The sequence below is a fragment of the Panthera onca genome, chromosome C1, assembly GCF_046562875.1.
Source record: "Panthera onca isolate mPanOnc1 chromosome C1, mPanOnc1 haplotype 2, whole genome shotgun sequence".
NCBI classification, from domain to species: domain Eukaryota; kingdom Metazoa; phylum Chordata; class Mammalia; order Carnivora; family Felidae; genus Panthera; species Panthera onca.
This window is the reverse complement of record NC_138346.1, coordinates 21,906,842-22,453,419: the sequence shown is the minus strand read 5'-3', so window position 1 is coordinate 22,453,419 and position 546,578 is coordinate 21,906,842. Positions and strand designations below refer to the sequence as shown.

The 546,578-nt window shown below is 38.0% G+C and overlaps 3 protein-coding genes and 1 pseudogene across 14 annotated transcripts; 1 reads left to right on the top strand and 3 right to left on the bottom strand.

Moving 5' to 3' along the window:
- Window positions 1-17,069: 17,069 nt before the first annotated feature.
- Window positions 17,070-17,452, bottom strand: LOC132673491 (large ribosomal subunit protein eL33 pseudogene; annotated as a pseudogene).
- Window positions 17,453-103,728: 86,276 nt separating this feature from the next.
- Window positions 103,729-395,499, bottom strand: ABCA12 (ATP binding cassette subfamily A member 12). Its single transcript, XM_078450550.2, has 56 exons — window positions 395,406-395,499; window positions 395,031-395,294; window positions 392,798-392,955; window positions 384,796-384,855; window positions 271,092-271,185; window positions 224,407-224,560; window positions 210,802-210,893; window positions 207,576-207,673; window positions 204,496-204,681; window positions 202,664-202,842; window positions 196,486-196,598; window positions 192,001-192,076; window positions 187,963-188,081; window positions 186,782-186,888; window positions 180,203-180,459; window positions 179,998-180,110; window positions 178,647-178,771; window positions 176,631-176,804; window positions 173,147-173,311; window positions 172,612-172,822; window positions 171,517-171,656; window positions 169,607-169,726; window positions 166,337-166,427; window positions 164,006-164,185; window positions 163,095-163,410; window positions 160,136-160,250; window positions 153,352-153,681; window positions 152,155-152,224; window positions 151,932-152,066; window positions 150,875-151,030; window positions 149,773-149,959; window positions 147,478-147,696; window positions 145,865-146,061; window positions 144,919-145,079; window positions 143,321-143,557; window positions 142,659-142,809; window positions 139,633-139,885; window positions 138,900-138,986; window positions 138,014-138,107; window positions 135,026-135,153; window positions 132,925-133,012; window positions 129,967-130,072; window positions 125,840-125,894; window positions 125,077-125,254; window positions 123,035-123,150; window positions 121,148-121,307; window positions 119,757-120,010; window positions 117,731-117,935; window positions 116,487-116,596; window positions 116,065-116,206; window positions 114,719-114,853; window positions 112,718-112,821; window positions 111,198-111,290; window positions 110,023-110,128; window positions 107,202-107,339; window positions 103,729-105,440 (listed from the first exon to the last, which is right to left on the bottom strand). The coding sequence occupies exons 1-56, from the start codon at window positions 395,497-395,499 to the stop codon at window positions 105,333-105,335; spliced, it is 8,304 nt and encodes a 2,767-aa protein (XP_078306676.2). The 3' UTR covers window positions 103,729-105,332.
- Window positions 395,377-423,309, top strand: ATIC (5-aminoimidazole-4-carboxamide ribonucleotide formyltransferase/IMP cyclohydrolase). Its single transcript, XM_060623467.2, has 16 exons — window positions 395,377-395,516; window positions 395,820-395,946; window positions 399,425-399,501; window positions 400,410-400,476; window positions 403,903-403,991; window positions 404,550-404,701; window positions 405,029-405,185; window positions 409,703-409,828; window positions 410,768-410,875; window positions 411,726-411,811; window positions 413,184-413,273; window positions 414,284-414,412; window positions 419,373-419,465; window positions 420,706-420,888; window positions 422,628-422,783; window positions 423,078-423,309. The coding sequence occupies exons 1-16, from the start codon at window positions 395,498-395,500 to the stop codon at window positions 423,195-423,197; spliced, it is 1,779 nt and encodes a 592-aa protein (XP_060479450.1). The 5' UTR covers window positions 395,377-395,497; the 3' UTR covers window positions 423,198-423,309.
- Window positions 423,310-435,225: 11,916 nt separating this feature from the next.
- Window positions 435,226-505,328, bottom strand: FN1 (fibronectin 1). Of its 12 annotated transcripts, none has more exons than XM_060623468.3 (46): window positions 504,896-505,328; window positions 503,793-503,921; window positions 502,726-502,863; window positions 501,045-501,176; window positions 499,971-500,108; window positions 497,596-497,754; window positions 494,889-495,080; window positions 493,884-494,063; window positions 493,047-493,223; window positions 491,836-491,988; window positions 490,422-490,550; window positions 488,428-488,571; window positions 483,573-483,694; window positions 480,708-480,888; window positions 480,333-480,509; window positions 479,180-479,308; window positions 478,983-479,072; window positions 477,756-477,950; window positions 476,693-476,965; window positions 475,105-475,371; window positions 469,951-470,045; window positions 468,121-468,289; window positions 467,492-467,578; window positions 466,049-466,240; window positions 464,466-464,738; window positions 463,160-463,342; window positions 460,935-461,024; window positions 459,378-459,647; window positions 458,015-458,131; window positions 456,946-457,110; window positions 456,025-456,180; window positions 455,237-455,350; window positions 454,130-454,399; window positions 452,743-452,930; window positions 451,443-451,530; window positions 450,381-450,557; window positions 449,553-449,642; window positions 449,121-449,300; window positions 447,887-447,976; window positions 446,484-446,947; window positions 445,210-445,348; window positions 442,602-442,766; window positions 440,622-440,747; window positions 440,013-440,119; window positions 436,573-436,680; window positions 435,226-435,983 (listed from the first exon to the last, which is right to left on the bottom strand). In XM_060623468.3, the coding sequence occupies exons 1-46, from the start codon at window positions 505,041-505,043 to the stop codon at window positions 435,912-435,914; spliced, it is 7,428 nt and encodes a 2,475-aa protein (XP_060479451.2). In that variant the 5' UTR covers window positions 505,044-505,328; the 3' UTR covers window positions 435,226-435,911. The 12 variants fall into 12 exon arrangements, with proteins under 12 accessions (XP_060479451.2, XP_060479452.2, XP_060479457.2 ...); XM_060623469.3 differs by having other exon boundaries at window positions 446,484-446,872; XM_060623474.3 differs by having other exon boundaries at window positions 446,484-446,590.
- Window positions 505,329-546,578: the final 41,250 nt, after the last annotated feature.

The window sequence follows — 546,578 nt, the reverse complement described above, 5'->3', positions numbered from 1 at the left end:
TAACATCACCCAACAGTGTTGACATCATTATCTCTCCATTTGACAGAGGAACAAATGGGGCTTCATATTGTTAGTAACTATCCCAAGGGCATACATCTTATAATTGAAAGGGCAAGGAAATAGACCCAAGTCTACCTAACTCTAAAGTTCAACTTTTAAGCACCTACATAAACCCAGGTTTAATTAAGGTCAACTTTGAAGGATGTTAAGTCCAAATCAGTTGAAATACCAGAGGACATATTGATTTTCAGCACAATTATTCATTGAAAGGCTACAGAAGAAGCTTAAACTTATAGTTTCTCCCCTCAGAGAATTGACTGTCTAGTTACAGACAAGACTAATGTGAGAAACAATACAAATAATATGAGACAGATTATAATTGTGTTCAATTATGTGGTGTACATAGAAGTATCACAAAAGGTCAGGGGAGAGAATGCTTAAAATTGCTTAATGAAGATTTGAGTGATCATAGCTATGTTTGTGGGAGAGGTGAAAGTAGGAGATAAGTCTCAGAAGATGAGAGGTTTGAAGTAGTAGGAGGGAGAAGAAAGATTATTTCTGATGGGAAAAATCGTGTGAACGCAGACACAAATGACAGGGAACATCGGCACCGGTTTGACTGGAGCAAAGATATTAGAGTGAGGCGTATGAAATTACTGTTTTTCTAGGTCAAAAATGGTTGGATAACAGTGATTCCATCTGGCTCAACCTAATACATATTAGATAGTAGTGATTATAGATACTACCTAGCTGAATGCAATAAAGAGCTCCTAGAATTTGGGGAGTCATCAGTGAAAAGTCACCTTCTTGAGAGGAAAGCTAGCAGGAAACAACAAATAATGGTTGAGATTATTATCTGCTCATTTATGTACCTTAAGAGAGATTTGGAAATCTGTTGCTTAGATATTCAAAGAAAAGCCTCAGTGCAATCAAAGCAAGCAGAGTAAAATTAAAGGACTAAAGCATTTTTTTTTTAATTTTTTTTCAACGTTTTTTATTTATTTTGGGGACAGAGAGAGACAGACAGAGCCGATTTCCAAGAATCGGAAATAGGCTCCAGGCTCTGAGCCATCAGCCCAGAGCCTGACGCGGGGCTTGAACTCACGGACCGCGAGATCGTGACCTGGCTGAAGTCGGACGCTTAACCGACTGCGCCACCCAGGCGCCCCTAAAGCATTTTTTTTTAAACTTGCCTTTTCAGAGCACTTTGAGCCTGAGAATAAAAATTAAGTCACATTATGAATAATAGCCTATGTTTATATAGTTTGCCATCTATGAGTGGCGTGTGATAGCTGGCTTGTATTGGCCTGCAAGAGCCAATATTAACCCTGCAGAAATTTTATTAGCTGCTTGTTAAACATAGCCACTATTAAAAACCATATTGTGGGGGTGTCTGAGTGGTTCAGTCAGTTGAGCGTTAGACTCTTGATTTCAGCTCACGTTATGATTTCATGGTCACAAGATTGAGCCCCAAGTTAGGTTCCATGCTAAGCATGAAGCCTGCTTGGTAGTCTCTCTCTCCCTTTTCCTCTGAACCTCCCCTGCTTGTGCTCTCATGCCTTGCTCTCATGCACTTACTCTGTCTCTCTTTCTCTCTCTCTCTCAAAAACAAACAAATAAATAATCAACCATATTGTGTAAGCTTAGAATTAAATATATTATTTCTTAAAGCAAAGGTAGTAAATATTAAAAACTCATCACCTCCTAAGTACTTTACCACCTTTCTTTTATTATCTATCCTCTTGATGTGATTGACATTTTTTCATCTCTACGGTGGAAATGCTATAGTATATAGCAGTGCGTTTTTGCATATTTCTTGCTGACTCCATGTTCCTTGGTAGTTTGAAATCAACCATGGTGAGAACTTTTACAAGTATTTACACCATGGATATTGGCCAATGCTACAAATTAGGGTTTGATATATTGTTTTGCTGTTTTTTTATACTTAGATGAAGAAGATGCTAATAATGCAGATTACTATGTCAAGTCCATAGCTTTTATATTGTGAAGAAGCACAAAAAATTTGATTCTTCCAATATTCAAAACTTATTCAGCAAACAATTCACCCACATCATTGGCAAACAAGTTACTTTTGTCTAACTCATGAATTTAACACCTGTATCAACTAACATGTGTGTCAGACCTACACTCAAAAGCCAGCTGTTCAACATATACAAGCACATCAGTGCATCTACACATCTACGAGACATCAGACCTGGTGTCTCTTCTGCCTGCTCCCCTGTGGAAGTCTACAGGCTGTGACTGACATTTACTCACAAACCCAGTGCCATTGGCTACAATATGGCATCCAGGCTCTGATTCTGAGCCCCACAGTGACCTCTGCTGCCTCACTCAGAAGCCTGGCATACTCTGAAGTCTTAAGATCTTCACGCCTTTGAGCTCCACAACACTTCCAAGTCCCAAACTCACTCTAGCTGCTGCCTTTGGAATGCACTCCATGTCAACACTGCTCTACTCAAACAGAATTCCTATTCCCCTATTTTTCTGTACTTACTCTGAACTAATTGGTGTTGATTTGTGCCCTAAGTATCTCAGAATTATTGTATGAAATTGGCTCTTTTTGTTCTGCTGTGCTTTTTACAATTCACATCACAAGTCCATGAGAAGCTTGTCTGAGGAACACTTGCGACCCTACTTCACTTCCTTTATGTTTTTCTAGCGGGTATCATTAGCTAACACATTATATATTTAACTTACTTATCTAATTTATTACCTGTATTTCCTTATGGAATGCATGCTCCAAGGGATTTTTGTCTATTTTTTGCTCTATCCCCAGCATCCAGAACAGCACCCAGGGCCATAGTAAGTATTCACATGAATGAATGAATGAACGAATGAATGAGGACAAAATGTCAGACTTGTGTTGTAGTCGGTATCACATTGACCCTTTGATGGGGGGACATTATTTCTGGACCAAACTTGCTCTACTTTCTCTGAACTTAAAATAGTTTGTTTTTTCCCCCCTAGAGATCTCTAAATCAATTGTGCCTCACAAGCTCTCTATTCCTAAATTCTTCTTTGTTGTGGGTGCTATTTAGATTCCCCTCCCCCCCACCAACCCCCAACCATACCCAAAGTGGTGACTAGAACATTATAATATAACAGAACTGTTTGAAGGAAAATAAAACCTTTGAGTATGTAAAATCAAAATGTAAAAATGCATTTTCAGACCAGATTTCATCTGAAAGAGTTTGAGAAAATTCTTGATGAGATGTTTGGCTGAGAGGGGTATTAGCAAAAGCCAGAGCAGCAATGGACAATGTTTAAACTACTTTCCATGGGACAAGGAGAGAGACGTTAGATTTGGGGCCTGGAAAGGAGGAAGGGAGAACAAAAGGAGAAGAGACAGGGAGAGGAGCCAACAACATTGTCGTGAGATTGGACTTACAAGAAAATGCAGCCAGTGAAAAGTCTCAGGAGTTGGGTGGTTGAGAACCTTTAAGAACAACTCTTTAACTCTGGACTGCTTTTAGCTGGATGTAGGACTGTTATGGAAACAAACCTGAAGTCTGTGGATTTATGGGGACTGGCTCCCTCGAACATGTCACATAAGCTCTGCAACTGAATGTAAAGAAGAAGATATTTCTTGTCTGAACAGGTAGGTGTCTCTTGTCTGAACATGTAGTGAAGTACATGTACACCCTGTTGTTTATATATCAGAGCCAGAGCACATCATTATGTGGAAAAAAAAAAGTGTACGGCAGTGGGGGTTAGCAAACTCAGATCTTTAAATGATTAGAAACGTATGAATTATTAGCAAAGGTGGTAAGAGCTCAGATTTGTGAAAGTCTGGTTTGAAATCTCATCTTTTGTTGTTCCTCTGTAGGGCTAAGTAAGAAAGTCTTCTGGGTTTTTTATTTGTTTTGTTTTGTTGTGTTTTGTTACATGAGCTACTTCCTGCCCCCCAAGGGGAAATATTTTGCTACCAGAACAGGATGGGCAAAGGCCTTGGGGCTAGAAGGGCTAGAAGGTATTTCGGGTTTCTATCATCTCAAAAGTGTCCAAATAACCCAGGAAATGCAGGCTTTTCCTTCCAGAGCAAGAAATGACAGTCCTTGTGTGTAAAATATATTGCCTGAAATTTTTTCTGATCATATTATCTTCTCAATAGAGTTCTATTTTCACACTCAGTGACTTGATGTCAAAGATTTTCACATCTTTCAGCCTTATTGCTTTGGGTGAATGTGGATGCTGTGATAGCAGTAATTATCAAAACTGAGAAAGAACAGAAAAAGAAAAAGTACCCTTTGTTTCCCAGTTATTTTTATTGGCTAAAAGTATTTAAACCTAAAGGAAGAAATATATTTTTAATGTACACAGAGTTTTGAAAGAATTCATAAGCATCTATTGGGAGCCGGGGAGCAGGAAGGAGAAAACAAGAGGGAAGGGATAACTACTAATGAATAGACAAACAAAATCAAAAACAAAAAGGGCAGTGTCCTTGGAACTAGAAGGTATATGTTCATGCCCTGGCCTTCCATTTACTACATTTTTTTAAACCTTACTGAAGCCATTTAATGCACCCTTCCAATTATTCTCATGCATCAAGTGGTTCTTGAGAGCTTATCGTATGCCAGTCCCTATCTTAGGTGCTGGAAATAAAGGGGTGAATAAGACCAACCTGACCCTGTCCTCATAGAGTTTACAATCTGCGCTTCTCTTTTATCGACTCTAAAATGAGGAAATAATAATTGCCTTCTCTTCATGTTGCCATGAGGATCAAATGAGAAGAGTTTATGTAAAAGCAGTTTGTAACCCATCCATGTGAGAGCTTATTATTATACTTCTCTTGGTCCAAACTCAAATTAACAGGTACTCAGCCAACCCCACATTTGTTAACATTAAAACAAAATCATTAACTTCAATTGTCAGTGCACAATTGCCTCTGTAGAAGAAAATACCTTCTTTAAAAAAAACCTATCAAGGTTTTGTCCAACTCCTAATTACAATCGTAGACAATGCAGCTTGCTTTGAAAGTTTTCCTCTATATTTCATTTCCAAGTAGTAAATTTCCTTTCTTGAATCATAGGGTGCCAGAATAAACAGTTGAAACATTGGGTGAGAATCACAAAATCTCACTTACTCTTGTTCTTGAATCTGAACCACAGACTAAAACAACAACAAAAACAAAACACAAACAAACAAAAAACTCATTTGAATAGAGATATTCTCAGACTTCAGGTTATTTTTTATTATGCAACAGTACAACACAGGAATAAATGCATTCCTAAAGATAATTTTTTAAAAACTTTAACTTTATTTATCTGTTTGGGGGGGTGGGGTCGGGGGAGCACACACATGCACACAGCAGGGGAGGGGCAGAGAGGAGAACGAGAATCCCAGTCAGGCTCTGCATCATCAGCGCAGAACCCAGGAACCATGAGATCATGACCCTACCGAGATCAAGAGTCAGACGCTCAACCAGCTTCACCACCCAGGCACCCCTAAAGATAATTTTTAAAATACTGAATTAACATGGTGCCTGGGTGGCTCAGGCAGTTAAGTGTCCAACTTCGGCTCAGGTCATGATCTCGCAGTGTGTGGGTTCAAGCCCTGCATGGGGCTCTGTGCTGACAGCTCAGAGCCTAGAGCCTGCTTTGGATTCTGTGTCTCTCCTTCTGTCTGCCCCTCCCCTGTTCATTCTCTCACTTCTCTCAAAAGTAAATAAAAAAAATTTTTTTTAATTTTTACATACTGAATTAACTAATCTGTTCACTCAGAATAAATTTAACATCAAACCAAACACAACCACAGCCCTGTATCTCCTCTTATTCTCATTTAAATCCTCTATCTCTTTCAATAAAATTCTAGCACTAACACACAGATCAAGCAATCTTGACATGCAATCTTGACTCAGCTTTGCTAAGTGTTTTATAATTATTCAAAAATCATAAGTATTACTTGAAATGAGTATTTCTTGTATTTCAAGTATTGTTTGTTCATAAGCATACCCATTTTGAAGTCGTGGTAATACCAACTTAAAACAGTATTTGATCCATTGGTTTCCTAAATAAAGTTGCCATTAAGTTTTGAAAACAAAGGATACCCATATAGACCTCATAAGACAATAAAATAGAAAAATACGTCATCTTCTCTTCTTTAAACTGAAATATGTTTACAGTCTCTGTCAATAAATCAGGATGTGTATGCGTTTCTCTGTTGTGCTGTACTTAAATTTACAACCAAGTAAGCGTAGAACAAACATCTATACATTACAACTAAGATCCAATGTCTATGAATATAACAGCACATACATTAAATAAATTATTGTCGTAAGATATAAGCTTAAACTGACTCACTCTTAAATTCATAAGGTAAAAGAGTTACAGATTCTAGAGAGGAAAGAGTTTTTTCAGCAGTAAATTATTGCAGACGATTGGACATTGGGAAGTGCAAACAAGTTGGGCCATGCAAGCATGAAGAATAAACAGATCACTAAATTTGGTTTATGCGGTGTTTAAACACAGGCAATGCAGTTTTTGCCTTTATAAGGCAAATGTATTTTAAAATCAATTTGTAATGTGACAGAAAGCCAGTAAAATAGTTTCAGTAGTGGTGTGATATACTGTGATAGTTTAGTTCTATGCAAACATGAATCAAGATCTCCATATCCTGTCAAAACAACAAAGAACCTGACCTTGCTAAGGGAATAATATGAATTCCAAACAATGCACTCCTTAAAGGAAAAACTTAAGGTGAAAAATGGCACCATGCTTCTTGGAAGAGAAGCACAATCATATTCCAAGTAGATGTGACTACAGCCTCTGTATTTTAAAGTACCTTAACATGTTCTCTCCTTCTCCATGTACTACTTAGTACAAATGGTTTGTATATCACACTGCCAAGAAGAAATCTCGAATCAAAATATACTAAATTATTTTGCAAGGTTTGGTATGTTTTCTTTCTTTCTTTCTTTCTTTCTTTCTTTCTTTCTTCTTTCTTTCTTTTTTTGTAATACAGTGAAAGTTAAAAATGTTCATGTTTGTGAAAATCAGTATTTTAATTCCCTGGAATAGAAGTGCAGGAAGAACAACTTTAAAACTGTGAATTTGTTTTTATTTTCATTTTTTTTTAGTTTTATTTACTTACTTATTTTGAGGGAAAGAGAGCATGAGTGCAAGCTGGGAAGGGACAGAGAGACCGGGAGAGGGAGAGAGAATTCCAAATAGGCTCCATGCCATCAGTGTGGAGCCCGATGCAGGGCTAGAACCCACTGACCGTGAGACTATGACCTGAGCCGAAACCAAGACTTGGACACTTAACCGACTGAGCCACCTAGGCACCCTGTGAATTTGTTTTTTAAATACTAAGCCTTGGGGCACCTGGGTGGCTCAATCGGTTGAGCATCCAACTTCAGCTCAGGTCATGATCTCACAAGTCCTGAGTTTGAGCCCCATGTCAGGCTCTGTGCTGCCAGCTCAGAGCCTGGAGCCTGCTTCAGATTCTGTGTCTCCCTCTCTCTCTGCCCCTACCCTGCTCACACTCTGTCTCTCTCTCTCTCTCTCTCAAACATAAATAAAGATTAAAAAAAAATAATAAAAATTAAAAAATAGAATAATAAGACTTTTTGTATTGCTTTCCAACATGACTTTAGAGGGGTAACAGCTCCTTACTATAATATATTACTCATACTCTGTGTAAATGAAATGAAGAATATCATGAAATAATTTATAAAATTTATAATAATAATGAATTAACCACAATGTATCTAATACCTATTTAAGTGAAATATAATAAAATCTTGTATAAAGCATGTTCTTGTAAAGAAAAAACATTTCACATTTAATTTTTTAAGTTCATTTATTTTGAGAGGGAGAGAGAGAAAACTAGTCGGGGAGGGGCAGAGAGAGGGAGAGACTGAATCCCAAGCTGTCAGTGCAGAGCCTGAAGCTGGGTCCTAACTCACAAACTGTGAGATCTTGATCTGAGCCGAGATCATTGCAAATATGGATAACCTCTTCAGATTCTAACTCAACCTATAACACACACCTAATACTTCTATTGTGTACTTATTCTAGAACTAGGGGTGACCCAAAGATCCAGAAATAATTACCTGAGATTCATTAGAATGCACCAGCAGGGAAAGTACCAATATTTCTTATTTCTCACTGGTATGGATGTTCTTGGCTGAATCATAATGAGCAAGACAGTTCAGTCATATTTCCTTTTCAATTACTGAAGCAGGGAAGAAACTGAAATTTTATTCTGGTGATGGCATTATCTGATAGTTGGAATTAACAAAAAGAATACATTACATAGGAAGAGATCCAGTTTCAAATCCAGAATAAAACACTGCAGAACAGTAATACCAGAACAACCTCCTGAGATGTTATATCTTGCCTGTCCCATGTGGTAGAGCCTGATTTCCATGTGGAAAAAAAAAATTATTTATTTTTGGGCCATAAAAGTATTTGGAAAGATCTCGAAAACATACCTGTTTACTAGGTAATAAAGAAAGCAATTTAAAAACATGATCCCTAATTTCCAGAACATTCAAGGGAAAGCACTGAGGAAAAGAGGGATAGGCACCTTAGGGAACACCTATATTTAGGAATCTAAGTGAATAAGGTGGAAACAGGGAGGAAAAGATTGCAAATTATTTTTTTTTTAATTTTTTTTTTTTTAACGTTTATTTATTTTTGAGACAGAGAGAGACAGAGTGTGAACAGGGGAGGGGCAGAGAGAGAGGGAGACACAGAATCTGAAACAGGCTCCAGGCTCTGAGCTGTCAGCACAGAGCCTGACGCAGGGCTCGAACTCACAGACCGTGAGACCATGACCTGAGCCGAAGTCGGACGCTTAACTGACTGAGCCACCCAGGTGCCCCAAGACTGCAAATTCTAATTGATCACATTCTGCTTTTTAAAAGACTTTCTCCTCCAGGGGTGCCTGGGTAGCTCAGTCAGTTAAGCATCCAGTTTTCGGTTTTGGCTCAGGTCATGATCTCATAGTTTTGTGAGCTCGAGCCCCACATCAGGCTCTGTACTGACAGTGTGGAGCCTGCTTGGGAGTCTCTCTCTCTCTCTCTCTCTCTCTCTCTCTCTCTCTCTCTCTCCCCCTCTCTCTCTACCCCTCCCCTGCTCGTGCTGTCTCTGTCTCTCTCAAAATAAATAAATAAACTTAAAAAAAGTTTTTTTTAAAGACTCTCCTCCAGCACTGAGAGGTTAAGGCCTGAGGACCTAGAAAGTTCACAGAATTAGTATATCTGCCCCCAAAAGATGATGACATTCCAGAACAAGTATCATTACCTCTATTACATTCTTTTTCAGATTACTGAGATTTGAAATGACCCAGCTTATTCCTTTTTGTTTCTGCTCAAAATGTTCTCATGATCTGACATTATTTGGTAGGAGGAAAAATCCACTGAAGGTGGATCCTCTTAACCCAGGAGGCCAAAATTTCATAACACACACTTCAGAAGGAGAATGAAAAAGAGAGAGAGAGAGAGAGAGAGAGAGAGAAGGAAAAGGAAGAAGAGAAGGAAAAGGAGAAAGTCAAAGAGATTTGATGGATCTTTAGCATGGAAAATGAAATAGAAATTGTGAAAATAAATGATCACAGTTAACATTTAGGTTACAACTTGTAATTGTGTATTGATCTTTAGAATGAACAGAGAATGAGCCAAAAATTCATTGCTTTGGGGTGTAACATTACAAACAAATGTTTTCGAGAGTAAGACCTGATATCTTCAACCCACATTTTCCCTCAGGTCCCTCTAAATTGTATGATGTTCAAAGAATCCTCTTTTGAAGCTTTGACTTTGTCATCACTCCCCTGTTGTTGCCTCCTCTGGTAGTTGAATGGTTTAACTGGCATTTCCCTGTTGTTTTAGAAATTCTCCATCTTCACCTTCTGCAACTTCATGAAAGTTCGAATCTTGGGGGATATTTGCATTTTCACTTTGCTTTGCATTACATTTTACATCATACTGTCCAGATACTGATGCTTTAAGTCATGGGGAATATAAAGGCTAATGTTAGAGGTGCCTGGTTGGCTCGGTTGGTTAATAGTCCAACTTCAGCTCAGATTATGATTTTTGGCTCGTCGAGGCCCACGTTGGGGTCTGTGCTGACAGCTCAGAGCCTGGAGCCTGCTTCAGATTCTGTGTCTCCTTCTCTCTTTGCCCCTCCCCCTCTCCCTTTCCCTGTCTCTCTCTTTCTCCTCTCTCCCTCTCATATATAAATAAATTAAAAATGTTTTTAATTTTAAAAGGTAAAAATAAATAAAGGCTAATGTTAGGCATCAAGGATTCTGTCTTATTTGAGTGGGGACTAATTTTAGAAATGGCCAGTTTTGTATTACGTGCTTGCAAATATTTTGTATTTTGCTTTCCTATAGGATCTAATATAAATGCAGGAATTTGATTATGAAAACTCAGACAAAAGACCTCTCTGACCTCTGAATAATCAAGAATGGCCTGTCTTTCCAAACATCCCATAGATGACTAAACTTTGATACAAAGGAAATATAACCATTGAGAAATGTGTTTTATTTCACCTTCTGAAATCTTGTTGTGTTATCCTTCAGCCATAATAATATATTTGGGAAATATACTCCTAGTCTTTAGCAAGACAACTGTTCATCTTAAAATTTAACTTAGAAAAAATCTGGGTGCCTGACTGGCTGTGTCAGTAGAGCATGTGACTCTTGATGTTGGGGTCAAGAGTTCGAGCCCACAGGTGCAGAGATTACTTTTAAAAAAATTAACTTAAAAGAAAAAGCAAAAATAATAATTGCTTACCCGTTGTCTAAGTATGACTGGTGAGCTATTATTAATAAATGAAAGGGGCTCCTGGGTGACTCTGTTGGTTAAATGTCTGACTCTTGATTTTGGCTCAGGACATGATCTGACAGTTGGTGAGATCAAGCCCTGCTTCAGGCTCTGGGCTATCCATGGAGCCTGCTTGGGATTCTCTGACTCTCTCTTGATACCTCTCTCTCTCTAAAATAAATAAATAAACTTAAAAAAAATGAAAGATTCTCTACTTTAATTGCTTTTCACTATGGCATTTTAAATTGGTAAAAATTTTTAGTCAGTTTGTTAGGTTTGACTCTAATTTTGTTGTTTGTATATGTAAGAAAATAGCTATACATTATGACAGTTTGAAATGTAATTATAATCTTATGATACAATGCATATTCACAGTCAGAAAAATATAACATTGGTATGAGACTTGTTACTAGGAAATGAAGCTATCTCTACCAATTTGTATTTCTAGAAATTTCCTATATAAAGGCAGGTATTGATTCATGTAGAAAGCTTCTCGGGAAAAAAATAAAGTTTCTCTGGATTCATTTGAATTTTCAAATCAGGTTAACACAATGAATTAAGATGATAATATAAATCAAACTTAAGTCTATTCAATGGTTTTCAAAAAATCATTAATAATAAATAATTTGACAAAATTCCATTCTTATTTTTAAATCTCCACATTCTATTTTTACTACTGGTATGGGAGGGAGAAACATCATAATGTATCATAAAATTCATTTGTTTGGCTTTGCAAAAAAGATTTGCTTTTTGAAGAAACATCTTTGCTGTCCGTATTGTTTTGCCTTTGGTTGTATTAGAAGCCAAGTCAGTGTCCAAGAGGCAATCAGTAAATGAAAAGTTATAGATAGAGATGCACCACCTTTATGCCATCTTTAATGCTTTTCTATTCCAGTAATTTGGTCCATATTGTGCTCCTTTTGAAACATCCATTTTAATCATTTCTTTATTTAGAATTCTGTGAACCTTCCCATCACTGTAAACAGTAAGGGCCAGTTCTGAAAACAGACTTGTTGACTTCACTTTTCCCTTACTGTTGGCCACAAACATGCTGTAGCAGTTGTGAGAAGTGGCCAACCAATTTCCCTAGGATAGTGGCCATAAGATTTTTTTAGATCTTGGTCTACAGCAGAGACAAAAAACTCTATGTCTCATGCACATTACTCCTCTCATTTTTCAATTAATGAGTAACAAAGAAGTGTCATCATGTAAGGTTGGGTCAGGAAAATCCTATAAACAACAATGCTGTCTTAAGATGATTCTCAATTATTGTTAGTCTTGTTTTGAAGTAAATTTTTCTTTTCTTTAAAGTTTATTGATTTATTTTTGAGAGAGAGGGTGAGAATGATAAGGGGAGGGGCAGAGAGAGAGGGAGAGAGAAAATCCCAAGGAGGCTCTGCACTGTCAGCATGGAGACTGATACAGGGCTCAAACTCAGGAACCGTAAGATCATGACCTGATCACACTTAACTGACTGAGCCCCCAGACTCCCCGAATTAAATTTTTCAATAAATTCAATTACATAGCAATTTTAGTTCATACAATCAAAATTTAGTAAGTTCCTAGGAACTTAGTAGTATGTAAAAATTACCAAATGATTTAAAATTTCCCAAGGAGGTTTTAAAAGTTATACATTTCTGCAAAAAGTGCATGAAAAAAAAAGATTATACAAAGGTTGGGCTATGGTAACTGCTGTATTTTTCCTCCAAACAATCTCTGCGGAAACTGCAAACATCATCTGTCATTTTACCTCTCTGAAGCTTTCAAACTCATGACAATATAAATGACAGACATCAAATTATGGTAGAAAAACCCTGAATTGTGAGTCTGGTTGCCAGAGTTTTAAATAGGGCTCCCACTCACAAGCGAAGTCACAATACTCGTAAATTTAAATTTCAATTGAATCCCCTCATCTGCTTGCTGCAACTTAACTTGTCTGCTTAAGGCAGACAAATTGCTGCTTGGTCTTGCATATGTGATTCTCTCACTTTGACTCCTTCTACGTTTATTTCCACCCCCTTTCTTCCAAACAGAAGAACCTTTTCTCATGCAAGAAATCGTAAAGATAGAAGAACTCATGGGCAGGTTTCTCAAATTCCCCTTTATCCTAAGCATTTAGCAATCCTTTTAGCTTTGTGTACAGCTGTGACTGATAATGAAAATGACTTAATGAGTTTGAATAGTCTCCTTTGAATGTATCATATCTCCTCAATTATAGCTATGTAGTTACTGTCATTATTCCATAGTTCATAGAATCCTGGAATCTGTTCTCCTTTTACTAAAGAAATTATGCAGTTAAACTTGCAATTAGGGTGCCCTTTGAGGAACTGCCTACCATGCCCAGAGCCTGTTTTTGAGAGGAGCTTCTGTAGGAAGTGCCTTATGCATCCCTGGACCTGTAGATGCTTCTCCCACAACTGACTGACAAGGGCTGGGGAACATGCCATGAAAGCTCTGTCCAAAGGAGATGACCCCTAAGAAGCTTCAGCGTTGACCAATTGGATCCTTTCCTTGGGGGAAGTCAACACTCAGGCTGGAAAGAGCTGAATCACCATGAAGATGGACAAGTAGACCAGAAAGATACTGTGTGCTGAAAAATGTGATTGTCTGAAACAATAAACTGATACATGACACCTGCACGGATCACTGGAATGGCCATCTAATATCTGAATGCCATCATGCTATTCCATGCTTGTGTCTATACTGCATTCGCATTTTATGTACCAAGCAAAGGCCAACTAAAGTAAATACCAGTTTCTCAGTAATGGAACTTGAGAACAGTGCTGGGAATATCGAGTGATCCCACAACATACTGAACTCAAGAAAAGCCTTTGCACAGCAATCAGTCCCACCATACTTGGGTTGTGAGGAGATTGTGGTAGGCTAAATACTGGCCCCCAAAGACAGGCAGGTCCACATCCCTGGCACCCGTGAAAGTTGCTCTACAGAGCAAAAGAGACTCTACAGATGTGATTAAAGTAAGGATTTTGAGACTGGGAGATTATCTGGATTACCTAAATGCAGTCACAAGTGTCCTGAGAGGGAGGCAGATGAAAAGATGGTACATGATGAAGCAAAGAGAGATTTGAAAATGTAACATTGCCAACCATGAAGATGGGGGAAGGGGCCATGAGCCAAGAAATGCATCTCTAGAAACTGGAAAAGGCAAGGACATAGATTCTCCCCTAGAGCCTCCTGAGGGAGTGTGGCCCTGCCAACACCTTTCTTTCAGCCCAGCAAAACTGATTTTGGACTCTTGACTCCAAGAACTGACTGTAAGAGAGTTAAGTAGGAGTTGTTTTATGTCACCAAGTGTGCCACGAATTGGGCAGTAAGAAACTAGCATCAAGGTGTGTGTGCATATTCCATTTCTGAATGTAGTAAACAGGAGATACACACTAAAGATTTTTTTTTCTTTTCCTCAACCAATAACTAGATTCACATACCAATTTAATGTAAAATTCAACAAATTGACAATTAGGCATTGTTCCTGGCCAAATTGTGGTTAAGTATGACATCTGATTATCTTCAACTAACAAGTAATTTCTTGAAATTATTAATACAAATGTGAATTGGCATGCTCTGTATTAGTATTATTGAGGTCAAAAAAATGTATACATAGGAGTGCCTAGGTGGCTCAGTCAGTTAAGCACCAGACATCATGATCTCACGGATTGTGGGTTCGAGCCCCGCATCTGGCTCTGCACTGGCAGCTCAGAGCCTGGAGCCTGCTTCAGATTCTGTGTCTCCTCCTCTGCTCCTCCCCCACTTGCACGCAACCTCTTTCTCTCTCTCTCTCTCTCTCTCTCAAAAATAAATAAACATTAAAAAAATTTTTAAAAATGTATACATAAATATAAAATCTGACTGAGACCATATCTTTGAAATCTTTTCATTATTTAGTTTTACCAAAATAGTAGCACAAATCACTTTAAGTTGATGTTTTAATTTAAATTAGTTTTATACTGATTTATATTTAACTTGAAATTTTGTTCATTTTCTTTTTCATTAAAGTTTATTTATTTATTTATTTATTTATTTATTTATTTTGAGGGAGAGAGAGCGAGAGAGTACACGTGTGTGCAAGTGGGGGAGGGGCAGAGAGAGAGGGAAAGAGAGAATCCCAAGCAGGCTCCATGCTGTCAGTGCAGAGCCCTATGTGGGGCTTGATCTCACAAACCATGAAATCATGACCTGAACCAAAATCAAGAGTCAGATGCTTCACCAACTGAACCACCCATGTGCCCAAAAATTTTGTTAATTTCTATCTATATATTTATTTAAATTTATAGGAGCTGTTAACCTGAGGAGGGTAGGCTTATTCTCCTCTCCTCCTTATCTTTGTATGTGTTTAAGTCAACATCAGACTCTGAAACATTTTTTTTCAAGCTACTATTTTAATGTTTATTTATTTTTGAGAGAGAGTGTGAGCAGGGGAGGGGCAAAGAGAGAGGGAGACAGGATCTGAAGCAGGCTCTGTGTTAACAGCAGAAAGCCCTATGTGGGGCTTGAACTCACAAACTATGAGATCCTGAGATCATGACCTGAGCCAAAGTCAGATGCTTAACTGACTGAACCACCCAGGTGCCCCAGTTAAGCTACTATTTTATTATTTTTTTTTTTATTTTTAAAGTGTTTTTATTTATTTTTGAGAGGGAGACAGACAGAGCATAAGAGGGGAGGGGCAGAGAGAGAGGGAGAGACAGAATCAGAAGCAGGCTCCAGGCTCTGAGCTGTCAGCACAGAGCCAGATGTGGGGCTTGAACTCATGAACTGTGAGATCATGACCTGAGCTGAAGTCGGGTGTGTAACCAACTGAGCTACCTAGGTGCCCCAAGCTTCTATTTTAAAAGCTACTAGAGTGAGAAACATTATTCAAAACTTTGTGAAGCTTACTAGTAGGCAATGGCTTTCTATTCCAACATACCATTAAAAGATAAACTGAGGGGTGCCTGGGTGACTCAGTTGGTTGAGTGTCCAACTTTGGCTCAGGTCTTGATCTCATGATTTGTGGGTTGGAGCCCCGCGTTGGGCTCTGTGCTGACAGCTCAGAGCCTGGAGCCTGCTTTGGATTCCCTCTCTCTCTCTCTCTCTCTCTCTGCCCCTCCCTCACTAGTGCTCTATGTCTCAAAACTAAATAAATGTAAAAAATTAAAAAAAATTTTTTAAAGGTAAACTGAGGCAGGGGTGCCCAGTTGGCTCAGTTGGTTAAGCAGCCAACTCTTGATTTCGGCTCAGGTCATGATCTCATGGTTCGTGAGATGGAGCCTTCTGTGAAAACTGTTTGGGATTCTCTTTCCCTCTCTCTCTGTTCCTCCTCAGCTCACACACATAATTTCTTTCTCTCTCCCTCTCTCCCTCTCTCTCTCTCTCTCTCTCTCTGTGTGTGTGTGTGTATGTGTCTCAAAATAAAGAAATTTTGGGGCACCTGGGTGGCTCAGTCAGGTAAGCTTCCAACTTCAGCCTAGGTCATGATTTCACCCTTCCTAAGTACGAGCCCCACATTGGGCTCTGTGCTGATAGCTCAGAGACTGGACCCTGTTTCGGATTCTGTGTCTCCCTCTCTCTGCCCCTCCCCCACTCGCACTCTGCCTCTCTCTCTCAAAATAAATAAATAAATAAATAAATAAACAAATAAATAAATAAACACTCTCAAAAATAAACACTATAAATAAATAAATAAACCAACTTTTTAAAAAGGGAAACTGAGGCATGTTAAAATTTCAAGAGTTTGAGCAAAGAGCGATTCCTTCCAACCAAGCAGTGCCAAGCTGGACATGGTTGGAGCCCTCCACCACCAGGAACCAAGAAGACTCATATAAGAAGGCGTGGAAGCAAAGAAAGGCAACTATTTGATGGGCTAAAACTCAAAGACTAGTTGGCTGCTTGTGACTGGTTATTCTTAGTGTTTTCATTTCATAACCTCAAGGCATTTATAGGCTTATATTTCGGTTTGCTTACATAGACAATCCTGGCATTAGAGCCACTCAGTCTAATGGCCTCCCTGCTTAATTAATTTAACAATACTTTCCCAATAAACTTCCAGAAATAGAATATGTCTCTTGAAGCCTAAGGTATGTCATAATGCCCCTACGTATGTACACCTTATCATTAAAGGTATTTCCTGATATTTTGGGATGTAATGAGACAAATGCAGTCTTTATAACAAATTCACCAGTTGGGTGAGTGAAACATAGTTGTTGTTTTTTGGTTTTTTGTTTTTTTTTTTTTACAAGAGAACAAATCTACACCTTCATTTATTTACTTTTCTGTTAGTTTAAATCATTGAGGGGCACAACATCACACGAATTCTGTGGCCAGTGGCTTCAGCAGGAAGGTTGCTTAGGAATATGGCACGAACCATGCCACTGTTTCCATGAGCACGAGTTACTTTTCCCCAGATCTCTCCAATTTTATTCGGTTTGCCACCAGGAGTCACTGTGTTATTCTTTGCTTTGTACACATAAGCACATCTCTTGCCTAGATAGAATTTAGTTTCATCTCAAGCATAAACACCTTCAATGTTAAGAAGAGCTGTGTGCTCCCTCTGGTTCCGGAGACCTCGCTTATAGCCACCAAAAATGGCTTTGGACCACAGCCTTCCAGATATATTTGTCATTTCAGGAGTCCTGTTCCCAGCAGGCCTCCACAGGTTCCAAGCCGGCCCGAGGAGCTGAAGCATAGTTTTCAACATAACTGCACACTCACTCTGGTTAGAACTCTTGTAAGTTGGAATACACGGTCTCAGTTAAGATGATATTAATCCTTAGATGACAACTTATACGATACAAATTAAACAAGTAGGAAACCGTGGACAGTGAATAGATGGTGATTGATGTCGGCAATGTAAACCCCTGAAGTCTTACTCAGTATCTCTGAACACTCAGCTGCTTTGTTATTTCTTCCAGGAAGGCTTCATGGGCCCCTGGTGCCCACTGATAAGCACAGTACTATTCCTTCATACTTTCAGGTTGCCTATTCTTGCTGTGCTATCTCCCCATTCAACAGTGGGGAGAAGGCAAGGGCAGGTGTTTGTTTTATTAATGTCTGTATCTCTGTTGTCTCAAAGATAGGGACTCCTTTGCCCCCACACCAGCATACCTAGTATATAGTAGACACCCAATTAATGTCTGCTCAACGAGTCTAGTTTCTACATGTGCTATGTTTGGGAGGAGGAGCACTTTCTCAGGGGCTACCCAGCAAATGTCAAGCCTTTTAAACTGTTGCCTAGAAATATCTGACACTGGCAACATTAACCTTTAGAAGCCATCTTAGCATTTATTTAAAGGCTATATTTTGCAATGAGTAACAGGCTACATCTAAAGTCTGCTAATGTTCTCCAATAACAGATTTAATAAAAATGTAAAATGGATTGAGAAATTATCAAAAACCATAAACTCACAGCTTATTACTCTATAGCAAAGAACATATTCTCCGGTTAATCTTCTTCTATGTCCTAAAGATCTATGACCGCTTAATCGGCCTTAGAATCCAGTCAAATCAATTACCATATTAGTTCTTACAGCTTCCAGACAGGAATATCCTTCATCCGCCCAAATCCTCATGCTCCCCTGTGAATCTGGGTTTCATTGCATCACCAGGTGAAAGCTCATTTTAAAAATGACATGTGCTTCGAGTGATTTGCCCTATTTACAAAAAGAAATGGAAAAATAGAGGGCTTTGAAATCAAGAGCAGTACAATTGAACTTAATCTATGTCTACTGAGGCTGTATCTATTCTCACTACTCTGTTAAATGCTGTGGGGTGTATAAGAGAGGGGCAAAACATGAGACTTTATGCAGCCCTGTGGCACAGTCATGTGAAACATTTAATAGCATTAAAAAGCAAGAGTATGATTAAGTGTCAAAATGAGATATGCAGTCTGTAAGTGCTTTTGAAGTTCTGCTGAAAGACATCCTCAGGGGTCTAAGGGAGTTGGCCCAAGGCAGATTCAAGACAGACCTCTAGGGTGGACAACAGATTTGGGAAAGGGCAGCTGTAGAGGTTTCTGAGCAGCCAGGTCTCTGAGCAGCATGAGCACAATCAGGAGGCGAGGGGAGAGGAGTGACGAACACGGGGAAAATGAGAGAAGAAAAAGAAATAGAAGACATTTTAGAAGGTCAAGACCAAGGAGAAAAACCAAACTGGAAAGTAGACATAAAATTTTAGTTAGCCCTGGGTTTGAGCTTTCTGACAGTTGAAGAAGAGATATCATTATAACATTTTAATTTTTACATTTGTTTAAGCCAGGGATTCTCTTTTCAAAAATTTAATTAATTTATTTAAATTCAAGTTAGTTAACATACGGTGTAGTATTGGTTTCATTTGTAGAACCCAGTGATTCATCACTTACATATGACACCCAGTGTTCATCCCAACAAGTGATCTCCTTAATGCCCATCACCCATTTAGCCCATCCCCTCCCACACACACACCTCCCCTCTAGCAGCTCTCAGTTTGTTCTCTGTATTTAAATTTTTTTTTTTAACATTTTTATTTATTTTTGAGACAGAGAGAGATAGAGCATGAACGGCGGGAGGGCCAGAGAGAGAGGGAGACACAGAATTGGAAGCAGGCTCCAGGCTCTGAGCTGTCAGCACAGAGCCTGATGCGGGGCTCGAACTCACGGACGGTGAGATCGTGACCCGAGCGAAGTCGGACGCTCAACCGACTGAGCCACCCAGGTGCCCCTGTTCTCTGTATTTAAGAGTCTCTTATGGGTTGTCTCCCTCTCCATTTTTATCTTATTTTTCCTTTCTTTCCCCTATTATCATCTGTTGTGTTTTTTAAATTCCACATATGAGTGAAATCATATGATTCTTGTATTTCTCTGACTGACTTATTTTACTTAGCGTAATACACTCTAGCTCCATCCATGTTATTGCAAACAGCAAGATTTCATTCTTTTTGATTGCCAATTAGTATTCCATTACATACACACACACACACACACACACACACACACACACACACACACACACACAAATAACATCTTCTTTATCCATTCATCCATCAATGAACATTTGGGCTCTTTCCATACTTTGGCTATTGCTGATAGCGCTGCTATAAACATTGGGGTGCATGTCCCCCTTCAAATCAACATTTTTGTATCCTTTGGATAAATACCTAGTAGTGCAATTGCTGAGTCATAGGGTAGTTCTATTTTTAATCTTTTGAGGAAAGTCCATACTGTTTTTCAGAGTGTAAGCCAGGGATTCTTAAACGGTGTCCATGGAATCCTTTATGAACAACTTTCAGGGAGTCCATGAACATACTGACATGTTTTGTAAAATATCATTCATATGGAGGTTATGGAAGGTTTCCATGATTTCATCAGATTCTTACCTTCTTAAAGGAACTTGTGAATGAAAATGTTAAGAACCACTGAGAAAATGTTATTAAGTTTACGTGCCACTATCACAGAATTATATCATCTGAGGCCCACAGAGATTAAGTCCAAGGTCAAAATTAAGATTCCCCAGAGCCAAATTTGGCCTATTGACATGTTTTGTTTGCCCCCCACAGCATCTTCTAAATAATGTAATTGCCAACATTTACAAGTGTTGAAAAATTGAAAAATCTGTCAAGATGAGACTCTCACTCCAGAGCAATAGTGTCAGAGCTGAGAAAGGACCGCCCCTTGGAAACAGGTAAGTATCCTCAAGTTTATCCCCTGACCACCACTCCTGATAGCTCTAGACCCTTTTGTTCACTGATTTGATGCCTGGCTACTGTAGAAGTATGTGTTTGAGGGTCCCACATTGAATAATGTGTGCAGAAGCTGATAGCAGGGTTCAGTTTTGGTCACGATTCAGAATGAAGTCTACTATTCCAGGGGTTCTCAAACTAAGTGCCCACTGGAACCTGGCTGTTATGTGTTCAGCTTTGCTTTTTGCTACCATTTGTCTAATAAGCAAGTGTCTATAAACACATCTTTAAGCAGTTTGTGATGACTTTTTTCAAAAGCACATGTAACATAATTACTGTATGTTGTTATAAGTGCATTCATTCCAGCAGATATTTCTTAAGCATAAGATAGTATGGTATTATAATATAGTATATTATTATACTATAGTAATAGTATAGTAATATACCAACTACTTTTCAAGTTCTATTATATATATATGTAAATATATAATAATATATAAAAATATATATTTATATATAAATTATTATATATAATTTATATAATATATATTCTATATAAATAATTAATAATTATTTATTATTAAATAATATTTAATAATTATATAATAATGAATATTTAATTATTATATTAATAATTTATATAATATAATGTATTCTATTAACATATTATATTATATTATATATAATATATGTAATATATTTTATATATAAATATAAATATAAAATATATATATTATATAATATATATAACATATATATTATATAATATATATTAATGTAATATAATAATAATAAAATTAATAAATAAATATAATATTTATTATATATTATTTATTATATATATTATATATAAATATATATATAAATATATAAATAAACTTTTCAAGTTCTATTATATATACATATATATATACGTAAATCTGCTAGTAAGGTGTTTTCTAACTTATATGATGAAATTAAATATATCAATATTTTATAATGTTCTATAAAAAGTGCTGTAAATCCATGTGTTCTGCATCTAAATACAATCACTGCCCTCCCCAAGCTACAGCCCATTGAATTGTTTATTGCTTAGTCTTCTTCCAAGCACAAAAAAGGTAACTCTAGAAGAACATTTTTCTTTCCTCGTTAATTGCAGTTCAGTAACATTGATTGATGTAACCTGATAAATACATTATTCCGATATGTTACTTTCTCCTACCTGGGCTTCATGCTCTTCATAGAACTGTGCATCAACAATGTACTCCTCCTGGGGCTCCTGGGTGGCTCAGTCTATTGAGAGTCCAACTTTGGCTCAGATCATGATCTCATGGTTTGTGAGTTCAAGCCCCGCATTAGGCTGGCAGCTGTCAGCATTGGGCTCGCAGCTGTCAGCACAGAGCCTGCTGGATCCTCTGTCCCTCTCTCCTTCTCTCTCTCTCTCTCTCTGCCCCTCCCCTGCTTACACTCTCTCTCAAAAAATAAATAAACCCTAAAAAAAAGTGTGTTCCTCCCTTAGCCTTTCAATATCAGTAAATGGCACTGCCATCAACACAGTGCACCATTTCAAAAATTTAGGAGATATCCTTGATGTCCCTTTTTCCCTCATCCTTTCCTCAGTATTTACTCTAATCAACTGTTTGCTAACTATACCACAAATGTACACCTTCAAATGTACCACAGATCCATTAACTTCTATCTCCTCTGCCCTTACTCTGATCCTTCGGCATCTCTCACCTAGAGAAGTGCAGTAATCTCACTATTCGCTTTTCTACTTCTATTCTTGCAATTTTCTAATTCAGCCACTGCAGACAAGCCAGAGCAGTACTTTTAATGTAAAATAGACCCTTTTATTTCACTGTTTAGAACTCCCCTATGCCTTCTTCTTCCACTTGGAAGAAAACACAAACCCCTTAATTTGGTCTTCTTGAGATTCATGATGTAGCCCCTAAATCAAATCAATTTTTACTAAAAATGAAGAAATGAGGGCATGTCCGACCATTTTCCCCTCTGCTCACTAAACAGCAGCCACCCTGGCTTCTTGCAGAAATACTGAGAAGGCCAAGTCTAGTCCAATTTTAGGGACTTTGCGTTTCTGTTCTCTGGGCCAGAGGAGAACACTCTTCTCCTAGTTCTTTGTATGATTGCTTCCCTCTATTCCTCAGATCTTTAAACAAAGTTCATGTCCTCACAGAGGGCTTCATGGCCAGCCAATCTAAATGAGTGGCCCTCCCTTCCCATGCTAATCAGTCTCATTCATTAACCTTCATGATCTCATTTTATACACTTGTTTATTATCTGCTTCTACCCACTTGATCATAATCTCCGTGAAAGCAGGGGATCCTGTCTTTCCTAGTCATCTGAATGCCTGGATTAAACACTCGTTCACCTAAATGGGTACCCAGCACAGAAAGTCTGTAAAATATTTATTGGATAAATGAGTGAATGAATACGTGAATGAAAATAAAGGAAAAAATGGCCAACACTCTCAGAGTCTAAAAGTGCTGATGCAGGGAACTGCAGTCTACTTTTCTGATCCTGGGAACAATGTACTACATAAGTGATCAAATGAGGTAGGTAGTTGAGTTTGAGGATGGGTGGATGTTTGGATGGATGTTTAGATGGATGGATGGATGGATGGATGGATTTGTTTATTTATGTGTTTGTTTGGTTACTGTGCTTTAGTGCATGGATGTGAGCAAACCTCAGTGGCTCATTTGATTTTGCTTGAGAGGGCCTTGCCTCTGGCCTAGGCACATGAGCAGCCAAACTCTTACCTAGTATATATCACTTTTAACAGAAAAAAACCAGATGCTTTTGTTTCTTTTTTCAAACTAGCATAATTCACTGCCTTCTTTTTGAAACTGTTTTCTGACTTCAGAGAAAAACAGATTCACAAAGACCACTTTAAACAATGACCAATCTTTGAAAAAAAATTTTAAGGGGCGCCTGGGTGGCTCACTCCATTAAGCGTCCGACTTCAGCTCAGGTCATGATCTCACGGTTCGTGGTTACAGCCCTGCATCAGGCTCTGTGGAGACAGCTCAGAGCCTGCAGCCTGCTTGGGATTCTGTGTCCCTTCTTTCTCTGTCCCCCGCCTCCCACTCATGCTCTGTCTCTCTCTCTGTCTCTGTCTCTCTAAAATAAAAAAACAGGAAAAAAAATTTTTTTTTAATTTTTGATATGGGTAGACAATAATCATTTTTAATCATGCAAATTCATAATATTTGACAAATGGAAAAATATAGTGCCTTAGTGATATGATAAACATGAAATTTATGCTAATGTTTGAACTGCACACATTTGGCTTGGCAGAAAAAAAGTAGGTTTTTTAAAAGATAAGCTTCGGGGCACCTGGGTGGTTCAGTTGGTTAAGCTTTCAACTCTTGATTTCAGCTCAGGTCATGATCTCACTCTTTCACGAGCTTGAGTTCTGTATGGGGCTCTGTGCTGGCCACTCAGAGCTTGCTTGGGATTCTCTGTCCCTCCTCCTCTCATGCTCTCTCTTTCTCAAAATAAATAAATAAACTTTAAAAAAATTTAAAGACAATCATCTATAGACCTGTGTAATTCACTTATAAGACACGGTAAATTTTTAAAAATTAATTAGGAGGTAATGGAGGATCTAATAAATTTTTACTGAAAATGAAGAAATGAATTATTTTAATAAATACCAAAGGTCAGCTCTTAGATCAGGCAGAAAAAAAAAAAAAATTCAAGTCACATAGGAAAATAAAATGTTCTTCCAGGGTAAAAGTGAAGAAAGCTCAGAAGATTCTCAATGAGGCAAAAGAGAACATTTACAAATATTTTTTAAATGTTTATGTATTTATTTTTTAGAGAGAGAGAAAGAGGGAGAGAGAGAGCGCGTGCGTGCACGCGCACAAACGGGGAGGGGCAGAGAGTGAGAGGGAGATACAGAACTCAAAGCAGGCTCCAGGCTCGAAGCTGCCAGCCCAGAGCCCAATGCAGGGCTCAAACTCATGAACCGCAAGATCATGACCTGAGCCAAAGTCGGACATTCAACCAACTGAGCCACCCAGGCACCCCTATATCATTTCTTTTCCTTAAAGAAAAATGCTTCCTTGCTTTATGAAAATATTCAGAACCTGTCCCTAAATCTACCTGGAACTCCAAGCTCTACTGAATGCAGAACAGAACTCAGCAACTTTGAGAGATCTGGGACTTATGAATAACAAATCTCCAGATTTGTCTTGAATGCCAATGAATAGTTAATTTGTAAAACTTACTAATAATAGCACTAACATTTGTGTAATACTTTATAGTTTATGGACACTTTGAAACACATTATCTCATTTGGTTTGCAAAATAACCGTCGGGAAAATTGGAATACATTTAGTGTTATTTTACTGATAGGGAGAAGTGAGGGCAGCCCCAAAGTCCCTAGTTTTGTACTGAAATAAGTAAAATCCTCTCTGCTGCATAACATCACTTTCCTGTCATTCCACAAGGGTACCGAGGTTCAATCTGCAAATGACCTGGGAGACTTAACACGTCAATTTACATTTTCTCTTAGATGTAAACCAGTGATTCCAGATCCTTGGGAAAGGATGAAGGAAGGCTCCTTGACAAGGCGGTTGTCCTTCAGTGGAGGAAGTTGCAGGAAGGAAGCTGGAGCCCATGAAGAGAACCTTATTCACAGATCATCTGAGGCCACACTGTCCTCACTTTAAGTTATGCCAGTGCACATCGCGTAGGAAAGTATATTTATGTTCTTGAAATTTTCAGTGTGTTGATTTTTAAAAATAAAGAATCAAGGCATAGTTTAAGTTTGCTAAGTGTTGTTTACACTAAGACAGGAAGAGTGAGTAGGAAGAGTTTGCCAGGTAAGGAGGAAGGGAAAACATGCATATTCCAGGCAGAGAAAGCAACATGTGTGAAGGCCAGAGGCAAGAGACAGTATGGCCCATTTGATGATGTGCTGGAATAATTCACTGAGATAAAAATTTGAGTTTCATTTGTACAGCTGTAGATGGACCAGAAGCATAAGAGCTATTTTTATTTCTTCTTAAATCTTTCTTAGTCACAGGTAGGTTTTCAGTGGAATGGGGACCAGGGGCTTGTCATGCAGAGTTAAGGACATTTTCTTTTGTGGAAGAGTCCAAGAAGGAGAATGGGCTCTGAGACTCTGCAATCAGGAACCAGATGTGACAAAAACTGAAAGGTGCTCTTAGAAGGGTTGGTGACTGAATCACTGAAGCTCCCTTAGGATCTCAGTGCTCATGTTAACGACTGTGAGAAATAAGCCCGCTGACCCCATCAAAGGAGGGACACAGCGACTCAGAGCACAGTGAAGTGAGGCTTTAATCAATGTTCTTGCAAGAGCAGGTGTCTGACAGGCACACTCGGGGCACTTACAGCAGACAATTTATTTCCTAGCATGCAAGTCCCTCCCCTGGTTCTCACTGGCCACAGAGATTATAGCCTTACCCCGATACCACCTATGCCCACATAAGGTAAAAAATAGTCTGATTGGAACAAATGTACATCCCCTGAGGTGAGGCAGAGACTTTCAGTCCCTCCTCCCTTTGTTCTTTGGCACATGCTCATTGCAAAGCCCGCAAAAATAAGCCAGTGAAATGGAGAGGGGAAGAAGAACACGAAAGTGAAGTGTCTAAGGTTTGGGACTCCATTATTGGGGGTGGGGGGTTGTACACATTTCCAATAGGTTGTTAACTAGACAGCACAGCTTTTATTTGGTATTTCTGAAAATGAATCATCTCCCTTCTCACACCAACAAAGCCTCCTTACAAAGAAAATTCAGCTGTGGACAGTAAGCAGTGACCCACATGAACCAAGCATGACCTGTTGAGTCTGAGATGGCGTGGAGTTGGCAGAAAGATATTCATCTTACTTTTCTTAGAAGTATGCAATTGCCATAATGACTCATTTAGCATATGTCATTGCTTATCTTAGTCTCAGAGATCTTAAGATTCCAAGGTCTGATTCAGGCCTTTGGAAGAAGAATGGCTCATACTCCTCTTTGTCTTCAGAATTTGTAGGGTTTCTGACAGTTGCAGGATCATCATTTCTGGCACATTCATACATTTTAGAATTAGAAGTATTCATCGTCACAATGATTTGATAAGTTCTATATTTTACAATTGGTCATAGTCACATGTCCTAGGAATCCATGTAAAGGTAGGCAATGAAAAGATGGCACCTTTGCTACATAAAGCTAAAAATAAGAGGTAACATTTAGCACACATTTAGCACACATTCGTTCCCTGGTACTTTTCTAAGTGATTTCCTAGATTAAATCACATGATCCTTCACAACCCTAGAGGTAGATACTATTTTTATCTCAAGTGCAACTATTGCCAAGAGAAGGATAGTGGAGGAAGAAATGCAAACATCAAGTAGGCAGCATTTTCCATCAGGAGAGATGATGTTGGACACTGGTAAAGTAAGCTAAAGGGAGTTCCTGGACCAAATTCAAATGCTATCACAAGAGAAAGAAAAATCCATCCTTTGAACCAAAGTTAGAACTAGACACAGGACAACTTTTTGCCATGTAGAAAATGGATAAAATGATCACGTGGTCTTGTTTTGCCCCCTACCTTCTGAGAGTCAGTTGCTTTTTAAGAGTGAGGCCTTTTAGCATTATTCCTCCTGGATGCTCATTGAACAATTGAGGCTTACTGTTGGATGACTTCCAGCATTATCATCAGGGAGCTGTACCATCCTGAACCAAGCCATCATTTCCAGAGTATCTAGGGGCCTCCCATTGATTATAATAAGCCAAAAACACTCTGAGATTAGAAATTGTAGGTACCATTGTTCAATAGAATCTGCTATCCAATTTATTTTACAGCAAAATCTATCACAAAAACATTCAGTAAATTAATCTAGCTTGACTGCCAGGAGATTCTAGTATTATTGTATTTCCCCTGCCCCAGTCCCCCAGGGCACCGAGGGGATTTTGTTCATTTGCCATTCATATTCCTCCCAACGTTTTATTGTCAATGGCGTGGCTGACCCCAGGCAAAATTGCAAAGTAGCCAAAATTCATTTTAAAAATCCTTCCTTCCTTCTTTTCATACATATCCTCCCCATTTTCCTGAGGCAGGCTGGATTGTATTCAGCCCCAGGAATGCTCAGATACCCACTGAAACTCATTGAATTTATGAAGTGTTTTAGGCATCAAAAATTTGTCATCAGGTTCAAAATGATCTTCCCATTGCTAAACACATTCATAAATACTCAGTCCTTATTTTCCCTGACTTATCAGCAGGATTTAATATAGGTGATCATTCTCTCCTCCTCGATGTACTAATTTTTTTTTTTTTTTTTTTTTTTAATTTCACTGTCCTCCTGGACATCTCATTCTCTGAGTTTCCTTTCTAGGCCACTAATAGCTTCTTTTCAATCTCCTTTGTTCCTTCTCTTTTCTCTATAGCCTGTTAACACTGAGGGGATGCAGTACTTATGCCTTGTTCCTGTACTCCTTCTCTTTATATTCACTCTTCTGGTGATCTCACTGCTTGAAATAGCATCTATATACCAATGACTCTCTCATTATATCTCTTCTGTGAGCCTTCCTCATGAACTCAAGACTCATGTATCCAACTGCTTATTTCACAGCGTCTCTTGAATATTTACTAGGTATCTCAATGTTAAGCCGACGAAAATTGAGCTCTGTATCTTCCCCAGAAAGTCTACTCCTCCTGAAGTTTCTTCTGTCTCACTGGAAAGAAACTCAATTACTCTAGTTAATACAGGCAACATTTTTGGAGACATCCTGGATTCCTTCTTTGCCTCATATGATACATCCAACTTTATTCATCAAACTTCAAAATACATCCAGAATTCAACCACTCCTGATCATATCCAATTACTTATACTGCTACCATTCTGAACCATCATCATCTTCTGTCTGGATTATTGCAATGGCTTTGTAACTACTTTCCTTGTTTCTACTCTTGTCTTGGTTCGGGTCCCTTCAATAGCAGATCCTACTATTGGGTGTAATTTTTTTAGGAGGTGATGCTAGGAAGCATTGTAGGGCATGTTGCAGAGAGAAGGGAAAGGAGAAAAGCCAAAAAAAGATTTACTCTTGTGGACGATGGGGATCAATCCTGCTTGGGATCCTTGGAGACATCAAGTGGAAAGTGTTTCTGAATTTTTCCACCAGGGAGCAAGGAATCTGTGCTAGTTAACCAAACTGATAGGATATCTCCTAAATTCAAAGAAGGCTAAGTGTTGTGCCTTTTTCTTTGTTATTGGACAATGCTTTCTTGTCCTTTACCACTGAAGGAATGTCCTGGCATTCCTCAAAACATTGGACCGTAAAAATATCACCGATGTACCATGAATTTTTCTAAGGTTTATCTAATTTCCAATTCACATATGACTTACCAGAGTATCCAGAGCATTTGCCACTTCATGCTCACTAGTTTGATTAATATGATGTCATTTGCCAGTGGACCAACATGATGTTCTGTGCAGTGTCCCTTTAGAATCTATTGTCATAGCAAACAGGAGGATTAACAAAGACCTAGGGCAAGTCTCAGAATGTGCACTGCTCTCCATCCAAGTGCTTGCAGAATGTTTTTGATCCTCTTTTCTGATAATGATTTAAAAAAAAAAAATCATTTTCCAGGTCAGATTTGTTCTCATAGCAACACCACATGCAACACAGCAGCTGTGAATAAAGCTACCACTTGGTCAATTTTGTGGTAGTTCACTATCATTTGCTGTGATCAACCTGATTTTTGTAGGAGCCATACCAGTGAATTAAATGAGAATATAATGGGGTCCATCTTTTAAGACTTTTGAGGATGGCACAAATTTCCACTATTCTAACTGGGTTATAGATGGCTTTAAATTTACTCTTTGGGCTTTTGTTACTGAACTCAGGTCCTTGGACCCACAATGGTTGAAACAAGGCTGGACTCAAGATGTAAAGGTGCAGGCAAGGCTTCATTCGGGCAACACCTGCAGCTGAAGGAAAATACAGCCATGACAAAGGTGTGAGACTGGCTCCCAGAACAACATCCAGGGGAAGTTTTAAAGGACCCAAGGTGGGCTCTAAGCAGGGAGATGTTGGGAAATACAGGAAATTGGGCATGTAGGTGCAGTTGACAGAACAGGCTTCTTTGTACATCCTATGCTTCATTTGCATATTAAGTCTCCACCTCTGGGTGTGATTTTTAGCATTATAATTAGGAGGAAAGGTGGTTAAAGTTTAACAAAAGTTAACCATCATGTCTGGCCATCATGTCTCAGACTAATTTGAGCCAGCCTTGGCTTGCTCCTTGGTCTGTCCTCCACTCTGCAAGAAAAGCGGTAAGAGACAGCAGGGAGTGTCTCGTGCACAGGGGCTCAGTTCCCAAGGTCCCTGACTGTGTCAGCTGAATGCAGGGGTAGTTTCAGAAATTTATTTGGCTTTTCCAACCACCATGGCTTAGGAGATTCCAAAAGGATTTTACTAGAGAATTGTCACCATGGCTGTGATAAAAGTTGCAGAACTTAGAAAAGAGAAATAGTCTGCTCTGAACTTTAGTTCCTCTTGCTGCATGATCCTGACCTGTGTTTCACTAGATGGCTGTCCTTCATGGCACACCACTGGGTTATGCAGGAGAGCATTGATATTTTCCACCTCTGTACTCCATTAACAGCAGCAACTTGCCCCTACTCAGTCTCTATAAAGAGAAAGATACCATAGTAAATGACTCGGCTCTCCACTTCTCGGTCTCCCCCCCCTCCTCTCCTTTTTGGACTCTGAAAGTCATACGTTAGCAAGATAAATTTCCCAGAGGCATGATTAAGATCAGTGAATCTGTCCAAAGCAAAGCACAAAAAGGGTACAAGAGTCTTCATCAAATATCTTGAAAGAAGTCCCAGCTATTATTTGTTTCTTGTCCTTGGATATCCCCGAGGCTGCCTATTGTGTCCTTACTTCAAAACACCCAGTGGGATGCCAGAGCCGTGCTTCCCTGCACTTGCAGGCTGTGTACATCTTTTCCCAACTCTGCAGCCAGTGACATCACCACTGGTAATTTGAAATCAGCCAAAGGTAAAAAGTATTTACACCATGGAAACAAATCCTGGTTTTTTTTTTCTCTGTTAGAGAGCTAATTGTTAACATTTCCCAGTACACTACTGACACCTTTTGTTTAGCAAGTATGAATACGTTTTGACTCCTTGTAACCAAAAATTCATTGACGAGAATCAGTCCAAGACCACAGAAAGACATGGAGGAATCTTAAATATTTATTACTACGTAAAAGAAGCCAATGTGAAAAGGCTACATACAATATGAGTCAAATTATATGACATTCTGGAAAAGACAAAACTGATGTGGAGAACAAAGGCAAAAGAAATAGAGAAAAAATAAAACTTCCTTACAATTTATAGCCTATTGACAAGTACTTGAGACCAGGCAGAGTGACCTTCCTCCAGGACCTCAACTGTCAATGTGAATGCTTTGCTGGAGGCAAAAGGACCTCCAGGATCCTCTAAATCTTTAACATATAAAAAATCTCTTTGGAAACTTCCTTTATCTCTACCCTGCCCTCCACAAGATACACGTCAGCAATCATCCTCCAAGCATCTGGCCCACTGATACACATCTGAAGGGTCTCATGACTGAGGGTTTACTAGGTAGTAGTAAATGACCTGATCCTTACAGCAGCTAGGTCCTCAAGGTCCTTGCTTCTAAATTCCTTAGAGACTTACTCTATCCCTAACCCCCTCCTAACTTGAACTATACAATCAGCCACTCCTCACAACCCCAGTGCAGCTATTTCTGCCGACAGTCCTGTTCCCATGCTTTAATAAAACCACCCTTATTACACTGAAGAATTCTTTCTTGGCTGTTTGCTCCCAGACCCCAACATTTCACATCAAAACTATGGAGACAGTCAAAAGATCAGTAGTTGCTGGAGAGTAGCGTTGGTGGATATGAACAGGAGGGCACCGAAGATTTGTAGGGCAGCAAAAATACTCAGTATGATATGATGGATGCAGGTCATTATACATTTGTCCAAACTCACAGAATGTGCAATGCCAAGAGAGTACCCTAATGTGAACTATGGATTTTAGGTGATTATGATTTTCAATGTAGGTTCATCAATTATTGAAAGAGAACTTCAACTACCACCATTTTGACCTTAGTCTAATAGACTCCAATTGATTAAATTCTTCCTTCCAGCTTATCTCTTAACTCAGGCCCAACACCCTAGGGGCAAAGCATCCTCTGGTGGGAACTGGAGTAAAAAGGACTGCCCTGAGCCAGCAAGACCCCACCCATGATTGCCTCCAAGATGATGATTTGACCTTCACCGCCCATCTGCACATACCCACCCACCTTTGCCCCACATTTTCCTTATATAAATCTGAAGGAATTTGGGGCATTTTAGAGACTGTCTTTGCGACATCCACTGTCTTCTCAGTGTTGCTTTCGTTGAAATACATTCCTTTCTTGTTTCACCACCACTGGTTTCTCTGCCTTTGGATTCTGTCAGCTGCTAGTAGCCAAATCTGGTCTCTTTGGGACCCTGGGAGTGAGGTGTTCTTGCACTCCTGCACCTAGGCTATATTGTGATAAATGTATCATTCTGGCAAGAGCTGTTTATAATGGGAGAGGATGTGCATATGAGGGACCATAAGGCAAGCTGAGAGCCAAGCACAAGCTAGCACAACCCCACCCGACCCCCAACCAAGGTGAGATATGCGTGATATTCCTCAGGCACTCCTGGCTGCCCAAGAACAAAGAAAAGGACAGAAAACAGTTAAACTGATAGTCTCCATCAGTTTACAAATATCTCATCGATAGCCTAATCTCCAGGAACTCCCTACTATCTTAATGATACTGCTTCCTAGAGGGAAAAACAATCTTAGCTTGATAATAGCTAGGCTTCTAGTAATCTATAAATCCTCTTTAGCATATGGAAATCCCTTTAAGAAACTTTCTGTTAACTTTACTCCTCCTCCCCTGCCCAGCTCCACAGTATATAAGCAGTCACTCTTAACACTACCCCAGTACAGCTCTTTCTGCCATTGGGTTCTGTCCCCATGCTTTAATGAAATCATATTTTTGCATCAAAGACATCTTCAAGAATTCTTTGTTGGCCATTGGCTCCAAACCTCACCATCACCCCAAAACCCCAATTAAGGCATATATGGGAAATCTCTGTACCTTCCACTGAGTTTTGCTATGAACCTGTAATAACTCTAAAAAATAAAGTCATTAAAAAATTTAGCAAATACCCTAAATAAGAAAAAAAAAAAAAAAAGAATAAAAGTTGCAGTTTTCACTTGGCCAAGTTACTTTCTCTGTGATTCCCAGTTCCTCCTGCAAAATGGAAAGTATGATACTGCCCTATTTACAGACAATAATGATTTTATGAGAACATTTTTAAACTACAAGGAATTTTATAAGCATTTCATGACTGGGATCAACGGCTGTATTTCTGAAACATTTTATTCTTCCTGTGCTAACTCAAGTGCCCAACAGACGAGTTCCTCTGAGCTTCTCCCACAAAAAAAACAAAACCAAACCCCCATGAAGGCATTAGCAAGAAATGTAAGATTTATGTGTAATTTCACAGCAGAGGTGGAGGAATTTTACTCTGTATGTTACTTAGCCAAGGATTTAGCAATATTTTCCCCAAACTTGTTAGGTTGGGCCACTGAATGTGTTTGTCTTCCTTCTGGAAACTTGTTGCTCCCAGGACCTATGTCTGCCCCTCTCCTCCCTTCATATTATGTAAATTACTTCCCTCTTTGAGAATCTTGGGACAAACAGGAAGCTTTTGGGGGCCTTGCTTCTGGCATCTGTTTAACAAATCTGTCTTTTCCTACAAAGGAATTCTCTTGCAAGCTGCAAAGAAAAGAGCATATATTCCAGGTACTATATATTCCCCTAAGAAAATATTTCTATCCTGACATTTATATAAAATCTGTCCCTGGAAGTGGAATGAATGGAAGAAAAATACAAGATGTCTATGGGCTTCTCAAGCCTCAGGGTTCAGCCACTCCGTGCTAGGATGGCTGAGGTTGTAGATACAGAAAACATTTTCACCTCTTCCCGGAGGGCATCTCCTCTACCCCAGCCCCCCTTGCAATCTGGAGATTCTGTAGTTCTTGCAGAAGTGGATAAGAAGTGGATAATCAGTATGGTTTTACTGGTTCCTTATAGGAGCCCAGGGACATACAGGTGCCTAGGAGAACAGGTGTAAAGCCCATTCTGGATTCTCAGTTACCCCAAATCTGGATGCCTGACTCTGTGCTTGTTTCCTTTACCCCCACGATATTGTCCATGAGGGCTATACTGGGCTGGATCACCCCTCCTCTCAGGCTCCCTGCCCCCAGGAAAGGGAGAAGGAACTGGGAAAGTAGGTAAGCCCAGCCAACAGGAATACTTATGAATTCCTAGCAAACTAGAGGGACTTCCTGCCTTATTTCTTGGTCTCAGTTTCTGGAAAACCAGGATAGAGTTTGCCTCATTGATATACTCTATTTTGAGATACCTGTCCTTCCCACAATAGAAATAAAACTGGTTGTTTCTCTCTCTGCAGAGTCCTGGCACTCTTTTGTTTTCTGTTCAGTTCATGAATAGGTAGCCTGCACCACCTGGACATTAGTGGGTAGAATCTAACCAAGGCCTTAAGCTTTTTCTCTGCGTCCCCTGGGGGGCACTGGGTTTTCCCGTCTTTGGGAATTCTTCTTGTGGGGAACTTGCCTGGAGCTGGGGGCGCTGAATGATAAGAAGTCACTTTAGTTTCCCGAGTTTGAAGTGGACCGTCCCTGCGCAAACTCCCTTTTTGATTTACTTGTAAACTGAAAGCAGCCAAATCTCTCCCTTTCTTCCTCATTCTAAATTATCTTTACCGATAGTGACATTTTGGCAAATCTCTTATCTAGCTTGCTTTCATCTCTCAGCCATCTGAGCTTCCTTGGAAAACTCTTACTGTAAATTGTTCCTGAAACTCCTCACAGCAATCTGGATTGTCTCTCTGACTTTGTCCCAGAGCATCTTGTTTGAATCCATTCTGGCACAGTTTCTCCAGTCCTGGTACCTGGGCTGAGACCTTGTCTCCCCTGTAACTATGTGGTCAGAACGGATATGCCAGCCCTGGCAAATCCCTGTCTTCCTGACTTTCCATATTCTCAGGTACTTGTTTGAGGTCGCTGGAGACATTCGTGGCCTTGAAACCTTGAGTAGTTCTGAATGCCAGGCCTTGAAATTTATGTTTCATCCCCAAATCTCTTCCCTGCCACCAGTCCTTAGCACTGGGTGCCTTAAAAATACTCTATTTCCTAGGGGTGCCTGGCCCGCTCAGTCAGTGGAACATGGGACTCTTGATCTCAGGGTTGTGAGTTCAAGCCCCAGGTTGGGTGAGGAGGTTACTTAAAAATTTTTAAAATCTTTAAAGAACATGCTTATATTTTCTAGTAATATGTAGCTTTCACTTGATAGACACCTGCTGCATAGACCTAGTTCAGCTGCTGAAGGACAGAAAATCCCCTGATTTAGCCTGTTATTCTCTACCTTTGGCCTCTGATCTTCCTTGAGATGCACCCCCATTTTCTACAAAACATCCATGGACACTGGGTTAACCATCAATTTCTAGCCTGCTACTTCATGGGGTTGTTTCTTGGACTTAAGCTTGACCCATGCACCTGATGCTGTATTCATCTGCTTCCCAGTTGAACAGGTATAAACGTGAAGCTTCATCATTCCCCCAAGACTAGATTGCCAATCTCATTATATAGTTTCCACATTCTCTTGTGGAATTTGGAAGGGTGTGCCAAGAACTGACAATCTCCTTGAACTCTGCATTGAAGAGCTTAGAGTTCAGCTGAAGGGGGAATGTTCCCAGCTCAGTTCTTTGAAAATATCAGGACTCATGAAATAGAGAAGCCAAGAATTCTATGACAGACACAAAAACACTCAGTGCCAGCCTTAGCTTTGTCACTAATTAAATGAGGTAACTAAAAACAAGTCACTTAAACTTTTGGTGCTTCATTTTCCTTATATATCAAAAGGGAAATAATAATAACTAGATTTGTTGTGGGACAAGATTCAAAAATGGGAAAGAGCTTTGAAAAATATGAAACTGTACCAGGGTAAGGTAATTTTATTATTATATAGCCTAAGATGCTTTGGTCTTCCAATTTCAGTTGAAATTAAACAATTGAACATGAAATATCAATTTCATAAAGGGAATATAGCAGAATGAACAGTAGTAAAAAGATCAATTTAATCTAGACTTCATGTTTTTATTATATGAAATCATTTTAAAAGAATGGGTATTTTTACTCATAATTTCGGTTTAAGAAAGAAAATATATTGGAACAATCGCAAAGAATTGGGCCATTAATTTTATTAGATTTGACATCATTTAAATATGCTTCTAGTAAAGGTTATGTTTGTTTCATGCTACAGAAATGGTAAACTCAAATGATAACACCGTATAAGCAAAATTAAAAGGGCCTTTATCTTTTTTTTTCTTTAAGTTTACTTATTTATTTTGAGAGAGAGAGAGAGAGAGAGAGCGTGCACAGGTGAGGGGGAGGGGCAGAGAGAGAGGGAGAAAGGGAATCTCAAAAAGCTCTACACTTGTCAGCAGGGAATCTGATGACCTCAAACTCATTAACTGAACCATAAGATCATGACTTGAAACACTTAACCAACTGAGACACCCAGGTGCCCCTAAAAGGGTCCTTATATTATGTGTAAAAAGAAAAAAAAAAAAAAGAGGGGGTGTTTCATGAAAAATATTAATACCATAAATCTTATTTTTTGCCTCTGGATTATCATGTTGCAGCAAGTAATTTTTTTCACTTACAATTCATTATGATCCAAGATTTTAGGTTCAGAGTAAAATTTGTATCATTAGAAATTTTGGCAGAATTTTTAACCTTTTGGCCCTCCTAGTTGTTGCTGTCGATTTGCAAGGTAACATTCAAGGTGATTCAGCAACCCCTCTGCTTGCTTAAGATGATTTGAATTCCATTCACAATCACGAGGGTGAACAATCACAGGACAAAGAAACCCCCAAACAATCTTTTATTTTCAGACAGCCTTCCCATCTTAATGCCTTATATCCCTGAATCAGAACACCTCCTTGGAGCAGACTGGACATATTGTGCTATACTTGGGCCTTTCTATCAGGCAGGTCCGTTTTTCCAAATGGAATTTAAAGTAGTTTCCAAATCTGATGTCAAGAGCGCTAATCTTTTTTGGAAAAAAAAGCACTGATCTTTAGAGTGAGGTGAGTAAAAAATATATATATGCTTAGTCCCCTCTCTGAGTATTAGTAGGTAGGTATTTGGCATGCTATTGCTAATAAGTTTTTTCCCCAAGTGTTTACATTTGCCGTTCTCCTTGATTTGTAAACATGTGTTTTCTATCGTCAGGGAGGAAAATCTTTTCTCTACACATTTAGACTCAATACTGGGGGACTTGAATTTTACTGACCAAAGATTAGTTGGAGAAAAGAAATAAATGTATTAATATTTTTACATGTGTGAGTGTTCACAGAAAAGAAATGAAACGCAAAGTAGTTAGACTTGGGAGTTATACACTTTTCTTAACAAAGGAAGGAGGGTTTTGGCTTCCGGGATGCTAAATTGTGGGGAAGTGACCAGGCAATATATGGGAGAACTAGTGGAAGATAAGGGCTATTTTAGGAAGCTTCTTCTATGTAGGTTTTCTTGGTGCTGGTTCTCCATCTCTTTTGATGAGTGTTCCTCTTTTCTCCTGGTCCAGGTCAGGGGGTAAATTTATGTCCATCTTTCAGGCAGATAAGGAGAGGGCAGAAGCTCTTCCTGTATTTGTTGATCCTTAATTGCCTTCTACTCGAAATAATCCTTATGCTAAGATTGCTTATTTTGGGGTGGCATATTTGGATCCCTTCACTACCAACATCTATAGTGAGTCATCATCTTTAGCCTCTGTAGTAGACACGCTACTTGGATGATCCACTGTCATTACCAAACACCTCCCTTGCCTTCTTCCATACAGGGGTGGTAAAAGCTAAATACTCTTTTTCCAGGTTCCCTTCCCGCTGGAAGTGGCCACATGATATGATTCGAGGCCAATAAAATATACTAGAAACCATCTCTGACTTTCTTAATAAGAGGGACAGAAATGACTTGTCATCCACCCTTTTGTGGCTACCATCAATGTGGCTATACCACCAGGAGCTACAGCAGGCATCTTTGCAACCATGAGATGCTAAGCTTGAGAGAAAGCCTGAGACAATTGTAGAGGCAACCATCCTGACATATCATCAAACTTCTAGACCAATATCTAGAAGCTTTTCTCCAGAATTGTTATGAGAAAAATATATCTCTCTGTGAGTTGGATTTCTCTATTCCTCGAAACTAAATGCATTTCATAACTATGAAACCTCCCCCTGAACAAGACAACAATAGTTTGCTTGCAGTTTATACACTTCAGTCCTTTCTCACCATTTCCCCCGGTTAGATTAGCTTTAAATATTGTACATCAACAAATCAGATGTCTTTGTTTACTTCTGTTGATTGGATTTTTTCTTATTGGAGTTTAACTCTAGAAATTCTTTCTAAAAGGAGTTATAGACAGTAGCCATTGTGAGCCTCGTATGTTTGGAAAAAAAAAAATCTTTATTTTGCTCTCCCACTAAATGAACTGGATATAGAATTTTCGAATTGAGCTAATTTTCTCTCAGGACTTTGAAATGCTTGCCCCACCATTTTCTAGCTTATTCATTAGCAGTGACAAGTGTGGCCAGGGCACTGCTGCCAGAAGGACCATCTATTCTTCTGTCTTCTATGACTGGCCCTTCAGGAGCAGAGCGGAAATTGTTCCCTCTGGGACAGAAAAAATATAGGAGCCCTGAGTCTGACACTAATTTCATTTTCATCCCTTCATAGTTACATGGTTTTTATTTTTTGTTTGTTTTTGTTTTGTTTTGTTTTCCTTTCTGAAAGTCTTTAGACACTTGCTCTTTATCCTTTGGGCTCTGAGCCATTTGTACGATGTGTCTGCAATGTGTCTGTGTGTGGGTCTTTTTACATCAGAGCTCAGGCAGTGGTGGGCCTTTCGGCTCTGGTAAATTATCTTCTCCTGGACTCCCTCCCTCCCCCTACTTACTTTTCTTTCTTCCTTCTCTCTTCCCCCTCCCTCTCCCCTCTCCTTCCATTTCCTCCCTTCATTTCCTCTGCTCTCTCTTTTAGGAATGCTATGGGAACAGTTGAATGTATTCTGTAGTATCAACTTTTCTGTTGGACTTTCTGCCTCTTTCTTCTCCTGAGCTGCATTCTCAGAGAACCTTCTGAGCTCAGTTGGCCCTGTCCCTAAGTCAGCCTTCCATTACTTCCAGCCTGCCTGGATACTGTATTGCAGGGCTCACGTCTTCATTTCTTTTTTTAAATTTTTTTAAACATTTAATGTTTATTTATTTTGAGAGAGAGAGAGACAGCATGAGCAGGGGAGGGGCAGAGAGAGAGAGAGAGAGAGAGAGAGACACAGAATCTGAAGCAGGCTCCAGGCTCTGAGCTGTCAGCACAGAGCCCAACAGAGGGCTCCAACTCACTAGCCGTGAGATCATGACCTGGGCCAAAGTCAGACGCTCAACCAACTGAGCCACCCAGGGGCCCCTCACAGTCTTCGTTTCTGTAATGTCTAGTCATTCCTCACATAGTCGCTTAGTCTTGTTTTCTCCATTAACTGTTTCCTTTGATGTGGGTTTCCTGTTGAGTTTGATACCTCTATTTCGTAGTTTTTCCATAAGTGTTTGGGGATTTTGTTTTTTCTTTATATGAATGTATTAAAAATTCTTATTTCTGTCTTGGTGACTCTAGGTTCTGTTTACAGCATCTTGCCCCTGGTGATTATAGGAGGGGATAGGGCATGAAGTCAGGCAGGGTACGTGGGGATGGTTTGGACTCAGGGCATTTGTGTCCTCCTTCCTTTCAGAGATCCTAAGTTACTAGGGCATTGGCCTCCTTCTCCAATTCTAGCACCCTATCTGTGTGCCTTGTATAGGAGTATTTCTATAGAAATGCTTTAGAAAATCATATTCATGGTGCAGTTTCGTTGAGGGAGGAATCAGATTGTCTTGCCTTCTCTCTAGTCCTGTTCTTATGGAGGTCTGTAGAGAACCCGGAGTCTACTCTGATTCTCTCTCCAAACCTAGCTCTCATGCCAAGAAACCTTAAAGGCAGATGTTCACTGGGTTTAGAAAGCAGTTATCAAAGTGTTACCATATCCATACTTTCCACTGCTATTCTAAATAATTAATGAATATCCTGATGATATTTCAATGCCTTGTAAGCTTTTTGCATTCGTTCACTTTGAGCTTGAAACATCTCTGGACTTCCTCTTATTCCTCCAGTCACTTCCTCATGTGCACATTTTCTTCCAATCTTATTCTCGTCCGTATGATTCCATCTGTTTTCTATTACTGGGGACTCTCTGCTCCACAGATGGCATCCTTGTTTTCTAGCATATGATGGAAATACTCTTTTAAAGACATATTTTCAGTTATCTAAAATAATTCTGGACAGGAAGGTGGGTTGATGCTGTGATTGGTCTTGATTTTCATAGTAATGTTTTCTGGTTGTTACTTACAAATTTGAAAATGAAATTTAAGCCAAATATAAAAATCACATAACCACACTATCCAGAGATGATCAGGATTAGTATCTTGATATTTATCTTTTTTGGGTTTTCTTTTGATATTTGCTGAAACAAAAATGGGATCATTGAAAATGGATTTATCTTTATGTAAAATGAGTATCTAATAAATAGCCAGGACCACTATCTAAGGGTTTGCATAATGTTTGTTCCATTCATGTGGCATCCTACATACATTTTATAAGACTAAGGGATCCATTTGATGACAAAGAGAGTATGGAAGTAAGTACATGACCAATGGACCCATTGGGCACATCATATCCTGTACCACCCAGAAAGCTAACAACATAGCTAGAATGCCAGCTCAGAGGCAATATCTTGAAATGATGGAACATCACCCTCCAATATATACCCCCAGTATATACTTTATTTAGTGCTTCACAACCTGGGGCAACTTTGCTCCTCTAGACATTTGGCAAAGTCTAGAAATACTTTTGGTTGTCACCACTAGGGGGTTGCTGTTAGCGTTTGTGGATAGAGGCCAGGGATACTGCTACACATGTTACATCACACAGGACAGCCCCTACAACAAAGAATTATCCAGCCCCAAATGTCAATAGTACGAAGGTTGAGAAATCTTGCTTTAATTGATGACCTTTATAGGGTGCTATTTACCTGTAGGTTTGGGACCCATTAGGTAGAAGCAGAAGTGCCCTACTTACCATTGCTACCAGCTATCTGCTTGGGGAGGAACTTCTATTTCCACAATTCTCAGTTTTATGAGTTTAGAGATCCTGGCTCCTAAAAAGAGAACTCTACAGTGAAAATATGCAAGACTCCTATTGGTCTAGAAGCTACAGCTGTTGCCTTTAGGCTCCTTGTACCAAGGAACCATTAGGCACAAAAAGGAGTCACTCTCTTGGCAGGAGTAACTGTCCATAATAATGAGAATGTAGGGCTGTTTTTACCTTACAGGCAGGGAATAATATATTTGGCACCCAGTTATCCACTTGAGCATCTCTTGGTACCCGCTTCCCCTGTTTTGATGTTGAAAGGGCAAGTGCAGCATTTGGGTCCAAAGAAAAGCATGGTTACCACAGTCTCACACTCCTGGCAAGGAGAGTTTGTGTTATACCAGCAGGAAAGACATGGAGGCCAACAGAAGTGCAGCTGAAGGTACACATAATAGAGAAGAGAGGCATTGAGTGTCAGTTGTGGACTGGAGACCAACTGCAGAGGTGAAGGTTATGTTTTGTTCTACTAATCCTCCTCTTATATGTTCCTTCAGGAAAATAGCCTCCATGGAATCCTAGACCTTATGTGAAGAAACAGATCTGAGCACTGAAAAGGATGGACTTTAGTGGATGCTGTGATATACCCAAATCTCCCTTTAGAACTGAAAAAATGTATTCTCCTGTCTGGGAATGCTGCCAGCAGACAGCCCTTAGATTCCAGACATCTTAGAAATTACACAAGCTGAAGAGTGGCCTCTCCCAAGGCTACACTCTTTGCCCAGGCCATGTTCAAAGACTTGTGCAGACATATGAAGGCCTCATGCTCTTCTCCCAATTTAATGTAACTCCAAATGGCCATGTCAGTTTTAAACTCCTTATGGGTCTACTGGAGGTTTTCTTGAGGGGGCCTCACAGCCCAACTTTTCTTTCTGCTTAGTTCTTCTTTCTTCTCTTCCCTTAGATGAGTTGCAATGTCAAGACTACTCCCAAATCTATCGTTTGCATGTCACGTCTATCTCAGACAGCTTCCTGGGGAGCCCTACCTATAACAGATTACAAATTGAAGCAAGGCAGCAGCGGTGGTGATGGAGGCTGCATAGACATTTTGGATGTTTTAAGGAAAGAGAGAGAGTTCATTATCATTTGGGTATAAAAGGAGAGGAAGATGGATGACTTAATCATAACTTCCAGGTTTACTTGGACAACTGGGTAGTCAATGGTGCACTCATCAAGATGAGGAATATAGAAATAGATACAGAGTTTGAAGGAGAAAATGACCAATTTCTTGTACATTTTCATCATGTGTATAAAGGAAAATGCAGTAACATAATATATATAAAGTTATTAGGCTGAATCGTATGAAATTGCCATTCTTATGGGTCAAAACTTGTCAAATGCTGGCAATTTCAAATAGATTAACCTAATTACATACTAGCTTCTATCAGAGAAAGTTTACTATTTTTATTAAAACTTATGTAAGCCATGTAAGATTTTATAAAGGTAATATCTGTCAGATTCAAAAGATAATCTTTGGGATAATGATATATAATTTACATTTAAACTTCCAAAGCAAGAATATAAGTCACATGTTATTGCTTTAAGGCACATTAGAGGATCTTGATGAGATTGGGAACTCTGTTTTATATCACTTTTCTTGTGGAAGTTGAGATATAATTGCCATAAATAGACCCAGGAAAGGTCACAGATAACTTAATTTCTATTTTGAAGCTTTCACAAACATACTATCATCTGTCATAAGAGAAAAAAAAAATCGAAGACAAATGTGGCACACTATGGCATTTGTTGCCTATCAACGGGTTCATTTCCAGAACACAAAATGTCGACAGTGCCATTTTAGGTGAGGCCAAAACTGAACTCCCAGACAATCCTCACATCACCTTTATGAGCTGAAAAGTATATCTTAATATATCACGTTCTATCAAGGTTGTAACGTGCAGTGCTGATGGATACAGACACCCAAATATTAGAGATATAATGGATTCCAAGTGGTGGCTGAAGGTATGGCACTTGAAACAAACTTTGTGCTCACCTGAGAACTTCATTTCCACTCTTTTTGAATAGAGAAGGAATCCATTGGATCTATATTAATCTGATCAAGGAAAGATAAATAATCATAACTAATATCACATCAAACCACCGACCTGGAGAAAGAGAAAACTAGAATGCATACATACAGATAGAAAAACGACAGCAACCCTCTTTTAAAATATAAGGCATAGGTTCCAGGACAGAGGCAGTGACGTCATTGCAATAGGTAGGTTAGAGAATGTAAGTGGGAAATGTAGTAAAGACTATCAATACACCTATCAATCTGAATGCGCTGGGTTATTCTGAGGCAAACAAACAAACAAACAAACAAACAAACAAAAACAGACAAGAAGACAAACAAAACACCCTGAAAATCTTAGTGACTTGAAACCACTAAGTTTATTTCTGGTTCACATTAAATGTCCATGGCAAGTTGGCTGTGGGCTCTGCTCCCCATTGTCCTGACTCCAGGAGCAGCCAAGCTGGGACAAGAGACCACTACCTGGAACACTGCGAGTTACTCAAAGTGAACAGAGAGTGTGATGAATTGCACACTGGCTTTTAAAGCTTATGTCCAGAGTCATATACATCACCTGCTTACTTTCCACTCACACTGTGTTGTCCAAAGCAGGTCCAAAGCCACAAATAACTTCAAGGGGGATGAGAAAGAACAATACTATAATATACCTGGGAGGGAAAAATGAAAATATTTGGTCAACAGCACTAATGACACACTAAGATTGCCGCTTTTCTAGACTGTAGTTGAGACCAAAGGCTTACAGTGTTGGGAGATAAAGTGCCAGGAGTCTTGGATAGAACAGAACAAGGGGATAGAATAATGGTAGGGGCCTGAGGCCAGAATGCGGTGAACCACATAGGCTTTGAAATGGCAGATGCAGGACAGCCTTTTCTAGAGATGCAAGAGGAATTATTTCTCCCTTACAAGAGCTTAATTCCCAGATTTTGTTATCAGCAGAGAGAAGAAAAGCTACTATAGGGCAGTCAGAGGGTTAAAGGGCAAGTCATGACCTGAAAAGTAACTTCTGGAATCCATTTCTCTGTTAATGTCCTTCAGCAGCTTACAGTGTGTGCCAATTTCCATTTGTCTCCAACACTGTGCTTTCCACTTCAGATCATGGCTCGAGGGCCACCTTATTAATTAAGACAGAATTTTAATATAGTAAAAAAAAAAAAAATTGGGGGGCAAGTTTTAATTACCTACTAAAAGTGCTATTTCTGTATTAATTCCACATTTCCATTGGTTTTTCTAGAGTTTATACATCTGATATGATTTATTAAAATAATTATTCATTCAGCCAATTATCAGCCATGACATTAATTTTTATGGCTTTAATTTATAGGGATAGTAACTGTAACTAAGAAACACACATGGAAGCATTTGAGTGAGTATAGATAGATTTTGTGTACAGTACCCTGTACACATTTGTAGATGCCTGAAACTGCAGATAGTCTTGAACCCTGTATATACTGGGGTTTTTTTCCCTATACATACCTGTGATGAAGTTTAATTTATAAATGAGGCACCGTAAGAGATTAACAATAATAGCTAATAATAAAATAGAACAATTATAACAATACGCTGTAATAAAAGTTTTCTCAAAGTGGTCTCTTTTTTAGAATGTCTCATTATACTGCACTCACCCTTCTTGCGATGACGTGAGATGATAAAATGCCTACGTGATAAGATGAAGTGAGGTGAATGATGTAGGCCTTGTGACTTAGCGATAGTCTACTGTGACCTTCTGACTGTAAGTCAGAAGGAGGATCTTCCACATGTGGACCGCAGTTGACTGTGGATAACTGAAACCATGGAAAGTAAAACCGTGGATAAGGGGAACCGCTGTAGAGTAAATAATTCTGAGCAAATGGTATCATCCTGCAGATTATCAGCTACTTCTCAGAAGAGTTCACAAAAGAGAAGGGTACTTTTTTCTATCCTTCAGTTCTAGATTTGATTGCAGGAGTGGAATTTATCCAAAAGCAAAACGACATGGTTGTTAAATCTTACACTATTGGACTTAAGTAAATCCGTAAGACAGATTGTTAAAAAATGTGGTTACTGCTATGTTGACCAAGACCTTGTCACAAAACTATAGTGAGAAAGTGAACCGTGCGGTTCTTATATTTTAAAATTGTATGGGCCATTTTAATGCCGCCTTCAAAACTCGAACAGAATGTCAACTCGTCCATTTTATCTTGCAGTTACAAAATCAAATAATGAAGCAGATGGACAATAACGCTTTATTTTAAAGTGAGTGAATGCTTTCATCTTCACAGCTAGTATGGAGAATTTTGTTAATAAAAACAGGAAGGGCGTGTGTGAGTGAGCAAGTGAGCAACAGAGAGAGAGAGAGAGGGAGATGGAGAGAGAGAGAGAGAGAGAAAGAGGGAGGGAGGGACAGAGAAAGAGAGAGAGAGAGAGAGGTCTTACAGACACTTTGAATTATTCCAGTATCTAGCATAATGCTTTGTACATATAAAATGCTCAGTGATTGTCAAAATGAATTAAGTTAAAGACTGTATACCTAGAATTCTTTAATTCCACCTTGATTGAAAATTAAAACTGAATTAGGAGGTGTAAGTTACAATAATAATGATAGTAATTATTATTATTATTATTTTGGTATCTGCAATACTGGTTATATAAAATGAGTTTTATATGGTTGTATATGTGTCCAATCATGTAGAATTAGAAGTGTTCCTACCTCCTGTATTTTCTGAAAGAATTCATGTGAGATTAGTGTTATTTCTCCCTTAAATGTTAGAAGGAATTCACTAGTGAAGCCATCATGGCCTGGAGTTTCTTTATGGAAAAGACTGTAGTTATGAATTCAAATTTCTTTAACGGATATGTTATTTAGACTCACTATTTCTTCTTGGGTCAGTTCTGCTAAGATGTGTCTTTCTGGGAATTTGTTTGGTTAGTTGGCTGAAACCTGCACCACCAGGTGCCCCATACTGAGTGAATCAGAAAAGCTGCACCTGCTTTGATTTCATGGGGAGGGAAGAATTCAAAGGCTTAAGGAGATTAGAATATTAAAGCGGTTTGTCATTTAAGACCTACTCACCCGTGCTGGAAGGGGCTGGAGGATATACCCTTCACTTCTGTGAGAAATAAATGTGTGAGGAGAACCCTGGCATCCTGAAAGAGCTCTCATCACTCTTCTCTCTGGGCCAGGCCTTACAGCGCAAGCTGCAGTCACTGATTTGGGGAAACCAAAATGTGTTGGGAATCATTGGATCATGCGGCAGCTTGGACTTCCGAGCCTCCAAAATTATGAGAAACAAATGGCTGTTGTTTTAGCCGCTCAGTAGGGTATTGTTATAGCAGCTCAACGTCACGATGACAAGGACTGTAGTTGGTTGAAATGGCAGCTGGAGCTCTAGGAGTGTGCTGTGTGATAGGAGCCGGGTCTTAGGCTCTGCGGGACTGGAGGTCCTGGAGTCCTGCTGGCTCCCCAGGACTGGAGGTGAGAACTAACACCCTGAAGCTACTTCTCTCCTGCCTTCCAATCTCTTGCTGACCCCTCCTACGTGCCAAATCTAACTTGAAGTCAGAAGAGCCTAGTAATGTAATCCAGGTATCAGTAAACCGTGGCCTGCAGGTCAAATCTAGCCCCTGGCCTGTTTTTGTAAATAAAGATTAGTTGCAAACTTGTTCATTCGTTTACATATTTTTGGTAGATGCTTTCATGCGATAAGAGAAGAGTTTGGTAGTTGCAACAGAGGCTATATGGCCTCCGAACCTAAAATATATGCTCTCTGCCCCTTTACAAAAATGTTTGCTGGCCATTGACACAGTTCACGAGGTTTGGTCCCACAGGGCACAGAAGAGGGTGAGAAGGATGGAGAATAAACCTGGAGGGGCAAACAAGGACTATTCAGCATAAAAAGTAATTTCATATTTTGTCAGTATATATTTGAAATAGGTTCTTAAAAGTAGGACTGCTGAGTCAAAGGATAAATGCCTATGTAATTTTTCTAGAGATCACCGTGTTAACCTTCATAGGGGTTATACCATTTTGCATTGTTTTTGGCAACATGCAAAAGGGCCTGTTTCCCCACAGCCTAAACACCAGAATATATCAAACTTTTGGAGTTTTGCCCATCTAACAGGTAAGTAGTATCACAGCATATGGCTATATTTTACATCTCTGTTACTAATAGTAAAATTGAACATTTTTTTTAAATGTGCAAAGGACACTTTAATTTCTTCTTCTCTGAACTACTATTTGTTAATGAGGGGAATAAGATTTTTTTTTCCATTGAAAAAATGTACTTTACAATATATAAAGTGCATTGAATATGTGTGTGTATATATATATACAGGTCAATGAAACTTTTAAGCAAAGTAAATATTCTCAGGTAATCAACTAGATCAAGTTATAAACATTCTTAGCATCTCTGAAGACTTTGTCTTTCCCTCTTGGCCATTACCCCTCCTAAAGACAGTCACTATTCTGTCATAAATTAGCTTGATTTTTAGTTTTCTATAAACAGAATTGTACAGCATATGTTCTTTGTCTGGTTTCTTTCACTCATCACTCTATCTATATTGTTGGTGAAGCAGTAGTTTGTTTTTTTATTGCAATATGATCATCTCTTTTAGAAATACGTAATTCATTTATTCATTGTAAGTTATAAGTATTCCCATTTTTTTTTTTTTTTTTGCAATTAAGAATAACACTGCTATAAACATTCATGCCCATGTATTTTGGTGCATCTATGTATACATGTCTGTCAGGTATATACCTAGCAGTGAACTTGTGGGTCAGAAGTATAGCTATGTTCAACCTCAGTGAATACTGATGAAAGCTTTCCCAAGGTGATCACATTAAGTTTTGCCCCCTCAGCAATATCTTAGAGAACTACTTGCTCCACATTCTTGCCAGAACTTGGTACTGTCAGATTTTTAAGTTTAGGCCTATAAATCAGATATCCCTCTGTAGCCTCTAGTTTATACAATTCACCCAAACCCCCACAGATGGATTGTAGGTCTACGCGTGCTTCGACAATCTTTACTGAGAAGGGATTTATGGTCCACACCAAAATAAGTAATGCCTTTCCTTGTAATTCAGTAAATTATCTATCATCTATCTACATTTACAATCATATCTCTATAGTCACTATTTATTTCTAGCTATGTCTGTACATGAACTAGTGTCATTTTTATACTTTTTATTTGCTCCAAATTCCTTATAGTTGCAGAACTGAGGCTCTCAGCTCTTAGAGGACACCACTGGTTCTCTCCATGGGCAGTTCACATCATAGCAGCTTACTTCTTCAAGACCAGCAGAAGAAGAAAGTCTCTTTTTTTTCAGTCTGCTAAGGCAGGCCCATAAAAGGTAGCATAATCATGGGAGTAACATCCCATTACTTTGACCATAAAGTGTAACTAAATCAAGGGAGTGACATCCACCCCTTTGCCATATTCACTTGATCAGAAGCAAGTCTGGTTCTACCTGCACTCAAGGGGAGGAAATTACTCAAGGGCATGATTCACTGGAGTATGTCCACCACAGTGCAAGTTTCCTAATATATATACAACATGCTTGAAGTCAGTAGGGGATGAGCAGCCAAGAGTGTTGCTCAAACTGCAAAAAATTTTTTAAATTTTTTTTTTTTTTAAGAATTGTCCTCTGGACACCAACAGATCCTTAAAAAAATTTTTTTAAGTTTAATTTTGAGAGAGAGAGAGAGAGAGAGAATGACAGAGTGTGAGTGGGGGAGGGTAGAGAGGGAGGGAGACACAGAATCTGAGGCTCCAGGCTCTGAGCTGTCAGCACAGAGCCTGACATGGAGCTCAAACTCACAAACTGTGAGATCATGACCTGAGCCAAAGTCGGGCACTTAACTGACAGAGCCACCCAGGCATCCCTTATTTATTTATTTATTTATTTATTTATTTATTTATTTATTTATTTAGAGACAGAGACAGCATGAGTGAGGGAAGGGCACAGAGAGAGGGAGACAGAGAATCCCAAGCAGGCTCCATGCTGCCAGCACAGAGCCTGACACAGGGCTTGAGTTCATGAAACTGTGAGATCACAACCTGAGCCGAAACCAAGAGTCAGATGCTTAACCAACTGAGCCACCCAGATGCCCCTCAAACTGTAAAATTAATATAAATTAAGAATAGATGATCAGGAGCTTGAAGACAATCCACTTAGTTAAAAGTTACAAATTCACATCCATTTTCTATACCTGAGCCAGTTTCTGACCCTAAACTTATCAACTGAAGAAGGAGGAAGCCTGTAACACAATGACAAGTCATTCCTCCACAGGAATTATAGCCACTCTCTTGTATAACAAAATTCTGGGGAAAAGGAAATACACAAATATTTTGAGAAATGTTAGATGTCAGGTCTGAGTTGACATTGATAACTAGAGACATAGAGCATCATCATTAATCCTACATTAAACTGAAGGCATATGGAGGCCAGATAATTAATAGGGTTCTAGCATAGGTCCAGTTCATAGTAGTTGGTTCACTGAGTTCACTGACTCACAAAGTGATTGTTTGCTCGGTCCCCGGATATATAATTGGAATGGAGACACTTGGTTGTTAATGGCTCATTAGATTGCAGAATAAGAGTTATTCTACTGGGAAGGCCAAGAGGAAATTTCTAAAAATCATCCCCCCCCCCATACATACACCTGTGAAATATAGTAAGTGAAAAGAACAATATTGCATCCCCGTGGGAATAGTGTAAGACCTAAAGAGTGCAGAGGCCATAGTCCCACCATATCTCAATTTAATTCACTATTTTGGACCCCTGAGAGCCCCAGATGGATCCTGGAGGATGACAGTAGACTACTACAAACTCAATTGGGCAGTAGCACTAATTGCAGTTGCTTTTCTAAGACGGATGGATGTCTTTGTTAGGGCAGATTATCATAGCTACAGGTACATGGCAGGCAGTCAGTAATTTGGCTAATTTATCTTTTTTTTTTTTCTTAGAAAGGAGGATCAGAAACAGTTTATATTCATATGGGATAAACACTTATGATCTTGGCCCATTATTAGGTTAATTTTCATACCCTTTGTACGGTTGGATATTGTCTGGAGGCACCTGGACAGTTCATATATCTATATAACATCAGTTTGGTCATTATATTGATGACATCATATTAATTGGACCAGATGAGCGCAAAGTGGCAAGATAAGGACACTGGAAACCTAGGTGAGACACGTGCTCCAGAGAGTCGGAGATAAGCACTATGGAGGTTCAAGGACCCGTAACATCAGCTAAATTGTTAGAGGTTCATTGGTTTGAGGCATCCTAAGACAGCCCCTCCAAAAAGCATAAATTATTGTGTCTTCACATTTTTCATCATTAGAAGAAACACAGTGCTTGGTGGCTTTTTGGGGACTCCTAAATCACTATGTTCTACAGTTGGGAATATTGCTCTGTCAGCTTTGAGGGGAACCCACATCAGGTAAAGTCTGTCCAGTAGGTCCATATGCAGCAGACCTGCGGTACAGGAGCACCTGTGCTAGGGTAGCCGTGAAGTTAATGATGAAAGGAGAATCATGGTTCATAAACTTGCGGTTTCACAAGTCCACAGATATAAGAAACCATACTCCCGGAGCTGTACTTAAGCAATTACACTCAAGGAGACTCATCCACATTTGAACATGATTTAGATGAGGTGATACTAGACATTGATCTGCTGCTACAATAGGTTGAGTTCTACAGGGGCCCTGAGAAATTGTGAGTATACTTTTCATGTGGAAGAGATGAGAATCAATAGGGGCCACAGGGAATACAGTGGCATAGTGGTAGACTGTAAAAGGGCTTTTGTCACCCTACCTTCTGGTATTCTTTCCCTTGTGTAATCCCTTTCCCTTGAATATTGGACTTAATTCCTCACTTCCAGAGAATAGGATATAACAAAAATGATGGATGTCACTTCCAAGATCACATTATAAAGACCATGACTTCTATCTTGCTTGTACTTTGTCTGGCTCTTATTGATGCTTGCTTGCTCTGATAAGCAAGTTCCCATCTCTTAAAATGTCTTATACAGAAGCTTATGTGAAGAGGAACCAAAAGCAGCCTTCAACAAATGGCCAGCAAGGATGAAGATTTTAGTGGTGCCAATACTCATGTGAGTCAACTTGGAGACCAGTCTTTCCCCAGATGATCCTAGGATGACTGCAAAACAGACATTTCCTTTATGGTAGACTGTGAGACATTCTGAAACAGGGGACATCAATAAAAAATGCCAAGATTCCTGACTAACAGGAATTATGAAATAATAATTGCTGTCTTAACCCAGTAAATTTTGGAGTAATTTGTTATAAAACAATAAATAGCTAATGTAATAGCATATCATTATACAGCTGGAGAGTCATCTTTCCAAGATCCTCCTTCATTTTATAGGAGAGAAAAATGAATCATACTGATCACTGATAACATATGTTCTTTTAACATGTTTTTAAGATAAACATGCTTTTGATCACATTGATATTTGTATTATTTTTCTTTAAAATAGAACCAAATCTTTCAAGGTGTTTAAATAAATGAGTGAATTTCAGGATCATAAAGCTGGAAGGGAATTTAGAAATCAGCTCGTGGTATCCACTCATTTTACAAAAGAGGAAACTAAAAATCTACTTTAGAAAATTCCCTTTTGTAATTGCCTTCTACAGTGGTTTATGAGCTATAGATGAGAAAACTAGGCTCATAACTTTAGCTCACCTTATTTTTGAAACCCCAAACAGTATAATCCAATTTAACCAACTACTTTATTCACTAGTCTTGACTTTTGGCAATCTCTAAAAAATCAAATCCCCCATCAAAGGATGAAGATTTGCCACTATTGAAGATAGTCAAAGAAATTAGCTTCAGGCTCTGAAAGCAATTTCAAGAGGAGCTCTAAAACTGTTTTAAGCAATGGCAGTACCACTGGAATAAGTGTATACCCTGTCAGGGCAGCTGCTTTGAATGGGATACAGTAATTTGGATCTGTAATTTCTGCTTTGTTTCCTGAAGAGTAGAAACATATATTAAGTGTGTGGAAAATAGTACCCATCCATCCCACAACAGCTACAACAACCAAGATTTGAATAAAAGGTTTCAAATTGTGCTTCAATCTTTCATTCAACAGTCTATACCTATGATCCTGAATGTGACCTCTTTGCATTTTGTAGTTATCAGCTATTTGGGTTTATGATATCCTTTTTTTTAAAAAAATGTATTTATTTATATTGAGAGAAGGAGAGAGAGAGAAGGAGAATCCTAAGAAGGCTCCATGTTGTCAGAGCAGAGCCCAACACAGGGCTTGAACTCGCAAACCATGAGATCATGACCCGAGCCACAGTCAGATGCTTAACCAACTGAACCACCCAGGAGCCCCTGGATTTATGCTATCTTACCATGAGTTCTGTCATTAACTATTGATTTCTTTAACATGTTCTTCAATCTTATTTCTAATAGCAGGACTCGATTTATAATGACGTAGACTCTCATCTCTCAGTTCCAATGCTTTCATCCTTCCATTCAGCTCAGGCTTTCTCCATATTCACGCATCTTGACTGATACTTAAAAGGTAACTGTTAGAGTTTCATGACATAGTTCCTGGATTATAAATAAGTTTTTGTGTTGTTTGCTCACTTTATTGAGTTGTTTGTGGGCCACCTGGAACACTAATGTGGAGAAAGATTCCGTGGCTTCATCTGGTCTCAATGGGAAAGAATTCTATATTTTGTTAAGCCTGCCATGATCAAAAAGACAAAGTAACCACATATATATTGATGACCCTTCTTTGGATTACTGCTTTGATTCTTACTGAAAAGAGAATATCTCTAGAGTAGATAAGGCTTTAATAGATTGTTAGCCAATTTTCCCTTAGAAGGAATAAAAGGTTTCCATTGTGTGGAATTAGACAGCGCATACAGCCGGTAAGTATTGGGAATACAGGATGTCACTATGAGGGAAAATGAAACAGAATTGGCGCAAAGACTTCCAGACTTCAGTATTTTACCCTGGTTCAGTTTTAATTGCTTTTAAGTGTTTCTTCAATTTGGTATAATTGCCTCTTTTCACCATTCAGAAATATTGCAGAAACCTGAAATATTCATATTATCACTTATGTTTCCAGGACATTGATTTAATCTCAGCCCCATTGTTTTAAGACTGGTTGATTTCCCAAGCTATCATTTGCCTGCAGGGAGGGCAGAATTTATCATGGTCATAGCACATACTGGATAAAATCCTGGTGGAAGTATTTTGCAGTATTCCTGGATATTGAATCAAGAAGCGTTCTTATCATTTTCTATCTGACTCACATCTATGGTCAGTGCCCAGTGTTAGATGCCCAGTCAATGCCCAGTGTTTGGATGCCACTTTCCTGTCACCTGTGTCTGGGATTCAGAGACTGTGAATTTGTCCAGTCAAAATGCTTTTTTTGCCTGAAATAATAACCAGGTTCAAGAAGGTAAGCAATCAGAAAAGTTTGAGATCAGCTTCCACGGGTACACGTTGACCCTAAAAACCTGAATCAGTTCACAATCCTTGAGTTGTACCTGCTATATAACCCCCATAGCTTCTCCCACCCTGTTTCTCTTTCTGCCCTCCTCCACTGGTCTTTCTTTCCCCAAATCTCCTATTGATGTTTGTTTTCTTTTTCTTATTTTCTACCTCACTTTGCTGTAGTCATTCAGAACTAAATAGAATGCCAACCTCTGAACCAATCTATAGTACATGGCTGTGACCTGAATCCCATTTTCTCAGTTACCAATAAATTGCAGTTCATTCTTCACAACTTTCTGACATAACCTCTGACTGGTTCACACTAAATCTTTACTATATCTCAGAAATCAACCTGATCTAGACTCTAGTTCACTTCTATGGTAACTCAATATGTCTTTGTAGGAGGAGAGCTATCCTAGTTAGCATTACCTAATATTTTCTTTTTATCTTTTAGGTTTATTTATTTGAGAGAGAGAGATAGAAAGAACATGAGCGTATGGCGGGGAGGGGCAGAGAGAGAGGGAGAGAGAGAGAATCCCAAGCAGACTCTCAGCTGTCAGCACAGAGCCCAACATGGGGCTTAATCCCATAACCTTGGGATCATGACCTGAGCCAAAAGCAAGAGTTCACTGCTTAACTGATTGAGCCAACCAGGCACCCTGTTACCTAATATTTTGTTAAAGTTTGAGACAATACTAAAAAATTTGGGAGAAGGGCACCTGGGTGGCTCAGTCGGTTAAGTGTCCGACTTCAGCTCAGGTAATGATCTCACAGTTTGTGAGTTTCAGCCCCACACCGGGCTCTGTGCTGACAGCTCAGAGCCTAGAGCCTGCTTCAGATTCTGTGTCTCCCTCTATCTCTCTTTGCCCCTCACCTGCTTGCACACTGCCTCTCTCTCTCACTCTCTCAAAAATAAATAAACATTAAAATAAATAAAATTTAAAAATTCAGGATAAATGACATTAATTATGGAAAAAGACTTAAAAAATCTTCAATTTCTAATGTCATTCCAGTTTGAAGAAACATGATACTTTGTTACAGAATGGCTGAACTTCACTTTTTCTTTCATTTTATTAAGAAAAAAGTTGAAGGGCACCTGGGTGGCTCAGTCTGTTGAGGTACCAACTCTTGATTTTGGCTCAGGTCATGATCCCAGGGTCATGGATTCGAGCCGCATGTCAGGCTCTGTGCTGAGCATGGAGCCTGCTTGAGATTCTCTCTCTCTCTCTCTCTCTCTCTCTCTCTCTCCCCCTTTCCCCCAGGTGCACACACACACATACTCTCTCTCTCTCTCAAATTAAAAAAAAAAAAAAAAAGAAAAAAGGAAAAGTTGAAAAACACCAAGTATGCATATTTTTTCAAGTCAAGACTTTGCTTGAAAGACTTCGCATCCCACTATAGACTTATTTTACAATTAGTCTTAATTTGGCTATCTTTGATAAAAATGATGGTGATTTCAGAGAGGAAAATTATGTTTCAAAAACACATCCTTGTGGATGGTAGATTCTAGTTTTGATTACTTGTCTTTGAGTGTTTGTTGTTTGGCTATAAATTAGGCTGGATCCTGAGTTCTTCTGGTTTCCTCAAATATCTGGCTATTAATCTCCAAATTAAGGTTCCCAATTTTCTCTTATTCTCTTGACTTGAAATCATTGAGAACTAAAACTGCCCTTTTACCTAAAGCTCTGCAAACTGAAGCTAGACAACTTGATGTAAACTTCAGAGAAATCCTGACAACAGCTCATGTATAGACAATCCCCATGCCTGTTGCTCTGTGGGCCACTCAAAGAGATCACAAGAGACATTAGAACTAGAAATCAGAAAAATCTATCAGTCTGTCGCCGCTTGTCCCCACTCCATCTGAGGATGCTTCGAGGCTGACATCTAAAAATCCTCTCACTGACAGCACTAGGGACTCAGACACTAGGTTTGTGATTTGCTCCAGCCATTAGCCTGTGTTTTTCTTTTGTTTCCATAGAAATGCCTATGGTTACTTCTAAGACCCCAATGCCAACACAAGAGGCACTGAGGAATATTTCATAAGTCAAGTCAAATGGTTTCCTTCTACAATTGCCCCTTGTTGACCCCATTTGGCCAGAAGCAGTCAGAGGAGAGATGATATCCCCTTGTCTCTGATCTCACAAAATTGTGGAATGAACCTGTGACAGTGGGGAATTGTTACAGGGAAAGAAACTTAGCATGTCTGACTCCATACTGCTCCTATTGCCCTTGCTGCTGTGACCCATAGATTAGAAACTTCTACTTAGCCCTGCACATAGGCATGGTACAGCTAAGATTTGCAAAAAAACTGTTCTTTACCTGAAACCTACCTTACCCAAGGAGCTAAGGAAACATGTGAAGAAATGACCGTGCTATGTTTCAGATTTACAGGAATGGCATGACCACATTCCTGCATGCAAACACCAACTGTCTGAGGACAAAGAAGTTATCCAACCTCCCTGGGATGTCTATAGACATCAGCCACCTTTTGATTCTAGCCCCTTCTTGGCTTCCCTCTTTGGCTAACATAAAAGAAGCTTGAATTTCCTGCCAAAGGGAGATGGTTCTTTGGGACGGTAGTCCTCCATGTCCTCGGTTTGCTGGCTTCCCCCAAAAAAGTAGCTTTTCTTTACTCCAACATCTTGCCTCTCAACTTAGTGACCAATCATGTGACAAGCAGAATAAGCTTAGCCTCAGGTATAATTACCCAAGGAAATGAAAACATGTCAACATAAAGACCTGTGTGTGAATATTCATAGTAGCTATTTCAATAGCCAAAATCTGATGAACAACCCAAATGTTCATCAATTCTGGAGTGAATTAAACCAACTGTGATATGTCTATATGATAGAATTCTACTCCTCAATCAAAAGGAATGAACTACTGGTATGTGAACTATATATTAATCTCAAAAGCATTATAAGTGAAAGAAAACAGTCATAAAAGACTACATACCATATGATTCCATTCATATGAAATCCTAGAAAAGCCAAATGTATAGTGACAGAAAATATATCAGTGATTGCTTGTGGGTAGAGGAAGTTGAAAATGGCCTCAAGGGACCTTTTTGAGGTAATAAAAATGTTTTATTTCATGATTGTGGTGGTAGTTTACCATTATATAGTTTGTCAAAAAATCACTGAACTGTACACTTAAAATTGGTGATCTTTATTGCATATAAATGATACATCGGTAAAGCTGACCAAACCAAACCAAACCAAACAAAAACCTTTCACATAATAAAGGAATTATAGGATGCTATCATGAGCATGAAACAGGGGACCTAACCTGAGTTTAAGGAGTGGCCTTCCTAAGGATATTTAGGTGGAGACTAAAGGACAAATAAAAACTTGCTAGGGGCACCTGGGTGGCTCGGTTGGTTGAGCATTGGGCTCTTGATCTCATGATCTCACGGTTTGTAAGTTTGAGCCCCAAGTTGGGCTCTGTGCTGTCAGCCCAGAGCCTGTTTGGGATTCTCTCTCTCCCTCTCTCTCTGCCCCTCCAACACACACACACACACACACACACACACACACACACTCTCTCTCTCTCTCTCTCTCTCTCTCTCTCTCTCAAAATAAATATTTAAAAAATAATAAAAAAAATAAAGAGATAATAAGTTTAAATGAGGTCATATGGATAGGTCCTCATCCATGTGACTGTACTTGGAGATAGCATGTTTAAAGAGGTGATTAAGTTCGACAAAGGACAGTAAGGTGAAGCCCTTATCCAACATGAGTTATGTTCTTATAAGAGGAGAGACATCAGAGATGTCTGAACAGAGAAATGGCCATGTGAAGGCACAGCAAGGAGGCCATCTGCAAGCCAAGGAAAGAGGCCTTGGGAGAAACCAAACCTACCAACACCTTTATCTTGCACTTCTAGCCTCCAGAACTATGAGACAATAAATTTCTACTGTTTAAACCACCCAGTCTATGGTATTTTGTCATGGGGGCCCTAGCACACTAGTATAGAGAATATGAATTTCAGAGATCAATATGAAGGGATTCAGGAGGGAGGAGAGATGTGGGAGTTGGAATCAAGAGAAACATAGATAAAAGAAGTGAAACAGACATGACTTTATCATATCTTTATTATTCTTCTATATTGTCAAGAATATCAAGGTATAATTTGTGTTAAATAAAATTCAATATATTTAAGTGCATGATTTAGGTATAGTGGGGGAATAAATGTATTAAGCCATGTAACCGGCACCACACACAAAGTGAGAAAAAGAACTTTGATATAGTTCAAATTATGTTGGACGATTAATAGTCTTTTCTTGAGTTAAGATATAATAACAAAATTAGTCATCTCAGAGACAAGACAATTGCTATACTGAATATGTAGGAGATATTTAAGTGGGGAGGGTAAAGAGTGGACTACCATTTTTGTAAAGTCTACTCTCTACCAGTTATTATGTGTTTGACATGATCTTTGCCATAACACTTTGAGGAAGTCAACTCATCCAAAAACAGGCAGTGCACCAGAAGATTCTTACAAAAGTGACTTAGAGATAGCCTTGACCCTAAGTCTGTCTGAATCTTTGCCCTGTACCACAGCCCAAATGAGTCCTGCTCAGTGCCCATGAAAGAGTAGGAAATAAACAAACAAACAAAAAACTCTACCATTTGAGAGTAAGAGAAGACTATCAAGTTGGTAAAGCACTAGAAATGGATTTACAGAAGAGGGCTGTAGAGTTTCTATCCTTGAGACTCTTTGAAAAACATAACTGATAATTCTGTCTGATGAATTTGGGAATTAGAAACTGAGAAATGAGATTTGCCATTCATCAATTTCCATCATTTAATATTCATTCACTATACAGAAATTGAATATCTGCTGTTTGTTAGGCACTAGTGAAATAAAGGTGAGTAACATGTCATTGACTGGAAAGAACTCAGTTTTGATGGGAGGAGAACATGTTAACATGTTAACATCCAGAGCACTGTGTGACAGGTGCCATCAGGGAGGTGCTTTGAGGCAGGTTGGAGGAACGTTTGCCAAGACCACAGGTGAGAGAGCAAAGGAGTCAAGAAGTAAAATACAAATAGTTGGTTTTGTGCAGCATTTCTCCATATGCATGGGCAAGCGATAAAATATCAATTGTGTAATTTTGGTTCAGCACTCTTATTTTTTTACATTTAAAGCTGTCCTGCAGTATATAAACATGAACAGTAAAATTTGTTGTAATCATTTATGATTTTAGCTTTTCTTTATTTAGGACATTAAATAGGGGTGCCTGGCTAGCTCAGTCAGTGGAGTGTGCTACTTTTGATCTCGGGATTGTGAGTTCTAGCCCTGTATTGGATGTAGAGCTTACTTAAAAACAAACTCTTAAAAAAAAAAAAAAAAGAACATTAAATAGCAAATAAAAACACCCTGACAACTTGAAAAGACACAGCACAGAATAAAGAAAAAAATTATATTTCATTACATTTAATGGCACTATTTTCCCTGCTTTTTGAATTTTTTTTAACGTTTATTCATTTTTTGAGAGACAGCGTGAGTGGGGGAGGGGCAGAGAGAGAGGGAGACAAAGAATCTGAAGCAAGCTCCAAGCTCTGAACTGAGAGCACAGAGCCCCTCTTAGGGCTTGAATCCACAAAACCATGAGATCGTGACCTGAGCTGAAATCGGAAGCTTAACTGACTGAGCCACATAGGTGCCTCTTTTCCCTGCTTTTTGAATGTTTTTAAATGTTTATTTATTTTTGAGAGAGAGAGTGTGCGTGAGCAGGGGAGGAGCAGAGAGAGAGGGAGACACAGAATCTGAAGTAGGGTCCAGGCTCTGAGCTGTCAGCACAGACACAATGCAGGGCTTAAACCCATGAACCATGAGATCATGTCCTGAGCTGAAGTCAGACACTAAACCAGCTGAGCCACCCAGGCACCCCTTTCCCTGCTTTTTAAGTAAGGGATTTTATATTTTCTTTTTGTAATAGATCCCACAAATACCGTGATATTTCATTAGCGTACAGCAGGGGTTGGCAAATTTTTTCTTAAAGAGCCAAATAGTAAATATTTTAGGCTTTTAAGGCTATATAGTCTTTGTCTCAACTACGCAACTCTGCCCTTGTAGCCCAAAACAGCCATAGACAATATGTATATGAATGGGTGTAGCTGTGTTTCAATAAAACTTTATTTACAAATTGGCCAGGCCATCAGTCACAGTTTGCCAGCTTTTGGCCTATATCTATGTTCTCAAGCTGGCCCCATATTAGAATTGACTGGAGAAGTTTTACATCAGTATTTGGGACCTGCTTCCTGAGTTCCTGATTTAATCATTGTTGGGTGGAACCCAAGTATTTGTTAAAAGGTTTCACTGTAATTTTCATGTGATGCCAGAATATGATGCCTTGCCTTTCAACCATTACCAATATTGGACATTTCTTAAGAAGAAAGGTCTGGATGGTTCTTTTTTTTTTTTTTTAATTTTTATGTGTTTTTAATACATAATTTGGTAAATTGAAAATATCATAAGTCAAAGGTCTGGATGGTTCCTTTTTTTTATTTTATTTTTTATTTTTATGTGTTTTTAATACCCCTATCTGCCCTGTCAGAAAAGATTTATGACAGCATGTTTTGTTTAGACTCTCAGTGGCCTAAAGGCTCTGGCTGCTAACAAGATAATTTGGGAATAAACCTAGATGGATATAATTCAATCATGACCTGTAACTAACTGTGCCTTAATTGTGAGGTAATTGGAATTCATTTTTTAAGAAATATAGTATAGGAAACAAAGTGTAGTTAGTCACCTGGTCAAACTTTTAGAAAAATGGAATTGATAGCTCTTATCTAAGTTCTACAAATATGCTACAAGGGGGAAAAAGGACAAATTATTTTCATTTTGGAGTCTGTTGTCTTTCAAATGTGATTCTAATGCACCACTTTTGATTATTGTTGATCTTAACTCTGAAAAGAGCTATGTAATCCAAAAATTACATAACATCAAAATATGTTACACCATAAATAAAATTGTTTCTGGTGTAACTCCAGAAATATATTTGTGCATGTACCTATGCCCTGATGTATTTAGGTCTAAATTAAAGATATATTAAATAAACCTGATGAAAAAGGGAATAGCCATGTCAGTAACAACTCATTGTTATGGTTCTCCATAACTTAATTTTCCAGAGAGCAGAAGCTGACCCCTTGAAGGACCATCAGTTTTTAATCAATTTTAAGATAATTCTTTGAAGTGTCTTATACAATTTTCTGCTCTCTGGAAGTGAATATTTTTGATGACTCAGGACAATCATTATGGGTTTGAGTTATCATATTGGACGAGGACACACTGACATCTTTTGAGACCTTATGAAAATGAGTAAGAGCAAGGATTCTGGGGCAACATCACCAGTTTTGAAACTTAGCCCTCCCACTTATCCACCATATTACCTACACTACAGATCTTCCTCTGGGGTTATGTTCTGATAACCTCGTGATAAATTGAAAATATCATAAGTCAAAGTACAATTAAAACACTTAGCCTAAAGGACATCATAGCTTAATCTAGCCTACCTTAAATGTTCTCAGAACACTGTTAGCCTACAGTTGGGCAAAATTATCCAAGACAAAGCCTTTTTGATAATGTAGTGCTGAATATCACATGTAATTTACTGAATGCTGTACTGAAAGTGGGAAACAGACTAGTTGCATAGGTACATATGGTTGTAAGTATGTCGGCTATTTACCCTATGAACTGCAGCTCAAGGCTACTGCCCATCACGAGAGAGGATCATGCTGCTCATTGCTCTCCCAAGAAAAGATCCAAATCAAAATATGAAGGAGTTTCTACTGAATGCATACAGCCTTTATACTCCTATGAAGTCATAAAATTATAAGTCGAACCATCATAAATCAGAGACCATCTGTAGTTACTTACACACTAGCACCTCAACCACAAAGAATAATTACAGCACTACTTCACCAAGTTGTTGTGAGGAAGAAATGAGTTCCCACATTTGAAGGGCTTACAAGAGTGGCTGACATGTAGGAAGCACCCAATAAATGCAAGTTCGTGTTATCTTTCTTAAGTTTTTTTTTGTTTGTTTGTTTGTTTTTTTAAATAAGCCCACACTCTTCCTTTAGGTTTTGATTTTGCATTTGTTCTAGAGACATTTATTTTTGCTCTTATATTTTGGGGATATTGAGGGCATATCTAGAATATCAAGAGGGCATGGCAATTGGCCAAACATTTAGAACATGATGGGGCAGGAAGAGGAAAAAATAGCATCTACATCGTCTAGCACTGGACCCACCACTAACTAGTAAGGGATAAGCACTCAGGCAATAGACAGGGCTGACAAGAGAGATTCAGCCAGAGTGACAAACATAGGGTCGAGATTTGATCACCTCTCAATTCTTCATCTGTGGCCTGTATTATAGGAAGCAAAAGAGTTTCAAGTGAAGGATCAAGGCATCCTAACATGAGGAGGCCTTGACTTTGGGGACTTGGACTAGGAACACTTAGTAGTTCAGCATTCAGGAAGTTGGCATTGGAAGTGGTCTTCACAGGGCAAAAGCCCTAGCAACTAAACAGGGATCCATGGACTGTGTGTAACCCTAGGAGGGCAGGACCCCCATCCAGGAAGGATTTGGAGATCAGGTATCAACATAACACCCTGAAACCAAGGACCTAGACTGAAGCTCAGGTGGAAAAATTAGGAGAATTGGGGGGCTCAGGAGGAGAGGATTCCCAGTTATTAGAACAGAGACAGTGCTCTATCTCTCTCTCTCTCTTAAAAATAAATATTAAAAAAACAAAAACAAAAACAAAAAAACAGAGACAAAATTTCAGGGTCAGTTCCACAACAAAGATAACTCAATGATGAGCCTCAGAAAGTGGTTCTTCAAGAGTTTAAGGTTCTGTTGACCTTGAGAACTGGGACTGAAGGTGAGTCTGTAAGGAAAGACCAGCTGGCCCCAGGGTTTTGTGTGGTGGGGAATAGAGCATGGGAAGGGGAAGAAAGATGCTAGGGTTTGGAGGCTATTCAGACCTAACAGACTTTCTTGTTGCTGTCAGTGAATTTACCTCTGGCAGCATTTGCCATCCCTGCCCCCACTAATCTACCAAGCCACTTAGAACGTATTATCAGCTAAAATACCACGCATTTATTCTGATTGTATATGAAGAAACAGAGACAACGAGCTCTCAGAGTAGAGCCTGGAATGGCCCTCTTATGAATACGTAAATACACTTAACATCTAGACTTTGGCTGCTCTGAAATCTTTTCAGTTTTCTTCAGCATTATGTCATATGTTGAGATAACCAGTTAAGTGTCATCAAAATAAATGAGATGTTGACATTATTTGAACTGATGTATTGCTTTCTATTCAACGGTCTCAGAAACACCACTCTGCCTCTCTTCATTCCCCTTTGTAGCATTCTATCTTTGTCTAGAGCAATCCAAGGGTTTGGTCTTGAGGTCTCTGCTGACTGGTTCCCCCTGAAGAGTCCCCTGTATTGTTGTGGATCATCTATCTCAGTATCCAGCTGCACCATGGAGTTTCTCTTCTGTTTTACTAATGACTGTCTGAAACCTGTGTTGTGGTATATCCGGTAAGCTTATGAAGCCACAGTGGTAGATTAAATATGTTCACAGATGCTTTGCTGCTTCTACAACTCTTAAATCCGTGCTCGTCCTAGAGATTTATTTGAGCAATGGATGTTGTAGAAGTGACCTTTAAAAATTCCGGAGGTGTGGCTGTAAGAAGCGCTGCATTCACTGTTAGTGTGCTCAGCTGGCATGTAAAAGCTCTGACCCCCTGAGGCCACTTTGCTGGAGAAACTTCATGGGAAGGCCATGAAGACTGCCTGAAGAGAGGGTCACACACGGCTGGCTGCTCCAGCCCTCAGCCACGTGCATATCCCCCCAGAGATCCTGCCCCAATTTGCAGATCTGTGATCAGAGTAATATGGTTGTGACTTCATGGCTTAAGTTTTGTAGGTGCTTGTTGCACAGCAATAGATTATCGGAACTACCCTCTTCACTGGCCCCAGAGATTCATGGAATAAGAGAATCATGGAATAAGAAAGCCCCCTTGCCTTTTATTAACTCATCACTTTAATCTCATAAAGGCTACTACACCAGATGCAAGCAAATGCAAATTTCTTTACTGAAAGACTAGAGCAATTTCAGGAGAGAAGTATACTATAGATGGCAGAAGATTATGCTTGAGTACTCAAAGGGAGGACACCTAAGAATTATATCCTTCAAAAGGGTTCCCCTCATGGGTTTCTCCACACCTCATTTAGCTCCCGAGGCCCCAGGGAAATCCCCTCCTGCAAACATCTCTAGTTGCCTTTCATCTGCCTGGATTCCCACCCACCTCCACCGAACACTCCACTTCTCCCTGAATCCATCCCCCTCCTCCTCTAAAATAACCAGCCTACATCTGACGCTTGAAATGTAGCAGCCACCCCAGGGTTTTGCAAGATAATCAGCGAAGCAGGTGTATACCCAAGTCTCACAGGACAGGTGAGGGAGAAATGGCTCTGATCCTTTGGTAATGCTGAAGCAGGAGCCTCTTTGTTGCATTTCCCCCCAATGTTTGTAGCAGTATATGCTGCAGTTGAGCTGAACCCCATAATTAGAGAACATTTAAGTGAAATGCATAGTCATTAATTCGGGGAGAATAGAGCATTCTAAACCAAGAATCACAAATTGTAGCGTTCGGACACCAAGCAGATAATATAAATGAGTGAAGTGGACCTGATACAATTAAGGTTCAAAAATGGAGATTATAGGGGCACCTGGCTGGCTCGATCAGAGAATATGACTCCTGATCTTGGGGTTGTGAATTTGAGCCCCACATTCGGTGTAGAGATTACTTAAAAAAATAAAATAAAAGCTTAAAAAAATGGAGATTAGAACAAGATAGAATGAGCTCTCATTCCTTTGCAAAGGGCATAAAAATTGCTGTTCTGCAGGAACATAGTGTTGTCATGTCTCCTCTCTCTTCAGAGATGTGAACTTACATGTGAAATGTTCAATTTTTAAAACGCTGAGGAGGCCAAACAAAACACATGTCCATCCACTGAATTTGGGGCATCGGCTGAAAATAATTTTGAGAAAATATTTTTCTTAATTATCAAGGCACTTCTCCCCTCACCTTTGCCTGATCCCCGTAATTGTGTGAGTAACACTTAGAGCACTGCTGTGCCTCAGCGTTCTTCCTGAATAACTGATTACATTAGTCTTTAATACGCACTCTTCTTTTTTTCTCTGAGTGACTCCCAGATCCGATTAATTCCTAAACTTTAGCCATCTCTCTCTAGTGTGGGGAGTGAAGTGTTTGCCAATTCTTTTCTCGACAGCAGTTTTAAGGGCTTAGTGAAGGCTGAGACCTTCACTCCTGATAGGTTAATTCCAAAACACTACCTCCTTCCATTCTCTCTTAAGCAATATTATATTAATCAGACTGCGCTGGGTCCCTATACTAGGTATTTCTGCTACAAACAATGCCTGGTTAGGGCTCTTAAAATTGGGATTTTAAACAGAAAATAGGGGCGTCTGACTGGCTCAGTTGAAAGCATCCGACTCTTGATCTCGGGGTCATGAATTCAAGTCCCACATTGGGTGTAGAGATTACTTAAGTAAGTAAAACCTTAAAAAAATATTTTAAAAAACCCATAAAATAACTTGATGAGCATTTTTCATGGGAAATGATATTTAATTAAAGAATTAAAATAAGCATAAAAAGTTATGATTTTTATCCTGTAATAAGTTAATAAATCCTATATTGAATGCCTACCATCTCTTTCCTGTGCCCACCTTCCCTCCAACAAGCTATCCTGGCAATAAATTCCTTACACTGGGATGATGTAATGTTCTAAGAGCTGCCAATATTTGAGAAGATTTCCTATTCTCATTCAGACAGAACTTTGAATCTTTTTATTACAATTCTATGGAAAGGGTGGGTCAACCACAGTGCAGCTATATTCCCTGTCAATTGCAATGTCAATCAGTCTTTTGAATCCTTTGAACTGTTCTAATTCTCCAGTCTAGTGCCATGTACCACTTCCAGAGCAGTCCATGAGAGGTTTGACCCAGTCAGAAGCTGAATAGACCTAGTGGTCTGGAAGCTTTTACAATTTGAGGGTCCTCTTCTAGAAAAAGAACACAAAATTACCAAAATAAACATATCCAAAATGCTCTAAAAAACAGACATTGCACCAACCTGAGATTTTCTTTAAAATCAGAACTAAGAGGGACAAGCCCTCAATCCCCCTCAAGTGATAAGAGCAGGAAATAGGAGCCAGGGTGTTAGTGGTGGCTGGACCCCCACAAGTATTGACTGGTTGCATTAGGACTTAATAAAGTTCACACATGAAAACAGCTATGAGAGACAGAAAGAAATAACGTAATTGCAGTTGTTCAAAAACCCGTTCTATAATCATTTAAAAAATGTTTTAGTGAGGGGCGCTTGGCTGGCTCAAGTCAGTTTAGCATCTGACTCTTGATTTTGGCTTAGGTCATGATCTCACGGTTAGGGAGATCGAGACCACGTGGGGCTCTTCACTGACAGTGCGGTGCCTGCTTGGGATTCTCTCTCCCTCTCTCTCTGCCCTTTCCCCACTCATGCTCGCTCTCTCTCTCTCTCTCTCTCTCTCTCTCTCAAAATACATACACATTTAAAAGAATAAAAATATTTCAGCGAAATAAATGAGACATTACTGACACTAACTTTGACAATATAAATGGCAGTGTCTCTGTCATACATAAATTAATATATTAAAGAACTGAAAAGAATTCAGATAGAAATAATGGAATGTGAAACAAAGGGATGAACAATGATGAAATTAATAGACATTACGGACATAAAAGAAAACAACAGCAAAAAAAAAAAAAAAAAAAAATCAGAGCATACCCAAAGCACACAAATGAGGTGGCCCCAAAGCTTGATCATCATTGTTCTTATAACAAATCTGCCTGTACTTGGAAGCCGCAGCCAGTCCTCTACACAAGATCCCCTGATATGATTCCAGCACAGAGAGGGTCAGGGCCCATTTTTACTACTTTCCTCAATACAGAACATGTGGGTTTGATAATATCCAATCACAACTCCCTTCTGTCTTATTTGGGAATAAAAAAGTTTACATTTCTTCGTCACCTATGAGACCTGCATATAAAAAGAATAAGCAAAGAGAGTCCCTAAGAAAAGCACTTTAAGAATGAGAGTCCCAGGTGTTACCCATGCTCCCTTGGGGCAAATATTCAGCACATATTTCAAAAGGAGATTCCTTGTGTGAGAAAAGTTGAATAGCTGTTAGTTTTATCTCCTCTCTTAAGAAGGAAAAATTGTATCATATGTTGGTGACAAGATTCTCAGACTTCAGTTGGAGATTTTGACAAGGTTCTCTGGTAAGTCTTTTTCTTCTGTCTTCCAGATCAACTTTTCTCTTTGCTTCTCTCACGAAATCCCAATTTATTCCACCACATGAGCTGTCCATCATCTCCAGGAGAGCTTTGATCTGTATTTGTATTCCCACTGTGGTTAAGACAGAATATGTCTGGGTGCCTGGGTGACTCAGTCAGTTGAGTGTCTGTCCTCAGCTCAGGTCATGATCTTGCAGTTTGTGAGTTCTAGCCCCACATCAGGCTCTGTGCTAACAGCCTGGAGCCTGCTTCAGGTTCTGTGTCTCCCTCTCTCTCTGCACCTCTCCTGCTCATACTCCATCTCTCTCTCTCTCTCGCTCGCTCTCAAAAATAAATAAACATTAAAAAATTTAAAAAAAGAGACAGAATATGTCTTCTATAACCATCTCAATGCCTAGATATAACCATTTTTACTAGAACTTTGCTACCTCTAGTGAAAAATCCTTACAAGTTTGCTTTATTTTTCCATTTCTCTTCCTTGTTTAAAATGTTTATGCTACTTTTTGCCTTGATGCTTTTACTTCTCTGACTCAAGTTTGTTTTTATTGTATTTTTTCCTATAATGACTACCCTCCATATGTTTCTGATTCTTCCTGAAGACTTTCGCCTATATTACTGATGCTGGGGAGAGAGCAAATTCCTTCCCCACCCCCACCTCCTCCAGGGTTCTTCTAGCTGATTTAAGAACTAAATTGATATGAGACAGACTAACAGGAGGAAAAGAAAGTTTTATTATGTGTACATGAAGGACCAATAATAAACTTGAGACCCAAAGAAATGGCCAGGGCAGTAGTTTTTATACTTTCTTAGAAAAAGAGACAATACATCTGTGAGGAATTAACAGGACAAAATAAACATAACTTCGGGAGCTTCAATTAGTAAGAAATTCTAAAGAATTTGGGCTGGGAGAGTAAATTAGTAAAAATTAGTAAAAAAAAAATAATAATAAAAATCCCTGGGACTTTTGTTTATAAAACCCCCGGCCCTTATCTCTGGTGATGAGGATGTCTCTTTACCTCCTGGTACAGGGAAGATACCTTGCAAATGCAAGACTTACTTCCTGCTTTGAGGAGGACAGAGGAGGGTTTGAGTCCTCTTCTTGCACAGGGTGCCTTTTAAGTAACTTTTATTTAAAATGACCAGTATGCCAAAGTGGCACATTTTGGAGCAGCCCATCCTCAGCCCCTACACTGATACTTGCCCTCAAGCTATATCTTTTCTGTTGTCTTCTTCCTGGAGTTTCTAATTCTTGATATTATGGGAAGAGATATTTACATGCCCTGTAGCCAATGTGATCACTGAGTCAGTCCTAGGCTGACTTGCTCAAAACCTTGTTTCCAAGCCACCTTAACCCTGACTTTTCAGGGTGCTGTTTGTCACTCACTCTAAAGCATCCTTTGGGCCATCTATTTTGAGACCAAAAAAAAAAAAAAAGCCATTTTGGAGGTTTTTGAAAGATTTTCCTACAGTGGACCATGCAATTGTTTTGAAATGCACATTAATAGAGCTCAGGCAAAAACAAATAGCTGGCTAACAAGCAAGAGTTTCCAGTGGAGCTATGTAGCCCTCAGGTGAACTCATTAAGACCAGCCTGCCGGCAGCATGGGTATGCATATCCACCAGTTTGCTTCTCTACACCCAAGCATCATTCCTTCTAATGAAGGGATGAAGATTCTCCTTCACTGTTACAGAGTAAACTGTTCACAGGTATTTTTCTTTTCCGTTCTCCACCCAGATAATTCATAGCATGTCTTCTACCTGGTATCCATATCAGACACTGGAGACAAGATTGTTATATAAAATGAAGAATAAGCTCTCTATTTGGAAAGGATTTTAAAAGAATGTTGCAAGACTGTGCTGTTTCTAATGGGCAGTGGCAGGGCAGTGGTTGTGGTGCAGAGGAGTGTTTAAGTGGTGTGAGATCTTCAGTCTGTTAAAGAAAGCATAATTGAGTTATGTCACTGACAAATAGTTACACAAAGTAATTTATATATTGAATAATCAGCGGTATGAGAAGTTGGAATTCTTTTTTTTTTTCCTACCTCACTTTGCCAAACTGATTTTTGAGAATTTACCAGTAGTGAATTTGCTATATTTTCAGGGAAGCCAATTGGTATGCTTACCAGGTGATTGGTTTGAATTGTAATTCATCTTATGCACACATCCAATTACTTCTAATAGAAAGGGTTCAGAAAAGTTCCCAGCCTACCAAAGCTTTGCTACCAAGCAAAGTCTTGCCTTGAAAAAATATGCATACTTGGTGTTTTTCAACTTTTTCTTTTCTTTTTTTTTTTTAATTTGAGAGAGAGAGAGAGAGTGTGTGTGTGTGTGTGTGTGTGCGCCCGGGGGGGGGGGGGGGAGGGAAGGGGCAGAGGGGGAGGGAGGGAGGGAGAGAGAGAGGGAGAGAGAGAGAGAGAGAGAGAGAGAGAGAGAGAGAGAGAGAGAATATATCTCAAGCAGGCTCCATGCTCAGCACAGAGCCTGACATGCGGCTCGAATCCACGACCCTGGGATCATGACCTGAGCCAAAATCAAGAGTTGGTACCTCAACGGACTGAGCCACCCAGGTGCCCCTCAACTTTTTTCTTAATAAAATGAAAGAAAAAGTGAAGTTCAGCCATTCTGTAACAAAGTATCTTGTTTCTTCAAACTGGAATGACATTAGAAATTGAAGATTTTTTTGTCTCTTTCCATAATTAATGTCATTTATCCTGAATTTTTAAATGTTATTTATTTTAATGTTTATTTATTTTTGAGAGAGTGAGAGAGAGAGGCAGTGTGCAAGCAGGTGAGGGGCAGAGAGAGATAGAGGGAGACACAGAATCTGAAGCAGGCTCTAGGCTCTGAGCTGTCAGCACAGAGCCTGGTGTGGGGCTGAAACTCACAAACTGTGAGATCATTACCTGAGCTGAAGTTCATATTGAACTTTAATAGCCTCTCAAGGCCAAAAGCCAAGCTGTCCAATTTGTCTGCAATACCCATAGATTTGGGTGAATTCCTCTATTCTTGAGGTCCCCCAAATATACCCCCAAATATATATTACACCTGCCAGGAAGGGACATTCTTTAATCACCTGGTAAGTCTGCTGGGAATTCTGTAAGCAAGGTATTAGGCCAACATTTCCAAGGGGCTCCATCAGCTCTATAAAGTCAACCTTGATTCCTTAAAGCTATCTGGTCATATCGGAATCTATGCACATCTCTCTCAAATATGATATTCCAGTCAAAACCTTGGTAATATAACCAATGTCTCCAATGGCGTTCTGTTACAAGGAGAACAGATTCTTATTGAACTTATGCAAAAAAACTATAATTGCCATTAAAGAAAGAACACTTAATGTGAGTTTCTGAATTCTGCAGGGTTCAGGTAGGGCAGAAAGAGGAATGTTTCAATTTGTTTACCAAGTAATGTTTCATCAAATTTCTGCAAGTCATAGATATCTTTAGAGAGGACACACTTCCTTAAATCTTGAAGAGTAAACATTAGAAAACCAGCAATGTTTCAAACAAGAGTCATAAAACTATAATTATCTTCCTCAATTCATTTAGTCCCATGCTAGTCCCATGTTACTAATTTTTATTCTGTTTGAATGCAGTTTTTCCATTAGTTTTGGAAACCTGTAGTTTAGTTTTATGATCTTTACAGATATCAGAAACCTATAATTGTCAAAAGTCCTTTCCATGAATCTCCTTGAAGCTGAAATGCATTTGCAAGGGCATCGGAGTGAAACAATAAATGTAAGTGACAAAAGACTAAAAAATGGCCATTGGTCAAAAATCTGATGAGAATTCACTGTGATGGAGTTGACGAGGAAATTTTGTTATTTTTGTGACATACAACATGTGAGTAATTAGAATGTGATGACATTCTACTAGAACATATTAAAACTTTAGGAATTTTTATAATTTCTGGAACAGTTACAGCATTTACTCATACAATATAACCTAAGAAAGTTTGACAATGATTCCATGTAACTTCATATACCAAATAAACAAGCCTAATTCATGAAAAAAACCTTTCATTTAGAGTTTGAATTTTTGGAAGTTTCTTAAAAACCCCAGAAGGTTCTAAAGCACATGCCTAAATAGGATTATAGATTATAAAACTGAATATACAATTATTTACCCAAGGTGGCAATAAGAGAGTCTGTGGTTTATATACTTGTTAGCAAAATTTAGCTCCTTTAATATTGAAAAATTTTAACTTTCTTAAGTAATCAAAGACCTGATAAAGACAAAACATAGAAACTTTGTTTTTCTAGACAAAGAAACAAAAACTTTGTTTATAATTTCTTATCAAGAGCAGAACAATAATCCAAGCCAAATTCCAATATTATACCAGTGTCCTTTTAAAACTCATCCATTTCTCTTTAGAGCAGCATTATCAACAATAGCCAAATTATGGAAAGAGTCCAAATGTCCATAGACTGATGAATGGATAAAGAAGGTGTGGTATACACACACACACACACACACACACACACACACACACACACACACAGGAATATCACGCAGCCACCAAAAAGAATGAAATCTTGCCATTTGCCATGACATGGATGGAGCTAGAATGTATTATGCTAAACAAAATAAATCAGAGAAATACAAATGCCATATGGTTTCAGTCATAAGTAGAATTTGAGAAATGAAATAGATGAACATAGGGGAAGGGAAAAAAAGAGAGAGGGAAGCAAACCATATGAGACTCTTAACTATAGAGAACAAAGTGAGGGTTGCTGGAAGGGAGGAGAGTGAGGGATAGGTTAAATGGGTGACAGGTTTAAAGGAGGGCACCTGTTGTTATGGGCCCTGGGTGTTGTAAGTAAGTGATGAGCCACTAAATTCTACTCCTAAAATCAATATTATACTATATGTTAACTAACTAGAATTTAATAAAAATTTTAAAAAGCTCATTTATTTCAATCTTAGTCTTGACCATGCATAAAATTCTTTTCCAAAGATTCCCCTTCAAAAACTTTCTATAACTTTGTTTTTCACTCCGTGGGGGAAGGGCAGAGAGAGAGGGAGAGAGAGAATCCCAAGCTGGCTCTGCACTGTCAGCGCAGAGCCCGATGTGGGGCTCGATCCCACGAACCATGAGATGGTGACCTGAGCCAAAATTAAGAGCTGGACAATCAACCAATTGAGCCACCCAGAATAAAAGTTTTATATGTAATGCTGATAACTTTAAAGATGTGTCTATTTTAATGACAACGAACCTTGAGTTAGCTTTAATACCAAATACTTTTCTAGATCATGTTAGCTTGAAAAACATCTGGATTCGTTTTTATCTTTCTGGGTTTCAGAATGCTCAATTTTTACAAGTGCTTGCCTTTAAGCCAATTGAGTAGAGCTCCTTCCCTATGAGAGCTATTTGCAGGCTCAAGGCTTGCTCCAGTGGGACCCTCATGTCCAATTGTCCTGGAGAAAAAACTCACTTGAGCATTTAATTTACAAAAGAGATCTGGGATCAAAAGAGGGATGGGCATTCTGACATATACAGAAAGCTATGTTTTAGCATGAGGTCCCTCAAATGACATTCCAAAGGCTGCAAAAATGAGTGATTAGTACTTTTCCAGGTACCCGGTGACTGAGGTAGCCTGACAGGTTTTATGTGCTAGCTTGATGTCTATTACGGGAATATGTTGCACCCGTATCCACTAAAAAATCAATCTGTTCCCCACTGTCAATCTTACCTGGGGCTCCTATGGGAAATCTGAAGTGGTCAGTTTAAGAACTTAAACTCCATGCTAATTTTGGAGGTGCTCCAGTATGAACCTCATAAGGAGGTGGCCCAACAGCTTGGGGTGCATTTTCCTTCCTGATAGTGAGGGTAGGGGGAGCAGGAGCCAATGGCATCGAAGGCACTGAGGATGGTATGGGGCCGGCTGTGGGAGCAGCCCAGGTGGTGGTGGTGCAGGAATAGGAGGAGGTGAGGGCGGAGGCACAAGAGAGCTGCCTGCAGGGCCAGAAGTTGATTCAAAGTATGGACCTAACGTTCCTTCTCCCATTTTTCCCTCCTGCAAAACAGGCTTTTTCTCTGGTTGCCTTTCAGCCCTCTGCACTATTTATTCAAACCATGTCCTAATGGACTTTCTTTGGGAACAGAAGGTGTGTTCCCCATTTTCCTAGGCAACAATTCAGAAAGAACACAGAAGAAACAAAACTCTAATGAAGTCCAGAGTACCTCCGTTAGCATTTGTTCCTCCCCCAAAGTCAGAGATTCACCAACTGTACCGAATGGCTTCCTAGACAAACTGAGAGAGCCAAGCCCAAATGCCTTATGTGGAGTCAACTGAATGGGAGGTAGAAAGCTGAGTCACTAATATTTGTAGAGACAACATTAAAGGCCAACTTTCCAAATATCTTTTTGTTATAAAACGAATCTAACACAGCCAGTTTTGTCCAAAGATTAATTAAAAGCTGCAGCAACAAACAGACCAAATGCAAATGGACCAGTTCATAAACAAACTGGGTGAAAGTCCAAGTACTGCCTTCTCCAACAGGGTACCACAGACAAATGCAAGCAAAGTGGCTTGCCCCTCACCCCAAGGAAAAGCCCAAACAGAGGGGAGTGGAAGAGGATTCCCAACTATACACCAGTAGTGGAGTTCCTTACCCTACTTCGGAGTCTGGCAGAAGTTTGTTGATTCCTGTTGTCCCAACAGCCTGGTGCTGGGGCGGCCAGTGCTGTTCCAGGCAGTTAAAAGGCAAGCCTGGAACACAGGTGGAAGCAGCTGCCAGGGACTTACCAGCAGAATCCCCAGGGGCAGGGTGAGGCTGCTGGCCAGGAGTCTGTTCTCCCGACCTCGTTCTGCTCCCCTTACAAAGGACCAATGAGAGGCAAGATGTTGGGGTAAAGAGAGCTACTTTTTTCAGGAAGCCAGCAAACCAAGAACATGGAGGACTATTGTCCCAAAGAACCATCTCCCCTCCACACAGAATTCGAGTTTCTTTTATGTTAGCAAAGGGGGAAAGGGGAGAAGGGTTGAAGTCGAAAGGTGACTGACAACTGTAGACAGCTGAGGAGGGTTGTTTAACTTCTTCGTCCTTGGTTAGTAGGTCTTTGCATACAGGAATGTGGTCATGTCATTCCTGTAAATCTGAAACACAGCGTGGTCGTTTCTGTACATGCTTCCTTAGCTCCTCCAGTAGGTTAGGTTTTGGGTAAAGAGCAGTTATTGCCAATCTTAGCTGTACCATGCCTACGTGCAGGGCTAAGCAGAAGTTTCTAAGCTATGGGTCACAGCAGCAAGGACAATAGAAGCAATATGGAGTCAGATGTGCTAAGTTTCTTTCCCTGTTACATAATTACATAGGCATGGAATTCTGAGCCATGTAGTAGGTATATATTTAACTTTTTAATCAACTGCCAAGTTATTTTCCAAAGTGTCCAATTCCTCAGTGCTACCTGTGGTGTTTGAGTTAACATTTGTTCCCTGTTCTCAGCAACACTTAATATTTTCAGTTGTTAGCTTTAGCCATTTTCACGGGTATTTACTGGTATGCATTGGGGTTTTAGTTTGTTTTTTTCTTATGACTATATTGAGTTTAATTCTTTCTTAATACATTTAAGTACTTGCAGAATGTCCATCGTCCCTCTCTGTTAGACTGTAAACCCCATGACAGCGGGAATGATGTATTTTTCTTCTCTCTTCTTTATTTAAAACAAAGTTTTAATGGAATATTTTTTAAAAAATACAGAAAAATGATAAACTCTTGTGTATTCATCACCCATGTATGAGAATCTTCAAACAAAGCCTCTTGTGTTTCATCTTTTTAATGCCTCCTGTATCTCCATGGTTCACATATGCTGATTTATTTTAAAACATATCTGAGGCTGTATCTTTCTTATTCACAGATGTATCACTAGGGTTTAGAGCAAGGCTCAGACATGGAAGATGCTCAATATTTATTTGCATGACTAGATATTATTTTTTATACATAATTTATTTTCTCTCACGGTCTTGCCTCAACAACAAATCATTACTTCAAGTCAGCTAATTAATGGAGTTGAACTTTTTTGGTAAGTTGAAACAGAAACATCATAAGCCTCTTCCAAAAACTGCATCTATTGTCTGACTATTGTCAGAGGGATGGTGGGAGCTCAGAAATATTAACATTTTTTAAGCTAATCAAAGTTACTTGGTTACTTGTCAAGATTTTTTTTTTGGTTGTGAAGCAGTGTCTCTGGATAAATCAGCCATGAAAATGAGCTGCAGCTATGGTAGATTTCTAGCTTTCAGCAGCTGTTTGCTAAAGTCTGTATTAGGTTGAATACTGAATAGTTCATCATACCAATAATGGGGCTAGAACAGAACTGCTTGACTCTGGTTCAATGCTGCTTTAATACATGCATCGTAAAACTGGCTGTCAGGATGGAATAAACAATCAGAATAGCCTGTAGCAGAAAAACATTCATAGGCTGATGATTGGACAGAAGTAAAACAGATGTAAGTCAAATTTCTGGAGCCCACTGTTTTCTAAGGCATGATTCACAATGTAAAAGTCCTCCAGGAAACCTGGTTAAGAGATAAATAGGACTGCCTGAGAGGTAAGACAGGTAAATACATTTCCCATATTCCTCATTGGGTCCTACAATTAATCCTGAACTAAAATGCTTCCAAGTCCTATACTAAGTTTTGATAAAACAGATGCCTAAAAGGAAGGACGGACTTTCAAAACCATGAATTATGTGGTAGCCACAGCTTTGTTTTCCCAGAGAATAGCAATTGGATGACTCAAAAAGCTTAATTAAGAGGTGATATTGCTTCGTGACTTTCAGTTTGTTTCTGTTTTTCCCCTCTCTGGTGACTCCGCCAAGGTAAGGTGTGTGCATTAGTTGAAACAATCCTTTTCCACAGTTGACTTTTCATACCATGGGCTGCAGAATATGTGACACAAAAATATCACATTTTTAAAGCAGCAGTTAACAATTTCTGTTAATCCTCATGTTGTGGTTAGACGCCAATAGCTCCATGAAGGCTACAGTTGAAAATAGCAATTATTTTAAAGTATGTCTCTTTTGTACACCACTAGTAAATTGGATTATGTTTTCTGAGTCTCCCAGGGGCATTAGCCAAAGCATATCTAAAGCTTTTCCAGTACTATAAATCATCTTTATGGGCTCACAGATATTTTATAATAAAGGTTGGGATTTCCCTAATCTTTTTAATGTGAAATTCATGTTTCCTTCTCTCCATTAATCCTTATCCCCTTTCTGTGACTCCACTCACACATTAAATTTATCTAGGCTATCAGCCAAGGTAGAGTGCTTGTTTACTTTCTTCTTAAAGCCAGTCTTCTCTTCCAAATTACCCACGGTAGATTAGAACTCTATTCTGACCTTGCTGCAAGAAATCAGGTAACTCCACCATTCTGAATTATGAGTAAGTGATAGGCTTATAAATTACCCACTTGTTTTGTTGGGATTAACTTAAAAGAGGCAGCTTTTCTTTTCAGAAGCATGTTCAAGGTTGTGAGAAAAAATAAGACTTCCTTTTGTGTACTCGAAAGGAATGAAGCTGTAACATGATGGCACATTTTACAAAGAGCTTACTTACCATTGGCAATTTTTAGTTTGCATTGTTGGATGTGTGTCTACACAATTATATAATATCTTAATTTTAAAAAAGAAATCCCCAGTTGTCAGTGTATTTTAATTCTGAGTCTTATTCGCCTTTGTAGAGACTCCTCCGACACCATCCCCAAGCAAAAAACAAAACGCAGTTCAAACAAATAAATAAAAGCCACTCTGCAAAGACCTCCAGACAAATTACCAATGTCATATTAATGGGGAAAGTGCAATTAGAATCTGAATCTATTTAAGTGCTTTAGCACAAAATCAGAAAGGGGCTTGTTATTGGAGAGGTTTGCTTCAGCTTCAGTAAGAGGATATAGTAGTCACCTCTCAAATCAATGTAATTCAGAATTTTAGATAAATATTATAATAAAATTTCCTATCAGTTAATGTGGTGATTTTTATTGTATTCTTTTGGCTTCAAGTAATAGAATATCTACTTTAAATGGCTTAGCAAAAGTTAATACAATTAGCTTATCAAAAAAGTCTAAAGGCTGGGTACTTTCAGGATTGGTTCAACAGCTTAGTGATATGAAGGAGTCAGGTCTTTCTGTACTTTGTCTCTCCATCCTCATAGTTTTGTTTAGAATTTAAGTTTGCTAAAACCTCTTGGATGTAGGAGTGTAGCTATAGTTTAGGTATTACATATAGAGATGACAACATCTGGCATAAAAAAAAAAATCCAGTTTCTTTCCAAATATCTTTTTGTAAGAGGAGGGAAAATCTTTTCCAGAAGTTTCTGAGCAGACTTCTTTTTGGGTCTATTGTGCTAGGATGGGTCTCATGCCCATGACCCAGCTGCAAGGAAATTTAAGAAACCTACGTGTGGTATGTTGAGACTCTGTAGCTCAATGTCATCAGGGACAATAAAAAAGAAGTGGGAAGAGGGAGGAATCTGCCAGTTGAGAAGACAAGAGTTGTCTACCAATTGTTTACATCACATTTTATCACTGTTTTTGTAAAATAAATTGACTAAGAATTATTTGTTTTTGCTAAGGAATTTATATCAACACATTACAGATATTTTTGGAGAGATTCACAGATTAATTTTAATTAAACTTCTTGAATTTCTTTCAAGTAAACTTAAATTTTTTCTTTAATGTTTATTTATTTTTGAGAGAGAGAGAGAGAGTGCAAGCAGGGGAGGGGCAGAGAGAGAGGGAGACACAGAATCTGAAGCAGGCTCCAGGCTCCGAGCTGTCAGCACAGAGCCCAATACCGGGCTGGAACTCATGAACCGTGAGATCATGGCCCGAGCCAAAGTCAGACGCTTAACCAACAGTCACCCAGGAGCCCCTCTTTCGAATAAATTTTAGAAATCCCTTTTAAACATACTGAGAAAAAGAAAATAAACCTTATTGTGATATTTCTGTTCCAAGTAATAAAAAACAATAGGATGTGATGAATTGAGAAATCAAATCACACTCTCAATGGAATGTGGCAAAAACCAACTGACTAGTAAAGTAATTAGGAAACAAGGCCCTAAACATGGACAAAGGCACAATGAAAACCAATCAGATTAAATAGACATCAATGCTATAATTATATTCCACAGCTGATGTAAAACTGAAAACACCAGGGCACCTGTTTTGTTCAAACCAAAGCTAGATTTTATAGACACAGTTTGAGAGGCAGAGGGCAACATTCAATCAACTCTCTTCATTTGGCTTGATTCACCAGGGAGACATCTAGATTTTCCAGTGGTGAGACAATTCCATTCAGGAAAAAAAAAAAAAAAAAAAAGGACAACTAAAAAGAATCAAACAACAAAAACAAAGCAAAAAAACCAAAGATGTTACCTTATTCTGAAAGTTCCAGAATAGAAATACTTTGAAAGGATATTTTTCTTATCATAGTTTTCTAGTTTAATCTAAAATGAATACAGGTCCTCTCCACAAAACAAACAAGCTTTAATGCAAAATATCGCTCAACAACATTGTGTAAGCAGGGATTTATAAATCCTCACAATAACTTTCTTTATTGTTTCCTTCTTTTGTCAGAAAAGAAAACACCTCTGAGAGTCGCAAAGGGGACTTAAGATGGCTTGTTCAGTAAGTCTCCAACTAAAGGAGCAGAGCCCAAGGCCCGCTATATTTCAACCGAAGACAAAGACCTTCCAGGTTTCCACTAAGCACTGAAATAAATGCAATTCTGGCTACATTTAATTGAGGATTAATAGAGAATACAGACATTACAAAACATTATTAAGGAACTATGGCACCCTCTGAAAGATAAGGTGACTTTCTGACAAAAACGAACACAGTACATTGCAATTTCCTTAAAAACAACAACAAAACACAAAACCTCATCCTAATGAAAATAGAGAAATACCATTTTATTAATCTATTAATTTTTCAAGAATAAAGGCTTTTTATATTCTTCATTATCCTAAAAGTCAAAACCTCCATTTCAATAGAGTGTTTTTAAGGGGAGGTAGAGGAAAGTTCTAATGAATATTTATGTCTAATTCTATCTGGATTTGTTTGATGACAGGATACAGAACCTTCTTATATGCTTTTAAAAATGTGTATGGAAACTAACCTGCGAAACAAGGTTGGCATCACATTCAAATTGCTGGGGCTGGAGGTACTGCAACAGGCCATTCCAAAGGTCTTAAAAAAATCATTATTTTCCGTGATAATGAATGGCTTTCCTTCCAAGACACAATACAGCAAAATCAGTAGTCATTTCATTGAAGCCTAACTGAGCTATGACATTAGGTTTAAGCCCATGGAGTATTTCAACCAGCAGCAGCCATTAAGAAGCCAGCGTCTGATTATTTCTCCTGTCAGTCCATTAAGTCAGTAAATATTTATTGAACACCTAGTATGCACTCTGATGGATTCTGGGGACATGGCAGAGAACAAATCACAGGTCTGCCCTCAATTTCCAGTTTTATTTCTCTTTTTTGTATTTTTCTTCAGGGTCTAAGAAAGAATTCTGAAGCCTGTTTTGAGATCCTCTAGTAATGCTAATGGACCCAGAGAAAGATACCATGTAGATGATATGCATACCCTTCAGATTCCAGTGAAGCATAGATTTAGACAGAGAATTTTTCTCAGCTCTCCTTCCTCCAAACAACACATACCTATGGGTTGGACTTTTATGAACTCCACTATTACGTTAAAAAAAAAATCTTTCCATTTATTTAATTTAAACTAGAGGAGAGACAATGACTGCAAAATTAATATAGTTGGAAATATACCTACAGTGGTGTTGACTAAAATCTCCAACTAGAAAATTAACATAGTTGGAAATATACCTACAGTGGTCCATAATAAAATTTCTGAATCATCTTAAACAGCATGCCCATTGTTTTTACAGGCACACAGCCAAATGAGCAGACACCAACCAACCCCAAACTCTAAATTTTTGTTTCTTAGAGTGTATCTTCTTATCTCAGGGCTTTAAGGTAATGGCATGGGTATTGAGAAATATTTATCTGCTCAATGAGATACAGCAATGCAGGCAGGATGATAAATTTGTTCACTTATCCGACAAATATTTATTGGGTGTCTGCAATATATCAGTCAGTGTTCCAGGCACTTGGGGGTACTGTGATCTCTGCTAGGTTGGAACTTCAATTCTAGAGTGTAGTTAGAGTCAGAGATAAGAAACTAGGCAAGTGGGCAAGTATGATTACAGTTGATACATGAGTTTGATCTGCACAATTCCACTTACATGAGGATTTTTCCATAAATATAGGACAGTATTGTAAATGTGTTTTCTCTTCCTAATGATTTTCTTTTTTTTAAATGTTTGTTTGTTAGTTTATTTAGAGAGAGCAGGGGAAGAGCAGAGAGGGGGGAGAGACAGAATCCCAAGCAGGCTCTGCACCATCAGTTCTTCAGTTTGAATGGTCAGAAAAGTCTTCTGGAAAGTATGGAACACTAGCTTCAGGGCTAGGAGAGACTCCAAGGTGGAGGCAACTGTGACAAACTGGAGGGGTGCATAGCTCACCTGAGACAATCAGTGTCATTGATCTTTTGTAGTCTACTTCTACTTGGCAATAGGGGGGTGGGCCAGTGATGGAGAGCATGGTGAGAGATGTGGCTGTTCGAGAAAAATTTAGATTTCAAAAGGAAATTTCTTTTTTAAATGCTGGAAAATAATTAAAACTTAAAATATTTTGCCATCCAACACTATACCTTTGGGAACCATATATGTGTGTAGGGGCAGGGGGCTGGATCAGGACTGAGGGTTGCCCATGAGCTGAATCTCTGCTCCAGGTCTTTCTTCTGATCTAGCTCATCTAGGGCTAATCTAATAAAATAATCTGGCCTAAAATGTTAATGGCAGATGGTGACTTAATGTCTATATCTTCCAGAGATGATATTTACAATTTAACGGGATTTTCTACGAAATGTTAATGATAATGTCTATTGGAAGGAGAGACTGTTCAGCCAGAGTGATCTGGCTCACCCTCTCTCAAGTCACTGCTATAGGTTTCCACCCAGTCTATCCCTACTTGTGGACACAAAAACAATGAGAACTAAACTGATGGTTAATTAGCATAGTGATTAAGATCATTCAGAGATTTTATTATGGACCACTGTGGGTATATTTCCAACTGTATTAATTTCCCAGACATCTCCTCTCCCTTGGTAAATTAAAATAAATGGGAGGAAAGAAAGTGAAAATTGGACACATAGGTTTCTTTCATTTAATAAGAGAACAGTGTGTACATATTGTCAGTAATGCTTTATAAAATTAAATTAAGATATATGGTTTACAGTAAGAAGTGAATGCTATTTTGCCATAGCATTTTAAGTTTTGCTCATTTTTAGGTTTACTTGGAATTGTTTTCCATTGGCTCTTTATCTAACTCCTTCATCACATCTCAGCATAAATGTCAGATCTTGGCTATGATTCTTGGACAAATCATGCCACATAGTATTAATACCTCACCATTTCTAAGTAGAGCCTTTATTCTTCCCACCTCGAGGCATAGAAAGTATTGTAGGCAATACTTTATTAGTTTTTCTTTTTACTTCATCTTTTTAGAGCAGTTTTAGGTTTACAACAAAATTGAGAGGAACGAAGGAGATTTCTCATATACTCCCTACCCTAACACATGCATAGCCTCCTTTCTTATCACCGTCATCATTGGAGTGGTATATTTTTTACCCAGGATGAACCTACATTGACAAATCATAATCACCTAAGGTCCATTACCTTCACCTTACCTTTACCTTAGGGTTCACTTTTGATGGTGGACAGTCTATGGGTTTAAACAAAATATAGTGACATGTATCCATCATTATAATATCCTAAAGAATATTTTCACTGCCCTAAAAATCCTCTGTGCTCTGCCTATACATCTCTTTCACTCCACCTTCCCTGACCACTAACAACCACTGATCTTTTTATTATCTCCATTCTTTTGCCTTTTCCAGAATGTCATAGAGCTGGAATCATACAGTATATAACCCTTTCAAATTGGCTTCTTTCACCTAGTAATATGCACTTAAGTCTCCTTTGTGTCCTTTCATGGCTTGATAGCTCCTTTCTTTTTAATGCTAACTAATATTCCACTAACTGGATGTACCATAGTTTATTTATCCATTTACCTATTGAAGGACATCTTGATGCTTGCAAGTTTTGGCAATTATGAAAAAAGTTGCTATAAGCATTCATGAGTAGATTTTTGTGTGGGCATAAGTTTTCAACTTATTTGGGTAAACACCAAGAAGTATAATTGCTGGAACTTACGATAAGAGTATGTTTAATTTTCTTTCTGTTAGTTCTGTACAGAAAAGAATATCACAGTCTCCCACCTGTTTATATAATTAAGTGCAGGTTTTCTTCCATCAGGTCTGTTTTATAGTCAGATGATGATTTCTGAGAAACTTGACCAAGTTTTATTTTCTTTTAATTCTGAAACATTTCAGACTGCAAAAATTGATGAAAAGTGGATTCTAAAGTAGGGGTGCCTGGGTGGCTCAGTCATTTAAGCGTCTGAGTCTTGATTTCAGTTCAGGTCATGATCTTGCAGTTTGTGAGATTGAGCCCCATGTCGGGCTCTGCACTAATAGTTTGGAGCCTGCTTGGGATTCTCTCTCTACCTCTCTCTCTGCTCCTCCCTCCACTTATGCTCTCTCTCTCTCTCTGTTTCTCTCTCAAAATAAATAAACTAAAAAATATATGTATATTAAATAATAGGATCTTCCTTTGAAAACACTTATTAAAGTAATTGAGTAAAAACTATCCAGAATGAACTCTTTTGGAAAAGAAATTATTAACATTGGAAATATGTTTTACAATTAAAATAATTACCCCATTTAGATGTTATAGCTTAGAAGAAGAAGAAAATGAAATGAAATAATAAAATAAACTATTTTTTTAGGAAATCTTTCCTTACTTTTTACCAAGGACAGATTGTATCAGGAAGGGGCAGTGAGATCTTCCATCATACTAATGACAGCAACGACACTGGGGCCAAAGATAAGGATCAAAATCTGCCATGTGGCTAGAAAGCTAGCATTAGAACCAATTCATCTTGAATTAAAAACTAGAACCATCTACTAGAAGATAAATCACACCTAGCTAAAAGAACTTGACTGTTTTTAGTGTTTGTTTTTTTTCCCCCTAGTTCATCGTTTTTTATTTTTCTGTATTTTCATGGTCATTCTTATGATCAGGGGAGGAGCATGCTGTTTTAGTTAGCACATTTACACCCTGCATGTAACCATTTAGAAATTACCCGCAGTATATTTCTCTTTTTCTTTTGAAAGTCTTGGTGAATGTTATGTACTTTGAAGAGGTTAAAACACATATTATCGATCCAGAGGGAAAGTTTCCTCTGCATAGACTTTTCTTTTCGAGAAAATGAAGAAAACTGTTCTTAAAGAATGCCCTTTGACCTCTCTGTTATTCCTCTATTTGGGGGATTATAATAGGCTACAAGCTGTTCTTTCTACACAATGAGCTTGTTTTGAAGTTTGGAGTTCAAAAAGAGATTTTGTGCAGGCTCTTCAGAGAAGCTGGAATCTGGATGGGGAGCTATGAGTGTAGATTTGCCAGGCAGGTTTGGATTTTGTCCTTGGAAGCAGTTATTTGAGGACCTTTTCTCTTTCCAGTTTGGCTGCTGAGGATGTGGTTTGATTGTTTTTAAGTCACTTAAAGAAAGTAAGCGAACAGCTAGTGAATCGTCTTAATCCTACTTAGCTCCCAGGTCCTGTAAGCTCTCAGAATGCTCCCCCCTCAAATCCCCATATTCCAACTACGTATCATTCCATCAGCAAAGAACTACTTATCGTCCCCAGAGTACATCCTTCCGCATAAAATAAGATCTACTCTACAACCACAACTGACATGGTCCTTTCAACGATTAAAACACCCATGGAAGGAAATTCTATTTCTTTCTTTATCCGTACATCTTAGTGTTAAAACTCTCTTTTCCAGCAGCAAGTTCTTATTTATTAACCTCAAGTCTTCTGCCTACTCACTATCAAAGGACATAAACAATGATGTAATGAGCACAAGACCAGTAGTCATCAGCTATTAGGAAGTATATAATTTTTAAAAGTATTTTGTTCAATCAAAATTAGGATGCATTTCATGAATGGTATTTGATAGAAATAATATTTAAATTATATGATATTTTATTGCCCCCTAAATAATGTCACCATTTTTTAACTGCTTGATATAATTTACTTAATGTGTTACATAGTACTCCCAATAAATGATCGGTCATTTAATAACACTTTTGAGGGGCGCCTGGGTGGCTCAGTCGGTTGGGGGTCCGACTTCGGCTCAGGTCATGATCTCGCGGTCCGTGAGTTCGAGCCCCGCGTCAGGCTCTGTGCTGACAGCTCAGAGCCTGGAGCCTGTTTCAGATTCTGTGTCTCCCTCTCTCTGACCCTCCCCCGTTCATGCTCTGTCTCTCTCTGTCTCAAAAATAAATAAACGTTAAAAAAAATTTTTTTAATAAAAAAAAATTAAAAAAAAATAACACTTTTGAGCATGTAAAGGAGCATTATGAGACCTAAACTTGGTCTACAGTTGTAAACCAGGACTGCCCTCTGCAAACCAGGATGCATGTTCTCCCGACCTCTAAGCATGTTCTCAAGCTAAAGAAAAGTTATGGTTCCTCTGCCAAGCAGTCAACTTTCTCTCGTTTATATTTAGAGTTCATATTTTGCAAGCAAATGAAACCATCAGTTCCCCTTTCCTGCAAATAGGGAAACCTTGTTTACTCAAATTTTCAACATCAATGACTTCTGCAGTGTCCCACTCCTCCACCAAAACTAGGGGATAATGTAGCAAGAATTTCTTATTCCACAATCTCAGCCACTCTTTTCACTATCTGAAAAATATATCATTTACACTTATTTTTTTTTTCTGTCCCACGTTCCTCCCCGACCACCATGTAAGCTCTGTAGGGGTAAATACTTTGTCTTGTTTATTACTGTATCTCCACTACCCAGAACATAGTAGGTGCTCAACAAATATTTGTTGATTGAATGAATGAATGAATGAATGAAGGTTCATGTGCAATAAGCATTATTTGGTTAAAAGCTAAACTGAAGATAGATAGGAGGAGGATATACTTGGTGGGGAAGTTTTGTAGGGCCTCTTAGGGCAGGTACCGAATGGAATGAACACAGCCAGGAGGAATCTTTACATCTACATTGTGGGAGTGGTAGGCATCATGCTCCAACCAAAAACCCTGCAACTCCAGCCGACTGCTGCCATGCAAAGATATAGGGTCCAGTGATGTCAACTCTTGCAATTTTTCAAGACTAGAAATTTTAATTTCAAGCCCATACCTATAATGTGACATGTTGGCTTTTTCCTTCTTTTCTAACATTGTGTAGTTTAAGTAAAACACGTCTTTGCACAGGATCTGATTGTGACCTATGGTCTAATTCTAATTCCACCAATTGGAAATTAATTAGGATAAATTAACTCTTCTTTTCTGATATAAATAATACTGAGAGTATTCACCTTCTCCCTCAATCTCAATTTCAGAACTGCTTTTGTTAACATCAGTATCGCTGCAGCTATCAATTTCAGAAAGTGGGAGATTTCAGAAAGTGGAAATATGCACTTCCCTAGCATATTTGACTTTGAGAGTAGGTTTTATTTTTAACATCTCCTTCCTCTATTTGACAAAATTATTTTTAATAATTATCATGAAATAAAACTAATAGTCACCAGAAAATAAAAACTGACAATTTCTTTTATTCAAATTCTCATCTAGTCATGGCATTAAAAAATACTAATAAATTTAGAGACTAAAATAAATTTTATGTTTAACAAAGGAAAAATGTAATGGATTGATACTTTTTAATTGATTTTTTTTTAATGTTTGTTTTTGAGAGAGAGACAAAGCATGAGCAAGGGAGGTACAGAGAGAGAGGGGAACAGAGGATCTGCAGCAGGTTCTGCACTGATAGCACAAAACCTGATGTGGGGCTTGAACTCACAAACTGTGAGATCATGACCTGAGCCAGGGTCGGATGCTTAACGGAATGAGCCCCACCCAGGCAGGCATCCCATACTTTTTAATGATCTTAATCTTTAGTTGTAAAAAGGGAAAAATAACATATCTACACAGTGATCTGTTGCTAAATGAATAATAATAATAATAGTTTTCATGTTCAAGCCTTACCTTCTGCAAATTTGTCAATGGCTTCAGTAAAATAGATTTTTGTGTATTTAAGTTCATTAACAAGTACAGCCAGATTGTTCAATCTATCTTTGCTCATTGTTGGTCCAAGAACACTTTTTATTAATTTTAATTTTGATTATTAGTCTCAAAGCAACAATTATACAAACAGGGTTAAATGTTAAGAATCAAGAAAAGCTTAGCAAAAATTTATAAAAATCTCATGTCACAGTACTCACCACATCTTTCTTTCTTTGGAATGGAATCTAGCAGCTTTCAAATGCCTGTGCAGTCAAAAATTTTTGAACATAAATAAAACACGAAGTGGCTACATAAAAAAAAGCAGAATTCAAGTAACAAGTGCTGTTTCATCATTTTTGCAATCACAGTACTATCATTGCTTTTTTAAAACCTGTTTAAATGCAGGAATACATAGTTGCAGAGACCTTGGGGGCAGAAATTACACCCATACAAGCTGGAAGGATTCTGAATTGTCCTGAACTTATAACCAAGAGTTCTCCAAATTTTCCTCCATATAGAATATAATGGTTATCAAAGGATAAATATTTTTTTGAACTTCTAATTTGAAATTTACATATATTTATTATTAAAATCAGTAACCACACCAATTTTTAGAATTTATATTGACAAAAGATGTTTTTGGGTAGGAGTATTTTATCACTGACCTTGTTTGGAATTGCTGGAGCTAAGTGAAAATAAAAACACAATGTCTTATATAGCTGGTTCTATTACTATTTTTAAATTCTCTACAGACATTGTCCCCCAATTTTGTCTGCACTGACGTGGACAGATCCCAGTGCCTCCCTTGAAAGGTTGTAGGAAAAATGTAGTAAATGGAGGAAAAAGATGAAGAAAAGTTTAATATATCCATGTGACCTTTCTCTGCTTTCATGGGACATATTTGCAAATTGTCTTATTTCTATCTTCTGCATCTGATTTTCTACATATGCTAAGTAATTCGTTGTTTTTATTTGAAGAAGAGGGATTCGCTGAGGATGCTTAAGTAACTGAGCTATGGGACTCCTCATCTCATGAGGGGTAACTTTTGTCCCCTTTGCTCGCCAGGGGCTGAATGCAGGGCCACTACCGCTCACTATTGGACCCAACCTGTGGCTCTTATTTCAGCTGTTTGTGGTCCATGGGCCTGTTTATCTTATTTTGGAGTTCAGTCATGGTTTTGTGTTATTTATTACATTTTATCTACTGTTATTCTGTTTTTACAGTACAGTACAGGTGGGTCCTGCAGGGCTTGGCCTTACAGCCATTTTCTCTATTTTCTACTAGCATGTACATATGCATCCTTATTTTTAAGTTTATTTAAAATTCTAAAAAGTTCAGAAGTGAAGCACAGTGGTGGTGCTCTCTGGGGAGATAAGGAAGGAGTCTAAATTGGGAGTGGTGTCAAAAAATCACTTTAATCTTACCCGTAATATTTTAAGTTTTAAGAGAGATTGTAGAAATATATTTATTAAGTGACTTAAAATTCACATCAGCATTTAATGAAATAAAATAATAAAAATGAGGAACGAGGGGAAGTATTTTATAAATGCCTACTGCTTTATTTTTTCTAAGTTTTTAACTTAGAAGAATATATTAACCTCTATTAAATCTTAATCTGTGTGTTGTTTCCTTAATGGAATTTTTAAAATATTAAAAATATACATTATATTGTTGCACTTTTTGATTTTATTAAAAGATGTTTAAATTTAAAAAATTGAAAAAGGATTCACATGTATAATTCGCTATGGTATCGTAATGAACCCCTGACTTTTGCAGTCTAAAATTTACAGAGATAGAAGTATACTTCTGTTGCCATTTTTCTGAAAGTTATCAATTTACTAAGAAAACTCGATTTTCTGTGGTAGTTCTTACTCACTGATACATGACATAATGTCTTAATGCCGTAATTGGATTGTTAGGTAAGATTTAAGTGATTCACATATGATGCTGAGACAAAGCTTTGTCTTTAAGAACAGCTCAACATGATTCATATCCTGCACTATATTTTAAGAAAATGAGAAAGAATAGAGCAATGACTCTAAAAGCAGATGGGACAAATACTTTAGAAGCTGTTTTGGTACCTATAAGGGTTGCAGAACCACCTGGTTAAAAAAGCAAAAGAATGCTCATCATGAGAATCTTACATAGCATAGTTGTTGGAAAGAGCTTTTTTTCTGTGGGGAAATAATGACCCCAAAGAGGTTCAGCCGAGTCTTTCTCACGCATGCGGCAATTGGGTACATACCCAGGTTTTAAAAAGCTGCATTAGTTTTTAAATATAAGTTTAAGAGAAAAAAAGGCTAGAGAACAAATTAATTTTCATGTTATTTTAAAACATTATCTGATATCTCAAAAGGCTCTTTCCATTTCTAATTTTAGTAACATGAATATAATACAAGTTTTCAAGGGACATTAATACCTAGGATTTATATTGAGGCAATACAATTTATAATTTTATCTATGGAGCCAAAGGCTAATAGAAACTATTTTTAAGATTTATTTTAGTTTAGTTTTTAGAGAGAGAGAGAGAGAATGTGAGTGGGGGGAGAGAGGCAGAGGGAGAAGGAGAAAGAGAATCTCAAGCAGGCCCCATGCTGTCAGTGCAGAGCCTGACATGAGGCTAGATTCCACAAACCGTGAGCTCATGATTTGAGCGGAAATCAAGAGCCTGATGCTTAACCAACTGACCCATCCAGGTGCCCTGGAGACTAATATAAATTTGATAAGAGTCTAAGAAGTTATATATTGTTTTTGAACTTTTTCGGTGAGATACCAATTATCCATAGAAGATAGAACCATTGCTCTTGACCTTGGCTGTACATTAGAAACAGTTGGGAGACATTTTAAGACTCCCAGTGGCCACACCACACCCTGATCAGTTATATCAGATTTTTCCAGGGAAGGATGGAACTCCAGGATCAGTATAATTTCCTCATATAATTTTGATGGACAGTTCAAATTGAGATTCACTGAGATAGAAGGAATTACCATAATAAAGTATGCCAGAAATCATTTTCTTCTTTAAAAATAATATATTGTGAAGCTCTTAGATTTTGTTGAGAGGAAAGTTGGAAAAGGATTTTTAGGATATATTACATTTATTCCTCCATTTATACATCCATGCATCCATTTATTCAACAGGCATTTATTGTGTTCCAAAATGTGCCAAATTGAGCTGAGTTTATAATCTTAAATTAGGGAAATTATCTTTTTGAAGACAAAAAGATGTACTTTTGACCCTTTCTTGTGAGAATTTAACCTGGAGGATAAAGCAAAGGAATAGTTTTGTAACTGCGGTTCAGACTAAGATGGAAATGATTTTGTCAACTAGCGGTCTTCTGTTGTGACTCTTCTGTTTGACAAGATACGTTAAGGGGAATGGGCTTAATGAAATTCAGTTAAGGGAATTTCTGGAATCAGTAAATTGCGTAGAAGTCATTATAAGACTGTTAGGTGTAATCATGTCATCCATAGAAAATTTTGCTCTTAATGATTTTTCTTTTAAAAGACACACTATAGGGGTGCCTGGGTGGCTCAGTCGGTTGAGTGACCGACTTCGGCTCAGGTCATGATCTCATGGTTTGTGAGTTTGAGCCCCACGTCAGGCTCTGTGCTGACAGCTCAGAGCCTGGAGCCTGCTTCGGATTCTGTGTCTGCCTCTCTCTCTGCCCCTCCCCCATTCATGCTGTGTCTCTCTCTGTCTCAGAAATAAATAAACATTAAAAATAAATAAATAAATAAAAGACACACTATAAACAAAAATGCCTTTAAATTTGCATTAATTGCTGATCTTGATAAGTGTAACCAAGCCATGGAACCAATATGTTAGTGAGTAATAATTTATGCAAAACTTACCATACAGCCTCTTCTAAGCACTTTTGACACCCTACAATCCTCATAACAATCCTGTGAGGTAGATATTAGCATTGTCTCCATTTTTAAAACAAGGAAACTGAGTTACAGTAGGGCTAAGTAAAATATCCAAGGTCACCCATCTAGGGCAAGTGGAAGTGAACTAGGTGATGAAATTCAAAGTCAGTGGTTGAACCAAGCAATTGGTTCCAAGATCAAACTCTAGTCTCAAAGTGTGTCTGAGGAGCAGCACCAGCGGCATCCCTGTGATGCAGAATCCTGGGCTTCATACCTGATCTACTCGTCAACATCTGCATTTTAATAAGATTCCTGGGTGATTCATATGTACATTTAAGTTTGAGAAGTCATTCTCTAAATCCTTGTTTTATTCTGCCTCTCAGACCTGATGTGGTCGATTTTATGAGCTGCTTATAAAAGTATACACATGTACATGTCATTGGTATAGACTGGCATACTGAGCCTCCTAGTCAAAAATGCAGAAATAAGCTACATTAGATTGTTTTCTAAAACAATGATTCTCCAAGTTCCCTGTAGATAAAAGTCACTTGGATGCTTGTTAATAATACAAATTGTTCCCCAATCACTGATTTATTGAATCGGAATCTCCAGGGGAAGGCCTGAAAATCTGTTTTATTATTTTTTTTAATCAAAGATCTTTAAGTGATTCTAATAATGAGGGAAGTTTGGGCATATTGCTCTGAGTTAAGATTTACAATCAATAAATAATGAAGACACAAAATCACTACATTTGAAAAGCTATATCTTGATTGAAAATGCTGTATTATGTCTGAAGAAATAAGTGGCCTTCAAAAGGAAGCTGGTTGGCATAGAAGCATTGGAAAGAACTTCTCAGAGACAAAAGATGGCGAGGGCTCAGGTCTCACTCAGCTCTGATAAGGGAAGAAAATTTTCAGAATGAAGGATGGGTCTTTTGAAGGTGTATCACACTATGGAGATGGATGCTTCAGGCTCAAGCTGCCTGATGACATTAAATGTTGGAATCATATAATTAACTCAACTTGCCCTGAGTCTGTTCTCAGCAAGCAACCTTCTGATTAAAGCTTGACTTCCTATGCAGTGTGCTTGAGGGGAAAGAAAATGCATTGGCTGGGGGATAGGAATGTTCAGCTAAAGTTCTCATTGTAAATCAATAATCTGGCAGTCATATTTTATCCATCAGTGTTCTGGACTTTAAAGTAAGTCCACCCATGGGAGATATGTCCCCTTTATGCTCTTAAGGTACGATTCAGAGCCTGCAAAGCTGAAGTGCGTTGAAAGGTAACACAGGCCACTCTGTGTGGGAAAGATCTGGCTGGATAGCCCTTTCCTTTGGAGCTTTTTCTCCATTCTCTTTCTGATTATCATGCCTTTCCTCTGTAGCCCAAGGCATTTATCTTGGGAGGGGTGGGGGGGGGGGAAGGGAGGATTATAGGGAAATTAGGGGACTGGAAAAGTTCTGGGAGAAAAATGTGGAGGAAAAGGTACTCTTAGTTTATACAAACTCTTTAGTTTATACTCTTTAGTTTATAACTCTATAAAGGTACTCTTTAGTTTATAACAAACATGATAGGAATTTGCAGCAGGACAGGAACTCTGAAGGACAGGGCATTATTTTAAGAATGGATTTACTATATTTCTTGGGGCACCTGGGTGGCTCAATCAGTTAAGTGTCTGACTCTTGATTTCAGTTCAGGTCATGATCTCACACTTCGTGTGATGGAGCCCCAGTCGGGCTCTGTGCTGATAGAATGAAGGCTGCTTAGCACTCTATCTCTCCTCTTTCTGCCCCTCCTCCACTCACATTGTCTGTCTCTCAAAATAAATAAATAAACTTTAAAAAAATAGAATGTATTTACTATATTTCTTTGACTTTCCTCCTTCTGACCCATTTAGATTAATAATCTGGCCTGGGAAACTAACGAATGAGTTCAAGATCACAGGATTTTCTTATAATGTGAAGAAAATACATTTTTTGTCTTAAAATTTGCTGTTTATTATAGAAGGGGGATCAGATGTAGATAAAGCTTGCCTGCTTTCTGTTTTGGGAAATTAAGCACAAGAGAAGGGAAAAAGAGAAGGTAAGAGGAGAGAAGAGTGAACATAATGGTAATTTTCTACTCTCTGGGCTTTGACATGGAGCGTGTGTGTCCCTGTGTGTTAAATATGCATTAAATTGAACTTAATGTGAAGGTGAGCTGCTGTATATCACTCTGAGACAGTCCCCATCAAAGTAAACTGGACTGTGCAGGATGGCACAATAGAGGAGGGTCTCAGTGTAGCTACCTTCAGTTGAGTGTAGCCTGGTCCCTGACTTAAGAGCAGTGTTCTGGGGTGCCTGGTTGGCTCAGTCGGTGGAGCATGTGATTCCTGATCTCAGGGTTGTGAGTTGGAGCCCCATGTTGGGTGTAGAGATTGCTTAAAAAAGTAAAAAACAAACAAACAAACAAGCAAGCAAGCAAGCAGTGTTCCTATCACGGTGTCCACCCTGGCAGGACTAGGTGACCTCTGAGCTAAGAGTGAACTTCTATGTCCATAGGAGAAATGGACATTGGAACAAACACTTCAGGGTGAGGAGTCAGCCAGAAAGCACTACCAGACTCTGACCAAGCCCAGAAAGACCAGATTACAAGTTATGTCAGGCTGGGCTTTAGTTATCAATCCTATCAGGGAAAATAGTACCCGAGAAATAGGGGGCATTGCCCACCCTAGAGAATTTTGGAGGCAGAGGGCACTAACACTGGGAAACTTGACCCTTTCCTGCCCCAATAAGAATATGTGAGATCTCTCTACTGATAATAAACTGGTAATTTCCCTTCAACTACCACTTATTTCTCTGCTCCCCTTTCCATTACTGTCTTGAAAAATTTAACTATTTACTTCATCTCCACTTTCCCTCCTATTTTTTATCGCATTCATTCCTGAGGCTTTCTTACCTATCATTCCACAGGTCACCCATGAATATGTCAAATCCAATGGCCAATTTTCAGTTTTTATTTTAATCTACCTAGCAGCTGCCTAGACAAGGTCAGTCACTCCCTGCTCTTAAGAAACACTTTAACTTGTATGTACAAATTATTTCTGGATGTTCCTTCTGTCCCTCAAAAATAGTGTAATGCCCCAGGATGCTCCCTTTAGATTGTTTTTCTGCTTTGGGCACACTCATCTCCCTGAATACTCACATCCAGACTAGTGGCTTGACTTTCCATCTATATACCAATGATTCCCCTCATTTGGTACAGTATGGACCTTTTCCTGAACTGCAGATATATAGATTAGCTCACTCAACATTTCCTTTAGAATGTCTAATAACCACCTCAAACTTAATGTACCTTAACCCCAGTTAAGGTACATTTCCCTCCTTGACCTGCCTTTGCCTCTCCAGTTTCCCCATTCTCCAATAGGTGGCAATTCCTTTTATCCAGTTGCTCAGGTCAAAACCCTTGAATTCATCCTTGACTCCCTTTTTTCTTACACATTCCTCATTAATCTGGCAGCAAGTCCTGTCAGCCTTGCCTTCAAAATATATCCAGAATCTGACCATTTCTTACCATCTCTGAAACTACTGCCTTATTTTGCTCAACTATTTTCCTAGATTGCACTGACTTCTGCTTTGCCTCCCTACAGTGTGTCCTCCATAGCTGCCAGCATAGTCCTTCAGCCTAGGCTGGATTCTGTGGCTAAATGTCAACAGGACATGGTCCATTATTCCATTTGTCAGTTCTGCTTGTTTCTGCTTGACTTCATTAAGTATGCAAACTCTTTCTATGTTATCGATAAGATGGGAACTGGGAGCCCTATGCTCTTCTCTATCTAGTTTAGCAATCTGAGGAAAAGGCAATATCTCTCCCTACAAAATTTAAATATTAATTTCAGAATGATTGACTGACTTCACTGGCATCCTGTGTTAATCTCTAAACTAATCAAAGTGGTAGAGAAAAATAAGATATTCTGGCCACTCTGGGTCATATGCCCAACCTTGTTGCTGGGATAGTATGGACCCCCCACCCATACTGTCAGCCTCATGGAGATAACCTTGAATAGGAGCAAGAAAACCACAGAAACCAGAAGAGAGAGACTAGGAAAGAATTTAATGCAGACAAAAAAATATACCTCATTACTAGAATTTAATACATGTGTTTGTTGCTTTAAGTGAGTTATTTAATCACTCTGGTCCTCCTTCTTCATCTGGGGTAATAACACTTTATGGGGGTGCTGTGAGGTCAGGTTATTTTTATACATATAAGTTTGTTCTGTAAAAAATGAAATTATATACTTTGTAATATAACTGTTAGCTATTGTTAAATTGAGATTAGTCCATCAGTGGCTGATAAAAATATGGATAAATCCAAAGGAAGACTTTCTGTAACTTATAACAATGGCTTAGATGTAGACAAAAGTCAATCAAAGAGTTAACATCTTAAGCAGAGAGACAGGAAGAAAAATCATCTTGAAGACCAGGATTGGTAGGATAGGATTGGTAATCGCATACTTAAGTGAGTAATGAATAATAAGTAACTTTGGGAAGGATTATTTGAAGAAAGAATGTTAACAAGGCTGCAATCAGTGTTGACCAGGGCTATTTTTCATCTGCATGCTTAACTGGAGAAGAATCTGTTTCCAAACTCAGGCGATTGTTAGCAGCATTTGTATCCTTCCAGATTGTAGAACTGAAGGTCTGTTTGTTGCTAGCTGTCAGCTGGAGGCCATTTTCAGTTCTTTGTCAGTTGTTGGCCAGAGACTGCCTGCACTGCCTTGCCAAGTGGGCCTTGACCTGGCCTCTTACTTCATCAAAGTCGGCAAGAGAGAGAGGCTCCTAGCAAGACAGATGTTACAGTCTTGTGTGACGTAATCACCTTTGCCATATTCTGTTAGCCAGAAGCAAGTCATGGGTTCTACCCACACTCAAGTAAGAGAATTGATCTCTCAATAACATGAGAACAGAAAGTGAGGATAAATCGGGGGCCGTTTTAGAAGGTCCACTATACTATGACAGCCTATTTTCTCTCCTTGGTCAGATTTGCAAAAGAATACTACTACTAATAAAAAGTGCTCAACTCTCTGTACTCAATAGATAATATACTTTACACATGTAGGTCATGTTACAGAATCCCTATTCATGGAGGAATCTTGAAACTCTAGACAGGTCATACTTGTTAGGAAAGGTTATAAGCTCCCTTTTTAATAAAGAGAAATTATTTAATAAGACGATCCATACTTTAATTTCTTTATCAAGGAAGGGTTTTGAGAAGACCTCCATAATGGGAGAATACTTCTGAAGCTTTACCTAAAAAAGGATCAGATAAGTTCTTAAAGCAGGTTAGTGTAATAAAGAAAGTTTTCTAGCTTAGCTAATATTTGCGCCTTTCTCTAAAGAATCTGACAGAAATTTATAGAATTTTTCTGGAGTTGTATCTGAGGGTTTCCTTTGGTAGGAGCTTCCATTTATTTCATTCTTTTTTTTTAATGTTTATTTATTTATTTTGAGACAGATATAGAGGGGAAGAGAGAGAGGGGAGAGAGAATCCCAAGCAGGGTCCATGCTGTCAACGCAGAGCTCAAGTGGGGCTCGAATTCACAAACTGTGAGATCATGACCTGAGCTGAAATCGAGTCAGATGCTTCACTGACTGAGCCACCCAGGCACCCCCATTTATTTCATTCTTGAACTATCACATGCATTGGTTGGGGCATCTTGCTTCCAGTTTTTTAGTCTGATAATATTTAATTAACAAGCATCTTCATTCAGTGACTGAATTGTTTCAAAGGAAAGGAAAAATCTGGAAATCCTAAATATTTCTTTTGGGCTGGTTATTGGTGTTTGTCTTTGAGAAGGAGTTTGGTCAGTAACTTTTACTGAGTTACCAAGAGCAGTAGTTTAGTTGAGAGGCTTTCTTCTTTTACTAGAGACTTCTCAATGGACCCCAGGTAGCAAAAATTGAAAATCTGTTTTGTGGTGTCAAAACAGCCAATTTGGACATAACTTGTTTACAGCCTACATACCATATTATAGTGCTGGCTTCCTTATACTGGGTGATTCTGTTCCCATTTTAATGGAATAATAAAACATAAAAATGAAAAATAGACATAAGATGGGAAAATTAATCAAATAAATAAAATAACAAAATTATCTGCTATATTGAAAACAACAGCAAAATCCCAGTAAGTACTAAGCAAACTCTTTTAAGTTAAAATAAATGTAAATGATTAGTAAATCTTTGTATGTCTAGTTTATAGGGTTGGATTTCTTGAGGAATTTCAGAAGAGGCCGAATTGAAGGTTAGAGTTTTTTCTGAAGGGTTCCTGGGGGGAAGAGGATGGTCAGGAACAGAGTCTTCTCATTCATGCCAGAGATCTTTGTGGCATTAGTCAAGGGATCAGGAATTAGGGCCACCAGGTCAACTTACCAGGTCAACACAGATATAAATACAGCATAGGCTTAAACTATTAGTGAACTTATGTTATCTAAATCAACATATTCAATCCTTCCTTTTTCTTTTTTTCTTTCTTTCTTTCTTTCTTTCTTTCTTTCTTTCTTTCTTTTTCTTTTTTCTGTATTTATGTATTTGTCCTGTCAGAATACAATTCCTGGAGTCAGATTTGTTCCTGTATGATTCTGGGCTAGATAGTGACCTTTTACCAACCTCCAGTGTCCTTGTCAATAAAAAGGGGCTAGTAAGTTGAAAGTATGCTGTAAGAATTAAATAAGAATATAATAAATATGGCACCATTGACCCAGTATTTCACACATAACAAATGTCAGTAAGTGGTAGCTGCTGTTATTTTAACTATATAACCTAGATTAGTTTTTTCACTTTGCAACAAGGGTGATTAAGCATCACTCTATCTGGGTGAAAGTATTTGATTTTAATTTTTCTTAATGTTTATTTTTTTTGAGAGAGAGAGAGAAAGTGGGGGAAGAGCAGAGAGAAAGAGGGAGACACGGGATCTGAAGCAGGCTCTAGGCTCTGAGCTGTCAGCATAGAGCCCGACATGGGGCTCAAAGTCATGAACCATGAGATCATGACCTGAGCCGAGGTCAGACGCTTAACCAACTGAACAACCCAGGTGCCCTGAAAGTATTTGATTTTAAACAGTATTTTTATTTTAGTATCATTGGACAAATGCCATATTTAAGCAATGCTGTTAATAAAATAATAGTATGTCCAATGCTTGGCATTTTAATGAAGTGTGCTTTATGTAGAATCAACATTTTAATTTAAAATATTGGCCATCTGCATATTTTCCCCAGCAGTTAACTTTAAATTTTCATAGCTACTCTTTGAAAACTAAAAACAAACATAGTTGCAAAAAGTTAAAAGAAAAACTATGAAAATATTTCTAAAATGAAATGGACACTTTGGTCTTTCAGAGATTCATCAAGCAACAGTATGTGGATATTGTGCTGGATGTGGGCAATACAAGGATAAAGGAAAAGAGGTCACCACTCCTAAGGAACGTAGAGTGAGGTAGGAAGAGGAATGTACCATGGGACTGATTCCTGCAGAGCTCTACACAAAATGCTTCTGTAGCAGAGGACAGAACAGTGAACTCGGCCTGAGCCTCTCTGGGCAGGTTTCTTTAAAAAGAAAACACAAGAGAATGGTGGTAACTAAGATGAAGAGAATTTTCTAGATAAAAGCTAAGTGGGGACAGGGAAGAGGTCTTTCAAGAAGAAAGAGTAGTAGTGTGAGCAAAGTGGCATAGAACCAAGAAAAAGTCTAACTCTAGACTATAGAAATAGTCTATTTTCCTATAATAGGAAATACAAGAAATTCATTCAAACACAGATTACATGGAGAAAAGAAGTGGAAGCATTTGGGGCTGGATGATGAAATACTTTGAGGATCGGTTAAAGAGTCTGCATTTCATTTTACAGAGTATGGAAAACCAGTATGGGTTTATAAGCAAGGGAGGGATGGGATTAACTTCATAGCAAATAATGTCAAAGGAAATCATTCCCTTTTAGCTTGCTATTGCTATATTTAAAAACTTCATTGAGAAACCTACATTAATGAAGCAAGCAGGCTCCCAAGGTGGGGGTAAGAGAATGCAAACCTGCTCTATCACCCTTGCCCAGGAGGGCACCTGTTGTTCCAGTAGGGGATTATCATACCTAAGAAGAACAGATCCATCATTCAGACAGAGAGTATCATTGGAGAAAGTAGTTGTACATATCATTTTTCTATTCTTCTGATTTTGCACCAAATGTTTTAATGTTCTAAGAACCAGGTTTTATAGGTGAAGTGAAGATTGCCACAATCCTCAGAAGTAATGCAAGTAACTCACATAAAAAAGCGGATTCCAGGGGCGCCTGGGTGGCTCGGTTGGTTAAGCGTCCAACTTCGGCTCAGGTCATGATCTCACGGTCTGTGAGTTCGAGCCTCGCGTCGGGCTCTGTGCTGACTGCTCAGAGCCTGGAGCCTGTTTCAGATTCTGTGTCTCCCTCTCTCTCTGCCCCTCCCCTGTTCATGCTCTGTCTCTCTCTGTCTCAAAAATAAATAAACGTTAAAAATTTAAAAAAAAAAAAAAAAAAAAGCAGATTCTGTTTATGTTATCCAGAGTGTAGGCAGTCTGGGAATTCTCAAAACATTTTCTCTATTGCAGAAAAATCCAAAGGCATGTGGGTTCAAACACTTTTTCATGTATGTTCCTTACTTATATGCAAAAATGCCACGAAACTCTTATGCAATACATCCTCACAGACAAAAAGACAAAGAAATAATGGACAGAAATGTACAATGGCAAAGCATTAGAATTCTGATTTCCAAGAAGGTAACAAATTCCTCCCACGCTAGTGGATTCACTGTAATATCTGTAGTGTGGAATAAAGCATCATCTTTCCTTTTTCTTCTCCATGAATAAACTACTCCTTGGGAAACTTCACTGCATTTCAGAGATTTATACTGAATAAGGATGCTTTGGTTTTATACCAACCATGCCAGCTTCTCTTTTGTTTCTCATTCATTTATTTATTCATCCATTTAACCAACAAATATTTGTTGAGTGCCGCAAATATTCAGTGTGTGCATGTATATACTGGTGGGAAAGTTAGAAAGTCAAAATAGATTTTCTGTCCTCACAGAGCTTCATGTCTAGTGAGGGGAAAAATATTAAATGAATATTTAAATAAAAGTGTAACTACTGCAGTCTAGAGGCCAGTTGGGGCTTCCCTGACTATGGAGAGATAGATAAGATTGGCTAGAATCCCCCAGAGCCATTACCTGTGGGGTCAGAAGCTCTACTCTGTATATCCAGGTCTCTGTCTCATGGTCTCCTCTGTGTTTAAGCTTCTCTGTGGTGAAGCAGTCACTGTTCTGGGCTGCTGCTGCTGCTTCTTTATTTTATTTTAATTCCAATATAATTAACATGCAGGGTTATATTAGTTTCAGGTGTACAATACAGTGATTCAACACTTCCATACAACACCCAGTGCTCATCACAAGTGCATTTCTCAATCTCTCTCACCTATTTCACCCATCCTCCCTGGTAACCATCAGTTTGGTCTCTATAGTTAAGAGTCTGTTTCTTGGTTTGTCTTGTCTCTTTTTATCTTTGCTCGTTTGTTTCTTAAATTCCACATATGATTGAAATCATATGGTATTTGATTTTCTCTTTTTTTCATTTAGCATTATACTCTCTAGATCTACCCATGTCTTTGCAAATGGCAGGAGTTCATTCTTTTTTTATGGCCGAATAATACTCCATTGCACATATATACCACATCTTCTTTATTCATTCATCTATTGATGGACACTTGGGCTGCTTCCATAGTTTGGCTATTGTTAAGTAACGCTGCTATAAACATAGGGATGCATATATCCCTTTGAATTAGTGTTTTTGTATATATGTATATATCTTTGGTAGATACCCAGTACTGTGATTACTGGTTAATAGGGTAGTTTAATGTTTTGAGGAACCTCCACACTGTTTTCTGTAGTAGGTACACCAGTTTGCATTCCCACCAACATTGCATGAGGGTTCCTTTGTCTCTGCATCCTTGTCAACCCTTGTTGTTTGTTGAAATTTTGATTTTAGCCATTCTGACAGGTGTGAGGTGATAGCTCATTGTGGTTTTGATATACACTTCTCTGATGATGAGTGATGTTGAGCATCTTTTCATGTGTCTGTTGGCCATCTTGATGTCTTCTTTGAAGAAATGTCTGTTCATGTCTCTGCTCATATTTTTTAAAGTTTATTTATTCTGTGTGTATGACAGAGAGAGAGAGAGAGGGAGGGAGAGAGAGAGAGAGAGAAAAGAGGGAAGGAGGAGACAGAGAATCACAAGCAGGCTCTGCACTGTCAGCACAGAACCCGACGTGGGGTTCAAACTCATGAGCCACAAAATCATGATCTGACCCAAAATCAAGAGTTGGACACTTAACTGAGCAACCTAGGCATCTCTCTTCTGCTCATTTTTAATGGATTATTTGTGTTATTTTTAGTGTTGAGTTGTATAAGTTCTTTATATATTTTGGATACTAACCCTTTATTGTATATGTCATGTGCAGATCTTCTCCCATTCAGTAGGCTGCTTTTTAGTTTTGTTTCCTTCACTGTATAGAAGCTTTTTATTTTTATTTTTTTATTTTTTACTTTTTAAATATTTTAGTTAACATACAGTGCAAAATTGGTTTCAGGAGAATTGAGTGATCCATCACTTACATATAATACCCAGTATTCATTACAAAAGTACACCCCTTAGTACCCATCACCCATCTAACCCATCTCCCACCCACCTCCCTCCATCAACCCTCTGTTCTCTATCATTAAGAGTCTCTTGTGGTTTGTTTCCCTTTCTTCTCTTTGCCCCATCCCTCTATGTTCATGTTTTGTTTCTTAAATTCCACATATGAGTGAAATCTTATGATATTTGTCATTCTCTGATTGACTTATTTCACTTAGCATAATACATTCTAGCTCCATCCACATTGTTGCAAATGGCAAGATTTCTTTTTCTGATGGCTGAGTAATATTCCATTATACACACACACACACACACACACACACACACACACACATACCACATCTTCTTTATCTCTTCACAAGTCAATAGACATTTGAACTCTCTCCATAGAGTGTTTCCTTCACTGTGCAGAAGCTTTTTATTTTTATGTAGTCCCAAGAGTTTATTTTTGCTTTTATTTCCTTGCCTTAGGAGACATATTTAGAAAAATGTTGCTATAGTTGATGTCAGAGACATTACTGCCTCTGCTCTCTTCTAGGATTTAAAAAAAAATATTTGTATTTATTTTATTTTTTAATTTATATCCAATTTAGTTAGCATATAGTGCAATAATGACTTCAGGAGTAGATTCCAGCGATTCATCCCCTATATATAACACTCAGTGCTCATCCCAACTGTCTTCCTTAATGCCTCTTTCCCATTTAGTCCATCCCCCCACCCACAATCCCTCCAGAAACCCTCAGTTTGTTCTATATTTAAGAATCTCTTGTGTTGTGTCCTCCTCCTGTTTTGTATATTATTTTTGCTTCCCTTTCCTTATGTTCATCTGTTTTGTATCTTCATTTCCACATATGAGTGAAGTCATATGATATTTGTCTTTCTCTGACCAATTTCATTTAGCATAGTTCCCTCTAGTTCCATCCACGTTGTTGCAAATGGCAAGATTTCATCCTTTTTGATTGCCGAGTAATACTCCACGGCATATATACATATACCACATCTTCTTTATCCATTCATCTGCCAATGGACATTTGGGCTCTTTCCATACTTTGATTATTGTTGATAGCACTGCAATAAACATTGGGATGCATGTGCCCCTTCAAAACAGCACTTCTGTATCCCTTGGATAAATACCTAGTAATGCAATTTCTGGCTCATAGGGTAGTTCTATTTTTAACCTTTTGAGGAACCTCCATATTGTTCTCCAGAGTGGATGCGCCAGTTTGCATTCCCCCCAGCAGTGCAAAAGAGATCCTCTTTCTCCTCATCCTTGCCAACATCTTTTGTTGCCTGAGCTGTTAATTTTAGCCATTCTGACAGGTGTGAGGTGATATCTCATTGTGGTTTTGATGTTGGGCATTTTTTCATGTTTGTTAGCCATCTGGATGTCTTCTTCGGAAAAGTGTCTATTCATGTCTTTTGCCTATTTCTTCACTGGATTATTTGTGTTCATTTTGATTATTTCTTTATAGATTTTAGATACTAACCCTTTATTTGATATGTCAGTTGCAAATATCTTCTCCCATTCCGTTGGTGGCCTTTTAGTTTTACTGATTGTTTTCTCACTATGCAGAAACTTTTTCTCTTGATGAGGTCCCAGTAGTTCATTTTTTCTAGGATTTTTATGGTTTCAGGTATCACAGTTAGGTCTTTAATCCATTTTGAGTTTATTTTTGCGTATGGTGTAAGAAAGAAGTCCAGTTTCATTCTTTTGCATGTAGCTGACCACTTTCCCCAACACCATTTGCTGAAGAGACTGTCTTTTCCCCATTATTCTTTCTTTCTCTATCAAAGATTAATTAACCATGTAATTATTGATTTATTTCTGCGTTTTCTATGTTCTATTAATCTATGTGTCTATTTCTGTGACAGTAACATACTGTTTGGATTAGTACAGCTTTGTAATATAACTTGACGTCCAGAACTGTGATGCTTCCAGCTTTGCTTTTCTTATTTATTCAAGGTTACTTTTGTGGTTCCATACAAACTTTAGGATCGTTTGTTATAGCTCTGTGAAAAATGCTGGTGGTATTATGATAGGGATTGCATTAAATCTGCAGATTGCTTTAGGTAGTATAGACATTTTATTTAACAATATTTGTTCTTTCAATCCATGAGCATGGGATATCTTTCCATTTTTTGTGTTATCTTCAATTTCTTTCATAGTGTTTTATAGTTTTCAGAGTACATGTCTTTCTCTCTTTGGTTAGGCTTATTCCTAGGTATCTTATTATTTTTAGTGCAATTTTAAATGGATTGTTTTAATTTCTCTTTCTACTGCTTCATTATTAGTGTATAGACATGCAACAGATTTCTACACATTGATTTTGTATTATATACTTTACTGAATTCATTTATCAGTTCTAGTAGTTTTGGGGTGGAGTCTGTCAGGTTTTCTACGTATATAGTATCACGTTATCTGCAAATAGTGAAAGTTTTACTTCTTCCTTACCAATTTGCATGCTTTTATTTCTTTTTCCTGCCTGATTGCTGTGGCTAGGACTTCTAGTACTATGTTGAATAAAAGTGCTGACAGTGGACATCCTCGACTTCTTCATGACTTTCAGAGGAAAGCTCTTAGTTTTTCCCCATTGAGGATGATGTTCACTGTGGGATTTTCATAGCTTTTATTATGTTGAGGTATGTTGCCTCTAAACCTACCTTGTTGAGAGCTTTTATCATGAATGGATGTTGTACTTTCTCAAATGCTTTTTCTGCATCTATTGAAATTATCATATGATCTTTATCCTTTCTCTTATTGATATATCATGTTAATTGATTTGTGAATATTCAACCACCCCTGCATCTATACAATAAATCCCACTTGATAGTGGTGAATGTTTTTTCTAATGTATTGTTGGATTCTGTTCTGCACTTCTTTCCAAGAGGACATCAACCCATCCTATTCTGTTTTTACCAGACCTCTCTTTGTAAGTGTGGCTGACTTTAATGAAGATTTAGGAGTCATGAGGAGAGTATGTAGCATGGTTTGTACAGCAAATGAATGTGAAAACAGTATTTGGATATTCATGGTTTTAAAAGTCCATTCTATCACTTCACCTTCTCACTGGACTTTCATCTCTTTAAGACTCAGCTTTCCCTGCTTTCTCCTTCCTCCACTCCTTTCTTTGCCCTTTGCTTCCCTTCCTACCATTGCTCAGAAGCAACCAACCAGCTAACCCACCAACTGCCATCACCACAATAACAAACACAATGAACAATAAACAAATCCTTTTATTCTTTCATGGAGCCTGACCACCTTTTTTTGTCATTTGGGCTTCTGAAGATATCCATGTTCTCAGAGTTACAACTTCTACTCCAAAAGGCTTATGTATATATTATACTCAATACAGTGTTTTTCTATCCTAAGAGAAATTCTGTTGCCATCTGTTAAGACGTGTATTTTTAGTCTGGGTATATTGCAAATTAGGATGCATGCTCTGACAGAAAAGTAGGAAGTATAATAAAGTACAGTATTAAAACAGAGGGACTGGATTTAAACTGAGGAAGTAGAAAAGGAAAGCTTCTCTGAGAAAGAATAGCATTTCTGAAGACTATTAGCATAGTCTAGCAACAAGGAGGAGGGAAGAGCATTTAGAGTAGGGGGTCTGGAGATGGGAAAGAGTTTGGTGCATTGGAAAAACTGAAAAGAGGCCAGCATGGCTATACCCTAAAGAAGAAGAGAAAGAAAGGGATGAAGGTGGAGAGGTAAGCATGGACTGATCATGTGGGACCTTGTAGGCCACATGACTCCAATTTTTAGCTTCCAGAATCTTCCCTAACAAATGAAATGGCTTCATGAATTTTTTTTTTTTAATTTTGAGTTTATTGGTTTTTGAAACCGATAACAATTGTGCCAAAGCTGGCAAATGTGTACGCACGCACACACACACATACACACACACACACACACAATTGTTACATAAAACACCTTCCCCGAGGGCTATATAATTTGGCATTATTATGAAGTCTATCCTATATAGCCATACGCATGATTCTGGGTCAGCCCGGGTGATTAGCTGAAAATTGTCTCCATATTCATTTTCTCTCCACAGGAATGTTTTCTGCAGAGAGACCCACAATATGAGGGTTTCCGTAAGAGCTTAAAAAAATGTTGCCTGCCAGCAGCACATGAATTTTCTATCAGTTTCTAGGATTTGGGTCTGTTCAGCTGACACACCCATTTCCCCTGCAGAACAAGTAGCTTCTTCCTCTGCCCAGGGCCTTAAGTATTGTTAAGGACCAGCAGGAATAAATCTGAGTTCTGTTTACCACCAGGGTAAACTGCCCTCTTATGGCATTCTTGTGGAAAGGCACTTTTCTGGGGTTCAGTATACCCCCACATATTTATAGGCACTGAAAATGACATACATACCTTGCAGACATTGTGCCCACTGCTTACTGCCAATATTAATCTGTATCCAATGATGATTCTCATTCTGTTATTTTCTGGAAATAAATTATTTTGTTTCTTCTCTCAATTCTACCCCCCAAACTATCTTACTCGTCTGCTCCATTCTTTTCACCTAGTAATAACCATACTTTTTCAGCTTTTTATTGAAAGTAATAAATTAAGACGTTTATCTTCAAGCAGTTTCACCTTGCGTAGTCATCGCCAACACATACATTAGCACGCTCACAGTACTGAGTGTTCCGGAATTCATTTCAGTAGCAACAACATTCACTGACCTTAAAAAAAAAAAACAAAACACAAACAAAAACCAAAAAACCACCTTTCCACTTACAGTTACTTGCTAGTCTTACACAATTGTACCTTCCACACAGTATAATACTTTAAAATGAAGATAGTTTGAGGAAGCAATATCTTCAGTGGCTCTTCCTTAAAAGGAAGCCACAGGCCACTTGCTGAGATTGGCTTTGCTGGAGGTACTAAGATTCCATCCGGTCATCCTGGGAGTCAACACTTATGGTGGAGCCTTGGCTACTGGCATCAGCACTTTCATAGGACTTTTGATCTTTGGCAAAGTTGATGAAAACCTGATTTTTCAAGGGAAATAAAGCCATTACTGCTTGGTAAGCCAAAGGAAGAAATAAGGTTAATGCGCGCACACACACACACACACACAGAGTGAAAGAGAAAATAAGAAAACTAGATAGTATAGGGACATGTCCACACATATATACACACTCTCACTAGTAGTCCTTTTACATACTCAAATTTAACTGGGCTTTGAAAATAAAACCCATATCTACAACTATAATCATAATATAAATCTAAAGCTATAGTTGAGTATCTATAACCACATATCTGTATTTATATGATCTACATTAACATCTCTATCAAGAATAATACAGGAACCCAAGCCAAACCATTATCAAATGTTTATGAGATGATGTTGAGAGAAATTTCACTAGTTTCAAGGGTTAATATACTAAAACAAAATTTGTAAAGAAAGCCCACATTAACTTTATGTTCAGTAAGCCAGTTATTTAATTTTTTTTTTAACATTTGTTTATTTTTGAGAGAGGCAGAGCGTGAGCAGGGAGAGGGGCAGAGAGAGAGAGGGAGACACAGAATCTGAAGCAGGCTCCAGGCTCTGAAATGTCAGCACAGAGCTGGACGCAGGGCTCGAACTCAGAACTGTGAGATCATGACCTGAGCTGAAGTCAGACGCTTAACTGACTGGGCCACTCAGGTGCCCTAGTAAGCCAGTTATTTAACAGGCAGACTTTTATTACTTGGTTTAAAATCATTAAGTCTGTTAGTCATAGATTCCTCCAGAAACTGTTGATATTTTGTGTCTGACATGGTCATGGTAGTTGATTATAAGTCAAAGGCCAAATTTTCTGGGTCAGTAAAGCCATAATTTCCTGAAGGCCCCATAAAAAATTTTCCATAAAATGCAACACTCTGAGGCCCCTGAGGCTTAATGTTCAGACCTGTTGTGATGGTAGATGCAATGAACTGTTCTATATATCAGCTTGGTAGAGCTATACGAAATTAACACCACACAGAGGTGGTGAAGAATGACCACAAAGGCTCTAGTTACTGAATACAAAGAAATTAAGAGATGATATGAGTAAAACAAAAAATTCTGCATTTACCACTTTGGTTGCATGAGTCTAGCAGATCTAAAGGTCTGATACCAAATTCTCTTTATGCTGTGCTAATCCCGGAAGCCAGTCAATAGAAATGTTATTTAAGAAACCTACTGAAAAGGGGGAAAAAGACAGAAACTTATCAAGGATAAAGTAAGGAAAGTGTTAACATCTATTTGTTTTATAGGTGAAAATAACACTTTGTTGCTTTACATATTCATATAACCTAATGGATATAAGTGTCTTATAGTAAGGAAACGTCTTCTTTTCTCCTTTAAAAAATAGTTCATGCTTTTCACACTTTTTTTGAACATCCCAAAAAGTAGGTAGAGTTAAATTAAGCTGGGGTGCCTGGGTGGCTCAGTCAGTTAAGCATCTGACTCTAGATTTCGGCTCAGGTCATGATCTCACTGTGGTGGGATCGAGGCCCATGTGGGTCTCTGTGCTGATGGTGCGGAGCCTGCTTGGGATTCTCTGTTCCCTTCTCTCTACCACTCCCCGACTCGTGCCATCTCTCTTTCTTTCTCTCTAAAAGATAAACATTTTTAAAAAAAGAAATAAATTAAGCTAAGTTTTTCAGGTGTAAGCTTAGATATTGCTTCAATTAAAAACAAACTGAATGGTATTAAAAAGAAATAACCAGAATGTGTAATAATTACTATGTGACATTATGCACTTGGATAGTGGTATCCAGCTTACCTCTTCCAGGGTCGTTTGACTCACTAAGAAATTTGTGATATTTAAAGCAGTCTTGTTGGTTTCTAGCAGATCAAAAATGTTTGCCACTCCTCCTGCCGTGACAGGCACATGGTATTCTAGCATGCTGAGGTGCTGATCCTGTGGAAACCGAGGGAAACAATTTATTTTGCAATGTCAGGTCATACTGAGTTGACTAGACATAACCTGACCAAGAGCTAAGGAAAATACTGAAATGGATTCCATCGACAATGATGCAACCGTATAAAGTGATGGCTGTATTTTGAAACTAACAACCTGCAAAGAGATGAAAAGTTTTATGAATGTCAAAGAGGAAACAAATTACAAACCTAATGAATATTCCAAAGTAGTCTACATTCCTATGCACTTATAAAGTCATCACAGTCTTGCCTAGAAAAAAATACTGTGAAATGGCATTTTAAATATTTTTTTAATGTTTATTTTTGAGAGACAGAGTGCGAGCCAGGGAGGAGCAGAGAGAGAGGGAGACACAGAATCTGAAGCAGGCTCCAGGCTCCAAACTGTCAGCACAGAGTCCAACACAGGGCTTGAAGCCATTAACCGTGAGATCACGACCTGAGCCAAGGTCGGATGCTTAACCGACTGAGCCACCTAGGTGCTCTATGAAATGGTATATTAGAGGTCAGATTATGCTCAGCTCACATTAAGGCTTTTTTCAGGGATCACATTTAGAATTTTTTTGTTTTGTTTTGTTATAATGTTAGAATTGTTCTAAAAGGCTGTGGATTAACTTCAATTTATATTGGCTAAAGATGCTAGATTTCAAAAGCATTGCATATGAAAAATCTCTTTCAAATATGCCACATTCTTTCTTAACTCACCTGGAAATTCTTTTCAATTTCTTCATTAGTCCATAGTATCACCATCTACTTATAATCTATTCTTGTTTTCTTGGAGCATCTTTAACATTTTGCTTTTCTACATATTTAATAGTTAGCATATCCTTTTTATTTTTCCTCTACAATGACTCTTAAATTTAAACCTTTCCTCTCTATTTGCACCATCAATGTTATTAACTTGATGTTCCCCACTCCATATCTAAGCAACTGTTACAGCCTCTTCTGTGGCCTGGAAACTGCATACATTCATACATTCTGGCACAAAACAGCTAGGATAATCTTTCCTAAGCACTATTTGATCAAGAATCTACCCCTGCAACCTATATGGATCATGACTGTGTATTTCACCTGGTATTCAAGACATGTTACTGGAAACCCCTCCTCTTCTCACTCCTGTGCTCACTGCCTACCCCCTCTTATTAACCTGTGCATGCATCACGCCTGTTACCACAATAAGGCTGTCTTACTTATTTTTATTCCCAAAATGTTGCTTTTGCTATTTCCCTTCTAGAGATCTAGAAACCACCACATACTCATAAAGAATGGTCTGTTTAGAAAGAAATGAGACTTTTGTGATCACTGCATTTGCTTTTTGTAGCCCTGGCCCCACAAGGAACAGACCAGGGTGAATGTAATCTCATCACTCAGTGAATAAACACAGATTTCAACTCAGAAATTCACCAAAAGGAAAAGCACTATGACCAACGTGATTTGTGCAAAGTGTCCTTTAATTTTTAAATTTGATTTTAATTTAGATGGTTGAAAATAGACTTTGATAAGAATCGTGAAAGCCATTGTTTCCTGAAGAAGTTAGCCAAGGTTTGGGAGGTCCAGGCAAAGGTATTTTATAGAGATAAAGAATTATTTTAAAAAATGCACTCTATTTTACTATCTACAATCATGTCACATTACTATGGTGCCTTATAGTTTATGAAGTAGCTTTGTGCACATTTTATCATTTATTTCTCGCACCAATTTTGTGAAGTCGATGTCATTATGCCTATTTCACAAAGGAGAAAAATGAGGTTCAGAGACTTTAAATGTCTTGCTGGAAGTCACACAGGGAGAGCTGGATTTTGGCCCATCTTTCACCATTTCTTTCCACCTTTACACACCTGATTTCTATTAAAAACAGTGGCTATAACTACATCTTGTACAAACTACCTACACATCAAAGATGTTATAAGGATAGCTGTTTTGTCATGTGCATTTATTTAAATATGTACTATGTGAGATACATACACATATATCTGTGCCTGTCCATCCTGTGGGTATGTATATATAACATGAGATTAATTGAATAATGTTTCAACTAGTGTGGGACTTAAGAACTTGATTTCCAAGCAGTTCAAATCATTGTGGGCTTATTTTCCAAATGAGAGGAACAAAGAAGATAATCTTTTCCAGCTGTGACATTCTGGAACTTTGTAATTTTTTTTTTTTCTAAGAAGAAATGTTCTTGGTCATATAATATCTGTCTTCCCTCAGTCCCTTAACATATATAACTAGTAAACTCTGTGTATACAACTTAAAAACTAATAGTATGGTCATAAATCCTCCGTGAGGAACAAATAAATGAAGATATATATACATATAAGGACTACATTTTATGTATGTATGTATGCGCTTATGTTAATGCAAGCTGTCTACACCCAATGTGGGGCTTGAAGTAATAACCCTGAGATCAAGAGTGACATGCTCCACAGAATGAGCCAGCCAGTTGCCCCAGGACTACATTAATTTTAAATAGCTACAAAATTATATAATTAATTTGAAGATTCTATTTGTTCATAGTAAATATGTTTCAGAGTGTCTTATGTATCTTGAACTAATAAGTGTATTAATAGTAAAACCACAGTCAATTTAAAAATGGCAAACATCCGTATGAGATTATGACTACCAAAACCAGTCAAGACTAAGAGGTAGGACAATTTCTTACTCACTTTTAAGTATGTTTTTGGAAAGTGCAGTTGCATAAACCTTGTGAGGGTCTCCATGCTCACTTTGGTATTCTTCAAGTGAACCTTGACAGTAAATCCTCTTCCAAACCTAGAAAGAAAAAGTGTGGAATGTGATATGAGTTACATTTCGCTGAAATAGCTCCCCTGGAATTCTAGGTAATGAAACAGGACCCAAGCTGACCATGATAGCCCCTTTACTTATATAAAGACTGTCATTTTGCCATAAAAGTTCAGGGTATGTTGCAACTGGAAATAGTGCACTGCCATTATTTTTTATTTAGTTCTACCACTATCCAAAGTCACACTCCTTGGACAAAAGCGGCATTAGAAAGAAAACATAAAATCTTGGCTTTCTTTGACATGGATGAATTGGCAATTGATGTCAATATCTGGGGTTAAATACTTTCTAATTTAAAGCAGACAGGTCTTAAAGGGCAAGTCTTTGGAGATTTGGTGTCAGAAGTGAGGATTAAAGTTATTGAGGTTTTAAAAATGAGTAATCAATATGCTAGCTAACTGTTTGCCCAAATATAGACTTTATAAACAAGTCACAACAGACTCTGGGAACAATGTATATGGCCTCTTTTGCCCTTTTTTGCTTACCTTGGTTAATGCTATCTTATAAGAAAACCAAGTTGTACAAATAAAGTTATAAAGTTAACACCCTGAAGTTTGGAGATTAACATGAATACGTGTAAGTGCATATGCATTCTGGCAAATATAAAATTTTAATTTAATTTTAATTTGGTCATATGATATTTATGCACGTTACCCCAGTGTATTCTTGATTAAAAGGTTTTGAATGCAGTAAAAATGTTAAATAGTTTACTGAAAGCCTGTGCAAATGGAAAATGAACACGTTAGATAAAAATCTATGCCTTCATGTACTTGGGAAGGTCTAATTTCTTCTTGAGTAAACTCTTAGAAACTGCCTTCTGAGAGTTATTTTTGTCGTAGTTGTTTTTAAGACCTAAGTAAGATAATTTTAAGACCTTAGGTAAGATAATTTAACTTTAAGGTGAACTGATGATCAACTTTTTCTTTCCAGTTTTACTACTCATTACAGGATAGGCTGCTGAGTAATCCTACAAAGTAAGGACAGCACTGTTAGATGTACTTCCCCACATCAAATGTCAAACAATGCCATTGTTCTTCACCTGCTCTTTATATGCTGCAAAGATCCAATGCACTGGAACCTTCCATTCACCATAATGGCCAACCTGGTACAGAGAGCCTCACATTCTTCCATGCTGAAAGACAGAATCACATCAGAATTCTGGGCACAGAGAAGTGCTCATAAGCATAAGCTGAGCTGTTTCATTATGGCACCTTGGAAATACTATTTTAGTTCCTTAAGATGTCTTTTCCCTTGAAGGACACACAAAATACATTTTAAAATATAAATTAAATGTCTTCACATAGGGTTTATTACTCTTTATTCTCCAGCTTCAAGCTATCTCTCTCACCTGGAATGCCCTCTCATCAAATGCAGCATTTCTTTCAACCTCTTTTAAGCTTAGGCTCAAGACCTACATTTCCTGAGAAATGTTTCCAAAATAATCCTGAGCTTTTTTCATGATGTTTCATATTCCATATTCAGTTGACTTTTATGCTTTTTTATTTATAACTAGTTAACCTATACTTGATTATATAATCTCTCATTTCTAGAACTGTGTTAACTGGTAGAGATCCTCTCCACTTCCTACAAAAGTGAATGGTAATGAAAAGACTGGTTTCAGAACACATAGTGTATGGGGCATAGCTAGAATATGAAAAAGTCTCTTAATTATAAACTAATCTAGAACTTTTCCTACTATGAGAATTGCAGGGAAGAGATCACTTTAATACATGGCTAACCTTATAAAAAAGGCACAGATAAAATGCTTCAGCAGCATTTTTATTTCCTTGATTGGAAAGGTCTATTTCATGGAAGAGGACTGGGAGATTAGAATTTGTATTTTTGGCGGTGCTTGGGTGGCTCAGTCAGTTGGGTATCTGACTCTTGATTTCAGCTCAGGTCATGATCTCACGGTTCGTGTGATCGAGCCCCGCATCCGGCTCCAAGCTGACAATATGTAGTCTACTTGGGATTCTCTCTCTCCCTCTCCCTCTGCTCCTCTCCCACTCATGCATGTGCTCTCTCTTTCTCTCAAAATAAATAAACAAACATTAAAAAAAAAAGAATTTTGATTGTGTGAAAAGACAGTTTCAGGTAGAAAGCACAGCCAAAGAGAGGGTGTGGTGATTAGGGAGGCAGTGAGTGTATGTGGAACCACTAGTCATTCAGATTGACTGAGAGGAGAGGGTGTCATAGGAGAAAAAAAAAATAAAAATAAACCGGAAATTTAGATGAAGCCAGACAATAAAAGGCCTTGTATACTACGGCTGAGGGTGTTGAACTTTATGTGATAGGCAATAAGGAGTCCTAGTCAAATTAAGAGAGTCATAAGTCCCTCTCAATTCGAGAGAAATTTATTTTTAGAAAGATTGTCCTACTGGCCACAGGAGCTGAATTCTCACATGAAACCTGCCTGACTCGCCCCTGTGACCATAAACATAAAATACTTTATTTGGTTGTGGCAATTCATCACTAATATACATTACATAGGAATACCTCTTCCCATCTCTCATCCTAAAATGCTGTCAACGACTTCAGCGCTCCCCCCACTCAGTTTACCTGTGAGACGTGAGGATGACGGAACATTTATTCTGCACTTCTTCTGAAATGATCCTCCACAGGTGCCGTTTTGACTTAGGGTCCATCCCAGAGCTCGGCTCATCCTTAATAGAAAGTTACAGGGAAGATTTATCAAATTAATTAATATTTGATGAGGTCCTTTACATGAATCACTGCGTCTCACTTGCCTAGAACAGAAATCACTTTGCGAAGTCCTGTGACTAACTTGTTTTGTACTTAATAGGTTTCTTTCTGCTGCTGTCAGAAAGCTCAAAATTAACCATTTAAAATTGTCAATCTGTTTTAAAAAGTGCCTCAGCGAAGTTGACACCCTGTTACTTTACACTTGTCTCATATTTCTTTGGAAAAAAAAATCCAGTTCAATTACTGACAAAGCAGAGTTTCTGCATTTAATACTACATTGTCACATGTATATTTGAAGCTACATCAACAAGATTGCTACCTTGCTCCTGATAGCAGAATTGTGGCACGAGGAATACTACAGCATGTGTCGCACAGAGAACACAACCTGATTTTCCAGTTAATATGTTTGAGGTAGATTTTAAATTCTATGCTACTAATTGAAATTTAATACTCTTTAGGGAAATTAAAATAAGATTTGTAGAAATTGTCAAGTAGAAAATATAAGTCATATTTAAAATAAATGTTTCGAAAAATTGTTCAGACGTAAGATGCAAAATGTACAAAAATGAATGAGCTAAACCAAGAATACTAGATCCTAAGAGATGATTAAATTAGCAAGTTCTAGGTCAAGATTAGGTAATAATTAAAAATATGAATTTGCAGTGGAAAACATCCACATAGGATCATCCGAGGCTTGTGTTTATAGTAAGAGGCTAAAGAAAGGCATGGATATTGATTTGGGCAAACAGTAAAGGATATCTTCTCATTGCCCCTGTTTTTGAAGATGATAGCATAGATGGCCAATGCATATGGAAGAAAATATAACAGCTTTCTCTCACAGCCTGTATTTCAGTTCAGCTCATTAATATATAACCTTTGCATAGCACTTTTAAATGTTTTAAAGTAATTTACATCTATTATTTCACAGGGGTGCCTAAGGATTGTTTTGTTCAACTTAGGGGACACTTAGACAATAAAATTCCACCATAAGCATCGATTGGCAGGGAGGTAATGTGCTATAAGCTTCTGGTATTATAAAAAGGTAGGTTGTGTATCACTCTCGCTGGGCAGTTTAAACGATTTGGTTCTCTGTCTGACTGAATCCCCAGAATAATGTGGTGATTTGTAACTGAATTTGTATTGCATATGGTTAAAGCTCTTGTGAGGTTTGGAGCTCCTTGAATGAAGGGGAGCTTCCAAAATAAGGACAAGTTCATTTCTTGGTAATAAACACCTCCACAATGTTTGGTGCGAAGAGCAAGCAGGATGCCACATCACCTCTACGTGAACTTTGTATTTCCAGGTGACGAATTTAATTTTCCAGCTCTTAACCGAACTATAAATGTGAAGTGCATCTCTTGCGTCCGAAAAATTCAAACAGAATAGGAAGGCATATTGTCAATCTCATCCCAAACTAGGTAACGTGTATTTTTAGGTCAAGAGGAAATGAAATTTTAGCACAACATGTTGCCCTAAAATGTGTCTTTCCTCTTTAGTAGAAGTTGGAAAATATGTTGGTTCACCTGACGAGTTACTAAAAAAACAGATTTCTTCAATAATGGGTAATCAAATTCTCCCATATTTTGTAACTTTACTTACTCATTAGCATATCCTGAATTTGGTTTGGCTACTTCCTGTTCCCATGACAAGTGTCTCTTCTGAAACAGACTGAGCCACAGCTCTTTGCTGACATAAATTCCCTTAAGGAGACAGCGTATGTAAAGTGTTTTGCAAAATAACAAGCACATTGTGAGACTTCACCAAAGGTTTATGGCAACAACGATAGAACATGCTGCACATACTATTGGACATGTGATTCTAATTATGTAGTAGCCTTTTCCACAACAGTCCTCTTACCAGCAGCAAAATGGAAGGTTTCCCTATCAAGGCCAGTGCGGTGGATAATTTTCTTTTTGTGCCGTAACTGCACAGCGAGGTAGCCCTGTCCTTGTAGGGCATCAGGTGAAGTCTCCTAAGGAGTTTATGAACAGTCTGTGGGTGGAAAACAGGAGTTAGAGGAAAAGATGCTTATGAAAGAAAGTTCTATAATGAAGAAATACATACCTGAAAAAAATTCAAACATTTAAACCAGCATAGATTTTATTTTTACTTTTTTTTAATTAATTTTTTAAGTTTATTTATTTATTTTGAGAGAGACACAGATAGCATGAGTGGGGGAGGGCAGAGAGGGAGGGAGAGAGAATCCCAAGCAGGCTCCGTGCTGCCAGCACAGAACCCGATGCAGGGCTCCAACCCATGAAGCTCCAACCCATGATCTCCCATGGGAGATCGTGACCTGACCCGAAACCCAGAGTGGAGGCTTAACTGACTGAGCCACCGTGCCCTATTTTTACTTTTAAAGGTCTACCTACAAATGAAAATTATTTAAAGAGATGAAAACGATTCTGTAGAGGCTCATTTTCAAATGAGATTTTCCCCTGTGTATGTGTGTGTGTTTACAGTTGCAGATTGTACTTTCTGCAGGATTTCTTTATAAAACTTAAAAGAGCTAAAACAGAACATGACCCTTCACAAGGCAGGTTTCTCATTGACTGTCCTCACTGTTCTTTCTTCTTACTGGGGGAGCAAGTTGTCACAAAGGCTTCGTGTCTATTTAAAACTGACCCAGTATCAAAACTTTAGCACATTAACTTAGGAATCATGGGTTCCTGAGGCTATTTCTGTTGTTAAACAGCTCTGGTAAATAGAGGAATCCTAGGAGGATTTCCACAGGTCCTCGGGGTTGCAGAAATAGAGGAGACTGCCCTAAGGGCTAGTCATTCCATTAAAAAGGCAAATGATTGCCATGAAGCACAAGACCACATTTAAAAAATCAAAATGGAAGCTATTCTATTTTATGTGGGCAGTTTGCAGGGAATTGCATTTTTCAAAACTTATCTAAACACTACAGGATGTGCAGACCAACCCATGCTCAAGCCAGAGCCTAAGGCAAGTATGATCCTTTACTTAATAGTTCTTGAAAGGTAAGTGAACAAGCACAGGTCAAGGAGCTTCTGAAGCTGAGTTCATAGGTGTATATATGATGTACAAAATTAGGCTAAGACTGCCTAAACTGTCAGTGACAGGAGGAAAATGCCCTAGTTTTTCAGATGTCAACTTAGTCTTGAGAGTTGGGGTTGCAGCGGGGGGAGCTGAAACAGTAATGGTTTTCAAATGAACTAGTTTTTCACACTTATACTCACTTCCTTAATATCTTTTTCTGGAATTCCATGTATCCTTGCGTAGAAATACAAATGTTCTTCCACCGATACCAGGTCATCTAAGGCATCTTCCTGAGGGCAGTATCCAACTAATGAGCTGTGTGAGTCAACATGACCCAGAGATCTGCATTGAGAGAAGTGAAGATACGGAGGGGTTTCAAAAGGTATGTCCCTTCTAGTCCCCAAAAGTTGGGAAGGCAGCTCTACTTTGGTCATGGAGATTTGTGATTCTAATAAAAAGAGGTAAAATAACCCCACCATCATATCACACACATAAAGTTTTAAAAATTAGGGAACAAAATAGCTGTTTCTCCCCTAGGGATGTAATACTATATCTACAAAATAACAAAGTGTTCATTTTAATTATGTTGTGCTTGATAAGTTGAAGCCATGGTTTCCCATACCCAGTTTTATTTCTGATCAGGATGTTTCCACTTGAAGGAATTACGTCTCCTGTCAGCATCTTGAAGATAGTTGTCTTTCCTGCTCCATTCACCCCAAGAAGGCCAAAGCACTGGTTTGGGAGAGGGAAAAAAAGATGTAAATCTTAATCCAAACCAGACATGTTACTATTACATCTGTTTCCTCTTTTTCCCTGGATGAAATAAATTCCAAAGAAAAAAAAGTTCCTGGAATTATTCATGGATATTGTAGTGTTCTTCTGGCATTTGATAAAACTTTCTCTTTTACAACAAAGATCTTTTTTTTCCTTTAACCATCTGAACATTTGTATATATACACAGGACTTGTTTTACATATTATATTATCTGCATGACATGATAAAATATTCCATAAGTAAGATACGCTAACTTGACAAAGTAATTATATTTATAGGTTTCACATTATTCACACAAAATCACTACTGAATAAGCCACTGAAGCAATAATTTCTTTATGCTGTTGAATGGATTGGATGCATGTGGTTTGCAGCTCTCCTCAAAAAAACTAAGGGAAATGCCCACATTTTCTCTTTCTTTTCAAAGCTGGCTTAATATTTCTTATATAAAAATGGCAAGAATAAATATGAATGCAGTTCTAGGACCTTGCTTCTTTTTTTATTAAAAACAACTTTCTAATGCATATTTATTTTTGAGAGAGGTAGAGAGAGAGCTTGAGCAGAGGAGGGGCCGAGAGAGGAGACAGAGGATCCGAAGCAGGCTCCAGGCTCCACACAGACAGCAGAGAGCTCAGTGCACCACCTGAACCCACAAACCGTGAGATAATGACCTGAGCCAAAGTTGGATGTTTAACCACCCAAGTCAGATGCTTAACCCACTGAGCCACCCAGGCACCCCTAGGATCTCGCTTCTGACAACAGATCTCTTCATGCTGTCTTTCACAGGGAGCTAAAAACTGAAAGTTGAAGACAGCGCCCTGCACGGGCTTCTTGACTAAAAGTCCAGCCCAGGGAGGACAGTAGGTAGCACGGGCAGGGGCTTAGAACTAGGTGTGTGGCGAATCCTCCCTGACGAGAGGGAAGACTTAGAGAGTAAGTAACATAAGGATATGTGTACATTGTATACACAGGATCCATCAAGATATTCAGAGGTTGACTTCTAAATTTCTAGAAAAAAATAGGAAAGTTTAAAGATTTTTGTGACTTAACATGCCAATATAAAGGACAGTTAGGAACAGAGCAAGTTCCTCACCTCCCCAGCGGGTATGCCAATGCTGATGTTGTTTACAGCTATAATCTTTTTGTGGATAAGTTGGTAGGTCTTTGTGAGACGATGGAGCTGGACCAGGTCAAATTCACTTGCGCCATTTTCCACTCTTAATCTCTCAGCTCGGACGTCTTCATCTTCGTCTATTGTCTCCACTACAGGAGACGAACTAAATTTTCTAAAGAAGAGTCTAAAAAAAAAAAAAGAAAGACCCAGTGATTTTGCATCAATGATTTTAAAGTGGCACCGCTCAATTTCAACATGTTTTAATGAATTCTCACTTCACTAAAAGCGCGCAATCACACACTAAGCTTAAGATTTGTTATGCATTATGCTACTTAAGTAAGTTAAAAATTAGTACAAATGCTCTTCACCATATTCAGTGACATGAATGTCCCTCTATGTTCTGTTTACTGTGAATGTCTTACTTAGTATCTAGGCAATATATTAGGGTTATCAGCCCTGAAAGCAGTCTCAAGCCCACATCAGTACCTTGCCTAACGTATGCTAAAGCAAACCAATCCAAACAAAATTTAAAAACCCAACAAATCAATTCAGGTCTTCTTCCCAATGTCCCTGTTTCTTTTAATGATATCCCCAGAGATTCTAACTGTGATGTTTTCTTTGAATCTTCCCCATTACAAAATCTACGCATGTAGTCAGTCTCCTAACACTGGAAATGCCTTGGAACACCTAGTCATCAATCATGTTCTGTCTATTTCTATTACCATCACAGGCTTTCACTGTTTCTCACTAAATTCTTCAAGAATTTCTAACTGTTCCAATATCTCTGATCCTCCATTCTAAACTGTATGACCTCCACAGAATCACATCTCCTAAAGCACCGTTTGACCATGTTGCTTTCTGGTCAAAACATTTATTGGACTATTATTTGTTTGTTGAAAAAGTCCAAATAATCTCTCTACCCAGGTATCCAATAGACTCCATAGTCTTCCAGCCACATGCTTGAGCTCCTACTATTTCGTTGCCTTTATTCTACGTTCTAATCAAATTGTATTACTCATTTCTCAAATACACTTAAGATTTTTTTCTCGGTCTTTGCTCTTGTCATTATTTTTATTACTCTTAACTTAAGTTTTATTTTTCAATAGGTGATACATGCACACCATGTATTAAAATGGTACTGAAGAATATATAGTGAGAAGTAAGTTTCCTTCAACTCTATAGAGCTCTCCTCAGCAGGGCACCCATAGAGAGATAGTATATGCATATGTATGTATAAATTATAGTTCTTTTCTAACTCAAATGATAATATACTTCACACAAAATTTTGAACTTAGCATTTTTCACTCAATAAGTATTAGTAGTAATCCCAAATATTCCATACAGAACTGTATCAGTCTTTCTAATGCCTGCATAGTGTTTACCTATGAAAAAATGTAAATTTGTATAATTTATTTAACCAGTCCATGAAGGACATTTAGGCTGTTTTCATTCTTTTGCTATTAAGAATGGTTGCGATGATGGATAGCTTTATACATTCATAAATCTGCAAATGTGTGAGCATATCTGTAGGAAAAGAATCCTAGAAATGAAATAGTCGGGTCAATTGTATGCATATTTCTTTTTATTTAAGATTCCATTTTCTCCTTATTCAACCTTCTCTCAAACCCATTGCTAATACGCTACTCACTCAGTCTTCTTTCTTCATTTCTACTTTCTAGCCATCCTTTAAACTCAACTCAAACACAACATCCTTTGTTTATGTATGCATTTTCTCTCCACCACTGAATCTTAATCTCTTTAAGGCTAACAATTGTGCTTCTTTAATTTTACTCTCTCACTCTACAATAATAGTTGCAGACACAGAGTGAGGTGTGATAACTATTTACTGACTGGAATGAGTGGTGAATTATGTTACAATTTTTTTAAGTTTTTTTTAGCACATTTCCACGTTACTAATAGAAAGGTTTAGACTATTGTTCCTTCCTAAATATTTTGAATTGAGTTCTATCATGCATGTCAAACACGATGTTTTCTTTTTATTTACCTGAGTTTCTTTATTAGCCATTCGTTGATTAAGAGCCGCAACAAAAAGAACATGGTGCCCTGAGAAACCAAAGCCACAAACATGGCACCTAGTTTATCCATCTCAAAGGTTTCACTTGGGTATTCCACTCCATATGCTTTTAAAAAGTCTAGGACCGACTGTTGTTGAGAAAGTTCAATCAAACCATAGCCAAAACAGAATTGTGGAAAAATCAGGAAAATACGCTTGAGGGTTTCAGAAATAAGTTCTAAAGTCTGAAATAAGAGAAAAAAAAAATGAAACTCAGTGTTAGACTTCTGACAAATTGACAAAAATTTAAAACTGATGTGAACAAATGTGATGTGGGCAAATATTAAAACTGGGGAAGTTTATCGAGATCGGCAATTATTTCCCATGTGTGTTGAATTTACATGTAAATATTTACTATAACCAAAACATGGAGATTTATTACTAAAATATAAGCAGAAAAGGTTTATCTTCTTTTTGAGATGATCTGAGGCATCAGGCCAAACCCTGGAGACAGAATCACTTCTAGCCCTGCCTTAGATCCTAGAAGTGTAGAAATAGCCAGGATGTTGAGGTCTGGTACAGGGTCTTGGTCATGCCTAGGTAAAGAAGGGATTTGGTACAGTGAAGTTTTAGAACTTTAGGTAATTCCTATTTGAAGAGGGGCTAAATGGTGAACTGAGATGAAGGAGAGACAACCTATCTACATGAGGAGCAAATGGCTTATTTTCACGTTATTCACACTTGGGCCAACCACTTGCAACTCATGAATTGTCTTCTTCCTCCTGGAGTGTGCTTGTCTGTTCCTCAGTTCACGTAGTTTCCTCTCCATTCTTTCTCATTCAATTGCCCAGCACTGTTCGTGCTTCCCTTCTCACTAACTGTAATTGTCAGCTTTGAATGGGAAGTGATGCTCACAATGAAGTAGACTCTATCTAATACATGCTTGAAAGGGAACATATCAGGTTTGTTCTCTATGAATGTTCAACAAAAAAAAAAACCACCCTTAACCAATAGTCACATAACTGAGCCATTGTCCTTGTTCCTACCATATGATAACAATTAATGAATAAATATTTCACTGGACCAATAGGTTCATGATTTTTATAGTGTTGTACACAATAATTTGATTTCACCTCCACTTGAACGCTTTCAAATGCCAATAGTTTTGACATTGAGTAAATATAATCATAGGCATTAACCTACTTGGAAACTAAAAAGAATCTTAAAAGGCTGTAGTTTCTCTTCTATCAAACTTAATAGAATTAACTGAAATTCCTCTTTTCTATTTAGAGAATGCAAAATGTAGAAAATCTTTTCACCTTGAACATACTGAAACATTTCATACGTTTATTGAAGTTTACCAGGCGAATAATGGATCTTACCGGATCATTGGGCTTTTCCTTGGAAAGGAAGTATACCACTGACAGGGAGACAATGGAATTGATGCCAAAGAAAAGGTTGATGCAGACGTAAGTGATGAAAGCCATCCCTGTTTCATGGAAGAGCCCAGCCAGTAAGTACATCCAAGAAAATGTGGCATACCTGTATGTAAATAACACAAGGATTAAAATTATGCTTTAATCCTTACTCTTTAACAAACAGACAAAACTTTTGATAGGGCTCCAAAGTGAAAATAAACATTAGGGATGCGTCACTAAGCCTCACAGCTAGATCTCTGTATTATAAAAACTTTTTTTGACAAATTCTTTGGATTTTTAAAAAGTGACGTGGAGAAACGGGAACACTCTTGCACTGTTGGTGGGAATGCAAACTGGTGCAGCCACTCTGGAAATCAGTGTGGAGGTTCCTCAAAAAATTAAAAATAGACCTACCCTATGACCCAGCAATAGCACTGCTAGGAATTGACCCAAGGGATACAGGAGTGCTGATGCATAGGGCACTTGTAACCCAATGTTTATAGCAGCACTCTCAACAATAGCCAAATTATGGAAAGAGCCTAAATGTCCATCAACTGATGAATGGATAAAGAAATTGTGGTTTATATACACAATGGAATACTACATGGCAATGAGAAAGAATGAAATATGGCCCCTTGTAGCAATGTGGATGGAACTGGAGAGTGTTATGCTAAGTGAAATAAGTCATACAGAGACAGACAGATACCATATGTTTTCACTCGTATGTGGAGCCTGAGAAACTTAACAGAAGTCCATGGGGGAGGGGAAAAAAGAGAGGTTAGAGAGGAAGAGAGCCAAAGCGTAAGACTCTTAAAAACTGAGAACAAACTGAGGGTAGATGGGGGGTGGGAGGGAGAGGAGGGTGGGTGATGGGTATTGAGGAGGGCACCTGTTGGGATGAGCACTGGGTGTTGTATGGAAACCAATTTGACAATAAATTTCATATTAAAAAAAATAATAAAAAAATAAAATAGTCAATAATTTAAAAAATTAAATAAAATAGTCAATAATTTAAAAAAAAGTGACAGTAAGAAGCTTTTCTTTTAAGGAAACTTGAGTAGTTCTATATCATCACAACTACAAATGAATTCCTTTTAGAGATGCTGTCATCCAATCCAAGAAACTTTTTTTTTTTTTTTGCTCTCAGAAATAAGAGTTTAATCAATATAAATCTTATAATTTAAAGAAAAGTAATGACATTATGGTAAGCTAACTTAGCAGACAGAGAAAGCTCAGAAGCTGGATGTCCTGCTGTGAGCAAACAGCATGTACCAATAGGTTCAGGTTTGATTTCAGATGAATGTAAACCTTCATCTGCTACACTGCTATGTCAATGGCTACTGCCCATGCATTCAGGGCAGAAAGAACTCTATGCTAAGCACTGATTATATCAACCCATACTACCTGTATAGCCCCAATACAGAAATAATACTTGTGTGTGTGTGTTAAACATCCATAAAAATATAAATAAAATATACATGAGGATACATACCTTGCAATGTGATATATACTCATAATTTGTCAATACACAAATCCACACATGTATGTAAATTTTTCCGATCATTCTGAAACATCCATTTTTATGTAGCTTATATTACATGTGTAGATTGCCAATCATGACACTTGGTACCTAGTAAGTACTCATTAATGTTAGATATTACTATTAATAACGACAACATTCATTTTCAGAAGTACTGTACTGTACAAACTGTGGACTAGCAAGTATAATGTGTTGTCAGTCATCACTCATGGCTACTGAAACCCCAAGACAATTGTAAATTAGCTAATGAGATTTAGTTTCTGTTTGTGCCTCAGAACACTTAGTTCTGTTCTTTTTTCACTGCAGCTTACCCAAACAGTAGAAGTAGGAGGGATACGGCACCTAAGTTGTTTTCACTGTAGAAGGCAGGTAATTTGAAAATTGCAATGACACCAATTGAAAATGCTACAGGCACCAAGTAGAAGACCTATGGGAATATGTAAAACAATGCTTAATACATGGTAAATATTTGGGGCTCATGGATGGCTCAGTCGGTTAAGTGTTCAACTTTGGCTCAGGTCATGATCTCATGGTTCATGGGTTCAAGCCCAGCACTGGGCTCTGTGCTGACAGCTCAAAGTGTGGAGCCTGCTTTGGTTCTCTGTCTCCCTCTCTCTCTGTCCCTCCCCAACTCACACTCTGTTTCTCCCTCTCTCTCTCTCTCAAAAATAAATAAACGTTTAAAAAAATTTAAAATATATATATGGCAAATATTTTCCCAAAAACATCAATAGCCCATCTAGTTAAAACGATAACAAGTTAACCTTGAAGTATGTGAAGGAATGAATTTTTATTTATGTTCCTGTTGCTTGTAAGTTCAGCTTATTTTACATTGATTTCACTCTAGAATTTGTCTCCTGTAATATGAGGTCAAGCCAGTCACCATCTTTATAGATGTACATGGAGTCCCCTGGTGTTCCTGCCTCCAGGCTTTGAGACTGGGGATCACTTTGTGACAGAGGTTCAGTGAGAAAGATAAGACAGTCAGGTATCTTGGTATTAGATGCAGTCTTCAAAGTACTGATTTCATTTTGAATGCTGGAACTCTCTCAGGTGGCTGATTTCGAAGGCCTGGTTGGTTATCGGTGTGAGCCACTCTGCGTAAAACAGTGGGGTGGCAGGTTCCACACATTCTTGGAATCACAGTATATGAACAAAGAACTCAGTGTTTTATTGGCAAATAGAAATAGTAAATGCTGTGCAGGCTGCAGCAAGAGGCACACTATGAAAGAGATGGTAATTTAATCTGGAAGGGAGAGGAATCTCCTAAATTGGGATGAGCACCAGACATATGACAATGGAATCTGAGTAGTAAGTAGCCCTTTGCAGAAGTGTGTACTTTGAGCTCTCTTGACATTAAAACTCCTATTAAGTCCAGAGGAGTCATTACCATTCTTTTAGATTTGACTTCTTCAACAAAGGCATTTCAGACCTCACTGGATACATTAACAAAGTGGATATGCAGATAATTACCCTCTAGCTCTTCAAGCCAATGATCTATACAGCAACTCAGACAATTCTGCCATAATCACCAGGCAAATGCATACCACATCCTGGGCTTTTGGCCAATACTGGCGCATTTGGAGTCAAGAAAAACCATCTGAATTTGGGGCCCATTTTATGCAAATGAGAGAGCTGTCAATGATATTCATCCTTTATTGTCCCTACTAATCTCCTCTAATGTGTCATTCATCAGGGACTGCTACTTCGAAGTTTTTACCATTAGTATTTGGTACCATTCGGCAAGGCTATTTTGCTTTCTATTTTTCCACAGTAGTGGCTCTCAAACCTTATTATGCATAAAATAACTTGGAGGATTTTGTTTAAAATGTATATTCTCTGGGTTCCACTCCCAAAGTATAGAACTAGTAGGTCTGGAGGGGGCCAGGAATCTGCATTTTAATAAATGTCCAGGGGAATCTGATATCGGTGGGTCCTCAGACCACAGAGACGAGGGGAGGTGGCTCTTTCTTCTAATTATCGGGTGACTGTAAGTCTGATGCAAATTATTTTTTTCTTTTTTCTTTTTTAATGTTTATTTATTTTTGAGAGACAGAGAGAGACAGAGCATGGGCAGGGCAGGGGTAGAGAGAGAGGGAGACAGAATCTGAAGCAGGCTCCAGCTCTGAAACGTCAGCACAACACAGTGCTTGAATTCACAAACTGTGAGATCATGACCTGCGCCAAAGTCGGATACTCAACCAGCTGAGCCACCCAGGCGCCCCCAAATTATTTTTTTCTTAATTTACTGACTTGTAGTGATAATTTTAACAAGGTAGGCATGAATAAATCCTGTATATAAGAGTGGTATCTTCTACCCCAATCAATCCTGTCTTTCCTGCAAGCTACTCACCATGTCATAAATGAAGTTTGTGGCCCAGTAGCAAGTCACACCGACGCCTGAAATGTGCTGCAGCTGCTTGGCTTTGGTCTGATGCTCCCTTACAACATAGGTGACAAAGCTGGCGGTGGTGACAGAGTAGCCCATCAGGATGGAGAGTGCCACTAAAATATCGATTAAGCTGCTCATTCTGTAGTGAGCAATAGGGAGAGGAGAGCATACATAAGTTTTTAGAACTCTTTTCCTTTCAGAAAGATTCATGACTAAAACCATCAACAAAACAGTATACGACTTGGCTGTGACACAAATAAGTCTTCCTGCAAGGCAGCCAGATAATATCTTCTACATGACTTGGCTATGACCCTGGATAAGTATAGCTCTAGTGCATCTGAATTGACTAGGGATATTTGATCAAAAAAAAAAAAAAAAAGCCCACCTCGGTCTCTAAGGGTTACTGGGTGTATGCAAGGAATATATAGTCCTTGAGCACAGAAATAGTACTTAAATGCTATGCAGGGAAATTGAAATGATGAAGCACTTACGCACTTGACTTATAAAAGCAGCAGATTCTGACTCTACAGCCAGCAAGCTCACTTGGCAACCCCACTGCACAGACTTTCAGAAACTTCCTTTTATCCCAGTCAGTGACTTGTATTAACAGCTCTTCTAGATTGACATTCATTCAGATACAACTGTGATTTCCAATTACAGTACTTTATTCAGAGGCTTCACTATGCCAAGGAGTAATGTAGTCATACCAGATATTTCCACTTACGTGGCTTGTTCTTGGTCTTGCACTCCTGGATAAGGATGACTATACATGATGATGCCTTAAAGAAGAGACAGTTCTGTTCATTAGTAGATATTCAGTTATTCAGAAATACCAATTTTTGGATGAATAATGCATAACACTTTCCTCCTTATGCTATAATTTTGCTTTGGGGATAGTATTTTAAAGGAAAATTATCCCCCCCCGCTGCCCCCCTCCGCCAACTAATCTCATCAATGCCACACAATTGGTGGCATTCACATAAAAATTAAAAAAATGTTTTTTCCCATTGGGTATGGAATTTTGGGGGAAGGGACAAGAATTTCCATTTCTTATATGGCATTTCCCCTCTATTACATTTTCCATTTCTTCTCCCCATCTAATCATGCACGTTTGTATTTCAGCGGCACTTACTACATTGGTGTTTTAGACCAATTATATGAGGATCTCCTAAAGAACACTGACCACCCTCATCCCTCTTTATCGTGCTGTCGGCCAGGTTGGGAAAATACTGTAGCCTGAGAAGATCCTTCCTCTTTCACTACCTCCAAGACGTCTATTTTTCTAGAACTTTATCTACTAGGGTAAGGCTTGAGAGCTTCAGTCATCTCTGACGGGTTTTCATTGAGACACAAAGATCCAAGAGAATTCAGAGAAACTAGCTGGTGCCAGGAAAGTAGTCATTTAATTCCAATACAGTCCTAAATTATTGGGATCTCCCATAATCAGTTATAGTTTCTGAGTTAGAAACAAGATTCTTTTCTCCGCTTATCAGAGGATGATCATTAGTCATAGTCAAAAATGGGCTGGCAAAAGTTTCCCAAGGGACTACAGTGTGAAGACAAAGTCTATACTGTCTGAGTAACTTTGGAAAAGAATAGTAGGGGATGGCAGTGAGGCTGTCTCTTAAATATTTGTTTTATTAGAGTCATAAGCTGAGCAAGAACTTTCTCACTTACTGCTCATGTAGTATATGTTTATTATATCAAGATATTAAGACCCTTTCACAGCAGCCAAATATAAATTATTCTAAAGTTATATTCCCTCCGTTAACTTAAATTTATAATTTTTGTTGAGTAGAATGTAACATATTTTGAGGTTGAATTCTGCAATTGTTACATGTTAAAGAAAAAAAGTTTAATTAAAGCAAAACAAAGAAACTACCAATAATAATCAATTTGGCCTGTAACTTTAATCACATCATTGGGGGAATGCACTTTTCTTATCTTTTGTGTAAATTAACAGTCTCTCTTTTTACTGAGATTCAGTTTTCCTTGGAGCCCTACTTAAACCTTATTGTTGAATTATAATATAGGCAGGGGAAAAACATTTCTTTTATTTCTTTCTTGTATTTCAGAATCAAGAACTACATTATTTCACTAGAGGAATCTTTGCAAATGTGTTTACTCCACTATGAAAAATGCTGCCAAACTAAGTGTTTCATAGATATTTTTAGCAGAAAGATCAAGTAAATGCATTAGGGTTGAGGATGTATAAAAATCTTCTCTGTGGGTTCTACCGTATCCAGCATAATGTTCTGACTACAGTGATTAGTCAATGAATACTTATTACATCATATTGAACCTTAAAATTTCAATTATTTCCCCCATATATAATATACATTAAAAATAACATATTATCTGTTTCTGTTGTCTCTATGGGCATACATCTAAAACCAGGTGCTTTCCATTGATCATTACTACTAATGCACTAAAGGGTCAGAACAAACAGGAGCGTAGAGGGAACAATATGTCCGTATGTTTGGAAAAGAGCCTCATTGTAGAACAATTGTTAGGGGAAACAAGCAAACCTTTATTGTTTGAGAAGAAAACAGAATTTTCATGTTAAATTAACCACTAGAGGGAACCACATGAAAATAATAGTTATTGACATAGCAAAGGAAAACTAATTAAAAGATTTTTACTAGCATGTTAGAATTCAAAGAAAATCAATTTTATAGCTAAAGCAAAATCCTAATTAATGCAGAATTCAACAAACATGCTTTAAAACAGCTAGTGTCATAGGGGGAGGGAGGTGGCTGGAGAGCAATTGAGTTGATTTTTAAAGACAATATTACCATGGCAGATCCCATATGTGCATTACAAGACAATGAAAGTATTTTAGGGTGACATGATTTCTTCTCTGAAGAAAATCAAACTCCTCCCACAGAGGGTGGAAAGCGACCACTTTCATGAGTCTATATAAGAGAAGTTAAGGGGGGCCTGGGTGGCTCAGTCAGTTGAGTGACTTGTGGGTTAGAGCCCCACGGTGGGCTCTTTGCTGAAAGCTCCGAGCCTGGACCTTGCTTCGGATCGTGTCTCCCTCTCTCTCTCTCTCAAAAATAAATATTAAAAAAAGAGAAAAGTTTCTTAAAAAAGGGCACACTACTACTAACTGCTACAGAACTCATAAACCCTATTTTTAAACCTAAAAAATAAATTTCCTTTGAAGGTCAATAAAAAGTTTATGCTCCAGAATTCTAATTCTTTAAATTCTGTAACTTAAAACATGCAAGGGTAGGAGCCACAACAAGCCTGCTAGGATCCAGGGTGATTTAGATTACTTCAGTCTTGGTAAAGAATACTACTAATAAATGAAACCTGAATAGAGGTTTCAAAAGCCGACTCTTCAAAAGTGGCAGGTATGTTTTTCTCACCTACCTACCTACCTACGCTACATTTTCCCCCAGTCGTATCTACAGCTCTTCTGCTTCCATTATCCTCCATAGAAACAAGTATCTTTTGTTCTGATGAAGACATCCTACCAAAAGTCAAGTACTCAGTAGTATTTCAAACCAGGTTACACAAAACCTATCTGGCCTTAGTCACCATTTAATTAATTAATTGATTAATTAATTCTCTTTCACATTTTTATTTAAATTCTAGTTAGTTAACATTAGTGCAATATTGGTTTCAGGAGTAGAATTCAGTGATTCATCACTTACATATAACACTGAGTGCTTATTACAAGTGCCCTCCTTAACACTCATCACCATTTAATTTAATTTGTCACTTTTGACTATGTCCTTTATTGGTGCTATAGATCTAAGGACTATCTTTCAGTCTTGTTACTTTCTTCATGGTTCCTCGTGCTAGGAAACTGCTATAGCAGGTGGGAAGGAATGCTGTTCTCTCTAAAATGAAGACTGACAGACTCTCTTGCTAGAATGAGTGTTTGACTCTATAACTCACTTCTACAATCACGAGAACATCCAACACACATTGTTATGCCCAACAGGAAGGAGATGAAAGAAAAACAGACGCTGGCATTTCTAAAAGACCGGTTGTGTCTTTTTTCCTGTTTAATAGGCTATTTGTTAGCCTATTTATTAGGCTATAGACTCAGTATTGGCTAATAAATATGTTACTCATTTGTTTCCATCATCATTATTATTTTTTTTAGGATCAGTAAGGAAAAATAATTTGAGCAAGGCTTAAGATGATAAAATGATTTGACTGACAGTAATTGAATTAGAAAAAATAAATCAGTCTTTTTAAAACCCCAAATCCTGTTTTGAAAACCACGTGGATGCCTCTTGGGAAATCCAACTGCAATAGATCTGGCTGAGTACCGAAAAGTATTAGAAAACTGAAGGGGCAGGACTCAGACAGACTTGGGTTCAAATTCCATGTCTGGGCTCTAGAAAATAGTAACAGAGAACAAAAATATTCATTCTGAAAGGCTACTGGTAAGGATTAGCAATTTTTCATATAAAGCATATATTATAGGGTAAGTGCTCAATTAATGATCAGGTGTAGAACTTCTTAGTTTAAAAGTTTTGGCTTCATCTTTAGATTTATCAACATTAATTATTTTTAATTCTTAGCCTATATACAAGTAAATAGTAATAAAATGTTTTCTTGTGAGTAATAGCTACTAGATGTGAGACCAGAAATAAGCATGAAGTAAGCTTTATTATCCTGATTTGATAAATGAGGAAACTAAATTAACCCAAAGTTAAGGAAATTATCTAGAATGTTCCATCTGGTGGTAGTTACTACTTTCAGACTCCTTTTAAAGATCTGTGACTTAGATACCATAAAATACCTGGAGGAAACGGAATCTTATATGCATTTTTATATGGAGAGAGGCAAAAGTTGCAATACAAGAAGCTTCTGTGTAAGTAACTTTACCATGTCGGGCAGCATCATATGTTGACATATTAACCCGCAGGAGGAAATTATTCAAGCTGTTGAGGTAAGCTGGAAGTGAGTGATAGCCTTCTGGATCATACCATACCTGTTCAATTCCAAAAAGGGAGGCAAGATCAGTATGGTGCTTAAATAAATTAGGCTGCCTTTACATCTGACAGCTCACAGAATTTATATTTAAAATAAGACCAACAATTTCCCAATGAGTTATTTTATCTTCGAAGATTAGAACCATTCCCCAGAGTGCTGACCACAGACCTCTACATTTCCAATTTAGAGATGGACAGAGATTGAGAAAACAGGTTTTTTTTCTGTATGATAGCACCACGTTATTAGTTATTCTGTATCTTCTGCATAGGCAAAGCTTGAAATAAACTGAAGAAATCGTTATTATCTCCATCTCTGTGGCTGGTCTGTAGTGACTCTGGGACTAGAGCTAAAGCATACTCAATAATAATAATAATAATAATAATAATAATAATATAAAATAATGTCTAGGCAAGGATGTAGAAAGAAATTAAATACAAAGACAAACATTGTGTCCTTAGCAACAAGAATGATAACCTTGAAATTCCCACACTAACTTTCTATTCTTAGTTGCAAGGCACAGGGAGGAGAGTTACTTTACCTTCTGTGTCAAAAACAGAGGGATTTAAAATACTGGTGTGCCTCAATTCAAGAGACCCAGTTGATAATTTAAAATTACAAATCTAACTTAGAGAGAAATTATTGGTTATTAGAACTCTTTGTTTATGCAAGAATGTTTACTTTGTGTGTGGAGAGAGGAAGAAAAGGAACAAATGGCAGAGAGAGGGCATTCAAATCTCCAACACTACTGTCTACTTTCTATATGACCTTTTATGAAAATCGGCTAAAACAGGCTCCATAATATCTCATAGAAATGTTGTGAGGATGTGATCAGGTAGTTTGTGCACCAGATGATACTAGTGTTGGGCTTATCACAGTTATTTATATGTGTGTGTGTGTGTGTGTGTGTGTGTGTGTGTGTGTGTGTATATATATATATATATATATCTCACATATATATATCACATATACATATATCACATATATATATCACATATATATATATATCACATATATATCACATATATATATCACATATATATATATCACATATATATATATCACATATATATCACATATACATATATATATATATATATATAACATAATAATATTAGTTTCTCCACCTCCCCCAAGTCTATATATGTCTCTTACTACCAAATGAGAAATGTGTGAAGGACAATTTAAAATTCCTAAGACTACCGTAGATCTTCTGTGTGTGATTCTGTGACCCTAGTTTGTTTGAAAGCATAGATATGATCTAGATGATGATGATAATAATAATAATAATAATAATAATAAAGCCTACAGGATTATTTGTCTTCATCAAATTCCGTTAAGTTTCCATGCTCTTTAAGAAACAAGGATAGGGGTGTGTGGGTGGCTCAGTTGGTAAAGCATTCAACTTCAGCTCAGGTCATGATCTTGCAGTTCACCAGTTTGAGCCCCGCGTCTGTCTCTGTGTTGACAGCTCAGAGCCTTGGGCCTGCTTTGGATTCTGTGTCTCCCTCTCTCTCTGCCCCTCCCCTCCTCGTGCTCTGTCTCTCTTTTTCAATAACATTAAAAAAAAAAGAAACAAGGATAAACACATATAATATATATGTAAAGAAAAACGCATAAGACATTAATGTTCAGTTTAGCAAAAAATGATGAAAGGAGTACAACCATTGAACAATCACTCAGGTTAAGAGAGAAAAACTGGAGATGCCTGGGTGGGGGTGGCTCAGTTGGTTAAGCTTCCAACTTTGGCTCAGGTCATGATCTCATGGTTTGTGAGTTTGAGCCCCACGTTGGGCTCTGCACTGATGGTGTCGAGCATGCCTGGGATTCTCTCTCTCTCTCCTCCCCCCCCCCAGAATAAACTTTAAAGTAATTTTTAAAAAAGAAACAAAAATTGCCAGTATCCAGAACATCTCCGGAATTCTGTGTTCTTCAAAATCAAAATCACAATAGTCTCTCTAAACAATATGATTGAGTTTTGCCTTACTCTTTTTATTTTTTTTTAATGTTTATTTATTTTTGAGAGAGAGAGAAACAGAGGATGAGCAGGGGAGGGGCAGACAGAGAGGGAGACACTGAATCTAAACCAGGCTCCAGGTTCTGAGCTGTCAGCACAGAGCCCGATGCGGGACTCGAACTTGTAAATTGTGAGATCATGACCTGAGCTGAAGTCGGACACTTAACTGACTGAGCCACCCAGGAGCCCCGAGTTTTGCCTACTCTTAAAGTTTATAGTAAATGCAATGATAGTTAAGTGTTCTTTTGCTTATTAATAATGTTTGGGATATTTACCTACTTATGGAACTAAGCTCATTTCACTGCTGAAAATTCTTTGTTTTTTTGTTTTGTTTGTTTTTTGAGAGAGAGAGAGAAAGAACAAACGGGGGAGGAGCAGAGAGAGAGGGAGAGAGAGAGTATCCCAAGAAGGTTCGAGCTGTCAGCATGGAGCCTGATGCAGGGCTCAAACTCAGAAACCGTGAGACCATGACCTGAGCTGAAACCAAGAGTTGGATGCTTAACCGACTGAGCCACCCAGGCACCTCCTGAAAGTTCTACTGAATGATACAACAATTCATTTATTCTGCTGTATACGGACATTTCGGGTTCTGTTTCAGCTAATGTAAGAAACACTATTTTGTAAATTTTTGTATGTGTATCCCGGTACTTGTGTATCCAAGTTTCCCTGGGGTAAATACACAGGACTGGAACCCCAGTGCTATGGGGAAAGCATTATGCCAAACGCTTCTCAAATTGATTGCACTCATGTTTTATTTTTACTTCATCAAAATGCTTGAGCATTTCAAGTTCACATTCTCACTTGTATGACATCCCAGAGGGAAGGTCATAATTTACCTTAGCAAGTGTTCTATTGGCAGGAACTGCTGTTATATCAAAACGAAGGTCTTTAGTCAAAGGCAACCCAAAACTCCAACCTCCATACCTATATATAAGAATAACAAAACTTATATTTGTTTTAATGGAGAAAACATTTATACATAGATCTAAAATGTTTAACTAAAGGCTCAATGTTTTCTTTCCATTAGGAACACATTTATAGCATGAAATAAATACTGCCTGACAAATATTTTACTTTTTTATTGATCTTTTATTATATTTTAGTCTAAGGTAGACACTGTAACTAGAAGTAAAAAGTCATTTTAAGCAATTGCAAATGTGGACTAATCATTCTGAAAATAAGTGATATATAATCTAACCAATTCTGCCAACTTACCTGGATCATGCACCATCTCAAAAATTATAGTATTTTTGCCCTTAACATTCCTTTTTAAAGAAGTAATTTATCACTAAGGTGATATTAGATCAGTTCTCATCTTTTTTCAAATGGCTTCATTTCTTTTATTCTCCAAACTTTCCCCCCTGGTTTGTCCCCTGGTGATATACTTTTTCTCTTCTTGGGTATTTGAAGGTGAATCGTGCCTATATAATTGCCTGGTGCTTGTCAGTTCATAGTCTCTTGAAAATAAAAAGTGGACTTAAAAAACCAAGCAGTAATTTTAAGAACAGATTAAATATCCCAAATTATGGTTGAGTTAAATATGGTTGAGTTAAATAAATTAGTCACACTAGACTAATCTTGTGACTATCATCCTAAATGTGATCTACAGAGCTATACTTTTGACACACAAAGAACATGGCAGTATATTCCTTATTTTTTAAAAAGCAGGTTTTAGAAATGTTTGTTTATAATAAAATGCCTGCTTATAATAATAATGCTTATAATTGAAAATATTTACAGGTATCTGTGTCTAGAAAATGTCTGGAGGATATACAATCAATAGTGGTTATACGTGGATATAGAGAGATTCCTTTTTCTTTCTGCGTATATGTAGTTTGTAATTATTTTACAGTGAACATCAGTCAGTTATGTACATTGAGAAATAAAAGACGGAAGAGATGAAGGAAAGGAGAAAACTATATAGCTATTACAAGATGACCAACTCCCCATGACCCAACTTTATCTGAGGTACAACTGACAAATAAAAATTGTATATATTCGGCTGTACAACTTGATGGTTTGATATGTGTATACACTGTGAAATAATCACCACAATCAAGCTGATTAAAATATCCATCACCTCATATAGTTACCGTTTTCTTTTTGTATGAGCATGCATGCACGTGTGTGTGTGTGGGTGTGTGTGTAGTGACAACTCTGAAGATCTATCCTTTTAGCACATTTCAAGTCTACAATACTGTATTGTTAACTACAGTCACATTGCTGTAGATTAGCTCTCCAGAATCTCTTGCATGACTGAAACTTTGTAGCCCTTGACCAACATTTCCCCATGTTCCCTGATTCCCAGACCCTGGCAACCACCATTCTACTCTCTGCTTCTGTGAGTTGACTATTTCAGTTCCCACATATAGGTGGGATCATGCAGTATTTGCCTTTCTGTGTCTGGCTTATTTCACTTAGCATAGTGTCTTCCAGGTCCATCCACAGTACCCCAAATAGAAGCCTACCAACCTTACATCCATAGCAAATGTTTAGGTGGCTTAGGTACAAGGCCTGTGGCCTTGTCACATATGGACACATTTTATCCACACACAGATATCATAATCTAAATCTGAGATATTCATATTGTAAATAAGGCCAATTGTCACCTAAAACTATGCCTTAAAATTGTCCAAATTGGCATAATCTAGTCAATAACGTTATTGCTTCAAGGGAAAAAAAAATGTACAAGTTTAACAATACACTTTTGTTAAAAAACAAAGCTTTTCAATTTCCTCAAATGAGTCTTAATTTGAGGGAACTGAAAAATTTTTTTAAAGGTTTAATACATAAGATTATTTAGATAAAATAGAGACTTTAACCGGGTAAATAATCAATAGAAATTTTCATGTATTGTCTCAAGTTCAAGAAGCAGTTACCATTAAAATTTGAAAGCAAGACAGGCTAAATTAAATGTCATAAACAGAGTATTTTTACCTTTTTTGCATAAATTCATTAGCAGTTGATATTAGATAATTTTCCAAGCGGTGTCCAGTGAGGTTGTAAATTATTTGAGAAGAGTAAGTTCTTCTATGAGGTGGAGAATAATTAAATTTAGGACACTCCTGAAAAATAAAGTTAAAAATTAAGTTCTTTGCAAATCAAATAGACAATATCAAGAAGGTTTGGTCTCATGATTTGTCTATTATTGCAACAGGTAGAGTCTGATAAGACCGTCTTCTGACTCTGAAGAGCTTTGAAGAGGAAGACATCTTCCCATGCCAAGAAATTAGACCAAATAGTGGAGCACATGCATAGGTTTACGACTCACTTGAAGCCAAAAAGAATACAAGTTAACCAACGTGTGATTTTCTTTTCACTGTACTGACAAGTTTGATTAAACTCTAAGATGACTTAAAATTCACTCAATGATTTACGGGAAAGCAAAAAAACATTTGCTCTGAATTGAAAAGAAAACATTAACAGACAGACATAAGTTCTCAGGTGACAGCAGTGGATGAAAGTGTGTGTTGTATTGTTTTGAAGGTACAAACCTTGGTATAAAAGTTCAAGTTTACATATATCTAAATCTACACAACTTAATTTTAAATAAATCTAAATCTATTCTTTACATATGTAAATGTAAAATTATTCCAAAATAAAGTTTATATATATTGCAAATGTGCTTATATATGTCTATAGACACACATAGATATATTTAAAATTTAATACAGAGAGTCTCTGTATACCCTTCACCCAGTTTTCCCCATTGTTAGCATCTTAAATTACTATCATACATTTGTCAAAATTAAATGTATTGGTACATCACTATTAACTAACCTCAGAGCTTAGTTTTAACCACTTACTTGTATGTGTATTAGCTTTCTGCACTTCCTGACCACTTACTTTCCACTGAAGCTTCCCATGCTTCTCTGACATAAAGCCAGAGAAGCCTAGCACTTTTCCAATTTTTCCTTCCATCCCTTCACACGATGTCCCAGAGCCTGAGGCTTGGACCACAAGTGTGCCCTGAGAACATCGAGGTGCAGATTGCTCTAAAAAATAAATGCTGACTTTCACCTTACGTCAGGTCGGATCAACTTGAACATCACATTTCTAGAACGCTACTTGTTCCGCAAATAATTAGAGACACACTTATGTATGCAATGTAGTTTTTTAGCTTTTATCTTTTGTTGAATTGTATGTACAGAAAAGCGCATATAAGTACACTGCTTGATACATTTTGACAAACGGAACACAACCATGTAACCAGAAACCAGATCAGGAAACAGAACAACTACCACTCCCAAAGTAACAAGCACAGAAGAGTTTTGCATGTTTTTGTACTTTATATAAATGGAATTGTATTATATATATTCTCTTGTATTTGGCTTTTTCCACTCATCATTCATTTGTGAGCATCCTCCATTTGATGTGTGTAGTTGTAGATTAATCATTCTCATTTTGCTGTATACAGAATTCCAGCGTGAAGACAGATTACATTTGATTTATCCACTCTACTGTTGGTGGGAATCTGAGTAGCTATTACAAATAGTATTGCTATGAATATTCTAGTATATGCCTCTTGGTGAACGTATTCACACTTCTGATGGGTATATAACAGAAATGGAATTGCTGATCCCATAGGATCATATATCTTCAGTATTTGTAGGTACTGTCACACATTTTATATATATATATATATATATATATATATAGTATACTGTACATTTATATGTATAAAATATTTATATATAATACATATATGTATTTGGTGATTTATTTATTTTTATTTTTTTAAGTTTCTATTTTAATTCCAGTTAGTTAAAATACAGTGTTATAATAGTTTCAGTGTACAATATAGTGATTCGACAGTTCCATACGCCACCCTGTGCTCATCACAAGTGCACTCCTTAATTTCACCCATCCCCCCACCCCACTCCCTCTGATAACCATCAGATTGTTCTATCATTAAAAAGTCTCTTTCTTGCTTTGACTCTCTCTCTCTCTCTTTTCCTTTGATTAACGAAATTTATCTGTATTCCAATTTTAAATACTAAGTTAGTTGACTCTTACTGTGAACTAAAGAAAATACATGAGGAATTTTCAGAAATTAACTAGATTACATGAGGGATTAGGAAACTCTTTGAGTACTGGGTAAGACTGATATTGAAATATGCAAGGATTCCAAAAGATGCTTGTGGGATCCCAGCTCTTACTGTAACTCTCTTGCATGCAAACACAAAAATAGGTTGTGTTTACAGAAAACAGTTTCATTCTAAAATATTGTACAAACAATGTAGGGTTGAATCATGTGACACTATTAAAACATTGCTAGATTCCGTTCCTATGGGAAAGTAAGTTGACAACATAGTCACTCTCAGAAATGAACAGTGACTTCTTCTCTTCCACAATGTTTCATTTCCCCAGCGAATTTGGTTTTCTTAAAAGTATGTTGACTTGACAGGCTTAGAAAAGGAAGGTGTGTATCTATAAAATACAGACGGGGTAAGGGATGGTTGGATAATCTTTTCTGTTTCTTTCAGGACATGGGTTTTTCTTGCAGGCTGGAGGTGCTCCTTAGAAATGGAGTTCTGTTCTGGATTTACACATTACTGACTTGCCAGCTAACCACCAAACAGTCTCACTGTGTTTTTAGATATGGCAGTTATGGTTGGCTTTGTTGTCTGAAACATAGAGCTTTCCGGTTAGAACTGAACTGAGACCAAAATTTCATTTTTAGTTGGTTTCCACAAAGACTGTCGTCGAATTACCTGCCTTTGGAAATTTGTTCTGAGATGGATTTAAAACAGTGACCTGAAGTTCAAAGGCAATATTTTTGAGCTGCCCCGCTCCACATCTCTGAGCTACTAGCTTCCATAAAATGAAATTATACTGACTCTTTGGCAACCTGGATAGATCTTTCAAGTTTCAATATTTATTCCTTTCTTTCTCCTACTTCACTGAAATGAAATTCCATCTTACCTGGATATTTTCTGAACAGGAGCAAACACCAAAATTAGTGATCGGCTCCCCACTGGTGTTCCATTTTCCTAGACTGCCTCTCGTTAAGCACCTTCTGCAAGTAAAAATGATATTAAAGCGAGGTATGTGTGTGTTCTCATATTTATGTATGAGTATATAAGCGAGTATTGGGTATTAAATTCAGATGTGTAGTCTTAGGTACAGTTTACTGGTTTTTCATAACTCAAATATACATTACGCTACCATTTTCAAGTGATTTGACATTTTGTGAGGGATTAGAGACAGCACTTATTGATTGAACAGTGTTGAAACCAAAGCTCATTGAATTGTCTTAATGAGGCAGGATGGGGCTTTTTGACCCCTTTCTTCTCTGCTCATTCATCCTGTTCTCCAACCTTAGCAAAAGAATATACCAATGTCAGGTTTACATGCGTTGTGTATTATCTTGGAATTTTGAATAAGCAATACTACCTAGTGCAAAAACAGAGTCAGAAGACTTGCATCCCAGCTTTAGCTGCACAACTTACCGTCTAGATATTTTTAGACAAGTATCTCAGTCCATATGAGTCTCAGTTTCTTCATCTTAAAAATGGATTAATAATTCACAGGGTTGTTTGTTAAACAAAAATATGCACAGGAAGAAACTTTTTAGGTTAGAAAGCACCTACTGTTCACTGTTACAGCATAGCATAGCTACGGAATGAACTAAAATCTGTTAAATACAGATTTCTCTCAGGCTGCTGCCCTTCTCCAGCATACAACACACACCCACTTGTATACACACACACACACGTGCGTGTGTGCGCATACACATGCATGCACATGTACGCACACAACTTGAGTGTCAAAAACAAAAAAGCAAAAAAAAAAAACAAGAACCACTTACGGATCACTGATGTTCAAACACATATTGTCGATGCCAGGGAAACTCCACATTGCTGAGACCAGTGCCTTTGTGCTTGGGTGAGAATTCCTATGATATAAAGGATAGAAACAAATCCTTGATACTCCACTAGTCTTCCATATTAAAGTCATGCTTATGAATAATTTGGAAAATAAAATATGCTGTCCAAAGGACAGTTTTCTTAAAAATCCAAGAAAGACTCAGTAGCAGGGGGAAAAAAAAGTATCATGGGAAAAAAATAAGCACATGGCTCTATTTGGCTGCCTTGTTATTCTCCTAATCATTATATGCATTTAGTGATCACCTATTGTATATATGTAATATTATATTATACAGGGTTCTTACATTACTATCCAATATTTGTGAGGCTGAAAAAAAATTACTATCCAATACTTGTGAGGCTGAAAAAAAAAAGTTATTTGCTCTATATAACAACAGATTGGGAAGCCACACCTAACCAGGCTTTCTTGATGAAAGTCTAGGCATTAAAAATAAAGACATACTATAACTTTATTTTTAGACAAACACAAAAGCTCTTAAAGTTATCTGTTGGCAACAGAAGTGTCATGTTGCTATAAATCAAGTTGTCCATTCCTTTGGCAGAATCAGGTACAGTGCCTCATAATTCTTTATTCTTCAGCATTTCATGCATTCACTGAGGTACACTGAGGCCTCCGCAGGCACTGGGGAAACATTTTGGAAGCAAGAAACTTACGCATAGAAGGCTGTCTGTTCAGAGGTACCGTAGAGAGATGGGGAGATGTGGATCTCTGGATAACTGTTGCTGGAATTTCTCAGTGTGCCAAGGCCCATGGCAGTGGTTACAAAGACGATGGGGAGAATAACCTGAGCAATGAGACCTTTCCAGTTTCTGCGGGTATGGTGGAACCTCTTAATGAGTATCGCCATGATCTTCTTCAGTAACAGATCAAAACCATTCAACCTTTCACCTCTTGTCAGGATTTTGTCTGATTAGAGAGAGAGAGATTTGATATGGTTCTGGGTAATCCCGATAAATCAAGTAATAGAGTAACTTCAAAAATCATGGATGGATGGTATAATGTGATGTGATATGAAAAGCTTATATTTCGAAGGTTCTGATTTGAGGTTCAGCTCTTTGTTTTTCAACCTTGGGCCTGAGCCTCTCCAAGTCATAGAGCCATACATAAAAAAGCTTTGTGAATTACAAATCACTATACACTAAAAGATTAGTTACACCCATAGTAGTTTTACATGTCAAAGTGAGATATTTACAATTTTATAAATGAATAGTGTCCCTAATCTCCAAAGTCACAATGTTTTCTCGGTATGTACTGCTAATTATACTAAGACTCAAAAGGTAGCTTCTATCAAGAGACTGAATTCCAATAAGATAAACAGAAACCCAGAAACCGACACCTAAAACTCATATGACATAAACTAATACAATGTATAACTTCAGTTTTAAAAAAAGATAAGCAGAAGCCAAAACAGCTGCCTAGTCTAAAAACTCACTCCTACTGTGGGTAATTTAGTGATTGTAAGTTTCTTGGCTTGCATTCCAATGTGAGGTCCAAAGAATTCACCTTAAACTTGGGAAAAGGGAAACATTCTCTTCAAAAGTATGATTCTAGTTCAAATATTCATTACCTTCTCTTTAGAAATCTGGACTGATTCTATCTGCCATTTCAAAACTCCATTTTTACCACTAGTGTCACAAAAAAGAACTCATTGGAAAAAGATGTTTACAACCCCCACCTCCCACCCCTGAAATGTTCTTCAGGTGTGGAGAAAAATTCCATGGTTTCTGATAATGAATTAAGAGCAGCTGTAGAGGCTATAAACTGTTGTCCCCTCAATTGTGCTCTTACAACTGATAATTCCACAGCCCCCTCTAAAAATATAACATTCTCTCCAAGGGCCTGATGCCAAGCACTCCTCTACATGTGATAAGATGACCGTCAACTCTGTGGATATTTTTAATTCTCCATCACAAATTATGCAGCACAAAAAATCATGATCTTCATTTAGCTGATAAGGAAAAATACAAAGCTGCTTAATTTAAAATGAATTCCAATTAAACAGAGTGAACAAGTTTAAATGCAAACTCATATCTCTGCAAAGGGGAATTGTAGAAGGAGCTGAATATTTTAAGTTAATTAGTATGCTTTTCTGTTTCTTGAGAAATTACATGTGGATGAGTTACAGGTGTATCAAATGGAGCAAATGTGCTTTCTAAAAGATAATGTCAATGAGGGAAACATTTTGACTGAAGAGTAGTTTCAAATTATGAGACAAATGCAGAGGCAAATACATAACATTTACTTCCTGAAGCAGATGACCACTTTCTAATCAAAGTCCTCAATGCCATGGGCTTGACAATTATATTCCCCAAAAGATGATAAATGAGGAATATGGCAGAGGACAAATGAGACTCCCAAGTTCCAGAACTATGCAAACATCAGAGAAGATCTTCTCTAAATTTTATAGTCAGGCAAATGTTTAATTAAAAGTTCTGTTCCTAGAGATTTTTTCCAAGTTAAGCAAACTGTTGAAATGACTATTCCATAATTTATAGATCATTTTACTATCTGCTTCCTTAAGTAAATAGTGTTTCCAAAGGCATAAATTAACTGTCAGAAAAAGAATAAGAGAGGAGAAAAGTTATTTTCAAAGGAGCCCAATTCCTCAAAGTCCTATCAAGAAACACGATTTCTGAAATGTATCTTGTGTGAAGAATTGAGGGGGACAACCTATCACTATAGGTTCTTAGGTACTGAGTCCAACTTCATCAAATCTGAAACCCTCCCCCCAAAAGCATTTTCTCAGAGCCTGAATTGTTCACAGAAGGGGAAGATTAGACATATTTTCCAATAAGGTCCCATAAAGAATGATGCCTCTTTTTTTAGCATTTTTTTTTTTTTTGATGAGTCTTCTGCTGAATATGTCTGTTGGTGAGTCAGCTACCTTGCAAGGTAACTTTGTCCATTGTTGGACAGCACCAATTACAGGAAGGATTTTAATCTGTTAAACACAAATCTGAAACTGTAGTAAATTACATGTTAAAAACGACTACCAGGGAGGCGACTGGGTGACCCCATCAGTATCCAACTTTTGATTTCAGCTCAGGTCATGCTCTCACTGTTCGCGATATCGAGTCCCACATTGCGCTCTGCACTGACAATATGGAGCCTGCTTGGGATTCTCTCTCTTCCCCTTTCTCTGCCCATCTCCTGCTCGCACTCTCTCTCTCAAAATAAATTAATTAATTAAAAAAAATACTCATTAAAAAAATTGACTTCTTGTGGGTGTAAGGAATACATACCACCATGCTAATGAGGAAGTTCTTTCACGTTCTTCAAAACATTTTGAGAACTTGATTTTGTTTAATAAATACTTGGGAGATTAAAAAAATAAAGCTTACTTTTTTATTCTGATTTTTTTAATGTCTACTTTTTTGAGAGAGAGAGAAAAGAGAGACGTAAGCACAAGCAGGGGAGGGGCAGAGAGAGAGGGACACATAGAATCTGAAGCAGGCTTCAGGCTCTGAGCTGTCAGCACAGAGCCCGATGTGGGGCTCAAATCCACAAGCCGTGAGATCATGACCTGAGCCGAAGTCGGATGCTTAACCGACTGAGCCACCCAGGTGTCCTTCTTTATTCTGAATTTAGAAAGAAAATCTGAAGCTGACTTTTATCCTATGATTTTTCTCATTTATGTCATTTACTGGAATTAAGCAAAATATACACATTAGATTTATACCATCTCTGTCTGTGAAACTGCTGCTGCTCACAGATAAATCGTCGGGAGTTGAGATGCCGTTGGTACTGGAATTTCCAATTTTCTTTTGTGTTAAGTGCTCAAGACTCATATCTCTATCTTTTTGTGACTCTTTAGTCAAATTCAGAAAGACCTAGAAAGAGAAGCCAGAAAACTTCATTAACATAAAACATGCATGCCCTTTCTAGTCTCTAAGCTCAATTTTGATTTTAAATTTTTATCACATTGAGACAAGTGTGATCATAAGCAAATATTTTTATAGTGACTTTAAATGAACATTTTTTTTTACCATATGTTATTATAACATTATTGACTATATTCCCTATGTTGTACTTTTCATCTCCCTGACTTATTTATTTTATATCTGGAAGTTTATATCTCTTAACCACCCCTTCCCCGATTTCACTCATCCCCTTCATTCCTCTAAGTAAACATTTCGGTATATAAAAGATACATGCTCTCTAATTGGGTAGAAAACAGGTCTGTTTTCAAAAGTCAGTCTTACATAAAAATGGTATTGAGATAGTTTTAAGATTTTCTGATTTTGTAAAATGTTTATTTTAAAATATTTTCTCTTTTTAAAGAACTGTGTGTATTTAAGGGAACAGCAAGTTATATCAGCCTTAAGAAAAAAAGAAATGTACCTCTTCCACGGTGGTGTCTGAGATGCCGTAGCACCCGATGTTCAGGTCACCCATGCCATTGTCCAGCGCCCTCAGGAGTGACAGATAGGCCCCTGAGACTTTGGTGCTAAATGGAGGAAGCACATACACAAGCTCTCCGCCGATGTCCTCCTTGAGGTAGGCTTCAGGGAGGTGTGATCGGATCATTGCTGTCACAGCCATTGTGTCGCATGTTGTATTTGCACTTAGATTTGGAGTCTAGATACAAAAACAGAAGTTGAACACTCCTTCGTCTTTACACTGTACTGATGCCCAAGGGCCCTAATCAGAGGGTGGTGAGATTCTTTCAAGACATTCAGACCTGAGTCAGATGACACATCCCTCCTCTGGTGTTTCCTGTCCCACAGGGGTCCCTAGCGTGCTCTATAAGTCACTATTTTATTGGCTCCATTCTCCCGCCTCCCCCTGTCCCTTCTTTAGCCTCCCTGCCTACTACCTCGCTCTTACCTGCTCTGCTCCAGCCACAGCAGCCTCTCTGTGTTGTCAGAGTGTTTCGAACTCAGGCACACCCTCCTCAGGGCCTTCCCAATAGTTGTTCTTTTGCCCTGAGATAGTGACATGGCTCCTTCTCTCCCAAGTCCCAACTCTTGGCTCAACTGTCATCTTCTCAGAGCCCCTTCTCTTCCTACCCTACTTAAAAGGGCACTGCTCAGCATTCCCATCCCCCCTCCTGTGCTTTATTTCTACCCTAGCATTCGCCACCTGCTAAGAGACTTAATAACACACTTAACAACACTATCATCGAATCCCCCATACTCTATCAGAATATAAACTCTATGAGGGTAGAGATGTTAATATCATCAGTTCTGTAATCTCAGGTATTATATACCTAATATTACATACCTAATACATACATTTCTTAATGAATTAATGAATGTAACAATACATTGCTTTTCATTTGGAAGTCACATTAGGATGATCAGATGTAAAATAAATGGTGGTAGTCAAAGCCTACCTAACAGCATACACATCTTGCACAGAATTGATAATCATACGATATTTTAGGTGGTCCAGGGATCCTTAGTCGCCACTGCTGTCCTTCAAAGATGTAAAAGCACCTTTGGCTTGAGTTAGTCTTTACACTGCCACTTGAGGGGTACTGATCAGAAAGTGAATACACAACTACATATTCTCTTTATTTGCTTTAATGCAAAAAATCTAATTTTTAGCCCTACAGGCTAAAATGCTAGGGAAACTAAAAGGCTGATCCTCCATATGAGCAAACTTAGGATGTAGATCCTTTTTGACCAAGTATCCCGGTTCCCTGTGTGATCCCGGACCAGTGGCATCCACATCATGTGGACCCTTGTTATAAAGGTAGTCAGTTCTAGAACCCCATCCTAGACCTACTGAATCAGAGACTCTTGGGGTGAGGCCAGATATGTGGGTTTAATCAAGGTCTTCAGGTGTTCTGATGCTTCCATGGGTTTGAGAAGTGTGAAACTAACATATTAATGATGAATTTTAGCAGTTAATAAAATTGGAGAGATTCTGCCTCCATTTCACAAAAAATAGTAATTCATGCCCCTGTCATGAGGTACACTTTCTCTCTTACAAACCTTTTTCTTAGTGAGCGTGAGGTGATACCCGTCCCCAAACGCTTCCTTGAGGTAAAATGGTGACCCACAGCAGCGCAGCCCGCCCTGCTCCAGGAAGGCTATGCGGTCACTCAGCACTTCAGCTTCGTCCAAGTGGTGCGTGGACAGAATGATTGTTCTGGCTTGAAAATACAGAGAAGAACAACCGAGAATGAAAAATGAAGACACAGCTCCTGAGATATACAGAGTTAGCACGAGTAAATCCTGTGATTTATGAGGAGATGAAGCACGTTTTATGAGTTAACTGAAAAACTGACCAGAAGGAGCTTTCAAAATAAACAAGGAGAAATTTGGAAGGGGTGTTGCTAAATATACAGGGCTCTTTTCTCATAAGTCGGCAGCGAAAAGGCATTGCCTTTGCTGTATGGCTGAATGTCCATCAGTCAGAGGCACGCGTTAGCAACTCCTTCCTTAGTTTGCTCCTTTGTCTTCATTTCCATTCTTTCTCTCTTTGCCTGTCTCTCTCCCCCACTTTTTTCACTATGAAGAAGCAATAATTTTCAAGACTTTTTGAATATTCCTCTCTGATTAATCCGCTCCACTCTGATTGCTTCTTTGCTTCACATCCTGTTAGCACTTGTTTAGTCTGTTTTCAGTTTATTTTCGTTTGTGTATGTTTGATCTCTCTAATTAGATTCTAAGCTCCTGTAGGCAGAATTTGGGACTTCTATCTTTTTGCATGCTCTCAAAAAGGCCAGTGAACTCAACTCACAGGGGGCACTACAGGGATATTAACTAATAAACCCAGAAATTTAATGGCGGGAAGAGAAGACTTTGGGAAGGGGAAGACTCCATCTGAGACTTTTAACAGGGCTTCTAAACAGAAAAGGTGTAGGCTTGGTTGCAAGCATCCCAGAGGACAAAGTTATGACTGCTGGGTGGACAAGTTATAAGAAGGTCCTCATACCAGTTTTGTTCTTGGATATAACATCCCATATACTTCGGCGAGAACATGGGTCAACTCCAGTGGATGGTTCATCCAAAATGACCACCCGTGATCCACCAATAAGAGCTATAGATATGGATAGCTTCCTCTTCATTCCTCCTGACAAAGTGCCAACTCTCTTATGACGATGGCTGTATAGTCCAGTATCTTTTAACGTCCTTCAAAAATAATGTATGGTGGTTATTTTTGACAGAGAAAATATTTGAATATTGAAAAAATACAATAAGTACTTTAAGTAATAGGTATTTACTAAGCAACTATTATGTGCTCAGCAAGGTACAATACACTATTAAGGATTCATGATACGGTTTTTTATTGTTTATCGTCTAGTTGGAGGTTCAAAATTGATACCCAGAAAACAACACAAGGGAATACATGGCTCATTTTTTTATTTGTTCATTGAAAAATACTTAGGGAAGGCCTGCCTGTTTTGTGCCAGACTGTTTAAGCTACTGGAGGAAAGTAGTGAGAAGACAATATTCCTACCCATAAGGAGATTAGGTTCTATCTAGTATGTGTATGTATTGGGAAGGATGCAGATAAAATTTGGTCAATAAACATATTCCCAAGTATGTTTATAATTCACCAGGTGGTAACAAGTATAATAAAAAATACATAAAGCAGGGTACATGAGATAAGGAGTGCCTGGGGCATGCTATTTTAAGCATATATATATATACAGTCATCCCCTCAGAGAAGGTGATATTTAATCAGAGACTAGGAAAATGGAGGAGTGGGTCAAACAGCTGTCTGGGGAAGGCTGCTCTAAGTAGAGGAAACAATAAGTGAGAAGCCCTGTGGCGGGAGTATAAGCCAGTGTGTGACTTAGGCAGTGTCTAGAGCACAGTGAATGGAGGAAAACTAGAAGGAAATGACATCAGAAGTGAGATGGGGGCAAGTCTTGTAGGGTCTCTTGGCCTCTACTGAGTTCAACACTGAATGTGGTGGGATGCCATAAAGGACTTTGAACCCTGGAGTTACACGGTCTGATTTGTCTTTTTTTTTTTTTTTTTTTTTTTAGTTTATTTACTTATTTTTAGAGAGAGAAAGAGAGAAAAGCATGAGAAGCATGAGTGGGGAGGGGCAGAGAGAGAGAATAAAGAGAATCCCAAGCAGCCTCCACACTGTCAGTGCAGATCCCAATGCAGGGCTTGAACTCACAAACCTCAATGTCATGATCTGAGCTGAAGTCGGTCACTCAACTGATTTAGCCACCCCAGCATCCCCTGATTTGTCTTTTAAAAAGGTCACCCAGGCTGCTCTTTGAAGGATAAACTGTATAAGGGAGAGGAAAGGTAGGTGTCCAGTTAGCAGGCTTTGCCTGATGTTGTAGCCATTAGAAACAGAGGATTTGGGGCAATATGGTAGCCCGAGATGAAGAAAGTTAAACAGTTTCAGTACAATAATTGGCTCGTGATGATGATGACATAAAATATATACAATACCGGAAAAGTAGAAAAACTAAAACCAATTCTTTTGTGACCAAATGTTTCCTACAGGCATTATCATTACCATAGCTTGACGTCTTTTTGAGAGGCGTTACCAGTGCATGTCCTGATTGCCACTATACTGACCTTTTCACTTCCTCATGCAGCTGCTTTTTAGTCCAGTGAGGAACTTTGATGGAGCCATACAGGAGTAAGTGTTCCTTGGTAGTGAGGTAACTAAACAAGACGTCGTGCTGCATGCAGACCCCCATGCTCTTCCGTACCGTGTGTAGGTCTGTTTTGGTATCTTTTCCATAAACAAAGATGGTGCCTGCTGAAGCCCCAAAAAGCCCAGTCAACATGGAGCTGAAAATGAAGAAATGATAAATTAGGTATCAACCAAGCATTTAAGTTAGATTTTAGAACTAAATATATCTCATTCATTAGCAAACAGTATTACAGTGTATCACCTCAGGTAAGACCAAGCTATAAAATAAAATGGTATTACATGAGAACAAACATTGAGTGACTTTTAAGCTTTTAATTATTTAGAGTGTTACATAAACACTACACAGTGACAATGATGGGGAGGGGTGGTGGCCGTAGTAATGACAGAAATGGTCACACACTTTAATTGCCAAGTATGCTCTCTCCTTGAGCAAACTCATGCACCTCCCTGGCATCAGATGGTATCTATGAGTCGTGGAGTCTCAAATTTATATCTTTAGCCCAGACCTCACCACTCAGATCCAGATTTGCACTGTATATCCAGAAGACAGTATCACATCTCCATAAGACATCTTACAGGACCCTCAAACTCAACATGTTTAAAATTTAACTCAGGATCTTTGCCCTCAACTCTGTGCCCCCACTGATGTTCCTCTTTCACCATACGATGAATCCAAATACTGGTTGCACAAGCCTAGAATCCAGAAGCTGTGTTTGCATCCTCCTCCTATCTCTGTTTTCAACCTCTGCCCATATGTCCCATTTTCCCAGCCACACCACAGTGCAAGCCACACCACCACTTGCTCCTGACCACACCACTCTCCTTCCCATGTGAACATTGGTCACTTTCAGTCCCTTTATCTACACTGTGATTATTCTCTATCTTAGTAGACAATTGCTTATCATTTTTCAGATGGTTAATAAACTGAGCAATTACTTAATATCCATCTTCTCCAGTAACATGTAAGCTCCATGAGGTCATGCAAAGGATCCATTTTTCCACCACTGTCTCTAGTACCTAACTAGTACCTTGTATCTTGTATATAATGAACCCTAAATGACTATTGTGGATTTAATAGGGAATCAATCATATACGCAATTCTTCCCACAAAAACACCTTGAAATATAAGCAACTCATTCTTCATATTCAGAAGAATAAAATTAGGACTTTCTCAGCTAAAATTCAGCTTCTTCAAAAAACCTTCTTCTCTTTTCTTCGCTGGTCTCTTATTGCCTATTAGAAACCTGCTTTTAAGCACTAAATCACTATGTTTTCACTAGAAAGCCAACTTTGAATTTAAGCAGGCCATATAAATAAGAGTAGCTGCATGTTCCCTCATTTCATGACCTTACTTTGTCCCCTTTTATTTGCAAAAGAAAAATTAATTTGAATATATTTTGGCAGTCACGAAGCTTACTTATGATAATACTAAGTAGGATATCCAGCAACTGACGCTTTTTTTCAAATAAGAGCTAAAGAGAAACAGCAGCTTAGCGTTGACTTCCAGCCAAGAATGTGGAGCACTGGAGGTGAGTCACAAAAAAAATTCAAAAGGATGTCACTTTAAAAACATTTGAGTCTCTTCTCCTTTTGGACACATCAGTTAAATCATGAGTGAGAAAGAACAGCTCATGTACCACTCCTAGCCCTTTTGATCTATATCTGATAGCTGGTGATTTCTTTCTTCATGAATCAAGGCAAGGAGCAGCTGGGGCTGAGTGTGTTTATAGCAAAGTGTGTAAACTCAAAATTATACATGGGCCAGAATAGAAATGCAAATAAATGAAGCAGACTGGGCATATGAGACAGTGCAGATTTGTGAGGAACAGGAATAAATCAGAAAGCAGATGTCCCCTTTAAGAGAACAGTCACCAGTAAGACGCAACCAATTGTCCCCACCTTAGACTGTGGACCCAGTATTGCCAGAACATCCTATTATCCAAGGAATGTGAAGAATATTTCTTTTTATTAGAAAACCTCTCCATTTGTAAATATTGGCACTGAATTAAAAACTTTTAAGAAGTACTGGTTCAGCCTGATCTGGCCTTTTGAGGTCTCAGATTGGGATCTCTGACTTAGACTCCATTTTATAGTAAACAAAATGAGCTACCTTAATCTATCTCGGAGATGTAGTAACTTTATTCTTTATGAAAGAAATGAGGAAATATTAAGTAATAGGCTTCCAGGACAATAAGTGTTAAAAAGTAACATACATCGTAGTAGTTTTCCCGGCTCCATTGGGCCCCAGCAATGAAGTAATATGTCCTTCATAGAAGTTCAGATTGAGGTTATCAACAGCAATTTTTGAGCCATAGATCTTTGTGACCCCATGAAGGGCAACCCCAACTGTGAGATCCTTAGGTTCAGGCTCAATGTTGGAGGGGAACATGTACTCAGGACCTGAAGGGAAATCAAGAGAAGAATTATAAAGCTCACAAAGAAGGAAAATGCAGCTAGAGAGAGACTTTTCCTTAATTAAAAACTGAAGACTATAACAACACAGGCCTCTAAGTAAAAATAACTCTGGAAACAAAATATCTATTGTAGCCTTCAGCCTCCTTCTCATTTGGTTAAAGAATGAATGAGGTGGGGAACCACATTCTCCAAGGCTCATATCACACCTCTCTGTCAGAACAGGTAGTCTTAGACTACGTTATCATAATAATGAATTCTCCTTGATTCAACAGATCTCAAATATTTAAAAGGCAGTCTAAGTTCTCTGATCAGACAGGATGATACCAACTAATGGAAAAAAAATGTCTACAAGATGTGATTTTACGGTGACAAGGCCAGTTCAGATCTGTGGTTATAGAATCCAGTTTATTGATTACTATCCACATCTGCTTTAGGCACCACACATAGACCATGGATATGGGTCATCCTTACCTTATGAAGATGGCACTACTCCCCCAATGTAAGTCATGAGCTTTAAACTGTTTGTTCAGCGTTGGTGATGGGTTATGCTAAATTATCTGTATTTGTAACTTGGTTACTCTTTTTGACTAGTGACAGATGGCTGGAGTTAGGGGTGTAGACTGTGGCCAAGGAACAAATTTTTTCTCTGTGTGAATCTAACTGGACCACAAAGGGATCTACAATCTTGGCCTAATTAGCGCCATATGCTAACCAACTGAGCTAATGAGCCCAGAAAAAGCCACAATTTAATCTCCATAAGAGTCTGAACACATATGTGTGGACATATTCATCCATGACTAAAAGGATGATAATTTTGCCATTTAGAAAAACATAATTAAAATCACTCGTCATGTAAATTTTATATCACTTCTGTCATAATAATGCTTGTTGTTGACCTACTTGTCTTACTGGCAGATGGGTTGGTGTTCTGCATCATGATATTAGTAAACATAAGGCCATTGCTTTTCTCATGCTTCATGTCTGTACATCCCAATCGCTCCTTCCAATAGGAAGGGAGGACTGGAAAATACCACGGAGCTGCCATGCCATAGGTACCTGTGATAAAAATGTATTAGGAAGAATAAATATTAGCTGATTGTTAACATTAGGCATCAGAAGCTAAACAACAGAACATTATATATGGTTCAGAAAGTATTTTCTTTCTTTCTTTTTTTTTGATCTATATCAAATTAAAGCGTAGTCTGTTTCCAAAGTAAAGCAAAAAAAGATAGCCTCTCTTTTATTCTTTTTAAAAAATAACTTCATTGAGGTATAATTACATGCCATAAAATCTGCTCATTATAATAAGTGTAGAGGTAGATGATTTTAGTAAATACCTGAAGTTGTGCAACCATCACCACAACCCATGCATTATTAGACTATTCCTACAGCTTCAACAAGTGTTCTTATGCCCATGTACAGATAACTCCTGGTCCCACCTCAAGTTCTAGACAATTACTGATTTGCTTTCTGTCTCTACACATTTGTCTTTTATAAGAACTTATGCAAATGGAAGTATACTCTTCTATTCTACAACACCAGGAAATACACAAATATCAGTAAGGCTGAATGGAAAAGCTCTCAAGCATGTTAAAAGTAATGATGACCTGAGAACTAAAATAGGGGCTCTAACTAGTGTTTTCTATTAGAATTTGGTAAATTCTCCTCAGAATTAGGAGAATTGGTTTTGCTTTATCATGTCTCATGTGCCCAATTGGAAAGACTGGATTCCATGCTTCTTGATACACTCCACCCTTTAAAGGAACATCAGAGAAGGAATTCACCAGTCAGTGCACTATCTTGTCCTGGAAAGTTCTGGTTAGTTTGTAGTTTTAAGTTTGTATTTTTTTTTTTTTTTGAGACTATATATGGCAGATCAAATATTAAAAAATATATAGTAGCCGATTTATAAGCATGAAAACTATACAAAATATATCTGTAGGAAGTATGTTCATACCTGGGAACACATTTCTGACATACCAAGCAATAAGGAAATAAATGAAAGAGTCAGCTAGGATTAGACAGCAGAGCCAGCCAAAGGAGGTAGTGTCATCCTGAACTGGGGAACTGTACATATTTTCCCACTGAAGACCTAAAAAGTAAACACATGTATTTATTCTTCTGCGAGATGTACTGCAGTTGTGAAGGATAAAATCTAGTTTTAAAGGAAGTGAGCCTACCAATGCCTTGCTCCTCATATCTTGCAATGTATTGACTTGCATAACTGAATGCTGTTGGGGACAGCAGGCTCTGTGAAGAAATGAAACAGCAATGATAGCTCTTACAAGTTTTGTGCAAGAGGGATCTAAACATACTTAAAACTTTGGACACTTACACAGATAAAATTGACACTAACTCCCTAAGCGTATTTAAAAATGGAGAGATCCCATTGGTACAGGTCCAGAGGTCCCGTACCAAGCACACTACCCCTCTGAAGAAGAGAAGAGGGAATAGCGGAAAACAAAATCAGGAAAATTATGACTTGGAAAATATTTGCCAAAAACCCAAAATATGTATCTAAGTTTAGTTAAATGTTACTCAGCAATTTATAAAATAGGTAATTAAAAGGTAATGCAGTGCTAAGACTAAGACTAAAATCAAATCAACTGTTAGAAGCCATAAGATGTTTTTACTTCATAAATTGATTACAGGTAACAGAAGTACTATGAATTAAAATATACTAAAATATGAATTGATTGAATACTTACAATGTAACAAATTAGAAATTTAATGTTGCATTAACCCAAAGTAGTCAATGTTAAATGAAAGTTATTTAACACTTTCCATTTCCATAAACACCAAAGTTGCAATATGACTCTCAAAGAGATTTATTTTTCTGCTTTCCAAATTTCAAACTATTCTTATTGATTTCATTAAAATTCTTAAGTTAATTCAATACTTTTGAATTGAAAAGGCAGAAAAGAATTCAAAATTGATTATATGCTGTCAGTGCATTTGTCTTTATGCCTATAAGTTATATTGTATGTTACCAAACCCATGAAAATTATTCACACATGTGAATAATTACAGTAATAAAGGCTTTAAGATATTTAAGGAGTTGGACCAGAAAAGAAGTTAGAATTTGTGATGATCTTTAAAATGATTGTTTTTAAAAGATTATTCTTTCTTCAGAAATTATTTAACAGCATTACATACTATGATTTTAACAACTGGGGGGGAAAGTTTCGTTTTCATTGTCTTATGTTTGTACAGTACTCAGTGATATAGAAAAAACTATCATTAGAACACTTAAGCTTATTTTGCAATTGCAGAACTTTTCAATTTAGATAAATTAACTTTTAGTTTGAGAGTCTAAAAGCATAAAAAGAACCAATTCTTATCACACACTAGCCATTCAGTTGTGACAGTTGACTCACCATGAATACTTTTACAATATAACTCAATTCATCCTCAACTGTAATCAGAACAATAAAGGGAAAAAAAGCAATGATGTAGATGAGGCTTCCAATAAGGGCTGCAATGTTGGTGTTGTTGAAGAAGACACTGATAAGATAGCTCATGGCAAGAACTGAGAAGCTGTAGTCCGAAAAATACAGGAACAAAATGAAACCATTTGTTTTAGGAAGAATATTGCCAAACTTCAGAATAATGATAAGGATGACGATGGTAACCAGTAAAAATCCAATACTCTCTATAAGCCAGGCAAAAAAGTGGCTGCAGGAGTTCACACCCATCATCTTCATGTACTGTGAAAAGGAAAAAGCGTTAGCCACTTTGTGAGCAGATATTCTCTCAAATAGCAATTATTTCTGCACCATGCCAAAATGCCCATGAGACTCTTCATATATATGGAACTAGGCATCTTAATGATTTTCATAAGTCAAGGATTTGTCCATGCTTGCTATGTAAAATTAATACGACCATTTACATCAGCCCAATTTAAATTGTATGCTTTCAGAGTGCCTAATATAATGGATGATTTGGATGGTGAGGTTCTTTTTTTAATTTTTTCCAATTTCATTTTATAACTGGTATCTAACTGATGCACCCAGATTAAATTAATTTAGAATAGATTATCAAAATTTATGGTGTCTTCTGCAGAATTTTACAACATGAATTTGACATTTGTGCAGGCATGAATATTTCAAGCAGGTAGAAAAACACGGTTTGTTTCAAATTCACTATAGGGATTGAGATAGCAAAACTCTCTTTAAGAAAAATCTAAACATTGATGGACAACACAATCAGTATTCAGCTTCCTGAGAAAAGTAGAATGGACCTGATTCCTAAGATTTAAAACATGGAAACTTTGAAGGGAGACTTTCTGCCTTGTGGCACAGCTTCCCCATCCTTAAGATCACTGGTAGTCTCGGTCAGGTCTGTCATCTTTGTTTCTCAAAAAGACATTCATGCACCCAAAATGAACTCATGTATCTGAGATTCATTCTCTCTCAATTTATATTCTTTAATAACTCAGTAACATCCCTAAAGGCCAAGGCATTTCACCAAGGTAGAAAAACAGATCAGCATGATATGTTTGAGCATTAACTCAAAGGGATTCTGAAAGCTCTAACGTCCCCTGGATCTTGGTTGTCTCAAATTTGATGACATGTTGCAATTTGTGGGAACCTGCATATCCTGGTACCTGGTTTTAACAATATATGATTAATGCTAAGCTTATGAATCAACAGTCCATTTTTAAAAAAGAACAAAAGAAATGCTCCACTAAAGCTTTATAATCTAGTATTTCAGGTAAAATCAAGGATTTTCAATGTCCTCCTTCTTTAAACCTAACTTGTCCAGGAAGAAAAAAAAAAAAAAAGGAATGCTGCTGAATCTTTTGCTCTACACGCAAAATAGTGATTTTTACTTTCTGCCTTTGTAACTTATCACATTTTGATAACTCTGCTGCTCCTCTTGTTGCCATGGAAACAGCTACCTGACTGCCAACAGTCTAAGCTGTGGGCCTTAAGCTAATCACCACTGAGAAAAAAGCGTGTGACTTTTTCTCTTAACTTTGCCCTCTTCCTCACCCTCCTCCCTCCTTACTGCTTCTCTCTTCCCAGGCCTTCCTGCCCTTTGCAGTAAAGATTCAACTTATGTTTCCATAGGAATGGAAGTGTGGGTCAAAGTAAAAAACTCAGCATGGAGCAAAGATGTACTATGGAAGGTTTCCTCCATTTACTATGTATCTATCATTGAAAACAAAATTACATTTCAGTATGAAAATACACCTCACAGGTCTTATCGAAATTTTTTCTCTGCACCCCAACCAATTTGAAAAAATTACTGTGTCATGTTTGATGACTGCATTTCAGAGACACGTGCCCATTCCAGTATGATTATGATACGTTAGCTCTTTCATTTGCCTTTCTTATTTGTATTTTGAGGTTTAACTGAGTTCAGAATTAACTGGAGAGTTATGGGACCCATATAACTACTCCAGAGCTGATACCCACCACCTAATTTCATGTGACCTATGTGAAAAATACTTTTCCCCAATAGCAGCGTATGTTAGTAGGAGACAATGTCAATTTATTTCACAAGGTGAATATAAAGCATCTAGGACATGAAATAAAGCTGACTTTGGTGTGTGTAAACATGTTTTCCTTTCCCAACAATTTGATAGCTGCAATATAAAACATTTTTATAACTAGAAAATTCTCCATTTATAGCTTATTAAAAGATAATCTGGCAAACCTGAAGACCAGGACCAAAGGTGTTTATCCCTGTAATTTTGAAATTTTCAAGATTTGAGATCAGATCCCTATTCCCAAGAGTTGGTAAAAGTTGGAGGGTGATCATTGCTTCCTATGGACACAGACTGAGCTAGGTGCTTCCAAAAGTGTTCACTACTTAACATTCTAGCATGAAACTTCAGTGTTAAACTTCAGGATATTGTGCCATGAGGAGAACAGCTGTTATTCATAAAGAGAAAGAGCAAGGAGAGCATGTAAGTCATCCATAAATTATCCAGATTCACTGCCAACATCGTTATAATAAATAAGACCAAACCTGCTGATGGAAGATGGCCCACCGAGAATCTCTGGCTATGCTTTCCTGGATGTCATTAGTTGATCCTCAGAGTGACATATGTCAGGTGCCAACTTTGCAATCAAAGAGTCACTTGTCTCAAGCCTTCCAAACCTGCCTGAAGCAATTCATCAGCATCTCATAACCTGTTGCTCAAGGAAAACCCCTGTACACAGAGTTTGCTTCAGTGGATGGCAGAAAATACTGAGAGCAGGTTTGGCAAGATTTTGGGTAAATGTGTTGCCACATTCAAAAAAGCTTATGCACAGGAACTGACATTAATGCTCTCAGGAAAAGAAATCACAAAGATTCATGTATTTACTTGAATCTTCATTCAATTCAACAAGAATGTCAAGCACTAATTTATAAGGAATAGTAACATTTCCTACCTCAATTAAAATTTTTTTCTTAACAATTATTGTTTTTTAGTAAGATATAAAGGGTGTTGTGATCACTACTTGAAATGTTCCAAATTCCTACTACCGCGATGGATAGTGTCTATGAAGAAGGCATAAAAAATGTTTAAAGTGAACTACTAAAATCCCGTCTCTTCAGACCACAGATATTTTAGACTACCTATCTGAACTGAGAAAGAACAACTCCAAAATTTTGTCTCCAGCTGAATATAAGCACCGAAATCCCCATAAATGACTTAGATTAGATAGATGAAGCTAACCCATAAATCAAGAAAATAATGTGCAAAAGTACTTCTCTGTGTGTTGTAAATCAATTTTTGTAAGTTTTAATATTTTAATTTTTAAAAGCAAGGAACACAGAACAAAACCACGAGCATTTCAAAATAGTTTTTTTTTTTTTTTAAACTACTGGATTAATCTCATCAACAAACTTACTGGGCATTAATATTTGTACTAATTCCTTTAACAAATTAAAGAAACTCACCGGAGTCATATCATAACAAGGTCAAGGATTAATGGCTTCATTGAAATAGCAACTAACTTGGTTTTCTTACCCAGATTTAAGAGCAATTACAGAAGGAAAAAAGTATTTTTTTATCCTTTTTTATTTAATTGGAATGAGAAGGACATAGGGAATTAAAAGTTTAGTACTTACTGAATATTAAAATGATGGTATTAAAACATGATTTTGAATCTCTGGTAACCGAGGAGATTTTCCATCATCATTATCAAAAGTCCTTAAGTGTCTATGCCACCAAAATAAGATAAGAGGGAAAGCAGCTATGATGTGGAAAAGCATTGGTTCAAAGTCAAGACACTTGAGTTCCAGTCTCAGATGGATGACTAACTAGCCCTTCAGTTTTCACCAAGTCACCTCCCCCTGGGCTCAGCTTTTTTCCCTCTAAACAGGAGGACATAAGATTAGAACCATGAGCAGTAGAGGAAGGCTGACCAGGAGGCATTGAGCAGGAGGTGTCCATTCCACATCTCACAAATAGATGGCATTCCTTTGAATTTAGGACACCACTGATTTTAAGATGTGCCATTATTTTTACATGGCACCAAAAAAGAAAAATCACCACCAATTAAATGGTGACACCCTATCAAATGCATCCCAATTCCAGAGGCTTTAAGAAGCAAAGGAAAAAAAAGTATTACCTTAGAATTGATAAAATATGGATAACTGAATGTGGCAGTGAGAGAGTCACATTCTGGAAGTGTGTGCTGAATTAGGTCTAGATAGTAAGGCTTAGTGGAAGGGATTGGGCCCAAGTGAGTATGAACTGGAAGACTCTAAGCCTGATTCTCTGATCCCAAGCTCAGTGATTTTCTACTGTATGACTTTGAACCCTGAGATCAAGTAGTTGAATTTTGAAAGTAGATGCACGCAAAATGAAGACACAAAGCTACCAAACAGAAACCAGTGTGCCATTAAAAAAATATGTCTTTCTTCAATTGAGAAAGAACTCTTAATTATGCTTTGATTTAAAAAAAAATTTTTTTAAAGTGATGTGCTTTAATACACACACTTATATTTACTGTGTGTTTCTACCACAAATTCTATCTTTAAGGTAGGTATTTATTTTGAAGTAGAAAAGAACTCAGTATCTATCACAATTTTCTACTTTAAGGTTTTCCTTTAATCTGTGAAGATTCACTTCTAAGTACCAGGAAACTGAAAGAGAAATATAAGATAGGAGTTTGCAACCAAAATTCTGCTTTAGGGCATGGATTCAAGTTTCCCAAAGGATACAAAAATGCTGATTTGAAGGGACACATGCACCCTAACGTTTATAGCAGTGCTATCAACAATAGCCAAATAATGGAAAGAGCCCAAATGTTCATCAACTGATGAATGGATAAAGAAGATGTGGTATGTACGTACACACACACACACACACACACACACACACACACACACACTAGAAAACTATTTGGCAATGAAAAAGAATGAAATCTTGCCATTTGCGACTGTGTGGATGGAACTGGAGCATATTATGCTAAGTGAAATAAATCAGTTAGAGAAAGATAGATATCATATGATTTCACTCATATGTGGAATTTGAGAAACTCAACAGATGAATATAGGGGAAGGGAAGGAAAAATAAGATAAAAACAGAGAGGGACACAAACTATAAGAGACTCTTAAATACACAGAACAAACTCAAGGGTTGCTGAAACAGAGGGTAAGTGAGGGAAATGGGTTAAATGGGTGACGAGCATTAAGGAGGGCACTTCTCAGGATGAGCACTGGGTGTCATATGTAAGAGATGAATCACTGGGTTCTGCTCCTGAAGCCAAGACTACACTGTACGTTAACTAACTAGAATACAAAAAAAAAAAAAAAAAAAAAAAAAAAGAAAGAAAAAAGAAAACCTTTCTAAGTTGGAATTAAGAAACTATCACACACAGTTCTGAATACAAGAAGGCTCAAACCAGTTGATGAGAGGTTTAGCAAATTGTAATTGAAATATAAAAATGCAGCTGTGAGGATCAACCAGAATTCAAATAGAAAACGTAAGAAGTATAGGTTCAAACTCTAGAACACCCCTGGAAGCCTGATGCTGAGCTAACAAAAACATGAATCAGTAATTTGTACCCTGTAAGGAGAAATAATCAATTGCCTGGAAGCATTGGCAAAGTAAGTCTGAAAAGCACAAGTGGACTAACAAGTTACTCTAACCTCATTATTTCAGGTTGTCAGCCAGGCCTTGCAATAATTACTGTGCCCCACTTTTGAAATGTTCTTGCTTTCTTTTCACTCAGTTAGTGTAAGGATTGACTCATTACAGGATGAGCAGATAAAATAATTTTTATTCCAATACAATCCCAAAATCACACAGCACTTTTTCATAAATTCTAAATAGAAGTAAGCTATTTTGGATTTGGAAATAATGACGGGGAACATGCTCAAGAAGAGACCATGCTTTACATCCCAGGTCCTGTCTTTCATCATTATATTATTAACCTAGTCAGTAGCATAACATGAAATTCTTAGTCTCTATGAATCATGAGTCAGTGGAAGATAGGAGAGAAGATAACTGAAGAAGACAAGGCATACTGGAAAGAGAATTTGCTTATTGAGAGCTGAAACAAGCCATCTGTCTGTCTATGACTATGTCTGTGTCTACGTCTATATATCTATATCTAAATTCGTTTGGACTCATTTAGTTACCATGCCAACAATCTTCCTGCCTTACTAATTATTACTGTTATTATTTGAATTTCCTATAGGAATTTCATGGGCAAAAATTACTCTTAGGATTATAAATTGAACTCAGATTTTACTCAGAATTATTTACATTTTGTTTTTTAGAGGCACTTATAACATGATTTCTGCGTAATTTTTTAAAACAAAATATTGCTATATCAGCTGCCTTTATGATTCATAAAATATTTTCTTTAAAAAAAATTTTTTTTAATGTTTATTTATTTCTGAGACAGAGAGAGACAGAGCATGAGTTGGGGAGGGACAGAGAGAGAGGGAGACACAGAATCAGAAGCAGGCTCCAGGCTCTGAGCTGTCAGCACAGAGCCCGACGCGGGGCTCGAACACACAAACCGTGAGATCATGACCTGAGCCGAAGTCGGTCACTCAACCGACTGAGCTACCCACGCGCCCCAAAATATTTTTCTTTTTAATTCATGAGGTATGGGTCAGGCTTTCTGATTTTGTATAGATATGATGAAAAGCATACTAATTATTATACAAATAGATTTTATTTATAATAAAAAGAGATTCTTGACATACCTCATGAAGCCGGAGATCTTTCTCATAAACAAGTTTTTTTACAAATGCAGCTATAAATACAACCCAGGCAACCATGAGCACAATTGGAAGAGAATAAGAGACACTGGTTAGGAAGCTGCAAAAAAACAGAAACAAAAAAAAAAATTCAGCGACCCTAATGAATATCAACTGTGCAGATTGTGATATACAAAAACACATTCCCTCTTACAAATTATAATCCTGCTTTGAAATTGAGAATAGTCATTAATATTATTCCTTTATTTATGAAGAATGAAGCTGACTTAACAGTAAGCCTTTGATTTTCTTGCTGTATTGTTGCAAAAGTAAAAAAAAAAAAAACCTCTGGATTGTTGGATAAAATTACCCTATTGTTTAGAGTGTGTTTGAGTATGTCCTATCTAGGAAAATAATTATTACATAGATATAATTTCAAAGCTCAAAACCCTTCTGTCTAAACTAAATTCTTATCTAAAAGGCAGATTTAAAATTAGATGATGATTGGTTTATCTAGCTAAAAGCTATATCATCCCAAATTACTGTATTTATCTACTCTTTGGATGCTCATAGTTATTATTAAACTAAATTTCCCAAAATGAAATAAAATAAAACTCAAAGCATTCAATTTAAAATGCGAACAAAGAACTTGGATTCCTCAAAATAATGCTCCAGGAGATGTTTCATAAACAGTATATAAATGACTTTTCTGGTAATGTGTTAAATTAGGCAGTCACTGGAAGACTTCATCAGGCTCCAAATATATTCTTCCGTGGCCTGCCCATGATACCAGAAAGTTCCAATGCAGTGTTTCTCAAAGTTAACCGTGCATCACAATCACCTGAAGGGCTTACTAAACCACGGATTTCTGAGCCTTACCCATAACCTTCTGATCTATTATATCTGGGGTGGGATAAGGAATTTGCATTTTAAACAATTTCCCAGCTGATGTTGATGTTGCTGGTCCAGAGACCATACTTTGAGAATCATGGTTCTGACATTACTCACATGTCCATGCGCAAATGAGTAGTTTTCAATGAGAAGAACTCTAAATTGATCTGCTTTCTGTAGTAGGCTCCACTGACATTTTCACTTAGAGAAAGGCACCAAGGCTACTCCCCTTTTAATCTATAAGGCTAAGGAATTACCTTCAAAGGTCCTCATGAAAAATGCAAATATTAATGGAACATGACATCACCATCATTATCACTTTAGCATCAGAAGTGTATTATCATCAAAGATAGGAGGGTTTTGTTTGTTTGTTTGTTTTGTTTCATACGTGTGTGTGCTGTTTTTTTGTTTTTGGTTTTGTTTTTTTGTTTTGTTTGTTTTTTTGGATGGAGAAGAGGGTGGGGGCCATATCCATTTTTTTTGGTTCCTGGGAAACTGTCTGGCATGGCTTAGGCACTTAGACAATATTTGTTGAATGAATTTTCTCTTGGTTCAGGTCCAGCCCTAATGGTGTTTCTGGCTCTAGAATTAGGTAAAGGGCCTCATTCATTAATAACAAATTCCCTAAAATGTTTCTTCCAGTGATGGTGTATTTTAAGATTGGTTTGGTTTAGGTTTGGTTTAATATAAAGGAGAAAATTCTGGTCTCCTAATCGAAAGACCACTGAGTTACCGGCTATACAACTATGGACACGTTACTTAAGCTTTCTGGATTTTAGTTTTTTCATCAGGAAAATACGGTTGATGATACCTCATCTCACTTACCGTACTAAGGTTGTTGGGTAAACAGAGGAAATAATATATGTGAAAGCACTTTGTATGCAATAAAGAGTTGATATGTATATGTAGGATATTATGACCATACTCCCATGAAGAATGCAGAATATAGTTACTTTTATTCTTAAAAAGAAAATCCAGGTACCCACTATCCTAGGTACCAACATTTATAAGGGGGAAAAAATGAGCGGAAAATAGATGAGAAATTTTCTTTTAATTGAACCCACAGGTCTTTACTATTCGTGCCAGCCGATGCAGTTCCTACACAGTTCAGGCTGCAGAGAACTGACTGGCCTCCACAATAAGCAGCTAACCTTGACAACCCACTGGTGGAAGCCTCATCCGTCTCCCTGGATCGCTGCTGCACAAAGGGTTGCATCACCTCATTTTATCTACAGCTCTTGAAGCAGCCAAAGTAGACAGACACATTGATAGAAAGAAAAAAGAAAAAAAAAAACAACAGAGCAGAGCCATCTAAATTGTATATAAACTGAGCAAATGGGCTAACAAGTGTAATTTCATTAAAGTAATATTCTGCCTCAAGCTTTTATGTAGGAGGATGAGGCTGACTGTGGTCAGAGTGGAGGAGCCAGCCAGCGCTACCCGCCTGGCAGACTTCTTGAACATTCAAATTCAATTGTCTAAAACATGATCTGTACATTTTTTGTTGATGTAGCAAACCATTTGAGATAAGGATTTCTAGCAAGTGGACTGGTAGTACCTAACATAACATAGTGTTAGATGGCATAATATTTATCTTAGAGAGTGAATCAATGATGTGCTCTATCAAAATTTTTCTTAAAATTGGTCATGGACTCACAGATTTTTAATAAAATTTGAGAGCTGGAAGAGATGTTAAGATTGTCTTGTTTAATCCCTTCCTTTCACTAGAGAAAGCGAAGACCAGTAGAGAGTGGGCAGCATCAAAACCGTGCAGCGATGCATTCAGGTCTGTAGTTTAATGTTCCTAATTCAAGGGCCATAGTCCTTGGAAAGCTAAGGGTTATGATGAAGAAAACCTGAATCATTTGGTAAGAACTTTGCCATCATTTTGGTAACAATGAGCAGCTGTAGTGGAGCTGTGCCCTGTACCATCGACCCTCTCCTGGAAGCAAGCTTTAGACAAAACTTTGGTGAAAGAGATCGCTTTCATTTGATACATGTGAATGAATACATAGAAATGAGTGCTCAAAAAAGTGGTTGACTATTAAAAGAGGCTAGAGCTGCAGAGACTTACTTGTCTTTCATGTAGCAGGGATATGGAATTGCTTGGACCTGGACTGCTATTTCCTGGGAGTTTCTTCCAGTCTGCAATTCAATGATTGCTCTCTCAATACTATCCTGTAAGTAAACAAAAGCCCTGCCATAGATCTGGTTATGTGATGGAGAATTGTGTGGCCCCGGGGCCCAAATCTTGGTCCTTATGCTTCTTGTGGTCTGTGCCGTCTTGAGACTCATGCGGATGGTATATTTTATGACAGGAGGAAGAGAGACATTTTCAGAGTCATAGCCTCTATGCCGACTTCTGTTAGAAGGAAGCTTAAAAATAACACCTAAAAATAAAAGGGAAACAACAGCATAAAGGTTATTTTATGGTTGACATTATTCATTGTTTGGAGGGTACACTTAGGGGGCAGCCAAACAGGCAACTGAGTTTGTAATGTGACAGTAAGTTCAGGCTCCTAATTTACAGGAAAGATGGCTAATTGGAAGTGACAACTTCAGAGACTCAAAGCAGGAGTTTGAGAATATAATTACAAACTAAGTGGTCAGATTAAATAGATCACTCTAAGCCACTTACTAAAATTAAAACACGCACGCACGCACGCACACACGCGCACACACACACACACACACACACAAATGAATAATCTTGACTGATTATGAAGATGGACTCAACTTCACCCCATAACTATGTAATCCATTTCAGTCTCAATTCTAACCATGCCAACAAAATTACACATTTGTTGAAGTCTCCACGGACAATATAGTTGGTTTACTACATTAAAGGTTCTCATTTCTAAGGACATCAGAGGGGACAGTGACCCCCCAGACTACTTTTCTGAGTTCTGGATGAAAGGGGTGAGGAAAGAATTTGGCCAATTTTAGTACAAAGAGAAGCTCAAACTCTAGTAGAATGACACTTACTTCCAAAGAGTTCGTTGCTTTTGTAAAGCTTTTTAGCCTGTCTCTCCATCTCATCTATGCTTTTTGCTGCCTGAATACGGTCATATAATACACAGGAGGAAATATTTACTGTCAGGGAGGACAGTGTGTTGAGATGATCAATGAGGTCAATGCTGTTTTCTAATTTCAGCCTTAGAATATCTAAAAAAGCAAAGCAAAACAGACAAAACACATATTAGTTGTATTATAATGTTGTTTCTAATAGTACTGAGACAAACAAAATACTGACTTTTTGGTATATAATAACCATTATACTAGATTATGAGTAATAGGAAGTTGTAGAATTTGCTCCAAAAATATCCAGTAACAAAAATAGCTAATAACACATAGGAAAATGTATCCAGTCGTTCAAATATTCATTGAAGAGTATGTTGAGCTGGTACTGATATAGTAGACCCAAGTTCAAAGAGTGGTACAAGCCAATTTAAAAGTATATTCTGCTACAATTTAAGTAACCAATGACTAAAGGTGAATAATTAAAAATATATATCTACATGTAGTCAGGAAGAAAACTAGTGATAAAAGTTTTGAATAAACAGAAACACTTAACTTCATTCAGGGAATGTGAATGTAAGAATTTAAACAAAGAAAAATCTATGTAGAGTGTATAGAACAAATAAACTATGTCATTAAATAAGTTGTGCTACAGAATCATTTCTTAGGAGACTGTGAGAATCTATGCCACATAGTTAACAACTTTCTAAAACTGATATAAAACCTTAAGTGAGTTATGTTTATTGATATCTGTATTAATCTAGACAAAATGATCAAGTTTTTATTTCAGGTAATTACTTTGGAAGAAAGAGGATTTAATTGCTCTTCAATTTCATGATTCCTTATGAGGAAATCAACCGAGACAAAGGGTAAATATGAAATTGCAAGTTAATAAATCACTTGGCCAATTAAATTTTCACTGACTTGATCATCATGAATACCAAGAATGCTGTATCATAAATCCCTCCTCACAGAACCCAAACATGACTCTTCCAAACTCCAACGCAAGACTAATTTCTCACAGAGGGCAACTTCTTAAATGCATTTCTCATTAGAATTTAAAGTGAAATGGTTTGCTGGATATAGACATTGGTGGGGGAGGGGTAAAACTGTGGTTGAACAGTGGCCTCCAGCGGCCATTGGAAATTAACACAACACCAAGGATTCCTTAGAAATGCTGGCAGACAGGATCAACGAGCTATGAGGGTCAGTGCCCCACTCCCAATTCAAACTATATAAACTCTCAGATACTAAGTTGCATATACAATTACACAAACATCAAGTCTCACTGCTACATTCATTTTAGTCTATTTTTAAATTCTAGAACTCCTGTCCTATATTAAGAAGATAAAATTTATATAAAACTTTGTAGTATATTCCTGATATTTTGATCAAATGATTTCTTACCCAAATGGTACTTTTAGAGAATAAATCCACTAGTATCTTTCCTTAATGAAACTCGGTCAACTATCATAAAGTGCACACAATTATACACAATACAAACATGAGCCTAATTCCTCCCTACTGGTTTACAGACTATGTCACTTCTGTCCCAGGAGCTTCAGGGAGGAGGGGCACTTGCTCTACTGCAGCCAAATTCTGATGCTCTCAATCCCTTCCTCATACTTGTGGTTGCATAGCAACAGTGAGTCAGACACAGACTGAATTAGATGTCTTGCATCCCTTAGGTTGAAGGTGGGGATGTGGCAGAGGGAATGCATAAGTTCAGACAGCTTCCTTTGATCCTCTTTGCCTGTTTCTTTTAAATGACCATGAGAGGAGGATCCAACCTTGAATACTGATTTAAGTTTATTTTCTTTTGAGTCTCTTCATTGCCTTTGTTTTGCTTCTGCTAACTCAATAATTTCTTCCAGTTACATTTTGGGTTAATCACAGTGATACTGAGGCCAGCAGAGATAAGATGTTAAATGTAACTGGAAATAAACCATTTCATCTTCCTTTGTCCTTAAGGACTTGCTTTTCATCAAGTTGCTGGGGAGGTGGGGGGGACGTCCTCTTACTTCTAGCAATCTACCAAGTGACCAATGACTATAGGAATACATGAAGTATATGCTTGTTGAAACTAACTGCAGACACTGGTATGTGAATAGTTATTACTACTTGTAGTAATACGACTATCTGGGAAAAAGATGGATAGATATGTCCAAGATTTTACTGTCCTTAGAATAACTAGCTAAAAATCAAATGCAGAAGAAAATAAAACGTTTTCAAATGCAACCATGTTTTTCACATTCCTGACATGACTAGTGAATAAAAGTTTTGTAACTCTGGACTTACCGAGTTCATCGATCTGTTTCAATAGTTCAACGGCATCAAGTCCCACAGAGAATTTCACAAAAACTTGCACAAAGGGGTTCCTTAAAGTATTCTAACAAATAACAATAGGGAATCAGTTTCAGTACAAGAAAACATGTTTAATCATCATCTGTCTAACAGCATCTACAGTGAAAGGAAGTAACAACCACCCGGCATTATCAATGCAACACCTTGCAGTGCTCACATACAAATCCTTAGAAAGGGAGAGAAGGTGCGTGGCTGGTAATGACTAGAAAGGCTGGGTTTTTCTTGTTGATAGACACAAATTAGTCAGCATGCTCCTGTGGCCAGATATGACTCTAATTATCAACATTAGGAAATTACATTCAATGTAACAGTCCTTTTACCCACGGCTATGACATCATTTGTTTTTTGATATACTCTATACACCACTGTAGTGGTTCATGGTTGAATTTTGTTCAACTAAAAGAAACTGATACAACTTTTAAAAACTGTGAAGTCTATAGGCACCTGGGTGGCTCAGTCAGTTGAACGACTTCGGCTCAGGTCATGATCTCATGGTTCATGAGTTCGAACCCCACATGGAGCTCACTGCTGTCAGTGTAGAGCCTGCTTCCAATCCTCTGTCCCTCCTTTCTCTCTTGCCCTTCTCCTGCTCATGCTGTCTCTCTCTCTCAAAAATAAATTTAAAAAATATTTAAAAAATTGTGATGCCTAAATGGAACTTCGTATCACAACTGATTGGTGCAAGAGTTCTACTACTTCCTAGCTATGGGCTCTCAGCAAGCAATCTGCTTTTTCTAGCTTCATGTTACTTTTCTGTAAAGTAGAGATGAATGAGTCATCAGAACATTCAAATGTAAATTACTATAATATCATTTATCATTGCAAAAAGCACAATTATGTGAACATGGAAAAATAAACTGACGATAAATCTTTAAATTTCTCTATCTCCATGGAAAGACTGAAAAATTAAAAAAAAACAAACCTCAACGCTTTAACATATAATGATTTTATAGCTATCTTCCAAATTAGGAGACATAGCTTCTACCACTCCAGAAATACAGCCAGGTAACACTTGTTGAGACCTTACTGTGTACTGCACACTAACAGAGTTTAGCTTAATTTTCTCACAGAGTTTTCCAGAACACCTTGAGGTCCCTTAAGGACACAAAATTAATAAGGGCCAAAGGGCCAAAGGGCGGAAGACAGAGAATTCAACATGATTAGAGAAATGCTTATCTTATGTGTTAATTCATGGCCATGTTTTTATGGGAACCAGACTAAAACTGGTTTTCCCTTTGGAGGACAATCCAGGATCACTCATCATTCTGTCCTTCTTACCAATATCTTCAGTTTTGTTACCATGGAGATAAAAGGTTAAGAATAATATGTATGAACAGAGCATAGATACAAGAGAATTAATTCACTAAATCCATAGATGCTGAGGGGTAAGGGCAGGTGACAGCATGTAGACTGACGGCTATCACACAGCTACACACCATGATAACCCAAGTCCTCTGAAGTCTATTTACCAGGAATTAATTTGTGCATCCTGGAAAAACTGAATTAGAGCATTACTAATAAACAAAGCACTGTGTCTGTTGCAATTCAGAGAAGATCCACTGAGCCATATCTCCATTCTCCCACCACTCCTTTTGCGATCAATCCTGTGATGAGTGACACTATTTTTACATGCTTTCACACATATGATCCTCACAAATCTGTGAAGTGGCTCTCAGTATATTCATTTTAGAGTTCGTAAACTGTCGATCAAGTGTCTTATGTCATTTGCCTCGGGATTCACATTGGCAAAGCCAGGTGTTATGCTAAAAGCCTTAAATTTCAAAATCTGTGTACATTTGCATAAATAAGTTTTTCCTCAATAATTGGGAATAATGATTTATTTTTGGTCTAGAGCAGAATCAAGTTGCTTCCATTAGATGATGGTCCCTTTATGGACACAATCACAGAATTTCTTCATAGCAAATTATTGCACTTTGGAACTATTATGCACAGATCATGTCTTTTGTTAATTCACCGCTTTAGCCACAAAACTTTCCTTAGTGAAATGATATGTGTAGGGTTTTTTTTTTTTTTTTTACTCCACAGAAAAAGAGTTAAAGGAAAAAGAGAACAATCTTCCATTTAGGAAAACAGATAGGTCAACAAAGTACTATTAAGTGCTTTGTTACATAAAACATCCACTTGAACCTACTTAAAATTAGAACCAAGTTTAATAGTAAATTGTGGGGAAGATGTCTGATGCAAGTTTACTTTTCTTATATTAATTAAGTTATTAAATATCTATTTCAGAAATGTATTTTATATTATAATATAAACTTTATATATTATTTATGATAAAAGCCAGATTGTAATTATAACTATGCGCTGATTGTTAGTCAAAACAAAGACTAAGCAAGGCATCTTTGGATATAATTTTTCTGACAAAGTTGTATGAACCAAATCCTTTATTCTATGTTTAACTTCTTGAGCATGTTTTTAAGAAGGACCTTTTTTTTGCAAATATATTTTAGCTCTCCATCAATTTTCCATGGGCCTCTCTCAATACTTTGATATGTAAACCATTCTCTCTTAAAGTTCCTATATTGCATCCTTCCTGCCAGTTTTCTCTTCTCCAGCTGGTAGCTGGTCTGACTCTGCTGCTCCATTGTTAGTTCTCAGTAGCTGTTTGTGATTGGAACATTTGCCCCACATTATTTTCAACATCTTCAGAAAACCCTACATCTTTTGCAAGAATTGCAAATTATACTTTGAACCAGTGCACATTGTATTTGAGTTGCATTGTCAAATCTTTACCCTAGAGTGCTGTATGTTTCCACCAAAGAATTCCCCAAACTGAACATTCTTCTCCAGAATACTAGTATTTTTAGGAACTCTGGTTCTGTTAAAATAGCAAAAAATAATTTAAAGTGAAGGGACAAATAAAGAAAACACATTCTAAGTAGTTTTTACAGCATTTCATTTTTGGAAAACAAGATTTACATCACTAGTTAGGTCTCAAGTTCAACCTGTAAAATGGCTTATCTCTGAATTACAGATACAGAGAGGATGCACCACAGGAGGTGAGGATGATTAGGAATGTGAGAGATCGGTTATCCTGTCTCAGACTTTCTCTCTGGAGGACAGGAAATTTAATCTATTGGATACGGATTCCAAGTTACTACAGGCCCATTGCCATAATGAGGATGATTAAAATCTTAAAGAATTATAATTCCTATGAAGAAGAATGACAGAGCTGTCTCCTACCTGGAGCATGGGAATTGTCTGGTTTAACAGGTGGAAGGAATTCATGAAAAGTGGTGAGTTATCCATCCACTCTTGAGATTTCTCTCTTAATTCCGCCAGCTGCCTCAGAGTTACATTAGACTTAAAGACAAAGAAACAAAGACAGATCAGGTCCATCACTATTTCTCCTACATCCCAAAAAGGTATCATAAGGTTATTTTGTTATACAACTTTAAAGAAACAGTTCTAAAAGGTAGAGCTAGTAAAAAAAAAATTGTCAGAAATTTCCCACACGGTCAGAAGTTTTTAAATGACAGCTTTTATAGGGTCAGGATCACTTTTAAAAATTCTGGAAAATGTAGGGTTTGCTTCAGTGTCCACAGTGAATTTACAGTCAAAATGAAAACATGTCTTCTGGAGTTCTCACAAGTTACTCATTTTTTCCAATGACACATTTAACTTGACTACTACAGAAACATCCTAGTTCAAAGATATGAGGAGAATACTCTCATATACTGCTGGTGGAAATGGAGGTGTTACAGCCTTTTTGGAAAGCAATCTGACAACAGACATTACATAAAATACAGTATTCCTTAATCCCTCAATCCTGAACAATCATTTCATTGAAATAAAAATTCCACTGCATAAATAACATGCATGAGAATATTTGTTGTTATATTATTTACATTTGCAAAAACAAAAATGAAAACAAAAGGAAACACTGGAAACACAATAAATGCCCAACAATTGAGGATTGGCTGAGTAAATTCTATGGTATGAAAAAGTTTGCAATTTTCAAGAAGAATGAATTAAACGATGCCAATTGAGTTAGAATTTCCACAAGGTATTGTTGTGTGAGTAAAGTAACACATAGAAAAGTATTATAATGTAACCTCATTTTAATAATGCAAGCAATGACAAAAAACCTTGCATATGAATGTATGTATAGTATCATGATCTATAAAGAATTAGAGAAATGTACATAAATGACAAAAAATCACATCCTTGAATACTAAAAATTGTAAGTTACATAAAAGAAAGAATAAGATCAAGAGGAGAGAAAAAGAGGAGGTGAGAGCCAAACAAAAAGGAAAGACAAAAAAATGACTACACTTGGAAAATAAGCAGGTAATGACTTCACTTATGCAAAATTATTAGGAGCACATAGTCAATAAAGCAAATTAAATATTAAAATGCAAACAATAAAAACAAACGTCATCCTAGAAACCAGTGATGAACTCATGTCCATTTTTATATAGACCTACAATAACGTTATATTCACCTAAACTATGGTCTAGTGACCAAGTAATGGTAAAGTGGAGATTTTTTTCCTTCCACTCTATCATTTTAAAAGTATCAAATTTATAATTCAAATCATTAAAATTGCAACTTTCAAAGTTGCAGGGAAATGTAATTATGATTAAGTTAGGTAGATGATAAGTATAGTGACTATTAATAATGTTGTATTTCTCGACGTCTATCTTTCATATAAACATAACATGTTGAACTGTACAACCTAATGTGAAGCCAATAATTTATAATTTAGGGATTGTTTTTGTTCAAACTAGTTACATAATGCTCTAATATTATTTTTTTCTAGTGCCATTATTTTAACATATTTGAAAATTAGACACCAGTGGTAGAAAAATTTTCTGCTTTTGGAGATAAGCTGAAAAATATGAGATCTTGCTTCAACTAACCTCACTCTCAAGTGTCACCCTGGTTCATTTCTCTTCAAAGGGCTACTAAACAATCTACACTGTTTACACATGTACAGGGCAGAATCTGAGAATTACGAGTTTCAGAAATCCAAGGGTAATACTAGGTAAGATATAAAGAAATCTGAGTCAACTATAGTAGATTTGGAAGCTGACTACTTTAAAAGTCATCTTAATACTTTAGATAGAAACTGTGAGTTATAAGGGTCAAACCTTTTCCATTATTGCCTTTGTGATGGGGGTATATGGCGCGTACAAAATTTTTCCCAACAACATAGGTTTCAGGAAAGCCCAAATCACAGGTCCAGCAGGCATATTAATGATGTCTTTATAAAGGGAGAAGCAAAATGGTGCTGGAAGGAAAAAGTGAATAAAATCCATTTAGTATGTGTATCTAAAATCTATTTTGTTATGGTAAATTGACACAGATTATTGTTATTACGCCCACAGATGCATGTCTTATACTTCCTTTATTATTAACAGTTGTGAAGCATCTGGTATCAAACTAAGAAAGTGTAGTAACAAATCTTCTTTAGGTATGAGAGTTTAACCCAATAAGCAAGACTATGATAAGTGATGGCATTTGCCAAGAGGAGTTAGAAAGGTTTTGAAAAATCACATTTCAGAATATCTTCCAACCAACACTTAATTTAAAAATCTATATGTTTGTATGCAAAAATATGATACAAGGGTAGTACCAGATATATGAGTTGTTCAATAAATTTTGAATGAGTAAAGAGATGAATAAATGAGTCAATCCAATTGCACGAATATACTAAACATTCATATATCACTTGGAAGAGCTCAACTGATGGAATTTTGCATCCCAAGTAAACGGCGTTGATGTGCTACTAAGCGTTTATGGTTCTGCTGCATTCACAGAGCTTTTCTACATGTGAGACTAATTTCTAATTCTCAAAAGTTAAGAAAAATGTTGAGTAAGCAGATTTAAGGCATGTTTTTGCATTATTTACTGGCAAGGACAGTATAGTTGTGATGGACAAGTTCTCAGTGTTGTGACTCAGAAGCTAGACTGCTGAGCTCAGCTCATAGCTCTGATACTTCCACGTTGGGAGACCTTGGCCAGTTACTTAAGTCTGTCTGTACCTCAACTCCCCTAAGATGGAGACGCCTACCTTCTAGGTTTGCAAAGTGTGGGTCAGTCAATGTGCAAACATGCCTGAAGTGTGGGAAGTGCCGTGTAAGTGCTGGGGAAAATTAACGCATCATTTATTATGAAAGGTTAAGACACAGTGGACAATGTTGTTAGGAGATGATGTCACTGTGCTAATTTTGAAGTATACTTACTGGTATGTGTGGGGATTCCATATTTGGAAGCAATCTGTTCTTTGCTTAATTTGTAAGTCAAAAAATCCTTGGTGTGGTTGCCTTTTCGCCTTTGAGAAGAGGGCAGCAAGGCAGTTAAATATTCAGTGGTGATCCCCTGGGAACACAATGCTTGGGAGATGGTGCTAAATGATCCTTGGGGTGTGTTCATCCGGTTGCTTCTGTACATTGCCTGGGAGATAAAAATCCACGATTTATTAACATTATGTAGCTATAAGTGCTGCTGAGGACAATACAGAAGAAAACCTGGTAATGCTTAGAGTATCCTTATAGCTTCCATAACTCCTTTAAAACACGTATCCTAAATGTAAATGCAGAATGCTGAACCTCGCTAATTTAAGTGGCAACGCTTTCGCCAGACTAGAAGAGTTTCCCTGGAGGTGATTTTTTTGAATGTACTGTATTTGTAGCTGCATGTATTATAACTAATGTCAAATAAAAGTTAATATGACAAAAGGAATTTCCCAAGAAGCACATTACTGAGTGGCTTTCCTACCTGTGTTAACGGAACACTTCTGGGCAGATGCATTTGTTTCAGGGATGACATTTTATCCAGCAGCGGACGTGTGCCGGAAGCCATCTGACTGAGAATCTCTTTTAGCCTCATGAAGAGTTCTATCATCTTTTCTACTGGCTTTTGATCTTCCCTAGGGAAAAACACCTAACAGGAACAGAATAAAAATAAATGATCTATGTGGAGACATTGGCACCTGTGCTCACTGTTGGTAAGAATCTAAAAAGTTATAATCACTGTGGAAAAATTTTTGGAAGTTTATTAAATAACTTAGATATAAGCTTACCATGCAACCCAGAATTCCATTCCTAAGTATTTATCCAAGCAAAAGGAAAACGCATGTCCACACAAAGATTTGTATGTGAAGGTTCATAGTGGCATTATTCACAAGAGCCAAAAAAAAAAAAAAAAATGGAAACAATCCAAATGAATGGACAAACAAAATGTACACCCTAAAACTAGAATACCGTTTGGCAATAAAAAGATACGAAATACCGACACATGTTGCAACATGCGTGAAATTCAAAAACATTATACTAAGTGAAAACACACACACACACAAAGACCACATATTATATGATTCTGCTTATATAAAATGTCTAAAAAAGGAGAATCTCTGGAGATAGAAAATAGATTAGGGGCTGCCTGGGCTAGAGGTCAGAATGAGAAGTGACTGTATATAGACACAAAGTTTCTTTCTGGGGTTGACGGAAGTATTCTAAAATTATGTGGTAGGGGTGCCAGGGTGGCTCAGTTGGTTGAGTGCCCGACTCTTGGTTTTGGCTCAGGTCATGATCTCACAGTCTGTGAGACTGAGCCCCGTGTCAGGCTCTGAACAGATGGAGTAAAGCCTGCTTGGGATTCTCTCCCTCCCTCTCTCTCTCTGCCCCTCCCCTGCTCATGCATGCATGCTCTCTCTCTCTCTCTCTCTCTCTCTCAAAATAAATAAATGAACTTTTAAAAAATAAAATAAGGTAAAATTATTTTGTGGTAATGGTTGCACAATCATTGAATTGGACACTTCAAATAAGTGAATTTTACAGTATATAAATTATACCTCAATAAAGTTGCCTAAAATAAATGATTTTAAAAGTCATAAAGGCAAATGTCAATTACACAATTCTTCATGTATGCTGTTGCTCAAAGATCATATAATATTATCCTTAAAATCAGAAAAACCCTGTCAAAAAACTCATGTGATTTATCAGGTTTTATCACAATCCCATAAAGCTCTTCTGATGCATGAAGTGATACTGGAAATGCTTTAAAATTTTAAAGTAACTTCATCCTCTGATTCATTTCACCAACAAACTTTGATTGAGTGTCTGCTATGCTCCCAGCATGGGTGAGGTGATGGGTATATTGGGTGGTACACAAACTGACATCATCCCTCCACTCAAGAGGCTTTGGTCTAATAGATATCAAACAAATCAATAGACAAAAGACTGGGGGAATATGAAGGGGTACAGGGAGTTTAGCTAAGAATCAAAAAAGACCTTTCTTTCCAGTATGGCCCTGCAACGGAGAGAAAGAACAAACCAGAGAAAGAATAAGCAGAAGAAGGTTACAGGTAGAGGGAAAGATGTGTGAGGTCCACGAGGAGGGACAGTTCTTGACACGCCCAAGGTAGTCAAAGACCACCATTATGAGAACAAGATGCAGTTGGAGAGATATCTTGAAGACACAGATACCTCATTAGCACAGCTATTAATTACAGTCATGTTTTTTTCTAAATTGAAATCAACATTTCAGTTTTTCTTCCAGTGCTGCCCAAATTCTTGGCATTCTTACACTGATGTGAAATAAATGGACTAACGATGACTAATTTTTCGTTATTTTTCTTTGCAACACCTAAAAGAGGTAGGAATGGTCTTCTGCTTGTCAAATGCACATATTTAACTACTAGACTCAACAAAAAATGTTTGGTTTGGTATCTGTTCTGCAGAGGCATTATAAAATAAGAATTAAAATTTTAGATGAAAAAAATTAAAAAATAAAATTTTTGATGAACAGAATTAATAATTTCACTTCATATGCATTTGAAGTCATAGTTTATGGAACATAACCATTTGTATAATTACTGGGTATTTGCTGAGTGCCTTTATGGGCCTGGCACTATTCCTGGCATTTGAATATTGGGTGGTTCCACATAGCAGCTATGGGCCCAAGGAGACACCATGGAGGAAAGAGAATGTCACAGATGGGAAGGGGGTTTGTAGATTATGGGGATCCTGTAGGATCTGGGGGGTTTACCTGAATAGAATGGGGAGCCACTGGAAGGTGATGAGCAGAGGGGTGGCGTAATGTCACTTAAGTTTTAAAATGATCACTCTGGCTGTTTAAGAATGGTAGGGAAGGGTAGCAGTGGGGAGGTTACAAGTGTGGAGGCAGGGAGTCCCAGTTAAGAGGCCAGCACAGAAGGGGTGCTGGGTGGCTCAGTTGTTTAAGCGTCCGACTTCGGTTCGGGTCATGATCTCATGGTTTGTGAGTTAAAGCCCCACATGGGTCTCTGTGCTGAGAGCTCAGAGCCTAGAGCCTGCTTCAGATTCTGTGTCTCCCTCTCTCTTTCTGCCCCTCCCTTACTCACACACACACACACACACACACACACACACACACTCTCTCTCTCTCTAAAATAAATAAACATTGAAAGAAAAAAAAAAAAAGAGGCCACCACAGAAAGATAGGTATGGAAAATGATAATCCAGAACAGGATTACTGATAACTAGTCCTAAAACATTTCCATCCCCTTTTCTATAATGTCTCAACAACATATGTCACCCAAATTGCTTCTGGTTCTTCTTACTGTAAAGAGAAAAACACTTTTTGCAATGTTTTCAATAATATGTAAATATTTTTGATCTAGTATAGATGTGGGTGAACATAGATGTTTAATTTTCTTATGTTTATATTTTTCTTTCAGTTTGGTGTCACATAAGTACTTATAAAGCATGCACTTATTGTAAGATGAAGTCATTGCTGACTTTTCTAAGTTCTGATAATGATCCATTTATTTTATTCTACTGCATGAGTAACAGTAGCCTCTTTCTAAATTGATGGAAAAAACACATACAAATTTTTAACACCAAACAAATCTCCACTTTCTTAAAAAATTTGCTTTAATCTTTATTATTCTACCAAATTAATGCTTGTTCACTGTAAAAATATACACACACACACACATTTGTATCTCATACTTTAGTATAATATATATTAAATTTAATACCTGGTCTTGGATATACAAACTGAGAGTTAATAAGGCAATAATATTAATTTCCCCATTTATAAAATGTGCAAATATGCAGCATATGATCTCTAAGGTCCTATTTAGCTCCAAAATAAAGCTATAATTCCAAAAGCTGTATAAATGGATCTTATTCATTAGAGTATCAGAGAGCATACTCATGTAATCAAATATTTTTATTCTAAACTGCGAATATAAAATATTTCATCAACAGAAACTTGCCTTGTATGTGAAGTTGTAAATGTCCAAGTAGTGCAGAAGGGTGAGTCCAATGAGGTAAGACTGACGGGATCTTTCTGGAACAGACAGGCTACAGAACTCCTTCATCACATCCTCCATTTTGGAATAGGTCATATTAGCATCACAAGAATGTAACCAGAACACACGAGAAATAATCTGCAAGTTGGAGGAAGAAAAATATTTTAGCTGTGAATCCTTTGAGAGCTAGCTCTTAAAATAAAGGTTTTCTTTACTCTTAGACTTCACTTAAAAATATGATAAATTGTCCTCCAAATAAAAAAATTTTTTTTCTATTTAAACCACTAATCACCACCAATAAAACTATAGACAGCTCATTGTCCAGTGGAAAGCTTAAGAAACAAGATTGAGAAAAAGAGTCAAAGAAGTGTCTGTGATGATTCTGAGATTTCTCATTTGAACAACTGGTTGAATGATGGTACCAAGAATTGATCTGGAGTTAAGTTTGGGAAAAATATTAGCTTAAGACTCATTTTCCCTATAAAATTTACTTAGTTTATTCAAATTGCATTTCATTTTTAAAATTATTTGAAGTTATAATCTTATATAATAATCTCAAGGTATCTCCATCAAGAGATAAAGGGCAAAGAAAAAAAACCACCTAGAATTGGATAATAATATGAATCAACTGTCCTGGAGAGTAATGGTATGTGAAAAGTGAGGCATGAACATGAGAAGACAGAAGTCATCTCTATTGCCATTGAGTTGAAATCAAGAGAAAAGTTTACAAAATTTCAGATTGTTGAGGGGCACCTGGGTGGGTCAGTTAGTTAAGCATCCAACTCTTGATTTCAGCTCAGGTCATGATTTCACGGTTTGTGAGTTCGTGTCCTGCATTGGACTCTGCTTGGGATTCTCGCTCCCTCTCTTTCTGTCCCTCTTCCCCCTCTCAAAATAAACATTAAAAAAAATTGTTGGAACTTTTCTCTCTTTCCTATTGAAAGTAATAAGAATGTATACTCCCCATTTACATATTTTTGTTTACTAAAATGAACCTGCTCTTCAGAAGCCAAACACATTGACTGCTGAAATTAGATCTTAGGATAAAATGAGCAAAAGGTGAGATCAAAGAGAAAAGGTCAATGAACTACTATTTGATAGAACAAGAGAAAAAAAGGGAAGGCAAAGCGGTTTTAATTTTTGTATGAGGGAACCAATGAACAGGACACAAGCAAACCTACATTATTTCCCAAAAGCAGTCTTAAAGCCTTTCCACAAACTTTATCCGATATGGGAGAATAGCTGCACTGTGCTTAGAATGACACACTCTGTCACATGTAAGTTCTGAATGGATGTGGCCTTAAGCTCTGCAGTTCTTTCGGAAAATTTCTATGACATTTTCAGACAATGGACTTGGAAAAGGGATAAAAGAAAAGACAGTTCAAGTGGAAAACCCTATTATCAGCCTATGAGGAAATGACATTATTCATTTTCACACGAAAACATCTTTCCTATACCTACAAACTTGCCCAGAGTTCTCCGGATTCTATCTGTTTTACATACTATGCCTTGTCTTGCTTGCGACTCTTAAAAACCAAAGATGAGTATTCGTTTCAACAAACTGTAAATGGTCTGGTGGTTTTTTCTCCCAATTAGATTACTGAAATCTGACTTTGATGTCATCATAATAGACTGTGCAAATTTATCTCAGAAAACATGATTGTGATAGGAAATATGAAGAATTACTGACGACACCACTTATTTAAGAAGACGATCTAGGTGCAAGGAAAGGGAGAAGACAAAGACAGGAAGAGGAAGGAAAAGGAAGACTAGACAGAAAAGACAAGACAGTGATAATCGTCTTGCTTCAGGATTTTTCTTCTAACTCCACTTAGGAATTTGGACCCTAATTTTATCGCATGGAAAAATCACCAGATTTGCATGCAACTTCTCTGTGTTTTACTGAGAAGTGCTTACAGATACTAAACATCACTTAAACTTGTAAAATCTGGCTGGAAGCACAGACCTATTGCACCTTACCTCAGCTCTGCTATCAGGGATAGGAATGGCCAGCAGGCTGTCAACACTCCTACTGGACATTCCTGTTGTTCTCCTCAGTTCTTCTTTCAGCAACTCAACATTTTTAAACATTTCTATTAACTGACCTACAAGGAAACAACAACAACAAAACAACCTCATATGTTGGTTGCAATGTAATTCTTTTTAAGTCATTATACTAACGTTAGAGAAACCTTCTAGACTAAAACATACATTCAACGTATATGCCTTGTGTCAGGAACAGATGTCTCCCAGTCTTGGCAAACTCTGCATCTTTAGGATCTATTTCTATCTGATTTAGACTTGTTCCTATTATGAAATCATTGACCCAAGGTAACAGATTGCTCTGGGTTATAAATTTTCCTTAGGTGTCTACAACACAAGGTTGATTCAAAAAAAAAAAAAAAAATGATTTCCTCACAGACTTTGATCACATAATGCACTAAATATACATCCCTCCATTTGATTTAAAACATCACACAAATTCAAAATGCTTTTTAACCTCAGATCATATAATACTGTCAACTTAGGACAGGTCTGCTAAATCTATAACATAACACTGCCGGGCATTTTTCCTTAACTTTGCCCAGCACACTAGAGTTTATAAAGGAGATTTAATAATCATTACCTCACTTTTAAATAGAATGTTTTTAACTTCAAACTTTTTTAGGACAGTGATTATAATTATTTCATATCTGGGTCATTTAATGCATAACAAATAATATTTTGGCTTTATGTTAGCAGATTATAATCTCCACTCTGCAAATATCCTTTGATTTCTTTATGAAGTTTCCCTTATGCAAATATACCCTCTTTATTTTTGGACTTAGTGCCCTTCCAATTTTGTGGCTGCCTGTTGTCCAAAACTCTGAATGCCTTTCTTTTCAGTATTGAGGTATTATGCAAAGAAGAAACGTATTGCATGATGCATCATGCTCAGAATACTAATAGAAGGTTCTGAATTGAGATTTCTATAGACAGCAGCGCATCTTTTTTATTTTTTAAATCAGATTATTTTCCCAGAAGTAAATAAATTCCATCCTAGCTAATGCACTTTAATATATCAGAGAAATAAAAGGTGAATGGTTTAACTAGTTAAAATTTTGAAGATCTTTTTGCTGTGAAACCAAATTTCCCTATTTCATCCTCTGCTGGCTTTCTGTGTGTTTATTTTAGACAAGTAACCATATTTGAAAGCTTCATATTTCTCATGTGTGAGGGCAGATACAAAGTATGTTTGGTTGGGAACTTCAAAAAAGCCTTTCTTAAACTGCAGCATGAGAATCACATGCATTCTTATAAGACAGCACTTAAAATACGGATGGGGAAACACCTCGTTTTTCAGAAGCATCTGCACTGTTATTGACATGCATCATGGCTTCTATGGTCGGCATTAACCGTGTGATATTTTCCAAGTAATTCATTTGCAATGCCTGTTCTAGAAACCTGAAACAAAGCAGAAGAGAAGATAAAGCATATCCATAATTATTTGAGAAGGGATTTCTTTCACCAAAGAAAAAGGCAGTGCAGATACTTACCAATCCATATTTAAATTAATTTTGCTTGGATCCCCAGTAAGCAAATCCCTCAGTTTCTTAGATAGAATATTGTCACGGTACAGTAAGTTGGTTGCTATTTCGGTGCCAATCTCTGCTGCTTCAAGGAGCTGCACATGAAACGCACTTTCTTCACATAGGTTCCCAAAGTTCATATCGGAGAGCTGGCACATTCTCTCTATTGAACTGAAGGTTTCAGATTCACAAAGAAGTTCGGTCAAGTTTCGAAGTTGAGACAGCTTTCCAGAAGAGAAAAGAAGTGAGAAGTAGATTGGTTACATTATTATAAATATTTGGTAGTTGAAAATAGCCAACCAACATTGATTTACTTCAAAAAAACAACACTGTGCATATGTGTTTATTTAGTTAGCATTTGGCAAGTTTTACCACAAAGCATTATTTCCTGTCATTTGAGGTTTATTATTTTCTTTTTTTTTTTTTTTTTTAATGTTTGTTTATCTTTGAGAGAGAGACGGAGACAGAGCACCAGTGGGGGAGAGACAGAGAGAGAGGGAAACAGAATTTGAAGCAGGCTCCAGGCTCAAAGCTGTCAGCACAGAGCCCGACTTGGGGCTTGAACTCACAAACTGCGAGATCATGGCCTGAGCTTAAGTCAGACACTCAACGGAATGAGTAGCCCAGGTGCCCCTAGATTTATTATTTTCTTAAGAATTTATAAAACTTTTGGACCTGATAGGCCTGTATTTCCCAACTGTACTCATACCTTGTAGATTCAAAGGTTAAAAAGATGTAGTTCAGTTTTATCTCACTGAAATCACAAATACTTAAACTAATTTATATTTTACTTTGTATTTTAAGTCATATGGAAAAGCAGAGAGCAAAGCAGGTTTGGCTTGGAACTTCAAAAAGGGTCTTTTCCTCATACGCATTAGGATAACTAGTATAAGTAAAAAGGAAAGAAAGCAAATTATAAGTGCCGGGAAGGATATGGAGAAATTAGACCCCTCGTGCACTGTTGGTGGGAATATAAAATGATGCAGCCACAGAATGGAGTTTCCTCAAAAATGAAAATAGAATTACCATATGATCCAGCAATCCCACTTCTGTGTATATACACAAAAGTATTGAAAGCTAGGTTTCGAACAAATACTTACACGCCCGTGTCATTATTCACAAAAACCAAGAGATGGAAACAACCCAAGTATCCTCTGACAGATGAATGGATAAACACATGGTAGTACATACATACTATGGGATATTATTATTCAGCCTTCAAAAGGAAAGAAATTCTGACATATGCGACAACATGGATGGCTTTTGAGGAAATTGTGCTGTGTGAAAGAAGCCAGTCACGAAAAGACAAATACTGGATGAGGTCACTTAAATGAGGTATATAGAGTAATCACATTTATAGTGGCAGAAAGTAGAACGGGGCGGGGCGGGGGGAGAGAGGCACAGGAGTTATTGTAATGGCATAAGGTTTCAGTATTACAATATTGAAAGAGTTCTAGAGATTGGTTGCAGAATAACATGGATGTATTTAACAAGACCGAGGTGTACAGTTGAAAATGGTTACGGTAGTAAAGTTTATTTTACGTGTGTGTTACCACAATTAAAAAAAATTTAATTGACAAGAAAACAGCCTTTTACAAACTACAGCATGTGAATCACATGCATTTCAATAAGACTGCATTTAAAATATGGATGGGAATACACTTGGTTTTTCAGAAGTGTCTGCACTGTTTTGGACATTATCGTCTGCCCTCTTACCTACTGAGGGAAACTGGATGCCTTTGTTCTGTGAAAGTGCTGGAAAGTTCTGTCGTGCTTGGAAGCTACCCTGGAGCTATTCCTTTTAAGAGGCTGAATAATTTGGAGCAACATCTCAAGAAGCAAATATATGTGTCATTCATTGCAACTCGATTTTCAATTAGAAGTTGCATTTTGATAGAAATGAAATATTTTATGATACAGGCAAATGTTTAGGGATGTTTCTTTCCATATATCAAATGGGAAAGATACAATGATGTCTTAGATGAAAGCTTTATAGTAACTGCATGTAGGCAGTAGTAATTAAACATTGATCATCCTAGATAGTAAATATCATTGGTCTATTTTTTACTGTATTTAATATTCTAATTGACTGCTGGCTTAGAACTATCTAAAATGTCCTCATGCATATTAAACTTCTACTCACTTGTCTTATAGCTATGAGAAAATTTCCATTACAGGCCCAATTGTTTTACCAGCTATTTTTGGTACCATGCTACCATGTTTGCCACTCTATTCCTTTCTTTCCAAATACTAGACATGATTAACCTTTTAATAAATAAAACCAAGCCTCCCTGCCATGTACTCCAGTGGCTTTTAGTGATTTTTTTTAAAATAAAGTTTATTTATTTATTTTGAGAGAGACAGAGAGTGTGAATGGGGGGGGGGGGGGAGCGAAAGAGAGAGAGAGAGAGAGAGAGAGAGAGATTTAGAATCCCAAGCAGGCTCCACACTGTCAGCTCAGAGTCTGACATGGGGTTCAAACTCATGAACCATGAGATCATGACCTGAGCCAAAATCAACAGTCGGATGTTTAACCAACTAACCACCCAGTTACTCTGAGTTTTAATGATTTCTTAAAAAAAGGATAAATACCGGTAGCCCAATATATTTGTTTCAATCGAGCTTTGAGGGCATAGTAAATGTCAATGATTTTTACTTAGTAGAGACCAAATATATTTTTTAGTTGCAAGTTTAACATACATGTATGAGAAACCTGTAAAAGTCTATACAGTGTAATCTTGGTTTGATAAGATATAAGTTAATGAAGGAGAAATCGGAAATCTAACCATGCTACTGAAATAAAATTGGTTCTCTGAAATAAGAATTTAATTCAGGGTCAATGATGTGGAATGCATTGTGGGGCACATCTATCAAAGAATAACCCAACGGTCATTTAGTATTTGTCATTATTTACTACTTTCTTCTAAAAGCAATACATGCATTAAACATTTAGAAGCTTCATGGATCATTAATAATCAATCATAAATTCAGAGAATTAAAATCCTCTCTTCAAAAGTATGTGTCAAATCTAGAATGTAGGTTTGTCAGCACCTCATATACAGTCCTTCTCTCCTTTGTCATGACCCTGGTCCACAAAGTGAGTAAGTGCTCAGATCTAAACTTTAACAATGAGCCATAACTAACTCCAGGTCCAGCTGTGACTGAATTCCCCAGGGCCATGGTCCCCAAATGCATCTGAGTCAGAAATGTAAGCTACATTTAAATAAGGCTTCAAAATATCATAGGCATAAAAAGGATAAAACAGCAATGCTCCTGGGCCCTTGGCAAGTAAATGCAGGGGAGAAGGAACCTATTTAAAAATTTAAAGATGTTACAATAAAAATATTGTGTTGCCCACGTTTCTGCCCAACATGGGCAGAATATCCACTTTACATATAGTTCCCCAACCAGGAAGTTAACCTCCCCACAATGAAGGGAGTAGAAAACACAAAAGCTCAAGAAGAGTGCAATGTTAGGGCTAGAAAAGAGGGGTAGGAACAGAAGAAAAAGTCACCTTTGAATGGCAGGCATTTGACATTTTGGAGGGTCTAAACCTTCTTAGAAATACCATGAATAAAGTTTTGGAATGGGTAGGCCTTGACTGTCACAATTAAGATACTAATTACCAGAGAAGGCAAAGCAGGGAATTTAAATCACCTCTAGGAATTTGTCTTCATTCTTTCAGTTATATGTACTGAATATTTTCCCCATGTCAGACTATATGCCAGGTGCTGAGAATACCATAGGAAGGGATGTTAGCAATGTTCCTGACAGAGCTTTTAGTCTTGGAATGTATGGATTCTGTCAATTGCAGATAGCAGCCATGCTTGTTGTAAATGACAATGGATTTTCTACCCAAGGGACAGGATTGCAGTTTATTTCCACATCTGTGGCTTCTAGAACATTTTTTATAATGTAACCCTCAATAGGAGCAGTATATCCAAAATGTGGATGCTGTTTTAAATTATTCTTACATCTATTTCCCATTCCATTAGTGTAAATGATTGAGAATGTGTTGTTTCAATTTCCCTGCTGTATATTTTGTGCTGAGCGGTTACTTCACAAGTTGAGAACTATAATGAATAACTGTCCTGGTAACACAGTTACATCACCAGAACTCTTTACATCACCAGGGCTCTACTTTAACACCCTCATTTGTTCATACATCCATGAGTTGTCTTAAGCATCTACTATGTGCTTGATGTGGGGCTTTAGAGATGTAGAACGCATAATTTTATCAGAGTTCACACTCTAAAGCGATGGAAATGGACCTTATTTATACAACAAACTATAATGTGAAGTAATAAGTTCCAATAGCCAGAAATCTGTTATCAGACTCCTCTTTCTTATGCCTCACACCTCACTGGCTGCCATGTTGTGTCACCTAACTTCCTATAACACTCTTGAAACTGTCGCTTCCTTTTATTCTCTGCCACTGACATAGTGCAGGGCCTCACTTTCTGCTTAGGTTACTGCAAAAATCACCTACTTGGCTTTCCTCCAATCTGACTTCCATAATTTTCCTAGATAGATCTCTTTCTAAAATGCAAATTTCATCTTCAAATGCACAACTTTCCAGATCAGATTCAAACTCCTTGACTAAGTCAAAAGAGGCCTTTGGGATCCGGGCCCATTCTCTCTGGAGCCGCCTTTCCTTCTGCTCCAGCTGGACACATGACTACAGATAACCTGTATCTGTCTTCAGGATCATACCTCTGTCTTAACAAATGCAGGGCTCTATGTCTGGAATGTAGGACTGTAACCTAGTCCTACACAGCCTGCAAGAGTAAGCATTATCTCCTCTATGAAATGTCTTCTCCTCACCTCCATCCCCTATAATCAGAGTTAAATATCCCACCTCCCTACACAGACTCCTGTCCATCCACATACCACAACACTTATCTCACTGAGTTATAATTATTGGTCTGCTTTTCCATCTGCTACCCTGGATTGTTATAAGGACTTTGGGGTTAGAGATTATGTCTTTTAAATAAACAGATTAGTGTTATGGGACCACAGATGATGAATAGAATGAATGAATGGATAAATATTATGTGCACACAAAGCCATTATCTTGGTTGGGCAACAGGGAGAAAGGCAATACTCTAATATTGTAGAAGTGACATTTAAACTTGTCCTTGAAGGATGAGTAGGAATTTTCCAGATGAATGCATAACTTCCTTCTCATTTGCACAAACAAATTAAGATAGTGCTAAATTAAGTACATTAGAAATTTTGATTTGTGTAGAAGACTAGGAAAAAATGTATGTAATCTAACTAGCATACTTACTTGTAATACACATGGACATATGTTTTGGATGCTTGCTTAATTAGACCATGTTGACTATACAGAAAGTCATCTTGCTTGCCCTGAATAAACCAGTTCTAATTTTGCTTTATCCCTGCCTACATAAATTCAATTAAACTGCTGTTCTTACTAGGAAAACTGTTTTCAAATTTTAATAGGGTTATTTAAGAAATGAAGTGAATATCATAACTTATATAGTATATGCACGAACTAGGCAAAGAATGATAGATAAACATGAACCAACTGAAACCTCAGAGATTATAAATTTTTTTTCTGTTGCCTTCCCCCCTCTGTTTAATATCATACATCTTTTTTTAAGTTTATTTATTTTTGAGAGAGAGAGAGAGAGAGAGAGCAGGGGAGGGACAGAGAGAAAGGGAGAGAGAGAATCCCAAACAGACTCTGCACTGTCAGCGGGGGGCCTGATGTGGGGCTTCAACTCATTAACTGTGAGATCATGACCTGAACCAAAATCAAGAGTCAGGCGCTTAACTGACTGAGCCACTCAGGAGCCCTAAATATCATACATCTTAATGTGATTTATTGATTTCTGCTTTTGATGACAATAAAAATAAGGTTAGTCTACTTCTGAGATTTCTGCATACTGCTAAGTCTAAACATCAGCTTTTAAAATAAACTTTCATAGTTTTAAAAACTGAGGACATCTCAAGTTAGAAATTATATTTTGAATATTTTTTTGAAATTATGAAGCTTAATGAGATAGCTATATTATTAGTCATTCCTTTTTGTATGTGAATACTGTAATTAGGCTCTTATGGGTCATTTCACTCAGAGATATCTGTTAATTAAAAACAAAATGCCATTTTATAGCACAAAAACACTTTTGTGCCCCTTTTCTAGCATTAATCTAGTCAAAATAGGACCAATATTTATGAACATACAGATTTAAAATTTTAACTGAAAATACATCTTGGGGCACATAGGTGGCTTAGTCAGTTAAGTTTCTGACTTTTGATTTCAGCTCACATCATGATCTCACGGTTCATGAGTTTGAACCCCGTGTCATTGGGCTCTATACTGACAGCAGGGAGCCTGCTTGGGATTTTCTCTCTCCCTCTCTCTCTCCGCCTCTCCCCTGCTCACGATCTCTTTCTTTCAAAATGAATAAATAAACTTAAAAAAAAAAAAAAAAAAAACTTTAAACTGAAAATACATCTTGCCAGAGTATTACAGGAAATGTAGAGGTTTATTTATTTATTTTTTCTTTCATGGCTTACTTTTGATTTCACGACTTCAGGAACTGAAGACAAGTAATCCTCATAAAAACCATTTTGAAGAAAAGATTTTTTAAATGAAATTATGGACTGCAGGAGTCTTAAATTTTCTGTAAAGGAAGAGAGAAGAGTTACCTTATGTGAACTGCAAGGTCATTTAGGGAACCCATTTGAAAAACACCTTTATCCTAATTTATTGCCAAGTTTTTTCTAAGATAATGGCCTCTTTCAATCTAAATATAAGACAAGTGAAAATTTAACCTTTCCTTGAACCATGCAGACTACAGAGTTCATTATTTTTAAAATATTCATAGATACTCTGCTTAGAGACAAAAATATTTCTAGCAAAGGTGCTACGCACTTTTGGCTCTTGTGAACTGAGTATGCTTTTATTTCTGACTTTTGGATATACTGTTAAGTTGAAGTGTTTGGGGGAGAATAGATTGTATAATCACTGTGACACAGACATGTCCTTCCCACCTTGATTAACTCATGGCTAGTAAACAAAGACCACACTTAAATACTTGTTACGCTATTTGCCTACCATTAGGTCTCAAAAAACTATTTTGGTGTGGGGAAAGTGAATGCATATCTCTAGAAAAATGTGAGAAAATTGATATTTTTCTTTAAAAAGGAAAAGAAATATTTGATTAAATGTCATCTTCATGGTTGTCTATGTAGGCAGAAAATTGAAAATACAGTGTGTAAGGGTGGGAAGTAAAACCAGTCTGCCACAAAAAAATCCTTTGTTTATGTAATTTACACCTGCTTTTAGAAGTCAATATTATCATTTCTCATTATTTTTTGATAACTAAGACTACTAAGGGCACAGAAAACGCCATGAAGGGTTAGGTGAACTCTTAATAATTCTAGAAACTTGGCAAGTATGTCTGGGTGGCCATTGTCATACTCTCTGTTACATGGCCATCACACATTAAGTCTGTCCAGGAAGCCAGGTGGTACTAGCAGCAGGAACAAAAGTAATAACGTATTAATAATACGTATTAATAATACAATTAGATATTCCCTTTATATATCAAACTACCAAACTGAAACTCATGCATATGGAAACTAAGATCTTTTAAAAGCTTTTTTCTCTATTTTTTAAGCAAATGTCTTAAAATACTACTTTATAATAGAATTAGAACCATAAGCAGCATTTTGACTACTAAGAAGAGTATTACCTTGTGATCCCCTGGCCAAATTGTCAGTGACATTTCTCACACATGCCAAGTAAGGAATATAAGGACTATCTGCTGATATATTTAAGAGAGCATCTTCAAAATTTTCCAGTATTAGAAGCCTATAGAATTAGAAAAGAATATATAAATTAAGTCACATAAAAATAGAACAAAGCTATTTTGTTGAGGTCATTTAAGCTGTTGGTTATTTGGCAATGGATGACTTGGGCATTGGTTGACTTGGGCATTGGTTGACTTGGGCAGTGGTTGACTTGGGCAGTGGCTGACTTGGGCAGCAGTTGACTTGGGCAGTGGCTGACTTGGGCAGTGGCTGACTTGGGCAGTGGTTGACTTGGACAGTGGTTGACTTGCGCAGTGGCTGACTTGGGCATTGGTTAACTTGGGCATTAAAACACTATGAAGTAGAATATCTTCCTTCATACAACCTAAGTACACACTGGTTCTTCATCCTCTGAGCATTTACCTCTCCATGGGCATTACCATTATATTTAATTATTTTAATATCCAATGATAAGTGATCTTAAGATTATTTCTAGGCACATTCATATGAAAGAAAAAAATTACTGGGCTAGAGTTGTCAGATGAAGTATAGGACTCCTACTTAAATCTGAATTTCAGATAAACAATGAATAATTTTTCTTTTCTTTTCTTCCTTTTTTATTAACAATGAATAATTTTCAATGTAAGTACAACCAGTGAGTCTTGTAGATTTTCTTTTCCTTTTTCTCTCCCCCACCTTTAAGTCTGCCAACCCCCCTCTGGGTCTCAGTTTCTTCTCTTGTCAAATGAGAGGTAGAGGGCTGAATTGATCTGCTAATCCCATCCACCTATAACATTCTTCAAATAAATTTAAATTTATTTAATTGTGATTTTAAAAATAGGGGAATCTAACAACAATGTAAGTTCCTTTTGTTTTCCTTTAAACAACCAATTCCGTGTTTTCAAATTAACCACTTTCAGGTTTTCTTTCACCGTGACTGGCATATGAGAAGACAGCCTAAGATTTCTGAGGCATAAGTTCACGTGAGTAAGTATGTGTGTGTTGCATATGCCCAGCCACTTCAACTCTTAGGCTGCCTCTCTATTTGTTTTGTAACGTCTTCCCTTAGTGTCTCCGATTGAATTTTATGTACAGGAGAGATAGAATAAATGTCAACAGCTGATTTGGGGACCATCTGCTTTGCATCAAACTGCACAATACACAAATTAACTAGTTCTGTCAGATGTTTAATTTAGATTTTATTCAAATACTAATGGAAGAGACTTATCCTGGTGTAGCTAGAAACACATAAGAAAATGTATTCATTAACGTTAAAGCACTCTTAGGATATTTAGATGTGGGTTAATACAACCAGATCCTGGAAGAACTTTAAAAAGAAAAAAAACAAGAGCACCTGGGTGGCTCAGTCAGTTAAGTGTCTGACTTTGGCTCAAGTCATGATCTCAGGTTCGTGAGTTTGAGCCTTGTGTCGGGCTCTATGCTGACAGCTCAGAGCCTGGAGCCTTCTTTGGATTCTGCATCTCCTTCTCTCTCTGCCCCTCCCCCACTCACTCACTGTCTCTCTCCCTCTCTCTCTCTCTCAAAAATAAATATTAAAAAAAAAAAAAAAACTAAAAAAAGAAAAAGAAAAAAAATCTATGGCAAGAAAAGTCTCTAATTTGGCAGAGTAGAGTTAATTGGTCAGATAGCTAACCTCCATTTAAATACAGCTGATAGCCTCCACATAAAAAAGAAAAAAAAAAGTAACCATTTCCAAGCCCTCTTGCTTTTTCTTAGGCATTTCCCTGGCCAGACTCTCTCCTGCCAATACTGTCTTTCTTTTGTGTTTGTCTTTTTCTCTGTAGTACTTAGTATAGCACTGAGCCATTTGCATCCTAGTACAGTGCTCAATAGCAAAATACCGGTTTAACCTTCTAGGATGGAATGACACAAGGGATTCTCATGAATTTTCAAGCTTAAAATAGAAAAAGTAGAAGAATGTTGCACGAAAACTGACCTTGAAATATCATCTAAGCCATTTCTCTTAGTTTCAGAAAGAACATTTGATTGCCAAGATTTTGATGATTGGATTTAATATACTCCCCAAATTAAGATTCCACATCTATGTGCCACTGCTTTAGCATAAGCATCCAATTATTCTTTTTTAAATTTTTTTTTTTTTTTTTTTTCTTTTTCAACATTTTTTTTTTTTTATTTATTTTTGGGACAGAGAGAGACAGAGCATGAACGGGGGAGGGGCAGAGAGAGAGGGAGACACAGAATCGGAAACAGGCTCCAGGCTCCGAGCCATCAGCCCAGAGCCTGACGCGGGGCTCGAACTCACGGACCGCGAGATCGTGACCTGGCTGAAGTCGGACGCTTAACCGACTGCGCCACCCAGGCGCCCCAAGCATCCAATTATTCTTATAAACCATTTAATTTATGTGTCTTTTGTACATAATCCTACCTACTTTCCAAGAATGTTTGCGGTAAAAGATGAGTTTATGTGTGTGCATGAGTGAGCATGCATATATGCACACACACACTGAACGATACAAATAATAAACTTAGAACAAAATTAATCAAGATGGAGAAGAATTATGAGGGAGAGATATTTCAAGCAGCCTTCTTTAGAAAATTCTTGACTAAAACAACTTTTATGCCAAATATTGCTACTCTGTGATTATTTTAAAGTGGGAATGGAAAGGAAGTCCAAAGATAAGAACTCCCTTAACTTCATCAATCTCAACAAGAGCCATGTTAAAAGTATTGAATTCTTCCTAATAAACTGTCAGCTAGCTATCAACAACTACACTGTGGAATTTGTGGTCTGAAGTGCTAGCATCATCAATGCTATGGATGCCTCAAGGCTCTGAGAAAGGTACCTGGTTTCAACAATAAGCATCCAGTTGTCTCAGTTCAAAGATTTTAAGAAATATATTTTTGATGGCTATATAGGGAACGTGTTTCAAAGACCTGCCTATTTGGAACACGGTGGTCTAGCCAGGGGGAAACTGCCCAAGGCTGCTTGACTGCTCTGGAAGGAGCACTAGTAGGTTCAGCCACCGTAGAGGAGGAGAACGGTGGGAGCAGAAATAGGAGGTGGTTGTTTATGGAAGGGATTTCCCTAGAATTTACCCAGAGTTGACAGCTTCTCATTAAATGGTAGAAAGTTTATAAACAACTGCATAGATCCTATTTTAGAAAAAAAATGGCTAAAAATAAGTCCTACTATTTGATTTTATTTGTACAAATTTCCATCAGCACAGAAATATATCCTTTGGGACTAAAGTCAAACAATTTCAATAGTATAATTTATCAGGCCAAAACAACCTTTACATAACAGGCCATCTAATCCCTAAATTTGCCTTGAGCTATAGGAATTTACTTCAGTCAGCTTCTACAGGCAACCGCGTGCATTTTCTATCATGATTATTACAGTTACTTCAGGGCACTGCTTACATTAATGGTCTTTAGAAGCCAAGGCTGCTGTCATTTCCACTGCCTATTTCTGAGACAACATATTTACATGCCCCAATAAGAGTACAAAATTATATTATCTATAAACAGTTTTACCTATGCGAATGCTAGGGAAGCAAACCAATTTTGTATTACCTTGACTGGCATGAGAAATACTGTGATTTTTCAAAACCAAAATACATCATGATATGAAAAATTGGATGCTTATCTGTCTTTCATAATGAAAGACCTTAAAGAAGTTGGAAACTGGACCTCTATCTAGATTTTCCTCAGAAACATAAGGCAACCAATCCAGACAGGACACACTGTTACAACTGAACAGGAGATGCTCATGCCGCATTACCCAAGGGTCACTGGGTAATATGAGATAATAAGTCTTGACTTCACTATATTTCCAACTATGTCCTTTTCTTTGGTCAGTCAATAGTGAATTTTTCTGTTTCAAAGTCTTACAAATTGATAAAAGAATTATGTTTATAACTTGTGTTGATTGCTTATTCAGACAAGTTACCTACCAACTTAGAAACAGACCAACAGACCAACAGCAAAGAAAGACTTACTGTGCAGCCAGGCTACTTGGGGATAATAACTGCCCATCTTCCTCACTCCACACATGTGTTGTGTTGCCAGAGCCACCTAAAGAAATGACATTTATATAGGTGAACACTTAACATGCTTGCTTCAAGGAAGTAATTTTCTTAGCAAAACATCATCACAGGTCAAATAAATGGGAAGAAAATACAGAAAAATCTGCAGAATTTTTCTCCAAAGAGTTTTACAAAAGATGTCTATGCTCTTTTTGTTGGAGACATTCAGGATATTTATAGGTAATAGATGCCTGCTAATCAGAAAACCCTAATGGTCAAGCACATGCATCTCTAAGAACTTCTTTCTCCATTTGTCAAAACATTACATTATTTTATCCTAAAAGCTGTATGCATAGATGACTCTTGAATACTATAATGCACATTGTCTACCACGTGATTTGTTAATCAAATGAGGCCAATTTCAGTCTTATAGGTCACTAGATTTTTTTGCTTTCAGTTGTCAAGAATATAGCCTTAGGAAACATCTGCTATCACTAATCTATATTTTCCATCTTTCAAAAAGCAGCCACTGATTTCAACTGAATGCAGCTGTGAATGCAAATTGGCTCATATTAACAGAACCATTCTGAGTGGTCTCAAATAATATGAAGGTTCAAAGTGTGGGAGGCAATCGCTAACTAATGGAAACCATATGGGAAGGTCTAATTCAACACTGTGAATTGCCCCTCGAAGTTAAATAGGTCTCTGATTCCGCTTGCCACATAACACTGTATCATAAAAAGAATAAGTGTGCAACAGAATTCACATGAAAAATTGAACATGAGAGTACTTTTAATGGCTACTGCATAAATAAAAATCATAAATCCAAGGCTTTCATTCAGCCCCTTTAGGGAAAAGGTATCAAGTCTTTCCATCTTCTCTGGAGACAATACTTACTCCCTATAATCCAGTATATTTCAGTGCTGGTATTTTTTAACACTGATCTAATCTCTTTCAATCAGATATTTTATTACTAGTAAGCATTGATAGTTCTCTCACTGTCCCTAGTTAGTGTGTCCTAAAGCCTTCTATAAAGGTCCTACTGCAAATGTATGCAATCATCCATACTTTTCTGGTGCTGATCACTGAGTTGATTTAAATTAGTATGGGCGTGAAAAAGACTATTACTAAATGAAAGACCTCCTTGTCCACCTCTGTATCAGTGGTGTATGAGTAATGTTTGCACCATCCGTAGTATCTAGCACAGGGGCTTTTTCAGTTTTCCTGTTCAGCACAGCAGAATTTTCCGGTGCTCCACTCAAGGTGCAGCTAATATTACTGCTCTAGCGATAGCAATGCATCAGTGAGTTAAAGAACCGAGAATGAAGATACCCAGAATAAATAAACCTAATTAATAATGGTAGTACCTATTATTTCTTGGCATGCATATATAGAAGAATCAAGGATAGGTCTCTGTTGATATTTCTACATTGCAATGTAAAAGAATATAAACCATTTTTCCAAGATCAAATCTTGCTAAGTTTGAATTCTTATGTAATGCTGAGCAGGTTTATTGGCATTTGTATACTATGTGGTTACAGAGTTTCTCTTCCTCATCAAGCTGTTAAAATGTGTAACTAACAGAAATTTTACATATCAGTGATAGACTTGGCCCTGATGTTGACTAGGGACATTTCCCCTGAACTATAAAATATCTTAGAAGAAATAATGTACTAAATAGGCTTTAATGAAGTGGAAACCTTTACAGGTCTTTAAAAAGTGATATTTTACTTCACTTCTGTTTTTATTTGTAGGATTAGATATAATTGAAAATGGTACCCACAGACATAGAAAGAAATCTAGTGCACAGATAACCTCTTTTCATTAGTAAAGATGGGTTTCTACTTCAAGAAGTAATTTCATATAATTTACTACTTTGTCAAAGAGCAAACTTCAATGAGTCACAAAGATAATCCCTGCTCTCAAAACTCGGTGTTTATAAATGGAAATACTAAAGCATATTAGCTGTGAGGCAGGGATCTTCACTGGGGCAGAGCTGAGAATTAAGACAGGAAGTTAGGGGACAATCTTTCTGTTTATTAGAATCTTCATATTTTCATAGTTGCTGAGAAGTCTCCTAAAGAAAACTTGAAGTGTGTTGGATCACAGACAGAAAGGTCTGTAAAAAGCAGAGTGGAGAGAGGAATGGGGGCATGCCTGTTGAAAAACTTATGTGGAAAGGAATTGACATGGTGAATCAAACTCCACAGTGGCTGAAAATGGAAGCCGTTCTGAGGTCTGATGGTGGCAGGTACTTGCATGACCCCAAGAAATAGCCTGGAATCAAGTGTGTGTGTCCCAGAAAGTAAATGTGAGTAAGGCCGTCTGGCAAAGAACTCAAGGCAACTGGCTCTGGGGACAGAGAGATCTAATCTTAGTTCAGCCACTTGCTGGGTGGACAGCATAGGCAAAGTGCCCAGCCTCCCTTTGCCTCAGTTTCCTTGTCTGTAAAATAGAATGATAATTCTATCTCATGGACTTATTTTCATGAGAACAGTGATTTAAGGTAGTAAAGCACTTAGCATTGACACAAAAGGTACTATCTCTTATTTTCCTTCTTCAAAAGAGTGGCATGAGATTTTCAAAGCTATCTGGACCCTGTCATACATGAGAACCCAAGCAACTATGCTACGAAACATCACCACACTCCAGCTTAACTGAATATAAAGCCAAAGGAGAAGTGTGTTCGTTTCACGGATATTGCCAAAAGTCATGAAGACCAAGCACAAGGTGGTCTGGGCATCATGGCGGGCATTTGTACTTGGGGCTAGAGACCCCTGCACTGTTGAACCAGGGTCACTGGTTCAGCTTTCAAGGACAAATTTGAGTTCCCTGAAGGATTCCCAGAAATACCTAGAAGAATTTTTCAAAGGCCACAAAATTTCTGCTCAAGCAGGTAGGGATTTGGGATTAAGGACTTTCAGGAATTGATATTAATGCTACTACATTAATCCTCAGACTGATGAAGTCACAAGTATAGGAAATTAAAAAACAAACACATGTAAGCACCTCAAATTTTATAAGTAACAACACATTTCTCTGATGTATTTCCTTGTCAACTTGACTGCCCAATGACATGTTTTAATACATGCCCAAATCATTAGCATATTCACAGACATGAAACACGGCCACTGGTAAATATTGAAAACTGAGTTGTACTGTTCACCAGGAAAAGTGTCTGGATAACTCAGTTAATAAGAAGCGTTGCTTCTCTGACTTCTAGCAAGGCACTGATGAGCTTTTGTCCTTTGTAAAAATGTTTTTAACTTTATCCCTTTACTTTATATAATTACAAGGTATAAATCTGAAGATGATAAGAAAGAGTGGTACGAAGAAACTTGAAATTCTCAAGTCTTCAAAATGCAAATAAAAAAATACAGAGGAAATAATTAGTGTTCGTTGGTGTACTGTCTGGTTTTCTGGCCTGGACTTTTTATTTAAAGAGCAAGCATTTTTTCCAATGTTTGTCAAGACCATTAAATGTTACCACAATCAATCTTGCAAACTAGTCATTAATTCTGTAATTGTAGATATAAAAAAATGCTCTAGCCTAACAGAAATTGGTTTCCAAAGTACGTCAGACTGTCCAATGAGAAGTCTTCGAAGAATATCAAAACCTGCTATTCATATGAAAACTGGCAGTTTAATGAGGAATAGTATAATGAACAATCAGCTTGTGACCTGATGCTCTCAGGATACTTGTAATCCAAAGGTAAAGTCTACATATTTGAAAGCTAACAAACTCAGCTGAGAAAACAGAATTCTAAACTCATTCAGAAGAGGTAAATGCTAACCAAACATTGCACTTGGTACTTCAAAGTAGGTATTTATTCCTTATGGCCCTAAATCTTTGCCTATATGTGTCCGTGTGTATATATATCTGTGTGTTTCCATGTGTGTGGTATATAATGCTATTGTGTATATAAAGATGATATTTTCTGACTCACTAGTAACATGCTATAGCTTGTCTTGCTGGGAATGACAGCAGATTTATATCAATATTCACACTCTGATGTCCATCAAGTATTTTCAAGATGGCTGGTTGAGGGTATATTTTTACCAAGGAAAGATTCATCCTGATTAGAAAGCCAATATTTGGAAATGAGGGTAAAAATAGTGCAATTCAGTGTAGGCTTTTGCTCCAAAAAGTAGTAGAAATCTTTTTGTTGAGGCTTGGTCCTAATATTTACTTTCCATACAAAGCATAAACATAGTTTTATAAGCTAAGAGAAATAATTTTCACCTAAATAAAAATCCTAAAAAGTCACAGCCTTTTTTTCTAGCCATTTCTCATTTTCTTTGATTAGCAAGAGATCCAAATTTAGGTGAGGCAAATTTGCCCACCTAAGAATAATATTATCTATAAATGATTATTTTGGTTGCATTCTGTTTTTTTTTTAATATTTCTAACAGGCTTTGTGACACATAATTGGATATAGTTAGATGGAAATACAGTACCTTGAGCTGGGGAGTCCAAAGTGTACAACAGATGTTTAACAGATTTATGGAGAGTTTTGAAACCTTCGTTAGTTGTGACACGTGGATAAACCTTCTGCACGACCAGCAGTGCGCTAACGAGTCAAAAAACAATTAAACCAGATTGCATGTCAGGGTTTGCAGACAGAAACCAAAGGTTATTCAAGGAGAAAATGGCTACAGTAAATTATTCTTATAACGTAGAAGACAAGATACTGCTTTTGTTGTTTAATTACTTGTTTATTAATGCAGAAAACACCCCCAAAATGTTCTTGAACCAGACAGAGCATTTTACATTTCCCCGATTCTAAAGACTCAGGACTCAAAGGCCTAAAAGTAAGGGAGTGGAGTTCACATCAATTGTTTCTGTTAAGACTTAAAAATAAGTGGTTAGGAATAGCTATGTCCAATGAAATGATGGCATTGTTTCTATTTAAGGGAAAATTTAAATACTGGAAATTATTTTTATTACAAATCAAGCCTAGGGGCACCTGGGTGGCTCAATTGGTTGAGTGTCCAATTCTTGATTTGGGCTCGGGTCATGGTCCCAGCCCATGGTCCCAGTTGTGTGACTGAGCCCCACATTGGGCTCCATACTGAGCAAGGAGCCTGCTTAGGATTCTCTCTTTCTCTCCTTCTGCCCCTCTGCCCCTTTCCCTTGTGCTCTCTCTCTCTCTCTCTCCCTCTCTCTCTAAAGAAAATAAAATTAAAAAATCAAGCCCAGAGAAAGGACCCCATTTCAGGAATAATAATTATTTAAGCATTTGATAAATATTTATCTGTTGCTGGACAAATGGTAATGTTTTTGAAAAAGAAACGGAGCTTGCCCTAATTAAAGACTGCATTCTATTCTCTAAGTGTCCCATAGGCACTACTCCAGGAGTGGCTCAAAATTAATATCCAGACTAACTGGCACTATTTTCCTAGAGTTTTTATGTTACAAATAAGATGGGTGGTCTGCACTGGGGATGGCCAATCAGCAAATTCACTGATGCTTGAGTTCATTCTACATTTTCAAAAAGCAATTTGTTTCTTAAGAAGTGTCTTTTTTATCTCTTTACTGTCATTAGTACATTTTTTAAAAAGCTGTCATTGTACATCTGAATTTTCCAAATACTGTGATTTATATCAATAATCAAGGGCAATGTTTTAACTTACATGAGTAGTAACTAGAACAATAGGCTTCATTAACAATCTGCCATTGTGAAGTTAAATGTACACATGGAACTAATAGTTTTTCCCTATGTATCCTAGTGAACTAAAGGCTCACTCCAGCAACAGATATAGTATGTGCATACACTTTCATGGTTTTCTACAAGTTTTGAAATTTTTAATAGATTAAGATCATTTTAATTTCAGCTCCCTAGTTATGAATAAAAGCTGTATTTAGAAAAGTAAATTGAGTGTCTTCTAGTTTCTAGCATAGTATGAGGTATACAGATAGATATGTGTATATGTGCATATAAGCATACATGTAATTTTATTTAGTCCTCTAATAATTCCATAAAGTCCATTTTATTTGCCTTGTTTTACAATGGGAAAACTAAACTTTAACAGTTACATAGTATCCAGTTATTCATAAGTACAACTGATTTTGTCTAATTTCAAAGTTTATGTTCTTTCTATTCTTCATCTTGTCTCCGGCACAGAAACTGTGCCCCAACATGGCTGGAGAGGAGAAGGGCAGGACATTTCTGCACAGAGCCCACAGAATTATTAACTTGTTATTGTGTCTGGCCATAGAGGCATGACTGTGTTTTTTTTCATCTCTGCTCTATACACATAGCAATGGATACCTCAGGCATTTTATATTTGCCCTAAAAATCTCCCGGTTCTGACTTTGTGTTGAACCTTTCTGACCATGGAGACTAGTTAGATGGTCTCAGGTTATAGATTGCCACTAGCTTTCTCCCAAATTGGCCCTCTGCCTAACTCACCTGATCGGTTGTTTCACAGTAACACCTTCAAAGACTGAACAATTGGCAATCTCATTAAAGCTGTCAACATTATTGTTGTGAGTATCATTAGTAAAATGTCAGTAGACTTAATTCATCTTTTTCTAACACGACATTTAACTTAAAAATAATGACACTTGGCCCTCATCCTCTCTGAAATCCTTTGAACCCTTCATTGATCAAAATATTTTTATTTTACTTCATAGATTTTTTCCCTGCTCTTTACCATAGAAAAATGGAAGTTATCAAAAGATAACTTATCTTAAAGATAATTTTAAGAGTTCTCATGATTTGGATTTCAGCACAGCTTCCTCATAAATGGTGAAAATCACATATATTTTTTCCATTTATACTTCTTGACTTTTTTGAGATTCTCAGTTTTGCTAATTTATGTCATAATGTTAATATTGTATAATGTGGTTTTGGTGATGGTTTAAAAACAATTTACAACTCAAAAAAGAAAAAGTTGTTGAAGGAAATGACTTCACAGTTTTTGTGAAGTTCATTTATCCCTATTACTTTATCAACAAGAGTAAGATAAACTAGAGACCCTAATTTGGTATATAGCCATTTATGGTGAGGAAATTATGACTCTTAATGACATTGTCAGTTTAATAACAATAAATAATAAAGAAGATTTAACTTTAAAAAATTGTTTATAAAGGGCTCTCCAACAGAAATATAATGCAAGTCGCATATTTAAACTTTATAGTAGTCATGTTAAAAAAGTTAAAAGAAATAGATGAAATTAATTTTAATAAAGTATTTTATTAAATCAATACATCCAAAATATTATCACTTCAATAGCCAACCAACATAAAAATTATTAATGAAATATTTTAAGTCTTTTATCATTCTAAGTTTTTAAAATTCACCATGAATTTTATACTTACGGATCATCTCAATTCAGATACTACATTTTCATTGAAAATATTTATTCTGTATTTAGATTTCATTTCAACTACAGATGAAATGTAGGTTCACATATCAACATTATTCCAAACATACTAAAAGGTTTATCATTAACTGAATCAAATATCAGCGTTTAAAAGTTAAATAAAGTTAAAAATTCAGAGTTTTAGTCAAAATCCACATGTGGTTATCATACTAGAAAGCCGTATTAGATAGTCAAGGGCTATCATATTAGAAAAAAACTAGTGTATAAATCAGTAATAAAAAAACAAATTAAATAAATATTCTTTAAAAAAGAATTGCTTAAAGTCAAATGTCATCTACTTCAAAAAAAAGCTATTTCTTTTAGCTATTTCTCTTTTCTTTTTCATTATTATGTAGACTGGTTTACAACATTTGTAATCATTACTGGACAACATGTTCTATTGCATAATGCTATAATATGCAATAATTATAAATTTTAAGAGACTTAAAACAGCTACAGCGCAATGCTTATCCTATATAATTTTTTTTTATATTTATTTTTTTGAGAAACAGTGTGAGACAAAGTGTGAGTGGGGGAGGGGCAGAGAGAGGAGACACAGAATCCAAAGCAGGCTCCAGGCTGGGTAAGTGGTCAGCACAGAGCCTGATGCGGGGCTCAAACCCACGAACTGTGAGATCATGACCTGAGCCGAAGTCGGATGCTCAACTGACTGAGCCACCCAGGTGCCCCTATCCTATATAATTTTCTTCACTAAAATAATGCCTAAAGTATTTTATTTATTTATTTATTTATATATTTATTTATTTATTTTTAATCCTAAAGTATTTTTTTGGATCTCCTACTTTCTACTAAATATTATTTCGTGGGATTTTTGTTTTTTATTTGTTGTTTCTTAACCAAATTTTGTTGAGGTATAATTCACACACAATAAGATGCACTTATTTTAGGTTATAATTCAGTGAGTTTTAACAAATATATATACTCATGTAACCACCATGCTAATATGATACAAAGCATTTCAATAATCCCCAAAAAGTTGTCTCATTCTCCCAATAGTTGTCCTGGGATCCACTGATCTAATTTCTAACACTATAAATTAATTTTGCCAATTTGAGAACTTCATATAAATGGAATAATATAATATCTACACATCCAGTAAGTGTTCTTTTTTTGAGGGGGAGGGATCTGGATTCTTTTGCCAGCATAATAGTCATAAAATGTATCCATATTATTGTGTGATTCAGTAATCATTTGTTTTTCTTGTTGAGTAGAATTCCAATATATAAATAAACTATAATTCTTTTTCTGTTTTATTTTTGGATATTTGTTTTTTCTCTCAATTTTTAGTTATCATGAAAAAATCTGCTATCAACAAGCATACAAGTCTTCATGTGGACATGTTTTCATTTTCTTGGGAAATATCCAAGAGTAAAATGCTACATCATATGGGCCTACTATTAACTTCACTAGAAGTTATCACACTGTTTTCCATAGAGTTCTATTTGTTCTACATTCTTGCCAACAATTGAGGTTGTCCATCTTTAAAAATTTTACCCATTCTAGTGAGTGTGTAGTGATGTCTTACTATGGTCTGATAACTATTTTGACTCTTTTTATTGCTACATTATATAATTCAAATGATTCTTTCTCCTTTAACTGATTTACCCGTTTCCTTGTTAAGATAGAATATAAATAAGAGCAAGAGGATGAAGTGCCAAAATCCTGGGTAAATAAAAATTACCCTAAGTGCTAAAATGAAGACCATTTAGAGAACGAAACTTCTTAATACCTTGCCCTTCTGTAATTTAGTTATGACATGCTATGGTGGAAAAAGCATAGGACTTGGATTCAGATTCCTTGACTTCAGGTCCTGCCTTTGCCACTTACTTGTTCTAGATACTTGGGGAAGTCATTTGAAAGGGTTTGTTTCCTCTTCTACAAAATGGGGCTATCTGTTGTCTCAATCTCAAAGCATTGTTGTGGGATCAAATGAGATTAATGTACCAACATAAGGGCTTATTATAAGGTCTTTGAACAAACATAATATCTTGGAAGCTTTCCAAAGAAGATGAGAACACTATCTTCTGGTGCTTCAGACATTTTAGATGGAACATATCATGCTCTTAATAACATATTAGAGAGGAAGCCTGCATTCTGGGGTTAGAAAACCCAGGTTTAAACCCTCATTGCTGTATAATCATCAAATATTTAATTTTATGACCCTCTGTTACCTCATTTACAAAATAAATATTAATTTAGCTGTAGGATGTAATGTGGATATATAAAGGGCTCAGTGAAGTGCCTGGTATGTAATAGACACACAATAATTGATGGTTGTTGATGTTGTGGTTTTTTTTTAATGCACATTTCCAAATCAGCTAGACAGGAGTCAAAATCAAAACTTAAATATAAGACCATTAAGTCCTAACTGCTGGCATATTCTGAATTCTTTTATAAGGAAAATAACTTTTAAAGGGATTTCTCCTGGGGGCACCTGGGTGGCTCAGTCAGTTAAGCATCCGACTTCAGCTTGGGTTATGATCTCACGGTTCGTAAGTTTGAGCCCTATGTCCGGCTCTGTGCTGACAGCTCAGAGCCTGGAGCCTGCTTCGGATTCTATGTCTGCCTCTCTCTCTCTTTCTGTCCCTCCCCTGATTGCTCTGTCTCTCTCTCAAAAATAAACATTAGAAAAAAATTTAAAGGGATTTCTCCTGCAAAAATAATTCCAAATCTTTGTGTCATACATGTCAAATAAAGCCAAACTAATACACAGGTTTAGAAAGGTCATGTATAGGCTGGCCGCACTTGAGGGAAGCCAACCCCATCGAGGTAGCTCAATTCAAAACTCCACCAACAGGTTGTTTTATATTGGATGGTATCAACAAAAACCCAATGGAATAGTTTATTCTTGGGCAGTTTAAATGCTAAATGCACAGAATTCTGGTTGGCCCTGAATGAGTCGGAGCCAATGTTCTAATCTATGACTGGTCCTGTTACACACCTCTTTTTCAGAAGGTCTGCAATACCAACTGACAATACATTTGTTAAGTTACTGTTCCTCCTCACTTCTTCATGTACTTGGATAACCCTGAAGTTCCACTGGTTATTTTTTTCTTTGCTTAACTAATACCCTCATCTTCATTGATAAAATTTACAAAAAGGTGAAGGATTATCTGCTCCATGTTTAAATTACTTACCTACCAGTGATCCTTACAGGTACCATTACAAAAAAAAAAAAAAAAAAAAAAAAAAAAAAAAGGCTTCTTTGTGAATAGTAATGTCCCACTTGCTTCTCATATTTTCTTACCTGTTTGCATTTCGAAGAACATCAAGCAGATTGCTCAGTGTTGTCTCATTCTGGAATACACTTGGAAAACTAGAAAGGAGCTGCCACACAGCAGTCTGCTCTTGCACTTGTGAGAAGAAGGACAGCACTTTGACCATTTCCTGAAATACTGTCTTCTGGTTGTCGGGATCACTTGATATCTTATAAAATAACAAACAGCGCAAAGTGAGAGTTCGGCATTTGTAATCACGTGGCTTACTGTTTTGGGAAACATTAAAAATTTAGATTTTCACATAATTCTTTCTGATTGTCATACAATATGAAATCATCCTTTACTCTGAAAAATTATAACCATTTCTAATATTCTTAAACATAATTGGATTTTTTTCCTATGCCTCCAGAAATTAGCATATTTCAAGCTTGGTTAACAGAGCTATGTTTCTATTTATATAAAATATTTTAAATTACATTTTTTAATTCCTTAAAATGAAATTAGGTTCTAGGTAATATTTTTGTTTTTCCCAAGGGTATCTGGTTTAGAAGTTACAGACATATCTTCTCTATATCCATTAGTAGACTTTCTATTATTTGGGTACAGAACCCTTAAAACTATATATATTTACTATTATAATTACACATACACACATACTTAATGGGATAAAATATTTCCAATGTTCTGTTGCGATATCAGGAACTTTAGTATAATAAATCATTTGTATAGTAAATGAATATATATAATAATCACATCTTACAAGCAAGCAAATAACAAAAACCATGACCTTTGGTCTTGCTCTGGATCATAGGACCCAGGTAGTACTTTCAAAGTAAAGTATTTTTTCATTATATTCCCACCCAAAGTAATTTTCTTAATAAACTCAATCATACTGGTAAAGTCAGGCTTTTGTTCAGTTGTAATTGAAGTTCTTTCATGCTGAGAATGTGATTTTGAACAATATATTCTTAAGCACACATTTTACTCTACATGACTGCTGAATTTGTTTAGAAAGCATTTTAAGTGCTCTAAGTTGGATTGGGGTTATTATAACACTGTCTCTAACCCAGTTCATTTGGAAAACTCAGATTACTAAAGATAGTTCAAGCATTCTGAACTTAACAAAAATTACAATAAAATTCAGAGAACCAAGAGGAAAATATCAGAAGTGGACATGTATCATTTATTCTTGCTTATGAAATTTCAAGAAAATTCTGAATATTTTTGAGATCTTTCACCATATGTGGGGTTTTGTTAAATTTGCACATCGTAGTGTAAGAATAGCATATAAAAGTGGTCATTACCACTTTACAGTATAAAGTCCTTACCCCTAATGTACAATGTTTTGGGGGAGAGGAATATATTGTTTCATCAAAAATCAGTTTTTCAAAGTAGGCTTCATGTTAATGAGAAAAATTAAAAAGATCACCCATTACTCTAACTTCTGAGAGTTATATGGCTCCAGTAGTTTAATTATTAAACTTATAGGACATCCTGAGTAATCTTACTTAAATATCTCAAGAGAAAACAATCTTCATTCACCATAGAGGAAAGCCACCTACAAAGATGTGTCTACATTAACCAAAATGCAATATTTTTGGTTCAGCATTGCAATCACTTCAATCCTGAACATTTCAATGGAAGGCAGATATTACTTAGAATGAGATACTGTGTGTGAATCTCTGTGTGAGGAATTCATGCTAAGGGTGAGCACATATTCAAGTCAATATTTCCCGGTCCGTGTGGGCTATGGACTTGCCCTTTGACTCAAATTGAATTATTTGTGGATGCAAGACTGGAAACAATACATGTCCTTTCATTGTTTAAGAGGTCTTGATCAAATTAAAATGTTTACACTCACCTGAGAGAATTGGTTTGTTAGTTCATGAAGAGAAGACTCTAAAAAGGTCATATTGGATAGGCAAAATCTGTTAAAAACGTTTTTCCCTAGGGTGGTCCAAGAGAAGGCATAATGGGCAATATAGTCTGGATAGCTATCACACAGTTCTCTCCGAATGTCTTCTGAAGTTGAATTTTGCTTTAACAGCTAAAAATGTGTGAGAGAAGAGTGGGATAATGATGTCAGTACATACAGACATGAAATATTCTTGTCTTCAAGGAAATGGACTTGTTTTCATAATAGCCATTTTAAGGTCCTGCATTATAGCTACTATTCAAATAACACTAAAATACACTCGGTTTATTTATTACGAGTTACAAGAGAATGTGTGAATGTGGCCATTCTTGTCACTGTTGTGATTTACATGATTCAGATATGACTTGTTTAACTGAACTCATTTCCTGTCTCTGACCAGAGGAGCTAAATGCACCAGGTCTTTTCTCGCAAAAATCGTCAGATGTAAAAATCTGAGTTTCTCCTGGGCTTTTAGCAGCAAACTCAGGTGTCCTAACTCGTTGTGACACTTCCTGGGAAAGTGGCTGTGATCTCTGGAAGACTTCCAAAGAGGGGGAGCTTCAGAGTCCAAGACAAACAGTGTTTTTAGTGAAGTGGACAAACATGGATTACATTTCATATGGAAAGAAATACTTCATTTAAGAAGTATGCATATGAAGAGAAAAGGAAAACACATGCATGAAAACACATAAAGGTATATAATTAACAGATGCAATAAGTGGAAAGCATTTTCATAATGGAATCATCCTAAGTCTTGATATATTTCACAGTACAGACCAGACAGGGCACTAATTGTAGGTAGAATAGTGATCACATTGACCATTTTAGGTTTTTAGGTCTTTATAGAGCCAATTATATTAGTTATAATATCTAATGGGTCCTTCCTAACAATTAATTCTTAGAACCCTGTTAGGTGAGGGGCAATTAACTTTATTTTCCCCTTAAGACTATGTCACAGAAGCTACACTCTTCCTCCTAGTGATGCAACTTCTAAGTGAATGGAACAAGACAGTATCCACTTATTCCAGGATATACTGTAAGTGCCAAGTCCTCGAGCCATTCATCCATATCTCTTTCTTAACATTACACATAAACTCACTCCAAAATGATTTCTCTACTCATTTTTGCAAGGGTTGCAGAAAGCAGGAAAGAGAAAGAAAGAGGAATCAGAGAGATCGCTGACACAGGCATCAACATATCATCCTGATTTTGACATCCCTTCCTTGCTCCCACTACTCTAAAAATATGTATCTATACATAGAAAATCAATTTTTGACTTATCTCCACTGGATCTATGACTCTGTGCTGCCTCACAAAATTCTGAAATTTCATTCCATGTGAGAAAAATAATTTTGGAGTTTCAACACAATAAGGCGTTATTTTTGAGGATAGCATTTTTATTCTATATATTAAAGAATTTAGCTGATCCAATGCAAGACTATTTGCTTCTAGGAACCAATATGGAAGAAATAGAAATGGAATAAAATAACTTTCCCCTATTTACATACTGGCCTAATTTAGGGAGGGTTTACATTGGAATTAACTGAGCATATTGGGGGCTTCTTATGCCAAATAGGGTGCTTTAGGTATCTCAAATATTATTACTGTTGAAACTAGACTTTCAAAATCTAGACTGAACCAAATGGGGAAAGTCTTATATTTCAGCCAACACTGGCAGAATTGTCCTGATGGGTAATAGTGCCTTTCTTGGAATCCCTTTTTGTGTTGTAAACCTTTGGCTTATTTACATAAACCAGTTTATTGAGATGCCTCATTTATACAGAATGTTTTTAAGGGTAACTAACAGAGACATATTAAGCAGCAGAGGTTATGATCACTGGAATATGAATAAAAGTCAAAGTTATGTCCTATTTCCTATGTTCCATCCAGATGGAAGAAACGTCTACTACGTAAAATATGAATATATTATTTAAAATGCATATGTGTACATGTGCATATGACAGAGACAGAGACAGTGAGAGAGAGACAGAGAGAGAGAAGTCTATTAGAAAATGTTGAAAATGATCTCTTTTTGATGTCTGAAGAGCACATAAAGGAGGACTCAAATGCCTACAGAGGCTAGCCAAATAAATGTATGAATCTGGCTGGATAAAAGACAGTAAGGAAAAGTGGGGACTGTGGTCAACAGAAGAGTACCTGTTCTGTGTAAAAGCGTTCAAATTCAATTTCCTAATATCCCTACACAAACCTTCAGACACGTGCGCGCGTGCACACACACACACTTAACTCATAGGCTGCCAGTTTATGCCTCTGATAGAAATTATGATTATTTTTTTTTGCATCTGAAATCTTAAAATAAATGACTGGTGAACAAAGGGATAGATATGTCAGCTCTCCAAACTACACTAAGCAAAAGGACTTTGCTACTTCAGGTAGATATTTTCCATAGCTCCTAATTTTCCAAAGGCATGATCAGTATGGACGAGGCAGCAAGTTTAATGAGTGTTAGAGCTTCATATGCTTTCATATTCATTTTTTTCTTCCCTGTTTCAGAAAATTAGATCATATGCAATGCCACCCTATCTCTAACTAAAGGAAAATCTTAAGTTTGATTAAGGGACTTAACAGGGAAGTAAATAAATGTCCAAGACCTTAAAGAATTCAGAATGTCTGAGAATTAAGCTTTTTTTTTTTTAATGTTTATTTTTGACAGACAAAGAGAGAGACAGAGTGCAAGTGGGAGAGGGGCAGAGAGAGAAGGAGACACAGAATATACAGCAGGCTCCAGGATCTGAGCTGTCAGCACAGAGCCCAATGCAGGGCTCAAACCCACAGATCGTGAGATCACGACCTGAGCCGAATTCGTATGCTTAAGCAACTGAGCCACTCAGGCGCCCCGAGAATTAAGCTTTTTATGGAAGAGCTCCTAAGAAAAGAATTTCCCTGAGATATTACTCCAAATGGGAGGGTGTCCCAAATCTCTTCCTGTCTGGGAATTCCTTTTATTAAGGTATTTGTTCAACTGCTATTTATTATCAGTCCATTACAAAACTGAGTGAAATTACCTTTTCCAAACCAAGGATTCGGGCAAGGATTTGACTACCATTGAAAGTATCTGTTCCCATACTTTCCAAATTAGAACTGGTACTGGGAAATACTGTGGCTGCAATAGAAAAAAGAACAGATTAGCATTCTAAATAGACACACAAAAATGGACAGATTCACACAAGAATCCGTAAATATCACTTGTGCCCTTATATACCCCAAAGCAAGAATGTGCTCAATATGCATCTTCCATGAAAATTTTGAACTGGTAAAACAGCAAATTTCATCATTATTTCTTTTCACATAAAATTGTGATGGTTTTGGTCTGCTCTTGGGTTTTTTCCAATCAGCTTAGATGTCATTTGCTTTCATTCCAGTTTATGTCATTAAACTTCATCACCAATATTATTGCCTAATAAAGTACATCATTTCTGTGCAGGCCTGGAGGATTTGAGGTGTCTCCACGAGCTCCACAGATCCATCATATCTAACATCTGTTCAAAGGATCTGCCAATGCACATCTGGTGATAATGGTTTTCTTTTTAATTATTCAATTGGGAGGCTAAAATCTGCTTAGGATCATAAATTCCTTCCTCCCCAAAGTGTTTTCTGAAAGATATTTCAGATCAAATAAATGGGATGAAGCAATTAGTCCAGACTACAGTATACTCTAATTAAGCAATTCTCAAAGTAGCCTCATCTAGTACTATTTATGATGTGGTGGGGTGTTCTGGGTTAGGAGCATTAGCTAGAAGATTATGTTCATCCCCAGAGCATGGATGTTCAGTAAGCCAGTATGTTACCTTTTATACGTTTTAGACAGTTAGTTATCCTCACAGCAAAGAATCTTAGTATTCAAAAATCCAGTGATCTATCATCAGTAGGGCCTACGTTTTATTATAATGCCTGTGGGGCTGAAGAATTTACCAACTGATTCCTCTGGACCAGGCGATACATTTGTGAGATGAGTGGAGAGGGTAAGAGACATAATCTGTGGCTACTGAGCAAAGCAAAGCTTACTAGACCACAACACTATAATCTTATTTCTACTGTGCTTTAAGCTACTCAGCCAAATACCCTCAGATCATTCACGATAGAACATTAACTCCTCAGAACCACTCACCATCGTATTCCTCTTACATTAACACAACAGGACCTTTTTCATTTCGTTCATCAACTTGTATTGGAATGTTATTTAATGTCATAGTTATTTTGTTTTGTTTTGTTTTGTTTTGTTTTGTTTTGTTTTTGGGGGGGGTAGTTGACACACAAGGTTATATTAGTTTTAGGTATACAACATAGTGATTCAACACATCTATATGGTATACTATGCTCACAAGTGTAGTTATTGCCTGTTACCGTACAACACTATTACAACATCATTGACTTTATTCCCTATTTCCAGTTCTGTGTCCTTTATTCCTGTGACTTGTTTATTCCATAACTGAAAGCCTGTATCTCTCACTCCCTCTCACTCATTTTGTCTGTCCTCCCTCCCCCTTCCCTCTGGCAATCTGTCTGGTGATCTGTCTGGTGACCTGTCTTTATCGGTTTAGTTCTTTTTGTCTGTTTATTCATTAGTTTTATTTTGTTTTGTTTTTTAGGTTCCACTTATGAGTGAAATCATATGGTATTTATCTCTCTCAGTCTGGCTTATTTCACTTAGCATAATACCCTCTATGTCCAGCCATGTTATTGCAAATGGAAAGATCTTACTTATCCTTTTTTATGGTAGCATAATATTCCAGTGTGTATATATATATCTGTGTGTGTGCGTGCATGTGTGTGTGTGCGTACACCATATCTTTATTCATGTATCCATTGAACACTTTGGTTGTTCCCATGTCTTGGCTATTGTAAATAGTGCTGCAATAAACACAGGGGTGCATATATCTTTTCAAATTAGCATATCATTTTATTTGAGTAAATACCCAGTAGCGGAATTATAGGATAATGTGGTATTTCTATTTTTAATTTTTTAAGGAACCTCCATACTGTTTTCCACAGTGGCTGTACCAACTTACACAATGTTATAGAATCTTAAATATTCCATGGCATTTTTAAAGGTACTTTTTTTTTTTTTTCAGAGCACCAATCATGTTCCAAACATACAGGAATCTTTGTTTTGTTCACTAATATATCCCCAGGACATAGGACCGAGCTTACATGATAGTGGGCATCCTATAAATATTTGTCAAACGAATATAAAATAGTCCTGCTTTTTTGAGAGTTTATCAGCGATTTATGGCTTCTAATGAGTTTCTTAAGGCAATCTGCATCAGAATTACTTGGTGTAAGGCTCAGGTAGTTCAGCCAGAAGGTTTTCTGCACACTAAACTGGGAGGGCCCCTGGCGCAGCTGTAAAGGAAGCACACAGTCCCGCTGAAAGACTGATACTGAGCACTGCTGGGGAGGAACAAGGGCGGAGTGGAAAGAGTCCTGGCTTGGCTGCTGCTCTAGTAGCAGGTCTGCTGGATGGGCATAGACAGGGCAGAGAACTTGGTCGGGCCTCATATTCCTCATCTGTGAAATGAACAGTTTGGGAAAATTTCCAGGACTTCATCCAATAATTTTTTCTTTGTTTTACATTGAAATGAAATTAACATAGAGCATTGTAGAGTGATTCAATACTTACATACATTACTCAGTGCTCATCAGGTAAGTGATCTTTATCTATTTCACCCCTTCCCCCACTCACCACCCTCTGGCAACCACCAGTTTGTTCTCTGTATTTAAGAAAGGTTTCTGGTTTGTCTCCTTCTTCCTTATTTGCTCACTTGTTTTGTTTCTTAAATTCCATATAGGAGTGAAATTATTTGGCATGTGTCTCTCTCTGACTGACTGACTTCACTTAGCGTTATACCTTCTAGGTCCACCCATGTTGTTGCAAATGGTCATTTTTTATTACTGGGCTTTCTAAACATCCCAGCATCATCTAATTGCAGACAACTACAGTCCCTAGCCGATTCTGGGAAAGTGAGCAATTCTCAACATCATATTTCGCACCATCTAGGCTTTTGCTCCTAGAAAGTATTTTAGTAAGAACTTAATTTCCAATTATCTCAAGAACTTTGCATAATTGCACTGCCACACTCAGGCAACCTTAAGGAACATTTAGGTCTCTGAGGAATATTCTAGGCATTCCATCTCTGTTTGAAAAGTTAAAAGTATAACCCTTTCAAACACTAGACCTTGCTGGCTGTTCCAAAAGGCCTGCTCTAAACTCGAGAGAAGAGAATAGCTTACCCGGTGATGTGTGCCTTCTTTCTGGAACTTTGGTGCTCTGGAGTGATAAATTGCTGTCCTTCTCCAGGTTGGATGACTTTCTCAGAATTTCACTAGAGAAGAAAAAGCAAGAACTCTATAACTTCACCCACATTAATTTCAGTTAGTTACAGCAATGTATTATATGGCAGATACCAGGGCTCTCCAAGGACTTTCAAGTTGTTTTTTTTTTTTTTTTTTTTTTTTTTATTTATTTTTGGGACAGAGAGAGACAGAGCATGAACGGGGGAGGGGCAGAGAGAGAGGGAGACACAGAATCGGAAACAGGCTCCAGGCTCCCAGCCATCAGCCCAGAGCCTGACGCGGGGCTCGAACTCACGGACCGCGAGATCGTGACCTGGCTGAAGTCGGACGCTTAACCGACTGCGCCACCCAGGCGCCCCATCAAATTTTTAATTTACTTTCTAGGACTGTAATGGAAGAACTCACCTAACCACACACCAATGAAGTTAGACGCTCTCCTACAAGGTAAATTTTTATTCAGACAAAATGGCCTGGATGATGTTTAGTTATTTTTACTTTTATCTTGTAAAAAGGAAATTATTTTTAAAAGACATTAGAGTTAAATATTGGAAATAATTATGATACATATATATCTATATATCCTATATAGATGGTATATATATCATCTATATATCATATAGATGATATATATACCATCTATATAGGATGATCATATATATAGGATATATAGATGATATATATATCTTCTATATAGGATATATATGATATATATGATATTATATCATATATATCATATATATATATGTATATATATATATATATATACACATTTCATTTAAAAAGATGAGGGATTCCAAAGAGATGAGAGCTCAAGGATGCTTGTGCTTCAGGGACTGAAACAAAGGTATGGTTATTTGTTAACCTTGAAAGAAAAGAAAAGAAAAGAAAAGAAAAGAAAAGAAAAGAAAAGAAAAGGAAAGAAAGAAAATATGTCTTTACAAGACAGGTACAAGGAAGAAAGAAAAGAACACACCTTTACTGAATGTCTAGTCTGTGCCAAGCTCTGTGGCTGTTGCCATTACAGGTGGCACCAGGTGTTAAAGGAATGTATGATGAGGTAAGTAGACTTTTTATTGTACTGGATGCATCAATGCGGCAACATAGCATTGTGGTGCCAGGAATCCCTGCATTATCATGGTCACAGTAGCTTTGGGAAGGAAACATTACTGGACCTTTAGGAACCTTCTTTTTAAAAATTCACTTCCTCTTTAGTTGATTATTAAAATGGAGATAATCATACTTTCTGGAAAACATGATATATCTAAACTAAGTGTCCAAAATAAATGTACATATTTCAAGACTGAAATCAGTCCGATGCCTGGATGTGAACACTTTTTGGAATTCCTAAAAGTTGGTGAACTTTGTGTACTTGTTTATAAAAAAGCTTACTTAAGATACATAAGGACGGATATAAAAATATAATAGTGAAAAAGCAAGAAGTTCCACTTATGGTTGAGATTTCAATTTAACTTCCTTTTTAGAAACAAGATCTGAATCATGGTTCCAGGGTACACTGTGATTTATAATTGGGAAAAAAATCTGTTTTTTTTTTTCTTTTTTAGTGTGTCCTTTTAGTAAAAATGGTAAGAAGAGGTGATATTTGTTTTCATTCCCTAGTGTTTTTCCAATATTCTCTATAAAATGCACTGGTTGCTCCAAAAGTTCTGCATTCTTAATGTATATTTGAATTATTCATGACCATGACTGTATTCCCCAAAATCTTTTTACATTCCTTATGCTGACTATTTGGATGGGAAAACTGCTCAGATATAAATAAGAATTGACCTGTACCTTTTCCCTTCTCTCAAACAGAAGTTTTAGAAAGTTTGAGAAAGTCAGGTTCACTTTTCTTTTTTCTCAACATTTTTTTTTTAGTTCAGCTTGAAATGCTATAAGGAGGACTATTGAATATCAACACATTTTGAAAATAAAGGGGAAAACTACCTTCATAAAAATTTTAAGGAATAGGGACAGCAACAAAAACCAAAAGGAGAATGACAAAGATCAACATGAGCAAACAGGGAGCAAGAGAAAACAGAGACTGAATAACAAAGGAGAGCTGGAAAGAAAAACAGAAGAAGAGGTGATAGGAAACAAAGAAAATGTAAGTTAAGAGACAGAGGACACTTTGCCCATCTTCCCACATTCAGAAAAGGGTCCTAAAACTACTCCTTCAAATATTCTTTAAAGACCAAAGAAAAAAAGCTCATCTCCTTCCCAGCAAGCCTCTGGCTCAGCAAGTCTGCATCTGCTCAACAATAAAATGGCAGCTTCCAGACAAGGAACTACAGATGCTTCTCTCCTAATAGGACCTGTCCTTGATCAGGAAGTACCCGTGGTTACATGGTCACCACCCATTCCATATTACAGGAGTGGGGAGGTGGTCCCTTTCCTGTATGTGGCCTTGGTTTGCCTTTTTGTTGGGGTGAGAGATCAGGATATCATGTGGGCTTTGCTGTTCAACTGCCTGCAAATTCCTCCCAGTTTTATTTTGCATTTACAAAATGTGGTGTGATAGCATATGTCCATTGCCACTGCACAAAAAACTATTGTCTTGGGGCGCCTGGGTGGCTCAGTCGGTTAAGCGTCTGACTTCAGCTCAGGTCACGATCTCATGGTCCGTGAGTTCGAGCCCCGTGTCAGGCTCTGGGCTGATGGCTCAGAGCCTGGAGCCTGCTTCCGGTTCTGTGTCTCCCTCTCTCTCTGCCCCTACCCAGTTCATGCTCTGTCTCTCTCTGTCCCAAAAATAAATAAACGTTAAAAAAATTTTTTTAAAAAACTATTGTCTTTAAGCTCTTAAAATGGAAACCACAAGGGGCACTTAGGTGGCTCAGTTCGTTAAGCATCCAACTTTGGCTCAGGTCACGATCTCATGGTCTCTGGGTTCAAGCCCCACATGGGGCTCTGTGCTGACAGCTCAGAGCCTGGAGCCTGCTTCAGATTCTGTATCTCCCTCTCTCTCTGCCCACTGCCCACTCATACTCTGTCTCTGTCTCTCAAAAATAAATAAACATTAATTTTTTGTTAAATAGAAGAACAGATAGCTAAGGAAATTGTGTTATTTTTGTTTGTTTGTTTGTTTGTTTGTTTTTAATAGCTTAGCTTTCCCTCCATTGTTGCATACCTGTGTCTGTCCTTAAAAGAGAAAACACCCTACAAGCATCATAATGGCAATAAATTCATATCTTTCAGTGCTCACTCTAAACGTCCGTGGACTCAATGCTCCAATCAAAAGAAATAGGGTTACAGAATGGATAAGAAAACAAGATCCATCTATATGCTGTTTACAAGTGACCCACTTTAGACCTAAAGACAGCTTCAGATTGAAAATAAGGGGATGGAGAACCATTTATCATGCTAATGGGCAACAAAAGAAAGCTGGAGTAGTCATACTTGTATCAGACAATCTAGACTTTAAAATAAAGACTGTAACAAGAGATGCAGAAGGGCATTATATCATAATCAAGGGGCCTATCCACCAAGAAGACCTAACAATTGTAAACATTTATGTGCCAACTGTGGAAGCACCTAAATATATAACTCAATTAATCACAAACATAAACTTATCGATAGTAATACCATAAAAATAGGAGACTTCAGGGGCGCCTGGGTGGCGCAGTCGGTTAAGCGTCCGACTTCAGCCAGGTCACGATCTCGCGGTCTGTGAGTTCGAGCCCCGCGTCAGGCTCTGGGCTGATGGCTCGGAGCCTGGAGCCTGTTTCCGATTCTGTGTCTCCCTCTCTCTCTGCCCCTCCCCTGTTCATGCTCTGTCTCTCTCTGTCCCAAAAATAAATAAAAAACGTTGAAAAAAAATTTAAAAAAAAAAAAAAAAAAAAAAAAAAGAAAAAAAAATAGGAGACTTCAACACCCCACTCACAGCAATGGACAGATCATCTAATCAAACAATCAATAAGGAAAACAATGGCTTTGAATGACACACTGGACCAGAAGGACTTAACAGATACATTCAGAACATTGCATCCGAAAGCAGCAGAATATACATTCTTCTCCAGTGCACATGGAACATTCTCCAGAATAGACCATATACTGGGACACACATCAGGCCTAAGTAAGTACAAAAAGATCAAGATCATACCGTGCATATTTTCAAACCACAAAGTGATGAAACTCGAAACCAACCACAAGAAAAAATATGGAAAGGTAACAAATACTTAGAGACTGAAGAACATCCTACTAAAGAATGAATGGGTTAATCAAGACGTTAAAGAGGAAATTAAAAAGTATATGGAAGCCAATGAAAATGATAACACCACAACCCAAAACCTCTGGGATGCAGCAAAGGCGGTCATAAGAGGAAAGTACATAGCAATGCAGGCCTTCCTAAAGAAAGAAGAAAGATGTCAGATACACAACCTAACCTTATGCCTTAAGGAGCTGGAAAAAGAACAGCAAATAAAACCCAAAACCAGCAGAAGACAGGAAATAATAAAGATTAGAGCAGAAATGAATGTTATCAAAACCAAAAAAACAGTAGAACAGATCAATGAAACCAGAAGCTGGTTCTTTGAAAGAATTAACAAAATTGATAAACCACTAGCCAGTTTGATCAAAAACAAAAAGGAAAGGACCCAAATAAATAAAATCAAGAATGAAAGAGGAGAGATCACAACCAACATAGCAGAAATAAAAACAATAATAAGAGAATATTATGAGCAATTATATGCCAATAAAATGGGCAATCTGGAAGAAATGGACAAATTCCTAGAAACATATACACTACCAAAACTGAAACAGGAAGAAATAGAAAACCAGTAAGGAAATCGAATGAGTAATCAAAAATCTGCCAAAAAACAAGAGTCCAGGGCCAGATGGCTTTCCAGGGGAATTCTACCCAACATGTAAGGAAGAGTTAACACCCATTCTCTTGAAGCTGTTCCAAAAAATAGAAATGGAAGGAAAACTTCCAAACTCTATGAATCCACCATTACCTTGATTCCAAAACCAGACAGAGACCCCACTAAAAAGAACTATAGACCAATTTCCCTGATGAACATGGATGCAAAAATCCTCAACAAGATATTAGCCAACTGGATCCAACAATACATTAAAAAAATTATTCACCACGACCAAGTGGGATTTATACCTGGGATGTAGGGCTGATTCAATATCTGCAAAACAATTAACATGATTCATCACATCAATAAAAGAAAGGACAAGAACCATAGGATCCTCTCAATAGATGCAGAGAAAGCATTTGACAAAATAGAGCATCCTCTCTTGATAAAAACCCTCAAGAAAGTAGGGATAGAAGGATCATACCTCAAGATCATAAAAGCCATATATGAATGACCCAACGCTAATATCATCCTTAATGGGGAAAAACTGAGAGCTTTCCCCCTAAGGTCAGGAACAAGACAGGGATGTCCACTCTTGCCACTGTTATTCAACATAGTATTGGAAGTCTTAGCCTCTGTGATCAGACAACACAAAGAAATAAAAGGCATCCAAATCGTCCAGGAGGAGGTCAAAGTTTCACTCTTTGCAGATGACATGATACCCTTTATGGAAAACCCAAAATATTCCACCAAAAAACTCCTAGAATTGATTCATGAATTCAGCAAAGTCGCAGGATATAAAATCAATGCACAGAAATCGGTTGCATTCCTATACACCAACAATGGAGCAACAGAAAGAGAAATCAAGGAATCGATCCCATTTACAGTTGCACCAAAACGCATAAAATACCTAGGAATAAATCTAACCAAAGAGGTGAAAAATCTATACACTGAAAAATATAGAAAGCTTATGAAAGAAATTGAAGAAGACACACACACACACACAAAAATGGAAAAAGATTCCATGCTCCTGGATAGGAAGAACAAATATTATTAAAATATCGATACTACCCAAAGCAATCTATATATTCAATGCAATCCCTATCAAAATAACACCAACATTCTTCACAGAGCTAGAAAAATAATCCTAAAATTTGTATGGAAGAAAAAAGATCCAGAATAGCCAAAGCAATCTTGAAAAAGAAAACCAAAGTGGGAGGCATCACAATCCCAGACTTCAAGCTATACTACAAAGCTGTAATCATCAAGACAGTATGGTGCTGGAACAGAAACAGACACTCAGATCAATGGAACAGAATAGAGAACCCAGAAATGGACCCACAAACATATGGCCAACTAATCTTTGACAAAGCAGGAAAGACTATCCGATGGAATAAAGACAGTCTCTTCAGCAAGTGGTGCTGGGGGAACTGGACAGCGACATGCAGAAGAATGAACCTGGGCCACTTTCTTACGCCATTCACAAAAGTAAACTCAAAATGGATGAAAGATCTCAATGTAAGACAGGAAGCCATCAAAATCCTCGAGGCAAAAACCTCTTTGATCTTGGCCACAGAAACTTCTTACTCAACACATCTCCAGAGGCAAGGGAAACAAACAAAAGCAAAAAAGGACCTCATCAAAATAAAAAGCTTCTGCACAGCGAAGGAAACAATCAGCAAAACTAAAAGGCAACTGACAGAATGGGAAAAGATATTTGCAAATGACATATCAGATAAAGGGTTAGTATCCAATATCTACACAGAACTTATCAAACTCAACACCCAAAAAACAAAGAATCCAGTGAAGAAATGGGCAAAAGACATGAATAGACACTTCTCCAAAGAAGGCGTCCAGATGGCCAACCAACACATGAAACAATGCTCAACATCACTCATCATCAGGGAAATACAAATCAAAACCACAATGAGATACCACCTGACACCTGTCAGAATGGCTCACATTAACAACTCAGGCAACGACAGATGTTGGCGAGGATGCGGAGAAAGAGGATCTCTTTTGTGTTGTTGGTGGCAATGCAAGCTAGTGCAGCCACCCCAGAAAACAGTATGGCAGTTCCTCAAAAAACTAAAAATAGAATCACCCTACGACCCAGCAATTGCACTACTAGGCATCTATCCACGGGATACAGGTGTGCTCTTTTGAAGGGACACATGCACCCCAATGTTTATAGCAGCACTATCAACAACAGCCAAATTATGGGAAGAGCCCAAATGTCCATCAATGGATGAATGGATAAAGAAAATGTGGTGTGTGTGTATATATATATATATATAATATATATATATATATATATATATACATACATATATATATATATATATATTATATATATATACACACATACATAATGGAGTATTACTTGGCAATCAAAAAGAATGAAATCTTGCCATTTGCAACTATGGATGGAACTGGAGGGTATTACACTAAGTGAAATTAGTCAGAGAAAGTAAAAAAATCATATGACTTCACTCATATGAGGACTTTAAGAGGCAAAACAGATGAACATAAGGGAAGGGAAACAAAAATAATATAAAAACAGGGAGGGGGACAAAACAGAAGTATGGAGAATAAACTGAGGGTTACTGGAGTGGTTGTGGGATGGGGGATGGGCTAAATGGGTAAGGGGCACTAAGGAATCTACTCCTGAAATAATTGTTGCACTATATGCTAACTAATTTGGATGTAAATTAAAAAAATAATAATAATTTAAAAAAGGACAAAAAAAAAAAAGAAAAAAGAGAAAACACTCAGGAATGGCATGGCAGACAACAATGTATAATCATGCACTGTACCTACCATATTCATTGATTAATTCACCAATATTTATTAAACTCCCACTAACATAATGGAATAGTCAAATAAAGACCTGGGATTATAATACACTAATAATATTAGCTAGGTAAGGACATGTACAGGGGACAGTAACACATGATAGGGGCTGTTAAAATGAGAGATATAATTTGTGTTTCTTATAGAGCAAGATCCTTGAATCACAACCTTAATATAAATACCTTGCTACCTTAAAATTTATCCTTCACCTTTCCACTAGACCAGTGGCTCTCAACTGGGGCCATTTTGGCCCCTCTCCCAGCAGATATTTGGCAATGATTAAAGACATAGTTTTTGGTTGTCACAACTAGAGGGCGTGGTGCTATGGTCATCTAGTGGGTAAAAGGGTAGGGATGCTGCTGACCATCCTATAATGATAGCACAACAAAGAATTATCTGGCCCCAAGGAGGAATAGTTCTGACATTGAAAAACCCTCCAACAGGCTATTACAGATAAGTGAATTTATTCTGCGATGACTTATCCCCATTCCCACCCTCTACGATGAAGTCAGGAGACTTAAAAATCCTATTCAAGAACTCCAAAAGCTCTGAGAAAGCCTCAGAGAATCTATCTCATACTGGGTATCTCTGGGAAGAATATTAAAGCAAACGCAAAACTTAGAAGCCCCTTGAATCCAGCACACAGGCTCACCTGAGTCCAGAAAATCCAACTCTCTAAGTGGGGCAAGAAAGCCTGAATTAAATTTGCAAGTGGCTCATGGTATCAGTTAACCACCTTTTCTGGGACCCAGACATTTGTACAGTACCATGGAGATGGCTAAGGGATTCTCCTCCATGATGCTGATGAAGTAGATTCTACCTCAGTGGCATTTATAGGCCCCTGTTTTGGAATGGAATTCAATAAAAGAAATATCTCAGACTCAAAATGTTAAATTTAAGATACTGGAAGGGAAACTAGGCCCAGAGTAGATTTTACGTCTTCTCAGACATGTCTACCAACAGTTACATTTGTGAAATGCCACATTTATAGATATCATCATAATGGTAGAATTTATGCACTCATACTTGATGTCTATTTCCTGTGAGTGGGGAAGATTACCTGTGTAGGTGGTATCCATGTGCACCATGGTAAATTTTGTCTATAAAAAGAACTGCTTTCAGGGAAGCCACATATGGCAAGTCCTAGAAAGAAAATTCTGACATTCTTTTTTGCTTCCAAGGGTTAGTTAAACTTTTTATATTTTTTCCCTTTTGTCCCCAGAATGATCACACAGGTATATAGTGACACCTGGAAAGAAGATGTGAGATGTGCTCTAGGCCAATTCTGATCCCAGCTTCAGAAGACATTCATTATTGACTTTTAATTATAAATAAGGACACTGTATGGCAGTGAGGCCCCCCGCAGTGACTTGACACAGCTTTCCTTCCTGGCTACCCCCAAGCTGATGTCATTCACAGGAAAATCTTAATTTTTTTCACTGTTTTCTTCAATTTCATTCTAACGTTCATTCTTTCAGGGCTGTCCGTGCTGCAGATACAATCCCTACCTGCCCATGTTTAAAATGGACATCTTTTCTAGGCGGACCACTAAACCAATCCAACAATCTATACCAGTTAAGACGTTAAAATTTTTAAATGTCTTAATATGTTCCTCTGCCCTAGGATATTTTTATATGCTTAGGAGGGACTTTGGAGATACAATATATATCCGAACTAGTACCTATCCAGAAGCTGTTAAAGGCACTACGACAGGCAGATGAGGAAATGTCTTAGTGAGTAGATGTGTATAAGAAACATATAGAATATGAGGGAGATAACAGCACAGTATCTTCCAGGTGACACTACACAGATTATGTTCTACCTGGTCCTAGTCCTGAAACAAGTTGATTAATTTGGCAGCACTACAAGGGAAGTTACAAATTTTTCCATCACTATTTGCCTATTCTTCTAAGCTATGGAAGGGCCTCTATTTATTTCTCTCTTTCATTAAATTCTGGGATTCTTTCTCTATGGCCCAACTCAAACACAGCTTCCTCCAGTCTGGTATCCACCACTCTATCTGCCCTTAATGATCACACCCTTAAGGCCTCCGGAGAACCCTCCTGACATTGCCCTACCCAAACCTCTCTCTATTACAATCATATATATATCTCCAAGATATATTCCAATATATCTTCCTAGATCCATATTCCTCAGGCAAAAACAATGTCTTCAAGTACCTGTTGTAACTATTCCCCTTTTGTTGTCTCATGTTCTGGGCCCAGTGAGACCCAAACAAACGCTCATCACATTTACCATGTTATATGGTAATTTACCTATTTGCCTGTCTCGCTCTTTCTCTCACTTGATTGTAAGTTTGTGTAGAGCATAGGATGTGCCTTATTCACGTTCATATCTGCAGTGAATTGCATCATCTCCAGCATGTGGTACGTATTCAATACATTCTTACTCAATAAATTAATAATTTTGCCTGCATGGCAGCTAAGATATCCTCCCACTTTGCTTTCTGAGAAATAAAATTTTAACCCTTTATTTTAACATGAACAAATGATTCTAAAATGATTAAAACATAGCTATAAATTGCTCTGAAATTAATACAATGTGAAACCCATACATCTCACATCATCTGTACAGTCAAATGAGGACACATATCTGTTCTACTTCCACTTACCTTATATTCCCAATGATATCTTTAGGTCAATTTCTAAACACAACCATATTTTTTGGTACTAAACAAAAGCCTTGGCACTTTAAAATTATCCCTGAATAAGATACGATTAACTATGTTAAAAGTTCTGTAAAAGCCATTCAATAGGAGCAGAGGTATGAGTTGGAAACCACAAGTCATAGAAGCATGTTGGCATGACAGAGATAGGGAGCAAATCCATAGAAGCAATTCTCCCACATGATTTTTAGGAATGCTGAATCACTTCTCCAGATAATGACCCTGTGAGCCCTGGAGGATGATCTTCACATTCACCAGCTGTGTGAGCAATGGCACAGACAGGGGCCCCCACTGTTCTGATATATTCTTAGAGGCAGTGCAGAGGGAGGAAGGACCACAAGGGTAAGTCCCATGATGTTGGATCATCTGTTATACAAATGAGCAGGGGAACCATAAATGTAATGTTTCTTTTTCCAGACAGCTACTTAGAGTTGATGCTGAGTATAGTATTGGATTTTTATTTTAAAGCACATCATCCTAAAGATAATGCCTAAAAAAGTATGAATTTAATAACAGAGGGCTGGTGCCAGTGCAAAAACCTCAAACTACCTGGCGACTGGCCAGCAAGCAGTGACTGCAGTGTGATCACTACTTTCAGAAGAGCATTCTATTCAAATAAACATGGCGGGTGTCTTTTGATGAGGCCAAAGATGGCATTTTCTTCCCTTCACTTACAAAACAGAAAAAGACTATTTTGTTCCCTTAATGATGCTATGCTGGTGAATCTTCCTTTACCAAAGGGAAGCAATTTAGTGGAACCGCTAACCCAGTAGCCATGCCCCCGTTTCACTGCACGGCTGTATAAACCATAAAAGTTAATAGCATGGTGGGAAATATCATTAATGCAATTTTATTATTGTACATAATTTTCTAAATTAAGTTCCAATTATGTGGTAGTTTAGAGAAAATACTGAATATACAGCAATATACAGTTTGAGCCAGACAAAGTACCTGGGGGCTAGAATAAAACAAAAAAAGCAGATATGTCCATCTGCCTAGAGAATCATCAACAAAGGATAAAATAAAGCTGGACTTTAATCCTAGTTCTAAAACCAACTCAGTGGCTCATCTCAGGCAACTCTATGAGTGTGGCTCTATATGACATCACACAGAAAAATACTCTTTTTTAGGAAGGTATATTTATATAGTCTTAGATATTTTTCACAATTTCTCTCATTGTCACTTACTTCTTCATGAAAAAAAAAAAAAGGTATAAAGTTGATAGCCCCAGGAGAGCTGCAATTCATTTTGTAAATAAGGGACATTAATTTTTCCCATGTCCTCTCTAACCCTTGCTTCGTGAAATGTCTATCACAGGTACAACTCCTTCATGAAGATCAACCTGATTATCCCACCTGAAAGCTGTCTCTACTTTAAATATGGAGTGTCTTCCTTCAACATCTTTCTGGTACTTTTCATTGCACTCTCTCCCATTATAATGATGGGTTTAATATATTCCTTCCCCTATTAGAACATGGGCATGGATCATGCTTCATTAACCACTCACATGGGGACACACAGACCATCTGTGAACTAGGTGAACAACCAAGATGCCATGCTTCCATCCTTCCTCTACTCTGTTTACTAAGAGGGCATAGGCTCTAGTTAGCTTTTGGTCTCCTCACAGAGATAAGGCAACTAGTGTTAGTTGAGGTATGCACTTGGAACACACTGGCTTCATACACAATATGTCATGTCATCTCCCTGCTTACCACTTTCCAATGGCTTCTCATTATACTAAAAAAAGATGCAAATCCCTTCCCTTTTTCTACATGTTCGATTCTGCATGTACATGTTTTCTGCATTTCTTTTCGACATACCCCCAACCCCTTGTATCATCTCTCACTATGTTTTACAAATATTAGCCAACTTTCTGTTCCTCTAAATGGTCAGGCTTATCTCCACCTGAGGATTCTTTGCTGTTTCTCTGCCTGGAATACTCTCTTCATATGCTGTTGCTGGTCTCTTCCTGTCTTTGCTGGTCTCTACCCAAATGCCACCTGTTAGCAGAGGCCTTCTCTTGCCACCCTATTCACTTCCCACCTTTCAACTTCTAGCTTATAACCTGCTTTCTTTTCTTGCTAGCACAATTGTTATTATCATTAATTATGCTATTTATTTATTTATTTATTTGATTGCTCATTTTTTTGCTTGCTTTTCCATTAGGATGCAAGTAACATACAAGATTTGTCTGATTCATTCTGTATCACAGTGCCTAGAATGATGTCTAGCACACAGAAATTTCTCAGTCATTATGTCTTGAATAAATTAATAAATGAATGAACATCATAATATTTTAAGCATCAAGACTGATTAAATTATTGAAATAACAAAACCAATGTGAATTAGCAACTCAACAATTGTGTGTTCTGAGTCATTTCCTATGGCAATTCTTGATATATTTTATGCTAAACAGCTTGCAGTTGCTCTCTCTTAAAGTATTTCAGAACCAAATATCTCTGAGTAGGGATAAATATAATCTTTCTTTGAAAAACACTTCAAAATAATTTGTACCAGAATTATCTCATGGTTGACCCAGATTACAACTTTGTTTTCAGTTCTACAGACAGGTGGGCTCCTGGAGTCTCTTTAGGTTTAGAATCCCAAGAGAGAATACTGGGATTATAAATAGTCATGTTGTAAATGGTCTAGATTTCTTACCTTTATTCTTCAGCTGCCTCTCACACCATAAAACAGGACACACATGAGCCTCAATTAAAGGGTTTTATTGAATTAAGGATGCTTTCAACTCTATTACTTTGATTTCTAGACTTTTAATTTCCTGCATTTGCATCTCCTGGTTTCTGTTGCATCTAGAAGTACCATATGGAGTAGTATAAATATGTCATTCTTCCAGGAGATAATGCCCCTGAATTGCCCTATATATGAAGCTTGTGATCAAATCTTAGGGCAATGTGTCACTGACAAATTGTCACTGACAAAACTTTGAGGGAAGTTAAGGAGGGCCTTGGCCACCCATCTTAGAAAGCAAAGTTTGGGTAACTCATCCAAAGTAGATTATGCTTACTCCCACATAAACAGGGTAATACAAGTGCGTACTCAACTTGTTTGTTCATATTTAGATCACCACATTTGCAGATATAGAAAATAAAGTCATATATATAACCCTGGTTGTCCTGGATATTTCATAAGGAGATAAGATCTGATCTTTCAAAACAACTGAACACACTTGGGAAGTGCCCCTACCTGTCTTTAAATAGTGCATCATTAATTCCTTTCCTACGAAGCAGATCTTGTGGCCCATATGGTGTGTCTTTGCATTTAGAGTCTGTGTCACAGAGTAGGGTTTGCAGGAACGGGAAGAAGCCAGTACTAGGAAGGTTTCGAGGTGCAAGGTAACCTGAAATTAAAAAATAAAACAAAGCAAAAAACAATAATTACATCACTATGGCATTTGCCTGGGAAGGGAAAGAAGTGTAGTAACTCTGTTTTGTGAAATTACCTTCTGGATTATGACTGTCTGGGTCTACTATGTATCCAAAAGTGTAAAAATACATGTTGCCTTACAAATTTATTTTACTGGGACTTATTCTAAGGAAATAGCTGGAAGAATGTCTGCTAGAGTATTTTAAAAATAGATCACAGTATATCCATATGATAAAACACAATGCAGCTAATAAAAAGTTTGTCAAATAATACAGAAAATGTTTGTATCTTGCCAATTAAAATGAGTAGATCAGAAAATAACATGGCCAGAATAGTTGTAACCTCGAAAAAATATATAATTATATGTATTCTTAAAAATATGGAGGGATTTCCCGGGTGGTATATTTCACATGATTTTTATTTATCTTCTTTTAACTATATAGTAACTATTTTTTCTCACAGTGTACATATCTTCTTTTGTGATCAAAGTCATTATAAATGCAGCCAATCTTCCAGACACTAGCAAGTATTTTTGGTTTAGCATAACAGCTAATTTAATTATCCTATACACACAACATTTTTTCCTATTTAAAAATCCAATAATGGAATAAATAAATATCCCTAATATTAAGGTAACAGAAAACAAGAACTGTAAGAGTAAAGGGTTTTTGTAACCTTTAACATTTGCTTTATAAAATATGATGATAGCATACACATGTCAAGAAATAGGCAAACTGCAAACCACAAACCTTTCTGCAATTAGGTCTAATATCAAAACACTAGGTTGCTCTTTTGGGGGGAATATGGAGGCAATGAATTACCAAAAAAAGCAGGTTTCAAAACTATAAGAGTAATTCCAAACTGAAGACTAAAAAGCAAAACCTTAACTTCCTCATGAATCCATCAAAAACGGTGTCAGTACAAGTATGTTTTCATTAAACATAAAAAGAAAGAGGAAAGGCTACAAAAAACAGTATGAGCAACTGGGCTAAGTATGCATCAATATATTAGCAGAGAGAATAATAAATAGAAATTTGATCTGAGTAACTTAATACAGCTCTACATACAGAAAATTGGAAATAAAAGGGAATGGGTCATATGAAAGTTGGCCAGAAGTAAAGAGGGAAAAAAAAGAAGAGAGACTGGAAGATGTTGCTCTGTTGACTTTGAAGATGAAGAAGAAACCAAAAGCCAGGGAAAGCAGGTGACCTCTAGATGCTAGATAAGGCAAAGACACAAAGTCTCCTAGAGCCCCCAGAAGGAATGAAGCCCTGCCAACACCTTAATTTTTAACCCACTAAGACTAAATTTTAGACTTCTGATCTCCAGAACAATAAAATAATAAGTTGGTGGAGGTTTTTTAAAACTGAAGTATAGTTGACATACAATATTACATTAGGTTCAGGTATACAACATGGTGATTAAACATTTATATACACTATGAAATGATCACCATGGTAAGTCTAGTTAGCATCTGTCACCACACAAAGTTGTTGTATCATTGACTATATTCCCTATACTGCACTTTACATCCCCATGACTTATATATTTTATAACTGGAAGTTAGCATCTCTTAATCCCCTTCTCCTATTTTGCCCATCTCCCAACCCCACCTCAAATAAGTTGGTGGTGTGTTTAAGCCATTAAGTTTGTGGTGATTCTTTACAGCAGCCATAGGAAACTAATCCATGAAATAACACTGGTATGAATTAAAGTTTTGGAAATTCAGAAGAAATTGGAGAGAACTTAAATCCACCAGAGTATTCACCACTACCTTCTAAGCAGCATCTCTTTCTGACACCGGAAAGACCTGTGTCTCTCCTAACATTAAACCCAAGTGAATCTGGAGTGAACCTTCAATGCTTTCATTGTAGCACAATTCCCCGAATGAGCTAGAGAGTAGCAGTCAAACTGCCTGTTAACTTTTCACATCACCCCTCTACATCAAAATTCTACCACAGTGGACACGTAGAGCAAGACCTTGGAAAAGCTGCAGTGAAACTTCACCATTAACAGCGATCGACCCTGTTACACAGATCCCAACGGCAGCCACTCTCTCCGGGTGTGGGTCTGCAAATGGTTTTATTCCTATCTGATCTCAAACACGTGCAGTGGATCCTTTGAATGGAAAGCAGATGGCAGGGCAACAGGAGCAGATGACTGCTTCGCTGTATGCCATTTATCAAGGTGATGGTGTGGCTGAGCTGGACAGTGCTGGAAACGACAGTTCGTGAGAAGCCAGATCACGACAGGAAGAGAAGGAAAAAATAGGAAAGGACATCATGGGAAGAAGATCTGAAAAGAGGTGGCACATGACGTCCAGTTTTAGTTTCTCTGGCATTGATCATAACCTTCAAATATTAGAGGAATTTGGAAGCATTTAAACCCACAACATTCCTCACTGTGATTACTATAGATATACTTTATAGAAAAATTCATCCCAGAGGTTCTTTAAAAACTTTTTAAAGGCCCCCACGTGTCCAAAGTGCAGTTTGATCATGCTTCACACAGACTTTTTGATAACATATTTAACCTGTTATAATGGGTTCATGCAAATCAGGAATTGGTTTAAGTGTATACACATTTTAGTTAACACAGTGCCATGCGCAGAATGGACTGCCTGTATTATTTATTTTGCCATTACCTTTTAACTCGGAACCATACCCTCATTAAGATAAGGAAGGGTCTGTTGCAACAACTGATTTACTTAAGCATCGACTTATTCACCATAATAAGGTAGGCATGTGACATACATTTATGTCATTTATCCTTCTTTGACATCCATCATATAGTTTCTCATACACATCAACGTCTCACATAATCTGGAGATCCTCTAAAACTAACAAGTCAGAATTAAATATAATTAAAATTGAATATTTTTCTTGTGGGTAAAAATGGATTTTTTTCCTGTCTCCTGACCATTTCGGTTACGTGTGTGCAAGGAGGTAACCATGCAGGGCAAAGGTGGAATGAACCAGCACACGTTTTAAAGAGCTGCTAATTCTAAATTGAACTCAATTCTATTCTGAAGGTGTCTCTGGCACTTTCAGGTTCCAAAATTATGTTTCTCTTTATATCTGTAAATGCCAGGATGCAGGAAAAAGAGAAACATTTCTCTATCCCTCACAGAACTTTTGTGCAGCAAACACGGAGCATGAAAAATTAGGGCTAATAACTGGCTACTCACATTCACAGCCAGCGTATAGATTTAAGGACACAAGTAGAGGAAGGTTATAACTATGCAAACCACAGCACCACTTGTAAGTCAATAAATAAATAAGTAAGTAAGTAAGTAAGTAAGTAAGTAAAACAGATCTAAGGGTTTGGGGATGGAGGGCTTAGGCAGGATAAATTCCTTGGTATCATGAGCCCCAAAGGTCTCACACTTAGGACAACATTTATGACTATCTCCAGGAGAAAACCTATCAATGAACTTGCAATTTCCATGGAGAAATTGGAGCCAGAAGACTCCGGCATAGTCTGGGAGTGAGGTTGGTGAGTGGTCAACAAGATCTCAATTCACTTATAGTTTCGTTTCTCAGGGGCTCCATGCAGAGGCAGTGAGGTGGGGAGAGGTTATTCTCATAAAATGGATGCAGTCAACATTATCAACACAGTCCAATAATAATATTGACAGATCCCAATGTTATTTCAGGGAGTTGAATCAGACCAAACTACAAAACATTTTTAGGAACAAACCACCAAATAGCTAAGTTTTAACTAAATCAGATTCAGTTTTTGTTGTTTTAAGAATAAAACTGGCATTTTAAAAAGATCCAGTTCAAGATCCACTTAAGAAAAAAAAAAAAAGAGGGGCTCCTGGGTGGCTCAGTCAATTAAGCATCCGACTTTGGCTCAGGTCATGATCTTGCAGTTCACCAGTTTGAGTGTGCTGACAGCTCAGAGTCTAGAGCCTGCTTCGGAATCTCCCTCTCTCTCTGCCCCTCCCCTGCTCACTCTCCCTCTCTCTCTTAAAAATAAATAAACATTAAAAATTTTTTTAATAAAAAATAAAAACTAAAAGAATTTTTAAAAATTGTGATATCAACCCATACATCTATGTTTTCTAAAAAGGGGATCAAGTTTGGTTTTCCCTTCCTTTCTTCACAAAATTCCTTATTCAGAACAACATTAGTGTGATATAAGGTAACGATTCGAGCAGTGGTTCTCAAAGTGCAGTTCCTGGACCAACATCAGCATCACCTGGAAACTTACTAGAAATAAAAACTTGAGATCTCACCTTAGATCTACTTAATCAGAAACTCTGGGGATAAGGTTCAGCGACCCTTCTTTTAACACGCCCTCTAGGTAATTCTGATGCACAACACTACAGTGTGCCAACAGTATAGACTACAAACTTTTCCAGAAGGGTCAGATAGTGAATATTTTTAGCTGTAAGACATAACTGTCTCCATCACAATTACTAAACTCTTGTCATTGTAGACTAGAAGCAGCCATAGACAGTGTGTACATTAATGAGCCTGATTGTATTCCAATAAAGTTTTACTTTAAAAAAAAAAAGAGGCAACAGACTGGATTTGGCCCACAGGCTCTAGTTTGCTGACCCCTGGGGGATGACAGCTTACACTTGTCCTTCTCCCTCTCCTGCCTTGCTCACTTCTTATTTTCACATCTTCCCCATCCTTCTTTTTCTCTTCCTTCATCTCATCTAATTTACTTAATATCCCTCAATATCCCCTTTCCTCCATTTCTTAATCTTTTGTTCTTTCCTTCCCACTGACCACCCCCTCTTTGGACTCAATTTCCAACTCTTCTCTCTTTTTCTCCAGCTACTCCCTTCACCTACTGCTGTATCTCTTTACTGACTGGTACAGCCAAGAATGCCCATTTCCCTCAATATCTTCCCTTACTTCTTCCCCCCCCCCCTTTTTTTTTTACCTCCACAGAAGGGTTTTCACCCACTTCCATTATAAATTCAGGACCACACTGCTTGTTGGCTCTATCCACAGAAGTGCTGTTTTCTATTTATTGTATAAGTTAAGAAAGAAATGTCACAGTCTTTTCAATAATGAAGCTACTTCCATTTGACATCATTAGGCTTAGGAAGCATTCTGTAGGCTACCTTGGTGACATTTGTAAATATTATAATAATGGTAGATATTGGAGAACTTCCACTGTGCTTCTTTGTGTTTTCCTCAAGCAGGTCAGAACCCAACCCAGATGGTATTTTGTGTTTCCAGGTGAAAGGAATTTGGTCTTAACCCCCCGTAAAGAGATGAATGATGAATCTTGGAAGGAAATTCTGACTTTTTAAAATATGAAGTTATTCATTTGGGGTGTTCTATTTTTCTTAACTTTTTACATACAGGGTCACATTAGCAGAATACTTATTAGGCTTTTTGACCAATTAAATGATAAGTCTCCTCAAGAAACACCACAACAAGAAATTCTCATCATGATAAGAATACCAAATGAGACAAGTGTATCTAGATACAACACCTATAAACAATCAAATAACCAGGTAAGAATAAAGAAAACATGGGAAAGGAAAGGAATCTCATAAGTATGTTTGTAATAATTAAAGTAAACCTTTTTATTCTTCCTGTAGTTTTTCAGCAAATTTGTTCTCAGTAGCATTTTAAAAGATGTAATTAAAATTATAAATGACATAAACCTGGCTTTTTAAATTATTTTATGACATTAAGTCAAGAATGCATAGCACTGTCCTTGTACTTTATGCATTTTCCATTTGGGGCAAGAGCTGTTCCCTGAGGGGAGATGTCTTGTTCCCTCAACCATCATCAGGTAAACTCAAATACACTGCCTCTTCCTGATTCTAGTCTCTCTGAATAGGGATTTTTTTTTTTTTAAACCTTTGTGGCCCAGAGAGACCTTAGCCTAGGATTAAATACTTATATGACTTTGAATCTTCAGGTAGAGTCACTAGCTCAATAAAATTGCACTTTTTGAGAGACTAGATAAAGAATAAGCTACTTGAAAGAAAGAAAAATCCTTACATAGTTATAGCACAAAGCTTGACACGGTGCAAGCAATTATTAACTATATGAATGAATGAATAAATGAAAGAATGAGTGAATTCCTGAAGGTCACAGGAAAACTGCATGATTGAGGACTTTAACATAATATACATTTATCTTTATTATTTAAGGGTAAAATTTCAAATTTTATCCCATATTATGAATTCAATGGATAAACAATGGATACAATAAGTTCAATTAATAGTAAGTACAATGGATAATATTGCATTATATCCCTTATAAAATGGATAAATATTGATAAAACCAGTAGCATTTATTGTTATAAGCTCTTCAGATCTCAGTTTCTTTGAAAATCTAGCTATTACACATTGGCATCTATAATATCAACCACTGAAATTATTATTCATAAAAAGAATCCATCCATCATTTATTCAGTGTAAATTTACTGAACAGACACTGTGTATCTGGCCCTGAGTAAGGTGCTAAGTATAGTTCATTCTTCTATCTTTTTAAATAAGAGATATTACTTAAATGTTTTAAAAATATATCTCCAGGGGCACCTGGGTGGCTCAGTCAGTTAAGTGTCCAACTCTTGGTTTCACCTCAGGTCATGATCTCAGAGTCTGTGGGTTCAAGCCCCACATTGGGTGGGCTCTGTGCTGACAGTGCAGTGCCTGCTTGGGATTCTCTCTCTGCACCCCGCCCTGCTCACTCTCTCTGTCCCTTCTCAAAAATAAATAAATAAACTTAAAAAAAATAATTAAAAAAATATATACCTCCAGGTTGTGTGTGTGTGTGTGTGTGTGTGTGCGAGAGAGAGACAGAGAGAGAGAGGGAAGAGAGAGAAAGAGAGACAGAAAGAAACAGAGTATCTGTTTTCAAAGGTCATCACACTTCTATTAGTAAAAATGCCTATAGGAGTCATTTGTTTTCCTAAATTGCCAGAAATATTATGTATAAAAATAGCATATATTTGAAAATAAATAGTAAAACATTGGTAAGAAAAATAACTTCATGTTTTTTGGAAAAATTAAACAATCATTTTATATAAGCCCCATGGCAATCCCAGAGGATAAGCAGGGCAAGCGTTATACCCATTTTGCAGATAATCTCAGAGAGATCAAGCAATTTGCTTATGGTCACATGAAAAGCTAAGTAGCAGAGATGGACCCAAAACTGCATAATATATGATGATAATGAAAGCAACATTCTGTTCAGTTAAGTTTCAGTATATGTTGGAGGGAGCAGATTGAGAATTTGAAAAACAGGTACCACTTCTGGTTTTGATGTTGATTCATTAAATCACCAGGTGTAAATTAACCTCTCCATGTCTCTATTTCCACATCTACCAAATGGAGGATAATAGGCCTTGCCACCGCACAGGGCACAAGGAAGATTAATTAGATAAAGCTTGTGTAAGGCAATAGGAACACACTGAAGAGGGAAGGCCGCATGGAATCCTGAGTTACTATTGCTCATCAGATTGCTGTTGCGACATTTGTCTAATTTACTCTGCAGTGACTAGGTCTCTCATCTCTGTGTCTTGAACCAATGAATGGTTAGGGGTATTGCATAATGTGTTTCTCTCCCTAGTAATTCATAATATGTACCTGTATCAACTGGAGCAGTGCTTCAATTACTGCCTGCTCACTGGGTGTGGTGCCATGATACATTCTTCCTAATTCTCCCCAGGCAAGTCTTGCTTCAACATACAAGTGTTTTTCCAAGTTCAAATCACTGGCAAAAAGGTAGACTGTTTCTGGCAGTGAGAGCTGAGGGAAGATCCTTAATCCTTAAAAGCAGTGGGTAAGAAGTTCTTACACTCAAAAGGTTGCCACAGAGAACAAGAACAAACTTTGGGTCATTTGAGATGGTGTCCCACATGCTGGGATCTTTCCCACATTCCTCAGAGTTGTCTCTAACTACCACAGTCAACAGGTTTTGAAATGTACAAAAAGTGTTCCAAGGAAGATAATTTGGGGACTCTGGGCTATGACATTGCAGGTGCCATAGGAGGTGAGAAAGATTCTTGCCGTTTTTATATATTTGGCATATTACTATCACTATTTTTTAAGAAAAAGAGATGTGGCACTTTGGACTTGGAACCTTGCTATCTCTTTGGATGTTACCAATTTGATTCTAACATACACAGTTGAACTGATGGCCAGAACAAAGGGCTCCATAGCCCACATTCCTTAGTTTCTAGAAGAGAACATGCCTCCTTCCTTTCTGAAGGTTAAGGAGACCCTGTTGGGTGATGGGTTCCAAAGATCATGGTTTGATTTATTTAAACAGTAAACAAAATGATTCCACTCAAGGCTAGGAAACATAACTGTAACACATACATGCCAGATAATAAATTCCCACATGGGTTGAATCAGAGTTCAAAAATACTCACTAATATTATTAAAAATATTCTCACATGGCAAGGAATGTTGAGTTCAATGGCTCTTCTTGAGTGAGCTGGATCCATTTGTCTTATTAAACAGAACTAACAGTAACCAATTGAGACTTGTCTTTCAGTAACAAAGATTCACAACTGCATTTTTAAAAATCTTCCTTGCCATGGCCACTTGCAAACAGAATCTTGGCAACTGTTTTATTTCCTTCTAAATCTAAAGTTAAAAGAAAGATGAACCCTAGATCCTTGCTCCATTGTAGAACAGTCTTCCTATAAAACCCAGTCTCCTAATACTTCTTAGATATGGCCAACCAGGAAAGTACCCTACAGTCTGTGGGCAGGGCTGATGTGAAGCTGAGTCCACATAGATATGGCTGGGTTGATTGGTAACATCAAGAAGACTTGATGCCAGTGGGGTGAGAGCCACTGTCCTGCACCCCACAGGTCACAGACTCCCTTGAGACACTGCCCTCTTCCACAGATCCAGCAATATCAGTGAACACCTGGTAAAGGGTGGGGGCATTCCCTCCAGTGTCACCACATCTGTTCTGATTTGTCAGGGAAGTGTTTCACTAATTATTACCCACAGTGATATCACTCAGACATCTAGGTAGTTAACTCACAAAACCTGCTCTTGGGGATGAACTGAAGAACTGATTCTTCTCCCATCATGATGGTCTCTGACATGATGCTGGGGTTGGGGGGAGTGTAGGAGGTGGGAGAGCATCAGCATTTCTACAAACCAGGTCTGGGGCCAAATGAGTTTAGGAAACTAAGCTCTATCTCCTATTCTGGGAAATCCAGAATATATTTGCATACTAAAGAGTCTGAGAGGTTTTGCAGTAAGAAACCTGAATAACTTTGGTTGATTCTACATTTCCACAAATGTGAGTACAGAATACTTTTCATTCTTTTTCTTCCTGTTTTTAAGATTCCTGGGAATGAACATTCCATAGGGCACACTTTGGGAAACAGTGCCTTCACCCATGCTCTCACAAATTCCCAACTGAAAAGGAATCTTGAACTGGAAATTTACTTATTTTTTCCTCAGGAGGGAACTTTTTACATAAGGAAATAGCTTGGCTTTGAGTCTTGATGTTCTAGGACTTACTTGTAAACTCCCACCTCACTAACTTGGCTTAAATATAGTAATTCAGCAAGCACCTTAGTGTTTATTTGTGAAAGTCCATTACAATTGTGCAACGCTATTTGTGGGAGTCGTTCAGCAAAACTTGTCTAAGACATTGCTTGGGGAAGGGAATTTCATTCCACAAGGATTTGGGGAAGCTTATAAAAGTACACACTCTATAATGGGGAAACATAAGGTAATGAAGAAATCAGAATGAGAGCAAACAAGTATAGGAAAGAATAAAGCCAGCACAATAATAAGTGCCAAAGGTATGTGTGTTATTAGAGGCTGGATGCAAATTTGAATCTGAGTGTCCTAAGGAACTACAGAAACAATCATTTAGAGTGTCCAAAAATAAAGTAAAACTAAATATATGTATTGGGAGAAACATAGCTTTTCCTATATAGAGAAAAATAATGGTTGTCAGGCCCCAAGAGCTTCAGTGGGTCTTAGTGTATTTGCTCCCACCCAGAAAAGGAGCACCAATAAAAGTGATCACCATCCCAGTGACCCATCTTGAATGGGAAGTGTGTGACCTGTCCTGAAGGTATTTTCCCTAGGAGGCAAGAGTAGAGAGAAACTGAGTTGTTGTTCTCCCTTTCCCACTTGTAAAGGGTCCACTGCCAAGTCAGGGCACCATGATCATGGGATGGTATACAAAGTATTGAGTAATACAGTGTTCTACAAAGTTGTTTGGGAGTTAGCCAGAAAAACATCCTCTTTAATTTGTCTCCCAAATATTTGCCTTTTTGGTAACTGGGCTAAGTTATGAGTTGTTTCCAGGAGCTACATATTGGCAGAAATTATAGGAATTACTCTAGTGAGTGAAGCACCAGACAGCAGGAGCAAGAGTTAAAAAGCATCCTTCTAATCCTAGCTTTGCAAATGATTTATTATGCAACCACGACCCTCTACCTTGAGTCATTTCCTCACTTATGCAGGAAACATAAATCTGGACTGCCCATCCATCACAACTATTACAAGTAGAAGACTCTCCTGTAAAAGGAGATTTAGCTGGGTTGAAGTATTAAGCACTTATCATAAGATGAAAATTATGTTTGGAAATTAAAATGTGATCTCAGTAACCCATTAAGAGTAATGATATGGAGAAAAGAATTTCAGTAATTACCCCTATAAAGGTATGTTACTAACAACTATTTTTTTCATTTGGAAATCTGACTCAGTTATCACAGAGAATTATATGTGTTGTAGAGTAAAAATAAAAGCCAGTGAAATACATTGCTGGGATCATTGTGTAGAAAAAAAAAAAAAGAAAGTCCTATAAACACAGGGGCTTATAAATGTCTTTAATTCAACAGATGGTCTATTCGCTTGGGAAGAAAAGGGTCTAGTTTTGGATCCTATCACTTCTCAACAGCTCATATAGTATTTACGTCTTGGTATTCATATTCTGTCTATTTACAAATGATACGTGTGACAACCTGCCAGTGGAAAATGTATGTCACAACCTTTTCTTTCAAGTAGCACTGTTGACAGGTAGCAACCTCATCTTCTTGTCAGACTTGACTTTCTCCTAAACCAAACATTTTCTTACCAAGACCTCTGCCAATCACGAAGAGACAATTTAAGTGACCTGTGGCTTGCTCTGTAACCAGAACATATTACTGGCCTTCTCTCTCCCTCTACATAGAACCACTTTTCATCAAAGCTACTCATTAGGAAAACAGAAAGAAAGAACAAAAGAAGGAAAGAAAATAGAGAAAAATCCCTGAGGGGCATTTTCCTCAATTGTAGAGAAAAAAAAATGCAAATATAGCATTAGTATTTTCTGTTCTTTTTTTCTAAGAAAAAAAAATGTTCTTTTCTTTCTAAAAGGGAAATATCTCAAAAAAATACAAATAGAAAACTCCAGATTCCATTTGCCTATTGGATTGGCAAAAGTTTAAAAAGTCTGACAATAACAAGTGTTGGAAAGGATATGCAGCAGTGGGGATTGCCATCCCATAGCGGGGAAAAGATAAGTTAGTAAAGTCACTGTGGAATGTATTTGACCATATTCAACAAAGTTTAAAATGTGAATAGCTATAGGTATATGCCCCAAAGACATGTGCACACATGCACAAAGAGACATATTTAAAACAATCACCACAGTACTATTGGAAATAACTGAAAAATAACCTAGGTGCTCATCCAAAGACCATGGATAAATGGATTGTGATATACCTATATGCATACAGTATGTATACTCCATGAACTCACTGAAGTTGCATAAATCAATGGAGATAAACTGACAAAATGCCATGCTGAACAATAACATAGTAGTCAGTCTAAAAAACATGATGCAAAAGGATGCCAGGTTGGGGTACTATTTCTATAAAGTTTAAAAACCTGTGGTCAAAGGTGCAAATTTCCAGCTATAAGATAAGTAAGTCCTGGGCACTTAATATATAGCATGGTGACTATGGTTAACAATACTGTATTTTGTATTTGAAAAGTGCAAAGTGAATGGATCTTAAAAGTTCTCATCATGGAGGTTCCGGAAGATGGCGGCGTAGGAGGACGCGGGGCTCACAGCGCGTCCTGCCGATCACTTAGATTCCACCTACACCTGCCTAAAGAACCCAGAAAACCGCCAGAGGATTAGCAGAAGGGAGTCTCCGGAGTCAAGCGCAGACGAGAGGCCCACGGAAGAGGGTAGGAAGGGCGGCGAGGCGGTGCGCGCTCCACGGACTGGCGGGAGGGAGCCGGGGCGGAGGGGCGGCTCGCCGGCCAAGCAGAGCCCCCGAGTCTGGCTGGCAAAAGCGGAGGGGCCGGACGGACTGTGTTCCCACAGCAAGCGCGACTTAGCGTCTGGGAGGTCATAAGTGAACAGCTCTGCTCGGAAAGCGGGAAGGCTGGAGGACAAAGGGAGGGAGAGCTGCTGAGCCCCCGGATGGCAGAGCTCAGCTAGGCGGGGAACAAAGGCGCCAGCGCCATCTCCCCCGCCCATCCCCCAGCCAAAATCCCAAAGGGAACCAGTTCCTGCCAGAGAACTTGCTCGCTCCGCGCAAACACCCAACTCTGTGCTTCTGCGGAGCCAAACCTCCGGCAGCGGATCTGACTCCCTCCCGCTGCCACAGGGCTCCTCCTGAAGTGGATCACCTAAGGAGAAGCGAGCTAAGCCTGCCCCTCCAGCCCCCGTGCACCTTGCCTACCCACCCCAGCTAATACGCCAGATCCCCAGCAACACAAGCCTGGCAGTGTGCAAGTAGCCCAGACGGGACACGCCACCCCACAGTGAATCCCGCCCCTAGGAGAGGGGAAGAGAAGGCACACACCAGTCTGACTGTGGCCCCAGCAGTGGGCTGGGGGCAGACATCGGGTCGGACTGCGGCCCCGCCCACTAACTCCAGTTATACACCACAGCACAGGGGAAGTGCACTGCAGGTCCTCACCACACCAGGGACTCTCCAAAATGACCAAACGGAAGAATTCCCCTCAGAAGAATCTCCAGGAAATAACAACAGCTAATGAACTGATCAAAAAGGATTTAAATAATATAACAGAAAGTGAATTTAGAATAATAGTCATAAAATTAATCGCTGGGCTTGAAAACAGTATACAGGACAGCAGAGAATCTCTTGCCACAAAGATCGAGGGACTAAGGAACAGTCACGAGGAGTTGAAAAACGCTTTAAACGAATTGCAAAACAAAATGGAATCCACGATGGCTCGGCTTGAAGAGGCAGAGGAGAGAATAGGTGAACTAGAAGATAAAGTTATGGAGAAAGAGGAAGCTGAAAGAAAGAGAGATAAAAAAATCCAGGAGTATGAGGGGAAAATTAGAGAACTAAGTGATACACTAAAAAAAAATAATATACGCATAATTGGTATCCCAGAGGAGGAAGAGAGAGGGAAGGGTGCTGAAGGGGTACTTGAACAAATTATAGCTGAGAACTTCCCTGAACTGGGGAAGGAAAAAGGCATTGAAATCCAAGAGGCACAGAGAACTCCCTTCAGACGTAACTTGAATCGATCTTCTGCACGACATATCATAGTGAACCTGGCAAAATACAAGGATAAAGAGAAAATTCTGAAAGCAGCAAGGGATAAACGTGCCCTCACATATAAAGGGAGACCTATAAGACTCGTGACTGATCTCTCCTTTGAAACTTGGCAGGCCAGAAAGGCTTGGCACGATATCTACAGTGTGCTAAACAGAAAAAATATGCAGCCGAGAATCCTTTATCCAGCAAGTCTGTCATTTAGAATCGAAGGAGAGATAAAGGTCTTCCCAAACAAACAAAAACTGAAGGAATTTGTCACCACGAAACCAGCCCTACAAGAGATCCTAAGGGGGATCCTGTGAGACAAAGTACCAGAGACATCACTACAAGCATAAAACATACAGACATCACAATGACTCTAAACCCATATCTTTCTATAATAACACTGAATGTAAATGGATTAAATGCGCCAACTAAAAGACATAGGGTATCAGAATGGATAAAAAAACAAGACCCATCTATTTGCTGTCTACAAGAGACTCATTTTAGATCTGAGGACACCTTTAGATTGAGAGTGAGGGGATGGAGAACTATTTATCATGCTCCTGGAAGCCAAAAGAAAGCTGGAGTAGCCATACTTATATCAGACAAACTAGACTTTAAATTAAAGGCTGTAACAAGAGATGAAGAAGGGCATTATATAATAATCACAGGGTCTATCCACCAGGAAGAGCTAACTATTATAAATGTCTATGCGCCAAATACCCGAGCCCCGAGATATATAAAACAATTACTCATAAACATAAGCAACCTCATTGATAAGAATGTGGTCATTGCAGGGGACTTTAACACCCCACTTACAGAAATGGATAGATCATCTAGACACACAGTCAATAAAGAAACAAGGGCCCTGAATGATACATTGGATCAGATGGACTTGACAGATATATTTAGAACTCTGCATCCCAAAGCAACAGAATATACTTTCTTCTCGAGTGCACATGGAACATTCTCCAAGATAGATCATATACTGGGTCACAAAACAGCCCTTCATAAGTTTACAAGAATTGAAATTATACCATGCATACTTTCAGACCACAATGCTATGAAGCTTGAAATCAACCACAGGAAAAAGTCTGGAAAACCTCCAAAAGCATGGAGGTTAAAGAACACCCTACTAACGAATGAGTGGGTCAACCAGGCAATTAGAGAAGAAATTAAAACATATATGGAAACAAACGAAAATGAAAATACAACAATCCAAACGCTTTGGGATGCAGCGAAGGCAGTCCTGAGAGGAAAATACATTGCAATCCAGGCCTATCTCAAGAAACAAGAAAAATCCCAAATACAAAATCTAACAGCACACCTAAAGGAAATAGAAGCAGAACAGCAAAGGCAGCCTAAACCCAGCAGAAGAAGAGAAATAATAAAGATCAGAGCAGAAATAAACAATATAGAATCTAAAAAAACTGTAGAGCAGATCAACGAAACCAAGAGTTGGTTTTTTGAAAAAATAAACAAAATTGACAAACCTCTAGCCAGGCTTCTCAAAAAGAAAAGGGAGATGACCCAAATAGATAAAATCATGAATGAAAATGGAATGATTACAACCAATCCCTCAGAGATACAAACAATTATCAGGGAATACTATGAAAAATTATATGCCAGCAAATTGGACAACCTGGAAGAAATGGACAAATTTCTAAACACCCACACTCTTCCAAAACTCAATCAGGAGGAAATAGAAAGCTTGAACAGACCCATAACCAGCGAAGAAATTGAATCGGTTATCAAAAATCTCCCAACAAATAAGAGTCCAGGACCAGATGGCTTCCCAGGGGAGTTCTACCAGACATTTAAAGCAGAGATAATACCTATCCTTCTCAAGCTATTCCAAGAAATAGAAAGGGAAGGAAAACTTCCAGACTCATTCTATGAAGCCAGTATTACTTTGATTCCTAAACCAGACAGAGACCCAGTAAAAAAAGAGAACTACAGGCCAATATCCCTGATGAATATGGATGCAAAAATTCTTAATAAGATACTAGCAAATCGAATTCAACAGCATATAAAAAGAATTATTCACCATGATCAAGTGGGATTCATTCCTGGGATGCAGGGCTGGTTCAACATTCGCAAATCGATCAACGTGATACATCACATTAACAAAAAAAAAGAGAAGAACCATATGATCCTGTCAATCGATGCAGAAAAGGCCTTTGACAAAATCCAGCACCCTTTCTTAATAAAAACCCTTGAGAAAGTCGGGATAGAAGGAACATACTTAAAGATCATAAAGGCCATTTATGAAAAGCCCACAGCTAACATCATCCTCAACGGGGAAAAACTGAGAGCTTTTTCCCTGAGATCAGGAACACGACAGGGATGCCCACTGTCACCGCTGCTGTTTAATATAGTGCTGGAAGTTCTAGCATCAGCAATCAGACAACAAAAGGAAATCAAAGGCATCAAAATTGGCAAAGATGAAGTCAAGCTTTCGCTTTTTGCAGATGACATGATATTATACATGGAAAATCCGATAGACTCCACCAAAAGTCTGCTAGAACTGATACATGAATTCAGCAAAGTTGCAGGATACAAAATCAATGTGCAGAAATCAGTTGCATTCTTATACACTAACAGTGAAGCAACAGAAAGACAAATGAAGAAACTGATCCCATTCACAATTGCACCAAGAAGCATAAAATACCTAGGAATAAATCTAACCAAAGATGTAAAAGATCTGTATGCTGAAAACTATAGAAAGCTTATGCAGGTAATTGAAGAAGATATAAAGAAATGGAAAGACATTCCCTGCTCATGGATTGGAAGAATAAATATTGTCAAAATGTCAATACTACCCAAAGCTATCTACACATTCAATGCAATCCCAATCAAAATTGCACCAGCATTCTTCTCGAAACTAGAACAAGCAATCCTAAAATTCATATGGAACCACAAAAGGCCCCGAATAGCCAAAGTAATTTTGAAGAAGAAGACCAAAGCAGGAGCCATCACAATCCCAGACTTTAGCCTCTACTACAAAGCTGTCATCATCAAGACAGCATGGTATTGGCATAAAAACAGACACATAGACCAATGGAATAGAATAGAAACCCCAGAACTAGACCCACAAACGTATGGCCAACTCATCTTTGACAAAGCAGGAAAGAACATCCAATGGAAAAAAGACAGTCTCTTTAACAAATGGTGCTGGGAGAACTGGACAGCAACATGCAGAAGGTTGAAACTAGACCACTTTCTCACACCATTCACAAAAATAAACTCAAAATGGATAAAGGACCTGAATGTGAGACAGGAAACCATCAAAACCTTAGAGGAGAAAGCAGGAAAAGACCTCTCTGACCTCAGCCGTAGCAATCTCTTACTCGGCACATCCCCAAAGGCAAGGGAATTAAAAGCAAAAGTGAATTACTGGGACCTTATGAAGATAAAAAGCTTCTGCACAGCAAAGGAAACAACCAACAAAACTAAAAGGCAACCAACAGAATGGGAAAACATATTTGCAAATGACACATCGGACAAAGGGCTAGTATCCAAAATCTATAAAGAGCTCATCAAACTCCACACCCGAAAAACAAATAACCCAGTGAAGAAATGGGCAGAAAACATGAATAGACACTTCTCTAAAGAAGACATCCGGATGGCCAACAGGCACATCAAAAGATGTTCAACGTCGCTCCTTATCAGGGAAATACAAATCAAAACCACACTCAGATACCACCTCACGCCAGTCAGAGTGGCCAAAATGAAGAAATCAGGAGACTATAGATGCTGGAGAGGATGTGGAGAAACAGCAACCCTCTTGCACTGTTGGTGGGAATGCAAATTGGTGCAGCCGCTCTGGAAAGCAGTGTGGAGGTTCCTCAGAAAATTAAAAATAGACCTACCCTATGACCCAGCAATAGCACTGCTAGGAATTTACCCAAGGGATACAGGAGTACTGATGCATAGGGGCACCTGTACCCCAATGTTTATAGCGGCACTCTCAACAATAGCCAAATTATGGAAAGAGCCTAAATGTCCATCAACTGATGAATGGATAAAGAAATTGTGGTTTATATACACAATGGAATACTACGTGGCAATGAGAAAAAATGAAATATGGCCTTTTGTAGCAACATGGATGGAACTGGAGAGTGTGATGCTAAGTGAAATAAGCCATACAGAGAAAGACAGATACCATATGGTTTCACTCTTATGTGGATCCTGAGAAACATAACAGAAACCCATGGGGGAGGGGAAGGAAAAAAAAAAAAAAAAAAAAGAAAGAGGTTAGAGTGGGAGAGAGCCAAAGCATTAGAGACTGTTAAAAACTGAGAACAAACTGAGGGTTGATGGGGGGTGGGAGGGAGGGCAGGGTGGGAGGGAGGGCAGGGTGGGTGATGGGTATTGAGGAGGGCACCTTTTGGGATGAGCACTGGGTGTTGTATGGAAACCAATTTGACAGTAAATTTCATATATTAAAAAAAAAAAAAAAAAAAGTTCTCATCATGAGAAAAAAAATTGGTAACCATATTAAGTAATGGATATTAGCTGAACTTACTGGGATGTTTCACAATATATACACATATCAAATCATTATGTTGTATATCTGAAACATGTTATATGTCAATTATATCTCAATAAAACTGGAAAAAAGTCAGTTATACTAGAAGACATAAAAAGTAAAAGAAGAAGATAAAGAACCACTTGATAAACTACATAGCAATGAAATTATCAAAATCATGGTTCTGCAAAAAATCATAGAATTGTCCCTGATTTCCTCACAGCACCCATTTCAGAACAAACCTCTATTTCCTAGGTCCCACCTCAAGTTATTACCCAGAGTTCAACTCCTATAATAGGCTCCTTCTAACACCCTCTTACAGAGATACTCCACAGTTAATCACAGGGAGCACTCTCCCTAGCTGCACGGAGTAATAAACACAACTTATTTAACACCAGAAACAAAACTGAATAAAATCCAAGGGGCATCTGGGTGGCTCAGTCATTTAAGCGTCTGACTCTTCATTTCTGCTCAGGTCATGATCTAAGGGTTCATGAGTTCAAGCCCCGCATCAGGCTCTGTGCTGTCATCCCTGCTTGGGATTCTGTGTCTCCCTCTCTCTCTCTGTCCCTCCTCTGCTCACTCTCTCTCTCTCTCTCAAAAGTAAATAAATTAACATTAAGCAAATTTTGAAATCACAGAATTTTTTTTAAAACCAGCAGTATAATATTATGTAATGTAGTTAGGTAGATAAATATATAGTAAAAATTAAAAAACAAGCATGGGAATGTTATACACCAAATAAATGATAATGATGTCCTTCAGGAAGGGAAGGATGGATGCAGGCGGGCAGGAGAGAAATCAATCTGAGTGGTTTACATAGGGGCCTCACTGCTACTTTAATGTTTGATTTGTTTTATACAAACAAAACAATTCTGAAAGAAATATGGCTTAAAAATGTTAGGGTTTGATAAAGTTAGGTAGTGGATACATGAATGTTTGTGCTGTTTTTATGATTGTCAATGTGTTTGAAATAGCACACACTGTTCTTTTTAAAGATAATACAGATCTTCCTCTACTTATGATGGGGCTACATCCCTACAAGCCCATCCTAAGTTGAAAATATAATAAGTCAACAATGCATTGAATACAGCTAGCCAGCAAACATCATTGCTTGGCCTATTTTGTAATAAATTGTTGAGTATGTCATGCAATTTATTGAATACTGTACTGAAAGTGAAAACCAGAATGGTTGTATGGATACAGAATGGTTAAGTGTATTGGTTGTTTATCCTCGTGATGCGCGGCTTACAGGGAGCTGTGGCAGGCTGCTGGTGCCCAGCACCATGAGACAGGATCCTATGGCATATTGCTAGCCTGGGAAAAAGGTCAAAATTTAAAATTCGAAGTATGGTTTCTACTGAATGCATATTGCTTTCACACCATCGTAAAGGTGAAAAATCGTAAGTCAAATCTTCATAAGTTGAGAACTGTCTTTATACTGGAATTACATTAAACTTTAGGAAGTTTTAGTTACTGAAATATCAGAGAAAGTTCATTATAATGTAATCTAACCTACAAGCCAGTCCAAGAATAGCTTTATAACAATACTCTCTGGATCGATAAATTCCATTCACTTAAAAAAATTTTTTTTTTTATTTGAGAGAGAGAGAGAGAGAGAGAGAGAGAGAGAGAGAGAGAGAAAGCACAAGGGGGGAGAGGGGCAGAGGGAGAGAGCGAGAATCCTAAGCAGGCTCCATCATGGAGCCTGACACGGGGCTCGATCCCCTGACCCTGGGATCATGACCTTAGTCAAAATTGAGAGTCGGACACCTAACCAACTGAGCCACTCAGGTGCCTCACCATTCATTCAGTTTTTGTAAATGTTGTAACTCATTAATCTATTTTTTAAAAATCCATTGTCCTCCTTGCCCATTTATTAAGATCCTAGCTGAGAGTCTCTCTTCCTGAGAGGCAGGGCTAATTCAGAACTCATTAAATGCACGACTCCAAACTATTCATTATACATTACCTCCATCTCCTCTCCATTGAGCATCATCTGCTATTGTGTTTACCCCATTACTGAGCTTAATTAAGTCCTTCAAGAGTTTCTTGTAATCTTCCAAACTTGTTGTTGGCAAATATGTACCACTTATTTGCACTGCTTCTGAATTGTTAATAAATACGTTTTAAAATTGTTTCTGGGCTTCTAAAAGTCATCACACTGTTCTAACTGATTGTCACGCTCTCACTTTAAATATTTGCTTATTCCAACTTGTTTTTGGAACTATCCAGGATCTAACCTTTTATCCACCAGTAAGTTATGCCTCAACTTATTTAAAGGAACCTTCATTCAGAGCCTTGTGGGAAGATCACAACAAAGTGCCAATCACTGGCTTATCTAACTACAAATACTCAGTTAATTATTTCAAGGAGTTTCAGCAGGTTAAAAAGACATAAGAATGAACTGCCTGGGCAGGTTTTTTGTTTTTTTTTGTTTTTTGTTTTTTGTTTTTCCTGCTAAAGGAAAAATTTGCTCACAACTAATGTGAATTCCCAGGATCTCTCTTCTCGCATTTTAAAAACAGGTTAGCCATTAGCCAGCTGGCAGCTCTTTAAAGATATTCTCACAATTAATGGTAAATGATACAGCTTTTCTAGTGGGTCAGTTTCACTCTGTAGTTTCTTCAGATTTTTTAAAATGATAACCAAGGGAAGTAGGGCCACTTCATTCCCCCAGACTGCCACACCTTTCAGGGCCAAACTTGGGTCAGTGGGCTCCATCATTGTGTAGAGGAGAGTAACACAAGATCATGGAGCAAGATTCTGAGAGAATCTGATCTAATAGACAATTCTGATTTTACCACATGCATGCTATCAGAAAATTCTTGTTACTCAAATTTTGAGTTGTGAGTAATGCTGCCTTCAGATAAACTCTTTATTTGAAAAGTCTTACTTTATGCAGTCCTGCTGATAAATTTGCTCTTTGTTACCCTTTCTTGGGTAGATATTATTCCATCGTGTGTATCTGCATTAGCGATGCAGCATCATTACTCATCGATCAATCCACTAATGGCCACTGAACACCTTTATGGACATAACATGGAAATGTCGTTAGTGGACAAGAGAACACTAACTATCCTCACTCTTAGACTAATGAGGGAGAAAACAGGTGAGTTAACCATGTTAGTAAAACAAACCCTGGTCACCCCATCTTTATTTGGGGGCCATTAATACCTGAGAATTATATCTAACTGACACAGTAACTTCCAGACAGCCCCCATCACCACCACCCATTTCCTGTTTTGGAATTGTCCTTCCACGATTAGACAGACTTCTCTGAGGTAACAATGAAATGAAATCCTTCCCATAAATCCAATAATTAAAATAAACTGGGATAAGAATCAGCACATGAAGTGGGTGAGTAGCTTAGTACATATTTTTTTTTTCTTCCTTCTTGTCTCTTTTTATGCATATTTAGTAGACTTTGTAGCAGTCTCTTTTGTGTCTGAGGCAGGCAGATGCTTTTACTCTCTTAGCTTAATGATGTGGAGAAAAGCAGAAGGATGCAAAAAGTCTCTAAGTGCTTCATCTTCATAGATAATAGACACTGAAACTGTATTCCTCACACCATCCCCTCGTCCCAGCACAATATCTGGAAATGGTGAAACAAGTAGAAATCTGTGCTGTAACACACGAGAAAATCCTTCTGTAGACACTGTGGGCTTCTTTTCAGAAAAAGACCAGCAACTGCATGACCTAAAGGATTAGAGCTTGAAAGTCACAACACTTTCTTCCTGGCTCTGAGACAAAGTGTAAATGAGGGGGTCTCACCAGCTATTCAACATCAAATCATCAGGGCCAGTCCTGGACAATATAGGTAAATAACAGAAATGAAACATGGAAGATATCAACTGAAGCTAGTCTCCAATTTCCAAATATCAAAATTGATGTAATGTCACTGATTTCTTACTATACTTAAAGGAACAAGTCAAGGTAAATTCCATTAATCTTCCAATACGATTTTATCTTTTCCTGATTATTGTCCCTCTGTTTTATATCATTCAAGTCAACAAAATGAGTTGCCAGCTTTTACTTGATTGCTACTAGACATGAACCAATTTCCCCCCAAGCACCAGACTCTTTAATTATTCCTTGTGGCAACACTGAAAAGCTCTTATACTGTGTTACTTAATAAAATGTTTAGAAAATTTAAATCCCAGGCCAGTGGCTTTCAACATTTTAAAAGGCTGATGAAATCAGGTACAATATGGGCAGTTGGGGAAAAAAATTAGAGTTAGACATACCAAGAGGATTAATATCAAAATACAGGTTGGGGCTGGATGTCCCAAAGGATAAATGGATAAATGGACAACTGTAATTGATTGTATTCCTAACATGTATTCCTTTATGTGACATATACCATTTGTAATTCTCACAGCAACCCCGCAAGTTGATTTTTTTCCTGTTACATCTAGTAATTCACAGTACCCTACCTGTATTTGGAAGGCCTATTTTGTGTCTTCAGTCCCATGTCATTTTTCTTGCTTGTATATAAGAAAATGAGGTCTATTATTAACAACTTCAAGTGCAGTTTCTTAAAATTCCTTTTAAAATATAAAGTGGATACTCTCTCCTTAAGATGCAGCTAAAAGAGTCAGAAATTTACAATGATTTTATCATAGAACTAAAACATATTCCTAATTAAATTTCAAAATGCTTTAAAAATAGATATTTATCAACCTAAGAAACAACTGCCCTAGATTTAAAATGGAAAAATTACTTATTTATACTTGATAGATTAGAAAAGAAAGACACGGCAGGAGTGAATGATATACTGATGGCAGCTTAGTCAGTGGCCATAAGTAACATCCATTCCTTCCTGTGACCAATGAGATTCTCTGTTGGGAAGTCAAGATTGTATCTTAAGTGCCATATTCCACTCAATACCCCATTTTCCTGCTTGCTGCAGTAACCAGGATTTCACACAGACATTACTAGAGGTACAAAGTAACCCTCCGAAGAAGGTATAAGTTAAGCCTCTTTTTCCTTTCCCTTCAGAACTATATTAGTTTTAATTTTTATTTTATTTTATTTTATTTTATTTTATTTTATTTTATTTTATTTATTTTATTTTATTTTATTTAAGGGAGGGGCAGAGGGAGAGAGAGAATCCCAAGTAGGCTCCATGCTGAGCGTGGAGCCCAATGTGGGGGCTCTATCTCATGACCGTGAGATCATGACCTGAGTCTAAATCAAGAGTTGGACGCTGAACCACTGAACCACCCAGATGCCCCCAGAACTATATTATTTTTAATCTTTTCCCCTTTTAGTTGATTGAGAATTAAGAATTAGTTGATCAAAGTTGAGAATCATTTGGTTTATCATCAATTTGTTTTATGGTGCCAATTTCTGGCCAAGAAAACAAAGATATCAATTACCCTGTTAAATTTTATGTTGTGCATATCTGTATTCAAAAGCTCCAGTTAAAATTAACCTTGATTGTCTCTCTTTGACAAAAGGGAGGATTTACATTTTGTTTCCCCCAAAAGCATGGTGAATTACTTTTAAACACTAGGATACTCTGATATACACTACTTACTTTAGAATGTATCACAGAGAATATTTAAAATTATACATTTAAGTATATTATATATATTTATTACACAGTACATGTTTTATGTTTTATATATGCGTACTTATACACACGCGCACGCGCGCACACACACACACACACACACACACACACTACACATGTCTTTAGGAGAGCCCAAGAGAATGCAAGAGGAGGAAACTGAGACAGGGGAAAAGGGGTATTCAGGAATAAAAGATGCAGAATGGAGTTTTGTTCCACTGTGAAATAAATAGAGGATCTTGAAATTCCTAGCACGAAACCTATATTTAAAAGGTGCTAGATATTTTTTTTGTTTCTAGGCTATTGGAATTGTCCTTAAGAGTGTTACACAGTTGAGTAGGTCTCAGACAAAAGGATGTAAGTACACCTGCAGATACGTGGTATGCCAAAGTAGCATCTTAATGCCCTCTTTCCTGAGCAGCCTTCCCACCTCCAGGTTAAAGTCCAAATCCTAGCATTGCGTAGGACTCCTACCAGCCCCCACCCTCTTCTCACTTCCAACAACAGGATGTCTCTCCAACCCACTAAAATGAATCATTTTGTTTATATTTTGCAATAAGGCTTTTATAATTGTGCCACAGAGTTCACAGGAAAATAGGCCTGGGGCAGTCGATCTTCCTTATTCAAGCACTTGCCTTCTTTCACTTCACTGCTTCCAGCCTGATGGTATGCAGGCTGAGCTGAGGGGAAAGAAGGATCAAAGGCCCCTGAAGAATCAATGAACACTTGAGCATGTGACCCACTATTCCAAACACAAGCCCCTTGCTAACTGCTAGTCCTCTTGTAGCTCTTGGAATACATATAACTTGCTTGATCTCCTTGAAGAGTTGGCTCAAGGGAGTGATTTTTTCAATTTCAACAATAATAACATATGTAACTACATGTAACTCTAATGTGTTTTAATGTTTTTCAGCCTTAAAAGTACTTTCACAAATAACATCACATTTGAGCATCACAAAACCATGAGAGGTAAGCATGATTTCCTCTTTTATGGATTAGGTAATAAAAGCTCAGTGACATTTGTAGGTAAACAAAATTGGAACTTTAAACTAGGAGTTGTGGTTTCAAATCCTGTATGTTTTCCTCCATATCAATCTGTTTATATCATGTATTCTGAAAGCTGATGGATGTCCAGGAGTTCCCCCTGCCTCTAAATATTCTTTCCTAATTTTGCAGTATGATAGGCATGTCCATATAGTAATGACTCTCTGGATATATGTGCTTTTATTTACTATTATTTTTATTTTTTAAAGATTTTATTTTTAAGTAATCGCTGCACCCAACATGGGGCTCAAAAGTCACAACCCTGAGATCAAGAGTCACATGCTCCACCAACTGAGCTAGCCAAGCACCCCTAGATATGTGTGCTTTTAAACCAGATTAATAGATTATGTTACTTGAAATGTATAAAACATTGGATAACTGATTTCTCTATAGGGATTAGTGCTTATAATTGTCCTTAACATGTAGAGTCACCTAGCAAAGAATAAGTGTCTGGGGCGATGAATAGTGGAATGTGAAAGTTCGATAGAAAAGGAAGGGCTGGAAATTGTCCTGAGCATGAAACTGTCCCTGAGTAGGGCATCAGAATGAGAAATCTAAGGGTGCTTGGCTGGCTCAGTTGAGAGTCCGACTCGATTTTGGCTCAGGTCATGATCCCAGGGCTGTGGGATACAGCCCTGTGTCAAGCTCTGTGCTGGGCATGGAGCCTGTTTGAGATTCTCTCTCTCTTTCCCTCTACCCCTCTCCCCAGATCATGCTCTCTCTTTCTAAAAAAGAAAAATAATGATGAGGGGGGGGATCTAGTCATCTGCATTCAGTACAAAAGTATCAGAGAGGATGGATGCATCATGGGAACCAAAGAGAAAGGCTAAGAGTATCCTTTGATCTAAAAACACTCAGTGCCTTTGGGCATCATAAGAGATTATCTGGAAAATTCCCTTTATACTGAAAAAAACAGAAAGAATTTATAAGAAGAAGGGAAAAATGAACCACATTCAGTTGTCTTTTGTATAAACAAAATAGTACTTCTCACTGCATTTCTAGATTTTGCTAACTAGAAGTTAGCATTTCTAGTTTTGCTAACACTACCATCATGGAGCTCTCTTGGGGACAATGATGTTGAAACCCATAGTTCAGGTGGATATGCTGAGGCAGAGTAGCTCACATGGCATGTCAAGTGGCTTATAATGGGTGTTCAATCCAATGACAAAGGTATGTGGTATGCCATGCCCAGTGACTTAGCTTTAACTGCTGTGCATATTTTCCCCTTAAAGCCATCATTTCAAAATGGAAGTATTTTTGGTATGACTTGGTCTTTATTTTCATGTTTATCACTATGGGGTTTCTCTTTTCACCTTTCGTCTTATAAAGAATATTTTCAATCAGCACCCAACCTATCAATATATAATTCACATGTGAATCACAACTTATGCTTACAGATAGCTTTATTCCAAGAACAAGAAAGTACAGTGACCTTTTGCTTATCAAATGCCAATCTGAATAACAACAGTTGATTGTGTCGTATTACTCAAACAGAATGGTTGCATTTGTCTTTCTGTAGTTCTTTAAAACTCAACGATTTAAACTTGGAGAAGGAAATACAAATGCTAAGATCAACAACAGTCTTCTACTGGCCTGAAATGGCTCTAAGATTAAAGCTTAAAGATGCAGTGACCAAGGCTGAATTAAAATCCTTAACCTTCCAAAGAGGGAGTTTCACCAGAAGCTTCTCCTAACTATTATCCCAACTACATAAAGATCAATGTGCTATTTGAACTCAGGAACCTATTAAGTTACAATTCTCCATGAAGGTCAATTTGCCTTCCTGGCAAGGGTTTAAAATGTATATTATGCCATATATAGATGTGTCAAAATATGCTTAGACTGGGAGCTCAGAAATACTGTTGAATGAACAAATGAGTGAATGATGCTTATGCAAGAGGCTAATGCTATAATGCCTGAATCTCAATTACAATGAGCTCCCTGTACCTGATGTATTAGACTTTCACTGTTGTAAATATTAATTGAAATTGAGTGAACCAGATCAAGATTTCAAAATATTTTTGGGAATAGGTTATAAAGGGAATTTTTATGGTGTTAGCCCAGGCCTGGGCTCAAAGCCTGGCTCCAGCTTCACCACTGTATGACTTGAGCCAATTGATTTCACGTCCTCTTTTCTTCAGAACACAAAGGAGATACCAACATCTATCTTCAAGTGATATTGTAAAAATCAAATGAGAAGTTATATGTAAAAGATTTACCATAGTCCTGGGTACAATAAATGTTAATTCCTCATGCATAAATATTTTTTATAATGGGATTTACTTCAACAAGAACTGGCCTGAATTAATTGGCCTGAATTAATTTGCTTCTGTATGCAGGAACTGTATCTCTTTCATTTTATCATTATATATATAAGGATAAGTTTCTCCCTTCTGTAACTTGGAATGGAGCTCATCCATTCTATGGACATTCTAACACTTTATATGAGTAAGTAAAAGTGCTAGGCATAGAGTTACTGCCACAGGGAATGGAAAGCAAAAGGGAGGGAAAGGTCTGAAATGTTCTACAAAGCATCAATCTGCTTCCACAAGAAAAGTAAGCATATAGACACTGGGAGAATCAAACAATACTATGTAATTGAGAGACCCCCAAATATAAGTGAAAAGACCATTATATAATTTTAATACAATACATAAAAAGTAGGGGCACCTGGGTGGCTCAGTCGGTTAGGCAGCCTACTCTTGATTTCGGCTCAGGTCATGATCTCATGGCTCTTGGGTTCAAGCCCCAAATTGGGCTCTGTGCTGACAGTGCAGAGCCTGCTTGGGATTCTCTGTCTCCTTCTCTCTCTATCCCTCCCTCACTTGCTCTCTGTCTCTATCTCTCTCAAAAATAAATACATAAACTTTTAAAATATTTAAAAAAAAACATAAAAAGTAATAATGGTGGTAGAAGTCAGGACCCTTGGGTTGAAGATTGACAATGAGAGAGCAATCACAACTGAAGGTGAACAACAGGAAGGAGTAAGTAATGGGAAATGTTTTAAGCTGTGACAGGAGGGTATTTGCTCAGTTAACCAACCCTTCTGGCCAAAATTCATTGCTGTCAGTAGCATTTATTGTGCACCATCTTTAGGAGGGGGCTGGTAAGAACCTGTGTGACTGTCCAAAAGATCCAAGAGTTAATTGATAAGCAATTGATACATTTATTTTTAAATACATTAGGATACAATGGGTTAAGTGTGTTCCTTAATTTTAACTTAGCAACTCTGCATTAATTTTGAAGTTAATTCTAACCTAAAATCCAGAGGCTATTAATTAACTTTTGAAATTCCCAAATAGAGATATGCAGTCCAGGAATAGTTAAATCTAAATTAGAAACTCTAAGAAGACCCGAGCTAGGATGGCATTTTGCAAAGGCAATGCTTCTCCTGCCTTTATTTCATGCAGCCCTGGAACGTGTTAGGTAGCATAAGAAGTGTTAGAAGTAAGTCTTCATCAGTGAAATGAATGGTGTTCAAGTTAATGTGGCTTGGCTAGAAAATATTACCAATGTACCTCCACATTTGCATGAACAAGATGTTAGGATCAGCAAACCCAGGGTCTTAATACCTCTGGAGTGTACATGTGGTCTAGGAATTCCATTCAGCCCTGTGCTTTTGCACTAACAAGATGATTCCAGGCTAAAGCCCATTCTTGCTAAACATATGGCTGCATGTGTCTCCAACGTACCTTTCCAGCAAGACCCCTGTTAGAGTGCCTGAACGAACATAGAATCAGGTCTCCACAGAACTTCGTGAACAGATTCATGTGACCTCTTTTGTGCATGCTTGCCAATAAATGTTTTTATAGATGGCAGACTGTGAGACCTGTTATGCTGCCAACACGATTTCGAGGAGGAAACCCTTATCTCACTTATCTCAAGTTATCAGACAATTAGTAGTATCTACCAAGAAGAACCTAATGATCATGAATGGCCAAAATGGCTTAGGATATTCTTAACAGATTGGGAAGCAAGAAGCCGCAAATATTTATTCAAATGGTTTACTGCAAATACAGATATTTATCTTCCATTTATATCATGAATTTATTCTTTGTGCTTGCCACTGTGCTGTGTATTAAGAGCAAATATAGATATAAAAAATAAAATTCTTACCCTAAATGGGCATACAAGCTCTGTGTATGTGCATGCATGGTGTGTGTGTGTGTGTGTGAGATGAGGGGTTCAGGAAGATAAAAGAAAAGAGACAAGCATGTGTCTGAACAATTATCACTGGCATCATACTTGCTATGATGATAGGGTCATGCACTGTATATGCTACTAAAGTATGAATTTGGACTCCTAATTCAATTTGTGGCAGAAGGGTAAAATGGGAAGGTGGGAGGTAGAGAAGGTGGTATCTGCCGTGAGTTTCGAAGGACAATCCGGAGCTAGCAGGGAGAATAACAGGGAAGGGAGAAAATAATTTATGCGAAGGCATAGATGTAAGAAAGCCCTTGAGAAGGCTGAAGTACAATAAAACTCCACGATAATGCAATAACTTGAATTCAGATATGAAGCAATTGGCTCACCAGGTCATTTCATTATCCTTGCAAAGCAGGCTCCTGCAGTTTACATGACTGGATGTTCTGGACCCCATTTACAATATAAGGACAGCATTTCCTATAGTTTTTTGAAAATGGCTGGAGCGTGAAGTACATGGCTGTGAGTGATGGGGAGGGGATTATGGCCAGAGAAGGTGCTGAAGAGTTAGGCATGAACATGAAAGGTTTTAAGTATCAAGCAATAGAGTCTGGATTTTATCCCCAAAGTAATGGTGAGTCAGAAGGATATTAGGCATGAAAATGGCATGGAAATATTTGTGTTTAGAAAAATAACTGGCATTAAGGGTGCCTATTTGGCTCAGTCAGTTGAGCCTGCAATTCTTGATCTCAGGATTGTAAAGTCAAGCCCCATGCTGGGTATAGAGATTACTTAAACATTTTTTAAAAATATTTCTAAAAATCTTAAAAGAAAAAAGAAAGGGGAGCCCAGCTGACTCAGTTGGTTAAGCATCTGACCCTTGATCTTGGCTTAGGTCATGATCTCACAGTTAGTGAGTTTGAGCCCCATGTTGGGCTCTCTGCTGGCAGCATGGAGCTTGCTCGGGATTCTGTCTTTCTCTTTCTCTCTCTCTCTCTCTCTCTCTCTGACTCTCCTCTTTTCTCTCCTCTCTCTCTCTTTCTCTGTCTCTCTCTCTCAAAATAAGTAAATAAACTTAAAAACAAAGAAAAAGAAAAATAACTGGCATCAGTATAAATGATAGACTGAAGGGAGCTGTATCAGAGGCATGGAAACCAGATAAAAAAGGTGCTGTAGTCATAGCAAAGAGACAGGAGGAAGATGTAAACTAGGGCAGTGGCAGTGGAGATGGAGACAGAAGAGTTTCAAGAGACATTTGGAAGGAAGAATTGATCAGACTTAGTGACTGACGGATTTGAAAGTGAAGGGAAAGGATGATAGCATTTTGTTGCTTTGGATGACTCAGAGAATGGGGGATTCATTCCCTACATTATGAAATCACTAGTTTGGGAGAACAGGAAGAAAAGGAGGTTAGTAATAGATTTGTTGAACACTTATAACAAATGCACATTTCCTTAATTATTTTTCTTTAGGAATTGCAATTGAACTAGTCTACCACAATGAAAAGTCATTAGATTTCAATGGCTTGAGCTGAGCTGGATTAGATACATTTATCATGAGTTGACTAGGAGATTTAGAAGCGAAGCTGTCAGAGGCTTAGTTTGGACTTATTTGTCATCAGCCCTAACTAGGATTTTAATAAATGGGAGGAGGTGAATTTAAGAGAGGGTAATGAGAATGGAGACACGTATTCTTGGAAAAAAGCTCGTTAATTCCTAGTTATGATCATGTATTTGTTATTAGCGATGCTGAATGATGTTGGTGATGTAACACAGCGGCTCCTCAAATGAGTTTTAGTAGCAAACAGGGAGTTTGTATTTTGAGGGAAAACTTAGTGATGCATTGATTTAGTCATTCCATAAAGCATTCATATATTCATCCATCTAGTAATACTTATAGAATATCTGCTAAGGTCCATGCACACTGAAAGAGCTGAGAGAGTTTCAACAAATTTAAAAAGAAAAAAAAAATCAAATCTTGGTCAGAACATTCAAAGAAGCTTTTGGTACTTCAGACCTTCTCTGTGTAAATAAGGGCTCAGAGACCTGATAGGAATAACTAAAGTGAATGAATACATACTCTGGTTTGGTTGGATTCTTTTTAGCTAGAGCTCAAGTTGTTTTTTTTCTTTAGTTCCAAGCCTTACTTATGCTCAAATAGATTCCTTATAAACTGGACAATCTTTTCTTGCTCATTGTTTCATGTTTTCCATGTGCCTTCTAAGAATGGAACAAGAACATGTCAAAATGAAAAGAGTGACTATTGCTACTCCAGAACTACTAAGAATCCCCCTTATGCAAGGAAATCAAGACCAATACTAGCAAGGATATGATAGTAAAACAAAGGCTATCTTTTACAAGTGAATGTGCAGGCCAGAAAGTCTCTGAATATTTCCGCTCTCAGAAAACATTTTCTCATCAATTTCCCTTTCCTGTGTGATTACTGTCTGGGGCCTACTGGAGGGAGCAGAATTCTATCAAATGTTGGTTCTATTAAAATGTACTTGGCTTCTCAACTATAAACAGTTGATGTAACATCTTTATTGCCTTCAGTTTTAAAGTGCAGACACACAATGAGAAACAAGTTCCATTAACAGTGGTTGTTGCTGAAGATTATAGGACTAATTTAGCGTTAAGAGGATTTTTATCCAGTGTGTCTCTCTTGGCACAATTTCACATGTACGATCTAGCACATAAGGATAGAAACCAAAGAGCAATTTACAACCCTTCCCCAATTTTAGGATAATTTAGATTGGCAGAACTAAGATGAGAACCATTGGTTTTGTTTTTTCTTTAAGCACCCGATCAGTGCTTCTTAAGGCACGGACTGCAGTAAACAAGTATTGCCCTTTGGCTAATGTAAGCAACTAATCTTTTCGCTACTCTGTCCCTGCGCCTCATTATTTTCCCTTCTAACAACAACAGCTATGTATAACAAATACATCCAAAGACCTGGGTTCAAGTCACAAGCTCTTCCACTTACTCACTGTTTAATCTTGGACAAGTCACCTAATCGAAATCCTGTATCGAGCATTTACCGTATATTTCTCTAGACAATACATATGCTTCTCTTTGATATCACAAATTAACTTACTACACGCTATCTTATTTAACTCCCCTCAAAATTCTGTGAGACAGGTAGCTTGATTATCCTCCTTTTCCAGATGAGGAAACTGAGACTCAGGGAAGTTGAGTGACTTCTCAAGGTCATAAAGCTTGAACTGGGACTTGAACCGAACACCCAGGCCAAAGGCCCACAGATTTGATCATTAGACTCAATTTGCCTAATAGAGTCTTGAGTTTCTCATGTGTGAAATGGAAATCACAATAAAGAATCTCTCAAGACTTCTACAATTAAAACACAATATTGCATAAAGGGGTCATTATTATTGTTATAGTTTTTGCTGTCCTACTTTCTCATAATCCCAGATTAAAAACCAGGAGAGCTCTTTTATTTGCAACTATTCCTTTGTTCTCTGAACACAATCTCCACTATACTGACTTCCCAATATTCATTCCTTCCCATTTGTTTACTTGTGTTAGTGACAGTGCCCACCATTTTTTGTAATTTCAATAACTGTGTAACTCTTTTTTCTTGCTCCAGGCTTCCTTACCCTGATATAACCTTCTCATACTACCTCATTAATATACAAAAATACAATATTCCTATTATCATGTGTCATTCTTTATTGCTTATCAGGCGAAGACATCCCAATAGCATCCCCCTGGTATTTGAGACGCTGGGTCTCTTGGTCCTATATTATCCATTCAAACCCATTTCTCAGTAGCATCTAATGGAATTGGAAGGAAAAACTTGTTTACTGGATGTTTGTTATGTGCAAGGCAATGCTGACATTTGGTGGAAAAGAGTAGCTTAGGCACAGGCCTCATGAAGTAAAGACCAGAGACACAAACATCAAGTAAATACATGCATAGTAAATTACAATTATATAAAGAAGGGGTGGGTGGGGGTGCAAACTAAACGAGTACAGAGGTTCAGGGAAAATTGCCTGAGGCAAAATAAGACAATTCACCTTATATCCCCAACACCGTGAACGTGGTTCATTCCCTTCCTTCCCTTGAAAAATGTCCCATTCTTCTCCATGCAAATCCAACTATCCTGTTAGTTTTCCTCGGGATGCAGTTTAAGTCCTCTCACAATATTAAGTTTTGCTAACTTCTCTAGCCACCAAGGATTGTATTCAAAAAGAAAATCAGTGCATCTGCAGTTCTTTCTTCCTTATCAAAGTTGACTAATAGATTATGGGTTTTAGGGTCAGGTATGGTATAGCGTGCCCTCACAACTTGATTATTGATGTTTTTATCTAAAACGCCTGGGTGCTTCACCTTTAGATTCCACATAATGCTATGATAAATGAGTGTCTGTTTAATGAATAGCCGAGTGTTCAGTGGGTGTGTGCATCTAGGTGTCCAGAAATCTATGCAACAAAAGTAGGGATCAGAAACACGGCTCTAATATCTTAAGCAACCTTCCTAATGCTTAAGATTAACCTAATCCCACTCTTGTTCATTTGCTTTAGGTTTTATTTGAGCTAAATTTTGATACTCTCTTTGCATTAACACTGGAGGAAAACTGCTTATTGTTCTGGAGGTTTGGCTACATTACCAAATGTTAACACAGGATTCATAATAACCCAAAACCGAACCCGCCTATGAGATTCACTCCTCCCTGTCATTTGCCTTCCGGATTATATATTTAATGCCAAATTTCCACAAAAAGCTAAAGATAAATCAACAAAATAAAGACCTTAAATCTTGGCTCTTGGCATGCCTCCTAAAGAAATGTGCTCTATGTAACAGAGTTCTGTCGCTTTGTTTTTGTTTTTTTCTACTTTTCAGAGCTCTGCTTAGCATGCAATCTTAAAAACAGCTAATTAAAGCTAACAGGACTCAGTGGAGGTGAGTGAAGTTTTCAAAGCAGATTAGGTTCAATTTTGGTACAAAACTCTGCCGGAATAAATAATGTTAGTAGTTGTGTAGAAAGGTGTGTGAGACCTTAGGGATGTCAAGGATTCATTTGCTTCCTTTTGTCTACAGGTTAAATGTCAAGGCATAATGCTATTCACATGAGAGAAATTCCAGCTGAGCCACTGTTATCGCTCGTCTTTTCCACTCCCACTCTCAAAGGGACTATATTCAAAATAATGATGCAATGATATAAAGTTCATTCGCCACAGAATCCAGGTAGGTGGTCATTGGATTGTAAGCTGCTCAAAACACAGAAACTCCACATTTTCTATATTTTTGATATCTAGCTTCTATACTTTAAACACAGTATCTTTTCAGTGAATATGACAAAACAAAAACCTGCACAAGAGGCAAGCATTTTGGCCTGTCTTTCATGGTTTTCTCCTGACTTGTAAGTAAATTTGAACAGATTTCTTCATAGCTCCAGTCTTCACGTACTGTTGTACGGAGTCTGTTCACATGTTCAACAAATATTTGTTGGGTGACTATTAAGTGCCAGGCAATGTTCCGGAGAGTGGTTCTGTTAGCTATGCCAACAGCAAGGTGAGTGTTTCCAACAGAGATGAATGATTCTGTTTGACAGAGAGCATGGAGAGTAGAAAGAGGATTTGAGTAGTAAGACCAAATTAAATCTTGGCTTCAACACTCACTTAGTGAGATCTGTGGCTAAAACCTCTGAAAACAAATATCTTCATCTCTAAAATGCTAATAGTTCAAAAAATATTTAACCGATGCCTCCATGCGCAGACAGTGTGCTGGTGCTAGAAATGCAGTATGGCCCCAAGCAGATAAGGGCTCTGCCGTGGTAGGACTGAACATTTCAAGCATATTCAGCGCACACCGTTACTGTACTAGTGACTCTTGTGTGGTGCAATCAGTCTGTGTGGTGGTTTTAAAATGTGCCCACAGAATGTTTAACACTTTTTCCTTCTAAACGTAGAACCTAATTCTCTTGCCCTTGAATATGGGTGCACTTTTGGTGCCTTGTTTCTAATGAAGAGAATGTGGTCGAAGTGCTGCTCTGAGGCTTCTGAGGCTAGGTCGTAAAAAGGAGAGCTTCTCCTATTGTCTCTTGGATTACTTGGTCTGGGGAAGCTCCCAGGCATGTCATGAAAACACTAAAACAACCTGTGGAGAGAAGCCACCCGCTTGGTACCTCAACTGGTACCAACCAACTTGCTAGCCATGTGACTAATCCACCTTTGAATTGATCTGCCAGCTATCACATGAGGTCAACTCCAGCCAAAAGTTTTCTGCAATCTCATGAGAGACCTTAAGCCAAAACTGCACAGTTAAGCCACTCCCAAAGTTTAGACCCATAGGAACTGGAGTCGCTGCCACTAAGTTTGGGAAGGCAATTTCTTACAGATCAATAGGTAACTGATTTAGCCTATGATATAAACATTTGGGTGAAGATAAAGAATTACGGTGGAAGATCATTTCAAGCTTCCCTTAGTTTATCTCCCATGTTAGAAAAAGAAAAATTAAATAATTCTTCACAGCCTTCTAGAGTTTCTTTTACTACAGGAGAAAATCCAAACTCCTAGATCTAGTGTTGAAAGCCTCACACCAGAGACACAACTTGGTCTCTCCCATGCTCCAGCACTGACACTCGACGTTGGCCGAATCGGTCTGCCTACCCTCAGCCAGCTGTTGATCATGACCTTCACTCTTGAAGGGCATATCTCTTCATGTTGCATATTCAGCATATCCATTGGTTTTCCTTTCAAGCTTAATTTGAGTCCTGGGGTAATTCTTGATTATGCTAATGCAAAGCAATCCCTTCCTTTTTTAAAGCTTCCAGTAGTTTTTATTGCCAATGCTACTTATTAATACTTATTTTCCTATATATCTACACTATTACATGTCGCTACTAATTAATCAATACATAGTTGAGTTCCTGCTACGTGCAAAGCTAGGTTTAACACTTTTACTTTAGCTACATTTAACTTTTTTTTAAATCTACTATAGCATATAACTTTTATGTGTGTGGAGTGTGCGTATGTGTGTATTTTTCCCCAGAGTTAGATTGTAAGCAAGTTGAGAACAGAACACAGACCTATTCTTCTCAGCTGTAGGCACATTTTGTAGAATATGAATCTCCAGAAGCATCTTTATACCATTTTCATACATGGTAGTAATTTCAAAATAATGAAACCATTTTTGACATTTTTCTCATTCTCCCAATATTTATGAATCTAGAAGTACAGTGATACTGTGTTAGAGTGTTGAAGTGAACTGGGTTCCCTTGGCCATGAAACTAAATCATGAAATCCACTTGGACAAACACATGTGCATAGGAGAGTCCAGGAAATTATGAACACTTCCTTCCTTCATCACCAACCTCCAAGTGGAGGCATTCTCTTCAACTGTCCTGAAGATGTGATCTTCAATATAAGACATAAAAAAGAGTGTGGGATTTCTAGCATCCTGGGGATTACAGCGAGAGATAAAATGTTAAAATGAAGCAGGGAACCCTAGCAAATTTTTCCCTGATACTATTCAGAGAATTAAATCCATTCCTTGGTTGGCTTTCACAGTCGTAAGCTAGTAAAAATGCAACTGATTTAAAATATAACTGAAAAGATAACTGAAAAGAAAGGAAAATGTAGCTCTCAAACTTTCAGTTGCATAAGAATCACCACCTGGGGAGTTTTGGGGCTGTCTGGTCCTCACTGCCCCATGCACCACAGTACCTCATCATTTCAGCATCCCTCATCATCACCATCACCTTCTCCACCACCACCCCCAGATGCCCATGTAAAAAAGTCCAGGGTATTTTACATCTTTCAGTAGCATATTTATATGATTTAGATTAAGGTAGACTGGTTGAGTGTATCTGTTTATAAATCACTAAGATAGACAAGATAAGGAAAAATACCAGTAATATTGTGAGATTCTCATATTATTTTCTCTTCAGTTACCTGTATTTTTACTCCCCAAATTTGTCTGAAGTTGTATTAATTTCATTTGGACAGTATGAAATTCAAGACTTATAGTTGTGCATTGAAAGCTTCCCTATTATGAAGAATAATTCTCTATTCTTTAAAGAAATCTGGATTTTAAAATCTGGAAAGAAAGTGAAGGATTGAAGGAGAGGGTGTTAAAAAGTGGTTGGGGGCGGGGGGGGCGGGGGACATAGCCAGCTGTGACAGGTCTACAGACATTGTAGCCCCATAACATTTCCAGGGCAATCAAGAGATCATGAAAAGGAAAACTGAAGTCGAAGTCTTAAAACCAGAACTCTGTGCCCAATCCAATCACTAGCTTCTATGAAATCATCTCCATGCTGCTGTGGAAGTTCTTTCTAAAACATTATCTGAGCCCAATGTTCGCATTTTGGTTGTATGTAGGTGTGTGTGTGTGTGTGTGTGTGTGTGTGTGTGTGTGAGCATAGAAAACGGCCTGAAAAAATTGTACACTTAAATGTTAACAATAGTTATCTTTACACGGCAAGATTATGCAGGACTTCTGCTTTTTACAATATGCATACTTATATTACATTATTTAATTTTTAAATAATAAGCATGTATTTCTATGGTCAAAAGAAAAAATAAATATGTTAAAACAAGGCTAATTTACTAAAAAGTTTCAATGGCTTCTCATCCTCTCCAAAATAAAGTTCAGTACATTTGGTATTGATCAGATAGCCTCACTTCCCCACAAAAAACCTCCTTTTCCAGACAAAACAAACTGCAAATTCCTGGCACATCTAACTCTGTCATGTCCTCTGTCTCCACTCACGTTGGTCTTTGTCCATTAGAAATGCAAAGACACTACTTGTCTAGCTGCCAAATGCTTCCTCATTCTTTAAGACTCATGCTAAGACATAGGACTTCCTTGTGAAGCCCTTCCTGATATCCCAGGCAGTATGGGAGCCAACCGGAGCCCAAGGTAAAAGAAAAGTCAGTAATATTGAGCCTGACTTTATCTAAAATGTTAACATTTGATTCATCATAGAATTTTTAAAATTAATCTTTATATTGTAGAATATTATATTGAAATATGATTGATCATAATTACTGGGGTTTTGCTAACCCTTCAAAGTTTGCATTGCACTCGCATTGCCATAGACCCAGCCCTGATCCCAGGTAAAGTTGTCTGGACTCTATTTGCTCTGCTGCTTTGCTCTTGAGCCTACCTCCTCTGTGGAATTTATCATGTCGCATATTTACTACAGATTCTGACATACTTATTAACCTCCTAGAAACTTGACTGTTCTGAGGGTTCATGGCATTTTTGATCAGTGCAGACATAGCAGGTACCCTTTAAATATATGATAGAGGCAAGGATAAATGTGCAACCACAATCAAGTCTTAAATTTTTGAGCCTCAGTTTTCTTCTCTATCAAATAATATACTAGATTATCTCAGTGAGACTCAATGATTGATATTATATCATATACCTATATAATATTACAAGTAATGTAAAACATAATATCAGGGTGCCTGAGTGGCTCAGTCGGTCAAGCATCTGACTTTGACTCAGGTCATGATCTCACAGTTCATGGGTTCGAGACCCATGTCAGGCTCTGTGTTGACAGCTCAGATCCCGGAGCCTGCTTTGGATTTTCTGTTTCCCTCTCTCTGTGCCCCTCCCCCACTTGTGCTCCGTCTCTCAAAAATGAATAAACATTAAAAGAAATTAAAACGAAAAACAAAAAAACATAATATCTAACATTAATATAGCTCATACTATGTGCCAGATACTTATCTAAGTATTTAACAAATATTAATTCATTTAATTTTTACAACAACTCTGTGAGGTGGCTGCTATTATTAACTTCAATATACAGATGTGGAAACCAAGGCTCAGAGAACCAAGAGACCTATCCAAGGCTTGTGTTTGAATCCAGGCAGTTTGAATATGGAGTTTGTGCTCTAAGTCCTTGTTCTGCCTCTCACAGTAATACTAATTTTACATATAAATATAAATGTGTAAATATATAACCAAAACAAAGATCTCATTTTTCTTAATGTGAATGGTCATTCTAATTTTATTCCACAGTGAAATTCCAATGGACTCAAGACCAGTGACTATCAGATGCTGTGGCATTTCTTCCATGAGGGCTGGCTGCTCTACTCTAAAAATATACACTGGTTCATTTATGAAAGCAAAGGACACAATGTGACCTACAAAGAGAATGAGAAAAGTTGAATGGTGAGAGCAGCATAAAATGACAACGGTTTGCTAAGCCAGGGTTCCTGGGAGATGCTTAGAAGAATACTGAACAGTCACTTGGGAAAGCACACGGTCAGCCAACCATGGAGCCAGGCCCTCACCTCTTCTAAGTATCACATGTGAGCCTCAGTCTGGGCTCAGTGCTCTTGAATAAGTGAAGGAGAATGGGTTGAAATTACTTTGTTAACTCTATCTCTTAGCTTTAAGGGTATATTGGAAACATCCACTGATACTGGGGACCTTAGCAAGTGACATTACTGTACTTGTGAGGATTTTATAAGTAATCAATTATTTATCTTTATTTGTCACATAGACTTGAATATTAGAGCTCCTTACGTGAGAGTAACAGGAGCCCCTCTGCTCTTTATGAAGGGAAGGAAATAAAGAAAGAGTGAAAAAGAGAGGACGTGGCCCCCAGAGACAATGTCAGTGAGGCAGTCATTTCTGGGAAGCTTATAAGGTAAATCATCAAAAGTAGGCATGATGCAGAATGGACAGGAGAAAAAAAAATAGTAAGACCCCCAAACAAGAAATCTTCCATTGTGCAATCAATAGCTATTCTTTACTCTTTATTTTCCTACTTGTTCAATTAAGTTTTATTGTACTTTAAGATATTCCCAGCTCTCTGATGCAACTCTGTGTACTAAGCCTTAGTTGAGCATTAGTTGAGAAATCCTTTTGTCATGTTATCTGGCATTAGGGTGTGCCCATGGCATTGCGTGAGAGAATTTCAAATCAGGTCTGGGGGAGATGGGCAACTACCAGCAGGAGCTGTAGCCAGCCCTGTGTATGAGTGTGCAGGGGCCATGTTCACACTGCCTTCTTCCTGCTGGTTCCCTACAGCCCGGTCGGCGCAGGGTGCTTGGGGATGCAGTCACCGTCTCGGTTTCCCTGAGTTTCACGGAATTTATCTCCATGTTGCCATCTAAAGGGTCAAATAATGTTTCCCAATGTTCGCTACTGATTCGCTGATGGAAGAAGTAAATGATGGGGCTTTGGCTGTGAAATTCAAACACTGCTCTAATGTTTTCTGGAACTTAAGCAAGAAGCAGACTATAAATCTCTCCCACACAAAAATATTCTGTACACATTCACATGAACTCTCAGGTATTTGTGAGGGAAATTCCCAGGTGGATCTACCTGGGGAGGAGTGAGAGAGCTTTATATCCCTTTTCTTGTCCCAATATTAGCATTATAGATATTGTTTTAATGTTTGTTTGTTTGTTTATTTTGAGAGAGAGAGAAAACAAAAGTGAGCAGGGGAGAGGCAGAGAAAGAGGGAGAGAGAATCCCAAACAGGCTCCATGCTGTCAGCCACTCAGGCACCCCTCCCAATATTAGCATTATAGATATTTCTGATAGCACAGTCAGATTTACCTGAAGTAAAAACCAAACCAAAAGCAAGCTAACTTCTTGTCCTTTACCTATCTCAGATGCACAATGAGCTTTATTTCCATGCACCTCTAGGTGAATGCGATAATCCGATCCCCCATATCTTTCAAACTGCACTACATTCTAAATGATACATTCCATTCTTATTTTGTTCCCTGTGGGAGGAATCATACTGTATCTGATATTAGTATGATGCCTTGGCATGATTTCTGATATTAATGTACTATTAGTCTAATGAGTGAGCCAAGATTAAAGCATAAAGCACTCAAAACCACTATTAGCCCACACATCCACAAGAGAGATAGAAAGGAGAAATAATTGGAGTTTGGGTGATGAGGGAAGGCAAAAGGGTAAGCCTTAGATAAGAGCTTGTCTTTTAATAGACGAGGAGGAGGGGACAGGAGCATGCATGTCCACATGGCAATGAGCATGGGATGTGTGGAAGACATCTGGACACTGCCTCTTTAGGTAAAGGCCTCATACTGCAGAACGCAGTGAACTGAAAGTTGAAGGAATCCTGATCATGAACATCTTGAAAGTAGGATAAAGGGGAGTTGAAACTCAGTAGACCCAAAGAACATTTTAAGGGATTATCTGATGATAAACTATGGGAAGAATTAGAGGTTGGGCTTCCAGAGTGCTCCCCCAGCCCACCCCCAAAATAAAAACCTAATGAAGAAATACAGGCACAAAACAATGAGATCTCGAAGCAAGGCACTGCAGGAGGGATGGAAAGGATGGGGTAACTCCAGGACACATTTCACAAGACAGACTCTGGCTCATGGTTATGGGAGGTGAAGGAAAGGGAGGAGGCAAGGATGAGTCAGACGTTTCTAACCTGAGAGACTTCCTGGTGCTGCTGGCACACGTGACAATGGAGAACTTGGATGGGGCAAGACCTGGCAGGAGATGAATGATGCGGGGTTCTGAGCTTCCCAGAACAAAACCTACATTAATTTTGAGCCAATCAAAATAGAACAGGAAACGATTTACTATGGGTGCCTCAACTACTGCAGCTGAATCATGGGAAATCCATTCCCCAGAATGGAATCTGGTCCTCATGTGTTTGCCATCTCTCCCATGGAAACACGCCATGTGCAAAGTCGGAAGCAAAAGCAGGGCCAGAAAAAGCTTGGCTCCTCTGACTTTCACAACCTTTCCCGGTAAGAGGCCCCATAGGCCTATTCAACATGAAACCACACAATAGTTTCCTCTTAACAGTTCAGGTGCTGTAGGTATAGCAACATGCATGGACCCCGCAAACCACCAATTAATCAATAATTTCAATCTTCCTTCTCACATTTTTTCTTGGAGCTGCTGACAAGTAGAAAAATCAATTGAGTTCACTTTTATAGCCATGTTCGATCTTTGGCAGTGCTAACAGGTGGTATGAGGAAGAAAAAGGAGATGCTGTAAAACTCAAATGAGCCGGATCTTAGGATTGCCATTGTTGGCAGTCGCGACCTGAACAAAACTACTACAGTATCTGCAGGGAAAACTGTGTTTAAAATCCAGCTTTGGGCACAAAGCACCCATGTGAATATGGGTAAGTTACTTAACATTTTTGTGCCTCAACTTTGTCATCTTTAAAGTTGGGACAATCCTATCACATAGTTTATAGAGGTGATGTATTAACTAAGGAAATAGGTGCAAGGTACTTAGCACAGTGTCTGACACACAGTAAAGTGTTCAATAAGTTTGCACCCCTATTATTATTTTTATTGCAACCCTGAAGACAAAAGGTATGCTTTGGAGGCCAAAAGTCATGCTGGGAATGGCAATCTTGCATTTACCAAAGTGATGGAGTCACATCCAGACGGGCAAAATTCAGTATAACCCTGTGCTAGCACAAATTTAGATATAATTCAATTAGCAGTTGGCTCCTGCCTTCCCCTGGGTCATTTGCAGATGTGAGATGGGCTGAATTTCTTCTCTTCTGAGGAGGCAGGGGTATTAGGAAGTGATGGCTCCAGGACACTTGCAGTTTAATCCAAGCTATGGTCATACTTACACAGTATAATTTCCATTGTGCTTTTCGTGGTATTTTCAACCACTTGAAAAATACTGTTTTTCATTAACTTCATAGAAATGTGGCTCCTTACTTGGCAAGACTGCAATTTTTGGAGACCACTTATCTCATTATGCCAGGGTTTTTTCTGTTCTTGAAAAGCAGTCAGTTCCGCAGTAATTAGGAACTGCTTGCCTGCACTTCATGGGTATGTGCATGTTAAAAGGAGACAAAGATAGCTCGCTGTACATTATAGCTGGGCTTAGTCTAAATGCATTTTGGAGGGTTTGTTTTGTTTGCCTCTGCTCCTAAGCATGGTGTTTCAGCTTTAAAGTTTGTCTCCTGACAAGTTACTGCGTGTACAGATTATAAAAGCTTGGAGCTATTTCAAATGTGGCGCCTCAGCCCATTCTTCTCTATGCAAACAAGAAGCATCCTGGCCTGTCTGCCAGGCTTGGGAAGCTTTCCTTACCTGGGACTTATTATTTGCAGAAGCTAGTTACCTAAGCTGTTGATGGCAACACAGGAGGGTGTAAGTGAAAGCAGACAATGCCAAAAGTAAGTCTTTTGCTCAGGACTGGTGCCCTCCATGGCAGACGCTGCAGCAGCTACCTAACTCACCCAAGTCCAGACTTCCACAGATGCCCATCAGTCAAGAAAACTATGGAGGGAGCCCTTTGATTCACTAATTATATTTGTTCTGAATGACGTATCAGTCCTACACACATGCCCAGCTATTCTGAGCAGAATGTGCCCACGGGATGACAACTCCTGTTCTCACCACAGCTGAGTTTCAACTGGGGTGTAGCCTGGAGTTTCTTCTTCATTTCTCTGTTGCTCAATTAGCACTGAAGCAGTCACTGTAGCCCGGAAAGGATTTTTAACTCTGTTAAACAGGACGTGATTTCCATGATACTACAATCACTACAGTGATTCATGCAGAGGCAGAATTCTCCACTGAATACTAACATTTAGGATAACTGATTCATATATCGGAATGCACCTCCCCCCCATATTTCTGGATTTCATTTTCTAGATAGACGCAGAGAAGGGGTGCTTAGATTCCAAATTTCTAACTTTTAGTCTACTTTTATGAAACCTAAGTAATGCAACATTATTTAGAAAGAGTACAGTACTGACTCCTCGATGTAAGAAATGTGAGTTCATAAGCTTAAAACCAGAGTCTAGGGCCAGACTGCCTGGGTTCATCAAATCTTGACACCACCACTTTTGAACTGTGCAATCTTGGCCAGGTTACTTAATCTCTCTGTTGCACTGGTTGGCTGTACTGGGAATTGAATAACACTGCCATTACCTCCCCAAACGTCTGGCACATAGTATGAGATCAAGAAATATTTATTTTTATTATTTATTATTATGAACTCACTTTAATCTTTCAGTACGATAGATATGAGAAACAAAGAAAAACAATAATAATTGTTTTAGAAAAAGAATAAAAATGCCTGAATCCAAACTTTCACTTTGAAGTTTTCCCTCTATACCACAAGACAGGGAAATAAAGTAACTACATCTATACTAGTTTTAGATTCTCTAACTTGCTGTACAGATAGCACCTCTAGTTATAAATTATATTTTATATTCTATTGACTATAGGATGAGTTGAAATTTTGGACACAAAGTTTTGTCCAAAGGTATTATGGCTCTATGTATAAGATGGCAAAATATGAGACAAATCTCATGGACAAAGAATAAGTAAAGGTAGTTTCCAAAACCTTTCTCTCCTATCCCACATGATCAAACTTTCACAAATTACAATCGCCCAGGTTGCCCAGTGTTCTCTTCTGTAAAGTGAGAGGGTACCTTCCTTCTAATAGTTCTCATAAAGTTCCAATAAAAACAATAAACTATTTTTTGGACTGAATTTTGTAAGTTCTGAGAGACTAGCAAAAATACTTCCACTGAACTCTCCTATAATTCTGTTCTCTCCTACCCACAAACATAAAGACAATCACCTCATAATTAATTATTATTAGTGTATGGTCAGAAGTCTATAGTAAAACGTGGTTATTCGTCTCCCTTTGGATAGTGTGTTTTTGCAGACCCTTTAAAAAATTAGGTCTCTGAGATACTTGTCACGTGATTTTTTTCAAGGTTTCCACCCCCCCCCCCCCGCCCATAATTTAGTGAAATTATAAGAGCTCTCCAAGATTTTTTCCATGAATCTCTAAATCCTATCAGGTAGCACCAATTAAGACTACTCACTCACACACCTTATATTTCTGTCTTGTAAATTTTGTAAGAGAAACTTATTATATAGCTTAAAATTCCTTATAAACAAGAAATTAATAGAAATAAGTTGTTGAAAGAAGCTAATAAACTTTTATCACTATCATTCGTGAATTGATAATTAGCATCTTAAACCAGAATAGTTCAAAGAGTATTTGTCCTTATGTGCTGAATGCATTATTTCTGAACTCCATGCTACCTAGAATAGGCAAGAATACATAAATTTCAAGAGTATACAATGGACTAAATCTATTATAAAGAACTAATATACATGACATGAAGAGAACAAAATTATGCTGCTTTTATAAACAACCTAATAAAATATCATCAACAACTCTACATAATAACTTGAGCAAAAGTCCTTTAGAAATGCTAAGTTGCTATTCAAATGCAAGGAATTATTCATTCCAGTATCAAGAGTTTAAATGCTTTACACTAATTTAATTGATATTCTCTTTTGAATTATTCTATTGTGTATGAATCAAGTAGATTCCATGATGGCTATCATCTTACTTCTTAAGACTGAGTGACTGAAAAACACTTATTTTTAAAAGTCACCAGCTCATTATTCTCTTTACAAATAATTCAGCATACTATTCTTTTATATAGTAAATTACCAAGATTTATCTGAAATACAATCAGATTTATAGAAATTTAGTCTATGAGAAGCTTTTTAGGAGATGGCTGCTCTGTGAAACATGATGTATCTCACTTAACCTTTACTCCTCTACCAACAAAACTGGCTTCAGGGTTTAAGAACAAAAGCAAAGGGGCGCCTGGGTGGCTCAGTCGGTTAAGCGTCCGACTTCAGCTCAGGTCACCATCTCACGGTCCGTGAGTTTGAGCCCCGCGTCGGGCTCTGGGCTGATGGCTCAGAGCCTGGAGCCTGCTTCCGATTCTGTGTCTTCCTCTCTCTCTGCCCCTCCCCCGTTCATGCTCTGTCTCTCTCTGTCTCAAAAATAAATAAACGTTAAAAAAAAAAAAAAAAAATTAAAAAAAAAAAAAAGAACAAAAGCAAAAACAGGGGTGCCTGGGTGGCTTAGTCGGTTAAGCGCCCGACTTCGGCTCAGGTCATGATCTCATGGTTCACGAGCTCTCTGCTGTCAGTCTAGAGCCTGGGGCCTGCTTTGGATTCTGTCTCTCCCTCTTTCTCTGCCCCTCCCTCGCTCATGCTCTCTCTCCCTCTCTCTCTCTCTCAAAAATAAATAAAAACATTTAAAAAATTTTTTAAAAAAAGAATGAAAGCAAAAACACTGGTTAGATCATTGGGGTTCTCATCTTCCTCCCCTCCCCCACCCAGTTCTGAGGAATTTTCTGTGTCTTTCCTGAATCTCCATTCTGGATCCAAAAGAAAATAATGGCCTGAGTTGGGCATCGTGCCCATTTTATAACTTGATGATGACTAAAAATAGCTGGAATAGCACTAATTGGAAAGCAATGTTCTTTTAAATTAAATGTGTTGATGCATTTGCACCACTCATATCAGTCCTGAAGAGAGATAAGAGATTTTTACAGTACCCTGGATTTCATTTGTTCAGTTCATCAGATACCGGTCTATGGTTTTTGTGACAATATAAAAGTAAAGGATGATCTAGCTTGAGACTGATACTTGTTTGTGTCGTACAAACCATGGTGAGATTTATGAGGTGAACAATAAATGAGTCAAAATTTTATAAAAATTAATTTTATAAAAATTAAAATGCATTCTGGCTTCTACATGCTTCATAGTTTTTTAGATAAGTATTACAGGCTCACCCTTCTAACCAGTTAAAAAAGCTGGAGAAAAAAACAGGGTAAGTATTTATACAAATACTACCAGGTAGAAATACTATTAAAACAAATTTAGAAGAAAACACTCCATAGTATCAAAATAAATTTTAACTGTAATCCAAAAATTAGGGAAACAAATTTACTTACAAGTTGGTTTTGCTCTTGGAGGAAATTTGGTCCGGGTAATAGCCAAAATTATGAAGATAATGACTGGCCATAAAATCAAGACAAGTGTCCAAAGCTGCAAAATAATAATAGGAAAAAATGTTAATTACACTGCTGAACCAAAACTTGACAAGAAGTACAACATATTATAAACTTCCAACACAAATCAGATATTTGCTTGCAAATGCTATTAATAAGAAAGGAATGAGAGATTTTTAAAAGTGCAAGAGATCTCGAAATGAACACAAGAATGCCTTTTCCAGGCTTAAAACCTTAAAATGAGCTTCTGAAGCCTCCTTTCCAGTCATCTCTCCTGACTGTCCCAAGAGTGATGATCTTAAAATTCAAATCTAAGCAGTAATTTCTCTGCTTAAAAATCTTTTCATTGCTTGTTGGATAAGGTTCAACATTCTAAACAGGGCATACAAAATCCCAAATAATTTCAACCTAGGCTTATCTTACCACTTCCAATGTCAACATTCTATGGCCAGCCATAAAGATTAGTATGACACTGGATATTGGCTCAATAAACATTAGTAAATGAATGAATGAATAAGTAAGTCAATGAGTAAACAGGAACTTAAAGTACTATGCAAGCCCCCTATACCACTATAAATAGTATCTTGTGTCTGCTTTTATCATAGAACTTACACTCTTACTATCTATCTATCTGTCTACCTACCTACCTACCTACCTACTTACCTGTATATATATATTTTGCTTGGCTTACAATAAATTGGTGATTCTTTTATGGCAGGAACAGTGTCTTATTCGTTTCTGAATTTCCACTGGTACAAAACAGATGCTCAAAATGTAATTATTTAATCAAAATTTCTATTAGGGAATTTCATTGTAAGACACTTCAGGAGTGGCTTTTCCCCTCACATACACATGATTCAGTTCGTAAGATGTGAACTTAGTATTACATACATAAAAAACTGGTTCCAGACCAGTAACATGTATACTCAAGAACATCAACTGTGATATGCAGTTACACTGCTCAAACGAAACTGTACAGAACAAACTGTGCCTATACTTAATAAAGTTTAAATTGGAACTATGTTTTTATCTGGTTATGCAGACTTGTTACCATTTCTCCCCAACTTGCCATAGCTTCAGAGATAATTTCTGACAAATCTCGGACTACTGCCTGGGCTCTTCAAATGTCCAAAACAATCAAGACCCGTTCAATTACTGATCCTTAAGTAATTATGAAAATCTCCATTGTGTGTCTATAGCACTGCTGTCCTTGCTGAGAGGCCTGTCACCAACTTCTTAAACTGCAGGTTCAAAGGCAAGTTTTTTTTTTTTTTTATTTATTTTTTTTTAAACGTTTATTTATTTTTGAGACAGAGAGAGACAGAGCATGAACGGGGGAGGGTCAGAGAGAGAGGGAGACACAGAATCTGAAACAGGCTCCAGGCTCTGAGCAGTCAGCACAGAGCCCGACGCGGGGCTCGAACTCACGTACCGTGAGATCGTGACCTGAGCCGAAGTCGGACGCTTAACCGACTGAGCCACCCAGGCGCCTCAAAGGCAAGTTTTTAGCAAATGGAAGAAAGCAGATATAAGAAATCCTAGGGTACTTGGTTTAATCACAGCTGAAAAGCTCCCAGTCTAAACAGCTTAATCTGTAGCAGTGCCTCTCAAGCATTAATGTGCACACCAAATCACCTATGAATCATGTACCCATGTAGATTCAGATGCAGCAGATCTGAGGTGGGGCGGAAATCCTGCATTTCTAACAAGCTGCAGATGTGTGATGCTGAGGCTGCTATCCATGAACCATACTTGGAGGAGAACAGTTCTAAATGTATGCCATTTTACCTAACTAGCAAGATTGTTTATAAAGTCCTAGATTATTTTTGTTGGAGAGTTCCTTTGACATCATCTAGCGGATAGAATTCAGGACGCTTGTAAACTTGGACAGGAAAAAAAAAAAAAAGATTACATTTTTATCTTCTCTACCTTTTAAATGAAATTTAGCATTTCCCTTAATGATTACCGGAGACAACGAACCACAATGTTATTAGAAGTGCTTAAGAGACTGTTAAAAACTGAGAACAAACTGAGAGTTGATGGGGGGTGGGAGGGAGGGGAGGGTGGGTGATGGGTATTGAGGAGGGCACCTGTTGGGATGAGCACTGGGTGTTGTATGGAAACCAATTTGACAATAAAATTCATATATTAAAAAAAAAAAGTGCTTATGACTTTGTCACAAATAAAATCCACAGATATTTTTAAATCACTTTAGTGTTGCTATTGCAGATATCTCAAAGTTCTGTTCCTACTCATGGTGACATTAAAAATTATAGTAGTTATGGGGTCACTTTGTTTATTTATTTATTTTGTTTGCTTATTGCTATACCAAATAAACACATACTACCATTATCATAAATTTGCTTTTTAATCCCTTAATAACTGAATTTCAATATAATTGGTTTTATTGGTAATTCTATTTATTTTATTGATTTAAAAGCATTATTCTTAGGAGGGCCATAGGCTTTACCAGGCTGCCAAAGACATCCATGGCACAGCAGAGGCTGAGAAGCCTTGGTCTGATCCAACTTTCTTTTTTGTTCTCTGAGGTACAGAAGGTTAGCACATCATTATCCATTAATTTACCCAAAGTCACATACCCAGTTGGGGAGTAGAACAGGGGTAAGGATCTGAATATCAAGATACTTAGGCTAGATTTTTTTTTTTAAACAGCATCTTAATCTGAGGAACAATAATGCCTTACAGAAAGTATACCAGAAAAATATGAATGCTATAGAAAAATATTAAGAGTTATTCTAGCCTAGTCTCAGATACATTAAAAAATTAGAGTCTGTTCTTCAAAGACCTAGATACAAGTACAATTTTTATTCTATTTGACTTATTTCAAATGTTGACTATAAAGAATTAGGATTAAAAATGTTAATGTTTGTGGATTTCTTGGTTTTATACTTGAGGCCACAGTTATTCTTTTTTTAAAACAAAAGATTCATCTCAGTAGGTTTAGTGCCTCATAGTTACTTTTAGGAGCATCTATTCATTTTCTATAGCAACCTCATGAGAATTCAGTGAGTAACGGAGACCAAGTGAACCAGCACAAATGTATATTCACATTCAAATAAGGGGCATATGTCATGGGATATCTTTAAATTCTCTTTTGATTGATCTAATTTAATGTTTCCATGAGGATGTTTTGATAAATTTTGAAATTAATTTTAGACACAATTTAAATCCAGACAAAACTATAATCTAGATCAGAATAGTTTAAGACAATTTGGACTCTATTATAGGTAAAAACTACAGCAAGCCCATAAATAATCCATTATCATAAGATTTCCCCCAGGATCTTAGGTCAGAGAGGTTTGGAGAACATTTCTGTTTACTGCATTTTAGAAGGATAATAAACACAAAGCCCTCCACACTGTGATCTTGGGAATGTTAAGGTTGACAAGTTAATCACAAAAGCAAGAAATAAACAAAATTTAAATTTTCACAGCAGCAGGATTGCTCCCGACACCATTCTAAATATTATCATAAACAACCTAGAAGCAAATGCAGTGTCAAGGACCCAAATACTAAACCAATGAGCCATGATTCATTTTTGTTTATTTGGAGAAAGGACTGGTATATTGATTTTACACATATAGATATTAGGCCCACTCAAAAACTAAAGGAAAAGCAGTTTTTAAAAGGTTCATTTTTTTCTAACATTTTAATTATCTCACATTTGCCTCTTTACCTCATTTGCGTTCCACCCCCTACCCTGCGTTCTTGACCTCCAAAGGCATATGCACCCTGAGTAGTTTAAAATTCCTTAGTGGGCTGTGGCATGTGTCTCTTTTTATTTCTCCAGGGCTTACTTTCCACTGATTTGTCCCATTCTGTTCTCTTTCTCTTCCCTTTCCCTTCCTGAACAATTCAGTGCCTAAAAATCCTTTTGGTGAGGCCAGGATGTCTAGTCCACACTAGTACTGAGGGCACCACCGTAACACAGTGAAGAAGGTGGATCCCTAGCAAGGTGTAGAGAAATGCACAGTGCAGCAGTCAGACCTGGGAGGTCAGAACCCAAGTAGCATAAGGAAGGTGTTTATTCAGGGCAAGAAACAGGTGATTAGTTTCACACAGGGAGGTTGACCAAAAAAGTAAATACGTTACCCACAAGAGGGGCCAGGTTTCTCATTATCGATCAAGGGAATTTTAACATGAAAAAAGAAGAAAAGAGAATGCTATAGTGTTGGGTTAAAATTAAAGAGTTAAAAATGCATAAAGAGACATAAAACAGAGCTACAAATGTGTGGGTATAACTTCTTTGGTTATTTTTTTCTGGTTTCACAAACTGTTTCTGTCTTATCATGTAGTTTCTCTGTCCCAGCCCTGGAAATATCCATTCTCCCAAGAAACCCTAGCTTCTTTTAGTAGGCATCTGAGAGCTAGGTGTACTCATTGCTATTAGAATATCACTGTTTTCATGCCTATAGACACAGTGATAGGTATACGATAGGTAGGTAGGTAGGTAGGTAGGTAGGTAAATCAATCGATCAATAAGATACACTGCTTAGAGAATGTTGAAAATGATGGAGACATCAACAGAACCAGCCTACCACAAATTCGAGCATGAAATTTGACCCATTGGCAACATTAAAAAAACATTATGACAATAAAAGATTATATCTAACTGAATAAACTGGAATTCTGAGTCTATGTAGGTATAAATAAATACATAAGCAAACAAATAGATAAACTGAAAGTTTAATGAGGTATAGTCTCAAAAGAATTTCTCCACAAAATGGGACAAATTGACATCATACACCTCCTGATGTGAGGCAATGGTGCAAGAACACAGCATCACTTGTGTAGTATTCCTGTCAAAGATAAATAACCAGAGCCTAAAAATAAGGAAATAACAGATACTCTACAAAACAACTAGTCTTAAATGTTCACATTTGTGAACACATTTGTGTCAGGGTCATGAATGTCAAGGAAAGACTAACAAACTGTTACAGACTGAGGGATTCCAGAGACATGAAAACTAGATTCAGAACGTGATTCTGAACTGGAATCTTTTGTTATAAAAGACATGGTTGGGACAACTGATGAAGCTTGAATTGTGTCCAAAAATTTGATGGTGATATTGGGTCATGAGGTCAATGTCCTTCTTTGTAAAACAGGCACACTGAAGTATCCAAGGTGATGGGGCATCACTCTCTACTGACTCTAGAAAGAAAATTATTTATACTATTTTTGCAACTTTTCTTTACATTTGAAATTTTTTCAATTCAAAAATTAGAAATTATTTTAAAAATAATTCTTTTTAAAAATCGAGAGGCTGGCACAAGAACAGACACTCAGATCAATGGAACAGAATAGAGAACCCAGAAATGGACCCACAAATGTATGGCCAACTAATCTTTGACAAAGCAGGAAAGAATATCCAACAGAATAAAGACAGTCTCTTCAGCAAATCGTGTTGGTAAGACTGGACAGCTACATGCAGAAGAATGAGCCTGGACCACTTTCTTACACCAGACACAAAAATAAATCCAAAATGGATGAAAGATCTCAATGTAAGACAGGAAGCCATCAAAATCCTCGAGGCAAAAACCTCTTTGATCTTGGCCGCAGAAACTTGTAACTCAACACGCCTCCAGAGGCAAGGGAAACAAAAGCAAAAATGAACTACTGGGACCTCATCAAAATAAAAAGCTTCTGCACAGCGAAGGAAACAATCAGCAAAACTAAAAGGCAACTGACAGAATGGGAAAAGATATTTGCAAATGACATATCAGATAAAGGGTTAGTATCCAATATCTACACAGAACTTACCAAACTCAACACCCAAAAAACAAAGAATCCAGTGAAGAAATGGGCAAAAGACATGAATAGACACTTCTCCAAAGAAGGCATCCAGATGGCCAACTGACACATGAAACAATGCTCAACATCACTCATCATCAGGGAAATACAAATCAAAACCACAATGAGATACCACCTGACACCTGTCAGAATGGCTCACATTAACAACTCAGGCAACAACAGATGTTGGCAAGGATACGGAGAAAGAGGATCTCCTTTGCGTTGTTGGTGGCAATGCAAGCTAGTGCAGCCACCCCAGAAAACAGTATGGCGGTTCCTCAAAAAACTAAAAATAGAATCACCCTACGACCCAGCAATTGCACTACTAGGCATCTATCCACGGGATACAGGTGTGCTCTTTCGAAGGGACACATGCACCCCAATGTTTATAGCAGCACTATCAACAACAGCCAAAGTATGGAAAGAGCCCAAATGTCCATCAATGGATGAATGGATAAAGAAAATGTGGTATATGTATATATACATAATGGAGTATTACTTGGCAATCAAAAAGAATGAAATCTTGCCATTTGCAACTACGGATGGACCTGGAGGGTATTATGCTAAGTGAAATCAGTCAGAGAAAGACAAAAATCATATGAATTCACTCATATGAGGACTTTAAAAGACAAAACAGATGAACATAAGGGAAGGGAAACAAAAATAATATAAAAACAGGGAGGGGGACAAAACAGAAGAGACTCATAAATATGGAGAATAAACTGAGGGTTACTGGAGGGTTTGTGGGAGGGGGGATGGGCTAAATGGTTAAGGGACACTAAGGAATCTACTCCTGAAATCATTGTTGCACTATACGCTAACTAATTTGGATGTAAATCTTGAAAAATAAAAAATAAAATTAAATAAATAAATAAAGACTGTATGTTTTTATATTTCTTGAGCAAGTACCCAGGAGTAGACTTGTTGGATTATATAGTAAATGTATGCTTACCTTGTAATAAATTACCAAATTATTTTTCCAAAAAAAAAAAAATCGAGAGGCAATTTTTAAATGATAGCACAAGAGAAGAAATGAGAGTCAAGAAAAGAGATAAAAACAAACATATTTCATATCCAGGAATGCTATCCTAGGTGGTAAGGTTTAGGAAATTAATGGTGGTGGCAGGATACATTTCAATGACCCTGAGGTCAGCAAAGTCATCTACTCAAAACTTCAAGTTTAAATCTTAAGAAGTTTCCAGAATTAACCAAATATTAGTTCACTCCAAAAATTTCATTTAGAGCTGATCTGTAGCACCTGTTAACTAATTTGCATTACCTAGTAACAATAGTCTCTGCATTTGCTAAGAACCATTGTTTCAAATCTTTGAAAACTTCTCAAATCTAATTTTTTGAAAAATCTGAGCAAAGCACATAATTTCAACGTTAGGTAATTCATACGGCATTACTTTGTCAGAACCTTTCATTCTAATTACTGCTAGTCCATCTGATTCTACTTGTATCCACCAGTTTTATTACTCTTAAAAATCACTTTCACTCAATGTAAATAAGAAAATAAGATACCAATGAATTTTAAATTATTAAGTGTTACCATATGTTTAAAATTTTGAGGACTTCTACTACTATTTGAATACCTTTAAATGGAGCATTCATGCTCTAGTCTTCATCCCAAATGTCACCATCCCTTACTGTCTTATGCTTGGCCACTCCACATAATCTTATTACTTGTCTTTCCTGTATAGACTTGCACTAGAGTGGTTTCAAGTTCGTTATGTCCAAAATGAATGACACTGAATGTCAGCACAATTTCCAAACTGCAATGGGGATTCTTTTGCCTACCTCTGAAAAATCAATAAAAATACAATGTTTCAGATGAAGATTCTCTATTCTTGGTCATGGAATCATGGTCTTGGAGAGTCTTACATTCATAATACAATAAAAAATTATCGGGGCGCCTGGGTGGCTCAGTCGGTTAAGCTTCTGACTTCAGCTCAGGTCATGATCTCATGGTTTGTGAGTTCGAGCTCCACGTCAGGCTCTGTGCTGACAGCTCAGAGCCTGGAGCCTGCTTCAGATTCTGTGTCTCTTTCTCTCTCTGCCCTTCCTCCACTTGTGCTCTGTCTCTCTCTATCAAAAATAAATAAATGTAAACATTTTTTTTTTAATAAAAAATAAAATAAATAAATAAAAGGAAGATAAGGCAAGGGGAGTAGAGTCTAAAACCTAAAAGATGAAAAAGGGTCAGACAGAAGAGAGGATATGTGTGTTGGATGGAATGTGAAAAAGAAGTGGGAGTCTTTCAAGCAGAGGAAACATATGGGTAGAGACCCACAGATGGGAAAGAGGGTGGAATATTCCAGAAAAAGAAATAAGTCCAGAATGACTGGTACATGAAAAGTTAGGGAAAACATCTTTGCCATATGGTTATCCAGCATCCACTTGAGTGCTTCTAGTGACTAGAAGTTCACTATTTCAAGAAACTTCATTATTGGACAACTCACATTGCCTCATGTGTTTTGTTTGTTTGTTTTTGCTCATATCAAGGCAATATCTTCATTCCCACATCTGACACTCATTCATCTTAGTTTGGCCTCTTCTTCCACATGAGAATTCTCCAAGTATTTGAAGAGAGACAAAGTCCCCTCTCCTCCTGGGTACCAATGCCAGTTCCCTCAACAATTCTCTGTTAAATATGATTTCAAAATATCCTCCCTGGGATAAATTCTTGGCAAGTGGTCTTATAATTAATATCAATTCAATATAGTATTCCAAATAAATAGTTAATAATATTTATTGGCTGCTTAGATTATGCAAGATACTATGTTAAACACTTAATGTGCATTATCTCATTTAATATAATCACCCCATTTCCTCTTGCATATGGGAAATCAGAATCTTAAAGAGATTAAATAAGCCTTCATTCCTTAAGGCACTAAATGGTAGAGCTGGTGTCTGAACTCAGGGAGCCTGGGTTCTGCATCTGCAGAGTTAAGCATTAAGCTGTGTAGCCAAAGCACTATAGGATATATTACTAGTTCTCTTTGATCACAATACCATAATTTTTATCAGTTCAGTGTATAAGAGCATTGAAAATCATTTAAAGGTTTTCCTGTAACCTAAAACCATAACTTTTTTATTACAAACGTGCAAGTAAAAATTGCCCAACCTTCCATGTATAAAGTACACTGTTCCTTCGTTCCTTTTCCATTCTTTTACTTTTGCATTGTCCCAGGGATGACTGTTACTTGGTAACAAGAAGATTCCATGGTTCACATTCTGAAGTAAGAGGTTGGTATTTTAGATCTGGAATAAACCTTAGTTCCACCCCCAAAACAAGCAAATACAAGTGGCAAAGCTCTCAGTTAACTAGGCTTTCTGCTACTGGGCTTTTCTGCCATCTATGGAAATGACTCATCTAAAAACTGGGATCAAGTACATCTTCTGAAATTATCATACATTTTGGAGATTATCATACATTTTGGAGATTGGTAAATCTTCTATTATGCATATTAAAACAACAGTTTTTTTATTGGACTTTAAGCTAATTTATTTCTATATTCCTCTCTTTTCTAAAACGTCTTTATCTCATTTGCTCTTCATTGACAGACTAAACTAACAAAATGGGCATGCCTGCTATATAACAGGCACCAATATAAACAGGTAGATCTAAATTTTCTTTGAACAATTAGAAGGGATTAAAGGAATAAATGATACAGACCCAGAAAAGGAAAAAGGGCCTAGAATATTTGGTCAGGTTGTTGCCTGAATTGTTCAGGACCTAGTTCATTTTAATCTGATTTATAACTAAATTTGAGATGACAGCTTAATCCTAAATTGCTTTAATCAAACAATTATTTTAATATACAGACCAACCTGCTCCAAAATTTTGAAGCGGGGACTTTCTCTAGACACTGTGAGGGGAGGTCATATGAGCAACGTGAGGATTGGGAAGGAAGTGTGAAACTTGATCCAAAGTGTTAGAAATCAATCAAGTTGTGGGAATGTCTGTGACAGAAAAACTAGTTCTATCACCAACTGAGCTAAAGTGTGATCCACTAGCCAAACAGTTAGGTTAAAATAAACAGCTCAAAGTAATTCTCTTTCTTCCATACTAAGTCTGGAATTAGATTCCATTTCTGTAGAGATCTGAAATCATTCCTTGATATGGCTACTTAAAACTCCTCTTCTTAATGAAAGATAACTCTGATCTTGCACTATCTAATCTTTCATGCTGCAGCCTCTACTGTCCCAGGACTCAGTTTCCTATCATCAAGTAGCATCTCATTAGGTGAGCCTCCCTGTTGCTAACCATCTCCAGTGGAATCTTCATTTTTGCATTATTTCTAGAGTTAAATTACAAGCCCAGCAGGATAGTAACTGCATCTAATTGATTTTCTCTATTACCTAACATTTCCGTTGGTGCTTAGTGTATTTTTTTCATACTCCTTTAGCTTGCTTTTTCTTTTTTCTTCTTTTTTGGCCATATAATTGAGAATTGATGTAACCACTAATATTAAAAAAAAAAAAAAGGAACAACAGTAGTATCTAAGGCCTCGTTACCAATTATGATTTCTTCATTGGTGGGCCGAACTCTGAGTAGGGATCAGAGCATGTTGGAAAAAGAAACTCAACTCAGTGACAGTAGAGACGCAGCAAGAGGTAGGGAAAGAATAGATCCATTTTGGGGGGAAATCTGACTTTGAGTCCTTAAACTTGCTGTGTGACCCTGGACAAGTCCCTTGAGCATTCTGGGGCCCTGTATAATTAAAGCAGTTAGATAATCCCAAATATTCCAGAATTTCACTAGTCGATTTTATTAAAAAGAGAGAAATATTTACTCTAAGGACAATTTTGACGGATATCATCTCCAAAATTAAAGATCTTGCCTTCCCTTTTTTTGTAGCCAAACTCAACAGTTAGTTTATCCCAATGTCCTTCTATTTCTTAGACTATATAGTTGTTTGAAATTCTTTTCTCACTATTCTAGAATATATCTTTATATTTCCTAAGTAATCCCCACTCTAATATTTTTACTGTATATTTGTTTTTTTCCCCTTATATGTCATTTGTTTCTCCATTAATAGATTCCTAACTCCTTCCTTACAGACTATCCTTCCCACCATCTTGCTTTGCGATAGAATCTCTTGAAAACAAAGTGGAAGAGGATGTCTTGGTAGTGATTATTCTTTAACATTCACTAAAGACTATACATTTCCAGTGTCACACAGCTTTATTTCTATTGTCTATCATATTCAGAAAGATTACAATGAGAGAAATAAAAATGCTTGTATTTTAAATAAGTGCTTGATGGATTAAGTCCAGTCCCTACATAAAGACTATGTCCTCTATTCAAATTTATATACCTCTTTTTTTTCACATTCTCTTTTAATTTGTTTATATTTTCCCTTTTCACAATTTCTTTTTTCATTTCACCTCCTAGCTTTCCAACCTCTTGATTTTCTCATCCTTCGCTGTTAACACTACCACAGGTATATCCTTTCTACCTGTGTCCTCAAGTCTTCTTTCTAAGACAGGAGATAGGGCCGGCCCTAGCCAAACTATGAAGAAAGAAATGTAACTTTCTTTGCCCTCTCACTCTCTTTTTCGAATGGACTCTCCTCCTTTTGGCACCACCATTTTCTAAAGGTCTCTTGTGTCCCTCTAATTGGAGGTAATGGATTCAAGTAGGCCTTCTGTATTCCCCCAAATTAAGAATCATTTTTTTTTTTTAACATTTATCTATTTTTGAGAGACAGAGAAAGACAGAGCCTGAGTGGGGGAGGGGCAGAAAGAGAGGGAGATACAGAATCTGAAGCAAGTTCCAGGCTCTGAGCTGTCAGCACAGAGCCCAACACGGGGCTCAAACTTGTGGACTGCGAGATCATGACCTGAGCTGAAGTCAGACACTCAACTGACTTAGCCACCCAGGTGCCCCATAACTATTTCTGATTTCATTTCCTGCAACCAACACTTATCTGTCCTGGGTCTCAAGGTAGACTTAATCCTCCGACGTCCCCAAATGAACTAATAGATCACGTATTCTCTTTCCTTAAGCAAAATTATAATTACCAGGGGCTTTTTAGGGATTTTTGACTGCACAGGAATAATACAAGGTATCATGGTGAAAATGTTTTAGCATGCCTGAATTCCATCTCCTTTAAATATGCCATATCCAGCAGAAATTGACTAAAATGGAGAGAAACTCTAAAGTAGAAAATTGATATACCAGCTACTTTACAGATAAGGAAAGAACTTATTAAAGTTTCTAAAGATAAAATTTCTCAATGAAAAAGAAGAAAGTATTCACCCGAGGGTTGGGTTTCTTTCTTTCCCTTTTTTTTTTTTTTTTTAATTTTTAGGTAAAATGGAGTTGTAAGGAAAATATACAACCTCAGCATTCAGTTTATCAGCAATAACAGATATAAGTTTTCAGTTCTTCTATGCTTTTATTTTTAACTATGGAGTTTCATCACTTAAAACTTTACTGTATATAAATTTCTTCTTCTCTCCCACAATCCCTTTTCCTAGATTTCCTTCCACCATTACTTTCAATGAAATATGACATACACATGACCCCAAATCCCTCTATCTTCTATTTGTTAAGGGTTTCACCATTTGTAAAGCACTTTGAAATATACTGGCACATTTGATCCTTACCACTCAGTGAGATAGATATAGTAGCCCCTAACCCTATTTGGCAAATAAGAAAACCAGCATTCACATAAATGGTGGTATGCTCCTTAAGTCATGCAGGTGCTGAAAAGCAGAACCAAGAACCCAACTCTCATCTTCTGACCACACCTACCTATCCAGACTCTTCCTGCTCAATTCCAAGTAGAACCTAGCATGGAATCATTATGGGAGGTTTTTCTTTTGTGTTGTTCTCAATTTTAAAAGAACACTAATGATTAAATTAAAAAAATATTGGGGTGCCTGGGTGGCTCAGTCGGTTGAGCATCTGACTTCAGCTCAGGTCATGATCTCACAGTTCGTGAGTTCGAGCCCTGCATCAGGCTCTGTGCTGACAGCTCTGAGCCTGGAGCCTGCTTCAGATTCTGTGTCTCCCTGTCTCTCTGCCCCTCCCCTGCTCATGCTCTGTCTCTCAAAAATAAATAAATTTTAAAAAATAAATAAATTAAAAATAAATACATAATATTAACGATTTAAAATATGATGGCCAAACCCCACACTCATACAATCACATGATTTTAAATCTCATCCACCACATTCACAAAGGGGAGTGAACATTACTTCTCACTGTCAATACATACATCAGAACACTTAAGTAAGCAGTGTCAGGCCCTGCAAACAAGCCCAGAGTGAGATAAGGTACATAGATAAAATGTTGGTTTCTATGATGCACGTTATTTGCATAATATTCATATTATTCATATGGGGCTGGGAATTACCACTCTCAAATGAAATATATTGAGTGCCTTTTTAAATTTATCTGGTTTTCAAACATTCTTCTGAATATGTGTCAATTCATAGAAGCCAATTCCTTTCTCAATCTCCCTATACCCTGTCTGATGAGTATCTAATAGTTAGCTTTGTCATTTAAAAAGCAAACAAGAATGTAAGGGCACAAAAAAGATGTTGCAATAAACAGAATAGACAGACTGTAGCCATAAAGTTAAGTGATTCAATGACAGTCTTGAAGCATGGCACATAAATTGACTCTTGTTTGACATTTCTAGTAAATAATTTTTAGGTACTAAAATTTCTTAGGAGCTTTCTATACCAACAGCCTTCAAACTATTTCCTTTCTATATGTCACTTTTCAACCAAGCTTTCCATCACTTTTGGTTTACAAATGCATTTCTCCTCCATGTATTATTCCTTTCATCTAATACCTTTCTTCATCTCATTTTTAACTAAATTTATTAAGAAAATTTCTGAAAGCATTTTGGCCTGAAACCTAGAATTCAGCACTAGTTCCAACTCAACCAGTAGCAAGGTGAATCCTTTTCTTTGCCCAGGGCATGTTCTGGTTTACCCTTTTAATTTACTGAAGTCAAAAGGCAGCTTTGGGGTATGTTTGGACCTGCCTCATTAGCTATAAGACAGATATAGGGATGATTCCTAAATATCTTATTCCTGCTTCAGAAAATGGCTTCAAATTCCTGTTTTACCTGTCACTAACATCACTAACATTTAGAATTGCCTGAAGCATTGCCCCCCAATGCCCTTCCCTACCCTTTTGCTACTCACCGGCTGCCTTTTGACACCTAGCCAGTTTTTCCAGACCAGGACCCGAAGCTGATGAAACTGGGAAGCCATCCTTCAAACACCAGGAACAAGAGAATTCCTCTCTTTTCCTCCGCCCCACAGAAGAATTGGTACCCTGTCCAACTTGCTGTGTCAATGGGTCAAAGCCTTTTCACGGCATAGCTTTCCTGAGGGCTGGGGTAAGAAACCCACAGTTCTGCTGCTGGATTTTTCCTCTGGGTTAATCCTTGACCAAGGAGCACTCTGCAACCAACTCTTCCTCCGAAACAAGAACCCAGACCAGAACCTGTCAGTGGCTTTGCTTATTTTAAAATAACATCCAGTTACTGCCTGTTGCATGAAGTCTAGACTCAAGAGAGAATGAATATCATTCAGATAATGCCCCACTGTAAAAAAAAAAAAAAAAAAAAAAAAAAAAAGCTGAACCCACACCTCCTACTCTCCATGATATTAACTGCTTATCCACACCTTCCAGAAGGTGTCACCTGCACTGGACACGTCATGAGGAATTAGGTGGGACCCTTGCCAGGCCAGTAAGACTTGTCCTACATTCTCTCTCCTTCTTTACTACATAGTGCCTGCTGTAGCAGAGGCAGTACACATAGCATTTTACAGACTCTGGGCCCAGTGACTCATAATATTTAAATTGCCATTAAGATGTTTTAACTCAATAAGGCCAGAGCTCAGCTGAAACACTCTGAACCTCTGTGCATAGAGAAAGTCTCAGTCTTTATCCTAAAGTTATGTTGAATGTTTTGATTTGGAGGGAAGTAACTAAGTTGGTTAGGTCTTCCCTTCTGTTACAACATACTAGGTTAAACAAAATGCAGAAAATAAAAGGAAGGCTGTAGGGAGCAAAAATGACATACAATAGATTCCCTCATTTTGGGGATGGGGATTCATGTGGCCCATTACAGGAAAGCCATGTTGTTTTAGGTTTTTACAATTAAAGAAGACACAGGTTGACCCAGGATATTTCTGAATATATGATATAGCAGAATTCTGAGTTCTAATGCACTTGAATATCCAAATCAGCTAAAGAAATCTATTGTAAATTAGGAGAAAAGAAAAAGGCTTTATGCTTGAATTATTCAAGTGTACTTTCTAATTAAGCAATTTTAATTGTGATTTCAGGACACATATGAAGAAGTCTGGAATAAAGATCTCCAGGAGAAACCTTGCTTAAACACCTTAATGACAACCTATTCCCTATGAAATTCAATGCCTCCACAATCTGACTCCAGCCAAGTTTTCAATAATCTACTATAAATGTTTGACTGCTTGCCCAATACTATAGATTACAGTATGCAAACATACCTCGGCTTTCTGGCCCTTGACTTGCTTACGCTATCTCCTCTACCTGGGATACATTCCTCTCGCTCTCTAAGCTCCTACCTCTCAAAACCATCCTCAAGTTGACATCTTCCATGATGCCTTTTGAGAAATACCCACAGGATATCCTCTCTCCTGCCTTTGAATCCAGCATAGTTCTTTGTTTATATTTCTCTCAAGGACCTTGTATTTATCTTTTCCACTCGACTATAAATTCTTTAAGACCACAGACTATTTTATATCAAAATACTTTAGACATGATTAATACTCAATAACTGCTACTGAATTTAATTGAATATTGAATAGACTATTTGAACCAAGGCTAGTGAAACTCTTCTTTGGTCCTCACACCTTTCTATGACTGATCCAGACTCTATTCGTCAGATCAGTAAAATCAATATTTAAGTTCTTCCTTCACAGTGGGAGCAAATGCTGGTTCAGCTTCTGGGTCCCCATGCCAACTCTGCAATGTTGATGGCAGCCAGCCTGGGGCTGACTGGAGCCATGCTGGGACCTGCCCATTACCTCAACTTTGGCTCTGTCCCTACTGAGATGAGTCTCTCTAAGCCTAATCCCCATAAGGCAGCCAGTCCTGAATATCTAGAATTTGGCTCTTTATTTATTTATTTTCCTGAACAAGGTTAAAGACAAGGTGTTCTTCAGACATTGAGTGCCTCTGGAATAATATTGTCTCCTCCTTCACCACTCCCGGGATTCAGTGTCCAAGATTCTTCTGGATTTCTCAAGCTTTGCGGATGATTTGAGGTCCTGCGCCCTGCCTTCTTTCTCTGCCATCTGTCATAGCCTACAACTCATTAATGGTTTGGTTCACAAATAGGGATTACTCAGCTGTGAAGTCAAGGTGGGATTTGGGGATGTGACTCTACATGTCAAGGGACATTACAGGCACAGAGTCACTTTATTCAGGCAGATTACTTCAACTTAAAAAGAACTGACTCACCACGTGACTGATGCAGGTAAGAGGTGAGATGAAAAGTATCAAATGGTTTCTCCTAGCAGCTGCTCATCATCTTCCCAGTGTAATCATCGAGTTGTTCTCTTGTTTGTTTAACTTTAGTTAAAGAGTCTCTCTCTCAGGCTGTTCTCTTGCCTGGACACCATCTACTACCTCTAATTTTCTGATGAAGATAACATATTTTATTACAACCCATGACTTCCCAGGAGATTTATCTCTTCAAAGTAATTTAAAAACTATGCATTAAGTGTTTAACATATGTAAGATATTCGTTTATACTGGAAGGCACACGATGTCATAACTCCAAATGTCACACACACTTACTTGGGGACTGAGGTATTCTTTCACAACACATAATTCAAAGTAGTGTAAGTTAGGATACATAGACCATGAGTTTTCCAAATTTTGCCCCACTCTGAACATCTATATGTTGGCATCTATATTGGCCATATCTGCTTCTACTATTTTCTTTAAGATTTTCGAATTTATTTTAAAATATAATTTTGAGAGTGGGAGGGAGGGGAGGGTGGGTGATGGGTATTGAGGAGGGCACCTTTTGGGATGAGCACTGGGTGTTGTATGGAGACCAATTTGACAATAAACTTCATATATTGAAAATAAAATAAAATAAAATATAATTTTGAAAACATCTTTTAAGATTTCATTGCAGAAAAGGCTTTACCTAACATTAATCTTGGAAGCTATAGTGTATGTAAATCAGGAATCATAATCCCTGATCAGAATAGAACTTAAAACAATTATTGGACCAACAAAAAGGAAATGGAAGAGAATGTGGAATGAGATTAATGATAGCAAAATTTTGTTTTGCACAGAGAAAGATATAGCTTTGCGCCCTACTCCTGATTGTAGATTGAGGTGCTTGGCAGATATTTTAGGAGTTCGCCTTGAGGGAATAAAGAACAATTTAGCAACCAGAAATAAGTTGTACCCAGGACACATAGCTGCTGGAAAATGCTTTTAAAAAGCAAAAAGTAAACTACAAAGCAAATAAACAGAGGCAAATTATGACAATATAAAATCCATGAATGAATACATTTACTAGTAAGCTGTTGACAGATTTTATTCCTGCCATTGTACTGAGAGGTTAAATTACTCCATTTAACCAGACCAGGGTGATCTGTCCAACTACTCCGTGTTCCAGCGCTTCTGCCACAGGCCAGCAGACCCAGGTTGTCTTGAGCATGACTTTCAAGACTCAGACCATAATATCTGCCTCTGCTCCCTTTCTTTGCTGTTGGCGATTCTACTCCTTGGTGATCAACAGGTATATTCCTTTATCAAGCAAAGAGTCATAACATCCACCAGAACTTAGGTGGTATTTGTTTTTGTGTGCTCACTTCATCAACAGTAAAAACAAACAAACAAACAAACAAAAATAGCTTTATCATGGAACAGCTTGCACAAAAATGAGCTAATCCCAGGATTCCAGCATTCTGTTTTCCTAAGCTCTAGTAAGTTTTAGAGAACAGTTCACATAGTCCAAATTTGACTGAGCCATGCACAGAATTAGTTTTGAGCATGTATGGTTATCCTCCTAATGTTCGTCTCATCTGGGATCACCTCCAGAGTCACTTCGCCTACTGAACCTGGTTAGAATAATGGCTCTGCCAAAGCTGCACAATCATGTAATTGACAGGCACCGTAAGCATTGAAGTGATAGCTCTTGGCAGTCAATCATCATGGAGCACACTCCAGGACCAGGGCAAGAAGGAGTGGGTCCAGCCATGAATAGTACACTGATATGGCTGAAACACATTGATTTGTTTTGATAGTATTAAAGATCTAGAGGCGCCTGGGTGGCTCAGTAGGTTGAGTGTCTGACTTTGGCTCAGGTCATGATCTCACGGTTTGTGAGTTCAAGTCCCGTGTCAGGCTCTGTGCTGACAGCTCAGAGCCTGGAGCCTGCTTCGGATTCTGTGCCTCGCTCTCTCTCTGCCCCTCCCCTGCTCATGCTCTTTCTCTGTCTCAAAAATAAATAAAAAGTTAAAAAAATTAAAAAAAATAGTATTAAACATCTACATTAATAATAATAATAAATACTAGACTACAAAGCATATATCTATTTAGCTCATCACTGTATAATAGAAATTTAACATAGATCTTGGCCTATAGTCAGTGGTCAATTAATGCTTGTTGAATAACTGAGTAGCAAACATTTGTTAAGCACCTACTGAATCATCATAGGAGGCCTACCATACAGAAAGTGGCATTATCCCCATTTATAGAGGAAGAAAGTGACATTCAGAGAGGTCATATCACTTACCTAAATTCACCCTGATAGAAGTGGGGATGGTGGGAACAGCATTGTGGGGGGGGGGGGGCAGGAATCTCAAACCCTACATCAATATGTTTCATCTCTGTGTCATGCTGCCTCCAATACCGTGTACTGCACTGTGTCAGACGAGCTCAGAAGGAAAGAAAAGAACTTCAGAGCTTTCCCTGGTTTTCTAGGGGCCTATAAATCACTTGTAGAGATTTACTGAAAATGAAAAATTATTGCCAAAATCAGTGCACAAAGAATTATTGCACCAGGAAGTCAGGAAAAGAAAGTCTGCTCTTTTTAGACTTCTTGGTAGAGCAGCAAAGAAGTTCCCAGTGTGGCCCTTGCCAGCTTCATTAGATGTGTCTCCCCCACTCCCAGTCACCCCTGCTGCCATCTGCTGTAATGTCTTGGACAAGGACTATTCACTTTCAGGCTTTGGTCATGCTTCTAACCTCTACCCAAAATGAAATTGTACTCACTCTTCAACAACTGACTCAAGTGTTGCTTCCTCATCGAAGCCTTTCCCAGCCCTTCTATTCACCACGCCCCCACTCCAGGCTGAATTAATCACCCTTCATCTGTGTTACTATAGACCTTGGTTCATTAACTCCTTATTAGTCTCGGTCATAGTCAGTCTTTCTCCTCATCTATACTCTGAGTCCCTCAAGGACAGAAACACTGAGTTGGGTATTAAGTCTATATCCCTGGAGAATAGTGAGAACTCTGACTGCACTAGACCTAAGACTGGTTTGAAGATGTAGGAGATAAAGTTTGAAGAGTGAGGGACCTTAATGCTAGTGAACAGAGGATGCCATATTGAGGATTTGGAATGGGAAGTTCCTGGCAACTCTTCTAAGGAGACAGAGGGAGATTAAACTGATACTGTGGGAAGATGAAAATGTTAGCGGTTGACACTTGAATCCTCTATTCTGAATGGGAAACAAATGTGGTATTAATGATGCAGTGAAAGAACTTAGGAATTTTAATGGCAACCAGATCCATTCTTTCAGTTCCTCACCTCCAAACTGGTTTTTGTCCATCACATCAGAGATAAGTCACTTTTCCCACCCCTTTTACTTTAAGGTCCTGTGGGATGGGGGTTCCTGCCTGGCTCAGTTGGTAGAGCAAGTAACTCTTTTTTGTGTGGATGATTTAAAAAAAAAAAAATTTTTTTTATATTTATTTACTTTGAGAGACAGAGAGAGACAGAGTGTGAGCAGGGGAGGGGCAGAGACAGAGGGAGACACAGAATCCAAAGCAGCCTCCAGGCTCTGAGCTGCCAGCACACAGCCCGACGTGGGGCTTGAACCCACGAACTGTGAGATCGTGACCTGAGTCAAAGTTGGACACTTAACCGACTGAACCACCAGGACCCCATGTAACTCTTGACCTCAGGGTTGTGAGTTCAAGCCCCACGTGAGTTCAAGCACAGGGCTTACTTTAAAAAGGAAAAAAAAAAAAGATGCTGTGGGATGCTCATCACATACAGGATCTAATCTTTATAATAAGGATTTAGATATATTTGTTTTGTGTTTGAGTGATTCTTCCTAGGAAGAAGATTAGTGTATGAACTTCTAAATGATTTTAGAATCTCTGCTTTATAGATAAGGAAGCATAAGTCAAGTAGCTTTCCTAGGTCACACAGCTAATGAGTGTCAGAACAGTGACTTGAACTCAGGCTTCTGTGTCTGCAAAGCCTGTTCTTCAATAGGCTCTCATAAAGCAAGCATGGCAAGTGTGTGCATTTTAACCCAGGTAGAAATGTGCAATGAGTTGGGAAATTGAAGCTAACTCATGGCAAAAAATAACAGCATCCTTCCTTTATGAGTAGGGTGGGACTCCGTCAGAGGCTTAAGATAATGAGGCACCGATTGCTAATACCTCATTACCTAAGACCCACCTTACCTGTGATGTAAGGTGGTGATAGTGCTATGAAGCAGGTAGGTGTGAGGAAGGTATCAGATTCAGGATTTTCAGGTGCTTATCAGCACTGAGACACTCCAATGATGATGTGGATAGAAGAACTGTGTCAAGAAGCAACTGGTAAATCCTGATCTACAAAACATTTCAAGGGGGCTCACAATGAGAGTCACTCACTCCACGCTAAGTTATAAGGCAGCTTCTCTCTCCAAGATGGTACAATGATACAGAATGCCCCATCACAAATAACATGGTCTTGTCAGGAGAGCCAATTTGATAAACTGATTATCTTGTTTACTATTGAGCCATGTGACTCTGGGAATTTCAGGGTGATTTATAATCTTACAAAGAATTACTCACCCACTCACACAGGATGAGTAATAATTTGCTTGGTTAGACTGGTAAAGTATGTTGAATTAATTAATTTTACTACACGTGTTGCTATAATCTTGCAGGGATAAGAAATCAGAAATTGTTGGTCCTTTTTGGGTCAACCTATTAAAACTGAAGGAAAAATCTGAGGTAGAGTATTAAGAGAAATGTCCTCTCTTTGAAGAGGAAGTTTTAATCAATTCTCCACTTTAGAGGAAAAAGTGAACCTGAAAAATACTACTGTTTTCTTCTTCACAACTTACATCTTTCTCCCCTCCTAAAACCTAAAGCAGCTTATAAGACAAATATATGTTTTTATCTAGTATCACTTATTTCTTTACTGCAACAAACCAATTTCAGCATGTGTTTTAGTCTTTGGTGACTTAGCTGTTCCCTGAGAAATTTTTAAAAGAATATTACAAATAATAAAGGTTTTTATATTCATGTTGCAGTATGCATTCTCTTGAATACAACAGAAACTATGTTAGAAATTTAGATTTTTCTTGAATAAGCCAGAATAGTATCATTCCTAGAATTTTAAAATTCTAAACCTTAGGTATAGGGAAAAACACATCACCCAGTTATCTGTCCTCTCAATCTTGAGCAACACACAATTTTTCTATATATTCTCTATGTGTGTCACTTCTAAATTCATTTGAAAGAATGGGGCTGGAGAACAAGGGACTGGTCAATGACTTCATTTCAAATCAACAGTAAAATATTTTAGGTCAAAATTCTGATGATTCAAATACCAACTGACCAGAGTACAAAGAATGAAGGTCTTTGTTTCTGTGTCCCTTTATATGCCTTCCTTTAATACCATTTTCCTTTCATCGACCTTCACAAGCAATATTTAGTTTGACATTTTTTAATGTTTATCTTTTATTTGTTTTTTTTTTTTTTGAAAGAAAAAGAGGGAGAGAGAGTGTGTGTGCATGTGCAAGAGCAGGGGAGTGGCAGAAGGAGAAGGTGAGAGAATCTTAAGTAGGCTCACAACCATGAGATCATGACGTGAACCAAAACCAGGAATCAGACACTTAACTAAATGGGCCACCCAGACACCCTGATAGTATGACTTTGAACAAAAGAATATGTTTTTTTAAATAGGATGGAATAAATTAAAAAATCCATACTCAATATCCATTTTACATGTGTTTATGGAGCAAAAATATATGCCTATATATATGCTTTTTTTACAAACATGTAGCTACAGATATAAAGCATATGCATAAGTATGTAAAGAACCATTCACAAAAATTCAGCCTTTATATGAGCATACATGGATTGTAAATGTGAAGAAAATGGTATATAATAAAAATGAAACATCTGGCCCTCCAGATATGCATTTTAATGAGTGCTTTAATGATAGCATGTGACAAATGGGGCATATGGCCATATCAGTAAAGTCTTGCTACAGAGAACTGGACAGATCTTTTGAAACAAATTTTGTACCATATAGATACATTCATAGTATTTTTCTAAACACACAAATTTAAAACCATTTTATTTGATTTTTTTAAATGTTTATTTATTTATTTTGAGAGAGAGGGAGTGCAGGCATGCAGGGGAGGGGCAGAGAGAGAGGGAGAGAGAGAATCCCAAGCAGGCTCTGCGCTGTCAGCACAGAGCCCAATGCGAGGCTCGAACTCACAAAACATGAGATCGACCTGAGCCAAAATCAAGAGTCTGATGATTAACCAACTAAGCCACCCAGGTGCCCCTAAAACCATTTCAAATTAAGTAACTGCACATTCACTAATTGTTTTATGAAGTTCATACACTAATCTTCTTCCTGGGAGGAATCACTCAAATGAAACACAAAACAAATATATCAAATAAGAATGTGACTGACTGCAACAAAGCTAATCTTGCCCATTCTGCTCCTACTCAGGCTTTCTCTCTGTATCATGGAATTGTTTTGAAAACTGGTTGTGATCTAGATATAAGCTATAATAAAGAAGAAATTTGTTCAAAACTCTCCGAGAGGCTTGCACAAACTTTCCCACCACTAAAGCTCTTATGGAAAACATAATCCCATTCTCACCTACAGCTTGACCCTCAAATCTTCAACCTTCTTTCAATAAGGAAAGTTCATTGCTTAGAGAAAACAACAAGCATTTTGTGTAGCACAAGGAGGCTATGAAATGGAGTTCTGTTGATGTACTGGTTCTGCAGATTCAGGAGGTCACTGGCAAGATGCCATTTTGATATAGCAACTTCATTCCCTAAACTAGGGGCTGTGTGAGAAATGTCAAATCATGCTGGAAGAGAAGGCACTGACTTACTGCAAGGGGAGAGAACACGACAAGAGCTGATTTAAGGAAGACTTGTTTTGACTAACAGGGATGCAGAATGTTTTGGGGGGAAGAGCAGAGGGAATCTAGTGAGAGGATGACTGTTGAGGCCATTCTGCCACTTCCCCATGAGATCAATTTCTGAGGCTCAAATGCTCTACTTAGAAAGTGGGGTAATAGTCCACAGATTTATTGGGGAATTAAAGGACCAAACAAATGTAAATAACCTAGATGTTAGTTAGCTAAGGCCTCTCTGCCCCCCAGATCCTATACCTACACATGTGGCTTGAGTTAACACTCCATACGACCCAGAAGAAACTTCAGGCCATTAATGGTGTCTATAGGAAAACGAAACAAAAATGCATACCAAGTATTTGGTGACTTTAGTGCCCTTATTTTTATCCTTAGTGGGGCCACAAGTTGTAGAATATGTGAACCCTCAATCTCACTGACTTTTCCTCTTTTCTCTCACCTTCCCATCTCCTTATTCTCTTCACTCCATTATTCCTTCTCCCATTCTGGGACCATGAAATTTCTCTCCTTCATGAGTAATTTTGCCTCCTTCTCTGAAGCTTAGGTACCTCCTGACTCTAGGGAGATGCATTTACCCCAAAGCTTATCAGTCACTGGAATAAGGGCTGTACTCTCTCCATAAGAATCTCTGGTAGCAGCTCCCAAAGGAGTAAAATTTCACCGACTCCTTACAGTTAATTACTATTATTGCTGGCTAAAATAAAGCTTGATCACTTGGAACCTCCAGAACAATGACAAGCAGGGAAGATAATGAGATTAATTTCACAGCAATTATTTCACACTCAAAGCAATGTTCAGTTACATATCAGAGCCTATGAAATACTGTCACTTTCTATTTTTCCTATACCCAAAGAAGTCTGAGTAGAAGTGCAGACCCCTCTGTCATCTGTGACATGCTCTCAGGACCTTAGGCATTCTTTCTGAAGATTTCACATTTTGGGGCTTTCACGTTTATGATACTCTGAAAAATTAAAGTAAGTCTCCTCTGCTTCATCTAGATGGAATGCCTTATGAACAATGAAGTGGGGTAATAGTCAAGTGATCAAGTGTCAAGTGATCTATGATAGAAATGTTCAACCTTTTAGTGAACTGAAACTTATCTATGTCCTCTCCTAATATGAAAATAACAATTGTTACATATCTACTATTGTAACTCAAACTTGAAAGAACTGTTAAATCTCTTTACAAGTTATAAAAATAATACTTTCCTATAGCAATATTTCATAGCTATAATTTTTCAGATTTTTATGTATATTTCTATGTACATTTAAATTTTTATTTGACATTAACATGACGTGGTGAAGCAAATACTATAATTGTAGTGGGTCAGTGAGGAAAAAAAGAGGTAGATTTAGTACAGAAATTATACATTCACAGTAGTAGCAAACAAATGCATACACATGTTTTAGGAAACCTTACAATTTCAGCAGAAGGAAATCAGCACTAAATGACTTGTTCATGGCATTTAGAAAACTATTTAAACATAAAGTGAAATTTCTCAGTTATACTTCAAATTCAGAGAAGATTGGTCTTTGTAAGGTTCTGGGTAAATATAAAAGTCTGAAGTAGCAAAGTAATTAATGCCATTATACATGACTTACATGAATATGCATTTCCTACATTTAGAATACACTGACTATAGTGACTCTTCCTTGTAGGTTAGAACAATCCATTTAAGTATCCAAAAATATGAGGTAACCATGCACAATGAACCCCTATGATTAAAGGGATGGACAAAAATGAGATCATGAGCAACAAGGAGAAATGCTGGGAACAAACACTTTGGGTCCTGAGGTAGTCTAGACATGTTACTTGGCTAGGCTAAGTCCCCAGTTATCTAACCAAAAACTAATCTAGGTGTTGCTGGAAGGTATTTCATAAATGTGATTAAAGTCCATAATCAGCTCACTTTAAGCAAAAGACATTACCCTAGATAATCTGGGTGAGACTCCTGCAATGGTTGAAAGGTTCTAAGAATGAGACTGAGGCTATCCTGATAAGAGATTCAATCTGTGGATAGCACTTCAGTCTAGAGATCCAGCCTGCCCTTCCTGCCATCCTGAGCTACAGATTTCAGACTCACCCAGCCACCCCTCATAATTACATAAGCCAGCTCCTTGCAATAAACCTCTTAATATAGATCTCCTGATGGCTCTCTTCTCTGGTAGAACCAACTGATACAGGATCTTAATAACTTAAAGACATGTAGATGTTCAGCAATTATAAGGGCTTGATATCAAATAAAAATTTAAATGCAGCATAACTTTGTAGGTTTTTGAAAACTAACCTCTCAATTTTTAAAACTTTTGCTTTCAATATATATATTTTTAAGTGCTATCTACTTCTTATGAAGGAACATTGTAGATCGTAAAACTGGGAAAGTTTCAAATAATTGCTATAAACATCACTGGATAAACAATAAGGACACTGCAGTGTAGGGAGACTTTAATTCCAGATCAAATGGTCCTGGCAAATGGCTATTAGCGGTGGGAACCGCATGATGCTCCAAACCATCAGAGAGAACTATATCAGGGGTAACATGTCCAAAGAACAAACAAATCTGCCACTCTAGTAGAGACGAATGAGGATCCACAATGAATGTGGATTTGTGAGCCTCTCATTTCACAAACCTCACTGTCACCTTGGCTTCTGATACATCCAGATCATGCAACGAGCTCTGAATTAACCCCATCACCATCCTGAAGAGAATCACAAAAGTGAGAAGTAATACCAAAGACTGAGGCTTTGTCCTAAACACACTGAGTCACCATAAACAGGCTATGTAAATTGGAAAAGACTGTTACTGTGTATTACCAGATTTGTAGAATTGTTTTTAACCTTGTGGTTGTACATAAAAGTGTTCTGGGCTCTTTTACTGAAAGAACTAGAATTAAAGTACTTGTGGAGGCAAATGATTTCACCAAACCTGCTCCCCAACTAGTGTCAGGAATATAGTTAGAGGTTTTTTGTTTAGTTGTTTTATAACTATGAGAAGTAGGAGAAATTTTATTTGAGGATGAGTTATAATAGAAAGATAATGGAAGGGAACACATGGCATTTGTTCCTTTTCAAATAATCTGGACTAAATTTTAATCATTGAGGTTTATACGGTTGAGACCCAAATCATTGAGGTTTATACGGTTGAGATGGAAATGTTCACAAAAGATCTTGTGAAATTCTGAAGACAAGCAGAATTTCTTTGGTACCCAAGTGATAAAATGTAGCACAAAATTTTTTAAAAAATAAGACTGGCCTTCCTGCTAACGTTTCGGAGCCATTTATAATTAAATGGGTCTAAACCATATAATTAAATGGCTCTAAACTAAGGCTCTAAACCCCCTTCAGACATCCAACCTTCCAGCATAGAGCAAAACTTGAGGTGAGGAAAAGGCAAAGGGGATTCCAAACAATCCAGACTGACCCCCTAAGACAGCTGTGGTTCTGTAAGAGTCAGCACCAGCTCTTCAGTGAGGAGGAAATGGAGCTTTTATCAGAATTCATCAAGACCTGTTGTTGTGGAACTGTCCTGAAGTGAACAAAATCTGCCCTATGGCCTCAGCCGTTGGAAGGTGAGGAGTCAAATACTTAAGCAAATGCCATTTCAGACATCCCTGATCCTCTACGTGACCGATAATTATGTCCTCATGAATGCTACCATTATACCTAGTCAGAATTTCAGGGTCAGTAACATGAATAAGACATGTTTGGATTTATTAATAACTTATTTGTTCTTTTCAAATATTGGTAAAAATATCTAGATATAATTTGGAATTAAAATTTGTTCACAGATTTGCCATACTGAAAGTCTATATCAATTGACATATAAATTATATTTATGATAGCAAGATTAAAACATTGCTACAATGGTGTGCTTTCAGAGCTGTTGATTCAATATACAAAAAACTTATTAAGAACCGTGAAATTGTTAAGGAATTAAGAAAGTTAATTGACCGTTAATATGAATGCTAAGAGAGAATGCACCAGTTTGCTACTTTTACAGATACTAGTGTAGTAACAAGTCTTCAAGATGGCACCCAGTGATACTCACCTCTTCATGTCCTGGTATTCACACCCTTTTGTAGTACCTTCCCATAATGAATAAAACTGAGCTTTATAAATAATAATCACATAGTGTGATTTCTAGGGCTATGCCAAAGTAGACATGAAGACTGCTACCTTCTCTCTCGAGTCACCTGCTTTGGAGAAACCAGCCACCATGTCATGAAGACACTTAAACAGACTGTGAAGAAGCACATGTAGGGAGAAATGAGGCTTCTAGCCAACAACCAGCACCAGTCTGCCACTCATTTGCGTGAGCCAACTTAAGCAGATCTTCCAGACCCCAGCTAAGGTTTCGAATGACTGCATTCCTGACCAACACCTGGACTGCAACATCAAGAAAGACCCTGACCCAGAACATCTAAGATAAGATACTTGAAGTCTCTCACCCACAGAGACTAAGTATTATAAATGTTTATTGTTGTAAACCACTAAGTTTGGGGGCAACTTCTGATGCAGCAATACACAACTATTACAAATATAATACTTCTTAACCTAATAATTTTTAAATTAATAATACAAAACAGAGTAATAGAGATTATACCATATTTCTAACCACTGTAGAATTACCTTAATGTACTAGTATTCACTGCAATAAATAACTTTTAAGAATGATGCTTAACTGTTAGTTATTTAATTACATTTAGGCCTTGAATGTTTCAAGAAAAGGGCTTAGTTTGGAATCTTCATGTTCTGAGAGGAAGAACTGCAAACAAAATGGCAACTTTGCATCTTCAGAATTTCAGCAGAAGAAAAACATCCGAAAATGTGTATAAAACATGCATGATAAGGGTGCCTGGGTGGCTCAGTCGGTTAAGTGTCAGATTCTTGATTTCGGCTCAAGTCATGATCTCATGGTTCGCGGGATGGAGCCCCATGCTGGGGTCTGTGCTGGTGGCACAGAGCCTGCCAGGGATTCTCTCTTCCTTTCTCTCTGTCCCTCCCCTGCTCGTGCTCTCTCTCCCCAAATAAATAAATAAACATTAAAAAAAGCATGCATGATAAATGATCTTTGATCCAGTCATAATGAAAATGATCAATAAAGAAATATAATATATATTAAAGAGAAATGAAGTACCCCAAACACATTTTATTCTCATTAATCACACTGGTCATACTGCAAAACACCAGGTTTCACTAAGATTTAAAAAAACAAAAACCATTTTTTTTATAGTTCCAAGTCTAAAAAAATGTTAAAATGCTAACTATAAATAACTTTTGAGATTTGACAAGATATGAATCCTAGGTACAAAATTCTTTCTAGGAAACATGTTGCTGAACATCTTTTTCCTGAATTATATCATATCGTATCATATTAGATACATTATGCTACGTTATAATTATGTTAATTTTATAAATACCATATGAATGAAATTGTTAATGGTATTATTGAATATGCTGCGTGTATATGTATACTCAGAAACATGCATACAACCAATATGTAATCATGGAACAGAATAATATAGCAAAATTACTACCCATAAAGAGAAAGACAATGGCCCCTTTCATCATTTTTCTACCACAAATAATCTATATGACATACAAGAAATCTGAGAATGTTCTTATATACGGTATTCTAGCAAAAAGAATACACAATTGGGTATTATGTGTTATCAGTCAGCTTGAACAACAATAAAAGCCTCCAAATAGTACTTTGCAGATAATAATACCCACATAGGGGTACCTGGGTGACTCACTTGGTTAAGTGGCTCTTGGTTTTGGCTTAGGTCATGGCCTCACAGTTAGTGAGTTTGAGCCCCATTTCCGGCTCTGCGCTGACAATGCAGAGCCTCCTTGGGATTCTCTCGCTCACTCTCTCCCTCTGCCCCTCTGCTCATGCACTCTCTCCTTCTCTCAAAATAAATAAGAATTTAAATAATAATAATAATACCCACATGACAAGACTTACTAACCACCAGTAGTTGTTTGCAAAGAAAGTACTCTGACAACCAGAACCTACTGAAGAATGCTAACTTTAGACCACTAATAACTTTCACATGGCACCTGCTCTCTAGGAAAAATGCTGAAATTGGTTTGTATGCAAGGAAAACTGAGATACAGATGGAAATCGAGAGAATATTGTTATCTTTAAAGGCTTCTTTACCGCAAAGTTACTATTTTGGAAGAGATACTGTGAGACTACACAAATATTCTGTTCCTCCTTAAACTGCCACCCACTAATTATAGAATCCATTGGCGGATCCTGCCTGTAGCAATTATTACCGTGATGTTATAATAGTGATGTTCTATTTCCTACCTTCTTTCAGCACTTATTAAATAAAATTCTCCTGTTAAGAAGAGTTGTTCCTTGGGGCGCCTGGGTGGCTCAGTTGGTTGAGTGACTGACTTCGGCTCAGGTGATGATCTCAGGGTCTGTAAGTTCGAGCCCCATGTCGGGCTCTGTGCTGACACCTCAAAGCCTGGAACTTGCTTGGAATTCTGTGTGTGTGTGTGTGTGTGTGTGTGTGTCTCTCTCTCTCTCTGCCCCTCTCCTGATCATGCTCTGTCTGTCTGTCTCTCACTCTCTAAGAATAAACATTAAAAAAAAAAGAGTTCTTCCTTGTATACCATTTATATAGTTATTCAAGTATTTAGATCAATATGGACTTGTGGATATTTATTTTATTCTTTGGTTTAACTTCAATTATGCTTAACTAATTTTCGTGGGTTTTATAAAGTCCAGAGTTAAAGGTACCTGGACTGGGAAGACCTAACATGATTGTTTCAGTCAAAATTCTGAATCCAGTATAGCCCCAACCATGTGACAGAATTCTTTACAGAATTCTGTTTTAACATGTATGTTTCCTTGTACATTCTATACTAGATTTGCTTGTAGATGCTCAATAAATGTCAAATAAATTAGTAGTTGCTTAAGACTGAGTACTCACTAAAACCTACAGGTATGATAGGTAATAATGTTGAATAAAGATTATGTCTCTGCCTTATAGACATTATGGGGTTTACATTTTCACAAGCCTTCATTCCATCATGAGTAAATATGATCAAAGAGCATGGGTTTTCTTTCCAGAACACAGTTTTAACACCATGGTTGTATCATGCATCAAAATATTAATCTTAAGGGGCGCCTGGGTGGCTCAGTCGGTTAAGCCGCCGACTTCAGCTCAGGTCATGATCTCGCGGTCCGTGAGTTCGAGCCCCGCGTCGGGCTCTGTGCTGACAGCTCAGAGCCTGGAGCCTGTTTCAGATTCTGTGTCTCCCTCTCTCTGACCCTCCCCCGTTCATGCTCTGTCTCTCTCTGTCTCAAAAATAAATAAACGTTAAAAAAAAAATATTAATCTTAAGCCCTTGGTTAAAGCAGAGTCTGATAGGTTTCTGAACTGTAAAGTTATTAACTAATTTGAGAGAGATACTTTAAGACTATGTTACTATCCTGTTCCTCTTTAAACATTTATTTACTAATTTTACCCACTAAGTTCACTCATCCAGACCGCTACTTAGCTCATTACAGAATCTAAAGAATTCAAAATACTTTGACTACATAATGGTAAAATTAGAAATCTCTTCAGGAAAATATATTAGCCTGACATGGTATAGAGGTTTAAGTAAAAACAAAAAAACCAAAAAAAAAAAAAACCCCAAAAAAAAAAACCTCAAAGAAGTTTAAGGCTTTTCTCTGTTACTTGGATGTTTTCGTTAAAAACAATTAAGTGGTTTTGCCTTAGTAATCCAGGAAATTACAGCTGAATGACCCAGATACAGCATTACATTTGACAACATTTCGAAGGTGAATTTCATTATCTATCATGATATGTTTTTACGATATGAATACTTTCTTCTCTGATAATGATGTACTATGGTGAATACTCAAACTATTCAATTACTTTTTCTAATGCAATTTAAAAAGAGATAATGACAAGTCCTGAATTCAGATTCTAAACCAGAATTATGCAGGAATTGGGAGGAGACAGAAAGAAGGAACATGTTCCCCATTAACATTCTCCAGGAATTGTTTTAGAACATAATTAATACACATTTAAAGCTTCTTGGAAACACTAGAATATGGTGAGTCAATATCACAAATCTAGGTCAAAGAAGTAATATTAACTAAAATCAAACATTATGGAAGAATATTAGTTATAACTTAATGTTTAAAACAATTTATAGATTTCATGCTTTATCACCTAAGGCAAAAAATGGACAAAGTTTGCATTAGAAGGCCAAAGTTGAAGTCCATCATTTTCCATGAGATTAACACACTTCGCCCTTTGAAAACATCACTACTTACATTACATTGGACACACAGCTTTTATTGGATGCCTATGGAGAAGGGGAGAACTTCACAAAATGTGTATAAATTCATAAAACGATTGTTTTAAAGGTTAATAAGTAACAAGGAGGGATTGGTGAAATTAAGTTAAGAAATGCATACATAATGTATATGTAAAGAGTAAAAACTGAGGTAGTGTGGAGGGAGTAGCCTCACGCTTACAATAACTTTAGGGAGATGTTCCAAAAGTGAAAGCATTCTATTTGACATCTGTTCAACTTTAAGGACTCTGTGACATTTGTGATGAAGGCAAAGTCATCTGACAACTCATAGAACCAGAAGGTTGGGAAGAAAGTCTTCAATTAGCACTGCTACTAAATTTTTTCATGACCTAACACAGGACACACCTCACTGCACCTAAATTCTTAAACTCCATACCGGTAAAATTGAAATTATGATACCAACTCGCTTTCAATGTTATTGTGAAGGTTATCCAATAAGAGGCATAACATTTTAAAACACTGAAATGAGCTCCCCTGCAATAAAGTCAAATGTCAGTATCTGTTCCCAGGAGATATGGTGGATTTTTCTCTTCTGGGAGACTTTATGAAGTCATTTGTCCTGAAAGTTTGCAACATCTGCTAGGGTCTGAAAGGAGAATATTGGATTAAATTTCTTGACATCCTTTTCAGTTTTATTCTCTTATAAATTACATGTTGCTTTCATGTAATACTTCTCAATAACATTTAATCACGGATATGTGCTCTATCATCCACTCTCACCTCTCCAAATCATTTTTCAGATTGTAGCCACAATGATCTTTTCAAAACACAGGTGGTGAAGATATCACACACATGCGCTTTTAAAGCCCTTGAATGCCTTTCCTTTGTGTTTAGGACAAAGACAGAACACCTCAATGATCCACAAAACGTACCACGGTGTAAACCTACTATGATCTGATGACTACCTTCATACCACTCTCCTCCCAAATTTTCTCCACTTGCCTTTTTTTAGTGCTCCTCAGCATGCTCCCTCCTACCCCAGCACCAGGGCCTTACACACAGTTCCTTCCTGTCCTCTCCAAATTCATACTTACTCTTTTTTACTTGTTACTTCCTTAAAAATGTCAATGTAGGGGCACCTGGGTGACTCAAGTCGGTTAAGCATCCGACTTCGGCTCCTGTCATGCTCCCACAGTTCATGAGTTCGAGCCCCACATCAGGCTCACTGCTGTCAGCCTGTCAGCATAGAGCCTGCTTTGGATCCTCTGTCCTCCTCTCTCTGCCCCTCCCCTACTTGCACTCTCACAAAAAAATATATGTTTTTTTAAAAATGTCTGATGTAATTTCCATAGCGCTGTGCTTATCTACTTGTAGGACTTATTGTTGCAATTTAGATTTCTGTGTACACTTATTTCATCACTGGCTGTCTCCTTCTATGGACTGTATACCCATCAAAACCCATGACATGTTGGAAATCACATTGTATCCCAGGGCCTACGCAGTGCCTCACACAAAAAAAGGGCTCTCAGTAAAAATTTTTGAATAAATAATATTTGCCTAAATCATTCCTATATTCCATTATAACTGAAGGTGGTCAAGTCCCACTGCATGGGGAAGAAGCTCCCTTTTTGTATGACCTCTGTACACATGACAAATAAAGCAATATATAGGTAAGGATGCCAATAGCTATGCAAGATCTTTCTTTCAATAAGACTGCTTTTACAAAATCAACTTCTTTTTGAGCCTGGCATCTTTATTGAGAACATAAGCCACCCTTGATCTCAGCAAGAAATACAAATGCAGTGATAATCAGTAGCCACAGTGGGAACGCATTAGTAGCTCTCAGAGTTGACCCTCAAAGGACAACAGTCCAGCCTGCTAAAAGGACTAACCTAGTTTCCCATCATTTTATATTATGTGCTAATGCTTTCCTCTACCCTATTTAATCCTCTTGTGGGATAATGCTATTCATTTTAGCTTCCTATTGCTAAAGTCCTCTGGGCACCTTGTTTCTTTAAGAGTAACAGAAAACAGCTAAAATTCTTATCAAAAGTATCCTGAGCAGTGTACGCTTCCTGCTTCTATGAAAATAAAACCTGTCCTTAAATGTTAGCACATCTTTAAAAATATAATAGACTAAGGAGAAAATCTAGTCTGACACCTAACATCTGAATGAGCCCACCTCTCAGGAGAAATATTTGGGCTACCTGATTTAAAGGACCTCAGAGCAGCTCCCCGGAGTAGAATAAAAACAAAAGCAAATGTGTATTGGTTGAAGCTCCAGACATCTGGAAGGAAGGAGTCCTGGATTCTCTTTGAGTGGAGAAAGGATCCATTTTATGCTTTAGCAAGGTGACTTCTTTGGGTCTCTGTTATTCTTTTGAGTAACACAGATGTCCATTCTCTCATTCTCTGTTTTTTATCTCACGGGTGTTATTCCTAAATATTTATATTTTTCCTAGCTTTACTGAAATATTATTAATATATAACATATGTTAATTTAAGTCTAAGGTATATAATGTGATGACTTAATACACATATATATTGTGAAATGATTACCACAATAAGGGTAATTAATACCTCCATCCCCTCACAAAACTATTATTTTTTGTGTAAGCTATGAGAACATTTAAGATCTACTCTCTTATCAACTTTTAAATATATAATACAGTATTAATTATAGTCATCATACTGTACATTAAATCCCCCAAACTTACTTATCTTACAGCTAGAATTTGTACCCTGTGATGAATATCTCCCCATTTCTCCCCTCTCCCAGCTCCTGGCAGCCACCACCCACTCTCTATTTCTTTGAGTTCAACTTTTTTAATATTATATTTGAATTTTATATTCACATGTAAGTGAAGACATACAGAATTTGTCTTTTTCTGTCCGACTTGTGTCACTTAGCATAATGCCCTCAAGGTCCTTTCAAGTTATCACATACGGCTAAAGAATATTCCATTGTGTGTGTGTGTGTGTGTGTGTGCGTGTGTGTGTGTGTGTGTGTGTGTGTATAGCACACTTTCTTTATCCATATAGCTGTTGATGGATATGTAGGTTGTTCCCAGGCTATTGTGAATAATGCTGCAATGAACTTGGCATTCAGATTATCCCTTAGAAGTAGTGGTTCCATTTCCTTCAGATATATACCCAGAAGTGGGGTTGCTGGATCATATGATAGGTCTATTTTTAATTTTTTGAGGAGCCTACATACTGTTTTCCATAGTGGATGCACCAATTTACATTCCCAGCAATATTGTTCAAGAATTCTCTTTTCTTCATATCCTTGCCAACATTTGTTATCTCTTGTCTTTTTGATACTAGCATTCTGATTGGTGTGAGGTGATATCTCATTGCGGTTTTGATTTACATTTCCCTGATGATTAGTAACACCGAGCATCTTTTCATGTATTGGTACCCATTTGTATGTCTTCTTTGGAAAAAGGTCTATTCAGTTCCTCTGCCCATTTTTTAATTAGATTGCTTGTTTGTTTTGTTTTGTTTTGTTTTGTTTTGTTTTGTTGCTGTTGAGTTATATAAGCTCCTTATATATTTTGGACATTAACTCCTAATCAGATAAATGGTTTGCAAATATTTTCTCCCATTTCATAGGCTGCCTTTTTATTTTGGTGATTGTTTCTTTTGCAGTGCTGGAGCTTTTAGTTTGATGTCATCCCACCATTTGCTTATTTTTGCTTTTGTTGCTTATGCATTGTCTTATCCAAAAATTGTTTCCAAGGCCAATGTCAAGGCACCTTTTCCCTATGTCTTCTAGTTTTACAGTTTTGGGTCATGCATTTAAGCCTTTAATCCATTTCAAGTTAATTTCTGTGACTGGTACAAGATATGGGTCCAATTTAATTTTTCGGCAAACAGTGATCCAGTTTTCCCTGCACCATTTATTAAAAAGGGTATCCTTTCTCCATTGAGTTTTCTTGAGTCCCTTCTCAAACATTAGTTGACTATATATGTGTGTTTATTTCTGGGCTCTCAGTTCTGTTCTATTGGTCTATGTGTCTATTTTTATGCTGGTAACATACTGTGTTAATTACTATAGCTTTTTAAATGTTTATTTATTTATTTTGGGGGGACAAGGGGCAGAGAGAGAGAAAGAGATAGGGAATTCCAAGCAGGCTCCACACTGTCAGCAGGGAGCCCAACAAAGGACTCGATCTCATGGAACTATGACCAGAGCCAAAATAAAGAGTTGGATGTTTAACCGACTAAGACAGGCACCCCGGTGGCTTTAAAATAAAGTTTCAAACAGGAAGTATGATGCCTTCAGCTTTGTTCTTCTTTGTCAAGATTACTTTGGCTCTTTGGGGTCTTTTGGGATTCCATATGAATTTTAGGACTTTTTTTTTCCTGTTTCTGTTACAAATGTCATTGGAATTGATAGGGATTGCACTGAATCTACAGATTACTTCAGGTAGTGTACAGACATTTTAACAACATTAATTCTTCTGATCTATGAACATGGATAGCTTTCCATTTATTTATGTATTATTCAATTTTTTACATCAATCTCTTGTAATTTTCAGAGTACAGATCTTCCACCTCCTTGGTTAAATTTATTCCTAAGTGTTTTATTATTTTTGATACTATTTTAAATCTAAATATTTATCAATTTTTCAGTGTGTCTCTCCTAAAATGTAAGATACTTTAGGTCACAGTATTATTCAAATATATACATATGAATATATATATTCAATATTAGCCAAACTGTAGGCTAAAAAAAACATTTATGTATTTAATTAATAAATTTATTTAAAATCATTGAGAGTTATAAATCTAATAATAGTTCCTGTTACAGGAAGTATTTTAAGCACTTTATACACATTAACTACTTTATTTTTCTATCTTTTATCTTTGAAGAGCACGCTTTCCCTAGTGGTGACTGAAAAGTAGGCTTTCTCTAGCAGTGAAGGCCATCTATTCTCTTTCAGTTTTTGTGGTTTTTAAATTTTTTTTTTAATGTTTATTTATTTTTAAGAGAGAGAGAGAGGGAGAGATGGAGCATGAGCATGGGAGGAGCAGAGAGAGGAGACACAGAATCTGAAGCAGGCTCCAAGCTCTGAGCTGTCAGTACCTGGATCCCAACACAGGGCTCAAACTCATGGACTGTGAGATCATGACCCGAGCCGAAGTCAGACTCTCAACCAATTGAGCCTCCCAGGTGCCCCTTTTGTGTTTTGGGTTTTTTTAAGTTTACTTACTTATTTTAAGAGAGTGAGAGAGCACAAGTGGGGAAGGGGTAGAGAGAGAGTGAGGGTTCAAACTCAGGAACTGTGAGATCATGACCTGACCTGAAACCAAGAGTTGGATGCTTAACCAACTGAGCCACCTAGGCGCCCCATCCTCTTTCAGTTTTTAAAGGGATGTACACGGATATTCAAGCATACACTCAAATCAACCCTGACAAGTAGTAGTGTGACAAATATTCCAGCCCAGCTGCCCATACACCTCCATGTCACAATATGTAAGGAACCTGGTTCAATGCCACAAGAATATCAAAATGAGTAAGATTTGGCTAATTTTCCACAAAGCTCTTAACTTTTAGAGGCTGATAAAAAGGTGTTGTTCTCTCCTTCTCCACTCCCTTCACCAGCACCGTCTTCCTGCTGGACTCCCCAAATGCTTGCAGGTTATTTTATATAATTATGTAAAAAACTGGAGTCTATCTTTCTGGGGAAACTGATCCACCCAAAAGAAAAGACTTCAGAATTATTTGGGGAGTGTCCTAGTGGGAAAGCCAGACCCCACATCCAATCACTCTGTGCCAAGGTCCACAAATTGGCAAACTGTCCCAGAAACAGAATTCCCAATAACGTTTTCTTTAAAAATAAAGAGCCAGAAACTACCAGGCAGGGAAGGGAAGTTGTAGCATGAAAGGCAGAAATCGAACAAACAGAATATACAAACCCAGAGAAAACAAAGATAAGGGAAGAAACAAAAGGAAACTCTAAAACATTTAAAGTAATTTTGTTAAAAAGGCAGATGCTATGAAATCTAAATGAAGCTACAGCATACGTAAGACAAGCAAAGGATGTTTGGCCACAAAGAAAAAAAGAGAAGAGAAGAGAAGAGAAGAGAAGAGAAGAGAAGAGAAGAGAGAAAGAAAGAAAGAAAGAAAGAAAGAAAGAAAGAAGAAAATTAAAGTATGATATAGGGGTGCCTGGTTGGCTTAGTCAGTTGAGCATCTGACTTCAGCTCAGGTCATTATCTCACAGTTCATGGGTTCAAGCCCCACGTCAGGCTCTGTACTGACAGCTCAGAGCCTGGAGCCTGCTTTGGATTCTGTCTCCCTCTCTCTCTGCCCCTCCCCCACTCGTGCTCTGTCTCTCTGTCTCTCTGTCTCTCTGTCTCTCAAAAATGAATAAACATTTAAAAAATTTTTTTTAAGTATGAAACAGAAACAACCTTTTAACGTGTAAGAGAGGCAAAACTTCCTCTACCCTCTTAAGGTCTCTTATTGGGTCTGATAATTAAGTTGGCATAAGAGAGATTAATAGGAAAAATGTATACAAATTATACTTTTCCATGTGTATGGAAGCCTCTATAGGAAAATAAAGACCCTTAAAGTAGTCAGGCCTGTGTGCTTATATTGCTAGGTTAAACAAAGAGCAGTAATTATGAAAAAAATAACTAAAATATACAGAAAAGCTAAAGGAAGATAAAGGTTATTTTAACAGGATTTATTTGTATAGATTCTTCTCAGCCTCAATTCCACTCTCTGGTGATGAGAATGTTCAGAGAGAATATCTTTCACATGGAAATTTTATCTTCTGTTTTTAGGGGGAAAATAAGGGGGCAGTCAGAGTGCTTTCTTGCACCTGTTGTTGAAGTGCCTTCAACTCAAGAGCATCAATATGTCAAATTGGCATATTTTGGGGTGGTAGGTTCTAAATCCTTTCAAATGGGAGCACTTAAAAATACGTACAAAGTAGAAATAAAATACGAAGATAATGAAATTGGAGGTCATTTTTATTTATTAGATCAAAGAAGTCCACTATCTAAATAATAATGGTTCCAGAAATTGAGAGTAGAGAAAATAGAAGATAGCAGATTACCAAAGGATAAAACAAGAATATTTTCCAGAACTGAAAGGCATATATTTATAGGTTTAAGGGACCCACTGATAAATCCTACATCAAATCACATAATACAAAATTCATGAATAATAGATATAAGGGATAGATTTTAAATACCATCAGAGAGTTTAAAAAAAAATCCTCATCTCTTATAAGGGATCAAGAATCAGTTTTAAATTATTCAATCGGGGTGTCTGGGTGGCTCAGTTGGTTTAGTGTCCAACTTTTGATTTCAGCTCAGGTCATGATCCCAGGGTTGTTGGGATCAAGCCCCACATCAGGCTCTGCACTGAGCGTGGAGCCTGATTGAGATTCTCCCTGTCTCCCCCTCTGCTGCTCTCCCTTGCTCTTTCTTTCTCTCTCTCTCTCTCCATCTCTCTAAAAAATTATCTTTCAATAAAGCTGTTTAATAATAATAATTATAATTATAATAATAATGAAAAAATAATCAGCATAGCATCAGACTTCCCACATTCACCACTGGAAACTGAAAATAACAGAACAAAATTTGAAGAAAAGGAATTTCTACCATAGCATTTGAATCCAGTCAAACTAGTAAGTGTGAAAATAGGGCAAAAATATTTTAGGTCATAAAAAAAGTAAATAAAAGTACCTACCATGAGTCCTTTCCCAGGAATCTACTGAAGGATGTGCTGTCTCAAACAGAGGAGTAAATCAGGAAAGATAAAGGCATGCACTGCAGGAAACAGACCAGGAAACAGGTAGGCAGCTTCCTATGTGGTGGGGAAGGAGAAGGGATTCCTAGCATGAAGGTTGAACCACCAGCTCTGGGCCAGCCAGTCCACATTAGAGCAGGACTGAGGCCTCAGGAGACCTATCTCCAAGAAGCAATGAAAATGACAAAATCCTAGTATGTTTGAAATTATTCAGAGGAGGTTGTGAAAAACATAACAAACCCAGCAGAAAAACTGTCAAGGAAATGAGATCCAAACTCAGAACTCAGAAATAAGCCTTGTCATAAGGATAGCATGCAAGGAGAAAAAAAGAGATGCTCACCAGCCAGAGGCTGAGACCATCCCCTCCCAGATTCTCAGCACAGCAAGGTGTGATTTTTTTTTCCCCCAATGTACTTAGATAAAACCTAAGGTCTCTTCCAGGAATTGCCTTGGAGTCAGCAGGACTCCAGGTTGAGAGGAGAACTTGTAGGTATAAGTCAACAAACTTCAAAAGTGGGTATTTGAAAGGGGTGTGTACAACAAACATTTTCAAAGAACCCCAGAGTCTGTTCCAGCAGAATATTTAGAGTATGTCATTTGCTGAGACTGGAGCACTCTTTAACTAGGTCATAAGGCATATGGTCTTACAGAGTTTCCCTTCCTCAATGTTAATTAGAAAAAAGCAAAAGTTAATGCAAGAAAATATGTACATAGTACTCAAGTGAACACTGTCTCCATTATGAATAATGTTTACATAACCATCTCAATCATTCAACTATTCTAAACAAAAATTGTGAAATAACCATATAGAGGGTGTGTGTGTGTGTGTGTGTGTGTGTGTGTGTGGGTTTGCAGCACAGATATGAATCAATTGGTATGTAGAGGGTAGCAAAATCCTCTTCTTACCTATTATGAAATATATAGAAAATATGTAAAACTTTAAAAACCAAGAAATCAATATAAGAAACATGCAATCTAGAAATACGGAGGCAAATACCAGAAGAAACCGCTTAAACGGTTAAATGTGGTTGCCTCTGAGTAGCAGGAGTTAGGAGTTCTAAGCCAAGCATTACTTTTTATTTTTAAAATTACATTCAGTCATTACTTTAATAATGATTACATTTAAATTTTAATGGAAATGCAGTAGAGTAGATGGGAAAGAAATTCACCCGTTCTGTCGGAAAGGTCACCTTGGGTTACATTCCTCACCATGCTAAATGTCTAACCTTCAGCTTCTAGTCCTCAGCTTTGTAGGCTCAAAACTTTAACTTCATCTGCACCTAAAAAAACAGGCCCAGGTCTGAGAGAAGCAGTGAAAGCCAATCACTCTCATGAGATGAAGTATAATAATTTAGGATGAGGCCTCAGTACTCTGGAAATCAGCGTGCCTGTCTGCAAAAATGGTACATTCTTTTTCTATGGTAAAGCAACATGGTTAGGTAAATGAGGATCATTAGTGTCCACTGAGAAATGACTGAGAAGGTCCAGAAGCCCATGTGCTTACCACTAAATCTTCCTCTAGAGACAGATACTTAGGATACCACATGGGTGGAAGGTTGCTTGGAACCAAAACTAAACAAATCCAATGAACTGAATATTTAATGGCCTCATCCTAAATTGTTAGAATGATTCTGCAAGGCAGTGTTATTATCCACTGCCTTGAATATTCGGAATGTTTCCTTATTCTAAGAGTAAGAAACTAATGCTCAGAAAATTAATCTGCTTAAGGTCACACAGCTAGCTGGGATTTGAATCTAGATTTGTCTGATTCATCATATTTCTGTTGTGCCACATTACTTTCCCAAAATAAACAATGAAATGGGTGATCCGAGGACTAACTCCTCTTACTTAAGCACTTTTTTTTTTCATTTTTGCTATGAATAGGACTTTAATAAACCCATCTTCTAAATACAGAGGGTTAAAAAATGAGAGAAAACAGGGAGATTAATATTTAATGAATGCCCACTACATAAGGCTCTGTGCTAACAAGTTTTCAGTTCTGATCTACCTATTTTTAAAACAGTGTATTTATTAAGTGCATTTATGAATCTCTACCTATTTCTACATACTGTTGTTTATTACATGTAAACAGCAGTTACTTTGTGTTATTAAACCTGACTGAGAAATTTGTGCTGCCATATTTCGGAAATGTTGTTGGCATTTTTACTTCCATGAAGTTAATTGCATAAAAACATGTCCAAAAGGTCTAATGCATCTCCAATGAGTAATGCCACAGTCATTTCCGAAAATGAAAATGGAAGTAATAACACATCATATTCTGTTACCACCACTGCTCTAAAGCCAGATTTTAATGAGCCCAACTCTATAATCTGCCCGAGCATTTATAGACCTCAGGAGGAGAACTCGACAGCTTCAGGCGAGAAACAGCATCAGAGAATGTCTCTCACTAGTGCAAGAGCAGAGCTGGGTATGGCTTTTCTGTGGGCAAGCTCATCAAACATGCCCCTTGCAGGGGGCACTGCCTGGGGCAAGAGTTGGGCAGGCCAAGGTTGCCAATAGATATCAAGAGGTATGTAAAACCTATCAACTTTTTCCCAGTTTATTGTGAAGAAATAGAATAGAATACAGTAGCCAGCTACTACACTGCCAGTACAGAAAAGCAGCATTACAAACATTTATAACATTTTTTCTTGTGGAAATCCAACTTTATACCTTCGGAAGGTAGGCAAAGGGTAGCAGGAAAGACAGAAAAATCACAATTAAATGGTGCCAGAAAATCCACCTGCCATCTCTCAATATGCGGAGAGTATGCCCAAGATGAGTAAAAGTGGGAGACATTAATCTTCTCTCAGTTTATCTCAGTTCCTCCGAGTCTCTCATAGTGTGAGAATCAGATGCACTAAATAGAATTCTGGTACTCAGACACAGAAGATAGTTTTCTTACAACATGGCCCCAAACAGAAGCCAACTCCTTCATCTGGTGCTTAACGGAAGAAAAAGTAACTTGTTCCAAAGCTGGAGAAAAAACTGGCTGAATTGAGTTCAGCTGTGAGATGCTGTGGTGGCCTCCAACTTGGTTTCATCCTAAAGGAATTTTGATAGTAACTGAGACCATAGGTAGTTTTTCCTTTCTCGTGGACTTAAGAACCTAACTCCAATTTCAGATGTAACCCAGCTATACTAGGTTCTAAGCAGCCTCAAGATAGAGGAAGCCATGAGCGCCTGGCTAATCTAGTAAATGAGGAAGTCAATAAGAGTTTGAGATGCTATTAGGACAAAAGTCATGGTGAGGATATCAGCTATTCTAATGTAGGTCTACAGCACCATGAATCTGAGACTCACTCCAAAGACCAGCTCTATGCAGTTGGCAAATAGGAGAGAAGTCAATTCCAAGAAAGGATTCAGATGTAATTCCCATTAAAAATAAGACTAAAGGTGTCATGTGTTTGACATTAAATTTAGCAGTTCTATATTTTAATTTGTGCTATAAAGCAAATGTCACTTTCTTATTTTAAATATTCCCTAATTGTATAGTAGTATGATCTGATGAGTCTTTAGCTGTCTCTGAACCCTACATAGTGGGCTACAGGGGCAAGAGGGCTAGTCTAAAACTACACAATTTCTTCCTATATAGCTCAAAATGTGTAGTTCCTCATTATGCGAGCCTGTCTTTGCTCTGGGATGCACCTTTTTCCTCTTTTATACATCTGGTAAGTCAAATGCCTACTCAGGGTACTTGGGTTTACCTCAGATACTGGTGATTTAATGCCAGTGTAAATATATTAAACTGGAATTATAAGTATTTTGTTGCATAATGTAAAGGGCATTCTTGTGGTTAAAAACAAGGCACATTTCAGTATTCACCTATAAAAGCAAAAACCCTGGCTATACCAAGTATTGTCAGAGGAGTTTCTGCAACTCTCCTACATTGCTGATGGGCATGCAAAAACAGTATGGTCACTGTGTAAAAACAGTTTGGTAGTTTCTTTTTTTTTATTTGTTTTCAGTTTATTTATTTTGAAAGAGAGAAAGAGATAAAGAGAGCACACACAAGTGGGGTAGGGGCAGAAAGAGAGACAGAATCCCAAGCAGGCTGCACATGATTAGCACAAACCCAATGCAGGGCTCAACTCATGAACCATGAGATTATGACCTGAACCAAGATCAAAAATTGGATGCTTAATGGACTGTGCCCCCCAGGTGCCCCTACTTTGATAGCTTCTAATAAAATTAAACATATACTTGCCATATAGCCCAACAATTCTAGTAGGTATTTACCCAAGAGAAGTTAAAACTTCACACAAGAATTTGTACATGAATTTATAGCAGCATTATTCATAATTGCCAAAAACTGGAAACTCAAAATGTCCTTTCAATGGGTTAATAAACAAACTGTGGTATTCATGTGGTGGAATATTACTCAGCAACAAAAAGGAATGAACTACCTGTATGTGCACCAACAGAAATAAGTCTCAAATACATCATGCAGTGAAAGAAATCAGACTCAAAAAATTAATAGTATATTATACCAAGTAGATGATATTATGGAAAATGTAAAACTTTAGGGTCAGGAAACAAATCAGTAATTGACAAGGGTCAGGGTGGGAGGAAGGTTTGACTACAAGGGGGGAGCTCCAAAAAAATTTTGGTGTAGGGTATTGTTCTATATCTTGATTGTGGTGCTGCTTAAGTGACTATGCATTGATCAGAACTTATATAACCATACACTAAGAAGATAAAATTAAACATATCCATGAAGATTTGTTTCAATGAAGAGACTGGCAGATGCACCTAGCAGGTCAGCACTCTGAATTTAGGTGAAAAGGTAGATGCGGTTATGAGCACAGGACCAGCAGACCTAAGAAATATGGTGGCAGGCAGGGCCCAAGAACGTAACAGAAGGGAATTCCCTGTGACACAGTCTAGGCATGACTACAGTCATGAAAACTGGAAGCACTTCTTTACTTAAGAATCAGCTCCAGGGGCGCCTGGGTGGCTCAGTCGGTTAAGCGTCCGACTTCGGCTCAGGTCATGATCTCACAGTCAGTGAGTTCGAGCCCCGCGTCGGGCTCTGTGCTGACAGCTCAGAGCCTGGAGCCTGCTTCAGATTCTGTGTCTCCGTCTCTCTCTGACCCTCCCCCGTTCATGCTCTGTCTCTCTCTGTCTCAAAAATAAATAAACATTTAAAAAAAAAAAAAAAAGAATCAGCTCCAGTTTATTAAAGAAAAAAAATCATTTTAGAACTGTACATTGATTTCTGTCTCTGTAATAGAGGCACAGAAATAATTTTCCATGTAATAAATGTGTAGAGACACTGAGCAAAACAAAATGTGCTTGGAAATGATTTTAAGTGAACTTTTCATTTTCCATAGCATTCCATATAGTTTTTCCATATGAAAATAATTTTTAATAAAAACATTATATAAACACAATATATTCATAGACATAGGCCAAATAATTAATTAAAAAAAATGTTCTCCCCTTCCTCATCATATGGGTTGTTATCTAATTCGCTGAAGGACTGGCATACCTAATAAGGGGGGACAGAAGGAAGTGGATTTTTGGTGGGGACAGAATATGGGAATCAAGTGTGACTACTGTTGGCTGATTATTCAAAGCAGGTGAATAATTAAGCTTCAAAGACAGCTTAGAGATCACTAAGGCCCCCTATTGCTTTATAGATGAAAATGACTGTGGCCCAGAAACAGGAAGTGACATGCCAGAAGTCTCAGAATTCTTAAATTGTATAATCTGGCCTTCTGCCTCCAAGTCTAGTGTTTTTTATTTTTTTGATTTCTTCTACAAAAGTACAATTTGCTGTTCTTTCCAAAGATGGGAGGATATAGACCTAAATGTACAATTTAAACATTCTATGATGCAGTGGGGGAAAATATGTATATTTGGAAATTTTATTAAAGTGGCAAAATACAATCCTTTCTAAACACTGTTCTGTTACCAATAATAATAATTTTGTAATTTTCAGAACTCAGCCAAATGAAAAAACTCCATTATTAGTTCTCCAATAGGCTGTTTCTCTCTCTTCCACCTCTTGTAGGTGGATCAGTACAGAAACCAGACCAGAGGTGTGGGCTCTATGTGACGTTTGCATACAGAAATACGTAGCAGGTTCTTCATTTAAATGGGTTACTGCTTAGTTTGTTCCTAAGAAGGTTGCCCTACGACCTTAATCTTTTTCAATTAACTATGCAACCAAATATCACTTCGTGGTATACAGTGATTCATTCATTTACAAAAAAAAAAAAAAAAAAAAAAAAAAAGGTGTATTGTCCCCGAAAAAGGCCAAAGTTCCAACAAATGTGGTAAGGGATTAAAGCCAGAGATGGCTCTGCCACGGGGACCTCCTGCCTTCAATTTGTGGTTCTTGAGAGACTGTTGAGCTATTGAAGGTGAAAGAGAGAGGGAGAGAGAGAGAGGGAGAGGGAAAAAGAGAGAGACAGAGAGAGAGAATCCAACTAAGAACTGATAATGGATTTTTTTCACTTGGTTGAGTACTGAAAACTACAGTTATTAGTTACAGGACATTGTTTAGAGAGGTTTGCAATATATAATTTTGGTTCATTGACCAAATGAATGCATTGCTGATCAATACTCATTTTTTTGAAGTTGTTTATGGGCTCTTATACATGTTCTTCAGTCCCCAAAAACCTGCATGGAACAAGAACATCATGAAAGGACCAGTCACATAATAGTAAGATAACAGCATTATCTTTCCAGAATTATCCATTAACCATCCTTGAGCTAACACAGAAAAGTCAACCTGTTAGGTGCTTATTATAAAGTACCTAACTTTCTGATCAATGTGAGAAAAGATTACACATTCTTTTTCATTCCCTCCTTCCTCCTAACTCCACACATGCATGTTATAAAATTCCTGCTGAAATTCTATGAAATAACCAGCAATTATTTAAAGTGATGGATGATGCTGTTTTATGAAATTAATCATCAATGGTAGATTTAATGGTGAAAGGGGGAAACTGAAGCTCTGGTTCTGAGATGTTCTTACACACTGCTTAATTTATTTTGTCTGTCGTCCCACAGCAAGATTTCAAGTCCACAGAAACCGCATCCTTGACTATCTTGTTCACTGCTACATCTCTAGGGTCTAACAATAACCGACTTTTGTTTATGGAAGGAATCAATTAATCAATTAACAAGGTAGAAATCTTTGATCAAGGGAGACTTTAAGTATTTAGCAGGTCTCCATAAAAGATAATAAAAGTAAAAAAAAAGTTGGAAAGGTTAACTAATGTACAAATGAAAAATATCTGTATTATTGTCGTGTCAGGTTAAGCATGTTCACTTTGGGACATATTACGCCCCATTTGCTTTCAGATACTAGTGACAGTTGTCTAGGCCAACAATTTTAATTCTCATTACATCACCGCAAGTATTAGTAATTCTAAATATCAAATCTCATGACATTTTGACAGAAGGCCACCTACAAATGTGTCTGAATTATACATGCAAACAAACCTGAATTAATATCAAAGGCAAAGCAGATCTTTTTCTCAGAGGGCAAGAAGAGAATTCATACCAGTTTATCATTTAATACTTTGGCAAAGGCTTTTGCTGGAAGATTTTTAATGTTCTTTTCAGTATTCAATCAAACAACTGTCTGAAGAGGATGTTGTGATTTGGGTAATAATTTTCTCAAACACATTTACATCCCTAATTTCTTTTTGAACCGAGTCAATCAACATGCCATTTGGGATGCACCTGGAGGCAACTTGTTTGAGGTTTTTTTTTTTCCTTTTTTTTTTTTTTTTTCTGGAAAGGGAGAACTACTCGGCATCCATTTGCACTTGAACCGCCTGTAAATACCTCCCAAAGTCCCTTAGCTGTATGCGGGAGAACAAAGGAAACAGCCATTTTCAGTCAGTGCTTTGTGATTTCTGTATTTCACAGCCTGGAGAATAGAATGGAGGATGCACTCCACTCTCACTGGGGTCACTCTCTGGAATGGAAAGGAACAGGCTGTTTTTTTACATTTGTAAATGCCTTCCCTTTCAGTTTGCTGCACTTCCCCTGACAGCCATGTGTGCACGTGTACTGCCTTCTTGGAGTTGCTTCTGGGTTTCCACTCCAGTGGCAAGTGAGCAGTAGGGTACATATCATGTCATACTCTTTATGACTTATTAAAGGTTTAGCCCCAAAATCCTCCTTTCCAATTTTATGACCTCTCTCCCCCTTTACAGCCAGTGTTCCTAGACCTTCAGTCAGGCACTCAGAGCAACAGGCTGTATTCAGACTTTGAGCTCCAGTAGGACATTCTTTAAGAAGACTGGGGGGCTAGGTGGCAGGGGTAGGTGGAGATGAAAACAGATACAATGCCTAAGTTGCTGTGTTCATACAATAGCTCCTCATCATTCATCATTTCATTCCAGAATCTTTGCAACATGCACCATGCCCACCTTTCCATCCCCATCTCTGCTGGCCCACAGACAAGATGTTCATGTTCAGGCAGCTCCAAATGACTTCTTTCCCATGACTATGCTCTGTACATATCTCACTGAGATGCTTTTGTTCACACTTATCCCTGCCCATAGTGACACCCAGACTATCTCAGCCTCCTCCGATCCTATTCAGCTGCAAAGGCCATCTCATATCTATCCAAACCCTTTATTTCTGATCCTCTACCTAGATAAAACAAGATGTAAATTACATTGTTGGTTTTCTTTTACAGCTATGTGAGAAAATACTTGGCTAAACTTGAGACATGGGGCATAATCCCAAGAAACAAAATGATGGTTATCCTGTTCTTTCAAAGAAAGGAAAGAGAAAGATCTCTAGCAGGAGAGGAGATAAACACTTTGCTGGGGAAACTACCAGTGGAAATACCAGGTGGCTGCATAGCCACAGATATTTTAAGAATGGAGAAACGAACTGCAGATTAAAGTTGTTTATATGGTATGAGAGTTGGTTTTTATGGTGACTTGACCAAGCTATATAGTACCCCAGTTATTAATCAAACACTAGTTTAGGTGTTACTGTGCAAGTATCTTGTTAATGTGGATAACATCTATAATCAGGGGACTTGAAATAAAGGAGATTACCTTCATTAGGGTGGTTGGGCTTTATCCAATCAGTTTAAGGCCTTAAGAACAAAAACAGGTTTCCTGGAAAAGAAATTCTGCCTCAAGATTGCAACATTAACTCCTGCCTGAGTTCCAGCCTCTAGGGGTGTGTGTGTATATATGTATACACACACACACACATATACCTATATATGAGGTAGGGAAGCTGAAAGGACTCCATTTTAGAAAGGCTCCATCTTTGCTGTTTTTCTGCTAGGCCCTATTTATTCATGTTCCATATTCTGCCTCTGAATAAGCCAAAGAAGCTATGTTCCCACTTCAAGGGGGAAACACGGAAGTTAATCATTCTCTGAGGTCCAAGACCTCACACACCCGGTAACATCCAAGAAGAGATGGATCCCAAACATGTTCCAGGACATTAGCTTCAAAGAAACCTCAGGTGACAGTGGCATCAATACCCTCTACCTTCAGTGATTTATGGAATAACACCTACTGTTCACCTGACACTCACCTTTGATCAGACTCTACCCTGGATTCCTGGAGGACCACATACCTGGACCCCTTTCCAATATACACCCCTAACCCTAAGCGACAATGGAGACTCCCTCTCCTTTCCTTTCCAAGTCTCCCAGACCCTCCATCTGCTATTCTCTCCCTGTCACCCACAATACTGAATAAACTCTGCTTTCACCTTCCCTAGCTTGTGTTTGATTTCTATCCTGAGTGAAGCCAAGGACCTTCTTGGTTGGACCCCAGCCTGTCTGCATCATATATAATGTATATATATATATGTATATATATTTATATATGTATAATTTCACACATATATTTGTAGCATTTCTACACATGCATGTATAATATATACATGTGCAACACATACATGTACATATAAAGTGTGTGTGTATATATATATATATATATATATATATGCAGTCAATCCTTGTTATTAGTGGATTCTGTATTTGTTAATTTGTCTACTCACTAAAATTTATTAGTAACCCCAAAACCGATACTCAAGATGCTTTTGCAATCACTCATGGATGTCATACACAAAGTAGTGAAAATTCTAAGTTGCCCAGTGCGCATGTTTTCACCTGAGGTCAAAGAGGCAAACCTCTGTATCCTTTTCATCATCTACTTAGTGCCATAATTTTGCACTTTTGTGCTTTTTGTTGATGTTGCTGTTGAAAATACCCCTCCCCTCCCACCCTCCCACCCCCCAGCATAATGCTAAAGTGCTGTCTAGTGTTTCTAAGTGCAGGGAGGTTATGATATGCCTTGTAGAAAAAATACATGTGTTAGGCATGAGTTGAGTTCAAGGTTAATGAATCAAATATATATATTAAATAAGGCATCTCTAGAATAGAAACACACACGAAACAAGGTTATGTGTTGATCAGTTGAGGAAAATGCTGCCACCAGTGGCTCCAGAAACCCAACCCTTGTATTTCGCCTAGGACCACTGTTCAGTATTTGCTAATTCAGTGTTTGCAGCAACTAACAGAACATAACTACTATAAATTGTGAGTAACAAGAATCAACTATATATACATGAATATTGTGCACATCTATATCTGTCTATCTATCTATCTCTTATTGGTTCTACTTTTCTGAAGAACCCTGGTTGATATGCATGGCTACCATCATCAATTATCCCCAGTGCTCCCAGGAAAAACTAGTAAGGAATAGAGGAAGCAAGAGCAAGAATGGGAAATGAGACACAGAAGTAATTTCAGAAGAAGTCTCCTTTCTCTGTCACTGGCTATAGTCTCCCTGAGAGCACATAAATGCACATGTACTTCCCACTCTGGGTCGGTCCTGGCAATGAACTCCAGTGGCCCAAGAATTTTCGTCTGAAGAAGAACGCAGGGCCAAGCCTGCTGGAGTAAAGCAGCCTCAAGCTAGAAGCCAGAGAAGGAACTGACTGATAGATATTCAAGGTGACACCAGAAAGAAGGGACCCACCCTTTGTCTTTGTGAACCTCATGCCTGGTTGCTAGCTGAGTGCATGGTGTACAGTAAATGCTAAATAAATGATGAACACATAAATGATCCATCCTGCTGCATCTCACCAAGATTTACATGTACAAACAAGGCAGAAAATCCAGTATTCTCAGGAGTACTTTTTCATGCTTCTCTAAATCATAGCTGTTGAAAATATTTGTGAAAGGGAAAAGTTTTGAAAATACCTTCATGGCTACTCGAAAAATAATTTCTTTTATAGAACTATATGATAAAATTAAACTTGTTAGTCTTTTGCCAGAAAAGTTTTGAGAGTTTATCCTAACAGCAAGTCAGGGAAGAAGGCATATATGATCGAAACAACTTAGAGAAATATCAAATGTACACTGCCAAATCAGAAAACTCTTCTGATCTCTCTCCCTCTCTCTCTCCTTCTTTCGCGTGTGTGCGCGCGTACACACACACACACACACACGTGAAAAGTTACTATTTTTATAAAAGTTACTATTTTTTATAAAAAAATTTCTATACTCACTGTAAAATTCAAGTGTAAGTAAACCAATAAATACCAAAATATCAGGTCAATCTGATATGAAGTGCTAGTTTAACTATTAAGTATAGTTTTCTACAAGGTGTCTATAATGTAAGGAAAGATAGTTGTATGTATAATGTGGTATCTGTAGGGATAATGTCTAGAATGATACTTGCCTATTGGAAGGGTCAGACTGATATGCAGCTTTCAGAGCACAGAAGTCTTGCTGACTCTTAAAAATCTGTGACTACATTTTGGGGCAGGCAAAAAGGGCTGGATTACCCCATAAGGCAGTTGAATTGCTCAACTGTCAGGGAAAGGTCCCTATCACCAACAGAATCAGGTCCCAACTCCTTAGCATAGCATGTAAGATCTTTCACCATTGGTCCCCAACCTCTCTCTCCAGCCATACTTCCTGCCCCTACCCCCTCAATAGAGCTTACATGGGGCCACCCGATTATTCATGCTTCCTCCAGTGGAATGTGCCATGCTCTGGCATGCCTGCACATCTTTCTCTTTCCTGTTTCTTCTGCCAGGCATATCCTTGCCCTTTATGGCAAACTCTCACTCATTCTTCAGAAACCATCTCAAATAAACTGTGAAACACCCCCTGATCCTCCTATTTCAAAGTAAGTAAGTCAAGCCTACCTCTCTGCTCTAAGAGTTCCCTGCATATCCCACCAGGTGGAACTTTTATCATATTGTATTTTAACTGCATGGTGTCTGAGCTCCTTAAGAACGAGGACTATGTCTTATTTATCTTTGTTTCCTACATGTGCTGGCATATGACAAGCTTTCAATAAATTAATCTTGGATAACTCTTCTATTTTGGTAACAGTGATGATATGAAATCTTTGGATAAATGTAAATAGTAGGTGAATTATTTGTTATTTTAAGGACACTTAAGAGCACTATAGAGCAAAACAATAAATAAATAAAAATCAATCAACCAATCAATCAAAAAGTCTCTGCTAGGAGAAAATAAGCATTAACAGGAAACCCCAGGGGCTCCTGGGTGGCTCAGTTGGTTGAGCGTCTGACTTTGGCTCAGGTCATAATCTCATGATTCCTGGGTTCAAGCCCCAAGTTGGGCTCTGTGCTGACAGCTCAGAGCCTGGAGCTTGCTTTGGATTCTCTCTCTGCCTCTCCCCTGTTCACACTGTCTCTCTCTCTCTCTCAAAAATAAGTAAACATTAAAAAAATTATAAAAAACAATAAACAGGTAAACTCCCCAAAAAGTGAAGAATGATATTATAAAAGTATGAAAGTGTTAATCAAGGTACTTAAATATATTAAAGATTTTGTCAAAATGGGAATTTAGAATGAAGGCTTAGCCTGAGACCTGAAGAAGAAATTACTTCCCAGAATTGAGCAGATGTTAATTCTGGTATCCAGTATCCAGAAATGGAAAGAAGCATAACCTGACCTAGATCCTATCTGGAGAAAACTCTGTGGGTATGTGGGAGGATTCTAATCATGTGATCAGTGCCTGGGAAATTCAACATGAGATGAAGGACAGGTGTTCCAGTAGACAGGAGAAGCCTAGAAATGGGTAATATAGAGCAGGAAATCCTCAAGCAGGTGGCTGAGAGACATCAGGAATCTCTAGAAACAGGGCCCCAGACCTGTGGCTACAGGTAAAGGGTAGGACTCCAGGCCCTTATAAAGGCTGACAACACAGCCCTAGTGGGACAGGGGTACCAAGCATGCTATCAGAACAGAACTCAGGCAGTAAATAAGAAGACAAGAATACAGACTCTGGAATGAGGATATATGATGGAAGTTTTATCAAAGTACAGCCTAAATATGACTACCAGCTCATGGCAACTTAGAAATGGCAGCAGGGTTAATGAGATATTTAATCATTGGAGCTCTTAACCCAAGGCTCCTAGAGCTCCCCCAACCAGGAACAGGATTGGCGCCAGCCACAGCTGGACTAACCATGCTTTGGGGAATTGGGAATTTAGATGAGGGGAAAGAGAAGAGTCAGGGAGCCAGAAAGGTCAGCACAGATTTCAAAAGAAGGTGATAAGGGAGGGCACTTGCAGGGAAGGCTGGTTGCTTTCTTCAACATGCTGATGAATATTTAAAATATGCAAATGTAAGCAAAGATGATGTGTGAGTCACAATAGAGACTAAAGGAAGGAAGAAGGTCCAACTTGCCAGATGAAGTCATGGCTTGAAGAGCAAAGAGTCTTTGAGTTGTTGAGAAATGGGAGGGAGAAAGAAGTTCTTCAAAAACAAATGCATTGATTCATAGTTAAGCAGCTCTGAAATGATACATCAAAGACTCTAGAAAAGAGAAGAGGAGATTAGAAGAAATCAAGGCAGAACTTGTAGAAAGGAGCCCAGGACAAACTACTACAGTTTATTTTGACAGCACTTTATGCCCCAGTAGGTAATTTGATCCCATGTAAAGTATTTTAAGCAGGATTGTACAAACATGATCAATTTTCATCATGAAAATATTTTCTGGAGTTTATTCCATTAAGCCAATTTGATTCTTTGATCAATTTTCTATACAGGGCAGTTAATTTTTTTTTTTTTCATTCTTATCCTTAATGTAACTGAAAGTACTTTTATTGAAATTGATTTTTCCAGCTTAAATATTACTCTCAAGCTATGATTATTCTATTGGATTTCTTGAAAACATTGTATTTTCCCAATTATAGCTTCTACCATTGTGATTTTTCTCTGGAAGCTCTTCTAACAAACTCAGTTTCCTCAAGGCAAATTTGACATGTCTAACTTTTGTCAAGAAGATTCTGAAATCAGATTTTATTCTGATATCATATTTTAGTGAATGATAAACCTTATCATGTTGTTTTAGTTTTTTTAGGTTTATTTTATGATGACTATTTATACTAACTCTAATTTTGTCTAATCTTTCCCAATATGTTTCTTCCATAGACTTTTAATCTTTTAACAATTTTTATGTATAGTTTTTATCGTTGTAAATTTTATTTTGGGATATTTTGACCAAAAATATTTATTACAATATTTTCATAATGAAGTACTCTGCAGAAACTAAAAAAATAAAAAAGTAAGTCTCTGTGAATTTCTATTATTGTGAAAGAGCAAAAGAATGTATATACTATGCTATCTTTTGTATAAGGAAAAAGGGAATATTCATAATATAGAACACACACACACACACACACACACACACACACACACACATTTACTAACTTTTGGAAAAATAAACACAGGGAAAATAAGCCAGAAGCTAATGGCAAAGGTTATGTATATGAATGTATGGAAATGGGTAAATGGGATTGAGACTTCCCTAAGTATGCATTTTTAATATACTTTTCTGTTTTGAACCATATACATGTATTCCCTATTCAAAATCTAAAATAGGGGTGCCTGGGTAGCTCATTCGGTTAAATATCTAACTCCAGCTCAAGTCATGATCTTGTTGTTCATGAGTTTGAGCCCTGCATTGGGCTCTGTGCTGACAGCTTGGAGCCTGGAGCCTGCTTCAGATTCTGTGTCTCCCTCTCTCTCTGCGCCTCACCCATTTGCACTCTGTCTCTCTCTCTCAAAAATAAATAAACATTAAAAAAATAAAATAAAAAGAGAATGAAAAAATAAATAAACCCTCATAATGAACCCAAACAGTAACAAATGAATCTAACAATCAATCATAAGAAAATTCATTAGTTTGTATTTTTACAAGGTTATTTATAAGAAAATTAGGAGTCATTCATTTCAGACGATCTACTAATATTTAGTGAATTCAGTTCTCTTACATATATCTGTTCACTTTGTGGGGCTATGTGCTAATTGTTCATGCTACTTGTAGAAAAGCAGAAGGGAAAGTGCAAAATTCCTTCAGCGATGGACGGACAATTCAGCTCAGCAAATGTGTCCAAAAAAAAAAAAAAAATCTTATGTTCTCATAATGGGGAGAAAGACTAGCCCAAGATTTTCCCAAAACAATAAAATGGCAGAGTGGCTGGGTTTGTGGAGGATTCACCTGGTACCCAACCAGGAAGAATCTCTGAAGTTTGAAGGATATATCAGCTTTTTTTTTTTTTTTTTTACTGTTTTTATTTATTTTTGAGACAGACACAGACAGAGCATGAGCAGGGGAGGAGCAGAGAGAGAGAGGGAGACACAGAATCCAAAGCAGGCTCCAGGCTCTGAGCTGCCAGCACAATACCTGATGCAGGGCTTGAACTCACAGACTGTGAGATCATGACCTGAGTTGAAGTCGGATGCTTAACCGACTGAGCCACCCAGGCGCCCCTAGCATATATCAGCTTTGATCTTAGGCATAGCCAATGAAATCTACTAGCAACAAAAAGGAGCAATATTATGAAATTTTATAATAAAGGCAAATAAGTAAAGCTATTTTCATTTCAAGAAGAAGGAGAAAAAAAGGACAATACTCTGGCCTCAACAGCAAAGACCTGACGAAGTGGCCCCCTGAGGACTCAGGGGAAGGAGTCGCAGTGGCTGGAAGAGACTTTCTAGGGCTTTAGGTGTAGCCCAGGGTGTATGGACTAGATCTTTATTGATAAATCTTTGTATGCTAAAAGAAAAGTCTACTTGATCTCATGAAATAACAAATGACTTGGTGGGGAGGGAAATACAGTGAAGGAACAATGTGGGACTGCTCATCACTGGATGGTCTCTGAGAAATCCCCTGCTTCTCTCCAGGTGGTATCTGTGAAAGATTAACCCTGACCAACTGCAAAGAAGAACATGGCCCATGCGTTAAATGAGTTACCGGGTGAGGGTTAAGTAAGAAGAAAGGTAGATTCTCTTGAGAGAAGACTCCCAAATTTTGTTCAAGATTTAGGTTTCAAAATTCCTCTACGCAGACCCATTTTTATATATTAGCCTTCGTTTTAGCTTCACCTTTAAATGCAAAGTTTAGTGCAAACTCCATGTTTTAGGCATTTATTGCAGGACTTTTTATTACTACCAATGTTTTCATGCAGTGACCTTCTCTTGAACTTCACATGTATTGATTTAAAATTTATTCCATAATAAAGCTCCTAACTATAGAGGATCAACTACAATATTATTTCAATTTTAATCAGAGAATTGTATAAATAGTGCCTGGCTTGCACTGAAACATGGATTTCTGCTTTCTTCTAAAGTTTCAAACTACAAAATAGCCATACTCTCTGGATCTTTTCTAATGGTTTCATCCATCCTGGCCAGTTTTCCCTACAGCCTTTCACAGTCATGAGTTGGTTTTTATTTTTGTTTTGTTTTTTGTTTTTTGTTTTTTAACACAATACTGATAATTGGCTCTCTAGCAGGTAAAGTTATGTTCATGCTATAAATGCTAATTTGAAAGTTCAGACAGGGCCTGTATATACCAAATTGCCAGAATAAAAAAAGTACTGGGCAGTCTAAAATATCTCAGTATCTTTAATTAGCCTGCAGACATATTTCACTGCACAATTTATTATATATAACTGGATGCTCAACTCTTGTTAAAATTATTGCCTTTAATGCCAGATACTTTAGGAATGGTGAACAAATTACATACTGAAAAAAAATGACCTTGTGTGCAAGTCATTTCACCTTCTACTTCTTTAAGTAAAGAATTAAAACAATTATATTTAACCCTTGGGCAAACAATAAACTGCATTAGAGATTGTGGGAACGATATGTGTAATCAAGCTCAACTATTATATTTTACATATAATTAGTACACTACTTCAAAAATACCATGAGCAAAATTGTAGCAAAAAATCGGAAAGAGAGACATATGGAGAGATAATTTGGTTCTGGAAGTTTCACAATCAGTTTGGTTGACCCAAAATGAAATATTCTTTATATCCTGACTGTTAAAATTCTACTCCTACCATCTCAAAAAAAAAAAAAAAAAAAAAAAAAAAGTGATTAACAACAGTATAAGTAACAATAGTTTATGGATTATCCACACTTCTTTGGCTTTTCTTTTTTTAGCCTACTGTCAGTCTTTTATTGATATGTGACTATTTGCTAACTTGCACTGAAAGCCATTTTAAAAGCCACATCGTGGAGAAGAGCCAGAGAGAAAAGCAAGATTAATGTGAGCTGGGACCTTCCTCATGTAGATGCCCTCTGCCTCTTAGAAAGTCAAGATGGAGATGTGGGGGTGCCAGGAGCCAGCACAGAGGTACAAGAAAGTCCAGGAGTAGAGAAAGAAGCAGTTGGCCACCCAGAAATGAGCAAAAAATGCTGTATAATGGGCAGTGGGAGGAAAGTCCCTTCAAGTGCACATAGTGAGGGCCGTTCACACTATTTGATGGAAAAGGGCTCAGAAGTCATCACTTGTGAAAAATCATGCAGTGAGGTTAAACCACAGGTTGGTTGGTATATTAGAACTCATACACACACAGAAAAAAAAGTATTTTAAGAAGATATTTCATATTCTCATTGGAATTTTGTTTTTGCTGGCAAGTGTAAACTAACCTGAATATGTGGTCTGGACAAATTCTTTGATGCTTTAGCTCTGCAGCAGTCCCTAAAAAATAAGACATTATTACTCTTGCACCAAATGTTTTAAAAATGCAACTATTTCACCACATGCTCCAGGGCAATGTCTTCTTGTTCACACACACAGATGTGAGTGTGAGAAAATTTTGAAATGAGACCAATAACTAGTATGAACATACGGGATCTGTCATGGTGTTTTATGGGTATATGTTTCTTTTTACTTTGAGAATCCATTTTTAAGAAAGTAACCAGCATATTAACACTTTGAGCATAAATGGCCAGTCTGTTCTATGCTTTTTAACTCTTCTGAACCTTTTTCTACCTTAAAGTCTCTCCTTCAGATACCACATACAGAATGTGCCTGTGTTCCCAGAGGGAGAGCCAGTCTGTCAGTGAACCTGTCAACATCACATCCAAGTAAGGGAGCACACCCCACATGGAGACAGCTAAACCCTGATGGGAATCGTAGATTTTGTTTTACCATGGGTTTATATTGATGTCTTACACAACCAAAACAACAAACTCCCTGTTTCAAAGTCTGGCATTCCAGGATGTGCGTGTCATTGTCTAATCTCACCTATGACTTCTCTTTCGCTCATTTACTTGGAAGAAGGCGTTCCTCCCTCCTATTGTAATAATGAATTTTTACTTAATGTTTCAGCTGAATTGTTCACCTTATTTTTGGTTCTGTTCTCTCCTCATCTTGACCAAGTGTTGGCCGAGGAAGAGTCTGGAGTATGGACAGCACCAACTGAGAGCAAACAGCCTGCAGGGGTTCTGAGCTCTGAGGGTACATACTGGCTGAAAAGTTGCCCAGCTAGCCACACCTTCTTTCTAACTTTCATGATCCTGGAGTTTTTGATAATCATTTCCTTGCTTTAAAAAAAAAAAAAAGTGGACTTATAAACCTTGAAGGCATCCTTTAACAATATAGCTTACTTTTGTCTCTTTAACTTTATATAAATGGGATCATGTTGTGTGCATTCTCTTATGCCTTACTTCTTTTGTTCAATATTAGGTTTAAGTAGCTTACTTCTTTTTTTTTTTTAAGTTTATTTATTTTGAGAGAGAGAGAGGGAGGGGAGACAGAGAGCACAGGGGAGGGGCAAAGAGAGGTAGAAAGAATCTCAAGCGGGAGCTGTGCTGTCAGTGCAGAGCCCAATGCAGGGCTCCATCTCAGGAACCAAGAGATCACGACCTGAGCCGAAATCAAGAGTCAAACACTTAACTGACTGAGCCACTCAGGTGCCCCTAAGTAGCTTACTTCTTAAAAAATCATGTAAGCTTCCCAAAGCAGAATAGTATAGAAAAACAGAGTCCAGTTCAATCCTTTATAGTATATGTGATGGGAGAAAACTTCACAGTTTGTGCCTCCTGAAGTTCTCTCATGTCTCCCTTGGTTCTATCCTTCCTTCCTTCCTTCCTTCCTTCCTTCCTTCCTTCCTTCAACACGTACTTACTCAGTACCTAACTTGTGCCAGGCTCTGTTCAAGACCTTGAGAACAGTGACTAAGATGAAATTCTGTGCCCTCATAGAGCTTACATTTTAGTAGAGGGAGACAGATAATTGGACAAACTGATTTATAGATGATGGAGTAATAAGTGCTAAAAAGAAGAGGGGAGGAAAAAAAGGAGAAAGGAAAAAGGGAAAGGGAAAGTGAAGGGAAAGGGAAGGGAAAGGAAAGGGAAAGGAAAGGGAAAGGGAAAGCAAGGGAAGGGAAGGGAGGGAAAGGAAGGGAAGGAAAGGGAACAGGAAAGGAAAAGGGAAGGGAAAGGAAAAGGGAAAAGAAAGGGAAGGGAAGGGAAGACAAAGGGAAAGGGAAGGGAAAGAGAAAGGGAAGGGAAAGGGAAAGGGAAAGGGAAAGGGAAAGGGAAGGGGAAGGGGAAGGGGAAGGGGAAAGGGGAAAGGGTAAGGGAAGGGAAGGGAAGGAAAGATCAGCATAAAAGTTATTGTTATAGAGGATGATGGAGGGAGAGGTTGCTGCTCTCATTCCCAGCCATGGTTTATTTTTTAGATCCCTCTCATAATCCCTTTTCAATCTCAATTCTCCAGATATGGAATCCTAAACTCTTTCATCTCAAAGCTTCACCCCTTTCTCTTGAAGAAAAGAAAGCTATGTTCCTTCTTGAATTTTGCCAGCATTGAAGCCTTGGTCTTCAACCAAATACTGAGGCAGTCTTTCCTTTCTTAGAGTTTTGAGGCTCTGCAGAAGAGTACGTGGTTTGTGTTCCCTCAAGGTGCGGAACATGCTGACCCATCAAAGGCCATAGCTGGATTCTTCCCAAGTCACTCAAAGGCAAACACATCTCACTTGAGCAAGCATTCATTTTCTTCTAAAAACAACACAATTTAGTCTCCTACAAGGAAATCATCTTTCTCTTTGTAACATGGCCTTGATTGCCCTGCTTGTGAAAGAATCCAGGACTCATTGTGATAAGAAGCATGTGACTACATCCTGTGGTTGTTTGCCTTCCAGCCTTACTTGAAAATGGTTGGGAAAGTCCCCAAATATGCCCTGATAGCCTCCTGATATCTTCTCACAAACTCAGGTGAGAAATTTGCACATAATTCCAAATGCAAAAGAGATGAAAGGATTGTTTTTAAAAATCAGGGAACAGGAATCATCACACCTTAGCTTTAGGATGAATCTTAGAATAATGATAAGGTATGCTAACAACAATACTACTAACAACAACAATATTAATAAAAGAGGAAAAAACTAGTCAGAAAATGACTTCAGGTTTCTAGATAAGAAGCAATGAGCTCTGAACTGAAGTAGGGGGAATTAGGTAGGAAAAGTCAGAGATAGATACGAGGCACGTTGCAGAAAGAAGTTACAGAGCTTGGCAAAAATTAAATACTAGGGCACTGAGAAATGCCAACACTTCAAGTCTGGGGACCATATGAAAAGGAATAAGGTACAAACAAAGAAGAGGAGGATAATCAGGGCCAGGATGGTGGGACAGAAGAGGAAAATCAGTTGTGATATGTGAAGTCCTCGATTTCCACAGACATCCTACACTATGTCAAAGTTTCTCAATCCTTGAGTCAAGGAAGACTTCTCAGAACCAGTTTGGAAAGAAGTTAAGAATGTGGGCCCAAGAGTCAGACAGACATTGGTTTGGATGCTGCCTCCACGTCCTTGCTGCTGTGTTCCTCTTTGCAAACTACTCTCTCTACTCAGTGTCTTCATCTGTAAAATGAAGCTAATAGTGTTTCCCTCATAGATTTAAGTGGGATGATTAAATGAGAAAATTCAAGTAGGCCACTTTTAATATTTTCTGGCATATAGCAAATGGTATATACAAGTTATAACCCTTGCTCTTGTTCACTGCTTTATTCAACCTTACGTAAGACGAAGACCCATATAAAAATTCTAGATTATCCTTATGTAACACAGGATCACTTTTTTGTTTTCAAGACTGGATTCAAGCTTGGCAGTCAGTGGTCAATGACAGTTTGCCAACGCTTTCTTACAGTGATAGGACTTATGGTGTTTGGCAAAACGTTTTACCTACAGAGATCGGGAGAATTTTGTACATTTTGCATTATGTAATCATTGATAAGAATTATGTGTCAATTCATCACACTTTCATATCATAATCATAAACCTTACTCAAGATGATTTCAGTGGAGTATTAATTCCTTAAAGTTTAAATGTCTCATTAGATCCTTAAAATTGCATGCATACCGGGCAACTGTCACATAGTTTATACAGACTTTAAAGAAGAGCATCCATTCATTCAACATCTCTTGAGTGCAGACCCCGTGGAGGAAAGGAAGCAGGCCTAGGGGAATCTAACAAATATCACCTTGGAATAAGGGGCTCTGCCACTTCCTAGTTAGATTCCTAGATAACTCTGATTCTAGTTCTCCCCTTTACAATGGAGATAATAAATCCACCTCATAAAGCTGGTGTAAGCATCAAGCACCGTAATATGTTTAAAGTGCCTAGAGCTATGTCCACATTAAATAGAATTTATTAAGTTAATTGATATTTTGATGTTATTAAATTAATGTAATTGCTGACCATTAAATAAACGTTCAATAGATGGAAACTGCTGCTACTATTATTACACGTGTCAAGTTCTAGGGTGCATATGACAAGTACACTGTCCCTACCCTCCAGGGGCTCAAGCCTTATAGAGAAATGCATAACCCTCTCAATGGTGATAAAATGTTGGTGCCAAATACTGAAAATTAAGAAATTCAAGTACAGTACATTTCACAGACTTTGCTCTAAAACATATCAACTTCCTTCCTGAGACTGAGTTTGTCATAGAATTCTACTTCTTTTTAAGAAATGTAGGTCTATCTATGGGGCACCTGGGTGGCTCAGTCGGTTAAGCGTCCTACATCAGCTCAGGTCATGATCTCAGGGTCCATGAGTTTGAGCCCCACATCGGGCTCTGTGCTGACAGCTCAGTGCTGGAGTCTGCTTCAGATTCTGTGTCTCCCTCTCTATCTACCCCTCCTCCACTCACATTCTGTCTCTATATTTCTCTCAAAAATGAATAAATGTTAAAAAAATTAAAAAAAAAGAAAGGTAGGTCTATCAAAGAATGATTTTAAACACCAAATTGGAAACAGTTTCAACTTTCAACAAATACTACCCACAGAGGACTTCCTAACTAAGATCTTGCTGAATAATGACATCTGCCCGTGGCTTAGACAAGGAGACGATCTACTTCTACTATAATGTCTCCTGGTGGGATCATGATAACTCAATCTCTCTTCCAAAAGAAACTCTTCTGTGTTTTAGCCATTTCACTTTTTTCTTCCTTCACATTTGACCCTATAGTAATGTAAACATAACTTCACAAGTCCTGTATACCTATAACAAAGCTATAAAAGTCTGATGCATTGCTTTTTTATTTATTATAAGCCCAACATTTAATTAAATGGGCAAAATAGTACTAAGTAAATACTAAACATTAATTCTTATCTTTATCATTAAGCCCCTTTTAAATGGAAAAAAGGGAACATATTCACAACAAACTATAATATAGCTCATGTCCCATTCTCACTATATATAAGGAAGCAAAGTAATAACTCACAGTGTTATTTCTAATGTCATATTATCTTCTTGCCTTGTCATTACTCTTTGAAAACATCTGATGATAGCTCCAGTATAAATACAATGAACCTATTTTTAAAATATATCTTATGAGTAACTAATAAGTAATAGCTATTTGCTCCATCTCATAAGAACTGGGAAGTGTTTTGCCATTACAAACCGTTTATATTAAGGCAAGCAGAAGACCTTAAATCTAGGAGTGCACCTAATTCATCTCATATATTAATTGCCAGATGTGTCAAGGACTGTTCTAGGCACTACAGGCTAAAACAGATGAATGATATTTGATTACCCAAGGATTTCTGCACAGCGTATAAGGAGACAGACATGCTCACAGGTAATGCTAATTCAAGGCTGACTGTGTTCTCAATATCCACAAGAATGAGTGTCCACTTGAAATGAATCCACTGGTTTCTCAATGATACCTTTTGAAGCTGTTACTGGTCTATATAATAATGAAACAGAGCTCTCTACCCATTTTTATATAGGTTGAGACATTTTAGAAATGAACATTCATTTAGATTTTTAGTGATTCAAACTGAAGTACCAATTCTCTCTTTAGATTTTTTTGTGCTTATCTACAGCATTATATTATCATGTATTCCACCATTCACCCCCACTTCTGTAAGTAAGAGGGAAAAAATGAAATTATAACTACCTGATTCAACATTAAGTTTCTTGAAAAAGTCTGGAGTAATGCTAAGGTTTTTGCCATTCTACTCTGAATAGCTGAGGAAAATGTGTAGCCTGAGAAAAGACGAGTGGAAAAGATCAGGAGGGATTAAAGATTCACGTGGAAGTAAGAAAACCTTGCTGTCTTCTTGTTTCACTTATTTGCTGTGTGATTTTTGGATCACTTGGCATCTGTGCTTCTGTTGTAAAATGAAGGAGGGTGGGTCTTCAGCTTCTGAGATTCTGTGATTTCAAGGGTCTTAATAGGAGAAAAGTTGGGTCCCAAGTGAATGGTGGAAAGTGACAAACCCTTGTGCCAAGAACAACTGATCTCTTGGGGATTTTCTTAAAATGCTTCTCAAATGGAAAAAAATAAAGGGAAAGTAGCTACTGGATATTGGCAGCTGGATATTGTTAACAAAAACCTATGTAATTGTATCTCTCAGAGTTGAAAACAAAAGATTCCAGCACAGTAGGAGTAGTAGTGCCCAGATGAAAATCTCCCTCATAATCTTTTATTAAATAGCCTAGATATCAGGAGGCACAATCTGAAATTGAAAGCCTCTTATGATGGTTACATGTTTTATGTGTCAACTTACTTATTCAAACACTGATCTAGTTGCTACTATAAAGGTATTTTTGCAGATGTGGTTGACATCTACAGTCAGTTGATTTTAAGGAGATTCTCCTCAATCATATGGGTGAGCCTCACCTAATCCATTGACAGGCCTTAAGAGTGAAACTAAGATTTCTTTGAGAAAGAAGAAATTTTGCCTGTGCTCTGCAGTGTTAGCTGCTGCCCAAGAGCTTCCAGCTTGTTGGGCCTGCCCTCTGTCCTTGTCCAGGCAGACCCCACAGTTGCAGATGCCAATGCCTTTAAATCAATTTCTCTCCTTCTCTCTCTCTGTGTATATACACAATTTTTAAAATAAATGCTACCTAAATGTTTTCTCTAAGTAGTATGTGCATATGTGTACGTATCTTACCTGTTCTATCTCTCTGGTAAAATGCTGATTCATACATCTCTGGTAAATTACATATGTATATGTGTGTGTGTGTGTGTGTGTGTGTGTGTGTGTGTGTGTGTATATGATGCACACATGTGTATCTACATATGTGCGTGTATACATATATGTTATTTAAATATATTTGAAAGTATATTCCTCATGGAAACATTTCTCAGCCTTGATCTTGTAAAATAAAACTGTCAACTTAGAACAAAAGCTAACATGTATATGGTACTTAATATGTGTCAGGCTTATTTTACACAAATTTGTTTATTTAATGCTCATTTTGACTCTATGAAAATGGTATACCTGTCATCCTGTTTTACAATTAAGGAACCCAAACCAGAAAGAAGTAGGTGACTTACCCAGGGCTTTATGACTGGTAAGAGGTAGAATCACGATCTAAACTCAAGGAGTATGGCTATAGAACAAGAACTCTTAACACACTTCTATGCTGCCTCTTGGAACCAGTCCTGAATTTCTCCCAAAGATTGCAAAATGGCACTGTAGCATTAAAAGAAGTCTAGAACAGGCACCTTCAGATTTTTATTTGGTTGTTGGAACCAAATCCAGCTAGATCTCTGATCTCTCTAGTTAACCCCAAACTTATCAAACTGATTGCAGTCTCTGATAGGGACAGGGATATACAAAGTAGATAAGAATCCTCAGCCACTATCAATGGGTACACTTCAAAAGCCACTGCTGATAAAAGCCTATCTCTGTTCACCTATGCATTGTTTTTGTTAATATTAGCTACCAAGTCAGGAGCAGTTATGGTCTTTAGGGATAGTGAGGTGTTAGTCTTTGGAAAAGCAATGCAATTGCTGCGATGGTTGAAGATGTCACCATTACTTAGTAGGTTTTGGAATTTTTCATTTTCCAAAGCTTCCCCACAGAAGTTGAAGGAAATTAACTCTTACACTTGAGTATCATTTTATGAAAAGTACAGCCAAGATGTCAACTGTGGTTGTGGTTTCCTTGTCAATTAAAGTCCAGATGAGATTGCTTCCCCCTCAGTTTACATACCCTAAGCAATCCAATGTCCTCCTCCAAGACTTTGAAAACACTTTGTTCGTAGGATCACTGAAGTCTTGCACTCCAGTTTCTACTGAATTAAATTAGTACATAGCCTGTCACATCATTCTGCCTATGCTATTTTGTTTCCTTAACACATCATCTCAAACAAGTATTTGATACTTTATATTTTTCATATGACTTGGTGGGTGCTACTTGTCCTCTCTTCGGAAAAAAAAATTGTCAGTGACTTGAAAATGAGCAACAGATAATACGGAGATTACTGTGTGTCCTTTCAGTGAAGGCCTGAGCAGGGTCTAGTGGACCCACTGGGGATTATCCGACTTTATCCAGGTGTGCACCTCTGATTATCTTTCTATTAACTAGGCTGTTTTACAACTCCCTCAGGGTTGTAAAAAACTGATAGTAATGCAAATGATTCTTGTCCAAAGCAGTGGGAATGAATTTTGCCCAGTAAAGATGCAATCCATTTCTGCTTTACAGGAAAGATCGATCCCAAACATAAAATGTTACTGCTCTGTAAGAAATTAACCAGTTTTGCATCTATTAGCAAATTCATTTCAGCATTCCTGATTTCAGATTTATCGCTCTTCTTCAAATTCTCATTTGAACTAGTCTTAATATCATAGTTTCCTGCATTAATTAATGAGTTGAAGAAAATCTTTGACATGTGTTCATTTTATAGTTGCATGAGAGCCATATTATTAACTTTTGAAAATTACACTGTACCCTTCTGACCATTTGGGAAATAGACAATATTTGCATTGCAGAAACACAAAAAAATTAAAATTGGATATTAAGCATCTTCCTTAAAAACCCCTGTGGCTATTTTCATCAACTCAGGTTCCAACTTTCAACCATGTTGTTAGGCACCAAATCCTTTGTTTTTTTCTGCTTTCCCCTATTTCTATGCACTTTCCTATATGTACCCTGCTCCCCATCAGCAAAGAAACTTAAGAAATTATACTCCAAAACAAAGATCTTTACTCAATAAGAAGAATCTTGGTAACAACTTCATTTTGGAAGGTATATTGGTAAGCAAGATTGTAGACGACTGAACAGGAAAATAAACCAGAACACCAACTTGGTTTTTACAGATGAAAAATCTGAGGCCCAGAAATAATTTGTTACATATATTAAATCATTATTAAAAAATATGTCTTTTTCTTTAATATGTAAAACTACTTTACTCTGAGCTAGAAAATTCAAGTTAAGTATTAAGATGGAGTTATTGAGTCTCATTAAAACTTTTCTAATAGGATGGGGGGGTTAATGAAATAAAGTACAAATTAAATTCAGAGATATGTAGTGACATTTGATCCAATTATAAATTGGTTCGTCAGCACTAAGAAGGTATCTTCCTAGGGAGGAAAATGTTATTTATCAAGTGTTCAAACTAGTAGATTAGATGAATAATTTAAATATCGTGATTTTCCTATAGACAGTTATAAAAAACACTATTGTTACAATATTATTTGGGGAGGGAGAAGAGGTCCAAAATGGGAGAAATTTCCAAAAATTGTCTTGAATGTAGTTTCTTTGGAAAAACAACAGATTATTTTCAGGTTGATGGAGAAAATATGAACAGTTGTAGTGATTTTAAAAGGAACTTCTGGGGCATGTGGGTGGCTCAGTCGGTTAAGCTTCCGATTTTGGCTCAAGTCATAATCTCACGGTTTGTGAGCTCGAGCCCTGCGTTGGCTCTGTGCTGACAGCTCAGGGCCTGGAGCCTGCTTTGGATTTTGTGTCTCCCCCTCTCTCTGCCCCTTCCTGCTCATCCTCTATCTCTCTCTCCTTCAAAAATAAACAATAAATAAATAAATAAATAAATAAATAAATAAATAAATGGAACTTCTAGGGGCACCTGGATGACTCAGTTTGTAGAACATAGAACTCTTGATATCAGGGTTATAAAGAGCTCCACATTGGGTGTAGAGATTACTGGAAAAAAAAAATCTTAGAAAAAAAATAAGCTGATGAAAATGATTAGAATAAAATGCAAGTATTATAGCCATCATTTTTAAATTCAATTTCATAAATAGTCACATGGCTTTCTTTCTTCAGGCTTGACTCCGATGCCTCTTTCTTAGGGAGGCCATCTTTAACTAATACTAACATACTTCACCTCCAGCAGTTCTGACCCTCCTCCTGCTTTATTTTTCCCCCTTACCATCTATCATTATTGCATATATTAAATGTCCCACTTAACTAATTTTCATGTTTAATTAATTTTTAATTTAATTCCTCCCCTAGATGTGCTCTCTAAAAACGCAGGAATTTTTGTACCTTTGTTTACTGCTATATCTACATCAACTAAAACAATACTTGGCACACAGTAGATCCTCAAAAAATTTTTGTTGATAAGATGAACACTGCATTCAGCACTGACAGAATACAATTGTTTCAACAGTCATAAAAATTATGCAAAAACTGACCATGGACTAAAGCCATAAAGCTAGCCTCAAGAAATTTCAAAGATATCAAACACATGACACTTTCTGACTACAGAGGAATTAAGTTATAATTACTAACTAAAAGTTGACTAGAGATGGCCTACACAGTGTGTCATCAGGGAAATGCAAATTCAAACAATGAAGTACGACTACACACCTTTCGGAATGACTCTAACCCAGAACACTGACAACACCAAATGCTGCGAGGATGTGAAGCAACAGGAACACTCATTCATTGCTGGTTGGAATGCAAAATGGCACAGTCATTTTGGAAGACAATTTGGCAGTTCCTTACAAAGGTAAACATATTCTTAGCATGGGATCCAGCAATCACATACGTGGTACCTACCCAAACGAGGTAAAAACTTATATCCACACACATACCTACACATGATGTTACAGCAACTTTACCCAGAACTGCCAAAACTTAGAAGTAACCAAAATGTCCTTCACTAGGTGACTGTATAAATAAAACTGTGGTGCGTCCAGACAATGGAATATTATTTAAAGCTAAAATGAAATGAATTATCAACCTATGAAAAGACACAGATGGACTATAAATGCATATTACTACATGAAAGAAGTCAGTCTGAAAAGGCTACATACTATATGAGTCCAATTATATGACATTCTAGAAAAGACAAAACTATGGAAACAGTAAAAGATCAGTGGTTGTCAGGGGTTGGGGGAGAGGGATAAACAGGTGAAGCACAGAGGATTTTTAGGACACTGAAAACACTCTGTATGGTACTATAATGATGGCTACATATCATTATACATTTATCCAAACCCATAGAAGATACAACACAAAGAGTAAACCCTAATATAAACCAGGGACTTGAGTGATTATGATATGTCATTGTAGGTTTATCACTTGTAACAAATGTACCACTTTGGTGAGTGATACTGATAATGGAGGAGGCCATATATATGGAGGGTTAGGAGGTACATGAAAAATCTCTGTACCTTCTCAATTTTGCTATGAACCTAAAATTATTCTTTAAAAAAAAAGGTCTTTTTTACACTATTTTTTTATGTTAATGAGAAAGAAAAACCACACAGAAATAGAAAAAAGCTGGACTGTCCCCTTAGTAATGCAGATGGCCCACAAAAGAATCCACAGTGAAAGAACCAGGTAAACTCTGACACCTCTCTACCTCCCTCTGCTCTTCTTCCTCTACAGTTTCCAGTGACTGAACCCAAGAAGAAGCCAATGGAGGCCAAGAAAAGCCACTGAAGTGGCCTATACAGGTTAGCCACCCAGGGCACCAAGCCAGGTGGGGAAAGTAGAAAGTAATCAAGAGGGGTAATGGAAGATATATAACACCAAGCGTTGTCTACAAACAACAAAACCTAAGTACACATAGCACTTAGTGATAAGTAATTCTGAAGATTCTCTTAAGAACAGGAACACAACAAGATGCCTGCTGTCATCACTTCCTTTCAAAGTGTTCTTGAGACCTTCTCCAGGATATTCAATAAGAAGAAAAATATAAAAATCGTAAAGGAAGAAAAACAATGTCATTTATAAATGATATTATAGTTTCAGTACAAAACTCAAATGACTGAAAATAGAAGTATCAGACTGAAAAGAGAAGTTGTATATATAAAATAAATATTTTTAAATATATCACATTTTTACCTAATGAATGTATAATAGCAACAAACATATAATGTGTTAATAAATAAATTCAATAAGTGGAAAGATCTCTCTTCAGAAAATGATAAAACATATTAAGAGACATTGAAGTAGACCTAAATGAAATGGAGAGTTAGGTAATTTTCCTGGTTAGGAAAACTTTCTGTCCTAAAAAAATCACTTTTTCCCATATAGATCTAGAGATTCAAAGCAATTCTGATCAAAATGTCCAAAGATTATTTTGGGGAAATTGCCAAACTCATTTTAAAAATTTATATAGGACCAAGGTCCTATATAAGGTCCAAGGACCTTGGGACCAGGGTCAAGTTAACTGAAGAAAAAAACAGCAAGCTAAAGAATCTGGCCCTACCAGATATCAAGTCTTATTACAAAGCCATATAATTAAGACAGTGTGGGATTGGTACAGAGACAGACAAATAGACCAGTGGAATAAAACAGAGTCCAGGGACAGCCTAGTTGGTTAAGGGTCTGAGTCCTGATTTCGGCTCAGATCATGATCTCACAGTTTGTGAGTTCAAGCCCCATGTAAGGCTCAGTACTGGCAGTATGGAGCCTACTTGGGACTCTCTCTCCCTCTCTCTCTGCCCCTCCCCCACTCATTCTTTCTCCCTCAAAATGAATAAATATTAAAAAAAAAAAAAAAAAAGAACAGAGTCTAGAAACAGCCCCACACAGAAGAAACAGGCCAACACAGATAGAATAATATAGCTGGGCACTGCAGAAGTGGAGAAAAGGCACTGCAGGTAATAGTTCTGAAATAATTTAGTGTACCCAATTTGGAAAAAAATGAAATTTGTCTCCTACTTTACAGCATATATTAATTTCAGATTGGTTAAAGATTTATAAAGCAAAGTATAAACCTTTCAAAACATTACATATAAACCTTTCAAAACATTACATAACAGAAGATCTTCATGACCTCAAGCTAAAAAAGGGAGTTCTCATGCAAGGTCTAAAAAAATCAACAACCTCAGGGAAGATTTAAAAATTAAGAACTTTTGTTCATCAAATGACACCATTGAGTGAAAAAATAAGCTACAAATTGGCCAAGATATTTGCAATATATTTAGCTGCTGATGAATCAGCATCCAGACTATGTGAAGTATACCTTATGAATTATTAAGAAAAAGAAAAACAGACCAACTGAAAAGCAGTCAAAGGATTGAAAGAATGAAGAAATGAAGAAAGAACCACAAAGGGTCACTGGAAAAGGGTTGGGCATCATCTACAAAAATTGGATGTGTGCATATGCAATGACACAATACTTCCACTCCTACGTATATATTCAAAGGCAGTGTATTTCCAACTGTGGGTTATGACACACTCATTTAAAATGAAATAGAATTAAATAGAAATATCAGAATGCACTACAATTAGTAAGGGTAAATAATGTTTTGTGAAATTGCTTTTTTTTCACACATTATGTATGTGTGTTAACTGAATTGTGAAAAAACAAATATTTTTTTATTGCGTGTCTTGGGCAAAAGTTGGAATGCCACTGTCTACAGAAAGTCTTACATAGATGCATTAGAAGACAAGTAGAAAACTATTTCTTACAGCATTACTGTGTTAGGTTATAATAGCAAAAACCTGGGAGCAACCCAAATACTCATTACCAGTAAAATGGACAAATAGAATGTGCTTTATTTATGTAATGTAATACAGTACATTAGTAAAAATGAACCCACTACAAATACAAACATGGATGACTCTTCAAAAACAGAATGATGATCAAAAACAGCAAGTCCCAGAAGCATACATACTGTATGACACCACTTACATGTGACTCAAAAATAAAGAAAAGTAAATGTATTGTTTAGGAGCACATATCTAGGTGCTCCTGTCATAAAACTAGGTCACTAAGCTATACAGAAAACAATGGGAATTATTAAGACAAAATTCAATATGGCGGTAACTGGGGGTGGGGTGGGGAGGGAGGAGATGCAAATCAAGTTTTATTTCCTAACTTGAGTGGTGAGCACATAAGTATTAATTTTATTGTGATTGTTTAGTACATACATGGTTTATACAACTATACCTACCCGCAACTATACATGCCACATATGTATAGTAATATTTATGTCACAATTAAAATTAGAAAATTTACAATAAATGTCAGCTATTGTTATTGAATTCTTTATCTCACTCAGTAACAGTTTAATATTAGAAGAAAACACAGCACTATGGTTGATGCATAGAAGGTATACATGAATATATAATTTATTTTAAAAATATTTCAAATCTTAACACAAAGTTAGAAATAATCAGTACTATGCTAACTAATTTAAAAAGTAAAGTTAGAATTTAAAAAAAGAGAGAGAGAGAGAAAGAAATAATCAGTACTGGTAAAACCACCAAATCTCTTTGTTATCTCTATCAGGTCAACTAGTGTCTCTAAGAACTCATTAATGAGACCATGCCAGTCTTATCTCAGTGTTTAATCAATGCCAAGCCACTGGTATCCAGGCTCACCACCACTCTAAAATTCATTCTAATAATTGATACTTGGGGACGGACGAAAAAAACATCAGTTGAATGAATAATTGTATAAGCAGGAAAAAATGGAGGTGGAGCACAACCTCAATACAGAATTGCCTTTGTAAATAATTATACCCAGAATTTGAAATACTCTGCAACCACCAAAAAGAACCAGATAACGTGGCCTGACATGAAAAGATGCTCCTGGTAAGTTGCAGAGCAGTTTTTATATTATAAAACCATTTATATATAGACACACCAATTGTTAAGTAAGGAAAATAGTAAGAATCCATTTCCTAAATATGAAATAACATAAAGATCAAATGGTGGCAGAAGAGAAGTTTAGTAATAACCATGACCAACTAGCAAAGTACTTTCTGATATTAAAGAGCTGGTTCTAGTTTGTGAAGAAATAGTTGTTTGCTTTGCCAGGCTTGTATATGCTGACCCACATGGTTTTCAAAAATAGCAAGAGAGACATTACCTACCATCTTGGCATTCCTTATTGGTGGATATCGTTGTCCCTCCCTCTTGCCTTCACAGAGTGGATGCCCTTTCCACATTATTATGCTGACACCTGAATGAACTCTGACTTGACTGGTTTGCCCCTAAGTACCCCTGGGTGTGTTTATAGTCTTGAGAATATCAATGAAACAAGTTTTAACTCCCTCCTCCCCATGCATGCTTTCAATTTAGCACACATTGGTTATAATGACGCATTTAAATATAAAATGTAACAGAGGAAAATCATTAAAGCTTTTTCTCTCCTTCCTTATGCATTCATATTTAGGAATCAAAAGCTAACTTATCAGAATCAAGTCTGTGGATATACAAAGTTGCAGCATAAGAAAAAAGAAAAAAAGAAAATTCCTTTAAGTAAAATATTTGATGACTAGTTTCAATAAGCCATATAAACCAAGATTATCTTTGGGATTAGAAGGTTGTCTATCCCACAGCCCAGATTTGTAAAAATATAGTTCAGAAAGTTTAAATATTAAATCCCAGCGGCTTGCTTCTAAATAAAACAGAAACAAAAACAAAAACAAAAACAAAAACAAAAACAAAAAACAAATCACATTCCAAGGACTCTTTTTGAAAAAAGCCATCCTGAAAAGGAGTTCTGTTTGAACTTCGGGGCAGAGGAAAATAGGAAACATGGCAATGAACTGCAGTTGTCATAAATAGCTCCACTGAGCCATATTTTTTCCTGCTTTACTCCCTATTATCCAATAGTGTTTCTTCTCAGCTATTTCTTCTCTAAGGTGGGTAAATAAGCAAATCGCAGGAAACACCTGAGTAATAGATCTAATCTATTCAAATCTATTTCTTGTGCCACTGAAGCTTTGAATAACAAGCAGCCTTACCGGCATTGTTCCAGCATCACGGAACCTCACACTTCCCTGCATTCTATTCACGCCTTGAAATCCCCAAGAGTTATTTTTCTAGATACCACTAGGGAGGTAGTAATTTCATGTGCATAATGTCCATAGTGCTATTAGCACACTCTGTGAGAAGGGGGGCAGGGGAGAAAGCTAGGTAATTACTCCAACGGGGATGAAGAAACTGAGGCAGAGTAGAGTATTGATAATAGCACGCAGGTATCACTCTTTCATGGCCCTTTTTCCTCTGCCAGGGGTTGTAGCACAGATAATACCCAGATCTTGGTAACAATGGCTGGAATCTGTAGCAATAGATGCGTTAAAGACTGAGGCGATAGGATCAGCAAACAAGTCTCTTACTGAATCCCACAGGCTGGACTAGACAAGTGATACAAAGCCAGAATGTTTTGAGAATCTTAAATATTTATCTCTGTCAACAAATCCACTAATAAGATATATTTCTAATTCTGATGACATCATGATCGAACTTCATTTCAATGATCTGTGATAAGGATATAGTAAGGAGATCTCAAATTTTTCCAGTTTTGCATTCCTGTTTATTTTGTCAGTTGCATCCATCTTTAGCTGCAATTTTCTGATAATAAAAAGAGCAGGAGAGCTGGTTTGATTGACACCATCCTTAGTGCAGGATTTCCTCTTGACTGTTAAGTATGCACCTTGCTCTTTACAATGCATCTCTAGGACACAGCAGTCAGAAAGCCAGAAGATAACTTTCATCATTAGTGAACCGGCCAGAAGCTTTAGCAGGATGTTACAGAATGAAGAAGTCATTAATATTGAACCAAACTTTTTAAGTGGGAAAACTTGAACTGTAATGAAGTTTACTACACAGCTTCCATTAGGGTACTTGGTAGAATGTAACTTATAAGTACAATGAAAAATGGATGCATGTTTAATGTCTGCAAGTTTGTTTTAACCATATGTAAATTAACTGCTTCCAAACATGTTATTTATGGAAACAAGACCAAAAAACGACATTTTTTTGTTTTCCACAAACTTCCTTTACTATCATGTAACTGTTTTCTTTTTAATTATATGGTGAGTTCACTGAATTATCCAAAAGAGCAAGTTTCATTGTTGTATTGAGTTGAAAAGCCTGATTTTATTTTTTTAATGTTTATTTTTTTGAGAGAGAGACAGAGACAGAGCGTGAGTGGGGGAGGGTCAGAGAAAGAGGGAGACACAGAATCCAAAGCAGGCTCCAAGCTCTGAGCTGTCAGCACAGAGCCTGACATGGGGCTCGAATTCATGAGCTGTGAGATCATGATCTGAGCTGAAGTCAGACGCTTAACCAACTGAGCCACCCAGGCACCCCGAAAAGTCTGATTTTAAATATACCCACTGGAAACACTGATCAGTAGGTCAAAATGTTTTAGTATTACAAAAATGTGATATTATGCCTTTTATTTATTATTTTCGTTTATTTAAGTTGTTTTAAGTTTATTTATTTTGAAAGAGAGAACACGTTGCGCAGAGAGAGAGAGAATCCCAAGCAGGCTCTACACTGTCAACACAGAGCCAACACGGTGCTCGAGCTCATAAACTGCTAGATCATGACCTGAGCCAAAATCAAGAGTCAGATGCTTAACAGACTGAGCCACCCAGGCACCCCGATATTATACCTTTTAATCTTTGCTTTTCATATTGAACAGGTATTATATTTTTTTTGTTAAAATTAGGAAAATTTGGAAAGATTAAGTCAATAGCAGTATCTACAATGTAAGTCAGTATTTCTCTCAATTTAAAGCATTATTTAAAAATTTTTTACAAAGAATATGTGTATGTGTGTCTATCTATATGATATACCCACATACATTTTTTCTTCTTAAATAAGCAAATTTTCTCATATTTTCTTAAATGCTTTTGAAGTGAGTTTCAAGCTTTCAAAACTTCAAGACACTATTTACTCAGTTCAATATTTACTACAGCTACCCCAATTATGCATCTGTAGCTCACTTAATGCCCATGATGTGCTATAGAAAATAAAACAGGCCTTTTTCATGTTTGTAGGTTTCCCACATGTGAATTACTCAAAACCTATTTCTATTTCCTGCAACTAGCATAGCTGCTTAAAGACTCAAGTGAGTCTGAATATTTCCTTTCAATATTAAAAAAAAAATGTTTAGACTTTCTCAGAACTCTTTAAGTTCTTTGGCTGGCACTATTCACTGAGCTTTTATTATCTTTTTTTTTTTTTTTTTCCTATCAAAACGAAATTCATTTCATTTTCAAGAACTTTACTTGGATATTGTCCTTCATTGTTTTTGGTATTAATATGCCCTCTCTATAAAATGATAGTGAAAGTAGCTTTCTCATATCCTTCTTGTATGTACATTTCCCCGACATTTTAGCTGGCAGTGACATTTTTTTTTTTTTTTTTTTTAAATTTTTTTTTCAACGTTTTTTATTTATTTTTGGGACAGAGAGAGACAGAGCATGAACGGGGGAGGGGCAGAGAGAGAGGGAGACACAGAATCTGAAACAGGCTCCAGGCTCCGAGCCATCAGCCCAGAGCCTGACGCGGGGCTCGAACTCACAGACCGCGAGATCGTGACCTGGCTGAAGTCGGACGCTTAACCGACTGCGCCACCCAGGCGCCCCTGGCAGTGACATTTTACCATTCTGGCCAATTCAGAGGCTGAGAGATATTGCTCTGTAGGCTTCTTCTTCCTTTGAAGTTCATTTATTGTGTTTTCACAATTTTTTGTGGTAGTGGCGTCTTGTCTGAGCACCAACACTGGATCACATGCTTCTTGAGAGCCCTGATGGTCACATTCATTTCCACATTCTCTACAATACCTAGAATTCAGATTTACACTTAGTTGTCTCCATGGATGCTAGTTGAATTTAGTTAAGTTCTCATGTAGAATTATTGTGATGATTTGTGAGAGTAAAGAGTCTCACAATTTTAGTAGAACGTCTTATGAAGGAAAAGTCATGGGAGCTATCTGTCCTGGTTTCTCTGTTAACCACTGAAATTAGGTTTCGAATTATATGGATGGCCATGGATGAATGCTGTTACTAATACTCACAATATCCAAAGTTGTTCTTTCTAATCTGTGTATGACACATTTTGTGAATAACAAATATTAGCAGATGGTGTGGAGCTCTGATAGTTGCTAAACTTTTCATTTTTTTTTTTTTTTACTGTGGAGAAATTCAAATTTACAGAAATACTGCACAAATAGCACAATAGACTTTTTCGTAAATTTTAAATTTACAGAAATCTTGCAAGAATAGTGTCAGCAATTGCTATCATTTTGTCACATTTGCTTTGTCTGTGTCTGTGCGTATATACATTATATACATACATGCATGTTAATTTTGCTAAATCATTTGAAAGTAAATTGCAGCTTTGAGATCTTAAATAGTTCAACATGTATCTCCTAAGATCAAGGATGTTTTCTTACACAATCACAGGAGTAAAATCTAATTCAGGGAATTTAACATTACTGAAAGACTATTAGTATTGAATATACAATACATATTCAAATTTCATCAATTGTCCCAGTAATGTCTTCTATTGCATTTTTTTCCTTTTGGATTCAGGATTCAATTCAATACCACACATTACATTTAGTTAGGTGGTGGTTCAGTCACCTTTGATCTGAAGCAGTGCCTCTGCCTTCCTTTTTCTTTAATGACATGGAGTTCCAAGAGTATAGGCCAATGCAGTTTGGGTTTGATTGTTTGCTCATGACTGAATTCAGATTATGCAGTGTTGGCTGAAAGTCTACAGAAGTTCTGTTGGATCCTTCTAAGATAATCCCATTAGAAGGCACAGGATGTCAGTTTATCCTATTACTGAAGATGCTAACTTGCATCCTTTGGTTTGTGATAGAGATAATCAGTTCCTGGACTGTTTCATTCACATTTTGGAATCTGTGAGCAGAACTTTAGACTAAGGCTCCTCCACCCCTGAACAGAAATTAGTCTGTTTGATCCAATTTGCTATTTTCTAGAACATACTCTTCAATTCACCTCAGTCGATCATCTGCCCCTACACTCCCCCAAAACTGCCTTGTCCAATGCCGGTAGTGACTGTCCTATTGCTTTTTTTTTTTTTTTTGTCCAGTCCTTGTCACCAGTTCTCAGCAGCATTCCACACTGTTGATCATCCCATTCTTCTAGATACACTTCCTCCTTTGATGGCTCCTGCTTCTCTGCTATTCTTATCTGTCTGAAGTCTCTGCTTCCTCTGTGCAGTCATTAAACACTGAAATTCCTCAGGATTCATCACAAAGTCTGTAATCCTCTTACTCTATAATCTCTATACAAACTCATCCATGCACGTGACTTCCATTACCAAGTAAACATAGTTAACTCCCAAATTTATATCTCCAACTTTAAGCCATTCTCGAGCTCAAATCCCAAATAGCAACTGCCTACCTCCTGGCTCTACTTGAAAAATCACAAAGCAACCTCAAACTCAAAACACCTAAAGCCAAATTACAATCTCTTCTCCAAAACCTCCTGCTTCCTCCACACTTCTTTATATCAATGAAAGACATATAAAATGAAAACCCATGAGTCATCCTAATACTGCTTTCTTTATCACCTTTCCCCCAAATCCAGTCCAGTAACCGATTTTATTGGTTTAACTGGGTAAATCTATCTACTTCTCCCTAAAGCCACACCTACCATCTTAATTCTTTAGTCTAAGACATCACTATTTCTTTCCTGGATGACTATATTAGCCACCTGGCTATCTCCCTGCCACTCTTGCCCTTGCACCCCATATCCCATTCTCCAAACTGGGGCCACAATTCTCCCTTCAATTAGTGCTTCTTTCTCTTTCTCTTCTCTCATATGCATGCTTACGTGTAGATATACACATTCACACAGACATACTCATTTTGTACTTAAAACCTCTGCTGTCCTTCATTGATTTTGGGACGAGGATCTATAGCCTTTTCTCAGCATGGCTTCAAAGATTTGTAGAAAATAACACCTAGCTACCTACTATATTTTACTATAAGCCCCTTTAGGCCTCATACTCTTTATAGCAGTCAAATTAACCTGCTCCCTTTTCAAAAAGGTGACATTTTTATTTCTTACCCAGAGAATTAACACATGCTCTTTCCTTGGCCTAGTTAATTCCTACTGATGACTCAGAACTTAGTTCAGGAATTACTTCCTCTATGAAAAACCTCTTTGACTCATCAGACTACATCATATGTACTTATTGAACCAGATATCTTTTTATTACAATTAATTACATCTTTATTTATGTGATTATTTCATTGTCTAACTTTTAGACCCTAAGTTCCATGGAGACAAGGGTCTTTTCCTTTTAGGTCATCATTTAACTCCAGCATTTTGCTCAGTGCCTGCCATATGGTAGGTATTCAACAATAAATACATGCACATATTTTATTGAATTCATTTCCTTATCAAATACTTGTGTCACGTTTACTACATACCAAGAACCATTTTATACATTTTTAAATATTAAATTATATAATACATATGCTCTATTAGATGCTTTTCCAAGTGCTTTTACCTGTTTGTCTTGGACTGCATTGTAATCCACACTACTTTAAATTTATGATATGAAGCACACATTTTATTTTTTTATTTTTATTTTTTTATTTTTATTTTTTTATAATTCATTGTCAAATTAGCTAACATACAGAGTATACAGCATGCTCTTGACTTCAGGAGTAGATTCCCGTGATTCATCACTTACATACAACACCCAATGCTCATCTCAGCAAGTGCCCTCCTCAATGCCCATTACCCATTTTCCCCACCTCCTGCTCCCCACCCCAATCAACCCTCAGCTTGTTCTCTGTATTTAAGAGTCTCCTATGGTTTGCCTCCCTCTCTGTTTGTAACTTTTTTTTTCTTTCCTTTCCCCCATGGTCTTCTGTTAAGTTTCTCAACTTCCACATATGAGTGAAAACATATGATATATGTCTTTCTCTGACTGACTTATTTTACTTATCATAATACCCTCACGTTCCATCCATGTTGTTGCAAATGGCAAGATTTCATTCTTTTTCATTGCAGAGTAGTATTCCATTAAATATATATACCACGCCTTCTTTATCCATTCATCAGTTGATGGACATTTAGGCTCTTCCATTATTTGGCTATTGTTAATAGCACTGCCATAAACATTGCGGTACATGTGTCCCTATGAATCAGCCCTCCTGTATCCTTTGGATAAATTCTTGTAATGCTATTGCTGGGTCACAGGGTAATTCTATTTTTAATTTTTTGAGGAACCTCCACACTGTTTTCAAGAGTGGCTGCACCAGTTTGCATTCCCACCAGCAATGCAAAGAGGGTTCCCCTTTCTCCTCATCCTCACCAACATCTGTTATTTCCTGACTTGTTAATTTTAGCCACTCTGATTGGTGTGAGGTGGTATCTCAATGTGTTTTGATTTGTATTTCTGTGATAATGGGCAATATTAAGCATCTGTACACATGTCTGTTAGCCATTTGGATGTGTTCTTTGGAAAAGTGTCTATTCATGTCTTCTGCCCATTTCTTCACTGGATTATTTGTTTTTTTTGGGTTTTGAGTTTGGTATATTCTTTATAGATTTTGGATACTAATCCTTTATCTGATATGTCATTTACAAATACCTTCTTGCATTACATTGGCTGTCTTTTAGTTTTGTTGCTTGTTTCCTTTGCTGTGCAGAAGCTTTTTACCTTGATGAGGTCCCAATAGTTCATTTTTGCTTTTATTTCCCCTCCCTTTGGAGACATGTCAAGTAAGAAGTTGCTGTAGCTGAGGTCAAAGAGGTTGCTGCCTGTTTTCTCTTCTGAGATTTTGATGGTTTGCTTACATTTAGGTCTTTCACCCACTTTGAATTTATTTTTGTGTATGGTGTAAGAAAGTGGTCCAGTTTCATTCTTCTGTATGTTGCTGTCCAGTTCTCCCAGAAACATTTGCTAAAGAAACTGTCTTTTTTCCATTGGATACTCTTTCCTGTGAAGCACACATTTTAAATGGACAGAGTGTTTTTCTGGGCCTTCTAAAGATGTACCTTCAGGAGGCTTTCTCGTAAACTCTACATGCCATCCTCAAATGTATAAACCAATACCAAAGTTATAGCGTGGACAGAGATGACATGACTCTACAAAATTAATAGCAATGCATTCACCTTGATATGGACCTATTTGTGAAATGTTCCTGTTTATTTTTTTTTTATTTTTTAACGTTTATTTATTTTTGAGACAGAGAGAGACAGAGCATGAACGAGAGAGGGGCAGAGAGAGAGGGAGATACAGAATTGGAAGCAGGCTCCAGGCTCTGAGCCATCAGCCCAGAGCCCAACGCGGGGCTCGAACTCACAGACCGCGAGATTGTGACCTGAGCTGAAGTCGGACGCTTAACCGACTGCGCCACCCAGGCGCCCCGAAATGTTCCTGTTTAAATAATATCAGATAATGCCGAGAGAAGTATGCTTTCAATTAGTTCACAAATTCCTTAAATGAATATTTGTTAGATAATTGAGGAGTAAATAAAATACATTCAGTAATTCTTATGAACATAGAAACCCATGTGGAAACCTTAGAGTAGTATTGGGTTCAATAAAACATTGTTCAGTCAACAGAAGGAACTTGGAAAATGTTCTTAAAATTACTAACTTGAGTTTCTTGAAAAATTATATAGTCCAATCTCCTGATCTCCTCCTCTTAAAAAAAAAAAAAAAATCTCAAGATTCAGACAACTTCCTGAAGATTCTCACTCCTCAAACATTATTACATACTCATTACTTCCTACTCTCAATTCTGGACCATGTCATCCTGCTTCCTGGGGGTATGTACCATGCTGGACACTAATTTGTCTCAACTCCTCATTGTCTCAGTTTTTTTTGCCTGGTTTGGTTTTAAAGAATCACATGTCTTTTCCATACTTCTCCTACTCTCCAGTTATTTTAATGGTGGAATGAGGGGAAAATTTGTATACTCACATGGTAATATGTTTTAACACTCATGAAGCATCTCAAAGTATAGTGTGCAAAAGAATCATCTGGAGAGATTGTTAAAACAGGTTCCTGAGCTCCACCAATAGAGGTTATAATTCAGTAGGTGTGGAGTCAGGTCTATAAAATTGCATTTATTTCATGGTTTGTGTTTTCTTTAAGAAATCTTTGCCTAACCCAATGTCACAATAATTATCCTATGTTTATTCATCATACCTTTTCTTCCGGAAGTCTGATAGTTTTAGCTCTTACTTCCACGGTTCATTTCAAGTTGATTTTTGGTTTGGTATTAAATAAGAATAGGGTTTCATTTTCCCCCCATATGCATATCCAATTGTTTTAGTACCATTAAATTACTCTAGCATATCTGTGAAAATCAACCGGGTCATGTATGTGTAGATAGATCTCTGGGTTCTCCATCTGTTCCAAACTGGGTTGAATATGGTAGCTTTACAGTAAGCCTTCAAAATCAGGTATTGTTTGTCCTCTAAACTTGTTCTTCTTTTTCAGAACTGTTTTGGCTATTCTGGGTTCTTGGAATTTTCATATAGATTTTAGAATAAACTTAGCAGAATTTTAATTGCTACTGCATTGATCCAATATGATGAGACTTACCATCCTAATTTTGGGGCTTCCAATTTATGCATGACAAAGATCTTATTTAATTTCCTTCAGTAAAGTTTTGTATCTTTGAGTATATAGTTTTTATACATTTATTCTCCATAGTTACATAGCTATTCAAATTTTCTATTTATTCTTGGGTTCATTTGAAACTGCTGTCTTTTTAAGGAATTTTTTCCATTTCAAAGAGAATTTGCCTTTATAAAAAGCTCCCAGATATTGATATGATACTGTACAAGGATAGTGCTTTGATACCATTTTGCTGTATCACTACAAACTGTCAGGAGCATAGCAGATTTCTGTTAGGTACTTACTCTTTTATTTGTTATAATTTACAGACAAAATCTCTCAGGATATAAATCTCAGGAAACAGAGTGACATCAAATTCTTAAATATTATCCCAAATAGACATTTAAGTCACAATATGTTCAAATTCTAGAATGGAAGTTATATTCAACTGTCAGTAATAATTGTGAGTGACTTTTAGCATCTATTCTTGTCCAGCTTAAAAAACATATAAACAGGATCACATTGTTATACACAGAAGATGTTGTCTCAGGGTACAAATAAATGACAGGCTATAAGTGGAGCTATTTTGGTAGATTTGAGTAAATGTTGCCCTGTTTTGGCTATCCCAGGATACTGCAGCAGCAGTGATTTCTAAGAAATACCAAATTACCACAGGCTGACACACATATGACTAAAGAACATAACAAATTAAGTCAAAGGTTAATGGGTGATTAATGGCTAAATATTAGCCTAGTGGGAATCACTGATACTTTCCTTGCAAGGAGAGATCTGTTCTGAGTCCTTAGTAGGTTATATGTTACATAAATCTGAGTCTGCTACTATTTTAGTTATCCTCAGAGAAAATGAATGTATTTCTATTATCATACCATGAAGGTATTAGGTTTGTGGCTTGAACCAAGTAGTTGGATTAGTAACACTTTAAGAACCATGGCTGACCCAATGTAAGCTCAAAATTTTAAAGAAATAATTTTCTTGATCAGTGATGATTTAACAAGTATAGGAAGGACCCCAGGTCAACTAATCACATGTTGGTAACAGATCTTCTCTCATACTTCTCTCTATTCCTTCTCCTGATGGCTCTTCCTAAGTCTTTACCAAAGAGGACGTTAGGACTGGGGAAAAAAAAGCAGTACAGTGTTTGGACTATGTTTACACGGCAGTAAGTACAGAACAACTGTTGAGGGAGAGAATGTTGACCTTATCAATTAGTTTCAGAGATAAATTCCTATAGAATTTATGGACTGACAGTGAGGAAATATGTCATATCCTGGGCATGATGACAGGCCACAAGTAGTTGTGTGACGACTAAAATTAGCTCGAGAGGCTTATATCACTTTATTTTGGTCAGCTGAGGACCTGAGGAAATTCAACCCTGTTGCAATAGCCAATGAATAATAAAAGGTGAGTGTAAGTAGCTGAAGGGGCAAACTTATTAATTATCTCTGAAGAAAGAACCACCAATGGCCACCAGTATATTCAGAAGCAAATACTAAAAAGAGAATACTAGAGAAACAAGGTAAGATGAATGACAAGAAAGCACTTTGTGTATACCTCTCCCAGGATACTCACCACTTTGTTTCAGAGTCACTTGTTGACAGGTTAGTTTCCTAAGTATACTATATACTTCTTGTGACCTAGAAACTTACTCTAATCATCTTTGTTTCTCTAGCACTGGGCACAAGGCTTTAATGGGCACCTCACGGATGTTTAAAAATGAACGACTGCCCGAAGATGAGACACAAATGGCCACAAAACATATGAAAGATGCTCAACATCAGTAATCATTCAGGAAATGCAAACTCAAACTACAATAAGATATCACTTTATATCCACTAGGATGGTTACTATCACAAAAACGGAAAACAAGTGTTGGTGAGAATGTGGAGAAGTTGGAACTGTTGTGGATGTTGGAACTGTTGGTGAGGATGTGGAGAACTTGTGACTGTTGGTGGGAATGCAGAATGGTGCAGCTACTATGGAGAACAGTATGGTGGTTCCTCAAAAAATTAAAAATATAATTACCATATGATCTAGCAATTCCACTTCTAGGTATATATCCAAAGAACTGAAAGCAGATCCTCAAAGAAGTATTTGCATAACCATATTCATAGCAGCATAATCTACATGTACTGGAAGACGAATAGGTAAATAAAACTTGCTACACATGTGCAATAGTATATTTTTCAGCTTTTAAAGGTAAGGAAATTCTGATGGATATTACAACATGGATGAACCTTGGGGACATTATGTTCAGTGAAATAAACTGGTCACAAAGAGGCAAATAGTATAAGTTTCCACTCACACAAAGTATCTAGGGTAGTCAAATTCATAGAAACATAAAGTAAAATGATAGTTGTCAGAAGCTGGGGGAGGGAGAAATGGGGAGTCATTATTTAGTGAGCACAGAGTTTTCATTTTGCAAAATGAAAAAGTTTTGGAGATAGTTGCACAAGAATGTGAGTATGTTTAACACTACTGAACTGTACATTTATAAATGGTTAAGATGGTAAATTTCATGTTATTAGCTTTTATTATAATATAAAAATTTTTAATGAATGAGTTAATGAACGTAGGCCTAAAAATGAGTAAACAATAAACATTTATAACAAGGGAAAATCTAACGATACATGATATATATATATATATATATATATATATATATATATATGATTTATGATATAATTATGTCATGTTTTAATTTGTTGGTTAAAAAAATACAAAGTCTAGAGTGTTATCCTGTACAACATTTGTAGAAATGCGTATGGCAAAATACACAGATGCCACAGATACTTGTATTTGTCAGACTCCTCAGAATATAGTATTGTGTTTGGGACTCGGTAGTTTAAAGAACTGTGAAAAAAGCAAAAATATTTCCAATAAAAGAACAAAATACTTAAAGAAGAAAGGAAATCCCAGAAAATATGTAAAGAATTAATTATTTCAATGAAGAGGAATCCAAGAGTCTTATGAGTCTTAACATACAGGTTGGATAATTACTGCAGACGAATTCTAACTTCACAGGTGAAATTGGCTTAAATTGCAGTAAGAGAGATTTTTTTTTTAATTTTTTTTTTACACTGATTTATTTTTGAGAAACAGAGTGAGACAAAGCATGAGCGGGGGAGGGGCAGAGAGAGAAGGAGACACAGAATCTGAAGCAGGCTCCAGGCTCTGAGCAAGCGGTCAGCTCAGAGCCTGATGCGGGGCTCGAGCTCGCAAACTATGAGATCATGACCTGAGCCGAAGTCGGACTCTCAACCAACTGAGCCACCCAGGCACCCCAAGAGAGATTTAAGAAGATCCACAAACGACACCAATGACCATTTAGATTTTCTAATAAAATTAAAAAACAGAACTCAAAAGTTCTGACTTGGAATTTTAAGAGAACTATAACTTCAAAGTAATAAGGAAAATTATCTAAAATTTGGGCAGAAGGCAAAGGATAGTGCCTGTTCTTGCAATGTAATAGGAAGTATTGTGTAACATACCCACCCAAGAATTACTTCAATTTCTAGGAGGAAGCACCTTTGTTTGATTTACTGTTTTATATCAGTAAGTACCTAGTCTTTGTGAAATTAGATGTTAATTTTCAGATTTCTGTTCATAGAAAAGATAATACAAATGGTTATAGTTGCCTTGTTGAGTAGCACCTTCACCAGTTTCATATTTAACTATGCAACCTTATTTCTGCATTCTGTGTTTCATTGGCTAGAAGTACTCAGACTCTCAAATGCCCCATTTAATTAGATTTACCATCCTATTGGTCCCTTTCTTAATGTGTCAAATAATTATTTAACACACACTCACTATGGCTATGACTATGAGTCATGTTTTTAACTTTTTGAATATTATACTTTTACCCAATGCTACTATTTGATTTCATTAAGATGGTACCTTTGTGATTCAAATAGTAAATAAACACAAGCAAAGAAAACTCTTATAGATCTATTTATCACTGAATGAAAGGAAATGAGAATATAAAGTTCAAAAGGAGCACTCACTGACCAAATCTCTGACGATTTGTGCCTCAATTTAAACAATGAAAGCAACAGCATATAATCCAAATAATTAAAAATAAGAACCTAAGAATACAGGCTGATATAAGTAAATGAGGGGATGAGTGAATGAACGAGGAAGAAAAGTTCTACTTTACACTATAATGTGAAAGGAATAAGTGATATACAAAATCACCTTTTAAACAACTGATTATTAATTAACCAATACATAATTGATCCAGGCAAGAATCATCAATGGATGCTAAAACTAGTGGATGAAGTTTTGATGAAGAACAGGATATTTACGTAATCTCAAAGTATCTCCCCATAAATCAGTTATAAATCACAAAGTATATAAAGAACAGAGATATGAGAAGATATGTACCCTGAAAAGGACACAATTTCCCTTCATTGTATTCCTCCCCCAAAATGCATAATCTAAATCTACTCATGAGGAAATCCCAAACTTAGGAACATTCTGCAAAAAACTAACCAGTATTCTTCAAAATACTTGTGTCATTTTATGGGGGGAAAAAAGGCACCCTGTGTACTGCTGGTGGGAAATCGGTGCAGCCACTATGAAAAATTTATGGAGGCTCCACAAAAAATTGAAAATAAAACTTCTAGATTATCCAGCAACCTCACTTCTGCATATATATCCAAAGGAAATAAAAACAGGATATCAATGAGATATTTGCCTTCCCATGTTCACTGCAACATTATTGACAACAGATAGCATATGGAAACATACGTTGTTTGGACACTTGTTTGTGTACCTTCCAAAGTATCCATCAATGGATGAATGGATAAAGAAAATGTAGTACGTAAAAATAATGAAATATTATTTGGCCATAAAAAAAAACATACACACACACAAAAAAAACCCCTGCCCTTTGCAACCACATGAATGGACCTTAAGGGCATTATGCTAAGGGGATAAATCAAACAAAAACAAATACTGCATTTTCTCACTTACATGTGGAATCTGAAAACAAAAGATAAACTCATAGAGACACAGAAGACACTGGTGGTTACCAGGGACTCAAGGGGTAGGGGAAATTGGGAGGGAGGTTCATCAAAGGGTATAAACTTTTATTTTTTTTATTTTTTTTTATTTTTATTTTTTGGTATAAACTTTTAGCTATGAGATGAATAAGGTCTTTGGATCTAATGTATAGTAAGGTGATGAAAGTTGATAACATTGTATTCTATACTTGAAATTTTCTAAGACAGTAGAACTTAAATGTTCTCACATGCAAAAAAAGATTTAAAAAACCTATTAATATCACTTTAGACAAAGAAAGGGTAAGGAATTGTTCCAGATGAAGGAAACTAAAGAGATATGACAACTGAATGTAATGTACGTGGTTTCTGGATTGGATCCTGGACTAGGAGGAAAATATATAAAGAACGTTACTGAGATAGTGAAATTTCAACATTTGAAAATGTTTTGTACATTACACAATGATATGGGATCCATGTTAAATTTCCTGATTTTGGTCACTGTACTGTGGTTATACAAGGTAAAGTCCTTATTGTTATGAAATGCACACCAAAATATTTACTGGTAAAGGAGCATGATGCATACGACTTGCCCTCAAATGGCACATGAAAAAAAATTGTATCTCTAAACATCTGTATTTCTACCTATCTACATACATACACATTTACACATATACATATGTACACACGCATACACATATATGTATTATATATATACACACGTATGTATTTTTAGACCGTGTGAGAGCAAGTGCACTAGGAAATGATAAAGTGTTGCAAATTGTAAACAAACAATGAATCTAGGTAAAAGGTATAGAGAAGTCACTCTACTATTCTTGTAAATTTTTAGTGATACTGAAATAATTTTGAAATAAAATTTTAAGAAACCAAGGTTGGTTATCAGTGACCAAGACATCTAAAGAAATTGATAGTAAGTAATAATTTCCCATGATATATGATAAAAGGCAGAAATATAAATTTTAAAATATAATAGTAAATATTAGACAATATTGAGCATTTATATTCGTGGGTATAGAGGAGAGTTTAAACAAATGATTAATGTTTCCATTGTATTCTGAAAATACAAAAATAACAAGCAATTTTTGCAAGGTATCTAATTTCTGGGAACACTTAAAGGAAGGATGACCTCAATAGGACTTTTGCATGTCAATTACTCTCACAAAGTAAGAATTATCACCACTGACAATTACAGAACATCAGAATACTGATGTCAGTTCAAAAATTTTATCAGAATACCGATGTCAGTTCAAAAATTTTTAGGGAAATAAATGACTTTTCAAACATTACATTTCCCTAAAAACACTGCAAACCCATTGATACCTGAAAATTCTGAAACAATTATGGCCTAAAATGGCTGAGAAAAAATAAAACCTTTTCATTAAAAAGAATGCAACAATGAACAATTAAGAAGTAAGAATTATTAAAAGAATATGAGCTACTTGTTTTTGTTTTATAAACAGGTTAGGGAAGATGCTCATTTCTAATGTTCTGCACACATTGGCAGGTTTGACAAGAATCCTAAATTACAAAGGGAATTTGTTAATGAATTCACTGCAGCCTGAATTGTTTTTGTGAGGTCTTGAAGAACTGAGAAGTTGCTAGGGAACTGAAAGAAAACAAATGTAATTGTATCTTTTAAAGAAGTTATTGAAGCAATTAACATCAAATAAGTCACAGGAAAATAGCTAGCAATGTGATGGAAAACAATGGAACAAAACTGTCTACAAATGGGTAATAGGTAACATGTCTCTATCAAGGAAAGTTCATGAGTCATAAAATAGGTTAGATTTTCAAAGGAGAGATCATCAGCTGCCCCACAACTTGGGAGCTCCTTGGAAACAAAGGCATGCGTACTCAACTTTGAATAAAACACTGTAGGTATTTAGCAAAGGAAGGAAAGGGAAAAAAGGCAAGGAGAGACAGAATGGACTAGTGCGGGAAATGGAGTACATTAACTGAACATTAATGTGCTACAGTTTGACTTCTACAAAACATTCAATTTAATGCCTGATGAATATCTACAAATTTTATTTAACCTGAAAATACAAATAAAGCATAACAGTGACTCACAATGACTGAAGTTATGATACTGAATAAACTCACTCTGTAATGTAATGTTCAATAAACCAGGGAAGTTCAGAGGGAAAAAGATGCTGTTTTGTTTCATTTTTCTATTTCAAACAGAAAATTCAAACTACTGAAAACATAATTCAATTAGTGCAAATGCAATAGCTGTGCATGACAGAATGGGTTATTTACCCTCTCTGATCAATATAAAAAGTATGCATTTTTATTCAGCACAAGACTTGGCTCCTCGGCAAGAATTATACAAAAGCTGTGGCTAATAAGTTCAATGATATCCTGAGGATTGAGGAATAAAACAAGTGAATTGGTGCAAGTGCAAGGCATGAGAGTTTAATATTCAAGTTGACTTCCCAAAACAAGTAAGTTCTCCATTAAAAGGAAGATAAGGATGCAAAGAATTTACGTTTACCCTTTCTGATTTTTTTAAAGAAATAAATCAGGTCTAAAAGGAAAAAAAAAAATGACAATATTTTGAATTTAAGAGCTCACTTCTGGCATGATCTTCAAATAATTTTTATAAAGTCTTCACATCTATAAGATGTGTTATATCCCTTGCCCCTCTCTGGTAAAAACTTAATCTAAAATACTGATAGCATATTTACACTTGCTACTCAAGTATCTCAAAAAAAAAAAAAAAAAGCACCTTTCCAGTTGCCTGCAGGGCACCAGGTATACTCTGGAAAAAAATAAAACAGAAAATGATCCTTAAGTCCCAAGGCTAAATAATCAAAATATCAAGACTATGCCACATGCAGTTAGTAGAACATCCTACAAATCTATTAATGGCCTTAATGAAGATAATATAAATGATCAGACTAATTCATTCCACAGCCCTTGTAGGAGTATCTTAGATATACAAAGTAAGTATCATGAAAAGTAAGAAAACCATTTCTACTGTTGCTCCACTATCCTTTTTTAGCAAGCCATTTTTTAAAATTCATTTGTTTTTAAAAATTTTAGAGCGAAGCATCTTTCAATTGCTACTTACAGTACAAAAGAATTTTTCTTTTAATTTTTTTTAACGTTTTTATTTATTTTTGAGACAGAGAGAGACAGAGCATGAACGGGGAGGGGCAGAGAGAGAGGGAGACACAGAATCGGAAGCAGGCTCCAGGCTCTGAGCCGTCATCACAGAGCCCGATGCGGGGCTCGAACCCACGGACCGCGAGATCCTGACCTGAGCTGAAGTTGGACGCTTAACTGACTGAGCCACCCAGGCGCCCCAGTACAAAAGAATTTTGATGGGAGTCCCTACTTCCATCCAGGGAAGACCCCCCCAAAATATCCTTCCAACTGAAAAATTGACAGTTTACAGTAAGTCTTTCCTACTCTGCACTCCCTCATCTAGATTTCTTAAATTAATTGTCAAGTTCATGCTTCTTCACTGGTTCTGCAACTAAAAACTCAGGCTGATGAACAGAGCAAGCAGAGAGGACATGATAATAGGAAACTAGAGTTAGGAAATGAGTGCTTATATAATTGTTCTTGTTCCCTCACAATAGAAGCTCCCATCAAGGATCTGAGACCTCTTTCTTTCGAAGACAAGGATGAAGGACCTCAGCAGGCAGATGGCTGGCTGTTACACCTGCACTAAGGTGTAGTTTGAAATCACTGAATAATTCAGCAATGGCTCAGTACAAGGCTGGAAACTCTTTGCTCTTCAACCTCAACTGACAAAACAATGACTTTAAATCTATGGGCAGTCAGTCCTTATAAAAAAGGAGAGAGATTGATTGAAATCAAAAGGAAAATTTTGCTGAGATACCAAAAAACATTTCTCCTTGTCAGTTCACTAATCAAACCTGAAGGATGCTCTCCTCCCTGCAATCTTGCATCTTTAATCTAGCCTCTTTTTTTTCTACTTTGAAAATAGTGTCCGTTAGATTTTAAAGCACGATCACTATTTAGTTAATTCTGGGAAAAGAACTGGCTGCCTCACTATGATATTGACGTTTTCTTTGTCTAATTGGGTGGGTCAAGGCACTAAATTGATTCACAGCTGTGGCAAGTTTTTATACACTTTGGTGAACTTTAATTGCTTATAAATATTGTGTTATAAGACCACAAGCCTTCAGGAGAATCCTGTTCAGCCCCATATGCTTTCAAACTTGACAATATGTTGTCCATTTCCTAAGAATCTTTCATTTCAAACGGCCCTGAGGGTAAGAAAGAAAGGAATAACACATATGGCTCACATAGCGAACGAAGTCCATTAAGATTTTTGCTGTTGACAGCACCTAATGAGTTATTGTCAGGAAAAAATATTGTCAATAAGCCCTTTCGTTCATAATAATAAAAACTGAAGTACGAAGACAGCAAAGTTCAATGCCCTGTAGTCTTATTATACGGAAGTCAGATTATATTTCAATGATGTTCATGATTCCATAGCCAGCCCTACAGTAAGTGCTAATGGAAACTTTCGACAGGGTAACAGCTTGAAGCTGATGGTATCTCCTGAGCTCGATAGTAAGAGACCTAACTGGCCTCAGGTAGAAGTTGGTCACAGCTCTGCGACCAGACCGCCTCTCCCAAAGTCTGACCTGCACCGCCAGTGCTTCCAATGGGGGACTGTTACTCTTGTCTGTGCTCCTCCAGTGCATCCCGGGGTTGCAGGGAAGGGGTGCTGTCAGGCCTCTGGGGTCTAGTTGAAACTATGAAGAGTAGTCAGAGCCGGCGAGAAGAATCATACTTTGCTGCTGGACTAAGCATAGGCTCTGGAGGCCACTCATCACCACCATCCCCCAACAGGCCTTCGGACTCCCCTGGCAACAACCAATGATTGTCCTGAAACTGCAAAGGTCCCCCTGGTCCCACTTCCTTTGGTTCATCTCACCAGAGCCATCCAGGAATCTATAATGGCCAGCACTAGGTCAGATCAATTAGATTCTGGTTCCTTCTGTTTGCTCAGGCCACTACTCTTCACATAAAGTTAGTTCCGTTTGAGAGTCAAGCACAGATTCTTTGGTCAAAAAGGCCATGAACTCAAATGGTAATTTTGCCACTTGAGATTGATGGCTGCATACCACACTGAATTTTATTAAAACCAAGGGACACACATCTATTTAAAATTGTTCGTTTTTAATGTTTATTTATTTTGAGAGAGAGAGTGCACAAATGGGGGAGGGACAGAGAGAGACGGAGGGAGAGAGAATCCCAAGCAGACTCCGCACCGTCAGTGCATAACCCAATGCAGGGGCTCAAACTCACAAACCGTGAGATCATGACCTGAGCAGAAATCAGGAGTCAGAAGTTCAACTGACTGAGACACTCAGGGGCCCCTAAAATTGTTCTTTTTTTTTTTTTTTTTTTTTTTTTTTTTAATTTATTTTTGGGACAGAGAGAGACAGAGCATGAATGGGGGAGGGGCAGAGAGAGAGGGAGACACAGAATCGGAAACAGGCTCCAGGCTCCGAGCCATCAGCCCAGAGCCTGACGCGGGGCTCGAACTCACAGACCGCGAGATCGTGACCTGGCTGAAGTCGGACGCTTAACCGACTGCGCCACCCAGGCGCCCCCTTAAAATTGTTCTTTTAATAGGAGTTATTTTGATACACACTTTGTAACTAAATACTGACATTTGAACTGGATAGCAAAAGGTTTCTGTCTGCTCTTACCTTTCAAATACTTTTTTTTTTTTGGTGCTTGTGCATGTAAACATTACATTTTTTTAATGGCTCTGGTTGCTCTGTGGAAATTATGAGGCTGTTACAGTCACCCAGGAAAAATATGCCAGTATCATGGATGAGTCTGGTGAATGGAGATGGATAGAACAGTGTTACCCAGGGTTCAGCACCTATTTCCAAGCTGGAGCCAGCAAGACTTGATGGAACAGAAACAAGGATAACAAGTCCTCCTACAACAGCCCCCTAAAGGAAGGAATAATGCTGAGGCCCACAAGACAGCAGACAGCAGCCTCAGCAGCCAGACTCATGGTTAAGAGCAGAGCAACTCGGAAAAAGCAAGCAGCAGGAGAGCCTTGCCAGGAAAAGGGAAGTGCTCAGAATTTCCCTGGAAAGATGTGATAGAGGGAGTGGGAATGGGAGAGTAGGGCCCTGGTGTTTTTACAGTAGGTGGGATGGGGACTCAATTCATTTAGTTGGACCCAGTGGTGTGCTGGAGCTGGCACACACTGGCTCACACAGGTGATTGTTAAACATTCAGGAATTTTATGAGTCCATTGGTAGCTTGAAATTGCCCACAGTTGGGAATGTTTACACCACAGATATTGGCAAAAGCTACAAATGAGAGCTTCCCCCCCCCCCCCCCCGCCCCCTTCCTTCTCTTCCCCACCAATGCTGGCTGTGAAATATTTGCCAGCACACCACTGAATGGACTCCACGAGGCTGGAAGCACTGAGAATGCTGCCAGATTATTTGAGTTACATGAGCAACTGACCTTGTTCTCTCCTCCAGTGAAGCAAAGAATGTTTCTGATACTCTAAAATTTAGGAGGTTCTGGAAAATTCCTTGAAATACAATGTCTATTTTCCTACTAACCAAACTTCCTAATTCCTAGCTGTGTTTTCTGGAAGCTAATATTAAAATCATCTTTTATTAGGGAGCACATATTGCATAGGAAATCTTTTGTGTCGGGAAGCTGCTTCTATTTGGAGGCACATATTGCATAGGAAGTATTTTGTATCACAGGGAAAGCTGGTCCAGAATTTAAAACATCATAAAGAACTAGACTATAAAAGAATATGCTCAGTATCAGAGTAATCAAGAGTTGCCCTTATTTTAATTCATTCTTCTGATAATTTTGTGATAGTTACGTGACCCAATCCTATTCTGACTGAATTACTATCAATAGCAGTATATCGTTGATAATATAAAAATGAAATATAATGCTTTATCCTCATTTATCAAATCTGTATTTCTGTTAGCGACAAAGAACTATGATCCTGTAGAGAAGCAAAAAGAAGAAAATTAAATCAATAATTGTAGCTCCTGGAGATCATCACTATTTACAATTATAGATCAGTGGTCAGCAAACTACCATACCCCATGGACCTGCTACCAAGGGGCTGAATTCAGCCATGCCCATTTATTTACATACTGTGGATGACTGTTTTTGCCACAACAACTGAGCTGAGTAGTTACAACAGAAACCATGTGGCCCACAAAACCTAAAATATTTACTATCTGGCCCTTCACATAAAAACTTGCTGACCTCCAGTATTTTCTCTATGAAGAGATATAATCTGCAATAAAAAGAGAATTGTATCATACATGTTGCTTAATAACCTGCTTTCTTCTCCCACTTATACCATGTAGGGGATGTCCTTCCATGTCATTAAATGTTATACTGCATTATTTTTTTACAATTGTGTAGCATTCTATTGTCTTAATATAACAAGATCCTTTCTTCTTAACTCTATTTTCTTAGGGAAAATTCCTAATTCTAGAATTTTTGGATCAAAACTGGATGCTAAAAAAAAATAAAATAAAATAAAATAAATAAATAAATAAATAAATAAATAAATACATCTGGGAGTTCCAAAGTTTTAGGATTTGGTAAATGTTGCAAACTGGCCAGATGAAGAGGTTTTCCCAATTTATATCAAATCTACCTTGCTATGAATGTTAAGTGTAAAAGACTGCATATTTTCTCAGTGAAAATTTCCCAAAGGTTCTTTCTGAATGTTAGGAATAAATATTCTTTAATATATGTTTTTATAAAGTACTCTTACAAGAGAAAGGCAGATAAAATTGATATTCTTCTTGTTGGTATGTTATGCTTCAAATTTTAATCACACACATTTTAAAAGTATATACTTTGTGGAAATCTGTAATATTGGCTGTGTCAAAGAAGTAGTCATAATAAGTAACTTTCTTTTTTTTTTTTTTTTTTTTTTTTTTTTCAACATTTTTAATTTATTTTTGGGACAGAGAGAGACAGAGCATGAACGGGGGAGGGGCAGAGAGAGAGGGAGACACAGAATCGGAAACAGGCTCCAGGCTCCGAGCCATCAGCCCAGAGCCTGACGCGGGGCTCGAACTCACGGACCGCGAGATCGTGACCTGGCTGAAGTCGGACACTTAACCAACTGCGCCACCCAGGCGCCCCAATAAGTAACTTTCTAAACTTCAGTTCTTGCACCTATAAAATAGGGCTCTTCCAACCTAAGAGATTACTGAAACAATCAAAATAGTCAAATAACACATGCATAAGGAGGAAGTATAGAATTCTATAAAATGCTGAGTTATCTCAAAAGATATGGTAGTTTAAATTATTACAAGTTTCTACTTACTACATTTTATTCTTAGTAAAATTTTATTGATACTAATATTTTCTTTTAAAAAAGCAAATGTGTGGGGATGCTTGGGTGGTTCAGTTGGTTAAGCTCTGACTCTTGATTTTGGCTCAGGTCATGACCTCAAGGTCATGAGACCAAGCCCCACATCAGGCTCTTCACTGGGCATGGAGCCTGCTTAGGCTTCTCTCTCTCCCTCAGCCCCTTCCCCTGTGGGCATGCACTGTCTCTCTCACTCACTCTCTCACTTTCAAATAAATAAATAAATAAAAACAAAAAAACAAATGTGTAACTAATGGGGGTGTGGTAGCACTAGGAATGATATAAATTCCCCCTACCTATGTTTTCCTTCAGAGGTAAATTTTCACACTGCAAGGCCACTTGATCATTCTTCTGGGTATTAAAATGTAGGCTAATTGCAGGGTCTAGATGAAGTTCAGTGGGCATCTGCAGCCTCTTCTACCCATGGCCCTTTCTTTCTTCACGAGGACACTAGACTTGCTTGACTGTCCTGCTACCCCACCACTCACTCCTTTTCCATCTCCTTTGCTGGCTCTTCCTCTTGTCCTCTTAACATTGGAGTACCCAGGAGTAGGTGCTTAGTGCTTCTCCCCGCACCCCCAATCCCCAGCCACATGCCTATAACACTGATAATCTTACACCTCGTCCAGGTCCAACTTCTCTCTTAAACTCCAAATTTCCATATCTTGCCATTTCATCAACACTTCATGTCTAATTATATCTTAAAGCTAATAATTCCGATCTGAATTCCTGGTCTGCCCCCCCCCCCCCCCCCCCCCCCAGCTACCAGCCTGCACCATTCATAGCCTATATTCACCCTCTTAGTTGATGGCACCTCCATCTGTCCAGTTGCTTGGGTACAAAACTTGAAGCCATTCTTACCTCTTTTCTTTCTCTCACAACATACTTTCAGTCATCAGGAAATTGGATTGGCAGACCATTGCTCACCCCTCCACCACCATTTGGTACATTTGATCTGGATCGATATAATTTCCACCTATTTGTTTCAATCAGTGACATATTCTATTTTGAGCCAGAGTGATCCTGTTAAAATATTTACTCTGATAATGTCTTTCCACTCCATGGCCACTCATTTCACTCAGAATCAAAGTCAAAGTCCTTACAGCAGCCCAGTCTTCTCATGGGCTACCTCACAGCACACTTCTCCCTTTGTGTGTTCCATTCTCTCCACCACAACCATGCCAGTCCCTTCCTTTGTCATCCCCAACAAGCCAGCAGTCTCTGGCCTGAAGGCCTGTTTTTTATCGGTTCTGTCTGCCTTCTTCCAGATATTCAGAGGACTAACTCACTCACCTCCTTCTCAGGAAAGCCCTTCTTAAAACTTCAGCCCCCACCTGTGACTCACCATGGTCCTTCTTCAACTGTGTTTATCATTTTTCTATAGCATGTAGCACCTTCTAACATATGATGTAATTTACTTATTATGCTTATTATTTATGATGTGTCCTCCCTCCTCTAAAATGTAAATTCCATTTGGATGGGATCTTTGTTTTGTTCAACAGAGCAAATGAATTAACAGCTACATGCTCACTAGATAATACTGAGACTGTATCAAAATAATGGTCAAGACAAGGATTTAGGGGGGAAATGTAGAACAAAATATGGAAAATGGATTAAATAACATTAATTTTTTAAAAAGACTCCATGTTAAATGTCAAAAAAGAAATTTATTCAAAACAAGTAAGGAAAGGAATAGATCAATAAATAGATAAGACTCCCAGCTGATTAGAAAGCAGGAAACCTTCAGAAAGGTCTTTACTCTGCCACTTGTTTACAAGAAGGGGCAACCATGGTCATGAATAGTCCACAGCATGGAATATTTCAGGAGCATCAGTTTTCTGATCCATAAAACGGGAACAGCCATTTATTCCTTTCTTACCTTGGAATTGTTGTCGGGCAAACACTTCTTGTGAATTGTGAAGTACTTTATAAACAGAAGTGACTTTAATGTTCTAGTGTTAAAATACTTGCTTAGGTTGCCTTTTCCCGGCTCTTAATTGACAATTTCAGTTAGCACATATGAAGCCCTCAAGTGGTTCTCATTTAGGAGAAGGGAAATTGATCCCTGTCTAACTTAGCTCTTTCAACACACACACAGAAAGCAAATGGGTGATGGGCAGGATCTCTGGGGAAATAGCTGCTTGCTGCCAGAGTCCCCAGCAGCACAGCCTTCAGGATGCAAAATGCCCACAGCCTTCTTAATTGGCAAAAGAAAGATATGGACTGTTCCCAAAGAGTGGATGTGTAACAAGGGAGGCACAAATGACACAGCATTTTTAGGAAAGTCTTAAATGAAGAGGCTCCTTTTTCTATGTAAACTCTTAAATTATGTTATTTTTCATTGATAAAGATATCAATTAATTGACCAGTAACTGCATCTTAAAAATTCAACAATGACTAGATAGTGAGTCAGGATCTAGCTGCAGTGTTCTTCTTCATTTATTAAGGGCATCTCTTTCAGGTCTGCTTTAAATTTTATACGACTGGTAACATGAAAATAGGTTGAACACAAAAGTTTTAGAACATGTTAGAAGCTCGATGTAGGGATCTGTAAACAGAGATAAATAAATATGTGAAGATCTTGCAAGCAACTCATTTGGCATCTGTATTTCTGTGTCTGAAAAGATGCCTTTTCTGTTTTTAATTGTGCTAGTGCCCTCGAGTGGTCGGAGTGGCACCTGCAGTTTTACTAAGTCCTTCCCAGCCCTCAAAACAGTGTGCCTTACCTCCCAAAAGAAAAAAAAAAAAAAGCCTATCAATAGAATCATCATTTTTTTCAATGCTGCACCCAGAATAGAAGAACACATAGGAAAAAAATACAGGAAATAAATGAACTACACATCTCGATTAGAAAGAAAGCTTTGTATGTTAATGAAATCTCGAAATTTTGAAGACAGACTTCTGAGGTCTAAGATAAAGCTGAGAATTTTGAGAAAGCTATGAACTTATTTCTCAGAAAATTATGCAACCGCCTATACTTTCAGAAGTTCAGGTAGCACAAATTTAAAGGCTTGGGGTTGGGGCACCAGGGTGGCTCAGTCAGTTAAGCCTCTGACTCTTGATTTCAGCTCAGCTCATGTCATGATCTCATGGATTCTGAGGAGGAGCCTCAGGTCAGTGAAGAGTCGGCATGGGATTCTCTGTCTCCCTCTCTCTGCCCTCTCTCCTGATGGCGTGTGTGCTTGTGCTCTCTTGAATAAATAAATAAATTAATTAATTAATTGAGGCTTGGAGTTTATCTAGCTGTATACATGTTCCAGGATCCCCAGGTCAAAAATTCTATCTGAAATGTTGAATTTGAAAATCAAGTTGGAGAAAGATATGCACAGTGTGACAGGACGTAAACTAAGACTATATAGTTTCTATGTATACAGAATAAAAATATACAAACCACAGGAATGATGCACATTGATTTCATAATAGTGATTATGTCTCATAGCAAGGGAGGGTAATGGGAGGGGGGGAATTAAAGATGGCCACAGTTACATCTGGATTTCTTCAGAAGGTATTCAGGTATAAATGGCATAATACTATTTTACTAAAGCTTCGTAGTAGATATATAAACAATGAATTCCTATAATTTTATTTTCCATTCTTGCCCATATATTTGATGGACTTCCCAGTTTTAAAAACTTAAATTAAAAGTAATATATAATTATTATATATTAATAATATATGACCTAATTTCATAGCGATGGGATTCAGGACAGGCCACCTCAAAATGTGCCACTTTAAGATACTGACTACTAAAATTAAAATTACTTAAGAAATATCTCATGCAAGAAATGTCTTCTGTCCCTCTGAAAGCAGGAAATAAATTCCCCATGTGAAGAGTACCCTCCTTGCACCTGGTAGGTAGAAGGCATGCTTCTCACCAGAGGTAGGCAATTCTTGGCCAAGGGTGTATAAACAAACCTTGCTAATTATTCATTAATTTGCTACACCACGCCCAAACCCCTTGGTCAAAATAATTCACAAATAATTGTGTATTTGAATAAAAGGTATAAAAGCTGCCTGCTTTGGTCACTCCTTTGAATCTCTATTTCTATGAGCTCCCATACACACAAAATTAAATTGTCTTTCTGCTGTTAACTTGTCTGTGTCAATCTAATTATTAGGCCAAAGAACCTAGAAAAAAGTTTTCCTCCCCTACAGCTTTTATGTAAAAAAGGTTAATTTTCAAAAACATCCAAATGTAAGTAAGTTCATGTTCTGAAAAGCAAATTTAATTCTACGTTGTATAAAATCTTATTTTGTAATATTTTAAAGCTTATTTTAAAATATAAGCTAAAATATTAATATTATAAAGAGAACCACTGTTCACAGAGTCCTAAAGTAGAAAAGCTTTTATTTTTATGGTTATAATTTGATTTCTTGATAGAGAAAGAGGAAAAGGGTGAAATTCTTCTGAAACTAATGTTATATTAGAACAAAAGTTATTATCGATCCATATTCATTCTACTATAAAATATAATGAAAGTTTAGATAAGGGATTATTCTCTTTGGGGATTTCATATATAACGAAGACAGTGTGAAGCTGACTGTGCCATGGCCTGAGAGGCTGAACCTAATAGCCTCTTAATTGATTCATGCTCCTAGCTGATCTGCCGCATAGCAAGCCCATTCAGAGGCTGCGATCAGATACAGCTCATCACAATGCAAAGCAGCAGGGGCTTGTGCCTCCCTTAATTTAAATGGAATGTGGAAGGAATGAAGCAGCACAAGCAATATGGAAGACTGGTAGGGAAGAGGCATTATCTTCTGGTTCACCTCTCCATTGATACAGCTGGCAGACCCTAGACATGCCTGGGGAGGTAAATCATGACCACAGCATTAACCATCTGTTGGACAATACACACCATTGGCCTCTGGGGTCAGATCAAGGCTGCAGTCTTCCCTGCCCTCCACTGTTAAGGAGAAGCAATGTTAGTTTCTGAGGACCTTTGCTGGCCATGGTGTTGAGGCAGAGGGAAGAACGTTCAGTGTCATGGTAAGGAAACAAAACCTTCCACTTCTCTGTCAATGTCCTCCAGCTTCATTTGGTTTCTTAGAGATCCTATCCTTTCTGACTTGTCTCATTAAAATGACTCCCCACCAGCTGCTGAAGAGACGAAGCACTGTTTTCCATACACAAATTAACTCCTTCTGCTGCCTCCCCCTCACCAGACACCCAAACCATACTTTCTATTTTGCAAAAGGAATGCTTGGCCTGGAGTAGAGCATTAGCCCACTTCACTCTAGATCTTAGGGGGAGAATATCATCCCACCCACCCCTTTCTTTTTCTTTTCTTTCTTTTCTTTTCTTTCTTTCTTTCTTTCTTTCTCTCTCTCTTTCTTTCTGTCACTAGAATAAGAAGATCCGGAGGAATTCCTTTTAGTTAGGTCTTTGACGAAAGACACATAGTTGATGGTTTTAGCCCTGTGTAGTCCAGCACAATCTTTCAGGCTTAGGAATTCCACACAGGGTATTGGCACCAAACCCATATAGTAATAAACAGTATTCATAGGCCTGGCCTCATCCTTAGTGCACGCATCTTGCATGGTGAATCCAGAAGAAGTAGGTGTGCACAAGTGGCTGTTTTGGAATTTGGTGCTCTTGAGTGAGTCCTGGCCCAATATCAACTCAGAAATGACCAACATATGCTCTTGAAATAGTTTGGAATGGAATGGGAAAAGTAAGGATTAAGGCAAAATGAAGATATCTTGTGCAATGACCTTATTAATTTCTTTGTTTACTTATTTATTTATTTATTTATTTATGAGAGCACACAAGCAGAGGCAGAGGGAGAGAGAAAATGTCAAGCAGGCTCCATCCTCAGCATGGAGCCCAACACAGGGCTCAATCCCACGACACTGGGATCATAACCTGAGCCAAAATCAAGAGTTGCTGCTCAACCAACTGAGCCACTCAGGTGCCTACAACCATCCTAAGACATGGACCCATCAATGTGGCTTCCACTAATACATGGTATTTCTGAAGCATCTAAATTGTATCTCTGAATATTTGCATATTTTGAGTTTTTTTTTTAACCTTGTTTACATTTAAGCTACTTCCTAAAGCAAGTTCCATCCATCCTAAATGATTTACTCTAAACCCAATCTGTCTTTAAAATATTCCTACAGATAAACTGGTGATGAATATCATCAGTCTAACAGGTAAATATTCAGCACTAGAATATGATCAGCATATGTCACCACCAAATGATTTGCCAAAAAAGGCAAATAATCTTATCTTACCCGTGCTGAATGAGAATTCACTCTAGAGTTTCCTTCTCATGAGGCAGAGCTTGACATTCAACAACTCACGTTTCATTTTCAGAGGTAAATGAACATGCTGTAGTTAATTTGAGAGTTAATTCCTAGTTAGGAATAAATGGAGTAATGTGGGGGGAAATAACTCCTAATTGGAATACACTGAGTGGCTATAAAGTTACTCATAATGCTATGCATACCAAGTAGATTGTTAATAGCCACATAAAGGTTGAGGATCAATGTGGCATCGGGACCTTAACCATGTTAATGATCTATGGCAACATGGACCATGCACTGGACTTCTAGAATTGTCCTTAGAAAAAAGTGCCCAGCACCAAATCTCCCAGAGCGTAACATTTTATTTAAGGTGGAAGGCTAGATTAGATTAGGTGGTCTCTGAATGCAAGCAAACCTAAATTTGAATCCTAGTGAAACCACAGCTAGCTGAACCTTGGGAACAAATGCCTCAGTGTTTATAAATCCAAGGAGAACATCAGGACACTACAAATGATGGATTTGGGTACCACACAGGTATAATTATAGTCTGTAGACTTCCTCAAGGGAAGGTGGAGGTGAGGATGACAAAGTTAGCCTCATCAAATTCTCTGGGTTAAAGAACTCCCTAATCTGAAGTCCCTATTAGATTTCCAGCCTGAGCCAAAAAACAGCATGGGGCTTGGAGATGAACAGCAAAACCCACTGCCACACTGAACTGTGGTCGGTATACCTGCTGCAGGTCCAAGAATGGTGTGTTGTTGGTTCATGGGAAGAGAAGTACAGAAATTAAGAGTAAGGATTTTAAACTTTTAGAAATATTTGACAATAATGTATACCTGTTGAAACTACTAATAAAAAAAAATGTGTTCCTGTTTTGTATGTCTTTATTTTCATGCTTCCACTATTCTAGTATTTCAGTTTTATTGTATTTTATCAAACTATTAGCCTGTGACAAATTGGGAGGAGGGGACCTGGTGCATCATCAAAGACAACGTGTAAAAGCTTTGATCTCGATGTTAAGGCCCTCAAGTCTATGGACTGAAGTTGAAGAACTAATCTTTTTATGCAAAAGTATGGATTCCATACAGATCTATGGTTTTTTTAAATATTTTCCTCCAGTTTGGTTGATCTCAGTAAGCAAAGCACTGAAGTCCAAATTTAAACTAATTTTTTTAGTGTTAATTTTTGAGAGACAGAGAGAGAGAGAGAGAGCACGAGGGAGGGGCAAAGAGAGAAGGAGACACAGAATCCGAAGCAGGCTTCAGGCTCTGAGCTGTCAGCACAGAGCCCGACGTGGGGCTCCAACTCACGAACCATGAGATCATGACCTGAGCCGAAGCTGGACGCTCAACCAACTGAGCCACCCAGGCACCCGTTGAAGTCGAAAATTAATGTCAAGATTTGGATTTGACAAGATCAGAGCTAAATGGAAAACTAATTAGCAATCATTATGCTCATCAAATATAAATCTATTTAATATCATTTCTTTTGCCTGGTTCAATGCTTTACAGGCTTCCATGAAGCAATACTCTTAATCGAGTACCAATGGCACACACTTGTTTCATATGATGCTACATTACATAGGCAATAATAAAAATGTTATTAAAAGTCAAGAGAAATGACTCTAGTCTAGATGAATGAAACATAATTTAATTGAAAATATGGATCTGAAGACTTGATTTTTCAAAAAGCAATTTTCTCCTTTGGGTTTGTCCTACCTTTATAGTTCTATGCAAATTTTTAATATCCAATACAGATCTCATAGTGCTATTCTTGAAGCTCACAGTTGAAAATGCTCGTTTACAAATGTTTATCTTACCAAACAGATAAACATTAAGGTGCTCTGTAATGGGTTTTTGTTTTGAGTTTATCCATTGATTTGTAAAATTCAGAGTGAGCAGATCCCTGTGTTAGGCTTTTAAATTTGCAAGCACTGGAGTTCAATCAATTCCAATTGTTGGAGTGGGACCAACATCCTTAGGTGAAAGAAAACATTACTTGATAACTCCTTTTATCTTCTTTAAGCTGAGAAAAGCAGCGGTCTCGTTCAAATGCCAACTTCCCAATGAGAAACACACACTTTCTGCTTTATCGCCAACATAAGGCGGAAAGAAAAAGGGAATACAGCAAGCAGGAGAACATTACATTGCGTGTGAACATCTGATAGTCCTACACATCAGAAACCGATCTAATTGAATGGTCTGTACCTTTTAACAGATACAGCAGTTATTAAACAGCCTTATTCCTTTAATCATTGAAACCAAGTCTTTATATTTCCTCTCTTTTATATGGTATTAAAGGTTTTTATTACTTTTTTCCTGATTATAAGAGTAATGCTAGTTCATTATAGAAATGCATAATAAGGAGCACCTTAGTTAAGTGTTTGACTTCAGCTCAGGTCATGATCTCACAGTTCGTGAGTCCGAGCCCTGCGTAGGGCTCTGTGCTGACAGCTCAGAGCCTGGAGTCTGCTTCAGATTCTGTATCTCTCTCTCTCTACCCCACCCCCACTTGCACTCTGTCTCTCTCTCTCTGTCTCTCAAAAATGAAGAAACATCAAAAAAGAAAATGAAAAAAAAGGCATAATAAAAAAATAAAAAATCATCCATAGTCTTACCACATTTAAAGATAAACATCATTAATGTTTGTATATACTACTTCCCTTTTCTTTTTCCTGTAGATACTCATACATATTTAGTTTTCTCTATAGCTGAGATTATAATGTGAGTATCATATAAGTATGTATCTTATTCTTTTGTTTACTGTTAAACTATACGTATTTTTAAAACCCAATAAAAATTATTTGGGCACATAATCTCCAATAACTGTATAATATTATATTGAAGTTATAATGCACATAAGCATCCTTCTATTGTGGAACATGTAACTTTTTAAACAGGTTAAGAAGATGTTTTCAGAATCAATGATTTGGTTCAATTCCTGGCTGGCTCCACCACTTATTAGCTATGTGACCTCAGTCAAGTTCTTAATCTCTCTAAACTGTAATTTTCTCATCCCTAAAAATTAGGATAATAATACCAGCTACTTTATAGGGTTGCGACAGTAAACATATAAAAGAGCTAAGCACCATGTCTGTATTTTCTCATTAAATGTTAATTATTTTGATACTAGGATAAACATCTTAGGTCAGGCAGCTTTGGTCTAGTTTTTTATTTAACTTAAACATATTCCCAGAAGATTAGAAATAGGAGAATATATTTTAAAAAGTACTTTAGGGGCGCCTGGGTGGCTCAGTCAGTTGGGCGTCCAACTTAGGCTTAGGTCATGATCTAATAGCTTGTAAGTTCGAGCCCCATGACAGGTTCTGTGCTGACGGCCTAGAAGCCTGGAGCCTGCTTCAGACCCTGTGTTTCTCTTTCTCTCTCTCTGCCCCTCTTCTGCTCACTCTGTCTCTCAAAAAGTGAACATTTAAAAAAAAAAAAAAGAAGTACTTTAAAAGGTTGCCTGGGTGGCTCAGTCAGTTGAGCATCCAACTCTTTCTTGGCTTTGGCTTGGGTCATGATCTTATGATCTCACAGTTCCTGAGTTCAAGCGCCACATTGGGCTTTGAGCTGACAGAGGAGAGGCTGCTTCAGATTGTGTCTCCCTCCCTCTCTGCTCATCCCCCACTCGTGCTCTCTCTCTTTCTCTCTCTCTCAAAATTAAATAAACATAAAAAATTAAAAAAAAAAAATTAGGGACGCCTGGATGGCTCAGTCAGTTAAGCATCCCACTTCGGCTCAGGTCATGATCTCGCACCTCATGAGTTCAAGCGTCGTGTCTGGCTCTGTGCTGACAGCTCAGAGCCTGGAGCCTGCTTCAGACTGTATGTCTCCCTCTCTATCTGCCCCTCCCGTGCTCATGCTCTGTCTCTCTCTCAAAAATAAACATTAAAAAAATTTTTTAATTAAAAAAAATTTAAAAAGTACAGCTTTGAGTACAATCAAGAGAAACTGCTGAACAGTGACTAGACTTTGTCATAATATGTTAGATTACTTACTGTTAGCAAACAGCAAGACAATGTGGAAAAGTTAATGGATTTAAATGCTGGAGTAACAAAAACATTTTGTTAATGCCTACTTCACTTGTAATTATTCACTCATTTCTCAGATAAGTGTTAAACATAAAAAGATGACTGGCCCACTCAGTAAAAGATGTTAGAAATAGATGGGGAGGTGGGTAGGTAGACAGACAGACAGACAGACAGGAGATATACAATATTTTGTGCTTACCTTAGAAGAAATAAAACCTTTAATATGCAGTAACTCTGACATGCCCAGGCTTTCCGTCTGTCTGAATCTCCCCTTCTTTCTTTTTGTTCATCCCTTATCCCACAGCTATTCAAGAGAAGTAGTTGCTGATTGTCGATCTTCTATACAGATGCTGACTTTACTGAAAAGTACTTTCATACACACCAAATCTGTTTACTCCATAACCTCATCAAATATGAGAAAGAGGAACAGAAAGGAGTAAAAGGAACTTAAAGATATCCAAACCCCTTTACTCTTACAAATCTCTGAAACACTTAATAAGAAATAGAAGTTAGCTACCCTAAAAATCAATTTATTGCTTTTGTCATGTCAATACACATGTATCAAGTAATTTTTTTCTCCATCTACATTTAAAAAACAAACAAACAAAAAAACCTTGGGTAACTGAGTTTAAAGAGTAACCGTGGCAGCCAACCTCTAAGATGACCCTTGTGTAGTCACACTGAATATGGGTCCCCTGTGTAGCCAAAAGAGTACCTTGGAAATGACAAGTGTGACTTCACAGGCTACGTCATCAAATACATTGTATCCACCATCCTATCTCTTGGATCACTCACTCTGGTGGAAGCCAACCACCATGTTGCAAGGACACTTAAGCAGCCTTATGGAGACAGCCATGTTGTGAGGAGCTGAGGTCTCCTGCCTCTAGCCAGCATCTACTTTCCAGCCTTATGAGTGAGCCACCTTTGAAGCAAGACCTCCAGTCCTTGTTGAGATGCTCAAGCTGACATCTTGACTGTAACCCTGTGATTCCTGACACCCTGAGCTAGAACCACTTAACTAACCTAGTTTGGGTGCCCCAAAATACTTGACTTACAGAATAATAATAATAATAATAATAATAATAATAATAATAATGTGTTTATTTATTGTTTTAAGATAACAAGTTTTAAAGTAATTTGGTATATGTGCAATAATATATAGATAATACAACAACTGACGTTGGTGCTCTTACAGGATTATTATTACAGTATTCATTTAATTCACATTGACCAAGTAAAACTTTCCTTCATGATGTATAAAAAATATATAGAATAACAACTTAAAAGAAAATTAACTCTGGGGTCAGGTAGGTAGTATATTCAAGTACTATAGTCTGTAAGTACATGAAAAAATATTCAATCTCACTTGTCATCAGAATAATTCAAATTAAAACCACAATAGATACAACCATACATCCACCACAAAGGCTAGAATTAAAAAAGAGAAATAATACCAAGTGTTGGTAATGATATGAAGCAACTGGAATTCTCATTGACTACTGAAGAATGTACAATCACTTTGGTAAACTATTTGGCAGTACAGTATGTACTAAAACTGAACTTATCCATGCCCTATGACCTAACCATTGTACTCCTAGTAACTCCAACAGAATTGTATACATGTGGGCACATCTGGTCCAACACTGAAAACAATCCACATGTCCCATAGCAGTAGAATGGATAAACTGAGATGTATTCAGACAATGAAATACTAGACAGCATTAAGAAATAAACAAATTACAGAGATACTCAATAACAAGAATGAACCTCATATATTAATACTGAGTGAAAGAAGTCAGTCTTTTAAAGCAGGAAAAAAAAAAAAGAACATAGTTCATAGTTATGTAATTCCTTTCATATAAAGTTCAAAACCAGTCAAAACTAATCTATATTTACAGAAGTCAGGATAATGGTTACCTTTGAGGAGGAGGAGGTGGAAGAGGAAGAAGTAACTGGGAAGGGACACAGGGTGGGAAGATTTTGGGGGCTGATAACGATCTATTTCCTGATCTGCCAGGTACTTACCTGGGTGTGCTAACCAGGTGGACGTTCATTAAGGTGTGTATGTGCTGCGTGTCTATGATTTGTGTACTTTTTTGTATGTATGCTATTCTTGGATTAAATTCATTTCATTTAATAAATATACAACATGCTAAGTATCAGTCTTAATTTCCTCATTTTCATGGTTGTACTTTCATTAGATGGGAGAGGGCTCTTGTTTTTAGGAACTACATTTTTTTTTTAGGAACCACATATTTAAGTACCAAGGAAGAAAAGGACACATGTCTAAACCTCAAGTGGCTTAGGAAAAAAATAATATATATTTTATATAACACACACACACACACACAAAGAGACAGAGAGAGAAACACAGTGATGAGAAAAATGTGATAAAAAAAAAGTTAACAATTGGGGAATCTAGGTAAAAGGATGTGAGAATTCTTTGTATTATTCTTATAATTTTTCTATTGTTATAGGATATTTTACCTCAATACCCAGGTTTCATTGTCTTGCCACTTTGAAGAATGAAAAGGTGTTCAGAATAAAAGGAGCAGCAGGTAAAACCCTATTAAAGTATAAGATTAGAAAGTAAGGATAGTATGAAATCTCTCTTTGCAGAGAGGGGGCATGGGAAAGTGGATACTTGTGGACTATAGGCAAAGGACTGTTTTATAGGGTTTGGTTGGCCCCCTTTCCTTCTCCCTTGTTTCTCCTCAGGTTCTACCCTTACTGGCTAGGTAACTCTAAATGCCTAGTCATTCCTTTTTGATTGGCTTGTTTCCACTGTATGAGGGGCGGTCTATGGCCATACCAGTTTCCTTGTGGGTCAACTGTTTTACAAGTCTACTTATTTTTAGTCAGATCTTTTGTCAATTTCCTGAGGGAAACCTGAGGGGGTGGGGGGGAGGTTAGGTGGTATCTGTTACATTCTTAAGAGGAACCTTCTGCCTGAAGGAGTTTGCTAGAGGCCAGAGGTTCTGAGTATTGTTCCAAAGCATGTATTTTTTCCCCACCCAAGGTTCTAACCTTTTCCTTTCAGCCTCTTTTATTCTATTTTTCCCTATCATACTATGAATTTGAAATTATTTAAAAATAAGAAGTTAAAAAGTATAATTAAAATACATCTGATAACTAACTTACTGACTGCATTTTCATGGGTTTATAGTCAAATTTATAGGTAAATTTCTCAATGCCTCAGAAGGCTCTACTGTTACATGGAGATATTAATATCTATTTGTCAAGGCTATTATAATGATTTGAGAAAATAAGAGAAAGAATAGGTAACAGTTGTATAACTTGTCGTATGTCACACACCTAGTTAGTGTGAGCCAGAATCTGAACTCAGGAACTCTGCCTCAAGAATCTATACTGTCATCTAGCATGCATATCAGTCAACCAAATGACATAGTGAATGCCACATAGTAGATATCATTAACAGTATCTATGATGATGATGATTATAGTTATATTATCAGTTTGCTACTTCTGTTGTAATTAAGTACCACAAATTGAGAGGCTTAAAAAAACATAAATGTATTCCCCCATTGTTCTGAAAGGACAGAAGTTCAAAATTAAGGTGTTGGCAGGGCCATGATCTCTGCAAAGTCTCCAGGAGAAGATCCCTCCTTCATCTCATCTATTATAAGGACACTATTCATATTGGATTAGGGCCCTCCCTATTTCAGTATGACTTAATCTTAACTTGATTACATCTACAAAGACCCCATTTCAAAATACAGTCACATCCACAAGTACTGGGTGTTAGGACTTAAACCCGTATTTTGAGGAAACACAATTCAGCCCATAAAAAATGCTTTAGAACTTTCTGTCATGTTCTTGCCAAACAGAGTAAGTCTAACTGAAAGAACACCCCTGCTGATTCCTGGGAAGACAGGAAATGATACTTGGGCACGAGGTAAAGAAGTCCTCTTATGGCTGTTCCTTCTGCTTAAAATAAGTGAAACAGAGATGCTCCATTTTGCTCCCAGGAATGCAGTCATTTCAGTTTATCCAGTTCTTTCTGTGTTAAAAGTATCGGAGCAAAGGCAAATTCCTCTAGAGTTACTTGAAAAAGGCATAGTTTTGAGGAAACTTTGTTAAAGGGTACCTCAGGGCAATAAATGTAAATAAAGTGTCGTGTGTGTGTGTGTGTGTGTGTGTGTGTGTGTGTGTGTGTGAGCAGTGGCAAATTGTTATGCTTAGGTAAAGGTTTCTCTTCCTAAGTACCTCTATCCCTCAGAAATATGTGTGTCTGTGTATGTATTAAACTTGGTAATTGAAAACTTCCAATGAGAGAGTATATCTGTGTTTAACATTGGAGGAGGGATGGGAAAGAAAGAATGAAGAAAGCCATTTGAGTTCAATTAGTGCCCACTTTATCATGGTGAAGCCACCAGGGATGACATTCTAGCTTAAATAACTCAGATATTTAGAAACATGCTCTGCATTATTATTTCTAGAGATTAAATGGTAGAGGAAGATCAGACACATCCCTGTGAATGGAGAAGTGAGTTTCCCAAAAGGGAAACTGGAGGTTCATACAGTGTATGTATGAATAAGAAAGCAAGTGCAGAGAAATATGGAATTGAGGGTAGGAGATCAAGGAAGGAAGGAGTCTGAGTTGTGTCCACAAAGGAAAACCTCTACAAAGGTTCTAGTCTTTGGGAGCTTTTCCCTCGGGCACTGAGAATAATGACATGCAGCATACTGCTTAAAATTTTTGTGTAGTAATTAATTCTCTTTACTCCTAACATGATAAGTGAGTCAGATATATCTGTTCAGCCCACTGAGGTATGGAGCTAAAGGGTTAAAGGGTGGAGAATAGAAGGAGGTGTAGCAGGTTGTCCATCTATCCCTCTGCATCCAATCGAGGGAGGCCTATTTTCCAGAAAACGTAAGCATTGTTAACGTCAAAAAAGGGTAGTGATCAGTCCGAAAGCAGAATGGCATGGGATAGGGAAGATCAGAAAGTCAAGAAAGGCAACCATCCACAGGACTATTCAGAAGTTGGTGTAAGATAAAATTTCCTAAGAAAGGTGATCTTGGGAATCTATGAATAGAGAAAGGGAGTGTGGGACACTACACAATTACACAATCACTACACAAAGCTCTCCCACAAAACCCCACCACCTTATCACTTATTCTTTTGTATCACATGTTCACATTAAGTTACCAGAAATTTGGAGAAAAGATGATGCTGTTATCTTTTAATATCATGTAAATAAGACCACCTAAGGACCATATAACTAGAGAATGCAACTTCCTTTGACTTACTGTTCACTACTGCTTAGGGTCTAGTGTCTGTGCAGTTAGGTGTTTCACTTGTAGAAACCGATCAATTGCAAATGATATCTGTCCTAAAGAGAAGCTAACCCTGAAAGTTATTGTCTACTGCCATGTTGGCCATTAGATTTGCACGTAATTTAGCAACTGAATGCCAGAACTCTTCTTTACTTGTATTTTTTACTTATATATAACAATCTCATATTCTTGTTTGCACTCGTTTTGTAAACCTACTCATTAAATAACAGTTTGATCCATACTATCTACTTGTATACAAATTATATTTTAGATTTTGAAATGATATTAACACCTGCATACATTTGTAGAAAATCCTATCAAAAGACACATACTTTCCATTGTGAGCCTGGTTGTTAGAGATGAAATGGACAGAAAGGGGAAGAGCCAGAAAGGACATATCAGACATTTCAAGAAGTACATTTGGAGTTTGTAAAAGCAAACAATATAATATTTTATATTTGATGACAGTAAATAAAGCTTCAAAATTGATTTTGGCTGGTGGGAACATATAGATGATGGCAATAATTTTCAGATGGAGCATGATGATTTTATGTTTATTAAAAAAGGAGAATTATGGTCAAAAAATTCCTTTAGGAAATTGTTCAGAATTGTAAACCTTATGCCTGGAAGTATGATGCACTATTCTGTTTATTACTACTCTTATTTTTAAATCATATAAAGAAACCAAAATGCTGTGCTTGCCACAAATATACTTGAAGACCTTATCTTTGGTGTTCCATAAATAATCATTTTGTAAGTTACTTTGGTGTGTGACCAATTAGCTCAGCTCGTTAGTTACTGTGCTAATGAGGCCAGGGCCTCAGATCTGATCCCCAAACCATCAAGCTGGTCTTGCAAACTCATGCTGTATCATTAGTCACAAGAGGGATCTAACATTTATAAGAATGTGAATGAGGCAGCACAAATCCATCAACCCTAAAATAACCTCAACTATACACCACAGATTTCACAGGTTAATAGCATTCTTTATCATAGTGTGTGGGCTACAGAAACATGTCAAGCCTGGAAGTGACTACAACCAATGACTTTTTTTTTTTTTTAACTAATGAAAACCAGGAAGAATGTTTACCATAAAATTTCATAGAATGCTTTAATTTTAGCAATCCATTCAACAATATTAAGTTAGGGCTTCTCTTGTATTGAAAAATTGATTTTGCTCTAAGCCAATCTTTACAAATTGGAGCCTCACCTGATACTAACCTACCTTCGGCTTATATTTAACTCACTCTGACTTATTTGGCTTATCGAGGGATTGTGGATTCCCTGTCATCAACCCAATTCTAAGAATGTTAAAACCCCCTGAAGCCTTTCTTCCTTAGCCATAGGCTTTCAGTGGCTTTAGGAAAATGCACTCCCTCTCAGTATCTAAGGAGTCAGTCTCCGTTGGTCTCTTTACATAAGGAAGAAATTGGTTTTTCTGCTCCATATGACAAAAGCAAAGAGAGAGAGGGAGGGAGAGAATATACCCTTTTTCTAATATCGTGATATGTTGTTACCACCTACCAGGTATTTTTATTGATTGATTTCCTACACCAAGTCCAACAGGATTCTGTATCAAAAGCAGCAGGTTCCCTGAAAAACTGGTACTTCGTTTTTGTGAGTCTATTCTCTATTAAAGAGATATTTTTTCAAGCAATGTTTTACATGCATTCAAATGGGAAAGGCTCCTTTCCAGAGGCTTCTCAGAGGCTAATTTTATTACATTATTTCATTATGGAACATCCAATAAGTTAATAAAATTACCTTCTTATTTATATGTAAAGTTTACGGTGTGTTAGATGGTGATAAGGCTATATAGACAGGAGGCTGTACAAGGAAAGGGGAGAAAGTATAGGAGGATGTGAAGGGGATTTGCACATACTGCAGTCACTCTATTTTCTTCTCCCTCAAGCTTTCCTTAAATGTCAGCCTCTTAGTGACATGGCTCTGTATCATTCTGATCTTCTCACGTGCGTTCTGCTTTGCTCTATAAGACTTAAGGCCAAATTTATGTCTGTATTACATGTTGCTTATTATTTGCCCCCCTTATACTGTGAGGCAGGAATTTTTGTCCATTTAATTAACTACTGTATTCCAAGGTTCTAGAGCATTATGTAACACAGAGTAAGGGCTCACTAAATACATACACAGTATATGGAATGAATGTAAGGGATGGCTTCCCTGGAGGGCTGACCATGGGAAGAAATGTAATGTTGGTAAGAGGATGAGCCTCGAAGGTGGACTCATGCCTGGAGTGTTGAAGAAGCGTGGAGACTCCACCGTGGCTGCAGTGGAACAAGATGGGTTGGAGTGGAAGAGGGCAGGGGAGTAAGGGACCGGATGCACAGTGTCTGTGGGTCACTCTAAGCACTTTGCCTTTTCCTTGGAGTAAGAAGGGAGGCCATTGGAAGTTAGAGCACAGTTGAATCATGATTGTATGTTTTTCAAAGGATTTCTCTGTCTGGCTACTCTGTTGAGAATACACTGCAGAGGGGTAGACATGAGAAAAACATTTAGAAGATGGTTGCAATAATCAGGAGGGAGATGACAAGTACATGGTGGCAGTAGAGAGTGGTCACATTCTGCACACATTTTGAAGATTAGAGTTGATGGCATTTACCGACAGATTGGCTATGGGGTAGAAGCTCAGGGTGACTTCAAAATGTTTGACCTAAGCAAGTGGTTGGATATAGATGTCATTAAGATGTAAAGACTATAGGAGATACTCTTGGGGGGAATAAAAAAAAAAAAGGTGCCAAGAATGAATATTTTTCTGTTAAATTTTGATTTTCATGGTCAAAATGGTCCAAATTTGTCTTATATTCCCAAGCCACCAAGAAGTTTTATGGTGTGGACTTACCTCCAGGCTTTGTGAGTTCCCTAATGGCTGCCACCCGTTGCAGACTCCCAATATAAGTACCAAAGAACCTTTCTAGGATCTCAGAACCCTTCTGGGAATTTACATATGTATATGTATATGTGTGTGTATATATATATATATACACACACATATACATATACATATACTCCCAGAGCAGAGCTCAAATCTGAGAGTGACTTACCCATGGCCCTTCTGTAAGGAAGACAGGAACAGGGAACAACTCAAAGGGTTCAGTGGGAACCTTGCCTCATCCCATAGGCCAGTAGCAGTCAGCTCTGGATCTCATTCTTTGTCACAAAAAGCTGTTTAAAAAATGATTAAGGAAGACAATTTAGGTGATGCAAACTTTATTTAACACTTCATAAAGCAGTCTCCTTTTGGAAGACTGTAAAACAGAGGTGAAGGCAGGAAGCTTTTATAGAAGAATAAGGAACAAGGAAAACACAAATAGAAAGCATCTGATCGGCTGAGGCCACAGAGTCAACCTTATTTGGTGTGAGAAGGAAAAAGGAAGTAAGTATAGAACCCAGAGTTGGCTTTTGTGGATCGGCTGACTGGTTAATACTGTGTTTTAGTCAAATGGTATCTGTCTAGGGACACAAAAGTTATCTAAGTTTTGGCTTGCTGATATGGAGCAGCTCCATGTTGGGCCTAGAAACTTAGTTGAACACTGTGTAACAAATTACTCCAAAATTTGGCAGCTTAAAACAACAAGTGTTTTTTTTTTTTAATTTTTTTTTATTTTTAACATTTATTTATTACTGAGAGACAGAGAGTGAGCAGGGGAGAGGCAGAGAAAGAGGGAAACAGAATCTGAAGCAGGTTCCAGGCTCTGAGCTAGCAGCACAGAGCCCGATGCGGGGCTCAAACTCACAAACTGCAAGATCAAGACGTGAGCCGCAGTTGGACGCTTAACTGACTGAGCCACCCAGGTACCCCAAAACAACAAGTGTTTTTAACATGATGGTTCCTGTGAGTCTGAAACCCAGCACTGGCTTAGCCAGGTGGTTCTGGCTCAGCATCTCTCACAACACTGTAGTCAAACTGTCAGCCATGGCTGTGGTCCTCGGAAGGCCTGACTGCAAATGAAAAAGGAGAACCCACTTCCGCTCCTCACCAGTTGGGCCTCTCCATAAGGTTGCTCACAGCATGGCTGCTAACCTCACCTGACGAAGTGATCCAAGAGAGAGGAAGAGGGAGACAGTCCCAGATGGAAGCTGTCCCATCGCTTCTGTAGTATGTTATCCGTCATACAGACCAACCCTGCTTCAGGGTGGGATGGGACTCACAAAGATGAGAAGACCAGAGGTGAGCGTCGTTGGGGACTATTCTGGAGGCTGACTATACAAACCCAGTTTTACCAATTCCCATGTTTTTCTGCACGATAACTATGTCTCATCAAGAGAATTGATAATGCAGTATTTGTTAAACAGTGTTTCACTATTATTTCCTTACTTAAGAAAGCTGGGAGAAAGGATTTTCTATCCAGCTACCAGCACCCATTTTGCAATTAACGCTGGCACTGCCTTGATCTTACCATGTGGCATTGAAAAGTTTGTTGGTTTTTCTTTTTGTTTTTTTTGCCTGAAAATTATTTCTTAATGTTCCCAGTGCCAGTCTAGTATAAGACACACAGTAGCTGTTCTAAGAATGTTTATTGAAAGCATAAGCTTTTCAAATGATCTAAGCTAATTCCTTAATTTCAGTATTAGCCCATGGTTTCTCAGCTCTTCTAGAAACCCTGAATGTCAGAACAATCATATTTCCTGCATGCTAAAAATTGTCTGGTCATCATGGGCAGGCAGAAATACATGTAAAGCAATAAAGGGGTAGTCTTCAATAAGGATACAAAATAAGGATGAAGAATGCATCCACCCCCATAGTGTCACTGAACGGTGCTGCAAAGTTCACCTCCAACAAAATATCTTCTCTTTTGCCACCAACCACCATTATTACCTGACCTGAAATTGCACACTGCCTTTTTTAAAGGAATGAGTGCTTTTGGAGCACCTGGGTGGCTCAGTTGGTGGCTCAGTCAGTTAACCATCTACTCTTGGCTTTGGCTCACTCAGGTCATGATCTCACAGCTCTTGAGTTCAAGCCCTGCGTCAGGCTCTGTGCTGACAGCTCAGAGCCTAGAGTTTGCTTCAGATTCTGTGTCTCCCTCTCTCTCTGCCTTCCCCCTCTCAGTGTCTCTGTCTCTGTCTCTCTCAAAAATAAATAAACATCTAAAAATTTTAAAAGAATAAGTGCTTTTGAGAAGGGAAGGACACCATAAGATCCCTTCCTAGCTTTGTTAATGAATCAGGAATCATCACTTTGAAATTTCAAATGAGAAGTGACCCTGAATACACTTTAGTATGAAACAACAAGAGGGAGAATGAGAAAGAATAAAACCAGGGAATAAAGAGTACAGCTCCACTATACCATTTTCTTTAAAAGGTTATCAACACAGGCATACACACACACACACATAAATATGAATATGCACACATAAATAAACTTGAATTATATACATATATATTTACTTACATTTATATACATATATATATATATATATATATATATATATATATATATATTACTTTCTTAAGTTTACAACATACTTTTTTTTTTTTAATCCTCTGAAGTTAAAATGCAACTTAATGTGGGGGTGCCTGGGTGGCTTAGTTAGTTAAGCATTTGACTTCAGTTCTGGTCATGGCCTCATAGTTCTTGAGCTTGAGCCCCGCCTAGGGCTCTCTGCTGTCAGCGCAGAGCCTGCTTTGGATCCTCTGTCTCCCTCTCTCTGTGCCCCTCCCCCCACTCTCAAAAATAAATAAACATTTGAAAAAATTAACATGGAGTGTTATGCCTGGCAACAAAATACCCAATATAAAATCCATGGTGTACCTTAGAGTTGAAACATTCAGTGGCTGCCCCTGTCTAGGCTGAAATTTATGCTCCCAAAGGGGGTGCCTTTTATCACATGCTCCCTAATAGAGTCTATTAGTCTCCGCACAGACTTTGGGGTGGGAAAAGGCAGTTTCAACTGTATGACTTCCTGGCACTGTGACCTTGAGCTTCCACAGGCCTTTCCTTTCTACATCTGAAAAATGGGTAAGAATAGAATATCCTCGATTGTGTTATAATAGAAATGAGTGATAAGAGCGCTCATTACCTGGAAAGCACCATGCAAATGTAGTGGTTATTTTTATGCGAAATTCTGAGATGATGCTGATGACCCAAGGAGCAACCTCCGCTGCCCCCTGGCGGTGGTGTGTTCTCCTGGGAGCGAGGTTCTAGAAATAAATCCTCTCCGCTTTCATTACTCTCTGAGGAAACGCTTTTCTTTTGATATGCTGAATATTGTGTGTAGAACTGCATGAGCTCATTACATGAATATGTAGAGAATACTCTAAGCAGGAAATCGTTTATGTATTCTGTGACTGCACTTTCTTGAACATCTCCATTTCTCTGCCCTTGTTAAGCTTAAATGACCTAAATGGCCTCCTTTTATCCATTCCCATCTCCTTGCCCTTAACATCTTAGCAAGCATGAATTTTTGGTGATTACACACTTATGTTGTGTTACATAACACAACAGGGTCCCCTGGCTCCTCTCTAGTTTGCATTATCCTTAAAATTAAAAACTAATAATTTTATTTAAATACAGCTTTTCTAGCTTCTTTTCACTCTTGACCAGAACCAGTTAAAAGTTTTTCCTAACAGCAAAAATCATGCTCATTTTTTATTACATTATTTAAAAGACCTACTCTTTGCCCTGTACTCTCCACTATTATATACATGTTGAATACAATGGTCCTCTCAAAAAACAAATAAAGGAGACACATTCTTAAATGCATATTGAATACTTGATATCAAAGAATCCAAACAGATTATAATGGGTTTCACAAAACTTAAACTTAAAAATCACATGAATTTATAGTTGACATCTCTTTACATTTGATGACCAAAAAAAGTGATAATAAAATATACTGACACTACTGTGAAATAATTCTTTCGCTTGGAAGTTCTTTTGATATCCAGGTTCAACAATAAATTGATGTAGTACGTGGTCTTGGGGTCTGATATTTAATCTTAATCCTAAACTAGATTCTTTGTGGGAAAGAAGACATATGACAGATGACAATTGTGTTCTGTCTATAATTGCACATATGGAGTCTTTTTTCTACTCTTGAAGGATTGCATGGGTTTTTTTTTTGCTGCAAGAAAGGCATCCAAGTATCTTATTATGCTCTTATTATTCCTAGTAATCCAAAATATTTTTCCTTTGCTATTGATTTTTATATGGAACCCTCCCAGATGTTAGGTTGAAGATTTTATTTTAACCTTGCAAACTGACCTTTTCTCTTCAAACACTAAGGATATTGGTTTTAAGTTCTAAAAATACGATGTAATATTAAGATTTGATTTTTATGAATAAATTCTGAGAAAATACAGCTGGTTAAATGAATTTATCTACATGAAGTATAGAGAGCAGTATGCAGCACATAGTAATATACGATTATTAGCTATGTATTTATAATAGCATATAAACATTGCTATAGCTATACATTTGTAATAGGTATATATAGAATACGTTGCTAGAAATCAGTATAATATATTTTGCTGAAAGAAGTTACACAAGACTAATATAAATTCATACAAATTATTCCCTTAAAAAATTAGTGCAGACAAGACTTTTACGAAAACCTTAAAATACAGAAATTTACTTTCCTATGTATTCAGTCACAATGTACACTTTAAAATCTATGTATACATTCAATTATTTTTTTTTCTAAATTTAAAAACTGACATATTGGCAAGCAACCCTTAAATAAAACAACACTTCTACATAGTGATTACTTTTCAGCATGAGGGAAAGGGCAAGGTTCATCCACTTCCTCAGAGTCTTATGTAGGAACATAAGGAGTCTATATCAGACTATGTGCTATTTCTATTTTTTCTAATGATAATTATATGCTTTAAATCAAGTTTTAATTTAGCTTTTCCTGTTGATAGAAACATACCCTATGACAGAACCCCAAATCCAGGGTTCAGAGTTAGAGAAACTTACATTTTTTTAATTTCTGATAGAGAGAATTGAAATAGTACAACATGCATTTATTTGTCCCCATATATTATTTAGTATCTCAGAGACAGGAAGAAGATATGAAAAATACATCTGTAGAATCTAGTACCCAAATCCTGAATATATATAAACTAGATTCTATATAATCAATCCTAAGTGTCTGGAAATCTTAACAATTCTGGCAAAACCAAATATACCACTTTCCACGTTATTTTATTATTTTTTTAATGTTTATTTATTTTTAGAGGGAGAGAGACAGAACATGAGTGGGGGAGGGGCAGAGAGGGAGACACAGAATCTCGGGACTCGAACCCACGAACTGCGAGACGGTGACCCAAGCGGATGTCAGACCTTTAACTGACTAAGCCACCCAGAAGCCCCATACTTTCCTCATTTTAGATAATTTCTAAAATTTGAATTTTATATTTGAATCTTGCTATATAAATAGCATTTGCAAAGTGTCAAATGCTGGAAACGGCCAGCAAACCCTGTGCTGACTGTTGAAAGATTACTCCACACTTTGCTGAGAGAGTGCTAAGAAGGAGAGCAGAAGGCATGGGGATCAGCTTTCGCAAAGACTCTGCCTCACTTTTACTCTCATTTATTGCAGTGTCAGGCCAATCACAAATCTCACTTGGCTTATTGTGTACAGAGGGCTTATAACATTTCAGGTGGGCAAAAACAAAGGTTGCAAAAAAGGTGAACAATCACAGGAGACTAAATCAGAGATATACAGCAAGGGTCTATGTATCCTACCGTTTCATTAAACTTTGTATGCAATGTATACATAACAGAGTTCCCCAAGGACTGCAGAAACACCTGGGAGGGCCTCCAGGGTAGTAACAAAGCAGTCCTCTTCCTCCTCCTCCAGCATTCCAAGAGATCCAGGCCCCTCCCAAATTTAACTGCAGCCCACCAGAGATCTTGGTGTTACATTTTACCTAGCCAAGCATTGCATGTAATCTTTAATCTCGTCATCCTCAGTAATAACCCCATCAGTCAAATATAAAGCTTTTCAAAGAATTCTGTGCCTCATCTCAGTTGGCAAATGATATGAGAATTCTTGGATTCTGTCTAGATTAATGCTGTCCAGTAAAAATATAATGGGAACCACATATCTTTACAGTATTTTCTAGTAGTCGCATTAAAAACAGTAAAAAGATGGCTCAGTCTGTTAAGTGTCCGACTTCGGCTCAGGTCATGATCCCAGGGTTCCTGAGTTTGAGCCCCACATCGGGCTCTCTGCTGACATCTCGGAGCCTGGAGCCTGCTTCAGATTCTGTGTCTCCCTCTTTCTCTCACTTCCCCTCCCCTGCTCTCTCTGGCTCGCGCTCTCTCTCTCTCTCTCTCTCTCTCTCTCAAAAGTAAAACATTAATTTTTTTTTTAATTTTTTAATTGATGTATTTATTTGGGGGGTGGAGGGGCAGAGAGAAAAGGAGAGAGGTAATGCCAAGCAGGCTCCATCAGCACAGAGCCAAGATGCGGCTCAACCTCACAATTCGTGAGGTCATGATCTGAGCTGAAATCATGAGTCAGAGGCTTAACTTACTGAGCCACCCAGGAGCCCCTCAGTCAATATTTTTTGAGTGAATCCGAGAGTAAGTAAATAGTATCCTTGGTAAATATTCATCAGATGAACACTTACCATATCAAACTTTTTTAATTATACTATTGGCTACTAGATTAATTATATGAAGACCAAACAATTAAAATCCACATGTACTCCTAGGGTATTAAATGCTTGCTTGAACAAATTTCCTTTTTTTGGCCTTCTGACCTCATCTATTCATTGGGTCTAATGTGTCTTCTTTCAGGCTTAAACTACTACTTCAGTGTCATTACCTTTCCAAATTTATTTATCTTTAGCTTCACATCTATTCCTGATTTGCATTTGTATTTCTACATTTTTTTAAATATTTTGGGGAGAGCACAAGCAGAGGAGGGGCAGAGCGAGGGGGACAGAGGAAGTGGGCTCTACACTAACAGGCTGATAGCAGTGAACCTGATGTGGGGCTCAAACTCACAAACCACGAGACCACAACCTGAACCAAAGTCATACACTCAACTGACTGAGCCACCGAGACAGCCCTGCATTTGTATTTCTAAAAACTTAGTGTATATTTTCATTTTGACGTCCCTCACTATTTATACTTTAAAATCAACATTTAGAAACTCAAATTTATTTACCCAACCTCTCACATTGACCTCAAACAGACACTGGCAAAACTTTCTTTTTTTTTATGTTGATTATTTGCTTCACTGATACTCAGATGATCAAGCTAGAAACAATGAAGTCTCCCTTATTTCCTTCCATTTTATATTTCCTTTATGCAATTAACCTTCATGTGCTGCTGGTTTTACCTGATTTTGTCTCATACACATCTCTCCTTTTCCATGCTTTCAAGTCTTTGGTTGGGAGCTTGTTAACGCAAAACCTTCTTATTTGGTTTCCCTGCTTCTAGATATTCAATTCACTCTTTGTATCATTGCCATCTTTTACAATTCCAAACAGTTCCCACACCCTTCAAGGAAAATGTTCAGATTTCTTAATATGTCATAAGAGAGTTTAACCTCTAGATCAGAGAGGGATTTTGTAGACAATACTTAATCCTATTACCCAAACTCCTGGGAATCACTTCACACGGCAAACTACATCCACACGAGTGGGTAAACTCTTGCTTGGAATAAGTTAGCTCAAAATGGAGCAGCTTTACTAATCCTTAGAGGCCAGAGGAAATTCCAGGTTTAAAAACGCGATAGAGGCTTTTTGGAGAAAGTGTTACGTTTACACAAGAAACAAACAGCATATAGGCAAAACAGATTAAAGCACACTTGAACCAAAATCACTTATAAATATATTAGATATTTTTAGATACAGTAGTCCCCCCTACTGTTCCAAAACCCCTGGTGGATGCCTGAAACCACGGAGAGTACTGAACCCTATACACAGTATGTTTTTTCCTTTACGTAAGAATGATAGAGTTTAATTTATAAGTTAGTCACGAGAGATTAACAACAACTAATAATAAAATAGAATAACTATGACAATATACTGTAGTAATAGTTATATAAATTTTGCTTTCAAGATATTTGACTATTCTGTACTCACACTTATGATGATGCGAGATGATAAAATGCCTACGAGACGTGACGCGATGATGATGACGTAGCAACTGTGAAGTAGAGCTAGCGTACTATTGATCTTCTGCTGATTCGTCATAAGGAGGCTCATTTTTTTCCCTGCAGCAGTTGGCCTCGGATAACAAACTGCGGAAAGCGCCACCACAGGTAAGGGGGAACTACCGTATATAAAGATGATCCCTGGGTCTTCAAGCTTCCTTCTGGACGGGTGTCAAGTAAGAGAAGAAATGAAAATGTAACTATTATAGTGCATGCATGTCTTTTCTGTCTTAAACAGTAATGCTAGTGATAGAGGAATTCAACATCTCCCATTTCTAATACACTGGCTTGCTTGTGACTAGCATCTTTGAGGAGGCTGTATTCTGAAGCCCAAAGAGATACACATTTATTCACCTGCATCAGGTGAATGGAACAAAAAAAGAAATTACAAGTTCTTTCTTACCTACATCAGTCATTTTGCAGCTTGTGCTTACTTTTTATTTATTTTGAAAGAGAGAACATGCACGTAAGCAGAGGAGGGGCAGAGACAGAGAGAGAATCCCAAGCAGACTCTGCACTGCTAGTGCGTAGCCCAACGCAGGGCCCAAACTCATGAACCATGAGATCATGACCTGACCCAAAATCAGCTCAACCGACTGAGCCTCCCAGGAACCCTACAGTTTGTACTTTCAACAGATTAATTTGCTTCTTACGATCTGAAGTAGACTGCAGAACAAATGTTATATCCATATTACGTAACAGGTAACTATGGTCCTAAAGTTGAAGTCATGTGGCTAGGATCACAAAGCTAGCCAAAAATTCATTTACTCATCTTGCCATTTACATATGAGGTGATTATCAAGTCTGAACTTGAAAACCACGGAAGTATTAGTCAGAATTCATTTTAGTAAACACCTTTAAATGAAAAAGCTGTGTCTTGGTCTGGAACCCACGGTCCATTCTTTTTTAGTACCTAGAACAACATTACAAAAGACCACTACAAAAATCAGTTTAATCCCATGTTTTCTCTTTATATTAATATATTCTCATTGTACCTAACTATGTATCTATACCTTCATTCCATCATGAGCCCCTTAAGGATAGTGATTAGGTAATATTCATCTGCCACTCAGGCAGAAAGGGTTCAATAAATATTTATTAAATTAAATATTTGAAATTCATAAGCAGGAAAAATATCCAATGCCTAAATACTATTTACTTTTCTCTTATCACTAATTTCAGCATTATTTTCTCCTCTCTCTGCTTTCTATTTCCTATGAAAACCTAATGGTGACTGAGCAGTGAGATTTCCTTTATTATTAGCTATGAAGCTTGTCTCTTTTAATTTTTTTTAATGTTTACGTATTTTTGAGAGAGAAAGAGAGAGAGAGAAACAGAGTGTGAACAGGGGAGGGGCAGAGAGAGACACACACACAGAATCAGAAGCAGGCTCCAGGCTCCCAGCACATAGCCAGATGGAGGGCTCAAACTCACAAACTGTGAGACTGTGACCTGAGCTGAAGTCTGACACCCAACCGGCTGAGCCACCCAGGCGCCCCTGAACCTTGTCTCTTTAAATTCAAAGTTGGCAAACACAATCTGAAGACACTGTGATATTTCTTTCAGAAATGTGAGAAATATTCAGAGCAAGAAGTTCACATATTCAGAGCTCTTGATTCTGGCCAATAGATACTCATTTGGTTGAGTAAAAAAGCCTGGAAGAATTACAGAGGGTACCAGAAAAAAACACAAATAAATAGCATATACGTAATAAGAAAATACTCTCTTTTCTGCATCTGTGAGCCCTAGACTAAGAATAAAAGATAAGCAGTACTATTTTGTAATATAATCCTAAGAAGGAACACTTAAAAAATCTCTGTAAACATCAAAATGAATTTATGTTGTTGGAAAGTGTTATTTTCAAAATGAAACGAGTGTGCAGTGTTGCTTTTCCTATTTTTAATGAATTAAGAAAGATGTCCTCCCTTCCCCCTTAACCGTTATCATTCCTTTCATCCAGGCTAAGTCAAGTATTATTTACTGATGCAAGCCAGTCACCACCTTTAAGCAGATCTCAGACTATTTCAAAATGTAGAATCAAAAACTTAAACAAGTGTCCATTTCACTGTTTTGCCTCTATTACGTGAACCGTGGTGTCAATAGCATTTTAATCTTTAACCATCAGGTCTTCATTTTATTTATTTTTTTAAATTTATTAAAACGGAGTCGGTGATTGCTAAGATGCTTTCTATCTTCGCCGCTGTAGGTATTATTCCTTGTGTTGCTCGTTTTCTGTCCCAGTGCTTTTGACACTGCTGGCCGCGTTCCAGCGTCTGGGGACAGGGTGTTGGCATTTGCTCCTGAGGTCCTGTGCCACCTCACTTTTGCGGAAAGGGACAAGTCACGCTTAGAACGTGAGATTGCAACGGTGATCCCTTCAAGTTCCGGGCCTAGGAAGGCCAGCGCCAACCTCGCTGCGCCTTCCCCTTCAACCCCGAGGCTCCAATTTCAAGCCTGAAATTGACAGGGCGGGGGCGCCCGGAAGGGCGGCTGGGTCACGTGGCAGGTCAGGTGACCGCTCGGCGCGCCCCTCTTGCCTGATCGCGCGCGTTCTGGGCACTCGGCGCCCCTCCGCACGTGGCGTGCCCGCAGCTGCCCTCGCTCGTCCGGGACCCCGCAGCCCGCAGCCATGGCACCCGGCCAGCTCGGTGAGCCCCTCGCGCGCCCTCGCGGAGCCACGCCCTCCGCGTCCCTTCCCCGCGGCGTCCTCAGCTCACAATGGCGGCGCCGGGCTGCGCGCCGTGACTGCAGGCTCGTGGTCCGTTCGCTGTAGCGCGGCTGGCAGGTGTCTGACCCGGGGGAGGCTCCGGGTTAGGCCCGACCAGTGTGGGCCGCCGTGATGGCCTTGAGTTTCGTGACCGTCCTCCCAGCCGATCCCCCCACTCCCCAAGGCCTGGAAGGACTTCGTGTAATGTACTGCGAGTAGTGAGGGGAGATGTCTTCTGTTTCAGCCTTATTTAGTGTCTCTGACAAAACGGGCCTCGTGGAATTTGCCAGAAACCTAACTTCTGTTGGTTTGAATTTGATCGCTTCTGGAGGGACTGCAAAAGCTCTCAGGGATGCAGGTCTGGCAGTCAGGTAAGGCACAGCTTAGTTTTTAAGGTAAGTCCAATCCGAGGAACGGAATGTGATCCCGTTGACCAGAAAGGAATGCACTCCGAGCACAGAGACTGAAAGAAGTCATTTACTCCTTCCAGCAGTGTTGGGAGGTTGGCACACTACTTACACACTTTGCAGAAGAGGAAAGTGAGGCTCAGATTTAGTAACTTGTGCTCAAGTTTACAGAGCACCGTGAGGAGTTAAGGGTTGAAGCCCCAGGAGACCCCATTTCAGAGCCCTCTTTCTTAGCCCCTTCCTATAGAAAATTAATTTCGGCAGGCCATTTGTTATTAAAGAAAAACCCAGATTACCTGATTCACGCGATTCACGTGATATGTTTGGACTGGCTCTGTAGAGAAACTGTTGACATTGTTAAGATTCAAGACTTCCTGTGTTCCCTTACCACCTCTTAATGATATGAAGGTGCGGGTCTTTCATTCATTCCCTTCACAAGCTGTTCCTTACCTGGCTAAGTGATGGGAAGAAGGAATGAATAAAACATAAATCAGCTGCCATTCCTGACCCCAAGGAGCTGGCATTCTGGTGGGAGAGTGAGGAGATAACTACTGAGGGGTAGAAAATGAATAAGGCTGTAGGAAAGCTCTAATAAATGGCAGTGACTTTTTTTTTCCTTTAAGCTTATTTATTTTGAGAGAGACAGAGACTGTAAGTGGGGAAGGGGCAGAGAGAGAGGGAAAGGGAGAGTTCCAAGCAGGCTCCACAGTGCCAGCACAGAGCCCAACGGGGGGCTCCAACTTGTGAAACTGTGAGATCATGACCCAAGCCCAAACCAAGAGTCAGATGCTCAACTGACTGAGCCACTCAGGTGCCCCTGGATTACTACCTTTTTCATTGTGTAATCCTGCCTTCTGTAGCCAGCTTTCCTAAATTTGACAAGTTCAGATGGCGAGAATGCTTTATTTTCTTTATTAAATAAATGCTTTCTATTTTCCAAAGTCTTTTTGCATCATCTCTCTGATGTTCTCATAAGAACCCTGTAAGAATCGTGAAAGACAGGCCAGCCTTTTCTGAAGAGCAGCAGGGTGAGAATCCAGTATCTGTTCTTTCTTTTGGAGCATGATGGATGCTGTTGTAGTTGGACCTTTCAAATTAAGCAAGCTCCTCTTCTATAGCCTATTTTTCTCCACCAAACTTTGTATCATGGGACCGTTTCAGACATAATCAAAAGTAGAAAAAGGTAACAAGTCTTCATGTTGCATATCCATTCTTCAGTTTAAATACTTGGCAGCTGTGGAGCCTTGTTTGATCTCTGCCTCTACTCACTTCTTGCTTACCTCCATTATAACTATGTATTTCTTACAAATTGGGAATGTAAATGTATTTCTCTCCCATTAGAGCGTGAGACTGTTCACACTTCATATTATACACACACGCACACACTGTCCTGTAATCCTAACAACTTTTCAGTGTAGGTAGTATTATCCCCATTTAATAAATAAGGAAACTGAGGCACAAAGAAGTTAGGTAACTTGCCCGAGTTCGTAACAGTTAACACAGCTAGTAAAAGGCAGAGCCAAGATTTTATCCCAGGAAGTTAACCTGGAGGTTGAGGTAAACTGATGAGATTTTAATTGGTGACTCTACAGCAGTGGGCATACCGAGACTCTTTGAAGACTGCAGCTGCTGCATGCAAATTCTGGAATACAAAGGAGCAACAAGCTTTTTAATGACCCCACATGGTTTTTCATTCTAAGAATAGATCTGCCTTCTCTGTTCTTAGCAATCATCTTCAGTTGGAGAAACTGGATTTTATTTCCCAAATGCCAGGAAAGGGAATTTTGAATTGGACAACATGTCACCAGTTTTTAGTGTGTGTTGGAACTGTGTGAGTCATTAGTCAAACACCAGTCATCTGCAGATGGCCCTTCATGGGAGACTGTACCCAGGAAATTCTGTATCCTTTTGGAATTTGCTGCTTTAGTTTTTTTTAATGTTTATTTTTGAAAGGGGCGGGGAGGGGCAGAGAGAGGGAGACAGGATCTGAAGCAGACTGTGCACCTGCAGCAGTGAGAATGATGTGGGGCTCGAACTCACAAACCCACAAGATCATGACCTAAGCTGAAGTCTGATGCTCAACCAACTGAACCATGCAGGTGCCCAGGAATTTGCTGCTTTAAAATTTTTTTTTTAACTTTTATTTATTTTTGAGACAGAGAGAGACAGAGCATGAACAGGGGAGGGGCAGAGAGAGAGGGAGACACAGAATCTGAAACAGGCTCCGGGCTCCGAGCTGTCAGCACAGAGCCCGACGCGGGGCTCGAACTCACGGAACGCGAGATCATGACCCGGGCTGAAGTCGGACGCTTAACCGACCAAGCCACCCAGGCGCCCCAGGAATTTGCTGCTTTAAAATATTTATTGTTTTTTTATTATAAAGGCAGTGTATGTTGGTTGTAGAAAATTTGAAAAATGTAGAAAATTATAATGAAGGTAATAAATAGTTTATAATCCTGTTTAACAGTTGATATGCTTCCAGTCTTTTTATAAACATCTGTTTAATTTCATAGCTCGTACAGAAGATAGTTTTGCTTCTTGATTTTGTTCACCTAACATATTGTCAGCATTCTTCATGTCATTAAAATTTGCTTGTAAATCAGGCTGGGGAATAGGGGAGTTCATGTCAGTTTGGTGATAATGAATCGATATTTAAACATTGTTTTGCATTTGGCCGGGCCCTTTGTCAAAGTTTGAGATTGTTTTTTCCAGCTTTTTTTTCTGTGTGAAACTTTTAACATTTTACATAGATCTCTTAATTCTTTGTTTAATGCTTTGAATGCACACCTTACGTATTTAATTTTAGTAGTTCTGTGATTTTTTTAAATGCTCAAACCTTTGGGGGTACCTGGGTGGCTCAGTCAGTTCAGTGTCTGATTCTTGATTTCGGTTCAGGTCACGATCTCACAGTTCATGGGATCGACCCCCGTGTCAGGCTCTGAACCTGTTTGGGATTCTCTCTTTCCCTCTCTCTCTGCCCACCTCGCTTGCATGTGCATGCTCTCTCAAAATAAATAAATAAACATTTTTTTATTTTTAAATAATCAGACTTTTGATTCATTGGGAATTTATTTTTATGTGTAGTAAACTCGGATTATTCCAATTACGAATATCACCTTACTAAAACACAATGTTTTATTTTCCCACTCATTTGATATGTCATCTTTATGCTTGTTTATTCTTAAAACTGAATTCTTGTTTTTACTTTAGTCTGATTCTGAGATATTTAGGGGATTAGTGCTTTTTTGTATATACTGCTAAATTAGTTTTCAATTGAACGCATGGCTTACAATTCAGTTTCTGAATTCTGAAAATTAAGGCCCTGAAAAATCCCCCCCAAATGAGAACTGTGGACGTAATGTTGAAAGATGCTTTGGAATAGCATAAAATGGAAAAATGACAGTTCAGTGGAAACAGCAATATCCTGTTCATCTATTTTCAGAGATGTCTCCGAGCTGACGGGATTTCCTGAAATGTTAGGGGGGCGTGTGAAAACCTTGCATCCTGCAGTCCATGCTGGTAAGTGGTTGGTATCTTCAATTCAAAACAATCAGTGGTCTTCAGGAATATTTTGGTTGACTACTTTATAGAATAAATGAGGAAAAAGGCAGGTGATAAGCCCCCCCAAAAATTACCTGTGAGTCTGTATTGGCTTTGTCACATTTGCTGCTAAAGTTCATACTACGTTAGACACTGTTTAGAATCTAGAATGCTTTATTATGTGATGGATTCACATCGTTTTCCTCTGCTTGCTTTTAGTCCTGATAACTAAAAGTGTTATTTCCTTCTGTAGTTAATGAAAATGTTTCAGTTTCTTGTGTGAAAAGATTTATTACACTCCACACTTAGGATAAAGTATCACAGTGTAACTGACTATCAAAATAATTCTTTTTCAAAGTGCTTTAGTTTTGTTTATTCATCTGAGACCAAGAGTTACGTATTAACCAAAAACGGTAAGAGATAGGTGTATTGCTAATTACAGTTATAGTAAAATTTGGCAGAATAAAATCCTTAAGCTAAGGAGGATCACCAGACAAGCCACTTACTTTTGGGAGCACATACATTAATGGAACTGGCAATGGTTATGTGAAAATTCCTCTTACACTTTGTTGCTTAAGAAAAGGGGGAATAATCGGTGTGCCTGGCTGACTCACTTGGTATAGCATGCAGCTCTTGTTCTCAGGGTTGTGAGTTCAAGCCCCATGTTGGGTATAGAGATGACTTAAAAATGAGAAATCTTAAGAAAAGGGAAAATGAGGAACTTATAACAAAGCTTTTTAAATATGCCCACTAATCTTTCACTATTTTGTTTTCTTTATCAGGCAGTATTAGAGGGTTTAACTTGATTGATGGGACCATATTGGAAAGAAGTACCTTATTATAATGTGTTTTTTTTTTAACTTAATACTTTAACTTTGTTAAATTAGGAATCTTGGCTCGTAATATCCCAGAAGATAATGCTGACATGGCTAGACTTGATTTCGATCTTATCAGGTAAAAATTTTGGAGTTGCAATTTTAATACGTTGAGAATCAAAGATTGTAACCATGACAAACACGGTGCCTCCCTTTTAAGACTAAGGTTAACAATAGGTTTAGTTTTCTGTTCACTCACTGTAAACGTTTATTGAATACCTTTTATGTGACATTGTACATACGTGAGCATTTTTAGTTCTGCCAAGTTTATATTACCAAAATTCACGTTTAAACTAAAACAAAAAGAAAACAACAAAAAGAACTTTTTTTTTAAAGAAATTATGACCTACATTTTGATACATATTAACGGTGTACTTATTTGCATAAAAATATGCACTGTTTCTTTTCAATGTATATAACACCTTTACTCAGATATTTCTATACCATATAATTTCCCAATTTAAAACACAATTTAGGGGCGCCTGGGTGTCTCCATCGGTTGGGCGTCTGACTTCAGCTTAGGTCATGATCTCGAGGTCCGTGAGTTCGAGCCCCGCATCGGGCTATGTGCTGACAGCTCAGAGCCTGGAGCCTGCTTCAGATTCTGTGTCTCCCTCTCTCTCTGCCCCTCCCCTGCTCACACTGTCTCTGTCTCTCTCAAAAATAAAATGTTAAAAAAATTTAAAAAAAAATAAAATATACAATTTAGTGTTATTTAGTAGATTCGGATTTGTACAGCCATCACCACAGTTAAAATTAGAACATATTCATCATCCCCCTCACCCCCAAACCCCCACACCCATTAGCATTCATTCTTCATTTCCCCCCAAATTTCTAACCCTATGTAACCATAAATCTGTTTTCTCTGTCTGAATTTAGCTGTACAGGTATATCATACCAATAGAACCAGATAATGTGGGGTCCTTGGATTTCTTAGCATGTTTTCAAGGTTCATCCATGTTCTAGTATGTCTTAATACTTCATTTTTTTTATTACTAAAAAATAACCTATTGTATAGATATATCCTATTTTATTTATTGTTTTATCAGTTGATGGGCATTTGGATTCTTTTCACATTTTGTATATTAGGAATGAGGCAGTCATGAGCATTCACGTACAAGTTTTTGTATGGACGTGTGTTTTTACTTCTTTTGGTTATATACCCAGGAGTGGAATTCCTTGGTCATCTGGTAACTGTGTTTAACCCTTCTAGAAGCTGCCATACTGTTTTTCAAGGTGCTGATCATTTTACATTCCCTGTAGGGGATGTTTCTGCACATCCCCACCAACATCTGTTAGCTAGCCTTTTGATTCTAGTGGTTCTGGTGGGTATGATGTGGCATCTCATTGTGATTATTACTGGCCTTTCTTAGTGATGTTGAACATCTTTTCATTTGCTCATTAGCCATTTTGTATAGCCTGTTGCAATCCTTTGCCCATTTTTTAATTGTTTTTAATAACATTACTAAGCTGTAAGAGTTCATTTTGTCCTATTAGGTGGATTGTTTTTTCCTTTCTGTAATGGTGTCCTTTGACTATCACAAAAGCTTTAAATTTTGATGTCCACTTTACTTTTTCTTTTGTTGTCTGTGCTTTTGGTGTTATATTTGAAAAGCAGTGGCATAATCCAAGATAATAAAGATGTAAGAGTTTTCAGTTTTAGCTCTTATGCTTAGGTCTTTGATTTTTTTTTAAGTTATTTTTTACATATGGGTGTGAGTTAGAGGTCCAACTTCATTCTTCTGTATGTGGCTGTCCAATTGTCCCAGCATCGTTTGTTGAAAAGACTTCTTTCAGAACCCCATTGAATGGTCTTGGACACTTGGCCTATATCTCTGTCATTAAGCCAGCACCACATCATTAGTTTTATCTTTGTGGCAAGTTTTGAAATTGAGAAGTGTGAGTCCTCCAACTTTGTTGGTCTTTTTCAAGATCATTTTGGACATTCAGGGTTTCTTGCATTTCCACATGAATTTTGGGGTCAGCTTGCCCATTTCTGCAAAAACCAGAGTTGGAGTTTCATAAGGATTGTATTGAATCTGTATATCAATTTGGGAGATGTTGCCATCTGAATATTGAGGCATAAACTGGGGTGGCTTTTCATTTGTTTAGATTCTTTAATTTTTTCAACAATGTGTACTCTTTAGCACACACGTCTTATGCCTTTGTTAAACATTCTTAAATAGTTTTTGTTTTTGTTTTTGATTGTACTGTTAGTAAAATTGTTTTCTTAGTTTCACTTTCGAGTTTTCATTGCTGATGTGTGTATAGTTCAGTTAATTGTATGTCCTACAGCCTTGCTGAATTCAGAGATAATAGTTTTTGTGTGCATGTATGTGAAATACCTTGATTTTCTATATACAAGATAGTGTCATCTGCTGATAGAGATACTTTTACCTCTTCCTTTCCAATCTTGATGCTTTTTATTTAATTTTCTTTGTTAATTGACCTGGCTAGAACCTCTAATACGATTTTGAATAGTGGGGGTGAGAGTGGACATCCTTGTGTTGTTCTTGATCTTAGGAGAAAGCATTCAGCCTTTTGCCTTTAAATATGATGTTAGCTATGGGTTTTAGGGTTTTTCTTTACTACCTTTTATCATGTTAAACAAGTTCTTTTCTATTTGTTGAGTGTTTTTATCATGAGCGGATGTTCAGAATACTTTTTGTGCATCTGTTGAGGTAGGTGGGTTTTTGTCCTTTGTCTTATTGACATGGGCTATTACATTAACTGGTTTTTAGATAGCAAACCAACCTTACGATCCTGGGGTAAACCATACTTTGCTGCCATGTGTGCTTCTTTCTATATTTTGTTGGATTCAGTTTGCTAGGTTTTTGTTGAGGAATTTTTTGTTTTTATCAGTTTTTACCAGTTGTGCTTATTTCACTGTGTGTGAACCTGCCCACAGAGCCCCTCACGTTGCAGGCCCAGGCACAGAACTCTACTCCACTGGTTAATTTTAGATTAGTTTTGTATCTTAAATTATTCTTTTGGCCTTACTGTTGCTGCTGTTGTATATGATCTCTCTGAAGACAAAACAAATAAATACTTCACTCTTAGAATGGTCTATCGTTTTTCATCATTATACCTAACCCGTTGGAAATAGAGTCTAAAATTGAATGTCGAAGGTAATAGTGATTGTATTCCAAAATGAGGATGTTATCTATAGCCTTGTATTTTGCATTTCTGCTAAAATTTAACCAAATTTTTTAATGACTGGATCATATCATAGGAGCTAAGTGTACCTGGACAGCAACATTGCAAAATGATTTAGGGGAAATATGTTTTGAGAGTACCTGCTGACCGAAGCCACTTATATTTACCTATGTTCTGCAACAGTGGGAGCTCCTGATGTCTCAACATACTTTTTAGAATTCTAAAATGCCAGGCTTATGTTTTACATCTTTAGACTCTTTGGTCTTGTTAAAACTACTGACTGACTTACATGTAAACCCCATAAAGTTTGTGTTTCTAATGGCAGCTAAATCCTTTTTTTTTGGCTTAGGGTTGTCGTCTGTAATCTGTATCCCTTTGTGAAGACAGTGGCTTCTCCAGATGTAACTGTTGAACAGGCTGTTGAGCAGATTGATATTGGTAAGTTAGAAAAAACATATTTGAAGACTGACGGGGGGATTATTATATCTTATTTATTTATTTTTGGACTATTTACATTTTTTAATTTTTACTTTTTGCTTTTTTTTATTTATTATTTTTTAGAGAGGGAGAGGCAGGTGTGGGGGTTGGAGGGCAGAGAGAGAATCTTAAACATGCTCCACGCTTGTGGAGCCCAACGTGGGGCTCGATCGCGTGTCTCTGGGATCATGACCTGAGCCAAAATCAAGAATCGGATGCTCAACTGACTGAGCCACCCAGGTGCTCACTGGCTGTTTACATTTTAAAAGATACTTTGTTTTGATGTTCACTGAAAATCAAAAAATTGAGAGAGCAGAAAATAGTTACTGCTCCAAGATTGTGTTCTGGGATGACCATAATTCATCTATATTTTCTAAGCTCTTTCTTTATATAGAAATACCTCTGGGGTACATTTTCCTTATTTTTTTAAGGCAAAAATTAAGGTAGAAATACGTATACAGTGACTTTATTTAAAGGAGGCTAAAGTCATGGAAATACAAATTGTCTTGTTCTTCTAAGGTGGAGTAACCCTCCTGAGAGCAGCAGCCAAAAACCACGCTCGAGTAACAGTAGTATGTGAACCTGAGGACTATGTGGCCGTTTGCACAGAGATGCAGAACTCCGACAGTAAAGACACCTCCTTGGAGACTAGACGCCAGTTAGCCTTGAAGGTGGGGATGCACTTTTATCGAGCAAAGTGTTTGCCAAACCAAATGGTGTTCAGTTTTTAAAGACCATGTCACTCATCAGGCCTCTGCTTGGAGCTGAAATCCTTTTCCTGTAAGTGAAGAGAACCAAGCATTTCAGAGGTATAATGTCAAAAAGTTGAAAGACACTTGAAAAGAGAATGATTTGTTGTGTTCTTTAGTGATAGTGGGTGTCTTTCTTGCACAGACATGTGTGGGAAGGAGTGTGGTTTGCTCTGTGCTACCTGAAACCCTCTCGCCCCAACTTTGGTAAATGCTGCTGGTATTTCACAAAACTTACCCTTTTTGTAGGCTTTCACTCATACAGCACAATATGATGAAGCGATTTCAGATTACTTCAGGAAACAGTATAGTAAAGGAATATCTCAGATGCCCTTGAGGTATGGAATGAATCCTCACCAAACTCCTGCCCAGTTATACACGCTGAAGCCCAAGCTTCCCATCACAGGTAAAGGATGTGTGTTAGGTGGCATAGTTTGCTGTGTGTGGGTGTGTGTGTCTTTCTCTGTATTATATCTGATGTGGTTGACATTGAAAAGGTAAATGAAATTACATCATGCCTTTTAAAGCCACTGGAAGTCTGAGGTGCTAGGTGTTCTCATGAACAAAATCTGTTGAGACAGTCATGGGTTCTGGAGAGAGGTCAGGTTGGAGATGGAGTTTGAAATGTCCTTGGCATATAGATGATTTTGAAGATGTGGGACAGGATGGATGGATTTCCTAGAAGAGGTCAAGATGTGGAGGGACCAGCTGAGGAACACAAGGCTAGAAGACCGGCAGGGCTCCAGCTGGTTTGGAGTGCTGCTAAGAACAGGAAAGTGACTGTTTGATCCCGGAAAAATTTCATGAAGCAACTTCCTTGGAATGATGGTTCTGGAAGCCCAGTTGAAGTTGGCCGAGATAGGAATGTGAGGTTAGGAGATAACAATAATAAAGATAGTTCTTTGAACAGGAAAATCAGTTAGGACTTCCATGGGTTTGTAGAATTAAAAGAGGCTTTTCACTTTTTTGTCCTGTTTTATTCTTGAGGTGGGCATTAGAACACGTGCTACTGTCTGGTCGGGGACGGGGTGGGGCGGGTTGCATGCGTGCAGAGGGCAGGGGAGAGAGTTGTGTGTGTGAAGGCCTTGGGTAGGAGTGCTGGCCTCGGGTGACCACAAGGACAGCTCTCTTCATACACTGGGAAAGCAGGGCGAGAGCACGCTTGTTGGTACATGGGGTGGCAGGAAAATGCGGGTACTCCTGTCTGCTTCTCCTTTCCCTTGTTACCAGCAGAGAGAGAGGAGCAGGGAGCAGGGTGGGAGATTTGAGGAGAATTTCAAATACTCCTTTCTTTCCCCTTCCCATTCACTGGATCCAGTCCTATTTTTACCCTACTTCAGATACATTTGGAATCTCTTCTAACACTGTGCCAGCCCCCTCAGTCACCCCAAAAGTCTCCAGACTGCAACAATCTAATTTCTCTCTGCTTTGTCTTTTCTACTCATGGCAGAATAATCTTAACCATGTAAATCAGGTGACGTTACACCCAATTTGAGACCATGCATTGGCTTTCCTTCCCACTTGAATGCCTGTGCAGGTAACAAACCCTGTTATCTGACTGCTCTTCCGTGGCAACCCTCCCCTACCCCATGCTCCTCAGCGCCTTGTTTCCATTTGGTCCACAGGCACAGTGTCTGCGGCCTTTGCTCTGGTCTTCGAGGTCTTTTTTGCCATTCAGATAATCACCTTAAAGTCACCTCCTCAAAGTTTTCTCTGATCACCCAGACTGAAGTAGCTGCCCATCACACTTTTCTGACAACACGACTTGGTTGCATATACAGTAAAACCTTGGTTTGCGAGCATAATTCATTCTGGAAACATGTTTGTAATCCAAAGCACTTGTATATCAAAGTGAATTTCCCCATGAGAAATAATAGAAACTTAGACGATTTCTTCCCCAACTGAAAAATACTCATATAAAAATGATTACAGTAATGTAATATGATACAAAATAATAAAGAAAATACAAAATACAAAGAAAAATAAATTAACCTGTACTTTGAAAACCTTCATTGCTCATGTGAAGGAGACGAGAGAGGAGGCTTATTGTGTAGGACGACTTTGACTATCACTAAGGGAATTACTGCTGTCTATTGGCTCAGTGGCATCTTCTTTTTATGCAACTTGAACAAGGCACCTATGTAATGATACTTGGTTTTGCCTCCTTTTGAGGATTTCATGGAAAGTTGACATTGCATTGTCCTTAAGCAGATTCATCGCTCACACTGCTGCGGCTTTATTTGGGTGGTGCTTTTCTACAAAATTTTGCACTGTTTTCCACATTTTACATATCTCCCTAATCTCATTACAAGTGAGGGATTCCTCTGCCTTTTTCTTCTCCTCTGCAGACGAGACACAGACTTAGACTTACAAAGTCTTGCAATTTTGGCCACTCACATAACCTCATTCGTACTTTTCGATGATTTTCTTCTTCCACTGTAATCATCGTCTTGCCGCCTTTCTTTTCAACCTTTTTCTGCGTAGGGGCCATTGCATATGCTCACACGGATGTTGACTATAGTACAGTATTAATAAATTCTTGTCATACACTGTATTGAATGTAACTGGCAATAAGGCAGCAGAGGAAAGGGTCTGAATGAAGGAATGAAGCAAAGTTCCTAAGCTGACTGTTGTGTGGAAAAGCAAAGGACTGTCCAGAGGTGCCTTGACATGACAAAAAATACACTGGTGCCAGTTGTGGGCACCTTCCGATGTTCTGAAAAATCCCTGATTTCTGCCAAACACCACAAGCTGAGATGGAGCATCCGAGGATGGTAGACAATCACCCCACAGTCCTGCAGTGAGAGAGAGAGAGAAGAACCATTATCTTTGTTGTGATCCTGTGACATTTGGAGTCACATACTACTCATTGCAAGACATTGCTCATTTATCAAATTAAAATGTATTAGAAATTTGCTAATTTTGCAAGTTTGCTCGTCTTGTGGGATACTTAGAACAAGTTACTTACAATCTAAGGTTTTACTGTATTTATGTTTTACTTGTCTCCTCCCATTTAATCATCTTCTCCCGAGAACAGAAACCTCAGCTTTTTTCATAGCTTTTTGTTCATCGCTGCATCCTCAGTACTTAGAATATTGCTTGGCATGTTTCCTAAGTATTTATTGAATGAATACCTGGAAATTTGACATTTTGTGTGAATTTTTACATTTAGATTTCTTAGAAGAAATTCTCCTGTTTTATTCTCAGGTATTTCCTCCTTATAATGTTTCCCATTTAAATTCTGAGGCAAGAGATACTTCCATGTACTTTCAGTTCCCGTATTTTTCATTTTCAAAAGCTATTTTGTTCGTGCTGGTCAAGGGAACTCTTTTTTAGGAACTTTTTTTTTTTTTTTTTTTTTGGTAGATTTTATCTTTTAAAGTAGTTAATAGATTCACAGAAAAATTTCTCAGAAAGTACAGAGAGTTAGTTCCCAGACATTCCCTCCCTCTGCATCTCCTCTCCCCAGTTTCCCCCTTTTACATCTTGTATTAGTATGGTATGTTTGTTAAAATTGAGGAACTAGTATTGATTCATTATTAACTAATGTCCACTTTACATTAGGGCTCACTCTTTGTGTTGTGTATTCTGTGGGTTTTGACATGTATAATGTCATATATCCGCCTTGACAATATCATGCAGAATAGTTTCACCAACTAAAAATTTTGTCCATTCTACCTCCCTGACTCCTGCTGCCATTCATATTTTTACCATGTCCATAGTTTTGCTGTTTCCATAATGTCATAAGGTTGGAATCATACAGTATGTAGCCTTAACGCTAGCTTGTTTCATTTAGCGGTATGCGTTTAAGTTCCTCTGTGTCTTTTGGTGGCTTGAGAGCTCATTTCTTACTGTTTAACAATATCCCATGGTATAAGGATGTATCATAGTTTATCCATTCACCCCTTGAAGGACATCAAAAATGGAAAGACAATTTTTAACAGTTATAAAAAGTTGCTAAAAACTTTCAAGTTTTGTGTGGACATGTTTTCAACTCATTTGTATAAGTATGTAATATTTTCTCTTATCGTTTTCTACTTATTGCCTATTTTGTTTCTTCTCTGGCTCTCCCATAATCTCTATGAAGACAGTGATTGGGGGATGAGACATTGGGGGCGGGGGGCTAGCTTATTCACTGATAGTATTATCCCCATTACCTACAACAGTGCCCAACATTGTTGTAGGCACTCAGTAAATATTTGTCAGAGTTTTATTTTTAGAAGTATGTATTATCCAAGATAATACAAAGGAAATGCAGTTATAAATTGGCTTTTAACTAATGGCTCCCATTTTTTTGTATGTGCTGAATTTATAATTTATATAAATATATATAAATATTTATCTTGCTATTGTCAGGAAAATAGGCAGTGAGAAACTCTGAAATTGTAATCTTTTTAACTGCATTTTAGGCAGAGCCTACTGAGGCTGGTATAAAAGAGGAAAAATCCAATACATTTTCCCCCATCGCAGCTCTTGCATTAGTTTGTAATAATGTTTTTGTATTGACAAAGTTTACGGATTAGATTTTGTACTACCTCTAGAATTGCCATGACTGTTCTTAGTTCTGTACTAAAGTGGATCCCTGACGATCACTGGTCTTGTTCTCCTGTTCCTGAAATCACTGTTGGTTTATTTCTAGATTGGCTAGATTTGGTTTCTTCAGTAGCATATAACATATAGCATATGTGAGTGTGTATTGTATATTCTTTTTGGGCAGGGGGCCAGTGAGGCAGGCTAAGGCTCTAGTGTTTTGGTCTCTGTTTTCATCAGGTTCTTTTATGTTTGTGTATATGTCTTTGCCTCTTAATTATACTTCTCTGAAAACACACTCGTGCAGCCTTGACATAGGTTATGTTTTCAGCACTGTATATCTGACTTGATTGATCCTGCTTGGTAACATGTTGTGTATGTTTCCATATGTAGTTCTAAATGGAGCCCCCGGATTTATAAACTTGTGTGATGCTTTGAATGCCTGGCAGCTGGTGAAGGAACTCAGAGAAGCTTTAGACCTTCCTGCTGCTGCCTCTTTCAAACATGTCAGCCCAGCAGGTAAAGCACTGCTTTCTGAATGCTCTGGAACTGTTCAAAATGCACTTTTTAATTTTAGAAAGAATTGACATGTTCTAATGTGAAGTCTCAAACCACTTTTTTCAAGTCTGTTAACAATATTGATATGTGGTAGCATGACAAAATTTGGTAGTAAATTAACACATAGATGTTATTTATGTGTATGTAATTTTGTAACATTACTGTGAGATAAGAGGATCAGGAAAATGCTTTTTTATAGTGGAAACAAAAAATAAAGTAGAATGGTTTAATGCAATATGGCTAAATATTTTTCCACAAGGTTGAAATAGAACTGATACAAAGAAGTTCTAGGGGCACCTTATCTGTAACTTTTTATAGCCATTGTATAAGATACATTTTTACTTCTATGGCTAAGTCAAATCTAACACATAATTCTTTGAAGCTTATTTGATACTAAGGTGATATAAACAGGAAAGAAATAAATGGTATGGGTATCAAGCCGGGTGGAGGGAGTCAGTAATGAAGCAAACTAACTTTGTAGATGTGTGGTGCTGGCAGACCCAGTGGTTGTTTTCAAAAGGCAGAGAGAAGAGATTCCCCCCTCCTCCCCCTCCCCTGCAACTGTATTTTTGTTGTTTAATTATCTGGCCAGATTTTTGTGTAATTTGGCATGGACACTAGAAATTAGCTGCATAGACCAGATGTTAAGAAAAGTTGCTTTGGGGCGCCTGGGTGTCTCAGCCTGTTAAGCGTCTGCCCCTTGATCTCAGCTTAGGTCTTGATCTCACGGTTGTGAGTCAAGCCCCGCAATGGGTTCTGCGCTAAGCACGGAGCCTACTTTAAAAAAAATATATATATATATATACGTGTATATATATTGTATATGTATATATATTGTCTTGATATAGGAGATGATAAGTAGTAACACGTGGGGGTTTATTTTATGGTTTTCCATACCAGGTGCTGCTGTTGGAATTCCACTAAGTGAAGATGAGGCCAGAGTCTGCATGGTCTATGATCTGTATGAAACACTTACACCCATATCAACTGCGTATGCAAGAGCAAGAGGTCGGAACAGTAAAAGGGTTTTTGTTTCTTTGTTTGAAAAAGAGAAAAGAATGTTTTATCCTAAGTAGAATAAAGTAGTAATATCTTTTCTTTCAGTAAAAGATTCCAAGTTGTCTTTAATTTTTTTTTTTTTTATTAACACTTAGGAATGACTCTATGAGTGCCTTAGAATAAATTTGTTTATAAAAGTGTGTGCTCCTATATTAATGTAATAAACGGAAACATAATTAGAATTTGGTGCATCTGATTTCACATTAGGCTGTTGAGTACATTGTTTAATATATGACTAAAACTATATGGTTGTTTTAACTACACTACATTTGGTTAGAGTTATTTTTTATGTATTTCAGAAGTATCTAATTCATGAGGTTAATAACCTGTGAATATTACTGTAACATTTATGGAAGATCATTGAGAAACTTGACAGCACTGTTCACCTTCTACAACAGGGTTAGCAGACTGTGGCTCATGGGCGAAATAAACCCAGCCTGCCACCTACTTTTGTCAATACAGTTTGATTGAAGCAGGGCCAAGTCCCTTTGTTGATGGGACTGATTTCTACAATGGCACCGCTGAGTAGATGTGACAGAGACAGTGTGCCTGCAAAGCTTAAAAAGTATTTGCTATCAGGCCTTCCACAGAAAAAGTTTGCTAAATGCTGCCTTAGAAGTTAAAATTAAAGAATACTTTGTTATGATCATTTAAGTGGCTTATTAATCTGTTATTTAGATCTTATATAAATAATAGAGTTAAATTTAGAGAAATGGATTTTATATGATCATATTGAGGTTTTTTAAACATCTTTTTCTATGCAGAGACCATTTGTAACACTTCATTTTTATTTTTATAGGGGCTGATAGGATGTCTTCATTTGGTGACTTTATCGCATTATCTGATATTTGTGATGTCCCTACTGCCAAAATTATCTCCAGAGAGGTTAGTGGACTTTCCTGTATCTTGATCCAGGCATAACTGAGTAAAGCTCTATTTGTTCATAGTTTTCATTGAAACTATAACTTCTCATATTTATTTACACCATTTCTAAATTAAGTTTATCATTTAGAATGTTCATATTTTATGTAGAACGTGAATCCTTGACTGAATTGTAATTTTGAGATTTAGTGAGTGTTTCAAATGAATATTTTGCTATTATGATAAAGTTTTAATTTATATATTTAGGTTTTTTTTATATTCTCTAGTAGTCATTATCTTAATGCCAAAGTTAATGTTTCTAAAGAGCAGAGGATGATGTAATAATGATAGCCTTACCGTAAACCTTTGTAGATCTGTAATGAAAGATGTTGTATAGGGGAAGATTATAAACTACTCTGAAAAACTAACCCCCATTAGTTGGATACCAAACAAGCCTTCTGGAAAGGTGGGTTTTGGGGCAAGGAGACAGACTGAAAGAAAAAGAAGATAACTTGGAGGGAAAACGAATAGGTAGAAATGAAGGCTACATGAGCTTGACAACATTTAGTTGCTTTGGGGATTCTCCCCATGACCATTACCATCCCTCTACCATCCCCATCCACAGTGGAGCTGACCTGCTGTGTTTTATGTTCTAGCATAAGGCTTTGTAGTAGGACTTCGCTGTCTTTCAAAGATGTTAAATATGGTCCCTTTGTCTTGCTATTGAGGTACTTGCTTTGCCTAAGGTTATTAGCAAAGATGTAATCTGATCCCCATGCCCTGCTCTTGTGGAACTTGCTTTGCCGAAGGTCATTTTGCTAGTACTGGCGGAGAGGGCACTGGAGAGGGCACTAGAGCGGGCTCTTTCTAGTGCAAAACACTTCATGAACAGGATAGTGAGAAATCGTTCTTCTTCTTAAGGTACATGTATTACTGTGAATCATTTGTTTGTTCTTAGTTAAAACTGAAACAGCCCGAAACCCTGAAAGGAGAGCAAGTGAGATAAAGTCAGCTGTAGAACTCTGTGTTCTAATATAGGCTTATCTTTTCCAGGTATAGGTACTAGCATTATCTGCTGGAGAGAGAAACCAGAAAATGCTGCTGCATTAAGACAGATAATTGTGTTTAGATTGCTTAGGAAATGTTCCCTAATTTTTGAAAATAGAAATTAATGTTTAAAGGTCGCCTGGGTGGCTCAGTCGGTTAAGGGTACGACTCTGGATTTTGGCTCAACCCAGCATAAAGCCCTGTGTTAGGATCCGGGCTGAGCATGGAGCCTGCTTGGGATTTCTTTCTCCTTCTCTGTCTCTCTCTCTCCCCCCCCCCCCCCCCACCTCTCCCTCTCCCTCTCTCAAAATAAAAACTTTAAAAAAATTAATGTTTAATATATTTATAGGTATCTGATGGTATCGTCGCCCCAGGATATGAAGATGAAGCTTTGAAAATACTCTCTAAAAAGAAAAATGGGAGCTACTGTGTTCTTCAGGTTAGTTTAATTCATGTTTGAAATAGTAATTTGTTTTCTTATGTTTCTTTTCCCCCATGTTTAATCTTTTCTTTATGATGACAACTTTTGAATTTACCCTTTACTGAAGTTTCTTTAATTTTTAATCCTACAGGGTTTTTTTTCTTACTATTAATTTTTTGGTTTAAGATGAGGGTAGCTTCCTTAGTCTTAGTTTTAAATTCTAATTAAAAAAAAAAAGTTATTCAAAAGGTGTTAAATTTAAATATCATTTGATGAAAGGCCTCCCCATCCTTCCTTTTTGCCACTATGTTACCTCTTTAAAAGTAATATTTTAAATTTCTTGCTTGTCTTTTCTGAAATAGTTGGTACTTTTTAGGAAATACTTGCATTTCTTTTTCTTTTTGTTGTTGTTTTTTCCTCCTGACACAAATGCATACAGTCTGACCATCTTGGAAGTTTGCCCGGTATGGGTGTAGCTTATGTAGCCAGTCACCCAGTCATTAGCCACCACACACGCTCTGCAGTGAATTAGGACCGGGTCAGTCTGTGATAGGTCCTGCTCCTCTTTGAGGTTGTCCCATCAAATTTTATGTCTTAATGGGATTTCCTAATAGCTTTGCCAGCATTGTGTTCTTTAACTTTTTCTTCTTATCAATAGGAGATAAAAATGGCATCTCATTGCAGCTTTAGTTTCCCATTATGTGTGTGGTGAACATCTTTTCATATTTAAAGTATTTTTTATTCCTTATTATAAATTATCAGACTATATTCTTTGCCTATTTTTCTAATTGATGAGATTTTTCCTTACTGATTTTTACACACTCTTAGGTATTAGGGAAACTAGCCCATAGTCTAAGATCAATATTGATGCCTGGCCATTCTATTATACCCATAGTGAAAGGATCTTACACATGCTTAAATTAGAAAAAACGAATATAAGCTTGCTTATAATGATTTTTTTGTAAAGTTAAATGAAAAATGTTAAAGGTTGTAGATGTGTTGGTTTTGACTCTATATTTGTATTTTAGATGGACCCGTCTTACAGTCCAGATGAAAACGAAGTTCGAACTCTCTTTGGTCTTCGTTTAAGTCAGAAGAGAAATAATGGTGTCATTGACAAGTCATTGTTTAGCAATGTTGTGACCAAGAATAAAGATGTAAGTTTGAAAATATCTGAACTGTATGCTAGTTACTCAGTGAGTATTTTTAATATTTATAAGCTTATACATTTTTAAAGACTCATATTTAAAAATGGTTGATGTGCAAATGTCTAGCTCATTTTTAAGTTATCAAGTAAGTTTGAGAGCTTAAAAAAAGAATAAATTATGATATTAGAAGCTAATGTGTGTATGTACATAGAGATATTTATCTTCATTTCTACATAAATGGCATCGTATCTTTTATGATTCTGTTCCATAACTTGCCTTTTTACCATGCACTAAGCTTGCAAATATGTTTTCTATATCAGTAAGTGTAGATCCACATCTTCATCTAAAAGGCCACATGGCGATCCATGTATAGATGTACTAGGATAGATACTTAGATTGTTTCCATTTTCAGTGCTGTGATCAGTGTGTTCACGTAGTCAAGTTTTTGTTCTTGTGCTGTTTGTCATCTGTTAGGAACGACACATTCCTAGGATGATAGTGGTGATTTTTTTCTAGTATTTATATATACCCTGTCATTTAATATGCATAGCACTCTGGGTGGGGGTTGGGGAAGGGTGACTACCCGATCATCTCTATTGTAAAGATCACAAAATTGTGACGTCAGGTACAGTTAAGAAATTTGTCCAAGGTTGCATAATATGGAAATGGATGAGCTGGTATTTCTTTTCTGAAATCTCTTAATTGGACCTTCGATTTTGAAGGATATTTTTGCTGGTTCTAACAGCTCTACTTCCCCCGCCCCCCGCCCTGCCCAAGTACTTAAGATGTGTAACTACACTGTTTTGTGGTCTTACCTGCTGGTATGTCTGGTATTTTTGATTGAATGATTGGGTATTGAATGTGAGAAAACTATAGAGCTATTTTGAAGGTCTGGACGGTGTTTTTTTCTTCCCTCCAGAAAGAGCTGACTTCTCCTTTTGGCAGGCAGATCAGATGGAGTCCGACCATCTTTATCCTGGCAGGAATTAAGCTGACTTGAATTTGGGCTTAAATCTTTGTGAGGACCAGTCTGTTTACGGTTCACCCCTGCTCTGCTGAAAGCATCAAGGGTCTGCTAGTATCACTTTTCCCTGGTGTACTAAACTCCATTTTTGCCACTTATTCCTGTAACACTGCCAAAATTTGGGCTCAGTTCCTTTACCTTTTAGCTTACTGCCTTTCAACTTAGAAAATGCTTGAAGCAAAAAGCATACGGCTACACTCGTTTCTTCCTACTTCCTTTATCTCTGGGATCTTTGCCTCTCAGTACTTGCTGTTTTACTACCTCACTGTTGAGCCTGTTTGTTTCTGGAAAAGGTTTAGTCTCGTAACAAGTCATTCATTGTAACAAATAGAAAATGAGGAGGTGCAATTGTTCCCAGGTCTGACTCCTGAGGCTTTAGGTAGAGTTGCTGAAAGTAAACCTCAGAGCCTTTATTGGAATAATTTGATCTGTTAATAAGTATATGGTGATTGAGACATGATTTTTGTTGTTTTATTCTTCCATTTTTATTTTTAAAAATCAGTGGTGCCCTGAAGTAAAGGAACATGGTAGGCATTTCATATATAAATAGCTTTCAGTCATTTGCAATCTACTCCTTTGGTCAAGGCTATTAAGTACTGGGATTTCCAGATGGAAGCATGGTTTTGTACCATTGTTACTGTAGGCAGCTCACATTATAACATAGTAATATGAGGCTCTTTTTCTTCTTACTTTATTAACCTGACTGGTTAATGTGTCTTTTTAAAATACTGAAACAGTATTGTCCTAGATTCCATAGTACCTCTGTTGACAACCCTGCCTGCCTATTGAGACTCTTACTTTTGTAAGTTTTCCTTATAGGTTTGTAGGTATTGGACAGATGAATAATTTAACAGTATTTGATAGATTTTGTACCTCTGACTGTACTAACTTAGATGTTTTTTTACAAGGAATGAAGTATGGTTTTAATGCCTCTTTTATCTAAATTTTTCTCTACTTGTATGTATTTTTAATTAGAAATTTGGAAAGTAAAGCATAAGAGTGATGGTTTTATCTTTCTTTGTATTGCCCTCTCCTTTGAAAGCAGTGTTTTGTTAACTTTTCAGCCTCAAAATCCTTGGAGGTGTAGAACAGTGGGAGAAGCATAAGGATTGATTGTGCATTAAGAATTAGTGAACATGGGGTGCCTGGGTGGCTCAGTCGGTTAAGCGGCCGACTTCGGCTCAGGTCATGATCTCGTGGTCAGTGAGTTCAAGCCCCGCGTCGGGCTCTGTGCTGACAGCTCAGAGCCTGGAGCCTGTTTCAGATTCTGTGTCTCCTTCTCTCTGACCCTCCCCCGTTCATGCTCTGTCTCTCTCTGTTTCAAAAATAAATAAACGTTAAAAAAAATTAAAAAAAAAAAAAAAAAGAATTAGTGAACATGGTCGAAATATTTCCTCTTCCATTTTTCTTAAATAATGCTTTAATTTGTTTTAACTATTTGTGCCATGTATATATGACTGGATTCCTTCACTCCCATCCCCATACCATCTCCCCCTTGAGATGTCTTGTCTCACATTTCTTGATCCTGTCTCAGAATACCAGGGTTACGTTTCAGGGCAGACCTGTAGGAAAGCTGGTTTATGTTATTCATCTTTCTTAGAACCAAAGGAATAAAATGTATAGTTGGTGACTCAAACAGATACAGACAGGAAAGGATATACTACATTAATACTATCTTAGAATAAGAAATTCTTAAGAAATTCTTTTAATTGAGCTTTTAATTTTGAAATAAAAATGAGAATTATAGATTACAGGCACTGTTAAGAATTCCCATGTCCCCTTTGCCCCATTTCCACTGATGGTAATATAATGCCTTGTAATACTGCAGTACAGTATCACAACCATGGTAATGATATTGATACAGTTAAGGCACAGAAAGAATGCTTCCACGACCACAAGGATCCCTTATGTTGCTCTCTTACAATCACACTCCCTTCCTTCCTGCCTCCACCCCCTCCTTAACCTTGGGTAACATCTAATCTGTTCCCCCTTTTATAATTTTCATTCATTGCACATTCATGAGTGAGTTTTTCTGTGAACATAAGTTCATATTCCTCTGTTATAAAAGGCCCAGGAGTATCATCAGTGGCTGCTGGGTAGTATCATAGTTGCATATTTAGTTTTTTTAATTGCCAAACTGTTTTCCAGAGAGCCTGTGTGATTTTGTGTTTTACACCAGCAACATGTGAGTGACCCAGTTCTCTGCATCCTCACTAGCTTTTAGTGTTGTCGCCCTTTTTAGTTAAGTGTGTGGCAGTATCTTGTGATTTTAATTAGCATTTTCTAATGGCTAATGATGGGTGTTTTTTCATATTTATTTTGCCGTCTGTGTATCCTTTTTAGTGAAATGTTTCTTTGTGTCTTTTGCTCATCTTCTAATTAGAATGTTTTTGTCACGGAGTTTTGAGAGGTCTTTACTTACTTAAATAGTAGTCCTTTTTTGGTTATGTGGTTTGCAAATATTTTCTCCCAGTCTGTACTTAGTCTTGTTTTTTTTTTTAACTTTTTTTTTTTTTTATGTTTATTCATTTCTGAGAGAGACAGCATGAGTGGGGAAGGGGCAGAGGGAGAGGGAGAGGGAGACACAGAATCCGAAGCAGGTTCCAGGCTCTGAGCTGTCAGCACAGAGCCTGACATGGGGCCTGAGCCTATGAACAATGAGATCATGACCTGAGCCAAAGTTCGATGCCCAACCGACTGAGCCACCCAGGCGCCCCTGTACTTTGTCTTTTTATCCTCTTCATACAGTTTGCAGAACAGAAGTTTTAATTTTGAAGTCTGATTTTAATTTTGATGAAGTCTGATTTTTCCCTTAGCTAATTGATCAGTTAGCTGCTGCTTATAGTCTTTGTCCACATAGATAATCCTTCTTTTCAGTTTGTATTTGCTCTTTACATTAAACATAGTGACAGGGGCACCTGGGTGGCTCAGTCAGTTGAGCATCGACTTTGGCTTGGGTCATGATCTCACTATCCGTGGGTTTGAGCCCTGCATCGGACTCTGTGCTGACAGCTTGGAGCCTGGAGCCTGTTTTAGATTCTCTGTCTTCCTCTCTCTCTGCGCCCCCCTCCCCACTCATGCTCTGTCTGTCTCTCTCTCTGTCAAAAATAAACAAACATTAAAAAAAGTTTTAAACATAGTGACATTTCTGGCTATAGCAATTGCTTTATTCTGTTAGGACTGGTAGTTCACAAGTATTTTTGAATAGTTTCTACTTAGAATATTCTAGACAAAGCAGAAAATGATCGTAATTTGATTTTTCCTCAACAGCCATGGCTCTGTGTAGACATCACAGTTGTTTGTGATACCTGTGAAAATTATTCTCCATGTTCTTTCTCAACATAAACTTTATCATGTTTCCATATATGTTCCTTGGCACTGTGGTAGAGAAAGTATTATTTGTCGGTTTAGGAATGGATATGGTACTTCACAGCATGATATGTAAACACGCTTAAGCCGGAGTTGCTGCAAAATGGCATTAGTTTGAGTCCGTGATGCACTAGGCACTGTTGAGTTCCACGACAAGTATGTTGAATGTTGATCTTTTTCAGTAAAACACAATAGTGATTTCTATGAACAGTTAATTCCATTCTATCATTTGAAAGGTACAACTACTGGGCGCCTGGGTGGCTCAGTCGGTTGGGCGTCCGACTTTGGCTCAGGTCACGATCTCGCGGTCCGTGAGTTCGAGCCCCGCGTCGGGCTCTGTGCTGACAGCTCAGAGCCTGGAGCCTGTTTCGGATTCTGTGTCTCCCTCTCTCTCTGCCCTTCCCCTGTTCATGCTCTGTCTCTCTCTGTCTCAAAAATAAATAAACGTTAAAAAAAAAAAAATTTAGAAAGGTACAACTACATCATAGGTCTATAAGAAAATGACCTGTAAGATGCTTAACGTTTTCCATTGGAGCTACAAATTCCACTGTAGTTGACCGCCCTGTGTCTTTTCAGTTGCCAGAGTCTGCGCTCAGAGACCTCATTGTAGCCACCATTGCTGTGAAGTACACGCAGTCTAACTCCGTGTGCTATGCCAAGAATGGTCAGGTAACCACACTCTCAAACCCACTTCGGGCAGACTGTTGTTTTTCAAAATGATATTCGTCCCTCAGGTGCTAGACTGCTTGGAAAGGAAAATTGGCCAGGTTTTTCTTTTCTGGGTTTGTTGGTATCTACTCAGTAATTGGTAGACCGTTAGAGCTAGTGATGATCACAAAGTATCTTCAGAATGACATATTAAAATTGGTCGTATTACTTCTTGCCCAGACTGAGTTAGCACATTTGGGTTAGTGGGACTGTAATAGCCGCTATAAAACTAGTTTATTCACTCCCCTCCTCCTGATGGCTGTGATATTTCCAGTGAAGAGAGAGTCAAGAATAGTACTGCTACCTATTACTCCATATTTTTGTAGCTTGTTGGATATTTTTGCGTTATTTCTAAGGTCATTTTACCAAGAATCTGTAGACTGCAAGTTAACGTGATCTTTTAAAATCAGGTTTACTGAGACATAATTTATATACAATAAAATTTACTCTTTTTAAGTGTTGAATTTTGAGCAGTTTGCCCACATTATGTAGTTCGATGAATGACCACTACCATGAGCAAGGTGTTGAATGTTTCTTATAGACGTCAAGCGAGATATTTCACTTGTTTCCTAGTGGGCTGAGCCGTAGAAAGCAGCACTGAGCCAGCTCCTCCTGGGGGTCTCTTCTAACTCTGGACTGAACTGGTTCTGCTTTCGCCATAGCTTCCGCGGCGTTGGGAGCCCTTCTCACGGTGTCTTGAGCTCTTCTTGGCACCTGTTAAATTATTTGTCCCATAAGTGGGGGAGGGAAAGTGTGGATATTCATTAGCATGTGACCTGGAAGACTTTGAAATTCAGAATTTTAGTGATTGTCAACTGTTAAAAGACTGCTTGTCTCTGTTAACAAAAACTTGGGGGGATTGTGGCTACTGGTGTTCTTGGAGTCGGGTTCTAATAAGTTCCAGTAAGACTGTGCCTCACTACTGATGTCCAGGAGTTCTAGAAACTTACAGAGTATTAATAGCCATACTTCAAATGTCACCAAAGAGGTAAAATGTGTTAACAGTAGTTACTGACATCTACTCTCACCCTTAATAACTTAAGAATTATTTGTATTTTGGCCTACTGTTTTTTTCACAGAATTTTCACAGATAGATTTCACAGATCAGAATTTCACAGATAGATTTTAGGAAATGTGCACAAAAGACCCGTTTAAAAAAAATATCGAAAGAGAGATTCATCTTAATGTTCATGTTCTTCAGGTTATTGGCATTGGAGCAGGACAGCAGTCTCGAATACACTGCACACGCCTTGCAGGGGATAAGGCAAACTACTGGTGGCTTAGACATCATCCACAAGTGCTTTCAATGAAGTTTAAAACTGGAGTGAAGAGAGCAGAAATCTCCAATGCCATTGATCAGTATGTTACTGGAACCATTGGCGAGGTAAAAGTCACTGGGTTTGTGAGTGGAGTATACTGGTATGCTCACTCTTTTCTGTAACAGGTATTTTTCTTAAAATTTTACATTGTCTAAAATTGTAATTCTAAACTTTTTACCAATTCTCCATTGTCTTCTGTCTTTAATTTTTTTGTTCATCGTTAATCCCTTTCTGATACCACAGACCTTCCTTGTCTTTTAAAATTATAACCATTGGTTTAGTTTTATAACTTTGTACTTTCCCTGTTGGTTTTGAACTTTTGATGGCAGGGACTATTTTTCACCTATCCTGAGGCTTCTTTCACAGTGCCAACCAAGCATGATGCTTCTGCATGATAGGTGTGTATTCAACATGAAATACAAATTATCTGATAGCGGGTAATCAGTGTCTTCTCCCCCTGCACTTTCTTCTCTTTTTTTCTTTTTTTTAATGTTTGTTTTTGAGAGAGAGAGAAAGAGCGTGAGTGCATGGGGGAGGGGCAGAGAGAGAGGGAGACACAGAATCGGAAGCAGGCTCCAGGCTCTGAGCTGTCAGTACAGAGCCGCATGTGGGGCTTAAACTCATGAACCGTGAGATAATGACCCAGGCCGAGGTCAGACACTTAACGGACTGAGCCACCCAGGTGCCCCTTTCCCCTACACTTTCTACCAGAGTCATTAACAACTCAATTTTTGTTACATTTCATATTTAATGTCTTCTATTTTGAAGAAAGCATACGGGTGCATTAAAATGACAACTGTTGGTGTACGTGGGTAGCTCAGTCGAGCAAACCATGATCTCACCGTTCATGAGTTCGATTACCACATTGGGCTCGCCGCTGTCAGACTGCCAGTGCAGAGCCCACTTTGGATCCTATGTCCCCTTCCCTGTGCACATCCCCCCCTTGCACTGTGTCAAAAATAAATAAACGTTAAAAATAAATAAATAAGTAAAATTGCAGCTATCAAGTAGCCTGCTAAAGATCTAGAATTTAAACCTATATTTGGACATAGCAAATGTCAATAAATCCTATGTGGAAAGCAAAAGAGAAGTCTGGTAATCGGATACTCGATAGTCTCCTGAGGAGGTGAGTTAACCACATTACGTTGTCCACAGGATCAGGGACAGGAATCCGTGACATCATAAGTGTCACATAAGTGTGCCTTATAATCATAAAGTACTTAAAACATAAGCCTTTCTTTTTTTACTCTAATATTGGTATTATCCTGTTTAATATTACTAGTGAAATCTTGCTCGTAGTTCTGGAAGGATCTTTATATGTACGTGAACAAGAGTTAAAAGTATGTTGTTTTAGCCAACAAATCATCCAAAATGGAAGCACCTTTTTAAAAATGTGAATACCGTGAATCATACCTTGATTTCATCTGTATGACTGACTGTAGACTTGAGGCTGTGTAAATATAGTTCTAGAACATCCATCATCATCTGTTTGCTTGTTTTGATACAGGGATATAAAATAGTAGATTTAATTTAGACAGAGATTAAGAAACAAAATATATTTAGAATAAACTGATTTTGAAAGTAAATGGTATAATCTTTATTTGGTACACTTAGAATTACTTTTCTTAATGAAATGTTAAAAGCATCAAAAAAAATTCTGGAGATGTAAATTGGAATGAGCCATTATTTATAATTAAATCCTGGGACAAATGCCCAAGTGCTTTCTGGCATTCTGATTTGCATCAGATAGTATTAAAGATTGTATCCAAAATCTTTCTTTCCCCTCTCCACCCCCTTCTCATAGGATGAAGATTTGGTAAAGTGGAAGGCATTGTTTGAGGAAGTCCCTGAACTGCTAACTGAAGCAGAGAAGAAAGAATGGGTTGACAAACTTAATGAAGTTTCTATCAGCTCTGATGCCTTCTTTCCTTTCAGAGATAACGTAGACAGAGCTAAAAGGGTAAGTGTGGAAATGATGTGCATTTGCACAGAATTGATTATGATGTAAAACTACTTCAGAAACCCTGCTTTTGGTGTTTAAGTTCTGTGAGTTTTATAGCCAAGTTATGGCAGTGTGATCAGTAATATTTAAGTATTTTACTTTTCCATTTGATGTTCTTTTGCTCTTTTGGCTGAGCGAATCAGTCTGTATTGTGAACCCTTGTTAGCTTATGCTTTGTAGAGGAGGATTTTGGTTCTTGAGTGTCTTCACCTGAACTTGTGTCTTGAAAGTCAATGTCTCTTCTCCCCGCAGAGCGGCGTGGCATACATCGCTGCTCCTTCTGGTTCTGCTGCCGACAGAGTTGTGATAGAGGCTTGTGATGAACTGGGAATAATTCTCGCTCATACGAATCTTCGGCTCTTTCATCACTGATTTCGTTGCACAGTATTTTATGGTTTGCTCATGTGTAGGTGAAAAATCGCATGTGACCTTTTGACAGATGCCTTTTTTAAAAAATAAAACATTAAGTCTTAGTTATCTTGGATGCACAGCTTCTGGTTTGTATTTAATTTCTTGAAGTTACAGGCTCTCTAGCATGACAAACATTACCACAAATACTTGTGTGTAAGAAATACAGGTATATCCCTGCCTCCTGGAACTCAGCTCCTCCCAAAACATTGCCTGCACCAAACATTAAAAATCATCAAGTAAGCCAGAGAAGCCAAGCAGACACTGGCGTTAGATAACATGAGCAGCCTGCAGCCTCACTGCTTTCCTCATAGGGGATTTCACTCATGCAGCCTTTTTTTTAGCCACAGTTCTAAAAAGCTTGGTTTTCTCCTTTCTAAAACAGCACCTTTCAGTGTGGGGCCTAGAACTTTAAAGGGGATAAATAAGTCTTCTGTTGGCCACATATACGAGTAATACTAGTCCATACTCTTCCCTTCGTGTTAAATAAAAAGTTACCTGCAGTATCAGCCAGCCCTTCGGGTCCCTTCTGGAGGTCTGTAGAAACATAATCAATGTTTGCTGTTCAAAAGTAGACCCAGCATTCCATGTACAGGCTTACTACTGAAAGTAGAGCACAGTGGGGTGGCAGTGCCTCCCCACATCACAGAATGGTGCCCTTATGTGCCCTGCACAGGTGGCCCTGACTGCTGATATATGTGATACCTGTGGCCAACTAAAACCTTTTGTGATTTTTCATCGTAATGGAGGGGGTCTTCTTTTTCTATGTCTTTAATCTACCTCCTCCCTAAATTGAAAGTTCTGAAACTTTTGTGTTTTTTAAGGTCATCCTTCTAGTCATGCAATGGACTAATTTCCCAGCCCTCATTGAAAGAAGGCTGACTTGGCGTAACCAATAAAATACTCAAAAAAATAGTCGACTTCTGGGGCTAGGTCCTGAAAGGCATTGCAACTTGAGCCTTAGTTTCTTGGATTACTTGACCTGGGACTGGCGAACACCATGTTGTGAAGACATTTAGGCAGCCCTCCACGGGGAGAGGAGCTGTTTTGGCAACACTACCTGCCAGCTCTGGGAGCCAGCTGTCTTGGAAGTGGTCCTCCGGCTCCCATCTCAGGCAACATCTGGCCGCAACCTCTTGAGAGACCTGAGACACAAGTGTGCGAAGGAGCTTCTCGTGAATTCTTGGCCCACAGAAACAGAGACATGTTTGCTTAAAGCCACGATGGTTGAGGGTGATTTGTTAGTAATAGGTGGCTAACCTAGGTTTTGGCTTATAAATTAAGTGTGCATTCGATGTCCCCAACTTGAGTGTTCTTTAACTTTACCAAAACTTAACATCAAGGGTATAATTATCAAAACAGTGGTTGCTGTATTTAACACTGTCTTGCCTATCCATGCTTGCACAAATATTCTTGAGAACGGTACTACAAAATATCCTACTTAGATACACCAATGTGCAAATTCATCAAATTCATTCATTCTGTAATTACTGTTTTACATTTGCAGAAGAGGACTGTGTGAGAGCTGAAATGCCACCCTCCGTTACTTCCCAGATATGGAGGAGCAGTATTTTTTTCTTTTATAATTTATTTTTTATTATTTTTTTAATGTGTTTATTTTTGAGAGAGAGAGAGAGCGGGGGAGGGGCAGAGAGAGGGAGATACAGAATCTGAAGGAGGCTCCAGGCTCTGAGCTGTCAGCACAGAGCCCGACGCGGGGCTCAAACTCGAGCTGTGACATCATGACCTGAGCCGAAGTTGGATGCTCAACCGACTGAGCCACCCAGGCGCCCCCAGAAAAGCGGTATTTTTAAAGACCCAAAATGCTTTTAAGAGTATTTCTGTTAAAGAGTAAACTTTTTAAACCAGGTAAGTTTTTATTTTGGACTTCAGGCACACAGAATTAGAATAATCTTTAGCCCATGACAGACTGGTTTATGTACATGGTCTTAATAACATTATAGGACCGTGACTTCATCTCCAGGACAAAATCTAGGATCTGGACAATAACTTAGAATCCAGCCCTTTGGTGTCCCCCTCTTCCCCCACGCTATCCTATCTCCTCCAAGATAACCTCATCCTGAATCCCATGTCAATCTTTACATTTTTATGTAAACTTAAAAATTAGAAATGTTTGCTACCTACCCAAAGATTAGGAAGATTTTCTCTTATGTTTTGCTCTAGACAATTTATAGTTTTTATTATTACAGTTTACATGTAAGATCTGTTTAAATTTTAGTGTGATGATGTATGTGTCAAGTTTCATTTTCTTTCCATACGTTCATCCAGGTGTTTTATCATCATTTGGAAAAACTTCCTGTTGGATTTCCTTGTTTGCTTAGTTAACCATTATTTGCATGGGTCTGTTTCTGGCCTCTGTTCTGTTCCATAGTTATTTGACCTAACACCAGTGTTACGTTACCTTAAAAATTACAGCTTTGTGGTAAATTTTGAAATCAGATAATGGAAGTCCTTTATCATCGTCCTTTTTAAAACTTGTTTTTTGGTTAATCCAGGGCTTTGGCATTTTCCTATACGTTTTAAAATTAACTACTCTATTTCTATAAAGAATCCTGTTGGAGGGTGCCTGGGTGACTCGGTTGAGCGTATGTATGGCTCTTGATTTGGGCTAAGATCATGATCCCAGGGTTGTGGGATCAAGCCCTGTGTCAGGCTGGTGCTGAGCATAGAGCCTGCTTAAGATTCTCTCTCCCTCTTCCCCACTTGAGCTTTCTCTCAGGGGAAAAAAAAATTCTGTTGGCATTTTGATTGGAATGATATTGAATCCATAGATCAATTTGTGGAGAATTGACATGTCCCCTTCTTTCCCTGTGAAGGCTGATCCCCTCTGGTTTCTACCACCTTTTGGTTCCTCTCCAGTGGTTTCAAATATTTTGTAACATTTTTGTTCTATGTTTATAACTATCTGTAGGAGAGTTAGTCTAGTATAGTCTACCCATAAGAGAATCAGAAACGCCAGTGAACATCATAGGAAAATTTTTAGTCACTGCTTCCATTTCTTAAGTTTTTTTTTTTTGTTTGTTTGTTTGTTTTTTTTTAATTTCTAAGTCAGTTCTAGGGGCACTTGGGTGGCTCAGTCAGTTAAGTGTCTGACTTTGGCTCAGGTCATGATCTTGTGGTTTGTGGTTTCGAGGCCTGCATTGGGCTGTATGCGGACATCTCAGAGTCTGGAGCCTGCCTTCAGATTCTGTGTCTCCCTCTTTCTCTGCCCCTCGCCCGTTCACACTGTGTCTCTCTCAAAAGTAAATAAACAAATTTTTAATACATTTGAGTCAACTCTAGAAAGAATATTTTTTTTCTCCTAGGAATTTGACCATTTTGTCTTAAGTTGTCAAGATCGTTGGCGCATGGCTATATTGTTTTGAATTTTTAAAGGGTCTTTATTATGGAGGTTTTGGGATGGACACAAATCAGCTAAACTCTGTACCTGTCATCCAAGTGTAACTCATGATCACTAGTTTTATCTGTTTGCCCACTTAACCACTCCTCAACACTGATTATTGTGAAACACAATATAGGTATTTCCTCTGTAAATATTTCAGTTAAAGTGACTCTATAAAATTTTAAAGTATTTTTACTCTTTAAAATATATAATCAATCTATCTGCTGAAGGGGCCAAGAAATAATAATACCCCAGTAGCAAAGAACATGCCTAATGCCGAGTTCTTGGTTTCTGATGCTATCCAATAAAAGGAACCAGGACTCCTTAGAGAAACAGCCAACTCTAAGACTAGGGCAGAAAATATACAAGATGAGATGGATGCCTGGAGCATCTTAGTTTCAGTTAAGGAACTGGTTTAAAAACAAAAATATAATGAGAGTATGTCAAAAGACATGGGAGCCAACGAAAAGAATTCCCAATAGCCAAAGCTGGAATCATTGGAGCAACAAAATAATGTAGTGGTGGATTATAACCCAATCTATGAAATATCTGAGTTCAACGCCGACATAAATGAATGACTAAATATATGAAGAATAAATCCATGAAGAAGAATTTTAAGTAATTTATATGGATACTGCACTTTCAAGGATATGAGCATAACTTTCCACCCCTGAAGTGTGGGCCCTCTGCATAGTGACTTGTCAAGGAGTGTAGCATGGAAAGGAGGGTGAAAGAGTAATTACAGTGGAGAAAGCTGCCCACCACCTTGGCCAGGTGAAGGTTGAACCACTGTGTCACGCTGTTAGTGTATGTATACCTAAAAATGGGAGTGGCACTTTACCTCTCTGGTCTTTCCAAAAACCTGTAACCCCAGTTGAGTCATGACAGAAACAGACAACTCCCAGCTGAAGGACATTCTACAAAATACCAGTGCTTAACACTCTCAAGATCATCAAAAACAAGGGAAGTCTGAGGACTACTATCTAGAGGAGACTAAAGAGACACAGCCACTAAATGTAATGTCCCCAGGATAGACTGCTTGAACAAAGGACACGAGGTAAAAACAAAGAAAAGTCTGAAGTATGTAGTTTATTATGGGTCAGTGTTGATTCATTCATTGTAACAAATGTACCATAATAATGTAAGATGATAACAAGGAGAAAGTGGGTGTAGGGTATGTGGAAACTCTGTACCATCTTCACAATTTTTTCTGTAAATCAAACTATTAGCAAATAAGTTTTTGTTTCTGTTTTTAAATATATCACCATAATTCAAGTATCGCACTGAAAGACCTAACCACTCTTAATATCAAATACCCAGTAACTGTCCAGATCTTCCACACTGGATTTTTTTCCCCTTAGCTTGTTGGGAATAAGATCCGAGCCTGAGACACACATTGCATTTGGCTGGTACATCTCAAGTTTGTTAGTTGACTGGTTCCTCTCCTTTTTTATTTTTATTTATTTTTTGCAGTCGATTATTGAAGATGCCCACTTTTTGGTTCCATAGATTTTCTGATATTCTGAATTTTGTTACTGCTTTCTTATAATGTCATTTTATTTTATTTGTGCCTCTTTTTTTTTTAATCTCTTTTAAAGTGTTAGTTGTAGTTTAATGATTTTTTTTAAACGTTTATTTATTTTTGAGAGAGGGAGACAGAGCGTGAGACAGAGAGAGAGGGAGACACAGAATCAGAAGCAGGCTCCAGGCTCCGAGCTGTCAGCGCAGAGCCCGATGCGGGGCTTGAACTCACAGACCGTGAGATCATGACCTGAGCCGAAGTCGGGCGCTTAACCGACAGAGCCACCCAGGCGCCCCTGATTTTTTTTTTTTTAAGTTTGATCTATCAACAGTGGAGAAAGATTGGTTGAAACCTCCCTCTGTGAAGATGAGTTTACGTTACTCCCTGCAGATTTATAGATGTTTGCTTCTTGTATATTTGAAGCTAAAAAAGTGCTTGCACTTTTAAGTTACTATTTTTCATAGTGCTTTTATTATGTACTACAATCCTACTAACAATTTTTGTCTTAGATAAAATATATAAAGTAAGTTATTTTATCTACTATGAACATAGCTAGACTAGCTCTTTTTCTGGTTTATATATGTCTAATACCACTTTTCATTCTTCTTTGGTGCTCTTACACTATAGGTGCAGATACATCTGGAACCTGTTTTTGTTTTTAATGCACTTTGCCAACCTTTCCTTTTGCTTTCAGCTCATTTGTATTCATGTCAATTATTGATATATTTGGACCCTATTTCTACCATCCAATCTATAAAGTTCAAACCACTTTTTATTCCCTTCCTGTATTATTGCTTTAAACTGATAACTCTATATTTCTCCCCTAATAAGAACTTCTTCCTGCTGAAAGAACATTTCTCCATTCTCATCCCCCAAAACTCCCATGTTAATCCCAGATTTTCAATTCAGGGTTAGAGAGAGACATTTTCTCCTACCTTTTTTTTTTTTTTTTTTTTTAATTTAAAGACAATCTTTCTGAGGTTTCTGTTAACTACTTCGCATACCTCTTGCCATTTCTCCTGCGTTTTCTCTCATGTAGAAATTGTATGCAGTGTTGTGGTCTCTTTAGGGACAAATTCATTTTTAAAAATAAATTGTAACAAATCATGCCTGTGGAAAGTGCATAAAACATCTACAGTTTAAAGAATAATATGTGAACAGGGGTGCTTGGGTGGCTCACTCGGTTAAGTGCCTTTGGCTCAGGTTGCGATCTCACGGTTGGTGAGTTCCAGCCCCGCATCGGGCTCTGTGCTGACAGTGCCCAGTCTGCTTGGGATTCTCTCTCCCTCTCTCTCTGCCACTTCCCTGCTCACTTGCTGTCTCCCAAAATAAATACACTTAAAAAAAAAAAAAAAAAAGAACATGTAAAGAAACACTTATGTCACCATCAACCAGGTTAAGGAAAGTAATTTTTGCCAGCAGCCCCCCCCCCCCCCCAAGCCTCTTCTGGATTATTTTCCCATTTTTCCCTCCAGGAAACTACCTTGTGCCTTTTATGATAATCAATAACTTGTTTTGCTTCTCACCAGTTGGGTGATCTTGGGCATGTGGTTTGAACTCTTGCAGTTTGTTTCCTTCCACACTTGTAAAATAAGGATGGATTTGCTTCTGGAAAGGCTGAGTAGCTCTTGGTTAAAAGTACTTCTGGTTAAAGACACATGAAGCCAGTTTGTCAGGTTCAAGTCACAACACTGCTACTAACAAGCTGAGTGATGTTAGGCTATGCACTCAGCCTTTGCCTCACTTTCTGTCTCTATGCACCTCATAGGGCTGTTACGAGGGGTGGGTGAGACAATGTGTAAGAACACTGAGAATACCACCTGGAACATAATAAATACTGTAAAAAATGCTAGTTACTATTCCTGGTGTTTTTTGTGTATATGGAAGGTGGTGGAGGATGACATTAATGCATGGAACTTGCTTCAAAAGTAGTAAGTGTATATTTGTGGAAGATTTTATTTCAGTTTCCAAATAGGTAGCCAAGAGATGTCTGATTTCCTTCAGCCTTTCATCGACTCTGTTTCCCCACACCTTACTTCTTACCAGTAGGCAAAAAGATATTGCAAAGACTTTCTGTAAGTAAAGAGGCATTTTCTTTTCTTTTTTTAAATTAAAAAAAATTTTTTTTAGTGTTTATTTAATTTTGAGAGAGACAGAGTGGGAGTGGGGAAGGGGTAGAGAGAGAGGGAGACACAGAATCCGAAGCAGGCTCCAGACTCTGAGCAGTCAGCACAGAGCCCGATGTGGAACTTGAACTCACAGACTGTGAGATCATGACCTGAGCTGAAGTTGGACGCTCAACCAACTGAGCCACTCAGGACCCCTCTTTTTTTTTTTTTTGAAATAAGAGTCACATAACACAAAATTGACCATTTTAACAATTCCAACTTGTATAAATCAGTGATTTTTAAGTGTATATATTCACAAATTTATGTCACCACCACTGCCTAGTTCTAGAACATTGTCATCAACCCAAAACAAAGCCTGTTCCCATTAGCAGTTACTCTATTCCTCCCTTCCCCCTGCCCCTAGTACCCTTTAATCTACTTTCTCTTTTGGTTTGCCTATCCTGGATACTTCATATAATTGGACTCATGATATATAGCCTTTTGTGCCTGACTTCGTTCGCTTAGCGTAGTGTTTTCAAGGTTCATGTTGTAGTGTGTATCAGAACTTCACTTCTTTTTACAGTCAAATACTATTCCCTTGTACGGACACACCACATTTGTTTATCCATTCATCAGTTGATAAACATTTGGATGGTTTCCACCTTTCGTCTATTAGGAATAATGGTGCCATGAACGTTCGTGTACAGGTTTTGATGTGAACATATGTTTTGGGTTCTCCAGAGTATGTACCTAGGAGTGGAATTACTGGGTTCTACACAATTCTGGGGTTAACTTTTTGGAGAACCACCAAATTTTCACAGCAGCTGGACCGTTTTACCTTTCCACCAGCAATGGATGAGGGTTTCAGTTTCTGTACCAAAGCTGCATGTTTTTGAGGCAAATATAACTCTTTAGTGCTTGGCTCAGCATCTTACAACTAATGCTGAATTAATTAGATCAGTAGGTTTCATTGTAAAGTCCCGTCCAGCCGTTTGCTGGCAGAGGCAGCGTTTCCTTCTGGAACGAAACTGCAGTTTCCAAAGTACTGTAATGCAAGGAGAGAAAAGAGAAGGCCAAGGGAAAATCCTTGGCCTTCACTGCATTATGTGGGAGAGGAGCCTCCTGTGGCAGGCAGCATGCAGACTTGTGTTCCAGGGCCCCGAGCTGCCTGCCTCCCTCGGCCTCCACGCAGCGCTAATTGTGAGTCTTCGGGGCTCCACACAAGAGCTATTTTAGAGATAAATTTGGCTCCTAAGATTGTTAAAACGCGCATGTCTCTAAAGAGTAAGTAAAAAGGAATTCAAGGAAATGTAAAACATGCTTTAATATCTTCTACCTGACCCTAGTGAAGAATGTTAGAAAAGGAATTTCCATTCTTTGCTTTCAGCTGAAGCACCATTTCTCTTGCTGTTTTATTAGAGTATTTTCTTCCTTTGTGATTTATATAGATTTTTGTTTGCAATTCAAATTAATCTTTTATTTCAGCGAACTTATGGAGTGAGCCAATGTGGCAATGATTATAACTCTCATTTCAAATGTGAGTGCCATATACTCTTTAAAAATAATGTTCTGGGGCACCTGGGTGGCTCAGTCGGTTAAGCGTCCGACTTCAGCTCGGGTCACAGTCTCGCGGTCCGTGAGTTCGAGCCCCGCATTGGGCTCTGGGCTGATGGCTCAGAGCCTGGAGCCTGCTTCCGATTCTGTGTCTCCCTCTCTCTCTGCCCCTCCCTCGTTCAGGCTCTGTCTCAAAAGTAAATAAACGTTAAAAAAAAAAAATTTTTTTTTTTTAAATAATGTTCTTAGCCTGAAAAACCCACAGCAGGCAAGGTCATCCTTGTGTTGTTCTCCTTTATCAGCCTTTATGCTTATCTTTAAGTGTTCCTGAACACGAGAAGTCCCAAGAGTGGTCTTTTTTTTTTTTTTAATGGTTGAAATCTATCTCCTGAAAATGGGATTTTTTAATTGTAGCTTGCCACTTTCCCTACCACAGTAATGGGAATTTACTGAATAGGAAGCAATTTCAGCATTTAAATGTGCTGATGTGATGTTTCTTAATCACTTTAATGAGTTTCATGCAACTAGAAATGGAATAGAATTTTCGATGGAAATATAATTCAATAGAAAAGTCATTTCCTATACTTGTAATTTCCACCTGATCATTTCTTTATTCACTGCCTTAGAAAGTGTGCCTTACAGACTTATAGTGATATTATTATACAGACTAATTTGCATCATTCACTTAGGTCATTAGAGCTGAAAACAATATAAATACACAATAAATTTCATTGCAAATCAAATGCAGCAAGGCAAGGTAAAGCTTCAAACCTATGATTTTTCTTTTTGATTCTGATATATTTGTTAGTTTTACCTGATTTTTTCTTAAATTGGCAATTTCCTGCCTGAATCCAGATTGGTCTTTTTTTTTTTTAATGTTTATTTTACTTTTGAGAGAGAGAATAAGACAGAGCGCGAGAGAGTTCATGCACAGTGGGGGAGGGGCAGAGACAGAGGGAGAGAGAATCCCAAGCAGTCTCCACACTGGCAGCAGGGAGCCTGATAACGGGGCTTCAACTCGCTTTCAATGGAACCGTGAGATCATGACCTGAGCCAAAGTTGGATGCTCAACTGACTGAGCTACCCAGGTGCCCCCAGATTGGTCTTTTAATTATGCATTTTCAACCTGGTCTGTTTAAGACAGGTCTCAGGAAGAAGTATCATGAGTCAGTAAAAACTGTTTAAAGAACTTTGGAAATCCTCTTGGTTCTTGTTTTTGAATGATTTTTCTGAGAAATAGTAAAACAAAGTTTTATCATTCTTGCATTGTGATGCCAAAACATAAAAGGCCATTGAAATTTGTTTAATTTGTTCTGATTATTTGAATGTAGTTAACCGGTTCGCTATTGAAACAGTTTAATTTTAAAATTAATGTATTGCTCTTGAGAATCTAGCAGACATTTTGGAAAACGTGGTATTTTTAAATCTTAAATATGGAGCTTGTGTTTTTTTTTTTTTTTACATATCAGTGTATAAGTTGTCAAGAGGCTTTGCTGTCCATTTAATCAATACAGTCCAAGTGGATTTACCTAAACTCACATTTGGGAAGATAGTTTTAGGTTGCAGATAGTGGTTCGAAGCACATTCTCAACCGATAGCTACTCTTTTGTCATGTTTTAAAATATAAAGACTGTTAAGCAAGATGGAGTCGGGGTATAGACCTTGACCCACGTGTTACCTGGGCTGCTTCTTCACATATGGAAACGGAGGGACCCGTGTGCATTCTCGTAGGTAGGCCTGCACCTTCAGTGGGACAATTCACTGCACAGTGTGCATAGATTTGTATCGAATCACATGTTCTCTTCAGTGATGAATGATGACAAACGAGAGAGTCACTTAATATCACCATGATCTGTTTCTTCTGTGATTTATCTCCCTTTCTCTTTTTTAAACGTATTCAGAGCTGCTGTCTTGGTCATTACTGGCCTAATAAAGCTGAAAGATTAGGAACGTTAAACAGAAACCCAGGGTTGGCTTCTATGTCCTGCTAAGGAAAACTGATCTGAGCTGCATTCTTTATAAAATTAGACTGTAAAACCTTGTCCCAGTGAGACACTACATGTCAGGGCATTTTATAAACCATAAATCAATTCAGATGTGAGATGTTTTTTTTTCAACAAATGAACCCTGAGGAAATCTCTTTCTGTATTTAGTCTTAATATTCATTGGCAAGTATTTATTGAAATATTTTCTTCTGTTACTCAACAGTGTATAAAAAATGTTTTCCAAACGCACTTGGGTGGCTGTCGGTTAAGTGTCCAACTCTTGATTTCGGCCCAAGTCATGATCTCCAGTCATGATCTCACGGTTTCTGGAATTGAGCCCCGTGTCAGGCTCTGCGAGGACAGTGTGGAGCCTGCTTGAGATTCTTTCTCCCTCGCTCTCTGCCCCTCCCCCACTCGCGTGTGTGCATGCATGCTCTCTCTCTCTTTCAAATATAAACTTTAAAAAAATGTTTTCCATCTCTTGTATATTATGAATTACTAATTTTTAACTAATTAGAAATCAACTGTTTCCAACACCATTATTTACTGTTTTAGATGGCAGATCTGATCTCAAAGTTTTATTGTTTCCCCAAAGTTAAACTGAAAAGGAGATGTCCTCTGTAGGTCAGGAGTGTGCAAACTCTGTTCCCCGCTCTGCTGGGGCACCTCAAAAGTGTCAGCTGGCAGGAAGCAAGCAGAGCTGAGTTGAGGTTCTCCTATCACAGCATCTCCTTAAGACAGAACTGCTCTAGGATATACTGTTCAAGCAGTTTTAACATCACAGGCCTCCTGGTTTTCCTTGCAGGGAACCTCTTTGAATGGGTGTTTATTCAATGAAGGATGGCATGGAGAGGGGAGGGAAGGAAGAATGATAGTTGGAAAAAAACAACTAAAGGTTCTTTCAATCCCACTTCTGAAGAACCAGCTAGCAAGCTAAATAAATATTTGAGTCCACTGAAATCTGGTAAAGCAGAAATATAAAACTAGCTCCATTACTGAAGAGATGAAATGATAAGAATGAATCTGTTTTTGTAGTGACAGATTTAGAAAATTTTGTATGTAAATCGCCAAGGGGGAAGCTGTACACATCATTGTTTTCCAATGTTTGCTGAATTGAAAAAGAACATTCATTTAAAACAAAAATTTTATTGTTTATTTCTGAGAGAGAGACAGAGCATGAGTGGGGGAGGGGCAGAGAGAGAGAGAGGGAGACACAGAATCCCAAGCAGGCTCCAGGCTCTGAGCTGTCAGCACAGACCCCAACACGGGGCTCGAACTCATGAGCCATGAGATCATGACCTGAATTGAAATCAGACACTTAACTGACTGAGCCACCCAGGCGCCCCTGAAAAGGAACATCTGTGGGGATTCTTCTTTACCCCAAATTCCTTTGTACGACATTCAAGCCATGACAGTCAAGTTGTGGAATGTAAATCTTTTATTAAACAGTTGTCTTTCCACAGTAGTAAAGCTTTGGCACATACAGTATAAAAAATAATCACCAACCATAATTATACCAAATTCCTCTTATCAACTGCATACTAAGTGTCTTCAATACAATTTTTTCCATATAAAAATACTGGGAAAAATTGATAAATAACAGGTAAGAGAAAGATATTTCTAGACCATTACTAGAATCATTTGGAAAAGGTGAATACTGTGGATATTTTAAATACCACAGTTACAAGGACATGCCGTCCCTACAATACTGCAGGCCAGTTAAGTGGAAGCAGAAGTGTTTGGGTAACTTTCCTACTTAAAAATTTGAGAATATCATTTCAATACATTTTGTATGTCGGTTGGTGCCTATGCTTCCCTATTGATCCCAAACCAAATCACAAGTTAGAATCATTTCATTTAAAATACTGAGCGGTATTGAATACTTCGGAGCAGAACAGGCGATGTACTGCTTCCATTTATGAGAAAAGTCTCAAAACACTCCCAGGGTGATGCTTGGAGAAGCTGTGAGTTGAGCTGAAGCTGGAGAAGTCACTCCAGAGCAAAGGGCTTAAGAAAGAAACTCTCTAAGATGGGGTCTGCTAACATCACTCCAGTTTGGATGGACCTTGGCAGAGAATCCATGCTTGTTTCTCTGGATTGAAAATATCACTCTCGGGAATCTTCTCTGTCAGCCTGTACATCTAAAGGCATGAAGCACTCAATTGGGCAGTTGACATTCTGTTAAAACAGAAAAGGAAAGGAAAAAAAAAGCAGCATTCGGTTAAAATAGAAGAAAAATTTATAAAAAAATCCTGTAAAGTTACAGAAAAAAGGCGGGGAGGATTTTATGACAACCACTTATAGATAGATGATTTTTAGCTTCAAGAACTTATCAATGTACCGGGCAATAGGAAATGTTTAAGAGTTTAATAAGTCTGAACCTAAATTATGTCATAGGGTACACACTCTTATGTGGATCCTGAGAAACTTAACAGAAGACCATGGGGGAGGGGAAGAAAAAAAAAAAAGAGGGAGGGAGCCAAAGCGTAAGAGACTCTTAAAAACTGAGAACAAACCGAAGGTTGATGGGGGGTGGGAGGGAAGGGAGGGTGGGTGATGGGTATTGAGGAGGGCACCTGTTGGGATGAGCACGGGGTATTGTATGGAAACCAATTTGACAATAAATTTCATATTTTAAAAAAAAGGTGTTTTTTAAAAGTTAAGAATATTTGGTTCATTCAGAAGAAAGGTAGCTACAGAAAGAGACTCCCTACTAGGTGTCTAACTGCGTTTAGGGAAGAAACAGTCGAGGTGCAGGTGCACGTACAGTGTTCGTTCTCTGGTGGTATCTCTGCGAGTACTGGTTGTAGTGACCGGTGGAGCCTTCGTGACCGGGTTCAGCCCCTGGTCTTCGGCAGTTGTCACAGCGCCAGCCCTGAGAGAACACAGGCATGAAGTCAGATGGGGTTTATGATAACCCGGGAGCATCACAATTTAGGTCTTCCACGTTGGCAAAGTATAAGCTATAAGTGGTTAACCACTGAGGGAGCTTAGATGAGGATTTTATGCATTTACAACTTGTAGACTACATTTGGGCTTATTGCTTGTATCTTATAATTGCCCCTGTCTACTTATGCTTTTCCTGAAATGTTCTCCCTTCTCTCCCTATTCAAACCCCACCCATCTGCTAAGGGTCATTCCGGTCCCAACTTCCTAAGTAAGCTTTCTGCACTAGAAGACAGAGAGGTTTTCCTAGAATCCTAGAGCTTTTTAAAATGGACTTGCGATCACAGGGACAAACACCCTCATTTTGCCGATAAGGAAACTCAGGCCCAAAGAGTTACTTGCACAGAGCAAGTGGGAGAACCTCGTACTGAACTGCCGGTGGATTTGGGACTGCCACCCAGCTGCGTGACTCCTGGCCATCTCTATCTGTTGTCACTTCTTCCTAAATTTCCATGCCTGTGTGCATTGTAGCCTTTCATCTGGCCAGACACGGGATGAGAGATGGGAACAGGACGGAGAGGGGCCACTGAGACTCCTCCCTGAGAGTTTTGCTAGAAATGTTAGGGAACAGGTTCTTTTTTGTTGTTGTTCCTAAGCCTGTAGGTGATAAACATGGAGCTGACAGAGGTCATCTTTTTCACTATCAGCAGGAGTTTCTAGAAAACAAAGCCAATACAAAGGAACAAAGCATATGAGAGAGTGAGAGACTCTGAATGCCACTGCCGCAGCAGCCCTGAAGCTGGTCGATCCTGGACTCTTCAGCTTTGTGAGTCTTTTTTTGCCTAAATCAGCTTGAGTTGAGGTTTCCTCTCATAACCAAAAGAACCTCAAATAATACAATCACTTTCTTCTACTGTCGCTTAAATATTCCAGACATATTTCTCCATTAAAAAGTATATTCCCGGGGCGCCTGGATGGCTCAGTAGGTTAGGTATCTGACTCTTGATTTTGGCTCAGGTCATGATTTCGCAGTTTAGGAGTTCGAGCTCCATGTTGGGCTCTGCGCTGGTGGTACAAAGCCTGCTTGGGATTCTCTCTCTCCCTCTCTCTCTGCCTCTCCCCTGCTCTCTCTCAATAAAACTTATAAAAAAAAGCATATTCCTCCTAATACCTAATACAGGTAAATACCTACTTACAGAATCACTGAATCTGGCTTTTACACACATAAAAATGTAACAGTTTCTACTGCTGTCTTTAGTGTTTCATTTAGCACTTTCTTTAGAACAGAACAGGTGTCACAAATGAAAGGTTTCATGTGCGTAAATAATGAGGAGATGCTGAAGTGAGACCACAGTCTAAAAATTAACTTTCCATCACACATTTCTTTTTTTTTTTTTTTTTTTTTTTTTTTTTTTATTTATTTTGAAAGAGACAGAGAGAGAGCAGGTGAGGATCAGAGAGAGAATTCCAAGCAGGCTCCACGCTTATCACGGAGCCTGATGCGGGGCTCGATCTCACAACTGTGAGATCATGACCTGAGCCGAAATCAAGAGCCAGACGCTTAACTGACTGAGCCACCCAGGCGCCCCCACACATTTCTATACCAACCACTTACCAGAAATGCCTGAGTTCTATGATCACAGTCTTCGTTTAATGAGAGACAGTGAGCACCTCCACAGGTTCCCTCCATCAGAGGGAGGAGGTCAGAGTACTTTCCATGAGCTCAGGTCCTCAGGTGGGGACAGAGGCAGACACCCGAAGACCCTTCCCTGCCTTTCTAAAACCCATTTTCATCATGTTCCTTTTCTTCTTGGGTACTACAGTTGGCTAATACCAAAGGCATCAACCAGTGAATCTTACCCTGGGGTGGGGAGTATGCTCTTCATGTATCAGAATGTGAGGAGCTGTTGGAGAGGGTGTGTTTTCATTGAAAATAAAAGGAATGTTATGTTTCATGGCTTGTGAGTTATAAGAACCATTTTATTTTGAAATTTCAAATAATATTAGAGAAAAGCACAGCATTTTCTATCATACTGAGGTAGAGCACAGACTAGAAATGGTTGAGGGGCCCCTGGGTGGCTCAGTTGGTTAAGTGTCTGACTCTTGATTTCGGCTCAGGTCATGACCTCACGGTTCGCGGGTTTGAGCCTGAGTCAGGCTCTGTATTGTCAGCATGAAGCCTGCTTGGGATTCTCTCCCTCTCTGCCCCTCCCCTGCGTGCACACACGCACATGCTCTCTCTCTCGATAAATAAACTTAAAAGGAAATGGTTGAGAAGTTCCAGTTTAAATGATGGACTTCCAAGCCTTTCCATAAGTGGCTTCCCACTTCTTCTCATCTGATTTGTTACCATAAGACGCTCTGCAGACGGGTGGCTCCCTGGACCCCACTTATGCCAGCCCCTTCCCTTCTCAGGTGCTTTACTCTGGTCTCTCTGCTTCCTCCTCTTCCCTCAACCTATTTTAAACAATCTAGTGGCATCTGGGTGGCTCAGTCGGTCAGGTGTCTGACTCTTCATTTTGGCTCAGGTTTTGTGAGTTCGAGCCCCCACGCTGGGCTCTATGCACTGACCACATGGAGCTTGCTTGGGGTTCTCCCTCTCTCCCTCTTTCTCTGCCTCTCCCCACTCGCACGCTCTGTCTCTCTCAAAATAAATAAATAAACTTAAAAAAAACAAAAAATGAAACATCCTAAACCCCAGCCAGTTCATGTTTCTCATTCCATGGAAACTTTCTTGCTGATTCCAGCCTACCTAGAAAGTATTCGTCAGACTCACTAAGAAACTTAATCACCTTGACTTTCAGTGTATGCTAATTTAATGTTTCCAAATATATCATGAAAAGCCAGGACCATTTCTCCTTCCCTCTGTCCCATATTCCTGAAGCACAGTGCTAGACCAACAGCAGGGATCTATTACTGGATTGAGAGAGGATACAAGAAAGTGGTAATTTCTTAGGTCAAGGATGTTATTCAGAATATTTAACAGCAATGCCACGGGAACACCTACCTATCAGAATGGATCTAGAGGCCCAGTGCTGTGCAGCATTTAACACTTTAATTTAAAATGAAGAATTGAGACAGCCCGAGAATAGTAGGTGTGAGAAGAAGGGCTGGGGCTGCCACGGAGGGGAGAGCTGGGAAGGGGTGTAGAGGGGCCTAACGTTGGCAGCTATGTGCCAACAGGAAATGAGGTATTTCTACTTTCATAACTGGCACTACCACACCTTTGTGTACAGCATACACACAGGAAGCTGACCTCTTAATCCCCAGTGCAGGAGCCCCCTCTTTGTCTTATTTAAATTAGAGGGAGGCTGGCCTTACCCGTTGGCCTCCGAAGCATGTGCAGGAGCAAATGGCACCAAGATATTCCTTCTGCCACTGTTCTCCTACATGGTATGTCTTCCCATCATCATAGCACGTTGCCTCATCTGCGTGGAGACACAAGTCAGAAGCTCATGTAAAATTGAGAATAAAACAGACCTCACCTTCCTAAAGAGGGTGGGTTCTGTTTCTCTCCAAAATTTGCATCATCACAGCCAAAATCCTACATGTTTGTGAAAACCATTGTTAGGAGAGGTACTGCTGTATAGATCTTAGGGCAGCACTTCCAGAAACTAAATCTGATAAACTGGATAAGGTTCGTATTTTAAAAGTTGGATCTAAAGAACCATAAAGCTTTCTTGTAGTATTTCACTGCAGCTTATGGTCAAAATACTGAGGAAAAGTGCTCATGTGCCCTGTAATAACATTAAATCATGGCTCATTTTTGAAGCTTGTCTCCACTTTCCCAAATCAAAAGATTAACAAACCCACTGCTCACTCCTCAAGGAGACCTAAAGTCTCCAATCATTTCTGTGAATGAGAGCTGCAGCTCAGTAATAAAAGTGGGAGTGCTTAATAAGCCACTAAAAATGATGTGTGGCAACGTACGAGGATCACACTTGAATTCTCCTTTTCCATTTCCAAGACAGGTGCAGCTCATCATCTGTCCATTCTCCCCCTGACGATCCCACTTCTCTCCAATCTTGTAGTTCACGCCATTGTCATGGCACCATTCTGCAGGGTGGGGAAAGTCAGAGGCAGAGAGTTACCAGGGTGTTCTGACTCGCAAGACAGTGCATGAGCTGGGACACGTCACAGGATTTTAAACGCCAGGCAACCTGGAAGGAGTGGCAAGAAAAGTTGAAAGTCATGATCTCCATGACAAACCAGTTTTGGGTTGGATTTTAAAATATTATCTTTACAGTTTCGCATTTTCTAGGATATTTTAAGACGCGATGTATTCCGCCAAAATCATGTCATAAGAATTGTCAGTGACCTTCATTTGCATTCTCACTCTTAAGGTTTAAAATTACTGGAAACCAAAGTAGGATTTAAATAGTCTTTGGGGAATGGATCATAGATGAAAAGTCACTTTTTGGATTTGCAGAGAACCTGGATACAAAGTAGTTCTATTAACCAAAACACAAAGCTCAGCTGGTTTCCACGAGTCACAGCCTGTTTCTTGTAAATGGAAAGGGTAAACGAATAGGCCTGTGTGTCAAAACAAAACAAAAACAAACAAAATGATAGATCACTGGTTATTATCCCTACAAACAAGGCTGCTTCTGAGGAGCATCTAAAAGTCACAGTGCTGTATCTTTACTACACATAAAAGATGTCTTTAATCTCCAAAACAAAACGCACCTCAGAAGTGTGTATAACAGTATACCAGTTCTTCCCTTTTATCAAGTCGGTCATTCCTTACTTTGGCAATTACGACATATAAGCAAAGGACATGTGAGTTGGGCCAAAGCATCACATAAATCCTTATAGCTCCGCTCCCGCAGTTGCGCCTAAGTACTTAGCTTGGCAATAAATATACAAACTTAAAATAGTTCAGTTTCAGAAATGAAGAGCCACCTAAATGATGCCAAATGCTAAAACCTCCAACTCCTACTGAACGGCATAGGGCACACCTGCTCCATCTTTCCATTTTCAGATGGTCAAGCACACCAGCCTGCATTGAAAAAATTAGTTGTCTTCATATGTTAGTCTGAATTAAACCACTTCACATTTTAGTCTGAAAATCTCTTAAAAATCTATTATGTTGGATTTCCCCAAATACAACTTCTGGATATGTCTTGTAGGAGGCTCGTTTATAAGCCATAATGGTTAACACCTATAAAAAGAAACCAATTGTCCATAACAATCACATCCCCTAAAAAAAAAACAACGCAGAAATGAGAGTTTTATAAATTCTAATGTTAAATCTCAAAGCATAATAAGTTATTTCTAGGATCATTTTAACTGAAAGTATAATTAAAAATATTACAATCTTTTTACAGTTTGAAACTCAAATATATTTCAAATGAAGTCGATTCTTAATTATGTAGAGATGAGTATCTGTTCTCTCTACATTATGTGGCAAGATTCAAGCTACCTGATGTGTGTACATGGATGTGTGATATGAGGGTGTGTATGCATGAGACTGTGTATATATTATGATATGTGTATGATTGGTGTGTGTTGAAAGAGAGCATGAGCATAAATGTTCACCTCTGAGCTTACTCAACTTTAAAGATTAAAAAAGATTTGGGATTCCTTCATGTCTCTGCTATTCTTCATCAGACTTGGCTCCAGAGAATTTGACTTTATTATCTTAACAGAAAATTTTTGTAAAAAAATCACATTATCATCACAAATATATTCTTAATTAATAGTCATATTGCCCCATAACCCTGGAAATGAGGCAAGAGTTAACAAGTAAAATTTCCCATCATTTTTTATGATGCAAAATGTTACTTTGAGGCCAGCAGTCTCCCCTCATTTGCTTCATGTTTGGAAGAGCCCTTGTCTGCCAAACATGCTTGCTTGGCACACTGTGCTAACGCCTGGAACCGGAGGAGATGGACAAAGCAAGCTACTCACTAGATGAGTCACATCTGAAATGCCCACTGCCAAAGCCCAAGCACTGGCACGAGAGCTTAAAGCCAGATTCAGACAGCCGCTCCCACTCCTCTCCGACGGCATGATGGGAAACCGTGTAGGGGTCGAAGCACGAGTCACCTGTAGGTTGGTTTAGGCCTTGGTCGACTACATGAAGAAAAGGAGGAAAAAGAAAAAGAAAAGACATCTTATTGGTGGTTTTGGAGCATAAGGAGAAAACCGAATTACGGTTATAATGACTTAGTCTAAACCAGAAATCCCAGCAGCATTAAGAAACATGTCTCTGTTCTACCCAATGCATCAGCTGCTCTAACAGTGCTTAGATGCTGCCAGTGAACACTTGCCCAAGCACCTTAAAAGGAGCCCACATTTCATTTTTGCCATCACTTCTAAAAAATCCTCATTTCTGGCAAAACATGGAACACATCTCAAGGCATTTTAAGCTAGTTCAGAACCTGAGCGGGACGCAGAGGCTGGACTGTCTCTCCAGGAGTACCTGAGGGACCTTACGCTAGTTACTTTGCATTTCTCTGTCTTACTTCCCTCACCTGCAACACGGGGATACTAATAAAAATATATCTACCTGCTCAGGATCTTGTGAAGGTGGATATTATAGCATGAATTCAAAGCACTGGTCCATTGCTAACACTTAGAAAGTGCTCAACAAGTAAAAAATATTAGAGAGCATCTTTTGCTTTTGCTTTTTATTTATTTTAATGTTTATTTATTTTTGAGAGAGAGAGTGAGTGAGCAGGTGAGGGGCAGAGAGAGAGGGAGACACAGAATCTGAAGCAGGCTCCAGGCTCTGAGCTGTCAGCACAGAGCCCGATGCGAGGATTGAACTCACAAACCGTGAGATCATGACCTGAGCTGAAGTCAGATGCCTAACTGACTGAGCCACCCAGGTGCTCCTGAGAGCATCTTTTGCTTTTAATGCAAAAGTCTCAGCCATTCTTATATACCATTAGAATGCAATATTCACTTTTATTATTGCAGCTTTTGCTTTGCATAACCGTGCAAAAATAGTGCAAAAATCCTAGGTTCTGTACATTATTATCATAATAGTAGGACTGCTTTACTTTAGCAATAAAATCAACTGTTTCAAATAAGAGAAAGCAAGGGATATGAACGACTCAGGAATGAGTAATGAGGTCTCTTCATGTTGCCTCAGATCTTGGTCTTTATGTTTTGAGAAAACTTAAAGTAATCTGTGCAAACAAAGCATGCTTCCAATGATTTTCTAAAAATTAAATAAACTAACTTCGGTGACTTTGAATCCCACCGGGTCTATTTCTTTTTATAGTGCAAACATCAAAATCTCAAAAGCAATAGATATTTCAAGTGGCTAATAGTTTAAAAGGCATCACCCTGGAAGAAACTAGAGTTTGAGAGCAACTAAGAAGTCTGACATGTCTAAAAGCCAGGAGAACCTGGCTAGAATGCAGAATACTGCTGCTGGGGATACTGGGTTGGAAAGAGAAATGAAAGGAAACTGAAGTGTTACTAGGGATTTCGGTAACCCTCCTAAAAATAGCCAGGAGTTAAAATTCCACCTGACTTAAGTTATGGAGATGGAATCTTAAAGAAAAAAAAATGATGTGGAAAAGCACAAAGACCTCTGTGCTTTTGAAAATTCCTTTCATGTGGCTCCCCACTAGTAAAACCATGCAAGGCAGAAGGCATGCATTACCATGGATACATAACACAACAAGCACAAAATGATCCCCCCACCAAATAGTCAAGTGCTTAAATTCACAGACATTTATACACGTAAAGTAGCATGGTCATCTGTGTACTACACATTCGGCAGCTGACCCTGGAATAAAGCCCGTCCCTTGACAGGGATAGAATTTAGCACTCCCTGCTGATGTGGGATAGAGAACCCTCTGGTGGGAAGATGGAAGGTTCATGGTTTCGATTATTCCCTATCTCATGTTCCTTGGTGAATCTTCAGCTGATGCAGGTTGAAAAGCAGGTGATACACTACTGGCTTAAAAGGACTTTGCAAGTGCTGCAAAGAGGAGTCGGTGACCGTTTAACCTCTATTTCAGCTTTGGGCCTATATAATCAGAAAAAGAAACTGAAATAACACTGGACTAAGGGAGCTCCTTGAAAAGAAGGGGGCTATGTTGGCAGCATTTTACATGAGGAACAAAAACCAGCAGTCGCTAATGTCTGCAGATAGGGAATTTCCTTTACAGGTAATCATTTCCAGTACTTAAAAATCCCTGAAGAGGCAGCAACATGGTGAGATGCAGAGGGCCTGGGAAAAGAGATCAGGAGACTTGTGCCCTGTATCAATTCAGATACTCACTGGCAGGTAGTCAAAATGTTGGACTAAATAATATTTGAGGTCCCTTCCAGGTCTATTATCAAACACTGTTTGAAACTATTTGTAGATGCATTTTACAAAGATACTTGGATATCATGAAGGAAAAATCATTGCATTTAAAGTTGCTCATTTACTTAATGGCATTACCTCCCAAAGTTAAAAGACAACAGCGACAAAGGAACATTCAGTCAAGAGAAAAAGGGTCTCTGGGGTAGTCCAGAGGGGAGCCTGTGCCTGAGTAACCAGGCATGCACGTACCAGAGTTGCCCACGGTAACGACCTCCTCCCGAACCTTGTGCCTCTTGTGGTCTTTCAGTGCCTCCACTATGATGTTGTAGGTGGCCCCTCTGGTGAGGCCTGTCAGGGTGGCACTGGCCGAAGTTCCAGGAACTCGGAACTGCAATTATCGGCACATCCAAAGTGACGGAAAGAGCGTTATAGTGAGGAATTCATGTGACTTGCCCTAGTCTCTTATCGGTAACCCGCGCTACATAAATAAAGCAAACAAGGAAGGACGGTGGGAAGGTCTCAAACCAGCCGTAGAGAGAAATGGAACTTGGGGGAGAGGCCATCTTTTTTATTTGACCTGCCAAAAATCTACCCTCTGTGCTCCCTAGTTATCAGGAGCCCTCAGTAATTTAATAGCCAGGCTCCTCTTCGTCCTGCTGTAATCGCAGGTCTGTGTAAGCCCACTGGAAACCCTCACCACCCCATTTCACATAAAATGTGGGCACTGTGCCACGAGGGAGATCTGTTCATCCTATGCAAGGTGGCATGTGACCCCCAGATGGGGGCCTTAAAGCGTTTTGGCAAATCCTCAAACTCATGTTTCTAAGCTCATGAAACTTTCACGGTGTGGTCAGTTTCTTTTGTTTTTGTTTTTGTTTTTTAACTCTTCCACTTTCTAAAAATAAGAACACAATGAAAATTGATACCAGCAAGACAAAGAACAAAAGTTTTAGAGAATCCATCGCCTGTAACAGCTGATATGCACGGCTTCACTTAAGTTCCTTCTCCTTAGACATATTGTAGATAATGGGATTCTTCATGGACAAACTATAAGGTGGCTATTTATTTATTTATAAAGATTTCATTTTTAAGTAACGTGTACACTCTACGTGAGGCTCGAACTCACGACCCCGAGATCAAGAGTCGCATACTGTTCCAACTGAGCCAGCCAGGTGTCCCAAGGATGGCATTTTAGCCCTTCTTGCACAAATGTAAGTTCAGGCAGAATATTGATCTGTCTTTTCTCAGATAATTTTTTGTCCGTATTACTAAGGAGCCCCAAATGTGTGAGAATAATAGAAGTTATTTTATTTTCTCTACCAAACAAAAGTTAATGATACTTTTTGGCACATCCCCCAAAGTAAGGCATCCTGAGATTTTAAAAAGAAGAATCAGGGCTTACGCATGTCACCTTTCTAAAAGGTACTAGAAATAGAGCCACTTTATAGTTGAGCTCTGGTCACTTCAGTTACCTAGCTTACTTATTTCCAGGCAACTCAGAAGTAAAGAGGAAAAGCAATTACCTGTAAAGGTTCTTCATCAATGCCAACGGGATGACATGAAATGATATACTCAGAGCTTTCTTGGAATGGGGTCCAAGAGATGGTTGTCTGAGAGAGAGCTTCTTGTCCTGTAGAGGCATTTGGATTGAGTCCCAGAACGTGAGGGTAGAGGTGATGGTCTACGTCTCCCCTGGGGACATGACCAACTTGGATCTCCTCATTTACATTCGGCGGATATGGTCTTGGCCTATGCCTTACAGGGGTGGCCGTTGTGGGCGGTGTGGTGCGCCTAAAACCATGCTCCTCAAAGATCATTTGTTGCCCAACACTGGGCTGCTGACCAGAAGTGCCAGGAAGCTGAATACCGTTTCCAGTGTCATACCCAGGGTTGATGAAAGGGGTCTTTTGAACTGTGGAGGGAACATCCAAGATCTCTGGTCCGTGAAGATTGGGGTGTGGAAGGGTTACCAGTTGGGGAAGCTCATCTAGCCGAGAGAGGTTAGAGCCAAAAAAGCAAAGCGTGTTAAGCTCCCAAAAGTAGCAGCAGTAGTCGTTATCAATTCAGGCAACAATGACTCTTTATCAATCTGATCAAAGCCCTTAGAAAATTAGCAGTTCTTAAATCACAAAACACTTTTTCCAAAAAGAAATCTTTATGATTTTTCTCAAAGGTTTCTTTATAGTTTAGAATGAAAAAGCGTTCGTATGAGTTTATCATACACATAAAGCTTTGAACCGCTGAGCCCCATAGAAGCTGCTTCTGCTCAAATTAAGCCTAATGGAACTGAAATGTGCAGCCTTTTTTCTTCTTTTTTTCATTTGAGAATCATGTTATAAGGACTAGAATCCAGACTAATTATTTCAGCATCTGAAGTATGAGAATTCCAGAGGTCTGACTCAACAGTTTTTCATGAATTGAAATGATAAAAATACATACATGTTTATTTCTAAAACTCTCCTATCAGCGTAAATATAGCATTTTCTTCAAATTAAACTGAAATTGGAATCATAAAGTTGAAAAAACTATTTAGCTCAAGTTTCAGAAACCAAATAATAAATAAAGACAAATAGGAGGGATTATTCTCCCTACTTTTTTGTTTTTTGTTTGTTTGACATTACTTCAACAGAAGGTATAAAAGAAGAGCAGTAATAGCAACCTGCTTTTTACATTTTAATAACTGGCTTACATTTTTGAAAAGTGAATAGAAGGCTTTATATTGACTGGCTAAGAAAAAAAAAACTGAATGTTGCCGATTATGTTAGGTTATTCATGATATCAAAGAGCACAATATACATGCTGAGCTGTTTAAGAAACAATTTCCAGGAGAAAGGTATCAAAATCTCGAGAACCTTTTCACGGCAGAATTTATCACTTATAATTAGTTTTGTCTTGATTATCTTCCTACCCAGAAGGTGCCCTTTACCTGTCTTTTTCCTTCCAATCAGAGGCTCACTCTTCTGGTTGTTCTTGAGGGCAATGACTTGGATGGTATACTCGGTCCCTGGTTCCAGACCTGACGGAAGGACAGATCATCACATTAAAGTCTGTATGCTCAGCTAGTCAAATGGAAGTTGATGCTACTGGGGAGCAAGCATCCTCTCTCTAGCTGGCCTTTGGCCTCCTGAAAAGTAAAACAGACTTCACCTTTTTCCTGCAAAACCCAAATACTCCACATAGGATGACCACTTGGCAAATTAATAATTTTCCTACCAAATCCGACACCTGAGTAAACATGCTTATGCTAATTTTTTGTGGGTATTCCTTTAACACATGGTCTTATTTGCCCTTTTGAATTCAAGAAAGTCTATCAGCATCATAAACCACTGGTGGAATACACATTTGGGGGAGATCACTGCAGATTGTATACATGAATCTACTTAGGCCTAATAACCAGATGGTCCTCAGTGACAGGATCAATGAAAAGTTAGACTATAGGTAAGTACTCTGTAAGAGAAAGCAGCCAATCTTTGTGTGGTCCCTGTAGGAAGTATCCAATTCAACTCCTTCCACATCTGATTCTATTTTCCTTCCTCCAAAGTTTCTAAAAAAGCAGCATCTCTTTCTGGTTTCTCTGTGTTCCATAGTATTTTAAAATCCAGATGATATCCTGTACATAGTTTAAAATTTTAATCTCCTGGAACAAAAATAATACCAGAGGCTTATGATCTTTCCCACTGAAATGCACAACTCTTATTCTCCATTCCAGGCATTCTCCCCAATATGGGTGGTTGGGAGTCACTTTGCCTCAAGACCTAGTCTGTGAAACTGGGCAATGAGGGCAATGGCAGGTGGCATTCTGGCAAGTCCTGTAAGATCATCAGATCTTTAGGGAGCTCATGGGAGGACAGGATCATAATTAGTTTGTTTTGAAAAATGTCTTTTTCTAGGACTGGACTGACAAGTATTTGGCAAACATACAGCCAATAAATCTAGTTATGCCATTATGACAGTATTAGAATTACTGCATTTTCATGAATTCCTGTATTTTCAGATGTATTGAGCTCTACAGCTCTTCCACAGAGAATGCTTTTTGAAGGTATCAGAAACAGGGCTTCTTGTTCTCGTGATACAGCATCAAAGGCATAGTTGGGATCTGCTAAGTGCTTTGTGTGTCCTAGGGAGTCTGGAGGAAAATAGCAACATGGAAACCCCAATACCAGTAATAGTAGCCTCTGTGACACCAGGGCGAGGACGAGGGACCACTTCTCTGGGAGGGGACCCAGGTTTCTCATACTTGATGATGTAACCAGTAATCCTGGCACGGGGTGGCTGCCATGATACCAGCAAGGAGTTGGGTGTGGTGGCCAGGAAACGCAGATTGGATGGTGCATCAATGGCTAAAAGAAAACAAAATTAAGTCTCTAAGAAAGTGAGTAAGCAAGGAAATTATTCCCACATTCCTTTCCCTCCCTTATCAACAGACTTGAGAGAATCTGAGAGTTCTAGAACTATAAAAATGATTCACTTGTGATCTGCAATACAACGTCAGTCTCATTTTTGTTTCTTAAGCTCACATCACTGATCACCTATAAGTTGATGGCATTTCTTCAGTAAAAAAGTAGTTACAAAAAAAAAAAAAAAGTAGTTACCAGTGGAGGCATCGATGACCACAGGAGAGCTCCGAGCATTGTCATTCAGGGTGTATAAATAGATCTTGTAGTCCATGCCGGGTTGTAAACCTGTGATTTGTAAACAGATGCTTTTTATCTGATCTTAAATTTTTAGGAGAATTTTCAAACTCCTGTGCAATTTTCATGGTTCCTCTACCATCCCATACAGACCACGTTTGAGCAGTAAATTAGAGCGTGGCATGGGTGCTAATAAGAAACATATCTCAAAAGAAAATCACTGATGCATACAAAGATATTGGCTAAAATACATTTTAAAGTTAAAAAAATGCTATTAGAAGTGGTCGTCTTGGAGAATAAGGGGCGAGCACCTGCTGAGTGTGTTTTCTCTTATTGTAATCAGTCACTGGCTGGTAACCAGACCTAAATTGACCCAGATATTGAACACTCTCAGACTACCACTTTGATTTTTATGAAGTAGTGTTGTTTGCTTTTTAAAATTTAATTATGTTTTATAATCAATATTAATGTTACGAACTGTATGCCACTATTTAGTTTCTTTTGGTTTTAAGCATTATGTTATATATATTTTTTTATATAAGATGAAAGTTTAAATTTAATAAATGGAACTTGTGCCATTTCTTTGGCAAACATTAGACAAAATCAGGCATTCACAGAATACAATGATTTCTAATCATAGTATGAAAGTGAGTTTTTAAATATTATATCTGGATTATTGTAAAACACTGACAGTAAATTTAATCATTGCAAGTGGCAGAGTAACTGAGAAGCTAATTTATGTCGTGAATGGCAATCAACAAACGGGATCAGTCCAGTGAGTTCCCTGACCTGTGATGGTGTAGCTTCTGACATCTGGCTTAATGGTTCTCTGAATTGGAGTCTGGCCGTTTGCTGGGATGGCATCAACTTGGAAGCCAGTGATTGTCTCAGTCTTGGTTCTCCAGCTGATGGTGATGGTGGTCTCCGTAGCATCAGTCACACGGGCCCTTCTTGGAGGGCTGACATCTGCACAGATCACAACTGGAGATTAGCGCCCGGCTGACTCATTTAGGTAAGGTTTTGATATTTTAAAATGTTTCTTTATTATACACCAGATATATCCATTTCTATGAATAACTAATAATGTGTAGATGTTCCCCTGCATCCAGAGAGAAAGGTTGACAGTAATTAGAAAGTATGAAAAGATTCACCTGTCATGCTTTTTTTTTTTTTTTTTTTTTTTGCAAAACTAAAAACCTTTGCAGATATTACTAGTGGTTTCTGAGTCTGACTTTACAGTATCTACAAATATCTTAGTAAGTGTTAAAATTACTAATTTATTCTAACATAAAATATGGGTGGTAGGAGTTACAGTGATATGGCCAGCCAGCAATAACATATATAGTATTGCTAGTATTTTGTCCTTTTTATAAGGCTTCATTTTTTTCTCTCAACATATGCAATGGAAACTGTATTTTATAGATTAGGAAATTTTGATACTTTATGTGATTTTTGAAAGAGCATACTATAAATTATTGATATGGCACAAAACTAGAATTTTGACCCGATTTTGTCCAATACTTATTGTACTGTTAAGGTACAGCAGAAGTCCATGTGTCTAGCCTCCGCATTTATGAAGACAATTTCCAACAACTAGAGCATAAACTAAATGTAAGTCCTAGTTCATAACACTAACATTATCACATTTTGAAGTGATTCCATTTATGTGCCAGTACACCACTTTCTGGAGGGCATAAAAGGTGACTGTAGGCAGTCAAAAAGATGGGCAAGCAAATCAGTTTCCATATTGCGAATGCTTCTATGAATTTGGTGATCTAGAAAATCATTTACCATTCTTTCATTTTTGCTTATGCAGAATATCTGCCGACATTAAAATGCCTGATTACTCACTCTCCAGAGTAGTGACGACTCCCTGAGCTGGTCTGCTTGTCAAACTGTCCTTAAGGGCATAGACGCTCACTTCATATTTGGTGGCCACCTAGAAAGGAGGACACGGTAAGCTTTAGTAACGTGATCTACTGAAGCCGAGGCATTTTCACTACAGCATTAGAAAAGCACAATGGTTATAAAAGAAAAAATAAACTAGCAAAACCCATAAATTCCTAGATGAGTTTTATTCCTGCACTGCAGATGATCAACAGGACGTGTTAATTACATGAATTTAAAAATGTGCTTAGGGGTCAAGTTAAAGTAAGCTTTAACTTACATACTTACACTGATACAAAGCTGATACAAAGTGGGGAAAGCAGGTATTGGCCTGTTTTTCTCCTTTATGATCTGACAGGTGCCAATCATGAATTTTTCTGACCACCGAGAGGCAGAAAGAACACTCTACTCTATCTCTGAACCCTCTTTCTGTCATTTCTCCTGAAACTGGCCTTATGTTAAGAAGTCCATCCATATCCTAGACTCCTGGCTAGTTTTCCACATGCTTATCTAGAAGGATTAAAAATGTTTCAATGAAGGGAGAGTCAGGCTGGATTGGTACACACTGGAGAATATTCCTTGCCAAGATAAAAGAGCTCAAAAAATGCATAACCAAAATGGATTTATGCATTCAGCCTATGGATATATGAATTGCCCCCCTCAACACACACATACACACATACAATCTTTTAAAATAAACAGAATACATTTAAAGAGCTGTGCAATATCCAAAGCTGTTTATAAAATTCTGTCTGAGAGAGTCATCTGGAAAAGCTTACATCACTATAGATAATTCAGATACAGAATTACAAGAAAATTATTTGGTGGCAGAGGCACCAAAACACAATAGATTTATTATGATATTTTATCTCCACACCTTAAAATGTGTAAGGGATGATTACAATTGATCCTTGTACAATGCAGGGGTTAGAGGTGCCAACCCCCCTGCCCAGTTGAAAATCTGTTTATAACCTTTGACTGCCCCCCAAACTTGACTAGTAATAGCCCCCTATTGACCAGAAGCATTACTGATAAGCAGTTGATCACCACATATTTTTGTATGTTATTTGCATTATGTACTGTACTCTTATAATAAAGTAAGCTAGAGAAAAAAATGTTATTAGTTAAATCATAAAGAAGAGAAAATAAATTTATAGTACTGTACTATAAAAAATCAGCATATATAAGTGGACCCACACAGATCAAATCTATATTGTTCAAGGGTCAACTTTATTTTATTCCAATGAAAAAGGGCACTGCATACCATGAGTCCTGATACAACCACAGATGAGCTGTCAGGAGCAAGGTTGATTTCTTTCATTGGTCCAGTCTTTTCCTTGGGGGTCACCCGCACTCGATATCCAGTGAGCTGAACATTGGGCGCTGTCCACTGGGCGGTCAGGCTTGTTGGTGTAACCTGGGTGAACTTCAGGTTGGTTGGTGCAGGAATGGCTGTCGGGATGGTCATTAATTAGAGGTTATATTATAGGAACTGGGGAAAAGGGAAATTAAAGTGAATTCCGAGAAGTATAGATTGTGCTTGTTTGGTGAGGTGGGTTCCCTGGTCAAGTCAAGATTCAGTATGAGAAAGTACAAGAAGGGATGCAAAACAAAGAAAATGTTTCCTGAAAAAAATGTGTTTTATATCCACCAATTCTCAGAATCACTGGAAACACTTGGAAAAATGCCAGAAGTCTAAGGGTCTTTGGGTTTGAAAAGTTGTTTTTTTTTTGCTTTCCCTTAAAAAAATAAACATTAAAAAAAAAAAAAAAGTCAAGTTGGCTTATTGGCCATTAGGATTGATTTTCCATTTTGTATGGAAAGATGAGCAATAGCCCTTTTCCTGGATAAGTGATCTTTGTATAGAAAACCACTTCACAGAGTATTTCATCCCCAAAAGACAGAATTATGTCTTTATCCTCTTTATTTGAACCCCACAGCAGATAGTGCTGCTAAATTTGAAGTATTCTCTGTGGTGCAGCATAAGAAGAAAATTGGCTCACAACAGAAGCAGAAAAGAGAAGCAAAGAGCAATAATACAGATAGTCACCTCCAAGGTTTATGGTGCCACACAGACACAAATTTAGCATTCCACTCTGCTTCAGAAACAAAGCACAAGCGGATAAAGTATAGTGGAAAGCATTTGCCCTAAACTGTTTCCGCTGTGTCTGACTCCCAAACCCATAAGCAAATTGCGCACTCAGCACACGATATCTAACCAGAGAAGGAAGGTCTTACCTACGTGTTCTCAGAATCATGCTGCTAGGAAATAGCCCAGTTTGGGTTCCTTTTTTAGAGTAAGCTCTAGGATGCCAAACTCCTTTCCTTTATGCACGGCGAGTGTGACCGCAGGGAATCCCGGTTTAAGAAATAATTCACAATTTTAGAACCATCTTCAGTTGTCTCACTTTATGGCCTTATTTATAAGCCAAGCCACTCTAAAACTTCCCTTTATGAGACTGTATCTGAATATCCCTTAAACTTTGTTGCTTATTACTATTCCTTTCTAAAGAGGGTCTTTTCTATTAGAGAGGCTGCTTTTTTTTTTAACCCCCTTCCAGGGAATCAATAGCCCGAGAAAGTATAATTCATTCAGCAGGGCATAAAGCCGCTGCTCCCATGAGCACCCACTGGTGCAGTTACCGATATACCTGTGGACTGGGTTCCAATCAGGGGCTGGCTCTCCATATCATCGTGCAAGGCAACCACACTGACTGTGTACTCAGAACCCGGCCTGAGGCCTTGCAGCTCTGCTGTGTCTTCTTCACCATCAGGTGCAGGGAATAGCTCATGGATTCCATCCTCAGGGTTCGAGTAGGTCACCCTGTACCTGGAAACTTGCCCCTGTGGGCTTTCCCAAGCAATTTTGATGGAATCGACATCCACATCAGTGAATGCCAGTCCTTTAGGGCGATCAATGTCTGTTAGGCAAATTAATGGTAAGAGGTTATGTGAAAAGCAAGTTGTGAAATAAGCATTTTTACAACATGCAAAGCAGTTTTGCAGATACCATTTTCTCTGATGAATTAAATTCCAGTGAACCCACTATTAAATGGAAAATTACTTGACACCTGAATAGGTTTTTTAGAAACTATTTAATGTTACATCACTTATCAAAACATAGGTGTATGTGAGACACATAGGCACCTGGTAAAATGTCCCCACAATGAGGATTTATTTCTATTAATTTTACGATATTGTAAAATTTGTTTTTTACAATTTGTTTTTACAGATTTGTTTTTGCAATGTGATGTTAGTCTCACAGACCTGAATTTTCTATACCTTGGAAGCGGTAAAGTTGATTTTCAATGTTAGAGTCAGATTATTACAACCTTTCTTTAACTCTTCTCTCCCCACTCTATTATTTACATTAATCACTGGTCCAGACAGTTTTCCACATGCTCCGAACATAATAGCTTCACGAAGCATGCCGCAATCAACTTTACCATCCAGTCGTAGAAAAATAGGTCCAGGCAAAATATTTTGTAGATTTGCTATAGGCAAACAAGATTTTGCTGAGGCCATTTGAGCAAAAGAAATTCAAAGCACAGCAACTATGATAGCTCCACAAACTTCCTTCCCTATATGTTCATTGCTTGGCACCAAGAAGGAAAAATGTTCGTAAAGGGCTCAGCTCAAGATTCAAACTAACCAAGTTGGCTTTCTCTAGGTATAATCGCAAAAGATGTGCAGAGGGCATTCATTTGCCTAAGAACACAATTGACTTTGAAAATGGGAAATAAGCATCGGTTACATACTGGTTACTGCAGTTTGAACCAGAGGCTGACTCTCTCCGTTTCGATTCTGAGCGTAGACACTGACCACATACTCCACTGTGGGCTGCAAGCCTTCAATGGTCATTTCTGTTTGATCTGCAAAGGGAGTGAAAAGCAAATGCATCTATGTCATCCACTGTAAGGTCAGCTCAGTGACTTTCAGAGTTCTGTAATAAACACACGGTGGCCCAGAATTTTCATTTGCAGAATTACCATGAAAACATGGATGAGTCAGATATGAATTTCCCTTGGACAAACACGTTCTTTGCTAATACAAACTGCCATACTGGAGTAAAGTCAAACTAAAGGAGACACTCTAAAATTTAATATGATGTCTCCAACAATGAAGGATGCTGCTCTTGGAAAAAATGAAAATTAGCCTGACCTCAAGATACTACCTTGGGATCCTGATTTCACCAGCATTTTATATAAAAACAAAAACAAGAGTTAAAAGGATCTTAAAAAGTTAGACCATCCCTCTCTTTGGTGTGCATGATAAACAAACCCACAAAGATAGATCTAATCATGTAAGATGTTCACACCATCAAACAGAACTATGCATGTAAAAGTAGAAACACACTTATCCTAAAAATGCTACCATGGAGGGAGTTTGTAACAATCTTGAGCCCTGAGTTCACAAATGGGGATCTCTGATGCATGATATGAAAATATATAGTACTTCAGACCTAGGTGGCCATTTATATTAAAAACCATATGGTGTGACCCTATTCTGTTTATCCTGATGTATGTGAGATGCTGGTTTTTCTTACCTGGACCCGCAGTTTTAGTTTTTGATGGTCCTGGGCCATTTTTGGGAGTAGTGGTCACTCTGTAGCCAGTAACAGGGGAACTTGAAGGCAGCCATCTGACACTAATGCTGTTTTCCTGAACGTCAGTCACTTGCATCTGTGCTGGCTTGTCAATTTCTACACATAAACACAAGGAGAAATCAGTGAAGCCCCAGTCCGTGGGGACAAGAATGGACAAGTCTTGTTTCCAGTTCTGGTATGTACAGAATCATCTCTTATTACCATTAAACGACTCACAGGTGTATCTTTTGCAAAAACACAGAGATTGCCTTCTGGAGGTGGGGCATGCATCTAGATGCCATTACCTATTTTCAAGATGGCTGCTTCATTCACAAAGACTATATTCCAAGTAGGTGTTTGTCTTCTTATCACCTCATTCCTTCACTCATTAACGAATATATTGAACACCCTCTATGCTTGTCTCTATTGCAGGCACATGGAATATATCCATTAACAAAATACAAAAAATCCCTTTGTATATCTGGTGATACTTCTTTGTATATCTGGCTCAAAACTCTGCTGGCTGTCTATGTTGTTTCTTATTAAAAAAGAAAACCAGGGGCGCCTGGGTGGCTCAGTCGGTTGAGCCCCTGACTTCAGCTCAGGTCATGATTTCGCTGTCTGTGAGTTCAAGCCCCGCGTCAGGCTCTGTGCTGACAGCTCGGAGCCTGGAGCCTGTTTCAGATTCTGTGTTTCCCTCTCTTTGCCCCTCCCCTACTCATGCTCTGTCTCTCTCTGTCAAAAACAAATAAACATAAAAAAAAAAAAATTTTAAAAAAAAGAAAAGAAAAGAAAACCAATTCCACATGAGGAGAGTACTTTGGAAGAACTCTGTAAAACTAAGTAAATATTCCCATGTCACCTCAGAGCAGGGGTTGGTACCTGTTCGATAATCAATGGAAATTGGCTTGCTGCTTGCTGGACTGTCTCCACGGCCAGTGACAGCATACACGGTGATGGTGTAGTCCGCTCCAGGTTTCAGGCCACTGATGGTAGCTGTGGACTTGCTCCCAGGCACAGTGAACTCCTGGACAGGGCTATTTCCTCCTGTGTGAAAACAGGTTAGTTCAAAATGTGAGGGGCTAAGAAATAGTCGGTGATTGTTGAGTAACTATAATAACATATTGAGACAGCAGTTAGTCACACGTTTTCTTATTCCTCTTAAAAGAGTGCTATTAATAGGGCCTAAACAGAAACATATTTATTTATGCATATAGTGAACCTTAATAAGTGTGTAAAAATTGGGAGAAAATCACAGTTAATGCTTAACTGTGGAATGCTTAACATTCCAGCTTTAAAATGTCTCTGAATTGTGGGTTAATATTAGAAAAAGAAAGAAGGTAAGTCCTCAACCCAGACTGCATAGACTGTGTTCCTTTTTCAAAATATTAATGCAATATATTCATGTTAAATAAAATTTTGAAGGGGTGCCTGGATGGCTCAGTCGGTTAAGCATCTGACTCTTGATTTCAGCTCAGGGCATGATCTTATAGTTCATGAGTTTGAGCCCCATATCGGGCTCTGTGCTGACAGTGTAGATCCTGCTTGGGATTCTCTGCCTCCCTCTCTCAATGCCTCTCTCTCTCCCTCAAAAATAAATAAATATTAAAATAAATAAATAGATAAATAAAATTTTGAAAATATAGGAAAGTAAAAAAAAAATACAAATCACTTATCATTTTACCACTGATAATATATTTGTGAATTTTGAATTCTTTCTTCCTCAGCCCTTCTATTCCCCCTTTAGTATTACATTTTTTTTCTTGATTTTTTTTCTTGATTTTGCCACCCATTATAGCATACGTATTTTTTCACATCATCTTAGAAAAGACAAGGCTCCTCTGAATGGACTTGCCAAAGTTTCTTTACATACGTATCCATTGCTGGGCGTTCAGGTTACCCACAACACAATCCGACTTGATCGGAATGAAACAGCGTCTTCCTAACGCACCTGTTTCTCCATAGGTGATCCTGTAATATCTCACTGTGACAGCGGGAGCATCCCAGCTTATCAGGAGGCTGGTGGGGGTGGCGGCGATGACTTCCAGGTCCCTCGGAACATCAGAAACTAGAAAAACATGGGAAAGTTGCCACATCTATAACTTTCAAACAATGCCCAGATTCACTCTTCGCTCATTTTTCAAGTCAGCGCCTTTATAATTCTCCCATATAATAATGTAAATACTATGCAAGATTAGTAGAATTAAAAATTATGAACAATTCACGGTTAAGGGGTTAAAAAGGCAATTCAAATTGTGATGAAATCATTATTACAAATTTATCATAGTGCTTTTTTCTTCAACTTTTTATTTTGAAAAATTGTAAAACAACAGAGAAGTCACAAAAATAATATACTGAACACCTATATCCCCTTCTCACAGGCATTTGCTAATTGGTAACATCTGCCACATTTGCTTGTCTCTGTCTTTCTGTTAGTCCACTTGAGACTGAGGTACAGATATCATCATGCTACTTCTCCCCCAATTACTTCAGTATCCATCTCCTAAAAATAATGACACTATTACATTAAAATAATTGTGTTTTTAAAGGAACTTTGAAACAGGGACTTTCTTAATATTTTGAATAAAACTTTAGGTATTGGAAACATATAAATATCTAAATTCAGTGAGAAATTTTTTGCAATAAAAAAATGATCTTCGGGGCACCTGGGTGGCTCAGTCAGTTAAGCATCCAACTTCAGCTCAGGTCACGATCTCACGGTTTGTGGATTCGAGCCCCGCATCAGGCTCTGTGCTGACAGTTCAGAGCCTGGAGCCTATTTCGGATTCTATGACTCCCTCTCTCTCTGCCCTTACCCAACTTGTGCTCACGCTCTCTATCTCTCTCAAAAAATAAAAACTAAGATGTTCATTAAAAAATGATCTTTGAGGGGCGCCTGGGTGGCGCAGTCGGTTAAGCGTCCGACTTCAGCCAGGTCACGATCTCGCGGTCCGTGAGTTCGAGCCCCGCGTCAGGCTCTGGGCTGATGGCTCGGAGCCTGGAGCCTGTTTCCGATTCTGTGTCTCCCTCTCTCTCTGCCCCTCCCCCGTTCATGCTCTGTCTCTCTCTGTCCCAAAAATAAATACAAAACGTTGAAAAAAAAAAATTTAAAAAAAAAAAAAAAAAAAATGATCTTTGATACAGTCTAAGAAGGAGATTTTCTCCACATACACTCTCACTTCTCTCTCCATGTCTCATAACCACAATCTATTTTTAAGAGACAATGACTCAGACAACACAAAGCTGTTTCGCAGAAGACACCCCCTGCACAGGAAAGTCCTCGGAGTTTCTTTGCAGACCAGAAAACAAGTTACCTGTTGCCTGTTGGCCAATCAAGGGAGGACTTTCCTCTCTGCCATTAAGAGCAACGATGCTGACCACATATTCTGTGCCCGGAATGAGATTGGTGAGGGTGATGGAATTCCGAGACGGGGGCACCCGATCTTCCCGAGGTCTTCCACCAGTGTGCTCAGGGTGATGGCGAATCCGGTAGCCAGTGATGGTGGCTCGAGGAGCAATCCAATGGACGGTGAAAGAGTGCGCAGTGATATCAGAAAAGTCTATGCCAGTTGGGGAATCGAGACCTGTGTTTCCCACCCAGGGGAGAAAGGTGGGGATGGGGAAAGACACCACCAGTTTAGAAGGTGAGGAAGAATGCAGGGAAGGTAACACACAGCCTTCTGTCTGTCCTTTCTCATTAACACAACATATTGCCATAAACCTCAAGTTATGAAGCACTGATTCTAAGCCACACACAAATTTCGAAATCCTAAACTGACTCAGTTCCAAATGGCCAACTCAAGCTCTTTTTTCTTTTGCTAAATAATCCAAGTTATGTATGTGTGTTGTTATTCTAGGCTTCTGCATCACTCTTAAAGATGGGTGTTTAAGATACCCTGGGAATTATTTTCAAATGCTTCAGTGTTCAAGTATTCCACGTTTCTATCCTGTGTCTCTCAAAATAAGGCAAGTTATGCCCACTCTCAAGCTTTTGGCTCTCAAGGAAGTTTTCTATACTTAAAGGGAACTGATAGGTCAATGGGGTGATAATAATGCTAAACATAAAGCTCTCAAAAACTAAAACAAGACATCATCCTGGACAAATTACAATGCAGGTAAGTCCTCATGAATTGAAAATTTAGTGTACCATGGAAAAAGTAATCAGAATTTAGAGTTTATCTCAAATTCAAGTCACTTAATCTCTCTGGGACTACCAGAAAATTTTTATTTTACTACTAATAATTACTTATTCTATTCAATAACATATTCAAACCAAATTGAGATGTCACAACTTTTTTGGGGAAGCAAGTGGATTATAATACATAAGTTAATGGATACATCACATTGCAGTTTCTTAAAAGGAATAATTAATAGAAGCCCTCATATTTAAGGACTTTAATGTAATATTATGGGATTCAAATCAACTTCTTTACATTATGCATGCATATTTCATCAAGCAGATAAAAAAGATAAACTTGTTGGCTTAGCAAAGGAGGGAAAAGACTTCCATGACAAGGACAGTGTTGGGTCAGCCTTAGAGCTGCCTAATGAAAAGGAATGTTCGCTATCTCTAAATAAATAGGGATTATATTGTTCTTGGGTGATTTTTTACAAGGACAGATAACAAAGTTCCTGGACTATTTTGAGTCCCCTCTGGAAGCAGAGAGTATAATCTTAGTCACTGGAAATCAGGATAATACTTGAAGAAGTATCATTTAATTTTTAAGACCAGTGATCAAAAAGGAATGACAAGGTTATAGCACCACTACCATCACAAGAATGGAGATGTAGTTTTAGAAGCAGTATTCTACTTTACTATTAAAATTGGTAGGTGAGAGCTATTTGATAAGCATACTGCCAACATGACTCACCTGTTTTCTGTCTTCCTCTAAGAGGTGTGCTCTCGTGTTGTTCGTAAACACTGGAGACACTGACCAAATATTCGGTGCCAGGCAGGAGATCTGAAGAGGCAAGTGGCACTTACTTTTAAATTGTGCTCAAAAGCATGAAAAAGCAAAGCACCCTTAGGACTATTTCAACTGATAAAATACAAAAAGGTTCAGTCCTATAACTGACTTATACTGACATGACTATTGCTACCTGGAGATGGGCTGTAACAAGGTGATAAGGAAAGGTCACCTCACCCTGTGACATCTCTAAGCTCTGCCCTCAGTTCCACTTCTGAGAGTGATTCAGCCGTCTGCAATAAGATGGTCGCTGCCATGTAATATTATCTCTGTCATCCACTTAATATGGTATCTATTGAAGGCATATAGTAATAATGACCGTGGCACTGTGGATTATCATTTACTCCTCACTAACAACCCCAGGAAGTAGTTTGCTACAATTGACAGTGGACTTATGGCCATACAATAAACTACAAATATTTAAAGTATACAGTTTTGACAGGTTGTGGTGTATGTAGGAACTTATGAAAACATCACCACATTCATAACAACGAAAGTACCCATTTCCCCCAAAAGTTTGGTTTATAACCATCCCCATTTTACACAGGAGAAAACTGAGGTGCAGAAAAGTCATCTTCTTTGGTGTACTTACCCTAGATCATATAGGATTTGACCCAGACCAAGACCAGTGGTCTTAATAATTAACCTTTACTGGAAAAGAGTCCTATTCCATGAGGAAAGTGATTGGTTCCACCATATTGAAGGAAGAACAGACTACTTAAAAAATTACATACACATTCCTGAGTATCCTCTACTCTTAATTTTGAGGTCCCCAGAAAGGTACAGAGTAGGGTTTCTAACCTTTGAATTCCTACTCAGTAGACCTCATTCCCCTCTACACCATCTCCTCTTCAGCCTTTGTACAGAGGCCGCAAGGTTTGGGAAAGCACCAGACTAAAGAGCTGGATACTTGGACTCTACTTCCCTTATTCCTGCTTGCCCAGGGGCAATTGACTTAGCCACTAGAGACCTCGGTTGCTTCATCTGTAAAATTGGGTAATAATGGCTTCTCTGGGGGGGCAGCGGGGGGGGATGGCTACCTTGCAATCTAGAGCAGGATCTAAAATAAGATCTTAGAATGTGTGATGAACATGTGACCAGTCAGTGGGGCAGACAGTGGTCCTGAAGCAGGAGCTGTGTAATGAGCAATGCTGTAACTACTGACTCCAGAGTAATCTAGAACAGAAACAATAGCCCTGTTGATAGGCAGAACTAAGGATGTTCTCACCCTCAGCCATGAAATGAGAAGCCAAGACTATAGTCATGTTGAGCTAGCTGCCTTTCATTTTCTAAAATGTGTCTGCAACATAGAGGATATTTTCAGACCGTCATTTGGTAATATACCTAAATGTGAGCTCTTTCTTTCCTTACGTAGAAACCTATGCTATTCTCATGTGCTTATTTTACTATTATGGTGAAAATAATAAGAAGCAACATTTACAGGAAAAACAGCACCGTGTTGCAGCTTCCTTCTATTTTCTTTAATAAACAATGTCTATTTCAAAAAGGTAGGATCCAGAAAGACACATAAATGGTTGCTGTTTATTTGAATGTTAGCTGTTTTCTGGGTCCTCAGCCTTCAGAGAAATCCTGCCAAAAGATTCTTTCTGAAGTACCAATTACACTTCTGGCTCTTTCTTCAAAACAGCATCATCCCGATCTATCCTGGTAACATGTCACTGTTTCTGTGTTTTCAGAAGCTGGAGATTACCCACTGGCACTTTTTTTTTTTTTTTTTTTAATGAGAATAAAACAGATATGGTGACACTATTTTCAATCCTTATTGTTTCTCTCTCTGAACATCTAAATTTAGTCCTCTATTTTCTCTTGACATTCATTTATTTGTATGTGCTTATTTGGAAGCAGAATTTATTTGAAGTCTTCGAACTTCGCTGCTGGTGCTTTTCTACTGTGATCTTTAAAAAGTTGTGGATCTCAAAGATACATACATTAAAATAGTGACAAACATGACATCTTTCAAAGTGTACAGAGTCACACATCACATTTGGGGTTTTGTTTGTAGTTTTGCTGTAGCTGTCTTGATCTTAGTTGCTCCTCCCTGAGAACCCGGAATTCTCTCCTTGTGCTCTAGCTTAGCATTTATGGAACAGATACAGTTGACTGCTTACTTGTTAAGACCACTGCGTTGTCTGAAGGAGAGATGGACAACTCCGCAACATCTTCCTCATTCTTGACAGGGGAGTAGCGCACCAGGAGGTTGGTCAATTCAATGGACGGAGGTGGGGCCCAGGTGACACGCATAGTGTCTGGACCGATATTGGTGAATCGCAGGTCAGTGGGAGGAGGCACAGCTGGTTTCAAATAAGAAGGAAGATGGAGTCAATGTCACTTTTAAAATGAAAGGTAACAAAAATTAGCTGGAAAGGTAAAACCAATAGTTCATGCATTAAGGAAATGAGTCAGAATCATGCAAACAGTCTAATCTAAATCTGATCTAAATCATAGTGAACTACTGTTAAATATAAAACACTACACACAGTACTGTTAGGCCTCTTTAACCTTTCTGCCATCAGTACATTTCAAAGAATACTTTTCATCTACTTTCAAACATGTTGATTGTAAGTACATTATTAACACCAGTGACAGTTATTTTATCCCAGGCTGAAGAGGCTGAAGTTGCCACACAGCAAAGAGAAACACAGCGGTACTTTTCAAACACATGCACACAGACGAAAAGACAAGAGGTCCTACATTTCCCCTGATGTGAGATGACTACAGCTACCGGCATCGCTACGATCCCACTCCGTGAGTTCTACCTACGAGTGCAAAGGGTTCATGCAGATTGGTTCTCAGCATGTTTCTTACCATGCAGGGCAGAGAACCTTCGGAATGTTGCATGCTTGGCCCCAGACTGGTTAAAGAGGAGTTTCTTTACCTAGCCATGGCAATGCAATCCACAGTGCCCCAAAGTTTCTTTTTCTCCTATGTCAAGACAACCCCCTTCCAACCCGCCCTAAATTTGACTGGGTTTTTAAGTCCACTGCAAAGAGGGAACATGGTAGGGTTTATCAAGGAGTCGAAAGAAGAGCATAACGGCACATTCTATAAGTACCTCTCTCATAAACTGGTGCTCATTATCCGAGTTGGTATTCATGTGAGATACTTTGTAAAAACTCCAAGTCTGCAAATTCATTTAACCTTTGCCATTTTGTGTTCAACAGATCAGATCTCGTTAGCTTTCTACACATTTGTGGCTTAAATGAAAGTGTCTTTAAGACCACTTGCATATGCCTGCATCCAATCAGTGTAGCATATACATTCAATTCCTTCGCCCCGGGCCTCAACCCACCCTCTCTTTCTTAATCATTGGCAAATCGCTGGCTTTTCCCACGAAACATCCATATTTAACCAGAGTGACTGGTGGCAGCATGCAACACCGTCCACGTCTCAAACACAGAAGTTTTCAAAATTCACCCGTTTGCTGTGTCAGTGTAGTAGGGGCACTCTCTCCGCCATTAATGAGAGTGATAACGCTGATGTCATAGTCAATGCCCGGCTCCAGCCCTGTCACTGTGTAGTATCCTACTGAGGAGTCCACAAAATCTTCAAAAATAGGGATACCTTCTCCTGCCGCAACTACTGTGATGCGGTACCCAATAATGGTGGAAGAGTTTAGCGGGGTCCACCTCAGGCCGATGCTTGAATCGGTTATATCAACAAAGCTTAGGTCAGTGAGTTGGGGCACCTCTATTGAGTTACAAAGCAAAGAGGGGCAAAAGGAAAATAGAGGCAAAAAAGAGGAAAAAATAAAGCAGTGTACATCAGGTTACCAGTGGTAATAATTGATGGAATGTTAAAGCAATGATGGTAATATGCAATCTTTTCCAAATTTTCTGAAAAGACATCCTAATCATCATGAATAGTTTGCTTTCCTGGGAGAATAAGACAGGTTACAATATTCTTTGGGATTTTCTTGCATTTTAGAAGTGTCTCTAAATAGTAGAGTTTGAACGTCTCAGATTCCTAAAAATCATAGGCCTATTTAGGAGGTCAAAACCATTTTTAGAACCTAGACATGATATCTGTAGTAAGTATCAACAATTTTTTTTTTTTTTTTTTTTAAATCCAAACTGTTTTAGTAGGAAAATAGAGCTTGCATGAAGAAGCTTAAAAAAAAAACATCGGTGGGTTTTTCTTTCTTTTCCCATACAAAAACTCATGACAACATTATGGCCATAATGCTGATGCAGTATCATTGTATGGTGTGAAATGTGCCATTCAAAAGCACATTCAGGTGGAAGACAGACTTGAGTCCAATACTATTGCCAATATCTTGTTTAATTCATAATCAAAGTTATTTAATTAGCATTAGTAAAAGCATTCTACCATACAGGGCAAAGGAGAACACCGCCTGTCCAATGCTTTCATTCAGTCACAATCCAATTTGGGGCAAATAAAAAACCTATCCCTAGATAGGTCTTTTCAGTGTTGTCTTTCAATCCACCAGAAAGAACACCCGAAGGTATGGCCTTTCTTTTTTTCTTCAGTTTTATGAAGGAAGGATTTGAAACTGCAAGACGAAGAATTGGACGTGTCAACCAAGTGCTAAGCCAATGCTCACATGTGGAGATAGGTACGATTGTACAGACAGCTGTTGAAAATGGATATGGACTGTAAAATCAGGGACAGATGTACCGATGGGATGCATTTACCATATTACTTTTAGCCTGTCAGTACAGAGGACAGACACATGACACTGTTTTAGTAATATTTCCACGTGAGCTGACAGTACAGAGTGAAGGCCATGGTTGCCACTCCATTACATACCCATCGCAACAAACAGCATCCCAGTGAAGCACAGAAAGTAAAGCGGTGTTAACAGCAAAAGCATTCGTCCAAATAGTTGCTTTGACTTCATGGTTTGGGAGAGTGTGGTTGGGAGGTCAGAATTAAATCCCAAATGTATCTGACACACTCAGCCATCTGGGGATTAAGATATCAGTCCCCACTCTCATCGAATCTGCCACTCTTAGGATAACTGCTTATTGTTCCATTACCTGGGATGATGGTATCAGAGATAGGGGCACTTTCCTTGTCATCTTTGACGGTGTAAACACTGACATTGTACTCCAAGCCAGGACTCAGGTTTTCAAAAGTGCAGGAACTCTGATCTGCATGGACCACTTCTTCCAAAGAATATCCCTGTTGGCCATTTGTAGGGGTGGTGGTAATTCTATAACCAGTAATGTCTAGAGAGGACAGAAAGGAGGAAGTTACTGCACAGAGCATTTGTGACCCAGGCTGAATCAAAGTAGACCCCAATGATGGACCCACAGAAGGGAATGGGGAAAGGACCCAGCATTTATTGAGGACTCTCCTGTTATTCAGTGCTACAACAACCCTTTGAGGCAGGTATTAATATCCTCAGTTTAAAGAAAATCTTGGAATGGGGGAGTGATTACCATAGGCTTGTCTGACTCCTAATCCAGGTTCCTTTTACCACTATACCCTGCTTTGCCTTAACAGATCATTTTCAGGACAGATGAGGAATCCTCCATTTTACCTGCTTAGTCTGGAATGGTTCTCAACCCTAAGCATATTCCCCAATATGGGCTCTCCTAATTTACAAGGTCTGAACCTATGGGATTTACAGGAAGGGAATAAGGAAAGGAGACAAAGTGAAAAACAAAAGTGGCTATACTTATATTGTATACAAAAAATTCTCACTGTGGAAGATGTAAGGAATCATAGAAACTGGGCAGTAAGAGTGTTGAGGGGGAAGAGAGGGACATTCAAATTAAAACAGTGATAATTAGAGATCCACAGGGACCAGACTAAGTGAGAAAATATGTTTAAGTTAAACTTACTAAAGGGTGAGGAACAGGCTGGACACGAAAATGGTGTCTAGACAAGAAAGTCCGACTGGATGGAAATAAAGGTTTAGGTCATTACATTTGCTAGTGACCATCCAGACAGGCAGCCTAGACCATCCACGAAGACTAAATGTTAATGATCTGGTTTCAAACAAGCATACGACTTGCCAGCTTAAAGTTTCAAACTGGAGGTCATTTCTGTCTTTCATCACCTTTAGAGTTTTGTGGTGCCTCTCATGACAAAATATTTGTAAAACTTCATTGAATAGTATACTTAGACTCTCTAACAATAGACAAAAGGAAATTTCTGCAGTATGATTTCAGCCTTTTTTTTTTTTTTTCTGGCAATTTTGAGCGCCACTGAGCAATAGGTACCATCCAGAATGGTTTCTGTCAGCCCTCATGATTCCCTACAGCTTGATAAGGGTCTGCCTTGTTCACTTTCCTGTTTTCTAAAGACACATGCAGTGAAACACTCTACATGTCACTCTGTGATGTATGCTCACGTACTATATTTTTTATGGAAAGCTGGGTACTTATAATGTTGACCCTTTCTCTCAAAGTTTCCAACACCTTTGTCCTGTGACAGTACCACACAGACTTGCCCTTGATACATCCCAGGCTTACCTGGAGTGGTGCTCCTCTCCCAGGACACTGTAAGCACACCGGTATCGGGGTTTGCCTCCAGGTGCAGGTTTGTGGGTGGAGACAATGCTATGCAGAAAAAAGTTTAAGTTACAAGTTAAAGCTAACACCAAGCACTTGACCTGTGGAATGTTTCTTGCTGCCCTTTCCTTCTCTCCCTCCCTTCCTTTCCCTTCCCTCCCCTCCCCTTCCCTTCCTTCTTTCCTCTTTCTTTTTTCTCTCTCCTCTGTCTCCCCCTCCCTCCTTCCATCCCTTCTTTTTAAGAATCAGTAAAAACATAATAGAAGCTATACTATGAAACCATGGTGGACAGCAATTCTCTGAGACCATTTTTTTTACAATTAACAATTTTGAAATACTATTGACATTCTTTCTGTCTTTCCAGTTCATAAATATTTTTGACATTAGAAAGAGCAGTTCTGATGCCATGGAATATATGACAAGAGTTGAACTTGCTGCTCCAAATTTAGAAATAGCTAATAAGATAAGGAGACATGGGATCTTCCTCTTACACCATCATCAGAAGCAAAAAGTGAGACTGATATCAGTTATTTTTACAAGTTGGAACAGTTTTAAAAGCTAAAAGAAAAGAGGCAAAGGACTCCTCTTACGTGTCACAACTTTCTTTACAATCGGTGTATCTCTCTCCTGCCCATCTCTCAGGACCGAGATGGTGTAAATGTATTCCACGCCTGGAGTCAGGCCAGACACGACGATGCTTCCTGACTCTGAAGTCACTTCTCGTGGTGCTTCCCCTCCCTGGCTTGGTCGTACACCCAGCTAGAAGAAGGAAAGCAAAATAAACACCAAGGGCAAATATTTCCAGAGCTAGGTTACTGCCAAGAGGTTTTGGTCATGCTTTGTATAATGTGAGCTTCTATGCACACTGCATGCTGTGCTTTTATTAGGGAATGAGTTGGCGCCTGCCTTTCGCTCTATTAGATTCTTCAACTGGAAGCTCCCTGGACTGGGGGCGCAAGGTGGGAGAGGTATCTTCCCAAACTGCATTACATTGGCTTGTAATGGAAGTCTCTGGAGAAATGTCATTACATAAGGTTTTGCTTGATAAATAATCTCCTGATATAAACCAGAAGTACACAGAGGCTTGAGGCAACATGGCAGTTCATTTCTATTTTCTTTTTTTTCTTTTTATTATTTATTTATTTAGTTAGTTAGTTTTTTGAGAGAGAGAGAGAGAGAGAGAGCAAGCGGGGAAGGGGCAGAGAGAGAGGGAGACACAGAATCTGAAACAGGCTCCAGGCTCTGAGCTGTCGGCACAGATCCTGACACGTGGCTCGAACATATGGCTGGTGAGATCATGGCGTGAGCCGAAGTCAGATGCCTAACCGACTGAGCCACCCAGGTGCCCCTCTATTTTCTTTTTTGCTGGAAGAAATCCTCTAGCACTTTTTTTAATGAGTTATGAACATTCAATGTAAAGGTTAGTAGAGCCTTTAACATTTTGTACTTCAGAAACATTTCTTTTGAAGAAGTATGTTCATAGCTTAAACTGCAGGACAGTATATTACAAAAGAAGAATTAAAATAAATGTGCCCATAATTTTCAATTTTTTAATATTTTATTTCAAAACCTAGGTAATACCGTATCATCAAACAGTGTTCTACTCTAGAGACGTCCTTTGTAGGTTACAAGGCTTCTCAAAGTCAGAATGACACGATTAAGGAGAATTTGAAAGGTAATCTTCAAAAACCGTTTCTCTATATTTAAGTAGCATAATCATCAATATGGCTATTTGCATATTTCAAAAAAGAAGTGACCTTTGGTGTATTTTTTTAAACAAGCTGTCATTGGGATTTAGTCTTGATTTCCAATTATAATAAATATTTCTCTCCCTATACTCTAAATGCCAAAGAAAGGAATTCTTTTAAACACATTCATTTGTATTCATCACTTTCCTAATATCATTACTTTAAAGAACATGAATCCAGATATCTACAGGGAAGACCTTAATCTTAACTTCTATTAAGAAATTCACCCAAGGGGCTTTGAACAAGTTGAGATGAAATGATTGGATGAAAATGTGATTTTTAAGTGACTCTGACTTTAATTGGTCTCTCTAAATGGGTTTTTGTGAACTTGTTGACACCCATTTAGAACAACACAACAAATGGCGTTTCCTTATATATTTTAAAATGCAGTCCCCTGGGGGAAAGGATGGAGAAAATCAGATAACAACAACAGTTCCATACTAATGTTTTATCCTTTTGCGAAGCACATCCGCAGCCTCAGTCCATCCTTCCAGAAATCCAGTGAGGCCACAGTAATGTTATACCTGGACAATGCGGTCAGAGAGGCACAGACAGAAGCAGCGAATAAAACCCAGGTCTCCTGACTCCCAAACATCCTGTTTCTACCACATTCAGAAACATAAGGCCACTTCAGGGCTGTCTCACAAGAGGTTAGGGATATCTGCAATTTACCTTAAAACCAATCCTTGGAGCAGGTGTCCACGTGATCACAATGGTGGTCTCAGTGACCTCTGTGTTGTAAGGTGGAACAGAGCCAAGAGGCTGCCCTGTGAAATAGAATCAATGCATGTGTTCAATGTGCTGGAATCACAGACTATTGCACAGAATGCATGTAGCAATTTTTTTGTTTTTGTTTTGTTTTTGTTTTTTCAGAGAAAGAGAGAGCGAGAGTGGGGAGAGGGGCAGAGAGAGAGAGAGAACCTCAAGCAGGCTCCACACCCAGCACAGACCCCAACGCAGGTTCAATCCCACAACCCTGGGATCGTGACCCGAACCGAATTCGAGTCATCTGCTCAACCGACTGAGCCACCCAAGCACCCCAGTAACAATTACTTTTATGGAGAACCTCTGTTTACTCAGCTAGTGGATCCTGAATGTAACACCCTCACTGGGTGAGAATTTGGAGTAGGTCAGCGCTTCTCAGTCTTTTCTGTGCCACACAAGTTGTCTGACACCTGGCTAAAATGCAGGTTCTGACTCTGTAGGACCAACATGGGGCTAGAAGTTTGCATTTCTGGAATGCTGATGCTGAGTCCATGCATCGTACTTGAGTGACAAAGAGCTAAGTGGCAAAGAAGACACTTTCAAGTCCTTGCAGTCTATGATTTGTGTCTTTTCATCAAGTTTGGGATTTGAATTTTAGGACAATTAATTTCCCTGGAGAATCCCATTTGAAATATGAAACTGACCACAAATTGATTATCATTCTGCTTTTTAAATCATTAATTTGAGAACAATAGTTAAATTACAGATGAGATCTGAAAATAGCCTTAAGTTGAATTATTCCATAATTATGGTCAATTATTTTTGGTTGCAATAAGAAATGCCACATGAAAGTTAAACAAAATCTGCCATTAAAGACACACTTAAAAATTCTAAAGGTTCCTTAAATATGTGATTACCCATTTAGGATAATCAGACTGAAAAAACTTAGTACTCTGCCACTGAAATTAAGAATTATAACAAAAGTTAATTTTGCATCTCCTAACATCCTAACCTCACTGTTATTTCTCTTAATAAAAATATTACTTTAAAAAGAAAAAAGCAGAAAAGAGGAGTGCCTGGGTGGCTCAGTTGGTTAAGCGACTGACTCTTGATTTCGGCTCTGGTTATGATCTCATCGTTTGTGAGATCAAGCCCTGGACTGGGCACTGCACTGAGTGTGGAGCCTGCTTGGAATTCTCTCTCTCCCTCTCTCTCTGCCCCTCCCCCCCTCACATGCACACTCTCTCTTTCTCTCTCCCAAAATAAATAAACAGTAAACAAATTTAAAAACAAGAAGAGAAAGGATGAAAGAGTATGTGTACACAAACTTAAGATAGACATTTTCGGGGTACCTGGGTGGCTCAGTTGGTTAAGCGTTTGACTCTTGGTTTTGGCTCAGGTCATGATCTCACGACCTGAGTCATGAGATCAACTCATGAGTTCGATGAGTTCACAACTTCATGAGTTCACAAGTTCGAACCCCACATTGAGCTCTGTGGCAACAGCACAGAGCCTGCTTGGGATTCTCTCTCTCGCTCTCTCTCTGCCCCTCCCCACCTCGCACTGTCTCTGTCTGTAAATAAATAAATAAATAAATAAACTTAAAAAAAAAAAAGATAGACATTTTCAACAGTCCTATGAATCTTACTACAGAATTAGAATCTCTAAAATATAATCGGCTGAACAACTAAACCTTGTAATAAGGAAATGAGCATTTCAATAACTGGCTGCTATGGGAAAGGTGAGGTCTCAAAAGCCAAGACATTTGAACAGGGCAAGTGTCAAATTCAAGGGTTTCAAGTGTGTTGCCAGCTCGGATCACGTGTTTGGTGTCTTCATAATTCCTTCTTTTTTATGTACCAACCAAATTCTGTGCCCACTGGGGGAAACAACTATTAAATGCATTTATGCTAAATTGTGAATGGCTGGTGAGACAGTCATCCCCCAGAGGCACACACATGGAAATTAAAAGTCTCAAGACCCCACTCACTACTCAGCGCCAGTCATTTATCTTCCCTGTGATCACATGGGAATTCAGGCACCATTGCAATTCTTCCTTCCCCCCACTCTCCAGTATGGACTTTAATGTGTGATTTTAAAAACTGTTTTGAAAATACTGTGTGGGGGAAAAATAAAATATGTGTGTGGGCTACTTTGTAATTACTTACTCTAATGGCCAAATTGAAGTTCTACTGGTTTAGTGAGTTTTTCCTAACTATGTTATTATTTCAAGGGTGTTTTGGGGGGGAACCAGGATGGGTAATCCATGGTGCCTTCCCAGAGTCTCTGAAATCATACACCACTTGGCTGCTGCTGACTTTGACAAAATGCCGTGGCCAGCCCTGAGTGACCATGTTAATGGCCACCAAAAAAAAAAAAAAAAATTCAGAAAGCAAGCAGCTTCTTGTACTGAACATCTGTGAAAGCCACAACTTTTTCACAAATTACATTCTTTTCAACTGTCTTGGGCTTCAAGACTGGGTGTTTTCTACTGCTTGAGCCAGCCAGCTAGAATCTTCCTAAGTTTAAGATGATGCTCTCTGCCTGGGAAGACCATTACAGGAAAGTCTCCAAACCACAAACCCACAAACTGATGTCAAACAAAGGATGTGACTGTAGTATGAATTATGGGTTCTGGCAGGTCATACATGAAGAATAGCCTAGCTGTTAAAGAAATAATTTGCCCTATTTATAAAGGAATAAGCTGTATTTTCCCCAGAAACAGCCCCCCACCCCCCACCCTCACATTTGCTTTTAAGAATTTGGCACAAGTTGTAAAATCCAGAAAAGTTCTTCCCAGAATTAAGCTTCGTAAGACAGTAAAAAGCTACAGAAACTTACAGCAATTTCAAAAATATGCAAGCCCTACTGATGTTTATAGCCTCAGAGAGTTCTCCAAGTTCAAATGAAGTTGTGGAACTCCCTACTTAAGTAGGTTTATTTAAATTGAAGCTTGGTTGAACTGTTTTCGTTCTCATTCTTCCCTCAATCATCTATTCAGTGAATATTTTTTGAAAGCGTACTGTGTGCAAGGCACTATGTTAACCTTTATCTAATAAAATTAGTTTTGACTATCAGTACTTCCCTTAACTCAAATATAATTTTATTTTATATAAATATACTGTGCAGAGAATAAAAATAACATGTCCAATATATCAAAGTCTCCAAATAGTCTACACTGACCTGCCATACTCTACTTAATTACTGTTAGTACCAGTGAAAATGGTTTTTCTTTCGTGGGCACTCAGTCCAACAAAAGAAACTACACAAAATATGTATCATGTTAAGGAGTGAAAAAGTAAAAATGATAATTTGTAGAATCATATGTGGTCAGAAAAAGGCTAAATCTACTGAAATCTCCATTCTAATTCATAAAGGGCATCTGTAAGAAATAGATATTTACAAGAAATATAAAACACTGGTTTCGTATTAATGGATTCTAGAGTATCTTAGTAACATGTAACATAAAATAGCAAAATTTAAAGGTTAACTTACAAATAAAAAGACTTCACTTGCTTACAATTAGTAGTTACTTAAGAAAAAGACTCCACTAACAAAAATCATACACCAAATTTAAATGGAATTAAGTTTTTGGTAAATTATGAATTCCTACAGGAAAATGAATTTTCTTTGGGAAGTAAATTCCATAGTTATTTACAACTAAACTTATATTCACTTTTTGAATGCTTATTAACGTCTGTATTTTTAAAAGCTTTTAGAAAAATGTAAACTAGTTGATAGTTGTAATATATGTCAAAAAGTGTTACGTGCTTCTGTAACTGAAAAGGTCGATTTAAACATAACCAATAAAGCTAGAAATTAGGGGTCTCGTAATTCTTTGTAATATAAATGAGAATGTTTTTAATAGAAATCAGTTTATGAATATAGGTCTTTATTGTGATGTAGATACATAGGAGATTTAAGGCCACTTCCTATAAAAGGTTGAATAAAAAAGGATAGATGTGACCAAAAATTGTCAGTATTTTCTCTCTTATTAAGAACTCTTGAAGTGAAACTTCAAGAGTAATTTAAGAAAGATAAAAGGAAAATAAAAGTTACTCTGTTCCTCAGAAATACTTTGATCTGCTGCAGTCTCATAAAGAAATAATTTCCTGGGGCACCTGGGTGGCTCAGCTGGTTAAGCATCGACTCAGCTCAGGTCATGATCTCATGGCTCATGAGTTTGAGCCCCACATTGGGCTCTGTGCTGACAGCTCAGAGCCTGAAGCCTGGTTCGGATTCTGTGTCTCCCTCTCTCTCTGCCCCTCCCCTGCTCGTGCTCTGTCTCTGTCTCTCAAAAATAAGTAAACATTACAAAAATTAAAAAAAAAAAAAGAAAAATCATTTCCTTATCTTCTTGGTCTGTTGGTTTCCATTCAGTTGGTAAATGTTTTTATTCTACATTTACTGCTATCATTCAACACCCAGAGTATTAGGATGTAGACATAGGTGCTATTTCCTTGCCTTAACTAGGATTTGGTAAATTCATTTAATACAATAGCATTCAATTTTCAAATAACTAGGTGCTTTAAACTGTGTTACTCAAAGTGGTCCCAGAGGAAAGAAGAAGCTTGGCAACATTTGTATTTTAACATGCTGCTACCTTCATCAAGAAAATCTTGCTTCAAAAAATAATCAACTGAACTGAATGGTGTGTTTCATGATTTATATTATGGCACAAGCTCCTTATTGTCCAATAAGAAACAATTCATGGTTCAAATAGCTGCTCCATGACCACATTTTGAGTAGCACTGGTTTAAATCTTCCTTTTTTTTGTTTTTTTAAGTTTATTTATTTGTTTTGAGAGAGAGAGAGAGAGAGAGAGAGAGCGCGAGCAGAGCAGGGGGAGGGGCAGAGAGGGAAAGAGAGGGAGAGAGAATCCCAAGCAGACTCCTCACTGTCAGTGCAGAGTCCGATGTGGGGCTCAAACCCACGAATTGTGAGATCATGACCTGAGCAGAAACCAAGAGTTGGAAGCTCAACCGACTGAACCACCTAGGCGCCCCTTATACTAAGGTTTTTTAAGTTAACTTTTTAAAAGTGGGATGAAGAACAGGGAATGTAAATAAAGGTAAAAGAACCTATGACATCACTAAGAAAAGAGGGTAAACTTTGGCTTACGGGTGGTAAAGACTCCAGTGGCTTTGGGGCTCTGTTGGTTGCCTTTGACAGCCATGAGGGTTGCAGTATACTCAGAGGCAGGCTGCAGATTCCTCAGTGGGTACTGGGAGGCAGAGGGCCCTATGTTGTACTGCTTGGGCTGGCCTCCCCGGGTCAGGGCCACGGTCAGTCGGTACCCGGCTATGCGGGCCCGAGGTGGAGTCCAGGTCACTATGACAGTGGAGTCCGTTTCGTTGGTAAATCGGAGGTTAGTGGGAGCATCCAATTCTAGAAAGAAAAGATGAAACACATCAAGAAATATTTGAACCTTGGTAATGCTCATACTGAAACTTAAAAGCCCAGCTGAATTTTCTAAAGATTTCTCAAGGTTGAAACTAAGCAAAAGTCAAAACCTTGGAAATGTTGAGCCATTAAGAAATGGAGTGCTACACAGAACTTTGCAAAACTGTGTCAGTCATGAGAAATTGCTGCTTTATTTTTTCTTTTTTTGCTTGACTTTGATCCTGAGGAAGGTCTAATTTTCCATCCTGACTTTTCCATCACCCTCTGCAATTGTACTAACATTATAGAGATAGCATTAAAAATACAAAAACGAAAACACTTGTGAAGGCTACAATTAGACTCTGCTCTGAGCCAAACAGGTTAAGAAATGAGAGACAAGCCCACTAAAATGAGGGCAAGACATAACCTCTACAAGGAACAGAAACAGTATTCTCTGCATTTATTGAATGACTAGTCCTTTGCTAGAGAAATAAAAGTAATTTTCCCATGATTCCTATCAGGTAATAATTATAACATATACATCAGAATCATGGTAAGACACTGGTGAGTGTGCTCTATCAGAAAGAATCACACACATCGTGAGTTTCCTTGAGTATGATTACTAGCGGTTTCCCTGCAGTAATTTAAAACGCTTTTCAGATGAAGGGAATGCTTAGGAGATAGTCAAGGATAATCACTGAAAGAATGGGACATAGAGTCAAAATGCCATTACGTCTTTGTAGATCTAGCTCCATCACTTCCTAGCTCTGGAACTTTACAAATTGCAGAAATTTTTATGAGCTTCAATTCCTTCATGAATCCAATGAGGATAATAAGACCTTCCTCATTAGATCCAAAAGAGTATTAAATATAAGGACAACGCTTGTAAAGAACTGAGCAGAGGACCTGGCACTTAATAAGCAATGTTTCAAGCAATCACTATTCGTAAGTAACTCTCTCATAGAAGGGTTAAGAGCATACATTTCAAGTTTGACGGAGACAAATGTAGTTATAAAAAATATACTCAGGTTTGTAATCCATGTGTCTGTTAGCAAAGAAAATTAGGTTCTCTGAAGTTGTCCTCTCTCAGTGCCATTACGTGGGTGCATGAATTTGGGGCACGGGTTACCATTTAGCATGACGGAGCGGGTCTCAGTTTTGCTTTCAGGTGTGATGTGCTTTACGTCCACTCTGCATTTCCTTATCCACTGGGTATTTCCTTATTTCTAACCATAAACCTAGGAGTAAATGGTTTGCTGCACATGCACCACAGATTGGGAATGAGGGTGGAGGATTCGGGGTGGAGATGGAGGAGAGCAGAACATACTGGTCGTCTGTTCTGCCGTCAGAGGCTTGCTCTCCCTCCCTTGGTTCACAGCGAAGACTTTGAAGTGATAGGTGACCCCGGGGGACAATCCGGTGACCTCCGCAAAGGTGTTCCTGCTAATGGGCAGCCTCTGTCCATGCTCCCCAGGCAAGTTGACGGGGATCACGTCCACGCGGTAACCCGTCACGGGGCTCTCAGGAGGTGTCCACATGATGGTGATCTTGACATCAGTCACTTCCACAAACTGCAGGTCCTTGGGAGGGGGAACTTTATCTAACAGACAAGAGCCAACTGGTCAGTCACAATTCCTACTGAAGACTATTGTTTTTTGTTTTTTTTTTTTTAAAGCCAATTTCCTAGATGTATATAAGGAAATTCACAGGGACTCTCATTCCAAACTAATGCCAAGTTTTGTCTCTTAACTAGAAAATATGAATTTTTTCTTATATTTTCATGGTTCTGACATACTGCTTACATAGAACATTTGAAGTTTTTATCTAAAATATGTAGGTTAACCGAAGAGTTTCCAACATATTAAGTGTCCTATCAAGTAGTTTAAAATAAACATGCAAAAAATACAGTACAATACAATGCAATACAATAATACAATAATAAAATAAAATAAACCCTTATTGCGACAACAGAAAAAAATGTGCTTTGTATTTTACTGAACCATTTTATAGTATTTCAAAGGAACAGAGAAAGTGAGCCTAAGTTTCTAGAGAAAAATGTGAAGACGCTAAGGTGTCAGTTTTTATTCGGGAAGGCCAATAGCCAGCTTTGATAAGTCAGTTAATAGTGTGGACATTTCAGTCATATTTCTTAAGTTTAGGGATAAACTAATCTATAAGATCACTTGCATGGAGGAAATGTTGACAGAGACGAAGCAACACTCCCACAGAAACAACTATTCTTTCTTCTAACATTTCTGGTCCTCCCTAGCAGGCTAAGGAAATGAACACAGTCCAAGGATAGTTTTATTTCTCCAACAAAAGAGCAGTTAGTCGTGTTTCCTCGTTAAGCCCTAAGAGATACAATGCCATAAGAAGTGACTTTAAGTTACCTGAACGCGGGACACCTGTGGTTTCTTGCTGGATGAAAACAGGAGTACTTTCTTGATTTTCTTCCACAGCATAGATCGTGATGTTATACTGAACTCCAGGTTGCAAGTCACTGAGGGTGACGGAGTTGGCGGTTTCAGGAAGGTTAAGTTCTGTGCTACTACCTTCTACTGATGGCGAGTACACTATTCTGTATCCTGCAGATTCAAGGGGGAAACGTTAGCCACACTGTTTTATGAAACAGAGGTTTCGTAAGTCGTAAATCTCTTATCAGAAAAACCCTTAGCATCTTGCTTGATTAGTTAAGAACCAGTGATGTTGCCACTTCTCATAAGGACTATTCAGTACAAAGGTAAAATAAGAGCAGCCGTGCAAACCTTTTTAAATAATAAATATCATCCTTGAAGACCTAATATCCTTAATAAATGTCTATTAGAGATGCCACGAGGTGAAAATACTCATGTTAAAATGATTTCTTCTCTTTGAGCTCCGAGCACTGAAAGCAATTAGTGAACTACCTTGAGCGCAGATTGTCTAGCACTGTCTCTTTCAGAAACTTTAGAGGCAGCTGAGCCACTTAATGAGCTAAGAAGGCAACTGAGCTACCTCTTTAAGAATAAGTCTTAGAATGAGGTTTTCAGAAAAATTAACCCTCTTCGGCCTCAGAAATGCCTGGTTAAATAAGTCCATGAGCTGGCTTTAGAAATTGTGTGTGTTGGGGAGCCTGGGTGGCTCAGTCGGTTGAGCGTCCGACTTCAGCCTGGGTCATGATCTCGCAGCTGACGAGTTCGAGCCCCGCGTCGGGCTCTGTGCTGACAGCTTAGAGCCTAGAGCCTGCTTCAGATTCTGTGCCTTCCTCTCTCTCTGCCTCTCCCCCACTCATGCTCTCTCTCTCTGTCTCAAAAATAAAGATAAACATTAAAAAAAATTTAAGAAATTGTGTATATGTGTGTGTGTGTGTCTGTGTGTGTGTGTCTGTGTGTATGGGGGGTCAATAAAATGGATATGATGGGAAATGATCTGTAAGAAAATTGAGCTGTAAGCCTTGATGATAATCACATTCTGAATTACTATTACACACACACACATACACACGTACCCCTCTACCCTAGACTAGTAATTATGCAGAAGATTTACGTGACCTCCCTGTCCACAGGTTAGAATCGGCCACCTCGCCACCTACGCCATCAAGACTAACATGGCAGCCAGGGAGAGGAGGCCACGCTCACCTGTGATGGGCGCCTGGGGTCTGCTCCAGCGAACAACAATCGAGGTGTCATCGACTCGGTCCACGGCAGGGTCAGGAGGCGCATCGGGCGCTAACAAAAAGAAGAAAAGGGCAAATGAGGAAAACAGTCAGGAAATATCACTCTAGGCCTGTTCTGCAGACAAACAATTCTTCTCACAGCATGTAGTACACATGTACCTGTTGTCTGTGAAGTAGACAGGATCAGACTCTGCTCTCCTTCTTCAGATATCTGATAGACATTTACAATGTATTTTCGTCCAGGAAGCAGGTCAGGGATGCTCACAGAAGTGGCCGTGCTTGGAAGATCTTTAAAGTAAAAAAGGAAAGGTTACCAATCAGAGCAAACCAATCCCTCAAATCACTCCAACCTATAAAGGGGATATTTTTAAAACTGTACATTCATAAGGGAAGGGGAAAGTCTAGAAGGAAATGTACTAATGGGTAATCGATAATTATCAATACATTATGAGATTTTTCTTTTGTTTACCATTTTTTTCTGAATTTTTTCTCTGAAGATATATAATTTTTGTAATCCACCCCCAAATTTATAAAAATAGCTTTCTGTAGTTAAAAGTCAGGGTAGCGGTTATGGTCAGGGGACGAGGGGGTGTGGGGTAGGAGGGATGATCTTTTTTTTTTTTAAAGTTTATTTATTTTGAGAGAGGGGGAGAGAGAGAAAGAGAGCATGAGTGGGGGTGGGGCAGAGAGAGGAGAAGAGGGAGAGAATTGAGAGCAGGCTCTGCTAACAGCACGGAACCCAACTCGGGGCTTGATCCCACGAACTGTGAGACCATGACCTGAGCTGAAATCAACAGTCAGAAGCTTAACCAACTGAGCCACCCAGATGCCCCTGAGTGTTCTTTTTCTTAATCTGGGTGCTGCTCACATGGACGTCCTCACTTTATAAAAATTCATCAAGCTGTATGCCTATGATATATTATACTACAATAAAGTTTTTAAAAAGCCCCTAACCATGAGAATTTGAAAAGCATGAGTACACCCCCAAAGGCTAACATTTTCTGCTGTGGTCCTCATACTGGCAATCACTTCCCTGGAGAAAACACTATGGTTGTACAGACTTGTGCCCAGGCAAACGGGTAAAGCAGCTCACACTGGGACCAGGAAAATGTGAGCATGGCTCAGGAAAAATCCAAGCTCAGTTCTAGAAAGGGTCAGCTGTTCTCCTTCCTCACATTGGAAGTTTGTTCGGTCTGAGCAGTCAACTAGTTCCAAAACTCAATGAACACCTTCTTGGAGGTCCCCCAACCCACATACACATAGAGTCACCATCAGCCACTCAAAAGCTGTCATGGCAACACATTTAGCTTACCAAGGTACTGTGGTTCATCTCCCTCCTCACTTAGCTCGTATTCCACACGGAATCCTGACACGGTGTCTGATGCCGAGACCCATGAGACCACAAAGCTGCTGGCCGTGATTTCGGTCACAGATTCAGAAGTGGCCACAACGGGAGAAAGGGGTGTCGTCTCTCCTGTCACAGTGTTGCCTAGACAGCCACGGGAAGGGGAGAGGGAGCCTTCAGCCATCAAGAAAATGTCCTACTGTCATCTACAGAACACCATTTTTTAAAAACAGTATTGGGGCCATCCATGGAAGAATAGGACTTGAGAAGCAAACCACTCCCTGAGGACAGCACAGCTCTGAGGAACACAGGCATGGACATGAGGATGGCTCGGGTACGTACTAGTCACTGCTGTGCTCGTGCTGGTGGTGGTGAAGTCAAAGCGTGTCACCTCTCTGTGGCCGTAGTGCTGAACACTGATGAGCTGTCCCTCATATACCACACCTGGGGTCAGGCCTTTGATGGTGTAGGAATTCAAGTGGCCAGGAATGGTGGCTTCCTTCCAACCGCGTGGGGAATTTTTCTAAAGATTTAAAAGAAAAAAATCACATAAGTATTCACAAGGGTGAACATTCAGAGATGATCATGAGTAATCTTCACAGAACGAGGGACCTGTGCAGCTCCATTGTGGAGGAAAATCGTGGAAAACTGAAATCAGAATAGGGACCTGTAGCAGAGTTTAATGTCAATAATAATTATTAGTGTGGCTAATATTTACTGATAGCTTATTGTGTACCACACCCTGTGCTTTTACTTGCATTCTCTCATTCAGTCTTCATCTCTCTCTTCTCCAACTTCATGGTATAAATGCCCTCATTTTACGGGTGAAGAAACAGTTATATGACATGCCCAAGGTCACACAGTCACAGGCACGGGGCACCTTCCTTTTTGCCAGACGAATTTATTTCATATTAGCAAGAAAATACGATGAGCCTAAGTTTTGCCTCTCCCATTTTTTAAATGTCTATGATGCACAGAGATATATTCTTTTCTTAGGTGGGAAACGGCCAGATATTCTACTTCTCACTTAGTAGGATACAAATTTCTTGCCTTGCAGAAATAGTTAAAGATATAATATTACTTTGTGACTCAGTTCCTGCAACCATCACATATAAGGTTCAGCTGGTCTGGCTGTATGACTCATTCTTGGATATGATTTACCCCATCAAAAGCGGTTAGCCAACTTTGGGCAAGACTGCAGAAGAATGTGATTTCGGTTTATTTAATCTTTGCTTCCAGTTTACATTTCACATCCGTCCAGCTTCATTAATATGTCATGGATCACAAAACTCATTGCAGTAAAATGTGTGGAAAAGAAAAACACTTACTTCAAACAAGATGAGATCCTTTTAAGTGTAAATATTCTAAGCTAAGTCAAAATACATTTTTAATGCCCAGCGACTTTTTAAAATTATCCAATCAACCAGTTCCTCAATAATTCAAATACTCAAGTGTCCATTTATATACATATATATATTTAATTTTTAATGTTAATTTATTTTTGAGAGAGAGAGAGACAGAGTGTGAGTGGGGGAGGGGCAGAAAGAGAGGGAGACACAGAATCCGAATCTGCGCTGTCAGCACAGAGCTGGATGCGGGGTTCGAACTCACTAACTGTGAGATCATGACCTGAACCGAAGTCGGATGCTTAACCGACTGAGTCACTCAGGCACCCCCATTTATATTTTTGAAATAAATGAAATGGATCGTAGTATATTTTAAATTTAAATTTTAACTCAAGTACATTGAAAAAAATCTGAAATTAGTCATTACAATTAGATCAGATTTCATGATAACTGTTTTATTCAGTTCTAGAAGGTTAGGCATCAGAAGAAAGTATTCAAAAATACACTCTTGGATAATATCCATTGAGGAAAAACCTGAAAATTCTTCATCGTTAAAAATCTTAAAGAAATTAATCACTGCTGCTTCTTTGAAGATTTTCCAATTCAATGTACATCTTATGACTTCCCTATAAATGTCCCTTATTACAGTGATCTCACGCAATACTTCAGAATTAGTTTTAAAGTAAATAAAACTGGGAGTGAGATGTAAAGATGAGAGACAAGAAGGTATTGGAGGGGAAAATACAGTAATCCCACTGGCTAACATCACTAAATGCAAAGTTCTGGAAATGGCTGCTCTGGACACTATGACGAGAATACTGAGTATGCTACAAAAAAGAATGCTTTTGGGGCACCTGTGTGGCTCAGTTGGTTAAGCATCTCTTTGTTTCAGCTCAGGTCATGATCTCATGGTTGATGAGTTAAAGCCCCATGTCCGGCTCTGTGCTGACAGCTCGGAGCCTGGAGCCTGCTTTGGATTTTGTGTCTCCCTCTCTCTCTGCCTCTGCCCTGTTCATGCTTTCTCTCTTTCTTTCTCTCTCTTTCTTTCTCTCTCTCTCTCTCTCTCTCTGTCTCAAAAATAAACATTTAAAAAAATTTTTTTAAAAAAAGAATGATTTCACAGCTTGAATTTTTCCCAAAGAGTTTAAATACAATTGCCTGAGTTGGTCCAGCATTTTGTTTTATTTTGTTTTTAATTGCTAGGATTTAACAGCTGTGACTAAAAGTGGACATTTTTTTTTCCTGGGTTTAAAAGAGTGTTTCTTAAGTTATGAGTCATGAATTTTGGAGATCTAACAGGCAGGTTTGAAGGGTAAGAAATACTAAAATTTACTAGATCAACATCTTCCTCAGTATGATTTCTTCAATTTCTAGATGCTTCTCATTAAAAACTCAGAAGGTTCACTTTTTAAACAAGCCAACTATCACCCCTCATTTTCTTCCCTGGAATCATCTCTTTTCCCCCTCTACCTAAATAACTTCAGAGAAACAAAAGTAACATTTTAAGAAGTGATCCCTTAAAAAGTGAACCTCTATAGCTAAATATTAATTTTTTCAAATCATGGAAATGATGCCAATAACTGTCTTCCTCTGACAGAGGTGCAAGATATACAAAGCCTTTAGATTCCCTTCCCATATCGGGGAAGAGTCGTTTCAGACATTATCATCTCTAATTCCTTGTTAAGAAGATCTTTCTAAATAACAAATCTTTCTAAATCCTTCTAAATACCAAAAAAGCTAAATCTATATATCAAATCACAGATAGTTCATCAGATCGGTTGGCTTGAAAGCTGGAAAACAAATATTTAGAATGTGTTTGTTTCAGAACTCTCAATGTCCCGTTTGTGGGTGGGATACTCACAGGTTTCCATCTGAGAATGTACTTGGAAATGTGAGATGGCTCTGGTGCATTCCACTGGATGGGGTGAGAATTGGGCTGACTGGGGGTCTCAGTGATGATGACTTGGACGGGACCAGTTGTGCCTGAAAATGAGAATGCGAGATTTGGTGATCTTGGGTATTCACTTGCTTCAACTTAAAACTAAGTGCACGTGGATGGCCATCATTAAAAGATAGTTTTGCTTATCAGTAAGGGTGAGTATAGTTAAAAAAAAATTCTGGGATTACTTTTTTACATATTGCCCTTGGAAATCAATGCAATAAAATCCTTTTTAGTCAATAAGTCATTGTCGTTCACATGAGAAATGCAAATAGAACTTGTTTATAGCAAATAAAATAAAATTTGAAAAATGCCTTAGTTTTATTTTGTCTCCATTTTCAAAATAAGAATTGAGAAAATTGCCAAACTACCCTAACCCAAATAAAGTAACAAAGAACCCAAACTCCCATTTATTTATCATACTAAGCTTCTTTAAAACAAATTCTCATTTGTGAAGCCTTTCATCTAGAATGAATCCACACACTAAGAAGGAAACAACATTCTAAAGGTCATATGACATGATATAAAACACCCATATTTCTAAATGGGGTAGAATCCTAGATGAATACACAAAAGCAGTAATTACAGGTTCAGTTTTATTTCTTATCAGCCTACGCATCCCATTAGGGAAAAAGTTTTCATTTTATTTTTACTTAGTAAGTATACTCTAAAATCATATCACTGATGGGCCATGTTATTAAGAGATCAAACTTTTTTTTTTTTGAAAAGCAATTATCAGCTGAAATGACAGGTTGAAGTATATACTAAATTCAGTATTTCCACATCTCAGTATGTATTATTGTTTCCTACAAAATTTAAAGTATTTTTTTTAAAGAAAAAACAATATAAGGAAAATGGAATTAATTTCTTAATAGTGTAGACTCCACTTAGGATAATAATGAATTACCCAGAAAATTTATGCTTGCTGAGCAGAACACATCTTTTCCCTAAACACTGTCTTTTTCATGATGTCAATGTTCAACTTTTTTGAAATGAAAACAAAGTTTCTTGTCATAACCTTTCCAAGAATTTCTAACTGCCACTCTATCAAAGACAGCAAAATTTTGCAAGTTTAGTAAAGTATTTCACCAGATTGTTAACAGATTTAGGTTTTCTGAAAGCTCTTAGGAAAAAAAAAATATTGATTTTCAAACCTAATTATCTTTGCTGTCAAATTCTCTTTGAAAACAAAGTTTTCTGTAGCAGAACAAATATATAACTTGCATCTCTGCGTAGACTTAAAAGTTTTACAATAATATGCTCACTTCCACACTGAGAATAATTCAAAGTGGTTGAAAACTAACAAGTTAAGGTTCTTTGAATCTTAATTTCATTTAATGCACCTATTTCTAAGCCACATAAATATCAAAATCCATGTACAGAATTCTTAGTTTTCTATAATTCCATGTCACTCTTTGAATTACCCCTTCTGTTCATGAAGCTCCTCAAAAATACAAATAAATTTTTAAAGACAAATGGTGAAGCAAAATGTTAGAGATGTGACTTCTGTGAACATCAGTAAATACAGGAATATCAGGTCCTTAAATTACTTACAATAATTGGCATAAGGTTGTTCAAATATCAATCCTTTAAAGAATTCCTACTATAATTTCCTTAGGTAAAGAGACCTCTGATATGTATATTATTTAATTTGGCAGTCATGATTTTGAGGGAGGAAAAGGTTTATGATGCCATAGAATGTACAACACCAAGAGTGATCCTTCATGTAAACCAAAGACCTGGGGTGAAAATGGTGTCTTGATGCAGGTTTATTGATTGTAACAAATGCACCGCTTGGGTCGGAATGTTTGTAATAGGGGAGGCTGGGCATGTGTGGGGCAGGGGCTGTACGGGAAGCTCTGTATCTTCCTTTCAATTTTGCTGTGGACCTAAAACTGCTCGAAAAAAAATTAGCTTTTAATTAAAAGAAAAAGTTTATGATGGTTGAATGTCTGTTAAGTTTTAGAAAGACAATACAAATGACAATTACTGTCCACCTTTAACCCTAATCCTGTTCCTGGGTCCACAAGGTAATAAACAAGAGGGGAGGGAAACAAAAAAGGTGACTCACTTGTTTTTACCTCAGTGATGGAGCAAAACTACAGAAGTTTTTTCTCTTTCTAAACTTTCAAGCACTGGTTTGAAATTATAGGTTTTAAAATTTAGGCTTGTACCATAGACCACTGAACATCAGTGTGGATTTCATGCATTTAGTGTATTTTTTATCAGAGAGTAAAGAGCCTGTGTCCATCATTTGTAAGGCCAACTAAATTCTGGTTACCACTAGACTTGAATCTACATATGATTTGAAGACAGGACATCTGAAAATTCTGACATCATTTACATTGGTTAGATTTGGTAAAACTAAAATTAACCTAACTGGTATATACTAGCAATTACCAGTAAAAACCTTACTCCCTCTCTTATTCAATCTGCTCAGGCTAACCATAAAATAGTTAAGTAAAGATATGACACAATGTGTATGCTTTTAAAATCAGTTTAAAATAAGGCCAAAATGAATCATTTCCAGGAACGATGACCCTGGGGAAGTTAAATATTTATGAGTTTGTGACTCAGTCCTTTTTTCTCTATTTTGTTTGCTGAGATCTGTGCTTCCATGGCTGTTTATTGACAAACCAAATGCCTCTTATCTTCTCTGAGTTTGAACAACTCCACCAAATCCTCTGTAGATGGGAGCAAACAGGGCAAGGCTCAGAGACAGTCTACTGGTCATCTGTGGTTCCTTTATTCTCCCCAACCTCATGAAGCCCCGCGCGCTAGGCATGAACCACTGAGCAAACCAGGCATGGAGATAAGCACCCAACCACGTACTGAGGGCAAACACCAATCCCCTCTCCAAATCTCCTTCTCTGTGTTCCCTGAGCATTCTTCTTACCCTTTTTAAAAAATAGGAACAAAGTCAACAAGTAAACTCCAAAGCAGAAGGCTTCCTTCCCATGTAGATTTCACCCCTGTCCGGTTCACCTAAATGCTTCCAGCGAGCAGTTTTGTGAATAGGCTCATTGTAAGAGGGTGAGAAAAAATTTTTTCTCTAAATCATTGAGGACAATTTTCGACAAGTTGCCACAACAATAACAACCATAAACATAGAAACTCAGGAGCATTTCTTTAGAAGGCTCTACCCTTTAGTTGCCTCATTAAAGGAAAAAATATATATATATCATTTCTGAACTTAAGGTTCTTCTGCAATCAGATATTTTAAACGTTATTAAATAAAAAAATATATATTTTAAGTGATTCCTACACCTAAATTCACCATGAATACAATTTAAGAGCCAGGTCAATTTGTGCTGTGAGCTTGTTTAAGCAAAGTCACCTTGTACGGCCCTGGCAGTGACTGAGGACTGGGGAGAGCAGTGTTTCTTCCAAGTTTGTTGGAAGGGTGTATCTGGGCGGTTAGTGTTTAGGATCAGAGATTGTTAGGTTGTTTGTGCTAGAAGGAACTTTAAAGGCAATCAACTTTAATATCCCCATTTTACAGATGAGAAACTAGTGAGTGAAGCTTGACATGGAACTCTTTCACAGCCTACAGCCAGGACCCATGTCTTGGCAAACTCTACCTTTGGCCAAATTGTTCCATATCCTGTTTTCTGTGATAGTGAATGTGTAATAAGAGATACTAATCTCTTATGACATTATGGAGGGATTTAGTTTACTTAATCTTTTTCTGTTTATTTTTGAGAGAGAGAGAGAGAGAGAGAGGGAGACAGGGCACAAGCAGGGAAGGGGCAGAGAGAGAGGGGGACAGAAGATACCAAGCAGACTCCTCACTGATAGCAGAGTCTGACATGGGCCTCAAACTCACAAACCGTGAGATCATGACTGGAGCCAAAGGCAGACACTTAACCGACTGAGCTACCCAGGTGTCCCTAGTTCACTTAATCTTAATTTCTGTCATAGGCAGAATCTGATGCTCTCCCAACTTCTTTTTGTTTCTGAATGTAGCCCATGTTTCAGGTCTAAGGGTAACAGAGGCCTAGGAGGTTTTGCAGCTTAGTAGTTGCTCAAATAACTGGTGCCTAAAAATTTGAGCTTCATAATTCACCGTGTCTTATTATAATCACTCAGTGAAAATTAAATTTAAAAAATGTTTTTTTGTCTAAAATGAATTAATCACACCTCCAGCTAGGCATTATGTCCTGTGACCTAAAAAAAAGAAAAAAAAAAAAGAAAAGAAAAAAAAAAAACGAACCCAGCAATAAACATTTGAGAATATTTGAACTGCGTAGGCAGAAAATTGACCAAATTACTCAACTCTTGACCGAGGATACTTTGTTCTAGACTCCAACTGATCAAACAAATGAAAATTTTGACACAAAGAAGCCCCAGATGAAATGGTGAGCGAACACACATACCCTATATTGTATTTCACATAATCTCTCTAGGCAACCTTTCTGTTAAGAGCCGTAACATACAACCCCACACGTTACTTCCAGTATAGTTCACGGTATGGTTTCTATTTCCACGTGGGGACGTGAGATGAAATTAGCCAGAGTGTTTTAACCTAATGGAACGCTCTACAGTGTTCAGGAACAAATTTACACACAGGCACATTTTCACAGCTGAGCACACCTTTAACTTGATGGAGGAGAAAGGAAAATTATTTTAGTCAAACATCTGATTATTAGAGACATGAGAAAAAGATAGAAAATAGAGAGGAGGCCAATGCAGGCATCAGAGTATTAAAAATACTGATGCTGCTATGTTTTGGAAACTCCGTTAAAGACTCTCAGTTTGCACTAAGAAAGGTACTTACCTGGATAGGTCTGCAAAGGTTGGCAATGCCACTCCCCAATGCCACGGCCATAGCAGTAGCACTGGTACCTGACACCATGCACGTACTTCTCCCAGGAGTCTCCAATTTGATAAAATGTTCGGGTTTCTGAATCCTGGCATTGGTCTAAAATATAAACAAGCAGAAGAAGCAGCATTGAAGACAGGGAGGTACAAATTTCATTTCAGTGTGCTAGACCATATATTATTTTTTTTTTTAATTTTTTAAGGTTTATTTATTTTTGAGAGACAGAGAGAGACAGATCATGAGCAGAGGACATGCAGAGAGAGAGAGGGAGACACAGAATCCAAAGCAGGCTTTAGGCTCTGAGCTGTCAGCACAGAGCCCGATGCGGGGCTTGAACCCACGAACTGTGAGATCATGACTTGAGCCAAAGTTGGATGCTTAACTGACTGAGTCACCCAGGCGCTCCTATATTCTTTAAAAAACATTTTTTAATGCTTATTTATCTTTGAGAGAAAGAGAGAGAGACAGAGTGTGAGTAGGGGAGGGGCAGAAAGAGAGGGAGACACAGAATCTGAAGTAGGCTCCAGGCCCTGAGCTGTCATGTCAGCACAGAGCCTGATGCAAGGCTCAAACCCACAAACTATAAGATCATGACCTGAGCTAAAGTCGGATGCTCAACCAACTGAGCCCAGACGCCTCCCCCTCCTTTTTTAAAAATTTTCAGACCATATATTCTTAATTTTAATGGAAACTTGCAACTGTCCTTACATTTTAAAAAAAATTAATGTTTTTTATTTTTGAGAGAGAAAGAGAAACAGAGCATGAGCTGGGGAGGGGCAGAGAGGCAACTGTCCTTACAAATATATGTGGTTACAAAATGTTTTGTTCATATCTTTTACCTTACAGAGCAATTAGTAGTAGTAAAAAAAAAAGTACCCATTGGGAGAAATGTTTAGCTTTCTAAAAAGATGATATTTCTTTTTTAATTTTTAATTTTTTTCTAGTTTTATTTATTTTTGAGAGAGACAGCATGAGTTGGGGAGAGGCAGAGAGAGAGGGAGACACAGAATCTGAAGCAGGCTCCAGGCTCCGAGCTGTCAGCACAGAGCCCAATCCGGGGCTCAAGCTCACAGACCGTGAGATCATGACCTGAGCTGAAGTCAGACATTTAACCTACTGAGCCACCCAGGTGCCCCAAAAAAGACGGTATTTCTAAATAAAAAATTTATGATTTAGATTTCAGTATATACTGACATTCTGAATATCAATTTTGGAACAATAAATTAGATATTATATTTAACCTATATTGATGCACTAACTTACCGTTTGAATAGTAAGAACAAAGGATCACTTTATATACCTCTTTAAATTTTGGAGTGCTTAATTTTACATGCACATGGATGAACTAGATTTTAACAACGACTACTTGCTGAGCAGTTTCTAAAAAAAAACCTCTCAGGCTTCTCTCTCAGCTTTGATAATCTCATGTCAAACAAACTCATCTGTTCAGTTTGTTTTCGTGGTGAGCAATAGGTCTCCTTTGGTAAGGGAATATTAATGGATTACCTTAAGGCTGGCCACACAGCTCTTTTAAGGCTCAATCTTCACTATTTGCTTAGATCTATTATAAAGGGCAGCCAAGAAAAATAAAGTATTTGGAAGGAGGTATTTACTGGCATGCTCACTTGCCCGCGTTATTGCACAGTCAGCAAAGTAAAGTTCTCTTTCATAACATGGATTCTCTTTATGATTCAGAACCAAAGAACTAATTCCATTCCATTAAAATAAACCTGCATGTGTTACCAAACTCAACAAAACTAGATAACTGTCACTATCAAACTGGTATCTTGGTCTATGATTAGAGAAAAGACTTTGCAAAGCTCTCTGCAAGCCATTGATCAAAGTCTGGAGTCAACTTCCCATTATGTAATATCAAATGGCTCTCCTTATCTGAAACTTGTTAACTAGTCCCAGCGTCCAAAACCTCCTAGAGACATGAGGCTAATTACCAACGGGATCGCATTTCCATCTGCCCCGGCCCTGACCAAAGCAGGTACAATTCAGCATGTGCCCCTCTTCATGACGCTTGTGGAATGTGTCATTCACGTTGTAAGTGATGTCGTCAACAATACACTGATCTGTTTAGGAGACAGTGGGATGGTGGAGAACTTTTTTAAGTTTCATGATGAGATAAAAAAAAAAAGTCATGTTTTTTAAAGCATACAGTTTTTTTCCCACTAAATTACCAACACCTCCCACTAAAATAACTTTTATACTAGCATAGAAAGAACATTTTTTCAAACCTTAGTCAGGAATACAGGATTTGGAAAAAAAAATTCTCTGTCTTATCAACTTTTTTATAAACTTAAATATCAGAGGTCAAAGTCTATGCAACTAAGTAAAGAATGTGGTAAAATACACCTTCCTGTGGAAAGGTAATTTTTAAACAAATACATGTTTTACTTTTGGAAAAGTTCTTGCTAATTTGATAATGTCCTTTAGATCTCTGCGTGCTATGAGAAATAGGAGGAAAATTAAGCATACTTATGGAGTACCCAGCATGGTGTGATGGTCTGATCTCTGGAATGGCTGGGGTGGGGAGATATTTGGATTTGGGAAATAAAATAACATCGATGGCCTTTGTGAAATTAAAAACAAAACAAAACACAAGAGTAGGCCAACTGTGTTCCAAACTCTCTGAGAGATCCTGAGAAAATTACTTTCCCTTTTTGGGTCTCAGCTCCTTCCTCTGTAAAATGAAGAGTTAGTCTGTACGTCTTTCCTTTCTGTTCTGCAACATCATGTAGAATTACTATTACTCTGGTATTGTGTTACCCACAAAAGGAGAACAAGTTCAGGCCAAGGTCAACACACCAGTTATATGGACTATTTATTGGTTCAGAGTTGTACCTAAATTGTACTCTTCAAATCAAAGAAACAGAAGTACCAACATGGTTTTCATAAATCGATATCCCTATATTATATCCCAGGATCCAAGGGAAAAAAAATTGAGCTGAGCAAAAGAAATAGGTGTCTCTGATTGTCACCTTCAATTTGGATCTGCAAGGATCTGTTTTTAGAATAGCAAAGTCTCTTTTCTTTACAGAAGTTATTCAATCTTTTCTAGACATGAATCCAATGGTGTAACTAAAAGCTAACAGGATCAAATAATTGTGTTCTAGCCTTTGAAGTCATCTTCTCAGCCTAAGTACTTACATCCTGGGAATGTTTCAAATTTTATAAGTGCTCTGCCAGCTTCTCTCCACTGGCTGCCTAACATGACAAACCTATCTAGCACGGTAGACTGATGGCATGGCGTCACACATTTCCTCTCCTGCTTTTGGAAAGTACAAATGTCCACAAAACTTGGTCCTCTCTGCAGTCTTGGTCCTTTCACATGCTCTCATTAATAAGCAAGCATACCTCGGAGCTGAGAGTAGGCGACACAAGTCCATTCTCCACGACCATTCCCAACGCATGTGCACCTCATCATGTGGCCCATATCATGCTGTTTGTCCCACTGATCTCCAATGCGATACATGACCCCTTCATTGGTTGTACAGATTTCCTCATGGGCTATATAGAAATGGATGGAGAAATGATCACAAGGTATAAAAACATGTGCAGTATTATCAGTCCTTAGGCTAATAGGATAACCAAGAATTGGTTGGAAAGCAATCTGGTGTGCCTCAAAGAAGTCTCAGGGCTGCTCTCTGCATGTGTAGGGTTTTAAGTACCAGAGGGAGCAAACATAGTCCACAGGTGAAGTATGTTGTAGGGAATAATTACAGGAAAGGTTGAGGGATGTTAAACCACAATAATGCCTACACATTCATGTAGAGGGCTTGCATTTTTGTAGAAGACTGATGTTGACTACTGCCGCATAATTTTTTCTACTTCCAGCTTATTCTATCCTGAAGGGAAACTATGCATTTGGGTATAGAATTGTAAGCTAAAGCATGTATTTCTTCTAAATCCGACATTCTCTTGTGTTGAAAGAAATAAAAGTATAAGTAGTTTTCTTATGTTTCATGGCCTCACATTCCACAACATACGGTGCACGGCTTCTCAGTTCCAAAACTACAAGATCAACTGTAACCTATGGGGTTCTTGAAATTTGAGAACAAAGAAAAGGTATTGGCCCCCCTTTCTCTATCCTTACAAACTAGATCCCCCTTAAAAAAGAAAAGATCCCATACTTGAAAGAAAAGCAGAGTTTTGGTCATTTTGGTATTTAATAAGTGACCGGGCTTATTCTAATCAAACCAAAATTATGTTGTAAATATCGTGGGTCTGTGACTACAGCAGTTATGTATTAAATGCTGTAAGTTGTGTGCTCTTTACAAATGACAAACCTGTAAAATATGTGCATTTCCAGACTTTAAAAAAAAGCATTTTTATTGCATTTATATGTTTTTGGAATTCAACTATATCGAAAGGATTTTATAATTATATGAATGGTTATATAATATATAATAATTATATATGATATTATATAACTATATGTATATAAGTATATCTTACAGAGTTGCATGCTGTCTGAAAATTAAGACTTAATGGGTAAAATAGGAGTAAACCGGACACTATTCTTCTGTCTTACTGCGTAAATGGGTGTCTACAGGGCTTTGTCTTACCGGCCATGGGGCAGAATCCAAACTTCTGGTCAGCATCGTAGTTCTCCGTTGTTCCACACCACTTCATGTTGTCTCTCCTGCCCTCAGAAGTACAGTCCGTGTAGTTGTGGTTGTTGTACAGGAAGGGGAAGTGGCACAAGGCACCATTGGAATTTCCACCTCGAGTCTGAACCAAAACTGCCCAGAATAACAGACAAATAGGAAGAAATAATATGACAACTGAGCTTACAGTGGGGACTAAGCATACAGCTTCATATGACCCCAGCTTACAGTGGGGAATTACCACAGGAAGGTTCCGAGCGAGCCAGGTCTCTGCAGCTAATTCACGGGGAGTCTACCTCAGAAGAAAGGATGCCTGATAATATAGTCTTAAGCTTCCTTAGCGTATTCACCTTCACCTTCAAAACAGATTTAAATCCAATTTCACTCTCATTTTCCCAGCCAAAAGAGAAAAGATCAAATGGTCGCTTTGAATAAAACATAGTGTTAACCAGTAGAGAAGCAAAAGCACTCAGGCATTCATCCTGTGTATTCTTTAGCGCTGGGGGATTGCCTACGGATGTTAATATACCCACATCTTTAATCACATCATAATCCCAGTGTGTCAGAAATAATTGAACAGGAGGGCTTTCCCCTCGGTGTCATTTCCCAAGGGTCCTGGGGAACATGGAAGGATCTTCAGCTTCTAAGTTTGCTTCACATCTCCTGGGTCCAGACTGAACAAAAGTGATACATCTTTTGCAGCCTCAAGATGAATGCCCAGAAGGCTGGCAAATAAAAATAGGGCGTGAGAAATGGGTTTTTCTCACTGCTGTGCTTTCCTCCTGGGAGACTCACCAGTATGGTCTGTACAGAAGGAATATTTCTGGTCTTGCTCATAATTGGAAGTTGTGCTGCACCAGAGATGTCCATCCTGTCGCCCTTCTGTGGTGCAGGAGTAGAAAGTCCTGCCGTTGTAGGTGAATGGTAAGACACACGGCTCCCCGTTTGAATTGCCACCGTAGGTTTGGGTTACAGCTACAAGCACAACCAAAAGGGTCTCAGTAAATAGAGCTGCATTTATCTCCCACCAGTAGCTGCTTCTTTATAGCTTAATGGAGACTAAGCTTGTGCCTTCAAGCAGCCAGCACAGAGAATCACCTAGTCAGTCTAAATGTATTACTCAGGAAACCTATCTTTTGTGAATAGAGTGACACCTGAGTTCCTCTGCCCATGTCCTTTGTTGCCACCTTTGCTGCCGTGCCTCAGTTTCCCAATTTGCAATGGTGTATTAATACAGACTAGTTAAGAATGCTGTTCAAAGTATACTGGAGTGATATACAGAACTCTGTTGGTGCCATAATAATTAATACATGAGGTTATTCTAGGGAAAAAGTCAAAGGTACCAATTGTTATTGGTTACTACCAATTATATAGTTATACCACTATAGTGGTTACTACCACTTTTGTAGCCCAGAAGCAATGTATTAAGTTGTTGAAAGTTTGCATCATGAAGCTCCAAAAATTTGAGATTCAGAGTATAAAATATGGTTGGTTTGCTATTCAGAAAGCAGCCCTCTTATAACAACATTTTAGACAAATAAAGATAATACATAGCAGTTTAATCCCCACTACAGGAAAGAAAATACGTAGATTAAAAAGATTGGAAGAAAATATATGAAATGCCAACCCTGGTTGTTATCACAGGGTGGTAAGATTATAAGTTTTCTTGTTTGCTTTATTGTTTTACTTTGTTTTTTTTTTGTTTTTTGTTTTTTTTGTTTTTGTAAATGAATGTACTGCTTCTCAAAAATTTAATAATAAAAAGCTATCAGTATTATTTTTTGAAAAGATAATACAGACCTGTCTCTTGGCAGCTGACACCATTGCCCAGGCAAGTGCACAGCATTTGCTTATTTCCTTGTGTCTTCAGCCACTGCATCCCCACAGAGTAAACCACACCACTGTCTGTGACACAGTGACCATATGGAGCAGGCTGGGGGTGAGGCTGGGGCTGGTAAATGGCGGTTCGGACATCTGTGAAAGAGCCAGATCCTAAGGGCATGAGAAAGGAAAGTCATAAAGCTGGGTGAGAGAAACCAACTAACTACTTTCTGGAGTGGGGATCTTCAGGGTCCCATACAGATCACTCTGAAATCCATGGTGTTACCGATCTGGAACTGAAAAGAAATGCCCCTCCCTGTGTTAGCTTTTACGTTCAGCCTAGGAAATAACCTATAAGAGTCTAACCAAAGGGTCTCCATCTTCCAGCTTATCTGGATTATATTTCTAAATCACAGACATTATCCTGCCACTCAACAGAGCAGATGCCCTCAACGATTCCTCACTCAATCCAGGAAGAACATGGTCCACAGCTTCATAATCCTCCACACTTAAGTTCTTCCAGCTCACCTCTGACCACGTCCTTCCCTGGTGTAAGCCTTGTCTCCTCATTCACTCATTGTACCCTGTACTGTCTTCATGTCTTTCCCTTCTCCTGGAATGGTCTGCCTCACCCTCGCTCTCTTAGCAGCTTCTATACGTTCAATATAACTAGGCGTTTCTCTTGCCAATATTGTTTTTGAGAAGTCCCTGACACCCTGCAGCAGACCTGTGGCCATCTGTTTAACTCTGAGCTCAATGAAAGCATCCTGGGCAGCCATTCTGCCATTCTGGATTCTCTAGAAGTTGTTCCTCCTTCCACATTTTGTTTCCCCCCCAGGATTATTTGAGAATTGGTGTGTGTGTGTGTGTGTGTGTGTGTGTGTGTGTGTGTGTTTCTAAACCCAATCAATCCGCTTAACACAGCTTTGTTTTCAGAGTAAGACAACACAATATGTTGATCTTTTCTCTAAATTGTTGGAAATCTGCTCTCTCAAAGGCCAGGCCCACAGAAGAGTCAGAATGAATGCCAGAATAACTGATGGACTGAATTCAGCATCTCTCTAAGCCCTGCTCACCACTAGAACCCAAAGACACTTTACATACAATGGGTCCCAAGGTCATACACACCGGGGAGTGGGCATCTGTATATACCCCACTGAAGAGCCACAGTACAAAGTAACACAAAGATCTCATAGAAGCAGGATCCATTTTGTTTGACCCAATGCTTCTCAAACTTTTTAAACAGAACCTTTTCTGTATAATATTAGTAATATTAATAAAAATAGATAACATTTATTGAATCCTTATCCTGTTATACCTCAATTACCCTTTTAATTTAAACTATTTCAGTAGGGGAGCTGGAGGAGGGAAAAAAATAAAACATAAACTATTTCAGTAGATTGATGTTTATAATTGTTTGTTTTTTTGGTCAGCAGTAATTTCACTGATATAATCAAAAACCTCAGGATGCATGGGTGGCTCAGTCACTAAGTGTCCGACCCTTAATTTCAGCTCAGGTCATGATCTCACCATTGTGAAATGGAACCCTCCTTCGGGTTCCACACTGTGCATGGAGCCTGCTTGGGATTCTCTCTCTTTCTCTTGCTCTCCCTCTGCCCCTCACCTGTTCTCTCTCTCTCTCCCTCTCTCTCTCTCTCAATCAACCAATCAATCAATAAAATAAAAATGAAAATAATCAAATAACTCAAAGATACTACCAAGTCTAATCTTGTTTACCTTTGGAAGTGCTCAGAGCAAGACGAAAATTCACCAAAGGGAGAAAAATCTAAACGAATAATATTTTTATTTATGGTTAAATGGTTGATTGATAACGGGCTAAACAATAATGCTAGTACATTATGCAGTGAAAACTTGATGAGAACATATTAAGAAGGATAACAGAAGCACACACCCGTGATCGCCATTATTTCTGTCTTCAGACTCTTACAAAACAAGTTACAATGCAAAGATCTTGCTCTTGTGCCAGAAATAATGAAAACTACTTTTTTTTTTTTTTTAAGTGCTTTAGACATTGTGTCATTCATTCTCATCCCTAGGCCTCCTCTGAATTTCTCGAATTGTAAATGCCAATACATGAAGAAAATGATTGTGCATTATTTTATGGAATGCAACAAAGTCTGCTGGAGCATGGAAACCACGCATAAAGAATTGTTTCCGCTACAAAGAAAGCTGAATGTCAGGACAAGGAAACATATTCCAGTTTGGAAAAGAACAAATGTACTTTTTTCCCTTTTCCTAGCAGAAGAACCAAGTAGTCGTGTAACCCATCATAACCCTTTCATTTCCATTAAAATGCACTTTAGGTATTAAAAATGCATATGTAAAAAAATGCATATGTATGTGAATGTATATGTGTGCATATCTACATATATATCTATATCTTAATTGTGTGGGTTTTTTAACATTGGCATTGCCTTAAACATCGTTCAATCTCTTGGGGCTAAACCTCCTTTTGTTCCCTCTAAGATCTATTTTTATTTCATTTTTTAAAAATTTAAAACCTGATATTAAACAAAGTTTTTAACAACTAGCAGTCTGTAAATGAACTCAGATTATTAGCAGAAACATGGCAAACTCATCCTCAAATGGCGTGTCAAAGGAAAGATGGATTTGCAGAAATAGGTTTCGAAACGTGCTGCGGTTTCTGGCTAGTTCTGTGCCTCACCAGCGGACGTGGTCTGCAGAGCCGCATGCCTCTCACACTTCCACTCCCCCCTGCCGTTGCCTGTGCAGATGCACTGGAGCAGGTTCCCCCGATTATCCTTCTTGCTCCACGTGTCGCCAATTCGGTAGGATGTCCTGGTGTCCTGGTCATTGCATCTGTCTGTATCAGAAAGGAAGCATTTCAATATACACGTCATGTCAAGCTGGGCAAATGCTCAAGTCAACGCTAAAAAAAGAACGTAGTGGTTTAAAGTTTGGTGAGCTATTCTCTGGTGGTAGGTTTCTATGTGGCTCTGGTACCACAGGTGTCAACCTTCTGAAAGATGGGATTCCATTTGTTAGAGCAGAAAGGAAGATGTGTGACTTTGTAGGATTTAGTCTCGTTCCTCTTCGCTTTTGCCAAAGGACTTTTTCATCATCTTTCGTCCATTAATTTAAAAAAAAATTGTTTTCACATTGGTCCTTGGATCAAATTCATTCTCTGGCTTTCTATTTTCCCCCTCTCTTTCCTTCTCATGCTCTCCCAGCTTTCTCCCAGTAATTGCTGGATATGACCAGCCTTTCAACAGGGGACTTTCTTTAGAAAGTGGGAAACAATAGGAGGCAAGCAGGTTTCAAAAGGTCTCCCCCCAACTGCCCCAAAGAAGCTATAAAAAACAGTAGCATCTCTTTTTTCATTTGTTATGTAAGAAAATTCAGAGTACTGCCAACTTCTTTAAAATGTTCTCTTCTAACCTTCCCCAACACACACCTATTTAAAATTACCAGTCAAATGGCTTCTTTTGAATGGCTCAGTGTGAACCTTTCATGGAAAAATGGAATTATTAACATAAAGTGATCATTTGTAACTAAATTGCCATTAGTGTATGTGTTCAATTATCTGACAAATAGATTGTTTCAGTTATAATCCAGTTTTGCCCATATGCTACAATGTGAGGAGGGAGGATTTGATTTCTGTATGAATCAGAAAATCACAGCACGAGGTGAAAGAGACCATAATTAGACGGTTGATGTAAGTGCACACAAATACACACCCACATTGATCTAGCATCAGAATGGAGGTCTGGAGGAAGATATTATAGCTTTTCTCCATATCCCAGGGAAAAGTACTTCCCTAAACCCCCGTAGCACTATTTTCAGTATTTTTCTTGAAGCCCTTAATATTACACTTTGTAGAAAATGAATATGTATAAGCCTTTCTTATCTCCCTGACCGACTAAGTAAGTGCTTTTGGAGGCTGTACTAATGTCCAATTTATTTTTTGCATTCCTATACCATCCTGTATAAACTGGGGACTTACAAAATTTCATGCAATACACGACTTTTCTTTGAGGAACTTTCCCCCAGCTTGCTATTAGAAGAACTTTAAATAATAGATGAGGGTTTGAGTCAGACACTTACTTTGTTTTGAGCTAAAACTTTGCCACCAAGGTCTTGAAAGTCTGATGATCATAATAACATTCTAAATGCAAAAGATCTAATGAACAAGCAAGTTTCTGGGAAAGAGTCTGCCAGAATTATTATCACTTTCCATGAAAGACTCATTTTTTTGTTAGCAAAGAATTCAAATTTAGAGTTTGAACATTTTAAGATGGTTAAACACTTTAACCTAGATAAACAAAATAGGTTCAATATATTGAGATTTGACTTAGAATTTATTTATACCAGCAACATTAATGGTTGTTTTGCTTCAATAAACTAGTTGCCTTTGGTCTGAAAAGTTCAAAAGAGGAGCCTTGAGTCCCTAGGGCAACAGGTAGGACCTCCAGACAATCCTGGAAGGAGCAGCAGGGGTGCTAGAGGTCAGCTTCTTTATGGCACTAAGAAGCCTATTTAAGAGCTTTGGGTAAGAGACACTGTCCTTAGTCCCACGTAGGCACATAATTTTAACCTATATGTACTTTTTATTTTCATCAGTTTTGCCAGTGAATATGCCCCAGTTAAATTTCAAACATAGAAGGAAACCTAAAACTTTAGAGCTTCACTCCATTCTCTGTTAATAGTACCTACATACCCAAAGATGTATTTGCATGGATTTTAAAGATTTCTTTGCTTTTAATACTTGGAAAATATCTCAGTGATAATTTAATCAAACATTTGCAACTAATCTTCAGGTCCACAGCATATTTGGCATTTTAATGCATATTTGGGATCTTTCTTAGTCACTCATAGCCGAAGACCTTATTATTAAACTTTATAGTTTTCTTTGAAGAAACAGAATAAGTTGATTGTGGAATTTTTCTTGACATCCAAATGTTACCAAAGCATGCTGGTGTGGTGGGTGTGTTATAAGTGACATCACGTTACATACAGGTCTCTCTAGGAATCCAGAAAACAATACCTCGCCTCATCTTGAGCAAAAGAACTAAGACGTACTTCTAGAAGTACAGGTGATACGTCCACTGCCTTCTCCCAAACAGGTACAATCCACCATCATCCAGCCTTGATATGGCTTTTCCCAAGTTTCTCCAACAACGTAGGAAGTTCCAGCAGCATGATCAAAACATTTCTCAGCTGTAAGGAAATTTGGATGAAAAACAGGGGCGGGGGGGAAAGGGTTATTTTGAATTGTGCAGGCTCCTTGTAATTTAAAGTATATTGTGTAAGCAAAAATCCAGCCACATTTTTTTAAGTGGTACTCTGTTCAAAAAGAAAGGCACGCCCTATAACTAAGCACATAGTAAGTAACCAAAGTGAAAGAAAGCCCAAGACGAGCCGGCAGGCGGAAATTCTATTCTCCTAATAAGTACATAGACTATATATATTCAGCTAGTAACATTTCTCACACAAGTATTTGAGTGAAAAGGATCTGTATATGTATTCATCTGTGGGGGACAAAACACCCACAATTCCGATCTTAATTATGAATGCATAAAAAAAGACAAGAAAGCTGTTTAAAATCTGATTTCTGTAATAACTACAACACAAAAAGTCTGATTCAGGAACAATTTATATATTCAAATCTACAGGCAGAGACTTAGACTTGTGTTTATAGAGTTTAAGATTAAGGCCAAAAGAAGCTCAAAAAGTTTGAGTTTGAAAAAGAAAAATTACCAAGGTGTGACAGAGCACACACAGTATTGTTTCAGTCCAGCGTGTTCCAATAAAGAAAGATGTCAAAAGTGCTATTTTTTTTCTTTTAAATAATTTATATCTTGACCAACGAGAAAGCAGCGATGAGACAGTAGACAAAAGAAATGACTGTTTCCTAAATCTTTCAATTTGATCCTGTCCTTTTGAAACAAAATTAAGACATCTACCAATGTTAGTACTTTTGGGCCTGATTCCTTCAGGGCTGTGGATTATGAACTATTTCAGTAGTTGAAATAAAATTTCCACTTCCCTATTTTTTGAATTGGAATTCAGATCTGGCGTCCACAGGGCCTTTGGTGCAATCCACCATGTTGGCTGTGCCTCCCCGCCTCTCCATCGTCCCTCAGAGCCACACACCTATCGGCTTGCAGGTCCATTCTCCTTTCCCATTACCAAGGCACACACACTCCAACATGTAACCGCCGGTCTCATGTGGTCTCCTCCACGTGTCACCGATCTTGTAGGACTGACCCCCTTCATGGCAACGGTCTGTTCAAGATAAAAAGCAAATGTTAGAGAAAAAGACAGAGAATATTTCAGTTAAAAAAAAAAGAAAGAAAGGAAAGGTCTCACGTTCCACCCAGGATAGGTACTTGGGTTAGGCAAAGCAAGAACACAGACAACAGCTTTCCCATCAGAGGCAGGGGGAAAGTTAACAGGTCTGGTCACTTGGGTCTTGGTTAAGCATGATGGGAAATCACACAGAAAATTGAATGGCAAAGAAAGAGGTCATAAATCCTGGTTCCTCAGAGAGATCACAGGAAATTGGGTCCTAAAGCAGAAAAGAAAGACTGGCAGGCAGATTGAGGCTGACGGAATGAAAAGGCCACACTGGGCATAGCTTTCCAGCTTTCAGGAGTGGGAGAGCCCATGTTTTACCCCAGCATAAAAAATGTCACATTGGTGGAAATCACATAGATGCACACCTATCAAGTGTGGAAATCTGGGTACTCTTCTAAGCTATTAAACACAGTGGCACATCAGAGGCCAAACTGTCCATTAGATTATAAGCACTATGGACCACTAATTCATAAGACTGCCAATAAACTTGAATAAACCCTAACATTAAGTACAGGAAAAGCTGATTGGGTCTATTGACAAAGGACTGCTTTGTTCTTTTGGACAGAAGCCTTTCAAGTAACTTATACTTAAAGGATGGATTAAAAAAACTAAATGCTTTCTTTTTAAAACTTAATTTAATTAATATATTAATTTTTTTTTTTTAGAGAGAGAGAAAGAGAGAGAGCAGGGGAGAGGGGGAGAGAGAGAGAGAGAGACAGAGAGAGAGAGAGAGAAAATCTTAAGTAGGCTCCATGCTCAGTGTGGAGCCTGATGTGGGGCTCGATCCCATGAACCTGGGATCATGACCTGAGCCGAAACCAAGAGTCAAGAGCCAAGATGCCCAACTGACTGAGCCACCCAGGTGCCCCACTAAATGCTATGTTAATAGAGTCTATTGGTAGCCTAGTGAATAATAATGAAAAGGCTGCCTTAGCTAAACGGGAATTAATGAGAGTCAACACAGTCCCCAAAGGTCCTTGGAAACACTAGTAGGCTAACCATTCCATATTATCCCTGGGAATAGAGATTTGTTTCCTGGGTAAATCCTATAAGTCACAAGAAGTCAGACTGTATCTGTGGGATGCAAGAAGTCTCTGCATCACAAACAAGAAGAGCAGACCACACAATGGCTAATTCACCTCTTCTTGACCATCTTCCTAATCACTTGATCAGTCTAGCTTGAAGATGTCCAGGTAAATTAAAATGAACAACTCCTCCAAGCATATCTTACTGAAATGGAACTCAAGAGATCCACTGGGTACTCACAAGTCCGTACAAACTAAACACTGTTTCCACCTGTGCACAGAGCCATCTTCCAGAAGCACAGGATCCAGTTGGGCGATGACATAAGAGCACCCAGTCACCTGGGGTAAAGCCCCGAATTAGGAATATCCAGTCATGGATAGCAGAAAGTGACAGTGACGGTAATGGAGAAATTCATTTATTTTATTGACATTTTGCAGAATGTCTTCCTTACTTGCAATGGTACAACTTATCCTCCCTCGCCCAGCTCCGATGCAGGTACAGTCCCAGATCATGGAGTCTTTAGGGCGCTCATAAGTGTCACCCACTCGGTAAGTGTTCCCAGTGTACTTGTCAAAGCAAGTCTCTTCAGCTGAGGAGAGAAAGAAAGTTCATGTGAGCCTCACATATATAAAAGCTTTTTTATTCCACTAATCCCATCCAAAGAAAAACTCACTTTTTCATTCTATGAGTAGCACAGTACAACAGAAGTATGTAAAAAATTAAAATGGGAGATCTAGATTTTACTGCAGGCTTTAATGAAGCTCAACTTTTGAACTTTGACCAGTTCTCTGATTTTCTGTAAATTAATTTCTATTGTAAAGGATTCTCAGGCCCTTAGGAAAAAAACTGTATTAAGCACTACTTTAGGACTGGTTAGACTGTGAAGGAAGGCTTCCATTGTAATCTCTGGCTCACTCAAACCAAGGTCCACACTAAAAGCAAACAATTTGAAGATCTCCACCTCCCACCAGGCACTGTCATGTCTTAATCCTATTTCCATTTTAGCCTCATCCGTGCTTCTTTCCAGGTGTTGTTATAATTTACAAGAAACAGAAAAATGGTCATAAAAGAATGAGAACTTTGAAGTAAGCAGCTCCTGGTTTTATGTAACTGACAAATCACTTTATAATAGAGTACCCAAAGTGTTTTCTGGCCCGTAATCTTACATGTAGTTTAAGATTTGAAATTCTTTTCTAATAAACTAAAATTTTATAAGTGGTTTCTTTGGAGGGAAAACACAAAATCTTTCATTTTCTCATCAAAAACTTTGAGAGAATAAAACAAAAAGTAGACTCAAGAAACTACTTTCAGATACACTAGTTGTTTGGTTTTAAAGGTAGAAGTAACATGTAAAAGACAAATAAAAGCAGTTATTAACAGTTATTTAAAGAGGAAATGATAGACAATTCTACTGGGAAAATGGTGTACATATTTTTGTTACCAATGCTAAGTTTAATTAACAAGCACCCACTTCTCCATATATCAAAAGATACTAACTGCCAGGCTCCCACCACTTACGTTCAGGTTTACTCTCGCAATTAAATCCTCGGCTCCCTCCATAACAGGTACAAACCAAGGCATTTCCCAGGTAGGTGCGCTCCCATTGTTGGTTTATCTGATAGTGTTTCCCATTGTCATAACAGCCAGCTATAAATGATTGAAGAAAAAAGTGATTACATCTCCATCTTCTCTTTTTTCTAAATTATGGAATTTTCTTACACAACTAAATTGACAAGACTAAGCAACAAACAGAAAAATAAGTTAATCAACAGAGGAGCAGAATATTCCACTCTAAAATATATAGAAATTAGCTATCTAAGGAGTTAACCACAATTCGTACATGTAGATATTTAGGTATTCCTTTTTTCTCTCTTTTAACTTAGCTAAATGTTATACAATGATGTCATTTCCATCTGGCCAGGGGTCTACATCAAAGGAGTGGAAACATTTTGGAAGACAGATACCTGGAATTACATTTTAAAATATGCAAAGACCTTCAATGCTTTTCTGAGGTAATAAGTCAAGAAGGACAACTTTAAGCAGTTTCCTTTAGCCCAGGCTATGGGAGGGTGTGTCTTTGAAAAACTGGAAGAGGAATTCAGATCTGTTCTTGGAGAAGTATCCTGAAGGGCCCAAAGCACTGTGAACCAATCACATCGCTTTCAGGTTCGGAACAATGTAACTATTTGGACTCCCTCCTACCACCCCCATTTTGAAAATATTTAACCAATTATTTAGTAAGAAAGAAAATCTGAAGCGTAAGGATCACACTAATACCAGATGGAAAATGTAAAGGCAGTTTCCTCCTTAAAAGCAAGTTTGGATGAATTCATAGGAGGACGACTTTAATAGGTACCGCTGACAAGAGCGCTGCGGGAACCCCTGTGCTCCAATGCATTATTTTATTCTAAGGCCCTCGGAACCAGCCTGCTCAAACCCCGAGCCTTTTGTGCCCTCGTTCGGCAACTCTCATTAAGGCGTGCACACACACACACACACACACACACACACACACACACACACGCCGCACACGCGCGCGCGCAAAACTTCAGCCACAACTTTGGTTGGCTTCAGGGTCCCGTCCCGGGGACAGCCTGTTTCAGCCCGCGGTCGGTACTCACGCTTGCTCTGGCTGACAGCCACTGGGGTCTGGGGCTGAATGATTTGCTGAGCCTGCCTCTTGCTCTTCGAGGCTCCGGTGGAGGGCACCGCTGTTCCCAGGGACAGGACGGCCAGCAACAGCAGCCGGGGCCCCGGACCCCTGAGCATCTTGAGACGGTGCGGGAGGGAGACGCCCTCACCAGAAGGCAAGTTGCCACCAAGTTTGTCTCCCTTTGCAACCTGCGGGAGAAGGTTCCAGTGCCTTCTGTGGGTTGGTGACCCCAAGAAAATAGGGGCCAGGGGATGGGGAAGGGGACGGCCCGAGGGACAGAGGGGAAGGAGAGGACGAGAGAAGTTGTGGCTGCAGGTCCCCCCTCAGGCGCTCGCGCCTGGAGCTCCCTCACCTCCCCCTGCAAAGCGCTGCCGGCGCGGGCGGCCGAGCCCCGAGCGCCAGGGTTTATATGGGACGGTCCCCTCCCGCCCCCCACGAGGCCCAGGGCGCCGGGGAGGAGGGACCGCCCGGCTCCCCCCACCCTCCGGCCCCCGCCGCCGCCGCCGACCGCGCGCCGATTGGCCCGGACTCCGGGTGACGTCAGGGGGACTGTGGGTTCGCCGCGAACAAAAGAGATGCTGATCGCCCGCCAGGACTGGGGCAAAGGAACTTTTTTTTGGTTTCCTTTGCGGTCGTCAAACTTTCTTGGGGCTGAGGGGGAGGGATGGGAAGCGGCTGGAAAGGGGTAGACTGGGAGGAAAGGGAGGGGCTGGAGTTGAGCGAGGCGAAGGGGTTGCAAGACACCCCCCGCCTTTCCTTTTCTTTTTTACTGGGGCGGGGGGAAGTTGAGGAATTGCATCACTTCTGAGAAAAAAAAGTCTGCTCGCTGGAGTGTATTTTGGGGGGAGGAAAAACCATAAAGTAGCCACCACCTTGCAGCTGGAGGAATGTAGACTTTACAGTCCCAGGGCGGGGCTGGCTTCCCTCCTGTTCCCTCTCTTTGGTCTAATGTGCACTGACTTGGGACTCGCTTTCTCTGTCTTCATAGCTTCCTATTCAAGACTTCTCCCCTTCTGAAGGCTGTACCTGCCGGGTTCTGAGGAAGGGGGGAGAAAGCGATTCTTTAATGAGCTTCTACTAAGTTCTGCGGGGTGCTTGGAGGATCTGGGGGAAATTCAGAGAACGAGTTTTCTTTTTGGAAAGACAAAGCAGCAGTTAAAAAATGTGCGGGAAAGTCTCTTTCCTGGGGATGGGGTGCCTGTTTCCACTCAAAGTGAAATCAGTCGTGGATGACCTGAAACCTGGAGAGAGAAAGGTCTTCATGTCTTTGCCCACGTTCACCAAGCCTGTTGCACACGGGGGGAGAGATCTTGTCTGACTCACTAAAAGCTAAGAAAAGACCATTCACAGCCTTGCCTCCCAATAGTCCCTTCCTTGCTTTTATTTGGCATTTTCTTTTGGTAGACATCAGTTCCATCACAGAATGCCCTTCCCCCAGCCCCTGCTGCCAATAAAAAAAAAAAAAAATACATCTCAATTGTTACATATTCCAAGAATGTGGAAAGTTCCCATTTAAGGTCTCTCCCTCTTTCCCTCTAAATGCAGAGGGTTGAAAGGGAATCTGAGAAGACTAGCATTTAGCAATTCATCACAACAGTTTGTTTTCAGACAAACCGGAGTCACACTCGGCTTTAAAAAGGTCTTCAAAAGGAAGACTCCAGTTTTCTTCAGCAACTCCAGAGAGACCCTGACTCAAAGTTCTGCCTTCCAGAAGTAATGTTCGTGGCGCAGACCTCCTGTTTGCTTTAAGAACCTATGAAAAGTACTGGGAAAATGTTTATTTCTGCAAGTACTTGTTTTCTCCAAAAGTTCCACCTCCAGTAACTGCCATGGGTTAAAGAACTCTATGGTTATAAAATACCCAACACATCAAAGACACAAAACTAACATTTGCTTTTATTAACGCATGGATTAAAAAAAACCCACAGCAAATATCAGTTTCTTACAAGTAGTATAAAATAACTCCTTGAGTAATCTTTGTGACCAACGTTTCAAGTTGAGAGAGTGCCATGGGTTTCCCCAAATTTAGAGTCCCGTCTGGGTTAGACTTTTTTGTTTGTTTGTTTGTTTTTTTAATTTCTCATCATCATTCAACAAAGCAGTTTTCTCTTTCAAGTATAAAAGGGCCCCTTGTAAAATGCCTAGTAAATTTCTGGGAAGCCAGAGGGAAGGATACCTGGAAATCAGGATGTAAGCAAGATAAACCTGAAACTAAAGCTTTCTTAAAATACATAGATTCTGGGGGAAGGAAATAAGTGGTTAGAAAAGTATTTTGTCAACCAACAGCATGATATTTTGATATATTTGCTGTACTCAAAATACATTAGAATAATATATATATGAGAGCTTGGAGGAAAAAGGACTACCTTACATTTGAGAAGAAACTTTTATATTTCAATCATATTGAAATATAATTTAAGGAAATAGTATATCTGTAATATCTTACAAGCAAAAATATAAAAATATGAGACTGAATTTTATAGGAATGTTTGGAAGTTTACCCTTTTACTTGAACTTTTGTTGTTATTCTTAAACTTTGGAGACGGAGACATTTCTTTGGTTAAGATAACAAGGCTTGCCTTGGTATTCTTTCATTATCAAAATCCCTTGTAACTATGTAAGTCTAGTATCTCTTACTAGCGAGTTAATTAAATATTGAAGACCTCTCTGATTCTGTTCTAACTCAACTGATATGCCTAGGGTCCAAGATTCCCTTGCATTTCTTAAGAATTCTGGAGACTATTGGGACAGGATGGATTCTTCAGTAAATGGTATCCTTCTACTTGCAGGATATATCCTTGGATTTCTTTTTCCTCATCTTGATTTGGAGAGGAAAGTGTGACAAAGGAGACAGAAAGTAAATTCATAGGTGTCTGGGGCTGGGCCCAGGAATTAACTGTAAATGGGAACAAGAAATCTTACTGGGGTGATGAAAATAAATGTTCTAAAACCAGACTGTGCTGGGAAGGGTGCAACCTGGCAAAGTTCCTAAAAATCATGGGGTTGTAACTTCAAAAGGGTGAAAATTATGACATTCTGTAAATTACACCTCAATAAAGTTGTTTTTTAACAAAATTGATCAAAAAGTAGTATTTCTTTATTCTTTTCACTTGTACCTCTTCTGATTTTGTGTCAAGGACACACTCCCAAGAGGCTGCAGCCATACATAAGGTGGCCTCATTTCTTCATCTTTCTGAAAGGAAGTTTGCCTTTGATACAGTAGCAGATTCTGTCCCTCTATGCCAGAAACTCCTTAAGAAACCCAGTATTTGTGAGATGACATGTATGTTTCAAGACAGAACAGATCCTTGCTTAGGACTGTGCCTTGTTTCTCCATGGAGGTGCCGTGGTGATAGGATTTTCCCAGAATTTATTTAGAGCAACTTAAAAAGGAACACACATACTCGTGCGTGGGGAGGGGGGTGTTATTTGGATGTTTTGTTATTAGAGGAGGATATTGAGGATTATGAACAATTATGGAAATCTGAGTTGAATTGACTATTAGTTGAAGATTATGGTTAAGCACAAAAAGAATTTATCAGATCCAGTCATTTAAAGAGGATTGAAATTAAAAAACAATTTAAGGGATAAATTTTAAAAGGCAATTTTTTTCCAAGTGAAAATGAGTTTCCTTTAAGACTAATACACACATGGCAGACAATACCCTTGCTAGCTGAAACCCTTCTATTAGAAAAAAATCTTAGCCCTGATAAGAAATAGCTTCTTGACCCAAAGTTTACTTTAAAGGAAGGTAGGCTGTTTTTCCTGAAAACCTTTGGCTTTTATCCTGTTCTTAATCTCTTTCAGTCCGGTTAGAGGGAAGGCCATTGACTAGAGACCTTTGGAACTTTCTGCCTTAAGAGACTGTAGTGTCTTTTTCTATTTCATGGCTGGAGAGAGATAAATTGCAGTAGTTTTGTTTCTTATCTTGATTTTATTTTTTTGGCATGAAATCCTTCCCATCTACTTCCCTTGAAAATGGCCAAGCTTGCAAAACTGCTACTCATTAAACACAGGTGTGAGAAGGAAAAATAAATTGCCCCAAGGGCAGCCCACGTGGGTTGAATGTCTAAGCAGTTTGTCTGTAATTGACAGGGCACCTACAACCAGGGAAAAAATATTTGATAAGGGCGTTAATTTATTCCTTGAAAGCTAGCCAGCTTCCACTTAATAAGTATTTTGTTTATATTTTAAGTTACTTTATTATTTAATCAGCACTTTTAAAAGCTTTAATCTAAGATCCCCCCCACCCCCACCCCCTCGCCACTTTTTTAAACAGGAGTACTCTTTTCTCATTAGAGTAACTCCCAAAAGGCTTTTCGAAGAAGTCTAATCCATCCAGTAAAACAGAACTAACTACTGTGTAGCTTGAACACTTAACCAACTCTAAGAGAACATTTCCAGCTTCCCAAGATGGGTAACAGTTTCTGGGAAAATTTTTATTTTTGTGTGTTGCTTCTTTTTTCAGTTTTGCTTTATTTTATGTTAGTGTCTTTAAAGGTTTGTTTTGAAAGGCTGAAAAAATTTTTTAAAAACTTGGGGTGCCTTGGTGGCTCAGTCAGTTAAGCATCCAACTTCAGCTCAAGACATGATCTCATAGTTTGTGGGTTTGAGCCTCGCATCTGGCTCTGTACTGACAGCACAGACCCTCTGTCTCCCTCTATCTCTGCCTCTCTCTTTCTCAAAAATGAATAAACATTGCAAATTATTTTAAAAAAACTTAAAGTATTTGGGGTGCCTGGGTGGTTCAGTCAGTTAAGAGTCCAACTCTTGATTTTGGCTCAGGTCATGATCTTACAGTTTGTGGGTTTTGAGCCCTGCATCAGGCTCTGTACTGACAGTGTGGAGCCTGCTTGGGATTCTCTCTCTCCTTCTCTCGCTCTGCTGCTCCCCTGCTCCAGCATGTACTCTCTTTCTCTGTCTCTCTCAAAAATAAACATTAAAAAAATAAATAAGTAAATAATAAAAACTTATTTAAAAAAACTGAAAAGATTTCCACTATTTAAATTATTTTATATCCTTTTACATTTACATACTTTCAGTTTCTGATATGCAGCTGATCATGAAGGTTGTGTCAGATGCTTAAAAATACACATTATCTCTTAAATAAATTTTCAAGCCAACAAAAGGCTATTGTCATATAGGTGGTCAGTAGACACTCTTTCTACCAACTTTTTTAAATGATTAATTAGTTACAATAAATTAAAGACATTCAACTCAATTATAAAAGTGAAAGCATAAATATATTTATCTCTAAATCTTTGCTGAACCATTTTCTAGATAAATTTAAGATACTCTCTCATTAACTATAAAAATTTTACTGAGATGCAATAAACATTTAAAATCATTACTGTGTTGGGGCTCCTGGCTGGCTCAGTTGGAAGAATGTGTGACTCTTGATCTTGGGGTTGGGAGTTTAAGCCCCATGTTGGGTGTAGAGATTACTTAAAAATAAAATCTTTTTAAAAAATTTAATGTTTATTCATTTTTTTGAGAAAGAGAGGGGAGGGGCAGAGAGACAGGGAGACACAGAATCTGAAGCAGGCTCCAGGCTCAGAGCTGTCAGCCCCAGAGCTCGAAGCATGGCTCGAACTCATGAACCATGAGATCATGAACTGGCCAAAGTTGGACACTTAACCCACTGAGCCACCGAGGTGCCCCAAAAATAAAATCTTAAAAAAAAATCTAAAATCATTACTGTGTCAAACATGGAAAACTAAGACAAGTTTAAGTATCTGCATCAGGTCTTAAAGATTCTAGCACCAAAAGAGAAATAAATTAAATAGCTAGATTTTTTTAAGCACTTAACTCTGAGACAGACCTGATACTAAGTGCTTTACACGCATTTTTTTTTCATTCAACCATCAACAACCCTCTGAAGTAAATACTATTCTCTATTCACTTACTTTTACAGATAAGGGTCTGAGGTTTAGAAAAGTAACTCGAAGGATGTTTTCTGAATTGCCAGTCCTATTGAAATTGTGGTATCACTTAATGATCTTCCTCTGGAACAAATATATAGGCAAAGCAATTGGCTAAAGAATTTAGTGGGTGATTTAGTCAACAGAAGACTAATTTATTCAGAAGATGTCACACAGATCTCTGTTACCTGATATGTTACTAGTTGTCACCTGTGGTATCTGGGGCCATTCTTTTGTGAACCAATTTCCTTCCAACAGCCTATGTTCTGATATTGTGAATCTCATGTAGAAGACCATTACCTGACTCCAGTAGACTACAAGCATGGTGGGGCAGAGTCTCTGTCTTGTTTACTCTGCCTGCCCAGTACTGGACACAGGGCACTATTGGGTAAGTACTTGGCACCTATGAATGAAAGAAAAGAAGGACACACGATAGGCACTCTCAAATTCACATTCAGTGATTATTTATCCAGCCGGTCACATTACTAAGTGCTCTGCCTCTGTTATTATAGTTTATTGTCAAAGCAATTGCCAGAAATAGATATAAATAGCCTCATTTTTCTCTCTGAGCCTCCAGAGATTAAAGATGGTCCTTAAGCTGGTGTAGTGAGAGAGGGACAAAGCTGGAACTTCAATCAAGTTCTTCCTGACACAAAATCCATGTTCTTTGCCAAGGCGTACGAGGCTTCCCCCAAAGAGATCTGTTCCCTATAAGTGTTAAGAAATTTGGAAAAATTCTTTGATGGTTACTTTTTTTGGTTCCTCGCAGATCTTCATGCTCTGCTTTTCACTGCCTTGCTCTGACCTGGGGGCTGACCCCTTGGACTGTATGGCAGAAATCTCTGCTTGCTGGAGGGCAGGAGGACAAAGAGGTCAGGGTGCTTCTTTTGAAGTCTGTTTCCTGTTTCAGGGCCGCAGTTCTGGGGGGCAGCTGCCTGTCTCTAGAACATGCGTTCTTTCTCAGTGGGAGCAATATTGCCCCCAAGAGGGTAAAACTGGTTCTTGAGAAGTGAGTGGGGGTTAAAAAAAAGAACCCAAACAACTCACCCCTACACCCCTACCTGATAAAATCTTATTCCTTTGTTGTTAATTTATTTCGTTAGGTAAAATTTGAGTTAGATTTAATTTTTGGAGTGGGGGCAGTTGAAGTGGGGATAACTAAAAAGAAATGGGGAGGAACTCTGCTCTGGAGCGACGTGTCCTGCCAGACAGTTCTCTGATACTCCAGCCCTCACTGGCTCCCTCCTATGATGACAGACCTAGAAGTAATAAAACTTCATACCTCCCTGGTCCCTGGGAGACTCAAACATCCCTTCTTCTTTATCCCTTGGCTATGCCCATACTTCTTTAACAGGCCTTCACCAAAGTGTCTCAGAGGAAATCATTTGAATTCTATTTCCTGCTGAACGCTAACAATACAGATTCCAACAGTTTCTAAGGATAACATGAATAGTTCACATAAGCTATGGTTTAAGTTGTAAATTTTAGCCAAATAGATTTAGGACACATGAATTCTTTTCCAAACTTAGCAACTAATATGACTCAGTCAGTGATTTCTTCTTGCTTTTCCCACGTCTTGGCCTTTACGTTTTCCTTTTCTCTGCTGAATATGTGCCCCTCAAATATTATATCTTTCCCAGAGTAAAATGCTCTGATGATAGGAGCACATGACCTAATGATTATAAATTATAAAGAAAAGAAAACAAAACAAGATTTTATTTTTAAGTATATATGTTGTAACTTCCTAACTCCCTTGGAAATAATTTGATTTATCCACCAAGCAATTTGGTTCATACAAAGAATATGGGATCAAGAGACTTACCACATCAAAAATGGAAATTTATCTTTAAAAATCCCTCATAAATCTACAAATGGCATGTATGGAAAAGCTAAAGTTTTTATACATTTTTCATATGTGTAAAGATGAGCTTTGCTTTTTAAGTCATTTCAGATACTGAAATAATTTAGCTGAGAGCTTGTAAAGTCAAGGAAAGCTTGTTTGGATTGCTCTACTCCTGTGAGCAGTAAATACCAAGGTCTTACCAAAATTCGTGTAGGTAAATTCCTTATGAAGAAACAAACTTTCTTAGACAGACCTGATGCATCACTAATCATTTATACCTTTTGGAGGCTTTTCATCATCTTTTGAAAACTAGAGAATCCAAGGGTGCCTGGGTGGCTCAGTAGGTTAGGCTTCTGTCTTGGGCTCAGGTCATGATCTTGTGGTTTATGAGTTCAAGCCCCCCATCAGGCTCTGTGCTGACAGCTCAGAGCCTGGACCCAGCTTTGGATTCTGTGTCTCCCTCTCTCTGCCCCTCCCCCGCTTGTGCTCTGTGTCTGTCTCTCTTTCTCAAAAAACATAAATAAACATTAAAATAAAAAATTAAAAAAACCTAGAGAATCTATTTATTTTTATTAATTTGGAAATAAAAATATGTATCACATCTTTGTCAGTTCTGTGTGATCAGTTGTAGCTCATCCTAAAGATACTTGATAATTTATTCTCTATTTTTTACAGCACAGTGGTCACATTTTTGTCAATTTGTACAAAATTCTTGAAAGATTCCTGGTACTTTAACAACTTACCCATTTAATTAATCTTCCCATTTGCTTTGTCCAATTAAGTTTTGAAGCAAAATAATACAAATTTTTACAGACCCTAAATTATAAATTCATTTCAGTTTGGAAGAGAGAAATACTAAGCATAAATTATGATTAGAGCATTAAATTTGCTCTGATACTATCTAACCTCTCTGAGGAAGTTATCTTTATTTTTTAAATTTTTTTAATGTTTAATTATTTTTGAGAGACAGAGAGAGACATAGCATGATCCGGGGAAGGGTAGAGAGCGGGGGAGACCCAGAATCCGAAGCAGGCTCCAGGCCCTGAGCTGTCAGCACAGAGCCCAACACGGGGCTCAAACTCACAAACCCAGAGATCATGACCTGAGCCGAAGTCAGACACTTAACCCACTGAGCCACCCAGGTGCCCCAAGTTTTTTCAATTTAGGCACACATAATATGAAATTAGAAGGTAAGTATTCTCCTTTACTTGTGAAAATCTTTATCTTTTCATTCTCTGTTCTTTACCAAATTTGTTTGATTGTGGGTAAATTAAAATTGCTTAAAGTTATAATCTAGACAGCCAGCTCTAATATTCCATCAAATTGTGTTTTTGGTTATTCCCAAATAATAACAGATTATTTAGAGAAAGCTGTATTTAAAGAAGTTTTTAAAATTTAAAAAACAAGGACATACTGTTTTCTCTAAAATGTTCCCTTAAGATTCTTTAACTGTTTAATGGTATAATTAACATGTAATAAATTGCACATACTTAAAGTGCACAATCTGATAAATGTTGGTATATGTGTACACCCAAGAAGTGATCACCACAATTAAGATAGTGGACCTATCCATCACCTTCAAAGGTTACCTTGTTTCCACCCTCCTGCCTTGTCTATCCCCAGGTGACCACTAAGCTGTTTTCTGTCACTATGGGTTAATTTGCACATTCTAGAGTTTTATATAAATAGAACCATACAGTATATATTCATCAGTACCTGACTTTTTTGACTCAGTGTAATTATTTTGAGATTCATCTATGCTGTTGCTTTTATGGATAGTTCATTCTTTCTATTGCTAAATAGTATTCAATTAAATAGTTTTACCACCATATATTCATCTATTGATCTGTTGATGGACATATGAGTAGTTTTTGATGGCTAGAAATAAAAACCGCAAGAAATATTTGCATGTAAGTGTTTGAACATATACTTTCTTTTCTTGTGGGTAAACGTTTAGGAGTGGAATGGCTGGACCATATCATAGGTATATATTTTTTAACATCTTAAGAAAAGTCCAGATGGTTTTCCAAACTAGTTGTGCCATTTTACATCCCCACCAGCAATGTATGAGGACTATACTTTCTTAACATCCTTGACAACACTTACTATGATCCATCCTTTATATTTTAGCCATTTAAATAAGTATGTAGTGATGTCTTTGTGATTTTAATTTGTATTTTCTTAATGACTGGTGATGTTAAGGATCATTCAAAGTGCTTATCCATTTATACATCTCTTGTAAAGTGGCTATTCAAACCTTTTTCTCATTTTTTGTTTTTTGTTTTTTTTGTATTGAGTTTTGAGAACTTTTTATATATTCTAGATACAAGTTATCAGATATATGCTTCGAAAATATTTTCTCCTGATGAATAGCTTGTCTTTTTTTTTTTTTCTACAATGGTATCTTTTGAAGAGTAAACTTTTCTAATTTGATCAAGTACAGTTTACAGTTTTTTTCTTATGCCATTTGTTTTGAGTCTCTTAAGGATCACTGTCCCTTGTTGCCTGATACCCAGTGTCTTGAAGATCATGGTTTCATACACTTTTTCTTTCTCTCTTTCTCTCAATCTCTCTCTCTCCCCCCCACTTTTTTAAAAAGTTGTTTCGGGTGAGATTGTAAATTTGTTTCCTATGATCCTATCTTAGCTGAGAGTGGGACTGCTCTTCAGTTTTCAGAGATTTTAAATATATTAATCAGTAACTTGAAAAAATACTATGCCTTATTTCAAACGTAACTTGGAGTTATATGTATTACATATGCATTTTTAGATAGTTTTGTGTCTCTTTTATTTTGTGCCCAATAAAAAATATTACTTTTGACAGTATTTTATTACATAGATTTTTTTTACTATTGTCTTCATATTTCCTTTTAGCTAATAAAGCATTATGTCCTTTTCTATCACTTTACTCTTTGACAATAAATTTTATTTCTCTTGGAACATGATGTCAAAGACTGAAATTGGAAGAAAGTCTAAGCTCAAATCCATGGAAAAGACACCACAGGAAATAAATGTTATAACCATGGGGCTTCTCTAGGTGTTGAATTAAATGGTTATTAAGCTAATTGATAGATAGTCCTGGAATCTATTATCATTTAATATGATTAGTATGTAAATAAGGTGACATAACTTGTGTTCTGTGTGAAGTTGTTATTGATTGTTATCTCTGCTTGCAAGTCAGAAAATCAATAGGAAAATTATGATTATTAGTGGCAATGATAACAATTATAGGCCTTCTCTGATTATTCTGGCCCAATCTGATATTTTTCTTATTTTGATTACACTTACATTCTTTTCTACATACACTGGCATATTTCTATGGCTTCTTGAAAAAAAATCTGCATGTATTCTTTTCTCTTCAATAGCACTGTAAACTCTTTGATGGTAAGCACTGAATTCACTCCTACTAGAAAGTCTTTTAAATTTTCTATTATTTGAGGTTTTGTAAGGAATACGGTGGAGACTGTCCAACCAGATCCATTCTCTTCTTCCACAGTTAGTTGCTTTGTGCACAGCGAGACTACATCTCACAGCCTCCTCTGCGGTTAGAAGTTGCAGTGGAAATAGTTCTCACCAATGGAATGTGAGAAGTGATGTGTCTCTACCGTGGGTCTGGGACTTAATTCAATGGGCATACCTCCTCCAGATTCTTTTATTCCTTCCCACCAGCTGAAACCACGCAAGCTTGGAAAGCATCCAGCTTTTACCCTGCAGATGATGAAAATGTCTTGGAAACAGGTTGGGACCTGACTCTGCTCTTCATGTGAGCAGAGCACAGCTTCACCATTGACCTGGACCATTCATTCTGGGACAATTGCATAAGAAAGAAGTACACTCCTTTATGCTGTAAGCCTCTGTGTTGCTGATCATCTTTTTTTTTTATAGCAGCCCAGCTTTCACATTAACCAACAGTGGGGGTCTATCTCAGTCTTCCTTAGATGCCCCGTTGCCATGTCTCTTGTCAATAATTGGAGGCCCCAGAAGGGTGCCAGGGTGGCTCAGTCGGTTAAGTGGCCGACTTCAGCTCAGGTTATGATCTCGCCATTCATGGGTTTGAGCCCGGTGTTGGGCTCTGTGCTGACAGCTCCAGAGCGTGGAGTCTGCTTCAGAGTCTGTGTCTCCCTCTCTCTCTGCCCCTCCCCCACTCATGCTTTCTCTCTGTCTTTTAAAAGTGAACAAACGTTAAAGAAATAATAAAACAAGTAATTGGAGGCACCGGGTACCTCTAAAGGTAGGGAAGAAATGAAGGACTGAGAAGTACTTGAATGTCTCTCTATAAGCAGGAACTTGACAATTTCTTCATCTCTCCACTAGTCTACCTAACCAAGGGCCAACTCACTACATCCTCACCTCATGAAGCAGGAGCTAGGAATATGGCTTACTGAATAGATGGCCCAGAAATACCAAATGCAGTAGCAGGAAGAGTGGTAGAAGGGAAACCCAGTGCTGAAACAGGAGGATTGACTGAAAGTTGACACGCTTACTCTCCATGTGGCAGATGGGAGAATTTCTCTCTGGATTAAGTATCTTTGGAGAGAGTGATATGTAGATACAGTGAAACAGCCAGATGTCAACCCCAATCACCTATAGTGATGTCAGTCGGTCATTAGGCTTCATCATGTGCGCAGAGTTTCCAGTCAGATCTTTGGTGCCTCAATTCTCAATCTCAATAGACAGCTAACGGTCACCAAACATCTGAGGAAAACCTCTTACATGAAGAAAGAGCAGAATGGACTTACACAGAAGACAAAATAAAAGATTTGAATGAGCGACAATGGAAGAAATAGGAGAAAATGAAAAACAAAATAAATGAAAACTCGAAAATCAGGGAGCAAGAAATAACTCACAAATTAAAAAAAAAAATAGGGCAGCAGAAACTCTGAATATTGATTTTATTAGATATTATGGTGGAATTGGGAAGTGTCTTTACAGGGGGGTGAGTAAGGTAATGGAGGAAAGATGGGGAGGGGTGGGGTAAGAACAGCTGTTTTTCATAAAAAAACTTTGCACTAATGGGGAACCTGGGTGGCTCAGTTGGTTAAGTGTCAGACTTCGGCTCAGGTGGTGATCTCATGGTGTTAATCTAAGCCTCGCGTGGGGCTCCACACTAACTGTGTGAGCCTGCTTGGGATTCTCTCTCTCTGCCCCTCCCCCACTCTCTCTCTCTCTCTCTCTCTCTCTCTCTCTCTCAAAATAAACAAATAAACTTCAAAAGAAATTTTACTCATTATCTTTTGATAAAAATAGAATAAAATTATAAAAAAGCAAAATAATAAAGAAAAAGAACTATCAAAACACTTGATTTAAAATGAATATTTGTATTAATTCTAGTATTGGAGATAGATATTGTACTTTTCTCTCATTCAGTAGCTTTCCAAATTGGAAGGACAATGAGAGGCCAGGACAAGCGAGAGAATCCACTACCCAAGCTGTCTTTGGCAAACAAGATTTATTTCAACTCTTTGGGAAGGAAGAAAAAGTCTTGTTCCTAGAGCTCGTATACCTTGACACATCCTGACCAAGAGGACATTTGAACGACGAGGCACTTGACAATTTCTTCATCTCTCCTCTAGTCTACCTAACCAATCTCTGTCGTAGACACTAGATCAGAAATCTGTAGGGAGGGTTCATTATTATTTTTAGAATGTGTTGATGATCTAATGTATACCTATTAAAAATATTCAAAATTATACCAGGGCTATATTGCATTAAATGAAATTAAATAAGCACTGGAAACAAAATGCACATGCCTTTCAATACAGCGATCCCAAATTCCTGTCTTTTTTTTTTTTTTTTTTTTTTTTTTTTTTAAGATACCTAACCTAACCCACAGATCGGCAAATTTAGAAGCCAAATCTAGCCCATCATTTTTTTATGCAGGCTGTGATCTAAGAACAGATTTTATATTTTTATTTTTAATTTTAAAAAAATTTTAATGTTTATGTATTTTTGAGAGGGAGAGACAGAGTGCAAGCAGGGAGGTGAAGAGACAGAGAGGGAGACCTAGAATCGGAAACAGGCTCCAGGCTCTGAGCTATCAGCACAGTGCCCAACGGGGGACTCGAACCCACACACCATGAGATCATGACCTTAAGCCGAAGTCTGATGCTTAACTGACTGAGCCACCCAGGCGCCCCATATATTTTTAAAACCAAAAGAATAATACTTTATGACATGAGAAAATTATATAAAATTCAAATTTTGGTGTTCACAAATGACATTTTACTGGAATACCACCATGCTCATTTTGTAGCATATTGCCTTTGGCTGCTTTCTTGCTACAGTGTCAGAGTTATATAGTGAGAGAGACCACATGACCACAAAACTGAAAATATTTACTATTTGTCCCTTTAGGAAAAAGTTTGTTGACCATCCGAGTGAAGTATCTTTCCAGATGACTATAATATTTCTTCTAATCTTCTTTTTAGTTGCCTTGTTCACACCCAATTCCAAAGCAATACTTTACATTCTGCACTTTATCATGTCTTTTCAGAGTAATTCAAATTAATTTTCAAAGAAAACGCTCTTTTCACACTTCTGTACCTCAAAGGTTCAAAAATATTTAATTAAATTGCATGATTATGAAAACAAGTAGAAATGGAATAAACAGTTTGGTAGCCAAGAACTGAGCCCTGGTAAACCCGACTGACTGGAGCAGAAGAGCATTGATTGACATGTGGACAGGACCATGGCTTTGAGGATGCGTGGCATCACTGTTATGTTCCACGGACAGAAAGCAGAGCACAGGCCAATACGGTGCATGGATGGAGTGGAAGTTGTTTAAGAGATTTTACTTCGAAATTGTAGTCTGGTTATTTCCGCTGTTTGGCATTCTCGTCCCAACTAAAGTATGAACCCCATAAGGGCAGGGGGTCATCTTCACATTTCTCTCGTATCCTTTCCCCAAGCACGGGATGCTGAATGGAACGCGCCACAAACGTTCAGTTAGTGTCCCGATGGGAGGTTAGATAGTGAAGCTTCCACAAGCCAGAGGTGACAATGCCTGGGGTAAGTCAGTTCTCAGAGTCACACAGACAGGTCTGCTCAACCACGGATTTTAGGCCCTCAATCTGTTTTGATTTGTGACGCTGTATTTCTTTTTTGCCATTCTCCCAAATGACACTTCAGCTTTCCTGATTCATTTTTATGCTTTCTCATCTACCGCCTCGATGTTGGACTCTTGCCTAAGCAGCAGCATTCAAAGAAAAGCCTCCTGTCAGAATCGCTGATGTGAAAGAAGGCCGTAAGGTTCAAACGACTTCATAGCGCATAAAACAATGTGACTGAAAATGGGCACATTATTTATTGTTCCTGACAAAGAGGAGGACGCAGTGGAAAGCTTGCTCAGTTTTGGTGAGATGGGAGAGTTTGCTGCACGCTGCCGAAAACTTGAGTTATAAGATGTCATTAATATCGACAACAATAACAAAGCTGCCTTGAAGGCCAATCGTTATATGTAATTTGCATAATTCTTGCCTCAACTATTTTCACTTTTATTTACTCAGGAATATGATTAAAAATCTGTAGTAGAGCAGCCTAGTCTAAGGGTCCTTATTACCCTAAGACAAAGATGCTTTTGGGTTGCCAATTAACCAAAAGTTTTGTATACAGACAAAGTATATACTGCAACGTATAATTGCTCAATGTATAATTAATTGTCAAACGTTAAATATGTGTACTCTAATATAAGAAACACTAACAAAAATTAGGTTATTGATTTTATTCTTCATTTGCCTTATGATTTCAGGGAAAGTACTTATTTTTTCACCCTCTTTTTAAGAAAACTGGATAAAATTATACCTGTCTACATCTCCACATCATTAGTATATTGCAAAGAGTGGTCTGCAGAGTGGCATTTACAGCAGCTTTTGGCTTCATATTTATCAATTAGCAGTTTTATATAACTGGCACTCTGGTCCTTGCTTTATCAGTACATACATCTGTGTCACCTTGATTATGCTTAAAAAAAAACCACTTGTGCCTCAGTTTCCTTATGTGCAAAACAGGTATGTTGAATTATATTATTTCTGGACAAAAAAAATTACGTCATTATAAAACAGCTCTTATCACTTGCAATTTTTAAACTTCACTTTCAAAAATGGCTGAATATAAAATAATGACACATTTACACTTGTTAACCATTCATGTACGTATTTTGTCTATACCCAGAAAATTGAAATACATATTTTAGCAAGGAATATGGGTTTGTATCTGAACTTGCTTTGTTTCTAAGTAAGAGAAAAGTTGAAGAGATAAAGCTTTATCTCTAGCAAGAGTAAAAACTGTGTTTCTCCCCTCTGTTTAAGTCATCAGAAAATCTTTGTTACTCTACCTCATGGTTTCCTCTTTTGGGGTCCCTGGAGGTGGGCAGTGCAGTTCACAAAACAGGCATCTCTTCCCTGCCTGCATCCTAAAGAGACGGCCAATGAGGGCTAGGATGGAGGTAGTGATTCACGATGGACCTGCTAACTGTGCCCGGAATTAGGGAGGCTCCTCTGCCAGTTGAAGGCCCCACTGGACTGGAGTGACCCACGGAGGGCACATGACTGTCCTAGCAAGGCCAGATGCATGGAGGAGCAGAGAGGCAAAAAAGATTTTAGTGACCAGCCTCCATACCTAGGGGGAAAAAGGAGTGCAGAGTTCAGCTGGCTTGTCTGGTTATTCTTTCCAAATTTACCAATTCAGTAACTCACTTCACTTCTCCAGAGATGAGACAAAATGGGATAAAGGTCAAGGAGAATTACCAGGACTGTGCTTATGGAAAATCATCAGGAAGAGGGTAAAGATGCTTCTTTTCTAAACGTACGGTCATAGTCATTACCAGCTATGTTCTCCGGAAATAAACCTTTGTGAATTTTTTTTAAATTTTAGAGAATGCCAAGATATGGCATGTAAAGCAATCTAATATAACTTCTCAGGTAGATTCGTACATAATGAAACCACTCTTGGTTCTACATTTGCAGATGCTCTTTGCAAAGAAATGTGTGCACATGTTTAACATTTATCTTCAGTATTAACTGTGTTAGCATTACTATTGCTTACTCTGACATTTTAGTTTTAACATTTCTATTTGGAGGAATTAAAATACCTTTGACTTCAAAGGCAATATAACTCATTTTCACAATTTGGAGTTCATGTGAGTGTTTCATAAGTGTTTCAGAATGGCTGTCCATGAATTTAAAGAATGAAATGGCTTCTGAGACAATGTTTAAGAGTATGTCACTTGGAAATTAAAATCCTACTTGTGGGAATTGCTTCTATGGAAATATATGTCAGTGTACAATGTAGGATATGGCTTGATAGAATGAATATGTTGGCAGAATTTTCAGTGACTAGATAAAGATCTATAATGAAATAATAACTAGCAAGATAAGAACAAAATAGCTACAATCTTAAGTACACTTTGACCTTCATGACAATGGATAGAAATGATAGGGAGGTAGAGATTTTATTTCGACCTAAGGATGAACTTCTTCATGGTAAGAGCTATCCAAGACTGAAATGGGCTGCCTTAGTTACAAAAAGGCTGTATGATCACTTGGTGATGGTACTTGAAGGAGAATCATTCATGCTTGTATTCTACTGGTTGACTTCCAAATTCTCTTCCAATCCTAATATTCTGTAAGAGCTATTGAAATATGTAATGATGTCAACTCTTTCAAAGTTTTTTTTTTCCCTTTTATGTTAGTTAATACAATATACTAAAACTAACCATCATGCCTCTGCTTACAATAACAAAAAAGAATCAGGAACATTTAAAATCGGCTAAGTGGAAGAAGAGGACCATTGGAAATGAATTTTTGCAAATTAAAGTATTGAGAACAATATCTATTTTCTAACAAGATTAAAAGATTATTGCAAGTGTGAAGTATTTTACACTATTAGTATTCCTTTATTACTTCTGAAAATAGTTTCTATGTATTACTCCTAAAATAATGCTGTAAATGATCGAAATTTTGTTGGTGAAATCACTTGGCAAATTCTAAAATTTATGAGAGGAAACTCATGAACAAAAGCTGCCCAAAGAATGGACACTATTAATTTGGAAGCATGGTCTTGAAGATTTGATATGTAGATGGATTCTACTGTCTTGGCTATAACTTTTCTAATAAATTAGCCACAGCTTCTGGATGGAGTTACACTTAGCATTATCGAGGCAACAGTGGTCAAAACACATGACTAATTTCTTTATTGCATCCCAGAGTTAAGCTTCACCAGAAACACATTTCCTGATTTGATAGTAAATGCCTCACCCTCAATGACAACTAGGAGGAGCTGTTTGGTCTTTGTCTCAAAATCCTCACTGTGGCATCAAAACGTGCCTACTTACACTGAGTTCACTTTTTGAGTCTTTTGGTTCACATATGTAGAGTACAAAAAATTACATGTTTTGTAAAGAAAACACGATTGCTGGTATTATTTATGCCAATGAAGATTCTTCTGCTCCTTTTTGTTCTTAAAGGTTTTCATGAATTGTTTTGAAAAGATGGCTTGTTAAATTCTCAACTCAATCATCAGCTCTTGGAGTCCTGTTTCTGTGCATAGGAACTTACCACACTTCTCAACTGCTTTTTTACTTTGTAGGAAAAAAATGTTTCAATCTACAGTTTCAACTGTAAAACATCCCCCCCACCCCACCCCCACTGTCATCATGCCAAAACAAAATCCCCCACATCACTCTGCATAACTGAATCATATACTCTTTGAATTTCAAAAGGTCACCATTGGAAACCTAAACACTGCAGTGTTTGTTTGTTTAAGTTTATTAACTTATTTTGAGAGAGAGAGAAAAACTGGGAGGGGCAGAGAGAGAGAGAGAGAGAGAGAGAGAGAGAATCTCAAGCAGGCTCTGCGTTGTAAGCACAGAGCCTGATGTGAGGTTTGATCCCATGAACCTGAGATTATGACCTGAGCCAAGATCAGGAGCCAGATGCTCAACTAACTGAGCCACCCAGACACCCCTGCAATGTTCATTTATTAAGAGAGTTTTATGTAAAAAAAATTATATTGGAAATAAACATATAGTTTCTGACCTCAAATACTTCAAGATTACATTTGAGAAAAGACAAAAGCTTTAATATGGCTCAAAATTGGTAATAACAGTAGTTAGAAACAACATAATTAGAGGTAGGAGACATTTTCTCTGGTGTAAGACTGATGAGATGATAAACATATATGCATTTTTTTTTTTGATGTGTGCATCTTGGAGAGTAAAAGATAAGGGAGTGGGTAAACATTTTTTTTTTTTTGGCTATGTTCCTATGATGCCAAAGTTATGAGAACCCATCAGCCAAATAATAACAGATTGAACACATCCAAATAATATTACTTTGAATGAAATGAAATCGTTATTTCTATAGATGAACAGTGAATACTGGCAATGTCATATGTGTAAATCAATAACAATTAAAAAAAATCCTACCTCAGTTTTCTATTGCTGTATACAAATTGCCACAAATTTGACAGCTTAAAATAAGACTTAAGTATTATTTCACAGTTCAGTATATCAGAAGCCTGGGCGTACTTGCCTGGATTCTCTGGTTGGGGTCTTACAAGCCCCAAATCAAGGTGGGGCAGAGATCCAAGCTCAGTCAGATTATTGGTAGAATTTAGTTCCTTGTGGTTGTTGCCAGGAGCTCAAAGCTCCTCTTTGGTCCTCGATGTGGCCCCCTCCATCTTCAAGCCAGCAAGCATATGTTGAATCCTTGTGCTTCAAATCTCTGACTTCTTCTGCCGCAAGCCTGAGAAAGCACTCTCTTTTAAAGGACTCATGTGATTGATTAGGCCTGTCCAGATAATCATTTTGATTAACCCAAAGACACCTGATTGGTGACCTTAGTTACACCAGCAAAATCCCTTTTGCTATATAATGTAACTAATCTGGGCTTGATAGTTCATCATATTAGAGTGAGAAATCTTAAGGGACTATTTTAGAATTTTGTCTACCACATATATTAAACATGATCCCAAATATCTTGGATGTAAAATCCTCAATTATCATAACTGTGTTATCCATGACTTGGGATCTTTCTCCAGGTACAAGATGTCCACTAGAGGATGGGGTGTATTTTTGGAAATGGCAACCCTTGGAGAATTTTTCTAACGTGTTAAATGTAGTCAGTGTTCTCCTAACACATTTAAATTTTAACCTTAGTTCTATTCTAAATTATAAAATAATACTCATTATTCCATGAGTCAATATTAAAAATAGTTGGAAAATGTTATAAAATTAATCTCATTTTGCAATATATATGTGTATCAAATCATTACCTTATACCCCTTAAACTTATGCAGCGTTGTATGTTAAATATATCTCAATAAAGCTGGACACAAAATAAAATGAAATATTATAAATCTGGTAAGAATCTGAGAATGTATTCCAGAGAATCCATGGTACATTTTTTACCTGGCACCACTTTAAAAATAATAGCCAAGGATAATACTCAGTCATAAAAAAGAATAAATCTTGCCATTTGCAATGACATGGACAGAGCTTGAGAATATTATGCTAAGTGAAATGTCACCAGAAAATGAAAATACCATGTGATTTCACTCATGTGGAATTTAAGAAACAAAACAAATAAATGAACATAGCGGGGGAAAGAAAGAGGCAAACCAAGAAACAGACTCTTAACTACAGAGAACACACTGAGGGTTACTGGAGGGGAGGTGGGTGAGAGGATGGGTGATATAGGTAATGGGGATTAAGGAGGGCACTTGTGGCACCATGTGTTGTATGGAAGTGTTGAATTACCATATTCTATACATGAAACTAATATTACATTGTATGCTAACTAACTGGAATTTAAATAAAAACTTAAAAAAAAAAGAACTGGAATAGTCAAGCAAGGGAGGTAACATGTATGCAGTAAATAACAGCAAGTCTAACAGCAAAAAAATAGTTAAGAGTTGAAATAATTAATACATTTATGAACTGAAGAAATTACAAACGACCTCTCCTTTTTAAATTTGAAAAAAGTGTGCATTACTCTTGCTAATAGACAGTGATATTTAGAATGTTTCCACTTCTGGTCTATTTGATAGATTAAATCCAAGGACACATTAAGTGTTATGCATGCCCAACAAGTTGTAGGGGGCTGTGCTACGGGGAGAAGAAAATACAGGACATTTTTTTGAGAACCTAATATTGCAATGTAATAATAAAGAAATCAATGACCACCATTTACTGACTGCTTATTATGTGCCAGGCACTGTGGTATAGATAAATGGTCCATACTAAAGTGCTGTGAGAGGTTGAGCTGGGAAGTGGCTGAAGATGTGGGCTCAGCAATCAAGCTGTCTGGGTTCAAAGCTATGCTTATTCACTAATTATATGATACTGGACAAGGTTTTTTAGCCTCTTTGTGGTTCTGTGAAACAAGCATCACCTTCAGTATCCTACTTGTTGAATGGATTAGATAATCTATGAAAATTATTAGCACAGTGCCTGCCTGGTACATAGCAATTGCTCAGTGAGTAACACATTTAATAAATTATTGAGGAGGGGCACCTGGGAGGCTCAGTCATTTAAGCATATAACTCTTGATTTCAGCTCAGGTCATAATTTCATGGTTCGTGAGTTCAAGCCCCAAGTCGAGCTCTGCTCTGATAGCTAGCATGGAGTCTGCTTGAGATTCTCTCTCTCCCTCTTATCTCTGCCCCTCTCCCACTCATGCTCTTTCTCTCTCTCTCTCTTTCAAAATAAATAAATAAACTTAATAAATAATATTTTTGGAGGAAAAGAAGATGGAAGAAAAAGTGGAAGGAAATTGATACAGGCAGAGTGATCAAGAAAGGACTTATAAAGGAGATGAAACTTGACTTGAATGAAATTAAATTGAATTTTTATACAGTTGATCCTTGAACATGACAACATAAGGTTGAACTGGGTGGGCCCACTTATATGTGGATTTTTTTCATAAATATAGTACAGTACTGTAAATGTATTTTATCTTCCTTATGATTTCTTTTTTTTATTTAAAGTTTTTATTTAAAATTTAGTTAGTTAACATATATGGTAAAATTGATTTCAGGTATAGAATTTAGTGACTCATCATTTACATATAATACCCAGTGCTCATCACAAGTGCCCTATTTAATTCCCATCACCCAGGTAGCCTATCCCCCACCCCCACCCTCCATCAACCCTCAGTTTGTTCTCTATAGTTAGGAGTCTCTTTTTTTTCCTTATTGTTTCCTTATGGTTATCTTAAAAACATTTTCTTTACTTGGAGCACCTGGGTGGCTCAATAGGTTGGGCATCTGACTCGATTTCGTCTCAGGTCATGATCTCACTGTTCGTGAGATTGAGCCCTGCATCAAGCTCTGGGCTGACAGTGTGGAGCCTGCTTGGGATTCTCTCTTTCTCTCTGTCTCTGTCCTCTCCCATTTGAACTTTCTCTCAAAATAAATAAATAAACAAAAATTTTTCTTCTCTACCTTACTTTATTGTAAGAATACAGTATATATGTAACACATGCAATATATTGTAATTGACTATTTATGTTACCGAGAAGGCATCTCATCAATAGGAGGCTATTTGGAAAGTTTTGGGGGAGTCAAAAGTTACATGTGGATTTTTGACTATGTGGGGGGTTGGCACCCCTAACCCCCATGTTATTCAAGGGTCAACTGCAATTGTTGTTGAGGAGAAATTATTTTCTAAATTATTTCAAATTCACAAAAAAGTGTTCATTTTGTAGCAATAAGAAACTGATTATATCTGCTTCTTTGGACACTGAATCCACATATTCTGCCTGTTGGCAAATACTAGGTCTGTATAATTTCATTTTCTTCAAAGATAAGTAAACAAGTGCCTAGTCCATTCAGGCTGCTATAACAAAATACCACAGACTGGATGATTCATAAACAAAAGAATTTATTTCTCACAGTTCTGGAGCCTGGAAGTCTAAGATCAGAGTGCCAGTGTTGTTGGATTCTGGTGAAAGCCCTCTTCTGCATTGCAGACTGCCAATTTCTTATTGTGTCCTCACAGTGATGGAAGGGGCTGAGGAGCTCTCTCTGGTCTCATAAAAAATTCATCTCATTCATGAGGGTGCAGCTTAATCACCTCACAAAGTTCCCCTCTCCTAATACCATCACTTTGGGCATTAGGATTTAAGCATATGAGTTCTGGGAGAACACAAGCATTCAGACCATAGCAACAAGCAAACAAACCAGTAAGGCCCACTGGAATAATAGGACACTGTGTTATATTGGATAAGCAGGCTCGTTCCTGATGTATGAGATTTAACCCAGGAAATTGGTAAACGAACTTTCAATTTTTATCTCGACTACCCAGGAGTACTATGTATGCTTTTTCATCATCAGTTGATTGGTACAAATGCCTTAGTCACTACCTTCCAACATAACCCAAGCCAATATGAACAATGACCATTGCTTAAGCCTCAACCTCCAGTCAGAAGAATGGGAAAGCATCATAGCCATTTAGGTCACAAAAAACCTGGGTTCATAGCCATCTGGTTAGTCCATTCTGCTAATAACTTTTGTTTATATATTTCCTATCCAAGAACAGACTAATCTAAGACTGGCCCTACATGGCCAGTCCACAGACTAATTAACCAAGAGCCAATTAACCAAAGCAATCATCTCTTTTTTCAATATATGATCCCATGATGAGATAAACACCTTGACTTTCCCCTGAAGAACCATTGCTTCTCCACTTTCCATCTATGATTTTTAGGCATAGATGACCTCAGATGTGGGATTTTGACTTGACTCTGGGTAATCAGAGCATTGAAATGCCTTAGCCTTTGCTCTTGGTTCATGGACTCACAATCCAAACTAGGCCAATTAAATCTTTCCTGAGAATTTTTATACAATTAATTAATAATTGTACTTTCTTTTAGGGCTGCTAAAATAGTAGAACGTAGGTGTAAAGCTACTGGTGGGTAACATTCTCCATAGGGAAAGAGGTTGCCTGGGAAAGAAGACAGCCCAAAGAAAACAAACTCAGAAATGGAGACACTCAGTCTTGAAGGTGTCATTTGAACACCTATATCCAGCAAAGCAGTTAAAATCCCTCTAGACTTCTAAGTTTATGAGCCAATAAGTTATTTATATGTTGTATAAACACATTTGAATTTTTATTTCTGTTACTATCAACCAAATGTGTTCTAATTCAGATTTAATATTGGGCATTACCCATCCAGATTAATTAAATTCTGTCCCAATTATAGAATCCTGGTGGACAGAATCTCTAACTCCTAGTCCAATCAACTGTATTTAGTATCAGATAAACTCACAGAGCCCAAACATGCCTGTTGTTGATGCTTACCCCAGTAGGTGAGGTGAAGAGAGGTACTTTCATCAAAGAGGGATGGAGATATGTACCAAAAGTCCTTTGGTTTCAATCTCTAAGAACATTTTGGAAAAGAATAATTATAAAAGAGAATTTCCTCTAATTATCATAAAACTATAACAAGTAAAATGTGCGTGACTTTTATAATCAGAGTATAAGAACATTTATTTGAAAAGGGGAAAAAATCTTGCTCTTTTGTTAAATTCAGTGGCTGTTAGGAGTTTTTATTCTTCAAATAATTTTAGTTAACATTTAATAATGGAAATCCATGCAGCAAAAATGTTTCCTTTAAGTCATTTGAAACAAGGGGAACAGTGCTGGGATGATATGTAGACAGCCAAAATTGGGTTAGGCATTTTTCCTTTCCATGCTTCATAGTCTCATGCTCTTTAGCCAAATTCCTATTGGCAGTCCCTGTGATCTGTTCTGTCTCTAACTACTTCTCTCCCTAAGGCACACTCATTCCATGAAATCATCTGATGTCTTGTTAAGTAGACATTAGAGACTATTTGGAACAGCTTTCATTTGGGATATGTTTCTAAGAAGTTAATAATTATGAAATATAAAAAAAGGGGGGAAACCTAATGTTATCAAAAATTCCCAAACAACTTGATATTGGAGGTGCTTATCGGTTCTAAATCAGACTGTGGCTAGTTGGTTCCTAAGTACATAGCCTTTATTCCTAAGTAAATTTTTTTCCTTTAGGATTGAGTGGTCAACCAAGCTCAGTCATCATAGGGTAGAAGAGATGTTGGAAGTCATCTGGTCTAACAGCATTATTTTACAGAAGAGGGTACCCAGGCTCAGAAAATAAGTGAAGCTAAAAGAGAAGAACATTCTAGGAAGGAAAAACAACTAGAACAAAGACACTGGGTTGAGAAAAATTACACTCAGGGACAACATTTTTGAAAACTATTTTTTAAATTTATTTATTGTGAGAGATAGAGAATGAGCAGGAGAGGGTCAGAGAGAGAGGGAAAGAGAGAATTTCAAGTAGGTTCTGCGCTATGAGTGCAGAGCCCAATGTGGGGCTTGATCCCACGAACTTGATATCATGACCCAAGCTGAGACCAAGAACTGGACTCAACTGACTGAGCCACCCAGGTGCTGCAGGGAAAACATTTTTGACAATGAATTTGAACATGGCTTCCGATGCTGAGGAAGTTGACTGTAAACTTAGGAAAGGTAAATTATTAAGTCGCAGTTATAGAATATTTTCTGAGTCAATGTAAAGAGTTTTTCTTTCTTTTCTTTTAAACTTTATAAAACATACGAAAGTGGGTAAAATCTGATAATGAAGCCCATGTAGTTATCCCCCATTTTCTGTTATGATCAACTCATGGCCAGTTTTAGTCCATCTGTGTCTCCAACTCCTCCCACCTTTCCATGCTCCCAGATTATTTTGAAGCAAATCTCAGTCATACCATTAATTTTCTAGAAATATTTCCTATATATCTCTAAAGAAAAAAGGTTTTTAACTCTTCTATAGATAAGAGAAACTTTTGAATATTTGTAACCTGGGGAGCAATATGTTCAGAAATGTGCTTTGTAGGAAGGCTAGTATGACAATTACGTGTGGGAGGGGCTGGGGAGCATGGTAAGCACTTCATATTCCCCATTGTTATCATCACATATGCTACCTTAAAATTAGTTCCTAGTTTCCAAATTTAAAAAGTGCGGTACAATTTTCTATTCCAGTATTGAAAGTAGAAATAATTTATACATTCTTGGCCATTGGAACGACTTCCTTTTGGAGGTTTTGTCATCTTGACATTTAGTTTCACGGTTTGTAATTCTTTTATTCATTGAGGTGTATGGGAATAATGTAAGTGTGAATTTTTCTATTTCTACTTATACATTAAATATTCATCTTTTATTTTATTATATTGCTCATAAGGACATTCTGAGTAGTAGCTTGATGTTTATGGGAGAAAAAAGCTTTCTTAGCTCTAAAAAATTGCCTTTGAGTTCCTCATCTCTGTGAGTAGCAAAATACATCACATAAATTATTCAGGTGATATGAAAATAAAATAAATACATTTGAAGCGGCCATATAGGAGATCATTTCTCCGTATATCAAGTCCTCTTTCATATAGGCACTGCAAAACCATGAAAGACTGAAATATTTTCTGAATGAGAAAACTTTCAGCACGATGCGCCTCCCAGGGCATTGTGAACAGTCTAAAATAATCCCTGTCTGGCCCTAGGGTTCTTGTTGAATATTTAGAAGTTGGAAATTCTCATTTCAGGGTACATTTTTCCTTCACCCTGTCATCTCAACGTGCCACAACAATACTAGAGAATAAATATAAGAGTCTGTCTGGCCAGCTGAGTAGGCTCTCCTTTACATTGCCGAGAGATTTCTGGAGCACCGCAGAGGCTTTCAGATCTTCAATGCATACAGTACATCTTCTGCTTTTAATTTAGGCTTTGAAGATAAACACAAAAGGAAAGAACAGATAACTCACTTTCCAGTAAAAGACTCACATTTTCCATCTGACATATTGTCATGCATTACATAACAGTACATTTCTTCATACCAGTGTTCGTCTGCTGTATATTTATAATCAGAAATGTCACATGATCCACTGAAAAGAAATCAGAATTATGCATCATTGCTATCATTTACCTCCTTATATTTCTTACCAGAAGGTTTTCCCTGCAGGTTACCTCTGTAAATTGTGAGGAATCATTAGAAAAAAGCCCAAGTGGAGAGCCAGCAATGTCCTAAAATTGTAGAGAAAAAAAAGAATTCTTTGTCTAACCATCACAATAGCATATTTTTGAAACTCTTTATCTTTTTGAATGCATTATTTCCCCTTTTAATGAATGAATTAAAGTTTTCAGAAGAACTTTGCCTATCACATTTATTTATTTGTGTTTTAATTGCAGCTTTATTGAAGTACAATTGGCAAATAAAATGCAAGATATTTAAGTGTACATCATGGCAATTTGATCTACGTATTCATTATGCAAAGATCCCTCCATCTAATTAATTAACACATTTGAGGTGTATTTTTTAAATCAAAACACAAGATTGATAGATAACGGAAAATCAAGAATTTTCATAACAAATCTCTCCTAAATTCTTGAAACTTCAGACAGACTAGCAGGAAGTGATATGAGCATGTGGTGACTGGTATACTTTGTCAGGCCAACACATCATGCTACCAAAAAAGTCTGTCTGTGGAAACATGTTTGTTTTCTGAAAAAAGAATCCTAGTTGCTTACAGAATTTCAGGTTTAAAAAGTCACAGATGTGCCCAAAGTTTTCCCAACCTTTAATTAACACAGAGGAAAGGCAAGAAACCCAAGTTCTCACTACTGATCACCCACTGGTGGGTTGCACTTAGGCATGTTGCCAATTTTTTGTTTTCAATGCTTCACTTTTTTTTATTTCCAAATAAGATAGCATTTTAATCATAAAACCAATTTTAAAAGAGCACACACATATAAGACAGTAATTGCTATTCTTTTTATTTACATAAATCTGGGAAATCAAGATTGCCAACAATCATTCAGCCACAAAGTTTATTGAATATCTATTCCATAAATTGTTCTTGCTGCTGGGGATTTAGTAGTGAACCAGATTGCATCTCTGCTTTACTTGGTATAGAGGGGGAACTCAGACATTGAGGAAAGTGATTTCATTTTAAGTGCCACAAATATTTCAAAAGGAGGAGGAAAAAGCTCTGTGGGACTGAATGATAGGGTGTGCTAACCAAATGTGGGCAGTCAGGGAAGGCCTAGAACTGATGCAAAAGTTGGGTGAAGGGTTGGGGAAAAGTAAAAGCCCTGAAGTGGAAGAGAGACTGATGCATTTGTGGACTTGAAGGGAGATCAGCGTGGCTGGAATTCAGCAGTGTTTCCTGGTAGTTTTCACACCATTGCATGCAAGTCGATGGACCAGTTTGTGCCTCTGGCAGTCCAAAGGCTCAACATCTTGGCATATCTGCAATCAATTTGCAGAAGCGCTTTGGACTTTGGCAAACCAGTTGGGAAGTTTGGCATGAATGGACGCCGACAAAATAGAGAGGGGTAGGACTGGAGAGGACTGGGAGGTGACTGGGAAATGGGACGGGGAATTTAGTGTGAGCAACACATTCAAGGTCAATAAAGTCACAGACGTCTTGTTGAGGATACCCAACTATACTGGGGGCAGTGGAGAACCATAGAAGGGTTTTAAGCAGGATAGAAGTTTGTCTGGAAAGGGGAGGAAGTGATTCAGAGATGCCTTTAAGAAATCCATTTGTTGAGGTGCCTGGGTGACTCAGTCGGTTAAGTGTCTGCAGCTCAGGTCACGATCTCTTGGCTCATGAGTTCAAGCCCTGCATTGGGCTCTGTGCTAATAGCTCAGTGTGGAGCCTGCTTTGTATTCTGTGTCTCCCTCTCTCTCTGTCTCTTTCCTGCTCACTCTCTGTCTCTCTCTCTCAAAAATAAATGAACATTAAAAAAAAAAAAAGAAAAGAAAAGAAATCCACTTGTAGATGTTATAGGTCTAGAGCTCAAAGAAGATTCTGACCCCAAACCCAGTTTTTCAATTTCATGCTGATTCTAGGAAACCCTGATATTCTTTCAATACATTCCTTTTGGTCTACAATAGCCTGAGTTGGTTTCTGCTGCTTGCAGTGAAGAACCCAAACTAATGTGATAGTATGCAAGTAACAGTGAGGATGACATCAATTCACACACACAAGATACAAATTCAGTTTAATTTACCGAATAAAGACACAGCAAAATGGTCAGAGTTTATTGATTCTGCATCCCTTTTGGAAGCGTGTTGAGCAGCCTGAACTGCAAGGCCTCTGTGCCCAGTTTAATGATTATACATGCGTGTTCTTCAGGGAAAAAATGAAATGTGAAATAGTCTCCTTAAAATGGATTATATTCATTGTCATTGTGAATTAAAGTTGTAAAAAATACAGATTATGTAGAAAAAAATTACAGTGTTAACACTATGCCTGAATGTTATTAAAGAAATATCTGTTCTGACATATCAAGTCACATCTATTGGACATAAAGTTAAAAAGCAATCAAAATTTTTGTCTCATTTTTATAGATATTAAGGATTTTTTTTCCTGAGTATCTTGGAATCTAATTTTTAATGTTAATATTGACAGTTTTACATCAGTTAACATTTGATAGGTATGGATTGAACCCAAGTTAGCTAGACTTTCTCCCCAGGGTAAATAATGTGATTTTACTTGGCTTCTTTTCTTTATTGCTTGTAGCATTTAATTTTTTAATTGAAGCATTTTTACTGTTGAAGTATAGTTGACATACAATGTTATGTTAGTGTCAGGTACACAATATCATGTTTCTTTTTTGTTTTGTGTGAATTTTTTCTAGTTCCTGTGATAAGGGATAAAAAAAAGAATTTCTTATCAACCTGTGTTACTTCAGTAGATTAACTTTCCATTTTATCCAATTCAAGACTGAGATGACAGCTTCCCTACAAAAATCTCTTACTATGGATATTCATGAAAAGATTTAATGAAAATTAATGAAATAAAGCCATTCAATTTTGACAGTGATTTTATTATTTTTATGTTTATTTACTTTTGTGAGAGAGAGAGAGAAAGAGAGAGACAGAGCATGAGCAGGGGAGGGGCAGAAAGAGAGGGAGACACAGAATCCGAAGCAGACTCCGGGCTCTGAGTTATCAGAACAGAGCCCAACGTGGGGCTCCAGCTCAGGAACTGGGAGATCATGACCTGGATGCTTAACCAATTGAGCCACCCAGGCACCCTGTGACTTTCAGAGGTGGTGTTAACCATGTTTAAATAGCCTTAAGAATCCATTGAATTTAAAGGAAAGAAAGAAAACCTAATAAAGCACATAACTAATTATGAATGCTAGGAGTTATCTGATTTACACATGGTTTCTTTTCCTAAATTTGGGCATAAGGGTAGCCTATTTCTCACCCCCATCTTTTGTTTATTCTTCCCGTTCCTATGCATGATTACATGTGGATGTAGACAGACCAACAATTATGCAACCAATTTCACAGTTAAGTGAGTTGTCTGTGTTTAGATATCCTGTTGGTCTCTTAAGGCCTATTTTTTTCTTCCCTTGTGATCACCAAATCATGTACTGCAGTGGGTTTGCCATTTCAGAGCTATGACCCAATGGCTCTGATGCTGGTGGAGAACATCTCTAGTAGAATCTCCATCCTCTGCTGTTCCACATGATTTTCTTTTGCCCAGAGAAATATTCTGAGTGTTACAATTGAGTCTCGATAAGAGAGTCATTAGGAAGCTTTTCTACGATGATAGGCATATTTGTACACCTAAAACGCTAATGAGACAAACATGAGATCAGTTTGAAACTCTTAATGCTGGTAATTTCTAATTAATGTGCCTTTTCTTCTGACACCTTCTTTAAGGAAGCATATTTAATTTTTCTATCACATTTCACTCTGTTCCCATTAACCTCTTAAGCTCATGCTAATGGTTTACAACTTTTTAATTTACATTTTATCTAATTCAGAAATAAATTAAAAGGCAGATGTTTTCATAACCGTGAGTCAAGAAAAACAGCCCATCCCTAAACAGTATTGGTCAAGTCTCTTTTGATGCAAGGGTCCACAATCTAACTGGCCCTAGTAAAAGAGGGAATGTGTTGGCTCCTATAACTGAAAAGTTGACAGGCATCAGACCCAGCTGGATACATACACATAGTATGGGGCATCAGGATCCCTCTTTTTCCGACACTCCTGACTCTGTCTTCTTCAAATGGGCTTGTTTTCAGGAAGAACTTCCCACACTCCCAAATACCATGATGAGATGTCTACCAGCAGCTCCGGGTTTCTAATCTGTTAATTTAGTAACTCCAGCAGAAAGAACACTTCTTTCTCTCCGTTGGTGGGATCTTTCAGGGGCCCAGCAAATAGCATCACTCTTTCATGCCTAGGTTCTGAGTCAACTGAGATATAAGACAAACATTAAGGGGCCCAAATATCACCTTTATTACTGACAAAGACTATCAGTTGGCATTAAAGCCCCATGGACTTCTTAATATGAACCGTAGAATTGGGTAGACTTTTCTACCCGGTTCCAGGTCAAGATAGTTCTGCATTGGGCTGGGCCTCCCAAAGGGTTATCAGTGAGCAGACAAGTCTGGTGAATGTACCAAATTTATTCTTCTCAAATTTACCAATTAGGTAAGTCACCCTTCCTTGGAAAACTTGGATGGGGGGAGGTTGAGGAGGGGCAGAAAAGCCAGGACTGCTCCTCTATTAGTGGAGCAACTTCAATATGGAAAGAAATGTCATTGATGTGGAGAGAGTTCCTTCCTAGTCTTTCCTGGGTCTTAGTTCTCTCAATCCACTGAAATCACCATTGAATCCATGGGCAGCCAGGAGTGTGGCTGCCCCCCCCTCCAGGGACAATCCTGCTCCCTCTTTTATGGGGTCACTCCTAATATCAAGCATCCCTCCACCAAGGACCCCTCTGGGACTTCCAGTGAGTAGGGTAGTTTTGATGCAGAAAGCTCTGAAGTGGGTCAGAGAAATAGATTAATTCAACTACTTTCAAAGCCAGTTTGGATCCAAGGCTGAGTGTTCATTTCCTATTCTATTTCCCAACCTACATGGTGTCCCAGGTCATTTCAGAGATCAAATACTACCATCAAGACATTCCAATAATAAAATGCATAGAAATTCCACTAGTACAATTTCAACAACTTAGAGATTTCACAAATATAACATTTTTCAATGATCATAGTCCTAGGAAGAAATTATAAATTCCATAAACAAAGCCTCCCTTTTAAGTTACAATTTGTAGATATTAAAATCTAACAAAATTAAATTCTATAAATAAATGCCATTATCCTTGTGGGCTAAAAAGAAGCTTAGAACATTAAAATGAAAGCTCAAAAGCCATTCTCTCCAATTTATTATTCAGTTTAGTAGTCTTGATGTGGGAACTCTGGGTACGTGGGAGGGGTGAGGTTCTCTGAGCACATGCATGTGCAGCCTGAACTATTTTTTCAGGGAGAGGAGTCATTCTCTTGGAACCTCAGAAGTTTTATTAGTTTAATGTCAATTTCTCGCTTTCTAAGGAACTCAAAGGGTTAATAGGACATACAAGCTTTCCATAGCACTGGCCTCAAGTTTATCATTTGTAGGAAACAAGTAATATGCAACCCCTTAAAACAATCATCCCTAGCAAAATGATGTACCCAGGACTGAGTATTTAGTGCTGCCAAAGAGCATTACAGAGACTTGGAGACCTCTAAAGAAAATAGAGTAGATGAAAATCTTGGTTTTAGCCTCACAAAATGCAGTGCAGTCAATACTGGGTGCCTGGAATCCATAGCCGGGTAAGAACTTTATAATGGAGAGATGATCCTGGATTATCTGGGTGAGGCCAAGGTAGTCCCAAAGTTTCTCATAAGAGGGAGGCAAGAGAGTGAGAATCAGAGAAGGGTAAATGATAGAAGCAGAGGTGGGAGTGATGCCATTGCTGGATGGAGTCCAGGAGCTAAGGAATGTGGGCAGCCTCCAGATGCCGGAACAGGCTGGAAACACATTCTCCCCTCGAGCCTTCAGAAGGAGCACGATCCTGCCAACAACTTGATTTTAGCTTGGTGAAACCCTTTTTGGACTTCTGACCTCCAGAATTGTAAGATAAGAAATGTATGTTATTTTTTTAAGTCACCTCACAATTTATTATGGCAGCAACAGGAAACTAATACAATCCTCACCTCTGTACTTTTTCCCCTCATCTGTGCTTATCACTTCATCACATACTAAATATTTTATTTACTTGCTTTGTTTACCTTCTGTCTATACTAGATTATTACTCCATGAGGATAGGGAATTTTTTTTTTATTGATCCCCAACATCTAGAATAGTACCTGTCATATACTAGATCACCAATAATTATTTGCCAAATGGAAGAATTATTTATCTTTATTTTATTTTGGTTTAATTTTTGAGAGAGAGAGCACGAGAGGGGTGACAGGCAGAGGGAGAGAAAGAGAGAATCTTAAACAGGCTCCATACTCAGCACAGAACCCCATGCAGGGTTCAATCCCATGACCCTGGGATCATGATCTGAGCTGAAATCAAGAGTCAGATACTCAACCGACTGAGCCACCCGGGTACCCGGATTATTTGTCTTTAAAAAATTCTATCACATCATATCATTCTTAGTTGTTGGGGTTTTTTTTATGTTTTCCTAAATAGCTTTTTATTTTTTAATGGCATATTCCTCTTTATGATAAAGAATTTTTCCACATTTTCAGCTCTTTCAACTGTAAGACAATCAGCAGCAGTCTGTTACTGATTTTTTTAAAAAAATAGCTACTTTATAGATGAATATTAGCCATTTCATTTACAAAGTTTATTCCCACATTTTAAATGTTTTAAAATAGAAAAATTTTTTTCACATTTTAGATTTTTAAAAAGGGACTCATGTTACAAAAACATTAGTAAATTCAGAAATTATTTTCTTACCTAATAAAGAAAGCAGTCTTTAAATTCCTGGCCAAGTATCAATTTCCTGAACTCATATGACTTTAAATCTAAGGATCTTAGTCTTCTAGTGAAAATTCCAAAATATGTTTCTCATGGATTTAGAGGAAGCAAATCATCTTGGAATAAGTACCTTCCTCCTACCCTTCCTCCTTACCATTACAGGGTCTTTTCTACATTTCAGGTAGAGGAAAATGATGAAGTGTGGTATGTTCTGATCTTTACGAAATCTGCCTTGATGGATTTTCCTCATTGTGACCCCAAGTCCTAGGTTGGGTTTATGGTATCACAATTCCTGTCTATGCAGTTGAAGTATACTACTTTTTCCTCTACCTTTGGAAAGGACATGAGTAGCACTGTGTGTGGTCATTCTGCCCCAGTGTTTCCTGAAGTTGTCGGTGACTCTGCATGTCACCCAGTGTTAAAGAAGCAGTATTGTGCATAGCGATTTCCTCCATTATATCAAGAATATTTATTAAGCACCCATTTTTATGGGAGATGCTAGAGGTACAAAGACCACAGACTCTGATCACCTTGAGCCCTCAGTCTAGTGAATATCTTCCATCTTGCTTTCAGGGAACCAAAGCATCAGGGCTAGTTGGTGTGCAATGAATTCCAAAGGTAAGGAGGAAAATGTAGGAGAAAACTAATGAGAACAACTTCTTACTAGGGAATCTTTATTTTTCAGATAAATGTTTTGGGTAAAGTATATTACGTGAAAGCCTGTTTCACAGGAAAAAAAAAACTACAATGCTTCTGCTTCAAGATGGGAATCAGAAGGCCTATTTGGAGCCTCCCTTTCCCCAAATTCTCATGAAAATGTAGAGGAAACTCTAGAGCATTGCTGGAGCCAGGAAAGGGCACCATTGCTTTTTTCAAATGAATGGAATTAATGAGAGATACCATGCAGCTAAATTGGGTTGAGTAATGGGCCAAACAACCAATGGTTGGCTTACTGCATAAGGATCCAGATTTATCAGTAGGTGAAAGTACCTCCCACTTCAGATACGAGTTGGAGGAAAGGGGGAGGGGTGTTTCGAGAGGTCTCTGAGGTACAAATGTCTGTGACAGTGACCATAGACTACATAGAGCATACCTGCCACGACTCTTCAATTATTTGAACTCACACTTGATGTAGATGGCCATTTCTAGGCAAACAGCCAGGGCTCCCTTAGCAGGCTCCTAATGAGGGCAGTTGTGCTAGTTAGGAAAGGGGAAGCTGCTTGAGGTGGCTGGCTGCCATGCAAAGGAGAAAAGAAGTTCTCCCCAACTCAAGGCAGCTCCTGAGTATAACAGCTTTTGTCTTGGAGTTCCTTTCTGAGTCCACAAACTAATGGGCCACCAATCTGAGAAAGCAGAGCCAATTTTTCTGGACTTTTTTTTCCCTTCCTTTTTTGATCAAAGGTTTGGACAGGTATACTTGCAATTTCTGATGAAACTGTTTAAATTCACAGCAATGGATAAATCTCTACCTGCTTTTGTAAGGATGGGTCAACAGGTAAACCACAGAATAGACAGGTGAGAATGCCCAGCCGTCAAAAGGAGGCAATCATTCTGAGAAAGGATGTTCTTGGGAGACAGTGATCATGAAAGATGAGGTCAAAATGTCTAAAAGCTGATCCTCCACAACTGATCAAATAACTTACAGTGTCCCATTACCATAAAAAAATGGTAGCCAATAAAAAGGATATTATTAGACACTTTTATTGGCATGGAAAGAGTTTTGCAATATACTGCTAAGTTTAAAGAGTGAGAGACAAGCCAGGTAATGAAGCAGTAAAGCAAATGCATTGTGTTTATGTGCACAGATGGGAGGCATGAGTGGGCATTATCAGTGATAAGAAGATAAATATTGGAAAAATATGAATCAAAATAATAAGCAAAAGGTTAATATGCACTCTGGAATGCGATACTAAGATGATTTTATAATTTTCTTTTTGATGACCTGTAGACAACTTTTTGACAACAAAATCATAAATGGTTACATTTTTCTCATGTAATTACAAAAAGTAAATATTGTTTCTCAGAAAGCTTACTTCCAAAAAAAAGTGTTGGACTGAGACAATTTTATGGATGAGTTTTTAACACCTAACCGAGATGAGTAGTTTTCATTTTATTTCAAGTATTCTCTAATGCAGGAAAAGACAAAAAGTGTACTGGTTCATTTTATGCATTTATCATATCCCTGTATATCAAAAGGTAACAAAGAGCTGAAAAGAAATCAACCACGAACCATTTCACTTGTGAATATGAAGCAAACTTTCAAAAATGATAAAAATTTAAAACAATGAAAGCAATTTGTTTTCAATATTACGCTAAAAGAATAATATGCCATAGCCAAGTAGGGCTTATTCTAAAAATGCAAACATGGTTCAGGGCGCCCTGGGGGACTTCATCGATTAAGTGTCCGACTTCGGCTCAGGTCATGATCTTGTGGTTCACAGGTTGGAGCCCCATGTCAGGTTCTGTGCTGACAGCTCAGAGCCTGGAGCCTGCTTCATGGATTCTGTCTCCCTCTCTCTGCCCCTCCTCCCCTCATACTCTGTTTCTCCCTCTCTCTCTCTCTCTCTCTCTCTCTCAAAAATAAATAAAACATTAAACAATTTTTTTTAAATGCAAACATGTTTCAATACTCGTGAGTTTGTTAACATTTTTGAACAATAAATAAACTATTTGGCATTGAGGTCTCAGTAGAGTTTGAAAAGCATCTGGTAATACTTAACGTCCTATTCATTAAAAACAAATAAAAACAAAAACAAAAAACTAGACTAGAAGGACAATTTTTAGACATGATAAAGGATGTTTATTTTAAGCAAGCACCCAATACATAAAACAATGAAATAGTAAAGACATTCCTGTTAAGAGAAAATTATCATTATTCGAAGAGATAATACATAAAAGCCTACAGGTATCACATAAAAAACAGTGATACTCTAAAAGTTTAGGCAGCTGGCCAATAACAAAGTAGAATATACAGACTAGAACTAGAAGATTGAACAGAACAGTAGGTTGGACCTGAATTAATAGAGTAACTCCATCCCACTTAGACATTTTAAATACTTAAATCTTTCTGGTAGTTTGATTTGTTACTCCTCTTAGACAAGTAACTTTCTTCCTCCTCTGTTTCTTTATTAAATCACACTGAGGTAATTGGCCTTCCTAAGTCAGCAGGGAAAGGAGTTGGAGGCAAAGGTAAGCACCAACGCGTTTAAAGAAATGCACATGGAGGTTTAAGCTAAGACACCAGAGACTAGTGATTTTGTGCCACAAAGAACAATAGAAAATGGCTTTCATTCCAATCTTGCACTTCTCTGGCAAGGTATGCTGTTAATTGTTTTTCCTTCTGACATCGACTAGTTCTGACACCAACCTGGGGTCCTGTAATTCAATTCACTTTTGACACTGAATAGCCAGAGTAAGCGCCAGACCCCACAAATTTAAGGGCTCAGTCCCACAAGATTGTCCTTGTTTTATTTATTTATTTATTTATTTAGTGCCAGTAGGGGAGGTGGGCAGAGGGAGAGAGAGGGGATCTTAAGCAATCTCCATGCTCAGTGCGGAGCCCGACAGGGGCCTCAATCCTACGTCCCTGAGATCATGGCCTGAGCTGAAATCAAGAGTCGGATGCTTAACCAAATGAGCCACCCAGGCACCCCAGGACTGCCCTCACTTCAGATTTCAGCCACAAGTATTGGGTCTTCAGGTTACCCACACTTCTGTCTGACATGGCTACAACTTGGAGTTCCCCCTCCTATCCCATTTAGGTTTGCTAATTTGCTAGAATAGCTCACAAAACACAGGGAAATTCTCAATTAAGGTTTACCAGTTTAATGGGATATATATGGGGTATATATGGAATATATATGGACAAGGGATATAAAGGGACAAGGGGTATAAATGCCAGATGAAGAGGTACACAGGGTGAAGCCTGGAAGGATCCTGAATGCAGGGCTGGAGTGGGGTACACCACCCTACTGGCAGGTGGATGTGTTCGGCAACTCAGAAGCTCCCCAAAACCCATTGTTTAGGGATTTTTATGGAGGTTTAATTACATAGATATGATTAAGTCATTGGCCATTAGTGATTTAATGCACCCTACAGCCCCTTTCCCCTCCCTGGAAGTCAGTGTGTGGGGCTGGAAATTTCAACCCACTAATCATGCCTTGGCTTCCTGGTGATCCGAAGGCATCTAGGGGCCCCAGGTGCCAGTCATTTTATTAGCATATAAAAGATACTTTATCACTGGAGGTTAGGAACTGGGGACAAACGCTATTTCCGAGATGGTCATACATACGTTCAAAGAACAAGGAGTGCTCTGTGATAGCTAACCCAAACAAGGTTTGCACAGTCAGGGAATGGGGCGATGGTGGGCTGCCACAAGTACCACTGGGAAGACACTCCAGTTCAAGGGTGATGCCCCCCAATGTTATGTCCACTTTCCACTTTCCTCAAAAGATTCGTCCTCTAAAGAAAGCAATAATTGGGGCGCCTGAGTGGCTCAGTTGGGTAAGTATCCAACTTTGGCTCAGGTCATGGTCTCATGGTTCATGGGTCCAAGCCCTGCACCAGGCTCTGTGCTGACAGTTGAGAGCCTGGAGCCTACTTCAGATTCTGTGTCTCCCTATCTCTATGCCCCTCCCCTGCTAGTGCTCTGTCTCTCTCTCAAAAAGTAGTAAACATAAAGAATTAAAAAATAAATAAAGCATTAATGACAACAAAAATCTAAGCTTTACCCTGCTACCCTCTCCTGACTTTGAAAGACTAAGCAGGGATTTACACAATCTCTGACAACAGCCCTTATGAAATGGACAACGCAAGAAACAAAACAATACTTTAGAACACAGTAAAACAGTGGTTTGCGAGCATAATTCATTCTGGAAACATGCCTGTAATCCAAAGCACTTGTATATCAAAACGAATTTTAATAGCCAATGGCAGAGTTGTGATCGTGTGACCCTCGCTGTCACATAGTACTTGTATTGCAAGACATAGCTCATTTATTAAGTTAAAATTTATTAGAAATGTTTGCTCATCTTGCAGAACACTCACAGAACAAGTTACTCACAATCTAATATATGTGATTAATTTTCTTACTAGAAATTGTGAGGACACCTCATTTATATGAAGGCGTGAGGTCAGGAAACATGTCCCAGAGGCGAAACCTGATGGTGAAGGAAGAAGTAAATGGCAGATTTAAATGGCAGACATAAAAACCAGTGAATTGGAAGACAACTCAGGAATTCTCCCATTACTGAGAGAAGATTAAAGAAATAAAAATGAAGAGAGAAGAGGTAATAGACTTGGAAGGGAGATGTCAGTGGTTCAGGATATGCACGAGGACTTTCAAGAGTTGATGATAGAAGAAACCCACAAACCGGAATCAATAAAGAATTGATTTTTATAACAAAAGGGCTAAAAAAAAAAAAAAAAAAAACCAGGCACATTAATTAGCAAACTACACAGTCATAAACATAAAATTTCTGAATTTCAAAGACAAAGGAAATTCTTCAAGCAGACAGTTAAAGGCATCTGATATCAAGATGCAGAGGCAGACCCAACCCCTGAGGTGAGTGGATTGGGAACGAGAAGCAGAGTTTGAAATATATACAGCTGAAGGGAGTCTGTGAATATTTCAACTGTTCCACTCTATATGAAAGACACCAGACAGTCGTTTTCCCAGATATGACAAGGATCCAAAAGAATTATGTTACATTACCAGTAACAAGTTGTGAAATTAAAGTAATTTTTGGAACCATCCGTAAGAAGAAACAAATTGTGCTATGGGGATTCTCTTATGCTTCTCTGTATAGAAGATGATATTAGAGGGGCACCTGAGTGGCTCACTCGGTTAAGCGTCCAACTTCGACTCAGGTCATGATCTCACAGTTTGTGGGTTCGAGCCCCGCACCGGGCTCTGCTGACAGCTCAGAGCCTGGAGCCTGCTTTGGATTCTGTGTCTCCCTCTCTCTCTGTTCCTCCCCCGCTCATGCTCTGTCTCTCTCCCTCTTTCAAAAATAAATAAAAACATTAAAAAAAAAAAGATGATATTAGAAAGTTGTTATGAAGAGGTGAATAAAGAAGATGCAATAAAAAATGTAGGAAAATGTGTACATTATAGAAGTATACCAGGCAATTAATTAATACAAATACTATGTTATTTTCTTGAATGTGTGAAATTTGTAGCATTTGTTCATATTTTAAGATTTTGCAATTTGTTATTTCTCATCCTGAATGAAAATTTGTCTTCATCCCTAATTTTTTACCAAGCTACCATTTGCATACACTAAAATGAGTAATCATAGTTGTGTATCCTTTTTCTTGAATAGAGCTCCTAAAATTATGTTTCAGCCCCCCAAAACCTGAATGCTTTCCCTGTACACTTCTCTATCCAATCAAGAAATAAATCAACATAAAGAAATAAAACACTACTTTAAAAGAAGGGGAGGATTGGGTGCCTGGGTGTCTCAGTTGATTAAGCGTCCGACTTCAACTCAGGTCATGATCTCACTGTTTGTGGGTTTGAGCCCCGCATCAGGCTCTGTGCTGACAGCTCGGAGCCTGGAGCCTGTTTCACACTCTGTGTCTCCCTCTCTCTCTGCCCCTCCCCAACTTGTGTTCTGTCTGTCTGTCTCTCTCTCAAAAGTAAACAAAGGTTAAAAGAAAATGTATTTAAAAAGGGGAGGATTAAGAATTTAAACCATCCTGAGTAATATCAAGACCAGAATACACATTTACTGTCTACATAACTGTTAATATACTTATAAAACCTAGTGCAAATTATTTAAAAACACGACTCTTGAAAAAATAATATGCAAAAAGATAAATATCTTTTTAAAAAAGATATAAATCATAAATCATAAATACTGGATCATTTCCAGAAGCTTTGTATTTAGATTCTATTTATGATGGAATGTAATTTTGTTTACTATAAAATTGGCATAGTATTATAAGTATGTAATAACTGGTGTACTATGAGAATTTACCAAGTAAAATAGACACAAGTTGTAACAATTCATATGCTCACCTAGTACATGTAGAAGTAATACTATCTTGGATAGAAATGGTCATCAGTGGTAGAAAAGGTAGGAATTTGCAATTTCTATATCATTAGATTTTTTTAAAAGTGAATTTCTTTGCCTTCAGTTAACATCCAGTCATTTTTCAGTGAGAACATTGGCTTTGGGAAAATAGTAAGTATTCAGTGGATTAAAAAGTTCCTATCTTTGATTTGATATCATTAAGCCAAGGCAAACATACAGATAGAGACTCATTATCAACTGTGCTAAATTGTTGGAATACCAGTGCTCAAACACAGTAACTACAAAATCTCTGGTGTCTTCAGCACTGGCTTCAAAGAGTGGAGTTGCAGTAAATTTCTGTGAACTGTTGAAGGGCTGATTTCAGACTCTTTCTTCTTTTCCAGGAATGAAAGCAAAGCTTTTTAGAAAAAAAAAATCATACATCTGTCATAGCCTTGACTTTGTTCTTTTTACTACAAGCTCATTGGTTTAAGAAAAAAGTATTTGCTAAAATCAGCAAAACCCGATAAACAAACTTCCCCAACCCAGAACAGCACTATTTCCTGGGGACTGTTAACCAACTTATGCATTTGTTTTATGGAAAATGTTGGGGGGGCTCCTGGGGAGCTCAGTCGGTTGAACATCTGAATCTTGATTTTGTCTCAGGTGCGTGATCCTGGAGTCATGGGATTGAGCCCTGTGTCAGGCTGCATGTTGAGCATGGAGCCTGCTTAAGATTCTCTCTCTCTCTCTCTCTCTCTCTCTCTCTCTCTCCCTCTGCCCCTCTCCTCACTCATGGTTGCTCTCTCTTCTAAAACAGGAAGGAAGGAAGGAAGGAAGGAAGGAAGGAAGGAAGGAAGGAAGGAAAAGGAAAGGAAGGGAAAGGAAAGGAAAGGAAAAGAAAGGAAAGGAAAGAGAAAAAAAGGAAAGCGTTGGAATTGTAATTGGAAAAGTAGTGAACCTCAGACTTGGAAACAGTGATTCTTTCCTATGCAGGGTATGAATGTTAATGTTTAGGACCTTGAAGTTCTATATTATATTTATTTGTTAGTGGTTATAGAAAACAGAAC

Coding starts and splice junctions, on each gene's coding strand:
- ATIC (XM_060623467.2), top strand. Junction 413,274..414,283: donor GGAGCTACTGTGTTCTTCAG/GTTAGTTTAATT, acceptor TTTGTATTTTAG/ATGGACCCGTCTTACAGTCC. Junction 420,889..422,627: donor TTACTGGAACCATTGGCGAG/GTAAAAGTCACT, acceptor CCCTTCTCATAG/GATGAAGATTTGGTAAAGTG.
- ABCA12 (XM_078450550.2), bottom strand. CDS start 395,499: ATGGCTGCGGGCTGCGGGGTCCCGGACGAGCGAGGGCAGCTGCGGGCA. Junction 186,889..187,962: donor TTTGGCCAGGGGATCACAAG/GTAATACTCTTC, acceptor CTTCCTTTACAG/AAAATTTAAGACTCCTGCAG. Junction 114,854..116,064: donor CAGAAAAAGATATTAAGGAA/GTGAGTATAAGT, acceptor TTCCACCCACAG/ACTGTTCATAAACTCCTTAG.
- FN1 (XM_060623468.3), bottom strand. CDS start 505,043: ATGCTCAGGGGTCCGGGGCCCCGGCTGCTGTTGCTGGCCGTCCTGTCC. Junction 483,695..488,427: donor ACCTTTGCAGACCTATCCAG/GTAAGTACCTTT, acceptor TCTCATTTTCAG/GCACAACTGGTCCCGTCCAA. Junction 459,648..460,934: donor TAGAGGAAGACAGAAAACAG/GTGAGTCATGTT, acceptor TGGGAAACACAG/GTCTCGATTCCCCAACTGGC.